Source organism: Carettochelys insculpta, chromosome 1, assembly GCF_033958435.1.
Source record: "Carettochelys insculpta isolate YL-2023 chromosome 1, ASM3395843v1, whole genome shotgun sequence".
In the NCBI taxonomy this organism is placed as follows: Eukaryota; Metazoa; Chordata; order Testudines; family Carettochelyidae; genus Carettochelys; species Carettochelys insculpta.
Window position 1 is genome coordinate 236,728,327 of NC_134137.1, and position 576,716 is coordinate 237,305,042.

General features: G+C 45.1%; 3 protein-coding genes across 9 annotated transcripts; 1 reads left to right on the forward strand and 2 right to left on the reverse strand.

The window, feature by feature from the left end:
• The first annotated feature begins 12,674 nt into the window (after window positions 1-12,674).
• On the forward strand, window positions 12,675-303,004 carry TSPAN9 (tetraspanin 9). 4 transcript variants are annotated; one of them, XM_075002792.1, is made up of 9 exons: window positions 12,909-12,926; window positions 68,823-68,874; window positions 149,598-149,677; window positions 282,364-282,555; window positions 286,248-286,322; window positions 292,390-292,491; window positions 293,173-293,304; window positions 293,387-293,470; window positions 295,639-303,004. In XM_075002792.1, the coding sequence occupies exons 3-9, from the start codon at window positions 149,615-149,617 to the stop codon at window positions 295,708-295,710; spliced, it is 720 nt and encodes a 239-aa protein (XP_074858893.1). In that variant the 5' UTR covers window positions 12,909-12,926; window positions 68,823-68,874; window positions 149,598-149,614; the 3' UTR covers window positions 295,711-303,004. The 4 variants fall into 4 exon arrangements, with proteins under 4 accessions (XP_074858911.1, XP_074858893.1, XP_074858903.1 ...); XM_075002810.1 differs by lacking the exon at window positions 68,823-68,874 and having other exon boundaries at window positions 12,675-12,926; XM_075002802.1 differs by lacking the exons at window positions 12,909-12,926; window positions 68,823-68,874 and adding an exon at window positions 148,694-149,071.
• A 32,130-nt stretch (window positions 303,005-335,134) lies between these two features.
• Window positions 335,135-503,731, reverse strand: TSPAN11 (tetraspanin 11). 4 transcript variants are annotated; one of them, XM_075002822.1, is made up of 9 exons: window positions 503,345-503,731; window positions 479,350-479,447; window positions 437,759-437,950; window positions 393,837-393,911; window positions 390,049-390,153; window positions 389,288-389,446; window positions 377,433-377,519; window positions 343,005-343,113; window positions 335,135-336,283 (listed from the first exon to the last, which is right to left on the reverse strand). In XM_075002822.1, exons 2-8 carry the CDS (start codon window positions 479,434-479,436, stop codon window positions 343,033-343,035), a joined length of 786 nt encoding a protein of 261 aa, XP_074858923.1. In that variant the 5' UTR covers window positions 479,437-479,447; window positions 503,345-503,731; the 3' UTR covers window positions 335,135-336,283; window positions 343,005-343,032. The 4 variants fall into 4 exon arrangements, with proteins under 4 accessions (XP_074858923.1, XP_074858943.1, XP_074858951.1 ...); XM_075002842.1 differs by lacking the exon at window positions 343,005-343,113 and adding an exon at window positions 343,745-343,784; XM_075002850.1 differs by lacking the exon at window positions 393,837-393,911.
• Window positions 396,106-396,417, reverse strand: LOC142007111 (histone H4-like). The gene has a single exon (XM_074983649.1). It carries the CDS (start codon window positions 396,415-396,417, stop codon window positions 396,106-396,108), a length of 312 nt encoding a protein of 103 aa, XP_074839750.1.
• Window positions 503,732-576,716: the final 72,985 nt, after the last annotated feature.

Genomic DNA, 576,716 nt, shown 5'->3' on the forward strand with positions numbered 1-576,716 from the left:
TCTTGCTGTTTCCAGCAAACCACACTGGGAGCTCGTTCTTTAAATCTGTGGGAGACAAGCAGCTGCAGCCCTAACATGCGCATTTCAGCAATTGTATGCTGCTTCCCTCCCACCTCCACAGCTAACAGGGGTTTTTAGCTGCTATTTTGTTTATCTTTGATTTGCCCTCTCTTACATCCTCAAGGAAGAAGTAGCTTCAAGCCCTAGTAATCTAACCGTCACAACAGGGAGGAGGTCTCTCAGTATCCAAAGAAGAGAGCAATGATGAGACATAAGCAACAAGAATCAATTACACAAATAAATCAGTCAAAGCATATCAGGTATTTTTTAACCAAATTACTCAAACTGTGGCCAAAATGAATTCAGTGGCTGTAATGTACCTTGATTGTAGTATGTATCAGTTCAAATTTTCTTAGATATTGAAAGTTAAAAACTTGTTGAAGACCCATAAGTAAGGGGCATGATAAATGGTAATATATTAACCAAGGGAAGGTTGGGTATGGAAGAGGTCATTGTTAGGTCTACCATCATTTAACAGTTTCATTAATGAGCTGGAGCAACTAGCGTGGTAATTCAATCTGAAGATGCTCCTAAAGGAGGTATCCCCCAACAGAGCAGATAAAGGGGTGTCAGCAGTGTTCCCTGTAAACCAGGGGTGGGGAACCTGCCATTTGCAGTCCAGATACAGCCCCCAAGGGTCAGGCTTCCCTCCCCAGTGTCTCACTTGCTGTGAGGTGAGGATGGACCCCAAGCCTTGTGGGTCAGAGTCCAGCAAGTCACGGCCACGTGTGGCCCTTGGGTTCTGCCTGGCGCAGGGAAGATGCAGCTTCACATGCATCTGCTCCCCCACCCTAGCTGGGAGAATGGCAGTGCCAAGAAGTGCTGCCTGGAGAGACTTTGCCCCTGGCATTCAGACGGGCTGGAATTGTGGCCAAGTGTGTGGGGGGAGGTGGGGGGACAGGACAACACAGAGCCACATGTGCCCCTTGGGAGCCATGCAGGTTAGAATCCCCCGTTGCCCAGAACTTGTACCCACACCCTGATCCTGCACCGCCTGCACCACTCAGATCTCCCACCCAACCCACTTCTGCACCCCATCCAGTCCAACCCTGCACCCGTCCTGCCCAGACCTCCCACTCCCAGCTTGCTCCTGCACTCTTACCACCTGTCCAGACCCCAAACCACTTCCTGGCAGCCCCTCCCATGCTGAACCTCTCATTCTTGGGCCTATCCCAGACCTTCACTTGTGTGGCCCCTGACTGATTTAGCTGTGGGTCAGTGGCGCCAGGCCTAAAAATTTTTCCCTACCTTTGCCATACACTGAGTAATTTGTCAGCTGCCCAGGAGAGATTCATATGCTGCCCAGCTGATTAGCAAAGCACCCGCAGCCAGTAGCATGTGTTTCTATTGGTGGTGCACCTACTTCAGTGCACATGACAAAATGTATTCTGCCCTTGGATGCTAAAAATAGAGGACAGAGCACACTCAGTGCTTCTGAGCTATGAATCGTGACCTTAACCCCACTGAAACACTTGACTGGAACCTGGAGACTAGACTGAAAGGTTAGATTAGAAATATGGTTTGAAAATGTCCTTAAAAAAACAAGGACAGATGGTTGCTGAGCAGCACATTAGCAATTAGCAATTAGATGGCAAAAAGTGCTAGCGGCTTGTACTGAGGAAGGAGGTATTTTCTATACTTTTCAGGGATGCTAGAAATAAAACCTGTTGGAAGCAAACGCTCTTCCTCACTTACTCGCTCAAAATGACTCTTCTGCAGCTCCCACTGGAACCCAAAATACATGCCAAAGGGTAACGGAAGAGTAAGTTTATGCCCCTTGCAGTGCGACCGGAGAGTCGTGGTGTACTGCTGAGGATGAAGAACCTGCTGTCTGCAAATGGCCACAAACCAGACCTTAGAAAGAGTATTTAGTTGGAGTAAGTGTGGCACGGAGGGATTTCCACCTTTTTTGGCCCTCCAGCATAGGACTAGATTGTGGCTAGTTGCTGTGTGGGATGTAATGGGTAAAGAGTCTTCTCCCTCTTTTGTGCTCGTTGTAGGTACTCCTCATTGTCCTAGTTCTGGAGCTCAGGTAAGCACAAAGCGTAGTCAGGGCTGGTGCTGCTAGCCACTTTGGCAGTGGGCAGAACTGCATGGCTGTGGAGTGGAGGGTATTTTGCTCCCCTTAAGGAGGCTAGCTGTGGCTGTGCTTCCCTTGTATGGCCTGGGAGCTCCTGGAGACGATGCCTTCCTCTGGGACTGGATGGCGGCGTTTGCACTGTCTGTAGTAGCTGGCCTGCAAAGAGGAATGGCATCTTCCCATAGCAATTACAGCTACCAGATTGTCTTTGTGTTCAAGCAGCAGCAACTGCTGGTTTTGAAGCCAGAAGTTTGAGTTTGCTGCCCCCCGGCCCCCTCCAACTTACTGCTTATGTGCAAGTATTGTGATGATGGGCAACATTTAAAAAAAGATAGCTAGAGCTAGTGTAACTCTCAACCAGTGTCCGTTTACACAGCCGTTGTCTTCCACTGGACCTGTGTATAAGGCCAACCAAAAGACGGCTAGTTACAGAGCTAGAAATAATTAACAGCTACCTCACGCAGGTTCCAATGTTTGAAATTCCACCAGCGATGTGCAGAGTTCAGCGACAGCTTCATTATTGTCCGTTAGGTGTCACTGCCACCTAGTCTAATTTCAAAATACAATCTTCGGGGGAAAAAGCAGCGTTCAGTAAATCTCAATTGTAGTAGCACCTTGTGGACAATAAATGAATTGTGGAGAAGCTGGCCTACTTTTAATCCTATGTGATTCTAAATCCTCCCCTATAAACCCTAGGATGTAACAAGGCAACTGTGCCCAGCCAATGGCCTAAGAAGAGTAAACCTGGAAAGTGGGTTTTTTTCTGTCCAGTAAAATATGGATATATAAATATGGACTCTTAGAAGTCCCAAAATACTTGCCCTTCCACTTTAGATATCCTTCCTGCCAGCTGGTACTGAAAGCTGAAATTCATTTTATTTTAATGGCCTTGTTTATAGTTTTTAAATTATGTTTTTCTGTTAGAGGTCCGGGGGGGTGGGGGGTTGCCTTTTTGACATCCTTGGAGGTGGTTTGATACCCTCTGTGCACAGAAACAAAACAGAGCGGATGGGAAAGATTCCTGCTCCACAACATGCCTCAACTCCCTTCTGGTAGGCGCAGTTTCACTTGGTGATTGTGCTGGTGCAGCTGAACTGGTGGAAATCCCTACACACCTTAAAAGTTCACATTGCAAACAACCAAAGAACAGCACAAAATACAGCCAAACTGGTGTTCATGGTGCAATAGGAAGACTTATTAAAACCATCTGTGTGGAGGCATTCTGGGGGACCCTACTAGACATCACACCAGATTGTACAGTCCACATGTGGAGGGTGCCATCCATGCAGATGCCTTCTCCTACAGTGAGGTCTGTGAGTCATCTTTATGGCACCATCCCCTTGCCCTATGCCACAAACCCCCAGCTCCTTGCGGGAGTGGGGGGTTATTCCTCTGGGTCCAGGAAGACATAGATTACCCCAATCTCCAGCCGCAATGGAAAAGCCAACAGCAAGTGCATGCCACCTGAGGCTGCATTAAGTCTTCCATTTCGCAATTCTGGGGAAGCTCAACCTTAAGAGAGGGCTCCATGGGCAGTGCCTCTAACATAGTGATGCTGTTGGGGAGCTGGGAGGTGGTCTGGGGGGAACTTGAGCTGGAACAGAAGAACTGTCCTGTTGCAGAGCTGGGTGAGATGCATGCAGAGCCACTCTTAGCTTCTTCTGGCAGGCATTTCCCTGAGAGGGAGCCAATCAGCCCAGCATAATTAAGGCAGAGAAAACAACCAGCCCATTTACTACAAAACAAAATCCTCCAAGAAACAATCGCTGAGGCTTTGAGGTTCTCGCGCAATGGTAAAGGCATGGTGGGAAAACAAAGCTTCTTTGCTGGAAATGATTTATTACACTTACTTGAATTACAGTACAGCTTAGGCCCAGTTGTGATGAAGGTCCCCTGCTGCTGCCAGGTGGTGTATTTACACATTGCAAGAGGCCGGCTGTGCCTTGAAGAATTTACTGCGTAAATAAAGACAAAGGGCAGAAAAAAGATGATTATTAGCCCCTTTCGGAGACTTGACACCAAACAATATAGAGACTAAGTGATTTGCTGCCCAGTTGTGGGGCAGCTAAAGTTGTGGCAGAGCTGGGAAATGAACCTACATCTCCCTGGTCCCAGTCTAATGCCTTAATGCTGTCACTATAATGGAATGTGGTAAAGGCTGGCAAAGGAAAGGTAAAGGCAGTAGAGAAGCAGACTGTGTTAATGCTACAGTCAGCAGGCATGAGGCTCTGTAGAGGGGCTGTTGCGAATACATCAGGTCTAAAGATACACTAGTGAGTTTTGCTGACAAAACCACAGTTTTGTAGACAAAAATGGTGGCGTGTCAACACACAAAATGCAATTTGTCGACAGTATGTCAACAAAGTCGGTACTTCCTCCGACACCCTTCTGTCTCGCCCAGATGAGGAAGAGCGCCTTTTTATCGACAGGTTCTGTAGACAAAAAGGCTTGTGGACACACTGGGGACCCTTCTCTCGACAGACCGGGCGTCCAGAACAATGGGCAACCCTGTCTGTTGTGCTTTTGGGTGCCTGTTTTGTCGAGAGTAGCTGAGCAGTTTGGCCACTTTATTGACAGAGCGGAGCGCTGTTCCGATTGGCTTTTGTATGTGGCCATACCCTGTCAACAGAAGTTTTGTTGGGAAATCTCGTCCCACGGTGACTTCTGTCAACAGATCGCTGTAGTGTAACCATAGCCCGGGATAAAAAGAAATATGAGAAAATCACTATGCAAAAATCTGTAAGTACCTGGCTCTATTAGCAATAACCAGCAGGGAGTACTAAAGGAGAAATTATTTCAGACAATATTTGATTGCGAATAGCACCCTATAAATTCTCAGTGAACTGCAGAATTAATTACTGGCTGAAAGGAATAGATGTTCTTTATTGACTTTAGTGGCATATTTGATAGAGTCTCAGGAAGTGAGTTCAACTTGGATTCAGCCTGATCTCTGTCACCAGGGCTGGAACACTATCTGGAAGGACAGTGAGCAAAAAGTCACAGTAAACCGGGTTGAGGGGGGTAGTCCAGCCTGAGGACTCCATAACCTTCGCAGCAATTTAGTTCTTAAATTGCTACATCACTAAGGGATGCCACAGATAGTCTACATCGCTGAGCTCCGTCCCAATGACACTACTATTTCTGCTAGCCCGCCTCGTCCCCTCAAGGCACTTCATGCTTCACAGACTCAGCTCCGAGCAGGAAGCAGACAGCCCTGCTTTCATCTTCCTCACACATCAAATCCCAAAGGAGTTTCTCAGGTAAGACAAGTTCATTCAAATTCACTTACCTGACAGTCAAAACTAGGAGATTTTGTGCTCATTGCTCAACCAGTCCTCATGGCAGAATTAATAAATGAGGTCACCAATGCTCGACTGGCAGTGATAGTGAAATCAAGCAGACCTACACAGCCACAGATACAAAACCACTCAAAATATGTCTGCTTACCAACCTCAGTAAGATTTCTCCAGGTCATTGCTGGTCCAACCCACACAGCCAGTCACATCCTGGACCTAATCTTTGGTTTAGCTGTTAATATAACAGACAATGCAACCCAGCTACGCCCTTGAGCAGCCCACACCCTCATTGAGGGACTGGTCACAGGTCTTCCAGTGCCAAGACAACAAGGAAGCCCTATGAATCTGATTTGGCCACAAAGATTCACGGACACAACCAATTTCCAATGCATGCGTTGCAGGTTCAACTGGACCACTGGTGCATCTCACAAAGCAACCTATTTATAACGTGTGCCGTAGCCAAATGGTAGCCCACTCAAATAGGTTGCTCAGATTGTTGTTTTATGAAGTAACTAGTATGTATACCTGGAGGTGCTCGGGCCCTTAAATCAATAGTGATGTGGATGGTTTTCTTTTAAATAAAAGGAAAATGTACATGCTTTATTTTTACGATTGTATTTTCAAAACCTGCACCCTCTCTACTGCTTCCAGCCCCCTGTCCTGATCCCCTCATCACCCCCCAACCTTGAGTTCTACACACATCCACACACACACCCAGCCCCCTGCCCTGACCTTCTCCTCACTCTCCAATCACTTGCTGTTCTCCTTCCTGTTCCTGTGAGAGGGTGAAATTAAAATGCACAGCCCCTGCCCTCCCTTGCCAGAGCAAGGAACACAGCAAACTTCACATTTTCCTTGTTCCCTGGCAGTGAGGATGAGGAACAGCAAACAACTAATCTGGGGGGAGGTGGCCTTCAACCTCCCCACCCTCCACAGAACAACCAAACTCTGATTTTGCTTTATGATAAGAGGAAGCTGCTTATCAAATTTGGTGGTCCTCACTCTTAGGCCGTGTCTATACTTAAGAGAAATCTTCGAAATGGACATGCTAATGGCCAGATCGAAGAATACTAAAGAGGCGCTGAAATGCACATTCAGTGCCTCATTAGCATGCCACCAGCCACGGCACTACAAAGTTGCCACTTTTCGCTCTGGCACTGCTCGTCCAGATGGGGGTCCTTTCGACAGGACCCCACCAACTACGAAATCCATGGAATAAGGGGATTTTGAAGTTGGCGGGATCCTTTTCTAAAGGACCCCCGTCTGGACAAGCTGCGTGGGAGCGAAAAGAGGCAATTTTGAAGTGCTGCGGCTGGTGGCATGCTAAAGAGGCACTGAATATGCATTTCAGCATCTCATTAGTATTCTTCGCTCTGGGCATTAGCATGGCCATTTCGAGGATTTGTCTAAGTGTAGACGTAGCCTTACTGTTTAGGTGGACTTCTTGAAAAAAACAGACGAACAGACAAACTCTCTCAACCTGATAGCAGATGTTTTGTTTTGTTTTGTTTTAAACCTGCTACCTAATCTTGTGTTATGTAAGTAACGCTTCCTTATTAATGTCCCCCACACCATTCGTGACTTTATAGACCTGTGTCATACCCTCCCTCCCCTAGGCATCTCTTTTGCAATTGGAACAGTCCCAGCCTTTTTAAACTCTCCTCATATCCTTAGTAATTTTTGTTGCCCTTCTCCAGTTCTATCTTTTCTGAGATGGAGTGACTAGAATTGCACACCATATTCAAGATGTGGGTGTACCATTAGGCACCAGGTTTTTTGGCTACAGCATGGAAATCCTTCCTTTCTCTCCACTGCACTCAGGACTGCCTGTTTGGTGGAGAGACAGGCCTTTTCACCTTGTGTGCTGGGCCCTGATTGGCATTTGTTTGCTTCTGGCCCATCTAGATGCTGGAGGGCCTGTTCTTGCTTTTCCCAGCAGCAGCAGCTGATCCTGGCTGACCTCTCTAGGCAGTCCTTGGAAGCCAAAACACTTGCTTGGGAAGGGGTGCGCCAAGATTGTAGTGCCTCCAGCAGAGTCACTGAATACCTGCTTTATCCTGTTCCAGCCTGTTAGCAGATAACAGATGGTTACAAGGATGGGGCGTGTTATGGTGCACTAAATATGACTGTTGACATGTTGGCCCCAGACAGCTTCGGTCTCCCATCACCCAAGCAGCTCCATAGAAGCGTAAGAACAGTCAGACTGGGTCAGATCGAAGGTCCATCTAACTCAGTATCCTGTCTTGCAACACTGGCCAATGCCAGATGCCCCAGAAGGAATCAACATAACAAGTAATCATTAAGTGATCCTGTCGCTTATCCCCAGCTTCTGGCAAAGAGAGGCTAGAGACACCGTTTCTGCCCACCCTGGCTAACAGCCATTGATGGACCTATCCTCCATGAATCTGACTAATTTTTTCAAACCCTTCACAACATCTTCTAGCAATGAGTTCCACAGGTTGACAGTGTGTTGTGTGAAGAAATACTTATTTTTGTCTGTTTTAAACCTGATACCTATTCATTTCATTTGGTGACCCTTCGTTCTTGTGTTTGTGAAGAAGTAAATACATTTATGCTCTCCAGAGCAGTCATGATTTTATTGACCTTAGTCATATCCTCCCTTAGCAGTCTCTTTTACAAGATGAAAAGTCCCAGTCTTACTAATGTCTCCTCACATGGAAGCCATTCCACCCCCCTAATAATTTTGTTGCCCTTTTCTGAAACTTTTCCTGTTCAAATATATCTTTTTTGAGATGGGGCAACCACATCTTCATGAAGTATTCAAGATGTGGATATACCATGGATTTATATAGAGGCAATGTGATATTTTCTGCCTTACTACCTCTTTCTTTCTTAATGATGCCCAACAGTCTGACTGCCACTGCACTCTGATTGGCTGTTGTCAGAAAAATGTCTACAATGAATACAAAACAAGTTTTGGGAGAAAGGGAACTTCGAAGTTCATCACGTACTTTGAAGTGCTCCAGGCTACACTGCCTGTCACCTGTTAGTGCTTCGAAGTTTGCAGCTTCAAAATTCCCTTGGTGGCCATGATGCTAATGAAGCGCTGCATATGCATCGCAGAACGTCATTAGCCTCGTCCAATCTACCTGCTTAGCATGCCCCCTTCAAAGGAGGGGGCTAGTGGAGAGGCACCCCTTTTGTTTTAAACCTGCTGATTATTACTTTTGCTGGATGACCCGTGTGGCCTTATGTTATTATGCGAAGGAATAGAATCATAGAATCCTAGGGCTGGAAGGGACCTCAGGAGGTTATCTAGTCCAGCCCCCTGCTTCCAGCAGGATCAACCCCAACTAAGTCATCACAGCCAGGACCTTGTCAAGCTGGGACTTAAAGACCTCTAGGGATGGAGAATCCACCACCCCTCTAGGTAACGCCTCAGCACCCTCCTACCCTCCTGGCGAAGTATTTTTTCCTAATATCCATCCTGCACCTCTCCCTCTATAACTTCAGACCATTGTTCCTTGTTCTGCCATCTGACACCACTGAAAACAATTTCTGTCCATCCTCTTTAGAGCTCCCATTCAGGAAGTTGAAAGCTGCTATTAAATTACCCCTCAAGTCGTCTCTTCTGTGAACTAAATGAGCCCAAATCCCTCAGCGTCTCCTCGTAGGTCATGTGCTGCAGCCCCTTAATCATTTTGTTGCCCTCTGCTGAATCTGCTCCAACACATCCACATCCTTTTTGTACTGGGGGTTCCAAAACGGGACACAATATTCCAGATGTGGCCTCATCAGTGTCAAATAGAGAGGAATAACTACTTCTCCAGATCTGTTCGCAGTGCTCCTCCTAATGCACCCTAATATGCAGTTAGCCATCTTGGCTACAAGGGCACACTGTTTACTCATATGCAGCCTTTCATCCACCATAACCCTTAGGTCCCTAAATAAATAACACTTTAACTATGTTTACTCTGTGCCTTTACCTTAAAATAAGATATGAAATTTGTGTAGTGCAAATTGCGTATTCTATTTCGAGTCAATTTCAAAATAGGCTATTTTGGGATTTGCCACTGCCTACACATCACCAAATTTTGAAATACAATGAGGGGCAGAGGGATGCTGAAACAGAGTGCCTGCTTTTTTAAAAAAATATTTCAAAATACCAGGGGTATTTCCAAGATGTGGAGTTACTATCCTGAAATAGCTCCGTAGTGTAAATGTAGCCTTCTTTATACACTTTCCCCACACAATGCATGATTTTTATGGACCTCTATCATATCCCCTTTAGTTGTCTCTTTTCCAAACTGAACAGGCTCAGTCTTTTACATTTTTTTTCCATAGGGAATCAGTTCTATACCACTTGTCATTTTTGTTGCCCTTCTCTGTACATTTTTCAAAAAAATTTTGAGGTAGCTTGACTAGCATTGCACACGGTTTTCAAGTTGTGGCTGAACCACGGATTTATACAGTACCATTATATTTACCATTTCATTATCTATCCCTTTCCAAATGCTTCTTAGAACGCTGTTAGCTTTTTTGACTGCTGCTGTACAGTGAATGGATGTTTTCAGAGAACTATCCCACAGTGACTCCGAAATCTCCTAACTGAGTGGCAACAGCTAATACAGACCCCATCATTTTATATATGTAGTTGGGATTATGTTCTCCAAAGTGCATTACTTTGCATTTATCAACATCAAACAATCCACTCTGCTGCATACACTTTTCCCCTTGAGGGAAGAATGAGAGTACAAACATGTGACAAACGTTAGTCATGTTGCTCAATGCACTATTGGAAAGTGCTTAGATTTTATGGTGATGAGCATGGTATAAGCACATGAATAAAGGGGGATACATTGATCACAGTCAGATGTGGCTTCCCATATCAGGCTGTATTACTGAAGATCTGGAAGAGGAGGAGATAAAAACCAAATTCATTGGGCAGACGTTACTGACTGGGGACTGGTAAAGGCCACGGGGGACAGAGAAATACACATGAAGCTACCTCTGTGAAAGAGGGAATAATCACAGCCTCCTGTAGAAATACCCAGATGGTGATACCAGTGGAGCCAACAGCCTCTGCGGGCCACTAGGCAATGTGGACAGGGACCCTGGCTCGGTGCCCCCAAACAGGGTGATGCTGAAGACAGTGCTGCCTGGGGTGTGGCACTCCTCCCCACCCCAGCCCTTAGCCCTGCTCTGCACGTGCAGCCCCTTGCTCTGGCGGTGATTTAAACAGCCCAGGGTTCTGGCCACTTGGGCCTTTCGAATTGCTAGGCCCTGGGCCAATTGCCCCATTGGCACCCCTTGTCAGCAGAGACTCTGGGAGGAGGAGAACTCAGAAGTTTCCCTTGCACATTGCGTCACTGGGGCTTATTACAGGCTGTGGAATGGGCAATAGAATTGTGCAGCTCTCCCGGCATCACAAGGGTTTCTGCCAGAGCTCTGAGACTGTCCTCTGCCCATTTCTGCACTCCACTTTCCTGCCAAGATTTCCCCTAGATGCCACGCTTGCAGTGGGGAAGCACCCAGCAGCTATTGCAATATCAGGCTGTATGACGTCTTTGCTGCTTTCCCACTGGCATGCAGGGTGGATGAATTTTAAGTCCATTGAGGGCTCTCTGTCGGGCCTAAGGCATTGGTGAGAGGTAGCTGTCTCTCTGCTACACGGAAGTTGGAGGCTCTTCTCTGCTTTGGAATAAAACCAAAACCAAACAACACTCCAGTGCTTGCTGGCAGTCATAGCAAGAGAGATTGTGTCTGGGGGATGCTCACAGAAGCTGACAGGTTAGCAAGGAGTTTGCAGTGTGACATGGCAGCCTAAACGCCCATGGAGGGTCTTGTCCACCACGCTGGCTGATTTCCTGGAACTGGCAGGCAATTGTCACTCTAATTCCGCACTGGGAAGCCTGAATGCTGGCTTCAGTTCTTGGCTCCTCAAGACCCAGAAAGCTAATGCAGTGCGGGAGGGATCCTTTTGTGAGAAGAGATTACAAGAGTGGCCAGTTGAGCAAGGAAATAACCAAGGGGGTCGCTATCTCCAGTACCTGGAGTGTGCAAACAGAGGTGACTGAGATGGGAGACAGAGGAGGGGCACTGGCAACATGCCCCCACTCAGCCCTGGCACGGGACAGGATAGGACATCCTCCTTCCAACCCAGGCCCTGCTTCTCCCTGCCGTTTTCCATCCCTTCCCCTCTCTAAGGTGGCCCGAGAGGCTAGCGGGGCCACTTGTGCCTGCGGCAGGAGTACCCATCCCACCTCCTGCACTCACTGCCAGGGCAGCGAAGGCACAGCAAGGCGCCTCCAGCCATGCTGCCCCAGGGGAGGCGTGGGAATGCTCCCACACGCCCCAGCAGGAAGTGGCATGGCTGAAGCTGTCTTGCTGTGCTGTGGGAAAGTGTGTGTGTGGGGGATGGTGCCAGTCTCTAGCTGTACTGCTCTGCTTCCGGATGGGGAGTGTGGGCCCGCTCCCACCCCTCCCCTGGAGCTGGGACAGCTTGTGTCTTCCCTGCAGCGCCAGCGAGCGTGTATATGCGCTGCTAACGCTGGCCCGCTCCTCTCCCGCCTTTGGGGAGCACATGGCCCCTCCTTCACCCCCATCCATCGCCCCTGTGTACAGATACCCAGGAGCTGGAGGAGTCATTGGTCTGTAGGCCGCTGTGGCCTGAGGGCTGCTGGATAGAGCCCTCCAGAGATACAAAATGGGTCTCTGCAGCCACACAAACGCTGGGTGGGTATCTGCGACCGGGGCAGACCCCTGCCGGCCTGTTTAGACCCATGGCTGTAAAGCGCTTCCCACAGACTTGAGGGTCCCTACTGAGGGAGTGGGACCCGGGGGCAGGAGGCTCCAGCTGGCAGCCCTGGGGCAACCCAGGGCGGTGGTCTGCGCACTGGCCTGCTAAACCCGGGGGGGAATTCAGCCTCTGAGGGGCCGTCTGGGGATCTGGGGCAAAGAGATTAACAAAAAACCTGCCAGGGCTGGTGCTTGGTCCTGCCCAGAGGGGACTGGGCTCGGTGACCTCCTGGGGTCCCTGCCAGCCCTATGAGACACGCGTGTGCGCATCTCCCTAACCTCCCGCCCGCCACTGAGCTTTGGGCGGAGCAGGCGCTGCAGGCGCCGCTCTGGGGCCGCCCCAAGCCCTGCAGCCCGCACAGCAGCGCCGCTCAGGGGGCCGGCGGGAGGCGCCGAGCCTAGGAGGGGCGGGGAGGGCCGCGGCCGGCGCGCTCCGGGTTCAGCCCGGCCCCGCCCCGCCCCGCCCCGCTGCGGGGCTCAGCACGCGCCTGCCCGGGGCCCCCCAGCGGCCGGGCCCGGGCGGAGGCAGCGCACAAGCCGCTTCCCTCCACGCCGGGCCAGGCTGGGCCGGCGCCTCCCCCAGGGCAGCGCGGCGCCCCCCAGCTCCTCCCCGCTCCGCAGCCGCGGCCCCTCCCCCTGTTTCCGCTGGCAGCCGCCGGAGCCGCGTCCTGCGGTGCTGTCCCAGCTCGGCCCAGCTCCCTGCCCGGCCCCGGCCCCGGCCCCGGCCCCCGGTGAGTCCGGCGCCGCTGCAGGGGGGGCTGGGAAAGTTGCAGGCACTTTCTGGCCTGAGGAGTTGGCCGGGAGAGCAGCGGGCGGGGAAGTAAGATCCGGGGTCCGCGGGCAGGTTGGGGCAGGGCTGAGCCGGGGGTGCGGGGCAGGAGCGGATGCAGGGAATAGGGTGGTGTAAAGAGCATAGGATGGGCGGGGAGAGCATCGGGGCGTTGTGCAGGGGGAGGAGGGCTGCAGAGGGGGAGGGTGGGAAATGGGGGAGGGCCTGATTTGCCCCCCTGTTACCACCTGGCTACAAGAGCTGCTTATTTTCTCCCCAAGCTGGTGTGTGTCTCAATCCCCAGAGGTGGAAAAGTTCGTGGCAACGAGAGAACGGACCAGCCCAGCAATGGCTGTGCGGGCTGGGCCCCCGTGGGCCAGGGGCTGAACTGCTCTCATGTGAATCTAGATTATTTTCTTAATATAAGTCAGTTCCCTGGCCCTGGAAAGAAGTGTGTCCCCCGCCTTCCTAGGGCTACTTTGCCCCCAGTGCTCCTGTAGCACCAACAGAAAGGAGGAACTTCAGTGATGCTAAAGCACAGGTCTGAACTTGGGAGCAGTGCACTACGGGAGGATGGGAAAAGCAGCATAGCTCCAGTCCTACCAGTTGGATTAAGGGAGTTAGAATCTGGGGTTCTGTAACACCGGAGTTTCTGGGGGAAGTAGAGTGCAGCCGGAAAGAGAACACTGCTGAAGAGGCTGGTCTGATTTAGCGGTAGGACAGCGGACTGGTCATACTAACTATTCTTGGCTTTCTACTTGGTTATTTAATGTTTGTGCCCATATTTCCCCTTGCATTCAGAGGAAACGTTAAGAAAGGTTTCTTCTTGTACTTGAGGAAACTTGCTGTTAACTCAGCTTCTTCTGGAGCGTGGGAGGTGTTGGGAGGCAGTCGGCTCCTAAGGGAGTTGACCGTGTAGGGGATGCAGTAACGGAGGAGTTGTGCATGGGAAATGGGTAATGGGGTACAGAGGAACAAAGGTGAGAAGTGGGGAGAAGGAGGTATATGTGTGGGCTACAATTGCAGTTGAGTTACTTAGTCCCTTTATGAGTGCTGTTGCATATCATCATATTCCTATGAATTTGTAATTGAAGCACAGGACGGGGAGTCAGAATGTTGGAGTTCTCTCCCCCACCCTGTCCTGGGCTTCCTGCGTCACTTTGTCTGCCATGTCTGGCTTGACTGGAAGAGATACTGAGTGCTCATAGCTGCAACCAACTTCAACAAGTAGTAAGAGAGAGAGAGAGAGCTGTGTTAGTCTGTGTTTTAACAAAACAAAACAGCAGTCATGTAGCACTTTAAAGACTAACACTGATTTATTAGGTGATGAGCTTTAGGTGATCAGCAATACTGGTCAGGGAAACTGAGCATGAGTGCCCTTTCTGGAAATTTTTGCACTCTGATTCTCAGCATTTCAGTACAGAGCATATACATAGTACTTTAGTTCTCCAAGTGGGTTGTGGCGGAGGGGAAGTCTGTGGTGCTGGGAGAAATATCTGCTGTGAAATTTTCTTTAATACATGTCATTATGAGCAACCTAGTCCACTCCAAAGCTCATCACCTAATAAATCATTTTGTTAGTCTTTTAAATGCTACATGATTGTTGACTTCAAGGAGGAGAGTTGATGAAGTGCAACTGTGAAGAATCAGGCCACTAGCCCCTCCATTTCCTTCCTTCTTCCACCTTTGCCTACACCTAATCCTACCTTTGCCATTGCTGTTGGGAAAGCCTTCCTTGATGGAAGAGTTTATGTAAATGCAAAGCTGCTGTTGTTTTGTGTGTTTCGTTGGGATATTGAGCCTTTTGATGCTCTTCTCTGCAATGATATATGCCCAGCAAGGGAGTTCTCAAACTGCAGATCATTAGCTTATGTGGGGGATCATGAGCTGTCAGCCTCCACCTCAAACCCCACTTCTCCTCCAGCATTCATAATAGCACTAAATATTTTAAAAAGTGTTTTTAATTTATAAGGGGGGGGAGAGGCATACTAAGACACTTGGTGTAGGAAAGTGGACACACATGCAAAAGTTTGAGGACCACTGGTATTGTCAGAGGAGGATGAACACAAGGCCACATGGATAGTTCTCAAGCCTTTTCAAATAAAGTGCATGTCAGCTTAAAAGATCATGTTTTAAATAGACATTGCATTACCTGTGCTATCAATCACATAACGTATTATTAAAACAGAGAGAATTTTAAAAATGTTATTTGCTTGTCGTGGTTGTATGCTTCTTGCTCCCTTTTTGCATTTTTCTTGACTTGTATGAAGTCATCAGCTTCTGTTTATAGATGCTTTCACTTTTGCAGTCTCAGTGCTGCAGTGTTTGGGTTGCAACAGTACAGGCAGGGTTTGGGGCACGGAGCTATAGAATTCACAGCAAATTTGCTCCTTGCTGCAGGGCTGTGTTCCGATATGTAAGCTTTCTTTTAACCAAGCTATTTTTAGTCCTTATGGTTGCAGAGTGAACCTGGAAAACATGAGCAGAATGTAAAGAATCCAGCAGTATCTTCCTAATTCAGAAAACTTGAAACAATAGCTCAGAAGTGTAAAATAACACTTCACTGAGGTGAATGGGACAACTCTGAAACCTACACTCAACATCAACGTATCAACATCAACTTATTTCACTGTTGAATGTTGCAGTAGAAATATGGAGTAATTGTGTTTATCCCACAGTTTCCTAGACTGTCCCTCTTGCTGCCAGAAGAGAGGTGGTTCTCTGCCTACTTTCCAAACCCTTCAGTCTCCACAGGAAAACATCTATGATGCAGTTATGCAGTATCAATTGAAAAAAATAAATCAGCAGCACAATGAATAAAAGAAGTGTGAGAACTGCATATTTCATAAGGATTATTTTGGGGAAGTTCTGTGGCCTGTGTCACACAGGAGGTCAAACTAGATGATCGCATTGGTTTCTTTTGGCCTTGGGAATCGGTGAAAACATCACTGAAACTGCGACACTGATTGTACGATTCAGTTTCATATTTAGCTATGTAAAAACCTCAGTATTAAAATGTGTGTGCAGCTGTAGCAAAGTTTCCACCAAAGCACCACAGAGTCTGGAGACTTTACCTCAGAGATAGCTCTTGGGACTTAGTATAGAGTCCAGGAGGCCTTGACTGCAAAGGATGGTGTATATAAAAACAATCGTAGAAATCTTTCTTTCTTGATTGGCCTTTACAAAATCTCATTCGTATTTGACAAGTTTCAGAGTTGGGCTAGTTTTAAGTGATTCGTTACTTTTCTTTATTGCAAGAATGTCATCAGGTTTGTTGTTGTGTGAATAGAACAGAAGTACTTTGTCAGATCAACCAAAACCAAATCTAAGCTTGGCGAAAGTGTTTCTGATTGTTACAACTGAGACATAAGGTCTTTCACTTCAATTTATTTATATGGTGCTAATATTGTTAATACCACAAAACGTCTCCACTTGTGATAAATCCTGAGGAGCAGGGCACATTTGCTCTCTGAGAGAGGTGAAAGACTGAGGAATCTATTCATTTTTTGCATTTGAACAAACTGATTTCTTTTAGCCAGATCCAGTGTAGGAAGCAGCAATACTGGGCAAGGAGACTTAGCGTGAGTGCCCCTTCTGGAAATTTTTGCACTCTGTTGCTCAGCATTTCAGTACAGAGCATATACATGGTACTTTAGTTCTCAAAGTGGGTGGTGGCAGAGGGGAAGAGCATGGTGCTGGGAGGAATATCTGCTGTGAAATTTTCTTTAATACATGTCATTATGAGCAACCTAGTCCACGCCAAAGGTGAAAAGTCACCTCATTAGAACAATTTTTAGGACTCTTCAGAACAAGTAATCTTAGGCAGGGCTGGGTTGGCAGTAACCAGAAGGATGATTCCTTGTCCCATCCTTCCTTCAGCATATTCCCACTTTCTCCCTAGAAACCACTTTGACTTGGTCCCAGGTGAGAAAGAGGAAGTTAAAAAAAGGAGAGAGGCTTATCTCTTTTCCCTCAAACTCCAGCCCCATGAGGGGAGGGATGCCAAGGCCCTAGCTTTCCTTTAGTGCCCCATTAACTGTTCTGGCTGCCTGGGGCAAGTAGATTTTATGGAGCCCCCCTAGGCTCTGGGGTGGGGCCAGAAATGAAAGGTTTGGTTCTTGAGGATGCTGCTGGGGAGTGGAGTGGAGGTGCGGGGTCTCGGCAGGAGGTTGGGTGCAAGAGGTGGTTAGGAAGGGGTGTGTGGGATCTAGGGGGGAGGAAGGGCTTAGGGGAGGGAGTGCAGGGTCTGAGTGGGAGGGAAGGTGCAGGAGTGAGTGTAGGGGTACAGGGTCAGATAGGGTGTAGGAGCAGGGTGGGGATGAGTGTGTGGGGATGGAGCAGGCTGGGAGCGTGGGGTCCAGGTGGAAGGGAGGACACAGGTGCAGGTTCTGGGTGGGAGAGGGGTGTGGGAAGGTGCAGGGGATTGAACTGCATATCTGGCGCTGCTCTCGAGGGGATAGCCCACCCTTCACTTGCAGTCACTCCCCGCTGCTCCCATTAGCCATGATTCCTGGCCAGTGGCAGTGACGGGGTGGAGCCTGCAAGCCAGGTCAGGGACAGAGCTCTGTGTTAGCCTCCCTGTGCTGCTGTTCACCCTGCTGGGTGGGGAGGGGGAACAGCAGCCCACAGAGCCACTTCCTCCACCATGCCAGGCAGAGCCCGGCACCTGAATGCAGCACGTAGCTTGCCGTGATCTGTCCTACAAGGCTTGCTCCCCCTCTGCCTCCCACAGCGGGGAGCTGGCGCTCCAGTCAAGCGAGGGTTGCGGGTGGGGGTGCCAAGACTTGGAGTCTTGCCCAATCATGCCACTGCTGAAAGTGAGGGGAGCCCTGAGCCTCATAAGCCAGATCAAGACAGGTTGGACACCCCCTGCCGGTCATAGGTTCCCCATCCCTGCATTGAGTGCCCTTCTGGGTGCAGCTTTGGAAGATTTGTCTCTGTATCTAGTGGGAATGATCTGAAAGCAACCCCAAGTTTAGAGGATACCTGTTTCCAAGCTATGTTGAGCAAATTTTGCTGATATTCCAAACACTTGAGCCCATCAGTAAAAAATCTGGAGGACTAGATCTTGCTGAATAAGAGGTAGTCCCTGCAGTGAGAGGCAGACAGGCAGACTCTTATGCTCAGGCGAAACGGCTATCTCTGAACAAGCTGAAACTGATCCCACTTTCTTTTTCAAATAGCCAACATTGGGTACAGAGGGTGACAAGAGAACTGGATTTTGTAATTCCATTACTTCTAAGGTGTTCAGAGTCTGAATTACTTGTTTTACTAGGTGAACTTTGTTACATTGTGTGAATGTGAAATACCTCTGCCTTAGATTCTCCTAAATGTAAACCTAATTTTCAGAAACTATCTTTGCAATAGTAAAGTTGCAAATTAGGAATATATCTATATCCTTTTTTTTGGATGAAGTATGTGAAGGATGTAAACAGGATGCCGGGGAATTATTTATTGAGATACAGTAACGGTTACGTTATCTGGTATGTTGGTGGAATTGGGGATGACAGCTAGTCAAAATTCTGGTTAACTAAGAGTGATGCTCACCAATGGAATACAAGTTTTGAAATACCTGTTTTCTGTTTTAATGTCAACACAACTTTCTTATTCTTCTCATCTTTTTTTCTGGTATTTTGAATGCCATAATTGTGCAGTATTTTATTTTATGATAAACACAGGACAATACATGGAGTAGTAAACCTACCAATCACAGTGACGGATACAAATAGAAGAAACAGCATTTGGCTCTTCTCAGCTAACTTGAGCATATACGACTGCTTCTGGTAATAACTCTAGTTCCGAATAGCTTTGGCATCTCTTCCATTTAGCTTCAGCATCAGTCCTGGTAATTAGATTGAAGATTTGTATTGGGAGATATCAGAAATACTAGTTTTTAGAGTTTCCCAATTGCTGAAGTGCTGGATAACACTGCTTTTACTGTACGTTGGTTTTATAACTGACATCAAGAGGAAGATATTAAGAACAGGGAAAATTCAGCCTGAACATGAGGGGGAAAAAAAAGTCCTAACAGTGAGATGTGTAGTAGGCTGTCATCTGGTCTTCTAAGGGATAGTTAGTAGTCTCATTGTTTAGGTAGTAAACTATTCTACATTGACCTCAGAAAGATGTTACAGACGATCTTGTTCATCTCTAACTCCTATGTTTCTGTAGAAGAGGGGAAAAAGGCAATGTTTGATATAACTTATGATAACATTGCAGCAATAATGTCAGTTAAAAGGAGTGTCACATTTCAAAGAAGCACAATATCAATGTTTGCATATTATATTCTAAACTCTTTTGGAAGGAGTTTTTGCTTTGGATGTAAAGGGTTTACTTGACTCAAACCTTGCAGCACTGGATTAATGTCTGGTAATTCTGAAGCTGGAAGTGACTAATAGCTGGGGAGTCAACCTTCATTGTCCTTGTTGAGAAAAATACAAAAAGGAAACCAAGAGCATTAAATATTGAAAATTAAATGTGTGAGGCTTGGTCCACATAGTTTTTGGTACCAATTTAACTGTCAGTTGGTGTGTGTGTGTGATTTTTATACTGATATCATTAAAGTGGTTACAGCCTGCTGTTGCAGTTGCAGATTTATCATGATAAATGTGTTTATGGTCACCTGATGAGCTGAATTCTGCAGATGTACCTTTATACAGGTATATTTGCATCCACCCTAGCGGTTTGTACTACTTCAGCAATATGTTTCTAAACCCATTTATTTAAAGTTGTATACAAACTGTGTGTAGACAGACCATCCTTAAAATTCTTTGACTTCTAATAACCCAAGTGGCCAGTCTTTTGAAATCTGACGCTGAGCATTGTCCCTTCCATGTGTCTTTTCATGGCAATGAACACTATTTATGGTGTTAAACACAGGCAAAGAGGGTAACAAACATCATCCCACAGAAACTTTTAAAATCGGGAGGGTAATGGAGAGTGCATGCTTAAACTCCTGTCTTGTGTATAAGTTTCACCTATTTCATACTTTAGTTCAGAGCAAGAATGGCTGTGCTTGGCTTGTTTTACACTTTAAACAACGCTGTACTTTTCTTGGTATTCACTTACCTCAACAGCAGCTTCTTTTTTTACTTCCATACTGAAAATATATCTGTGTGAGTGAGGAAAAATTGTTTTGCCCTGTTTGTCGAAACAGATGTTTGATATACTGTAATTGAAGTTGTGAAGGTTGGAGACTGTGTGCTAATAATATCTAGCATGTTCTTTTCCTTATTGAGTCAAGGACCACATGCAGAGTATTATTTATATGTATTTGAGAGCACTTGGGAAAAATCCTGTCAAGCAGATGGGATACTTCTCTTGATGAGTGAGTGGAAATTCACCAGCAAATTATTCAGAATAAGCTTGCATTTAAAATGAAACCAAGTTTCTAGCCTGTTGGATAGCAAAGATAACCTCCAAATATGAATTGTTTAAAACGATGCGGTATCTTAGTGTTAAGTTTGCACACAGGCATCTCCAGTGTCTCCCCGAGTTTTGCCAAGCAATCCTGGTGTGAAATTAAGAAAACTGATGGCCTCTTACCAGACGGGTGACATATACTCAGACTTTAAGGACAAAAGGGTCATGGTCAGGTAGTCTGATTTTCTGAACATTGCAGGCCACAGAACCTCACCCACCCACTCCTCACCCACTTCCTTACCTCTGAATGAATTACTGAAGTCCTCAAATCATGGTTTAAAATGTCCAGTTATGTAAAATCCACACTAGTTTAAACCTGCAAGTAACTGTGCTCTATGCTGCAGAGAAAGGTGAAAATCTGCAAGGGCCTCTGGCTAATCAGATCTGGGGGAAAATTCTTTCCTCACTCCTCATATGGCGATCAGTTAGATTCTGCACAGGTGGGCAAGATCCACCAACCAGTTATTACAGAGAATTCTTTCCCAGGTAACACAGATCTCTCCCCATCTAGTGTGCTGTCTTCAGTTGGTGGAGAGTATTGCCTAGTGCCACTGTGTAGTCAGTTCAGTTACATTAGCCCCTCTGCAAACTTATCTAACCAAGGTCTTAAATCCCATTGGTTTTTTTTTTTTAACCCCATTCCTTCCCTTGGAAGGCTGCTCCAGAACGTCACTCCTTTGATGGTTAGAAACCTTTAATTTTGACCCTAAATGTGCTCCTGGCCCATTTATATCCATTGTTTTCTTGTGCCAATACTGTCCTTAATTTAAATAACTCTTTTTCACTCCCTGATAGTTGTTCTTCTGACGTATTTATGAGGAAAAATGGATCTCCTTTCAGCCTTCTTTTGAAAAGGCTAAGCAAACTGGACTCTGAGTCTCCTCCCATAAAGTAGATTTTCCATTCTTTGGATCATCCCAGGTGCCATTCTGTGCACTTGTTGCAGTTGGAGCTCATTTTTGTCAAACATGTAAGACCAGATGAGATGAGGTCTCAGCAATGCCCTGGTATAATTGCACTAACACATCTCTGCCTCTAAAGGAAATACTTCCCTTGATGTATCCTACGGCTACATAGGTGTTTTTCACAGCCACAGCACTTTGATATCTCATAGTCATTTTGCGATCAGCCAACACACCCAGGTCTTTCTTCTCCTTTGTCCCTTCCAACTGATAAGTATGCAGCTTACAGCAAAAATTCTTGGTTTTAGTCCCTAACTGTGTAACTTTGCACTGTTAAATTTAATCTCATTTCTCTTACTCCAGATTACAAGATCATCTAGTACGATACTCCAGTCCTCCTCTGTGTTTGCAGTACCTCCCAACTTTACGTCATCTGCAAGTTATATTTGCACGTGCCATTTTTTGCACCGTCAGTAAAAAAAAAAAAAAAAAGAATGGTCATGAGATCAGTCCCTGAGGAACTCTACTTGTATCCTCCCGCCAGCCTGACAGCTCGCTTTACAGCGTGATTCACTGTAGTCTCCACGTTCACGAGTTCCTTATTTACCTTTCAGTTCTCATATTAGTCTCCTTTTTCTCCAATTTAACTATTAATTCCCCATGCGGAACTGTATCAGATACCTTACTGACATCCTTTGTCCTATCTAGCTGATTTGTCAGCTTTTATTTCATTTTTTTTCCTATCTCTGTTAAATTCTCTTCATCTCAGTTATCGTTCATCAGGATTTTCCAGATGGGAGAAGTGGGTCTGTCCCACGAAAGCTCAATATCTAATAAATTATATTGTTAATCTTTAAAGTGCTACAGGACTGCTTTTTTGTTCTGTGAAGATACTGCCGAACATGGCTACCTCTTTGTAAATTTTAGTTATGTTTTCCATAAATACAGTATAGTGAAAATAAATTCAAATAAATACCTCAAATGCAGTATACATGTACAGTGTACAGCGCTACTGTTGTTGGTAAATAAAGTACTCTGCATACATTTTTGTTTTTCTTCTTATCTGATCTTGTGTTTCTTTAGTGTTATGCATGGCGTGGTATACTTCTCTATTGTCCAGAATATATGACTATCTGACAACCTCCTGATCCCAGGGCTGCTGAATATGAAAGAGTTTGCCTTATGTTGCACACTGCAAACTGTAAGGAGTGAAAATAAAACAGCATGCTTTCACTTTCTGGTTCTGCACTAACACACTGCAGTGAGGTTTGAATGGCAGAGATTGCAGGGGGAATGCTTAAAGACATGCATTCACAGAGTGCTTATCTTTACTAAGAAATATGTTTAACGTGGGTGAGAGGAATTGTCAGTGAATATGATGCTCACCCTGAGTGTCTAGTCCTTGTAGATAAGGTCAAGTCCCAGTTGTCATTATGTCATCTAAGGTGGCTCTTCCCAAACCACTGGAGAATCTGTGTTCTATTTGAAATAATTGTTTTCGTTTAAAAGCTCACCACTCTGTTCCTAAACCATTAACATTGAAACATGTTGCTCTTTTGCCAGAAAAGCAATTAAAGCTAGTTATAACTGAAAGAGACAAATCTCTGTATTTCCTCGGTTTGCATTGTGCATAAAAGCACATTGTGTGCAGTCAGTTTCCCTTGTGTGCCTACATTTCTCTCAACAAACTGGAAGAGAAATTCCTTTTTTTAAAAAAGTGATTTTTAAAACCACACACACAAAAAAAGTGCAATGGGACATTTCGGGGGATATAATACCTGACACTGTTTATAATATACTTTGGATTTATCTAGTTTTTAAGGTGACTGTCCCTTTAAAAGAAAAAAAAACACAACTTTTTGTTGCTGAATGATCACAAAAAGGGTGGTGTTTGTCTTGCCATTTCAATGGCAAAAACCCTACCAGTGTTCCCAGTGCAGGCTGTGATTCTTTTGACTTCAATTATATTGTGTAATCACAAGTGAATCACATTGGTTTACAGAGTATTACAGCAGTTCCCAGACTTTTTGAGACAGGGACCCATTTTGACAATTCAGGAAGACTTTGTCATCCAAGGCAATTCAAAACTAGGGGGTGGGGGCTCCCCTGGGAAAAGTGCCCCCACATCTTATACCCCTCTCAGCCCCAAAATGCTCCCCTGCTCCCTGGCTTAAACCCCTCAGTTCCACCCCTGCCCCCCAGGCATAGACCCCTCTCAGGACTCCCAGATTTTTGGAAAACTTATGCAGAACAGGCAGCCCCTCCCCTGGGATCCCCAGCCAGGGCTGCCTGTCCCGCATGAGATTTCCAAAAACCTGTGCGGGGGATGGGGACCCTAGCAGACCTGCAGCTGGAAGCTGCCAGGGGCACAGCGCCCTGGCTGGCAGCACCAGCCATGGGATCCCCAGCCGGGAGGGCGTGGGGATCCCGCAGTCACATGGCTTGCAGGCGGCGGGGGTGCAGAGCCCTGGCAGGCAGCTCCAGCCATGGGATCCCCAGCCTGAGGGCTGGAGAGAACCCCCACAGCCACGCAGCTGGGAGCTGGCAGAGGCACGGAGCCCTGGCCAGCTCTCAGTCCCACCCCCCTGTCCCAAGGCTTAAACCCCCTTCAGTCCCCAGCCCATCACCTACCTCACACAGGAGTTTTGTGCTGCTGCTGCTGCAGACTCCTGTGACGCCTTTACTGGGCTGCTGCTGCCTTCTTCTCTGCCCACCTCCCCCCAGCCCTCCTACTCCCTACCTGCAGTGGGGCAGCTCCCTGCCCTGCCACGCTGAAATGGGACTCAATTTAGTTGTTTTCAGGGTGGGATCCCTCCTGCTGGCTGTTAAACCAGTTGAATTGTGTTCCATTTCAGCACAGCAGGGCAGGGACTGGAGCCAGAAGAGGAGTCAGGCGGCAGCATCAGGACCACAAATGGCACCTTTAAGAGCCACATGGCTCGGAGCCTCCCATCTGGTGACTCGTATCAAATCAAATCATGACCCACAGGTTGGGAATCACTGGAGTATTACATATATTGGGGGAAAAAAACCTAATGAGGAGTAGAAAATAAAATTGGTAGAGAGAACGCTTTTCCCATTTTGCTCTGAAATCAAGAACAGAAATACAATAAAATAAGGAAGCTTAATGTAGAAATCTAATAATGGTTTGTTTCCATTTCATAAACAAACCTTTTTTGTGCTGATTCCACAGGAACATGGAAATATTCTGACACACAGGAATAATAATGGTTAAACATCAATGTGTGCCTGGTTTTTACTGGAGGAAGCCCCTGAAATGCTCATTCTTGTATAAACTGGGCATCACAGAGTTGTCTTACCGCTGTTCGGGCCATGGCTCAGTTGCCCCTTCTCTGGTGGTGGCTTGGGTTTAATTACACTCTGGAATTTCCAGCCCACCCCAGCATGGTTAGTAAGTCTCAAATAGCAACACCTTGCTTGGGGGCAGGTTTAATAATGCCACAGAATCTCTCCTGACAGTCATATAAGAGACCCACCTATCGTGAGCCTGTTTCCCTTCAGGATCCTTCTAAGCAGATGACTCTAATCGGAAATCTCTCAGCCTTCCCCATGAACTTGGTGTAGCTGCCTTTCTCCTAAGGACTTTCTCCCCTATAGATAGGACTCCTTTCCTGAGCTCCAACATCCAGGTTCCTCTGTGAAGAGACCCTCAAATAGCATTTATCTCATGTACATGGCTCTTAGACTGAGCAACAATTAAAACCTTTGACATGTAAAGTATGAAATTAGATTTTCATTTTAACAAACTCCCTTGTTCCCTTTCTCTTTAGTTGGAGAGAGTCTTTAGAAGGAAAAAGTAACTCTTGTTTGACATTCTCTTAGATGGTATCAAGTAATTAATACAGGTTGCACCTTCCTGATCCGGAACGGTCAGGACCTGACGGGTCCCAAACAAGAGAATTGCTGGACTGGGAAGATCTGCTACCATATGGCCCCGTGCTTCCAGATGCTGCCCCAGCTCTTGCCTGGGCTCTCCAGAGGCTGTTGTGGGACTGCAGCTCCAGCCCCAGTCCCATGCTGCTGTGGGCCTGCCGTAGGGCAAGTGGAGGCTCTGGTCCCAGCCCCTGTGCTGCCTTGTGTTGAGGCGGTGACCTCCAGCTCTGCCCCAGCCCTGGCCTGGCCTACTCCAGCTGGGCTGTTGGGCACTGGCTCATGGATGCCAGTCCGGCCCCAGCCCCAGGATTCTCTTGTCCTGGAACATCCGTGGTCCAGGAGGACCACAGGTGTTGCTGGACAAGAGAGTCATAGATTTGAGAGGTGCAACCTGTAACTTTTTTTAAATGGGGGAAAGGGAGAGAAGAGGTTAACTGAGATGGGCTTAAGTTAGTCTGATTCTGTTTCCTAAAAGACAAAAAAAGACACACACACACACAGAAGGGAAGAGAAAAGAATAGCACAGACAGAAAAATGCAGCTTTTTGTGTCTGGTGCTGACTTTCACTTGTTTTTTTTTTGGTGCTGAAGATGTGCAGGCAGACAAAAGGTCTTATTAGCTATTCCAAGACCTGACAAACTCATGCCAACATCAGGCAGTTTAGGGCACAGCTTTTATTTCCCCTCTTTTTGGTCACAGATTTACAGCAGTATTGGAAAGTATGCAGCTTTGTGTGGTTAAGCTAGCCTGTTACTTCACAGAAGGCAAAGGGGCAGAGAAGAAACAAGGTGGCGAAGCAAAATGACGCAATTTGTAGGGAGACAAAGTTTCACATCCCACATGGTGGTTTGGATTCAGCTAAAGATAGTGACAATGTCATTTTACCCTGTGTCCTGGTCATGATATATCTCAGGATCAAGATGACAGAGCTTGGGGGTCTCAGGTGAAGATGGAGTTGGCAGTCATAATAGTGAAGTTCACTCCAGTAGTCCATTTTTTCTTCTCCTTAAAGTCTCTTTATTTAAGGACCCAAAAAGGGAGTGATAGTTGGTATAGCCCATCTCTTCCTTATTTGGTTTACCAACTAAATGTAATTATTAACTTGAATTTTGGTTCATGGATTTCTGGTCCTTCGCTCTCCTCTTTTACATGTCATAATTTTAGCATGGTTCTTTAATTATATCAGTTGAGCTTTTTGTTTGCACTGTGGATTGAAACACTCTAATCCGGAATTGACTTGTCTATCAAAATCCATAATCTGGCATGATTTTTGTTAGCCAGATGACCACTTATCATGGGTGTGGCCAAGTTTCATGTGTTTCCATAAAGTATGTTTCTTTGAATGATTGCTCACGTGCATTTCGAGTTGGGTGTGCGCTGGTGCATGACTAATTGCCAGAAGTATTTTTGCCCTAGCCAGTCACCATAGGGCTGGTGCGGTGCCCCCTGATGTGGCACCTGCATGGTGACCAATATATGCATCACCTGCCCTGCTCCCCATTCACTTCTTTCTTGCCATGTTGTCAGTTGCTGGAGCTCTCTCTTCTCTTGTAGTTGGGCTGGTGGCCGTTACCTGTAAATTACTTAGTAATTGTTAGTGTAAATAGTTGTAAATAGTTTAGATGGTCTGAATCACCTGTAAATAGTTATCACTTAGTTGACAGAGAGCCGGGGTGGGACTTTTAACCCCTCTCAGAGCTTTGGTGCCAGGGAATGCCTGACTATCCAGGTTTCAAAACCTGTGCAAAATGTGGCAAACGAGTGCCCCAGAGTGACCCGCACTCCATGAGGCACAACTTCATGACCATTGCTCAATCTGTAAGGCCTTTAAGCCTAGGACTCTAAAGGACAGAGCACAATGTTTACAAGTCCTACTAATGTAAGTGGCCTTGCATCTGGACATGCCCCTGCAGGAGCTCAGAGTGGTGCATCTTCGGTGTAGAGCACTCCAGCATCATTGGTGCCGTGAGGAAGCTTCCGATGTTGGGACCAGGCATCGGCACCCAGCATTATAAGGTGACACAGAAGTCAGTACCTCGCAAGAAAAAGGGGCCTCGCATGAATGAGGCCAGTCCCCAGACAGGGTAAAGCACTGAGAGTCCTCCTAGACATCTGCCAGATCTCACCATGAATTGAGTCATGAAGTACGGGCATTGACGCTGGTGTGAGACAGGAGCCAGCGCTGTCTGAGGCTGCCCTGAACACTGGAGGCATTCAGATGAGGCGCAGGGCCTGTTACAGATCATGGTGTCAGGGCCATCACCGTGCCAGGAGTCCTCACCTCTACCAGAGTGACTACCCCAGACATAAGCGCCCATGCAGAGCACCGGGCAAGAGTCACCCTTTATGGTGCCATTGCCATTCCTGGCACTGGACTAGCTTGCACAGGGCAGACAATCTATGATGACCCCATTTAGTGTGCACTACTACATGGTGCAAGGACAACGGGAGCCCTACCCAAGGCCAGAAGGAAAGAGCATCAGTACTTTGTTCCTGCCCAGGGCAGTGAGCACCTGTTCACCCACCCTCCCCCTGATTGCTTTGTTGTTGATGTGGCGAATCATAGGGAGAGACAAGGGTTTCAAGGCCCTTCCCCTAAAAACAGAGAGGCCAAACTCCTGGACTTGTACGGTAGGAAGGTTTATTCGACGGGAGGCCTGCAGTTAAGGATTGCTAGCCAGCAGGCTCTGGTTAGCAGGTACGCATACAGCATGGCCAGTTCCTTATCCCGCTTCTTGGAGCTGGTTCCAGCAGAGAGTGAGCCTGATTTTAAGGCGGTGCTGGAGGAGCATAAGCTCATATCCAGGGCAGTGCTGCGGGCGGCACTGGATGCAGTAGATGCTGCCGCTAGGGTTGTGGCCTCGGGCTAGCCATGCGTAGGGTGGCATGGTTACAAGTTTCAGGACTCCCCTACGAGGTCCAACAAACTATCTAGGACCTTCCCTTTGAGGGGCCATCCCTGTTCTTGGAAAAGACAGACAAAAGGCTTTACAACCTGAAAGACTTGGGGGCCAGCTTAAGCTTGCTTGCCTGTACACTCCTGCAACCCAATGTTGACACTTCGCTCTTAGGCCTCCATTCAGACAATTCCCTCAACAACAGAGGGATACCAGTAGGAGAAGGGGTTGTACTAATAGAAAGCACCATAGCCAGCAGACTCAGGGCCAGAGTCATCAAAACCCCCATCGGGGCCTAAACAACAATGTTGATGGAGCAATCAAGAGCCACACACCAGTCACTACCCCAGTTCTAGCTTGGCTTTTGTTTTCGTTCCGCCTATCACCTTTCTACCATGCCTGGTGCAACATGACCCATCCTGGACAATGATCCCCCACTTTCACAGGCCTTGGGAGGCAGACCAGTCCTTGCTCACAGACAACCTGCCAACCTGAAGCAAATCCTAACCAGCAACTATACACTGCACCACAGTCACTCTAACTCAGGGACCCATCCATGTAACAAACCTTGTTGCCAGCTCTGTCCACATATCTACACCAGCAACACCATTACAGGACCTAACCAGATCAGCCACACCATCGTGGGTTCGTTCAGCTGCACATCTACCAATATAATTTATGCCATCATGTGCCAGCAATGCCCCTCTGCCATATACATCGGACAAACTGGACGGTCTCTACATAAAGGAATAAATGCACACAAATCAGATATCAGAAATGGCAATGTACAAAAACCCGTAGGAGAGCACTTCAATCTTCCAGGCCACACAGGAGCAGACTTAAAAGTGGCTATCCTACAGCAAAAAAATTTCAAGACCAGACTCCAAAGAGAAATTGCTGAGCTACAATTCATCTGCAAATTCGACACCCTCAGCTCAGGCTTAAACAAAGACTGCGAATGGCTGGCTAAATACAAAAGCGGCTTCCCCTCCCTTGGTGTTCACACCTCCAGAACAACTGCTGGTAGTAAGCCCCACCCTTCCTGACTGAGCTAACCTTGTTATCCCCAGCCTTGCTGTGGCTTATTTATACCTGGCCCTGCAGGTTTCCATGACCACCATCTGATGAAGTGAGTCTGTGCTCACGAAAGCTCGTGCTCAAAACTTTTCTGTTAGTCTATGGGGTGCCACAGGACCCTTCGTTGCTGTTACAGATCCAGACTAACATGGCTACCCCTCCAATACTATATCTGTTTCTGACACTTGGGAAGGGAAAAGGTGGGGTGGGGAGATGCTTTGAAAGGTAGGCAGTATGATAGTTGCTACTCATACTGAATATATTCCATATGGTTATCCAGCTACAACAACCCTTCATAATTCAATCTACTGACATAAACATGTATTCAGCAACAGGGTATGAAAACAGCGTCAGATGCTACTGTTCTGATATTTACTCAACCCGCCTCTCACCTCTTTGGTGCTCTGTCTAGTTTGACTGGGAGTGGGACTGAGATGCTGGCCTTCATATGACAGTGTTGCCCTTGGACTTCCTCAGGGGGTTTTCTAAAGGTATTGGCCTTTGCTAGTAAGTGTCGGAAAAATGAGAAACTCTGCAGTTCTGACAGTGTAGGACAGCATTTCCCAAACTAATTTGGCCATGGAGCATTTTTGGGCTTGGGACACAACTTGTATGTATTCCACCTATATCTGCTGGTCAGGGGCCAGGAGGGAGAGTTTCATAACAAAAAAAAATTGCTGCATGTGATGCTCAAAAGTTGATTTAGAAGAGCTAGGCTTTTTAGATGTCTTTTATTTTACAAAGAACAAAAAATAAAAAAAGAAAATAATGTGAATGAACAACTAATGCCCTTCTGGTGGGAGGATGGTTAGCAACCCTCTCATTAAGTATAAAAATTAAAAATTAAGTACAAACCCGAAACAAAACCTCAAGATAACAGCTGAAAGAAGGATGGATAGTGTGATTCTTTTGTACAAAAATAGAAAGGACCATATTGTTCAAAAAGGACCGTCCTTCATTAAAAGCTTAGGAACATTTTTATGAAAACGAAATGCAAAACAAATTAGGTATGGAAAAATATGTTTCAATTTTGTGTTTTTATAATTCTTTTAACAAAAAACTAGTGGAAAATAAAAATAACGTGACAGTTTTTTAATGGGAAGAGTGTTTGTTTTTGCATCCTTCGATCTTAAATACACTTAACGTTAGGAATCATGCTGGAGAGTAGGTGCAGCATCACATGATTTCTCTGAATACCTCTCATGCCGAAACAACTCAAATCGATTCTGATTGTTTCGGCACAAGTCGCATAGCAACAACTATACTATTATGAATGCATTCTAAGTATTAATATGCCTACAATCTAAATACTATTCAAATACCTTTGTATTTTTGATACACACATAATTTCATATTTCATATTTTTAGAAGGAAAAATATCACTAACGTCACATTTTTTTCACGGAACACCTATTCACATCACACAGAAAACCAGTGTTCCACAGGAAACACTGATGTAGAGAGATCCACTTCCTTTTTTCTTGGCTTTTTGGAAAAGTAAAGGAGAGCTTGTCTCTTATTGCCAACTGTTCTGCCAAAAGCTGCAGAGAGTGCAGATCACAGGACTCAGCAATGGGAAGAACAGGATTATCGGCAGCTTGCTTACCCACTCAGTTGGCTGTGGGGTAGTGCTCTGGGTGTAAAATTCGTAAAGCAAGTTCTAGACAAAACACGCTGCACCAGTGTATTTTGGGATGAGTGAACAGTGAGTCACAGCAATCTGCAACAGCAGAGGTTGCTAGAGTTCAGGCTGGAGGAAGGATGTGAGGTTTGTAGCTCAAGGTTTGAGAGAGGATGGGATACATTTGGTTTGTCATTATGTTCAGTGGAAAAAAAAAGTCTCCTCACTGTGATCTGAAAAAACAAACCAAATATTTATCTGTGTTAAGGAAGGCCTAGAGATGAATCCTGAAAACACGCTCATGCTATTGCGCAAATCAACTGCACACCCTCTCCTGGAATATTGTTTTCATATCTGTTCTCCTCATCTCAATAAAGAGATAGCAAAGAGAAGAGGAGTGGAAAGACTCATTTGTCTCAGAAGTGAAAAAGATTAGAAGGCAGATTTTCACAGAGCCTTCAAATAGGCATCTAATTGCCATCAGCGCCTTTGAAAATCACCCTGTTGGAATAAAAACAAAAAAGCAGTCATGTAGCACTTTAATGGGTTTTTGAGAGGTGTGGAATAAGAAGAGACTGTAAGAGGCTTGTAAAGTAATGACTACTATAGAGAAGATAAATTGTTCACTCCAGTTTTCCTTTTGCCTTTGTTCAAGAACAGGGGGACATCTAGTTCAACTAAATTAAAAGGCAAGACAAGTCACATAGATAAAAGGGCATTCTTTTTCACGTGATGCATAATTAATGGGTGGGAATCACTGTTGCAAGATATCCACCAAAGAGTTTATTGGGGAATGTAAGACATTTATATAGAGAAATTCATGGTTACAGTGGCTAAGATAAAGTGAATTATAGGCGTATAGTGCCTCATGCTTCAGGGTATAAACCAACCACTAATTGCCTGAGGTTATGTGAGAAAATTCCCTGTGGGTTGCAGCATATTGAGTGTTACAGGTTTTTTGTAGCCTTCCTCTGAAGCATCTTGCAGTGGGTGCTCTAAGTGACAGGATCATGCACTGGAAGGACCTCTGGTCTGATCTGGTCTGGTGTTTCTTTTGGTCCCGGTCAATAAGAGTCTCCTGTTTGCTGATGGAAGGCGTATGTGAATTATGGGGGAAACCTTGAAATGGGTTGTTGCTACACGAAGATCTATCTTTGGCTCCATGTCTCAAGTGAAATGACTTTGTGTTGGGATCTCTTTAAAGTCTGATACTGCAAAAGTCAAGGTAACATTAAGTGTAATATTTAACCCTGAAGTGGTAGGAAAGTGAGAATTCCCCTGGCAACCTTAACACTGCCCCATTAAGGGAGTATGTGCTATGAGAACATCTCAAGTTACGTGATCACATAACCCTGTGCAGTGGGGACAAACTACTTTGTGAATATTTGTTACAAATCTGGGTTAAATCTATGGCAATGTAGGAATATGTCATGCGCTAATTAAGCTAAATGATCTCAGTCCACTAGTAAATGGTGATGGGCATGACTTCCAGAATGCTGGTCTATGCACCAAATCACCTGGGAGATGCTACTTTGACATGGGTGTCAGAAAGACCATATATTTTAAACATTTCTCACATACACTGTAATGCACCACTCTTCCTTTTCTGATACTGAAGTCAGTTTCACAGCAGGGTGAAAACCTGGTCTCTGACATTGGTGATTATAAATCACATCACCTTTTTAGCTTGCAGACTGCTCTCAGAAGTTGGAGTTTAGAAACCCATTGTAATTCAAGCCTTTTTATTTTCTAATTCATCTTTTTCTGTTGAAAAGATGGGACCGTGCCATGCTGAGAAGAGGGACTTTCGACCAACAATAACTGTATATTTAAAAGCAAAAAATGAGTTGGGTGTCTGACATTTGCACATTAAAGAAGTTAATAGGCTCAGATACCATAGCAGTGGGTTACTGAAACACCCATAAATAGTGAAATAACATCACCATGCTGTTTGAAAATTAATTGGAACATACTGTGAGACCTGTATTTAGCAACTGCCCAAGAGAATGACACACACGGTAAATGATTGTTTAGTATAGAAAGTCTTATTTGTTATATGTTCAAATAAAAATGGGCACCAGAGGCTGATCATTAAAGTTCAGTGAAGCCCATCTTTTTATTTCTTTACAGTGGAAATGAAGTGGGTTGAGGAATTTAAGGGGTCATTGAGGGGCTCTGTTGTTAGGTAGGGCTAGTGGGCAGTTTTCAGACTGGACTGGGCAGTTTATAATAGCATAGAATGTTCTTAATTGTGTGCTAGAAAGCTTCAGGATGGCCTGAGGAGAGACCATAAGAGAAGAATGGTCCTTTGCCATAATCACAAGACTGGGATTGGGAGATCTAGGTTCTATCCCCAGCTCTGGTTTCCTGTGTGACTTTGGGAGCAGTCATTTAATCCCTGTCCCATAGTTTCCCATTTATAGAAGCGGGAGAATAGTACTACTTTTCTCTCACCCTCTGTTTATCCAGTCAGTTAAAACAAGGACCATCCCTTCCATTGTGTTTGTGCAATGCCCAGCAAAACGGGGCGCAGTTCAAGAAGATAATTGGATGAGGACCTCAGTGTGACGGGTGCTCTTAGAAAAACACTGTAAATGATGAAGTCCAGAAGAGTTTACAGTTCAGTCTGAAATAAGGTGCAGCAAATGAGAAGGAAGTGGATAAACTAACCATAATACTATCACAGGGTGTCATAGTATCAGAGAGATAGCACAGGGTAACCTAGGTTAGTGACATGCGCAACGTGATGGTCCCCAGTTAACATGAGGTTGTTTTTTTTTCCTAAACTTTAAAATGAACATAATTTATTTCTGATTATTGCACAACCCAGCAAACAGTGGATTAGGTCCATTATATATGATTATCACTAACATGATTGATTTCTTGAGAGTTATTGTTTTGCCATGTGAAGATGCTGCTTATATATTTCAACGGGACTAAATTAATGTTGGTCAGGAATATTATGAATGCCATTCTGTGGCACCCTATAAAATTCTGTTTGCAATTTTCGTTTTTTATTGACCTAAGTGAAAAATACTGGGCTTGGTTATTTCTTAGGTCAGGGTAATTTCTGGAGTTAAGGCCTCAAGCCAAAACTGTAAATGATCCTGTCTCTTAAGTTACTGGGATATAACAAAAGTTTAATATGCCATAAACATAGAGATTAGTAGATGCAAGCATCCTGCAGGCAAAAAATAAATTAGCTATGGAGTCAGGAGAATGTTTTGTCCTGAAAATATCATAGGGTTTAGCTCTTGTCTCTTCTCAGTCTGTTGAAGGCTGGAGCACTCTTCATTATTCTGAGAAGTTCTTTGGAACAACCGAAAACAGAGTACTTGTTACTACTCTGAATCTGGTGCGATATAAGACTCCTCCCCGACTATGATTAAGATTTATTTATTTTTAATCAGCAGAAACTCTTTCCTTTCCAAATCTGTATAGTCAGTCTTAAAGCCAGGAGAAAATAAATATGTTGCCTTTACACGATAGATCAGCCCATCTCTCTTGCTGCTTTGGTATTCATGTTCTTGCTAATGTCTCTCACATGACAAATGAATATCCTCTTCTGGTTTCCCTTGGCTTGCTGCCTTCTCATTGCTATTCTTAAAGCTTGTTCAACAGACATCAGTTCACTTCTGCAGTTCATGAGCTTAGCAGTTTCCAAAGGTCCTCCCTTTCTGTACAGGGTGCTTGGACCCTAAGCGTGCATCTGTTGTGCTTACTATGTTTTCGGCCATTTTCAAATGAAAAGTGTCTTCTGGTCCTTACGAGGCAAGGCATTCAAGTATTTATGCTAGATTTCAGAGATATATAAAATGAAGCTGTCTAATTCTGGTTCTGAATTATGTTTTTGAGACCTTATGCTCTCATTTCATTTGTCAGTATCTATATTCGTGATCTAGTTTCCATGTTAACATCTTGTCCAACTGAGATTTCTCTCTGCTCTAGTAAACGCTGTATGCGGGGAGGTGCAGCTTTTTCAGGAACTGAGAGTAAGATTATCACCTCAGGTGGTCAGGTGTCTAAATTTACCTCCTTGGAGAACTCATCAGTGGAGCACCTAGTGTGCTCACTGCACAGAAGAGCACCAGGCAACGTGTCTGGGTTTTAACCCTACTGCAACTTTATTAGTTCCTTTACGTCCAAGGTTCCCATCCTGGGACTGTCTAGTACATTTGCGCACATCCCGCTGATCCGTTGCCAATTCTTGGATGCTCCCATCTCTCGGGGAGCCAGTCATTACGCTGGGCGTGACCGCTTCCCTGCAATCACCTGTCTCTTTTTTGGGGGATGAATCAAGAGGGGCCCTCAACTCTCAGCCAGCACCACTATCAAGTACGTTGTTGGGATGTTTCCGCTGGGGTAGTGCCTCTGTTCTTGTTTCATATTTGCTTCCAGAGGATTAGACACGATGCCCTCACCTTGTTAGAAATTGCCCTCAGGATGACTTTTGTGTTATCTTTTCAGTTCTGGACCTTAAATTAATATGTTCCTACACTGGGCACATGCTACAAGGAGGCACCAGCATCCATCCTCTTGGTAAAGCTCAGCCATATTCTGAGCTGCACAGCCATGTGTATTAATCAAGTCACCTCTCGGCTTCGGCCATGTCTCTGTTTTCCTGTTGTCCTTTCTCTGGGCCCTGTTTGCCTCTTGTGGGTGTGCTGCAGTCTGCTAAATCTTGCAGGCCAGCGTCTCTGACCATGCCACCCTCATGATGAGAAACATGTCCCCCAGTAGTTTTTTCAAAATCAGTTTGAGCCAGAACACATTCCAGAGTTGTTCTCCCCAGCTGGAGAGCAATGATATCAGGTGTGTCCTCCCAGCGTATGCCCCAATTGCTGTGCCAGGACAAAGTCACATCCATCCTGAGGCCCAAGATGTGATCCTTCCACCAAATTACATGCTCTTTTGTAAGCCCAGTGCTGTGCTCATAAATGTGTCTGCTCAGCTGTGAGCATAGTGCAATACATTCTTTGTGATTGAAAAGCGGAAAGAAGCAGATGGGATCAAAACCTGTGCAGTTTATGGCTTCTCCCTGTATTGGCTTCCCCTCAGGCAGCCACGTGTTGGACTTACGGACCCTGGATTATCAGCATCCTCTAGTCTGGACCTTGGGCTCATCTCCTATGTGGAACAAAAGGGAGCCATGCTCTTCCTGTGGCAAGCCCAAGAATGAAAGCCCCTTTCTAAATGCTCCCGCAAACTGGAATTGAGTAAGGAAGGGATAGTCCCTGTGCAACAACAGGAAATTGTCATTGGGCAGCCATTAAACTATATATCTCTGCAGTGCCACTTCCGGACACTGACTGCAGAGCCAAAGCCTCCCCAATCCTCCTGTTTGACTGGCAGATATTGAACTGTAGAGTCACCTTCCCACTGCATATCCTGTAATTTGAGTCTACCCTGAACAGTCTCTCTTGTCTGAAGGGACTAGATCACATGGCCCAGTAGAAAAGCTGCCTTGAGGAATATAGTTTAACCTCCCCCATCACAGATCTGAAGAAGAATCCTGACCGACTGCTTAAGAACCTGCAAGGTCACTGCAGGTCACTGACCTGCTGATGTCATTCCATGTCCCGGCAGCCTGGGCCCAATCCTGCGGCATTGTGTGGGCCATGAATGCCCAATAGGGGTCCACCTGATCCAGCAATATTCAGTTAAAGTACACCTCAACTAACTAGCTACCAAGACCATTGTAGTGAGATGTCCCACTCTGCTGGGACAGTGAAAATTTCCCTTCCCCGAAGAGCCTGGGTGGTTCAGGCATGACAAAGCAGCTTGTGCTATTATATAGTATCTTAATGCTCCTTCCCCTGCTTCTTCTAGGTTGCAAGAAGAGACACTACAACCCTCAACTGCGAAATTTGGGATTCCGGTATGAGCCAGATCCCGGATAGACTCCAAGACCTCCTGTATGCCTAAAACTCTTCAAATGCCATTGTGCAAGCCAGAAAGTTGCATGACACGAGTCATCCCTTAGCTGCAGATACTGCTTCTAGCAGCAAGTATTGTGTAAGACTGCTGGCAGCTGGTCAGGCACTTCTGTGGCCTCTGGTCCTTGTGCTCGGAACCTATCAACCTGCAGTCAAGTAAAAGCATTGGCTGTGCTGCAATTAATCCCAAGGACAGGACTGGCAGTGAAATGAATATTACATTTGGGGCAACAGAGATTGAAAGGCCACCCCACTCTTTTCCCTGGATGATTTAGTGATCTGAGAGTTCACCACGTGATCAACCTTTTGATTGTTGTACCCAGAGTGACACTTTTTTACACTTGAATTTACCATCCCAGATGGTGACCATCACCAGAATAGGGATTCTTCTTCGAGTGTCCCCGTGGGTGCTCCACATTAGGTGTCGGGCTCGCCCGGCGCCGCAGATCGGATCTTCCAAGCAGTTTCTGCTGGACCGCGCATGCGCTGGTGCGCGCCGCTCCCTTGCGCGCTCCTGGCCACGTGCGCGATCCGGTCCCTGCCAGTTTCTCTTAACCGCCGTCGGCTACAGACGGAATCCGACTAAGCTACGGCCAAGTTAGCGTAGTCAATGGTTTTAGCTGTTTTCTTTAAAGTTTTCAAGTTCTTAGTCTATTGTTAAGTTAGCCAGTTGTTGTTTTCAAAAAAAAACAAAAACCAAGAAACAACAAGCGGGACGGAATTCAGTACAGTCCTAGTAACAAGCGGAGCACCGGAGGCCAGGAGCCGAGGGCCATTGGCCCTCCTGCCGCGGCAGGCTATCCGAGAGGGGGAAAACAGCACAGAGAAGGTGCTAAGTACCCCATGAACTACTAAAAGACTCACCAACAATGTCCTCCTCAGGATTCAAGAAATGTGAGTCTTGCTGAGAGGCAATGCCAGCGTCTGATGGGCACAGTCACTGTATAAGGTGCCTTGGGGAGTCCCATGTCATGCAGAAATGCTCCTTCTGTGCAAAATTAACAGCCAGAGCAAGGAAGGACAGGGAGATGCGGCTTAAAATGCTGCTCTTCGACAAGGCCCTCCAGCCAGACGTGCCGGAGCGGCCGCAGCAGGAGGGACCCTCCGGGGCCCATAAAAGGAAAGCTGCCTCCCTCACCCCATCAGCGCAAAAACGGAGGAAAGTCTCCCCAACCCGATCCCTGCTGGCAGCAACAGCGAGCGAGACGGGAGGAGCGCACAGCCCCCAGCCGCAGCAACAGCTGATCGGCGGCGGCACGGAGAGCCACGTGGAGGCGGCTCAGCCTCCGATGATCAAACAGCCGCCCCGCACCGCAGGCAGGGCGGCGGCTAAACAAACGCTGGTACCGGCGGGACCGCAGGCAGCGGCACCGACCCCCGGGGAACCGGTGGTGCAGAGCGCGCAGGCACGCAGCCTACAGGCACCGGAGGACACCGCCCGCGCGGCACCGCCCATGAGCATGCCGAGCACGGCGCGGACGGGGCCGAGATCCCCTGCATGTCACGGGGCGGAGCCACCCCCTCAAGGGAGGGGGAAGGCTGCACAGAAAACAAGGCACTGCAGCCCCTCTCCAGACAGGGCTGCAGAGTTGCTTTCTTTCAGCCCTCCGCTCATGCTGCAGACTCCAACTAGAAGGCAGGGGTCCCCCCTAGCCTACCCGGAGCCCCCATCTCCATTTTTACAACCAGCCTCGCCCTGGCTGGGACCACCTTCACCCTTCTTGGGGTTTGAGCTGCTGGAGTACTATCACAAATCGCTCTCTCCAGTGTCCCAGGTCTCTCGACGATCTCGCTCCCCCAGACACAGGGGTATGCACCAAGGGAATGGTCCAGGTCACCTTCCCAAGAACAGTGCTCATGCTGCCATGGTCATCCCTATCACGCGGGGCATAGACACCACCGGCAGTCTACTAGGGAAAGATCCCCACAGACGGTCCTGTATCCCTGAGGGCAATCGCGAACGGGGACGGAGACTCAAGTATCTCAGGGGGAACTGGTTATGGAACCCTGAGATTTTCCCTTGCAAGCTTCCAGCGAGCGGATGTACCATCACCAACAGGAACCAGAAGGGTCCGGAGAGGCGTACCCTAGTGGTTCCTCGCTCTCCTCCCCGGACGAGGCTACGGCCCAGAGGGACGTCCATCCTCCGGACAATCTCAAACAGTTTCAAGAGCTGTTTAAAAGGGTGGCCTTCACGCAAGGCATCCAGACAGCAGAGGTGCAAGAGAAACACCATAAGCTCCTCAAAAATCTCAGACATCCGGCCTCCTCCAAAATAGCAATACCGCTTGACGAAGCAATCTTGGAGTCCGCCACTATGATATGGCAGACCCCTGCGACTCTTCCGCCTGTCCACAAGAGAGCGGACAAGAAATACTTCGTGCCGGCGAAGGGCATGGAGTTCCTGTTCAGCCACCCACAACCAAATTCCTTGGTGGTAGAGTCGTCGCAACAAAGATCAAAGACATCTCAATTCAAGACAGGGGGAACAGACAAAGATGCCAAGAAGCTAGACCTGTTCGGCACAAAGGTCTACTCCTCCTCCACACTACTGTTGCGAATGGCAAATTACGCAGCGCATCTAGCGAACCACAATTTCGACAACTACACTAGGTTAACGTCCCTCATGGACTCGCTTCCAGAGGACAAGAAACCGGTGCTCAAGGCCATCGTGCAAGAAGGCTACGTGGCCTCGAGGATGGGAGTTCAGATCGCCCTGGATGTTGCAGACACAGCAGCACGCTCCACAGCTACGGCAGTGGTGATGCGAAGGGAGTCCTGGCTCCAGACTTCGGGTATACCGAGGGATCTGCAGGCAAAGATAGCTGACCTTGCCTTCGACTCGCAGAAGCTGTTTGCTGAATCAACCGACTCGGTCCTTCATTCCAGTAAAGATTCAAGAGCCACACTTAGGACCCTGGGGATTTACACCCCTTCATACAGAAAGAAAAAGTACTACCCTCAACAAAGACGGTACCAGTACCAGCAACAGCGTCCCCAGTACCACAGGGGTTACGAGCAAGGGCGACATCAACAGCACCAGCAGTACAGAACTCCCAGGCGACGTTCCCAACAGAGCCGTGCGTCCTCGGGGCAGGGCCAAAGGCCACAAGTTTGACACACAGATCCAGGGCTGCGCCATCACTACCATTGCACAAGGTCATCCGAAGCGGTTATTCCACCATCGCCTCCGACCATTCTACGACCAGTGGCAAAGGATCACCACAGACAAATGGGTGCTGGAGATCATAGCCACGGGGTACGCCATCCCCTTCCAGTCGCTCCCACCGCCACGACCTCCACCCAGGCCCCACCTCCAGGAGGCCTCCCACGTAGCGAGGCTCAAGCAGGAGGTAGACCATCTCATGCTCATAGGGGCAGTGGAAAGAGTGCCGGAGCATCTGCAAGGGAGAGGGTTCTACTCGAGGTACTTCCTCACGGAGAACAAGACAGGAGGCTGGAGGCCCATCTTAGATCTTCGCGGCCTCAACCGGTACCTGCGCAAGCAACGCTTTCGGATGATCACAATCGCCTCCATCCTTACGGCACTAGACGATGGAGATTGGTTCGCAACCCTCGACTTACAAGACGCATATTTTCACATAACTATCCATCCGGCTCACCGACGATTCCTCCGGTTCATGGTAGGCAAAGAACATTTTCAATACAAGGTCCTACCGTTTGGCCTCTCCTCGGCCCCCAGAGTCTTCACCAAGACCTTGGCAGTGGTGTCAGCCCACCTGCACAGACAGGGGGTATTTATATTCCTGTATCTGGACGACTGCCTACTCAAAGGGGCCTCGAAGGAGGAGGTACTACACATGATACGCGTCACAGCAGGCACGTTCTCTTCGCTCGGCCTGGTTATCAGTCTGGCAAAATCAAAGATAGACCCCACACAGGACATAGAGTTCATAGGGGCACGCATAAATTCTATCACAGCGAGAGTGTATCTACCAGAGACACGCTTTCAGGCCATCGGCTCCCTCGTGCAAGTCATCACCTTCAGCCCTACAGTGCCGGTTCTGATGTGCTTACAGCTGCTGGGCCACATGACAGCAGTGACGTTCATAGTACAGAACGCCAGGTTACACATGCGCAGCATGCAGCACTGGCTGGCGATCGTCTACAAACCGGCAGCACACACCGTTCACAGGGTGGTGTCGCCCACAACAGAGGTGCGCAAATCCCTGCAATGGTGGGTAAACCCCAAGAACTTGCCAACAGGGGTACCCTTCCACCAACCACAAATATCGGTTTTTCTTACTACAGATGCCTCCCTCATAGGGTGGGGAGCACACATGGGCGAAGAGGTGACGCAAGGGCTGTGGTCCTCCACGGAGCAGTCACTGCACATAAATATACTGGAGCTCAGAGCAGTGTTCAACGCCTGCAGACACTTTTGAGACCATATACAAGGCAAAGTAGTCGGGATCAGTACAGACAATACCTCCACCATGTTTTATATAAATCGGCAAGGAGGAGCTCGGTCCCGTGCCTTATGTGCGGAAGCAGTCCGGTTGTGGAACTGGTGCATCGCCAAAAAGATAACCTTGAGAGCCTTGTACTTACCAGGCGCTCACAATGTGAAGGCAGACCGGCTGAGCAGGCGTTTTGCACTCACGCACGAGTGGCAGATCTGCCCCGATCTGCTACGACCGATTTTTCACGCATGGGGTTTTCCCCAGATAGACCTGTTTGCCACTCAGCACAACAAGAAGTGCCCACGATTCTGCTCCAGGGCAGGACTGGGACGGGGGTCCCTGGGAGATGCATTCGCGATCTCCTGGAGGGGCCCCCTGCTTTACGCTTTTCCTCCCACAGTGCTGATCCACAAAGTCTTGCAGAAAACCAGGAGGGAAGGAGCCCGAATGATCCTGATAGTCCCAACGTGGGATCGACAGCAGTGGTTCCCCCTACTCCTGCGCATGTCGGACCGTCCACCGATGCCCCTTCCGGTGGTGCCGGATCTGCTCACGGAAGCCCAGGGGTCCAATGTGCATCCGCACCCCCAAGGCCTGCGACTACAAGCATGGTTAATCCGTGGCTCAGCTCCCTAGAGAGCACATGTACGGAGGAAGTGCCACAAGTCCTAGAAAGTAGCAGGAGGACTTCCACCAGGAAGACCTACAAGCAGAAATGGACTCGCTTCACGGCATGGTGTTCTACCAAACAGCTAGCCCCCATTTCGGTGCCTATACCTGTAATATTAGAGTATTTACTGGACCTCAAGAGAGGAGGACTCTCACTATCCTCGTTAAAGGTCCACCTTGCCGCCATTTCGGCGTTCAGACACAAAGAGGAAGGGCACATGGTGTTCGCCCATCCCATGGTTACCAGGTTCCTCAGAGGGTTGGTAAACCTATACCCCCCTCGGAAACCGCTTCCACCTTTGTGGAACTTGGACCTGGTGCTTAATGCGCTAACGGGACCACCGTTCGAGCCTTTGGCCACTGTTTCCCTCCGCCTCCTTACGATAAAGACGACCTTTCTTCTCGCAATCACGTCAGCTCGCAGGGTGAGCGAGCTTGTGGCAGTTATGGCAACGCCACCCTGCACTGTTTTTTCCAAGGAGGCGGTAACCATACGGCTGCATCCAGCCTTTGTTCCTAAAGTTTCTTCTGAGTTTCATATTAACGAACCTATTGTTTTACCCTCGTTTTATCTAAAGCCTCATAACTCTAACAAAGAGGCGCGCCTACACCTCCTGGACGTGAGGAGGGCGCTAGCCTTCTATGTGGACAGGACCAAGTCCTTCCGGAAAACGGATAGACTCCTAGTCTCTCTCGCTCCCAAATCAAAAGGAGAAGGTCTCTCTTCGCAGAGAATCTCGAAGCACATCGCATCCTGCATAAAAATGTGCTACGAACTGAAAGAGACTTCTTTACTGGCCACGCCCAGGGCTCACTCCACTAGGGCGGTGGTGGCATCAACAGCCTTTTTCAAGGGCGTTGCGCTAAAAGACATTTGCAGAGCGGCGACCTGGTCATCTTGTGATACCTTCGCCAAACATTACGCCCTTCACAGGGTATTCCAAGAGGATACCCGTCTCTCGACAGCGGTCCTCTCAGGGACAAGCTGCACATAATCTGATTACCCACCTCCTATCTTGGGTTACTGCTGGGTAGTCACCTAATGTGGAGCACCCACGGGGACACTCGAAGAAGAAAGACAGGTTACTCACCGTAGTAACGGTGGTTCTTCGAGATGCGTCCCCGTGGGTGCTCCACTACCTGCCCATCCTCCCCGCTTCGGATCTCTGTTTAGTGCTTTGCAGGAGCGTCTGAGGCGGTTGGTCAAGGAACTAGCGGGGACCGGATCGCACATGTGGCCAGGAGCGTGCAAGGGAGCGGCACGCACCGGCGTATGTGCAGTCCGGCAGAAACTGCTTGGAAGATCCGATCTGCGGCGCCGGGCGAGCCCGACACCTAATGTGGAGCACCCACGGGGACACATCTCGAAGAACCACCGTTACTACGGTGAGTAACCTTTCTGTCCTGCTGAATCTCCTGTTTGGATATGAGAGATGCTGAGTGAGGTGATGTGCAGCAGGCACTGTCCTAGGCCATGGGGGAAATGCAGAGCTTAGGCAGTGGCATCTGCAGGAAAGGTCCCGAAAAAACCTCCTTTTGAATCCTGTGCCTGGCGATGCTCTCCATGCTTTTAACTGACCTGAAGCTGTTCGCTGTTATGTGCACACTCTCCCTCATATGTGGTCCTCAGATCCTGAACTGAATCCTCTGTCTTTGGGGGAGTCCCTTAAAAGGAGGGCTAAGACATCTGAGTTAATTGGAGATGTCTTTTTCAACCACGTGGCCCCTGCTGCTGCTCCATGTGGTTTTGTGCTGCTGCCATGCCACTGGGGAAGGTGTGCATAAGTGGGGGCGGCCTGAAGACACATGCCCAAATTCACAATATTGACTATGCCCACGTTTGTGACTAGACCTACGTCCTGAACAAAAACATCTCTCTCTCCCTCTCTCTCTCTCTCTGGTTTCATTCCTGACATGTAAGCTTTGGCATGTCCAGCATGGCCACCTCACGTCTAACCCTGTCCCCATTTTCATGCCTGGACTTTGCCTATACATGGCTGCTGCTGTCGTTGGGGCCCATTAATGGGTACCCCGAGCCATGCACTCCAGCCATAATTGCTGATTTGTTTTATCCCAGCACTGGGAGGGGCTGTCTTCATTTTAAAGTGCTCAGAGCCAGGAAATGCCTGAAAACCTATTAAATGCCTCAGGGATAATAGCCAAATATTTCATCCTGGGCCTATATGTTGCTGGGTATAGCTACCATCCCCAAGTGGATGGTGTAGGCTGCAACCCATTTGTCCCATTTCCGCTCTTCTTTGGGGTGCTTTGTTCTATTTTCTTTCTCCTCTCTTTCTCCCTCTCCTACAATATAGGTTTCCTGAACAGCATGGAAAATATGTCCATATACTCAGCTTGCCCTATCATCTTACATGTTAATGGGAAAAGATGGGCCTCCAGCTGATCAGTGGCAGCTGTGTACGAGACCATGTTCAAGCCCACATGGCTGCTGTAAACATTGCTGCAATAATTGCTGTAGGGCCAGAGACTGTGATGCTGGGATCTGTAAGGCTGCTGCTTTAGGAGTTGGAGGGCTGGAAGCTTGTGGAGGAGGGTTGGGTGTTGGGGCCCCCTGCTGCATACATGCAATTAAGTGTTATGTGCTATAACCCCTGGATACAGAAGCTGCCAAGAGCCTAGCCCATTAATCTCACCAGAACTGCTTGCCTGAGGCCACGAGGTCACACTAGGGGGATTGTGCAGAACCCCAGATATGCCCACTGACAGGACCATACCATTGGGGCCTGCCCTTGTTCTTCCGTTGTGCCCTGACTCTAAACTGACCCTGCTGCAGGGACCAGAATGTGGACCACATCAGTTTCTCTGGCAGCTTAGGGCATGGCTCCCCTTCCGTCCTCTTGTTCTTTTCTGTCTCCTTCCTGACTTTTCCAGCTGTCCCTTGGTCTGGCCCTGCATGCGTCAATTGGCTGCAGTGGGGCTGTTAGTTCTGCTGTGGTGCCAGATCTCAGTCCCAGCCTTGCATCTGGCCAGCCACATGCCCTGCATAATCAAGCAGGGTGTGATGATTGCTGGACTGGTGCATATGATCCTTGATGCTTTGCTCCTCTTTGCTGGAAACCAGCAAACTGGAAGTGGGTCTAAGTACATCACTCTTACTATGGTTTTAAGTCTTAAGCCAAATCTCACCAGACACTGCCAATTCCAGGCATCCTTGGTGGGTTGGAACTCTGGTGGGGCCTGGCCCATTTTGCCCTTTGGTTCTCCTCTCATGGGACTCACCAAAACACACCTGTTGCTGGGCTTAGGGCCATCTTGATTTTCTTTCTGCAGCATTTTACAGCTTGAGTTCATTACCTCTGTGTTCTCTGAATGGATATCTTCAACATCAGAGAAAAATCAGGTCCCATATCCTTGTCTCTAGACTGGCAATGGGCAGAAATCTCAGGAGCTGCCCTTTGCTTTCCTGTTGGCGTGTCTCCTTTTATCTCCCTTCAAAGAACTCCCTGTCTCTCATCAGAGAGCATAGAGACCGAAAAACCCTCTTATACCACCCAGCCTTCCTTGCTTCTGGTGTCAGATTTATTCTCTGTAGTATTCTTTGTCCAGTTTAGTTTTTAATATTTCCAGGCAGCTGGACATCCCTTAGAGCTGAACATACTGAAGGTTTTCCTGATACGCAGCCCAAATGTTCCTATTCTTAATTTTGCACTACTACCCTTAATTGTAGTCCCATGTATCACACTAATTTCTCTCCATTCTTTGTGTTCATCTGTTTGAAATATAGTCCCTATTCCTTTAATGTTGTTAGACCAACCTATACTATTTAGTCCTTTTTAATCTGTTCTCATTTGTCATTTCTTCATGTGCTATATTGCTGCAATGTATCTTGTAGGAGGATTAGGTGACAGTAATACTCTAGAACTTTTCCTTTTTTCCAAGTTCTATGGTTAATTGTTTTTTGAAGGTCTTTCAAGACCTTTTAAAATCCTTTCAAGTAATTTACTCTAAGTAAGTGTAGCAATTAAAATGTCTGCCTGTATTACACCAGAGGAACCTTTAAAGAGGGTGTAGGTAAGAATTAGGCAATTAATGGACAGTTAGCCTTTTGTGTGAAAGGTTTGACAATTTAGAAAATTAATGTCTGACCATTGGGGCGTACAGTGGTGAATAAGTGCGCCATGGCCATATAGAATTATAGATACTAGAAGTAGAAAACCTATTATGTTCTATTTAATTCACCCCACCATCATTTCCCAGAGGCTAGTGAAGGAGTGTGTCCAACAATCACTTGAACAGGAAGTTCCTGCTTATTTCAAATGAGTTATGCCAAGCAAATCTTGAATCCTTCTCTGATGTAATTACTGATTGGGTTGATGGTGATTATGGTGGATGATATCATACTTGGATTTCAGTCAGTGATTTGACACAGTGCCAAACAGTAGACTTCAAATGATATTGGGAAACACACCAACCTGGTAAAACACACCATTATGTTGATGGAAAGAGTCTGAACGGCACACAGTGTAAGTAATATCAACTGGGGCAGCACAACAGGAGATATTTGTTGGATTCAAAGTTTTTATTTCTAAATGAGGATTGAAGCATATGATTTTAGAAAAAATGTGACTTTATACAATGTGCTTGTTTTTTAAAAATATATGATTTCTAAAAGTTAATTGCAACCGCTATTTAAATTTGTAAATTTCTGCATTCTTTTTAGTCAACGTGGCGTTAGTGTTTATGGATTTTAAAATGACAAGATTTAAGCAATTCTGTATGCTTCTTTTAACCTTTACAGGTTTCTACTCTTGTCAAATATTGCCTCGACATATTACAATACATAAAAATTAGCAAAGTCATCGTTAAAGCTGCATGTCAGGACCAGTTGTATTTTGTTCAGTAACTTGCATTAATGAATTAATGTACATGATGCGGTGTAAATTTAACAATACATGATCTATGCTGTTTAAATAATCTATCGTTAAACATGTTATTTCCTGTGTGTTTTGTGGTTATGACTTATGTTTTTTTGCTGGAAGGTCAACGTTGCTCTCAATGTTGTTTTTGTCTCCCCTCATCCTTGGTAGAGAGGATTCTTGGAGTACTAGGTAGGTGGTCATATTGTCCCTCTGTGTTTCTCATGCATTTCATCTGGAATTCCATTTTCATTCCTTCTGGAATTCTCTGTATAGTTTTTGGTCCTCACAGTGCACTGGAAGGAGACCACAATGGTGGTTATAATATTGATGTTCCATGATTCTCAGTGGGAAAATGTGTCAGCAACCAAACCTTCATGGTAACTTTTCATTAAATGAATTTACCTCTGCCAACTGATATTTAAAAGCAGTCCAGTAGCACTTTAAAGGCTAGCAAAATAATTCATTAGGTGGTGAGCTTTCGTGGGACAGACCCACTTCTTTAGATCAGGAAGTGGGTCTGTCCCACGAAAGCTCATCACCTAATAAATTATTTTGTTAGTCTTTAAAATGCTACAGGACTGCTTCTTTGTTTTCATAGTATATAAAATAGCATGGCTATCTCTCTGTTACTGTTGATATTTAAAAGGAGTAGGGTATTTGTGGAGAAATAACGTATATGACTCTGTCTATGTGTTTATAATGCTGTTCCTTCTCAAAAGGATGGTTCCTAGCTAAATGTATTAAAAAAGTCACTGACTGCAAAAAATTATCTGACCAATTCTTAAAATTAAGGTAAAATCCTGGGGGCAGCTGGCCTTCTGCAAGATTTGTCACAAATCATAAGCAGTTGCTGCTCCAATCTTTATTTAAAAAAAAAAATTAACAGTAGACACTGTCTTCTATTTATTGGTATGATTCACCATCTACGAGGGCTTCAGCAGGCAAAGTCAGTGCCAAAAGTATCCATTTGTTATGTTTCCTGCTTTTATATTTTTGTATGAGTGTTTCCTTTGATAGCAACCCAGAACAATGCATAGACTAAACTCTCTAAGTTATCTTAACAACAGTTATTTGTTCAGGGACAGTGGTTGAGGGTTGGTTAGTACCAGCCATTTACAGCCAGTGGAGCTGGGGTCGAGTTTTGGGGAATCCAGCCAAACTAAAACAAACTCTTGTTGTTAGAGCAGCTAGAGCGACCCAACTTTAAATGTATCAAAGTAGCCTGACAATCCATTAGATGAATGTGAGGGCAATTACAGGATACAGAGAAACATGAATATGGCAATTCTTTATGGGTTTGTTTTCTAGGTGGTTTTGGCTGAAATATTAAAAACAGCCATATGACATTAAGATCTTTATATTGCATATTTATTTTAGTCTCAGTCAAGAGAACTGGACTGGGACTTAGAAGACGTGGGTTCTATTCCCATTTCTGTCCCTGACATGCTCAGTGACTTAGGCCAAGTTGTTTCCCTACTCTATGCCTCAGTTTTCCCATCTGTAAAATTAGGATAATGACACTGAACTCCTTGGTAAAGTGTCTTGAAATTTACTGTAAAAGTAATAGGTGGTATTATTAATTTTGTTATGCAGTCACTTTTATGCAAATGTAGGTGTTGAATACTTGAATACATCAATTTTAAAACAGCATTAGTCTGGCTTTTAACTGATCTTACCACACTTTTTTTTGCTTAGTGTTGTAATTTGTTAAAGGTTCTAGCACGAGCATGTCTTTCTTTAACATTTGACTTGAATACTTGGAATAATTTAAAACGTTTAGTAAATTCATGTGTCTCTTGCCCTTCCACTCTAGCTATGTGCTGTGACATAAAAGGAGAATATGAGGAGAAAGGGGACATTGAATGAAACTGAAAAGTGGAAAATCGCAAACTGATAAGAGGAAATGGTTTCTCTCACAATGGGCAATTTGACTTTGGAACTGACTGTCACAATGTTATTGAGACCAAGAATTAGCAAGGTGTAAGGAGGGAGTGGACATTCATATAGACATCAAGAATACTCAAATTTAATGTGAAAGAGTTTGGAAGGAATATTAAGCCTTGTGTTTCAGGATTTAAGCCAATATCTAGCTATTAGGGAATAAGATAAGAACATTCTGAGCACCAGATTATTCCTCATCTGCCTACTCTGGGGTTCTTGCATCTTCTTCTTTGGCATCTCATTCTGGCCACTGTCAAAGATACAGTGTTGGAGCAGATGGACCGTGAGTCTGATGTAGCAGGGTAATTCCTATGTATATACAAACAGAAGAATGAAAATATGGGGTCAAACCAGTGGTCTGTCCACCCCAGTATCCTGTCCTGTGACATAGGCCTGTGCCAGATGCTTTAGCAGAAATTAACAAAACAAGGCAATCTTGAGAGATCTATTGGCATTGTTTCAAATGGTGTCAGAACCAGGAGGACCACCTATCCCAGGGTTCAACAGTGTTATTACAGGTTGAACTGCTCTAATCCAGAACTCTCTTGTCCATCAACATACATAATCCATCACGATTTAAGTCAGCTGGCTGATGTCTTATCATGGGTGTGGCCAAGTTTCCCATTGTCTTGTAAAGTTTGTGTGTAGCCACCAGTCTGGGCTCTCCATGTTTTGTGCTGTTGTTTAGCTGTAATTTACCCCTAAATGTCTTCTAAGAGCCCAGGAAGCGGTGGAAGTGTTGGTAATGCTGCTAGATAATGTGTGCCTCTCACGGTCTGGCAAATGCTCTCATCCAGCCTGGTCGGGTCCTGAGGGTGCCGGACTAGAAAGGTTCAACCTGTATTACAAATGGAGCTGAACTGATGTCAGCAACAGGACAAAACTTCTGAAAAAACTTCCTTTTTGTGCACAGAACCTTAGTGTGTGATTGTGTGTTTAGGTGTGGCTGGCCCAGTGACGAGAATAGTTGGCTCTCTGCATGTAAAGAAGGGTATTTTCTGTAAATTCAAGTGGAGGAAGCACCTATTGTGACACTGAAGTTCACAGGTTCATCCCTACACATATCTCGGTGTCTGCTGCCCAGTTTGTTGTACAAACTCTTGTTTGCCCAAACCCATATATGAGATCCAGTCTTTCCCTGGAAAGAAGCCATCTTTAGGGGCAAGAAGGTAAAGAGAAGGCAAGGAGGGCACTGGCTCTTGAGGTCCTCTGTTGAGACTGCGAACCAGCTTTTTTGACATAACCAAACAAGCTGGTAGTTGTAGCAATTTTTGACCCACATTCTGCAAAGACTTAATCTTGCACTTAATTGTATACACTACAGGTATTTTCACTGACTTCAGTGGGACTATGCATGGTGCATAATATTAGGTATGTGTATCTGGTCTTTGCGGGATCAGAACCCCAGTCAGTAGCAACCATGGCTGCATTTGAATCAGTGATTCAGAGGTGACTTTATTCTCTGAATCATCCAAGGGCAGGTCTGCTCTTAAAATGCTGCGGTGCCACTTAAGTGAAGTTGAAGTTAAGTGTAGCACTTAAGTGAAAGATGTTCCTGTGCTGAGGCAAGAGCTTCCCAGGTGGCCATAACTATGCCAATCAGTTGGAGAGGCTCTCCATTGACATAGCAGGAAGTTAGGTCTGAATACCTATGTGGATTTTTCATGCTCCTGAACTCTGTAGTTATAGCAATAATAGGTGACTCTAAGTGCCTGTGTGAGTCCTTTTGATAGCATACCCTGTGCTCCTGCTCTTATGATTTTTGTCTTCTTTTCTTCCCAGTGGTTGTATCTGTTGAGTGACCTTACCTTTTGGCACTCTCTTTGCTCAATCATTCTCCACTGCTTATGTGCAGCTTTCAGTTTGTTTGTTGGAGAGGGATTTACAGCTCTTACAGCCTTTCCTCAGAGCTTTTCTCCTTGTGGATGCTAATTGAAAGGAAACCTTAACTCAGATGAGGTGACCAGATGTCCCAATTTTATAAGGACATTCCTGATATTCGGGGCATTGTCATATATAGGTGCCAATTACTCCCCATCCTCCATCCTGATTTTTCATGTTTGCTGCCTGGTCACCCTAACTCTGCTTAGAATTCAGACCTGGGTAGGAGGAGAAATTTCAGACTTATGTTTATATATAACTGCTTAAGTCATTCAAAGTGAATTTTAAAAATCAGTTTAATTTTGCTAGTATTAATGCTTTTATTTTAATATTTGCTTTTCTTTAATCTTTGATTATAAAAATAGATACATTCTTTCATTGTTATTTCTAGTCAGTCTTGGTTCCTTGTTCTTATGGAGTAGCTTGATGCTTCAGGGTTTGGGCTGCAAAACTTTTCTTGTTGATTAGAAAATGTTATAACAGAAATAAAAAATAGACCATTTTACTGCATTTTTAGGTTTTCTGAAGGTTTATTTTTACAAAACTTAAATTATGAATCAAAGCTGGCCAAACTCTGTTATTGAATGTGCTCTTTGTTTTAACTATTTGTTCAGTTCTCATGACATGTAATTCCTGTATCAGCTAATGTTTTAAAAGAAGTCTTTGTTGGCAGAACAGTCTGTTTGTTTCACCACTAGATGGTGCTTAAAACACTCTGGTTCCTAATAAAACAATTTTTGTAATAGGACTGTGGCATTAATTACAGGACTACTGGTCTCCAATTCATTACTTATAATACAATTTCCTTTCCAGTAAATATTTTATTACTATGTTTATTTTAGAATGCTTTTAAAAATAAAAATGTAGATTATTATGTGCTTTTACTTTCTGTTTTTAAAATTACCCTATTGTACGTTTAAATTGGTCAGAAGTACAGGAGCAAAATTAGGCTTATTTTTATCGTGGTTTTAAGGTACACTTTCTCTGTTTCCTGTAATCTAACATTTAAAGTTTGAATCTGTTTATTTCAGAAGCGAAAGCCAGTAAACTCCATGACAAAATGTAAGGTTGAGGTGCTGCATGGAAGCTTTCAGTCTGGGAACAGGACTATTGGATTTTGTAGAGTGCTGCCCATGGGATATTTTTACTCTCTGGTGTTAATTTTTTTGAGAGTCACTGTTTTGTTTTCTATAAATTATGATTTGTAAAATTGTGTATTTCAGTTTTTATAGGTTAAAATTAACAATAAAGTTCCACAGCACTGTCATGGAAGTTTTTCTATGTTACAATTTTCAGTTCGGAGAGGGCTCTCTTAACTGTACTCTTCAAAATGGCACGCCCTCCATTTTGACATACGTTATATACCTTCTAAACAGTTTTGAGGAGATAATGCAATGGGAAAATTGAGAAAAGGAAAGTTCAAAACAGCCTTAAATTGATTATTTTCAGTGCATATTAAAAAAAAAAAAAGAGAGACTGCAAAATGACCCTTGGAGAGATTTTACTGGGCTAAACCAGAAACACTACATATTTTTGGTGAAGAAGTGTTTGATGGGGAAGCATATTCTCTTTGCTGACTGCTTGAGAAATAATGTTGTGATCTACTGCCCTGCCTGGAAGCACGGCACTTGAATTTTTACCATTATAATGGTTGCTTGTGTAGCTCTTTCCTTTCTCTTACACTCTTTTCTTGAATTGTGTAAGATTATATGGAGTGATGATAAGCAAAAGTCTGCAGCAGAATATTCACATAGGCTATGTCTCCACGTGCCGCTTCTTCTGGAAGTGGCATGTTAAGGAGTTAACTGGAAGATGCTAATGAGGCACAGATGCAAATTTTCCATGCCTCATTAGCATATCGGCACGTGGTTCGGAGTCCGGAAAAAGCTCTTCCAAATTCCAAAGTACAGGTGGAAATGCACAGCCCGCGGGTGATCTTCCAGAAGGAAACCCTCCTTCTGGAAGCCCTTTCTTCCCCAAAATTTTGGGGGACGAAGGGGCTTCCGGAAGAAGGGTTTCCTTCCAGAAGGTTCCCGCGGGCCACATGTTTCCACCTATCCTTTGGAGTCCAGGAGAGCTTTTTCCAGCTCCGAAGCAAGTGCCAGTATGATAATGAGGTGTGGAAAATTTGCATATGTGCCTCATTAGCATCTTCTAGTTAGCTCATTGGCATGCCACTTCTGAAAGAAGCAGCACGTGGAGACGCAGCCATGCAGCTTTACTATTTGAGGAAGAGTACACACTATTTGCAAAAGAGAGAATCTTGTAGACCTTGAAAATGGAAGCTTTTCATCCATTATTGATCTGGGGATAAGAGATCAACATGATGTTCCTTCACTTGGTTCAAAAAACTTGTGGGCCTCTATTAGTTAAAGAATTGCTAATAGGAGCATATCCAATTCCAGTAATTTTATCATGAGTATCATGATAGATAATGCTTTTCTTTAAAGCCTTGTGTCTGGATATCATACAATTGGCGTTCAAAAACAAATGTTTCTAGCCCTTGTGGATTCAGATGAATGCCTGACGTTGTAAAGCCTAACAACACCGCATTTATGGTTTTAAAAGCATTTAGCATTAAAAGCATTAAAAATCATAAAATATTATGTGGTCTGACTCGTGGGCTTTGAGTGTTTTTGGCATTGTCAAAGCATTGTAGGCTGTAGCTCTCTGATGGCTGTAAGTGACATTACCTAGGTGAGGGGAGGCAGATTCTGAAGCTATTCTGTGCCCTCTGTGCACCACGTCCTGTGTCCTGTTGTGGCCTCTTAGTAAGTGGCAGGTTTTGTCCTTTTGTGCATTGGAGGCCTATAGGGCTTCTGCTTCTAAGCCCACTTCCCTTTATGCTAGTATGGGGGGAGGGGGAGAGTTTGACAGCAGAGCCTGTAGAATGCCCTGCAAAGTTAATATTCCCCAGAAGACAGCTGAAGGAATTCCAGAGAGCAATACTACAAGCCTCAGTCCATGCATAATACACCACAGCTCACCGTGAGATGTGACAGGAACTCAGATTAGCAGGGAAACAAATTTCCTGCAATAAAACCGGAAGATACTTCTGTCAGGCTGAGTATGGAACAGAAATAAAGTTGTTCCCAGTGGAAGTACTGAAGCCAGCAGCTACACTGGACTAGTTTCTTTCAGTCATGGCATGCAGGAGAGAGACGTGTTCTCTTTTCTGGATTTTTCCATTTAGATTGGTGAACTCAACTGACAGGGTAAGTTCTGTCCTTGAGAAACCAGCTGAAAGGAATTTCGTCTTCTGAAGAGCTTGGGGACTCCATCTGTGCCCCTCTCACCAATCAAGTTCATTCAATCAGTGATGCAGGAGAGAGGCCATGTGACCCTCCCCATAGCCAGGGCTGCAAATCTGCCTTTCATCTCCCATCTATATTACTCCCGCCTCTTGTTTCTTTGCTCCCCTTGATGGCACAAGGCCAATATGGTGCCCCAGGGGGAGGATGTGGCAGCTGCAAATAAGGAGGTTCGGGCAGGGGTGGGGAACAGAAAAGGGGAAATAGAGAATTTATAGAGAGAGACTAAAAGGCTTACCCCGTTGCTCCCCCTCCCACCTCCCTTGGCTCTCAATCCTTCCCAGGCTGTGCTACTCTCTCACAACACCTCAGTAGCCCTCTAGGCTCTTTCTGCACCCACGTAATCCTTCTTTCAGAGCCTTCCTACTCAGAGCACTCCATCTGATTGGCCTTGCCCCCTTCTTCTCAATACCCTGTCCCTGTTAGTTCCTCCCCCCCTCAAACAAACAAACCCACCAACCACTCGTGTCTGCCCATGGCTCCCTACAATCTCCCTCCTTTTTCAGGTGTGCGGGATTAGACTCCTGTCTCCCCCACACCTGTTCCTGTTGCTTGGAGGAGGCCCTGATGTGGAAATTGGGGATTAATTCTCGCTGTCCAGAAACATCTCGCTACTTAGCAGCTGTGCATATCGCCTCTCTTGTACCCACAGAGCTCATGCCGCCAAACCACCCACTGTGATGATCAGAGGTTCTGATTCCCACAACTCTCACTGGGGTCCTCGTAAATGCAGGTGTTTCAGTCCATCAGAAAAATGAGGCCAGTTGTAAACAGCTGCCTCGACACGGGCATAAATATCAACCTAGAATCTTCTTCCTCTTACCAACCACCCCCATGCTCATTTTCACTCTCTCCCTTGCACACAAAAGCAAACCACCAGGCTACAAATAGTTTTGGGCACAGAAATGTTCTAACCAAGCACTTCTGGTTCACGGATTCAGTTTGAACAAGAGTTGACTTCAGAGTACTTCTGTAAAAATGCCATGACAGGTCTTTATATTAGTCTCTTGATGACTAAAGGTTAATATTGACTGACAAGGAAAATGATGTTTTGTGGTTTAGGGTTGTTGTTTTTTTTTTCCTTTTAAACTGCCAGCCCTGCAAATTCAGGAATCTAAGCATCAAACTAAATTTTTGCTCACTGGTAATAATGGTGTACAGGCGAATTTGTGTCTTCAAGAGACATCTGTACTACTTACTGTGTATGAACTATTTTCTGAATAACACCTGTGCTATATACTTGTTATCAATGGATATGTGCAGATGTAACTGATTTGGAATTAAGTAAACGCTTTCCTTTGTGATGCATAGGAAGAAATAGATTTGTTAATCTTTTCTGCATTGCATTGACTTGGCAGGGCAAACAGGAATAAGAACCAGCAAAAGTTCTTTTTTGGCTGGTCAGCAGATAAGAGTTCTGACTACAGCTGGGAAGCAGAGCTGGAGGGGAAATGGTGGTGTCATCTTGGTCACTTTATGGATGAACTGCCCCTGAATATGCCTCTTTAACAGGCCAATGCATGTCTAATAGGACTGGTGTAACACATCACCTTGAAGAGGTTGATCTGCCCAATAAACCACTTTTTTTAAAGCCTTCTCTAAGATAATGGAGCTGTTTTGGTTTAGTGTATTTTTCCTCATTAGTCTTTCACATTGTAACCTCTAAGATTTGAGGGATGGCGAAGCTTTAAGTCTGTTTTAGTGGCGTGCTTCATGTTTCACTGTTATTGAACATTCCCATAGCCCCTGTATTATGCTATGAAGTGGTGTTATGCCACAGATACGTAGACTTTCGTGCTATAGGACAACATTCTCTGATGATAGCCTGTGAGTATTTTTAGACTGGGAAGTAATCCCTCTAGAATAAGCATGTCAGAAATGTGGCCTAAGGGCTAAAAGTGGCCCGATCAAATGTTTTTGCAGCCTGGCTGCCTTCACCTCTCCTTCTGCCCCTCCATGCTGGAGCTCTGCAAGAGACAAGCTGGAGGTGCATGGTTCATGTCTCCAGGCCTCAAACCCCCCAGCCACTCATGCCTGTTCTCCACTCCAGGGCAGCAGCAATAGTGTGGCGCTGTTCACTCGTGGTGCTGAAACCATGGGGTGGACATCAGCCTCACCACTCCGGGAGGCGGCCTCAGCCTCTGCAGCACTGGTCTGTCTGTGGGGCTCTGAGCCAAGGGACAGGGCTGAGTGTGGTGCAAACTCTGCCCCAAGAGCTGGGGGGCTTTCCTCCGAGGAGTCAGGCTTAGGTAGCTCGGGGAAAGCACCCAGATGAGCACCACGGCGCCCTCCAGCTTTAGAGGCCTCTGGGTGCTGGTGCGAAGCAGGAGCATGTGTCTCTAGTCATCCAGGCTTGCAGTGGCCACGGGAGACGTATGGCCACACTGAACCCAGGGGAGGGGATATGCAGCACTGGGCACCCAGCACTGCTGCGGTCTGCACCTTTCCTCGCCACGAAGACCCCGCGCGCATGCAATACAAGTTGTTTATTTGAGAGCTCTGCACTCACTCCTGGGGCTGTGATTTCCTCTGCTTATCGATCGCTTCCCTCTGCCCCATCCTCCAGCTTCCTTCTGTTAATGCATGTTAAAGAATAGTGAACTGAGGCGGGGAAAGAGGAGCCACAGGCTTGTGTGGCACTCAGTGCAAACCCGGCCAGGCTGTTGGCAGAACCCTGCCCACCTTCCTTCCAGCGCATTCCACTCCTCTGCTGCCTGCAGATAAGGTCAGGGCCAGGCTGCCACATCAGCTGTACGTGATGTCACACCTGGGGGCAGCGGGCACTACTCAGCCGGGGTGGAGAGCTGCCCAAGGAGCCCAGTGGCTTTGCTGGAGGCAGGGTTGCATCCCTACACTGCAGTCACAGTCTCGGCAAAGGCACATGGGGGTGGGGAGAGCCCTGGCAGCCTATGTAACTCCCCCTTTTCGCCTCACCCCACAGAGGGGGGTTGGGTGTGGGGCAGGAGGGAGGGGATGGACTGATTGCCAGTCAGTGCATTTCCCAGTTTTGGAGGCACTTCCAGGGCCTCCCTCCTTCTCCTCCACTCCCTCTGACATCAGTCCATGGAGGGTCCAGAGATCATCAGCCTCCACCCAACAGCAGCGGGTTGGGAAAGCAGACACATTGCAGTGGCCACAGGCACCGTTGCTTACACTGGGCGGCCTTGAAATAAAACAAACCCAGGGAAGACGGGAAGCAGGACACATTTGCTTCCCTGTGCATGGCTCCCAAGCGTGCCCTCGCCCTTCCTAGCAAGTGTGGGACCCTGCTTCTCAATTGAGCCAAAACTGGGTCTGCAAACAACAGCCGGTGCTGCCCTGGACTTGAGCAGTGACCTCTGACAGACGACTGTGACTTGGTCCCCTTCTGTCCCACTTTGCTTGCCAAGGATCATCAGTGCGTATCGTATGAAAAATACCTTAAAAGTACCTTAAATTTACATTTAAATTAAAAATGATCATATAAGAGCACATAACTTTACACATCAAATTTTATAAAATTATAAACAATAAAATCATATTAAGTATCAAATTCTCAATTAAAATTATTGTATTATATTCAAACAAGACCTGAAAAATATTATAAAATATACCTAAAACATAATGTATAATATAAATAATTGTGACTTTCTGGTAGAAGTACATTTTTTTGGTGGCTCTGAAAGCTGTCAGCTTATGTTTGTGCAGCCCTCAGTCGGCTTTGGGTTTGACATGCCGACTCTAGTAGATATACCTTATGGTTTATTTTGATATTTTTGATACAGAAAATAGATTAGATGTCATTACTGTTTGTCTCGGGTACCATCCTTTCATTTTGATTTTATTAGAACTTGGTTCATAACAAGCATCTTTATTATGGGAGAAAGGTCAGGCCAGTCAGGAGGGTAAGTAGTCTGTCTAGTCTAGTGCAGAGATAACACTGAAGCCAAGGCACTGGCTGGGTTTTATTGTCTGCTGGCTTTGAGGGGTAAGGTGCACCACCATTGAGGTCTTGTTCTCCTTTGGACCCCACTGTGCTTATTATGAAGGCAGCCACTGTCTTTTCTTTGTTCTCCATGGAAGTGTGTGCCTGCCTTCATGCAACAGAGAAGGCGGTGCCCCTGCTCCACCATAGGACTGTACCTCTTCATCCACGCATAAGTGCATGAGTGGAATCTCTAGCCTTCCACCCATAACCCTACTTTTCGTGTAAGAACAGGAGGCAACACAAGGCCTCCAGATGGAAGACTTCCACAGCAGCAGCTTGCTAGTGCTTGCCACCTCCTGTGTATCTTGCCATCTAAGATGGGTTAGACTATGATCAGTAATGGCACCACTGCTCCGGTTTGGCTGGCGAACAGAGTATTTTAAATTCCATTGTAAGTTAGTTAAGTCTACAAGGAACTAACATAATAGCTTCTTCCTCCCAAAGTGTGTCAAACTCCTGAGAACAAACATGGAGACAGTAGAAATAACAAAAGCGTCCTCTGTGTTTCTCAGCCTCTTTGAGCCCGTAGGGGAAAGCATCTGGTATAGCCTTTAGCTTTCCTTTATGGACTATAAATCCTGCTGCATTGCCAAGTGGCATAATATTACATTACATTTTTATAGTGTTTTTTCAGGGGGAGGGTGCACAATGGGTTTATTTGTTATACAATAACGTCATTCACTAAAAATGAAAAAAGAAATCTACAACCATCCTATATTCAATCAGCTTGAGTTACGATTAGATGCAAGTCTATAGCCAAGTTTGTCATTTGTAATATTTTTATACTGTATTATATACAATGATTGTAACTTATAGTAAGAAAGCTAACAAGGATAACTGCATTTGTAAGAGGATTTTTCTGGCTCAATTCATATAAAACACATAGTACACAGGCATTTTCCCCCCTCTCCCCGGTAAACTTCATTAAAGTTGTGTAAGTGCGCTTCCCATTAACACCCTCACTACAAATCTAGAAAGTCGCTAGTTAAGACGGTGTTGATGTAAGACAACATTAGCATCCAAATCACTTACATAGTATCTTTGTGAGCACATAGAACATCGGTGTTCCTGCTTTACACACTGCCACAGCACATACCTTTCTGAAACAAATCTACACTTGCCTCACTCTAATGCAGGCCTATTCATGAGCCTCACATCCAATTACTCAGGCACAAACAGCCATCTTAAAATTTAACCTTGGAAATATAAATTTATAAGTATAAAATTTAACCTTGTAGAAATATATTTGACCTTGAAAAATGTCTATTTTAAACCACAGATTAAAGGTGTGAGAGAGAAATACCAAGGGATGTTTTGAATAGGAAGTAAGATATGCTTTTTTTTTGCGGGGGTGGGAAAATTAAGTTGATGTTTGTTTATAGAGAATGTTTGAGAAGATAAGTGGTGTGATATAAGTTTTTTGCATGGAAGTTTGAAGAAGATGAAGATATTTCAGAGGTGGAGATTGTTTTCATAGTTTGTTAATATTGCTGGCCCTTAAAGGAAAAAAGCTGTGGCTGGAGATTGTGTCTTTTGAATTTGAATAACTGGATGTGTGTTTTGTGTTTTGTGTTGGAAGGGAGGGAGTGTGCTGTGCAGGCAAATAGGATGGAAATGTAGGTATAGATTGTTGTGAAGACTAGTAGTGTGAGAGTCATTTGGATGCGAATGCTTCCTTAACTTGCAATTGGCTAGGTTTCTGGTGGTTGTATGGGTGGGAAAGAAGCCTTTAAAAATGATATTGGATGTCATTCTAAAAGATACGCTCTAACTCTGGACAAAGTTGTGGGCTTGATACAGAAATGACTAGATTAAAATTTCTGGTATGTGTTGTGTAGGAGATCAAACTGGATGATTGTAATAGACCTCTGTGGCTAATGAATCTAGGTTGAGATTGACCAAGGATGTGGTGAATAATTGAGAACCGTTCACAGACAATGCTCTGATGATAATTCCCTCTCACTTGTCAGAGGCTTGGAGGGTGTCCACTGTGGCAATATGTGATGGAGAGTCAGATCAGACCTAGAATGATTTGGGAATTTGTAGGTTAAAACCAGAACCTGGAGTTCTGCAGCTTAATGGAAGCTCTAGTCTACTGTGCACTTCTGCCTCGTAAGCGAACACTCATTGTTCAATGCTAGCTTCAAATTCTTAATGGCCCCCTGCTATAGCACCATGCAGAGAACATTACAGAAGTCTAACCTCAAGACGACGAAGGTGTGTAATTGTGACAAAGTCTGCCTTGGAGAGCAGTTTGTGCACTCAATACTAGCTGCATATGGAAAACAATACTCTTAGCTGTAGCCAGCAAACAGGAGCTATGGTTGCCAACCATCCTGTATGACAAGGGATGGCCCTTGTTTAAATAGAAGTTGGCCGGTCCTGCACTAAGTCCATACGGGATGCCTTTATCCCATACTTCAACAGTAGGGGCCAGTACTCACAGGTCATCTTTCTACTCTCCTCCCAACACCAGCCCTTCACTGCTGCACAGGGACAGCAGATGGGGCCTTGCTCAAGGACTGAGTGCAAAGATACACCCTTGAGTCCTGGACCCTGCTGGACAGTGCCCCTGCTGGCTGTAGCCCTTGGGAGTAGCCCTGTCAGCTTTCCCTGTGCCATCTCTGCCTGGAAATATGAGAGTACAGGGCTGTGTGTCAAGGAGCTGCGCTGAAGGGTTACAAAGGAGCTCCCTGCTCATGGAGTCTCTGACACTAGGAAATGGTTTGGGGCATGTTGTTGTCTGGGGCCTGGATGGGAGAGGGGCTGGGCTCACCTAGTTCTGTGGGGCTGGGGCCATTCACCCATAGAGGTTGGGATGCTCAACACAGATTTTCCGGGACTCATCGCCTCCCCAGTCCTAACCCTACCTGTTCTCCCCACCACAGGGTCGGAGTCTTGCAGGCTGTTTGGTAACCCACCTCCTCCAGCCAGTGCTTGCCAGAACGCCCCTTCTGTCTGCCTCCTGGCTGTGTGCACCCAGGGAGATGGCAGCAGCGCCCATCCCCCTCCTGGTGTGAGTCCGCCCCCTTGTGACCTGGAGCTGCCAGTCTGGGAGGAGAAACTAAGCCAGCCAGGCCACAGTGTGTTTGCAGTTGCCGGAGGAGGTAGTGCAGCTCAGATCCGATGCCTCTCTGCTCAGCGGCCAGCTGTTTCCCTGCACTGGCCCATGCTGGTGTGGTATTGGCATTGCTTCCTGGCCTGCCGCTTCTGGTGAATCCTACCAGGCAGGGGATGGAGCCGGCTGTAGGGCTGTCAGGGAGCCATTCTGTGGGGCACAGAGGTGCCTGCCCTGGTCTGGGAGCTGCACACAGAGCCAGTGGCAGGCAGAGAAGCTGGCAGACTTCAGGGCTGAGATTCCAGGATGGATGGAAAGGGGCTTGTCCCCAGAAATACAAATCAAGACCGGGGACTTCGGAGGCCTGTCCCACATTTAGCAAGCCCACCAGTAGACATCCTTGGCAAATTTCAGTAGGTTAATTTCTGCTTGAGCGTTCTTCAGGTGAGGTGAGTGTCATTTATAGAATGCTGTGGATGATCTGAAAATGATCTTGGAGCCAGCACCTCATGGGAATATTGGCTAATGCTGTCTGTGGTGGGATTTCAAACAGGGTGGAGTGCTGGTTTTGTGCCATATAAATCACAAGTAGCCCGGGACCTCGCATTTCAGAAACCTTAGAAGACATTTGCCAGATATCTTTTTAAAGTGGATTAGCACACTCTGTTCTCCTGATAGAAACTTCTGGAATTAAGCAGTGCTCAGATCAGGTAATTTCTTTTGCAAGTGCCCCTTAGCATGCACATGTGCTTTTTGTGTGTTGTGAGTGGATTGTGGCTATTCTTCAGTCCCTTAGCAAATTGATTGGACTCAAAGCTCTTCTGTTTCTGAGTTAATCATCACCGGTGCAACAGGTGGTGTTTTATGCTCCCACCTTCCATAGACTTGACCATCTGCTTTAAAAATAAAGATGTAAAACAGTTCTGTGTGATCCATGTTACTGTTCTTGCTAAATAGTCTCATAAGAAATCACATGGCTGCATTTTCATTGCCAGGTTATGATCATTAATTTTTTTTTTTCCCTGGGGGAGTAAGCTGACTAAATGAGTGATTCAGGTATACATAAATTATTATGAGTTCAAAGTGCTCTTATAGTTTTAGTTGACATGGTTACGAAAATGTGTAGCTCTTTTCAATCTGATATTCCATTGTAGTTTTTTTTTTTTCAGTTGTGCTACAGTATTAGCTAAGTTGTATGGGACTCTGTAATTTGTTTGTGCTCTTGGCCATGATAATGTTTCTTGTGGCCTCTGCAGCAGCATTTTAATACCGTACAGATATGTGCTTTCAAAAAGTCATGTATGGCTGCTGAGCACTATTACACATGGGGACTTGTGACATGCAGAATCCCATCACATTAGGCACATGTGTGTTTTGAACCCAGAGCAGCAGTGCAGAGATGGGAGAAGAGACTTTTTGTCTGGATAATGAGTAAGATGTTTTTGCTTTGAATCAAGAAATTCAGTGCTGATAAGTGCAAAGTAATGTACATTGGAAAAATTAATCCCAGTTATATACACAGAATGATGGCGTCTGAGCTGTTACCATTCAGGAAATAGATTGGAGGATATGTCTACATTTGAGAATAAAGTCAAATTTGTTAAAGTCAAATTTTAATACTATTGTATAAAGTCAAGGGTGAGTGTCCTGGCCAGCTCAGAGAGTCGATTAAGTGTGTCCTCACATGGTTACCTGAATCCAGCTGTGGTAGCAGTGCATTGTGGGCCCCTATCCCACAGTTCCTGCAGCGCCATTGCATTTTGGAATTTTGTGCCAGTGTCTTCTGGGGAAAAAAGTTGCCACAAGTGGTTCTGGGTTGCATTTTCCTTACTTCCTGTTTCTGGCTATGAAAAACCAGCATTTTCACATGTTTTTTTTTTCTTGAATGCCAACTGCCATTACAGACACTAACATGGATCCTGATATGCTTTAAAGTTTGATGTAGTATCTTCTGAACACATTGCCAGTGCAGAATGAGCTCATTGTTTCCAGGGGCATTGATGGTCATGAATCTCTGGAGAAAACAACTGTGGAGTTACTGGCAGCACTGGAGTCACTGTACAGCACAGAGCACATGTTGTGGAGCTGCAAAACCAGCACAGACTGTTGGGATCACATTGTTTTGCAGTCACGGGACCACCAGCAGTGGCTGCATAACTCATGCAGGCATAAAGCCTCTTTCATGAGACTTTGTGAACCGCTGTCTCCCACCCTGAAGCTCAGTGATACCAGAATGAGACTTGCTTTGACAGTTGAGAAGTGCGTGGCGATTGCTTTTTGGAAGTTTACAATGCCAGACAGGTACCGGTCAGTGGGCAATCAATTTGGAGTGGGCAAATCTATGGTGGGTGCTGTTGTCATACAGGTAGCCAAGGTGATCAACATACTTCTCCTGTGGAAGACCGTGACTCTGGGATATATGCAGGAAATAGTGGACAGATTTGCTGCCAAGGTGTTCCCTAACTGTGGTGGGGCCATAGATAGAGCGCACATCCCCATCCTGCCGCTGGACCTCCAGGCAGAGTACATTAACCGCAAGGGGTACTTTTCTATGGAGTTACAAGCCTTGGTTGATCGCAAAGGTTGTTTCACTGACATCAACATGAGGTGGTTGGGGAAGGTGCATGATGCATGAATCTTTAGGAATTCTGGTCTGTTTAGAAGGCTCCAGAGTGGTACATTCTTCCCAGAGTAGAAGATTAATGTTGAGGGTGTGGAAATGCCCATACTTATTTTGGGTGACCCTGTTTACCCCTTGTTCCCTTGGCTCACAAAGCCTTACACAGGCATCCTGATTGCCAGTAAGGAGCTCTTTAACTACAGGCTGAGCAGGTGCAGAATGGTGGTAGAATGTGCCCTTGGCTATTTAGAAGCCAGGTTTAGGTGCCTTCTGACCTGCTTAGACTTCAGTGAAAGAAACACTACCCTGGTCATTGGGGCCTGCTGTATTCTTCATAACATTTGTGAGGTGGGGGAGGGAAAGTTTCATGCCTGCATGGAGGGCTGAGGCAGAGATCCTGGAAAGAAATTGTCAGCAACCAACCACAAGGGAAAACAGGAAAGCCCAGAAAGAGGCACTGAAAATCAGGGATGCCTTGAAAACCAAATTTGTGAATGAGCATGAAGGGTTTTTATTGGTATCCCCTCAACCATGCTGTTTCCTTGCTCTTCATGAGAAATCTCCCATCAACTGCAAAACAACCCTCACCACCTACCCAACCCCAAAGCATGTTAACCAATAGGGAAAAAAGGATGATAATGTCACAATTAGTTGAAGGTTAGCCTTCTGGTGGATATTGATTTTGTGGGGCTATGAATCAAGCTTCTCCATGGCCTTTCCCCCGCCTTGTTGTGGGTCCACAACAAGAGGAGGACACCGAATGTGTGGAGGGGTGATTGAAGGGGCTCAATTGGACAGGGGATGCAGGGTCAGGAGCAGGGGAGTGGGCTGACGTGGGTTGAGAGAGGTCTCAAGTGTTGGTTCTGGGAGTGGCTGGGGGATGCAGTGCCCTGTCCAGAGGAGGAGAATGAATGGAGTAAGGGTGCCATGGAGTGGCTTGGGATTGCTGTGCCTCTAAAAAGGGAAGGTAATGTGTACGGATGCCGTGGGGCATTTGGGGTGTGTGTGTGTGTGTGTGTGTGTGTGTGGTTCGCTGACTTACTGTCAAGCACACGTTCAATTATTGCTGAGATCTGTGACTGTGATTTCTCTATCAGTGAATTAATTAATTCTGTTTTCTTGCCCGTAAAGGACATGAATGAGTCATGCATTTGTTCTTGAGAGTCCATCTTTTTTTTCTTCCAGTCACAAAACTTGGTTTTCACCTTTGTAATTACATGAAAATAATTTTCCATCAGTTCATTTTAGGCCTCCTCTTTCCTCCACGTCAGACGCACCCTCTTATCTGCTAACTGGGCCCATTTTGTCATTTTCCAGGGTCATTTGCTGATAAAACAAATTCAGAAATATTAATGTCATTAGCAATAGCAACATCTTTATCTTTATTTCAAACGATAACCATACTGACAGAATGAATGGCTGCCTATATGGAATAACATATTGCAACTGCAAGGTCACTTTGGTTACTCTTAAGACTGAAGAATGCATGATTCCAAGCAGAATGATTTCAGCTATTCTACGGCAGAGGTTTACCCTCTCTATGGTAAGCTATCCTCAGTTCTTGGGGAAAAAAAGATTTCTTAAAGGAACTCTGGGGAGGAGGGATAGGTAGAGGTGGCATAGTGTGTCCCAGGGACATGGTGGAGTGGATGGCTGCATTTTTAAAGCGCACCATTCTGGGAGGCGATAAGGGTTGCCTTGAGCTTATGCTGCTTCAATCAGCACCTGGAATTTAAAGCAGCTGCTTCAGGAGTGAAAAAAATCATTGAAAGTCATTGGTGGTGCCTACAGGAACCATGGGAGGGTCCTATTGCCTGCCAGTCCTGAATGGGGGAGAGTGGGCTGGCTGTGTGTGCCATTGCCCACTGCTCACAGGAGAGGTGAAGCTGACCAGCGCTCCTGCACTGGTCAGTTTCACAGCTCCTGTCAGGGGTGGCAGCCTGACTCGCTGCCCCTGACAGGAGCAGGGAAACAACTCCCTGTCAAGGATGGCGAGAGTCAGGCTGCTGCTCCTGACAGGAGCAGTTTCTCCACTCCTGTCAGCGGTGGCAGCTGCTCCTGTCAGCGGTGGCAGCTGAGAGTCTGGCTCTGCCATTGACGGGAGCAGGGAAGCTGACCAGCACAGCAGTGCTGGTCAGTTTCCCCATGTCTGAGTGGTGGGGAGCTGGCATCTGGCTCCCGGCTCCCCGCCACTCACAGGAGCTGGGAAAATGACCAGCACTGTTGCACTGGTTAGTGTTTCAGCCTGGAGCCTGGTGCTGGCTCCCCACCATTCAGAGTCTCCTTATCCCAAGATTTGTGCAACCTGAGTGCACGTATCTTGGGGTTCTTCTGTACTTCATACTCTGTGTTGTAATTGAAATCAGTGTATTTTGAAAATGTAGAAAACATCTTAAATATTTAATTTAATGGAATTATATTGTTTAACAGTACAATTAAAACAGTGATTAACTGTGATCTTTTAAAAACAGTTGTAATTAATAGCATTTATTTTTAAAAAGTTGTTTGGCAGCCGCAATTAGAATTGAAGAAGATATTGGGATGGACAACAAAAATGATTAGGGGTATGAAAAAGTTGCCATTTAAGGAGATACTAAAAATATCCAGAACTATTGAGTTTAGAAAAGAGACTGCCAAGGGGGCATAAGATAGAAGTCTATATAGTTTTTAGAGGTGTGGAGAATGTTAATAGGGAAGTGTTACTTTCCCATTTCCAGAACACAAAAAGTAGGTGTCAACTGATTTAAATTATTAGGCAGACAATTTAAGATCTTAGCAAGTGCAGCACACACTCAGTCTGTGCAACTCATTGCCAGGGGATTTTATGAAGGCAAAAACTGTGACTGAGTTAAAAAAGTAATCAGCTAAGTTCATGGAGGATAGGTCCATCATTGGCTATTAGCCAAGATGGTCAGAGATACAAGCTTGTGCTCAGGATCGCCCTAAACCTCCAACTGCCAGAAGCTGGAACTGGACAACAGGGAATGGAGCACTCAAAATTACCCTGTTCTGTTCATCTCCTCAGAAGCATTGGTAACTGTTGGAATCCAGGATGCTGGACTAGATGGACCACTGGTCCAATCCAGTGTGGCCGTTCCTTTGTTCTTATGAAGTGTGTTTGTGGGGGGAAGAAACATGAAAACGCCATCTGTTCCTGAGTTTCTACATGGCAGAACTAGCCTAGGCCTTGGTCTCAGCTGTATTAAGATCCTGCACTTAGCTACTTCAGTTAATTTGTACTCTGCAAGACAGAAAACTTAACCATTCACAAAGTGGTGTTACTGAAAGGCCTTCCAAGCCTCGCTAAGAGTAAGAAATGTCCTCAAGTATAACCTAATTCTGGTTAGCACTCTGGCATTTCCTACATTCAAGCCCATTGATTTGTTTTCATTTCTCCCCATCAATCTATCAAGTCCCTTTTCTAATTGCCATAATCTCAGCAAGGAGGATCTGCATGGGAAAATTTGTTAGTGAAACATCAGTGCAGCATAATGCACAGAGTCATGATGATACCTGCTCTTCCTGTATTTATCCCAAAAGTAAATATAGATTTACATAGGAAGTGGGCCTTCCTACCTTTTGATCCTAATTTGGTTTGCAAAAAAAAGGTTGTTTGTTTTGGCATAAATTGGATGTCAGGAGGACAATAATAGCTTGTCGGAGGAAGATAGGGCAATTCTGAACATCTTCCACTTTTTCTACCTTTGATGTAGTACAGAAAGTATGGGGTCAGGAAGGAAGCTGCTAAGTAAATGATACATCCTTGCATCTCAGTGAGTTGGTGAGTTGCCTAAGCCTTTGTTTAGAGCGGGGTGAGCAAACATTTTACGTCAGGCCCCGCTTTTCATCCCAGCAATTAGCAGCCTCCCCCCCCCCCCCCCCCGGCATGTCTAATGTAATCCAAATCGATGGGAATTTCAGTTGTGTTCATATAAAAAAAATCCCTTTCGACCCTTGTAAGAAAATAAGTCTGTAGAATGTAAAAACTTTGTCAACCAGTATTTAAATGTGAATGCACAGACATAATAGTAACATATTTCAACATTTTTAATGAGATTGATTAGCCTGAGACCTTGCATTCAATCTTGCTGTGTCCCTCTTATGAAATTTTATGCCCCTCAAAACGGGCCCTCCCCCACTTTGCACACTCCTGATTTAGGAAGCAAGAAAAGTGACCTCTGTCTTGGTGAAGAAGTGGGTTTTACCCACAAAAACTCATTATCTAATTAATTTGTTAGTCTCCAAGGTGCCACAGGACTGCTTGTTTTCAAAGTTTCAGACTAGTGCAGCTACTCCCTGAGACTTTTCTGTACAGTATTTAAATCAACCCACTGAATTCTGTAGATGGGATATCCTTTTTATTAAACTCTTGTGGGTTTTAGAGTTATTTCTATAGAAACCCATCCTTCTGTAGCCTCAACTAGCCCCCTATTTTAATTTATCTAGATAGCTCAGTCCTCCTGGTACTTAGTGAGAATGAACTTTAGCTTGAGAAGAAAATTTGTCTTTCCATTTCGTTTTCTCACAAAAAAGCCTTTCACCAACCCGATCCACACGATTGACCATTCAGGATAGCTTTCAAGTGGTCACATAGTTCACATGTGGCCTAAATTCCCGTTTCCATGTGCTTTGTCAGTTTTCATATTAAGTGCTCATTAAGTGTTTTGGAATATATCTCTCTATAGTTGGAAATATGAAGAGGTGATTATTCTGCGAGGTTGCCACGACTGATGGCTTTTTGACAGCCATCCCCAGCACTGTGAGAAAAGACACAAGACCATGTCTATACTGGAAATTCAGCAATAAAACTTTTGTCGTTCAGAGGTGCTAACCTCCTGCTCCCTGAAAGATGAAAGTTTTGCTAGGGCAAGTGTCAGTGTAAGCAGCACCTGGGTAGTAGGAGCACTCTTCTGTCAACAATGTGAACGATGCTCATTGGAGGTTGAAGTTCTGTCAGCAAAAGCCATCAGACCCCAACTGTGGCTGCTGGTCTCCACAGTCTAGCACCCCCTCAGAGCGCCTGGATTGCTTTCCAGGGTGGCCCCAGCCTTGGAGCATGGGGAGGCTGGGTAGCCATTCATGGGTCAAGAGCCCTTCAGAAGAAAGAGGTGTCTGGAAATGTACTGTGGGAGGGTTGCACCCAGCTGTTTGGGGAGTGTAGGTGTCTCTGAAGCCTTCCGTCTATGGGCAAAAGTTCTGGCAAACAGTGGTCTTGCCACTCGACTTTCAGAGACATGGCTGTGTTGCTAAAAGCAGTGTAGTGTGGGCAAAGCAAAATATTGGATTGAGGGGGAAGACAGAAATTACTAAGTAAGCCATTGTCTCCTTAAAGAGCAGGGGTTTTCTTGTTCGTTGCAGAGTCTGCGTGACTGTGGAAGAACAGAACCCCAAAAGGTTTTCAAAGGACAAGGTACAGGCAATTTTCTGGGTTTCATTTATATTTAACTTTTTAAAACATGCTAGACTGTCTTTAAAATCTCAATTATTTATCGGGTTTTGAATTTGGATAATTGACTCCACTTCCCATTCCCCATGGTATTGTAGAGGCTCTAATTTACTGTAATAATTTATGAGAAAAAGACGTCTCTGACTATAGTAAACTGGTAGCTACTTTTGCTCTTTTCTTTTGATCCTGACTATATAATATTAATGGCAATTACAGGTAATAATCTTAAACAAGCAGTAGCCAAAGGTAGCCTATAAAGAACCAGGTGGGTTTGAAGATGAGACAATTAGCCACAGATGATCCTTATCATTCCTGCATATCCCTGGGGAAAGCAGAAGCTCTAGGGTAGGTTTTAGACTTTCTGGCTAGCAATATGAAAAGACCTCTGATATACTTGAAAAACATATTCCTTGTTCACCATATCTGCTAACCACCATGTAGCCTGCACTGAGCCGTTTGTTTTCTTGGTGACTTTATTTGTGGGAGTTTTTAAACTAACTGGATACCAACAACATGGCCATGAACCATTTGGGTGAGGGTTTCCTTTCTAGTGAAGGGAAACATAATGGAATAGAAAGAGGGTAGGGTTGGTAATGTTTTTTTCTGTGCTTCTCTGCATGTCCATACCATAGCAATGAGTCAGATGGGGAAAAAACAGTATTCTCCCAAGCCGTATCTATAGGTATCATAGAAAAGGGATGCATGCATTGTTTGGATTGTCTTCATGGTTTGTTCACAGTTTGGCAACTATTAGTATTCAAGAATTTGGTACTTTTTCTCTGCCTCTTCAATTTCATAATGTGGGGGGTGTCACATTTTCAAGCTTCTCTCTGTAACTGGAAGGGCTAGAAACTTTTAGAAATTAAAATGGAGATTTGTAGAGACTAATTTGATTCATACAGAAGAGGTTTAAGAAAACCTTCAAATCTCACAACACTGCCCATAAAATCATGCGAGTTGATAATGCTGTAAATTCCTCATGTTTCTTACTAAATTGCTATCAAGACAGTATGAGTTAGTATTTAACAAAGATGTACTTCTGCCTGCTTAATTATTGGGGAGTCAGCTGTTTGGTGGAGATTCAGCATATGGAGTTTCAGCTGTAGGCTTGTCAGGACAATGTCAATAAAGAAAATTATACTAAAACATGATCAGTATAGGCAGCTTGCTGAGTGTGTTGTAGTGTAAGGGGTTGGGGGGCTTCTAACTTCAGGCTTTATAAGGGGCTTGAGTGCAATACATTTCAAAAGTAGAACCTCTCTGAACATTGTAAATGTGGAAGATGAGATATATGTGATAAGAGAACTTGATATTTTATTTTTTGTGAGAAACAACACATCAAATCATTGTTAGAAGAGAACTCAGAAAATCATTGAGTCCAGCCCTATGCTGAAAGCAGGACCAGTCCCAACTAAATCATCCCAGCCAGGTTTTGTCATTCAGTGGGGATGTCAATTTATAAATAACTTTAATGTAATGGTATAAATAGGGCCCCACCAAACTTACAATTCATTTTGGTCAATTTCGTGCTCATAGGATTTTAAAAGTAATAAACTTCATTATTTCATTTACTTAAATCTGAAATTTTGTAGTGATATAATTGTACATGTCCTGACCCAACGGTAATGGGGTGGATTGCAAGGCTATTGTTATTTGGTAGGGCCCTCAGTATAAACAAAGGGAATTAATCCATTTCAGAAGATGGTGGCAGGAAAAGAAGCAATAGCCTTACAGTTTAGGAAAAGTAGCTGTTAAATAATGTAGAAACAAAAATCAGGGAGGTAAAAATGCATAGCCTGAGAGTTGGATGAAATAAAGTGAGTTTGCAAATACACCAGGGACGAAAGAAAACTCAGACACACAGTAGAACCAATATAAGGTGAGGAAGGAGTTGAAATGCACATTCTGATATGGCCATAACACTGTTTATAACTGTTGTATATTGGACTGTAATGAGAAATGAAAACAGGGCTGGAGTGCATTTAGAGTGAGTGGAGATATAGGTAATTTAGAGAGTGGGAGCAGAATGAATAAAAGAAGCAATATGGCTTGTACAGAAATGGAATTGTCTCAAGCAGTCAAAGCATCAGAGTACTCATGAGTTACTGATTCATAACTGTAGAGCTTTTTCCTCCCTCAGTTATGCAAATCCATGCCCTCTGGCTGGAAGGCTACAATTTACATAATCTCTTTGTGGCTGATTCTCAGCCATACACGGAATGTGCACGTATCTGTGCTCTGATTGGCTCCTCTAGTCCTCTGGTTCTGATTGGCTTAGAATATTCAAGCTATTTGTCAGCAACAAAGGTGCTGCTTCAGCGTGTTACTCCTTCCAGCTAAAGCAGAAAACTGCCAACATTTACTTGAAAGGAGGGGAGGCAATGAAAACATGACAGTCAAACAGCTGGGGGGAGGTAGAGGGATGGAACAGTTTTTTAAAGTAAGGTTGATTCATTTTCACGGCTTTCTCTCTCTCCTTTGGCTGGCAGAACGCTTAATTCCAGTCTCTCCAGGGTCAAGAGCTTTGTGGCATGTAGGCCACTTTACATGCTGGCATTTTACAAAGATGGGTATTTATTTATTGTCACCTCCAGCTTGAAACATAAAGTGGCCTCCTTGGCATACCCAGGAAGAGAACCTCTGTTTCCCAACTTCCAGTTTCATGCTCTCATGATTAGACCATGTACCTCTCTTTACTGAGACACAAACCTATTCATTGCTTGACCTGATTACTTTTATATAATCTAATGTTCTTCTTAATGAAATATTCACAAGTCACAGACTGTTACAGCTTCTGTAAAGTGCGGCAGAACCTTACTCGTGCACATGTGCTAAATGGCAACCCTTCTCTTCTGTTATGAAAAATTCTGCAGTGAGCAAAACGTACTTCATTGCACTTACTGGTATGCTACAGCGTATTCTAAGTATTGTGTAACTCTGGGTCAGGCAGATCAAACGAAGCATTGCATGCTGAGACTTGTAGTATCTACGAGCTGTATATATTAAAGCAACGGAATGACGCTCTGCTTTGTCACAAGTAGACAGTCACAAATATGGAGCACTGTATAGTGCGCTTCTACAGGGTGAACCTGTCTAGTCTGGGACTTTGTGGTCTGCCAACATCTCTGGTCTGACATCATCAGGGGACACTGTGGGTGCTCGGCGGTTGGAGCACTTCCAAGGAAAAACTGGCGCAGCAGGACCATGGATGTTGCTGAACCAGATAGCTGAGCCAGAGGCTAGAATCAGCGTTCAGAGACTAGCAGCAGAGGTTTGGTAAAATTCTTTGTTCGGAAGTGTCTAGGTCCTGAGAGTGCTGGACCAGGGAGGTCCCACCTGTTGTCCCTGGGTTCTCCTCTGTGTGGAAGATGAGGGTTGATGTAATTAGATACATTTTAAGCAGTGTAGTTCCACCTCTCCAGAACCTGTCAAGTTGCCAGGGAGCCACCTCTTTGGACACAGTTTCAGAATCCACTTGTGATCATCAGAGATTGCATCTTTAAAATAAAGTGTAGTAACAGCTGTGTCCTTGTGTCCCATGTACTTCAAGTGTTATATGAGTGTGCCAGAAGACCATTCTGATTGCCTTAAGAAAATTGGATAGCCTAGTCCCTACCTTGAGTATTTCTAAAGCACCTATTACTGTACTAGCTTAATGTTGATATTGTGGAGGAGATGAGGGTATTATAGAGTATAATCTTTAAAGGCAATTTTAAGAGAAGCTTTCAGAGTTTTGAGAGGAGAGAGGTATTCTCTGACATAGAAAGAGGAGGTTTACAGAAGACAGAATGACCAGTGATAGGCACTGTGTTAAGATTCAGGAAACCCAATTACTTTTCCCGGCTCTATCACTAACCTGCTTAGGCATGTCACTGCACCACTTTGTGCCTCAGTTTCCCTAGGTGTAAATTGGGATGATGCAGTAAACTCTTTCATATCTGGCATTCTGTTATCCAGACAAACTCTCAAATAACCAGTATTTTAACCATAAATAAATTTTAGTTACATTTTCCATAAGTACAGCATAGTGCAGGGGTCTGCAACCAAAATAGCACAAAGAGGCATTTTTTCAAATTCAGTTACAACATGAATAATTCAAGAGCTGCAATGCATGTGAATATGAGACGGTCCTTAATAAATTATGTCAAATCATACTTTTTGTCACCCTTATTTTAAGAACAATGTACACACTGTTAGAAAGTTGTTACCCCCATCCCCAAGCTTTACCTGCCTCAGCCTCCAAATCTACCCCCTATCCTCAGACTTTATCTCCCATCCCACAAACCCTCAATCCCCAGGATTAACCCCTCTGAGTCCCAAACCCTCCCCCCATCCCCAGGATTAACTTGCCTCAGCACACGAAGCTCCTCTGCAGCCTTCGACTCCCCCCGCCCCCGCTCCCTTCTGCTCCCCGCTGCCTCATTCTTCTTGGTGCGGCTGTGAGGCTCTGGCAGGGGCAAGCTCAGACAACCTTCCCCCAGCTCTCATGCAGACTTAGACTTCCCCCACGTGAGGTAGCTGCCTGTCTTGCTGGCTTTCTCTTCTGGGGCTACCTGCCCTGCCACCGCTTTCGTCTGCAGGGTTCCCTGCTGCAGCTGACTGCTCAGCAGCTCTGGAGGCTGCCACTGCTTCAACAAAAGAACTAAATTCAGTTGGTTTAATGGCGGGCAACTGAATTTAGTTTTTTGTTTAAGTGGCGGCAGCCTCTGGAGCCACCAAAGGAGTCAACATCGGTAGTGCGAAGAGCTGCTGCACCTGGCTTCTGGCTCCCCGCAGCTGTGCGGGAGTCCGGAAGTTGACCAGGCTCTGCTCTGCCTGGCTCCAGGCTCCTAGGGGCTCGGAGGAGGAGTGAGAGGTCCCCCTTCCCCAACTTATGCGAAATTTGAGTTACACGGGGGATGCGAGGAAGACAACCCTCGCGTAACTGGGGGTGTTACTGGACTACTGTTGATAAAATAAAGTACTCTGCAGACATTTTTGTTTGTTTCTTAATATCTAATCTTGTTTTTCTTTAGTGTTATGCACTGCTAGGTACACCTGTCTGTTTTCTTGAGTATCCATCAACCTCCTGGTCCTGTGACTGCTGGATATGAAAATGTCTACTGTATTTACTACCCTTGTTTGAGAGCTGTGGATTAAATTAGTTAATTAGTTATATATAACTACTACACTGTAGTATTTTTCCATTAAAAATTTTATGTAACAAACAGGTTAGCAGCTTGAGACTCAAGTAGCTATGCACTGAAGAAGGATAAAATAAAAAACCCCAGTCATTGCGGGCATGCTTGTGGATGACCTTTGACAGAGGTTACCATCTTCTTGTTCCCACTCAGAAGCTTCTGGAATTGCTCATTACTCAAAATTCTCTGACTCCTGTAACAGCCCCAGATTCATTTCAGGAGAGACTGGTTCCAGCCTGTTTGATGAACCTTTTCTCTGTACTTCATTCTTTGGTCCCCTTGGAAAATCTAGCACTGGCCTGCTCGGAGACCCGTAGCATAATCTCACCACTGCTAGAACAAGCACCAGCTCTTCAGCATCCCTGTCGTCCAGGGTAATCTCTCTACCTCACTGCATATCTGTCTCATTTCACAGCTCAGCTGAAAGCTGCCTTTCTTCCGTGGCCTGTGCCGCTTGTCCTTCCCATTATCTAATTGTGAAGTGTTTTGGGATACAGTTTCTATATGATACTAAACAAAAGGAGATTGTATTGTGTGAGCTAGTGGCCCAGTTGGGGCCTTATTTTGTGATGTTTAGACTGGAAAAATTTCACGCTGTGTACCTTCATGACTCATTAAACTCATTCTTTTGTTGAGTGAGCCCAGTTCTCTTCCCCACCAATCTGTTATTTAGGACAGGAACAAACAATTGTCCAAGATGTAATCCCAAACAAAGGGGATGTTATTTCTGTTCATGTGGCATAAAAATACCTTCATGGCATCATCTAGAAACTTATTTAATTTAAAAAAGGTGGTGTTAGAAAATACATATTGTTGTCTGTATGCTCCCAGACCAAACAGCAAATGGTGCATCTTCACTGGAGTGGCAAATATACATTATTACAAAAGGAGCTGTCATGCTTTACTTATTTTAAAAACATGCATAAGGAAACACTTAGTAGTAAATAAAGGTAATACCAAGTAAATGCATTTTTTAAAATGAATTGCTATTTTGAATGACATGCAGGACACACAGGGTACATCTACACTTCAGTAGAATGCCTGTGGTTGCTCCGTGTCAGCTGGCTTGGGCTGGTAGGGCTTAGGCTGCAGAGCTATAAAATTACTGTGTAGATGTTTGGGCTTGGGCTGGAGTCCAGGCTCTGTGATGTTCCCCCGCCTTGCAGGACACATATTATTTAGTCCTGTTTTCCAGACCCTTCCTGCAATTTAATCTCCCTGCATACATACACACCTGTTAGCAGTCCACTTTCTCCTGTTGTTCAGAACAAGGGTGTCTGGTCTGAGTTTACCATTGAAGGATATAGTTCATCATCTTGCAATATGTGAGATGTGCTTAAAAAGCCAAACTACACCTTCCCCCGCCCCCAGAGAAATCTACATTACAGTTAAGCTTGCTCAAATGGATGTCCTGTAGTGTCTGTACAGCAATACCAACCTTACGTGCTCAAAAACTGAGTCAGCTTGTCCTCCCCTCCTACGAAATCATGAATTTTGGAGTTCTTTTTATTTGCCCTTTGGCTTTTGCACTTTCAGCCTTTTTTTCACAATTGTGTGGAGTAGAAACTTTTATTTAAATGAAAGCTGTGACTCTAATACAACTCCAGGACTGGGGCCTTAAGAAAAATACCCAACATTCCAAGTGCCAGGATAAAAATCACAGGAGTTGCCAGCATGGTCCGTGGCTTAATCTTGCTCTGGACCTTGGACCAAGCATCAATGCTATTGACCCTTATGGTATCGGAGGGCGACGTGAGTATATGATTTGGCTCCTGTTTGTGATCTGAAAGAAACTGAGTAAGCAGATGCTGGCCATCAGCTACCAGTCACCTCTGTACATGGTGGAGTGATTTTAAATGCTGCTGCAATGTGTGGGTGTGTGGTTGGTCTTTTTTCCCTTTAGTTTCTATTTGAATTATGTTCGTGTTTTGGGAAGCTGCAAAATTTTGTGGTACTGATGTCATTTATAATTGTCTGTGTTTATTGACGTTCTCTGCATTTATTTATCTTTAGTGAGGTTTTTTCTGGTGCCCATCATATATGTGGAGGCTATATGATTTAATGAATGATAAATTGTCTGGGTGGGTGTGAAAAATTTTAGTCTGTTTTATTGTCAGCTTTACTTCTTTATGTCTGTAAGTTGAAGTTTAACTAAAAGGGAGCTGAAAGGGGGCTGGGGGCTGCAGAGGAAAGAGGTGTGTGAGAACTTCCACGATATTACTCTTCTCAGGCTATTCCTTGGCTCCAGCTGTTAGGGTGGCTCCAGCATTTCACATTTTTTTTCTCTCCCCTGCAGCAGCTGTTGCAGTTTCATCAATGCTCCGAGTGCCACATTTCCCGTCAGCGCTAGAGACCTCTCTGTTTTGAGGAGAGAATTTCATTTGTGTGTATTCCATGGCTATGGTTACACTAGAGAGTTTTGTCGACAAAACAGGGATTTTATCAACAAACTTCGTGGAGTGTTTATACACAGGGTGTCGACAAAACCCAGCACTTTCACCAGCAGTGTTGTGCCTCAAAACTTTGAGGCATAACGCTGCTGTCGATGTCGACAAAACAGCAGTGCAAACACCCCCAGGGGGCCTCTCTGGACAAACAGGGAATACACAACAGTGGGCAGCCCTGTCTGCTGTGCTTCCGGTTGCCTGTTTTGTTAAGAGAGTAGCCAGGCAGTCCGGCTGCTCTGTCAACATAGTGGAGCGCTCTCCCAGTTGGCTTTTGTGTGTGACTGCCCTCTGTCGACAGAAATTTTGTCGGGAAATGTCTTCCAACAGAGCGCCGTAGTGTAACCATAGCCCATGTGCTAGGTGACCTCTGGCGGAAAAGGGTGCTTCTATTTCTGAATTCCAGAGGGATGGATTTCTTGACATGACACAGTCTCAAGACCCAGAAATGCAGATACTGAGATTTGCAGACTTGCTGGCCTCAAGTGGTTAAGTTTTTATTGTCCTTGCTATCCTCTTCAAATGCCACTGCACTGGCCTTGTCAGTGTCTGATTTAACACTAGGTGCCAGCCTATTTATTTCTTTTGATGGTTTTAGTACCATGTCATTTGCTGAGTGTCGTTGTTGTGCCAGCTATTGGGTGCTTGGTCCCAAAAGTGTTTGCAGATTAATCATCTCTGCCTCTTTAATGTTTTTCAACTTTAACTTACATTCTTCATGTATAATTGATCTATGTTTGTGTGAGTGTATCTTAAAAATCTGGTTTAGTGAAGACTTCACAAGCATGGAACTCTGCCAGTGCCCCTCAGTCCAGCCCTGCAGCCCGTCTGCTATTCCAGTGCTGGGCTCCTCTCTGCTGTGACTGTGAGTCGTAGTCTAAACCTGCATGATCCCCTGCTACTCCAAGATCCTTTTCTGTTCAACATGCAAAGCACTACATTCAGCCATTTGGAATGGAGATCCATCAGCTATGTGAAAAAACTCACCCAGATCCAGACAGACATCATCTTTCTCTCCAAATGCAAGAAAATGGACATTTTACCCAAGGGACTGACAGTGAAAAACCCATTACAATCAACGTACTACACTGACTACAGCGAGAATCTGCGCCACATGCTCTCTAAGAAACTGAGGAATCACTTGATCAAAATCCTTTACAGTAAACACAAGATGATAAAAAATGAACTCTCTGAACTTGAAACTCTCATAAATAATCAGGGATCCATGCAAGATCCCACTTAACAAGACTTTATGTATACTAGACAGGAAATCTCTGAAACACACGTCCACTCCCTACAAAAAAGGGACAATAAACTACCTAAATTACTTCATACCTCAGCATACTACAACTGCAACAACCACAGCTCAATGAACAACATTGTTAACTTTTCCAGCTGCAAACGCAGCCCAGCAAAAGACTCTCTCTTATCCCATGGTCTTTCTTTCTGCCCTACTTCCTCCACAAACTTAATACAATTCACTGGTGACCTTGAAGCCTTCTTCTGCCGTCTCCGTCTAAAGGAATTCTTCCAACACACCTATGAACACCAGTCTGACTCTCTCGACCCCGCCCACCAACACCAAAAGAAAAAGAACTCTATGTGGACTTCCCCTGACGGTCGCAGTGAAAGTCTGGATTTCTATGTACAATGCTTCTGCAACTGTGCACAGACTAACATCATATGCAAACAATACCAAATGACAGACAATCTCAACTACGCTGAATGCTATGCTGTCCAGAGTCTCAAAAATAACCCAGACATTATAATCTAACCAGCTGACAAAAGGGGCGCTGTTGTCATCATGAATAAGTCAGACTATGAACGAAAGACAGCTAGACAACTTTCCAACACCACGTTTTACAGCCCTCTCTCCTCTGATCCCACTTTGGAATTCCAAGAGAAATTACAACAGCTACTTAAGGAACTCCCTGCTGCTACTCGGGACCTCATTCACTCAGACACACTGTCTGAGCCCCGGCCTGGATTATTCTGTTTACTTCCCAAAATCCACAAACCTGGAAACTCCAGACGCCCTATTATTTTGGGTATTGGCACCCTTACTACTGGACTATCCAGTTATGTGGACTCCCTCCTCAAACCCTACGCCACCAACACTCCCAGCTATCTCTGAGATACCACTGTCTTCCTGAGGAAATTACAAAACACTAGAAAACTTCCTGACACCTTCCTGTCCACCATGGATGTAGAGGCTCTCTATACTAATATTCTACATGAAGATGGATTACAAGCAATCAGGAATATCTCTGATGTTACCACAGCTAATCTGGTGTCTGACCTACGTAACTTTGTTCTCACCCACAATTATTTCTGATTTGGGGACAACTTACACCTCCAGATCAATGGCACTGCTGTGGGCAGCCCCATGGCTCCACAATATGCCAATATATTTATGGCTGACTTGGAACAATGATTTCTCAGCTCTCGTACCCTATTACACCTCCTTTACCCATGATACATCGATGACCTTTTTATGATTTGGACCCATGGTAAAGAGACTCTAGAAGAATTCCACAGAGGCTTTAGCAATCTTCACCCCACCATCAACTTATGCCTTGATCCCTCCACACGAGAGATACATTTCCTGGACACTACAGTACTAATCAATGATGGCCTGATCAATACCACACTCTAACGAAAACCCACTGACTGCTATACTTACCTACACTCTTCTAGCTTCCATCCTGCACACATGACAAGATCCATTGTTTACAGTCAAGCCCTTAGGTACAATTGCATTTGCTTTGATTCTGCTGGCAGAGACCAAAAACTACAAGATCTCTACCAAATATTCATAAACCTGAATTGCCCACCGGGAGAAGTGAAAAAGCAAATCAACAGGGCCAGATGAATACCCAGAAACCAACCACTCCAAGGTAGGCCCAAAAAAGCCAATAACAGAACACCGCTGGTCATTACCTTCAGCTCCCAACTCAAACCACTGCAACACATCATTAAAGACCTACAACCTAACCTAAGTCAAGATGCCACACTCCAGAAGGCCCTAGATGACAGGCCTGTTCCCTCCTATAGACAACCTCCTAACCTTATGAGGATTTTCACTAGCAACCACAGACTATACCACAATAATACCACTCCTGGGTCTTTTCCTTGCAACAAGCCCCGTCGCCAACTTTGTCCGCATATCTATTCTGGAGATACCATCACTAGACCTAACCATGTTATTCACAGAATCACGAGCACATTCTTCTGTTCCTCAACTAGTGTCGTATATGCCATCACGTGCCAACAATGCCCACACACCATGTATATAGGACAGACTGCAAACACTCTTCGACAAAGAATGAATGGACACCTCCCCCAGCTAGATACCTCTCAAAGAATTCTATGTAGTAACTTTGAGCCTTCCCCATTTAGTGCCCTAACTCTGACCATTGAAAATATTTGCTGCTAGCAGTCTCAAATGGGCCACATGCTGTCTTGTACCATTGCTTCCATAAAATTATCAAGCTCAGTTTTGAAGCCAAGTAGGTTTTTTTTGCAACCACTTCTTGTTTTTGAAGGCTGCTCTCTAACTTCCAAAACTACGCTCCTCTGATGGTGAGAAACCTTTCCCTATTTCAAGGCTGAACTTGTCGATGTGTGGTTTACATCCACTTGTTCTTGTGCCAACACTGGCCCTCACTTTTAGTAATTTCTTTGTCTCTCTGATGTTTGTCCCTCTGATGTATTTACAGAGAGCATTCATTTCACCCCCTCAGTCTTCATTTGGTTAGGCTAAACAAGCTGAAGGCCTTGTCTACATGACACAGTTTTGTCAATGTAAGTTATGTTAACTCAAAAACCAGTAGGATGGCATAGCTTATGCATAGACACATAACTTTCCTTCTGCTGGCAGAGTTCATCCACAGTTGGTGCTCTAGCACCGTTGGTGAGAGTGGTAAATGGTGGATATTTTTCCCAATGTGCTACTTGCCACCTTCTGCAGCTAAAAGTTGTGGGGCGGCAGAGTGGATCACAGTGCATTATGCGTGCAGACTCAGTGTCTCACAGTACAAATTTTTTCCTTCTCAGCATTCTTTGGGCTTCTGATGTTTCAGTGTGGGATGTTGAAATGCCCATAGTGTTCCCATGAGACCCAGTGTACATCTTACTCTCCATGGTGCATGATTTCTTTAAAGGAAAACTTGGAGAGCAGCATGAATTGCTTCAGCAATAGGCTGAGCATGTAGAGAAAGACTGTAGAATGTCTCTTTGAGACATGGCAGGTTTTATGGCAGATTAGATTAAATGAGGAAATATTTCCATCGTCATAGTAGCCTGTTGTGCCATCCATAATATTTGCAAAGCAAAAGGTGAAATGTTTCACCCCGAGTGCAGCATAGAACTGGATACCAGGGCTGCTAAAGGGTACATGAGGCAGTATTCAAATTAGGGAGGCTTTAATGCAATATTTTGACAATGAGAACAATAATAGTTCTTTCTATACAGCGCTCTGGCATGTTTTTTAACTTGCTGCTTACATGAGAAGATTGTGATGATTCCTGATTAGTATTTGTACTCAGCACATGATCAGATTACTACTATGTTGCTACTATGCTCTATTACTACCAGCAACAAGCACCACTTTTCAACTGTCCTTTCGCAAGTACACATCTCTGTGAATAACCTAAACATGTTGAGTTCAGTTTTGGGCGAGGGAGGGGATGATAAGGTGGTCAAGATGGGGCACAAGGGTTTTTTAAAGGAATCCCTGAAGGCAAGTAGGGACAATATTATATATTCTGCCTCAACACATTATTCTGCTGCACTGCTTAGCTGCAGAAGGGAATAAGGAGCAGACTCAAATACCACTAGGTTTGTGCTTTCCTATTCCTTCACCCACTTCTAGAATACACAGAAAAAGGACAGGTCTATCTCCTATAAATGGACGGCATCACCTCAGAAAGGTCACCAGCACTCTCTGCTTTCCAGAATCATTCATACAAGAGTGGGACTGGCTATAGACCCCTCCAGAGTGGAAAAAATGGTTCTGACTCATGCTATCGGATAACCCTGCCATGTGCTCCACAGTGTCCTTCAACTTTACTTCCTTGTTTGTTACTTTGTCCCCAGGGTTAAATTGATTGTCTGCTGTCCAAGTCCTGACAACGTATCCACAGGGCTTTTGGCCGTGGAAGTGGGGTTATTGCCAAGGATGGCGTCCAGCTCTTTGTAGAAGCTGCAAATCTTTGGTGCAGTACCAGAGCAAAGGGCTGCCTTTTGGTATGCTTGCCTTGGCTCCTTTATCTTCACATGACACTGATTCCAGTTGTACTCATAATCCTTATTCAACAAGCCACAAGAAATCTGACCGTAGGTATGGAAGTTTTACAGCTGGACCCAAGCTGAGGTTGCCAAGGCTTGTCTGCCTACAGTGTCATAAGATCTAACAACTTAGCTGCATTCCAAGAGGAGAGTATTTGCTGTGCGGGGCTGCCATGAACTGGGGGTAGGTGCAATGCGAGCTCTTCAGGCTAGGCAAACAGGAACTGGAATTTCAGAAATTTCAGGACCTTCAGCTGGGGAGGGAAGGAGACCTGTGTACCTCGATGCAGAAACAGTGGAGTTCAGGCTGCTAACTGAAGCAATCATGGTGGATATTGTGGGACATCTCTTGGAGGCCATTTAACATGACATAACCAATTGTGGTGACTATGCCGACACTTTGTTGATCAACTTTGTTGATCTAGCTGAAAAAGCTCTATGCTTCAGGTTGAGGTGGTTTTATTTTGTTGGCAGACCAGGAGAGTTTTGTTGGCAGGAGGAGCCATTGCAGTGTATACGCTTTTTTAATGTTTTGTTGATGAAACCTGAATTTTGTCAGCATAACTATGTAGAGTAGACAAATTCTCATTCTCCTCTTGTAAGGCAGGGTCTCCAACCCACCGATCATATTGGCAGCCCTTCACTGCAGCTGTTTTAATTTGATTTAAAGTTCCTTAAAAATGGGAGACCAGATACACACAGAATTCCATATGATGCCTCTCCAGTGCATAGTATAAGGGTGATAACACTTCACTATCTCTACTTGAAAACCCTGGAGTGATGTATCCTGCATCTGGCCAGTCTACATGTGCCCCGGCCAGGGCTGCCAGGCCACTGCTTTCCCACAGCCACACCCTGTCCAGGGCCACCAGACTGCTGCTTCTGGCTGGGCTCTTCTCCCAGGGCTGCCAAGCCACTGCCTCCAGCCTGCTCCCCTTGTCACTGGCCCTCCCACTGCTAGTCATGTTGCTGGACCAAAGAATGCTGTTTTCGGGAGGCGCAACCTGTAGATCTACTGTATTCCCTTTGTTTAAAAAAAAATCAGTTATTTTCTCCCCCCTGCAAAAAAAATCAGATTGTACCAGACAAATCTATCTTTTATAAAACCATTTTGTACTTGATCCCAATTACCATTTACCTTTATGTCCATAACTACTTTTTCTTTCAAAATTTGTTCAGAGATGTTGCATACAATTGCGATCAAACTAACAGACCTGTGGTTTTCTGCATCCCCTTTTTTCCCTACTTTCTTAAAAATAGGAACTGTATTAGTAGTTTTCCATTGATAGGATACACACCCTGAATTTATGACTTCATAAACAGTTCTTATTATTAGTTTTGCAATCTCATGGCCTGGTTTCTTTAATATTTGGATAAAGGTTATCCATGCTCCATGATTTAGTCCCATTAAGCTGAATTTGATTTCCACCTCTAAAGTGACAATCCTACATTCTGTATTCTTGTTCCCATTAGTCACTACCCTGAGCTCCTAATTGCCTTATTAGAAACCCAGGCAAAATATTTGTTTAGGTGTTGGGACATCCCTCAGTTATTTTTATTCTCCAACCCATTCTCAGTGCTTTGTGGTCCCACTTCTTCCTTCCTTGTTTTCTTTTTATTTATATGGCAAAATAACTTTTTACTATAGGTTTTAGTTTCCTTTTCAAGGTCCAACTCTGCTTGGCTTTTGGCATTTCTTACTTTTGACCTACACTTTCTGTATTGGCAGCACCCAAATCCATAACATCTCTCTATCTCTCTTAGAGGTGTAAAATAAAAGGTGAGTATCAAACTGTGATACGACATTGTGGGACTCCACAGGTGACAACTTTCAGGGAGGGACAGAAACTGGCCAACTGAGTTCTGTTTGAGAGGAATGAGTGAAGCCAGCTTAGTGGTATCACCTCTTCTGGCATGGTCAATTTGGGTAATTAATAACAACTAATGATTGATGGCGACAAAATCTTCAGGCAGATTTAACAGTACTGGCATGGATATTTGCCCAACTAAATCATTTGTCCACCACCATGACAATTTGCATGGACTAGGAGGAGCGTAGGATACTTCAGAAGGCAAAGTGCTGTTTGGACAACTTCTAAGTCTCCTTGAGTAGAAAGGAAATATAGAGAGAAGGGTAGCAGGCAATGTCACTTATATTGAACACTGCTTTCTTGAATGCAAACTAGGCTTTTAGCAAGTCTCCTTTCATTCTAGGACTTTGGAGATTCCCCCATTATAAGATCTCTATGGATCCCCCTTAATTGTCATACCTGGGTGTATGCTCTCCATTATGGGGCCTATTATATGAGGTGTGTTGGGCCTCCCATTAGAAAGGCCCTAGGTTGACCTTTTCAGTTTTAGTAGGCTGGGGTGTGTCTCCATCATGAAAGCCTAGAGAGTACACCCCCCATATAAGTCCTTGCTTGGTCCCTGTCTTATAAGGGATTTAGATGGGATCCATCATCATGGAATCCTGTGTGGTACCTGGGGTCTTGCACTAAAAATCTCTATTGACTCTTTCAGCTTGAGTGGGCAGTAGCACTGGGAAGGAATGTTGGAGGTTATCTTTCTCTAATGGATCAAGATGTTTCTTTTTTTGGCTTTCACTGGATAAGAGGCGTAGGGATCTGATTCAGAAGTAAGTGGCAGGTATTTCTTCCGTACTGGCTGCCCACATTTAATTAAAGAAGATTATGATTTGCTGCCCAGAGATGGATTCTGGGTGGCTGAAGATATAGCAGGAATAATTGATCTTTCCCACAAAGTAAGCTGAAAGTTTCTTGCATCTGGGCAGTCTTGAAACGAGTGGCACTTTAAACTAATCATTGCATTTGGCATCTAATTTGATGCTGTCTAGAGAGGAATAATTACCTGCTTGCTTTGTATTCTGCGATTCCCATTAATGCCGTTCAGCACAAGAAGTGCCTTTTTCACAAATCTCATTGTTGATTCTCGTCTACTCAGACTGAGTCCTTCCAAATCAACGTTCTCCAATAACTATTAATCCCACTGTTGTCCTTCCCCCCCGCCCCAACTTCAGCTGATTTTTCTCCAGTTTGTCAAACTCACTTTATATTTAGGTTTTTTTTTTTTTTAACTGTCTGAACTTTGTGGCAGCTTCTGTGTGGTGTGCTGTCTTCGGCAGCATTGATGTTGGAATGGAACATCAGTGCTATAGAATGACTTACCTGGTGTACAGGAAAGTAATGGAAGAGAGTTTCTGTGCCTGGTTATAGCTATTGTGCTAAGCAGCAGGGAAAAGGCTAATTCTGTCCTCTCAAGAATGCGACTGTCTCTACCAGCTTTGTATCCATCTCAGATCTTTCTTACATATTGCTCATTCCAGTCCCTCAGCTGAGATTTACATCACTGGCTATTCAGTGCATTGGAAATGGATTGATCCCCCATGGTACCTTCTTAGATACTTCTTATAGTGGATACTGAACCATTAATAGCCCTTCTGTTTTTTTAATTGTGTACCCATTTTATAATAATTCCGTAAAATACACATTTCTCTCTTTACACCATGAGAACATGCTGCAGAACTGTGTCAAACACCATATGAAAGGTAAGCTGTACTCTGCCACTTGATGCATTTGAACTCAGATCTTCAGAAAGAGATCTAGAGAATTCATAAAAATGTCACTGCCACCTTTTTTAATCTTGTTTTTTCATCTTACTTGTTCTTTTCTATGGTGTTTATATTTAACTTCTGACCTTCAACATTCTTATTGACACAGAAAATGTGGCACCATTCCCTCCCTCAAAAAAATTAAGGAAATTCTTATATTGTTTATGTCATTTCTTTAGGAATATGTCCCTGCAAGGTAACGGAATGATTTAAAATCTCTGGCTTTATTTCAGCTAATTTTCAGTCCTTCACTGGCTGCAGCCATAGACCTCACATACACAGTATAAGCGCACTTCTGTTTCCTGTGCATGTGGACGTCATGTACCTTTAAGGAGGATTCGATATTATGTTACATGTTCCAGGCTGGTGGTTCAGATTTCTAAAGGAGGATTTTTCTGATTACAGGCTAAAGTTTGGATTTCTACTCCCACCATCCCCCTTCACCAATCCTACTGCCTATAATGCACCAATGGCATTCTAGTGGATTTGTTAATGTTCCCAGCTACATTCTTTCCATTCTTTTCTCACAGGAAAATATCTGTAAATAACAGTCTAAAATTTCTTACTCTACTAGGTTTTCTGTCACCCTCATGAAGATTAGTGCCCCCTTTTATTTTCAGTGTTAGAAAGCCTCTAAGAACAATCAGAACCCCTAAACATGATGATGGATTTGTTGCATTTGGATTGAGGACTGCGTGTTAAATGTGCTTTTCCTTACCCCTTTTTAAAGTGGTGTCTTGTCAATTGATCACAGCATGTGTTTTTATAAATTAAATTTCTCCCCTAATCTTTTATATTAAATTGTTTGATCATTGGATCACTAGTTTTTTTGTTTTTCCTTCCTGTTTAATGTTTGAGTCCTATATTGTTTGGTTTTAGAATGGATTCAAGCACATGTAGTGTGGTTTGAAACCTTGTTTTCAAATCCCTACTCTGTTGAAGTCATTGGCAAAAACCCCTTGACTTGAATGGAGCCAGCATTCCACCTTTAATTTTTACAGTTCTCAGTCTCTTGTTTTTGGTTTTTTAAAGAGCTGTCCAGTTCATCCTGTATAGGAATACTATTTGTAAAGCTAGTAGTAAACATTAAAGGCAGAGGTGTGATAGAAACCTGAATTTAATTTTTTCCCAGTCTTCAGTGATAAAATTCATACTATTTAGTCCTATTTTCTGTCATATTCCCAGATTTATTTCACATAGTTAATTTTGGATCAGGTTAGCGGCTATAATTATATCCACTGATCGGCAGTTGAAATGAAAACTTGTGAAAGTTAAGCACCTGAATCCATACTTGGGCATCTTTCATGAGATGGTTTCAGTGAGAGCTGTGAATACTTGGTACCTTTGGAAAGCAAGTTTTGTTATGAACTTTTGTTGCTAGCTTTATGCAAACAATTTCAGACTTTTACAATTCTCTTTATAAGATGTTTTGATTTTTAAAACTTGAAAGTGCAATGTTGATAATTTCTGCATACGATTGCTAGCTGCACAATCTGCTAATTATTTTTCTAAAAAAAATTAACTGAACTTTCATAAAGTGCAAGAAGATGTATAATGAAATGAAAAATCCTAGTGTCGTTTTTTAAGTGATCCAACTTGTATCCATAACGTTCATGCGGCTTAATAACTTGTAGGACAAAGTTCTCAAAGTAGGTTACAGAAAATAATATGCCTCACACTCCAAACCAGAATTTGTGTGTGTGCATGAAAACTGTGATGGGATAGAGCCAAAAGAACTCCAGAACACTTACTGGAACAGTGTTCACTATATCTGCCCTATCTTTATTAAACTACCTCTGGAGTTTCACTTTTTCCAAAAGGCCAACACATGCTAATTTGCGTCAATAAAATTCACATGGCTAAAGCTTGACTCCTCGGAAGTCAGTCAGTGGGGCAGGATTTAGCTCCCAAACTCCTAGCAAGCACCTTCCTCTGGGCCTCGCAGTAGTCTGTTGATTTAGATGGCAAGCTTGTCAATGCAAATTTGTATAGCATTGTCCCTCCCACCAGAGATCAGTTGGCACTTGCTAGAAAACTACGTGCTGATTAAGTCCTGGTTTGCTTGAGGGCTAGAAACTTTTATTTTCAAATTATAGCTGAGACTGTGACCACATAGATTCCAGGAGCCAAGGCTATAAGACAAAGGCAGATATTGTGAGGTTCATGATAAAACTGCAGTAGTTGGCAGCACAGGTTTCCTTTGTGCAGATCCTCTTTTTCTGTTTGGTGGCCTGTTTAGTCTCTCTGGATCTTAGTTTCAATTGTAATGTTTTGTATTGATTTAGTCACACAATGTTAATAAATTGGGAGCGTTTCTAAATATGCTAAATAAATCTCCAATCATTTAGTCTACAGTGCAAGCTAGGATCAAGAACTGGTAGTTTTATAAGTCTCATCATGCAAAATACCCAGCGCTGTCAGATTTATGCCCAATATGCTGTAACTTAGAATAAATTTAAGACTTTTATTTTGAACTGCCACATCCCATATATTAAAATGATTATAGGGTGCTGACTAGGCAGCACAATTTAATAAAATGAAAGAGTGAATATTAGTTGGGCCTTTTGTTCAGGCTACAGCTATGTTGTTTAAAAAAAAAAACCCTGCATAAGAAGATGAGGTGCTGTCAAGTGATGGATCACAACAGAGAATTTGGGAGCAGTTGTCAGTAGTGCTCTCAGCAGTTTCTCTTTCTTCTAATAATGTGTCCCTATGTGATGAAATAACCAAGAGGAAAATCGAGATTGGGTAAAATTCCTGTTGCTGCTGCTTTTTTGTACTTTCCAATCCGAGACACTGAACACTTACCCCTGCCTGAAATGACTGACAACACAATTGACTACTGTTTGGTATGCTTAGTGTTAGTATTTTTTTTTTCTTGGTGAGGGAATAAAACATTTGTTTATAGCATAGTAGTGCCTAAAGGCACCAACAGAGATCAGTGACCCTCTGTAGAGGGCACTGTAAATGTACATATTAATGGCCTGCTTTCACTGTAGAGGATGAGGTGTGAGTGGCCAAGCTGTCGAGCCAGACTCGAGTAGGTGCACTAATCTGTGTCCACACTAGTGTGCCACTCACCTGTTGCTGGGACTTTGGGGGCACATCGTAAGGCTGTTTGTGGGCAGTGAGCTGAACCACTCTGATTCTTTCCCAGGTAAATGTGGAAAAACTTGTCTGTTCTGCTGGGTAGGCAAGGGGGAATTATGGGAGGAGAGTGGAGGACTGTTTGCCCTTGGGAGCTTTAGCCTCAGTTCTCACTGTAAAATAGGCTGTTACCAGTTTGCAAGTAGCAATCGGACATTAGCCTGTAGCCTCAGGATGGGCCAGCTAACCTCTGCATAAAGCACCGCTAAACTTGGCTATGAGGTTTTTGAGAGTGCATGAGAGCCAGATGAAGTGCAGTTCACTCAAGAGCTGGAGTTATTTCTGCACTGAAGACAAGTCATATGAGCAAGTCCTCATCCCAAAGGGCTTTCAAACTAAATAGCTAAGGCAGACAAAAGGTGGTGCAATGGAGGTATCATTATCCCTGTTTTACAGGGGGGGGAAACAAGCTACTGAGGGATTAAGGGACTTTCAGGAAGTCACTATCCACATTGGTGATCAATCAGGGGCCTTGTGTCTGGACATCATACACATAAGGTGCGGCTGAGGGAATTGTCATGCCACTCAAGTTGATGTGAAACAATGCATGCAAGGCCAGTGGGTTCCCTGGGCAGTACCTCTGTATGAAAGATCAGGATAGTCCTGAATGTAAGTAGTGTGCTAAGAGAAAATCATGAGAGGAAGTTGCCCCTTAATATGCTGTCCCATGCACCTACCAATATGAGCATTGATGTTGACTTTCTTTATGCTTCTTCTTTAATGCATTGAAGAGGATGCAAAGGCAATAAGCACGGTTTTTACTACTTTGTGGCATATTGCAGTGGGTGTAATAGACCTCTAACAGTATTCCTTTCCAGACAAGTATTACATTGACCCGAGGAAATCTATTTCCTCAAAAATTGTAGCCTATAACTGGGTATTTGGTAGGGTTTGGTAGCAAACGTTCCGGTTAAAGTTGCAAGCAATTTGTCATAACTAAGTCCTACCAAGTTTATGGTCCATTTAGGTCAATTTCACAGTCACAGGATTTAAAAAAAAAAATGCTAAATTTAATGATTTCATCTATTTAAATCTGAAATTTCATGGTCTTATTATTATAGGGGTCCTGACCCAAAAAGGAGTTGTGTGTGGGCTGCAAGGTTATTATATAGGGGGTGCGATATGCTGCTCTTACTTCTGTGTGGCTGCTGGCAGCAGCATTGCGTTCAGGGCCGGGCTGCTGGAGAGCGGTGCCTGTTGGCCAGGAATCCAGCTCTGAAGGCAGCAGCTGCGCGCAAGTAGGGATGACATGGAATGGTAATGCCACCCTTATTTCTACTGCTGCCTGCAGAGCTGGGCCCTCAGTCAAATGCCACCACACTCTGGCCACCCAGCTCTGAATGCAGCAACACAGAAATAAAGGTGATGCATAAAGAAGGCTTAACAGCAGTGTTCCCTCTAATTTTTCCTACACATATATGGAATAAATTTTGTTATGTGCACCCATATGGAGGTACAGTAAACTCTTTCATATCTAGCCCCGGGACCAGGAGGTTGGCGGATATTCAAATATTCTGGAGAACAGCAAGGTATACCAAGCAATGCATAACACTAAAGAACAACAAGATTAGATATTAAGAAACAAACAAAAATGTATGCAGAGTACTTTATTTACCAGCAACAGTAGTAATGTACACTGTAAACTTACACTGTATTTGCTGTATTTATTGGTATTTACTTTCACTATCCTGTACTTATGGAAAATATAACTAAAACTTACTTATGGTTAAACTGCTGGTTGCTAGAGAGTTCTGGATGATAGAATGCTGGTTAAGACAGAGTTCACAGTATGTAACATATCACCTCCATATTGGTGCACGCAACAAAATTTTTGTGGTGAGGGCTGAGGGGCTAGGTGTGTGGGAGGGGGGCCCAGAGCTGAGACTTAAGATGGGGGGGCGTGGGGGTGAGGGTTCTAGCTGGGGGTGTGGGCTCTGGGGTGGAGCCAGTGATGAGGGTCTCAGGGCTGGGCTAGAGGTTTGGAGTGGAAGGGGCGAGGGCTCTGGACAGGGATATGGGCTCTGGGATGAGGCCAGGGATGAGGAATTTCAAGTGCAAGCAGCCCCTGGGCTACGGGGGGTGGGAAGAGAGGACTTACCCCCAAGTCTCTCTCTTCCTGCCACAGCACTTGGGCTGTTGGGAGAGTGGTGCCTCTCCCCACGGTGCAGCTCCAGGGCTAGGGCTGCAGGATAGGCGCCTCTCCCCCAGCAGGTCCAGGTTGGAGCTGGGTTTGGGCTGTGGAAGGGTGCCCCTCATCTAGGCCAGGTAGGATCCCTGAGCACCTGCAGAGTGCTCAATAGACCCCGCAGTTTACAAGAAACTTCCCTTGAAAGCCTTTAGATTTTTTTTTTCCTTCCTGATTTTGATATTACAAATTCTGTTCTTTTTTTAGCTTGCAGGACTCCTTTGATAGCGAGCAGGTAGTGCACCAAAGAAGCCGAAAGTCAGTCATATTAGAAAGGGAGGTTTTTTTATTCAGGATGTTTGAACAGCTATAAACTCTGTTTTTATGACCTACTTAATGCAAATACTTAATGCAAAAAATATCAGGAGAAAATAAAGTTGTTTAAATTGAAGGGAATCATCCAAGAAGGGCTTCCAGCAAAATGGAATATCAAATTTTCCTTCTTTCTGTTTCTCAAGTATTACGAAAGTAAAATATTTAAAAATCAAAATTCAAGCGACTGACCCTTGTCTTATCTATATCATAAGGAAGCAAAAACAGGCATAACGTGCTTTAAAAAATAGCAGATAACCTGTGAGGTTGTGCATGTTAACTTAAAAAAATCCTGATTAATTTTGTGTTGCTCTAGAGCCATGGTGTCCAACCAGTTCTGACGCAGTACTGCTAGAGTGAACTAGCCACATTATTCTGAAAATATATTTATCGTTCAGCTCAACTATATCCACATCCAACTGGCCAAATAGTCACATGTGGCTAGTGGCTCATGTGTTGGACGTCACAGCTCTGGAACCACAGCCGTATCTCTCTGAATCTCCCCATTCAGTCTTACTCCTGCCTTGATTTTTTTTTTTTTCATTTAATGCATTAACAGAAACCTGCTATAGGGTCTGAAGTATCAGACAGAGTTAACTTCTGTAGCCCTAAATATAAAGATGCTAAAATACATTCCTTAACCATTATTTTAAGCCTACCTAGCTACCAATTTCCCATCTGGGGCTTTAAACTAGAATGATAAGGACAGATGTGGCAGCAGTGTCTGCATTCCTGTGTTCCAACAGAATCCCCTTGAGTGAGCTGTCCATCTGTAATTCAAAACAGTGAGAGGGATCCAGCTGAAGCAGTGGAAGATCACACTTCTGGCATTTGTGCAGCAGCTGCCTAGGCATTGTGCTGTACATCAGAGGCATTTTACAGTCCCTTTCCATCCAGCCCAAAACCTTGAGTCCCTTCCCCCTTGATATTTCAGATGCTTCAATAGAGTGGCCAAGCTGAGCTGTGTGAGCTACTAGAGTGGGGAAAGCGGTGTTGTTTGCTTTGGAAACATCCCAGCTTTGTTCTTCTGAATTCAGGGCCCCCAGAATGCAAGTGACCCATTTCTTGTTTCTCAGTCAGTGCCAAGTCCTTGGTCACTGACTAGGTATGATACATAAATGTTCATTTAAAAACCCTATTTTAGCCCAGGTTACTCAACCTCCTGTTACTCAGAGCAATATTATCAGTAATCAGGTTATAGTTAGTCCCCTTCCAAATGAGCATCAATTAAAATAATGGCAGTCCTGATCGGTTTATACCAATTCCTTCTCTAAGTAGTGGTGAGATCCATTTCTTGGAGTCAGTATCTCCTTATCAAAGCTTTTTTCCTCCAACAGATACCTTCTCTGAACTTGGATTTATTAACTTTTCACTTGGAGATGCTTTAAATGGTGGTCGGGAAGCTTTTATTAGCTGCTCCTATTATTTTCTGAGACATTATAACCAGATACACCATCTGTCTTCTAGAAAAATTTAAATAAAAATCAGTCTTGTTAGCAATAAAGAAACCTTAAGAACAACTGTACCAGAGCAGCTGTTAGTGAGCTTATCCGATGAGGGTCTTGCCTGGGAGAAAGATTGCCTCTTACTTTCTAATAAAATCCTCATATTGCCTTGCTTGCAAGCATATTGTAAGGAAGACAAGGAATGTTTAAAATTTGATGTATAGTGCTACTTTGTATATTAACACATATTGGTATGAGGCCACTGCTGAGGTGTGTTTTTTTTAAATGTGCTTAAGATAGCTCCCCTATTTATCTGAGTGACTATACACTGAGTGAGAAGCTACTGTAGTAAAATGGACCTGACAGTAATAGTTTTCAAGAATGTCATAAATCTAAAGGATGGAAGAAACTTTCCAGATCACCTAGTTCAGACCCCTGCATGAAATGGGATTTAATTTACAAAAGCTTGGTGACTGCCTAACAGGCTCTGAAGCCTCTCAAGTGTTGGCATCATCTGTGATGTTCTTGATGCCTGATTTCCCCATACTGCTTCTGCCTTAGATCTCTCCTCAGGTGGACAGTTTGCTGTCTTAAGTTTGAAAGGGGAAAAATCTAAGAGGGCTGGATAGTTTTTATGATTTAATGGGCAATAATAGAGTTCTCATATGTAATTCACCGGTTTGCCTCCAGCCAAGGCTGGTAGTGTCTGACCAATAGTGCTCAGTGATGGGTTTTTGGTGGTCTGTGAGAAATGGGCATCACTTAGGCTTAGTGGATGAGGTCTGCAGTTAAAAACACCCATTTGCTGCTTACACCCTTATTGGCACTTTCAGCAGAGATGGCTTGAGTGGGCCAAGGAGACCAAGCTTTCTCTGACTAACATGCTCTCTAATTTATTTCATTTGTGCACAGCAAATGACTGCCAAGGCTACAAGTTAAAATCTAGGAGCTGTTCAGCACATGGCTTTTGTACCACTGTAACTATGCGGATTCCAAACTGATATAGTTAATGATGTACCCCTTAGCATGAATGCAGCTGTATTGGTATTATGGAAAGAAGATATACCTCTCTGTTGCACCAAAAACTATGTGAAAATAACATTATTGTGGTTGTCAAGGCAAGCATTCAGAAGTTAGGAAATGCCAAGATTAAGGCTGCCTGTGCAGCCTTTATTCAGCCCCATTGCACAGATGCAGTAAGAGACATTCTTTAATTACTTGATCACGTACTTTTTTTTTCCTGGAGGGCCTCCTCATTCAGTACACACTTAATGTGCAGTTAACCAGTAATTTGTTTTTGCCTAACTGCTCCATGGATGTACACGCGCCTTATTCACTGCACAGTATGCAATCCCTGCTCTGAATACAGAATTATTAATTTCCTCACGGGTTTTTAGTATCTGAGGGCTTCATGAATATTAAAAAATTTATTTCTGAGCACACCCGTAGGAGATGAGTATGTATGGTCCCCACTTTAGAGCTGGGGTGCTAAGGACAAATGCATCTACTAATATAGGGTACCTAATTCGAGATACCCAGGGCTTGATTTTTTTGGAGTTCAGAGCATTATACAGCATTTTATATGGTCAGATCACAGTCTCATGGACTTCAGTTGCAGCTGTTAGTGCTTAGCCCTTTTGTAAATCAGATCTCATGATCTTGGGTCAGGCACCCAGAAAATGAGGAATACACAGTTAGGTTAACCACTGATTTGCTGTACTCCTTCAGAACTCAAAACAAAAAAGCAGTCAAGTAGCACTTTAAAGACAAAAGAATTTATTAGGTGATAATAAATTAATCTGTTAGTCTTTAAAGTGCTACTTGACTGCTTTTTTGTTTTGACAGTATATGGACTAGCACGGCTCCTTCTCTGTTACTATCCTCCAGAAATAAGTTTCATGTAACTTTTCTATGTTAAAAAGTATTATACATATTGCCATTATAAAACAAACCAGCACTTTGCCTTCACTCCTACTACAGCAAGAGGCTGGGGTTTTCCTAGAGATTTTCTCCTGTATGTGCCTTTATCCCTTTTAAATATGAAGTGAATCATTAAAGGGTTAGGATTCCACAAAGACTGATCTTGAAAACTCGCCCCCAAGCCATCTATCGAGTGCTGTGCATCATGGCATTGAAAAGCCAGTTACATTTGGGGTAACATGAAAAATTGTTCCTTAGACCTGTTTGAGTCAGAGCTCCAACTACCCAAAACCACAGCAGAAAACACCAAAATTTGCAACTACCAGTAGGATGGCATTAATTTTACAAAGACATGCTGTTGTTTTAATTAATATTGATGTTGCACTAACCAGCAGTTTCCTGGGAGTCCCCTGCTGAGGATAGTACTACAGTTGCTTTTCTACAGCAAACATCTCTCCAGTATCTTTTGCTGCCTTCTAATGAACATTTGGCTGCGTGTTGTTTGTGCCCGTTGGCTGAACAGTAATTTTGTGGGTGTATTTTTTAAAATCAAGGTGTTCTTTCATTCCTTAATCTTGTTGAGGTGGTTCACCCAAATCAGCATTAAAGTTCCATTCTACTCTGTACCCTCTTTCCAGACACAGTGGTATATGGCTTGTTTCAGTGCACTGTGGTACCTCTTACTGGATCTTCTGAGAATTAGCTCAAGAATATCGCCACTGTCGCTTCTGCTGCAGACACACATCGCTTCCCAGCTCACAGCATCTTCTTAGGCCATGCCCTGCTCCATTCTTCTCCCCTTTGGGGAAACAGCAGACCTCTGTCCCCTCCCTTGCCTAGGTGGCTGACTGCAGTCCAGGATTCTAGCCACTTGCCTTAGTGGCAAACCGCAGCCCTTCACTGGCCATTTCCCTTAGTGGAAATAGGATCAGGCGGTGGTGTGGGGAGGAGATCCTCGCCCACCTACTACCCTGGGCCCCAACACAGCAACTATATAGCCGGCAGCCAGATACTGCCCTTCCTCTGACTTCTTAGTGTATTCCCCTAGACCACTTCCCCACAGCAGACCCCACCACCTCCTCTCTTGTGTCAAGGCCTCAGTGTAGCATTCCTTGGCCTGGATCTTCCTCTTTCCACAACTAAGTCTGCCCAGCACTGTTCTGTCCAGGATGCTGGCAATTCCCTCAGCCCACCAGGGACCCAATTCTTCCTTCCTGGGTTTCCAAAAGGAAACTGATTCCTCTGCCCTGCACCCATTCTTAAATATGAGCCTGCTCCGCTCTGATTGGCTGCTCCTGGCAACCCGTTGCCGATTGGCTGCATACTGTGCGGTCTCTCCGGACCAGCTTTTAACCCTTTCTCCATCAGTATGGCGCAGATGCACCATCACATAGCTATTGAGTACTTTCACCAAAATAATTTTGTGATCCTTTCTCTTATTCAATAACTGCCCTGATTTTCTTTCCTAAAGGCATTGACCAAACCTATAATTGTGACCTATTTGCTTAATTCAGCATACCTCTGTGTTCTGCTGTTGTTCACTAGACCTGTACTCCAGTGCCTAAGGTGTAAAGAATCCATGTCTACAGAAAGACACAAATCCCAGTGTTCCTCCCAGTCTTTGGGAGCTGAAGTTGGAATGCCATAGGCCTCTAACTCTTGAAATATAGAGAAATTCTGTCAGTAAAAATAATAGGTCTCTTATGCTGTTCATGAGTTCAGGCAGTAATAGAGCAATGCCATTCGCTTGTATCCGTGTATATTCAGGACCCCAACATTACAAATGCAGTGGTAGAGAATTTAGGTTGCAGTTAACCTTAGATTTCCCTGGTTTGTCTGTGATTTGACCCTAATTTAACAATGCGTTAATTTAGCATTTCATAGTGTTTTTTGTTGTAAAACTTTGGGGCAGATTTTCAAAGGACCCATCTCATATTTAGTCTTTTAAATGAAATGGTCAGATTTCCCAAGTTCTTCACTCCCAGCGGTTCCCTTTGGGAGCATGGAATCATTTGAGCTTGGTGGAGCTGAGTGCTGATCACCTCCTTTAGGTGCCTAAAGTGAACAGTTGGCTATTGAGCTCTTTTGAAGACCTGACCCTTTAAGGCAGACGTTTTGCAGATGCTCATGGCTTTGATCCTTCTCCCTAATTAGAATGGTTCTTTGACTATTTATATGTGCCCAGCTTTTCTGTGTAAGGCTACAAACCACTTTCCAGCCTCCCTTATAAAACTGCAGTGTTTTCCTGGCTGTCTCCTTTCTTCTTTTAGACCGAAGTGCCCTCTTGTTCTCATTCTGGTTTTCCTTTTGAGTCCTAGGATGGAGAGCCCTGTGCTTTCTAATATACTTGGGCTTATGCTTTCTATTTGAGCCAAATTCCCTGTCATGTGATAGTTGCATTCTGCATTCTTACATTTGTAACAGATGTTTTCTGCATAACCTGCATCCCACACCCTTCAGAGTTTAAAGCCTCCAGTCAAACATAGTCTCACTTGCAATTGGTGTGCTAGTGGAAGGATTGCTAAATGCTGGAAGCTGTGAAGAGTGACTAGGGGGATGGTAAGCACTTCCTGGGGGAGGGATAGGTCAGTGTTAGAGCACTGGCCTTGTAAACCCAGGGTTGTGAGTTCAGCCCTTGAGGGGGCCTTCAAGCTTCTGGGGCAGGTTAGATTATTTAAAAAAATTGTGAGGTCCTGGTAGGTCCTGCTTGAGTACAGGGGACGGGACTTGATTGACCTCTCAAGGTTTCTTCCAGCTCTGTGAGGTATGTGTGTCTCCATGTTGTTGTTGTTATTATTATTATTAGTAGTAGTAGTATTAGAGGTTCTTGGAAGACAGAGAGTCAGAGGACCTGTTGGTTGTGAAATGTAAATGCAAGAAGTACTTGAGGTTTAGTTAAGCTAAGAGAAAAAGGTTTTTTGGAAAATGAGAAAAGAGAGAGTCAAAAACACACCAAGGCCTTGTAATGGCTCATAAAATTGGAATGGATATAAACAAATCCATCCCTTCTAGTTCTCTTTTGCTTCCTTGCGAGGAAATAATGTAATATGTAATGTAATCTTTAGATGTAACTAGAATTTTTGATACTCAGCCTCAGTGAGGATTTTCTTAGCTCCTCTCCCTCCCCTCGTACCTACCTCACAGGAATACAAGGACATAGTCTCTAGAATTACAAAGCAGCACTATTACAGTGTTGCTCAAAACTAATCATGTATTCAGTGTCTGTCTTCAGCAGCTGATCATTAGTCTTTTTTAAAAACAATTTTGGGATTTTTACACAGGAGTTTACAATCACTTTGAATCTAAGTGTCCTAGAAGACACAGACCTGTTAGGAAGACTTGTTAGACCTGTATGATAAGGCACTGGACTAGGACCTGAGAGATGAGGACTTATCTTCTGCCTCTGCTGCAGGCAAGTCATTTCATTTCTATGGCCATTAGCTTTTCATCTCTAAAATGGAAAAAATGCTCTTCTTCTTCCAGCCTTTGTCTATTTTCTCTAGTCAGACTGTAAACTCAGCACAGGGAGGCATCTCTTATAGTGTGTGTATTTGGACAGGAAGCATGATCCAGTGGTTTAAGTTGGGCGCTAAGCTGGTATTCCGAAGACCTGGTTGCAAGAGCCTGCTTCACCATAGAGTACCTGTTTGACCTTGGATAAGTCTCTGAGGATTTATCAATGCCTGAAATTTGTCGTGGGCTAAATGGAGTTGCTTTGCGTTAAATGGCCGTGTGTCCAAACTCTCTTTTTTGTTATGACTCATATGGTATTTTAGCTTACATTATTAAACCCACTTTGGAAATGGATTTAAGGAGAGATGAGATGAGTTTACATGTGTCACATTAATAGTAGGTGGGAGTGCATCTCCATCCTGACACAACTGTTACACATCTGCCAAACCCTTGCACTAGTATCCAACCCTTCTTTGTCAGCGACTTGAGTCTTCCAACATACTTGGCACTGCCCCAGGCTCATCCTGACTGAACATCACTTTCCTGTTTAAATGCTGTCATGCAGTCTTGTGCTATCCTTTGCAATTCTGGCTTGTGAGTTTGATGGGTTGAATCACAGAGGCCCCTTGGGGTTGTCACAGGTTGTGCTGGTCATACCACTTAGTCTCACCACCATGTCCTGATAAGCCAGAAACACTGGTCTCCCCCAGCCAAGGCACAGAATTGCTGTAGCAGCCTCCCAGCAGAGCAACACAGAAACGGAACAGCTCAGCTCTGGGAGGACTCAGCTATCAGGTCACTGACAGCACCCAGCAGCAGCCCCCAAAACAGGACCAAACCTCCAAATAAATCCGTCTTACTACGTGTAAAAGTTTTGTTAAGAGAAAACTTATAAGATCACCTTTTACCATTGAAAGAGAGATATGCACAGTGGTTGCTTTGCCCCACCAGGTAAAAATTATTAACACTGGGCTTGATGATAATCAGATGTATTTTTATTAAGTATAAAAAGTAGGATTTAAGTGATTGCAAGTAAAAACAGACAGATGAAAGAAAGTCACTAAGCCAAAATAAACAAAACCTTTTGATTCTTGCATAACTCTGTTTTTGGAGTGTATCATATGCTTATCTGTGGGGCTGAGTCTAGATTCAGTCTGGCTGCTGGCAGCATGATGCAAATGAGGGGTCATGAAATTGCAAATTGCCAGTCATTTGTATATTCATGTGGCTCGTTTGCATATTCATGGGAGACTATGCATCCCTGGGAGACAGAGTGACCCAGAGCATGAAGTAGGGACGTCAAAAGGATTAACTGGTTAAATGTTAGCATTTAACGAATTAACTGTTTTAACCTAGGACTCGTGGGGTTTGACTGTGGCTGGGGTCCTGCTGCCCAGCCCGCTGGCCCTGCTGTGGCCATACCTATTCTCACCCTCGCACACCATGCAAGTAACAATGCTCAGAAACAGATCCTTTTATAGGCATTCTGTGCCATGGGGGAGAAAAAGAAACTTGAAGAATGGATGATCCTGTTGGCTGCCTTGCGGACATGGAAGATGCCCTTCTGTTCACACCCCCTGCCCCAAGATGCCGAGAATATTTTTGATCCCTCTATATAATTTGTGACTTTGATAGCACAAACTTTTCTGCACAGTTTACTTTGTTTTTATGTTTTTAGTGAGCTTTATCCTTTCACATTGTTATGCATATACCATAACATTTTTACTACTCCCCCTGGATAAATTGGTGCATTCACTATAATTTGTTACAAATTAATTGAAAATGTCTTTGCTTTCATTGTTCTGCATCTTGAACAATCCATTAAAATGCCCTGCTGTGATAAAATCAACACGTGTTAAAAAGTAACCCTCAAATACACAGTACTAAAATCTCCATGTGAAGATTTTTCAGGGACCCTTCTCACAAGAATCTCCTCAACCATGAGGTTCAGGTCCTTCTTTGGGGATGGTCGAGCCTGTTCCTGAGGAATTCTGGGGCAGGGGGTTCTACTCCACTTCCTCACCGAGAAGAAGAGTGGCAGATGGAGACCTATTTTGGACTTCAGATAGCTAAAAAAGTGAGCCCTTTACAAATGTTTCAGGATGGTGATCCTTGCAACCATGATTTCGGCCATGGACAAGAGCGGCTCAGAGATGCTTCCTCCACTTCACCGTGGAAACTTCTCAGTGCCAATATTTGGTCCTCCCATTTGGTCTTTCCACGATGCCACAAAGTGTTTTTCCAAAACCCTGGCAGTGGTGGCCACTTACCTTTGTTGTCAGCGGGTCATTATTTTCCCCTACCTGGATGACTGCCTCAGTAAGGGACCGTCACTCCCTGAAGCGTGACACGTGGTGCACGTCACCATGAGCCTCCTGCTCAGCCAGGGCTTTCATATCATTTACGCAAAATCTATGATCAGTCCCGCTCAGGTTCTGGGGTTCATAGGAGCACAATAGACACCATTACCACTACGGCTACCCTGCCTGTCCAAAGGCTTTGCACCCTGTGCAATCTCATTCAGGCAGCGCGCCTGTCACCCACCACTCTTGTGCATGCTTACCTAGTGCTAGTGGGCCATATGGCCACCACCACTCAGGTGGTCAATCTACCTAGGCTCCACATGCACTGCCTCTAGTCCTGGCTGGCCTCATGTTATGCTCTGGCGAGGGACCCACTCTCCAAGACTGTAGCAATTCCTCCTTGAGTCCTTGCTTCTCTTCAGTAGTGGACATGCCCAGGCAACATCCTCACCAGCGTGTCCTTTTATCAAACACCACCGTCGGTCACGCTGTCCATGGACACCTATCTCCTTGGTTGGAGAGCAAACCTTGGTTGTCACGTGTTGCAGGGCAGATGGTCGTTCACCGAATAAATGCTTCATGTCAACCAGTTGCTACTTTGAGCGGTCTGTTATGCCTGCAAACATTTCCAGTGGCTCCTAACTGGCAAGTCAGCCAATATCCTTACTGACAACACCTCCTGCATATATTACATCAACTGCCAAGGGGGAGTTCATTCACCATCTCTCAGCATGGAAGCCATAAGGCTGTGGACATGGTGCATTTGACACGGGTCAATCCTGTAGCCACATATCTTCCTGGAGTTCTCAACGTGACGACTGATGCTCTGTCACTCATTCATCTACCATCACAAATGGGAAATCAACATGGTTGTCCTCAACCAGGCATTTTAACTGTGGGGCTACCCTCATAGAGATCTGTTCACCACCAGGCCCAACAGGGAGTGCCACCAGGTCGTGTTCCAGAGTGGGGCTTGGGAGGCACTCCCTTGGGGAAGCCTTGACCATTACATGGAATGTACCACTATTGTACATGTTCCCTCCCATTTCACTAATTCACAAGGTGTTGCTCAAGGTCAGGCAAGACTGAGCCCTCCTCATCCTAGTAGCCCCTGTGTGGCCCACACAAACTTGGTACCCTGACCTCTTTTGGATGTCAGTAGTGGCTCCTCGTACATTTCCTCCCTGCAGCAACCTTCTGTCTTGAGACTTCAGCTGCACTCTGCATCCCAATCCCCTCAAACTGAATCTCCATGCATGGCTCCTTAATGGCTCCTCAATGCCAAAACCACATGCTCTGAGGGAGTAAAGAGACTGCTCATCAACAGTGGACAGGAATCTACACACAAATCTTACCTTCATAAATGTCAGGGATTTTCTCATTGGATGGACAGGCTGTGCAGCTGGGAAAAGGCAGGAAGAAGCAGCCAGGAATCTGGCCAGTCCTGGTTCCCAGCTCTCCCCAGCTTGAGCAGAAATTTGAGTTACATGAGGGTGGCAGGAACTCAACCCCCGTGTAACTTGGGGCTTTACTGTACATAAGAATGGCCATACTGGGTCAGAGCAAAGGTCCATCTAGCCCAGGTGTTCTGTCTTCTGACAGTGGCTGTCCCAGAAGGAATGAAGAAAACAGGTAATCATCAAGTGATTGTTCCGAGCTCCAGTATATGGAGGAAGAAAAGCCAGTTGAATATCTTTTGGGTTAAGCTTAGAGGTGGAAACAACAGAGGTGATGTTGTAGGTGGTGTCTGTTATAGACTGCCAGATCAGGGAGATGAGGTAGATGAGGAATTCTTCAAACAGCTAAGAAAAGTTTCCAAATCACTGGCCGTGGTTCTCATGAGAGACTTTAATCATGCAGACGTTGGTTGGGAGACCAATAGAGCAGCACACAGACAATCCAGGAAGTTTTTGGAGAATGTTGGGGATAACTACTTGGTACAAGTGCTGAAGAAGCTGACCAGGGGCCACACACAACTTGACATGCTAGTAGGAGAAGTAGAAGTGGGTGGGCAACTTGGGCTACAGCAACCATGAGATGGTAGATTTCAGATCCTGACAAAAGGAAGGAAGGTGAGCAGTAAAATACAGACCCTTGATTTCAAAAGAGCAGACTTCGGCTCCCTGAGAGAGCTTATGAGCAGGATCCCTTGGGAAACAAAGATGAAGGGGAAAAGGGTTCAGGAGAACTGGCAGTATTTTAAAGAAGACTTATTGAAGGCACAGGAACAAATCGTCCTGCTGCATAGTCAGAAAAGCAAATATGGTAGGCAACCAGCTTGGCTTAACAGGGAAATCATTGGTCAGCTTAAACTCAAAAAGGATATGTATAAGAAGTGGAAACATGGACAGTTGACTAAGGAGGAGTATAAAATGTGGCTGGAGAATGCCGGGGAATAATCAGGAAAGCGAAAGCGCAATTGGAACTGCAGCTGGCAAGGGATGTGAAGAGTAACAAGAAGGGTTTCTACAGGCATGTTAACAATAAGAGGGTTATAAGGGAAGATGTGGGGCCGTTACTGGATGAGAGAGGTAACCTACTGAAAGGTGTAAGAAAAGCTGAAGTACTCAATGCTTTTTTGCCTGAGTCTTCCCAGAGAAGGACATCTCCCACACTACGGTGCTAGACAATGCAGTATGGGAAGGTGGAGGGCAGCCCTGGATGGGGAAGGAATGAGTTAAGAGCTACCTAGAAAAACTAGATGTCCACAGATCCATGGGTCTGGATTTCATGCATCAAGGGTACTGAGGGAATTGCCAGACACCATTGTCAACCCTTTGGCCATTATCTTTGAAGACTCTTGGAGATTGGGAGAGATCCCTGATGATTGGAAAAAGGCAAATGTAGTGCCCATCTTCAAAAAAGGAAAGAAGGACAATCCAGGGAGCTATAGACTGGTCAACCTTACATGAATCCCTGGGAAAATAATTGAGGGGATCTTCGAGGAACCATTTTGGAGTTCTTGGAAGAGGGGAACGTGTCAAGTAGTCAACAGGGATTCACCAAGGGCAAGTCCTGCCTGACCAGTCTGATTAGTTTCTATGATGAGGTAACAGGCTCTGTGGACATGGGGAAATCAGTAGCTTCAGGAAAGCTTTTAATACAGTCTACCACAACATTTTTGCCCATAAGTTAAGGAAGTATGGTTTGGATACATGGACTATAAGATAGATAGATAGAAAGCTGACTTGACAGTCAGGCCCAATGGCTAGTGGTCAATGGCTCAATATCTGGATGACGGTTGGTTTCAAGTGGAGTGCCCCAGGGCTTGGTTCTGGGGCCGGTGTTGTTCAATATCATTTTTAATGACCTGGATCGAGGACTGGATTGCACCCTCATCAAGACTGCGGATGACACTAAGCTAGAGGGAGAGGTAGGTATGTTGGAGGGTATAGATAGGATCCATAGTGACCTGGATGAATTGGAGGATTGGGTCAAAAGACATCTGATGCGGTTCAACAAGGAGAAGTGTAGAGTCCTGCACTTGGGATGAAAAAATCCCAAACATTGTGATAGGCTGGGGACTGACTAGCTAAGCAGCAATACAGTGGAAAGGGATCTAGGGATTATGGTGGATGAAAGGCTGGTTATGAGTAAACAGTGTGACCTTATAGCCAAGAAGGCTAACAGCATATTGGGATTCATTAGGAGGAGCATTTCGAGCAGCTCTAAAGAAGTTGTTTCCCTTTATTTGGCACTGGTGAGGCCATTCTTGGAATATTTTGTCCAGTTTTGGGCCCACCAGTGTGCAAAGGATATGGATGTGCTGGAGCAGGTTCAATGGAGGGCAAAAAAATAATTAAGGGTCTGGAGCACATGACCTATGAGGAGAGGCTGAGGGACTTGGGCTTGTTTAGTTTACAGAAGAGAAGACTGAGGCATGATTTAATAGCAGCCTTCAGCTTCCTGAAGGGGAGCTCTAAAGAGGATGGAGAGAAACTGTTCTCAGTGGTAACAGATGGCAGAACAAGGAGCAATGGTCTGAAGTTAACAGGAGAAGAGTACGTTGGATATTAGGAGCAACTACTTCACCAGGTGAGAGGTGCAGCACTGGAATGCATTGCCCAGTGAGGTGGTGGAATCTCCATCCCTAGAGGTTTTTAAGTCCTGGCTTGAGAAGGTCCTGGCTGGGATGACTTAGTTGGGGTTAATTGTGCTTGAAACGGTAGGGTTGGACTTGATGACCTCCTGAGGTCCTTTCCTGCCCTATGATTCTGTGATCCATTCCTGTCACTCATTCCCAGCTTCTGGCAAACAGTGGCTAGGTTTGACTTGGCTTCCAACACATGAGGAAAGTAATTTTTTGTTACAAAACTCCACATTTTTGATAACTATGAACAGGACAGGTAATAAACAAATATGGGACATAACTGAAGGATAAATACTACTGCAGGACATGTCATGAGAAGCAAATCACTGGGAAACAGTATCTCTGGGGTTTTTAATGTCTTTATACCTAGTGTTCCTGCAAGCAGCGGGCTATAAAATGCTATAAATCTATCATTGCCTATACACTTATACCATAATTTGAATGTGGTGAGAATGTACAACAGTGTGGGGACATGTTCTAAATTTTAAAGTAATGCGCAGCAAATAGCACTGGACCAAGGTTGTTTTCTTTATCTTCTGTAATGCCCATGGCAAACTTTGCTGGCTTGTGAGTTGAATATTTTTCTGCCCTCCTAGAATAAATGCTGTAGTGAGTGTACCTGCTTCTATGTTCTTAGCTGCAGTTTTGGCTTCTAGTTTAAAGGGAAAAGACTGGGCCCTGAATTGAATCTTTAAGGTCAAAATCATTTAAAAAGAAATTGTTACCTCTGTAAATGAGTGGTGCCCCTACCCTGCTCCTTACACACCACATACAAAGGCTACTGTCCAAATCCTTTTCTTGGGGTTTTCCTTGATTATAAATTAAAGCAAGAAAATCCTAAGGTAGAACTGTAGTTGCAAATATGAGCCTTAGCACCTCAACTAGTTCCTGAGCAGGCTTACTCCACTGGAGTATTCTCTCTCTCCTTCCCGCTCTTTTTTTGCCCCAGAAGCCTTGCGGTTGATGGCACTGATTCATCCCCACCTGTATTAGCAATGGGTGGAGAAAAATTGCTGTTGATGGATCTGTTCTGAACAGGATTGGAAGTAGATGGCACTTAAACTACCTACAGCCCATAGAACATTGGGACACCTGATGTTGCTCGCACAAGTGTTGTTAGCAAGGTGTTTTTTTTTTTTTGCAAACTTTCTCTAGCACGGCAAAGACTAAAGAGTTTCCTGGCTGTTATTCCTGTGTGGCTTTAATGAGACTCCCCTAATCACATTGCTGCCACGGTGAGCTGGCAGTATAACTCTGCATCTCTGTAAAGCGTTATATAGTCTGACATCCAGTTACATGGCTATTAAACATTTACAAGCATTAAGCCGTATTTTTAAAAAATCAAAATCACTCTTGACCCATGTTGTGCTGCCCATGTACACTTTGCACCACTCAGCTGTGAACTCCCTGGACAGTAGAATGAATGAGCAGTTTCAGGTTTTGATTCTAATTCATCAAATGTGGTGCTGCTTCATTTATGTTTCCAACAGTGAGGACTGTAAATAGGTGTTTTCTTCTGGGTCGCACACTTGTGGCCTTGGGGCAGCCTGGCAAGCAGCCACTTGACTTAGTTTTTTGCTTGGGTCCCCAGTAACTCCATACGAACATATCCTCTAGTCCAGTGATTCTCAACATCTTTGATAGCAAGGACTGGCTAGCTGCATTCCTAAACCATCAAGGAGAAAGCAGCTACTGGCAAGGTGGCTGCCACAGACTGGCGCTGGTCTCTGCTCTGGTCATTGAGAAATACTGCTCTAGTCCATGGACATAATTTGTTACCTCTTGATAACCTTTAGTGCCAATAGTCCATAACCCAGAGTCCCAAAAACATAGTCCACATCACCCCGATGTCTGTGATCTTTAAAGCCTGGCTTTAGTCTCACCATGCCCTGTTGTCTTCTGCCACACCTTCACCTGTGCCAGGACAGCTGATCCAGCCCTTCCTTCTGAGGTGCAGCCACGCTCTTCTTGGCAGGAACACCTAATGTCTCCTGCTAAGAGCATCCTGGCCAGTGAGCCTCCCTGTCTCTACTAAGCCCTCTCACTGTTCCATGGGTCCAATTATCTGGCAAGGAGACACTAGCAGGTAAGCATCTCAGTGGCTCCCACTTCCTTTAGCCCCTTCTGATACAGAGCCAGCCTCTGCTCTCCTGCCTTCAGACCTCTCCCCATCTGCATCTGGTAGTTACCCTCTTCTGCCTTTCTCCTCACTGACTTTTTACAGTCAACCAGGATTTGTCCTTCCCAGTTCTCTTAAATGACTGAGCTGGGAGCCCCTGGACTGGAACAGGAGCTCTGAGCCCAGTTTAATGTAATGGGGCGGCTACTCTGTTATACCGTGCATGTGTAAATGTCATTGTGTTTTATTTCATTTTCATGGGATCATTTGCATGTATTTTGCACTTTCATGCTGCTTCAAACAAAGCTAAAGCACTGGGCCTTCAGGATCTATTTTAAGAAATACAAAACATAGAAAAATAGAAATAGAAAACAACTGGTACAGAAGCATGTAAAGTCAGACTGAGTTTATATCTACACTGCTGGGATGATAGATCTGGTCAGGGTCGATCTTCTGGAGGTTGATTTCATGCTCGTAGTGGAGGCTCATGAAATCCAACTATCTGGGGTTGCCAGTTGACCCCTTTACTCCTCGATATCTCTCCCATCATCCTCCCTCTGTGTGGACAGCCAGGCAAGTCAATCGCAGATAAGTCGATTCTAGCCACACATGCCATAGCTAGAACTGCATGTCTGCCATCAGCGTAACTCCCTCATGTGGACCCAAGCCTATGAAATGTGCACACATCTTGTGTGCATGGAAACTGTTAATTGAATATGGCTCCACTTCTAGTATTTTGTATACTAACCAGGAAAGATTTATGTAGTGTTTGCTGATTGCTTCTGGAATGAGACCTTTAGCCCCTTTCAAAGCACACGTGAAATATCCTCTAGATTACACCTTTTGCTGTTCTTAGAGGGCTAGTTGTTACCTTACCTAGTAGGTTGTCACCAGGGGCCCTTTGGGAGTTTGTGATCAGTCAGAGAGGCAGACTTTGTAAACCGAACAGTTCTTTCTTTACCACAGTAGGAACAAAGCATAAGAGAAGATGGATTGTAAAACAAGACTTCATACCACTCTCTCTTACCTGAAGGTTTATCATCACCTCATGATAGCCTAGGCAGTCTTAATATCTTCAGACACCCGTGCAGGATGCTGTTTCACGGTGGCTGCCTCTGCACAAATCTCTCCCCAGCATTACTTTTTCTCAAAACCTTTTAAACTACTGTACAGTAAACCCTCAAGTTACGTGCGGGTTGTATTCCTTCAGCCCCCGTGTAACTCAAAGATTTGTGCAAGTTGAGGGCAGACAGGCTGCAGCCTGGTTTCCAGCTCCCCTCGGCTTGCAGGAGCTGAGAACCAGGGGGCAGCCTGTTTCCGGTCTCCCCGTTGCTTGTGGGACCCGAGGAACAGGCAGCAGCCTGGGTCCCAGCACCTCTCCCCTTGCAGAGCCAGGAAACTGATCAGGGCAGCAGCCTTGGTCAGTTTCCTGACTCCACCCAGTGGAACTAAGAGTCAGGCTGCCTCCCTCCCCCCCAACAGGAGCAGTTTTCCCTGTTCTGTCAGGGACAGCAGCCTGACTTCTGTCTGCCACTCTTGACAGGAGCAGGAAACTGCTTGTGTCAGGGGAGGCAAGAGTCAGGCTGCAGCCCCTGACAGGAGCAGTTTCCCACTCCTGTTGGGGTGGCAGTCGTGTTAACCTGAAGTTGTGCATATCTCGAGGGTTTACTGTATTGCCTTTGGTCTCTGGTGTGTGTTATCTGCCTTCCCCTGCCTTGTATTGTTTAACAGCACCCAGGAGTTCACAGAGAAGGGGCTTATCTTGAGCCATTTTGTTTCCTTCCTGCTTGTTTTTGCTCATTACACTAAATCAATACATCCACCCAGCAAACATCCCACTAATCAGGTCAACATACAGTATTCATAAATTATTACAGAGTAGCTCCAATTCTGTCACAACATTCTGTTAGATTGGTGCTAATAGAGTATTTAAACTGGGACCTAAAGAACATGCAGAGAAATTCAATAAGCATGACGCGTCCACTGTACAATTCCACACATGCATTCCCTGTCCTCCTTGGAATCCCTTCCTGGCCAGCATTCACTATCTCTCTCCATCAGTCCTTGGCCCCTCTGCTCATTACTAGCCACAGAAGATGCAACTGGAACTCCTCAGACATCCCTTCTCAATTCTCTACATAGCCCGCTCTTTGTCTTTCATTTTATTAAATCCTGCCAACTTTAATCCTTTGCTTTCAACTTATTCTGCCTGTGGTTCCACTGCCTTATTCATTGCAGCTGGTTTAACTATTAGTTGCCACATTGCTTGCATGGTATTATTGCTATATGGTTGCTTACCATTAACCTTATTGATTCCTCACCTCACCACGATTCCTCACCTCTGCTGTGTTTTGCATCTCTCCCTTCCTATGCCACCATTGCATCATCTTGCTTCTCTTCCTTATTCTTCTGCCTCTTCTGCTCCCCGTACACCTGCAGCTCTCCCCTTGCAGATCCTCACCACATTGTTTGTCTTTTCTCTGGCACCTTTCTTCCAGCAACATGTACACCAGACTTGACCACATCATCTTTCCCGGCACCATGTTCCATGCAGCATGGTCTGTAATCTGAGCTGCTTCCTTCCCATTGCTGTAGTAATGCATTTAATAAATAGTAATGCCTTGAGGTCTCAGTCTGATTGGGGCCTCGCTGTGCTAGGTGCTGTACAAACATGAAGGACATGTCCTCCCTTCTCTTGCTCGCCCTCTTTCCCTCCCCTGACCTGGCTTACTGAACCTTATGTCTCTCCCAGGCTATGTCTACACTTAGAGAAATCTTCAAAATAGCCATGCTAATGGCCATTTCGAAGAATACTAACGAGGCACCGAAATGCATATTGAGTGCCTCATTAGCATGCCACCGGCCACAGCACTTCGAAATTGCCACTTTTCACTCCCGTGCGGCTTGTCCAAATGGGGGTCCTTTTCGAAAGGACCCCACCAACTTCGAAATCCCCTTATTCCTATCTTTGCAAGGGACCCCTGTCTGGACGAGTTGCAGAGGAGCAAAAAGCAGAAATTTTGAAGTGCTGCGGCTGACAGCATGCTAATGAGGTGCTCAGTGTGCATTTCCGTGCTTCATTAGTATTCTTCGAAATGGCCATTAGCATGGTTATTTTGAAGATTTCTCTAAGTGTAGACACAGCCCCAGTGACTTAGCCTCTGCCTTTCTCCTCTCCTATCACAGACTGTACTTCTCTCATGATGTGGCAGCAATGTTGCTTCTTACTCTCTGGCTCTTCTTTTCACTTCAGCCTGTGTCTCCTTGTCTTCTTTTTCTCTAGGAATTTATGCCATGGGTCCTCTCCTTTGTATTGTCTTCCCTTTAACCCCCTGCTTCCCACAACTTTTCAGCTCTACTTTCCTGAGTTGGTTGTGTGTTTTCATCTTGCTCCCACCCTGTACTCACTTTTAAGTGTTCACTGATAGTTGTAAGCCCTTTACCTCTCCTGCCTTTCTGTAATATCCTCTTTCAGAAGAGGCATGGATCCACTTACCACACAGGCCACTTGCTTTGCTTGATCTTCATTAGGTTTTGCTGCTTCTTAGTCACAAGGATGAAATGACTGGACATGTGATATGAAAGCTTGGAAAACAGTGACCGTGAGCGCCTTGAATTCAGCTGTATTGGGCAGATGTACAGAACATTTCAATGCAAAGGAGTTAGATTTCAGAGACATTAGAAATGTAGTGTGCAAGGTGCAGCTGGGTGTAAGTGTGAAAACCCAACAGCATGGAGAAAGCTGAAAAAGTCTAGAATGCACTTATTTAAGAGGCTGTAGACAACACATACTCTTGGAAAGAAAAATGCAAAAAATAAGAAGCAGTCATTTTGATGCCATAAGGGGCTGCTCAAAAATCTGAGATTATACAAACTGCCCCCGTCCTCCTCCAATCATGCTGTAGTAGAAGTGGAAAAGGAGGCAGACAGCCAAGCGGGAGTGTTTTGGTAAGGCATGCTGGAAAAAGGTAAGAGCTCAAAGAGCCAAATGGATACATAGTAACCCAAGGGGATAAGAGGGCTTTGACAAACCCATCTGATGAAAAAATAGTGCGAGAGAGGAAGGAGGGCCTCTAATACACAAGGAAGTTAAAATAAGTGAGATGCAATGGAGTTACCAAATTCTTTCTTCTTGACGTTTAAAAAGACTAAGAAAGTGTGAGTGATTAGTGAGGAAGGTTTCATTGCTGGTTTCATTGCTGTTAATAACAGACAGGTAAGGGAGCTCATGGAAAAAAGTGGACATGGTAGCTGAGTTGCCCCAGAGGACACAGACCCCAAAAGATAGCGGAGAATGTAACTAACATTTTTACTGTACTGTACCACTGTTGTTGAGGAAAAAATGGACAAGGGGGAGGTATTGAAAGGCTGACTGATAACAAATACAGTATCGACCTTTTAAAGACGAGCAGAGTTAGCCTTGCAGTTGATGTTCTGAATATATAACTGCTAGTAAAATAATGAACTAAATAATAAAAAGGGGTGGGGGGAGAGAGAACCGTAGGAAGCTGTAGGGCAGCAGACCCATGAGCAATAGCAGCGTGAGTTCATCAAGACTAAAATCTCACCAGACAAATGTTATTGCTTTGTTGATAGAATTACAAAATTAATGGATGTAGGCAGTGGAGAGGAAAGGATATGCATATTTAGATTCTAATCTGAAAATTAATTGAAATTGGCTTGGGTCAGAACAGCATCAGGTGGATTGAAAACTGGATAAAAGACAGTAAACAAACATTAATGATAAGTAGCAATGTATCAGAGAGCAGGATGGAGCTGAGGGCTCAGGAGTTGGACTGGTTGTCTTTAACATCTTCATTAAAGAGCACACTACTGACATTTGAAGATGAATTGGGAGTTGTGAACCTCAGGGAAGGAAGAGTAATAATACAAGGGGACCAAGTGGGATTAGAAACCATCGAAAGAAATAAAATTAGATTCAGCTAGGAGAACTAATACATCTGAGGTAAGTAATGCAAAGTGCATTAGCTACATGGGAGGGAGAAATATGGGAATCTGCTGAAAGAAGCCTATCACGTCTAACTGCCGTGGTGAAAACAGCATTAGCTTTGGAAGAACGGCTGTTCCCAACCTAGTTAACGCTGTTGGGAGTCTGAGCCAATGTTAGGCACAGTGGAACTTGTTTACAGAAATTATAACATAGCCAGTGCTTTGTCATGCTTGCTAAAAACTTTGTCTTGCCTGTATCTGCAGCTAAACTATTTAACAGCATTTCAGCAGCTATGTCAGGATGCCACTGTTGAACCTAGTCCCCGTAGGTCCGTAGATGGCAACCTTACTTGCTGCACCACAGTGGTGCATTGAAGCAGCACCCCTGACTAGTCTTAGTGCTAAGGGCATACAGCAGCCATGTCCCAGGCCCTTGATTGGTTGGTGTCATGAATGAGTGCAGGGAAGGGGTTAATCTTCTGATGTAACCTGAATCTCAGGTGAGCCAATGGGAGAGAAGAAGCTTTGTTTAAACTGAGAACAGTTGCCACTTTTGGGGGTGCAGGGGGAGGTTTCTTTGTGGATGGCAGGGGAAAAAAAACATGAAAGCTGCAATAGTTCTCGGTCGAAACAAAGCGACTTCGCTCCCCTTCTCACCTGGGATTAACACTTTCCCTGCACTCATTTATGACAGTTGGACAGGCAGCATTCTCACTGGATACCTGCACTACTTAAAGACTTCAGTAATAATAGGAAGTTGTCTGAACCACAGGCTTGTTGCTGCCGGATTTGATCCTACCCTGGTGCCTCACCTGACCTTGCTTGCTTGTGCACCCAATCCACATGCTTGGCCTGTATCTCCTGACTGCTGACCCCACCCCCAGCTGGTACCCTGGAATGGCTCTAACGCCAATTAACTGCTTGGCCACCAGACCACCCACGTGTCACTTGACTGCGGAAGCAGACTGCCCGGAGCCCACTCCATCACTAGGCATTGCAGGCAGCTGGCAGGATCTCTCGACACTCAATATCAACAGAGGTCGATACTGAAGTATAGTCGTACAGTTTTTGGTCTACATCAGGGGTTCTCAGCATGAGGTCATTAAGAGGTCCTTGGGGTTGTGAACACTCTGCCTTTCCCATGTTGATAAATGGGAGCAGCAGTCTCTGGCAGGTCCTGGTGCACAGAAGGATCAGAGTATGGAAAAGTGTGGGGGAAACCCTGATTTCTGCTAAGAAGCTGAACCATTGCTGAGAAAGAGGTTTCAGTAATGTGGTCCTTGGCAATGTTCCCGCTATCTTTTCCTTCCTTGTGTGGACTTTTTCCATCCATGTGCAGAATAAATGATGTACACTGAGGCATATGCAAATGTGCACTACTAGTAGAAACAAAAACTAGCTGTGGGATTTCTGCTAATCCGCTGGGCAGCATTTGATACTCTCCTGAGCAGCTGTACAGATGCTCAGCTAACAGGGAACACCGATCCTGGCCTCTGGTATTGAAAACAGCATAGCAGACAGATACAAAGCTGCAATACTATAGCTCGGAAAATGTGTTCTTATTACCATTTCTGAAAGCGTGACTGAAGGGTAATAAGCTCCCCACCCCGAATTATATTAATTCTAGACTCTTCACAAGGTAATACCATCTAAAATTTCTCTCCATTGTTACTGGCTCAGTTCCACAGGCAAGAGCAATGGTGGGCACTCTTGCAAAGATCCGGCACCATAATTCTAAATGCCACGAGTAAAATTTTGGTCCCACTGAAATCAATGAAAGTTGGGTACACCTGCCCAGAGCAGGATTAGCCGATATAGAATTGTATTATGGCACTGCCTAGGACAGTGTGTTTAACTTTTTGAGACTGCAAAACACCAAACAATATTTTTATGAGGGACACCAATGGAAATTTTCTTCAAAATATTGTCAGATAAAAAAACAAAAACAAAAAACCCCACAAACAGCAACATATAGAGCAAAAATCAAAATGAAGTATTTTAATCAGGTATCACAGGAATGAAGAAGTAACATTTATCTGGTTTTAATAGCAGAAAATATATACCATCAGTGTATGATATCAAAAAAGTGTCAAACACAGCACAGCTGTGAGTTTTTCATGGAACACCAGAATTCCGTGGAACGTAGTTTAAGAAACACTGGCCTACGAGCCCTGGTTAAGCACCAGGATTCTGTTGTGCTAGGGGCTGTACAAACACAAAGCAAAAAGAGAGGCCCTGCACCAATGAACTTATGGGCTGATGAAAGATAGATGGCTGCCTATACTTGCACTCCAAAACTGCACCTCCTGATGGAGGCAAACAGTAACCATAATCGGAAATTTGTGGACACAGAGGACAGTGTAAATGTCCTACACTCTGTGGTGCTGGGGCAATTTTTGGAGTGGGGGTGTTCAGCTGCACTCCCCCCCTTTACCTCTGTCCCAGCCTCTCACTGCACTCTAGAGCTGACTCTAGCAGCCAGAACCCCACATGGAGGACTGACGGGCTCAGCAAGACCCTGCATGCAGGGTCTGGCAACCATGGGGGGCTGATGGTCTGTGCAGGACCCTACATATGCGTCTGGCAACTGGGCTAGTGTCTGTGCAGGGCCGAGGGATGGCAGCAGAGCCCCTGGGCATCATCAGGGCCAGCACCGGGGACCCTGGGCAGCAGGGATGTGTGTAGCTGGGATGCCCAAAACCTCACAGGGTTACAGTTGCTTCCCACACCTATGCCCGCAGTCGTGCTCCGTATGGAAAATGGTTTCGTCCGTCTGTGGTTTCAGTGCCAGGATCATGGGGTGAATGAGCTTCTGATGCTCCTTCAGCTGCTTGGTTTTGTTTTAAATTTCCTGTTTCTTTGTATGTCATTTGTATGTATGTTTAACATACCAGAAAACCTGCTGTAGGTGTTATTTGCAGCGTCCTGTGGTAGCAGTCCCAGGGGTAGGACAAGCCCTATCAGAAGTATCTCACATAACCAAATTTTATTATCTGAACTCTTAAAATGTCTGAGTCAGAACAACTGCGCAAATCTCTGTCCCCATCTTCCCTTTCTTGTCTGAGCGCCCTGTTCACAGTGAGGCTATGGCTGTACTGGAGAGTTTACATCAGTGCAGATGTAGCACTGTAGGCTCCCTACAGGGAAGGCCTTTGTCTGTAGACAGAGCTCTCCTGTTGACTGAATTACTCAAGTCCCTGTTCACACCCCAGAGCAACATAACTTACATTGACTTAAGTCAGAACCTGACTCCCACTTTGGCTACCAACCCATGGCAACTCTCTCCCAACCCCTTTAGCACAGCACTTTGCCTTGGCTGCAAAGAGCTTTCTCTGAATTCTTTTCTTGCGTCACCTCTCCGTTCCCGTAAAGCTCCCAGCTTGGTTTGCAAGTCAGGATGCTCCACCTGGAAGCCCATTCCAATCACAAGAATATTTTTCAGCTGTTCCAATAAAGTAGCTAAAAATATTTGTTCTTGCTGTGTATGAAACCAGAAATAACAAAAAATCCAAGCTAACAGAGTGGTTTCTGTTCCTTCAGCCACTCAATAAAAGTTTAAATAGAACTGGTTTCTCTATAGTTGTAACCTGCGAATTTCCCTCAAGATTGGCACAGTTGATTTCATCTGGACTTCTACAACTGTGATAGCCTGAAGCATTTTTTGTACGTGCATGCTGTCAGTAATCAAGTTGTCATGACCTCACTTTTTATTGGGGTTATTGGCTCCTGGACCTGCACATGCAGGCTGCTGTGCATAATAATACTTACAAAACTGGATACCCATTACAGGTAGGAAAATAACTGCAGCTGTGTTCCGTACTACTCAAAAGAAAAATAAACAAGGGATTTGGGGAGGTGGAATGGCTGATGGGAAGTGCAAATGTCATGGCACCAGTGCAGCATTGTTAGAGGAAATTGCAAAGCTGGTTCTGTTCCAGCTGGGCGACTTTGAGAGGAATGGAAATCTCAGTGTTGAATTAGAGTTCAGTAAAGTGTGTAAATGGCACCAGGGCATCCTCTAATAACTCACACAAATTACTCAAGTGCCTCTACAGACCTGTATTAAGAGGGAGGATCCTTACAAGGAATGTGGCAAAACTGGACATAGAGAAAAATAGTAGCTATTCCTTTAAGCTGTGAGGAGGAATATAGTTCCAGAGAAACGTGTAACCACTTAGGGTTCTGAGCTTACTTAAGTGCTGAAAAACAAAACACCTCCGAATGGCTCTACATGTCTGTTTCTCTTTAGACATTCAAGAGGAATCATATCTATTTTTCTGAATAGCCATTTACCCACTTGTCCTTGTAGGCTTTTTAGGAACAGAATTATCTACAAATAGTTATCATGTAAAAGAGAATTTCAAATCCTGAGAAAAGTCCTGACTTGTTTTGAAGAGCTGTTTATGATTATTTGTCATTGGAAGCGTAGGGGAATTTTGCCATGGGTTTTCATTGGGATCACCATTTAGTCCCATGTGTTGTTTTCCCTTTGGGCAATAGCAAGCCATGGATGATTTTAATAAAATATGCTGCTTTGCTGTCAGGGAGAAGCTCCGGAATGAACTTACATGGCTCTCAATGTTGGCCTTTGTATGATAAATCATGTCAAGGCATGAAAATCCATTTAATTCCTTAAGAATGAAAGCAACATGAGGTGCTTTGAATGTGTATGAGCAGGATTCTTGTGTGTGGATATTAAAATAAACCAAATTATGTACTTATGGAAGAGCCAGTGGAAGGCAGATTTCCTGTCTTAGGGATAGTTTTTAGCAGTTCGGAAATCTAGGGGGCTAGTTTTATTGAAGAATGTGCATTTTATATAATGTTCATTATAAAGTAATGCAGTGCAATAAACACAGAGTACAGCAGTCGAGAAGGCGTGATTCCATATGTTAATAATGTCTCTTAAAGGAGTGCAAGACAAAGAGGTTAGAGAAATCTGTTGCGATCCCAAGGAAAATAGTGCACAATGTATGGCTGCAGAAGAACTAAACATGTGGACAAACTCATGCAAGTGACGGGACAATTCACAACAGTCAGTTATTTGGGGATGTTCACAGCCGTGTTGTGTTCATAGTGCTTGGACAAAGTGACTTTCCCTGGATTTTCCTTTGAAAGTCTGGCATTGTATGTAGTCTTTTTATGAAAGGTCTTACTGATTTGACCAATATACATTGTTCATATTTTTGAACAAAGATGCTTTCTTGCACTTAAAGGGACACTGTCTATCTAAGTCACACTTCTGTCCAAAAAGTTTTATCCACCCTTGTTACACTGACACTGAAGATAACTAGAACGGATAGAAATGAGAGAAAATAAGGATTTTTCTCTACTTTTTCTGTTTGTTTATTTTGTTCATGTGATAGCACTCTGCATAATCAATTTCACCAGGCAACAGGGAAGAGAAAATGTATAGAGGAACAGAATAAGATGATTGTAAAACCACAACAATTGGCGGGGGGTTCAGAATACATATTGTACCCCTTTATTTTATTTATTTTGCTTTAAGTAGGTGAAATTTCATCCCGATGGTGTCCCTTCCAGGAAAGAAGGGCCTGATTTTGATTTTGCTTCATAAACTGCTGTTCCACAACAGTTTCCCTAAACCACCTCCTTATCTGCAACAGCAAAAAAGAATTCTAGTATCTCTGTATTTAAGAATCAGGATTTCATCTCCCACATAAATAACTTTAATTTGGGGGTCTTAAAAAATTTACTGTTGAGGTGATTAATCCATCCCTTCATCTGTGCAGCTAGTTTATTTACAGGGCCAGATGGATTTCCTGCAGAATTTAATAAAATCTTTAAATAATTACTAATCCCTGTTTTTGCAAATGGGTTAGATTTCTCTCTTTCTGGATAAAACCCTGCATTCTGCCTAATTCATTCCTCTACTGAGGTCACCTTGCAGAGGAGCAGGAAAGATCTATGAGATTGAGAGTCTGTGATTGCATTTGTTGTGCCTGTTCCTTTCGTTAAATATGGATTTTAAAACCCTGGCCAAGACATTAGTTAACAGATTAGAAAGGATAATTACCAAATTAATTTGCACAGATCAGACAGGCTTTATGCTCTGTAGATACTTGGTAGGATGAGGAAGTTGCTAATTTGCCAGTTCTAGCTACTAATAAGAAATGCATCTTGTTTTCTTTCTTCTCTGAAAATGCTCTTGCTTTGATTACGTATTGCTGTAATGTATAGCTTAGGTTTGACAGTGTTTCCGTGCTTCTAGCTGTCATCGTAAAGCAGACAAGTCAGCCATCTCCATTATCCACCTAAAGCTCTGTATCAGTGCAATCTGAGCTGTGTCTTTTAAGCTTTAAGATGGGGGCAGGCCAGGGAGGTTTATCAAACATTTAGTACCTCCCACATCCAGTTTTAGGGAGCATTGTTATTTTTGATTTTGCAGGCTGGTCTGAAAATACAGCAGACATTTGAAGTGAGAGAACATCTGATCCCAGTCCTTATTGTATTTCAATAAGTTAAAACATAACTTTTTTATGGCCTTTAAATATAAAATTATGAGGACACACAACATATTGAGGCTCCCAGAATTCATGGATTATGCAGCATCTGTGGAAGATACCTTACCTGGGTTTCCCCCAAATGCTGTTTTTCTGCAATACTGTTTTTAGTAGTAGCCAATTCTGTGGTGCTCACTACTGTTTTGAGAAATGTGCATAACTGATATTTATGTACCGTTTCATCTTGAAGATCCCAAAATGCTTAACAGATCTAATTAGTTGATTTTCAAATTGTGTGTAGAGGTCACTTCTCCTGCCAGTTAAATCTGTGGAGCACATGGTAGCTCTTCAGCTGTGCTTAACAGTGATACCCAGTAGTTTAGGGCAAGAAGTATGTAAAGTTGCTAGGTTTTTCCTGCCTGTTGTGAGAGAGTGGGATGTAGCATGGGAGCCTTTTTGTGATCCTTAGGGTTGTTGGTATCTGAATGATTTTGAAAAGCTAATTAAGTTTTAAATGCAAGATATACTTAAAAAGTAGTAAACTGGGATATTCTTGAGGCTACAATGCATGTGAACAACTCATTAATGAGCGTCCTGCCCCCCCCCCCCATAGCTAGGGTATTGATATAGTCTAAAAGACCCAATTAGAGCCCATTGATGTGTGAGAGCGCCTATATAAACACAGCAGACTCATTGGCGAAGGGCACACATTAGGCATGTGTACGATATGAGCTGAAAGTTTGGGTATTGAGCAGTACTAGATATTGTCCAAGGGGCACTGACCTGGAACATCTGGTAGTACAAAGTATTCTGAAAAGATGAAATTTTCTGAGCCTTTATTTGTGCCACAGTAAATAACTAAGTTCAGAATCAAATTATGGAACAGGTATAAAATGCTGTTCTCTGTTGACAAGTGACTCTGTAAAGAGGGAAAATGTCACCTTCTTACTTAACTCATCTGTTCCCTTTGACTATTGAGAGCCATAGCTGCTAACTTTATTGATTTGAAATAAGCTTTTATTACTGTATGTTCCTGTTAACTGTATGGCGCCCCAACAGTATGGCTCTGTGGGAGAGAGCTGGATTCTGTTCCGTCTCATCAAAATCAATTGAATTATTTACTGAGGGCTGGTCTACATGACGAGTTTAGGTCAACATTTCCAGCATTAGATGGAATTTGTAATGAGTGTGTCTACACTGCCTAGTCCCTCCAGTGAACCTAAAGCACTTTTAAAATCGACTCCTGAACTCCTCCTGAACAAGTGGAGTAGATCCTGAGGTGACATTCATACCCCAAATGAAGTGAAGTGTAAACACTGTGCAGTGTAATTCAAAGTTACTGGGCCTCCAGGTGGTGTCCCAGAGAGCTCTGTTGTGATCGCTCTGGGGAGCACTTTGAACTCCAGTGGTCTTTAGCCAGGTGAGCAGGAAAAGCCGCCGGAACTTTTGAATATTCATTTCCCATTGGAGCAGTGTGGAGAGCTCAGCAACAAGCTGAACACGTATTCCTGGGGGTCACAAAGAGTGTTTAGGAGACTGTGGGTTTGATTGTTGTGTTGAGGGATGAGACTGTGCAGATTGAGTTCTGCACCAGACAAAGAAAAGCTGACATCTATGCTAAAATCAGACAGGATATGGTGGATAAGGGCTATGCCAGAGACACAAAGCAATGCTGTTTTGAAAATAAAGGAACTTAGACAAATGTACAACACAGCAAGCCTGGTTCTGAGCCACTAACATGGGAGGCTGATGACACGCACCCATCACCACCTGCAACGATTGTTTTGATCCCATGAGGCATAGGGATCCTAGCCCAGGATTCCAGTTTGCTGCAAGGACTCTGGGATATATACCCTCTTTGCATCACTCCTTGAGTTGATGCAACCCCTGGCAGTGAGGATGTTCTCCATCAACCACAGCCACCTAGTGGGGACATGCAAAACTGCATTTGTAAAATCAGATGCTCCAACTTGAATTAAATAAAATTGACACAGTTTTGAAGTGTGGACATACCTTAAATTTCAGTTTCACTGTCCTCTCTTAATATATGGGGCAGAAAAAAATCAAGTTGAGTTTGGAAAAAGCACCTTGTATAATTCTGATTTGATCTGGAAATGAGTGATACACGGTCAACACAGGATGCCAATATGCACTGTGTACAGTCACTTTTCAGATGGAATTACCCTTTGTTATTCCACATATGAGTACAATGTATTTTTTAAAAGAAAAATGACTAGAAGACACATTCTTTTCCTTATTTGATAGGAGGATGAGTGAGCTAAGTTTTCTTTATTTCAGTTTGCAGTTCAGGGGAATGGCACTTTAGTAATACAGTTTTACAACATAGCTTCCATACCGGTGGCATAGAAATAATAAATCATGCTCTAGAGAGTTCTGTAACAAGGTAAGAGAATTAGCGGGAAAAAGAAATTAAGGGGGGCCAGTGGGGAGGTAAAAATGTTGAATTTCAAGTAGGCTTGCCAAAAGAGATGAAGAGTTCCTAATGCAGAGTAATACAGAAAAGCTGTTCCAGATGGTATGACAAGGTTCTTGTGTCATTCTTGGCTGGATTCTTTGACAGGACAGGAAGGAGGCTGGTACCAGGGGAGTAGACCTGGCATGAGAGGCAGAATAAAGGTGCAAGACCCCTGAAATAAATTACATAAAATCCATGGAGCAGTTTTGAACAAACCTCTTACCTCACAGTTTAGAAGCAGTGATATTCATGCCTAACAGTGGTTCTGCTTCATTTTAACTGAGACTGGGGATAAAAACATACTTGGTAGTTCATATCTCCTTCCTGTTAAGCTACTGGTTTATCTGTAGGCCTTTTGAAACTCTGAAGAGCCTTTCTAGTGAAGGTAAGATGGGCATAGGTGTCAGGGATGCTATTGGCGGGAGAGGCTATCCACAGTTGTTTTTTGGTGGCACCATCATCTGGCTCTTTTAAGACATTATTTTATCAAATCCTCAGCATCTGTGCTTTTGCGAGCTTGTGGGTTTTTTGTTTTGTTTTGTTTTACTTCCAGAGCCTTAAATTTAGTTTGCCTTTTAAAAATCCATCCTGACAAAAGAGATGTAACTTCGTAAGCGTTTCTTAACACACATTTGGTAGACTTCCCTATGATGAATGTGTAGTATATAGGATGAAGCAACATCAGTTGCTTCTGAAACAAAATGCCAGTGTCCCAATTAATTTGCAAATGGAAAATATCTTCCTTTGATGAATGTACAAAGTGCTGCTCTTAAAGGCCAATCGATATTTCATACCGTAACTGCTGCATACTTGTTACATGCCTAAATGGATCAGAGAAGATTGAATGACACAGCTTATTCCAAAACATCTATTTTTTTTCTTTTAAGCACTGCTGCGAAGAATTTGGTCAGTCACTAGGCACTGACCAAAGGTAATTTGGTCCTCTTGTCCCCTAGACTCTGATGGTGCAACTGGCCTTTTCAGAACTGAAATGAATGTGGGCTTGGTTCTTGGAAGGCAGTCAAATGCCTGCTTCCACTCTTTACACCCCATGTTAGGTTCTGAATGTCTGGTATTGCTGCTAGCGCCTGGCATTCTCGCCAAGTGTAAATGAGCCCTCCTCCATGCAGATAACGTCATAAAACTGTAGATTAGATATTGCGGTAATACTTCTGCATTTAAAATGCCTCATTAATTAATACATAATAAAAGCTAGGTGTCTTATACCGCAGGCATAGTTTCTATAGATTGATAGACTGCACCTTACAGAATTGTGAACTGAATTTTTTTCCTTTCCCTTTCCTTCTTTGTCACGTTTAAACTCTCCCACCCTAGTAATAAGAGTTGACACAGTGATCACAAAGCTTCTATCTGGCAGCCGTGTTATATAAAACTGCTGGATTACAGTAAGAGGTTTACCTTGCTTTCATTTTTACACCATTCCTTGTACCTCATGCAGAATAGATGAGGACCATTTAGCTTGCATTCTCATGAGATGAGCAAAATGGATACACTCTCCACTTTCTCTGAGACGCAGATTTGACTTTTCTTTGCCAAAAAGGTTGTGGGGGGAAGGGGGAGCAGATGTAATTGCAAGGCTGTTGCTTTACTGTCACATCCTCTGTTTAATGTCTGAGCTGGCAATATCACATGGTAGTGCTGCAGAATAAGCAGGAAGATGCAAATGTCCAAATGAGACCCGTTTGATGACCTCACGAGATAAATAAATCACAACAAATTCTGATGAGCTGAAGTCAGGAAGAAAATCCGAGAGCTTTGCTCAGAGAAATGTTGCAAAACTAGGGTAAAGCCATGGAGTTGCGTTCAGTCAGCCTAGCGGGATGAATGTTGGTCCTGGTGCAATGGCTTGTTTGAAGTCATTCTACATAAGGGTATTTCAAATGTACCTCTTTTTATGGTTCTCATCTTTTATTGTGTCCAGCCTTTACCTAATACTTAATTTGAGTTATTCAAACATGTTCCTTGTGGCTGCAGGGTTGTCTTCCTTGAAAGGAAAAGGGAGGAAAATAAAAACCGATATAGCAACATAACCCATTATCACAGTTGGTAGTCTCAGGAGGAAGGTTAAGGATTAACTGGGCCATGGAGACTCAACTAGCTTCCTGTCTCTGAAGGTTGTGCTCCACAGCCTTACTTTGCAGCTGGATGGAGTGAGCCTATTTTGTGGAGGGTTGCTATCCTTGTGGATGCCCTTTACCATTCACACAAATGTTGATTTCACTGGATATGTTTAGAACTGCTGTGTACTTTGGAAAACAATGACATGTTCCTTAAACTGTGAATATAACCTGGGGTAAGTTTGGCTCCAAACTGTGGCTTTATGAACCATATTTCATAAATGCCTCCTGATTTCCATCAGTTATGCTCATCTTTTGGGATGCCGTTCGCCACTCAAAAGCCAGTCAGTCTAACCCCTTTTCTCAGGTTAGGGGCTCTGGACAGTTATGAGTTAATGCGAAGGGGAGCCTCTACTAATGCAGAAAGTGTGCTCTCCACTGCAGGCATCTCTGCTGTCTTTGTGCCAGCCCTGACGTATGGGTATTAAATGCCTCCCTTCATGGGATCACACCTGCTTACCCTTAAGTGCCAAAAAATGAATATTTGAGCAGTGAAAGAATGGAGGTTATGAAGTGAATGTGCTGGGACTTCTGTCTTTATCACAGTGCAGCTAAGCAGATTTGAGAGAGGTGTGTTGCCTTGTAACATTGGTTAGTCTCTTGTCAAGTTATTTGTCACCCTCTTGGATCTTTTCTCCTGCGAAGTCCTGTGTGGAGGATTTTTTTTTTTAATTATCATTTCTGTATTGACGGTACATACAGGTCAACCAGGTTGCAACCCTTTGTGCTGCACACTGTCCAGACCTATACAAAAAGACAGCTTCTGCCCCTAAGAGCTTATGCTCCATTTTTCCGCCAAAGAACTTATAGTACTTGCAGAACATACCTAGGAAAATTCCCTTGTTAATAAACTTTATTGTACAGGTCAGAAGAAACAAATCATTTTGTAACAACCTTTGCAGCTTGTTTAGTTATAGCCTGCATCTCCAGGATATTCAATGTTTTTCTTAAAGCCCCAGCTCTTGAAGTCATGGGGCTACATGAGAATTTCAGTTTGAGTAGAGGAAAAGGGGAAAAAAAAAAAAGAAGTTAATTCTTCATGGGAGTGGAGAAAAGTTTGAACACATGATGACTAGAGTTACAACAGCCAGAAAGTGAATAAAGAGAACCTGTAATTTGTTAGGATTAATATCTCAAGCTTTTAAGGCTCATCTCTTGGTTTTTGGGGGCCTGACTTGAGATTGAACACATGGGGTTGGCAATGGTCAGGTGCACCCACTGTTATCTATGTATTTGATCTCTGGTGCTATGCAAAGCTTCCACTTTAATCTCTGTTTATGCATACCTTTATAAATCATTTCTCTGTATGTAGTTATTGATGTTGAAGAAATGTGACAATAGCCGGTGCTACATAAGTATTTGCATCACTCTGTTGGCCAAGGTTTGTTGTCAGCTGGTTTGCAGTCAGGCCCTGTTTTGAAACAGGGCTGCTTGTCATATAATTGTGAATTTTTGTTAACTGTTCACAGTAAAAAGTCCTGGTGTAAGTAAAAAGTGTAGCCCCCAAATTTAATTAGCTTGTGTTTTTTGAAGAGAGAATTTTGACCTAACATTTATAGAAAGACATAGTATGAACTATGAAAAGGCATTTACGAAATGTAATTGCCTTTGCCTTTAGTAATCTAGGGTGTATTTAGAAGCACAGTTGATTAAATATATTAAAGTATGGTTTTTAAATCTGTATCCTTTTAAGAAGGGTCTAATCTTCAATATATCAAAAGTTTACTAATTTCAGAAAGACATACAGCAGAGATAGAAGGGGGCCTAAAATGGGTGAGTGAAGTGATTAGAGGAAAGACAGAAAAGATTAGAACTGTTTAGATTAATGGAGAGATTAATAAAAGGGGAAGTAATAGAGATTTACAAAATAAAGAATAATACACACTGAAAGCAGATAAAAGGAAGCACTTTTTATATAATTAATAGTGAACCTATGGAACTCTCTGCCAGAAGATACTGAAGCCAAGATGTTGGCAGAATTTAAAAAGGGTTAGCTATTTATGTGGGTATGAGAACGTATTCCCAGTGAAGCAAGATGAGAGGAAAACAGAAGGGTTATGGGTTCTTTTGCTTCAGGGCATAGATTATGTATTCTTCTGAAGCATCTGGTACTTTCCACTGTCAGACAGGGTACCAGACTAGATGGTCTCATCTGTGATGTCAATCCCTATCTAACTGTAGATACTACTTTCTTAAAAGATGCTGGTGAGATAATTGTGTGATTGCTTTAGATATGTAAGTCTAAAATTGTGATGAAATTGTATTTTCGTGCTCCCACTTCTATTTGTAGCCATTCATTTTCTCTTGCTGATAGTAAACCCTTTGAGGGTAGGGGGGCATCTTTTTGTTCTGTGTTGTATGATGCCTTGCACCATGCTCGTCCACCCCTAGCCCCACAAAGCAAATAATGAATGGAAAGAGTGGATATGCCAGATTATAATTCCTGGAGGGAAATGTAATGGTAAACTACATTCTAAAATATGTGTTTGTAGGGTCATTTTGGGGTCTAATTTGGTTCAAAGTGAGATTTTGTTTAATTTTTTAAAAACTAATACGAACAGAAATTTTTCTGTCGACTGAAAATATGTACTTTTTTTAAACAATAAACATTTCCTTATAGTTTGCAACCAAAACATAGCACCTTATTCCTAGTATTTTTGACTTTATATGTAATTGACTAGACAGGATTATAATACAAACTATACCTGAGTAGTAGTCTCTTTTCACTATCCAAGATAAGAAATCTGCAAAATGTAAACAAACAGAAAAATAACATAAACATAAATTGTATTTCAAAAATATGGAGTTTATTCTTTAATATGAAGATGTTTGCTTACGTCTGAGTTAAGGAAATTTGCTTACTAAATATATGGGTTTTTTGCACACAGAGTAATGTATCATTTACGTCTGTGATGATGACCCAAAAATATAATGTTTGGCTTAACATGAAGCCACAGGTTAGTTAGTGGAAGTTTTCTCTCCTACTCAAAAGTCTAGATTGGACAGTCATAAAATGCTGGCCAGATTAGTTCAAAACAGTGTTTCATGTTTTGCCAAAAAGAGGAAGAGATTTTCAAATGTGCGTATTTGTATCCTCTGTGGAGCATTTAGAAATATTGGATTTGCTTGGTCAGTAAATTTCCACTGATGCATAGTAATAAACCATAGTATAAATCACACTTCACTTGATTTGTGCCTACTAGAATTATCTTTCACTAGCTGCAGCAGCCTGAACACAGTGATAAGTGTTTATTTGCTAATATTTTACCTGAGTATCATGGAGCTCAGTTCTGGACCTGTTACAATGTATCAAACCATTTATTTGAAAATGAATTATTATGACTGAGTTGAGGAGACTGGCAGCACATTTGACATATCCTCTATTTTTAGATTCAGACCCCGTGTCTGATCTTTGACATTCATACCCCATATCTGCTCTGCATTAGCATGTCATTTTGTCATCAGTGTCTGACCATAGGAGAATATCATCTCATGATGTTGATTGCAGATATTTCATTGTTTGGCTTTGAGACATGGCGACACCTTGTCTCTTATGCCGTATGTGGAGTCAGGAGTGTTGAAATTTGAAATCCAGAACTCTAGCTTATGCTGTTCAGTTATGCTGTTCAGCACACTGCAGACCAAATGCCTGCACAGTGGACTGTCCTGCAATAGGATCTTTTCTTGTTCATGTCTCGATGCTGGTAGCCAGAAGTCTGTATCAGTATCCAATGGGGATGCCATTTTAACAGGCAGAATTGTACATTTTGTCATTAAGAATCATATAGTATATAGACTTGGGGGAAGTCTGCTATTCTGGCAGCGGAACCTTCAGACTTGGAAGAACCACCTCTCGGGTGAGACAGGAGTTCCATCCGTAGGATTTGTCAAATGTGTACAGCCTTTACTGAGACTGCCAATAAGAGAGTCATTTGTAATGGTGGCGTTTGGGTTGTGGACAATTATCCACTGAAGGCTGTTCGGAAACCTGGGGACTGTCCTGAAACCCATCAACTGCAATCCATCAAGTTTCATAGAAGCCACCAAACAGCTGTAAGATGCTGATGACTTGTCATTACCCATCAATCTAGAAGTGAAGTCTCTCTTGCTCGATCCAAACTGTGTGGCCTTTGTGTTGAGAATTTTACTGTGGAAAACTCCAAAAGGAATGCTCTTGTTAAGCGGCATGCAAAAATATTCTAGCAGTGATTTTACCATGCCACGTACATTTCTTTCAACCCAGTCTTATTGTTTGGCTGAAAAGACTGCAGTTATATTTGACATATAGTTGGCAGTGTAATTTAATCTAGGTGAGCTCTTGGGAGCAAGGACCTTTGCTTGTAAAGTGTCCCACACACTCTAGCTCTTGGTGGGATCTCAGTAAACACTCCAACACCTCAGTTAACTAAGAGGATTCTTTACTAAGGCTGGGAGGAAAGAAAGAATGCATGTACACTAGGCACAATTGCTTTGAGGTTAGTTACTAGAGGAAAGTAGAGAATTCAAAATTATGTCCCTCAAGGTCACTCCAAAAGAAAGAACAGAGCTGCTCCCTCAGGTTCTATTGATTTAATACCCCAGTTGCCTCGTAGTTCACTCAGGTCTAGGAGGGACATTAGTGTTGTAATTCTCATAGGTCTGATCATGCTTTGTCTCTGATATTATGGGCACCTTCCAGAGGCCATATTGTGGACCTCTTTGTGGTGTTCCCCTGTTTTGTTGGTGGTCCATATCTCCTGTTGGGCTTCTGTGAGTGACAGCTTATGTGGTTCTCAGAGTGAATCTTTCTCCACCCTTAGTTCTTTGTTCACCTTCAGTTCTTGCTGTTCCACATTCTTTGCTTACTGATCCTGCCCACCCAGCATTTGCCCTGCTGGTTGTACAACCTGCTCCTTGGTGGCTCTGTTGGGCTTTTACTCTTAGCTTCCTGTCTCTCATCCCCCAGCCCTAAAGGGGCTGCTTGTCCTGGTCCCAGCTCTCTTGGGTTCTGTTTCTGGCAGCCCAAGAGAGCTTGTTTTCCTGGCTTTTCTCCTGTAGCTTTTGTGCTCCAGATTGTTCTATTCACTTGCACATACAAACACAGTCATTTTCTCTCTCTCGGTTCCCAGTACTTTCTGCTCTCTGGAAATGAATTTTTTCTAGTTTTTCTAAATTGGACAGTTGCCTCTTACGGTTAGGTGGTGATATGCATCCCTGATCCTCCCACAATGACTTTTGGGTTCAGTTTCTTCTCACCCGACCCTTCAAAAAAGTGGGAAGGGTGCTTAGCTTGAAATGAGTGAGCAGGGCCAATATAATGTTCTATTAGCAGAATGCTCGCGTACTGTGCACAAATCCATGAGAATAGATAGTAGTGAGGGGTGGTACTTGTATTTGGTGACATTGGAGGCAGTCTACTAAATAGATCATTTGGTGGGGACTGAGTAGATTAGGGCTGTATTCCTGGTTCTTCCTTAAGCCTGCTGGGTGACCCTTTGCCATTTCACCCGTCTCTGCCTCAGTTTCCCCATGTAAAATAGGGATAATTATATTAATTTCCTTTGACATGTCTTTGACATTCATAGGTGAAAAGTACTATACAGGAGAAAAGTAATATTATTTATTGTAATTTTGTTACGTTTACATGCCCTAACATAAATACAATCTTAACATGACCCCCAATTTCCACCTATTCTCAGGTCTGTCTGCTTACAGACTTACTTCTTTCTAGTCCAGTATATAGAATGTAGATGCCATCCAGAACTGTCTTTCACTGGCCCTGTTTTGTTGTGGACATTCTCCCTGTTTGCCGAAGCTGGCAGAAAAGGTCAGGTAGTGCCATTAGCTCTTTTCTCTTGAAGCATGCTGGGAACTGTGAAAAAAAAAACACTGACGGGATCTTGTGTTCGTCTTTTGGCATGGTCAGTGCCAGTAGCTGGTAGTACAGCAGCTGCTGGTCAGACAGGCAGATTTAGCAATGCTTATCACTCCAAGCTCCACTCTGATGCCTAAAAACAGTTTGTATGGCTATTTCTCAGTGTAGTGCAGTAGGGTCCCAACATTCACAAACCTAAGGTTCATGAATTCAAATATTTGTGAGCTGCTGTGAGTGGCTGCTTCCCTGGGTCCCCAGGTGGAGAGCACAGGCAGCTGCCACTTCCCTGGGGCCTTGGGCAGGGAACGGTGGGAGCTGCTGCTTCCCCCAGGGCTCTGGGCAGGGAGCACCATCAGCCATGGCTTCCTCGGGGTTCTGAGCCCCCCATATTCACGAAATTCAACATTCGCAAAGGTTCTCAACACAGAACCCTCACAAATGTTGAGACCTTACTGTACAGTGACAGTTACTTGAGCTGTTTGGGAAATTAATTATGCATTGCACACTTCTTTGCAGGATGTTGTGGAGTGAATATTGTTGTTACTTTATAATCAGTTTAATTGTTGCATGTGTTTTACACTTCAGATTACATGGGAGGAAGAGCTTGGTAAGAAAGTGGGAAAGCCCATAATATAAATTAACAAGCAAAGTGTCTCTCTGCGCTGAGAGGAGTAGCTTGCCTTGGTTGTAAGCCTGGTTTATGCTACTTAGGTAGCACACTTAGGTTGACTCAAACTGCCTTACCTCAGCTGTGGAGGTGTTGGCACTTGAATCTGGTGTCCACTGATGTAAATGCCTCTCTACATCAATTTAGTAGAACCACCTCCGTGAGTGCCATAGAGTCACTGTTGAGGTAATTGGGTTAATGCAGTGCCAGTGTAGCTACTGTGTTGCTTACATTGACTGTTACTGGCCTTTAGGGGCCATTCTGCAAAGCCCTGTAGTGGCAATGCAATCAAAACAAGAGTTCCTGGTGAGGGCATGCACTGGTGACACAAGTACACACAAGCAATTTACTAGCTGGTCATGGACACAAGTTAGGGAGATATAATTTTGTAGTGTACATACAGCCATATTCTGCTCTTTCTGATACTTATGTCTCCCATGGATAGCATTCATGGATCTTGAGTTGTTGCCAAGGCAGACCACTTTAAATCAAAGTGATTTAAATAATCAATTTTAATAATGATTTAAATCAGCAAACGGGTAACCTTGATTTATATAATCAATTTGAATCATGTTTTGCTTTTGTATTTTATTGCACCTCCTAAAGAAAGGTTGATTCTCGTTGACTGAGAATGAGTAAAGCATATTGGTTTGCAACTAAATGTAACTTCTGTATATTCAGAGATTTCTTTTTGTTGAGACTTCATAATGTCTGTGTACATTTATTTAAGCAATTGTGAAGCTTAACTTTTTACTAGAAGATAATTAATTTTTACTTTCAATTTGTGTCAAGTTCTCTTTGCATGGAAACTCAAATTCTATTAATGCAATAAAACAGCATTTTATTATCATCAGAGAGATAGCATTTTTAATAAAATTAAACTAACTTAAATGTTCTGTATACATAAAGAAAAAAGTTGATCAAAACATGTTTTGTGTTTAAAACAAACTGATTTATGAAATGAAATAGGGTTTATTTGTAGTTAGTGAAATGAATTGGATTGTTTCTTGTCAGTTGGTCATTCAAGATTTTGGAACTAGTAGATCTCATTTTTCCAATTTTCAGCTTCCTATTGTTTGTCAGTTTTGAATGAACTAGTCATTTAACTGACCTAATTGAATAAAATGAAGTAGAGAAAAATATTCTCTCTCTACCTGCAGAGCAATCTACTGCTGCCAAAGCTACTTGTTAACACCTTAAGAAAGGCATGTTCCATGTGCTCAGCTGCAGACTTCTGCCCGTTCAGTGGTTTGATTTTCTTTAAAACTTGGCAGCAAATATATACACTCATCCCTCGTTTAACAAGTACTTTACTTACGAGTACTCATTAAAACGAGGGACACACATACCTACCTTTGTTCACTAAATGAGTGAACTTCCCTCCACTTATATGAGACAGCCGTGGGATCCCTGACCAGGGGGCTGGGTAGACCCGCAACCAGCTGTGCTCCAGTTGTGGGGTCCCTGGCTGGAGGGTGGGGAGACATGCAGTCCTGCAGCCTTGCAGCTGGAGCCTTCTCTCTCCCTCCCCTCAGACTTGCAGCTGTCTGACAGGCCTGCGGCTGGGTGGAAGAGAGGGAGAAGGCTCTTATCTTAGTTCCCAGATCCCCTGCACTGGCAGGAACATGAAACTGACCAGCCATGAGCTGATCAGTTTCATGGTCCTGCAAGCCATGGGGAGACTGGAACCAGCCTGCCCCTGGTTCCCAGCTCCTGCCACTCTGGGAGCCAGGAAGCTGACCAGCCCTGGTGGTTCCTGGCTCCCCTCCCCTTGCAGGAAAACTTGAGGGATTTACTGTATTAGTCCCCTGCGCCTGCCTGCCCCACAGACCTCACCCTCAGCCAGTTTTTAACCCCCTCCAGGTCCCAAACTGCCCCCAGCCTTAGACCCCTCCCAGCAGTCCAAGCCACCCCCAGCTGTAGAGCCCCTCTGCAGTCCCAAATTGCCCTCAGCCTTAGACTACCCCTGCAGCCCCACACTGCCCCCAGCTTTACACCCCCACAGCAGCCCCAAACTTCCCCTCCAGTCTGAGACCTCCCCGTGCATCCCTAAAGGGCCCCAGCCTTAGACACTCCTCCCCCCCCCACCCCACAGCCTCTTCACCAGGGCTGCTAGACTGGGTGGCTCCCCCAGCCCTCCTGCCTCCTGCTCCCAGCAGGTAACCGTTGTTAAAAACAATTAACTCAAGTGTTAAGGTTTCAGCACCTAGGCACAAGGTAATTGCTATCCCTAGTGATAGCTTCCATCTCCAGCAGCTATCTCTATCTCTACTGATAGATATCTGCCTGAGGCAGCAGTGTGAAGAAACTGCAAATGGCTTCTTTAACAAGCTCATGCAGCTGGGAACTGCCCAGCTGGTGACCTTTAACAAATTTAATGGGACCCATGTGTGGGACCTGACCAATAGATTGGGAATTCCTGCTCTACATACATACACTGTATCCTATTTCTGGTGCCAAACTACTCAAATACATCAGAAAAGCACCTGAACTCAACTGGCTTATGTCAACTTACAAGCCCTTGGAATGAATTGGAGACTTTTACAGGTATTTTAATGGGAATTTAATGTTGCTCTTATGAGTTTTCACCTACGAGCAGAAATTTGGGAACCAGTTGTGCTCGTATAGCGAGGGATGAGTGTACTGCTTAATATTATTATTATATTTAATTTAAATTGTTTTAATAGATTGTAAATACAGACTTGGCAATTTCAATTTCAAACTTACTTATAAACATACCTTTAGATTTAATGTAAATAAAAATATAACTTAAGTCTTACATTGTATCTACCTTGATTGGCAGGGAGAGGGTGGTCCTCATGTTTATTGGCAACAACTAGCAACTATCCCTAAGGAGCACATTAAAAACCTGTTGTACCTTGGGGAAGGCCAGAAGAGTTGAATTCTTCGTTAGTGGATTGCATGGAAAAAGAATGAATATGGAAAATGTGTTCTTGGGATGTCTGGCTGCATATAGCTTCCATCTCGGTCATGTGCAGTCCTGCCATCCTTGGAATTCCAAAATCATGAGACAGGTCTCCAAGATTCACAAGTTTTGTGGGTGCCTGTCTCTGGGGGAGAGGGAGGGCATTGTTAGAGTGGTGTGTATGTGTGTGTCTCTCTCTGGGAGAAGGGGAGGGCATTGTTGCGGGGGGGGGGGCGGGGGCTGTGGCAAATACAGAGGGATGACAGCAATAAGTGTGGCGATCTTGAATTGCTATTGGACACCACTGTGCTACTGTATTAGAAGGAGCTATGTTGGAGCAATCTAAGGCAGCATCTATACTACGGGCTAAAATTTATTTTATTTTATTAAAATTGATTTATTAACGCTGGGGTTTATCTGTTAGATTTTGAGCATCTTCATCTTCCCACATGCTCCCCACCAAACTGACTTACTGCTGCCACCCACAACTTGCCAAAATAGATGTTGAAACTGTGTTGAGGGAACCTATCCCACAGGTGCCTGTAGCATTCTGGCTATTTTCACTAGGACAGCATTGGAAGAAAATGCCCTGCAAGTGGCTGTGGATTTCTGATGACATCTTCCCATGTTTCTTTCCTACATTTCGTTTTCCTCATTCGCCTGCCGTGTTAACCAAGCGGCCCTTTTTCCAGGTGGGGGTCTGGCTTGCCTGCATAAGAGATGGGCTTTTTATAATTGAGGGGAGCGGAGGGGCAGTAAAGTGCTTAGGAAAAGTTAGGGTTTCCTAACCGACAGGTTTTTGAAAACGGGATGCAAAAGCACTGGATCTTTGCAGGCTTGGATCTGGATTTAGACCTCCTGGCAAAGAAGATCCTCAGATCAATAATTTTGTCTCAGAGGCCCAAGAGCCAGCCCGGGGCACCAAGAGACAGGTCCCTCCCGGACTGGGCGAAAGGTGCAGACCCTCCTGGACCTGTGGGATGAGAAGGATCTACTCCAAGACCACGAGGTGAAGCACCGTAATTCCTAAGCCTATGCCAGATGGCCACCACTCTGGTGGAATACAGCTACCCCCTGCTGCAGCATGGAGGAAGTCTAGACAAAGGTGAAGGAGCTCTAGTGGTCTAGCAGGGCTACATCTGTTCCCACTATGCTGGCCGACCCTCCAGGGCAGGACCCACCACATGCCCCCATTACCAGCATGCCCAGGCTTGGATCTAGGTTTAGACCTGGCAAAGAAGATCCCCAAAACAAGAATTTGCAACTGAAAAGTATGTTTAAGTAGACATGGGACCTACATTGAAAATTCAAAGGATCATTGAATCAGTTACGGCTGCCTTGGTTGCTCACTGACACTCTGGGGGGAGACCCACCACCTCCCACTACTACCAGCAAGCTCAGGCTTGGATCTAGGTTTAGACTTGGCAAAGGAGACCCTCAGAACAAGAATTTTCATCTTTGCAAAACCTGGAAATGCATGTGTAAGTAGTAGACATGAGCACAACACTGAAAATGCAATGCATTATAAAATCAGTTATGGCTTGGTTGGTTGCTGCAAGTCTTACAAGGAGAACTGTGGTAACTGTAGAACTACTGTATTGCCTTTAGTGGCCTTTGGATAAAGCCCATACAGAAATTTGCTCTGAAAGAACTGCTCTTGTGACTTGTGTCTGCTGAGGGAGACTTCCCCTGGGTGACTGAAAGACCCCCGGACTATAGCCATATAGCCAGCCCCTGAAAATCATGACATGACTACCCAGGGAGACTTCCCCTGGGCAGCTAAAAGACCCCCTAGTATAGTCAGCTCGTGGCCTTTGGCTAAAGCCCATACAAGAGTTTGGTCTGAGAGGACAGCCACTCTAGTGAAAGAGTGTTTTCTTCTGTTGGCCAAAAATTGTGTCTGCCAAGAGAGACTTCCCCTTGGTGGCTAAAAGACCCCTGAATAGCAGCCAGCCCAGTACCAGCCAGCCCCTGCCCCCCAATATCCTCACCACTGAGGGAGACTTCCCCCAGCCCGTTACAGGACCCTCATTGCATGCAAGCTGCCTGGCACCGTGTGCAGCTATTAGTTTGGGGTCAAGCCACATGATGTGATTGGGTGCGGGAAAGTTCCAGACTTCGTAGCACCTCTGGGGGGAGGAAAGGGAGAGGACGTGGGGGTTAGGACAGAATGTAAATGGCTGAAAAGAAGTTTCTCATCCAAGCGTGACCCCCACTCTCAGACTAGCTGCTACGTGATGTGGGTGAGGGAAAGTTCCAGAATGTGTGGCGCCTCTCATGGAGGGAAGGGAGAGGATGTGGGGGGCAGGAAAAAATGTAAATGACTGACAAGAAGTTTCTTGTCCTATCATATAAGCACAACCCCCACCCAGAGCCTAGTTGCCACATGGTGTGGGGAGGCGGTGGCTGGAGCCAGGCAGTGCAGAAAAAAAAGGCGGCTGGCAGAGGTAGACACAGAATCACAAACCCCACAGCTGCGCTAACAGCAAAGAAAGAGAGAAGATTTTTCAGCCTCTCATGGCCCTACAGCCATGGGCTTCCAAGTGCCGAATTGCAACGGGCTTTCTGTTGCCTAATTCCTCCACATTTGAGAGTAGTAGAGATGGAAAAGGCCAGAGCAGAGAACTGAGGGGCATTGTGGGGCACATATCGGACATCTCTGGAGGTTAATGAATTTGATTTAAAGATGTGGTGCATCCTCACTAACCTTCAGCCAGAATTTTAAATTTGAGCTGAACGTTACACCCATGGGGTTACTATGCTATTATGATATCGATATTATGTCGATTTTAGTGCACCATAAATCGAGCTAATGGCATTTACAGGGAGGACAGACCATTGGGAAACTCAGGCTAACTGACTTAAAATTGATATTATCTCATAAAGTAGACATAGCCTACATAAATGACAGAACACATTTCCATTGCATTTTAACATATGAATACTGTGCACCCTCTCCCACTCCTGATTTTCTTGTGCTATGCAGCACTGGGTGCCACGTGTCTAAAAAGAGGTTAGTGTCCTAAATGCTCATATTTATAATAGACAGGACCTTAGTTTTGAGATCTGTGGACTGGAGTCTAAATCTGTTTGTTCCTTTACTGTCTGTATACCAGCTGCTCAAATGTGAGACTGAAGTGGATGTTTTGGTAGAAAATCGCATGATTCAACAAAATTTGTATCAGATTAATGAAATGCAGAAGAGGATTCTGAATGTTTTCCATGCCATAATCATTTAGAAGAAAAGCATCTGAGTCTGTGTAGGAGAGGAAAGTGCATTTAACTGTAAGGTCACGCTAACATGCAAAGGCAGCCTTAGGTGCTGCTAAATGGCTTCACTTCAGTATCTACCAGTCAAGGTTCCTTTAAATGCAGAACAAAGGAGAATGGCCAATGCTCACACAGTATGTTTTGAAAAAGCCACCTGGTGTAATAGAGCGATGATTTTGTTAGGATAAGCAAATAGTTTGGTATAATTTATGAGTTGCATCATGCAAAGTCCAAATTGGTGTTCCATCAGGAATACGCCAGATGTGCTGCTGTGGGGCCTCCAATGAAATTGGCTAAAAGACTCAAAAGAACTGTAGCTTGTAAAATATTTCAGTGTACGTAGGGCCTGATTCCATCAGGTGCTATTGACCTTGCACTCCCATTATGCCCAGTGAGAGGTGAGGCCATTTAGAACCTCAAAGTGTTGGTGCTGGCCAAATGCTTCAAACTGGGAAGCTTAAAGTTAGGCGTTTGCTTGAGTGGCCTAGCTTTCAGTGATGCTGAGCTCTAGCAATTGTCATTGGTTTCAATCGGAAATTTTGGGTGCTTAGCGCCTCTGAAAATGAGGTCACTTATTTAGGTGCCTATATGTGGAATGAGGTGCTTAACGGTTGGGCTGCAAGTGTGACAATATTATGTTTAGTGATCAACAGAATAATAAAATGCTTCTGGATTTGCTCCACATCACAGATACCTAATAATCTTACCATGCTTGCTACTTTTTTATTCCTGTCACAATTTTTTCCCAATTATCAGAGCCTTCTGATGAGATGCCAAAGATATTCTGCCAAGATCTAACAAAAGGAACCAGAGGTCTGGGAAGTGCTGTAGGAACCTTGGGTTTGAAGTGGTTTCCTGCATACAGAGGGTTTAAAGTTTGGTTCTGGGGCTCTTAGCACCTCACTATAAAAATTGTTCCAGCTTCCCTGACAAAAATTAACTAAATATATTTCTCTGTGTTTGATTGCTGTAAATAACAAGAGGTATAAACAATCAATATTAAGTTAAATCTGGTCTCCTATTGTTTGCTTCCAAGTTTTATTGGTCAGTTCCATTCCTCTGACCATGGTGGCACAGGCAGCAAAGCAAAACTCACTAGTTTCCATTTCAGGGAGGACTCCAGAATTTCACATGTTGCATATGACTGGCATGGTGTTGAATACCTCCTCTGCCTCTTAGCATTTATAATAATAACTAGCGCTTATGAAGAACTTCCCTTGGGTGGTTCTTAAAGTTTTACAAATGAGGTCGTCCCCATTTTACAAGTGGGGAAACTGAGACTGCTTCTACACATGCCACCTCCCGTCGGAGGTGGCGTGGTAATGAGGCAATTCGAAGCAGGCTAATGAGCGCTAATGTGTATATTCAGCACCACATTAGCATAATGGCAGCCACACAAATTTCAAAGTGCAGATTTGGAATGGCAGATTGACAGCATAGATGGGGGCGGCTTCAAAGTAAACACCACACTTCGACATTCCCTTACTCCAATCTAGTTTTGTGGGAGTCAGGAAATGTCAAAGTGGGGTGCTTATTTCAAAGCTGCCCCCATCTACAAGGTCAATCCGCAATTTGAAGTCTGCACTTGGAAATTCGCACAACCACCATTATGCTAATCAGGCACTGAATATGCAGGTTAGTGCCTCATTAGCCTGCTTCGAATTGCCTCATTACCATGTCACCTCCAACAGGGGGTTGCATGTGTAGGAGCAGCCTGAAACACAGAGCAGTGAAAATAATTGCCTGAGTCAAGCAGCGGCCGTGTCAGAGCTGTGAGTAAATTCCAGAACTCCTGAGTCCTGTTATGACTAGTTCCATAACCACACTTCAGTACACAGAAGTACATTTGCTAAGGTGCTGAGCCTGTGATCAGATCTGCAAGGATGAGACTTTACACTGTTGCCAATCATTGCTGACTTCAGTAGGGTTCTGTGCAGGTACAGGGCTTTGCAAAGAGAGAGACAGTTCTGAGCTTGGGGGATTAATATGCATTTACAGTTGCAAGATCAAGTTAAACTATTTATATATGACAAACTTTTGAATTATTCTTTAATTTCCATTTTTTCTTGAATTATTCTTTAAGTTCCGTTTTTCTCTCACTTTGAGACCATTTGTTGGTTTCACTTGAACTGCCATAAATCCTAAAAAGAAATTACCTACTAGATATTTCAAGCTCTCCTTGTTTTCTGCCCATCTCTTCTGGGTAAGATCACGATGGCATATTAAAGTAATACTATGTCAGTATTGTCAGCTGTTGTGATTTTATGGCATGTCTCATAATATTTGGCATTTTTCTTAAAGAATCAGATCCCAGGGTCATGGGATCACAGAGACTCTGAGCTTTCACTTAAAATTTCTTTTTTTTTTTAGCCACTGGGGATATAACCTTTAAAACATGAACCATATAAAGCTTAAAATCAGAAGACAAACATACTATTTTGAAAATCTTATGTTTTTTAACTCAATTTCATCATTTTTGTGTACTTGGAACATGATGTGTAACACTTAAAGGTAGGGTAAATGATACAAGGATGGAAACAATTCCACATAAGGAAAGTACTGGAAATACAAGGGGAAAACCTTTCTCCACCCTTCTTAAGACAAACACTGATTTATAGTTTTCATCATATTCTGTAGTGTAGAAGCAAGGCACAAGGCCAGTCAGATTTGGCAGCAGGGGACAGGTATGCGTAATGTTATTACTTGACTGAGACATCAGTAAGAGTACATTGCAGGAGATAGAGCATTTCAGAGACAGTCAGGCAAGCAATAATTGTTCATTCTGTTGTCAGTTCAATGGAACACAATGTTTAACCAGAACCTGTGATGCAAATCAACCATGGCTATCTATGACAAACGATGAGTTTCAGTGAATTGCAATGGAAATGTTAGTGCAAATGCCTTTTAATAAGAAAACAAGACTTTCATAACATTTTATGTCAATCAAGCTATGGCCTGATATTAGAAAGTCATAAAACAAGTGTTTAAAAAATTTACAGCCAATAAAATGTTTCCACACTTAGAAAACCCAATGAATCAAGTTACTTTTAAGCAAATAAACATCTTTTTCTGCATTTGCACCCCAGCTTGGGTAAATAAGTAATTATTACCGCTTACAGATGGAGAAATTGAAGCCGAGAGCTTAAGTTTACAAAAGCTGTGATTTTTCACACGTACGTATAATTTAAAATTATGCAATGTAAACATTTGTGCTAAAGACACTATCACTTATGCTTCCTTAGTACACTTCAGTGTAAATATTACTGCTGTTTAATACAGGTTGAACCTCTCTCGTCCGGCACCCTCGGGACCTGACTAGTGCTGGAAGAGAGAATTTTCCAGGCGATGGGAGGTCAAGATTTTCTAGCATATTACCACCACTTCTGCTTCTTACTGGGACCTTAGAAGACACTGATGGGTAAATTACAGTGAAATAACAGCACAGAACACTGAGAGACAGGACTGGTGGCAGTAAACAAACTTTATGGGACCACCGGAAACTTGACCACACCCAGGATAAGTGGTCATCTGGCTAACTAAAACCATGCCAGATTACAGAGTTTGCCAGCTGAGAGAGTTCCAGATTAGAGAGGTTCAGTCTGTACAATGAAGTATTTGTCATTTAGGAGCACACCTACATTTGTATGTCAGCATGACAGAAAAGAAGTCCAGCTTAACTTGAGAGTTTGGGAACATACCATCTTTAAGATCTGAAGAATATGGGGATGGGAAACTTTTATGCAATAAACTCTGCCCAAAGGGGAGGGAAAATATTTTCTTCTTCGAGTGTCCCCGTGGGTGCTCCACAATAGGTGTCGGGCTCGCCCGGCGCCGCAGATCGGATCTTCCAAGCAGTTTCTGCCGGTGCGCGCATGCGCCGGCGCGCGTCGCTCCCTTGCGCGCTCCTGGCCATGTGCGCAATCCGGTCCCCGCCAGTTCCGATTAACCGCCGTCGGCTGCAGATGGAATCCGAACTAGGCTAAGGCCAAGTTAGCGTATTCAATGGTTTTAACTGTTTTTTCTTTAAAGTTTTCAAGTTCTTAGGCTACTGCAAGTTAGCCGGTTGTTGTTTTTCAAAAAAAAAAAACAAAAAAAAAAAACAAACAGACAGCAAGCGGGACAGCTTTCAGTCCAGTCCCAGTAACAAGCGACGGAGGCCAGGAGCATAGGGCCATCAGCCCTCCTGCTGCGGCAGGCCATCAGAAGGGGAAAACAGCACAGAGAAGGTGCTAAGTACCCGTTTAACAACTGAAAGACTCACCAACAATGTCCTCTTCAGGATTTAAGAAATGTGAGTCCTGCCGAGAGGCAATGCCAGCGTCTGATGGGCACAGTCTATGCATAAGGTGCCTTGGGGAGTCCCATGTTACACAGAAATGCTCCTTCTGTGCAAAGCTAACAGCCAGAGCAAGGAGGGACAGGGAGATGCGGCTTAAAATGCTGCTCTTCGACAAGGCCCTCCAGCCAGACGTGCCGGAGCGACCGCAGCAGGAGGGACCCTCCGGGGCCCATAAAAGGAAAGCTGCCTCCCTCACCCCATCAGCGCAAAAATGGAGGAAAGCCTCCCCAGCCCGATCCCTGCCGGCAGCAACAGCGAGCGGGACGGGAGGAGCGAGCAGCCCCCAGCTGCAGCAACAGCTGATCGGCGGCGGCACGGAGAGCCACGTGGAAGCGGCTCAGCCTCCGATAATCAAGCAGCCGCCCCGCACCGCAGGCAGGGCGGTGGCTAAACAAGCGCCGGTACCGGCGGCACCGCAAGCAGCGGCACCGACCCCCGGGGAACCGGTGGTGCAGAGCGTGCCGAGCACGGCGCGGATGGGGCAGAGATCCCCTACACGCCAAGGGGCGGAGTTACCCCCTCAAGGGAGGGGGAAGGCTGCACACAAGACGAGGCGTCGCAGCCCCTCTCCAGACAGGGCTGTGGAGTTGCTTTCTCACAGCCCTCCGCTTATGTTGCAGACTCCAACCAGAAGGCAGGGGTCCCCCCTAGCCTACCCGGATCCCCCTTCTCCATTTTTGCAACCAGCCTCACCCTGGCTGGGACCACCTTCACCCTTCCTGGGGTTTGAACCGCTGGAATACTATTCAAAATCGCTCTCTCCAGTGTCCCAGATCTCTTGACGATCTCGCTCCCCTAGACGCAGAGGGTATGCACCAAGGGAGTGGTCTAGGTCACCTTCCCAAGAACAGTGCCTATACTGCCATGGTCGCCCCTACCATGTGGGGCATAGACACCATCGGCAATCTACTAGGGAAAGATCCCCACAGACGATCTCGTATCCCCGAGGGCAATTGCGACCGGGGACAGAGTCTCCAGCATCTCAGGGGGGACTGGTTATGGAACCCCGAGATTTTCCCTCGCAAACCTCTAGTGAGAGGGTGTACCATCACCAACAGGAACCGGAAGGGTCCAGAGAGGCGTACCCCAGCGGTTCCTCGCTCTCCTCCCCGGACGAGGCTACGGCCCCGGGGGACGTCCCTCCCCCGGACCATCTCAAACAGTTTCAAGAGCTTTTTAAGAGGGTGGCCTTCACGCAAGGCATCCAGACAGCAGAGGTGCAAGAAAAACACCATAAGCTCCTCAAAAATCTGAGACCTCCGGCCTCCTCCAAAGTAGCAATACCGCTTGATGAAGCAATCTTGGAGTCCGCCACTATAATATGGCAGACCCCTGCGACTATTCCGCCTGTCCACAAGAGAGTGGATAAGAAATACTTCGTGCCGGCGAAGGGCATGGAGTTCCTGTTCAGCCACCCACAGCCAAATTCCTTGGTGGTGGAGTCGTCGCAACAAAGATCAAAGACATCCCAATTCAGGACAGGGGGAACAGACAAAGATGCCAAGAAGCTAGAGCTGTTCGGCAGAAAGGTCTACTCCTCCTCCACTCTAATGTTGCGAATGGCAAATTACGCAGCGCATTTAGCGAACCATAATTTCGACAACTATACTAGGTTAACCTCCCTCATGGACTCGCTTCCAGAGGACAAGAAGCCGGTGCTCAAGGCCATTGTGCAAGAAGGCTACGCGGCCTCGAGGACGGGAGTTCAGATCGCCCTGGACGTTGTGGACACAGCAGCACGTTCCACAGCTACGGCAGTGGTGATGCGAAGGGAGTCCTGGCTCCAGACTTCGGGTATACCGAGGGATCTGCAGGCAAAGATAGCTGACCTTGCCTTCGACTCGCAGAAGCTGTTTGCTGAATCAACCGACTCGGTCCTTCATTCCAGTAAAGATTCAAGAGCCACACTTAGGACCCTGGGGATTTACACCCCTTCATACAGAAAGAAAAAGTACTACCCTCAACAAAGACGGTACCAGTACCAGCAACAGCGTCCCCAGTACCACAGGGGTTACGAGCAAGGGCAACATCAACAGCACCAGCAGTACAGAACTCCCACGCGACGTTCCCAACAGAGCCGTGCGTCCTTGGGGCAGGGCCAAAGGCCACAAGTTTGACACACAGATCCAGGGCTGCGCCATCACTACCATCGCACAAGGTCATCCAAAGCGGCTATTCCACCATCGCCTCCGACCATTCTACGACCAGTGGCAAAGGATCACCACAGACAAATGGGTGCTGGAGATCATAGCCACGGGGTACGCCATCCCCTTCCAGTCGCTCCCACCGCCACGACCTCCACCCAGGCCCCACCTCCAGGAGGCCTCCCTCGTAGCGAGGCTCAAGCAGGAGGTAGACCATCTCATGCTCATAGGGGCAGTGGAAAGAGTGCCAGAGCAACTGCAAGGAAAAGGGTTCTACTCAAGGTACTTCCTCACGGAGAACAAGACAGGAGGCTGGAGGCCCATCTTAGATCTTCGCGGCCTCAACCGGTACCTGCGCAAGCAACGCCTTCGGATGATCACAATCGCCTCCATCCTTACAGCACTGGACGATGGAGACTGGTTCGCAGCCCTCGATTTACAAGATGCGTACTTCCACATAACTATCCATCCGGCTCACCGGCGATTCCTCCGGTTCATGGTAGGCAACGAACACTTCCAATACAAGGTCCTACCGTTTGGCCTCTCCTCGGCCCCCAGAGTCTTCACCAAGACCTTGGCAGTGGTGTCAGCCTACCTGCACAGACAGGGGGTATTTATATTCCCGTATCTGGACGACTGCCTGCTCAAAGGGTCCTCGAAGGGGGAGGTACTACGCATGATACGCGTCACAGCAAACACGTTCTCTTCACTCGGCCTGGTTATCAATCTGGCAAAATCAAAAATAGACCCCACACAGGACATAGAGTTCATAGGGGCTCGCATAAACTCTGTTACAGCGAGAGTATATCTACCAGAGGCTCGCTTTCGGGCCATCGGCTCCCTCGTGCAGGTCATCACCTTCAGCCCTACGGTGCCGGTCTTGACGTGCTTACAGCTGCTGGGCCACATGGCAGCGGCAACGTTCGTAGTACAGAACGCCAGGTTACACATGCGCAGCATGCAGCACTGGCTGGCGAGCGTATACAAACCGGCAGTACACACTGTTCACAGGGTGGTGTCGCCCACAGTGGAGGTGCGCAAATCCCTGCAATGGTGGGTAAACCCCAGGAACTTGCTAACAGGGGTACCCTTCCACCAGCCACAAATATCGGTTTTTCTCACTACAGATGCCTCCCTCATAGGGTGGGGAGCGCACATGGGCGAAGAGGTGACTCAAGGACTGTGGTCATCCACGGAGCAGTCACTACACATAAATATACTGGAGCTCAGAGCAGTGTTCAAGGCCTGCAGACACTTTCGAGACCATATACAAGGCAAAGTCGTCGGGATCAGTACAGACAATACCTCCACCATGTTTTATATAAACAGGCAAGGAGGAGCTCGATCCCGTGCCTTATGCGCGGAAGCAGTCCGCTTATGGAACTGGTGCATCGCCAACAATATAATCTTGAAAGCCTCATACTTACCAGGTGCGCACAATGTGAAGGCAGACCAGCTGAGCAGGCGTTTTGCACTCACACACGAGTGGCAGATCCGTCCCGATCTGCTACGACCGATTTTTCACGCATGGGGTTTTCCCCAGATAGACCTGTTTGCCACTCAGCACAACAAGAAGTGCCCACGATTCTGCTCCAGGGCAGGACTGGGATGGGGGTCCCTGGGGGACGCGTTCGCGATCCCGTGGAGGGGCCCCCTGCTTTATGCTTTTCCTCCCACAGTGCTGATCCACAAAGTCTTGCAGAAAGCCAGGAGGGAATGGGCCCGGATGATCCTGATAGTCCCAACGTGGGATCGACAACAATGGTTCCCCCTACTCCTGCGCATGTCGGACCGTCCACCGAGGCCTCTTCCGGTGGCGCCGGATCTGCTCATGTAAGCCCAGGGGTCCATAGTGCACCCGCACCCCCAAAGCCTGCGACTGCAAGCGTGGTTAATCCATGGCTCAGCTCCCTAGAGAGCACATGCACAGAGGAAGTGCAGCAAGTCCTAGAAAGTAGCAGGAGGACTTCCACCAGGAAGACCTACAAGCAGAAATGGACTCGCTTCACGGCTTGGTGTTCTACCAAACAGCTGGCCCCCCTTTCGGTGCCTATACCTACAATACTAGAGTATTTACTGGACCTCAAGAGAGGAGGACTCTTGCTATCTTCGATGAAGGTCCACCTTGCCGCCATTTCGGCGTTCAGACACGAGGAGGAAGGGCACACGGTGTTCGCCCATCCTATGGTTACCAGGTTCCTCAAAGGGTTGGTAAACCTATACCCCCCTCGGAAACCGATTCCACCTTCGTGGAACTTGGACCTGGTGCTTACCGCGCTAATGGGACCACCGTTCGAGCCCTTGGCCACGGTCCCCCTCCGCCTCCTTACAATAAAGACGACCTTTCTTCTTGCAATTACGTCAGCTCACAGGGTGAGCGAGCTTGCGGCAGTCATGGCAACGCCACCCTGCACTGTTTCTTCCAAGGAGGCGGTAACCATACGGCTGCATCCAGCCTTTGTTCCCAAAGTTTCTTCTGAGTTTCACATTAACGAACCTATTGTTCTACCCTCATTTTATCCAAAGCCTCATAACTCCAACGAAGAGGCGCGCCTACACCTCCTGGACGTGAGGAGGGCGCTAGCCTTCTACGTAGACAGGACCAAGTCCTTCCGGAAAACGGATAGACTCCTAGTCTCCCTCGCTCCGAAATCGAAAGGAGAAGGTCTCTCCTCGCAGAGAATCTCAAAGCACATTGTATCCTGCATAAAAATGTGCTACGAGCTCAAAAAGACTCCTTTATTGGCCACTCCCAGGGCTCATTCCACTAGGGCGGTGGCGGCATCAACAGCCTTTTTCAAGGGCGTTGCGTTAAAAGACATTTGCAGAGCGGCGACCTGGTCATCCTGTGATACCTTCGCCAAACATTACGCCCTTCACAGGGTATTCCAAGAGGATACCTGTCTCTCTACAGCGGTCCTCTCGGGGACAAGCTGCACATAATCCGATTACCCACCTCCTATCTTGGGTTACTGCTGGGTAGTCACCTATTGTGGAGCACCGACGGGGACACTCGAAGAAGAAAGCAAGGTTACTCACCGTAGTAACGGTGGTTCTTCGAGATGTGTCCCCGTGGGTGCTCCACTACCCGCCCATCCTCCCCGCTTCGGATCTCTGTTAGTGTTTTGCAGGGGCATCCGAGGCAGTTGGTCAAGGAACTGGCGGGGACCGGATCGCGCACATGGCCAGGAGTGTGCAAGGGAGCGGCGCGCGCCAGCGCATGCGCGGTCCGGCAGAAACTGCTTGGAAGATCCGATCTGCGGCGCTGGGCGAGCCCGACACCTATTGTGGAGCACCCACGGGGACACATCTCGAAGAACCACCATTACTACGGTGAGTAACCTGTCTTTATAAAATCTTGAAGCAACTGACTGCGATTCAGCATGAAAACATTACAACAGCATGTTGAAGCATTTTTGTTGCCAAAAAATTTTGAAAAATAGTTGGGCTTCTAAAATCATTTTTAGGTATGTACCTGATTTCCAAAGGGGCTCTCAGCCAGGTGCGTACATTTGTGTTTAGGAGATTGTTGTTAGGCTCTTATTTTTGAAAATCTTGATCCCCGAGGACAGCTCATGAGAGAGGCAAATACAGGTCTTGTCATCATGACAAAAATAAAGTAAATATTAGGCTTTTCACTCTTCAATCCTTTTTTTTCTTTTAAAGGATATTTAACTGTGAAATCATTTCTGACCGAGTGCTTGAACACACTGGGATCTTTTCTTGCCAATACATACGCTCCTGAGTAACTTTACTCACATGAGTAATGACAGGACTGCTTATGGTAGCAAAGTTATTCATGTGCTTGACTACTGGATTGGAGCCTGTCAGTGTTGAAGCTGTGCTTGGAAGAGAGAGACAAAATCAATGTTATGTAGAGTACATATTTCATAGCAAAGTAATTAAAATGCTATACGGAAAGCAGAACTCGGAAGAACAGGTCTTTCACTGCAGATACATCATGTCTTTATAAAATCATAGAAATGGAGGGCTGGAAGAGATCTCAAAAGGTCATCTAGTTCAGCCCTTTGCTCTGGAGCAGGACCAGCTAAGCTTAGACTGTCTGTAGGTGTGTCCAGCTCGTGGCAGGGTGGCCTATTGTCTAGGTCACTGCGGTGCCTTGGGGTCTGAGGTGCAGGACTTCCGTTCACTCTCTAGAAGCTGTAGTGTTAGTTTGGGGCGTGGCCCTGAGAGTCTAGTTCTCCCCTCCTTAGGAGGAAGGTTCTCTGGGATTTTCCCCCTTTGTGCCTCGGGGAGGGTTTGGAGGCTGCATCATCTGGCTGCCAACCCAGGGGTATCTCTGTCTCAGGATGTCAGAGCCATCTCCTGCCTGTTGGCTGGTCGGCCCAGAACTGGACTAGCTTCCAAGCCTGACACGGGCAGCAGGTGAAATGGGGTGCGGTTAATTGGGCAAACAGGCTCTGGTTAGCCACTGCCCTGCCAGGCCTTCCTCTTACTCCCTTACACCCTCCTTGGGAGATGTTTGTCTAACCTGTTCTTAAAAGCATCTAAGTCTGGGGGTTCCACAGCTTTCCTTGGAAGCCAATTCCTGTGCTTAATTATCCTGTTAGTTAGGAAGTTTTTCCTACTATGCAACCTAATATCCCTTGCTGCAGATTGAGCCAATTATGTCTTGTCCTATATTCTGTGGACAGTGAAAAATTGTTTAGTGTCCTCTTTATGACAGCCCTTAATCTACAGTAAACACTTTCATATCTGGAATTCTATGAATTAGAACTCTCAAATAACTGGCATTTTAACCGTAAGTATTCCATAAATACAATACAGTGAAATGAAATACAAATAAATACTGCAAATATAGTATAAATTTACAGTGTACAATACTATTGTTGTTGGTAAATAAAGTAGTCTGCATACATTTTGGTTTGTTTCTTCATATCTAATCTTATTTTTCTTTAGTGTTATGCATTGCTTGGTAGACCATTCTATTATCCAGAATATTTGGATATCCAGCAGCAGGGCTTACTGTAGCTGAAGAATATTAGGTCCCCTTATCCATTGTCTTTTCACAGGACTAAACATGTCCAGTTTTTAAACTCTTCCTTATACAGTTGGCCAAATTTGCTAACTATTTTGTCACTTGCATTGCTCTCTTCAGTTTGTCTATGTCTTTCCTAAAATGTGACTCCCAGAAATGGACATAGTACTCTGTCTAAGGCCCCACTAATTCTGAGTAGAGCGGACGGATACCTCCCTTGTCTTTCATGTGGCACTTACGTTAATACACCCCAGAATATTGGCCTTTTTTGCAGCTGCATTGCATTGTTGATTCATACTCAATTTGTGATCCACCACAACCTCCGGATGCTTTTTCAGCAAGATCTACTGCCTAAGCAGTTTTTGCCCATTTTGGAATTGTGCCTTTGATGACATGATCATAAATTTTGTATTGCTGTATGAAGATAATGGCACTTTACAAGGTGGTGTGGGGCATACAGATCTAAGCCTGAAGAAAAAATGTATTATTTTCTCAGTATGTGTGGTCACATAATTATAGGCTGTGTTGTAGTTTACATACTTGAGAGCTCAGAGGTAAGGTTGTACATAATTTTTGCACTTCCTGGTTTGAGTGCTTCACTCTGCAAACTTAAGGGTCTGTTAATGTTGGGTGTTTTTGAAGGGCTTTTGTATCCCTTTGTGTGGATAGTTCCTTTACACAATTGTTTTTGCTTTTATTATGCCATTTTATGAACATTCTTACCTAATGTGAAACCAATTTTAAAACATCAAGCAAGCTTAGAAAACCCCACACACCCCAGGGGAGTCCACTTGCTGTAGGTTTTCCACGTAAAATGGGAAAACTGAACACTGTGTGTATGTTACAGAATATCTTGAGATCGTTATCCCACTTGCGTTGTAGAGTCATGCCAGGAGGTGTTGCACTGTGCATTGTGAGGATTGTTGCTGTCTAGAAAGAAATGGAGCATTCAGATCAGAGTCTCAAGTGTGCAGATATTATATTTAATGAAAGAAGCTGGGCAGAATACAATATGCTAGAGCAATAGTTTTCAGTCAGAGGTACATGTATCACTAGAGACATGCTGAGCTCTTCGGTGGGTATATCAACGTATCTAGATATTTTCCTGGATTTACAATAGGCTACATGAAAAAAAGTAGTGAAGTCAGTACAAATTAAAATTTCATACAACAACTTGTTTATATTACTTTATGTACAGTCACTGAAATGTAAGTAAAATCTTTATTTTCCAATTGATTTATTTTATAATTCTGTGGTAAAAATTAGCAAGTCACCAATTTTTCAGTAATGTGCTGTGACACTTTTGCATTTTCATGTCTGATTTTGTAAACAAGTAATTTTTAAGCAAGGTGAAACTTGAGGGCACTCAACACAGAGCAGATTCCGGAAGGGGTTACAGTAGTTGGGAACGATTGAGCGCCACTGTGCTGGAGTAATCTCTAACATACCAGTTACGTAGTGTGTAAAGGGCTGCAGGCTCAGATACTGTAACATTCAGGAGATTTAGGATTGATTGATTACCCTGGAAAAAGACTGCAGCTTTGTGTTTCATGTTATGGTTAATTATATCACGGTTGATGGCGTCATACTGTGTGCGTGTATAACTGAGAAATGTGCCTATTAGACAAAAGCTTGGCACTCACTAGCTGGTTCCACTTGCTTGTCCCATGCCATTTATTTAAGCTGTAAAAAATGTAAAAGTATTTAGTTACTGTTAATTTCACTGAGGGGGGCGGGGGTTGCTAGCTTCTGTATGTCTAATCCTTAACTCATATAGTCTTTTATTACATTAAAGGAGTATCATTACCTCATGATTTTTGCCCATAAACAGCTAAACAGTACTTGACATTTAAAGAGATTTTCTGTTGTGCACTTGTATAGTCAAAGAGTAATACTAATCCTACTAAGGATATTATGTCATGGAGGCATGCCTTGGGGGTAGGCTTTTTCTAATTGGCTAGATGTAAAGTAGAGGGGAGGGGCTAGCAGGAGAGTGGATGTATTACTTGATAGTTAGGTCAGGGATTTCTGTGGGAAATGCCCAGTGGTTGCAGTTGCTGATGATTTCACATCAACAGCAGTGCAACACTGAGAGTGAGCTCCAATAGCTGATTACTGAATGAGATACTGCAAACGGGTGAAAAAAAAAAAAAAAGAGCAGCATGTGAGAAGCAGTCAGAGTGAGACAGAGAAGAGAGCTGAGAGAGCAAGAAAAGTGCTCGGGCTGGAGAAAGTCTTCCAGGTGTACTGGACAAGCCTTTAGGAAATGGAGCTAAAGAGCCTCTGCTGTGTGTAGATCACAGGACTGCGGACTAAGAGTGGGGAGGAAGAGTTTGTGGCTGTTTTAAATAAAAAGCTAAGTTATTCGTAACCGCTTCGTCAAGACGTCATGAGAATGTTCCTGCATGGGATGCTGGTGCATAAATCAAAGCTACCGATCCTTATTGTATAGCCTACTTTGATATAAAAAAGAAACAACAAAAAAAAAAAAAACCCCAGCAATGCAGGGAATGTTGCAATAAATTTGACAGTGGTTATGTGATTTGTTTACTAAGATAAAGACAAATCAGCCTTGTATGACTGGAGTTAACAAGGCACTGCATTTAATGCTGAGAGATGCTAGACATTAAATCTGACAACTGTGAAAAGAGAGATCATGGAGAAATCAAGTAGTGAGGATTCTTCAATTCACCGTAGTCCATCTTTGGATAGCAAAGACTCGGACTTTGCTAAACCATCTACCTCAGGCAGGCAGTTTGGTCGAGGTTTTACTGCTGGAGCTTTTTACGGCACTGCTGGATCACGCACACAGAGCCACACCAGGACTGGAACAGGGACTGGCATTGGAACTGGGACTGGCATCAAAAGTGACAAATACAATGCACCTAAAGGCAGCAAATATGTGGTGTTTTACCTGGATCTATCCTTTGTTTTCCTTTTAGAATTTAAGAAGTGCAACATGGCCAGAGGCTGCCTGTGTTGTTTGAAATACATGATGTTCCTTTTCAATTTAATGTTTTGGGTGAGTACTGCCTTTTTTTCCCCCCCTAGTTGCCTTCATTTGTCAGAGTTTGCTGTATTGCTGCATTGTGTGCATAGTGCATCTTTTCAGCACTACCATGAGCTTTCCCCCCACATCCTGTCTCTTGTACCTGCATAGAATATTTACAGTGCTACATCTATGCACTGTGGAAAACATTTCTGCAGTTTTTACCTTCCTATTACTGTACTTGGTGACAGATCATTAAAACTGGAGTCTTTTATTTCATGTGTTTTGACCATTTTTGACCAAGGTAAATTAAAGGAGGGCAGGACCTTTTTACCATTTAAAATTACCCAAATCAGTTAAGGCGATTTTTTTTTTATGTTCTTTTTAATGCCTTGTGCTACTTTTCCTGGCAAGTTAATTTAAATCTAAATTATGTTTTTGGTGTCCCCATCAATCTTCTCTACTTTTTCTGATGTAATTGACAAACTGCTTTTCTAACTGAATGAAGTTAGAATGAATGAAGTTTAATTTTTCCGCCTTTTAAAAATAGTCATATTCTCTAGTTCTTATAATGTCAGAACAAATGTAAGATGACTGGAATGATAAATGACTCCTGATACAGTTTCAGTCATAGTTGTCCAAATTGGTGTGTTCAGTTGGAGACTAGCTCTTGCTTTTGAGGGATCAAAATTGATTTTCCTCTATCAGCCAGGAAGCGTGAGGAATTGTAAGCAGTAAGCAGATTCAAAGTGTAACGACTACTTTGAGCAAGTTAATGTCGTGTACACTTGGAAAACGATTGTGTGAAGTAAACCAGTTACTAGGCATCCTTGGTCAAAGGGGGAAAAATGCAAGCAAATGGAAATGTCAAATACATTTGCACGTAGCACAATACAAAATTGTTTAATCAGAAGCCTGCTGACCTTTAATTCTGATAAACAGAAAAAGCAATTATGATATTAATGTCTTGGAACTTAAAGCATTTCAAGGTTATAATTCAGAAATAAAAAATCATATCTTGGAGGTAAATGAAAATGTAGGTTTTTTTGTTTATTTTTAAGGCAGATGGGTATTAAAATTCCAATCTGGGAAGATATGTCACTGTGGAGAAGTCAGCATTCACGTTATAAGCTGTGTCCCTGCCTTAGCCACTGTCATTGCTGTTTAGCTGACCCACTTACTGAAATAACTTTTTACAGCCAAAGGGAATGGGAGACCTCACAGGGCCCTGGACGACTCAGGCACTAGTGAGCTTCAGTAGTAATGTGCCGAAACATTTCCACCTTGGAAGATGTGGGAATCTGACTTAGCCAGGTTTCAGGGAAGATTGAGGCTGAAAGGGGTCATTCAGGAACCTCACTCATGATTTTTCACTATGGATCCTACCATAAATTTGCCTCACTTTTTTTTTGGTATCTCTGTTAGGATGCAAATCTGTTGTCAGGCTGGGCTCTTCATGCCAGTGCTGCATTACTCTGAGTCCTGAGAAATGTCTTCCGATGTTAAATATTGCTATTAGTTTTGGTAAATGGGACACTAGATGGGGACGGCTCTGAATTACTACAGAGAATTCTTTACCAGGTGACTGTCTGGTGGGTCTTGCCTGGATGCTCATGGTCTCCCTGATCACCGTACTTGGGATTGTGAAGGAATTTCCCCCAGATTAGATTGGCAGAGACCCTGGGGCTTTTTTACTTTCCTCTGCAGCCTGTGGTACAGATCATTTTCAGATTTAAACTACTGTAAATTGTGGCATCTCTGTAACTGGAAGTCTTTAAACTCTGATTTGAGGACTTCAGAAGCTCAGCCAGAGGTTGGGGTATATTACAAGAATGAATGACTGAGGTTGCACGGCCCTTCAGTGCGCAAGAGATCAGATTTGATAATCATGATGGTCCCTTTTGATCTTAAAGCCTATGAGTGCATTACTCCTGGTCTTACTGCTCTTTTTCTGTGTGATCAATCCTTCAGTATCCCTCCAAACTTCATGTGGTGTGATGGTATGAGATCCTTGTTTCATATCTTCCCTCAGTAGCATTTTTCTAGGTTGTTCATAGGTAGGTCTTAAATCTCTGTTGTATGTTTTTAGTTGCTCTTTGCTAATCCCCCCTTCCCCAACTTCTCAGTGACCTTTTTTATGTGGTCCCTTCATGAACTCACTCAGACCTTCTGTCTCCGCTCAACCTCCTGATTCCTCTTCTCATCTACGACTGGACTCTTCTCTACCTCTCTATTACAGTTTCATTATTGTGAGGGCCAAGACTTACTATGAAGCTCCTGCTACCCAGGGAGAGCCTTTCTTTATCTCTGCACATCATTGATTCTCCTTCTCACCTGAACTCTTGCCTGAAAATCTTTCTTCCTTGATTTATACCATGTTTTTCTTATTAATCATTGTCTCTGAATTCATCCTGGTCACTCTGTCAGTTGTTCTGAGATGCCCTTTGTGTGAGCCTGACTAGACAGAATGTAAATGTTGGTGCAGAATGATGAATCTTTGGGATTTTTGAGAAGTGCTGAATACAAACTAGCAGGTTTTCAAAGTTGTTTGCAATGGGAAATGGCTCCATTTGCATTGATGAAAGTGTTCTAAAGTTTCCCCTCTTTACAAAATTATTTATTTTATAAGCTCTAAGACTTCTGCACATTTGTCTATTATTGTCAGTGGGCTGCAGTACCACTGAAAGCTACTGCTGAGTGTTGATTATTTTCTATGAGAATGTTTCATTCTTTTGTGGTTTGTTGCATCCATATGAAAGTTTTGTATATTTTGTAAAATTCTGGGTTAGTTAGAAGAAACTATGTTGTGGGCAGGTGCTGTGCAATCTGCCCAATTTTGACTTTATGTGTTGGTCTTGGTCTTGCCCATCATGATGTATATCTCTGGGTGCCATCCTAGTTTTTGCCAGTGTTTAACATTCCTCTTCAACAGTCCCTGCTGTTCCAGTCCTGGGCTCCCCACACAGCTCTGCCAATGATCCTGAATCCTGCCCTGCAACTCTCTTGCTAGTTCAAGCCTCTCCTACCGGATCTGTCAATGTATCTCTATGCTGCCCTGTAACACACCCTGCTGTTGCATTTAAACTGATGTCCCTCCATCTCTGCAGGTACATTTAGTTTTGGAACTATAGCAGCTCCTGCTGCTGCAGTTATATGTGTTCACACAGCTCTGCCACACCTCAGTCTACACCTATGAAGTTCTGGGGGGTCTCATGAGCTGTGAGTGCCTATTTGTGGAAAAAGAACGAGAAGTCCTGTGGCACCTTATAAACTAAAAGCTATATTCGAGCATAAGCTTTCATGCACAAAGACCCACTTGGTCAGAATGCATTTGACGAAGTGGGTCTTTGCCCATGAAAGCTTTATGTTCCAATAAATCTGTTAGTCTCAAAGGTGCCACAGGACTTCTTGTTGTTTTTGTGGATACAGACTAACATGGCTACCCCTCTGAAACTCGTGGAAAATTTTCCTCAAAGGGCTCATTTTAGAACACTGCACCAGTCTAAACTTGTGACCTAACCTAAAATGTGAATTCAGGTCTCCAGAGATGGAAGGTGAATGCCTTAAATCAATATACTCTCTCCAAATGGAAGAGACACTGTTTCATGAGTTTGTTTGGATAACTCTAAATTGAAACTGACAAATCATGTTTCAGGGCGCCTGCGAGCATCTGCTAGTCTATCTGCTGTCTGTTGAATGATCTTATTAATGAGTACTACAAAATACGAATTTGTACGACACACTACTGTGGTTCTTCAGTGCAGAAAACCTGTTTGATTTTACAGTGTTTAAAGCGTTGTCAACAGAATGCAGTGGATAATGGTGATTTAGAAGTCAGTGGCACTTCATCACTGTAGCTGTGTCTCCACTTGCATTCCTCGTTCGAATGAGGCATGTAAATGAAGGAAATTGAAATGCAAATGAGGCACTGATTATCTGGCACCTCATTTTCATAATCTCTTTTTGAAAGAAAGAAAGAAAGAAGCATAGACGGGGCTCTTTTGAAAGTAAATCCCATCTTCGAAAGAACCCTTCTTCCTATATTGTTTCAGGAAGAAGGGTTTGTTCAAAGATGGGGTTTATTTTCAAAAGAGCCCCATCTACACTTCTTTCTTTTGAAAAGAGATTATGCAAATGAGACGCCAGATATGTAAATCAGTGCCTCATTTGCATTTTTGATTTCCTTCATTTGCATGCCTCTTTCAAAAGAGGAATGCAAGTGTAGACACAGCTTGTATGTTTTATAAGTGATATCTTTAGGAGTCTCTTGTCCTACACACCATCTTCATATGTTTTGTTCTTCTAATTAAAGAGCACTGAGCCTTGTTCCTTTTAAGGCCCCCGTTGGTCCTGCTCTTGAGCAGTTACCCAGAAAATGAGGCCAGTGGCTCCTCTTTCACTATTCACAACTTAGCAGTGAGGGGCCAAGCCTGAAGTCTATGTAATCTGAGATCCCTCATCTGCCAGCCAGTTGTGCTGCCCCTAAAGCACGGGCCTGGCTCTCAAGGTATCTGTCAGAAGATGCTACAGATGCAATGGTTAGAATACAGTTTGCACTGTTCACACTTACGTTATCATCTCTGTTTTGACCTTCGTGAGCACGTGGTACATTATTTCTATAGGTGATCATTTCAATCATCACATCACAAATTGCCTTGAACATATAGCATCCGAGTCATGTACACTGTGACAAGAAAATGCTCTTTAATTTTGTACCAGGTGGACTAACTAGACTGTAATGTGGGATGCATTGTTTGCTTTGCAAAAGATTCACCTTGCTGTCTATATGGACATATCAGTAACTTGAAACAGAAGGTGTTTTTCACAATATTGCTAAGAACTTCAGGTATTTTCTGTGGCCCTGTGTGGCTCTTTGCAGTTGTTCTCTGCCATCTGGCTTTGCTTTCTTTTGGAGATTAGAAAAGTCTGAGCTGAGGGTTAAAGAGGCTTAGAGTATTTAATTGTGTGGCTAGGATGGTGATTTATACTGATTTTTATCTTAAGTGTATAATATGTTTGACAAAAGGTCTGTGCATGTACATATGTTAGATGATTATATTTGCCTTCCAGAATATTTATGTGCAAATGAATCAGGTTTCCAAAGTGGCCAATACAACCTTACAGAAGAAATAAAATATTGATTTTTTGTTTATACAGATAGCAGCTTAATTGGTAAGACAGATAACTACTGAATGTAAAGATCAGATACTTCGGTGTGTTATCCAGAAAGAGATAGTGTTATAGCAGCTGGTTATAGAAATATTGCAAAGTTTTTAATAAATGTTATGAATAGAACAGTAAACTTTCAAAAATAAATGAGATTTCACTTCCCTACCTAAGCAAGGGAAATTTTGAAGTGGTAAGAATATTTGATCAAAGGTTCAGTGGACAGTTTTGTTTATGGAGTTTGATGCATGGAAAATGTTAGACTGCCCTATTCCTTTAAGAAAAGGAATTAGTCCCAAATGGGCCATATATTTAAATATGTTCTTAGTATACATTTACTAGACTGAAGCATGGCTCATTTGTTTAAATTTGCTAATGTGTTGCATTTGTTCTGTGTAAATGTTTGGCGAGGTAGAAAATAATATTGAGATCTAATAGTGTTGTTATGGATATGAAAGGTAAGACAAGGCAGTAAGTTACTTAATGTGAGTCTTTGTTAAATTAAACCTGCCTGCATATTTCTTTGACAAAAATATAAAGCCCTCTGATAGGAACTTTAATAGTTGTTACAGGTATTTTATAGTTAAAATTATTATAAACTCTTGTTGAAAAGTGGATGGAACTAGTGAGGTCAAAACCAAATTAAGTTATATACATGTTTTTGGAAATGTTGGTTATTTCATTTTGGTAAACTTTTTGAGAAAGAGATTTTGGAAATGTTGTTAAAATGTAAGCCTGAAACAAAAAACCAAGGTGAAAAAGTTATCTTGCAAATGGCCATGCAATTTCAAACCTAGCAAACAAGAATCACTGTTTGATTCTGTTTATCCGTACATTCTAATAAAATAAGGGACAAAAGCTATCCTTGAAAAGATGTTCTGTGTCAGTAAGTAATCAAATTTTATCTAACAATAAAGCAAGTGGTTCATAATTTCCCTTACTGACCAAAAATGACCATGTATATTTAGTAGTGGAGCAAATTTAAGAGTAAAGCCAGTACAGCATACCCCATGTCACATACAGTAAATTGTAATTTGGGTTCTGGGATCAGATGTAAGAGAGAGAGAGGGAAAAAAAAATTCCCGTTCTCTTGGTGGGTGAGACTACTGTCACAAATGTTGGTATTGTAATGTAGCTAAGACTGCTAGATCTGTTTATATAGGGTAATCCATACTTAGAGAAATTTTTTTACCAACTGGAATATATACTACAACAACACATTGTTTAGTGTGAATGTCAAAGCTTTAAAGTGTTTCTTAACCTGTTGGACAAATATACAAATCTTGTGAGCAGGCTTTGTCTCTCTGCCGATCAGTAAGTTAACCTTCTGGGTTTAATGACATACATGAGGTCTCTGAAATAAGAACAGAACTGCAAACAATAGACAGAGTAACAGGCCACGTATTCAAATTCACTTCATTTTTCTGACTTGGTCCTGACTGCATGATTTTGTAATCGTGTTTCCCTGTGTAGCATGTAGCCCTTTTTGAAGCTCGGAATGCAGATAAGGAGAGATGTTAAAAGATATAGGGAACCTTGCCTCCTGACAAGATATCAATATTTTCTTCTAAAATTTTCTGGCAGGAGTGAATCCAGAGCCACTTGAGAACATCTCAGCTGGCAAGTGGCAGAATGCACATACAGTACAGAAAACCTGTAGTGGCACAGGGCACCCGTGTGGTGGCATTTAAAATACTACCCAGGTAAAATGAGGCCACTTAAAAGTTCAGATTCATTATTTGTTTTTAAAATGCTACCTACCAAACACAGTAAAAAAGATTTTAATGTTGTTAAACTGCTGTTTATGTTTTCATTCTTGTCTAAATGAAAAAGCCCCTTTAGAATGGGGAATAATTTCTCAGCATGCGAATTTAGAGTCTTCTAAATGTGCACTCGTGTGTTCCAGGGTTCCAGCTTTCTAATCAACAAAAGCGAGCGTCCTCGTCCTGCCCTTAAGCCCCACCATAGCCATGCCTCTTCCTCAAGGCTGTGCCCCCACCCACTGCACACCCCTTCCCTCTGTTGCTCGCTCTCCTTCTCCTTCATTTACTTATTTTCAAAGCAAATTGGCGTAGGAAATTGGGGGGCAGGAGTGGGTGAGGGTTCTAGCTGAGGGTGCAGGCTCCAGTGTGGACTGGGTATAAGGGCTTTGGGGTGCAGGAGAGAGATCCGGGCTGGTGCTGAGAGGTTTGGGGTCAGGGAAGAGGCTCTGGGTTCTGGGCTGGGCCTGCAGGCTCTAGGATGGGACTGGGGATGATGGGTTGGGGGTCAGCAGGGGACCATGGTTGGGGTGCAGCAGGGGGTGCAGGGTGTGGCTCAGGGCTGGGACAGGAGTTGGGTTGCAGGAGAGAGGGTGAGGGCAGCAGCCAGGGTGTAGCCAGCAATGAGGGGTCTAAGGTGCTGGAGGGGGCGAGGGGTTTGGAGTATGGGAACGAGCTCAGGGCTGGAGCGGGGTAGGGGTGTGGGAGTGGGTTCAAGGTGAGGGCTCTGGGTAGGGCTTACCAAATGTAGCTCCTGGAAACAGCCAGCATATGCCTCTGGCTTGTAGGCAGAGGCACAACCACCTGATCGCAGTTTCTGGCCAGTGGGACTGAGTGCACAGGGCAGGGGCAGCTCTCCGTCCCTCTCTCCACCTCTGAGCATGGGGTTTTTGTCACCACTTCTGGAGCTACATAGAGCTGGGCAGGGAGGTTGCCAGCACTGTGCCGATGGGACTTTTAACAGCCCAATCAGTTGTGTCCCTTTTTGTTGGGTTGTTGCTCTCAAACACTGGCTACATCTACACTAGCCAAAAACTTCGAAATGGCCATGCAAATGGCTATTTCAAAGTTTACTAATGAAGCGCTGAAATGCATATGCAGTGCCTCATTAGCATGCGGGCGACTGCAGCACTTTGAAATTGACATGGCTCACCGCCGCACAGCTTGTCCAGACGGGGCTCCTTTTTGAAAGGACCCCGCCTACTTCGAAGTCCCCTAGCGTTTTGAAGTGCTGCGGCCGCCCGCATGCTAATGAAACGCTGAATAAGTATTTCAGCGCTTCATTAGTAAACTTTGAAATGGCCATTTGCATGGCCATTTCGAAGTTTTTGGCTAGTGTGGACACGGCCACTGAGTGCTTGGCAACCCTAATATTTGTTACAGGCCTGAACTGGGCTTGTGATCCGAATATGCTGACATAGAAGTCCAATTACCTGGGTCTTTTAGCCTCAGTTTTTAAAATGCGATACACCAAATTGGAATTTCAAAGGTAAATAATTTGTCAGGTGACCATTTCTACATACCCTTTGTTTCCAATCTTTAACAAGTTACCAATCCATGAGAGGCCCTTCTGTTATCCCATGACAGCTTACTTTGCTTAAGTATCTATTGTTTGTTATATTGAATAAATGGTGTATTGATTTATGATTCAGAGATGATTTGTCTAATAGATTTGTTGTAACATGGCTGGCTGGGCGCAGTTGTTTGATCATATTCATGAGGTTCTCTCAGTGCACTTAATGTAAGAAGCCCAATAACGATTTAGAAATTCAAACAAACAGTAGCTAAGTTCCTCTTTAATAATATGTAACCAGCTTTAGTGACTCAGGACGTCTGGCACCAAGGACCTAACAATTCATAAACAAGCTTACCAAATCCATGTTCATGTAGGCCCGTAGGTAAACAGTCCATGTCACACTCTACCCGCACCCACAGCAGCATGATCATCTCTTCTCCCTCCTGCACAGTCATCCATTCTACTTCCTCTCACTATGCCCCAGTTTCTTGAAGTAGCTCCTTTTCTGGCTGTAGTTAAAAGCTTTGACTGACTTACCACTATAGCTCTCTATTGCTTTTCTTCCAGGGGTTCACTGGTCCTGTGTTTACCTCAGGGCAGTATCTTCTGAATCTCTTCGACATAAGATGAGAGGGATTTGCAGCACCTTCATTGCCCTGAGTAATTAGCAACAGCAGCAGCTCCACAGATGAGCCTCCTCTTTCTCCACCCCCTTCCCCCATAAATCAGTAGATATTTAAGATATGCATTTGTTCTAGTGCAGCTGGGGCTGCCAGTGGGTTGTTGGACTTCCTGTGTGAGTTTGTGCTGCTACCCATCTTGCCTGTTCAAAGGGCCAGGTAAGGGAAGGTTGGAAATCACAACACAACTCAGAGAAGCAGTAGTGTGCTGTTGGGGGGGACAAGTGGTTACCATAGGGGGAGAGAGAGACCTCCATTTGTCTTCACCGTGCCTTTAAACCCTCAAGAGTGCGATGCTTCAGCCCTCGTATTCCAGGATTCCCAAGTGCTATGGGGCTGTAATTTGAGCTGGTAAAGTCTCTGACAGATGGAATCAGAATTGAAGTCTAGCCCTTACATCAGATCAAGTTCAGTGAATATGAAACCTATGAAAGGGTTAATCAGCTAGCCAAAAACCCTACCAGTAGATACTGATGATGTGCCCTCACGATCATTGGTTAGACAGTGAGTTGTTCAGAAGATGTAACTGCTGGCTTGCATTATGATAAAATAGCCTGTTTGGCCTGGAGAGTTTTTTTGATATTTAGAGGACAGACTAATGTGATGCCATATTGCAAGGGCAGTATGGTCTGGTGGTCAGGTCAATGGACTAGGTCTATGTCTATACTAGGCAAAGTAAATCAACTGCAGATACGCAATTCTAGGTATGGCAGTTGTGTAGCTAGAATTGACCTGTCTGTGCTCTGGTTACTTGGCCGTCCCTACTGAATAAGGATGATGGGAGGGTTTCTCTCATTGACTTCTCTTACTCTTCCTGTCTTGTGAGGAGTACACGGGTCGACTTTGTGCATCCCTACCAGGAGCACGAAATTGAGTCCCAGAAGATTGAGCGAGTTGTTTTTCCAGGCTCGTGTAGACATAGCCTAGGTATCAGAAGAGTTTGGGTGTATTCCTGGTTCTATGCTAGTGACTCTCTGGGTGACCTTGGGTAAGTTTCTCTCTGATTCAGTTTTCCCAATTGTAAAAGGAGGATCATGATATTTATCTACCTTTGTAAATAAAATCTGTTGGTGCAAGTGCAAAACATTATGGTATCTTTTAATTTAGTCTAATATTTCTCACTTGCCTTTGAATTTATGGACCTGAATGTAAAACTTGGGTAGGTTGCTTAGTTTGGGTTTTGTGAGGGCTCTTTCTCTATCCCTCCATGCTTATGTGTCCTCATTCATGTAAAGTTCAGCTCATGTAAATTTGGTACGATGAACATATAACTACACGTGGGATCCTGACTGTTTCAGTGTGAGGAGGAAGTTAGAGTTGTTTGCATGAAAAAGGAAAGCTATTGCTGCAGAATATATAACCAACTAAGACACTTCCATACAGAAAGACCAAGGGAGATAACACGCAACTTTTAGTAAGAGCAGTTAAGTTAATTGGGTTTTTGCTGTATGTGCAAATTAAAATATGCCTTTGGCATGCTTAGCTACCATTTAATGACACAGTTTACTTTGTGCAACTGTACCTGGTAGTTTCTCTGCGCTCATCCTGTGTCATTGTGTAAGTAAGTTAACCTTCCAGTACCTCAGTCATGGTATAGCTGACGCTGGATCAAAGTAGGAATGCTGCTGTGTCTGGACTACTCTAGAGATATAGATGACCTCAGTGTCACCATCATTACTTCCACCTTATCAGAAAACAAAGAACTCTGACATGGCTGGAGTTATACTATTCAGTGGAGAATATACACTGAATCTATCGGCGAGTTCATGTAAGACTTAATCATTTTAATGTCATCTCACAGAAATGACTGCAGGCAATGAACTCAAAGCAATTTCACAGCCTTCCGAAACAAATTAGCTTTAAATCAGTTCAGATAGTTATCTCCATTCAGTACCACCCCTTGCTTCTTAAGAGCAAATTAAATTGTTGTATATATCTGATAGAGATAATTGATCCTCCATATGTTTGGAGGTTCAACTTGAATAATTCCGCTGTCTTTCTCTCTTTTTTCCTGCTCTTCGTCAAAACTTGAACTGCCATCCCAACCTCTTTGGTCTAATTAGTGCATGGGTTAAAACAAGCAAAACTGGTTTTCTGTAAGGAATCTGTATGGCTAACCACTGATGTGGTTGTCACTTATAAAACTACAGGTAAATCAACTATGTGCTTGCTACTTCAGGACCATGGTTGTATAATGTCCTGCCTGTGCCAATGTAACCAAGGATGAATTAAAAGTGCCTAACTACAACTATTAGGCATGGAGCGTTATTCTGAAGTGTTTGGGAAGTGTGTACCCTAACACATATTGGATGCTAACTTAAATAACTGATAAATATTGTCAGTTGGAAACTGGCCTGTCTATTCATTTCTCATTTACAAACTTATCAATTTCTTAGCTCTGGTGAATTTTGAGATATTTCACTGAAAGCACTGTTATTATTCCATTGGCCTAGTAATGACTTTTTGCAAAAATATGTTTTTTGATCTAAGACTGAAATTAGCAAATTCTGGGCCTTAGTCCCATGCAATTCATAATCCTTGGGAATTGAATCAGTGCAAAAACTAAACAAAATATAAGTAGAATTCTGCATTTTTTTCCTCTCTCCCTACCTTCCTTTTCCCCTCCCCACCAACGTAGGTTTTCAACATATTTCTTTTATCTGGTGGTTAAAGTTCTGTTTTGTGTGCATGTGTGTGTGCTCATCTACAGTGGTAAACAATATGACTACTGCTGCCCCATCCTCCACTCAGCCTTTCCAAAGCATTATATTTTATTGCTGATCTGAACTTTAAATTCTCCAGAGTTTCATAAAACTATATTACAGGGAACATAATGAGCCTGATCCAAAGCCCACTGAAGGCAATGGCAAGAATCACACTGGCAATGTATAACATTTGTGTATCTATCTACCTTTACTATATGTTTTTAAATATATAGCTGTATGCACATATTGTACATATTAATGTGAATATGGGTGTATATGAGTGAGCATTACATAAAATTCATTCACTTGGCCTGTAACCTTAGAGAGGTAAGATATGAACATTAACATTTAGAATGACATAAATAGTACTTTGCTATGATCGTCTCGTGCATATTTGTGGGTCAGATTTATTCACTGTAATTTGTGTGTATCTCTTGCACTTTTAGCACACATTTTGACTTGATTCTTTTCGTCTTCATTTCTTTCTTCTGGCATTAGACACCTCATCACATTTTTGGAGGATTTTTTCATCGAGAGATGTTTTCCCATGGTTTATGAAGTTCATCACTGCCAGCGCTTCTCAATCAGATGCCCTTTTCTTTTTTCCAGTTCTTGGTCTAGTTATTAAACACTCTGAATTTTCAGTATTGGTGTCGTGCAGGTGTTACTTACGTTTTGTTAGCAGCTGTGTTACTGTTGACTTGCCTGACTTCTTTACAAGACTGATTTCTTCTTCAGGAAAGCCTTGGACAGCTTCCAACCAATTATAGTTTTAAGTCAGTTAAGCATACTGCTTGTCATCGGATTGTCATTCAGAAATGTGAACATTTATTTTCATGATGAACAGCTGTTTCAAACTAAATCACTGCTTGAGAATCTTGGTGTCTTTAGGGTATTTGTACATTGCAGAGTAAGCCCAGGATGGGAACAAAGGCTCAGACTTAATTCCCCTTCTGTCTTCATACAACTTGCACTAACCCAGGGTTCCAGAACTCCCCACATTGGAGGGTCCAAGTCTGAGTCAAGCAGGGACCAAGGAGTCAAATCCTATCGCTTTTTATAATAGAGACAGCCTCACTGAGCTCATGCTGTGGATGTCCCCCCCCAAAAGAATTCCATAGTCCTGTGTGACAACTTTCTTTGTCCTGTGGGTAGTCACATTTTCCCACACTGCTCCATGAACAAAGGGCTACAGCAGGTGCATTTTGGGGTGGTGCTAGGATATCAGGGATAAGGGTAGTTGGACTTTGGCCCACATAAGGCAGTGCTGATGCTGGAGACCCAGGTTTGGACCCAGGGTTCAACAATTCCTAATATAGAGTTACACATATTCTTAAATGCTCAAGATGTAGGTTAAAAAGAACCAGGATGTGCTAACTCAAGTTCTGCTGCCTTTAGGATATGTCTACACTGTAATAAGAGCCCGAGGTTAGTAGAACTTAAATTGTCAGACCTTGTGATGAGAACCAAGGAGTTAAGTTTCTATGCTAGGTTAATTTTTTTTAACTTACACCCGAGTCTGGGATTCCGGTGTATATAGAACATTATGAGGCTCGAATCCATCCACCCTGTCCCAGACTTTCTGGAGCCCTTCCAAAATGTGCCTGCTCTAGCCCTTTCTTCCTGATGCATTGTGGGAAAGCTGGACTGACTACCCCTGCGTGTCCCAAGAAGTTCGAACAATTCACCTATACATCCTGCTCAGTCATCATTTCGTCTATGTGCTCCCAGCTGTCAGAGCCAGAAACACAGATAGGAACCTTCTTGTTTGAGTTTTCGCTCCCATTTTAGAAAATGGAAAAAGCTTCCACAAGGGTCTGGTGGGCCTTTTTTGCAGTGTTTACTGACACACTGAAGGCTTCTTTTGGAGAGAGTGATGAAAGAGAACAATACAGACATGGAAGAACTGCATAGGCTGATGCTGCTTATAACTCTAGCTGTAACTGCTGATGCCTTCCTCGCAGTCTGACACTTCTGGAGCAGGTCCACAAGCTCAGACTGGTTGTCATAAATGGAGTGGCAGTTCTCACTGTTAGTATGTGGGGATCCCATGTATCTTCTCTTGGCTTGGATTATGAACCCAGAACCTCTCCTCAGAGGCCCTATGGAGGAAAAAAAAGGTTTAATGACATTCTCAGGGTGTTTAAAATGGTGGTTTAATGTGAATTTGGCAGACTGAAATTTTGCTGGCACTGTCTACAGATCAGTTTGGATGCCTAAGAATGATTATTCTATGTCAGTCCCTGGTCCATTTATCCCAGGGCCCTGTTTTCCAGCAGTGGTCAATGCTAGATGCTGCAAAAGGAATGAACAAAACAGGGCAATTACAGAGTGATCTAATCCCATTGTCTAGTCCCAGTTTCTAGCAGCACAATTTAAGGATATCTAGGACATTGGATTGTGTCCCAGACCATCTTGGCTAGTGGTCACTGATGGACCTATCCTCCATGAGCTTTTCTAATCTTTTTTTTAATCCAGGTATACGTTTTGGCCTTCACAGCATCCTTGGCAATGAGTTCCACAGGTTGACTGTGTATTGTTAAGCAGAGATGGAGTCCACCTACTGAGGGAAGGGTAAGAGAATATTTGGGTACAGACTGGCTAACCTAATGAGGAGGACTTTAAATTAGGTTAGGTGGGAGTAGGTGGCCAAAACCCATAGGTAAGTCATAAACATGGGAACAAATCCAGAAATTGGGAGGGAGCATGGGCTATAATAGCAGGGATAAAGATGATACAAGACAGAACTAAGGGGCAAAATCAAATCAGTGTCTTTGTTATCTTTATACTAATGCAAGGAGTGTGTAGAATAAGCAGGAAGAACTTGAAATGCCAGTAAATAAACACAACTTTGACAGCTAATATGATAATATCACAGAGACCTTGATGGTATAATACACATGACTGGAATATTTGTATAAATGGATACAGCTTGCTTAGGAAGGAAAGACAGAGAAAAATGTAGGAGGTATTGCCTTATGTATTAAAGATGTATACATTTGGACTGAAATTGAAATGGAGAAAATGAGGTAGGTTGAGAAGTTACAAAAAGAAAAAAAAAAGTTAAAAATTACTTAGAAAAGTTAGATGTCTTCAAGTCACTAGGGCCTGAAAAAATGAATCCTAGAATACTCAAGGAGCTGACTGAGGAGATAACTGAGCCATGAGTTATCTTTGAAAAGTCATGGAAGATGGGAAAAGGGCATATATGGTGACTAAAAGAGAAATAAGGATAACCCTGGAAACTACAGACCAGTCAGCTTAACTTCTGTGCCAGGAAAGATTTGGAGCAAATAATTAAGGAATCCATTGGCAAACAACTGAAAGATAATAAGGTATCAGCATGGGTTTGTAAACGACAAATCATGTCAAGCCAACCTTTGACAGAGTAACAAGCCTTGTGCGTAAGGGGAAGCTGTAGATGTAGCATACTTGGACTTTAATAAAGCATTTGTTACAGTCTTGCAAGACCATCTTATCAATAAACTAGGGAAATACAACCTAAACAGGGCTACTATAAGGTGGCTGCATAACTGGTTGGATAACCATTCCCAGAGAGTAGTTATTAATGGTTCAGTCATGCTGGAGTGGCATAACGAGGGTTCTGTAGGGATCAGTTTTGGGACTGGTTCTCTTCAATATCTTTATCAACAGTTTAGATAATGGCATAGAGAACATGCTTATAAATGTTTGCAGGTAAGATTAAGCTCACGGGTGGCAAGTTATTTGGGGGATATGATTATAATTCAGAATGATCTGGACAAATTGGAGAAATGGTCTCGGATAACAAGGATGAAATTCAGTAAGGACAAATACAAGGTACTCTGTTTAGGAAGGAACAATCAGTTTCACACATACAAAATCGGAAATCACTGTCTAGGAAGGAATACTGCAGAAAGGGATCTAAGAGTCATAGTGGACCACAAGTTAAATATGACTCAGCAGTGCGACACTGTTGCAAAAAAAAGCAAGCATTATTCTGGGGTGTATTAACAGCTGTGTGGAAAGCATGACGCAAGAAGAGCAACAAAAATGATTAAAGATCTAGAAAACATGACCTATGAGGGAAGATTGAAGGAACTGGGTTTGTTTAGTCTGGAAAAAAGGAGACTGAGAGGGGACATGGAAATAGCTTTCACAGAAACAGAATCATAGAATCCTAGAGTTGGAAGGGACCTCAGGAAGTCATCTACTCCAGCCCCCTGCTTCCAGCAGGATTAACCCCATGTCAGTCATCCCAGCCAGGACCTTGTCAAGCTGGGACTTAAAAACCTCTGGGAATGGAGTATCCACCACCTTTCTAAGCTACTCATTCCAGTGCTTCACCACCCTCCCGGTGAAGTAGTTTTTCCTAATATCCAACCTACTCCTCTCCTTCTGTAACTTCAGACCATTGCTTTTGAGTACCTGAAGGACTGATACATGGAGGAGGAAGAAAAATTGTTTTCTTTAACCCATAGGGCTAGCACAGGAAGCGAAGGGCTTAAGTTGCATCAAGGGAGGTTTAGTTTGGTGATTAGGAAAAGCTTCCTAATTGTCAGAGTGGGTAAGAACTGGAATAAATTGCCTAGAAAAGTTGTGGAATCTCCATCACTGGAAATTTTTAAGAGCAGGTTAGACAGGTATCAGGGATGTTCTAGATTGGAGTTTCACAAACTGTGTTCCATGGAACACTCATGTTCCATGTGAGGTAAATAGGTGTTCCCTGAAAAAATGTCAGTGCTAGTGATATTTTTTCCTTCTAAAATATTAAATATGAAAATATGTGTATATGTACTACTACTGCATATGTAGGTGAGGTGGCTATCATGAGGTAAAGTGCATGTAGGACTTTTTGAGCTTCTGGGTGAACTATTGGTTTTCTTGGATTCCAAGTTTCGACTGTCTGACTGTTTGACAACTTCCTTGTGGCTGCTGGGGCTTGCCTAAGTTGCGGATTTTTTACAAAATTAAATGGAGTGAGTCTGTCACTGCAAGGAAAGAATGTGACCATTTTTACTGCAGTGGGGAAGAAATTGGAATTTTGGACCTTGTCCATAGAAGACTTTGACTGCTTTACTTCGCTTAGTAACTTTCTGATTGAAATGAATTCTCAACAGTAAACGAGGATATTTGCAGTGCCATTGCACAGCACCAGCATGACTTGCACTCTGCTCTCTTAGAATATTGCCCTCTGACAAATGACAATAATGCTTCAGCTCAGAATCCATTTGCAGTTACAGTAAACCCTCGATATTATGGACCCCGATTCAGCGAACATTGGGAACAATGGACATCTTTTGTTCCCAAACTTTACTGGAGTCCACAAATCCCAAATCCTCTTCCCACCACCAAAAAAATAAGCAGGGGGGATGGGCAGGGGGAGAGTTACTCCTCCTGCAGAGTGTACCCTAGTGGGAGGAGCATGTAGTAGCTCCGGCAGCAGCGGCAGCTCCTACAGGCCACGAGGTGACCCCTCCAACGGTACATGGCAGGTGCCTTCACGTGCAGTGAGGAAGCTGCAGCTACATGTGGTGAGGTGCAATTAGCCACACATAGCAGGTGCCTCAAGCTGCGAAAGGTGAGGCGCCTCCAGTCGCGCCTGGTGGGGTGCGGCTAGCTTCATGCGGCAAGGCAGCTGCAGCGATGCCCGGCAAGGCGCCTTTAGCCGCATGCAGTGGGTGCCTCCAGTGAGAAACCTCCAGCCGCACACGGTGAGGCAGCTGCAGCCATGCACAGCAGGACACCTTCAGCCATACATGGCAGCAGGGTCCCAGAGACGTGGTGGGATCTGAGCCAGGATGGGTCCAGGGGCTCCTCCAGTGGTAGCTTTGGTGAGCGGCAGGGTTTTTTTGTTGTTGTTGTTGTTGTTGTTTTTTTGTTTATTTTATTTCATTTTTTGGCTTGGGTGTTTTTGCGGGGTGGGTAGACTGGGGCTGGGAGAGTGGGGGAGGCAGTAAATTCCCACATTTAACAGCCTTTCGTGAATAATGGACACCCCTCACCCCATTAGTCCATTAAATGGAGCATTTGCTGTACACTCAAATCGGTCAGCTTAGTAGTCCAAGATTATGAGAGTCTGACTTGATTTCACACTCTCAACCAAAACAAAAGTTTAACAAACTTCTGCTAAATAATTTTTGGTGCAGTCTAATTGCGGAAGGCCTGAATATGGCAAAACGTGTAGTTTGTAGTTTCCTTTTGCTACAGCTTACCTATGTGAAAGTGGATTTTTGCATCACACGGCAATGAAAACAGAATACAGGAATAGAAGTGATGCTGCGTCTGATATGAGGATCCAACTCCCCAGCATCGTTCCTAATATTAAGCGGATTTCTGATCAAGAGATGCACAAACACTCTTCCCATTTGTTTCGCATTTCTTTTTCATAAAAATGTTTTTTAAGCTTTAAGGAAGGACAGTCCTTTTTTGGCCAATATTGTCATTTCTATTTTTGTACAAAAGAATGACATTAAGCACCCTTTATTCAGCTATTATGTTGATGTTTTGAGTTTGTGCTTAATTTTTAACTTTACAGTAAACCCTCCAGACAGCATGTCTCAGGTAAATGCAACTACCACCGCTGACAGGAGCAGGAAACCACGAGTCAGGCTTCTGTCCCTGACAGGAGTGGGGAAACTCTCCACGCTGGGAGCCAGGAAACTGACCTGCCCTGGTGGGCCGGTCAGTTTCCCAGCTTCTGCAAGCTCAGGAGAGCCAGGAACCAGGCTGCAGCCTGGTTCCCATCTCCCCTCAACTTGCATGAAAAATTTGAGGATTAATTGTATATTTAATTACAGGTTTGTTAACCATCCTCCTATCACAAGTACATTAGTTGTTCATTCAGATGATTTTCTCTTTTTTTTTTTTTTTTTTTTTTTGAAAAATAAAACATCTAAAAAAACTTTTTGCGTGCAACGATTTTTCAGCTGTCTGGCAAATATCTGTTCCCATGCTAAAGTTGGGGTCAGTAGGTCAGCATCTTGGCTGAGCAGGTCATTGTGCAGCATTGGTGGCTCTGTGCTGACAGTGCAGTATTCATCATCTGATCACACTCCCCATAAGATGGGCACAATGACTGCAGGTTCTCAGAGGAGCATTTCTGGCTTTCTGATTGTCAGTCTTGAGCTGTTTAATCTGCTCCCTGCGCTGTTCCTTGCTGTGCATGCTGCCAGTGCTTTTGCTTTGTGCCATTAGGCCTAGTCATTCCTGGTACTCATACCAAAATCCAGTGGTGTGCTGGCTGTGTGCTGTTGATATGCTAGCTAGAACTTAGCTGTGGCCCAGTGACCAGGAAGCAGCACGCTTGCAAAGGACTTCTGCTTGGTGACCATTACAAACTACAGAAGATTCACCATGCCATAGTTTGCAGTTCAGCAGACAGAACAAAATGGAAGGTTAACACGATGAGCAGTGAATAAAGGGGGCTGTCTCTATTTCCTGATCGTCGATTGGTGATGCCTGGGCTAGAAGGAACAAAGAACATCTGCCCTTGGGATTGTGGGATAGCATTGGCAGACTATCAGGCCATAAGTCCAAGGATGCTTGAGCCCTGGGTTGCAGCAGCATTGAGCTTGAACCTCCTTTCCCAAGAGTGGGGTCCTGGGGCTCAAGCCCAACTGAGTCTGATCAGTTTGTGTGTTTAGTAGAAGTGGGTGTTGCACATGAGCCTGAGCAATGTGGACACACCCCATTTGCTTTCCCCATTCTGATCCTTCTTTTCAGTTGAGGCCTTCTGAGTGCATCCTTTCTGCGGTATCCACAGGAAGTGAACCAGGAGCACCATTAGAAATGTTTCTGAACACGTACTCCAGGGTAGTCCTTCCTTTGGGTTTTCCTGCTTTCCCCTCTTATCTGTTTCTGTCTCTCTGTCTGTTCCTCCCTCCCTCTGTCCCTCCCTCACTGTAGTATACAGCCATCTTGCAATCTTTAATTAATTTATTCCTCACAACGTGCTTCTGCATGGCGGCCATGCTATTATCTCCGTTTTTCTCAAGGAGAACTGAGGCACAGAGAGACTACATGACTTGCCCCAGGATCATAGTGGAAGTCTGTGGTGGAGCAGAATCTAGACTCCAGGTCTTCCTAGTCCTAAACTAGTGTCTTAACCACTGAAACATCCGTCTCCCTCTGTTAGAGCCAGTTACTGCCAGGAGCTTAATGCTGGCAATCCCCTGACAGCTGAGGTCAGCTGGGCCCTCTGCAGGCAGAGGGTCCATTGGCACATTGTTCCCTGAGGGTTTAGGATCTTAGATCGTAAACTTTTTAGGAGAGACATTGTCTCTGTTTCATGTATGGGTGTTGATTATAGAACAATAATATAAATGTGAGTGTAATTTTTTTATGATTGGCACTAATTTATATTAATTGATGTGTTGATTATAGCAGGTCTCTGGTAACACCTCTAGGTTTAAGATGCATCGGGATTTACAATACATATAATAAATGTCACACAAGTGCTGATAACATCTGTTTCTGGGACCCAGTCATTTGACTTGGGTCAAGATTAGTAAAATTATTTCATCTCATAGTGTGAGTTAGTAGCACTTCCTCCAGTGGCTACCCTTACGTCTTCCAATTTAAAAAAATCAAGTGCAAATAAAACATCATACCAGCCAAAACCAAAACAAACAAAGAGAGCCAGGTAACAAAGACCAATAAGAAAAACCCAGTGGAGTGGAGGTGAAGGTAGATGACCTGAACTCTTTGACGGACGAGAATTATTTTGCTTCTTATCAGATATCTCAGTAGCTACTATCTCTACACCTCAGTGTTTCTCTCACATTACATGGCTTTCTTCTTTTCACAACTGTTTCTCCCTCTTCAGATGCTTAGTACAGTAGATGTGCCACAGAATCACAGGGCTAGGCCCCCCACCCCAGAACAAACTAAATAACGAATATCAGAGGGGTAGCCGTGTTAGTCTGGATCTGTAGAGCAACGAAGGGTCCTGTGGCACCTTATAGACTAACAGAAAAGTTTAGAGCATGAGCTTTCGTGAGTTAACTCACTTCTTCAGAAGTGAGTTAACTCACGAAAGCTCATGCTCTAAACTTTTCTGTTAGTCTATAAGGTGCCACAGGACCCTTCGTTGCTCTAAATAACGAATGTTATCTTTGAGCTTTTAGATGTTTTCTGATCCTTCAATAACCTTCTCTGCAGGTGAGTGCTAAGGAGTTATAGCCTTGGTGCATTTGAGCTGTTACTTTGACAGCTTGGTGCCTACTTTCTCTTTGGCATTGAGTGTTTTCTTCACTGGAAAAAAGTAACTGACTGGCATTCTTCTCAAAATATTTCTCCTGTTCTAATTTTCTTTCATGTAGTCATTTTTTAACTTTATTATGGTTATTTGTTTTTGGCTCAAGTTGCTTTTATGTTGGCATTGAAGTGTTTGTCCTTCTGCTCATGAATCTTTACACTGGTGATTCCAAAGCATTAGGAGTTCCAAAGTTTTCTCCTCCCCAAGTTTGGAGCAGAGAAAATCACAGAAATTTAAACACAGAAAACTGGATTACTGCAAAATGCAGATTATAAATATAAGTATTCAACAATAAGTTAATTGTAATTTTATGATTCTTTGAGGCATGCTTCCTCAGTTGTTTGCTTCTGTGTTGCTTTCATGCTTTTAATAGCTGCTAATGCACATTAATCTGTACACCATACAACATATGGCACAATGTGTTGAGTACATGTTTGCTGTGAGAACTGGAATGTTTTCGTTCCCAGACTTTTGAGTTCTTTAATTCATAACGTTAATGTTACAGTTATAAATTTTTTGTTCTTTATTTTATTATACCTGGGATTATTGCTGGGATTACTTTTTCCTTATACTTACAAAATCTTTCTTAAAATGCACTAACTTAGCTCAGATATTTAAGTTGCTTTGATCCATGGTGTACTTTTTGTGGTGTGTCAAGCAGTTTTGTTGGTATGAGTCATGTTTTAAGTTTAACGTCCTTCTAGTCTGAAAGTGCACTTGGCTCAAGTGCTGACAAGAACAAAAACATTGATCCGATTACTTGTCTTTCCAAGCAGCTGAAGTATATAGATTGTGTTTTCTAGTACAGTATATTGATTTTGTAGATTGCTATATGTGTTGCACTGTTTCATAGTATTTATCTGAACTGCTGACTGTGTATTTGCAGCCATGGCGGTTGCATTTCTGATCTTATCCTGGTTTACACAGGCCAGATGGTGCTTGCTTTCCATTTTGTGTGTTGTCCCATTACCAGGGCATAATGCTGTTTGATTTCAGAACCTGTAATGGTTTTACTCTGGGGGCTGTGTGTTTTTTAAAAATTTAATTAAACAATATGTTGTAGTTTAATGATGTTTAACAAATGCTCTTAAACTTTAAGTGTAACACAACAGAGAAAAATAGCCTCCCACTCAGTGTAACTCTCTGCAAATTGCTGTGAAAATGAAAATTCATTTGAATTAAATTAAATTAAAAAAAATTCTTTTATTTAACTAAGTAATTATAGGCTCCATGGTGACTCCATGGTTCCCAATGGTGCCTCTGTCTTGACGTGTTTTAGTTTCAGTCCCTTTACAGGAGTTACCTGAACATGTTTTGCTCCCAGTGGTAAATTAAAGCCAAACTGCTGTTCTTTCAGGAAACTTTTCTTTCCTTTTCCTCTGCAGAAATTAATATAGAACAACCCCATTTCCAAAGCATACGTGGTTTTGGAGGTGTAAGAAAGCACATTTGTCACTAAGATGGTTTCTTTGCTGTATGTGAGCAGTAGCAAAAGGTAGACACAGGCCTCTGGGGACAAGTTTAAATGGGTGAACTGTTCCCTATTTCAGCAGTCCTGGGGATTTTTTCTTTGCCATTCGGATGCTATAATATGAGGCTGACCCAATCCTTAGTGACAGCTTGTCCAGCTGATTAATGCAGACTCCAGAGAATAGCTCTTTGCTGTCTGATTGATTCATTTTGCCAATCTAATTCACATTCCTGTGGTGTGAATAATAAACGATGATTTAATGAGTTCCCCCCAAACTCATTCTAAATCGCACATCCTGATTGGAGCAGGGCATGCTTTCAGAAAGCTTAAATATGTGGTGTATACTGCATACTGAAAATCCACTAAATTATATACTTCTACCATAAATCCACATTAGAAACTTCAGCATCAATTTCCCTGTTTGTTCCACAAACAGAAGCATCTCCAGAGAAAAGATGGTGTGTTACGTATTACTTGTTCCTAATCTGGTTGGTTCTCAACTATTAGTGTGCGTCCTTCTACTAGGATATTACAAGTTCTCAGGAGCCCCATTCTCAATTTTAAAGGTGACCTGCAAAGAAGGAAAAAAGGGGCTTGCTTCCATTCTGGTTTCTTTATGGTATAACAGAAACCCTGCAAAGGTCACCTCTACCTTCTGCATTCCCCTTTGTATTTCTTTATTTTGCTGCATGTCCTTTACATTAGAAATTTAGATCTAATCTGTCCTGACTTTCTTGGGAGACACTCTGGATGTCAGGAGAACTGGTGGTATTGCAAAGTCACACGAGTTAAGAAATTGTAACCAGACCAGTTAAAAGGGAAGAAACTTCTATTCTAATCTTCAGTTTTTGTTTGCTTTTCTTAACTGCCTGGACAAGTAGTTGGGAGAAAAGTTTTGTTTGTTGACGTTTCAAACATATTCATCCCTTCCATTAACCCCTATTTTGGTACTGTGGCCCTCCAAGGAGCCTTCCAGCAATAGGGACGAGTTGGTCTGCTATTTGTAAAGTAAACACACAAGGAAATAATAACCCTCACCTCCTATTCACACAAACTCTGAAGTTTAGACATACTGAAAAAGGGAGCATTTTTCCCCCTGTACCTCACTTTTAACCATTATCTTTTGTCTGTGCCCATATGACTTGTGGCTTCCCATGTATCCTTTGCGTACATAATCTCCTGTTGCTTCAGCCTCTGAGTGTTGTTGCCAGCATGCTCTGTGCTTTGCTGTACGTTAAAGTGTTCACAACTTTATGGGAGGCAATGGTCTTAGTCAAATCATTTGGTGTCCTGGACTGAGAAGAATGGCAACTGCCTGCTTATTTCCCTTCTCTCCCTGTCTCCGTGTAACAAAGCCCAGGAGGTTGATTTGCACATGTGTGAAGCATTCCTTTTGTAAATCTGATACTACAATGCTTGAAAATACACAGCTCGTCAGACTTGCTTCACCTTTTTGAGTGGATAATAGGTACGTGGCCACATTCATTAGGTTTTCTCTGTTGTTCAAAGAGGCTCAGCACCTTTAAAACATCCTTCTTTGTGTCTTCAACTTAGTGCGAGTTGAAGGGGCTTAAAAGCTATAATTATCATGTTAAAATGCCAAATTCTGGAATAATTTTTTGCCAGTTTTTCATCACCGGTTTATTACTTTTCCTTGGATTTCCCTTCTACTGTGTCTCCAACATTTGCCTGACCCTTTGCAGTAGCCTCTGTGATGTGAAATTCACTCCAGTAACGGTTTTTCTTCCAGCAGTATCAGTACATACTTATGGTTGGTCACTCATGCAGAATATTCCTTGGCTACTCATCTCAAGGTTACTATTGTTAATGAGTTTGTTGTAACCAGGCTCAGCAAAGTATGTGCTTAACCTGGACAGTTTGAAGGGGAAAAACAGGTGTGTAGCAGTGAACTGTGTTGTAGTTCAAGATTATACAGCCCTGGGGTCTGTTTTTAGCCTGGAATGCACAAAGCAACACTGACATGGAAGGCACTGTACAGGGCTTGGAACATTTCATTGAAAGGAAGATCACAGGAATGTCGGATTAACCATACCCAATCAGATCTTTAATCCCCACCTAGTTTGATATCCTTCCTCTGGAAGTCACAGTAACACCAGGTCTGTGAAAGAGAACCCATTGTCCCTTATGAAACTAACCAGTGATACAGTATTTATGTTAAATACAGTAGACCCCAGAGTTACGTGAGGGTTGCATTCCTAGGCAACCTCACATAACTCAAATAATGCGCAAGTCGGGGGGCCAGGGGAGGAGCTGGGATCCAGGTGGCAGCCTGGGCTTGCGTGAGTAGGGAAACTTACCAGTGCAGGTCAGTTTCCTTGCTCCCAGAGTGGCTGCATCTGTCAGAGATGTGCAGAGTTGTGCCCTTGCTAGCTGTGAATATGTTAACTTTAAATGCTTTTTGGCACTTAAATAGTAGTGAGGTCCTAACAAATACCCGAGATAAATAACATATGGGAGCAATTCCTTTCCAAAACGCGTAAGATTTAAGTAAGTGTGGTGTTTGTGAGCAATTGGTTCAGCTGAAAAAAGTGGGTGTGCTGTGAAATTGTTTGCCTCGTTGGAGTGTGCTGTGTGATTGAAAAGATTGGGAACCACTGCTCTAGTGGTTAAAGTACCCTGTATTGAATGAGTTAATAGGTCTCAATCCAGATCCTGCTGGACTGGTGATTATAGCGTGCAAACTACTGCCACAGCTGATAGATATTAATAGTGCCCTTGCTAGTGATTTCATCAGAGAGGCCAAAGCTCACATAGATGTGATGCTGAATTAACTTCTAGTCATGCCCTCAGAAGAGGTTTGAGGGACATCAGTGGGGCATAATGGGAAAATTGTGCATTGTTGTTGCCTGTGCTTCTTTGTGCTGTGAATAAACAGAGTCTGTAGTTCCCAGAGCAAGCGATCTGCTACTTTTCACTACCAAAGCTTTGGGGACTGGGAGGAAAAATAGTGTTGGGAGCTGGAGGGAGCTAATATGAGTTATAGCATTCTCGCACCAGGGGACGGCACCCCTCCAGGGCGTGGAACACACAGGGGGGTGAGAGGGTACTGAGACACTTCAGGGAAAAAAATCCCTGCTGCACCCATTTTACCCATGGCAATGAATAACTAGCAGAACAGATTCTTCAGGCCAGTGATTCCTAACCTGTGACCCTCAGGCCTCTTGCAACCCAGTTAGCACAGTTCTGTGATGCTTGTGGTATCATCAGGAGTACATGATAGGGAGTGTATTTTTTGTTTGTTTTTTTTTTATGGTGAGGGCCCACATAACACACAGAAAGCTGCATTTACCCGTAGGAGTAAATAAGTTGAGAACTGCTGCTCCAGACAGGTTCTCAGATGGGTTCTCAATTTGTCTGCGGATGGTGCTGTGCATATTGAAGGATTTCTGTTAAGCTTGCATAGCACTATAGAAAGTCATGACCATCTGTATGCTCATCTGCTTACTACAGTGTGGTGCACCCATTTAATTATAAGCAGGGACCACACTCACAGGTTTGTTTTTGCTCTTATTACAATGGATTGTTGGCTCATTTGTGCAACAGAAAAAAAGCACCTAATGGAAAACAGAGAAGCCGAAACTGAATTGAATGAAGCACTGTTGCTATATCTATCAGGGTATCTACTTAGGTAACAGATACAAAAAAGGGGGTATGTGATCAAATACATTTGGGAATCATGAGTAATTGTAACACTTTGAAGTTGTGTACTTGTTGTTTTCCAGGCAATGTCCATCCAAACATGGGGACATAAAGCTTTATCGTAGGGGCACAACCTGCAGATCCCAGGAATTTAAAGAGCCATCCCCATCAGAGCAGTTTAATAACTAAGTTTTATGATTTGCAACTTTTGTGACTTTTTGAGAGTGGTTCTGGAGTTCAGGAATTCTTTGATTATAGAAATCCAGCCGGGAGAAGGTGGTGGTGGTGGGGGACGGGGACACTTCTGCTTTCATTTTCTCTCTATCGGCCAGCAAGCTGCCTCTTCTGTGTGGCTATTTCCACACTCTGCCCAACTTTCTTCTCATTGGCTGCCTGACAACCCAATCTTCCTGCTTCCCCCTCCCTGCCAGTTGCTGCTTGTTCTCATCTTCGTGATTTGACTCCTGCAGCCTCTCTCTTAAATCATCCTGCTTCCTAGCTCTGCTGCTGTCCCCACCATCATCTGTCTCTCTTCCACAGTGGCTCCCCAGTTGTACCCCTTCGCCTGAAATTTTGTGAACTTTGTGAGCTGTACATTAGCTATTCAAGGGGTAGTGCAAAAATTATTCTACCCAGGATTATGATACCCCCAGTTAGAACAAGGTGGTTGCATGAGCAAGGACAAAGAGGCTTGCAAAATGAATTGGTAGTGCTGTAGCTGTGGGTTTCTTGCAATTGGGAATGACTGTGCCATTTCTCTGTCTATAAAATACGCTGCAAATGGAAAATACTTCCTCCTCCTAGCTGTACGGGTGCAGCAAGCTTCTAAAAGGACAGAAGGAAGAAATGATAGATGTTGGTAGTTTATTGATGTATCTTTGCTTTTCTTGGGCTGCACTATCTAGTTAAGGGTACTGTTGTGCTGCTGTGAAATACAACTTTGTAAAAAGAACACTATTCTATATAGCAGATCTGCTCCCTGAGCGTGTGCAGTCCTATCTGTTGACTTCAGTGATTAAAATAAGTTCTGCTTAGTAGAGCCAGCATGGATGAAATAGAGGAAACTGGATTCTGTTCCTTCTCATGCATCGTCCACTACTTAAGTCTTATCCATTATAGCTTGTGCAGACCCAGTGAAAGCCACTGAATTGCCCAGGTGTCACTGAGAGCAGAATTTGGCCAGCAAAAACTTTATTACTAGTGATATTTTGAGAAAAGAAAAGAGCCCACAGTAGCATTCCTATCCAAGGCTGATGTTGCAGGGCTGACAGAAAAAACATGGGTGCCACTTTGGGAGTGGGGGGCTTGGTGGAGAAAGGGCAGAGCTGCAGCTGTGCATACCAGGATGCTGTTTGCTGGTCTTCTGAAATGGCACCCTTTAAACCCTCCAAACAGGTTACAAGTGAAAAATATAGAGACAATATAATATGGACCCCTCCAGCGCCTTTTCCCATCACTCGTTAGGGGACCAAGCCTAGTCCAAAGCACTGGGGTATATAAGAGGTTAAATTTCTTGATGGCCAGGACAGAAAATACAGCTCATTGGAGAGAGTTTCTATATTATTAGTGCCACATCAAGCAAAGTTATACTGGTAATTGTAATTGCCTCTCTAGGAATTAAACCTGATAGTAGAAGGGAAGTGTTATATATTGAACTAGGTACTGTGCCAGAGTATCTAAATCTAGCATGATTTGGGGCAGTATTCCTCAGGAGATGAAATCGTTGAATGGAACTTTCATAGCAATGGAACAGAATTTTAATCAGCATGAGATTTATTTGGTTTTGCTTTGCGTTCTGGTTTATTAGCCTATTGGGATTACTGAAATGAAATTGATATTATTTTTTAAAGATAAAATGCAATATCTTTGCCTGGGAAGTACTGCTCTAAAGCAGCTTTGCTGCCAGTGATATGTTCCACCATGTCTCCAGTTTAAAATAGTCATACAGCCCTTATTGTCTGAAAACTGGAAAAGAGATGTCTTTCGTCTTTATATCTCAGGAAACATTTGAGAATTCATAATCTCTCTGGTCTTTCTTGTTTATTTAGCTCTGGATAGAACAACCTATTTCCAGCCAATAAACTGTTTTTGATTTTCTTTTTTCTTTGTAACTTCTTTGTTTTCACTAAGTTGTGTTGATGCTAAGCCCAGTGGAAGCATAACCAAATTCGATATTGGAAGGTGAATGGAAAGATAAACACAAAACTGGGTTAAGTCCTTATATGTGCTGATGCCCATAAATGAGGGAGTTCAACAGAAGAGAAAGCTTTAACCTCCACTTTTCTAAATTACTTTATCCATCCAGGAATCTCAGCTGCTTTTCTGGAGACAGTCGTGATGTCCCCCATTTCAGCACAGTGAGGTCTCAGTTATTATTGTGGTTTGTGGCAAGACCCAACAGTTGCCCCACCTCTTCCCCACCTCCTCCTTTTGAGACCCTATTCCATCCTCATTCCTACCCCTCCCTCCCAGGGTTCCTGAACAGCTGATTTGTGATGCTCTGGAAATGCTGGGATGGTGGGAGAGGAGTTGGTAAGTGGGGCCACCAGCATTTGGGGACAAGGGGAGCAGAGCTTGACTGCCATGGAGTGCTCTGCACCCACTAGTTCTTCCCTGTGGGTGCTCCAGCCCCAGAGTGCGCACACAACTGGCACCTATGATATGCAGTGCCAGTTAGGCAACCCCTAGCACGGGTGCAAAGAGTGACACGTGAGCCAATTTTCATCAGCACGTGAGGCAGGAGCTCAGCCCTGCCCCACCTCCCCCATGCAGCTGGGAGCTTGCTCAAAGCTATGCCAGCTGTGGGTTAACAAAAGACTAGCCAATGCTGCCAACCACCACCTAAACGGTAAAGGTCTGCACCTTCATTTATTTATTAATGAAGCTGTTGTAAGTAGGACTGTTAGTGACTTTAAAAAGCATCACTGGCACTGGGACCGTACATAGAGGCCAAAATGTCAAATTTTGGAAGTCCACAGAGAGGTTGCTGACCCTGACTTAGAAGCTCCTACTGTGCTAGAAGCAGAGTTTACACACAGCAGGAGACAGCCCTTCACCATAGAGTTTAAAATTTAAATAGACAAAGGGTGGGAGGAAGGGACTATTTAATGTTTCCTCTTTACAGATCGGGAACTGGAGCAGAGAGCAGTTGAGTGACTTCCTTGAAGTCTGAGTCTGTGGTAAAGGTGGGAATCAAACACCGAACTACAGAGATCCAGTCCTGTGCTTGATCCACAAAACCATTTTCTCTCTCTCGTGGGCGTATAGATACCGCCCCAGGAGTGGTAGGGATTGTGGTCATTCTGGGATGTTACAGATCCATGGAAAACCAGGATTTGTCTGGAGATTACTGGGGTCTGTAATGCCTCCATTGGCAATGTTAGTTGAACCTCTAACTGTCTGGATTCTGCCGGAGCTAAATTTATTTTGAGAGGCATGATTTATGTCTGGGCTGCCCCACAGCCTTGAGGGTATACACAACGGTTGCAGGAGCAGAGGGGCTCTTATGAATGTAAATCTGTGTTGCTCTCAATTTTCAGTCTTGCTGATTGCCACCTGGTCTGACTATATGATTGTCAAGTTCCAAAAATGATGGTTGAGCAGCTGATCATAAATTCAGGGAGAGTTGATGAAAAGAGAGAGATGTTGAAGGTTGACTCACATGAAGTGCGCTGTGTGAATCCTCCCTAAAGGCTGAACTTCATACATTGATTATTATTCGTGTCTGTCTGAAAATCCTTACAGCTGCCCAAAGCACAAGGAAGCTCTCTGCCTGTCTGTCTTTGGCTCCTGGGGATCTCCTGTCTCAGAGCTGATTTGAGTGAGTGACAAATCCTGCTGCTTGTGAAAGAAGCTGAGTGGTAGGCCTGCCACATGGCTCTAGTTTAGCAGTTATTGGACCTTCTCTTTCTTCAGTTGCTATTTACTGTGTTGCAATCAGTCTTTAAGAAACTAAGCAGGTGTTCACTGAGAGTAAAGAATGAGCAAGACAGAGTGTTGGTTTGATTGCCTGTATTAATACTGGCCCTCCAATCACAACTACTTCGCATGTATGGCATTTGCTTGAAGATGCATGAATCCTCCCTGCTTCATTAAATAAAATGGAGGGGGGTAACTAGTGGTGTTCCCCAGGGGTCAGTCCTGGGACCAATCCTGTTCAACTTGTTCATCAATGATCTAGAAAATGAGATAAGCAGTGAGGTGGCAAAGTTTGCAGATGACACCAAGTTGTTCAGGACAGTCAAAACCAAAAGGGATTGTGAAGAACTACAAAAAGATCTCAGCAAACTGAGTGATTGGGCAGCAAAATGGCAAATGAAATTTAATGTGGGTAAGTATAAGGTAATGCACATTGGAAAAAATAACCCAAATTACACGTACAACATGATGGGGTCAAATTTAGCTATGACAGATCAGGAAAGGGATCTTGGAGTTATAGTGGATAGTTCTCTGAAGACATCCACGCAGTGCGCAGCGGCAGTTAGTAAAGCAAATTGGATGTTAGGAATTATTAAAAAAGGGATAGATAACAAGACAAAAGATAACATACTTCCCCTATATAAAACTATGGTACGCCCACATCTTGAGTACTGCGTGCAGATGTGGTCTCCTCACCTCAAAAAAGATATATTGGCATTAGAAAAGGTACAGAAAAGGGCAACTAAGATGATTAGGGGTTTGGAACGGGTCCCATATGGGGAGAGGCTAGAGAGACTGGGACTTTTCAGTCTGGAAAAGAGGCAATTGAGGGATGATATGATAGAGGTATATAAAATCATGAATAGTGTGGAGAAAGTGAACATAGAAAGATTATTTACCTTTTCCCATAATACAAGAACTAGGGACACCAAATGAAATTGATGGGTAGTAGGTTCAAAACTAATAATAGGAAATTTTTCTTCACACAGCGCACAGTCAACCTGTGGAACTCCCTGCCGGAGGAGGCTGTGAAGGCCAGGACTCTATTAGGGTTTAAAAAAGAGCTCGATAAATATTTGCAGGTTAGGTCCATAAATGGCTATTAGCCAGGGATAAAGTATGGTGCCCTAGCCTTCAGAACAAGGGCAGGAGATGGATGGCAGGAGATAAATCACTTGATCATTGTCTTCTGTTCTCCTTCTCTGGGGCACCTGGCATTGGCCACTGTTGGCAGACGGGATACTGGGCTGGATGGACCTTTGGTCTGACCCAGTATGGCCATTCTTATGTTCTTATGTTCTTAAAACAAGTCCATGGTTTGAGATTCTAAGCTGTCTGTTAAGACTTTATCCTGCTCTTTGGAAGACAGCCAGTGTTTAGGTATTGACTTCAATTGGTGGAAGGATTGTCCCATAAAGAAGATTCTTTCATAGTGGATAGTCACACATGGTATTTTGCTTTTAAAGCTCATTGATGTTTGTGCAATGGAGTTTAAAAATAATAAATCAGAATATAATTGTGTATTAACATGTGTGGGCTACAAAAGACAAGTGTGATATTCGGTTGTTTAAGATCACAGGATGAAAGAGAGAGAGAGAAATGGCTAGGAAGAAATCCAACACAGTAAGTAGCCAGAGGTTTAACTTAATCTTCAGGACGTTGATTGCTAGCATTTTCTAGGACGAAACAAAAAGAATCTGCTTCCAAAACGTTTTACAAGGGCTGCAAGAAACCAAGCCAGAGGAAGGAAGGTTCAGCCTAGAGGCGTAATGACTAGAAAATGATCATGCTAAGAAATGGTTAGTCTTTAGAAAGTCATGTTCTCCCTCATACAGCATGGTTGTGTGGCAAGACCCACCTTTATTGCTGTCAGTTGTACCTAGGAAATCTCTATTAAAGTGACAGCATTCCATTTAAAATGTTGAAGTAACATCCTATATGCCATCATGTGCCAACAATGTCCAAATGCTTTGTATATTGGACAGACTTCAGACTCTCTTAGGCAAAGAGTTAATGGGCACAAAACAGACATAAAAACACTCCTGATCCACAAACCTGTTAGCCAGCATTTTAATGGAGTGGGCCATTCTGTTAATAACTGAAGAGTCTGCATCTTACTGAAGAGGAATTTTCACAACACTCTTGGAAGAGAGGCTGCTGAACTCTCTTTTATATTCAAATTTAACACATTAACACATGGTTTGAACCAGGATGGGAATTTTCTGGGTCACTATAGGGGCTCGTTTGCAAACTTGGCTTAATCTAATTCTTGACTCCCCTCGCCCCCTTTCTGCCCCTCTACTCTCTGATTTGCTCACCTTGATAATTTTTTTCTGATTTGTCCACCTTGATTCCTGTTTTTGGTTCTCTGTGCCGTAAATATTGAGTCTGTTCTGGTATGGCTATGGTCTGAAAAAATGGGTCTGTCACCTAATAAATTATTTTGTTAGTTTTTAAAGTGCTACTTGACTGCTTTTTTATTTAAAATGTTGTTACTTTAATTTGCCTACTGCTGTGCTATACAGGAGCAGCTGTCTGTTCACCAACAAAGTAGTTAATCATCACATAAAACTAACCTGATCCCACTTCCTAAAACATAACGCTACCTTATGGTTTTATGATCACCAGTCCTCGAGATGTGAATGATGGTGAATCAAGTTCACCCAATTATAGACCTGTATAACTAGAGCATTTAAATAGCTGATTGCCTTCTAGTATGGTGGTTTTTTGTTAAATCCTGTCTTTGTCTGAGACCTTTTTAAGAATGATTATTTTATTCATGCAGAAGCTTTTTGATTGGATTAACACGACCAGGGCAATTTCAAAATATCACAAGACATTTGACATATGAGAATGTGTACCTGCCAAACCTAATCAGATCACAGGTCCATCAAGTCCCTTATCCTGCCTCTGGATAATAGCCGATATCTGATGTGTCTGAAGAAGATGAAAAACCCATAATGCACCTGTAGAATTGTGAAATGTTGTAGTGGGGCCTGGTGGTAGTGTGGGCAAATGTTCATCTGTACCTCAAGGTAATTGTGTGCACTAAAGTGTAGTATTTGACCCCCCCCATCTTAGTATGTTGAATTGTAAATATAAGTCCCATACAGTTTTCTAGTGTCTGTTTCATAGTTTAATTTACCACCAAAAAAATCAGCTTTTGACTTCTTTGTTTTTACTAATCAGTCTAGACTAGCGCAGATTTCTTGAATGTTTGTCATGGGACTAGTGTGGTTTTGTGATTAGAGAAGAATCAGGATGTCATTTAATTATTAAAGCGCCCTGGTGAAATTAGATCATCATATCCTTTAATACAGGCACAATCAATTATTTTTTGTAAAGATCCACATGTCTTGGTCAAGGTAGATTAAAGACAATATGATAACAATCATGTTAATAAGAAAACAAAAAGATTTCATGGTCCACTCAAAAATGTCTGGTGATCTGGATTAGTCCCATGGTCTGCCTGTTGACTGCTCCTAGTATAACGTTTCCCCATACTTAACTGCAAGACTTCCAGAAAAATCCTCGCTGGTACAGAATGATTTTTTTTGTTTTTGTTTTTTGGGGTGGGGTGGGGGTAACTGAAAAGGAGGAGCTCTGTTTTCTGAGTTGATGCTGAGCCCAGTACCCCCGTGTGGTTACAGGGCTACTGTGCTTCAGGGAGTCGTTCAGGTGATTCATCAGAAGTCAGTGAAGAACTGGTGCCCTATAGTGGCTTTTAGACAGACAGGGCTCTGTTTATTTTGGATGAGCAGCAAAACAACAGTTTGTGCGCGCTTTTCACAAGAGTTGGAATGCTGACCCTGGCGTCCTGGCCAATTGTAGCTTGGGTGACTACATCCTACTGCCATAAACTCCTTTCACGGTTTTTGGGAGCACAATGTTTGTCAATTTAGGTTCTAAACAGTTGGTTATCATCATGTGCAATTAAACAGTAGCTGCATTGTACCTCAGTGTGGGGGAAATTATGATTATTACTGTAGTGTCTAGACACCAGCAGAAAACTGGGCCTTATTGTGGGTAGTCCCTGCCCTGAAGAGCTTACAATCTAGAGAAATAAAACAGATGAAGAGGTTTAATATGCAAGATGGTTTAGTATGCAAAAGAGTGAACCACTGTTGTGTTGCCTCTGGTGTCAAAGTGTCTGTGGCTTCTTCAGTAGCCAGGGAAAGGCTGTCTGTTGCTAGATCAGCCACTCATCTCTGAAAAGACTCTTCTCTGGCAGTGTTCCCTTTAATTTTTTCCATCCATGTGCGGAATAAGTTTTGTTACCTGCTCTAAGGTGCACAGATGTGCACTGCCAGTAGAAACAGATGTCACCGACTGTGGGTAATTCTGTTAATCAGCGGGGCAGCACCTGAATTTCTCTTGGGTGGCCTCCCGTGTGCTCAGCTTATAGGGAACACTGGTCTCTGGGCTCTCTGCTTTGGGGTGACAGTGAAGAGAACTCTGCTCTGTTTGTCAGATTGCCTGCCTTCAAAGTGACTGTGCTTCAGCCGACAATGACCTCATCACTTTTTCATAAGGTTGCGAAAGGTTTACCCATAAACATGTTGGCCGTTGATGACAGTGACCAGCTGAACTGCCAAGGTTGATAGTTACTTAATTATGCAAAAATCAGCCACCTGGGGGCTTCTGGAGAAAGATGATTTCCCTCAAGAAAACTCTTCTCTGAGCCCATTGGCTGAGTGAGTGTTTGCAGCAGTAGAAAACGAATGAAAGGTGAAGCAGTTTGGTATTCTGTTCACACAAACCATGAGCAAACTGTGCGCAACTTTGGTCAGTTTGTCGATGAATAGTGAAGGATGCGAGGCACATCTCTTTGTATTTACCAGGAATCCCCTCCAGCCACACAGACTTCTGAGGGTGAATAGTATCCGAGAGGTAGCCGCGTTAGTCTGTATCTTCAAAAACAACAAGCAGTCCTGTGGCACCTTATAAACTAACAGATATTTTGGAGCATAAGCTTTCGTGGGCAAAGACCCGCTTCGTCAGATGCGTCATGTATGAGGGTGAACGGCATTTAAAATATCTTGAAAAGAAGAGAATAATTCATTGCTTGTTGCAAGGCTTGTGCTTCACTGGCAAAACATTTTCGACTTTCTTTCATAGATGAGAGCATGCTGTAGTGAGCCTGCCCTGCTTTTACGGGTGAAAAGCATCTTCTGACAAAGAGCATTTGCTTCCTTTTATTTCTGGAGTGATGAGTGGCAGTAGGTTGTATGTTCTCTCTAGCTGAGTTTCCTGAACGCTGTTGCAGCTGTGTTTTGCAGTTGTTCTCAGTGTCTTTCCTCTCTTATGCTCCTTTAGTAGCTCTGTTCTGAAAAAAATGCCCAGGGAATATCGTTTCCCTCTACTCCATGTGTTTTAATTGCTGCAAAAGTTCAGACTGAAACTTTCATGAGGGCATATATTCTTTTAGTGTATCTTGCCTTCAAGGGATGGAAGGAGGGCAAGAGCTTGGTAGGGGGAGGGATGCCTGGAACAGAAAAGAGGAAGGGAAGAAAATAGATTTCAGACACCCCTAATTTTTTTTACATTATTTCAGTTTCTGATTCCAAACCAAGCAACCCAGAAACTCCCAACTGTGAATTATGAACAATTTATAGTAAGCCTGCCAAATAGTGTATGCTATTGTGAACTGTTTATTTTGTCAGTTTATTTTATCCATTTTGCTACTGTATGTGTCTGATGAAAATAAAACTCCTTTTTTAATTTAACTGCTTTGTAGCCTGTATTTATTTGTTTTAATCTGGATATGTGCACTGACAGCCCTTGTGTTGATGATCTCAAGACCAGTGTGATTGACATTACAAGTATATGATCAGGAAATTTCAGCAGAGACATTGGTACTCACCAGATTCCTACTAGCTTTTATAATTATATTAGTGGCATAGTATTTGTCATTTCCTTGAAAGCCCCATATCCCAGCGTCATGTGATCTTGTGGTAGTCTGTTTTCTTTTTGAGTAACCGTTTGTCGCCTTCATGGTTGCAGAGGAAAGCTTGAAAACATAAATCCTAAAACCATAGAAACCAGGTGGCAAATAATGCCTTCTCCACTACTAATCTTTTACCTTTTAAAATCTCAAGATTTTTAAGCCAGTTTCATGATTTTGGAGGGGGCTGACTGTGGAGTTTTGTTGATTAGTAATGCAAATTAGCAAATGAAGTGAGTTTTAAGGAGGAGTTGGAGGATGCTGGGCAGGCAGGGAGTTGTTACAGGTGAAAGGGGTGGCTTTAATTTGAGTGAGAGGAGACAAAGGACCTGATCCTGCAAGGTGCTGAGTGCAGATCTTCAGAGGTATGGATCTCAGTGCGAGTTTGGCATGGATTTAAATGTGTAGGCGCATGTGAAACAGCAGGGTTAGTAGGAAGAATTAGATAGGAGTTGAGCAGTGAGATTGTTCAGAGCCCTGATGTGAAGGCCAGTAGCACAATTGTACCTGATGTGCCGGAACAGCCAGTGAAGTAAAATATTCCAGAACATTGGTGTCAAGTCAGTGACACTACCAGGGAAACATTGAGTCACATCCTAAATGCTTCTCCTGAAGCACACCCTTCTTAATGCTTATTACGTCTACAATGAATAAGCTTCAAACACCAGTGTATACATTCAAAGCTCTGCAGGGCAGGGGCAGTACTATCTTTTGAGTTTGTTCAGCGCCTTGCATGAGGCCTGTGCTGCCTAAAGCAAATTGAAAAATAGCTATATCCACACAGAATTGGCTCTTTCCTCCCCAAAAAATTACTTTTAACTTGAAAGTGGTCTGTTCGCTTTTACATTAAAAACTATCAACTTCAGAAGGCTGTTTCACAAAATCACCAAATACTGAGTCAGAGGTTTTTTTTTTTGTTTTTTTTTTGCTGCTGGAGATTAACAATCATTGCTTGTGTGTCACGTACATTTCAGTGGCATCTTGAAATGTAGTCCCCAAATGGAGATTACATTTTGAATGCATTTGTGCATATTTTTATGGGATTTTATGCCTGGATATTTCAATGTCTCATGAACTGCTTTAATGGTTGTCTCTGATCATGTGCATCTTTGGAGATATCTGAATTAACAGGCCAACAAAAGTTGCTGCGGGCCAAAAAAAATACTCTCTGTGCGTTTTACAAAATAAGACATGCTTATTGTGCTCCCTACAAGAGTTTGTATTGGTGATGTTCGACTAGGAGGCTTTCTAAATACTTTCATTCCTTAAGGCTATACTGTAGTGCAGTGATCGATGGTACATACATTTCTTAAGTAAGTAATTGCAGTGGAGAGAGAGGAAAAGAAATGAACTTTCTCTCTTCTGTGAGCAGAATCCTACAGAACGTCTTATATTCCTTTCTTTGTGGAAGCAGTGGGATGGGTCCAGGAAAGGGGGTTTTTGTCAGACGCGTCCTTTGCTATACGAGCAGTTGAGATAACTCCTTTTGCATTTGATGTATGCACAGAGAGAAAATCAAAACCATTTTGAGTCGGAATTTGGACTTGTGGGTCCAGGGTTCTTCAGCCAACATTTCATAAGCCTAAGGTAATGTGCGTTCTGACATTTGAACTATGTTAGAAGAGGAATGGATGAACTCGTTCAGTTAAAATAAGAACTGATCTGAATTGTTCCCAACTGAACCAGATGCTACATTAAAGCTGAAAATGTTTGGTTAAGCAGGGACTGCCTGTGAAAAGGAAGATGAAGCTCTTTTCCTGCTTCTGCGCCACCCCACCTCCCTTCCTGCAGGTTATGACATGGTAGTTTCCTCCCTTTTTGCAATCTGGAAGAAATGCAACACTAGAGATAAATATCTGTTTGACAAGCTTGGTATAGAAAGTAATTTGTCCATAGAACTACTACAGCATGGATAGAGGCAGCATAAGCTTTGCACATTTCACCTTCCCTTTCCTCTTCACGTGCCTTGACCTGTTCTCTAGTGGGGTAATTGTCTCCATCTGTGTCCATCCCTTACTCTCTCTCTCCCACTCTCTCTCTGATGAGATTGCCAATTTTGTTGTGGGCAGCTATCCACCAGAGCAGGGCTGACAAGCACCTTCTTTCCCATTAACAGTAACAGCTTTTTGGGCTTGGCAGAAACAGTGTGCATTTCAAACTGGTGACCTAGATAGAGGTGAACGGTTGGATATTCCACTGACTCCCCCTTACTGCCCCCAGACCCAGAGTCACTTGCTCCTTCCTTCTCCAGCATTTTTGCATTTCTAGTATTAAATGTTAGAGACATGATTTTATGGTTGAATGTACTAAATTGTAGATAAACCACTAAACATTTTACTAAGAGACTTTTTCCCCTTAAGAAGCTCATCTAACCTTCCATAAAACACATTGCCTCCAATTGCGATTGACTTGCTGACATCCTTAGAATGCATTATTCTTTTAAAGCAAGATTAAAGTTTTTTTTATGAGCAAGTTCAGGATATGTAAGAACTCAACCATTCTAACTAAAGTACTATAGAGCATATTAACAGTGTCCTATAATAGCCACATGGCTCAAGTTAAAGATAGGTAAGGATTTTCATTTGTAATGCATTGGCTCCTACTGAGTTTGTAACTTTGCAGCAACCATTTTATAGCTAGTCTTGTCAAATAAAGTTTCCTATCAGGAGCCAATTATTTTTAGAAAATCAGTAGCATGCTAGAACTTTCAAAATGCTTACAAAATAAATATAGTTTGGATACTTATTGTGTGTGTGTGTGTGTGTGTGTGTGTGTGTGTGTGTGTAATTATAGGGTCAGAAAAATCATAAGGTTGGGTACCATTTTCCATTTGAAGACCCTTTTTCAGGTCAGCACTTTTTCAAAGGTTAACTACCATTATTTTATTATGGTATGACCTAGAGGCCCCAGGTTGGCCTTAGATATTACGCATTGTACAAATAAATAAAACAAAGACAGTCCCTAACCTAGAAGTCTAGAATTCTAATCAGTGTACAACAAGACCCAACAGGTGCATAAACAGAAAGGATGGGGTGGGGACAAACAATAGTACAGATGAGTGCATTTGCATAAATTAGTAATCTTGGTTGTCATAGGTGACCACCAGTCTAACTGGTGTCTGTGGACTGTGAGTGATCATCATCATTGTAGAGGTAGCTTTTTAAAGGAGGGATTTAAGAGGATCAAGCTCATGACTTTACAGATTTTGATGCTGAATTGATGAGACAAACAGATAAGTGGGCTATAAAGACTGCCGTTGTTAGTTAGTTAGTGGATGGCCTCTTTGGAATCGTCTCTCAGAAGTAATTCTTCCTTGAGAGAGACCATCCCCGCCCCAGTGCAGAGTCACGGAAGCTAGTCTTTTTCTGTTGTCTGCAGTATTATTTCATTTGTCTGTGTCCAAAATAAATCAATTGCCTTTACATTTGGAGTCTAGGATAAATTAATAGGAAAATTAAGTGCCTTGCTGTCATTTCCTGATAAGATGCTGCTGCTTTCTCATTCTGATATAACGGGTGGAGAATAGTATCAGAGAGGCAGCCATGTTAGTCTGTATCTTCGAGAACAACAAGAAGGCCTGTGGCACCTTGTAGACTAACAGATATTTTGGAGCATAAGGTTTCGTGGGCAAAGACCCGCTTCTGATGCATCTGATGAAGTGGATCTTCGTCCACAAAAGCTTATGCTCCAAAATATCTGTCAGTCTATGAGGTGGAGAATATCTTCTCTGATTAGAATCTCGGCCCCTTCAGTTGTTGAGATTTCACCTGCTGTCAGTTAGTCAAAGACACGCCCCTGGAGCACTACCTTCACCCTTCTCTTCCCATACTGCAACTCAAACTGCCCTTCTGAGAGTCAAGGAACAGCAGCTCAGTGAATTCTCCCCCATGCACAGGTGTCCTGACTTGCTCATATATCTGTGACTAGACGCCATACCCTCAGAGCACAAGCATGAGGATTTGCCCCTGTATCAGGTCTCTCTAAGTCTCTAATGCTATACACCTTAGGCTACGTCTACACGTGCCCCAAACTTCGAAATGGCCACACAAATGGCCATTTCGAAGTTTACTAATGAAGCGCTGAAATGCATATTCAGCGCTTCATTAGCATGCGGGCTGCCGCGGCGCTTCGAAATTGATGCGCCTTGCCGCCGCGCGGCACGTCCAGACGGGGCTCCTTTTTGAAAGGACCCCGCCTACTTCGAAATCCCCTTATTCCCATCTGCTCACAGGAATAAGGGGACTTCGAAGTAGGCGGGGTCCTTTCGAAAAGGATCCCCGTCTGGATGTGCCGCGCGGCGGCAAGGCATGTCAATTTCGAAGCACCGCGGCAGCCCGCATGCTAATGAAGCACTGAATATGCATTTCAGCGCTTGATTAGTAAACTTCGAAATGGCCATTTGCGTGGCCATTTCGAAGTTTGGGGCACGTGTAGACACGGCCTTACAGTCTAAAACAATTTTTCACACCTTTGGGTCTGCAGAGCCAAGGCAGACATGGAAGGCAGCTTGGACTCCCTTCAGCTACAGCCATCACAAATTGTCAGCCAAGTTCCTGCTGTGGAGGCTTTAGTGCGGATGACTCAAGAGGCAGGGAGAATCCAGTTCTGCTCTCAGATTTCAGGAGGCGTTTGTGGCACCACCCAGTAAAAAAAACATCATCTGACTTAGGACACTTGTGTTGGTATTGGAGGGCAAATAACAACTCTGTTTTAATAGTCACTTCTCTGACTTCCCATTTCAATAGTCGTGAGTGTATGTTATCATGAACGCTACAGGGACTATTCCTTTTCATCAAAACATACGCTTGAGAAAACTGTAGAGTGAACATAACTCTAAATGTTAAATGTAGTTTATTACTCCAGTCTCAGAATGCATCAAAGACTTCATCTTTGCTGTCATACAGTGCTTGATTATAGTATACTGAGAGATTTATCTAATCAGTTCTGCCATCGAATAATGTCCAGGGCCTGGGGCTCATTCTCCATCCTGCTGTGTTCTTTCTCTTTTTTTTTTGCATTTTGATGACAGTGGTTATAGGTTTTAATAGCATTTCCATTTTAAACCCTCTTTTCCAAAGCCTTATAATTTTCAACTAACACCATTCTTGTGTTCTGTACACTTTAATCTTACTGAGAGAAATCTCCCAGTGCTCTGTGTATCGGCATACAGTGAGGGACAAGGGAACGTCTTTAATTAAGGTTATCATCATCCAGTCTCAGGTATTCTCTTTCAGTGCTGAGTGAATGACTTGAGGGGCAGTACTGTCCATGCCTTTAATATACATGAATCTAAAGACATCTCTATGCCTGTTCTTCATTAACTTGCCTTTAGCATTTGGCTCAATCATTGACTTCAGCAGTTTGATTTACATCGTTGCTATTTTGCTTTCAAATTGGAGGTGTTATTGTGCTAAGTCTGGTTTTAAAATCAATGCAGAGTAATTGCAGTATGTTCGTTGTTTAAAGACATTAGCAAGAGAAGCATGTTGTAGTAGTACTGCTCAGAACAAACATAAGCAATTACAGCTAAACACGGTATCTTTTACCAAGCTAATTTAAACTCATTTTTGTGCTGCATCTTCTGAGACTTTTAAACTTGCTTTTTATAAGTAAATACATAGTAGGGCAAAGAGCATTAGGCCAGGCTGCCTGGTACAACCCTTTTCAAAATTGTCATATTTACTGTAAATTTTTAACTTATTTGCTATCACTGCTGATCTTTATTGGACTCTGATTTTCAGATGTCTGTGGCCCAGTCTGTGTCATCCTATTTCCTTTCCTTTCACATTTGACTTGATTCATGCAGAGTGTTGTCTGGTTCTCTGATTTTTGTTAGTCAACAGTTTGGTCCAGTCTTCCAGCATATTACCCACATATTTTGATTTTAGAATGGACATATGTAATCGATTATGTTCAGTATTCCCAAAGCTCTCCCAACCAGTCAACCTCATAAGCTACTAAGGAGGTAGTTTCTTAGTCTCCTGGAATCATCCAACGCATATGCTGATGCTCCTCCCTGCCTCCTGAATATAGTAAGAAGATCACTGCTGTGATAAAAAAAGATAAGTACAATTGGTTAAATTTAGTGACTATCAGCAGTAATTAGGTCAATGCAGACATTAATAGGGCTCCATCACACTTCTCACTGAAAACATATTTCTTACTTTCATTACTAGTGACACTTAAAGTAACTAAAATGGAAGCAAGTAAGGGGAATTTTTTTCTGTATTTTTTCACTGCATTATTTTCAGGGAGGAGTGACAGACTTAATAGGCACCTGGGCAAGATGGGGTTGGGAGCGGCTTTGCACTCCTGGAACGTGAGGGGAGGAGGGGCCCTCAGGTGGAAGAGGCAGGGCTGGGGACAGCCAGCCCTCAGTGCTGCCTGGAGTACATCACACAGCACTCCAGCAATTTAAAGGGCCTAGGGTTCTGGCTGCCACTGTTCCTGTGTTAGCGGTGGTGGTGGTGACTGAGATCTGTGGGCCCTATTGAAGCACAGGGTCCTAGAGCACTTGTTCCGTTTGCCCTTCTCCCCCACTCCCTGTTGGTTGGTCTGTTCACTTTGAATATTTAACAATATTTTTGTGTATACCCACTTTCACTGGTTTTTCTAATACGTTTGTTTGTCTTTCACAGAGGGAAAGAACATATAAACGAACAGAATTGTTACAGTAAACCCACAGAAACTGGCAGAAGGACTCAGTAGCAGGCACTGTGCTATTTGAAACTGCCTTTAACTCTCTTTTTTTAAAAAAAAAAAATGGTTAGGTTTGAAGTTGACCATGCTTCTTTAAGCATTTGTGTTGCTGTACTGTAGCTTTTGTCATAGGTAATATATGAAAGAAGAGAAGAGGGGAAGACACCATCAGACTATTGCTCGTAATTTCTTGCTAGGTATCTATTAATGGTATACGATTATTCACAAAAGAAGTACAAATATACTGAGGCTTGATTGTAGTTGAGACAAAAGGCTGTGGTTTCTTAGCTGGTGCCCCATCAGGGTGTGACGTTCTGTGATGCATGACATACAAGGAATGACAGCTGTCGTAGAGAATTTAATTTTTTATTTGGCCTGAGTCCAAATCAGATTGTGCAGCCACGCTCTTTGTACATTTGTAAGCTCTGGTTTTCCGTAAGTGTGTTTATTGCTATATTGTTCAAATTTGAAGGTATTTTTAAACTCCAAAATTTAACCAGCCAATGTAGTTTTATAGACATAGATCAACTAGTGTAATTTCACAATGGAATTTTGCTGTGCACAATATCAAATTATTATCAAGTAAAGTATAGAAATGCACGGAAATTATAAAGTAAGGGAAAGGAATGCTGACCCTATGTAGCTAGATGAAAAGTTAGGAAGCTGCACAAGTTTATCTTTGTAAAAGGGATTAGTTTAGAATTAAATGCTCATGTCAGCATTTTATTTTTTACAACTGGACTCATCTTTTCCCTTCAATCTATACAAACTGGGGGGAAAAAAGCCCTTTCTGTTGCTTGCTGATGTTGATTGATGCTGTGAGCTACTGTGAGTTTGCTTTTATATATGATTTCTTAAAACCAGGAGAAAAAGTAACATTCAGGGTTTTGATGCACACAAGAGAAGAAATCCAGTATAATTTTTGCATCATCTGTATATTAACTAAATTTCCTGAAGAACTGTTCTTCAGCTCCAAGGTGATGACTTGGGGGGAACAGCTCCGAACATCACGTGTTGTAATATGCAGCTTATAAAGACATCAGTAATGATACTTCTCTAGAGTCTTTCATCCAAGGATCTCAGCCCACTTACTATAAGAATGCTTGGTACGCAGAGTACGGAGCTTCTTTGACCTCAGGATCACAAGTGCTTCATTCAGGGAACACTGAGGCACAGAAAGGTGAAGCAGCTTGCTCAAGGTTGCGTGGTAATTCACTGGCCCTTGGAAATAGAGATCAGAATCAGAAATAAGGCTATGTCTACATTAGCCCCCCCACCCCGCTTTTGAAAGGGGGATGCTAATGAGGCAAATGGTAACCAAATAGGAATAAGGCGATTTCGAAGTGTGCGGGGTCCTTTCGAAAAGAACCCCAGGTATATGAGCTGCATGTGATCAAAAGCGGCACTTTCGAAGTGCTGCAGCTGCCATTATGCTAGTGAGGCGCTGCATATTCATTGCAGCTTCTCATTAGCATATCCCGAAGTGTCTTATTAGCATCCCCCTTTTGAAAGGTGTGGGCTAGTTTAGGCATAGCCTAAATGTGATAAATGAGTGTTAGACTCAGTAATAAACATCTTGACTTCTAGTCCTCTGCCGTAATTCTGACAGCACCCTAGTGAGGTTGGTGTGTATTATTCTCATTTTACAAGAGGGAGAACTCTGAGGCTCTGAGCAGGAAAATGACTTTCCTAAATTCACGTAGAAAATGCAATCCCAGATCTCTTGTGTCCTAAGTGCTATGAGTCCAGGTTCCTACTCTAATTAGATCAACATAGACATTTGCTGGTTTTAATGGAGTGTGATCTCCCATTTAGGACATGCCAATTCGAGTGGGTAAGAATCAAGGTGTGAACAGAAGGGAGAATTTGTAGAGCATTGGTGTGTCACTTGTGATGAGAAAAGAGCTGTACATTTGAGTGGCCTCTGCAAGATCATCAGTTGGCTGATGGACACACAAGGTTATTGGAGAGCATTTTGAACTATAGAAATAGCGGGAGTCAGTGACTGCTCACAGGAGGATTATGGAGAATCCTGAAATTAAGGGCAGCGCACCAAAGGGTTGTCTGTTAGAGTAACAAAGCAACAAACTGGCCTGTGAGCCTACAGTCATACAATGTGATGCGAGAGAAATACAGAAGGGCTATGAGAAAGCAGGGAGGGGGGTCCCTTAGCTGCTTCGGCTCTAGTGGTGCCCAGACTTAGTGAGCTCACCAGCATTAAGTCCCTCTCCTTTTTGTGGTTTGTGACCATTGTCTTCAATGAGCAGTTGGATGGATGTGATGACTGCATGTTGCACTGGACCCCTTGAAGTGCGCTCTGCACAGCTCTGCTGCACACAGATGCCAGGAGCACAGTAGAAGATAGGAATTAATACAAGTGGAAATTTCTCAACTGCGCTGTTGTTTGAGACATGAGGGGGCAGCACGTGCAGCTAGGATGCTGGACATCATATAGAAATGACTGAACAGGGAGTTGCAGGATACGTCCATAGACACAAGTGACCTTGACTAGGCTTGTGATGAAGCTGTTGTGAATGAGATGCTTTGTACAGAAAACTGTGAGAGGGAGGTAACAGAGAATCCTTTATGGATGGTGTGTGTTCTAGATGCCTAATGAAAGGGAAGAGGAGGGCAAACTGTTGCTTGTGGAAGTGGGGACAGATGGTTGAAACAAATGACTCAGGGACTCTTGAGTACCTAAACAGCCTAGACGTCTATTGGGAAAAAATATGCAGTGAAGCAAATGCCCTCAATATGTTTTTCAAATTTTCCTGAAGGATAATTTCCTGTCACAAACTGTAGCAGAATTTGACAGTCCTACAACTATATTACCTTGAGCTGTACCGGAATCAGATCTCTCAAGCTATGCAAGGTTGAGCCTGGTCAGTGCCTGTATGAGAGGGCTTGCGAGAAAACCCATCCCGCTGCAAGGAGTGGAGTTGGGGATTAAAAAGGAGTCACTCTGTGTGCTCTGATTCAGGAGAAATAATTGCTCTGCGGCATGATAAAATGCAGCCTTGGTCTGTGCTTGAAAGTTGCACCCCTACGTGATACAGTTATGCTGACAAAAGCCCTACATATATCAGCAAAAAAGCCATTTTGCTGATACTGCTTATTTGGGGGAGCTGGTGTAAGCTGTACCAGCTATTAATAGAGTCCAAGGTTGGAAAGGACCTTTACGATCATCTAGTCTGATCCCCTACATAACACAGTTCCCAGAACTTCCCTAAAATAAAAGCACTCTTGTGTGCCCCCATTAGGAGGATTTTCTGGCGCGATTATACATATATACGGTAGCTATACTGCCCAATCCTTTTTAGTGGCCACAAGGCTGCTTTCTTATCTGGCAGGAGACTAGGACAAGGAGATGGATGCACAAAGATACTTAGGCAGCTAACTCCCATATTTATATGCTTAAATCAAAATTTTAGGTGCTAGTGGAGTTTACAAAAGTCTCATTTAACCCTATACGTGTTCCCCACGTGCCACTGCTTCTACCTGTGGATATCCATGTCGTTGCCCCCTTCGAGGATCTGGACACCTATTTCTGTCAAAAACCTACGGTGATTCACAAATTAGGCTATAAAATAGTTGGATGTGGGACTCCTGCATACTCTCCTCTTGGAGTTGTTTCATTGTAATTAAATAACTGAGTAATTAAATGTTAATTGGGCCAGATAAAAAGTGAAAGGATAGCCCTGTAATTAGAGCACTCACCTGAGAAAGGTGAGACCTCTAAGATTCCTTCCCATCACGCAAAAAGTGAAATCTGGTCTTATATGTAAGAGTAAAAGTATACAGAAATACGTAGAATGGTGTAAAAGTAAACAAAAATATAGAGCATTTCTCAAACTCAGGGGCCTAACCCAAAATGGAGGATATCAATCTACTATGGGATGGGGGAGAGTGTCCTGGTATTGCCATCCTTACTTCTGCAATGCCTTCAAAGTTACGAGGCCAGAGAGCTGTATTTGCCTGGTGGATTCCTGTCTCAGAAGGCAACAGTGGAGAGGTAAGGGTGCATGTATTCATACCATACAGCACTTACTTCTGCCCCGCTACTCTCTGCAGCCCTCCCTTCAAAGATGAGTGGCAGGAGAGTGCCAGGTCTTGGTCTGGCAGCCAGCTCGGAAGGCAGCACCTCTACCAGCAGCACCACAGAGGCAAGGATAACATAGTAGGAACATGCATGTGAAATTTGCTATTTATTCCGTGAGCAGCCTGTGAACAATGTGCGGTTTCTCTGCAGGTCAAGGAGATCCCTAGTTATAAGGGTGGACCTCTCTTCCACCTCATGCCCCCACTGCCCTGTGTAGATCTAGGTGGCTTTTGAGCACCCCTGCTGGACCAGGCCCCACACACAAGTTGAGTGGAAGTGACTCTTACCTTCCCTTGATCATGCCTCGCTTGCAGAGATAGGCATCATCCTGCAGCTTGGATTTAGGCATCTATTTCCAAGAGAGAGGAGGGGCTTAACACAAACCATCTCATGAGCAACCCCCATTGGCTAGTTTAGGTGGCCTCCCCAACTCTGCCCCGCCCAATGTGCTGGCTTTTGGCATTGCATTTTAAGTGCCTATATCTCTGCATTCATTGTATATGACTTCTAACTCAGCCTTCCTGAATCACAATGGTGTTCCCATGACATTCCTGGGATCCTAAATATTAGGCTTTTTGATGCTCAGGATTCCAATGTCTCTGTCCGTTTCTGAAATCTGGTCATGGTTCTAATTCTGGCTCTGCCACTGTGTGTTGTCTCTGTGTAATGGGGATGATAATACTTCCCTCATGGGTGTGTTAGGAGGGCTCAAGGGTTATTTTACTTCATGGTTTGAAAAATGTAAACTCTTTGTAAGGGCTAAATATTTATTGGGGGCGAGGGGTGGGAGGCTTCTGGTGCACTAGATGTCCCCTTTTCTTTAAGGTGTAAAATGGAAGCCCTGACTGTTCATTGTCCTCAGCGATCCTATGTAGCGCTTTCTTGGAGTAGAACTGTAACTCTGATGAGCGGGCCAGGAAGAGGACGAGATCTAGAAGTATAAATTACATCTTATCTTTTTTCAGAGTGAAGCATAGGCTACTGCATGGTTAAAAACACTGTTACGGACGTGTGAGCCTGCCTCTTTACAAGCATGAAGAGGGCTTTTTAATCCTATTCAGGGGAGGTGATAGAGGTAACGCAAGTGAAAAATACAGTGTTTTTAGTATTCAACATGACCAGTTGACGGCTCCCCACCACCTCCTTTGGGGAGGCTAGCTGCCAAACCCTGCCCCTTCTGCAAAAGACTCTGCCCCTAGGGACAAAGCCCTGGGCCAACTGGGACTCCAAGCTCTTCCCACTGCCTGAGTCCCAACCCACTTCCTGAGCCACCTGAATCCCCAGGCCGCTTCAAGCCACACCAGAGAATGACAAACATGCTGTCCTGTGGAAGAATGCTGAGTATTTTTTACGTGGCGTGGAGGTTCTGGGGTAGCTGAAGAGGTGGTGTCTGCTACTCAGGTTTCTGGGTTCATCAGTAATCTCTCTTAACCTTGACTCCAGAGAGACTCTTGATCCACCCTGGAAGCTGAATAGCGGATACCGCCTCCTGAGCTGCCCAGAAGCCTGCGTAGTACGTAACAATAACCAAACATCAACAATCCAGGGTCCAGTGACAGCAGCTGCACTGGGAAGGCTTAGCCTGTTGATTATACCTACCACCAATGCCAATCAAGATGATACCTTTCATCCCACACAAAACTGTTACTAAAACACAAAGGTGATAGAGCTTCTATTTGTGTTCTGATCTATTTTCTTGACAGCTAAACATGCAGCTGTCTGCTGCTGTGACCACTTTCCTGCCATGAGCAGTCTGCTTCAAGTGAAACCGACTGGATTCAAGGGTCCTTTTGGGTCTGTTGCCATAATCTGTGAATGTTCGTTTGTTGTGCATCATGCTCAGCTCACGAAAGGAGTTTGAAAAAACAAACAAGCAAACCACTCTAACCTTTAATGAGGCAGAATTTAGGCCTGGTTTATGGAGGTGCACCTGGGATGACTTCAGTGCTAGTGCACCTGTTTGCATCAGGTGGGAACTTTATCCAGCATATGTTATGGTAAAGTGCAGCCATATTTGAGTGTCAGATGAGCAGAAGATCAGCTGTGCTTCACTCTTATCTATGGCATTGGCTGCTAAAGCTTCCTCCCTCCCTCTGGATAATGAAGAACTAAAAATAAAAGCTCCTTTTCCCTAGTGCTCAATCTAAATTTTAAGTTTAATAGAACAGGTAGATGTTAACTCTGCAGGGTAGGGAACGGTGCTAGTGAGCTGTCTGTGATAGGGTATTTCTACTCTGGTCAGCCCTTTTCTTCAGAGACCAAACAAAATGGAAGTGGAAGAAAAGGCAGCTTAGTGAGACAGGCGCTAACCGCTTGGAGTTTAAATTGATGGTCATGGATAAAGCAGCCAAAAGAGAGATTCTGAAGAGCTCCTCCAGAAGCTGGAGGAAGAACACATTGACCGCATCATCCTGAAGCGTTGCACAGTTAGGCATACTAAAAGGCTGCCGTTTTTCCAACCCAGAGACAGCTGTATTTCAGCGACAGGCGATACGTAATGAGTAGTATGGTTTAGAATAAATAAATACTGGTTGCCAAAAGCACAAGAAATAAAGTCTCTTTATGGGCTGTAATGTCATAAGAACATAAGAATGGCCATATTGGGTCAGACCACAGGTCCATCCAGCCTAGTATCCCGTCTGCCGACAGTGGCCAATGCCAGGTGCCCCAGAGAAGGAGAACAGAAGACAATGATCAAGTGATTTATCTCCTGCCATCCATCTCCTGCCCTTGTACTGATGGCTAGGGCACCATACTTTACCCCTGGCTAATAGCCATTTATGGACCTAACCTGCAAAAATTTATCGAGCTCTTTTTTAAACCCTAATAGAGTCCTGGCCTTCACAGTCTTTTACTTTCAGTTACAAGCAGCACTTTTACCTCCGAGTTAAAAAGAATGTGCCTGCATTTTTGATTCCTTATTATCTTCTCCAGAATAAGGACTGCATGAAAGGAAGGGTGGTTTTGTAGGTGAACGAATTCATTTGGGATTCAGGTAATTGGGATTTAAATTCTGATTCTTCTGCAAATTTCTAGTGTGACTTTATGCAAATCACTCAGTCTCTGTGCCTTCATTTCTTATCTGTAATATGGGGATAATCATACTTATTTCACAGAGCTAAATTGTGAGGATAAATTCATTCCAGTTTGTGAATGCTTGAATAGTGTAGCGATGGGAGCCATGTAAGTACCTAGATAGATAAATACATGCAAATTAAACCACCCACAGGTCTAGTTAACAGCATGCTCAAAACATTAGTCAGCAGGCATCTCATTGGAGCATCTCCTTTGCAAAGTGGCAGTATGCACAGGTGTCGGTGCCAAGCAAGTTGTAAGGTACCAGATCATGCCGTGTGTATCTTTTGGTGCTAATCTAAGGATCAAGTGTCATAATCAGTTACATCAGGGAGTCCTACTGCAAAATCGGAAATTAAGTGTCTGGAGGGAGACAGCAAGAACAGTTCCTATTTAGAGGTTATTAACACAGTCTGAAAGTCTACACTGAACCTTTTCTTTTCCATGTTTCTGTAATCTTTTCCGTCATCACCTTGGCATTGTTGCTGCTGCTTCTCCCAGCTGATTTTAGAGGTGATTGTGTAACATGTCTCTATTTAGGAAATATTTAGAGCTGTATAACTGAGAGGATGTTTTACTTAATTTCTAACTGCTTATTGTATGAATAAGATCAGACCAGTCCACACTTGGTTGATATAGATAGCGCTGAATGTCATTTAGAAATGATCAAAAGAGAGCCTGTCCAGAGAACAGCTCAAAAGCTACTGAAAATGCAGGAAGCCTTTGCCCTCACCTTAATGTGAAATTAAGCAGAGCTGGTAAGCTGACTTTTTCGTAGCCTCTTCAAAGAATTTTGTTAGAAAACCAAGCACTTTTAATTTTTAGAATAATTTTATCTCTCAATGCATACACAACACACAAAATATAGTGGTATATGCAAACAGAAGTTCAAAACCAGCTTTTATAATGGACCTACTGTGATACCAGCGATTACAAATGTAGTGTCATCAAAAGTGGGGGGTCGGATCTGAAGTTAAGGTAATTAGTCCAAATTTGGTTCCTAAATAAGGAGTTTGATTTTTTCAGAGCCCAAAGTTCCCATTAACTTCTACTGAGTGCCGACCATCTATGGATTTAGAGAAATAACATCAAGAACCTTTTTGAAAATCTTGGTCCCATCTCCCAATAAATAAAAGAATAGACCTCCACAAAAATCTGTGAGTTCCTCAACACAGTCAAACAGTTCAAAATGGCTTTAATAGGAATTTGTCCTCTTTCTTTATCTCATTTATATCAGGGTTATCTTTTGCTGAGTGAATTGATACCCATGGTGATATGTTACAAGTTTACAGATCATTCAAGTTCGTCATCTTTACTGTGCCTAACATGTCTCTCATGTTCATATCTTTATTCAAGAAGGATCATGTCATTTGACTGAACTGGCAATCAAGTTGAACACAAAAGGTGGTATACTAAATGACAAGCTGGGCTTTTAAAAAAGGGAATTCCTCCTATATGTTCCTTCTTACGTTTTAAGGTTACACTCAGTATTTTGTACATATGACATCTCGAGCTCCATGCGAGGGTAGGGAAAGCTGGGTGTGGCACGTAAAAGCAACTGCAGTACTTTTCTTCAAGAGGAAATGTTAGCAAATTTCAGTATGCACAAATAACTGAGTTATGATTTGTGGTATTATCAGGTGTATCTGTGATCTTTGAATGAAGTGAAATGTGATTCTTGCAGAGTCTTGGAAGAAGATTTTCCCTTTTTTCTTGGTTTCATAAAGTAGGGGTCATATTAATAAAATAAACTCTTTGCTTAAGACTCCTGTGTATTTCTGCTCTTCATTATATCAGTAAAGAGTCTGCCAGTTAACACAGTTAATTAAAATGACTCATACTTGGTTCTAAAATTACAGCCCTTGTTAAGATTGAATATTATCATAAATACTACATCATAACATTTGAGGCAGCGATTAAGCACTTTTGGAGGACAAAAACGTCTATTGCAAAGAAGCTGGTCTTTCTTGAGAAATGAAAGCCTTGTGCAGAGAGAGGTTAGTTATATGGCTGACTTCTGCATGCAGCCTTAGTTATGCGAGCCTTTATCAGTTCTGTATAGCAGACAGTCAATCAGTGGGTAGAGTAATATAGCAAGTCCTCTGACAGATATGGCTGTATTAAATTGCATGCATTGATGGAATTCTGCCAACCAAATGGGACTGTTAAAATGAAAGAATAGGATTATTTAAAAATGTTAAATCCCTCTTTCTAAGCCCATTGCTGCTTCATCCTCCAGGTTTGTAGTGTGATAAAGTGGCTTTTGAAATTACAGAAGGCAGGGTTTGGATCCCAGAACAACAATGGCAATATTGCTCTTCTGTTTTAAACTATGACATTTGCTCACTAGCTCATGCATGCTTGTTAATGAGATTGTTGTGTTGTCAGCTTTTTTTGTGACATCAAAGAGCTACCAATGCCTCAAAGGAAAACTTTGGAAGACATCCTATTTATGGTCAATTCTGTTGCTTTGCTGTGTTTTCTGTACCCATATATACTACTTACTCTCTTTTCAGTTGGGGTCTTTGCAAGAAAAAGCATTGCTGCTTAGAGGAATTCCATCTGCTTCTGCCCATTAAAAGGATGGCTTGGGGCAGGAATAGCTCAGTGGTTTGAGCTTTGGCCTGTTTAATCCAGAGTTGTAAGCGCAATCCTTGAGGAGGCTCCTTAGGGGTCTGGCGCAAGTAGACTTAAAAAAAAATTGTGAGTATGAGCTTTCTTCCCTTCCCCCCTCCCCCCCAACCTTTCCTGGGGAGGGATAGCTCAGTGGTTTGAGCATTGGCCTGCTAAACCTAGGGTTGTGAGCTCAATCATTGAGGAGGCTACTTAGCAGTCTGGGGCAAATTGTTTTGTTTTGTTTTGTTTTGTTTTAAATGTCTGTCAGGGATGGTGCTTGGTCCTGCGCAGAGGGCAGGGGACTGAACTCAATGACCTCCCAAGATCCCTTCCAGTTTTATGAGATGTGTATCTCCATATATCATATTCTTATTTATTATTAACGTAATCCTTTGTGACATCACAGTTAGAGAGTTAAAGAGAATTATGACTTCAGATGGAGAAGAGATGGCAGCAACCATCATTAGCTGAGTGCAACTTTATTTCCATTATGAAACTGATTTTGTACACTTTCTTAAATCAACAAAAAATGGTACATGGCCCTCAAAATTAACATGTTAAATCTTTGGCTGGAATTGAAATTTTTTTAGTGTTTGAATTAAATTGGATGGGAAGGTCTTGATTTATGATACTTTAAAAATAAATGAAGGAGAGTAAAGACTGCACCGGCACTCAGGATTCCTGTGTTGAGGTGTATTCCTGATGCAGACACAGACTTCCTATTGGCCTTGCCTGCACATGCCTAGTTTAATCACTCTCTCTCTCTCTATCCCCTCCCATCTGGAAAACCAAGTTAAAAGTACTTTTTTGAAAGGGGGCAAAGGGGCTGACAGAATTGCTGGGCCCTGAGCAAGGTGTGGGTGTGGCAGACAGGTATGGGGGGAAGAGACTGGCTGTGCGCTCACTGAAGGGACGGGGTCTTGGGTGGAAGGGGAGGGGCTGGGGGCAGCTATCCCTCAGTGCCAGCTAGACTGCTTCCTCCCTCCTTGCCCCTCTCCACCAGCCCTTAGCACACCCTGGCTACGTCTACACGTGCACCCAACTTCGAAATAGCTTATTTCGATGTTGCGACATCGAAATAGGCTATTTCGATGAATAACGTCTACACGTCCTCCAGGGCTGGCAACGTCGATGTTCAACTTCGACGTTGCTCAGCCCAACATCGAAATAGGCACAACGAGGGAACGTCTACACGGCAAAGTAGCACACATCGAAATAAGGGAGCCAGGCACAGCTGCAGACAGGGTCACGGGGCGGACTCAACAGCAAGCCGCTCCCTTAAAGGGCCCCTCCCAGACACACTTTCATTAAACAGTGCAAGATACACAGAGCCAACAACTAGTTGCAGACCCTGTATATGCAGCACGGACCCCCAGCTGCAGCAGCAGCAGCCAGAAGCCCTGGGCTAAGGGCTGCTGCCCACGGTGACCACAGAGCCCCGCAAGGGCTGGAGAGAGAGTATCTCTCAACCCCCCAGCTGATGGCCGCCATGGAGGACCCCGCTATTTCGATGTTGCGGGACGCAGATCGTCTACACGTCCCTACTTCGATGTTGAACGTCGAAGTAGGGCGCTATTCCCATCCGCTCATGGGGTTAGCGACTTCGACGTCTCGCCGCCTAACGTCGATTTCAACTTCGAAATAGCGCCCAACACGTGTAGACGTGACGGGCGCTATTTCGAAGTTACTGCCGCTACTTCGAAGTAGCGTGCACGTGTAGACGCAGCTCCTGAGTGCATGGGTCTGAGCTCCAGTGACAATTCAGAGGGCTAGGGGCTCCAGCCACTGCCATAGTAGTGGCAACCAGGAGCCCTAGGCCCTTTGAATCACCAGCCCCACAGGCAGTTTATCTCTGTGCCCTCGCTTTTGGTGGGCCTGCTTTTTTATCATCTTATTTTTCTAGATGGTAAATCTTCAGGAGGGAAGCAATTGTCTCTTGCCAAGACAGTGGACTCCCAGTCCTGACTGTGACTTCTGTGAACTGCTGTATACTACAATTTAAAAAACATTATGCAACAAGGTCCAGGGAAATCTACATGTGGTTCGATAGCAAACTGAAATTTAAAAATAATCAGAAATAGTGGGAAGAGGGGAGAACTATTTTCTGGTACATCTGGTGAAGACTGATTGCCAAGGAGCAAAGATTAACTTTAAGAGTTACTTAAATTTTACTTAAATAAATATGTTTCTTAAAAATATCAGTCTGGGAAATTGATCAGCCACAATATTGATTTTGGTTGTTAGTTGACCCTTTTTCTAACTGCCACTACAATGCTGATCTGAGGATTTTATTCCTTCAGGTGCTCAGCCTTAATGTTACTTGAACAAAGCTTTTCAACTCAAGGTACGCAGTAGAAGACGGTAATTTCGCATTTTCAACATAGTTGGCCTTCATCATTTAAAAATTAAAAAACAAGTTAAAATGAAGGTGGGGTGAGTGATGCATGGAAAAATGTTCTGTAGACAGAGTTGTTTCAAAATAGGCTATGTTTGGTGGAGAAAGGAGTGATTCATCTATGAGCAAGCAAAGTGATCTGTGTTTTTAAGTACGATTTTATTCAGAATGAAATAATGTTAGAAGAAAATAACTGAAAGTCAGTAGCAGCTCTTGTGCTATTCATTAGTTCAGTTATGCCATTAGGTGGCCAAACTTATTTTGAATATGCTAGTCTCCACCCCCAATGCACTGGTGACTGGGTGACTTACTCACCCTTCACCCACCGTGGGTATGCTCTCCTGCTATGTGCAGATACAGTTGTCACCATCTCTGCATTTATCTCGGCATAGTTTCTCTCTCTTCTACATTTTCATCTCAGTGTTTCCTGACCCCACCTTTGCTTCCTCAGCTCTGGACTTTCCTGGTTTATTCTGGCCCTTAGCCTCCTCAGGAGGCCATGTAGGGAAGTACCAAACTTAATGTAAGCATAATACCAACTTTAGAAGGGACCTGAGGTTCAATACATTTGACACTAGATCACAATTACATGGAACTTCTGAATTCAAGCAGGTGTTGAACTCAATAATATTTCTTCTTCGAGTGCTCCCCGTGGGCGCTCCACAGTAGGTGTTGGGCTCGCCCCGGCGCTGCAGATCGGAAAATTTTTAGCAGTCTCTGTTGGGTCGCGCATGCGCCGATGCGCGCCAGTCATTTGCGTGCCTTTGGTCACATGTGCGATCCGGTCCCTGCCAGTTCCTTCTCAACTGCCAACGGCTGCAGATGGATTCAACTCCAGCTCCAACACTTGAGAAAGATAAAACTATGTTTTAATTTTGTTAATCTTGTTAATAGTTATTAGTTTGATAGTTTAGTTAGCATTGTTAAAGTTGTTCTGTAAAATGTAGATATAGTTTTAAAAAACGAAAAAAAAAGGAGAGAGAGAAGAACGGAGGCGGCTGCCTTAAGTGGTCTGCTATCCTAAAAGCCGCAAACGTTATCTTTTTTCCAGGACTGATTAGCTCTTAAGTGCCCTATTAACATTCAAAGACTTAAACGCCCGGGCCGAGATGTCCTCGCCGGGGTTTAAGAAATGTGCGTCATGCTGCGAGGCCATGCCTGCCTCAGATGGGCATAATGAGTGCATTCGTTGCCTCGGGGAGACCCACGTTCCACAAAAGTGTCCTCAGTGCTCCAAGCTTGTGGCCAGAGCCAGAAAGGACAGGGAGATGAGGCTGAAAATGATTTTATTTGATCAGGCCCTCCAACCTGAGCCATCGGAGAAGCCCCATAAAGAGGGGCCCTCAGGATCGCACAAGAGGAAGGCGGCTTCCCTAACCTCCTCTGTACAAAAGAAAAGGAAGCTTTCTTCAGCTCGATCCTTGCCGGTAACACCTGTGAGCAGGACGAGCAGAGCACAGGACTCTGACCTGCGGGCTGCTCAAAGCGGGATGACCGTAGCGCACACAGATGTGCCGGGGCATCCAACCATTAAGCAGTCGGCCCCGGGGGCACCACAGGCACCAGAATCGGCGGCACTGACTCCCACGGCACCGAGCCCTGCGGCACTGACAGCACCGGAACAGGGGTACCTGGCACGGGACCCAATGGTGCTGGAGGAAGCTACCCGCGTGGCGCCGTGCACAGGGGCACCAAGTGCGGCACCCACAACGGTGCCGAGGTCCCTGGCACGGGAGGGGGCGGCGCCTGCTTCGCAGGGACGGGGAAAAGTAAAAGCCAAAACCCAGTACCGCAGCCCATCCCCGGAGGCCACCGCATTGCCATTATCGCCTAGCTCCCCGGCCCCCAGAAATACATCGGGCAGCAACTCCAATGGCCTGCTTCAGACCTCCATCCCCGTTCCTTCAACCACCATCCCCATGGCTCAGACAACCTTCACCAATCCCCAGTAGGGACCCCTATGAATACTATCCCAGAGCATCTCCGCCACTCTTTGTGTCATCACGGAGGTCACGCTCGTCTAGACCCCATGCGTACGTTTTCCGATCGTGGTCCAGATCCCCATCACCAGGCCCTTGCCCCTGCTGTTATGGCTGTCCCTGCCATACTGAACACCGGCACAGGGGGTCCAGGTCCAGGGGTAGATCATCCCCCCCACACCTTGCCAACACCCCTTCAAACAGTCTCACTCCGTGAGAAGGACACAGCCTTCCCAGGCGGATGTTGGTCCACAGGCCCTGGACCTCCCCTCTGAATCCTCAAAAGGGCAAGCATATGAAAAAGCATATGAACAAATCCAGGAATCGGAGGAATTAGGAATCCAGGAATCCAGGGGGACCATAGCCCCTGTGTTACTTTGTTGCCGATGTGCGCTCCCCATCCCATGTGGGATGCGTCTGTCGTAAGAAAAATCGCGATTTGTGGTTGATGGAAGGGCACCCATACTAGTAAGTTCTTGGGATCTGCCCACCATGCCAGTGACCTGCGCACCTCCTCTGTGGGCGATACTGCCCTGTGGATGGTATGGACTATTGGTTTGTAAATGCTCGCCAGCATCGCTATGATATACCTCCCCTAATTCCTCCTAATTCCTCCGATTCCTGGATCTAGGATTTTTTCATCTAGAAAAATAAGATGATAAAAAAGCAGGCCCACCAAAAGCGAGGGCACAGAGATAAACTGCCTGTGGGGCTGGTGATTCAAAGGGCCTAGGGCTCCTGGTTGCCACTACTATGGCAGTGGCTGGAGCCCCTAGCCCTCTAAATTGTCAAATCCAGGAATCGGAGGAATTAGGAGGAATTAGGGGAGGTATATCATAGCGATGCTGGCGAGCATTTACAAACCAATAGTCCATACCATCCACAGGGCAGTATCTCCCACAGCGGAGGTGCGCAGGTCACTGGCATGGTGGGCAGATCCCAAGAACTTACTAGTATGGGTGCCCTTCCATCAACCACAAATTGCGATTTTTCTTACGACAGACGCATCTCACATAGGATGGGGAGCGCACATCGGCAACAAAGTAACACAGGAGCTATGGTCCCCCGCGGAAAAGACATTGCACATAAACATATTAGAACTCAGAGCAGTGTTCAGTGTGTGCAGACGTTTTCGGAAATATCTGCACGGCAAAGTAGTCGGGATAAATACTGACAACGCCACCACCATGTTTTATATCAACCGCCAAGGAGGGGACAGATGCCGTGCGCTATGTGCGGAGGCAGTTCAGTTGTGGAACTGGTGCATTGCCAACAATATAACGCTGAAAACCTCGTATCTAGCTGGTGTCCACAACGTGAAGGCAGACCAGCTAAGCAGGCGATTTGCGCTCACGCACAAGTGGCAGATCCGTGCCGATCTGCTCCAACAAGTTTTTCACAAATGGGGGGTTCCCCAAATCGATCTGTTTGCCACTTACAACAACAAACAATGCCCTCGGTACCGCTCCAGAGCGGGCATAGGACAGAGGTCCTTGGGGGACGCCTTCACGGTGCCATGGAAGGGCCCTCTGCTCTATGCGTTCCCTCCCACGACACTCATTCACAAGGTTCTAGAGAAAGCCAAAAGAAAGAGGGCACGTATAATACTGATAGTCCCAACCTGGGACCGACAGCAATGGTTTCCTCTGCTTCTGTGCATGTCATGCCGCCCGCCACTCCCCCTACCGGTAGTGCCGGACCTTCTCACGCAGGCTGAGGGGTCCATAGCGCACCCACACCCTCAAAGACTCCGCCTACAGCCATGGCTAATCCATGGCTCAGCGCCTTAGAGAGCACATGTTTGGAGGGAGTGGAACATGTCTTGGAGTCCAGTCGAAGGACTTCCACCAGAAGGACTTATGGACAAAAGGGGAAACGATTCATCTCCTGCAGTTGGCGCCTCAGGGCGTCCCTGTAACGGCAATTCTAGACTACCTGCTGGAGCTAAAACAAGACGGACTCTCCCTATCTTCTCTAAAGGTCCATCTTGCAGCTATATCAGTGTTTCAACATAAAGAGGAAGGACCAACCATATTTGCCCATCCTATGGTCACACGGTTCCTAAAGGGGCTGGCAAACCTGTACCCCCCTCAGAAACCGCTATCACCGTCATGGAGTTTGGACTTGGTCCTCCACATGCTGTCGGGACCACCGTTTGAACCATTGGCCACGGTACCCCTCCGGCTACTTACCCTGAAAACAACCTTCCTTCTCGCCATCACGTCAGCCCGCAGGGTGAGCGAACTCGCAGCAATAATGGCAACGCCACCCTGCACAGTATTCTCAAAAGAAGCGGTGATCTTATGATTACACCCGGCTTTCCTTCCAAAGGTTTCCTCAGAGTTCCACATTAACGAACCAATAGTATTACCCTCATTTTATCCTAAGCCTCACAACTCTAGCCAAGAGGCACGACTGCACCTGCTAGATGTAAGGAGGGCGTTGGCCTTTTTTACATAGGCAGAACTAAGCCCTTCCGGAAGATGGACAGACTCCTGGTGTCTCTTGCACCCAGGTCGAAAGGGGAAGGCCTATCCTCACAAAGAATTTCAAATCACATCATATCCTGCATAAGACTGTGTTATGAGCTGAGTAAGACCCCTCTGCTAGTTCCACCCAAGGCTCACTCCACCAGAGCGATGGCAGCTTCAACGGCCTTCTTCACAGGCATCGCATTAAAAGACATCTGCAGAGCGGCGACTTGGTCATCTTACGACACTTTTGCCAAGCATTATGCCATGCACCGGGTGTTCGATGAGGATACAGGCCTATCTACAGCAGTCCTATCAAGGGCAATCTGCACATAAGCGGACACCCAGCTCCTTAATTGGGGTCACTGCTGGGCAGTCACCTACTGTGGAGCACCCACGGGGACCACTCAAAGAAGAAAGAGAAGTTACTCACCTGTGTAATAACGATGGTTCTTCGAGATGTGTCCCCGTGGGTGCTCCACTACCCACCCACCCTCCCTGCTTCGGAGCTCTGTTTTCGTGTTTTTCAGAAGCATCCGGGGTGGTTGGTCAAGGATCTGGTGGGGACCGGATCGCGCATGTGACCGAAGGCGTGCAGCGGCGCATGCGCGACCTGATGGAGACTGCTAAAAATTTTCCGATCTGCGGCGCTGGGGTGAGCCTGACACCTACTGTGGAGCACCCACGGGGACACATCTTGAAGAACCATCGTTACTACACAGGTGAGTAACTTCTCTTTACCCGATAATATTGAAAATATGTGCAATTTTTACAATACTGTTACGACTTTCTCTCTGTAATGCGCAGCATCTCAGAGATTTTCCCCTTGCTATCCATTATTTATCTAGAAAGTCACTCAGAGCTTGTATTCCCCTTTAAAAACAGAAACAAAACATTGGGTGTAGGAGATAATCATTGTTTTGGGGCCCATTGTTGCCTGTTAAGCCGCAAAACTCTTTGTCTAGATCAGGTGTGGCCAAACTTACTGACTCTCCAAGCTGCATATCATCTTCAGAAGTGCAAGAGCTGGGGCACGCCTGCTGGTGCCTGGAGCTTGTACCCCATGGGAGCCACCTTCTGAAGCCCTGGGCCTTGATAGACAGACATGCCGCAGAGGGCTGAGGTCCTAAGAATGTCCCCACTTCCCCCGCCACTGGGCTGAGGCCTTGACATACAACACCACTGCAAGACAGCGATATTGAACTACCCACACTCAGTCTAGTAAGTGGAGAAGGGTTGTGTGTGTGGTGGGCTGCACAAGTCACATTTAAATGTAAAAGAACCATGGCTCAGAAGCCCCAGTTTGGCCATTTCTGATCTAGTGCATCATCTTGACTCCCAAAATGTTATTAAGGGTTATGTTCTTCTATCCCTTTCTTTCCAGAACCATACTCTGCTCCCCCATGCATCTGATATACTATATGTACATCTTCTGACATCAGCAGTTAAAGGCCACAGTCCTGCCAACCACTGTGTAGAGGAATTCTATTTGATCTGGCATTTGCTTCCCTCCCACTTTGAAAAATGTTGTATTACTGTATTGTAAAACACTTTAAAAGAGTGTTTTATTCACTTTCTATTAATAAAGTTCTTTTCACCCACTGACACTTCTGCTAAAGGCTGCGAAGCTCTCAAAGCCATTTCCTTATGAAATCTCTCTCAGTGGAACAAGTTGCTTAGATGCTTTTTGCCAGAGCTTCTGTCAAGTGATGAGTTCACTAAGGTATTTCTGCAAGGTTCTTAGGAGAGATTTTCAAAGGCACAAATGAGAGTCAGACCCCACAACTATCGCTGACTTTCAGTGGGAGCTGGCTGGGCGCTTTACTCCCCTTTAGAACTTTGAAAATATCTCCTTTTAAACTACAGTGTTGAACATGGTATAAATACCTAGATAGCTGAATTGGATACAGGGCATAGTGCACTGTATTGGTTAGAACAGGAGATACTCATGGACTGGGACTCGTGGATTCTTTTGATAGTGCTTTTGTTTGACCTTTTGCATGACACTGGGCAGGTCATTTTAACTCATTGACTCAGTTTCCCAGACTTTACAGTAGATATAATAGTACCTACCTACTTCACAGGGATGTTAAGACTTACTTGTTAGTTAAGCGCTTTCAAATCCTCTGATTAAAGGCACTATGTGAGTGTCAAATTGATGATGACAAAAGGACTGCTGTTTGTGCCCTGCCTATATATGTATATGAAAGCACAGTGGAAAAGGCTTAATTTTTCAATGGTTAAGAACTGATAAAGCAGAGCCAAGAAATTAAATTTGGTTTATAGAGGATACGTCCCAGGTCCTAAGCTGTGCTCATCCCTGTATTTTTCATTACTGCAATATGTTATCTTTATTTTTTAAAATAATGTATGGCAGTGCTTCCACTTTTTCCAGGTGAGAGGGAAGAAGGAGTGCTATTAAGTGAAGGCAGATGAAATTGTACCTTATTAATTACTGGACCTTAAAAATCTTGGAAGTATTCCTTACAGTTCATGGGGTGATTTTAAATTAGGATCCATCTCAAATTGCTTATTGGCGTCAAAGTGTTCCTTTCATTTCAGTATCTGACATGTTTCCAAGATTCTCTCCTGGTATCCATTTTTTCAGAGCTGTAAACACTAAGGCTGTGTCTACACGTGCCGCTTCTTTTGGAAGCGGCATGGAATGAGCTATCTGGAAGATGCCAATGAAGTGCGGATGCAAATTTTCGACACCTCATTAACATATTGGCATGTGGTTTCGAGTTCGGAAGATGCTCTTATGGACTCCAAAGTACATGTGCAGATGCATGGCCCGCAGGGATCTTCCAGAAGGAAACCCTCCCTCCAGAAGTCCCTTCTTCTCCAAAATTTTGAGGAAGAAGGGGCTTCCGGAAGGAGGGTTTCCTTCCGAAAGATTCTCCTGGGCCACGCATCTGCACATGTACTTTGGAGTCTGGGGGAGCTTCTTCTGGACTCTGAACCACATGCTGGTATGCTAATGAGGTGTGGAAAATTTGCATCTGTGCTTCATTATCATCTTCCAGATAGTTCATTACCATGCTGCTTCTTCTGGAAGAAGCGGCACGTATTAGAAGCAGTCCAAGTTTGAATAATTGTTTCTTGAAGCTCATATCCACAAAACAGAGTCATTTTACTTGTTTTCTGCTGTAACAATATTTTTCCTAAAATATAGTGACCAGAATGACACACACACACACTTTTAGAGTGTCTCAATGGGGTTGTTTAATTTTTTGTTCAGCAGAGACACTTCAGATCTTAAACGTTGCTGCTACTAGCAAAACTTGGTTTACTACTGGTGGTCAGGATTAGCCTGTTTAGGAGCAACATGTGTCTGTGTGCCTTAGTGTACTTGCTTAAATTCTTCCCCCTACACGTATTTTCCATCTACTATGAGCCTGTGGTTGCTTTTCTTTAATAAGATCATGTATAAGGCTGTAGCACCCTGTTTAAGTCTTTCATTGGGAAAACCACTGAAGTAATGGAAGAAATATTACTCTAGGTAGATCCTCTCTAATTTTGAATTCTCTCATCTGGCAACATCTGTAATCCAGCATGATTTTGGTTAGCCAGGTGATCTCTTGTCACAGGTGGGGCCAAGTTTCCCGTGATCCCATAAAGTTTGTTTACAGCCTTCAGTCTTGGCTCTTAGTGGTTTGTGCTGTTATTTAGCTATGATTTGCCCTTTAGTGTGTTCTAAGAGCCCAGTAAGCAGTGGAAGTGTTGGTAATGTTGCTGGACAGCATTGACCTCCCATGTTTCAGCAGATTATTTTATTCAGCACTGGTGAGGTCCTGAGGGTGCTTCACTAGAGAGGTTCAACCTGTAATTGTAAAATCATAGACGTGCTATTATTAACTTAAATACAAACTATTAGAGAAGAAAAAAAATGAGGTTGTCATAGCGGTGCTATCAATTTGGATAAGAACTTTTGTGGCATAGCTTATGCTTAGTCCAACCAATTTTATTTAGCATGTAATTTTCACTGCGTGTTCTGTCTGTGCTCATTTATTTAGAAAGGCAATATTAATTGACACTTTTATGGCATATATTATATCTGATTCACATTTTCGATTTGTGGGTTTGCTCTCCAGTTCTGAAGCATCATTGGAGACAGAGGGAAGTAATGATCTGCTTGTTAAATTTGGTGTGTGATTTTGTGAAAGTCACTTAATTCTCAGTGAGTGTTGCCTCATAAGTAAAACAGAAAATTATACCTCAGAGGAGTGTCAGGAATTGTAGGTCCTGATTCTGCAAAGCTTGTAAATTCCCACTGACATCAGTGGGACTTACACATGTACTTCAAGGTGAGCAGGTGATTTATGTGCTTTACTATACGTGGCATTCTTCTTTAGGGTTATATTGAGGCACACCCATTGAAAGGGGCCCTATGTAGCTGCCTCCTGGACTCCATTATGCAGAAACATCACACCAGCTACTCCACTCCTTTGGGGGTGGGGGGCAGTTCACTTCTCCCATTCTGCAGCCCCCCTCCAGGGTCTGGGACGGAGGCAAGAGGAAGCGCAGATTACGTGTCTGCCTGGCCCTGATGTTGGCAGCTCAAGTAGAGAATGGCATCCTGAACCCTTTCTTGACCCACAAATGCACATTTGCATAGGTATTCAGGAAGAATCTGGCCCTCCTATTATTCAGTGCCAGTGAAATATTTTAATAAAGGTCTGGTAGCAATGATCAAAATGCTCTTTGCATAAAAAAGAAAATTAAAATGGTTTATTTAAATACCTTCTTTTGTTTCCCTGCTGTAGGTAGTTTAGTGGTATTATTTGCTTTTTTACTTGCCTGTGCAGCTGGCCATGTGCTGAATGACAGATTGTATTGTCTTCCCCTGGGAAAATTTTGCCATTAATTTCAGCTTTTCAGAGTCTTTATTTTTTAAAAGAATAATTACCGCAGAAGAAATATACATTTCAAGATGAAGCTAAATAGGCTCTAAACTGTGCGTATTGACTTAATTTACAGTTTCTCTTTGCTTAATATCATCATCTCTATTCAGTTCAGAACCAAAGTGCCAGTGCCTAGCACTATATGACAAGTATGTTTCACTCTTTATTTCCCTCCAGTAAATATCCTGTATCAACATAATGCAGGTAGGAGTGATCAGGTCCTAAAAGTGACACTGAACTACAAAGCACGATTCAGGTGCAGTGCAGTCCAGTCCAGTCTGCCATGGTTTAGGGAATAGAGATGAACTAATCTCCCATGGGAAATCACTTTCCAACGAAGGCTTCTTGGATTCAACCTTTGAAAAAGTAATCTGTATTCAGAGGAAGGCAGACGATGTAATTACTTATCTAATTTTAAAAGGAAGAGTAAATATTCACTTAAAATCCAATTACTGATTTTTGTCAGGGTAATGACACCCACAGTTAGTAAGCAGTATATCTTTGGGTATTAGAGAAATCTCAGTCTAGCCAAGGACACAGTAGTTCTACACATCATATGTAGTTTTTGTTTGGCATCTGCTACAGCAGGGGTGAGCAAAATTTTCACATCAAGCCCCACTTTTCATCCCTGCAATTGGCAGCCTCCCCCCTCCCCAGCCCCATCTAATATAATCCAACCCAATGGAAATTTTGGCTGTGTTCATAATTTAAAAAAGCCCTTTTGGCATGTGTAAGAAAATAGGTCTGTAGAATGTAAAAACTTCATTAATCGCTATGTAAATGAGAGTATACAGACATAACAATAGTAACATAGTTCAACATTTTAAATGAGGTGGATGATCCTGAGACTCCACAGTCAATTGTGCTGCACCCCCAACTTGTGAAATTTCACCCCACCCAAGGGGGCCTGACCCCCACTTTGCACACCCATGTGCTACAGCATGTGAAAATATGCATGGCACTTGCAAATAGGGCGAATTCTTCCGTATTTTCCTCATCCAAGGGCCTTTGACCCATTTAAGTAGTTCCATTTAAACCAGTCATGCTGTTAGCATGAGTAAGGATTTACAGGATTGGGAAGCTCAGTTTTAGTCTTTGAAGTATGCACATATATTTTCCTTTGGCGACATTCTCTTTCAAATATCACTGAACAGCATATTTCAGTTATTTAAGAATTTGGCAACTTCTATGCCAAATTCATATTTCTTAACTACCCAATTGTTTTCACTGTTGAATTTTTTTTTCATGGTGAAGTTCAGACCTGCGTGTATTACGTGTGGCTGGCCAGCGGCAGAGGCTATTGATCTTGATATTAGTCTAATATGTGATGACAAATTCTGTGTGCGATATATTTCAGAATGAAGGTGGGGTTGTATGGGCTACACAGTATGTCATTGGGGCATCTGATTCAAATGTGATTGTATTCTCCGTGAACAGACAAGTCAAGTGTGAGTGGAATACAGCAATTAATTTTTAAACACCTGTATGTCTATTTCGTAATGGCTACATCTACACTAGAAGCATATGTCTACAGAAGTTACTGTCGGAAGAGATGTTTCAACACAACTTCTGTCAAGAGATTGCATCTACACATAAAAGTCAACTGATCTTTTGACCCATTCTTTAGACAAAAGGGCCCCCTGGAGTGCCTACGCAGTTTTTTGTTGACTGTTTCTGTTGACAGAATGCATTTTGTGTGTAAACGCTCCACGAGCTTTGTCTGTAAAATCCCAGTTATGTCTACAAAATTCTCAAGTGTAGACGTAGCCAGTGTGCAGTACTTATCGTAGGTACTGTAATATGGGATGTGGTTGGTTATAGGCATGTTTATTATTTAATTTCATGGCTCTGTGCTTTTTTTAGATATCACATTCCTTTTCTTTATAATGATAAAAGTAAATAAGTAAAAACATTGAAAATCCCAAGATCAATGCACAAACTTAATTGGCTTTGGAAATAAAATATTTTAGTCTGATTTTTAAAAAAAAAAAAAAAAAGAGAGAGGAAACCAGTAGGTCTTTGCCACTCTTCTTAATATTTCTGAGCAGAATAAACTTCATTCTGATTGACCTCTCTCTTAAAATCACAACAGAATGGTAATATACCCAACACAAAGTAAGAATCCCTATAAATATTGTATACCCACATCAATACTTTTCACAGATGGTAGCTGAAAGCTCTTTAGAAGGTGGGTCTTGACTTAATGTAGGTTGTTTTTTTTTTCCCCTGGTTTCTTTTGCCTGTACATTCTTTTGGTTCTCAGAATCAGAAGAAGTGGTGGCTGTTGGGGAGCCGGGGAGGGAGAATGATTCTCCTAAGTTTTCCCAGATTGCTTGGCAGGAAAGTAGATTCCATCCAGCTGCTGTTAGTTCAAACAGCCAGCTGCTGCAGTTGTGCTGAAGAGTATTAAGCGCTTCCATCTGCAACTAACTCCACTGGTTTTGAATTTTGCAAGCAAGCTTTTTAATCGTGCTTATGAACGATAAACGTGCTCACTGTAAATGGAATTCCAAAGCTGAGAAAAAATGTTGGCCATAAAAACAGCTAATTCCATTGAACCTCGTGTTCCTTTTCATATCTTTTAGTCCATTCTCATACTGGGCATCTCATGCTGGTGGCAGTAAAGACTGGAGGGACTGAAATATATCTAAAAGATTTGTATACCAGTTTATTTTGTATATTGTGACAGGCACTGCATAACTATCTCCCAACAATTTGCAGTAGATTTTTTATGGAGTTTAATTCATTTCTCCCACATCAGGGAAAAAATTTGGTTCAGCAATGTTTGTAATCAGTAGTATTTTAATGCAGTAAATATAAGGACTGATCAGATTATTAGAGGCTAGACGGTCTTATTTTATTTTGATTTACTGCCCTCCTCAAAAAATCAATAGCGAAATACTAAACAAAAAATTCTGTCCCTTCAAGAGTATCTTCTATTGCGTATTTGCATGTTCAATAAAGATACTGGGCTTCCTGCATAATAATACAGTGGAAGATGATGGAAAATTTAAATTAGATTTTATATTGAGAAAATCAAATAGAAACTATATGTCTATTTAATATATTTGCATGATTAGAATTATATTATGAGCTCTTTGTGGCACAGAAGTGGAATGAAACTTTCAAAAGCACCAATGTTCAATTTTGAAAAGAAATGTTAGTGCTTCAGAGTCCAAGACTCACTGATTTTCATTGAGACTTAAGCTCCTAAATGCCTAAGTTACGTTTAAAAATGGGACTTAAGTATTTACGTCACTCAGGAACTTTTGAAAAGTGTTACCACTTTTTCTTTTAGTTGTATTGGTAATTACAGTACACTTGTGGTTGCTGTAAAAATAATTAACATCATGCACTATAACCCAAATATGACTATAAATGAAGGATATCTTTAATATTAATCATTTCTACGACAAAGCGAGTTTAAGATGATGTTGGAGAAATAAATACTGCTTTTTTGGTAATTCTTAAATAGCTTACACACACACACAGTATGGCAGTCATTTTTTGGTTATTCTTTTAAAATTATATAATAGAATTTGTAAATAAAAACATTTTAATGCTGTGAATAGTTAGTGATTAAACTATCTTGTTTCGCTGCTCTTTTTCATTAAAATAGTGATTGCAGACTATTTTTTAAGATGGGCTATTTCATAACTTCACACTACAAACCACTTGAATATATAATAACCCATAGAACTTTTGAGACGCTGCAAAGATGGACAGACGTTTCTGACTGATGCAAAGATGAAGCATAGTGGCCGAGATTAAAAGAGAAAATAAACGACAAAAATAATGAAATAATTCAGCTAGACCTGACAGTTTTTTACAGACGTCTGTTTTGGAATGTCTTCATTAATTTAGGATCATAGCAAATTTGTGTGCTAGGGCGGGTGAGGTTCTGCAGCCGGCAACGTGCCCAAGTCAGACTAGATGATCGTGATGGTCCCTTCTGGATTTAAAGTCTGTGAGTAAAGTATAGACATTTAAGACAAAACAAGCCCAACAATGTTCACCCTCGTATATGCTGGATAAAAGGAGAGAACACAGTTCTTGTCGTTTGGTTCTTTACTTCAATCTTTCTTGAGGGTGGATGTTTATTTAGATACCAGTGATTCCTTTATGACCCTCTCTGCTCTGCAAATACCACTGCTGCGACACCTTCATCTAACTCCATTACAATAAACATGGCCCAGTTGTGTCCACACAACTGTGTTTTTCACAACACAACCATGTGTCAATCATAGCAAATCTGTTCAGTATATCTTGAAAGGAGCTCCAGATCCAAATGAGGTGCTTCTATGACCGCTTTAAGCAATCATTCTGGTGACTCACCTAATGATAACATCTCTTTGCAGCCACATCAGAATCATCAATTTCCTGATATTATCTAGAGTCTTATCATTTTATCTCCCCTCTCCCTTGTCTTTAATAATCACCTGTTTGCATAATAAGGAGTGCTGTGTCCTTGGTATAGTAGATAGAATACATATCTAAAATTTCACTGTACTAAATGTGGCATTGTATTGCTGTACATTTGGATACAAGAGCATTTGCATAAATATAGATCACAGTACTCTGCACATGGCTATAATTGAAAAATGCACTTATTCTTGTCTGCATTTTCCTGCCGGCAAGACAGTAATAGCAAATCCCTGCTGCAGTGACTCTGCACTTCTTGATGATATCTTGAATGTGTAGGCTAATGTCAGGGGATGCCCCGGAACATCTGAAAGCAGAATTAACAATCCAGCGTTTATTAAGAAGCACCTGTGTACCTGTCCATTGTAGCACATGTTCTTGTGATTCGTGTCACAGGAGGATGGTGGAGACAAAAGTACTTTATATTTTCTTGTCTCTTTCACTGATCACCATGAATGTACTGTGATGTATATTTTATAATCAAATTTAACACTACAGTTGGCATTTTAGAAGCCCCAGTTCTTAAAGGCAGCTGTTAAACTTAAAAAAAAAAACCAACAAAAAAGGTTTTACTCTTTGACATTAACAGTGTGGGAGACACTAAAGTCATTGTCAATCCAGGTGTGTGACTAGTTTAACAATGTCATTAATGCTGACAGCTCCAGTGTTTGGGGGCTGACTGGTGAGTGCGCTCAAGACAGGCATGATGCAGGTGGTGTTATAACAGTAGTAAACAGCAGGTGAAGGAATGCTGCACTCGTCTGTGTTCTGCAGTGCTCCCTGCCAGACGACAGTTGACGGTTAAATGGGGATTGTATGAGAGATCTGCTTCTCCATCAACAGATGAGGCAAAGAGAGTGGTAAGACTTCTGGATCAGCTGACAGCCCTTGTGTATGTGATGTGCACCTCGAGGCCCATGAAACATCAATGCCAACTTTAAGGACATTGGCAATAGGGGTACTGGAACAATTGTTATCGTGGGGGATGCTGAAAGCCATTAAGCAAACTGTAACCCGGTGTATGAGAGAAACCGCTTCAAGTCAGGGGGTGCTCAACATCCCTATTTCCAGCACCTGTGTCTGGAATGAGCTGTGGAATGTGACAGCGTTCTGTGGTGAAGTTGGACGGAAGAGCTTGTACGGGATGTTTGTAGAAAGCCTGAGAGCGGGTTGTGCTCATTTTCAGTTAGCAGCGGTTGCCGCACTGAGACGAGGCAGCTGTTGGGGTAAGGAAGGGGAGAATGGTCTTCTCCCTTGTAGGGCGTGTGCTGTGGGAAGATGGTGAGCTGCACAGTGGCTGTCAAGAAGGGGCATTGGGTAAAGAATTGGTCCTAGGTGGAGAGAATAACATCAAAACCAACCTGTGACTGTGGCACTCCATGGGAGTTTTTGCAATATCAAAAAAGATCCCAGAGCTGCTGATACTTTGTAACCGTCTGTTAACACTGTAGGCGGGGGCCATGGCTTCTTGACCTGAGTTTACTGAGTGCACAATCCATGGAAACCCCCCACTGCCTTTTCTGGTGTCACCTCCTGTGTTGTGGTAGCACATAGTCACCTCTGTTTCTTAGCTGGTGTTTAGAGAACATTTCCAGCAGTTTGTGGCCTCCTTTGGAAGATTGTTCCATTGTTGCAATGCTCTTAATGTTTCCATATGCTTAGGGTTTTTTTTTTTAAAGAAATTTCTAATAATTTAACTTAGAGGGAACAAGAGACTAAGTTGATACTTTTTGCTGGACCAGCATCTGTCAGTGAGAGAGACAAGCTTTTGAGATTCACAGAGCTCTTCTAGAGGCATAGGCCTGGTCTGATGTCTGTGTGGCTTGAGAGGTTGTCTCTCTCAGCAACAGAAGGTGGTCCAAAACCAAATTGCCTCATCCAAAACCTTGTCTCTTCTAATATCCTGGGAACAACTGTATAGTTTATAATATACAATAGGTACTTGGAGGTATAATAGTTTATAAAGTTCCTTGTTGCAACTTTAAAGCCATCAGATTTCTTGTTTTGTTGACCTTGAGTAATAGGAAAATTGGATCCGAGTTCAAATGCTACCATTCCTGTATGAATTCGAGGCATACACTTTCCTTCGATGTCTTAATTTTTTAAGTTTTGTTGCTTGTATTAATACGACCCTATATGATTTATTGTTTTTTTTTTTTGTGTGGAACGATGGTAATGTTGACTCCATTTTGGAAGAAAAGATAAAAATATACGTAAATATAAATATTTTATTACAAGAACATCTGGCAAATTCCACTACTAAAGATGCAGTATGCAAAATACCCAAACTAAAAGAAAAATAAAAGAAGGAGAAAAGTGAGATAGAGTTTCATATACAATGAGCAAGACTATGTTTAGTTGTCCTTGTTCTCTTACTTTAAAATAAATGAACAACAAAAGATTAGCTAATATTTTCAGACATGGCCACTAAATTAATAAATAAATATAGTCTGCTTTGTCAAATATGTTGAGACTCTTCTGCTCCAATGGACTTTAAACTTCTGAAAGAGAGGACCCTTCATTTAGATGCCTAAATATGGATATAGGAACCTAACTTGAGTCCTCCAGACTTGTATGCATTAGCCATAAATTTTCATGTCATTACCACCTGCTAGGTTTTAGTCATTTAAAAAAATGCTAATGAAGGCATATATCCTCAAATACTAAAAACATGTTATATTTAAAATAGATGATCCCTCCCATGCAACTGTACATGATTCACTGAGATTGCTTTACCAGGCTGCCACTTTCCATTTTTGGAAGAATTACCATCTTGGTATCGAAACTCAATATTCAATTTGTCATCCAGTCAAACTCATCAGATCCTTCCATGTGGAACCACCTTTCCCTAGTTGTGCATTAAGAGGGAATAATCAATGTGATTTGCTCCCCATTTGTCTTTATTGAATTTCAGTTCAGTTCATTTTGGTACACTCCTCCAATTTGTCAATTTTATTACTAGATTAAATGTTATATGTAAGATACGTGGCAGTATCCCCCCTTCTAAAGCTATATTTTATGAACTATATGTAATTTTCCCCCTAAATGATGGAGGGGGAGAGGTCAGGAAGAGGAAGAATAAAACCCTGTCATTTCTACTCTGATTTATTTCAGTGGGTGCACTGTCTCCTCTGAGAGAGCTCTGTCTTGTCCTTTCTGAGGCAGTATTTTTCTGATTATTTCGCCTGCTCCCTCTCTCTCCTATATATAGGTTTACTAGTTAGAAAGAAACTCCTTTTGAATTTTGAAAAGATAGTAACTCAGACATGTTGACTCTTCAGTCAGCAATGTGCATTGTGTTGGCATGTAGCGGTATTTTTGGAGCATGACACTTTAAAATATGTGTTCCAGTAAAGCATTATTTCTGACTCTGATCAGCTTAGCCTTTTCATACTTTTAGTCTGTACAATTTATGTATGTATAATTTTCAATTATGCATGATGCTGCTTCTAGCCTTCCAATGTGAGGGGCAGAGCCCAATACACAGTGAGGAATGCTTGTTCAGCATGCATTTGCCTGTGACATGCAGCAGGTTTCAGTTTGATGGAATTTTACCTCTGGCTTTGTACAGGGTTCCCTGGGGAGAGAGAGACTCACAGTGTCCCTTGCTCTGGTTTATGTCACCCACTTAATTTAGATCAGAATTCTGCCAACCTGCAGAGAGCCAAGTGTGAAATTAGAGGTGATACTCCTCAGGCATGCAGCTTGGTGTATTGGCTCCAGCAGTCAGGCAACCGCATTACCCTGACAGAAATGTCCACTTTCTGAGAGAAGATCCCTGCTTATTTCAGCAGCTGAACCTTTGTCAGCAGCAGAGTTCGATTATGTCAGCCAGCCGTGCTGAGAAGCTTTACTGCATGAAAAGATCAAGGAGCATACCAGAATACACTTTAATAGGGATCAACACTGCTCAAAATAGTTACTCCTTATTTTATTTTTCTTAACCATAGATCTTACTTAAAAGAATGGGTAGTGATGGCTTACTTAGTTTAGAAACAAAGATAATTACAGTTAACTAATTTAGCGAGTGTCCCACGTAGGCCATTAGGTGGAGTTGAAAGCCAAATGCTAATTGCTGATGAGTGATTGGGAGCATATGGCATTGGGAGACAAATGGTTCATGCTCTATTGTGAAAGGCCACCTTGATAATGTGTCTGTGTGGCACTGTACTTTCCATTAAAGATGTATACCTACCACCATGGAAAAGGGCTAATAAAATGATCTGCATTCTACAGCGAAGAGCTCCAATGCTACTTCTTATATTCTGTTGAAATTTCAGTGATACTCTACAGGTTTTCTCCTTGTCACTTGGATCATAGTAAAGACGAATATTTAGGGGTAGGGAAAATACTCCCATGAAGACAAACTGGAAAGACAGGGATTATGCACCTTGGAGAGAGATGAATAAAGCAGAATATGATTTTCCACACAATGCATAGTTTGACTGTGGATTCACTGCCACATTTTGTGGTTCAGAACAAGACCCCAGTAAGAGTCACAGAAGGAATGGATGTTTATATAGAAAACATCAAAATCCAGAGTTATAATTTTTAATGTTTAAAATATTGGAAGGGAGAAAAAACCTCATGCCTCAGAGTTTAAACTAACAATTAGGGATTAGTTCTAAGTTTCATCAGGGCACATTATGCTATTGCAGTACTGTAAAGTTTTTGCATCGTCCTCAGAAGCACCCTGGGCTAGCCTGTCAGAGACAGGATGCTGGACTGTATAGAATTTAGGGCAGATCCAATGCAGCACTTCCTGTGTTCCTGTTCTCACACCAGAAATGCACCTGAGAAAAAGGTGATGGACTTGAGACCTTAACATACTATCAAGCCGCCGTTCCAGCTTATGTATGATGTGGAGCCATACTGCCCCAGGAGAAACTCCAACAGGGACCGAGCGCCTCTCGAAAAGCGCTATCAATTCACTACTGAACCCGAGGGATTAGTGAAGTACACATGGTGCTCTGGCCGACAGCCCCAGACTGCTCCATATCTGTGGTAATGCCCTCCTAAGAGTGCTGAGGGGTGCATTGCTGTGCTGGTGTCCAGCTCTTGTGCTCAAGGCACAGAGGGAGGGGGAAGAGAGAGAGGAGAGAGGTTTTTTGTCCCCTATGTACTTAAATTGGGATCAAGCACAATCTGGTCTTAACCCATGTCCCTAACCCATTTCACAAGTAGCTGCTCTGCAGCTAGAATGATATATGTGTATTTAACAACGCCAAATGTTGAAATAAAGTGTTATATCAAAACATCCCTTACTCCTCCTGTAATGAGGACTACAAGGATGACAAAATAGCATGTCTGTTATTTCGGAAAAATATTTTGAAATAACAGGTGCGTGTCAATGACACGAAGTAGCTATTTTGAGATACCGAGCTCTGTCATGTAGACATGGCCTAAGACTATATCACTTTTGAGATGACACTTAAGGTCCTCCATCACTTAGATGTTTTTCAAAATGTAATCCAACAAAAACATAGAAGAAGAGACTTTTAAATTTCACTGCTGGGACTAATCCTATTAGGCGGGGTCAAAAGTGATTGAGAAACAAAATTAGTTGCATAATGTAAAAATATGCAAGGTACATATTTAAGAAGGATGCTGAACACATGATAGGAGGTACTTGGATTACAAGGAGATTTAGGTACATTAGAGGAGTGGGCAGTTGACCATGGTATAAAAGTAAGAATGCACTTCAGGTAATTCGAAATACATACACATTTCAACGATAGGTTCACCTCCCTTACCTGGCATGTGTGGGATCTGACAGACCCCGAATAAGAGACTTTGCAGGATGAGCAGTAGTGTGAACTGCTGCAACTCCTGCCTGCAGCCTCCTTTCCCAGCCCAGGCTGCTACAGAGCTCTAGCCGGCCCCCGCCCCACTGGCTTCTGTGGGACAGGCAGGGGTCTGGCTTCCAGTCTTGCAGCAGCCTCCCAGTCCTCACAGGGCAGGCAGGAGCTCCAGGCTCCCAAGGCACCCCTGCTGCCATGGACTAGCAGGGACTTGGGCCCCGGCCCCCTGCTGCTGCAGGGCCAATGGGGGCTTCATCTCCTGTGCTGCTGCAGGACTGGCAGGGGCTCCTGCACCTGGACGCTTTGCTGCCTTTGGGCAGCAGTGGCTCCGGCTCGCAGCCCTGCAAGGTCTCTTGCAATGGCCACTTCTCTCTCTCTTGATATATCTGTGCTCCTTGCTGGACGAGAGAGTGCCTGATTTCAGAGGTGCAACCAGTGGTTCACTTGAGTATTTAGTCTGATAATTTCTCAAAGGTCTATGGGGATCACGTACAGTTCAACACCATGTGCTTTACTATTGAGTCTATGTTACAATGGGGCAAGGAAACGTTTTTTCTGTCAGGGTCTGTCGATTGAGTGGTCTGTTCGGTGAGCTTTCATGGGACAGACCCACTTCTTCGGACCGTGGCCATGCCAGAACAGACTCAATGTTTGGGGCACAGAGAACCAAAGATAGTGATCAAGGATGACAAATCGGGGAAGGGATTATCAAGGTGAGCAAATCAGAGTGGAGGGGCAGAAGGTCGGTGGGGGGAGTCAAAAACCAGGATGTGAATTTTCTGGGTCATTATAGGGGCTCTTTTGCATACTTGGCTTAATCTAGTTCTTGACTACCCCTCCCCCTTCTGCCCCTCTACTCTCTGGTTTGCTCATCTTGATATTTTTTTTTCCGATTTGTCAGCCTTGATTGCCGTTTTTGGTTCTTTGAGCCCTAAATATTGAGTCTGTTCTGGTCTGGCTATGGTCTGAAGAAGTGGGTCTGTCCCACGAAAGCTCACCTAATAAATTATTTTGCTAGTCTTTAAAGTGCTACTTCACTGCTTTTTGGTTTGAAAAGCTTGTGGGATTGTGGGACAAAATATCTCACACTTGATAGAGGGTCAATTTCAAATGCAGCCCAGGTCGTTACTCTCTAAAAGATCCGATGCCATTTGATGTCTTTCTGTCCTGTATGTAATGAATTGGTGGGGGGACAGTCCAATGCGTAAAGAAAAGTAAGAGCTTGTCTGAATTCCTTTTCATTGTACAGCATAGCTAAGCAGGGTCAAGCTAGGTGAGTTTATGTATGGGAGACCTTGAAGGGAAAACTCAGGCATTGCATGAAGCGTTCACTAAGTAGCTAGTTTTTCCATTTATTATTGACGCAAAGTGGCAGTATGTTGTTGAGCAGCCTGGAGGGACTGTCTTTATGATGAACTTTAAAAACCAAAGCCCTGACTGTGTCTGATGTTTAAACAGTCCAGGGTAATGAGTATCCCAGCCAAATTCTTGTTTAGTTTGATTTTCAGAGGATCTTAATATCTGCAGCTCCCATTGACCTCAATTGAAGTTCTGGTGAGTCAGAGACAGGGTGATGTTTGCCTTTGAGTAGTGTCAAGAACTACAAGGCCTTGGTTCTGAAGGCGGCCTGCTCATAATACCAATGTTGAGTAAGATATGTGAAGTCTGTGTTCTGTGCACTGTGGACCAGCAGATAAGTTGCTTCAGACTTAAATATGAGAGGTACCTAAACACTTCAGAAATTTACTATCATTTATTTCACACTTGCCCCAAAAGGTAACAACCATTTATCTAGTTGCTTGCTAATGTTCTTTTCCATACTAACCTACTGAATTGCTACCCACTGATAATTGCCACTGTGGTTTCTCATTGTGACTTTGCTCTTGCCATTTTTAAAGTTAGAAGAGTGAGCAGGCATTCTGAGTAGGGAAAGTACCTGGAATGACTCTCTGGCCTGGGTGGAACACACATGCACCAAACACACCACTGAGGGAGTCAGTTAGGTCTTGGGCATATGGTGTCTCCAGAGTGGAAAGGGTAAAGGACAAGGGTTTCCAATCCTCCTCCTTTTCCTTAGCATCCTCCATTCTAGGTGTTGGGATGGGCTGACTTGAGAACTCTGGCAGAAAAGGCTATTTCACTGAGAAACTTCATGGGGCAGGGATGGTGCCCATAGGCTCCGTTTGCCAGAAATTGGAAACAGGCAACAGAAGCGGGATCATTTACTGATGACCTGTTCTGTTCATTCCCTCTGGGACAGCTGGCATTGGCCATTAATTTCACCAGCTAGGATGCCTGTTGAATCTTTCAGGTGTCCATATTCTTCAGGGTTTGCAGAAACAGTAACAAAACACCATTTTTGTAGAAGCACCCAGGGTGCTGGAACAGGTCCTGAAAACTGGGACATGCTTTAATTTAGAGGCATGGTCATCCTGCATTTGCAAAAGCACTGTGTGATGGAATTACGGAGAGTAAACAAGTGTGGATTACAGGCTCGGCGTGCTGGTAATGTAAGCCCTGAGAGCAAAGCTTGAGCTACAAGCATTCAAACATCGTTACTTCTCTCTTTTGTTATATTTGTGAATCACCTAATAAAAGCAATTGGAGAATTTTAATGGAGAAGGTAATTTAATTTAGTAAAATGTTATCAATAATATTCATACTGTGAATGAGATGCAGTTATTACTCTTTCTGCGGTTCTCTTCATTGACTGAGCTGCACCAGAGATACTGCATTGTTAATGAAAATTCAGTAGGGGCCACAAACAGTCCTGGACATTTTGCAGATGGCTCAGGAGAATGTGTTCATTCCCCTTCCTGTTGGTGGAAAAAGAGCTCTCTTGTCAAGTCTGCTAAGGCCTCTTGGCATCACCACATCATGCAAAGCAGCCATAAAGCAAGCAGATCCGACCAGGTAGGGGTAATGTCCAGGTGCTGTACAGCACGTGGAGCGTGGTCAGAAAATCTCTCCATTCTAGTACCTTTCTTGCGTCGATACTGGGGAAGCATTTTCTTTTTCTCTTCTCTCCTCCTCCCCCCGCAGTGGACTTTTTGGCAATCTTGGCAGCAGTGGAAACCTTTCAGCCTAAAACATTGTCTGGCTAAGTGAGCAATTACATTGGCTCTGCAATGCTGTCCTACCCTGGTCTTAGTTAGATTAGTCCCCTCTGGTGGATTTTCCCTTTTCCCCTTCATCTCAGTCCAATATTTATATTTTCAGTGGTGGGACCCTGCTACTTTGGGATTGATTGCAAAATTGTTCCACACATGGGCCACGTTTTGCTCATCTGCTTCCCATTAACTCAATCTGGCCTTGCCACTGAAGTCTCATCTTTTATTGTTTTAACTTGTTTTAATTTGATTCAGTACATTAGTATTGCTATTATTTATTTATTCAGTTTGTGTAAATCATTTACAAGTTATTCCACAGTGTGTGTCCCCATGGGCTGGCAGAATGATAACAGCAGGTTGCCTGTGTGTGACAGAGAGAAAGGGAGAACATATTGTCTTGTTTGTAAGAGTTTGGCCTGGGGCTCTTACATTGTCCTTGCTACCTATCGCACAGGTTTCTGCATTGCCTATCACACTCTTTGATTGTACTACTGGGAAGTTCCAGAAGGCTCAAACCTGATCAGTTCAATGGTGTTTTCTTCTGTTTTTCTTTGTACCTTCATGAAAACAAACAGCTGCTGGCCTGTTCTGTCAAGTCTCTTGGTTGTGGGGATGGGATTAGCCTTTTCTACTTTCTTGTTACATACCCATATGACTTTGACTAAATGATCATTTTCTCTTATGTCTCACTAGGAGATGTACTTCATACTGACAACATATTTAACACAGCAGGGGTAGTATCTGGCAAAGTTTTGTACTCTAAAAATGCTTGAAATTGCTTCAGTGTTCCAGTAAACACCCATGTTATTGCAAACCCACATTACATGGGTGAGTGATCCAACATCTTTTGGCATGATAGCGTATCGTTAAGTGCCTATTTTTAGCTGCTTTCATTTTTCCTGAGTTTTTAGTTGTAGTACTAAAAAGGTAGTGTATAACTTTGATTTTTGTCTAAATTATTGTCAAGCTAAGTGGTCATTAGGTCATGATTCTTTTCTTGACTGTTCCTTTTTTCAAATGATGAAAGGGGAAATTTAGTTTGTTCAGATCACTAAACTTTACAGTCTGAAAGAAGACAGATGGCCAAAAATTTTCTGATGTTGGGACCTAAAATTAGGGTCCAAAATCCATATTTAGCTTATCTGACATAAAAAGAAAAAAAGGTGGCAAACAGTAGCTAGTCCCATATAATTCTTGATTTTATATTTAAAATATATTCTGTTTGAATAATTCAAAATTATTTGTCAGTTTACACTATATATGGTATTAATTTGAATTGCATAGGAAACACATACAGTAAGATGCAGCTCAGTACATATGACCTTCACACTTGATTATTTTTTAATGTCTCAGATCAACAGACGAGAGATTTATACACATGCAGCGTGCAAAGCTCTTAAGTTTTAAGGTTCTGAGCATTTAAATAAGAAAGGTCCAGAGTCTGGGGTGGTTCTGAGTTCAAACTTCAGAGGAATCCCTTAAAATAATACTTAGCCAAGGAGCTAGGTGATCATTTTCAAGGTCTGTACCCATTTCTTTAGATGTTGGTGTGGTAACCAGAAAATCTGAATTTAATCATTTGATCATATTTCCTTGCAGTATTTGTATAATACAAACATTTATGCATGTAAGTAATTGTACTCATGTGAATTGTCCCATTAATTTAAATAAGTCTTCAACATGAGTAATGTTACACACATGGCTACCTACGTGCAGCTGTAGACCCTGAGAATAAAACCTCTTGGATCAAACCATTTTCTTATTAACTTCAATGGGGTCAAGATTTCATCCTTTATATTTAGGCATTTTGTTTATGCTCAGATCCCCTTTTGCCGTGAACCCATAAAGTCCCTTTGATCCATAGTTAGTGTCAAAGGCTCAACAGCTAACAGTGTTGATGAGACCAAGGGTCAGCTTCCCTTCCAGTCCTCATTCTTTAAGAGGATATAAAGATAGATATGAACAACAACTGTTGTAGTATTTCTGTCATTTATATACCTTATCCTCCTGACCAAGAAACATGCCACAGGCATAGGTAGATGTTCTTTGCAACGAAATGCATCTTTGTAGCAACGAGTTCATAAAGGCTGGCTCAGAAATATATTTAGGATAATGGATTTAAACATAATACCTTCCTAAAATGTCCTGCTACAAGCCTCCCTCTGCGCAAAACCTATCTGATCTCTGTGGATTAGTTGAGCCAAACCTTAATTTAATCTGAAAGATAATACCTTTTGCAAAGTGATTTACAATCTGTATTTATTAAAGTCACTGGCCTTTTTCTAACAAGAGCATTATTGAAGGCGTATAGGATTTTTCGGAATCAGTGAAATTACTGCATTATAGTTAGATAGGAACCATTGCCACTTTTATGAAAAGAATACTTAGGTGTCCTCTAATATTGGGGCTGCTTCTTCCAAAGAGTGTTAGGAAATCTACTACGAAACCATTCTGCTCTGAAAACTTCTTCGGATTTAATGAGCAAATAGCCTCTGTAAATTTCTGCTACAGTGATAGGCTTCCCATTTACTACTTGTCATTGAGGAAGGATTCATTTGTCTGGAAATTAATCCTGAGCTACCTCCTCATAAATGTACTTGGACAGATCCAATTCTTGTAAGAAACAAAACAATAAAACGTTACTGTACACCTCCTAGCATATTTCATTTTCGCTAGATGGCTCTTGAAATATTTATCTACTTGCAGGTTTCATGCTGCAGTGAAGTTTTACATGATATTAACTGCTCTAACTGAAGTTTGATGTTGATAGATCATTTTTAGTTCTTTCCTTTTTTTTTTTTCTTCTTAAACAGTAATCACAAGGAAAATAGTGGAAATTAGATTGCATGGGTCAGCTAAAACTGAATTAGAGAAACCACTGGAAAATAACCTCTATAAAAATCCTTCATTGGTTGAGGAGAAGTGAAGGTGGAGTGATCACAGAGTATTTTCCAGACTCGATCCCATAAGGCTATAGCAGAAAGCATTTGATTTAAAGGACATGGGGGGCACAAGTTATTACTGCAGCAAAATGGGGATTTGTTTTAATCAAATTATGCTATTTGATTTTTTAGCAGTCACACCACACTTGTTGAGACAGCTGTTTGTAAGATATCCCTGCTTCTCTACCAGGTTTTGGAAAAAATATCAGTGATACTGTCATCTTCAATGTACTGTTTATTCCCCCTGAATAAAGGCTGCTGTATATGTGCATATTCAAAATTATACCACCCAGCTAGATTAGTTCATGGTCCCATAGGTCTGTTACCAGAAAGGCTTATGGGGCCATGAATGAATCTAGCTGAATGGTATAGCGATTAATAAAATCCTTTGTGCTTTATGATAGGACCTTTTCACCCCAGGTGTGAGTGTGAAGTAGGCAAAGAGTAGTGTATCCAGGTAAAGAGGGAAGTGACCTGACCAACCCAGTGTCACTCGGTGTGTCAGTAGATGAATTAGGCATAGACTCCAGGAATGTAAAAATCTCATTCAGTAACTGCTGGATCAGTCTTCTTTCGTAAGGTGATGCTATTCTCCAAATTTTGGCTACATTCCCTAAGAGCAGTAATGTATAAATTAAGATTTTTAATTTTAAGAAAAGGGAAATGAATTAAGAAGCAGAAGGTGGGACTGTAAGCTCTTTGGGACAGAGCCAGCCCTTTTGGTAAGTGTCTACCACAGCAGGCACCAGTCTGGATTGAGGCCTTTGTGCTCTCAGTAGTTAATAAGGTTTATTTGGTCATGCGCAAAACAGTCTGAAAACAAAGGTTTATTCAAGGAAAAGGCTAAGAAGAATTTTTAAAAAATAGAAGGAAAAGTATAATCTCTTTGAATGCAATTTCAGTGAAAACCAGCAGGCTGTGCTAATTCCTAGCTGAGAGGAGACATCCCTCTTGTTCTCCCTTAAGTATAAACAGAACAGTTCCGCAGAATGAAGCATGTGATTTTGACTCTGTATGCAGAGGATTTATCTGTGTATAATTCAGGAAGCATCTTACAATATTCCATAAAGATCCTTTGAGCACACTTAGAACACTACTATGTAATGTATTTCTTCTCTTCAGGGGATTAGAATCAAGGAGAATTGCATTCTTACACTATTGAGTCAGCAGTATTTAAACCAGAGTTTATGTGGGTGCCCTGTTCCTTTGTGGCAAGTGTAGCTCTACATCTTCACTCCTGATACATTTTAAGTTAGAGGAAAGTTGTGAGGACCGATGATGTCCTCCAGACAGCTAGAATCAGGATTTCTTGAGGCCTGTGTTAGAGAAAACTGCCTCACTCAATGGAAGACTAAATGGTTTCTTCCTAGGGTTAGTTTTAGTAACAAGTGGGAGTTTTCAAGCCAAATGATTCCGTTTTTACTGCAGTGTCCCAAGAAGAAAATGGGTCAGTCATCTTGTGTGTGAAATAAACTGCGAGACAAAGATCTCAGCGGTAGTAACCATAGTATGTTTCACCTGGTAGTCTCAAAGCCCTTTACAAAGCTGGATGAGTATTACTGTGCTTGTTTCACAGACAGTGAATCTGAAATCTAGGGAGGTGAACTGAATGATCAAAAATCTGACAGAAGATCAGTGGCAGAGGCAGAAATAAAACCTGTGTCCATTGACTCCTGGTGCAATACTTGACCCTTACTTTAATATCTAAGGTGTGGAAGCAGTAGATGTTAAAATCTTGCACCTTTTTGGTGGTCTGGCAGCATAACTTTAGTGAGCATGTATGTCCATTGTCGCATAGATGGAGGCGGCCATGCTGGACTATCCATAGTGGTGATTTTCCGGGAACCACAAACAAGGGGAGCGGTGGGGGTGGCGGCTGCGGTCAAGAGGGCAATGTGCAGATGGAGCCTCCATGTGCCTATGCTAGTGACAGGAGCTAGCCTTGAGTCTGTGCTAGTTTAGAGAAGCTATGACTAAGCAGTAAGAGGGTGACTTAATTCAGCATTAGGGAATATCCAGCCTCTGAACTACTGTTTTTCATTTCCTTTCCAGAAACATTAGTTTAACAGCTTCCATCTCTCTTGACCCATTATTCATGTCCATGACATGCCTTTAGGGGAACTTCAGATCCAGAATTGAAGGGTATTGTGGCAGTCTCCATAAAGCATACTCTTACGTTCGTTTAGCACTCCCACTTACCCCCATCCAGCACTGTGTTTCATGCATATCACAGGACTTGCGACATGAGAAGTCCACACAGGATTGATACAAAAGCAGGCCAACAATTGCCAAACAAGAATTACGTTCTTTGCTTTCATCAGTTGTTCCATGTAGGTAGCCTTTCCATCTCCACCCCGAAAGAAGATGGTGGATTATCATTCCTTGTGGAGCAATTTTCCGTTCTGGAGGAGTATCAGTAGCAAATGTCTCAGCACTCCCAGCAGCCTGGATGCATTGTGTCCTGGCTATTGCATAATGCACTTTGCTGTGCTCCATTTTCCATTTGATATTAATTCCTGTTGCAACTTTAATTTTAATCATTATGATAGACAAGTTAAGCCCGTTGCACACATGGGTACTTGAACTAATCTGCAGAACATGAGCAACAGCCATGCATCAATTTGAACATAGTGTCATGTTATCACAAAATATTTGAATGTAATTCTGTAAAAAAAGTCTTAATGAGTAGAGCAGGATAAAGTTGTAGAATGAGATGAAACAGGATGGTCCCCATTGCAGCAGTCTCTGCTTTTGCAATTTGTTAGTCTTTAAAATGGTACATGACTGCTGGTTTGTTTTGCAAGCCCAGTGGTAGACATTAAAACCAGTAGGCTGTGTCTAGACTAGACTCCAACTTCGAGGGGGGCATGGTAATTTGGGTGTTGGGAGATTACTAATGAAGTGCTGCAGTGCAAAACTTTGAAGTGCCGGCTTGCGTGCAGCCATGGGTACTTTGAAATGCCCGTGCTACTTCGAAGTCCCTTTACTCCACTGCAGCACTTCATTAGTAATATGCCACCTTTGAAGTTGGGGGCAAGTCTAGATAAAGCCATACAGTTTTTAGTTCTGACAAGAGATAATACTGAGTATACACCACTGGTTAGCGTAGAAACCGCTGGAAAAATGCTTAGATGTTTTCTTCAGCCCAGGATGTCCAATAAGATTGTTATGGACCTGATCCAAAGCCAAATGAAGTCTACAAGAGTTTTTCCACTAACTCCAGTGGGATCAGGTTGAAATATCATTGTCCCAACTAATATGTCCTCTAATTTTGTTTCCATCCATTCGCAGAATAAATTTTGTTATGAGCACTGAGGCATGTTTGGATGAGCACCACCAATAGAAACACATGTTGCTGGCTGTGGGTGCTCTGCTCATCGGCTGGGCAGCATTTGAATTTCTCCTGGAGACTGCCCAAGTGCTCAGCTTATAGGGAGCACTGGTCCCAACTCTGTTGTTTAACAGGTTGTTTTGTTTCACTAAGCTTCTTTGAGACTTTAATGGGGTTGTACAGTTCTTACAACAACTAACGGTGTGTGACATATAACTGTTAATGCTGGAACTCACCAGGAGATGTAGCGTGCTGGAAAACAAAGCATGTACATATCACGAGGGAATCCTGTGCACTGAGCAGGGTCACCACCGTTGGCCCAGTGTGGGGTTGGTACACCCTGTCACTCAGTCCTGGAGACTTCCTGTAGGATCAGGTAATTACCACATGGAGGACTTGGGACCTCTGTGAAGGTGGGACACTGCCCCTTAAGGGTTAAACCTCGGAGTCTACTGCATTCCCTGGGTCACTTTCTACCACAAAGTACATCATGGGCATCTCCTTTGCTGGCAGCAGCTCGGTGTCCCTGTCACTTTCTGTAGTTGGCAGATCATTGGCAGCATATGATGGGTCAGTGGATACAGCAATGTGGGGAGTCACAGGAGTCAGCAGCACATGTCCATCTTCCTCAGCCCCCCAGACTGCCATGGGCTGCTCATTTTCTGTGTCACCTGGACCTACAGTGATTGGTCTGGCCAGGCTGGCCCAGTATAGGATTGGTACAACCTGTCACAGGGCGTAAAATCCCACCTTGGCAGAGACAGCACTGCTCACAGGCCCACAAAATGTAGAGAGTCCTGCAGGAGTGTTTACTGCCCAAGGGGAAGCATCATCTGAGCTGTCTTTCACTCTGCCTCTACTTTCCTGGTAGAGGACTAGCTGGGTAGAATCCCTGGATTACCTTCTAAGCAGCTGGGTAGAGCCACCAGGAACTTGGGCTTGGGGGGTGGGAGAAGAGAGACAAACGCCAGGAATTGGACAGTAGAGGGGAGAAGAAGGGCCAAAGTATATGGAACTGAATGAGTGAGTTGACATGTGTGGATTAATGTGACCATTTTGGGAAGGGGAACATTTCCATGTTCTGTCAAAGATTTCACTTTGTAAACATTTTACTCTTGTGGCTAGATCCATTCAATTCCTGTGGGTGAAGTGACTGCAGAAATGGACCACAGATTAGTAAACCCTTAAAGGTGTACCTTCTCAGTGTTTACATTTCTTGACTTGTATGCTTAACAAGCTAAGATTTATTCAGCCATTCCCAGGTCCCTTGGTACTGAACGTATAGTTTTGCAAACGTATATGTGAATTTGCACTACTTCAGCTGACCCTGACTAAAACAACATTTTTACTAGAAGTTGTCCAAAGCAAAGATGTGTCAGCCTGCAGATAATTTTTTGCAACTTAGTTGTATCCAGACTGTAATCAGTAAGTCAGTAGGCCCAAACCGACCGTTACATGATGATGGCAGTTTCTCAAAAATTTGGCAAGAATGTCAAGCATGGCCCTGAAACTAACTCTGATGAGGTAGATAGAACATGATGCCTCCTGATTGCCAAACTCTCTTTGAAAGGAGCTACTATATAAGGGCCAGTCAGCTGAAAGCTTGGCTGGACTCATGTTGACCTTTTCGGTAGGCATGGGCAGATACATTACTTACTGTATGATCAGTTTAACCGGCCTGCATGAACTACTTAATGAAGGGGATATTGCAGAGGCTCAATTATGGCGCTCCATTTGGCAAGAAAGCTAGAATTAATAATGTCATTGCAGTAAAAGTCAGCTGTTCTCTAGTCACACTCCCTGCCAAACGTTACGAGAGGCAGATCCAGAAATATTTCCCCCATCTGCCAATAGTTTCAAATCATCTGGGCAAGTTTCATATTTCTATTTTAAACTCTGTTAAGGGAAATTGCTCCCTGGCGCTCTGGGCTGAAAACTCTGACACTGAGAGTCATGAAGAAGGTACCCTGTCTAGCCTGCCTGTGGTTGGTGAAGGGGCCTAGCAAAACAAAAATTCTGAAAGGCCATCACAAAGTGTAAACGTATGATCTGAGATATGGTGAACACCTCTTACAACCCCTGACTTAAAGGGTATTTTATGCACGGTCACCATGGTTCAGGATCAAACCATTTGTGTCTCGATTCTAGCAAAGCATTTCACAACTCATTTTAAAGTAGAATTGTCACTTTAAATAGATAAATTATCAAACTGCCTTATTATTTCTTCCACCAACACTGTTTAAATGAAGCAGATTAGTATCATATTAAATACTTTCTGGCTACTTTGTTTACTGAATGTTGAAGTTATGTTTATTTTCGCAGTTTGCTGTTCTTTTGATCTAACACAAACATAACACACACTTCTCAAACTGCCACTACCAGCCAAAGCGTTCTGCAGAATTTTCTATTTGTGAATAAGGGTTTAATGGAATTTTCATTTCAATTCTAAAACACCTTCTCCCTCCCTCCTGTCTCATTCCACGGCTAAGCTCCAACACAGCTTTTATGCTGCAGTTTTTGATTAGGCTCAATTATTTAATAGCAGCAACATAAATGACACCAGGTGAAAGGCCTTATAATTTACTAATACACATACAAGTGTAGTATTAATAATTTACATACAAGTACATTCAGTTTTTACATTTGTAGAATTTCTATATTTTCATATTTGAATTTTGTCCTTGTTGCAATATATAAGTTGTACAGCATTACATGAGCAGGCCTCTCTACTCACATGAGTAAAAGTTTGGAGAAATTAGACATCATTTGTTGAGTGAGGGAGGACTTTGATAGTTTGTATATGACAGTGGCTGCCAGCAGATAAACCATTTTGAGAGAGAGCATCCAGAATAAAATTTTGGTTTGGGCAAGAGAGAGAAAGATCTTTCCCTTTACTTAGGTGAATGAACTGAAGATATAAATCTTGAAGAACTGGAAAGTTTTGTAGTGGCTTAGTTGGTTACTTTTCCAGGGGATGGATAAAGATAAGTAAAAGCAGAACTGCAGCTTCATTGCAAGCAGATCCAAAACGAGTTGGAAGATGCTAATAATTTGGCAGTGTTGTTTTAACTTTGCAGTTGGGCTGTGGGGCTTGGGAGGGAAGGGGTACTGATGTAGTCCCATAGTTAAGTGTATTTTGACTTTGATACTTCAGTCCAAGCTTTTTATGGAAATATCCTTCCTTGTTCTTTGTAGCTGAGTGAATCTGCATGTGATATTCATCTGACACTGCTATTTTGACTGTGGCACGAAGTGAGATTGTTCCACTCCTCTTCTAGTTTGAATCTGTCTAGCAGCTGGCATGTTGTCCCCTGTCCTTCCAGCACAAATAAGGCTAGGGCAGAGGATTTAAAAAATAAATACATTTAATTATAAAGCAGGTGAAGGACTGGGAAAGCTGAAAGACAATCTGAGGGAAAGAGGAACACGGAAGGGATAGAAAGTCAGAGTGACATAACTTAGCAAAGAGAAGAAAAGCTTGACAAGTGGGAGAGATGGAAGCTAAGGAACGTGGTCGCCCAGAATAGAGAAGAGAAACTTGTGGATGAGGAACCAAGCTGTTAAAGAAAGCTGGATTTAGAAAATGAGTTTTCCCAGAGTGTGGACAGATAAACATGATGAAAACAAGCTAGATGTTTGTTTGTAAGTAATAAACATGGAAAATTAGGCAGTGGCAAAGACATGCAGAAAAGATAACCAAGAGGAAAAAGAAGGAAAACCAAAAAGAACAGCTAAGACATTGGAGACATAAGTTTCATGGATTTTAAGCAAGTGCGTCCTGTAAAATCTACTAAAAACCCTAGCCCAGTTTGGTGAAAAGTCACAAGTGATGGTACAGGCACTCCCCAAGTTATGAACATTCGTAGGTAGGAATGTTCACCTGCAGCCTCAGAGGAGCAGGCAGGCAAGAGACGCAGGTGGCAGTGCGCACAGTGAGTGCCAGAGGACTGCAGCTAGCCTATTCCCTGGCTGCCCTTCCCCCTCCACCTATGGGCTTAGCACAGGCTCTGGCAGCCTCTATGCCCATCCCCAGTCCCCTGCAAGCTCAGCACGAGCTCATGCAGCCCTCAGCCCCATCCCCTGTTTGTAACCTCCTAATCTAGCCCTTCAGCCAGGGGATCCCCAGAAGTTCCCTTCAGAATCTGCACCTACATCCTCATCTTCCTCTAATTAAACCTGCTTTTCCTCAAGCATCAACCAGCATTCAGAGTTAAATAAAAAACTATTTGACTCAATTTTCTTGTTTTGTTTAATTACTAGTATTGCAACAGTGTTATTTTCTACCGTAGTTCATTGCGAATATGCAGTATTCCAGCTGCAGTTAAATAGGCTTTTGTGAGCTAGCCCATGGCAACCTACCCACCATTTAGAACATTGTTTCTATGGGAAAATACGTTCTGAGATCCAAACGACCAACTTACCAATGCAGTTTTGGAACACATTCCAATCGTAAATTGGGGATTTTCTGTACTCCTATTTTTCTCCATAGACTTCCTGCCCAGTACAGCTCCTGGAGGTTAGACCTACTCTCCCATCTCAGCCTCATGAAGGGCAGCGCCAGACCTCCGGAGACAGGAGAAAAAGAGTCTTCTCTTGCACCTTCAGAGCATGATGACATATCCCTTTTTGAGGGCTTGAGGAAGCAATTGGGGAGCCTGAGAAAAAGGGAATCTCCCATTCCATCATCTTCAACAGGAGAAGTAGGTCCCTTGCACAGGGCGAAGTGAAAAGGGGGAAGAAGCATTAGAGAGATTCTGATATTAGAAACTTCTGATGAAGAAACCAACAAGAAGAAATGGAATATGGCAAGTGCGAGAGGCCAGAGAGATGAGTGTGGGAAGCCAAGGGGACACAGTGGAGAGCAGAAGGGGGGCAGAGGAAAGGCAACATAACATGGAAAGAGAAGGCAGGTGTATATAGGGGGCAAATGGAACGAAAAAGTAGAGGGAAAGAGATGCCAGTTTCTCAGTGAAAGAGGATAGAGGAACACTTACACAGAAATGACTGTATATGGGCAGGAAGAAAATGGGGTGGAGTTGCATGGAGTTAACGTGAGGGTGGGGGTTTAGGAAAAGATGGACGAAGGAAAAAGACAAAAAGCAAGAGAAGCTGTCTCCTAACTTAAGTGAATGTTAATGCAGGTAGGCTCCCTTATTTCATTGTACTTTCTCAGCCAGTGTCCTCTGCCTGAGTAAAATAAAATGTGATGGCTGTGTTTGAATACTTGTGTTTGTTGGTACTCTGGCTTCTGTAATTTAATATTTGCAGAGAGGCAAAAAAGACAGGGAGCCTAAATTTTATCAAAATTCATCCACAGACCTTCAGCAAAAGGGACTGTATAGGCAAGACTTATTTGGAGAATTGCCTCTTGAAAATGTTGGCATGGACCCCAGCAGAAATTTCTGGGCAACACATTCTCCTCCAGTAAAGAGTTCTGGTGTGTGTCACAGAGATTTTTGCTCTCTCTGGCTACGTCTACGCGTGAACCCTACATCGAAGTAGCCTATTTCGATGAATAACATCTACACGTCCTCCAGGGCTGGCAACGTCGATGTTCAACTTCGATGTTGCACAGCACCACATCGAAATAGGCGCTGTGAGGGAACGTCTACACGCCAAAGTAGCACACATCGAAATAAGGGTGCCAGGCACAGCTGCAGACAGGGTCACAGGGCGGACTCAACAGCAAGTTGCTCCCTTAAAGGGCCCCTCCCAGACACACATGCACTAAACAACACAAGATCCACAGAGCCGACAACTGCTTGCAGACCCTGTGCATGCAGCATGGATCCCCAGCTGCAGCAGCAACAGCCAGAAGCCCTGGGCTAAGGGCTGCTGCCCACGGTGACCGTAGAGCCCCGCAGGGGCTGGAGAGAGAGTGTCTCTCAACCCCATAGCTGATGGCCGCCATGGCGGACCCCGCAATTTCGAAGTTGCAGGACGCGCAAAGACTACACGGTCCCTACTTCGACGTTGAACATCGAAGTAGGGCACTATTCCCATCCCCTCATGGGGTTAGCGGCTTCGACGTCTTGCCGCCTAACGTCGATGTTAACATCGAAATAGCGCCCAACACGTGTAGCCGTGACAGGCGCTATTTTGAAGTTAGTGCCGCTACTTCGAAGTAGCGTGCACATGTAGACACGGCTTCTATCTTATCCTCATTACTACCATACAAGTACCTTTTCCACTCTTAATATTTAGAATGATCCAGTTAAATATTATTGGGAAGAGTGTGGCATAAATGTTTCATCATCATCATGGTTGTTGATGATGATGAAGAAGAAGAAGAAGCATTTATGCCACACTCTTCACAATAATATCAGAACACTGAGGTGCAAAGGGGGTAAGTAAAGAAGGGAGAATCATCTGCAGCTCGGGAAAATCCCAGAACTGGCCCAGATACTCAGGAACAAATAGTGGATGTTTTAAAACTTACTTCTGCCCAATTACTTACCTTGTAATGCTGAACTGTCATTTGCTTTTCCCACAAATACAGATACCACCACATATGCTTGACAAGTGTTCAGCTGTATGTAGTACATATATGTTAACATTACGGAGGTCAACATTACTTTTGGCATTACAGTGTTTGTTCTGGATATCTGATGTGTATTTCATTTGATTTTTACTGGTTTGAAAGTGTTTGGGAATTAACTGGTGGAGAGGTAGAGTTTATCACCATGAACTGTAATGTGATGTGTGAGTATTAGGGCATGTTTAAGGCTCTTTTAACTGGATATTTCCTGGCTTTTAATGGCTTGTACAGATGGACTTCACAGTTGGCAATCTTAACTGGTTGTTAATTAAGTCTTTTTTTTTTTTTTAAAGTAGGTGATAGAGGGAATAATATAGTGCCAGTATTGGTTCTTAAAAGTAGGCATATCTGGGCTGCCTGTTCCCTCCCCAGACCTCCTTGGGACAGTCATTTACAGCAAGCCAGCTGAAGCCAACAGAGCAGAAACAACGCTGGGGTCTGCATTGCTTTCACCTTCCCCTCCCCCCCGAGGGGGACACACTGTTTTCACGTATGCATGCATACACACACACTGGGAGGGATGCAAGCTTTGCACACTTACACCAGCCTGAGCAGGGATTTAGCTGCTGCTGTAACCTGTCCTCAAGTGTCAGCTGCCAGATCTGGAGCCCAAACTGTGTTTTGTTCGGCTGTATGAATATTATGAACATTTCAGATTTGCTGACAACCTCTATTCCAGAGATGTCCCTAACTCTGAGGTTCTACTTTACTATCCTTTGACAGGGTAACAAGCTTTGTGGAGATGTGGAAGCAGGAGATGTCATAATTTTTTTTAGTAAGGCTTTTTATACTGTCTCATATAATCGCTCTGAAGCACCCAAGGGAAATATAGCCTATGTGAATGTACTATAAAGTGGTTGCACACCTTGGTGAAGAACTGTACTCAGAAGTAATCATCTGTGGCTTGCAGTCAAGCTGGAAGGGCTTATGGAGTGGATTCCTGCAAGGATCTGTCCTGGTCCAGTCCTCTTAAATGTCTTCATAAATGATTTGGAAAACGGCACTTGTAAAGTTAGGGGACAATACCAAACTGAAGAGTTGCAGGTGATTTCAGAAACAGTGTTAGAATTCAAAATGATCTCGACAAACTGGAGAAATGGTTTGAAATAAATACGATTAAATTCAGTAAGGAGAAGTGCAAAGTACTATGCTATAGGAAGAAATAATCAATTGCAAAAATACAAATTTGGGCATTACGGCCTAAAAAGGAGTACTGTAGTAAAGGATCTAGGTGGTTATAGTGGATCACAGATTAGATATAGGTCAATAATGTAACACTGTTGCACAAACAACAAATACAGTTCTTCTTCGAGTGGTCCCTGTGGGTGCTCCACAGTAGGTGTCGGGCTTGCCCTGGCGCAGCAGATCGGTAATCTTTAGCAGTCTCCGCTGGGTCGCACATGCGCTGATGCGCACTGTTCCTTCACACACCTTCAGTCACATGCGCGATCCAGTCCCTGCCAGTTCCTTCTCAACCGCCAACGGCTGCAGATGGATTCTACACCAGCTCCAACACCTGAGAAAGATAAAACTCTCTCTTAATTTTGTTAATCTTGTTAATAGTTATAACTTTGATAGTTTAGTTAGCATTGTTAAAGTTGTTTTGTTAAATGTAGATATAGTTAAAAAAAAAAAAAAAGGGGGAGAAAGAGAAGAACGGAGGCGGCTGCCTTAAGCGGTCTGCTATCCTAAAAGCTGCGAACGTTGTCTTTTTGCCAGGACTGATGAGCTGTTAAGTGCCCTATTAACATTCAAAGACTAAACGCCCGGGCCGAGTTGTCCTCACCGGGGTTTAAGGAATGTGTGTCATGCCGCGAGGCCATATCTGCCTCAAATGGGCATAGTGAGTGCATTCGTTGCCTCGGGGAGACCCACGTTCCACAAAAGTGTCCTCACTGCTGCAAGCTCACGGCCAGAGCCAGAAAGGACAGGGAGATAAAAGCTGAAGATGATTTTATTTGATAAAGCCCTCCAACCTGAACCGTCGGAGAAGCCCCATAAGGAGGGGCCCTCAGGATCGCACAAGAGGAAGGCGGCTTCCCTAACCTCCTCTGTACAAAAGAAAAGGAAGCTTTCTCCAGCTCGATCCTTGCCGGTAACACCTGCGAGCAGGACGAGCGGAGCACAGGGCTCTGACCCATGGGCTGCTCAAAGCGGGATGACCATAGCGCAAGCAGCTGCGCCGGCCTTCTGACCATTAAGCAGTCGGCACCAGGGGCGCCACAGGCGCCGGCATTGGCGACACTAACTCCCACGGCACCAAGCCCTGGGGCACTGACGGCGCCGGAACAGGGGTGCCCGGCACAGGACCCAATGGTGCTGGAGGAAGCTATCCGCGTGGCGCCGTGCACAGGGGCACCAAGCGCGGCACCCATAATGGCGCTGCGGTCCCCGGCACGGGAGAGGGCGGCACCTGCTCCACAGGTGCGGGGAAAAGCAAAGGCCAAAACACGGCACCGCAGCCCGTCCCCGGAGGCCACCGTGTTGCTACTATCGCCTAGCTCCCCCGCCGAAATACACCGGGCAGCAGCTCCAATGGCCTGCTTCAGACCTCCATCCCCGTTCCTTCAGCCACCACCCCCCTGGCTCAGACAGCCTTCACCAATCCCCAGTAGGGACCCCTATGAATACTATCACAGAGCATCCCCACCGCTATCAGCGTCATCACAGAGGTCACGCTCGTCTAGACCCCATGCATACGTTTTCCGATCATGGTCTAGATCCCCATCACCAGGCCCTTGCTCCTGCTGTTATGGCTGTCCCTACCATACTGAACACCGGCACAGGGGGTCCAGGTCCAGGGGTAGATCCCCACCGACACCTCGCCAACACCCCTTCAAACAGTCTCACTCCGTGAGAAGGACACAGCCTTCCCAGGCGGATGTTGGTCCACGGGCCCTGAACCTCCCCTCTGAATCCTCAAAAGGGCAAGCATATGAACAAATCCAGGAATCGGAGGAATTAGGGGAGGTATAGCAACGCCTCTTTGTCCTCCCCACATGAGGGGATTGTCCCCAGGGATATTTCGCCCCCCGGACGACCTTAGGCAATTCCAAGAACTATTCAAGAGAGTAGCACAAACACAGGACATTCACATAGCGGAGGTGCAGGAGAAACATCATAAACTCCTGAAAAATTTAAGACCTCCGGTTTCATCTAAGATCGCTATCCCACGAGATGAAACAATTATGGAGTCAGCCACCAACATATGGCAGACCACAGCCACTACCCCTCCCACAAATAAGAGGGCGAGTAAGAAATACTTTGTTCCAGCCAAGGGCATGGAATTCCTGTTTAGCCACCCCCAACCAAATTCCCTGGTAGTCGAATCATCACCGCAGAGATCCAAGACACCCCAATATAAATCAGGAGGATCAGAAAAAGATGCGAGGAAATTAGATATGTTCAGTAGGAATGTCTATTCCTCCTCTACCTTTCTGCTTAGAATGGCAAATTATGCAGCACACCTGTCAAACCACAACTTTGACAATTATTCCAGACTTCTTTCCCTCATGGATTTCTGTCCAGAGGATAAGAAACCGGTGCTAAAAGCGATCGTCCAAGAGGGCTACGTGGCGTCACGAACAGGAGTCCAGAGTGCCCTGGACATGGCAGACACGGCAGCATGCTCCACAGCCACCGCAGTGGTAATGCGTAGGGAATCGTGGCTCCAGACGTCCGGCATTCCCAGAGATCTACAAACAAAAATCGTAGACCTTCCATTTGATAAAGAGAAGTTATTCGCAGATTCAACTGACTCGGTCCTACACTCCAGCAAGGACTCGAGAACCATGCTTAGGACCCTGGGTATATATACCCCTCTGTACAGGAGGAAGAAGTTTTACCCCCAGCAAAGGCGCTACGCTTATCAACCTCAGCATACACAATACCAATGGAGTTATGATCAAGGGCGCTGCCACCAGCAGCAACAGTATAGGGCCCCCAGACGATGCCCCAGCAGGGTTGCACACCCTCAGGACAAGCCCCGAGACAGCAAATTTGACAGGTATGTCGAGGACTGCAATATCAATACCATCCCTCAATGCCAATTCCAGCACATGTTCCACCATCGTCTCAAACCGTTCTACTCTCAATGGCAAAACATCACCACAGACAAATGGGTACTGGGGATTATAGCCACGGGATACACGATCCCCTTCCAATCACTACCTCCACCGAAACCGCCCACCCAGTCCTTCTTCAAGGACCACTCCCATGAGACAAGATTAAAACAGGAGGTGGACCATCTCATGTTCATAGGGGTGGTGGAGAGAGTTCCGGAACAATTCCAAGGGAAAGGGTTCTACTCACGGTACTTCCTAACAGAGAAGATGACAGGGGGCTGGAGACCAATCCTGGACCTACGGGCCCTCAACCGGCACCTGCGCAAACAGCGTTTCAGGATGATTACAATTGCCTCCATACTTAAGGCATTGGACGATGGAGACTGGTTTGCAGCCCTCGACTTGCAGGACGCGTATTTTCATATAACTATTCACCCGGCACACAGACGTTTCCTCCGCTTCACAGTAGGCAGGGAGCACTTCCAATACAGAATTCTTCCGTTCCGTCTCTCTTCGGCACCCAGAGTGTTCACCAAAACACTGGCGGTAGTATCAGCTTACCTACACAGACAGGGTGTGTTCATTTTTCCATACCTGGACGACTGCCTACTGAAAGGGGCCTCAAAGGTGGAGGTCCTACGCATGATACACATCACTACAAACACATTCGCCTCGTTGGGCCTAGTTATCAACCTCCTGAAATCAAAGACCGAGCCTACGCAGAATATAGAGTTCATACGGGCACGTGTAGACACTACTACATCAAGAGTATACCTGCCCGAGGGCCGTTTCTGCATCATCAAATCCCTGGTACAAGTGATGACGTACAGCCCCACAGTGCCAATCCTAACATGTCTACAACTGTTGGGGCACATGGCGACCACCACGTTCATGGTACAGAATGCCAGGCTGCATATGCGGAGCCTGCAGCATTGGCTGGCGAGTGTTTACAAACCAATAGTCCATACCATCCACAGGGCAGTATCGCCCACAGAGGAGGTGCGCAGGTCTCTGGCATGGTGGGCAGATCCCAAAAACTTACTAGTAGGGGTGCCCTTCCACCAGCCACAAATCGCGATTTTTCTTATGACAGACGCATCCCACATGGGATGGGGAGCGCACATCGGCAACAAAGTAACTCAGGGGCTATGGTCCCCCGTGGAAAAGACATTGCACATAAACATACTAGAACTCAGAGCAGTGTTCAACGCATGCAGACGCTTTCAGAAATACCTGCACGGTAAAGTAGTCGGGATAAACACCGACAACACCACCACCATGTTTTATATCAACCGGCAAGGAGGGGCCAGATCCTGTGCGCTATGCATGGAGCCAGTCCAGTTGTGAAACTGGTGCATTGCCAACAATATAACGCTGAAAACCTCATAACTACCTGCTGTCCACAACGTGAAGATGGACCAGCTAAGCAGGCGATTTGCACTGACGCACGAGTGGCAGATCTGTGCCGATCTGCTCCAACAAGTTTTTCACAAATGGGGGGTTCCCCAAATCGATCTGTTTGCCACTTACAACAACAAACAATGCCCTCAGTACCGCTCCAGAGCGGGCATAGGACAGGGATCCTTGGGGGACGCCTTCACGGTGCCATGGAAGGGCCCTCTACTCTATGCGTTCCCTCCCACGTCACTCATTCACAAGGTTCTAGAGAAAGCCAAAAGAGAGAGAGCACGTATAATACTGATATTCCCAACCTGGGACCGACAGCAATGGTTTCCTCTGCTTCTGTGCATGTCATGCCGCCCGCCACTCCCCCTACCGGTAGTGCCAGACCTTCTCACACAGGCTGAGGGGTCCATAGTGCACCCACACCCTCAAAGACTCCGCCTACAGGCATGGCTAATCCATGGCTCAGCGCCTTAGAGAGCACATGTTTGGAGGGAGTGAAACACGTCTTGGAGTCCAGTTGAAGGACTTCTACCAGAAGGACTTATGGACAAAAGGGGAAACGATTCATCCCCTGGTGCTCTTCCAAGCAGTTGGCGCCTCAGGGCGTCCCTGTAACGGCAATTCTAGACTACCTGCTGGAGCTAAAACAAGATGGACTCTCCCAATCTTCTCTAAAGGTCCATCTTGCAGCTATATCAGCGTTTCAACATAAAAAGGAAGGACCAACCATATTTGCCCATCCTATGGTCACACGGTTCCTAAAGGGGCTGGCAAACCTGTACCCCCCTCAGAAACCGCTATCGCCGTCATGGAGTTTGGACTTGGTCCTCCACACGCTGTTGGGACCACCCTTTGCACCATTGGCCACGGTACCCCTCCGGCTACTTACCCTGAAAACAACCTTCCTTCTCGCCATCACGTCAGCCCGCAGGGTGAGCGAACTCGCAGCAATAATGGCAACGCCACCCTGCACAGTATTCTCAAAAGAAGCGGTGATCTTACGATTACACCCGGCTTTCCTTCCAAAGGTTTCCTCAGAGTTCTACATTAACGAACCAATAGTATTATCTTCATTTTATCCTAAGCCTCACAACTCCAGCAGAGAGGCGCGGCTGCACCTACTAGACGTAAGGAGGGCGTTGGCCTTTTACATAGACAGAACTAAGCCCCTCCGGAAAACAGACAGACTCCTGGTGTCTCTTGCACCCAGGTCGAAAGGGGAAGGCCTATCCTCACAAAGAATTTCAAATCACATCATATCCTGCATAAGACTATGCTATGATCTCAGTAAGACCCCTCTACTAGTTCTGCCCAGGGCTCACTCCACCAGAGCGATGGCAACGTCGACAGCCTTCTTCAAAGGCATCACGTTAAAAGACATCTGCAGAGCGGCGACTTGGTCATCTTACAACACCTTTGCCAAGCGTTATGCCTTGCACCGGGTGTTCGATGAGGATACACGCCTATCAACAGCAGTCCTATCAAGGGCAAGCTGCACATAAGCGGACACCCAGCTCCTTAATTGGAGTCACTGCTGAGTAGTCACCTACTGTGGAGCACCCACGGGGACCACTCGAAGAAGAAAGAGAAGTTACTCACCTGTGTAGTAACGATAGTTCTTAGAGATATGTCCCCGTGGGTGCTCCACTACCCGCCCATCCTCCCCACTTCGGAGCTCTGTTTTCGTGTTTTTCAGAAGCATCCGGGGCGGTTGGTCAAGGAACTGGCGGGGACCGGATCGCGCATGTGACCGAAGGCACGCGAAGGAACGGCGTGCATCGGCGCATGCACGACCCGACGGAGACTGCTAAGGATTTCCGATCTGCGGTGCTGGGGCGAGCCCAACACCTACTGTGGAGCACCCATGGGGACACATCTCGAAGAACCATCGTTACTACACAGGAGAGTAACTTCTCTTTCTTCCACTCTACTCTGCGCTGAGATCTACGCTGAAATACTTTGTCTGGTTCTAGGTACCAAACTTTGGGAAGGATGTGGGCAAATTGGTGAAAGTCCAGAGGAGAACAACAAACATGGTTAATGGTCTAGAATACACCACTTCTGAAGAAAAATTGAAAAAAATTGGGGTTGTTTACTCTGGGTGAGGGGGGATAAAAGTGTCTTCAAGTACATTGGTAGTTATAAAGACTATGACTACTTACCACTTAAACTCTTGTACTCCGAGAGGAGCATCTACAATCTACAAGTCTCCTCCACTTCACTCTGTCTCAGTCAGTTATAAAGAGCAGAGTGATAAATTGTTCTTCTTATCCATTGAGGACAAGACAAGATGTAATGGGCTTAAATTGCGGTGAGGGAGATTTAGGTTGCACATGCGGAAAAAATTCCTAATTTGTAAATTCAGTTAGGGACTGGAACTGATTACCTTGGGAGGATGTAGATTCTTCATCAGTAGAGGATTTAACAGCATTTTAGACAAACACCTGACAGCTTATACATAGTCTTGCCACAGGGAAAGACTTTGGACGAGGTAATCTGTTGCCTTTGCTTTCACTTCTACAGCTCCATTATTTTGTGATTTTAGGTCTCAGATTAATTTATGGAAGGATTTGAAACACACATACTGCAACTGTGATTTTAACTGTACTTTTCAGACACATTTTACCCATGTGTATATGTGGGGAGAGACCTTCCCGAAATGTTGTGCACTTAGGCATTTTTGATAGGATTTTATCACGCCATGCAGTTTTGTGTAAAAAGATTACACTGTACAGATTAAACTCAACAGTCGAAGCTTCTGTATGAAATCCATTAAAATCAATCAGGAAGATTAAAACATAATGTCAGGTGATAAGGTACCAGCTACTACATCGAATTGGTTAGGATGAATGACAGGTCCTTCTGGTCATTACAAAGCATATGTATCTTAGGGTGGTTGAAAGTGTCATGGAGGGTGATGATGCTGTTTGGCTTTCACAATGTAAACTTCTCATCCAGGGGTTGTATGACTGTGCTGCCCTTCTGAAAAAAGAGTTTTCATTATCGCCAGTGTCCACCACTGCACTGCCACAAATGTGTGTACAAGAGGCAGCCTTCAGCAGCCAAAACAGATACGTACTGTTGTGATAGCAGTAAACAGTGTATACCTCAGATGAAAAGTTATAGTCAAATAGTCATATTTGGAGATAGTGTGCAGCTAATAACATCCATTATTTCGAAATAAATATCCTTGCACATATACAATACAACCACTATTTTGAAATAATTTTGAAATAGTGGTTGGCTTTCTTTGAAATCAGCCTTTGCAAAATAAGCCACAGTGCGTCCAATGTCTCTAATTCGGAATAGCCTTTATATGTGTAGACACTGTATTTTGAAATAGCTGAGAGCTATTTCAAAATGCATTTTTGTGTGTAGCAGTGTTATTTTGAAATAAGCTATTCCAGAATAGTTCTTCCAGAATAGTTTACTTTGACATAAGGCTGCTGTGTAGACATACCCTTACCAAGCAAGATTAGCCAGAATTGCTTGTAAGTTTGCCAAAGGGGAACTAAGAACATTACCTCAGTAAAAACTGCTCAGTCCTTGGCACTTCTAAAAATTGAGAAGGTGTCTAAATGTAGATTTAGGATCCTAACCTTAGCTTCCTATTTATGAAATTCTTGGCCATGTATTTGAGAGGAAATAAGCCAGTATTAAAAGATTTAGATTGTAATGATTTTTTAAGTTCTGCAATTTTTCCAAGACAATGTCATGAAGCTCATACGTGATGGGAATATTTCTAACAGTATGCCACGTCTGATGCTCCCCCAAAACAGCACACTACTCTGATCTAATTTCCAGTGTTGCTCCTACTTCTGGGCAGCTTGCAGTCATGCTTGTAGCATTTATGATTCATGAGAGGTTCAGCCTGGCTGAGCTTTAAGTGTTGTGGGTCTGATGTTCCTCTCTCACTTTCCCAAGTGTCTATCATGCATAGCTCCACTGAAGTCAACAGAGTTAGACTACCTCTCCATGTTAACATGCTGCCGTGTGTGTGTGTGTGTGTGTGTGAGAGAGAGAGAGAGAGAGAGAGAGAGAGAAATGAGCTGAATCAGCTTTATGGCAACTAGAAATCTATTGGGAGGTACCCCAAGGGAGCCAGTGCTGAACAATGTGATGACCCCTGGCCACAAACTGGACCAAAATATAGAAAAGCAAGACAAGATTAAAAAAGAAAATACCAGAGGAAGATGAGAGGGGAGTGGCTGCTGTGTGTGATTTATTTTCAGTGTGGTATGGCTCTCTATATGTAGCCTCCCCTCTTTGTAATGCCTCTTGAAAGGTAGATTTTGTAACTGCAGTAGGAGAGAGAGAAAAGGACAGGGGAGATGACTGTGAGGAGTAGGAGACATTGAGACAGTAGAAATCGTATTAGGACAGAACAGGGAAAAGGCTGGAGAGTCTGGTGGTGGTCTCCTCCCCACTGAGGGAAAGCCCCCCATCTCTTCTAATTTTGTGGGCCATACTTTTTGGTCACTGGATTTGGAGCACCTGGCACTGATTTTCAGAGGTGCACAGCTCCCCACAACTTCACTTCAAGTTGATGTATGTGGTGAGTGAAATGTCAGTGTTTCAGACTCTCAGACCGGACACCTAACAGTAGAGGCCACTTATGAACATGTAGGCCTCAATTAGTAGGGCTGATTGAATCAACAAACTGTTGCCATGTTGGGTTCAATCCAAAGCAGTCTTGTGTTCTTATCTAAAGATATATTTAGGGAAAATTTCTTAGTTGATGTATTAATTATCTCCAGATCAACACTCAGTACTCAGATTCTGCACAGGATTATGTCACCACCATGTTGTTGTGTGATGAGATCTGTGGCACGATTAGTAGAGTATTTTCATGGTGAAATGTCATTAATGCGGTGATCACTGTGAGCAATAGAATGACACGCTGTAAGACAGAAGGGGATAATCAGTACGATATTAGGAGGGTGGGGTAATGAACTGTTACTGTTTTATGTGCATAGTCTGAAGCAGTGAGATTTTACAGAGAAATGCACATTTGGTTGAGCAGGTACCTAGAGCTACGTCTACACAGTACTCTAAACTTGCAATAAGAGATGCAATTTGCAAGTCTGAGTTTATTTTAAAATAGGCTCTTTGGCATTTGGCACTATCTAAACTGCACTAAATGTACAAATAATGTGCTATTTTGAATCACTCCCTTACTCCTTCTGCAACAAGGAGTAAAGGGATGCTGAAAGAGCGTGCCCGTTATTTTGAAAAATATTTTGAAATGACGGATGTGTGACAAATATGCGGAGTAGCTATTTCAGGATACCGAGGTATCTTGAAATACCTCTGCCATGTAGATATAGCCTAGGGGCCCTGAGTTTTGGGGTAACTTCCTTGATCTGTCTCTGATTCCCTGAGGAAATAGGGCAATAACCACGTGGTGTCTCACTTTACCGTCAGTGGCTACTGTTAAAATGATCATTTGTCTAATGTTGTTTCTCATTCTAAATGGAAGGGAAACATTCTTGTTTCAGATACTGTTGTATGATAACTGTAGTAAATTACTTTCTCTTTATTGTAACCACTATAAATCACAAGGGGCGGTGAGCTAGAATGATTTAGTGAAGTACCATTTACCCTGGTACTGTACATATATAGCCTCTTTCAGTAAATAAAGGTACCTCAGTATTACTGTCCTGCTTGGCAGATGGAAATTTGAATTTTAGAACCCAGTACAAGGAATGGGACTCTCATAGGAACTATTGCCATTATGAAAAAAAGTCACTTTTGTATTTTGCATCTATCATCCTGATTGATGGAAAATCCTACAGGATTGCCAGGGAATTCAAATGCTAGAAGTACTTGTTGATTTTGTACAGACTTATATCATAAAGATGTAATATTCATGGTTCTAAAATACCATCTGAAGTTAGGGCTTGATTCTTTACTCAGTTTAACACCAGTGGGACTCCTTTTACATCAGTGGAATCACACTGGCCCAAATGTGATACAGAAAATAGAGAAATGACCTTGCAGTATGTCCATTATTAGGGCAGTAACTAAATTTTCTTTATTAAGTTATTCTGACCACCATCTTCCAGCGCATTGCTCCAAACCATTCCTATCCAGATGATGTTTCTCTCTTTTTTGTGGTCTCTTGCCATCAGGTTTTTGGGGTGGGATGGGGCAGGGGGTGGAAGTAGAGCTTAACTAGACATGAAGCTGGTGATCGGTGGGAGATCTGAATAGTAGAGGGATTTTCCATTTTCATTTTTGTGAGGGTTATTTTTTAATTTGGACCATTGTATCTCAAAATCAGCTTGAGCCAGAAAACCTAGATCAGTGGTTGACAATTTGTGGCCATGGGCTGCATGTGGCCCTCTAGTGCTTCACCTGCAGCCTGTGGACCCCCTGACTGTAACCCTCCCCCACATGCCTCTTGTGCACTGGGAGCCCCACGCTTCCTTCTCAGCCCTCTCCCACCCAGCACTCCCAGAGGAGCCATGAATCGCTTGATTTGTGCTGTGTCCCTGCTCCTCCTCTTCTCTTCCAGAGCTGGAATGCTGCAAATCAGCTGTTTGCAGCATTCCAACCTGGGGAGGGATGGGGAGAAGCAAGGACAGAGCACGAATCAGGCAATTCACATGCTCTGAAAGTGCTGTGAGGGAGGGGGAGGAGCAGGTAAGTGTCGGGGTCTTGTGCCCCAAAATGGAAGAGGTGTGTTGTGGGAGGGGGAAGCAGATGGGAGTCTTCAGGGCCACAAGTGGAACCCCAGTGGACCATGGGCTGCTGTGGCCCACTGAGTTGGAGTGACGCTCATGCATCCCACCCACTATTGGAGGTTACCCATCCCTGATCTAGCTGCATGTGATTTTTCATCAGCCATTTGCACTGGGTTCTTTCTCTATTTCTACGAAGCGTACTTGTTTAAATCTGGAATCGTATGAGGTTGCTTTTGAAACTCTTTCTTGTCTGTGAACTCTGTAATGGACCATTTTGAAATTCCATGTGTTTGTACACTTTGTTAATCAGCCAGCATTGTTTAAATAGTTGTCTCATTGCAAGAATGAGAATACGCAGAGGGGCCAGCCACTTGTGCAGAGCTGCATGGTCTACTGGATTGAGCAAAGGAGTGAGTGCCAGACCTATCTGAATTCTAACTCTACATCTGTAAGACTTTGTGGTCCATAATAAAGTAGCTGTGCTACTGTGTACTGTGTCTTCCATCCACAGATTTAAAAAAACCCTGTAAATATAAATTGCCCTTCCATGTGAGGTAAGCAGAGTACTATGAAAAGAAGATTAAGGCTAAGGGACTTGCCCAGATTTGCACAGAGCTGGGATTAGACATTGGGTCTCCTGACTCTCAGTCCCAAGCCAAATCTTCCAGACCACAGTGCTCTCCTGTTCAAATCGCTGACACTTCGTGTGCTATTGCTTAAGGTTTTTTTTTGCTTTGGTTTTTTTTAGCTTCTTAAACTATCTCTCTCAAGTTGTTTCCATGTATTTACCACTTCAGCTGAAATTCGAATAAATTTTTTTCTTTGAAACAGCTACAAAATGTGCCCATTTTCATTTGTCTTTATCATTAGTTCATTTTTACAAGAAAAAGTGGAATAAACTACTTCTGCTTCTGATTATCTGGGTAAGAAAATGAGTGGTCACATTTTTATTTGCCATTATCAAGTATGTTTCTTTTCAATTCACTAAGTATAGCACCCAAGCTTTCCCTCAGCTTGATAATTTTAAACATGAACTTTTTACATGTACTCTTTTCCTTGTGAAAGTTTCTTTATATAGCATCACAGATAAGGCGGCAGACTTGGGTAAAGATTGATACAGGTTCATATGTTGGAATAGTGCTTACAGATTTTAAATGCTGTATTGGACATTCTCTCATTTAATTCTTATCACTTAATTATTTTTCAAAGAAAACGGAAATAGAGTTAAAGAAGTCACTGAAATATTATAAACCCTTCCTGTGGAGTGCTTAAACTCATGATGGAAAGGAAGAGTGGTGCAATATAATGCCATCTCTGACCATAACTGGCTCATTCACACTAAATGATTATGTCTTTACTAATTCTTTTTTTTTTAGAGATAGTGAAATAGCACAGCCATACTGAGTCAGACCCAAGAGCCATCTAGCCCAATATTGTGTCTTCTGAGAATGGCCAATGCCACCTGCTTCAGGGGTAGTGAACAGGGCAGAAAACCATCAGATGATCTTTTCCTTGTCATCTACTGCCACCTTCTGGCAATAGAGGCTAGGATAGTCAGAACATGGGGTTGCATCCTTCTCCTTCCTGGTTAATAGCTGTTGATTGATCTATTCTCCATAAATTTATTTTGACATTTTTTGAAGCCTGTTATAGTTTAGACCATCACAAAATCCCCTGCTAACAAGTTCCACAGGATGTCTGCAGAAGTACAGTTAGACCACTCTTGTCCAGCACTCTTGGGCCTGACCAGTGCTGTGTGAGAGAATTTGCTGAACCATGGGAGGTCAATATTGTCTAGCAGCATTACCAACATTTCCACTGCTTACTGGGCTCTTAGAAGACATTTAGGAGTAAATTACAGCATATTGACAGCACAGGCCATGGAGAGCCAGGACTGCTGTCTGTAAATGAACTTTATGGGAAACTTGGCCACACACATGTTAAGTGGTCCTCTGGCTAAGTAAAATCATGCTGGACCATAGATGTTGCTGGATGAGGGAGTTCCGGACAAGAGAGGTTCAACCTATACTTTATTTTGTTTGTTTTAAACTTGCTACCTACTAATTTAATAGAGTGACCCCCAGTAGTTGTGGTATGTGAATTAGTGAATAACATTTGCCTATTCTTTTCTCCTCACCAGTCAAGATTGTATAGACCTCATGCAATAGAAATGTGCAATAAAGAGCTCATTTTCCTCAGTGACAGAGTGGGCTGTCAAAACAGAGAACTTTAAGAGATCCTTGTCTGCTTTCCAGTATAATTTTTATTTTTTTCTTAAATGGGTGGACAGCTGAGTTGTTAGGTGGTTTTACAGAGAGGTTGCTTAAATGTGTCATGAAGAGAGAGAGAAAAATGGATTTGTCATTTCTTACGCCATTAAATTAACATATAAAGAGAAGCAGAAATAAGGATTGGGGGCTTCTTCAATTCTTAATTTCAGGAGTGGAAGATTGATTCTTTAACAGTAGTCTGTTCTGCTGTCTGTTTGTTAGGTTTTTGAGTAGGATAGGAGTTAAAAATAATAGAAATTTCAAATAGTCAAAATAAAGTCACTTTACCTCATTTAATCAAATCATAGAATCCTAGGGCTGGAAGGGACCTCAGGAGGTCGTCTAGTCCAGCCCCCCTTTTCAAGCAGGATCAACCCCATCTAAGTCATCCCAGCCAGGACCTTGTTAAGCTGAGACTTCAAAATCTCTAGGGATGGAGAATCAGCCACATCTCTAGGCAACGCATTCCAGTGCTTCACCACTCTCCTGGTGAAGTACCTTTTCCTAATATCTAACCTAATCCTCTTCTCCTGTAACTTCAGACCATTGCTCCTTGTTCTGCTATCTGACACCACTGAGAACAGTTTCTCACCATCCTTTTGTGAGCTCCCCTTCAGGAAGTTGAAGGCTGCTATTAAATCACCCCTCAGTCTTCTCTTCTGTAAACTAAACAAGCCCAAATGGGCCTCAGCATCTCCTCATAGGTCATGTGCTCCAGCCCCTTAATCATTTTTGTTGCCCTCTGCTGAACCTGCTCCAGCACATCCACATCCTTTTTATACTGGGGGCCCAAAACTGGACACAGTATTCCAGATGTGGCCTCACCAGTGCCAAATAGAGGGGAACAACCACTTCTCTAGATCTGCTTCAAATGCTCCTCCTGATGCACCCCAATGTGCCGTTGGGCTTTTTGGCTGCAAGGGCACACTGTTTACTCATATCCAGCCTTTCAGCCACCATAACACCTGGGTCCCTTTCTGCTGTACTGCTGCTTAGCCAGTCGGGTCCAAGCCTATACCAATGCTTGGGGTTCTTCTGCCCCAGGTGCAGGACTGTACACTTCTCCTTGTTCAACCTCATCAGATTTTTTTTGGCCCAATCCTCCAATTTATCCAGGTCACTCTGGATCCTATCTCTACTCTCCAACATATCTACTTCTTCCCCTAGCTTTGTGTCATCCACAAAATTGCTGAGGGTGCAATCCAGTTCCCTCATCCAGGTCATTAATAAAGATGTTGAATAACACCGGCCCCAGAACTGAGCCTTGTGGCACTCTACCTGAAACCAACCACCATCCAGATATTGAGCCACTGACCACTACCTGTTGGGCCCGACCATCAAGCCAGCTTTCTATCCATCTTATAGTCCATGTATCCAATCCACACTTCCTTAATTTACGGGTAAGAATGTTGTGGGAGACTGTATCAAATGCTATGCTGACGTCAAGGTATTTCACATCCACTGACTTCCCATCTCCACAGAGCCTGTTACCGCATCATAGAAGCTAATGAGATTGGTCAGGCAGGACTTGCCCTTGGTGAATCCTTGTTGGCTACTTTTGATCACTTCTGTTCTTCCAAGTGCTCCAAAATGGGTTCCTTAAGGATCCCCTCCATTATTTTCACAGGGATTGAGGTAAGGCTGACTGGTCTATATTCCCCTGGATTGTCCTTCTTTCCTTTTTTAAAGGTGGGCACTACATTTTCCTTTTTCCAGTCATCTGGGATCTCTCCCGATCTCCAAGAGTCTTCAAAGGTAATGGCCAAAGGCTTGGCAATGACATGTACCAATTCCCTCAGTACCCTTGGGTGCATTAAATCCAGACCCATGGATTTGTGTACATCTAGTTTTTCTAGATAGCTCATAACTTATTCCTTCTTCACAGATGGCTGTCCTCCATCCTCCCATACTTCACTGTTTAGCACCATAGTGTGGGAGCTGTCTTTGTCCGTGAGGATGTAGGCAAGGAAGCATTGAGTACTTCAGCTTTTCTTATGTCATCTGTGACTAGGTTACCTCCCTCATCCATTAACGGCCCCACACCTTCTTTGATAACCCCCTTATTGTTAACATGCCTGTAGAAACCCTTCTTGTTACCCTTCACATCCCTTGCCAGCTGCAGTTCCAATTGTGCTTTCGCTTTCCTAATTACTCCCCCGCATTCTCCAGCCATATATTTATACTCCTCCTTAGTCAACTGTCCGCGTTTCCATTTCTTATACACATCCTTTTTGAGTTTAAGCTGACTAAGGATTTCCCTATTCAGCCAACTGTTTGCCTGCCATATTTGCATTTCTTACTCTGCAGCAGGATGGTTTGTTTCTGTGCCTTCAGTAAGACTTCTTTAAAATACTGCCAGTTCTCTTGAACTCTTATCCCTTTCATCTTCGTTTCCCAAGGGATCCTGCTCATCAGTTCTCTCAGGGAGCCGAAGTCTGCCCTTTTTAAATCAAGGGTCTGTATGTTATTGCTCAACCTTCTTCCTTTTGTCAGGATCCTGAAATCTACCATCTCATGGTCACTGCAGCCCAGGTTTCCATCCACTTCTATTTCTCCTACTAGCTCTTCCCTGTTTGTGAGCAGCACGTGAAGTTGCGCGCGGCCCCTGGTCGGTTCCTTCAGCGCTTGTACCAAGAAGTTATCCCCAAGCCAAGAAGTTTCTTTGATATCTGTTGTCTTAAACCTGCTAATTGTCCAACCCATAGTTTTCCAAGGAAAACAGTAGAGAAGACCTGCACTTCAGTACAGTCATGCGCTTTGTAGCATCATACATCGCAAAATAGCAGTAAGGGAAGAAATTTGTTTTTCTTTTGCTGGTGATTTTTAAAATTGATTTCAATGTACAGTAAACTCTTTCATATCCAGCAGGCCTGGGGACTGGGAGGTTGCTGGATATTCAAATATTCTTGATAATAGAGAGGGCCTGTGGCTACACTAGCCGCCTTCTTCAAAAGGAGTATGGTAATCAGCCTGAACGGAGAATACTAATGAAGTGCTGCAATGAATATTCAGCACTTCATTAGACTAATTCTCCCTGCAGCAACTTCAAAGTTGCAGACTTCAAAGTGATGGCATGCATGTAGCCTTGGGCACTTCAGAGTACCTGCACAACTTTGAAATGCCCATGCTCCCCAAAATTTGCCCAAAGTTGCTGTGGGGCAAATTAGCCTAATGAAATGCTGCATATTCATCGCAGCACTTCATTAGTATTCTTTGATCAGGCTGATTACCATGTCTCCTTTCAAAGGGGGGCTTGTGTAGACACAGCCAGGCATCCTTAGCAATGCATAAAAAAACCTCTAAAGAAAACAAGATTAGATATTAAGAAACAAACAAAAAATGTATGCAGAGTACTTTATTTACCAGTAAGAGTAGTATTGTCCTTGTAAACTTACACTGCATTTGCTGTATGTATTTGTATTTACTTTCACTATCCTGTTCTTATGGAAAACATCACTAAAATTTACTTCTGGTTAAAATGCCAGTTATATGAGTGTTCTGGATAATAGAATGCTGGCATTTACTGTATAATATCTTTGTATATGCTGAAACCTGTTGGGTTCTGTTTCAGTTACCTAGATGGTGTGCTTATGAAAATCCTTTAGCCATTTATGACGGTTTGTCTTAATGCACTTTAAGCTTGTATTGCAATTTAAGCTTTTGTGAGCTCTACAAGGCTGGATGAAGAACCTGGAAGGTCATTGATAGAGCACATTACTGCGGAGAGTCACACACATTGTATCCTCTCTTGGAGATTTTACTTTTGTTCTTTCTTATTCTACTGCTTTCTTTAAGCTGACATAAGCCATTCAGGATCACAGTATAGGTTTGCTTTTTAGCTCTGGAAAGCCTCACACATGGGAAATGTTATTTTGATCTGACAGTGATATGGAATATTTTAGTCCTAGACCATCTTTCTGTCTGCATTGTGCCCAAACTGTATCAAAGCAGTTCAGATTTTTCTTTCTTTTAGAATATGTGCACTGCTTTTCTCTCACTGTGCCTTTCTACTTCAGTTAACCTACAGACTAGGCAGTGAGTTTTTCTATTATGACACATCCTGTCTTTGGTAATGGAGGGCACTTAACCAGTCACTGAGCTTTGGTTACATTAGAAAGTGCCAGTTGTATAGGAGTTGGCATTTGGCAGGTCTCAAGTGGTTGACATTTTGCAACTGTTTCGTTTTGACTGGCAAAGCGAGGAAGCAGGATTGGGGATTTTTCTATTTAACAAGCTGTTGTAAAGCTTGTTTGTCTTAGATTGGCATGTTTCAATAATCCTTATTTTCACTAACGTCATCTATTGATGAATATATATGTTTGGTTAAAATCAGATTAAGAAATTGCATTTAGCTAAAATTACAAAGTATACCAACAGTTATGGGGGAAAATATTTTTCTTAACTAACCTAATAATTAGTTATTTCACTTTATTGGCTTGATGAGAACATTCAAAAGGCAAGGACAGATTGTTACCAAGGTCGTTTGTGGGAAATTCTCACAGCATTCAACCACCATCTTTTGTATTATCACGACTCACCGTCTTTGGACTTTTCAGCTTTCCGTTAGAAGGGCACATCTATTTGAAATCTAGTCAGTTTTAAAACCCTGCGGCTATTTCCATTTGTGCAGAATGCATGTAAAATGCTTGCCATGTCCAAATTCTGTTCATTCACATTTGTGCAATATAGAACCTCCATGGAGCACTCACTTGCACAGCGGTAAATGATTTCACAGGGTGCAAAGTGTTTGAATCAGTTCCCCTTATTTGTCACCTATGGTTCCTTTAAATGAACAGGTTAGTGTAGTTTAAAATTTGCCACTAAGGAAGTCTTCACAGGATACTGTATAAACTTATGTACGAGTGCAGTGTTCTGAAGCTGAGGAGGAGGAGTTTTACAGTATGTACCAAGAAAAAGCAAAATTTATTTTGAATCTCTGACAGCAAATGTGTAATAACCAGAACAGAATTGACTTTGGCGTATGGGTCTTGTTTTCTCAATTTAGGATTGAAGGGATCGGGGAGAACGGTGATCTACACATATGTAGAGAAAGATAAGCAGGTATCTCCCTAACCTGCCCTTTGTTCTCCTTGCCAGTATTTTATGAAGCACTGGCACAGCCACAAGGTGAAGACTGCTTGGGGAACCTGTGGAAACATGTCAGAAATCTTTGACTCTTGAGTGTTGAAGAAGGATTGAGCTGTAGAATTCCCCGTTGGTGACATAGATTGAGGAGGAAACTTCTGTGCTCTGGAAGCTTCTTCCCACAGGTCTTTGGTCAAGGGCAGGTTCCATCTTTCATGTTTTCCTGGTAATATTTGTCAGTCAGACTCTGTAGTCTGTCCATACCTTGCTATCTGATTCATCTATGCCCAGAAAGTGTACCATAGATTTGGACTTCACTAGGAGGAATATTCCTTTCCTTAACACTAGATCCAGCCTTGCATTGTAAGGTGACCACACAAATAGTTTCCAACTGAATTATTTTTATTCAATAAAAACTTCAGAATAACAATGTAATGGAGCAATCAAGGAGGCACTGCTGCCAAAGACTCCATGAGATGTGCGGTTCCCTCTGGGGGATGGTGGCAGCATGCACTTCCCCTTAATGTCTGTTACCTATGGATTCGCTTCTAATGAAGGATCCGTTTTGGAGTTAGGGATGTAGCATGTGTTGTGAATCCCAAGCAGACTGATTTGAGAGAGGGAGTTCAGAAATATTTTTCTAGAGTGACTCAATCCCCGCTAGCCTGTGAGAGGAAACTTACGCTCCCTGAAGTCACACCCAGGCACTATCCACCACATGCTAGACTCATTTGCAGCACCACCCCCCAGTAACTTTTTTCCCTTTCTAGAAGGATCTAGTGACTTCCTCTGTCCTTCTTCCCCTGCCTTACCCTCTTTCAGTTTCCTCCTCCCTCTGCCCATGTTCCTGTTGAGGCTCTTCTCCTTCGCTTATCTGCTGGCTGCTCACTTGTCCAGGTTGCTTTTCCCTGTCCTGTGGTTATAAATATACGTGCACCATGCATGCATGCAGGTCTCAGTCATAACTGCTGGGGTTGTAATCATTGCTGAAATTGTGATACTACATTTCTCAGAGTTCTGTCCCCATCTCTTGTGATACCAAAAGATTTTCAGATTCCATGATAATGTCTCTTCGCTTCTCCCTTTTCCAGCAGTAGCGACTTCTTGTCTAGCTGTTGACCTTTCTGACATCAGGAATGCTTTCTCACACTATATGCAAAGTAACAGTTGAAGAGCAAACATGACAGTGATTGAAACCTCCCCATCTTTTTATGATGTGCTATTTATGGCTTCAGCTCTTCCTATTTCAGTTGACCTTGGAATTCAGAGAAGCCCCAGGGTACAGTTCTCTTCTACAAATGTTTTCCCAAAATGCTTTATGATCAGCCCTTGCTGATTGTTCTCTTTGCGATTCTTTGAATACAAACGTTAAGTAGTACCCTCATAGAGCCCAAGACTGTGAGGTGCAAGAAGATGGGAGTAAGCAGGGTGCTCAATAACCTATATTAGATACTTTCCTGCATAGCTGGTCTATCATGTGTTTGTCCGATTTTTGTGGTTATTTTCTATCTTGATTCAGATAGGCTATATCTACACTAGGTTTTTTCAAAAGGGGGATGCTAATGAGGCACTTTGGCAGATGCTAATGAGGCAGTGCCGTGAATATGCAGTGCCTCATTAGCATAATGCCCACAGCAGTGATTCAGAAGTGCTGCTTTAGAATCGCATGCCACCCATGTAGATAGGGGCCTTTCAAAAGGACACCCCAGTCTTCAAAAGTCCCTTATTCCCATTTGATTTGAGAAGAAAGGGCTTTCAAAGTGTGCGGGGTCCTTTCGAAAGGCCCCCAGCTACACGGGTGGCACACTATTCAAAAGCAGCACTTCTGAATCACCGCAGCTGGCATTATGCTAATGAGGCACTACATATTCGTGGAAGCACCTCATTAGCATCTGCCGAAGTGTCTCATTAGCATCCCCCTTTCGAAAGGTGGGGGCTAGTGTAGACATAGCCGTAGTCTGACTGAATATTCAGATTGTGACCAGTCAGAAAATTCTGACCTAGAGTCAGAATATTTGCTTTAGTTACACCATATATATAAAGCTTTAAATATGCCTGACACGCATAGTTCAGTATTTCATGTTTATGGATGCTTCTTTCTGAATTCCAGATAGATCTTGCGTACACTGGAAAACAGGTTCTGATGAAAGCTGTACTTTTGTCTCAAGATTAGTAAAACAGCCAGACATGCATTTCAATGTACATGCTAAGGCTATGTCTGCACTAGACCCATCTATCAAGAGAAGATATCTTCCAACAAAACTTCCGTCAACAGATCGCGGCCAGACTGCCATGCGGATTGCAAGAGGGGTCCGCTCTGTCAACAGAGAGCAACCGTACTGCTCGGCTGCTCTCTTGACATAATGGCCAACCAGAAGCACAGCAGACAGGGCTGTCTGGTATCCCAGAAGCCCTGTCTGTTGACAGAGGGCCCACCAGAACGTCCAGACTGAATTTCTGTTGACAGAGGCATTCTTCTTCATGGGGAAGTGTCAGGACGCTGCTGACAGAAGTGCTTCATTTTGTCAATTTACTGTGCACAGAACCCCTTGGTAACGTGGATGCTGCACGGGTTTTGTTGACAAAATGCCAATTTTATTGACAATATCTCTCGTGTAGATGTAGCCTACATTTGTTTTAAAAAATAACATTCTTATACACAAATTTATTTGAAATAATAGCAACAATGAACTGCAAATTCTAAGGACCTGCTTCTTGACAAGTCAGTTGAAATTTTGTAACTGAGGTATTGGGAGTTGGGTTGAAAAACAACTTGCATCAAAACCATCCATGTTAAGCCTTCTTATGTCAATTTGATGCAGCAGATTTTTTGGACGGGGACAGAAGCTTTCCTGACATTACGCAGCTGTGATAAATATAAACCAAAAGGTTGAAGAGGCTTCAGGAGAATTGGGTTGGTAAGAGACAAATTAATAATCCATGACTAATGGAGGTGCCTAGATTTGAGGAAGGTTATAACTTTAGCATATTTGATAATAGACAGTAAATTTACCCCGGTTAATGCTGGGCAGAATGTGCGTATCAGTAAGCAAGAGGAAACATACTTCATAATCAATAACGATGCGAATGCAAACTCTGAAGTTGAATGAAATGCATAAATATATAATTTAGAGAAAGCAACAAAAGATTTTAAATATACCCAGATATATTTGCGTGGTAGCACTACATGGTTGTAGTTCCAAAGACCTTTAATAATACACACCTTCATAGTGCAACTGTTGTGCAATTCAGATTCTGAATGTGATCTATTTTTGCGTTAATGAAAGCAAGTGGGATTTCCTATCTTGTCTGATGTATTTCTAAACTCTCCTAGGACACTGAACCTTTGGGAGTTTATTTTTGATCCAGAGGTACTATTTGCCTTTAAGCTTCTACTTTGAAATGCAACTGTAAAAATATCTTTTAATTTCCATATAAAATGTGCTAAGTTTACAACTGACAGAATTTCCCCTCTAAATTCCAAACCCTCAAGTTCAGCCTGGAATCTGAGAGTCAATCTGGGCTCTTTGCTTCTCACGCATCATCAACAGTAATTAAAGACTCTCATGTTATGCCCTCAGTGGCTCTTGCACAAACCTGTTGCTTTCCATAACCTTCCACAGAAGTAAATGATTGGCAATACAGTTGGAATGTAGTAAAAACAATTTTCTGTTAACAATTCAAAGAACTGAAGTGATAGAATCCAACTCTATCTTAGAATCATATAGTTAGTAAAGACCACAAGGGTCATGTAGTCAGACCCCCTTAAAAGAGGCAGAATTTGTTATGTCTAAACCAGGGGCAGGAAATCTCTGGCCTGTGGGCTATGCCTGGCCATGGGGAGAATGCACCTCTATGTGCTGTATGGAAACGCTTTCTGCAGGCACCTTCCTCGTTGTTACCATTGGCCAGGAACAATGGGGCAACTGAAAAGCGGAGCCCTGGGTTCTTTAAATTGTTGCCAGAGCACTGTGTCTGGTGCATGTCACAGTTCTGAGGGAGGAGGAAGCACACCATGCTCTGCATGGTGCTGAGAGATGCCCTGAGCCCTTCCAGGTCTTGTTCATTTTGGCAGCTTGTGGGGACCCACAGTTTTGGTCAAGGTAGGTTTTCTGGACTTAATCCAGAGGGAACACCATCTGGAGCTGTAAAAATCACTATAACATTTTTGCCTCATTCCCAATCTCAGAAAGCCCATGGACATGCCAAGATATGAATGGAACCATCCATCACGTATCGTCTCTTTCAGAGGGGAGGAATAAAGCCTGTTTCTGTTGCCTCAGCATTTTAGGAACAATTGCATCAAGGTTGTGTCTGAAACATCTGAATAAGTTCCTAAAGTAACATATCTCTCCACTGCCATTTTATAATTCCACAATGTTCCTGCTTTGTATATGGACAGTCATTTATTTTCTTCAACTCCCGCTGTTAACGTTTGATCTAGTGGGTTACTCCCAACATCTCTTTCAGGATCATGGTACAGGGTTGAACCTCTCTAATCTGGCACACTCTCATCCAGCAATATGATTTTAGTTAGCTGGCCGTGGCCAAGTTTATCATGGCCATGGCCAAGTTTATCATGGCCATGGCCAAGTTTCTTTGGTCCCATAAAGTTTGTTTACAGCCCCAAGTCCTGGCTCTCAGTGTTCTGTGCTGTTATTGAGCTGTAATTTACCCCTAAATGTCCTCTAAGAGCCCAGTAAGCAGTGGAAGTGTTTGTTAATGCTGTTAGACAATATTGACCTCCCACCGTCTGGCAAATTCTCTTATCTGGTCCCAGTCAGGTCCCGAGGATACTGGACAAAAGACATTCAATCTGCAGAATTAGTAATGGCTTTTAGGAAGAAGGAACTTCACTTGTTTTTCTGGACAGTTTTTCTAATCACGGCTGTTTGTGTACACAGGGAGTTGAAACCAGTAGAGTTTCTGCTGCATCTTGAATTTTATGATAAACACAGATGTACTCTGTGCCAGGGCAGTCAGACATAGGCCTGGGCTGAGGATGAATCTTACCAGGCACAAGGTCTTATCACAGAAGATGAAGATGGCCATGAAAGAAAACAAGTGGTGTCACAGAAACAAATGACCAGTTCTTTGTGAAGCCTATTGAGAATGCTGATCTCATGCACAGACATGCTTCAATGAACCAGAGTTCACAGAAGCCCTCCTCAATAACTCTTTCTGCCTTTCACCCTATCACATATCTTGGCAGAAGTCAGGATCCCATTGTATATTTTCTGCTCCCTCAACTAGTAAATGCAGAGAATAAATTTTTGATGTGGTTCACCCATAAGTGAACTAGGCAGAGTGATTTTTAAGTGAGATGCTACTTGGAGCAGGCTCTTTTAGGTCCCATTTGAAGAAGAGAAGGAAACATAACACCCACTAGCTGGAACACAGTGATTTATTGCGGTCTCAGAGTGCTCTTTTCATCACTTGGATGGCATACTTGTTTTAGTCATGAAAGTCAACCTGTCTGATGCAGGCAGTGGGGGGAGGTGTTTCATAAAAAAAAAAAAATTAGCAAGAACACCATTATACCAACCCTGGAAAGGAAAGCAATTTCTTTTGTCCTGGCCAGAGTAAATTTTCATATGTCTGTGTCCACTGCTTATCCAGAGGAGATGGACACTGTGGCTTATGTGACAGAAGCTGGATTGGATTAAGCAGAGTTGGACCTTCATCCAGGCATACATTTGCTCATTGTAAATCAATGTAGTAGGTTGATTGACTTATCTCCTTGCATCTGAAAGCAGCTATAAAGTGCCCCATGACTCCATGGGGTATGATCTGAGATGTGAGTGGATGGAAGATATTTCACAAAAATGGGCAAGTTCTTTACTATAGTGTTTCCCACGTCTCCCATTGCTGCCCAGGACCCACCAAAACTAGGCAGGAAAATGGCAGTGATACTGTTTTAGCCTTTCTGAGTGAAGGTCCGGTCTCTGTAGTATAATGGTACCGACATATTCAAGAAAAGGAAGCTTTGGAGAAACCCTGATAATAAATGGTTCCTTAGGGCACTACTCTGATTCCAGATCCACCAGACTATAGAGATTTGGACTCTTATTCAGCACCTTTAAGCACTTCCCAATTGAACCTCTGTGTCAGGAGTCATTATAATTCCTAATCATTAAAGTAAACTTCCATATAGCTACTGTATCGAATCAGATGAGTTTCTGATGTTGTCAGATGAGATCAGTATGGTACTTTTAATTCGGACATGTGGTACTCACAGCCATCAGAGCATGCATTCCCAAAGCCAGTTCGGGAAGTATTCTTTTGGCAGGCATCAAAGTCCATGCTGTAGGAGCACTGGCATTCTAAGGGCAGAAGAGTCATTTCTTTTGCCTTGAGTCTGCTGAAGGCAGCCACATGGCCATCAAGACATAAATTCATCCCATTTCACTTACTGGCCTTCAGCTTTAGCCATTGTCATGTTTCGGTAAAAGTGTTCTCTTTGCTTTGGTGTCCAGAGCAGATAGAAAATATGTGATTGATATCATTTTGCCCTCTATATTTACATGAAGATTCTGCTTTCTACCGTGGAGGGATGTAGCTGTGAAAATTCTGACATAACAGATATGTGGACCTTGCCAGGAGTGAGAACAGAGAAACATTATGGGTGATAACCTGAAGATTTCTTTTTTATGAATAATAAGGTTCACTGATCCAGCTCATAGTGGAGACAAATGATCAGAAAGAACAGAAATGGAAATTGGCATCTAATGCTTTTGGCCTATTTCATTAGGGAAGATAATTCCTATGCTTTGCAGAGGTGGAAACTTGTGCTTTTTTGAAAAAAGTATTGTTTTTTGTGCGCGTGTGTGTGTGTCACATTGCCCATGGCTTCCCAGGATGCATCAAACGTTAGGAAGGAAAGAGCGGGATGTGTATGTATAAATATACATTTCGGAATGTCGAATGAAATTATCCTGTTTGAGAAGCTGACTGAACCAGAGGTGGAGTATTCTCTTGTTTCCGGTGACTGACAAGTTTGGTTCTAGCAAGCCATACTACTTAATGTAATAGACCTGTGAACTTTAGTACTCAAAGAAAGGAAATTTACAGGTACACACAAATAAATTTCCAAAACAAGCTTCCTTAATCACCATCTTTATTTCCCATATTTCTTGCCTCTTTGTGTGCATACTTAGGATACGTTAGTTTTTGTACTTTTTTTTTCACTACAGTCTGCATTATGCTCTCACTAAAGCTGTTAAAACCTGTCACTATGTAAATGCCCTTTCTTTTGGTGGTGGACTTTCCAGCTGAGTATAAAAACAGTACTTTCACAGTAAAGGTAATCCTGAGCTAATATTACACACATCTTTGCTGTTAGAACAGGGACCAATGTTTTTGCACTACCTTGAATTGATTTTCATGTGAGTTTCGTTCCCAACTATGTACCTCATCCAAAGTGCACTGAAGTCAATAGGACTCTTTCCATTGACATTAATGAGCTTTGTATCAGGCTCCAAACTGATACAGAGAACGTATCCATCTTATTTTATAGGAGACTAATTAAAAGTCTGTGGATGGTAGAAAAGCAATCCATGGCATTCCTTCCCTATCTTTGCTATGCACAATCTTATCTCCATAAGAAAACTGCAAGCTAGTTAAGAGATCAGCACAGGAAAGGATGAGAGAAAAGAGGATAGATATAGAGATAGACCCTGGTAACTGTGTGGGAATAATGGCACAGGAAGTCACAGTGTTGATAAGTTACCTAGCTACCAATGCGGGTGGAGAGGGTGTGGAGACACTGCACCAAATAAAGATAGGAAATTCACTGTATTGTCTTTTGACAGAGGAGTCTCTGAGTATGCCAGATTTGCTGAGTGACAAGGTAGATGAGGTAATATCTTGTCCTGGACCAACTTCTTCTCCATAGAGCTGTTGTGCTCATCTAGGAAAGGTAATCAGAATGCCACTGCCAAATATGAAGTGGAACAGATTGCCAAGCAATAGGAGTTAACCCATGTTGCAGGAAACAATTCCAAATAAAGAGGGCAGTTAACACGTCTGTGGTCATAGGACAAAGGAGAGTTTGGGCTTGTCTATACTATGGTTTTATTGATGCTAGTCACGCCGACATACAGATGCTGCTGTGATTAAACCATTGTGGCGTTATTCATATTCTGCTCCTTGTGTCCATGGAGCACATCCGCAATACCACCTCATGCATCAACACAGAGAGTAGTGCACAGTGGGTAGCTGTCCCACTGACTCCAAGGAGTGCAGCCCTCACCCCCGGTACTCCAGCCAGGGGTGTGTTTGCTGCCGACAGCCAGCATGTCGAGCTGAGCAGGAGCCGTGTGAGCGCTCCACGTTGTACAGTTTCAGAACTCCTTGAGGCTTTGAGAGGGGAGAGTGCCTGTGTCATGAATGAATGCCTGTGAAAGGTTAAACCCAGAGAGAGTGGGTTCTCTGGTGGCAAAGGATTTTTGAACTGAAGCTGTTGCCTGCTGAGAGGGCTTCTTTTTGTGTGGCTGGAGGGGAGAGAGTCAGGTGTTCAAGCCTGAGCAGGCTGAAGGAATTCAGTAAATATCCAGGCCTCAAGAAAATCTAGGTATACAGATATGTCAGTAGAAAGGAAGAGTTTAGTCAGGCATGATCAGGTTTTGGGGTTTGGTGCAGGACTTCTAAGGCTTGATGGTATTACCCCCCCCCCCGCCCCGTATACTGTGGCTTTTCAACTGAGTCCCAGGGAAGTAGTTCCCAGTGCTTTGATCTACCCTTTTTTTTTTTTTTAGTTGGTCGGTAACACCTAGCAAGCAAATATGCTTTCTCACATTATCGTTTGTTTTGTTAATGAATCGCCTTTTTTTAAGGCAACGATTTGATTCTTGTGTTTTAGAGAAGAGCCTTTGTGTGTGCGTGGCCTGAGGCTGAAACGTCAGCTCCCGGATTGTAGCTTAATTTCTTCTTAATTGGAGCCTAAGGTCTTTGTTTTCAACCCCTTCCTAAGGGATAATTAAGAGCTTGTGGTTACACCACAGGGAGGCATCCCAAGTTTGTCTTCATGCGTTCTAAAGAGGGGGTTTTCTCACTTGGCGGTGGCACCTACCTCGCTGGGTCAGGGAATCTGTGACCCTGGGAAGCTTTTAAGCAGAAGCCCAGAGAGACAAGGTATTTATAAGGTCTCTTGCAGAACCCCCACCATCTGCCCTCATAGTGTCAGAGCGGGGCGCAGCTGTGACAGCCTGAGCAGCTGGATGCAGGGCTGCAGAGTTCCAAACAGTGGTCAGAATGATGGGGAAGTAACAAATACTGTGTCTGCACTGATGCTTTGCCATTCTAATTTAGCTGGGGAAAGCACTGTGCCTTTTGTCAGGGCGGCTTACATTGCTGGCAAAGCAGGAGAGCTCTGCGAGCGTGAGCAGCGCTGTAATGTGCGCCTGTTGGGTATTTGGTTGAGAAAAGCTGCCTTTGGCCAACAAACTGTGCACTGTAGACAAGGCCTCAGATCTTTTGAGTTAAGAGAAAGTTCTCTTTGTGCGAATGGTTTAGTTTGTTTAAAGACCTACTAACAAGCCCAGCCGATTTAAAATCCAGGAGTTTGATTTGCCATCTGCTTGAACAGAGGGTCATCAAATCCAGAAATCTCTGTATCACTGAATGTCTCCAAAGTAGATTGCCTGCATTGACCTCCATTTCTGCTTCTCTGCCTATCAGTTCATTCTTGTGTAGAGTCTCCCATCACCTGTCTCCTTCCCTGTAAGTGGGCTATAGAGTGGGCAGTTCCTGTCATTTTTTTCAGAATATCATCTATACTTCCAGTACATCTGTTTTCTGTGTCTGAGAGCCCAGGCATGTTCTTCAGTGTGAAATTACAAATCAAGACCATTTGCCTGTCCTGTTTGCCTTTCTCTTGGTAGTTGCTTGCTGTATGTGGATGTTCCTACATCTATCTTACACCTGCTCTTCGTCCCTGTGTTTCTTCAGTGGTAAAATATCCGATGTCACCAGCAAATAACTCTTCCTTTTTTTTCCCTTTTTTGTTGCAACATTTTTCCTTGTTCCCTGTTCCCCCATATCATAGAATCAGGATGCTAGGACTGGAAGGGACCTTGAGAGGCCATCGAGTCCAGCCCCCTGCCCTCATGGCAGGACCAAGTACTGTCTAGACCATCCCTGATAGACATTTATCTAACCTGTTCTTAAATATCTCCAGAGATGGAGAGTCCACAACCTCCCTAGGCAATTTATTCCAGTGTTTGACCGCCCTGACAGTTAGACACTTTTTCCTAATTTCTAACCTAAAGCCCCCTTGCTGCAATTTAAGCCCATTGCTTCTTGTTCTATCCTCAGAGGCCAAGAAGAACAAGTTTTCTCCCTCCTCCTCATGACACCCTTTTAGATACTTGAAAACCGCTATCATGTCCCCCCTTAAATCTTCTTTTTTCCAAACTAAACAAGCCCAATTCTTTCAGCCTTTCTTCATAGGTCATGGACTCCAGACCTGTGATCATTCGTGTTGCTCTTTTCTGGGCCTTTTCCAATTTCTCCACATCCTTCCTGAAATGCGGTGCCCAGAACTGGACACAATACTCCAGCTGAGGCCTAACCAGGGCAGAGTAGAGTGGAGGAATGACTTCTCGTGTCTTGTTCACAACACACCTGTTGATGCATCCCAGAATCATGTTTGGTTTTTTTGCAACAGCATCATACTGTTGGCTCATAGACTGTGTCTACACTACCAGCTTCCTTCAAAGGAAGGATGGTACTTAGGGTGTTGGGAGTTTACTAATGAAGTGCTGCCGTGCATAGGCAGCACTTCATTAAGCAAGTTCCCCCCGCGGCAACTCCAAAGTTTTAAACTTTGGCGTACCGGCACGTGTCTAGCCGCGGTGCACTTCCCGGTACTTCGAATTGCCGGGGCAACTTCAAAGATGCCTTACTCCTCATTGATTTCTTTGTCATTGGCTATCACGCTGCCAAGGTACTTGAACTCCTCTACTGTTTTTCACTTTGTTCCTTTGATAAAGATTGAAGCAGGGAGAACGGCAGATCCTGGAGCAGGTTGAAACAGTACCTCGGTCTTTCCTAGGCTGATGGTCAAACCAAAGAGGTGAGCTGGAGATCGGATTCCTTGTGTGCCATAAGTGCACAGTCGTCAGCTTCAAGGATGAGCCTCTCAAGTGTCTTGGTTTTACCATTCAGATGATGAAAGTCGAAAAGTGACCCATCCAGTTTGTACTTTATGTAGACTCCAGGTTCCAGGTCCCTACCTGCGTGGCTGAGGACGCACATGAAAAAGAGGTTGAATAACACTGGGGCCAGCACGCACCCTTGCTTTGCACCATTGGATATCTCAAATGGATCTGAGGACTTGCATTTGAAAGAACAAAGCCAGTCATGCCATCGTGGAACAGGCGTATGAGGTTAACGAATCTTCTCTGTCAGCCGAGTTTTGACAGGATAATCCACAGGGCTTCTCTGTTGATGATGTCAAACACTTTGATCAGGTCTATAAAGACAGCATATAGATACAAGTTCTGCTCTATACACTTTTCCTGGACCTGACGAACAGCAAAGATCATGTCAATGGTGCTGTGGCCTGGGCGAAAACCACACTGTGCTTCTGGTAGGTTCTCCTCTGAGGTGCTGATGATCAGACGATGACACCTTACTCTGCTAGTAAAATTTACCAGGACTTAGCTTTTTCCTTTCCCTTCTTTATTATTAGTTTGCTGTTCAGTAGCTTTGCCAAACCCTCGGTGGGTTATCTTCTTCCAAGAAGTATGAAATGTCATTATCTCAGCCTGCAAAACTACACATGTAATTAGTGATAGTGAAATTATCCAGTTTCTTTTGTAAATTATAGCCACAGTATTTTACTTTGATAACCAACCTCCTGTGGCTAAGTGTTCCTCAAGTTACCTATTTGCAACATGAAGCAAAATGTTCTATGCATTAATTGTCAGATGTTCATTTATTTTCATTGTGGGATAAGATGGAAAAAAAGAAGCCGATTGGTATTCACTCTGACCTTCAATGGTTGTGAATATTTCATTCATATCCTCTCTATTAATGCCATCTAAGATGGATAATCCTGCATAATCTCCCTTCCTATAGTATGTCAGTCCTGGCATACCTTTGACCATCTGTGTTGTCCTTCTCATGGCTTTTTAATCTTCATTATACCTTGTTTAAAATAAGGTGACTAAATATGGATACAGTGAATATCATAGTTCTATTATTTTCTATATTTTCTTTCTCTTATTGAATGCAGTCAGATAACCTATTTGCTTCTTTGACTGATGCTTCTGCTTAGAGAAGGCCTCTTTTTTGAGTTTATCCTCGAGAGTTCCTGTGTTTCCTCAAAGACAGCATAAGATTAGAGCCCATTTTCTTGCATATGACTTTAGTAAGACTTCCCCTGGAATATATTCCTTTCAGGTTACCACAGTATCAGATGTTTGTTGACGTTTTGGAGAGAATTCATAATTCAGAGATTGGAGAGTGACTTCTGAAGAAAGATTTTTTTCAAGAAGCCATAATTTTGCTTTAGCAAATGACGACTATCATGTAAGTATATAAATGTGTAAAATAATACTTTTATAAAAGTATTTGTAGAATATAATCCACAAGGAGAGAGAGGCATTTTCACGGAGATTTAAAGAGTTTGTGATTTAGAATAAGAAGAGGGAATTCAGCAAATGTACTTCTTAGATGGATATCTAGGAAAAAAATCCAGTGAGATTTACGAGACTATAGAGTAATATCCCTAGAGAAATGGTGGAAGCACCATCACTTGAGGCTGAGCAAAAGGAAAATAGTGAACAATCCTGTAGCCACAGAGGTCTAGAGAAGATGACTCATTACATGTTTTCTACTAACCCTCTGATACATATTTTGTATGTCTGACTTTCAAATCAAAGAAATGTAGGCCTGGAAGGGACCTCAAGAGGTCACCTAGTTTAGTCCCTGAGTCCCACAGAGCAGGGCTACTAATGAGGTCCATTGCTTATAAGTGTTTGTCTAACCTGTTCTTGAAAACCTTCAATAGCTCCAGAGGCAATTTGTCCCAGTACTTAACTATCCTGACAATTGGGGAAGATTTTCCTGGTGTCCAGCTTAAATCTCCTTTGGTGCAATTTAAGCCTTGTCCTATCCTCACAGGTGAAGGAAAACAATTTTTTTGCCCTACTCCTTGTAAGAAGCTTCTATATACTTGAAAACTGTTATCATGTTCCCACTCAGGCTTCTCTTTTCCAGACAAAACAAAGCCAGTCTTCCCTAACAGATTATATTTCTCAGACCTATACTCATTTTTGTTGCTTCTACCTAGATTTTCTCTAGTTTATCCTCATCTTTCCTGAAATGTGACATCCAGAACTTGACACAATTCTGCAGCTGAGACTGTACTCTCAGAGTTGAGCAGAACAATTACAAGTTATGCCACCCACCGTATAGTAACTCCATCTAGGTTGCATTTCCCTAGTTTGCATATGAGAGGATCATGTGAAATAGCATAAGAAGCCTTACTAAAGTCAAGATATACGACATCCACTGCTTCTCACCATCCACAAGGCATGTTACCCTTTCAAAGAAGGGTGTTAGGTTGGTTTGACGAGCTTTGTTCTTGACAAATCCATGCTGACTGTTACTTATCACCTCATTGTTTCCTAGGTGTTTTTAAATTGCTTGAATATTTGATCTGTTATCTTGATTGTACTAAAGTTAAGCTGACTGATCTGTAAGTCCCCTGGCTGTCCTTGTAGATTGGCTCTCTGTTAGGCCCTCTGGTAACTCTCTGGTCTTTCATGAGTTTTCAGCGATAAGCACTAATGGCTCAGATATCTCCTCAGTTGGCGCCTTCTTCTGTAATTCTGTTGTAGAAAAGGAAAGAGGACAGTGTCCTCAACAGTAAATAGAGCTAACAGCGTAGCCTATCCTCTTCTCCATATTTTCTCTCTCTCTCAATCTCGATCTCTCTCTCAGCTCATAAAGGGAAACTTGAGAGTTTTGGAGGAAGCTGTCTTATTCTCAAAACATGTAGGCTGTGTCTACACATGCCCCTTCCCTTCGAAAGGAGCATGTTAGTGAGCAGGTTCGAAAGATGCTAATGAGGTGCTGCAATGAATGTCTTGTGTTAGGAAGAAGGGCTTCCTATCTGGTGTTTGGAAGAAGGGCTTTCGAAAACTGGGGAGGTCCTTTCAGAAGGTCTCGTCTCCACGGGCGGCACGCGATTCGAAAAGCTGCACTTTCGAATCGCCATGGCTGCCATTATGCTAATGAGGCGCTGCAATCAATCGTGCCGTGCCTCATTAGCATCTTTCGAACCTGCTCATTAACATGCCCCTTTTGAAAGGAAGGGGCACGTGTAGACACAGCCGTAGTTTTGAGTGGCTGGGTTCTGCGCTCAGTTATACTAGTTTAAATCCAAAGTCGGATGGGTTTTTGGTGATTGTCACTGGTGCACTTAGAGTAGACTTTGGCTCAGGGTCTAAGGCAAGAACATAAGTCTTCAGTATGAAAAAATATGGATTTTCAGCAGGACAATTAGTGACTGGAAAATTGAAAATTCTGTAGTGAGAAAAATAATGTTTTGTTTGTTTAAAAGTAAACCTAAGCTCTTCTAACCAGTACAGAATGCCACCATGTGGCCATTGAGGGAAAGTGTCACTTCTTCTGTTCTAAAATTTCTTTGGTCTCTGTCTGCTTTCTCTTCATAGTCATGTAAAATGTAGGTTTGCTTTGGGTTTTAAATACTACTCCTGTCACATGATGCTCTTGTGTTCGCTATGGTTTCATTTTTGGGTGCACAGTGTATACCAACAAATTGAAGCACAGTCCAGGATGGATAATAAAAAACGCTCTGAAATAACACACTGAACAGCACTATACAGAAAAGGCTAGTCAACCTGTGAAATCAACCACAGGTGGCCACCAGGACATCTGCTGTGACTGATATTAATAAAAGGCTGGCTAATTTTAGCACTGCTACTCACATTTGCAGCTGTAAAGCTACAATCAGGGGGCCTCATAATCAGGCCACAAACTTTGGTGTGTAACATGATCACTAGCATGGTCAGGAAGGAATTATCTACGCTTATGAATCACACAACTGGCCAGTGAGTTTGTCTTCCTCTGAGGCATCAGGTATTTCCCATTGCCAGAGGAGGGAATAACAGAATTAGATGGAGCAGTTGTCTCTACGAAGGAATACGCTCTGGGATGCTTCCATAATCTTTCCATTCTCCGTTTCAGTTGGGTCAGACCAAATGGCTGTCCAGCCCAGTATTCTGTCTTCCAGCAACAACCAATGCCAGGTGCCTCAGAGAGAGCTTTGGTGCATATGGCGTGTGATGGAGCATTCCATATTTTCATGGGAATATACTTACGACTAGGACATGAGTAGAGTATGCATTAAGCGAGATCTTTCATGTGAGATATCATTGGAAAGGTTGTAATTACTGAATATGATTATCCCATTTGTATGCATATATCGCTTTTTAGATCAAGTTAGGAGTATTGAACTGTGTACCTGTAATTACACATTTGCTGCCTTGGGTCACTCTTACCGTTCACACTTCAAGACTGTGATGACCCATTCGTAAAAAACAATGGAGCTTATCCTTCCTGCCTACTTCAAGTTCAGCGGTTGATATACTGACACAGGAGCCTTGCAGACACGTGACTCTGTCACCCAATGCGGGGATCCATTTTGGATGCTGTATTTTCCCACAAGAGCAGAGGAAAAGTTTAGACTGAATGCAGAGAATTCTCACTTTTGCAAAATCTACTTAAGGGTGGCGAGTTAGGTAATATGGGTGAGCAGTTCTCCCTGGCTACCCCACTGAAGATGTTTGCTGGAAACAGGTAACACTGAACCAGGGGAAGGAACTGCACCCTGGTTGCAAGGATGTCTAGTCTGTGAAGATTATTATAATAACTTTTAAGATGAGCTATTACATGTAACTTGTTTCTTCAGTGTATTATGCTTAACTTGCATGGTTTGTTTTATTTTGCTTAGTAACCTACTCTTTTCTGTGTGGTATCTCTTATGATGTTTATCAATAAACAGCATAAATAATTTTTACCGGGGCGAGGGAGAGGAGTCTGTGCATATCTCACTTTATATTGAGAAAGAAATTAATTTTATAAGCTTATATTGTACGGATCTGTGTGCTCCATAAGACAGATTTATCTAGGGTTTAGCTCCCAGAGGGGAGCAAGTCTCAACTGTTGCCGCTTACAGTGTGTGGCCCTGTTCCTGCCTTGAAGCTGTGCTCAACAAGACAGGGTTCCTGGAGAAGCAGGCTCAATGAGGTCTTCAGCACATCAGGTAACAGTCCCCAAAAGGTCTTAACCTGGCAATCAAGCCCACAACCTTGGCATTATTAGCACCATACTATGACCAACTCAGCTAGTCAGCCACAGTGTAGTCTGCAGTCCTGTCTTGGAACAGTAGAGGTATTTCATTAGTCTCTGGAGTCTTTGGTTCAAATACAACATTTTAAATACCACTTGTTTCTTTTTGGCCACGATGAAGTGCCAATTAGCAGCACGCATAGCTCACATGGGGCAGGGGGTGAACCCTTCTTGCTGCTGTAAGCAGGTGATTTTGATGTAAATATTACAGAATTTCAGCATTCATTACTGAGAGTGTCTCAGGCAATTGCCTGCCCCTTGTGCATGTGAATGGACAGTCTCCGCTCTTCTGAGAGGAGCAGGAGACCCACAGCTGAACTTCCTCCGCTTTTGCACTCATAAGCTGTGGATACACTACATTCCATTTTCAGAAGCGGAAAGCAAATGAGTGCTATTGAAAATGCAAATGAAGTGTGCATTTACATATATTGCATCTCATTTGCATATTCACACGAGTATGCTTCTGGAAGAGGCTTTTCTGGAAGCAAAAACAGCCGCGTAGATGGGGTTCCTTTGAAAACAAATCCAGTTTTCAAAGGAACCCTGTCTACACAGCTGTTTTTGCTTCCAAAAAAACCTCTTCTGGAACCGCAAATGAGTGAGCAAATGCAAATGAGGCACGAGATATGTAAATCTGTGCTTCATTTGCATTTTTGATTTTGCTCATTTGCATTCTGCTTCTGAAAGCGGATTGCAGTGTAGCTGCAGCCATGCTATGGAATGCTTTTGGAAATAGTCTTGTCACTTTGCAGACATGCTGCACATTTGTTTTTTCTTAGCTCTGTTGTCTTCCTTTCTAACTAATGATCTTATCTTTGCCTATTGATGTGCTTGTCTCCAGCTCATCTGAAGAAATGTACTATCTTTGAGTCTTACCTGTCCCTCTTTTGAACTCAGCTCTGCACAGGAACTTGTCTGTTTTTCAAAAATAAAAATAACGTGGACAGGAGTGTCATTCCTTGTTCCATCTGCTCTCCATCATTTCTCCCTTCTGCTCTCATGTCTGATTCTGAGGTGTTCCTTTGTTATGTTCTGATTACCTACTCCTTCATCTCCTACCCTCCTACTAGCTACCTTCCCTCAGTATGTTTGACTCCAATTGCTCCTTTCCAGTTATCTACAGGGACACTTTATACCTTCAATTTGAAACAAAACTTCCCTCAATCTCATTTGATCCTCTAGCTACTATTGTGTTTTATCTACCTTCTCCCCTTTACCTGTATGGTCCTTGAGTGTGCTTTCGCTGCTAGTGTCTAGCTTTCCTCTTCTCTGGTTCCTTCCTACATGCCTGAGGTTTCCATGACTCTGCACTCTCCTTGTTCTCTTTTCTCATTGCTACCCACTGCTGCCATCTCCTCCCTAGACTCTTACTCTCTTTTCTGTTGCAGTCCATTGGCTTCCCTTAAACTTTTGTCCTAGGTCTCATCCTTCTCTCTTCTTCTCTCCATTGAAGCAGCTTATCCATTTTCATGGATTTAGCGTTCTTTGTGCTGAAGACTCCCACATTTACATCCAGTATCTGAAATATATTTAAATATGTAATAGCCGTGATTGATTCTGAGCCTAGTGTTGAAGGCGACCAGGCAGACATCAACAGTAGAAGAGCTTTGCAGTGATGGCTGTAAACAAGCATCTAGCTTTTCATGTTGACTTTAACCCTGAAGCTTCAGTGTTTACTATTTAAAAATTAAATATTTGGTTCTTTTCCATAATAAATAATTGACAGTCCTTGCCATTGGTCCCAGTAGCCATCGGTTTAAACTATATCTCTTTTCAGCAACATAGGCCTCCTGAAGCTTAGAATTGCCAATTGTAATGAAAAACTTAAATGCCATTTGCATGGGGTGAGATGCTTGTCACCCTGTGAACTTTCACGCTCCTGGGCTGACCAAATGGTTGCAGTTCTCATCTAACAATCGGAGCAGCTGCGCTGTGGAACAGATTCCTGAGAGAGGTGGTTGTGGTACCGTATTTGCAGGGATTCAAGGACAAAGCAGATGAGATCTTTACTGGAAATGAATTAGGGATTCAGTACCGGATGAGGAAATTTGTGCCTCACTTTATCACCTTCTTTTTCGTTGTCTAAGCTTGCATTTCCCATGCTGCTTTGTCATGAAGCGGGGTCAGAAATAATTTTCAAAGTAATTTATAGGAAGCACCTGTCAGAATGGTTTTACATAATGAGTCCAAATCACAACAGAATACAAAAGCAAGCAGTACACTTAACTAAATTATTACATACGTAGTCTAAAGGTGTTTCAAAATGTTTTCAGATTTTTTTGAAGAGACCCTGCTATATTTTTATGCTGTAGCACTCTTTAACATAGCGTGTCCTAAAATGTTTTTAATTTTAAGTGATCTTTCTCCTGCTTCCGTGCTGATGTTTAGAAGGGCCCTGAAGGGGCAGGGATGGCAGCAATATCACCAAACTTCCCTGAGCCTGTCCTTCCTCCCATTCCCTTTCTTCCCATGGTGCACACACGGGTCAACTGATTCTTCATCACTGATTAGTTTGATATTTGCTGCTGGTGTTACCAACAAGCCCCCTGTTTGCAGAGTTGGGAGTAAAGCGTGTGTTAGGCTTCACTCTATCCCCCACACCAGTGTAATGACAGTGATGATACTATGAGGGTGCATAAGATGAGAAGAGCAACTCATCATCAGCGAAAGAGTAGAACTTGACTGTACATGGAATATTGTCAAACGCGTTGAAAGCAAAATGGGGAAAATATGGGAAAATGTTAATGAATGTAATAATAATTAATCTATTTTCTCTCATCTCAGTTTTAGTTATAGACATCTTGAGGGTAAAACATACTACTAGTTTTAAAAAAATCAAGTGACTAGAAGGATTTCAATGTTTAATGTAATTGCTTTGTCTAGTCTCTTTATACCACATTAATCACTAAGCTATCTGAGCACCAGCGATTCTGTGGCTTCAGACGGTATGTGTATCTTTACTTTAAAATATGTGATTTTCCCCAGCAATGTCTGTGTTTAGATGTGAAACATGCAAATCAGATAAAAGGGAAGAGTGCTGAGACCTGAGGACCATTCAAAACAGTCCGCTGAAGACCCTCAGCTTGTCTTGCAGTAATTTTTCTCGCTGAGCCGATGGCTCTCTCTCTGGCTTACATTCTGCTCCTCCCTATGAACATTTTCTCTGATCAGAAGAGGTCAAAACAGGGCCCTTCTAAAACCCTGACCCAGATGAGCGTGAGTGTGAACATTTGTTATTTCAGGAGCTGTTTTCCTGCTGCCAGTAGTGCGACAGATGCACAAGGGGCAACTTCCAGCTGAGCCTAGGCTCCTCTTCCAGCCAAAGCACTTACATGCATGCTTAATTTTGAGCACATGGCTGATGTCCATGGGACTACTCACATGGCTAAAGAGAACAACAAGAAAAAGTCCTGTGGCACCTTATAGACTAACAAATATTTTGGAGCATAAGCTTTCGTGGGCAAAGACCCGCTTCATGGCTGAAGTTAAGTGCGTTCTTTCCCGTTGGGTGGGATCAGGGTCAGAATGCTCAGTACCTTGCAGGACTGAGCCCGAGCTTAGTACAGTTACTCACTCCTCAGCTGGAGAGTCCCATTCAGAGTGCCCATTGTGGGACAGTGCAGGAGGCAGATGGATGAGATACTGGCCCAGGCAGAACTTTGCCAATGGCTGAGAAGTGCTCTAGTGCTTTGCTGCAGCTGACAGATAAACAGCAGCAAGTGCTAGTGCACCACTGGAGTCAATTCTTTGGGGTTTCTCCTTCCTACGGTTGTCATGGTGCAACGACTGCACAGTGCTTCTGTTGTGGGGTTCTCGTCAGTCCTACTCCCACTGATGTCAATGGGAATTTTACCTCTAGTGTCAGTGAGAGATGGATGCATGACGCACTACAAAAAGCTTCTTCAAATACTGCCCAGCTTTCAGTGTATGTACAGTATCACCATTTTGTTTGGGCATCCCACATGTTCACAAGTAGACATTTGGCAGCAGGATGCAGGGGCAGCCATTTTGAATCTGAGACATAATAATTTAGCTTATGGTAGTCACAGAAAAGTGACGGTTGTGAGACCATTAGCTTTGTGAACATTCAGAGTTTGCTCCTGTTTGCAGACACGCACAGTGCAGGGGGAGAGGCACATTTCTGGAACCCGATGCAAAATCATTAAGAATGAAAACCAAAGGCTTATTAATTTTGTATTTACTTATTAATAATCTTGTCTTTTCCTTGGCATTAATGAGAGTCCTTCCCTGAGACACACATTACTAGGATTTTGACCTCACTTAGGAATCTGATAGCTGGCTCTTAATACACAAAGGCCGTGTCTACACTAGCCCCAAACTTCGAAATGGCCATGCAAATGGCCATTTCGAAGTTTACTAATGAAGTGCTGAAATGCATAATCAGCGCTTCATTAGCATGCGGGCGGCCATGGCACTTCGAAATTGACGTGGCTTGCTGCTGCGCAGCTCGTCCCGACAGGGCTCCTTTTCGAAAGGACCTCGCCTACTTCGAAGTCCCCTTATTCCTATGAGCAGATGGGAGTAAGGGGACTTCAAAGTAGGCGGGGTCCTTTTGAAAAGGAGCCCCGTCAGGACGAGCTGTGTGGCGGCGAGGCGCGTCAATTTCGAAGTGCCGCGGCCGCCCACGTGCTAATGAAGTGCTGAATATGCATTTCAGCGCTTCATTAGTAAACTTCGAAATGGCCATTTGCGTGGCCATTTCGAAGTTTGGGGCTAGTGTAGACGTAGCCAAAAAGGGGCAGTGATGGGGTCACAAAGGCCAAATCCTAGGTCCAGCCCGAATGGTGGGACTAAGTGGTGGGGCAGAAGGCTGCAGAAGAAAACTTTTCCTCTGGGCACAGAGGTGATACTGATTGCAGTGGCCTCTGAGACGCAGTTCTCCCCCAGCCTATGGTGGTGCAGGTAGACGTGGATGCACAGACTCCATTTTTGGTGTGCAGCCATGCAGGAGCCCCTGTGGAATAGGGCTCCCTACCTCAGTAGAGGGCGTGTATATTCCTGTACTATGCCTTCAAAATGTGTTCTCCCTGTGCATCAAAACTGCACCTGCTTCCACTGTCTGGGGACCCATTGCAGGGGCAGTGGTGGGATTTGCTCATCACTTCTTGGAGGGGGGGGGAAGAGAGAGAGAGAGAGAGAAACTGCCATAGGATTGCTTTGAGTGGTAACTTAAGGTAAGGCAGTTCTGTTGGTAAGAAACTGAATTTTACATTTTTGTTGTATGAAGCAATGAACTGTTCCGACTGATCACTTAACTAGTTTAAGACCTACACACCTTTTTCTTCTTTGGAAGCTGAAATATTACTCATGGGGGAATTGTGCAGCCAAAACTTAATAATTCTATGCACAATAATTTAAAACTTCGGTATATTTTATTTGTCAAAATAACATGATATAATCACACCAGTTTCAGTTCTTTTTGGTAATTTATTTCAAAATACATGTAAGTAAGTATGTCTGGAAGAATACAGGCAACCAAAAGATTCAAGATGTATTGTTTGGCAGATTCCTTACTAGGCATATTAATACAGTACACTGAACAATAACTCATTTAAATGACAGCTCAGAACAATATTTCCTGTGAGTGGGAAAAGTATGGAGCAGGTTTTTAGGGGAGTGGGGAAGGACTTGATTATTAGGGATCTTCTGCCATGCAGACCTGGCTGACCACAGCCTCTCTTGTACAGTCACAGATATCTGCCCCGCCTCCAAATATCCCTGCACCTCCATGTGTCCTTGCATCCCTTATCCATGTCTCACCACTCCGCTCAGACACCTACTTCTTCATCCCTTTGTGGCCTTGCACCACCTTCCCTTGTCCCTGTGTGTCTCTGCACCCTCAGTTGGCCACCCCTTTCCTCCCATAGCTCTGCATCCTGTCCCCAGCACCTCCTTCCCCCCAGTGGCCCAGCACCTCCATTCCCATTCAATCTCTGCCCCACTTTGCACTCCCTCACCAACCCTTATAAGCTGTTGTCTGATTCCCCAGCAGCCCACAGGGCCTGTCTCCCCATAGCCTGTTTCCTGATGCGGCTACGCAGGCATTGTGAAGAAGCCTCTGCAGTCTCTCTCCCTCCCTGGCTGAAAGTGCCTGCTGTGTTATATCACCGCAGCACCTCTGGTGGATAAAAGGAGGAACTGCAGACTTTATTTGCTCCTGGGAGCTGCTTTCATTCTAACACTACGTCGCCCTCTAGTGGGCAAAAGACACAACTGCAGCAACGTTTTGTCAGAAGCTATTTTTCTGCTCAAATAAAAATATGCACGGCTCATTTATTATGCGCAAGTGCGGCAGCACAGACTTCCCGCAGGAGTTAGATATCCCCTTTTAATGTTGTAATCTTCCTTTTTCTTTCTTTGCAGTTATGTGGCTGTGGACTGTTGGGCGTGGGAATATGGCTGTCAGTGTCACAAGGAAACTTCGCCACATTTTCTCCCAGCTTTCCATCATTTTCAGCTGCCAACGTTGTCATTTTCATTGGTACAGTCGTCATGGTGACCGGCTTTCTTGGGTGTCTGGGTGCTATCAAGGAAAACAAGTGCCTCCTTTTAAGTGTAAGTCTCCTGGAAGTGCGGGTTATTGACCATTGGAGCAGTTCACCAAGAGGCTTGGTGCTTTCTTCATCACTGGTAGTTTTTAAATTCTAAAATATATAGTCTAGCGCAAAGAGAAGTATATTTGAGGGAGTCCGTTGTGTGTGGTGTACAGGAGATCAGGCTAGAAGTTCCCTTCTGGCCCTGGAAACTATGACTCTGACTCTAGGAACGAAGGTCTCTGCTATGGAAACAGAACCCTACTTCACTTGCTTACTTTACAAGTGACCTGTATGGAAAAGAATGCGTTAGAGAATAATGTTTCTATTAAATTTCAAAATAAACATATGGAATTCAGTAGCAGGTATTCCCTGTGAAATTCTATAGTGTGAGATAAAAAACCTCCTCCTAGTTTTATGCAGTGATAGTTGTATAGTTAGAATACCACTGAGAAGTTTTATTCAAAGGGCTGTGTAAACATATTTATTTTTATAACTAACTCTCCTGTCTAGGTGCTACAACAAATTAAACATGTAATACAAACCAAGAACAACTCTCAATGTACAGTTAAGCACCAATGTTCCTTCTGAGGTGTTTTCCATCCATCTGTGGAATAAGTTCTGTTATATGCACAAAAGCATCTGTGGTTGGGCACCACCAGAAGAAACACATGCCAGCTGTGGGTGCTCTACCAATCATCTAGGCAGCATTTGAATCTCTCCTGGGTAGCCGCCCTACCGCTCAGCTTCTAGGGAACACTGTTAAGCACAAACCAGCTGCTAGGCAAGCAACTCATTCAGAAATTTCAACTTCAGAAAAATTGTCCTGGAAGTAATTACCAATAATTTCAGTAATCTACAATCAGTCTTTTCCCTTCCCCCTTTTAAAGGCTCAAGAAAAACACTGCTCCAGAAGTTAACATTTCTGGTCTCCATTGGACCACACAAGTCAATGATTTTACACTACTTAGTAGATGTAAATTGGTGAGAGAATTGTAAACTGCTGGCAATCTCTTCCTGTTTAAACCTCGGGGACTTAACTTAATTGCCTCTACCAATTGGAAGTGTAACATCTTTACGTGAAAAGAGAGACAGGTTCCAAGCTATCTGTGAATTACTAAGTGAGAGGCAAAATGATGTTATCCTGTAAAAGTGAAGTTTTTTAAAACAAATATTATTTTAAAAATCTGCTTATGTTGCTAACATCACATTATTAGAATGGGGGGAAATAGGCAGATACACGTCTATTTATGCTGTTTATTTTTTGTGTTTCATTCAGCTCGGGCAACGACAATAGATTGAGCAATTTGATTTTCCGGATCACATACACTTAGCTACAGTACTGCTCTTTGATTTTCCAATAATGTCAAGAAATGTTTCCTTTTAAAAAAATCTTCTCGGTGGAAATTTTTTTTAAAAATCATGAAAATATTTCTGTTCATTTTAGAATTCAAGTGTAAAACACAAACTCTAAGGCTATGTCTGCTCTAGAGAGTTTTGTTGACAAAACCCTGCGAAGCCTCCACATTCCCAAGGCATTCTGTTGACAGTAAATCAATAGAACACAGCACTTCTATCAACAGCATTCTGCCACTCCCCCATGAGGCAGAACGTCTCTGTCGATGGATTCTCTCGACAAAAAGACAATCTTGGCAATCCAGGGGACCCTCTCTTGACAAACAGAGCTTCCAGTACACCGGGCAGCCCTGTCTGCTGTGCTTCCAGTTGGCCATTTTGCTGATAGAGCGGGTGGGCACTCCTGCCACACTCTGTTGACGGAGATCACTCTTTCAATCCGCTTGGCAGTCTGGCCACAATCTGTCGACAGAAGTTTTGTTGGAAGCTATCTGCCGAAAGAAGTGTCTGACAACAGGTTGCTCTCGTGTAGACATAGTCTAAATGTTTTGTTAAAAGCTGTTTGCTATCATCTCTTTACAGTTGAAACATGTCTCAAAAGGGAATAACAAAGGGTGTAAAGTCTTGTGTACGCTGCCCCACTGTTTGGATCTGAGGGTGTGAATAGCTGTGTGAACCGAAGTGCTGTGTTATCACAACCCTGTATGGATGCTGCAGGCACAAACTAAAACATTCCTACTTTACGTTACTGTAGTCTTGTTTGAAGAGGACTAGATTAACTCTAACTAGGAACCCAAATGAGACCGCCCATGGGGCTGGGGAGGAGTGTCAGCTGCCTCGGGTCCTGGTGAATTAGGAGGGTCCAGGTCTCTTAGATGACCAGTACTACTGGATCCAGCCCCTCCTCCCACAGCCTTGTCCAGGGACATGCCAGTTCTGTTGGCAGCTCTGACCCATCACATCTCTACAGGTGCCTTCACTCTCTTGTAGTCTGAACTGCGGGGCAGTGTAGACGTGCCCTTAAAACCCTGGATGTGATCGGTTTGCTGGTGCATTGGCAACCTCTGTTGGTCATTAAAAGTAGTAACAAATACTGGAGGTCACACTTTGGGAAGCAGCCAGAGTGTGTAAGTGTGTTCCTATGACCATGCATGTTCAGATCCACTCTAGGGAAGTCTACACTACCATCAGAGGTGTGACTACAGCACATGCAGATGTAGCTGAGCTAGGTGCTAATCTAGCTTGTTCAAATAAGAATATCACTGAAGCTGCAGGCTAACCTCAGGGGAACATAGCCAGGGCCCATGCTGCTGTGACTTTATTGGTAGGTAAATCAAAGCTAAATCAGATATGTTTACCCATGCTGATTGCCATGTAGACGTGCCCCTAGGTGATTTGTCACAAACTAGTACTAAGATCTGAAGAGTGCTTTGAGAACCTGGTTTGACAGGTGCTATAAAAGTGCCAAATATGGATACAGGCATTGAACAAAGAAACAGTCAAATGCAATTAGAGTTTATCTTCTTGGAATTTGTTCCTGAAGCGAGGGAAATTTCTGTTTGTGGCAGCAGGCCTTGTGCTTACTTTCCTGAACACACAGAGGAATATGCTAGAATAGTCTGATTTCAGTGCCCCTGTCCAGTGAATTGCATAGTCAAGAGATGTAAGCAATGTCATATAAACGTTGCTGAAAGACAATTTTATACTTACACTCTGAAAGGGGAGAATGATAGCTGGGCTTAAACCCATGTAGTGAAAGCGTAGCCTTGGAAAATGTTAATACACTGGAAATGCAATATTGCAGAACTTAATAATGAGAATAATAATGTGATTACTATGCTTTTGTAAATTGATATCTAATTTGTAAGCTTTAGTGCAGGTTGGGAAGAAATGGGGGAAGCAAAGGCTACGTTACGTTCCTGGGATTTGAACTGCAGACAAATGCAGACTTAAAAATAAAAACACACACACACTCTCGTTCTCCCTCTATCATCTGCCCTCTAAGTAGTGTTTAAAACAGTCACGAAGTTCTGTGATATGATGAGTGCTGTGTATAACAGAGGGATGAGACTGGATTACAGGACAAATAATTCATCAGTAGAAAAATGATGTGAAATGTATATGCATAAAAAAGTTCTCAGCTGGGCAAATAGATGAGATTGGTCCTCTTAACCATCATGATTTTCACATTTAATATTGGGGATTTTCATGGGTTTCCTGTAACATCTCCTGTCTGTATTGCACTAAAGAAATTGTGTTTTAAATCAGGTTTGTCAAGGCACTAGTCCTTGACAATGATGCTTAATTTGTTCTTTCTTCAGGAAGCATGTATACATGTTTTGTTTCTCTTCGTTCTAGTTTTTCATCGTTCTGCTGATAATCCTCCTGGTGGAGCTGATATTACTCATTTTGTTCTTTGTTTATATGGACAAGGTAAGCAAATATGTCCCATAGATTAGTTGATCAGTTCTGGCAGCTAGGCTGGTTTGTGTTTGCTTTGGCAAAATAAAGATTCTTCTTACTCTTCTCAGGGAAAATTGTTTTAACCTTGTGGTCTTCACTTTTATGTGTGCCTCCTCCGTATATTGACTGAGAGTAATGAGTGATTAGGCTGGAAGGCTTCTCTGTGTGGGCGGAGGCAAAACTTAGAGTCTTCAGATGAAACCAAAAGCTGGGACATCTATTTTGTTCCTCCCTCAAAGGCCTGCTGTCTTCTCAGTTTAACTTGTTGCTTTCTCCTTGAGGAGCTTAATGTCTTGCACCCCTCCCCTTTCCTCACCAGTGGTGTCAGAAAGTGGCTGATGACCCCACAGAAGTTTCTCAAACCAGCTTTCCCATTCTCAACCCCTTCTGGTCTTCACAAGCAGGGAAAATGGAAAGACAAGCCCCTTTCTCTTACCCATAATGCCCAGGTTCCTTGCTAATGTGTTTCATGATGCTGACCTGGAAGGAGATGAGCATGCATTGTGGTGCCATGGCAGGCTGAAGCCCTTTCAGATTCATTACAGCTGAATGGGGGATGGGCAGGCAGCTTGCTCCCTAAGGACATCTTGGGTTTTCAGAGCAGCAGATCTTCCTTACTGGCCTCGGATGATGACAGACGATAGCAGGAAGCAGATCATCAGGCTGCCATTTCTAGCTGCTTCACAAGCCATCCAGTCATCCCTGGAAGAGACACTGGGAAGAGGTTGCTGGCTAGTCCACAAGCTGATAAATTGGGGGTGGAGTACTCTGGGGCAGGAGCATTTGGCCTGACTTTGGAACCTGGGCTAACTTAGATGCACAAGTTCTTCAGAAAGGTTCACAACCCTCCTGGTGAAATTGGCTTCATTCCTCTAGTACCCTAGCCAACACAATGAAAGCTAGCTGGGGTACATCTGCTGAGTCCCACACACATCCCATGAAGACACAGCCTTTCTGATATGAATGAAATTACAGTCTAGTGGGTTCTGTTGCGTATTGGACCATTTTCATTTGAGACTCAGCTGTTTCATCTCTACTAAGTCACTGGCTCCCTCTGAAATCATGGGTCAGCTGTTTGGATCCAGGTTTTCAAAGATGTCCCCTTATTAGGATATAAAACTTGAAACATTTTTCCTTCCAGAGGTACTAGGCATTGAAACCACTGACTGAAGACAGTGGGAGCTTCTGGAGTTCAGCATCCCTGAAAATCAGGCCATAGGAGAATCAAATTGGACACCCTGTAAACATTGGGCCCTGAAATATATGGACACATTTGAAAATCTTTGCCTTAACTTCTCAGTGCCTCATGTACCATATGGGTCAAATGGGGTTGATAATATTTCCCTCTCTCCCATAGCTTTGCATGCAGATTAATTTATTGATGATTATAAAACACATTTGAGATGTATGGATAAAAGGTATAAACTATTATAGTGGGAGTGGGACTTTTGGGCTGTATGATCTCAACAAATTAGATAGGCCAGACTCCGATTCCTAGTAGAAAAGAATGTTGAAATTTCTTGCTGGACATAGCTGTGTCTAACTTTACTACAGATTTAACTCAATTTACCTATGCTGGAGTTAACTCTCTTGAATTAGCCTAGCTTGAGGGAGAACTCACACCGCAAAATAATGCGTTAGCTGCACAGACAGCTGGGACACAGAGCACAGAACAAACTGTGTTAGTGCCAGTTGTAGCCTATTACCGCTCCTGGCCCATGGACCAGCCAGCTTGAGTGAAAAACATCTCTACATTGGAGTTATTGGGGTCTGTGTATCAGATGGGCCTCATGGGAGAGGCAACACAGAAGTAATAACTCTACGTTGAAGAGAAGCCTAATGTTCTTATATGGCTACGTCTACACGACAGCATAATTTCCAAAGGTGAACTTCTGGAAGGTATCTTCTGGAAGATTGGCTTTCGAAGGAGCGCTCTGCACACCAAAAGCGGGTCGAGATTTCAGTCTGCTCTTTCTAAAGACTGGCTTGTTCTTTCGAAAGAGAACATCCCCGCAGCTCTGGGCGCTCTTCGAAAAGAGCAGACCAGGAAATGCCGGGGATGGAATCGCGTGGTTGACAAGCCCTTCTGGGGGCCGCAGCTAGCCGCTCCCTTAAAAAGCCCCTTCCCAACAGTCTCACCCTGCACATGCTGAGGGCTGCCAGGCTGTCTGCAGTACAGCAGACCCCAAGTACTGAGCGGAGCCACTGCAGAGACGCCCGTGGATCCTGAGAAGCTCCCTGATGGGAGCTCCTCGAGGCCGTGGTCAGCCTGCTCGCTATGGTGCTCATTGCTATCCATTAGCACCGCGGGGGGAGGGTGGGAGGAGGGGCGCCTGGCTGCAATCCTGCAGACCATCTCCTTGGGGCAGCATATGCACCCCCTGCCCCGGAGCTATCTCACAAGCTGCCAGTGGTGGGACCGTCTCGTCGTGGGGGAGTGGGATGATGACTGCTGGTTCTAGAACTTCTGCATGACCAAGTGGACATTTCTGGAGCTGTGCCACTGGCTTGGCCCCCTCCTTCAGCACCAGGACACCCGCGTGTGGCCTGTGCTCCCTCTGGAGAAGCAGGCCACCATTGCCACCAGGAAACTGGCCACCCCAGAAAGCCACCAGTCAGTCGGGCACCAGTTCAGGGTGGGCAAGGCAACCATCGGGGCTGCCCTCATGGAAGTAAGGCATGCTTGGGTCACACGCTCATCACGGGGACAGGGGAGGCAGCACCGGGAAAGGGGGACACTTGGAGACAGGGGAGGGGTCCCTGGAGGGGACAGGAGAGGGGGGCCCTGGAACTCCCCACCATGCACTCATGGGTGCATACTCCCTCCATCCCCTGCAGGTCATGCGGGTGATTAACGCTGTCCTCCTGCGGAGGGTCATCTATGTCAGGGATCTAAACGCTGCCCTCACAGGATTCACTGCCCTAGGGTACCCCACAGCACTGGAGAGTACATGAACAGAAAGGGGCACCACTCCATGGTGCTCCAGGTCCTCGTGGACTCCCATGGATGCTTCATGGACATCTGCGTGGGCAGGTTGGGCCAAGTCCATGATGCCCAGGTCTTCTGAAACTCCTGGCTCGGGCGCAGGATGGCAGAGGGAACCTACATCCCCTAGGGGAGCTCCCCAGTCATTCCCCGCTGCATAGTGGCCGATGCTGCATACTCCCTGTATCCGTGGCTTATGCGGCCCTTCATGGGACAGGCGGACCCAACCAGGACCTTTTTAATGACTTCCTGGACTGAGCCTGCAACAGCATCGAGTGTGCATTCAGGCACCAAAAGGGGCACTTTCCACGTCTCCTGATGCGCTTGGGGGTTGGCCTCCACAATGTGCCCGCACTGGTGGGGGCATGCTGCACTCTTCACAATATTGTGGAGAGCCAGCATGAGCCCTTTGTGCAAAGGTGGGCTGCTGAAACTGGCCCTGGCTATCAGTAGCCGGCCGCTGCCCCATGTTGCCAGGTACACCGGGACGGGGTGCAGGTCAGAGTGGCCCTCCATGATGCTTTTGCAAGGGGGCCCCAGCGACAGTCCACCAGACCTCCACCACCACGACCACCCCCGTACCCACCCACTACATACCGCACCCCTACCACAACCCCCCCTCCCACACATCCACTTCTCACTGCTCCCCCACCGTACTCAAGTGACACCGGGGTGGTGAGCAATAAGCACTTTAACTAAGTATTGGAACTGTGCCATAATGAACAGATGGATCATGTGGCCGGTGCTGCCTCCTTTTCACAGCGGGGATTGGAGCAGGGGGGAACTATATACAAGTTGGGGTCCTGGGGTGGGGTTGAGGGCACCTGAACTTGGATGGAGGCTAGGGCTGAGGGGCTGTGAGCTGAGCCAGCCACGTGAGTTCCTACCGCCCTGTGTCCAAGGTCCCCATCAGGGCTGGAGCTAGAGGGAGTTTCAGCTGGGCAGCTGGTGGGGAGGGCAGAGGCTGTGGGAGGGGTGACAAGGGGAATGGGGCCCAGAGCAGGCGGGTGATCACAGCCCAAGTGAGGGCATGAAGGACACCTGCCACCTCACCCCAGGCCTCCCACTTCATTGCTAGCCACTCCCGCATGGTGGCATTTATCTCCCACCAGGCGGCCATGGGGCCAGTGTTGGGCCCCTTGTAAGGGAGGCAGCGACATAGCCTCCCATAGTGGACCCGAACAGGCGGCAGGGGTGGGGATGCCCTGGCTCTCCTGGCAGTTGGGCCAGGGTTCTCCTGGCCCTGGAGAGGCTTGCCCAGCCCTCGGACGGCAGAGTGGTGGGGACAGAGGGATGACCCATTAGTCCCATGTGTCTGGCCCAGAGGACTCTGCCCGCAACCCCCTGGCCAGTCCCTCCCTTGCCCCACTGTCCACTGCCCAACAGCCGTGGGGGATCCTGGGCACTGGGGGTTCCTGAATGGGTGGGACACAAGCTGGTGGTGGTCCACCCCCTGCCCAATTCCCTCCCTGGGCATGTAGCTCGTGGTGCTGTCCATGGGCGCAGGTGCTGAATGCTTGTGTGTGGCCTTCTCTGCAGCCTGGGGGATGCAGCCATCTGGGGTTCGTCCAGAGGAGGGCCAGCGGCCATGTGGCTAGCCTGCTGCAAGCTGTGTCTGACCCACCAGAGGGGGTCTCAAGGAATTTGGGAGAGGCCCGGGAGGAGGGGGCATGGCTGGAGGAGCCGAAGGGGCTGGTGAGGACCAGAAACCCCTCTTCCTCCTCCTCAGATGTGGGCATTAGCAGGGTCCTGGCTGGTCCTCAGCCTCTGGGTCTGGCCCTGCAGTGTCCAGCACCTGTAGCAAGGGGACTGCCTTCGTTGGCCTCAGGAGACGGTCCAGCTAGTTGAAGTGAGGGCGGCTGATGGGCCCTGCCCCCAAGTGGGTGGCCGCATCCTGGACATGGCAGTAGGCCTGCCACAGTCCTTTCAGTTTTGACTGCACTTGGTCCAGCATGTGGCTGGGGTGCCCCCAGGCACTCAGGCCAATGGACAGCTGGTTGAAAGCTGTAATGTTCTGGCACCAGCCACTGGTGTCGGGGAGTACCTCCTCATCCCCCCACAGTCCTAGGAGGTCTTTGACCTTGGCCTTTGCTCATGAGGGGGCCCTCCTTCTTTGGCCCTGGCTGGACTCCTGGGCACCCTCTGCTGGCTTGGAGGGGAGCCTCGGGGGGTGCAGGGCTACTGGGCACTGGCCATAGGGGCATCTGGGTGTATTGAGCGGTTCATGGATGGGCTGGAGGTCATGCTGCTGCAGGCTCGTGGTTTTGGGGTTTCTGGGTCCCTGTGGCTTTATAGGCAGCCAGACACAGAGACCATAGAGCCTCAAAGATGCTGGCAGGGCTGTCTCCGTATGCCCATTGGCTAGCACCATGGAGGACTGCTCTTTCGAAAGAGTAGCCTGTGGAGCATCTACACATGTTTTCTTTCAAAAGATTCTTTCAAAAGGGGGTGCTCTTCCTGAAACAGGAATGGAAGAGTGATTTTGAAAGGAGTATCGCGTTCTTTCGAAAGTACTTTCAAAAGAATGTGTTTTGTATTTGGATGCTCCACCGGATCCTTCGAAAAATATATTGAAAGAACTTGCTGGTGCAGATGTAGCCATATGCATCTGCACACAGCATGCATGTTGCCTGTGATTATGTCACACCTGTTTGTGGAGGTTGATTATGTCGGTCACTTTCTCCTGCCCCTTCCCCCATAATTTTTTAAGTTGAAATGAGGGCAAATTATAGCTCCCAACGTTTGCTCAGCTGTTAGCCAAGAGGAAGCTGCTTGGTACTTCTCTGAGCCTTTCTGTCACATGTCCATAGTTCAAAATAATTCAGTAACTACTAGGTCCAGGGTTGGGCAAGGAGGAAAACTAGAGCTTCAAAGGCACTTCACATTGTAAAATGGCACGGAGTTTGGCTGTAAAAATGAAGATTCTGTTCAGTGATGTTCAAGTGAGAGATCTATCGCAGTGTGTATCTTGGACGGTAAAGGCAATGTATGTATACAGATCTGCAGGTTGGATGCCATCCTTTAACTGTGTTCTGTTTTGATGGGAAATAGGTCAATGAGAATGCAAAGAAGGATTTGAAAGAAGGACTCTCACTTTACAATACAGACAATAACGTGGGACTGAAGAATGCATGGAATATCATTCAGGCAGAGGTAACAGATATTCTTTGTTTTAAAAAATTAGCTGGATGTAATTTTGTTACAGTATTTGCTCTGCCTTGTTCCATGGCTGGCAGGTAGCAGATTGGATATCAGCCAAATATTTGTATATCATTTTACATTCAGAAAGTGCCTTTGGCCTTCTTTTGGCATGAAAGATGCTTTGTAAAGGTAAGATGTTCTTCTTGGGATCCAGTGGGACTAGCTACGTGACAGAAATACCCCTAGAGGAGGTTATGATCTGTCTAGAAAAGATGAAGGAACAAAAGGAATTGATGTGTTAGTATTATAATCACAAACCCTGAAATGCTACCTGGGAGCTGAAAGTAGCCAATATGGTGGATTTCAGTGAAATTGATTGCAGATGAGATTTTGGTTAGCAGCATGTTCTCTCCTGGTTAGAGCAGAGAGGTGGGAGTTCAGGATTACTGGCTTTCGCTCCCAGGTAAGCCGTTGACTTAGCAGTCACAGGCTCCAGTGTCTTGGCTTGTGAGTATCCGAGAACTTATTTTCCATACAGGTGCTCCTACAAATGATCTCCAGGTGAGAAGTGTTATCAAAGTGCAAAATACATGGGGCACATATGAGGAAACCAACAATGGATTAAGAGAAATAACACGCAGGAAGTTGTTTGGTAAAGCTTGTTCATGGCACTTTTTTTCATTTTACCTGTAGATGAGTTGCTGTGGGGTTACTGATTATACTGACTGGTTCCCAGTCCTGGGGGAAAACATTGTCCCAGACCGATGTTGTATGGAAAACTCCCAAGACTGTGGACGGAACTCTACTGCGTTAGTGTGGAAAACGGTAATGATTGCTCAATTTAACTTGAGATTTTTAAGTGCACCCATGAAATGGGGCAAGACTTTGAATTTTTTTTCTCTTTCAGGGTTGTTACGAGAAAGTGAAAATTTGGCTTGAGGAGAAAAAGCATGTTCTTGGGACAGTCGGGATGTGTATCCTTATAATGCAGGTATTAATAATGCTATACTCTTACATGTAACCCCTAACTTACTATTATTATAGTTATCTTTATTGTGCCAAAAGGTGTTCGTTGCCTCTTACAGATTAAGCAGCCAAGGTCTCTGTTTGAGTTTGAGAGCTTACAGCCTGGAACTGAGCTTTCCATTTTGCTGGACCCTGGAGTTTCAGTGGATTTATTCTTTCTGTCACATGAAATCAGGAATTATTCCCTAATTCTTCATTGTATTGACTCATTTATATATTTTGTTTTTAGGGAATAGTGAGAACAAGCATTTTTCATCCTTTCATGTATTCTATCATTAAGGGCATGAATAGCTATAATTGGTCCTCTGGCAGAAACTCCTGGCTTTCAGATGCAAAATAATTTTTATAGCACCATTGCTAGTGCTGGCAAGATGATGCTGCATGATTAAGTCTGGTTTCCAACCCTCCTAATTTTGACCCATTTGGTACTCAGACACCATGGTGAAATGGACCCCGTAGAAAGGCCCAGATGGAGAGAGATGCTGGACACTACCCATATTTGGTCTTAAACTCGGACAAAATCTTTTTCCTTAGTTTTGATGACAAAATTGGTCCAAATGCTTCTAAATGACTTAATTTTCTTAGCGGCTCAGATTTCTTATCCAAGCTTTAAACCAGACAGGGCTGGTAATCTGTCTATAAATGAGGAAAGGTTACTTTGTCTCTGTTTTGAAAATGATAATGTCCAGATGTTCAGGACTCTCAGGATGTTCTAGTTTTGTGCAGGCTAACATTTAAGAATCACTAATAAGTGCCAGCAAAAACACTGAATTCACCATGGTAGCCATCCACAGAGATTTGCTCATGTCTGCCAGTTGTGAAATCTGCATACTTTAAATATGTTCATTTTGCTTAAACACATAGGGAGAAAAGTCCTCTAGAATTTAATTAGAGAATTATTCTGCTTTGTATAGCTGTAAAGCCATGTTATAAAATGTAAAAGGAAATTACAGCAATTGAGTTCTACAGGTTATTTGAATAAAGACCTACAAAAAAAAGTGCCTTCTGTTGGTAATCTCTATGCTTTGGAAAAAAGTAACATCCTGCCTACTCTATTGTCTGGTAACTGAAACATGAAAAACGTGTTTTTAAAAGGCCATCCGTTTTGCAGCTTTGTGGCACGTTGTGTGATAAAGAAAATTTTGGAAACTATTTTAGTCTTTTTCATAACTCTGATGATGGTTAGGTTTTGTCAGAGCTGATAAAACCTTTTAGCACCTCATTAGAGATCCAAGCTGGATTGCAATATTTTGCGACTTCGGTGGAAAATGCTCAGAATAACCTTAGATATCAAGAAGCAAAGCCTTAGAGCCTCATGACTTGCGTTAGTTTTCGTGTTCTTCAGAAAGAGGAAAAGGTAGAAAACAGCTCAGCTGATGAGCTGAAGTTTCCAGATGGAAGCTCAGTGTTTTGTGGCATTATCATTACTGCAGTAGTTCCCATTGAAAGACAATTAAATCTGCAGTTACCAAACTTAAACACAGTCTGTATCTGAGATGGCATGAATGTTCCATGACACTTCATAGCAAATCTGATAATCGGCTCCTCTATGTGCCAACCTACTGTGTGCTGTGCACAACTTTGGCACTGTGGTAACTGTTGCACATACAGACTTTTTGATGTCTACCCCAGTACATGTCAGTTATATGGGATAAAAGTAATCCAGAAACAAATAGGCATCAATAAAAGAATGAGCCAGGCATGATGTTTTCTTTTTTCAGTCGAAACAAAAAAATAGGCCTTGTACAGTGTCTCGCTTACCGTAAGTTCGCTTGTGTTGGCTGTATGTTGATCTCAAGGGATTTTTCTTGCTGTTCTTTTGATTTTCTGTTGCTGACTTGCAATGTGGCACACTTCTAGGGCAACGAGTTCAGAAGTGACTAGTGATTTATGGAAGTCCAGCCGAAAGGAAAATATAATTTCAGCAAATTGTGTTCACCTGTCCTCTGAATTCCAGGCCCCTTTAAGGGTCTGATTTTGGGCACCCAGAATCACTAATCACTGCTGAAAATCTTGGCTGGAGGAATTTTACTGGTGTCGGGTGTCAGACTTCAGGCACCTGCAGATAAAATGTCATCAGCATAGTTTTGAAGGAGTTACTATATTTAGCCCAAAATATTTGCTTTCTTTCAGATACTGGGCATGGCCTTCTCCATGACACTTTTCCAGCAGATTCATAGGACTGGTAAAAAATACGATGCCTAAATCTTCGAACTGGTAACTGCATCTACACTTCTGTCTTGCCATTAAAAACAAAGCAACAGAGCTGAAAAAAAAATCAAGCTTTGCTCTGCTGAGGGCATTCATCCCACCGATCAATCTACACCATCATTACTTGAGTCATTACTAGCACAACTTGTTACTTGACTTATTTTTTGTTTCTGTTTCGCATTTGCCGTTTATTTGCCAAAGAAGAAAAGGAAAACTAATAAAAGCAAATCAGTTTTCTACTCTAATTCATAGGTCTACTTGCAAACTTTTCCCTAACTTTATTTAAGAAAATGCTGTGTTGTATTAACCGGTGGTAGACATATGAGGGTAATGTGACAGATGCATTTAACTTAAAGAGAGAATTCTTTGCAGTCTTCTGATAAGTTTCAAATGACTCACGTCCGACATACTGGGAGGACTTGGAAAATCCACTCAGACTGAGAGCTCTAGGAATCAGAGCTGCTCAGTTGCAGCTTTTTGTACCTTACGCTGTATACTTTTTTATTATTATTATGGAGATAGCTTAGAATTTAGTAGCCTGATTTGTAACTTCTTACTGTTTTGTTTTACACATGTCATGTTTTACTCCAGGAACCACTGTGCGATCTTTGAAGGACACATTTTTAACATTAGTTTAAAAGGTGGAAATAAAGACATGACTGTTCTAAAGTCCAGAGGGAGGCTACATTAAACTTTACCTACTGAGTTACTGTGGGTTTGTACTCTTACTAAATTGAGGAGAGTCCTTTCAGTCATGTGGGCTCATTTCTTTAGGACCCGATTGGGTTGTCTGTACTCTCACTGGGCTAGAGGGTGATGCCTTTTAGCCACAATAAGTAGCACCTTATTCCTCAGGCAGGCCCATTAAATGGGACTACTTTCTGCATACTGTTCAGTGTGAGTACGTGTAGCATGTGAGTAACCACTCACCAGCACCGGGGAGGGGCTCACTCTCTGGCCCATTGAGTAATAGTTTACTCTGTCAGTAGTCCCGTTGAAACCAATGGGACTGCATATTGTGCACGGTGCTGTTCAACATATGGGGAGCACAAGAAGCTCATTGTCAGCTTTCATGAAAGGAGTTTACTTGACAATGGTTGCAGATTTGTCAGGGTGGTTTTGAACAACCATGGAAGTGTAAAGCTGGTTAAAGGCAAGTGGGGGAAGGGTGGTGCTGTGTGTCCCAGGGAAGTGAGGAAAGTGTGATTTACATTTTCACTCAGTATTTCACTCTGAAATCAGTTGCCGGATAAGTGCTGAGAACCTGTTTGTATCTTTGCACATACAGTGTTGACTTTTGACTTCTATTTTCCAAGTCACGTGTCCTATACTGTAGTCCAGAACTCCATACAACACACATTTCTACCAACATTCCTGCTAGAAAACTTGAACATATTCCTCTCTAGTTTGAATGCTGCTTCTTCATAGTGGCCCTGCTTATCCTTTTTTGTTATTATTTGGGCAGAGGTCTTTCTTACATTTTGCTGCTTCACAAAGGAAAGTATGAATGAAAATGAAACTTCAGTCATTTTGTGGACACTGGTTTTATTTTAGTCAGAAGTTTCCTATAAAACTGAATATTTAGACTGGTAATTTTAATATACGTTTGAAAGCTAATTTATAACCCAATGGGCCCAGACAGCTGTTGAAGTGTAAAGGAGGCTTGAGGTGAGAGTAAATGTACTTTATGCCAAGTTTAAGGCTCCTTTATTTAGCGTGAGGAAAAGGGGCATTCAAGTAAGTAAAAATCAGGCCCTGAGAGTCTAATCTGCCATTTTCAAACTTGGGCTGTGTCTAGATTGTTGAGAATTGTTGGCAAATGATACACAAATTGCGCAAAGCATTTGCATATCTCCTGTTCTGTTGGGCGAGGCTTTCCCAAAATTTGACCCGTCCACACACAGCCAATTATTGGGGAAAACCCCCTCTGCCAACATATCCCTTCTTCCTCATGAAATGAGGATGACCATGTTGTTGGCAGACGGCTCCTGAAGTGGCAGACTCCTGTCAGGAGACCTCTGGGCTCCCAACAGAAGCTTGCAATCTAGTCATTGCCTTGGATGCCTGCCAAATAGGCATCTGCTTCAATAGAAGAGAAAATTGGCAGCTCAGGAGATTCCATTTAATATTCGGCTGTTCACTGAGCCTGGCAAATAAATTGCAAACGTTTTTTTACCATTCTGACGGTGTTCCCCCGAACGGTAATGAAACATTTGCAATTTATTTGCCAAGCTCAGCAAACAGCCAAATATTAAATCTACTTCAATATTAAGGCAGGTCACATATTTAGGTGACTTTCCAAGTGGTTGAGCATCTACCTACAGTGTGCTCCAGTGTTTTTGAAAATCAGGTCACTTATTTTTGCATGCCCAGAGGGTAGAATTAGGTTTCTAACTTCAGGCACTCAAGGCTGAAAAAGTTGGCCCTAATGTGCTTGTCGTTGGTGCAGCAGAGCTGTTTGGTTGTACGTATTTTTCCACTGGCCATACTGATGACTGATGCATCATTCATATTTCCTTTTAAAGACTTGAGGAATGAGGAGGAGGAAAATAAAACAAAAACAAAAACCAAAAAACAAAACCTGGTTTACTTCAATTGTAAGAAAAATTGGGACCATGTGTGTCTGAGCTCTGATTGAAACATTCTGTGTCAAGAATGGGAGCTCTGGCACTGAGCACATTTGCTGCTATGCATAAGATACTCTCCAAAGTTTCCAAAAAAAAAGTGACAAGTTTTGAATTTTTGCATTTTTAAAAAGTGTATCTCTTTAATCGATAGCTCTACTTCTTTACCTGTGGTAGGGTTATTTTGCTTTCTCTTGTAAAATACCAGTGTTTTCTCTCCTAGACATGAACACAGAAGGGTGGAAAAATAAGCAAGACCAGGATGCCAATCCTTCTAAAGTCGTGCAGTGGTACCTGTTGAAATCTTAACTTTTAATCTGTGGTTGGTTTATGTTTAAAAAAAAAAAAAAAGAAAAAAAAAGTCACAAAGCCTTTATACAAATAACCATGAAGGCAAAATACATAGTGGTAAACTAAGCTATTTTGCCTTCCTTTAAAACTTATTTTTGTAGAATTGTTCAGTTATGTTTTATGACCTAATAGCAAGATAGATATTGAAAATTCTTTTTTCATCGATTCTTTTAGCATTTTAAGTACAGTATTAATAGACATAATTATACAGACAGTATTGTCAAGTCTAGCTTTAGCTGACTGTGGAAAGGGAATTAAGCAAATTAAGTAAACAATTAGCATTATAGTACAGTAGCTGAATATCAAACCATGTATTGGGAAAACTTGTGTTTTGAAAACAAAGAAAAAGCAATACTGTTCTTAAGGTGAGAAAAGCCAGCCATAAAAATCGTTAGATTGTATTTGTGGGTATATATCAGAGAAGAAACTATTGTCCTTTAACTGTTTAGTGAAGGGGATACAAATCCTGTTTAAAAATGCACTTTTTTGCTTGCATTGGTGGTTGGCTGTCTGTGCATTTTTTCAAAACATTGCTTTGATTATTTAACTACACATTTTTAGCATGTTTTTAAATAAAAACTGATACTGAGTAAAAGTATTTTAAGTGTATACAAATGTTGATTTGTATTTATACATGCATATATATATCACTGAAGCTCAGTTAAACTGTATCAAAGTTTTGTTTCTTTTTAAAGTGTCATTTTAGTATTTTGCATACATGATATTTTGCTGTGCTTTTTGCACCCAGGATTTTATATATAAGCTTAAACTGTAGAGGAACTTAATCTGATGGATACATTTTTTTGGATTTCTGAAAAACAAGTAAGAGTTGTAGCAGGAGAGCGTGTCCATACTGAATTCAGTAGCAGTGCCAGAATCGTCAAGAGGGAAAATGGCCTTTTCTTTACAAAAGATAACTGCTTACATTTCCAAGGATGTGGCTTTCAAGTCTTGGATGCATAATGTCCAGAAACCATGGGTATTCTCTCAGTTTAGCTCTTTATGTTGACCTGTATTCCTAATAAAAACAAGGCCAGAGTGCATTTTATTTCGGTTAAGAATTACAATGGTTACTGAAGAAAACAGCCAAATGTAATAGGGATCTGTTCTCAGTTCCATTGACTTCAAGGTCAGTTGGTGGTGCCCTGTACTTCAGGTTGCAAGCCTCAGGAGATTGAAACACCACGCTTTTAAAACTTAAGTCAGACAGTTTCTGAGCATGGGGTTGTCAAATCTTTGCTTTTTGACTGGAGCAGAGGAAGTGCCCTGAAATTATATGCTTAAAGGAATTGCTACAGGAGCTCTTAATGCAGCTTTTATGAGCAAATTTAAAGGAAGTGACTGGCAAACCCTGCCATCAATGAGATTTCTGATCACTTCATGTTTCACTTGACAAGAAATGGGTCCAAATTGTTGTACATTGAGGTACTCGCCGAGGTTAAAAATAAGCCACCTGCCACCAGGTATGTTTGGAGGGAAGAGGGGCTTGGGCTTGGCTCCCTTTTTTGCTTTTATAAAGAAGGTCACAAATGCTTTTTGATTTTCTTGGGGGCGGGGAGGGTACTCCCCCTGGTTTTTGCTTTGTGGGTTATTAGGAAATTAATTTCTGTGGTTTTTTTCCGGGGGGGACTGGTTGGAAGTCTTGGGTTATCTCTCCTTCCTCTCAAATCTGCCTTAAAAAGTCGCTATTGGATCTTTGACATCCTTTTTCCAGAATTTCACTTAGTGATTGGCGCTCCATGCACATTTTAAGGAGAACTAACCACCCTTCCCCTTGTCGGTTGCTCAATTTTCACTCTTTTGGTTATTGTAATGTCAGCATTACGCTAGTCCTTCAGTCACTGTAGAGCCGTGTCCAACCAGTTCTGAAGAAGTAGCCACTATAGCAAACCAGCCACATTATTCTGAAAATATATTTATTATTCAAGCCAACTAGACACACTCAACAGGCTGGGTAGTGGCTAGCATGTTTGACACCATGGCTGTAGAGTCTTCCAGCTGAGACAGAACCTGAAATTCTAATGCTTTTTATGTGTTAGTCAAAATATTTCAGTCCTTCTTTATACCTCTTAAAAAAATCAGACCATAAAAAATCCAGGCCATTTGTTTAGCGTGCTTGCTGCAAAAGCAAAACATCCATGATGCAGGGATGCCCATTTGGCCCAGTATACACTGTCTTTGAGGACAGTCTCTTGAGAACAGAGTGAATCCAGTGTTAAAAAGTTGGCTTACCACAGAAGGTAGAAGTTCTTAAACAGTGGTGGGTAATAAGATGGATACCGTTCACCAGGGTTCACCCCGATGGGCAGTCAGATGCTTTATTTACCTGCGTATCCACTGGTACCACTGATCACAGCTCCCATTGGCTATGGTTTGCTGTTCCCAGCCACTGCGAGCAGTGAGAAGCAGTGCGGGCCAGGCTATTGCTGCCATTGGCCAGGATCGGCAAAGTGGTCAATGGGAGGTGCAAGCACTGATTAAAAAAAAACCAAAAAGAAACCCAAACTGTAGCTGACATCTCGGTAAGAGAATTAAAAAATAATTCACACCCAGGGACGTGAGCTTTGGTACCATACATTTAGCTCTCATGTGCTCTTTTACATCTGAGCGTACATGCCCAATTAACCAGTTTGACTTCTCCATTTCCACACGCACAGAATTCTGGTCTTTGCTTGCATAGCTACTTAGCCAGCTCCACTTTTAGAAAGGCCTGATTTTCAAGGCTTGTGGTTAACAGAGTGTATGTCTGCACAGCAGTTAGACACCTGCTCCTGCCCTGTGCCAGCCAACTTGGGATTGCATTGCTCAGGCTACAGGGCTATTTCACAGCAGTGGGAATTTCTGGGCTCAGGCTGAAGCCCAGGCTCTGGGATCTTCCCACCTAACATGGTGGTTGGGCCCAGACACGAGCCTGATCTCAGACGCGTACACAGCAAAGAAGCAGCTCCACAGACTGTGCCCCAGAAGCTGGAGTTGGCTGGCACAGGCCATCTGGGGGGATGTCATTTGCGTGTAATAATACGCTGAGGAGGCTGTCGTGCTGGTCAGCTGTGGAGAGTTTCTGGTACTTGGTCTGCTTCCCCAATGCCAGTTGTGTTGACGGTCAAACTGGGAAGGAAGGGCTGTCCTGGAATCAATACTGAAGGAGTGTGAGTTTGAACCTGCATGGAGTCAGGGAAACTGGGGCCCTGGCATGGGCAGAGGCAGGGAGTTAGCCACCAGAAGGAAGTTTTCCAAGGGTTGGGCAAGACTGGGGGAGGTTTAGGGAAATACTTTTAATAGGCTGTTGGCTAAGGATGGAGGAGTGGGGATCAGTAAGCCACAGTTAGGGGCTGCCCATAAATGATATAACTCCTTGGATGAGTCCTTAATTGTACCTCCTTGGGCGAGTCCTTATTGTGAGTGTCCATCTCAGTGTCACCAAGGGTTGCCAGGGCAGATGGACTTTGGAATCACTGAAGTATGAGTTACCTAAATTGTGGACAGCTTCCTAGTCATGGCTGTGTGAAAGGGGAGAGAGGAGGGAGCTGAGGAACTGAAGATGATACACCAGATAGAAGGATAGGTGCCTTTAGCACCTAAAACCAAATATCAGTGTGATACCATTTGGTGACATTGCCCACCATGGATAGTGGCGTAAGTGCTAGTGTAAATAAAGTGCACTCTTTGTCCATCAGTAGGTTGAAGAGTAAGTATTAAAATCAAGTCACAGTTATGCTCAAGTGAACTTCAGTTGCCTTTGGAGTTTCATCTTGCACATGTTCCATCTTATAACTTGGGTTACGATAGCCTCTGTAGTGGAATCATATGCTGAAAAGCACTTTTGAAAGTCACAAGTGGAGTGTAATGTAACTCGGCCACCTAGTATTTTTGATACCATACATAAACACAAAATAAGCATATAATTTGTATTGCATCCCAGATTCTGTGTTTTATTGAAATAAGGATGGCATAGAGAAAAAGGACATTTTTCCACCAAATGTATTTCTGGCAACGTGGTATGTGTGTAAAAGGGAATTGGGGAGAAGCAGAATGCAAAAGATGCAACTAGTCTTCTGAAATAATTTCCTTTTAAACTTAATTAATTGGCTTTGTCACTTAGCTCTTGTGTGAAACATGGAGATATTTTTATACCAGAAGTACACTTGCAGACCCAGAACATTTGTATATGTGGTAGCTATTAGAACATAATGTGCCATTCCACGCAGGTTACGTTCACACTGATGTTCCTTCTATGCAAAACTACTTTAGCCTTTGTACAAATTATTTTGTATTAGTATTACATATAAAAATAAAGGACACAAGAAAAATGATGTGTGTGTGTGTGTGTGACATTTATTCCCTTACCACCCCCATCCCCCTAAAATGATCAGCTCTAGGTATTAAAAGTGTGCCAGGAGAATGTCTGTGCTTAACAGATGGGGTCATGGTGATTCCTTGATGTTTCAGTGCTCTATTTCCTGCAAACGTGCTGTGATAGCAAGTGAACAGAGAAGAGGAGTGATGAAGAAAGCAAATGACAATTATTCCACAGGGAGTGCTCTGAACAAGAGTACTGATAATGCTGGGTTTAGAACGGCAAGGGTGGTGCGCCAGCACTGCCTACATTGTGTGTTATTCTTGTAAAGCAGAGGTAATGTGGGTGGTGCTACACAAGGTGCAGAAGGAAGATAGTCCCTTTCCCAGAAAGCTTACCCTCTAATAGAAACTGAGAATTCAGGACACACTGAGAGGCAGAAAGTTTGTCCCTGTGTGGTTTGGCTCTTCTCTTTTTGGGCATTGCTGAAGAAGTAAATCTTTGAGCAGGGACTTCAATGTGAAGACGGTGGTCACTAGGTGAATTGAGGTGCAGTGAGTTTTTCTCACATAGGGACTAGGCATGGAGATAGGCACTGTCACAGGAGATGAATCAAAGCCAGCATCATTCGCAGAGGGGCTGAGAACATGTGGATTTAGGAAAATGTATGGTGTTTGGCTAGCCAGGTTTGGGCCACTTGAGGCAATATTGCTCATGGGACGTGCAGCTGAGGCACACGCATGGCCTATGAGTCAGCAGCCACTGTGCACAGGTAACAGGAGAGCATGAGGGATTTCCTGAGACTGTGGCAGCAGAGTATAGGGATTGAGTCCTACGAGAGAAGACACAACCTCAAATATCAAACCAGTGTAAGTGTGAAAAAAGTCAATTTATGAATTTAACAGGGTGCCAGTCAGTTTTTAGACCTGAAATCCAACAAATTATGTTTGCTCACATATAGAGACTCCAGTAAGATCCAGTAGAGCTGCGCTACAAGTGGGCTCAGATGTGGCTGATTCTGTGGTATAGACATGACCTCAGCCACTGCTGTGTGGAGGGCAGCAGGGCTCTAATCATCAGCTTGGTGGTGGAGGTGAAACCTTTCATTCAGGACCCCCTGCCTCCCACTTCAATGGCCAGGCCTGTTTGCACACAAAACAGATGAGAAGCTGCATGGACTGAAGGAGTCTCACATTAAGCTCACAATGCTGGGGATTTCTTCCAGCAGCTGATGGGGAAGTGTGAATACCAAGGAAGGGGAAATTGTTGTTAAAGTGGCTTTAACTCACATTTGAGGAAGTGGGTTTTACCTATGAAAGCTTAGGCCCTAATAAATCTGTTAATCTTTAAAGTGCCAGAGGACTCCTTTTCATTTTGGCAGGTACAGACGAACGCAGTTTTCCCTGTGAGCCCTTTTATTGAGTCCAAGGAGTGTTAGCTTACTAGTTATAATGCTGGATTCTTTGCAGGTCAATGGTTAACTTGAACAGTATTTCCCAATGAAGGACACTTGCTTATTCTTAACCAACCAACGATTTATTAATTCACCCAAAACCACATGAATCAACCGCTCACTACTCAAAGCCAGACTTAATGTTATACGGATGTGAGACATGGGTGATGATAAAACATTTAAAGAGAAGGATATTGGTGTTCGAGAGAAGTTGTTATAGAAAGATCTTGAATAGGATGGGTGCAGAAGATCACCGATGAGGAATTATACAGGAAGATACAACTGAAAGAGAACCTACTGCAGAAGATTATACAACACAACTTACAGCTATTCAGGCAGAGTTACAGAATGAATGACAAACAAAAAAAATCAAGACACCGGTGTTTGGCATAATGTATGGGTTGAATAGGAGAGACAGACCCCACAGAGAATGGGAAGATGATATAGTAGATTGGTGCGGAACTAGTCTATAGAAACTAAGCCACTCCGCACTGGACAGGGAAAGATGGAAGGAAATAGTGAGGGAGGTATCAGACACCAATGGGTGCTGAGCCCGCGGTTGTCATTGAGGATGATACTACACACAATCAGGCAATTATCACAGACTAGAGCTGAGGCTCAGCAGTTACATCAAGAAACATTACAAATTGTAACTTACATTTACTTAAGAAAATCTTTAGTAGCTAGCACATTTATCACGCATCCAAGGGTGTGTGTGGCTTAAAGGCACTTTGAAGTGTGTTACTTCTCTTTGGTCAGATTTGTCCAAAAGGGACAAGCTTATTATTTTAAAAGTAATTGCTTAAGAAGTTATTGTTTTCAATCTCTCTCGGACTTACCAGGAAGTTAAAATCTAAAATATGATTGCTTAAAATCTCATTAGAAAAGTGTGGACTCAGCAAGCTAATCTTCAGTTTATTTATATTAAAGAAGAGAAAGGGAAATACAATCTTTGAAATTGTCTCACCCTTTCTTTTTATCCTCTTCACCCTGGGATGGGAGAGAGGCCTTTCCACACAGCTGGGCAAGGCACTGGTTGCACTGAGGATTTTGTAGCTTCTTGTGGCAGGGTCAGTCAACTCTCCTGACCACATGGTGACCCTAGTTTCAGGCTTTAGGAAGGAGCAGCCTCTTTACTCCCATTGTGCACATGCTGAACAAGTGCGTAGATTTTAGCTCTCAGGGCCTGTTTACTGCTTTCCAAGGTATTCAGTAGATGGCGCTGATGTAAAACAAACAACTTTAATCCATTTCTTATCGGAGGCTTTTTAAGTTTGATTGAAGGATTGTATATCATTATTGGCCCATGCTATCAACTAAGATGCCCTCTTTTAAGCCATTTTGCTTACTTGTCCCAGAGTTTTTCTTGTTTATATCATATAACATTTCTCCCACCTTGTACCAGAAAATGGTCATTATTTCTAGAGTGCAACAATTATGATTGAAAAAAAAAATAATCCTTAGAATTTTCTAAATTTCATGGACATGTTCCATATGCTTTTTGTCCACATCCATTTCTCCTTATTCAGGACTTACAATAGAACAAGAGACACAAGGTAGGTGGGCGAGATAATATCATTTACTGGATCAACTTCTGTTGGTGAGAGAGTGTTAAGCTTTCAAGCCCCAGATCACACAGAAGCCCACAGATGAGCTGAAGAAGAGCCCATTAGATGTGGTTCAACAATTCTGTTACCTTGGATCTACTGTCACCACAAACCTACCCATGGACAAAGGACTGAACATCAGAATGGGGAAGGCAGCTAAGATTTTTGGCAGACTTATGAAATGACCATGGAACAGTCCTAAGCTGACAGCGAAAACAAAGGTACCAATCTACCAGGCATGTGTATTGAGTATCCTGCTATATGGTTCTGAGGCATGGACCACTTTCTCAAACCAGGAGAAAAAAATTGAAGAGCCTCCATGTTCGCTGTCTCCACAGAATTATAAATATCAACTGGCAAGATACAGTTTCAAATGCAGATATCCTGTCAAGATTTGGCATACCCAGCCTCATAGCGATCCTCAAGAGCAGAAGATTACGATGGCTTGGTCAAGTGAGAAAGATGGATGACAAATGTCTTCCCAAAGACATCATCTTCGGTGAACTGTCACATGGGTGGAGAACAAGAGGAAGACCAAAGCCAAGATTCAAGGTTACATGCAAAAACCACCATGAAAAGATTCAAGATCAATCCAAAATCCTGGGAATCTACATCATCAGATCGAAATACCTGGCGACCATTGCTACGACAGGGCACATCCTCCTTCGATGGTATATGTGCAAACCACACAAAAGAACTTCGTCTTAGAAGGAAAAACTCTGACTGCAGAATTCGGAAATAGACTGACATGCGGTTATTGCAATCGGCCATGCAAATCCAACACTGTCCGAATAAGCCAAGAGAGAAGCTGCAGACTCAAACACTGCACCATAGATCCTCACCGCCGCTGCTAACCAACATCTGTTGAGATGAAAAGGGGCCATACAACCTACTAACCACTTTTTTTTCCCTCTTGAACTGCAGCAGCATAACTGGCCACTTCAACTTGCAACATTGCTTAGCCTGTGTGGTAACCGTGCTAAACAATCTCTGCCACCTTATATTTAGCTGGGCCACGCAGAGTAACATTTCCAGCCCGGAAACAGCGTTCTGTGTAAGCTTTCAAGCTGGTTGCTCTCGCTCACCAACAGATGTTGGTGCAGAAAAGCTAACCCCTTACCCACCTTGTCTCTCTAATAACAGCAGAAAGGCAAAACACAAGCATCTACATCTCCGTTCTCTGACATTATCTTAGACGCAGTGAAGACCCAAGGGATAGACAAATGTGCAGCTGTTGCCCAGTTTATAAATCATGTTAGTGGTGTCAACAAATCTGACAAAATAGCCAGTGTTCTGAGAGTGGCCAAACAATAGGAACTGGAAGGGCATATTTTGGCTTGCTGACAGGCAACAGCAAAGGTTGCAGTTGCCTCTGGGCCCTGTGTTTCAAAGCAGCCTGGAGCGCCAACCGCAGCTGCTGCTACTTTGGCTCTGGGCCCCTTTGAATTGTGCATAACTATGATGGAGCGAAGGGGCTGGGGGTGGCAGCACTGAGGGCTCAAAGCCCTTGTCCTCCCCCCTTGGCCCTGTCCCTTCCAGGGCACAGAGCTGGGCCCCCTCCTGCCTGGCCCCACAAAAGTTATTGCCACCCCTGGAAATATTGACAACTCGCCAGGAACTCGAGGCTGTGCCTGCTCTTTGGCGAATGAGAAGAAGCTGCTTTTTCCCCATTCATAGTTAAACCCTACCCTACTTGAGCACAACTCTCTTCTTGTTTGGAAAAGTCTGCCTCCCTGCTTGGTTGACTGACCGGCCACATTTGGAGGGCCCACTGAGGAAGATTGTTTCGATATGCTTGTTCTAGAGTTATACCCCCTGGCTTTGGCATTATGGACCTTTATCATCACCTTTGAGTCAATTGGGTGAGTAGTATGATTTCAAGGTGCCTGTTTTGTTTGGTTTTGGTGGCAACATCTGGGTTTGATGGTTAACCATGGGGCTTTGTAAAAGAAAAGTGCTTTACTCAGATTACAGCTAACCAGTTTCCTTCTCTAAGGGCTTTTCTTCTGGTGGGGGGACACACCAGAATGGAGTTCTAGCACCTTTTTTGGAAGTTCTGAGCCACAGGGGCCAGGGTCAGCAACCTGCGGCTCCAAGTGCTGCTGCCACTGGCGACCCTGGAGGCTGTCGCCGCTTAAGCAACACCCGCCATTAAAACTGGATGTAGTTCCTTTGTTTAAGCAGCGGCAGCTGGAGCCGCCAAGCAGACACTTGCAGCAGGAAGCCCCAGAAGAGGAAGCTGGCTGGGTAGGGACCCGGCCATGTGCTTCACGTAGGGGAAGTCTAGGCCTGCAGGAGAGCTGGCGGGGAGGGGCAGCCAAGCCTGCCTCTGCCAGAGCCGTGCTGAGGAGCGGGGGCCAGGCAGCGGCCATGTAGCAGCAGAGCAAGAGCCTGGCTCACCCCGCCCCCGCCCCCAGCTGCAGGCAGCCCCCAACCATACCAGGAAGACGGGGGAAGAAAGCAGCGGGTTCACGCCCATGGCCAGTGCTGCTTCCTCTGCTCCCAGCCAAGAGGGGCCTTGTCCTCCTCCAGCTGCCTCCCTGCTCCTGCCTTCCTGGCTGCTGCAGCCTGCCCCGGGTGCTGCACTCAGCAGCAGTAGCCAGGGGAGAGTGGGCAGCTCCACTCCAGCTGTGGTGGGGACCCACAGCCAAAGATGGGAAGAGAGGCGGCCGCTCCTCTGCCAGCTGTTTGCACCCCCCTTCCCTGCTACCACCACTGCTGCCGGCTCAGAAGCACCCACCCTCCACACCCAGTCTTAGTGCAGCCGCTGCCCAGACTGCACCACCCGCTTGTGCTGTGAGGGGGGGCAGGGTGGGCGCCAGCTCGGGGCCGCCTCCTTATACCTCAGCAGCCGCGGAGGTGGGCAGCGTGCAGAGCTGTTGTCTAAGGCAGGCAAATCCTGGGGATTGGTGGGCAGGTTTGGGACTGTCAGAGGTTAAGTCTGGGGGGAGTATGGTTTGGGGCTGAGAGGGATTTAAGCTTGGGGGGCCAGTCTGGGGCTTAGTTCCAGCACCGTTTTTTTTTTCTAGAAAAAAGCACTTTAAAAAAAGCAAAACAAAGTATTATTTTTTCCTTCCTGGCAGGAAGGCCTGTGTTTCACTGCTCCCAACATTCATGTGTGAAGAACCCAAGGGGAGGCATTAATATCTCTCGCCACCAATACTCCTTTCTGCAACACTGACCTCGTTATGCCGTGGGCTTCTGAATTTGTGTTCACATTTTTATGACTTAATTTAAATGTTCAATCCATAGTTTAATTAGCCCAAAGTGTGGTACTCACTAAAGCCGCCGGTGGTTTGTCACTATGTATTTGTGCACAGGTTACAAGAAAAAAATGTTTCTCGCAAGGTGTCTGACCTGCAACAGGAAGCTGGGGGCTTAGATCACCTGCACTCCAGAGTCTGCACTCAGAACTTAGTTAACAATGCTGTTGATGTGAGAGCCAAAACAGGTCCCTAACAGGCTGGAACAATGGCTATGCTGGCTCTGTAGCGCTCAGAAAGTATCTGTAAGTCAGGAAGCACAAACAACAGTCAGTAGTGGAAGGCTGCTGTCTAGGAGGCGGTGTGGAAGTAGGTGCTGCTTTTACTTATCTCATTTTCTGGAAGAATTGTACTTCAGGCATGTGTCCCTGCAACAGGAGGGGAGATTCTCAGCTATACCTCTAGAAATGCAACACAGAACTCACAACCAGGTTGGGAGGGCGTTGCTAATGCAGCTATAAGCCATCTCTCCACACTCCTGATCTTTGGTTGCTCTGGGGACAGAAATGCCCTCTCCCCGTGTAACAGAGATAGCAGTCAGAATCACCACAGCGCTGTGCTGAGTCCCTACCTCTGGCATCTCCTTCCCCACCAAGGATTGTGAGGCATACGTTAAAGACGGTGACTGTTTCCAGGTATCAGAGGGGTAGCCATGTTAGTCTGTGTCTGCAAAAAAACAAGTCCTGTGGCACCTTGTAGACGAGGGCCTCTTCCTGCTACTCCATCATTTTTTATCTGCATAGAGGGTCTGAGGCAATGTTGAAGATCTCAGCCTAAGGGTCTTTCTCCTCCAGCTGTCATTCACAGAAACCGACACTCCCTGGCTTCTTTCCTGAACATCCGTACAATATCCCTCTGATCTGACATAACACAGATGACCACAGCTGCAATGAAAATGTTGCATGATGCTGATTAGGAGGATGGTCTAAGGAAACAGTACCTTGCTGACCTCTGCTGTAGTATCTGGGTTAACACTTAGGAACCTTTCTTCCCATCTCCTTGCCATTCAGCAACACCAGAAGAGACAGAAGCTCCTGAAAAGTGTTCACCAGTGCCCAAACCATAGTTCCAACCTGTCCCGCAAGACCCTGCTCAGCACTGTCCCTTCCCGCCAAGACTCCATCCCCTCATTCCACTCCCCCACTCCCTGTGACCCTGCTCTTGCACTGTTCCCTCATTCCAGTGCCCCTGGACAGCACATGACTAAGGATGTTTTACCCAAGCTGCAAGACTCAGGTAACGCTACAAGTGTAGATTGGGTCGGTCTCTATGATATTATGATGAGCGCATTTTCAGCAATATCTTGGTACCATCTCAGTGCACTGGGTCCAGCCTGTCTGGTGTCCTGAAACCAGCTGTGGCCAAACTGATGCTCCAGAGGACAACCCAGACTGTCTTCTGGCCACACGTGCCTCAAGGAAAATGAATATTCCCAGTCCCTGCAGGTGACTTGCTGAAGCCCGAGAGCTGATTATAGTGACCTTCTCACTGCAGAGCTGAATGTGTTCTGAGCATGCTCAGGTCCCCCCCCCCCGACCAGGCCCATGAAGGCAGGGGAATTCGCAGAGTCCAAGGACACCGTAGGTGCTATTAGTAAGACAAATAAAGCGATCTTTGTTTACTTAACGCATAAGTTGGATTCCTGACTGATGTAAACCAGAACCGCTCCATTGACTTCAGATGAGCTTTCTGATTTACACCAGCTGAGGTGCTTGCCCAAGAGCTCCAAGGTGCAGTGTCCCTGGTTTGATCGTATTGTTTCAGCCCAACCACAGGAGTTAGGTGGAAACGTCTCCTATGGGCAGGTTATCTTGGCTACTCAAGCTGAGGTTTCATCCACTGACTGTGGTGCTTTATTGCCTGCTAGTGGTGGGTGAACCACAAAGCATTGGCAAGGCTGTTATAGATTAGGCTACCAAACAAGGTTGTTGTATCCCAGACTCCAGTGATATGGTGGCTTTGAGAGTCAAACTTCATGCCTGGCTGTTCACGACTCATACAGTACTGTGAAAGCTGCCAGGTGTTACTTTACAGACACACCAGACTTAGGAACTGTTCATCAGGAGGGCCGGGCACCACAAGGCAGATGGTTTTGGGTGGGGAGGGGTCATGTTGCATAACAGAGCTGGGCAGCAGAAGCCAGAGTGTGACCTGCATGGTGTGGAGGCTGGTTGCTGGTGTCATGGCTTTGAGCCTAGGGCTGTGGCATTTAAAACATCCAGAGCTGCAGGACATAGTTTTGCACCCCCTTAGTGACCTGAGTTGAATGCCAGAGCATTGCAGTTGCCTTACACCTGAACTTTTCTCTGAAGACAAGGCACTGCACTAGCCTGCTGGGGTGGGCTGGTGGTTTAAGTCCTATGTAAAGGATTATACAACATATGAAGTAAATTGGTCCAACTGTTCTATCAAGCCTCTCTCTTGCTTTTGAAGGATGAGCTACAAGCACTATCACATTTTACACAGCAATTGTAGGCAGGTGTCCATTTCAGGGGTTCTACCCTTATACCTCCCATTGCCTGCATACCTGATCGCATGCTGCAACTGCTGGCTGCGTAGCCCGTAGCTGTAAAGGCAGTTGGATATCTATGAAGCCCCAGCACTGCCAGTTGCACTGTGCAGGCAGATCTCCTGCACCCCTATAATGCCACTAGAAACCCACAGATGATGGTGTTCCAGGTCCTCAATAGCGCCTGATCCACAAGGGATGCAAATCTGTTATGGCTCTGCCTGGCAAGCCTGGATCTTAAGTTCAAAGACGCAGTTTTAGCTGCAGAGAGCCCCTGCCTCAGTCCTTGGTTTTGGCCAAGAGAGAGGTCATCACATGCACATAGGATCCTACCTCCATGGAACAGCTTGCGGGCTCAGGGCCTGGCTGGTATTCACTTGCTAACACACAGTCCCTCCACACAACAGCAGGAGCTCTGCTGGTGGGAAGGGATGAATGCTACTGTCATGGCCTAAATGCCAAAATAGTAGTTCTCCCATGTTACCTTTTAAAGAAACCGATGAATTTTAACACCTGACTGCAGATCGACCACAGCAGCAGCTGATGTGTTTGTCTGAAGACACCCGCCCACACACCTCAGCTGACCTGTTTTTGTCAGTATAAATCCAGGTTGTGTGTGTTGTCTCTGGGATTGAGGCTTTGCTCCACTTGTCTAGCAACAGTGGTTTGGTTTGGCGGCCTTGAAGGCCCTGGCTTTTCATAATAGTTAAAATTGAAACCTCCTGGGGAAAAAAAACTCATTATTAAAAAGAAAACAAAAACAAAAACAAAAAAACTCACAACCGCTTGCTGTAATAACCTTTCTGAAAGTCACAGGCTAAATACCATCCAGTATGGTATTATTGTCACTCGTAATGTCTGCACTGCAGACTTAGACATGTTAGATATTTTTGGTGATCTCAAAGTATGTTTGCTTACGGTTCCATAGATGTGCTTGTGGTTATCTGGTAAATGAAGCAATACAGTCCTTGCCCTGAAAAACTGAGCATGGAAATGAAATCAAGTACAGAGGAAAGCTAACAGACCATAATGGTCAGAGGTTGGGATGTGGGGCTTGGAAAACCATTATTGTGACTTTTTGGGGCTGTTTTTGACTCCACAGACAGCTGATAATGTGTATCCTCTGTGCCCCAGGTTTCTGGCAGTCATGGGATGAATAATTCTATCTCTGAAAGAAGTGTGTGCAGCAGGAGGGAAACAGCTACAAAGAGCCCTAAGACTGAGATGGATAGATAAGTTTTTGCCACTGGCAAGAGGAGAAGCAGGGGTAGGAGGGATAAGAAAGGAAAGAGGAAAGACACTCCCCACAAAAGGCTGAAAAAAATCCACTACGTTTTTGTTTTCGGTTTTCAAATCAAAAGTTGTCCGTTTTTCAAGATTTTGGTCAAACAATTGAAAAAAACTTGTCGTTTTCATGCACGTTTTTGAGAAAACTCACATTATTGCCAATTTTTTGAGAATCATACTTACAACTTTTAACCAGCTCTAGGGAAGATTCATTTTTTTGATTTTTAAAAAAAAATGTTAATTGATCGTGTTTAAAATGCAGCAACAAAGCTATTTTTAATCCCCTTTTTTCTTATTCTATCAGCTGCCCTATGGTCACTCTTGATTTACACCTTTGTAACTGAGCCCTAGGTCTGGCCTGGTGGGTTTAAAATATCAAAACTAAACAATACCATGTAGCTGTAAACCCTGGGTCCTGTCACTTGAAGAATGTGTACAGAGGGGAAACCAGTACAAAGACCTGTTGTCTCTGTCCCCTCGTAAACCTTTCCTTTGCTGTGATCCCTACAAAAAGAAACTTGTCAAGGGGTTACGCAGCTGGGGTGTGCAGATTACTGCCTAAAATGGTGTCCAATATTGTCTCATTGTTTTCTTGTATTCTTCCTTTGATTTGTAGGCTCTGTAGGCATCTATTTGGCTCTTGTCTTAGATTGTAAGCTTTCCGTGGCATGGAGTGCTTTTTGGTTCATGTTTGTATAACAACTAAAGAGTGGAGCTCTGCTCCAGGGCTAGGACCCTGAGGCATTATGGTAATAATAATAGTGAATTTCATGGTTTGTGGATGTTGGCTGACAGTAGCTAACATCTGGCTAGTGCATCCACATAGAGAAAAGAAATCTCTTCATGTCTGACAGGAAATGAGAGACCTAGAGAAAATCAATGACTGTCCTCTGCAAGAAGATAAAACAGGAGGCACTAGTGCAAGGGCGAGCAACCCCTGGCACAGGCACCACGAGTTGCACATGAGCCGATTTTCATCAGCACACAAGGCGGGAGCTCAGCCCTGCTCCTCCTCCTCTTCCATGCAGCCAGGACCTTGCTCAAAGCCATGTGGATTAACAAGAGCCAGCTAATGCTACCAACCACCACCTAAACAGTAACGTTCTGCACCTTACTTTATTTATTAATGAAGCTGTTGTAAGTAGAACTACTAGAGACTTTAAAAAGTATCACCTGCACTTGGACCGTACACAGAGGTCAAAGGTCAAACTAGCGGTTACAGACTACTATTGCAGCTGTAGAAATGGAGGGGCTGAAAGAAACTGAACTTAATTTAAGGAGTGAGGAGAAATAACTGATTCCTAAACTTAAACATCCTGAAAGCAGAGTGAATGAAAATGAAGGCTACTGTGCTCTTAAAGAATGAAAAGCTATATCCTGGCATTAATTCTTAGGCAGAACACTTTATTGATTTGAACAGGGAGCTTGTTTTAAAAGTCAATGGCCCAGCAGTGCCCACGATCAATCTTGCATCCCAACAGACCCTGTGCAAAATCAAAGGCTGTAAATTTCTCTCATCTGGCCAAAGACTCCACGTATTGCACAGCCAAAAAACGGCCCTGGTTTTGATAGTGGGCAGACACAAAACAGATGTTACCATTTAGGTGATTTAGAAATAAGCAAGGAAAAATGAGGGCCAGCTATGTCTGTGCAAATGTTTTGCTGGGGACTCGTGGCTCACTCGGTAATGCATGAGGCGTAGGAACAAACTCGACAAGGGCAACAGCAGACGTCAGAGTGTGCAATATTTAAAGGAGAGCAACAAAACCTTGTTCAACATTCATTGCCCAGGCCGCACTGCACCACTATGTGCTGCTGATTGGCGCGCTGCAACAATTTGGGTAGCAGGCATACCGAAAGCCATTGAACCAAACTGTATAGCCTGTATAGGATGGAAATGGCTTCAAGCAGGGGGTTAGGCAGCACTCCCCACTGCACGTCCGGCACTCCTCTTTCCAGCACCTATGCGGCTAATGCATATGTGGCTTGGCCAGAAATTATAGAGCAGGTCTGCTGAGATTTTTGCCGCCATTTTAAAAATAGCTGTAAGAGGACCTGACTTTCTGCATTCCAACCACTTGTATAAGCCAACACTGCAAATACTATGGCTGGGCTCAATGGAGTGGTTAAGTGTGTTTGACTGTGTTGACAGAGTAGCAAACCAATGTACTGCACTTCTCAGCTAGATGCACATGCATGGCAAGAAGCTATTGATTTGTCCAATAACTGTTGAAAGAAACAATTTCACAGACATGAGCAAAAAAAAAATCAATTTTTGAGAGCCACTCATCCTCTTTTAACACATTTCAGAGTGGTTCTCCAGTGTACAGTTGCAATCTGCCTGTACAGCAGTCCCCCAGTTTATGTGAGGGTTCCATTCCCACACAGTGTCGCGTAACCTGAATTTCATGTAAGTTGGGGATGGCCTTTTTCCCGGCAGAACAAACGTTCTGCAGCTGGTGAAGCAGCAGGAGCTCCTTTTGCAAGGTAAATCCTGGGGTTGGTGGGGGTGGGTGGGGAGGGTTAAGCCTGGTGGTGGGCCGTGATTGTGGGAGAGAGCAGGAAGGTTAAGCTTGGTGGCGAGTTAGGGCTGCAGGGGGGTGGGGGAGGTGGAGATGAGCCAAAGCCACCCACGAGGAGGGTTTGAACCAGTGTGGCAGGGAGGGTTGATCTAGAGCCACACATGGGGGTGGTGAGCCAGAGCTGTGCTCAGATGAGCTGGGCCACACCACATGGGGGTTGAACCAGAGCCAAGGGGGTGGCTCGGATGGAGCGCTGGCATGGGGTTTGAACTGGGGTGGGAGGGGTTTTGAGCCAGAGCCGCAGGTGGGGGTGGTAAGCCAGAGCCATATGTGGAGGGTTTGAACCAGGGTGGGGGGTGGAGGGGGTTGAGCTGAAGCCCCATGCAGGTGGTGAGAGAGGCCAGGGCGGGGGGGTTGAACTGGGGATGTGCGGGGCAGGTGGGGTTGAGCCAGGGCCCAGGGGAGCGAGATTTTGAGTTGTGCTTAACACCCGTTAATACGAATTAAGCACAACTCGAAATCATGTATTTCGAGGGTTTAATGTATTGCAAAACTGGAACAAGAATGCAAGGGAAACCTTTGGAGGCCCCCTGTTATGTTTCTCTGTACACAAAGAGCAAATAGATACCACAAATCTGAATAACTTTCATTTAGATTAAAGCACAACAGATCAAGAAAGAGCTAATCAAGCAAAAGTCCCTTTTCAAGGCACACATCCACAACATGTTTTTGTCCCTTAGCTTTCAGCAGGCTGAACTGATCTGAACACGATGGGTATCAACAACAGCGCAGGCCTTAGAAATTGCAGTATAACCAAGCACAAGCTTTCAGAAACCCAAAGTCCAGCCGCCCCCCCAGTCATAAGCTTGATTTAAAATCATGAAATTTTAAACAATAAAGATGAGTTATTTTCCTTTTCCGTCTGGTTTCTGAGCCTTTAGGGCAGAGGTCAGCAACCTTTCCAAGGCGGACTGCGGAAATTTGACCTTTTGACCTCTCTGTACAGTCCAAGTGCTGGTGATGCATTTTAAAGTCACTAACAGTCCTACCTACCAACAGCTCCATTAGTAAATACATTAAGATGCAGAGCTTTCCCGTTCAGGTGGTGGTTGGCAGCATTAGCTTGTCTTTTGTTAATCCACAGGCAGCTGAGCAAGCTCGCGACTCCATGGAGGAGAAGGGGCAGGGCAGAGCTCCTGCCGCACATGCTGAAAAGAATCAGCTCGTGCTGCTCTTGGCACTCTTGCCGGGGGTTGCTGACTCCTGCTTTAGGGTGTTACTTATTTCATAGTTTCAAGCCTTTTCTTCTGGAGCAACCTGTTGTGCTGAAAATAAAATTAACATTGCCCCCCCCCCACCCGGAATTCTCATGAAATCTCCAGATTCCAGCAGTTGGGGTGGGTATAAAAACCCTGACCATGATGTGTATTATACTGGCTTTGAGTAAAGCTGATCCAGCATGCAAGCTCACGTTCTGGGTATCCCTAAACCTGTGACTGCCGAAAGCTGGGTCTGGGTGACAGGGGAGGGATCATTTGATAATTGCTCTGTTCCGTTAACTCCCTCTGAAGTTTTTGTCACTACACTAGATATTAGACTAGCTGCAGCATTGGTCTGACCCTGTTTGGTGAGCCTTGTATGCTTAAGAGAATCATGAGAAAATCATGGGATTTGGCAACACTGAAATAGAAGGGGTTTACTCAGTGCTCTTTTTGTTTTTAAAAAAAAAAATTGGAGGAGCCAGCTCCCCGCCCCTTCCCCTGCCCCCGACAATCCCACGGTTGGGGCTGCTGAAGTGCTGGTACCCAGTACTGGTAAGTATTGGCACAAACAAAGTACTGGGTTTATTTACCTTTCATTAACTGGTGTTCTTTGGGATGCTTTGTCCCTAGAGCTACTCCAGTGTAGAATGTGCGTAGGCCTGTGTGCTCCTGACCTGACATCTGAATCAGGAACCTTCTGTTCCAGAGAGAGGGTACAGAGGGATGAACCAGAGAAAACTTTCATGGGAAGGATGCACAGCCAAGTGAAAATACTCATTTTGAAGGTGCAGGGTGATAACCCAGTCTGTCTGATGTAGAGAGATGGGATTATGGCAGCCAGGGTCACCATCTTGAAGTGCCCAGTATTCTGTCTGCCCATAGTGACCAGTGCCAGGTGCCCCAGAGGGAGTAGACCGAACAGGTAATGATCAAGCAATCTGTCTCCAGCCATTCATCTCCAGCTTTTGACACACAGAGACTAGGGACACCATTCCCTACCCATCATGGCTAATAGCCATTAATGGACCTAACCCCATGAATTTATCTAGCTCTTTTTTAAACCCTGTTATAGTCCTAGCCTTCATTGCCTCTTCTTGCAAGGAGTTCCACAGGTTGACTGTGCGCAGCGTGAAGAACTTCCTTTTATTTGTTTTAAACCTGCTACCCATTAATTTCATTTGGTGTCTTCTAATTCTGATATTATGAGAAGTACTTCAATGGCTCCAGAAGACTGCATTAATTGGCAACTGGAACTGTGGTGGTACCAGACAGTTAGCTGGGGATGGAATACCGGTTGGAGTTGACAATCCTAATGAAGTGGCAGCAGAAATGGTTATCTCCATGCTCCAAGAACATGTGATTCAAAGATGATGTACAAGAGGGGGTCGAGACTTGAAAGGCTTCCATGTTCTTGTGAGAGTGTCTGTACCAGTGCCTCAGACTTTCTTGTTTTTACAGTCAGATGAATTTTGATGGCTGGATGATGCCTCTAAGCAGTGTTTGCTTGCAGGTTTTTCTTGGGATGTGTGCTCAAGATGTACCAATGCCTTAGTCCCAGTGTTCATAGGAGTCTCGGCAGTACCTAATGCAGGAGACAAAGTCTCCATGGGATTCATTTTAAGAGGTGATCTCCCATTTTTCTGGAAGTTCTCTCAGGAAGAATGAACTTCTTTTCTTAAGAGTGCTTTGTCTCCAAAGCAGACCCAGACACTACCTCAGTATGGGGAAACTCAGACCCAAGATGTCTTTGGAAGCAGTCCAAGAGGAGCAAGTCCAATCTTACTGAAATTTCTCTCCAAGAGCTGCTTCTAAACCCCGTGCAAGCCTTTCACTTGGATGGGATGTGAGAGTCTCCAAGCCACCTGAGACAGGCCAAGCTTTTTCTCCAGGGGAAAAGTCTACTTGGAGAACAGGGAGGATAAAAACGGGGAACCACCTGGAGCAGAAACTTGTGGAAAATTAGAAGAAAACCAAGTACCAGCACAAACACCAAATATTGAAACAAAATAAACAACACAATGTGAACCAAACTTCTAGGGGGCAGTGGACGTACAGTTGCTTGGGCTCAGGCTGAAGTTGGTTGAGATGGAACTGGAATGGTGGATTCCTCTACAAACCCTGGCTCTGGATCATGAGGTTCTGTAGTGCAGTCATTGGTTACAGACACTGCTAATTCAAATCTCTGGTCAAGAGACCAGGAGCATGGTACATCTTACTTTGGAGCACCCAGAGGCTCATACACATAAAAACATAAACAACTGGCAGAGTTGTTGTACAGTACATCACAGCCTCTCCGGTACTTGCTCCCATTTTCGAGCAAGAGCTTTGACCACAATAATAGCCAGTGTTTCAATATATCTGATGACATTTACTGTGGCTTTAGCTTGAGGTGGCAGAAGGTTCATTAATGCAAAAAAAAAAAAGTCTGAGAATGTAAATTGTCTGTTATGTTAATGTTGTTGGTGCCCTTAGGAGGAAAATGCCAATAATCTTTCAGCATATGCAAGGAAACATTGTGCAGTGCTCCCACATCATGAAGCTAGCAAGGCTTCTCTCACCGCTAGCCCTGCATTCACAGTCAGCAAGAGTTGAGGTGATGCCGGTAAAAGGGCAGAACATACAAAGCTGTCCCCTGCTGGTGGTATAAGGAAGGGCTGCCTTTAAAAGACAGATTCCCTGAAGCTGCCCTTACTTGTAGTAGCTCCCAGAAGCAGATCTGACCTGTCACTGATAGATGTGTGCACACCTCTCATGCCACAGCACTAGGTGGTTGCTGGTAGCTCTCCATAGGGCAGCCATTGATCACCATAATCTAGCCCACCGATTGGTCTTTGATAAATCTTTTTAAAATATGTGTCTGGATAAAGTTCATTATGATCCACTCACATGCTGCACACCTGGTCTTTCATTGCCTCACCTAGCTCTTTGCCAACATTACCTCTCCTCAACTGCTTCCTGCCTATGGAACATCAAGGGTCTCCATGAAGAAGTGGAACCCTTAGACAATATGAATCCACATCTTTTCCATACTTGGATCTCTTGTATCCATAGATTATAAAATCAACAGTGACCACTGTGATTTTCTAGTCCATCTTGCTTCCTAACCCAGGCCACAGCTGTTCCCTGAATTAATTCCTGTTTAAACTAACGAAGACCTTCTAGCAACACATCTAATTTCACTTAAAAATTACCATTACAGACACTGCTGATTCAAATCTCTGGTCAAGAGCCCAGGAGTGTGGTACATCTTACATTGGAGCACCCAGAGGCTCATACACTTGAAGTGCATAACATAAAAACACGAACAAGTTACAGAGTTGGCGTACAGTACATCATATAGCCCCTCCCATATTTGCTCACTTTTTAGAGCAAGAGCTTTGACCACAATAATAGGAAGTGTTTCAATACATCTAGTCGTTAGATTTTACAGTCCATCTTGCTTCCTAACCCAGGCCACAGCTGTTCCCTGAATTAATTCCTGTTTAAACTAAAGAAGACCTTTTAGCAACACATCTAATTTCGCTTAAAAATTACCAGTGATGGAGACTCCACTGCAGTTCTTTATCAATTGTTCCAGTGATTTGTTCCTCTCTCCTTGGGAACAACATACACCTCATTTCCTGCCTGCTTTGTCTAGGGTCAACCTCCAGCCCCTGCTATAACCTTGTCTACTAGACTGAAGAGCTGATTATCACATTTTTGTTCCCTAGGCACTTACAAATTGTGTTTGAATCAGCCGTTAACATCTCTGACAAGCTACATAGATTGAGCTATGAGTCTAACGCTGCATGGGCTGTTCTCCCATTCTTTAATCATTCTTGTGGATCTTCTCCAGGTTAACAACATGTTACCTGAATTGTGGACACCAGAACTGGACACAGTATTCCAGCAATGGCAGCAGGGTCGACATCCACCACTGGCCCTGGGGCAAGATAGGAGGAGGGGCCTGGCTCCATGGCCCTGGAATGGGCAGGACCTAGGGCAGTCAGCCCTTAGCAGTGCTGGGACTGTGGTGCTGGAGCCTCTCCTTCTCATTCCCAGCAGTACAGAGTGGTGGAACAGCACTGCCGTGGCACTTCAACGGGGCCTGGAGCTCAAGCCACCACCACTGGGCAGCTGGAGCTCTGGGCACCTTTGAAACTCTGGGCCTCAGGGCTATTACTCCCTTTGCCTGCACCCATCAGTGAGCCTGAGCAATGGTCACACCGGTGCCAAATGCAGAGATAATAGAACCTCCCTATTCTATTCTTACTTGATATTCCCTTGTTTAGAAAACCCAAGGATCACAATTATCTTTTTGACCCCAATGTGAGTTATGCATCATGTTTCCCTACCCCTGCCCCAGTCTTTTTCAGAGTAGCTGCTTCCCAGGATTGAGTTCCCAGTCTGATGGCCTGGCCTACATTCTTTACATTTGGCTTATTGTTTGAGTGTGCTCACCCATGTGCATTTATGACAGTGCAAATACCCTGTTTCACTACTGGGCGTCTTACACCTTGCCACGGGAACAGCCAGGCGTATTGTCCCTACCAGCTCTCTGAAGCTGGGGCTCTCCTTGCCTGCAACAAATGGGTGAACGGTTTCCTCCACAACATGGTCCTCTCATGGGGACACTGGAAATGTCTTGCAGCTGGAGGTTCCTGGCTAAGTGGTGGGTGGGTAGAAGGGGCTAAAGCAGGGTACCTCTGATCCCTATGAAGGAGAAAGCCCCCTAAGGGGATAATTTTGCTAGATAGAAGGACAGGACAATACCAGGCGCAGGTAGCCCTGCCCTTTCCACACCTGCCAAGCATGTTTGCCCGAGGAATGGATTAAAAGGAGTTCAGAAGCCAGGCAAAGGGTGCTGGACAGACTGCAGAAGAAAGGAAGCCAAATGGAAGGCTGAGTCTGAGAGGGAACCACAGAATGTGTAAGGCTCGTAGGCAGAACCTTCTCCTATCACACGCCCTTGGCAATCCAGCAGGTCCTGCTGGGCCCTGATCCTTTGGACTCTTTGCATTGCAAGGTGATTGACTATTGGCCTCCAGGGCACAGATCCTGCATTAACCAAATCTACACGTAACATTCAACAAACGGAAGCAACTTAAACTCACAGGGCAGACCTGTGACTTGCTGGAGAGAGTAGCTCATGGTCCTTCTACCACATGCACCTCATGGGCCTTGACCTAGAGGTAGGTGGAAAGCTGAAGAGCCCCAGGTTAAGATCAGGAGCAGCTTCCACTAATACTCTGACGGAAACTACACTCTGACAGGAAGGCATGGGGCTGCAAGGTGGATTTTCTAACCACAGGCTGCCCATTGCTCTCTGTCACATATGCAGTCATTCCACACATCCATCCTGGGCAATTATTCCATGCAGGTCTTTTAGCGTCCAGGAGCTGGATTCCCCTGCTGATCACACAAAGACCACCCAGCAGCATGCTGGTTCTGCAGAGAGGCAGAGAAGCGAGAGACTGTTACCCTGATTGTCACTTTCTGCCCCTACCCTCTGTTCTATACAGAAATTAAACTGGTGTGTTAATTGTAAAGAAGCTAGGACTCTGGAGAAAACCAATTTCTCTGTGTAAAGGCTCGGATAGTTCTTAAATGGCCGAAGATTATTAATGCATCCAGATGCACAGGCAAAGTTTTAGCACTTCCACCCCTCTAAGACTGCATGCGATATGGTTAACGGGAGTTCAGGTTGACGCCAAGAAAACTCATACATTTAGGAACGCATGGATAATTTCTGTGCTTAAGGCTGGCTTAGTATCTTCAAGCAAATGCCAAGCAATCAAATAAAAAGTGCAGTTGGGGATGAGCATAGACTGTATCCGCTCATGAGATGCATAGTATCTTCTAACATAATTTGAGATGACCGTAGTTTCTGTGGGAATCAAACTGTCCTGTAACGGTATTGCACTGAGCACAGCTGAAGTAAGGAAAGGAAACATTTTAAAAAATCATGCAAATCAGCGATTACTGTAAAAGGTGTAAATAATCTCTAGTGGTCCCAGCACAGCCTATGCCTGGGCACACACAGAAGGCATGTATAGTTTGCTTATCTTGGAATCTTAGTGGGTAACTCTAGCAGCACAAGTTCTGGACTGATTAGGGACACTTTATACTATTGTTACGAGTTGCCTGGGAGGTGCTGGGAGGCAGTTAAGCGAATACGTTACTCCGTGAAGACAGCAACTGCTCAGTAGTGCTTAGCTGCTACATAGCACTTTACAACCCTAGAGAGGAAAGTATGATGCAAAGATGGGTCAATATCATTTTCCCCATTATTTAGACAGAAAAAAAAAACCTGAGGCAATGACACGTTAAGGCCCAATCTTTTAATCCTAGGGAACTCCAGGGCTGGCTGTCCAACTTCAAACACCAAGGCTGAAACTTGGCCCTGTGCAAGGGAATTGGAGTTTTGCTTCAGTGGGTCAGGATTTCATCCGATGAGCCTAATTTCAAAGCCGAAGAGCACAGACACTTCCAACCAATGCTCACGGCAAAAGATGTTGAGCACCTCTGACAATTAGAGTCAGAAAGGGGTGAGGGACTTGTGAATTTCATATTGTTTGGCTTGGGATGGTGGTGGCGGGGGAGTGGGGAGAGATACGTGTGTCATGAACATCTGAGCAAAAACATCCCTAGTCAAAACCACATTGAACCTAATTGTCCCCTCACACCAATGTAAATCAAGAGTAATTCCACTGACGACTGTAGTGCTACTGTTAGATGATAGCAGAATAAGGGAGAAGAGGAGGTCTCATAGGTCAAAAAGCCACATGGGTATAAAACTAGTGGGAGGGTGAGACTCCAGTCCAACAGGTCCCCAAAGAGTTCATGTGCTCTGGTGCCTATATGGGAGAGAGGCGCACAGGAGACTTTCAGATGTAGAAATGGAGTGGTGAGTATATGCAGGGCTTCTATGAATCCCTCATTAGCCACACACCTAAATTCTGAGCATAATGGATGGTTTTCAAGGAATAAGGACCTAAGAGGGATGTTCAGTTAGGGAAGTAAAACCCCATTTAATTAGTAAACCAGTTAAATGTTAAGTTTAACTGACTAACTGATTAAAGTGGGGGGGTGTGCGGCTGGGCTGGAGCACCTCCTGGCCCCCGGTGCTCCCCAGGCTGCTACAGACATGGGCAGCTCTGGCTGGCAAGGGGTTGCTTCAGCTCTGCAGGGCCTGTCATGGGCAGGGACATTCCGTCACGTTTCAAGCAGCCCTTGTCCGCAGTGGCCCCAGGAGTGCTGCTGGAGGATGGTGCTCCCAGCCAGGCCAGAGCAACCCTGGTTCAGGCCCTGCAGTGGGTTGGGATGGGGCTGCTCCAGCCCCAATCGCTTAACTGGTTAACCCGTTAACAACATCCCTATTTTCAAGATGGATGGGTGGGTGAGGTACTTTGCTACATTTAGGCCCTGGGATTTTGGCATGCTCAGGAGATGCCTAATGCAAAAGGCACAACTAGAGGTGAGCCCCACATGCAGCAGAAGAAAAAAAGAACGGCTGCAGGTTGGACCAGACGACCTCTGGTTGCCCTGAAAGAGACTGGGCAGGATGGATGTGGGAGGGGAGAACTTAATGATAGGCAATGTGTGTTGGTACTCAGTGGGCTGAGATGACAGAGATGGGACATAGGCAGGGGATAAGGGTGCAGAACGCTAGCTGGGCATAGGAAGGGGTGCTAAGTTAGGGGGTGAAGGATATTGAGGAGTTTACAACCTGGAGGCAGCTGTGTATGAGAGAGAGAGGGGCCTGTTCTTAGCCTTCCCCCAGTGCACAGCCGGTCTGCCAGTGTTTCCTGGGGCTCCCCAAGCTGCGGCTCCAAGAAGATGACATCCAAAACCTCTGTGGAGAGCTCAAGGGCAACCTGGAGTGAGTGTCACCATGATCCATCATGGCAACAGTTCTTTGCCAAGAACAATTAGCTAAACTATAGCCATCAGCTAGTCCCTGGTTTCTGATAACTGCTGCTCCAATCACAGTCACAAGCTGATGCCTATTTTTCTGTCTCCTGTGATTTTTTTTTCTTTGTTTCACTTAGCTGCTAAACTGCATTTGTCTCCTTTATACTACTTTTATTGTTGGAGGAGCCACCTTCTGCTCTTGATAGCACACCAAGCTGTCAGTCACCATGCAGCCACTTGTATTTCCTTATCGCAAAGCCATCACCCATGTCTTGACACATTACCCAGTGTATTTTGGATAAGCCTTATTTTTTAAAGCGATGCTGCTGGTAAAAAAAAATACTATGGACTTAACTGGGCAGAAAATTGGGGTGTTCTGAGAGCTGATTCGTAGCAGAAGCACCAAAGAGGTATGAAACAACAAAAGTTTCAGTGCAAGGCAGTTAAGATTGAAAGTTTCTTGAAAAATCACTGTGGCAATGCAATGTAAGCCACTTAGATAAGACATATTATCTGGGGAAAATCTGCTCAAGGAAACCAACTAGTGAGAACTTAAATTCTGCTTTGATAGACAGGTCTGTATTCCTCACATTGGCAGGCTAGTTTTGCCTTAAATTCAAAGTCAGTGCAAGGGGATCCTGGCTGATTTTAGTCTGCTAAGTCTCAGCACTGCAAATGTCTCACGCTGAACAGGTGTGCATCTCAGAGGGATAAATGAAAGAAACGAAAGGAAAGGTAACTTGAAGGGTGCCCCCCGGGGAAGAGAACAGGCAGGACTAGAATTAAGTAGTTAAGGCCAACCAATTGTCCCCATGTACAATGACCAACATTTTTCAAATGCACATGTTCCAAACCACTAACCTAAATTCAGTGTACAGTCTCATAGAACTGGAAGGGACCCCTAGAGGTCACTGAGTCCCCAGTGCTCACAGCAGCACCAGCTATTTGTCTAACCTGCTCTTAAATATCTCCAGTGACAGAGGTACTACAACCTTCCTAGGCAATTTATTCCAGTGCTTAACTACCCTGACAGGAATTTTTTCCTAACGTCCAGCCTAAACCTCCCGTGCTGTAATTTAAGTGCATTGCATCTTGTCCTATCATCAGTAGTTACGGAAAATAATTTTTCACGCTTTTTCTTGTAATAACCTTTTATGTACTTCAAAGCTGTTATTTTCCCTCTCAGCCTTTTCTTTTCTATATAGGGTAGCCCAAATCAGAAGTTTATCTTAAAGGTTTTTGGTATTTTAATAGATACATAAAAATATATTTGAGCCTAAATTCAGGAACCTATGTTTGACTATTTTGATCTATGTTTCGAATGAAAGAATGGAAATGCAAAACTATGTATTTTAAAAATATATACATTAAAACCAGAAATTAACTAAGAAGCAATAGCAGCACTATAAAAAATTAAAGTGTGTGGCAATTTCTCTTGCTCACACATCTATGCAAAGAGATATGTCTTCATGGGCCTGCCTTAGCATCTCCACCACCACGTCAAAGACCAGATTGCTGTTAGTCAAGGAAACAAAACGAGACTGCACTGGAACAGATGTGCCATAAATCTACTTAGGGCTGATAGTGTCTCAATGAAATGAGAAAGTGCCTAGGCAGAGAAATGAGGAACAGTGTATCTTACAAGTATCAGACACCCTGCCTGCAACTAGCATAGGAACACATTTGATTTACTTTTGTACAGGGAAAAAAAATCTGTTTGTTAATAATATTTAGCTGCTTTTCATTGATAGTTTTCAAAATACTGCATTCTGGTAAGTAATTAGCATCATCCTTATTTGTCAAAAGAGGGGCAATAGAGAGTTTTCCCATCTGCCAGTCCAATGCCTGGTCCACCAGACTATGCTCCCAAACTTTAAATTCCTATAGAATTCAACAGAGATGATACCACTAGAATTCTTGAAGAACTACTGTACTGACTGACTGTCTTTAACAGAGTGATGAGCCATGCTATAGCAGAGACTGAAGTTCTGTTTGATAAAATTCCATTTTTTTCCTATTTACCAGGGACTAAAGAAACAATTTCTGTTTTACTGTGTCACAAATGAGAGCCAGGGAAGGGTTTAGCAGCTTTAACCAAGCAAAAGGGGAGTAGGGTTTGGAACATGACAGAGCCAATGAAATGCAGCTAAAGAGATTCAAACTGCAAAACTGACAAAGCTGGCAGGTACCTTTTGTATGAGAGTCGCACAGAGCAGATGGGGGAGATGAGTTCCCTGGGAAAAAGGACCCTAAAACTGTACAAGTAGGGAAAGTGTTTAGACAGCTCTGTTAGGGAGTTTACTATTCATTTTTATGGGTGGAAAACTGGCTTAAGTCTAGTATACTTTTCAAACGCTGTAATTTATGTCTCTTCACCCAGGGATTACAATCTCTGTAATCAGCCTCAGTTGTCAGCGGATTCTAACACGTCCATTAAGTATGCTTGCAAATATGTCTTTTGTTTTATTTAATAAAGTACCTTTTCGCGCGCGTGCGCGTGCGCGTGCGCACATGTGTGTGTGTGTGGTCAGAGAGAAAGGTCTCAAGCCTGGATGCTTAGCTCAGCTAATTATCAGAGCTCATTGTTTCCCCGCTCCTTGAGGAAAGGAGTTTGGGGCACTCTCAGAAAAGAGATTCCCAAATGATTTCTTTTCTGGAAAGGGGGTTTTTGCACTTGGGTGGTGGCAACTACTGAGTGACTGCAGGGAAACTGGAATCAGGGAGAATGTTCTGCCTCTGCGGGAGATTCAGAGGCAGGGCATGGCTGTTTTATTAGGACAGACGGCCCCATTACCCCCACTCGGAGTGCCAGGGTGGGGAATCAGCCGTGACATACTGAAATGAAATAAAATGTGCTTATGAAACTTGGTTCTGATTTAAATTCTATGCCTTTATTTGCTGAAAGATTATAGTAGCACATACAACAGCACAGCAGTCAGTCAAATGTGCACCATAAGATACATAGTGGTTGTTTAAACGAGGCAAAAATTGGTGGAACAGCTGTTATGTTGGAGTTCTGGACTCTACTACTAAGTTAATGCAGCATTTTTACATTACTCTAACTGATGGATGTTTATATCACAATTCCAAACAAGCTGATAATGTGCATATTATGAAAGGCCACTAAGGCAAAAGTTCTTTGCCTCTGTTAAATTTTGTCTGACAGGAAAGCATATTTGTTCCACTGCTTTAGACTGGTTACAAGTTAAATGCTTACTGCTTTACATTGTTTAATATCCTCTCCAGCTGTACTTTCTATGGTGCAGTACCTTTTTGAGAGCTAGCAAGACTTTCCTCTAATGTAAAATAGAAGTCATTGTGCAAAGTTACATTTTTCATTTTGATTTTTTTAAAGCAGTCACTTAATAGCCTGATACAGTCTAAAGCATCTTTACACAAACAGCTGCTTTATCAGCAGAAAAGCTAGTTGCTGTTTCTAAGCAGGTGAGGGTCACATTTTGGCTGTGACAGTGCACGCTTATATTTTATAAAGTCCAGATTTAGGTCTCAATCCTGCAGTTGACAGCCCCTTCCCCACATGATATTAGTTTTCAGCTCTATCTCGCCTCCTTCTTGGCATTTAATTTGCTAGGCAACAAGTATCAATGAAAGACAAACTTCAATCTATGCTTCCACCACTTACTGGCTGTTCTTGGGCTTCGCCCTGCAGACCTGTGTTCCAGCCACACATTCCTCCTCTGTTGGCCCTTGTCTACAACAGCATTCCTCTTTTGAAAGAGGCATGCAAATGAGGGAAACTGAAAACGTAAATGAGGCGCACATTTACATATCTGGCACCACATTTGCATATTCTTCTTTCGAAAGGAGAAAAGCAGTGTAGACTGGGCTCTTTCGAAAGTAAACTCCATCTTTGAAAGAACCCTTCTTCCAATTTTTTTTTAGGAAGATGGGTTCTTTCGAAGATGGGTTTACTTTTGAAAGAGCCCCATTTACACTGCTTTTTTCCTTTCGAAAGAAGACTACGCAAATGAGGTGCTAGATATAAAGCTGTACCTAATTTGCATTTTTGATTTTCCTCATTTGCATGCCTCTCTGGAAAAAGGAATGCTAGTGTAGATGTAGCCTTGGGGAGAGACTCCAATCTGTATTCCCTAACTGGCCCTCTTGTAACCTCAAGGCTATATCTACACAACAGGCTTATTTTGAAATAAGATCACATGTCCAAACATCATAAGTGCACCAACACAGCCATTGGCCACTCTGAAACAGGGTGGCCATGGGGCTTTGATGCTGCCTTGAATTTAAGGCCACACAGAAGCAGTTCTGGCAGGGCACCGGCTCAGCAGTTGCTTCCCATGGCTGCTGTCTGAGGCAGTCTGAGGCTTTTGCTTAAAGAGACCCTTCCCGGACAGCTGTTCATCAGGTTTCCCTGCTCGCTTGCCTACCTCTATGAGAGACAGGAAAGTATTCCCACCACATGGGTCTGGGTGCCCTGATTCAGGACCCCACTGCACACCCTGCCATGGAACCAAAGGTGGAGCTGCCCATGGGCAGTCTCGAGACTCTCCTGCACCTGCTGCAAGTTATGCACCACTTTATACAGGCTGACCCCTCAACCCCTGAAACCTGATCCTGAGGTGGACCCTGCTGGGTATCAGGGGGTGGGGGGGGGGGGCGGAACCAGCAGCTGCATCCTGCTGTCCAGACTGGACTGGACTTTGCGCCCCAAGGCATCTGGCAGCTGAACACCAGAGTGGACTGGTGGGACCAAACTGTCCTGGAGCAATGAGGAGACCAGCAATGGCTCCCGAACTCCCACATGATGAAGGCCACTCTGCAAGTGGCTCTTCCCTGCCCTGTGGAGATGGGACACAAACATGATGCTCGCCAGCCCCCTGCAGAAGTCAGTCTCCATCACCCTGTAGAAACCAGCCACGCTGGATGGCTACTGCTCTCTTGGGAACCAGTTCCGTGTGGGGAGATTGACTGTTGTGGTCGTGCTAATGGACGAATGGGGGTCTTGTGCCCAGGCCAGCGCTGGGGGGGATGGGATGGGCATCCCTAGGAAATGGGAGGCAGTGGGGCTGGTGCCAGCCCTCCTCCCTGAGAGCATTCCCTCAAAGGCTCGCCCCGCCACCAACCCCAGCCGAGGTGGGCGTGAATGCAGGTGGTCAGTGAAGGGTGGGGAACTGAGGGGAGTGAAACCAGCAGATGCCCTGGCACCTCAGTGTGTCTTGCTTCATCTCCCCCGCACATAAGTGTTCAGGGCCATCAACCGCATCCTGCTGCAGAGGGTCATCTGCCTGGCAGATGTGGATGCCATCATCAAGGGGTTTGGCGCTCTGGACTTGGCCAACTGTGGAGCGGTGAGGGGGGTCTATTGACAGGACAGACATCCCCCTCCATACCCCAGACCACCAGACATCCAGCTACATAACCTGAAAGCGATACTGGGTGGTGGTCCCGCAAGCCAGGACCCACCACCAGGGCCAGTTTGCAGACTGCTTTGTCAGGTGGTTGGGGAAGGTGCACAATACCCATGTATTCAAGCCTTTTCCAGAGGCTGCACAATGGGATCCTCTTCCCCACCTGCATCAGGGTCAGCGACATGAAGCCCTACACCAATCACCTCAACTCCTCCTGGGAGGCCGCCTGTGCTCAGCTGGTCAGGGCCCACATGGCAGTCGAGCGTGCCTTCGGCCGCCTCAAGGGAGGTTTCTGTTGCCACTTCACCTTCCTGGACCTTAGAGAGCACAACATCCCACATATTGTTACAGCCTGCTGTGTGCTGCACAATTTTTGTGACAGGAACTGAGGAGGCCTTCCTGCCCATGTGGGGGAGCAGAGGCTGAGTGTGGGGGGCGGGGAGGGCAGGCCTATGAGCAGCCACACATGGCTGCCATCTGGCAGGCCCATCGGGGCGGGGACGGGGCTCACATTCATCCAGGAGGCCCTGAGGGAGAGCTTCACCCCTTGGGAGCACTGACCCCATCCCTTGCCCCACTCCCCTGGGGTGGCAGCATCATCCATCTCACGCCCCGACCCCCCCCCCCCCCGAGGTCCAAGGCCTGCCGCCCTCCTTCCTAAGGACTAAATTAACAGCCTGTTGTGTTTAAACAAAAATGGCATCGTTTATTTACAAGGGGGAGGAGCTTGTGACTTGTGGCATGTGTGGAGGCAACCATGGGGCAAAAGGTACGTGGTGGAGTGGGGGCAGCAGCAACTGGAGACTGTGATCAGGATGGTGGTGCAGGGCATCATCCCCTGTGGGTTTGCCCCCCCACAGGCGCAGGGTCCATGTCATTGCTGGTGGGCGGGGGGGAGGGTTATGCGGATGCAAAGAGGGTATGGGGGCAGTGCAACGGCAGGTGAAGACACACAGGCCCAAGAAGCAGGGGGCTAGCAAGTCCCACACAAGGGCTTGGGCAGCCTCATCCAGGGTCTGCCTTTGTGCTAGCTGCACCCAGGAAAGCTCCCACGGGGTCTGCAGGTTGTCTTTGACCCAGTGGGCCATGAGATGGCGCACGGGCTGCAACTCTGCCAGGTGCTGGGGCTGGCTCTGGCTCTTTATCATGTGCTGCTGGCACCTAGGACAGCCCTGGGAGTGGAGGTCCAGGTCCAGGGATGCTGTTCACCCTCCTCTGGCTGTGGAGAACAAGACTGGAGGGTCAGTCATCCTAGGGGACTCAGTGCGTGAAGTCAGCCCCCACCTGAGAGCTGAAAGCAATGGTTCTCAGCTCTGCCACAGCTGCCGCCAGGCCCTGTGTGCTGTGGCTGCTGGCCTCTGCTGTCCCTGGGCATTGGAGCTGCCACAGGATGGTGGGCATGCCTGTGTGAGGGCCTGCTGGTAGTGCATATGTTGGGTTGTCCCCTGCCCCTTCCTGTGGGGGCCCATAGAGGGAGTGTGTCTCACCCTGGGGTCAGGAGCTTGGCAGACCTCCACAGCCACCCCATCCCAGGTAGCCCATCAGTCCCCTGAGGCAGCCTCCCAAGACCTTGTGCCTGGGGGTGGCACAGCACTTGGTCCCATGTACGCCAGGTGCTGCATGCTCTGTGGCCAGCGAGGGCCAGATGTGAAGCCTCAACCCACCTGGCCAGCCCCTCCACGATGGACAGTGAGGGTACTCACTATATGGTCCCTCGCACACCTTGGATGACAATGAAAATGGCTCCTGGGCCTTGCCTCAGATCCCCTGCATGGCTTGGCTGGCCTCCTCCACAACCCACTCACTCTCTGAGGGCTCCTCCTCCTCAGTATTGTTCCCTCCCAGCGCAGGTGACAACCAGCTCCTCTCATCCCAAGTCCACCACCTGGGGCTCTGATAGGACGTCCCCATCCAGCAGGTGGCGGTGGAACTCTGCATAATATGGGCAGGGGGCTAGTGCTGCCCTGGTGTGGGCCTGGCACTCCTGGCCTGGGCAGAGACCTGGCGGAGCTGCTGGACTTTCATTTGCACCTGCACTTGTGTGTGGCTGTGGCCCCTCTCTGCCAGGCTGGAGGATATGTGGCCATAGATGGCCGCATTCCTGAGTTGAGTGCGGCGATCCCCGAGGTTTGTCTCATTTCCCCAGACCTCAGTGAGATCCCAGATCTCCGCCCCTCACCGGGAAGATGACTGTCTCTTCCTGCCTGATGTAGGTTCCAGGAAGACTGGGTTGTTCTCCTGGAAAACTGATAGGGGCAGCTCTGCATCCTCAGACTGGCTCATGATGCTGCGTGTTAGGAGCCACGAGCAAGTGCCTGCTGAGCCCTGCTGGGTGCTGTGGCTCACTGAAGTGCTCCATCACACTTAAAGGGTCCAGGCTAGGGGGGAAACTACAGCGTCTTCCTGCTCCAGGCCAGAGTGGTCTTTTGGCCATGCTGGGGAAGGGCTGGAGGCTATTTATTTCAAAATAGCCTTCTGCCCCTATCTAAATGGCACTTATTTTGAAATATCTCTTCTGAAACGTGTTAATCCTGAAAGAATGAGGTTTACTGGGATTGAAATACCGTGCCTGCTATTTCCAATTTATCTAGAAATAACGCATACGTTGCTTCCCCACCGGTCAAGTTATTTCAAAATAACTTGCCCCTGTAGACACAGCTGGAGTGACTGAGTAAAAGCACATTTCAAATCTATACAGGGTTCAAGCATCTGAATCAAGATAATGCAGCAGGAAAGCTCTGGAATCTGCCACTCTCCTTTCTTTCCCCTTTCCCCTGCAGTGCTCACATTATTTAGCATAGACAATGTGGAGAGTACCGGGCAACACAGAGGGAGGCTCCTTTGTTTGCATTGCTGTAAAAGGAAACTAACATTTACCATTGCAACAAGCATACACCTCAGCCTATCCACATCTTTCCTATCTTTACTCATTGGGTGTGTCTACACTAGCATTCCTCTTTCAAAAGAGGCATAGGAATGAGGGAAATTGAAAATGCAAATAAGGTGCAGATTTACATATCTGACATCTCATTTGCATATTCTTTCAAAAGAGCTTCTTTCGAAAAACAAAAAGCAGTGTAGCCACTGCTCTTTCAAAAGTCATCCCCATCTTTGAAAGAAGCCTTCTTCCCATTAAAAAAAGGGAAGAAGGGTTTTTTGTTTTTTTTTTTGAAGCTGGGGTTTACTTTCAAAAGCGCAGTGTTTTTCTTCTTTCGAAATAAGAATATGCAAATGAGATGCCAGATATGTAAATCTGCACCTCATTTGCATTTTCAATTTCCCTTGTTTGCATACCTCTTTTGAAAGAGGAATGCAAGTGTAGATGCTCTCATTCGGTAGCAAGAGCTTGACTCCCATTTGTTTTCTCCTAGGCTGCCCCACATGCTTGGGAGGTGCCCCCCATAAACCTCTGCAAAGCTATCTCCTCCTCCTTCTCCTCCAATCTCTCCTTTGCTGGAATGACAGTGAAAAACTTCAAAACAGTTAAATTGCAGGTATGACGAGATCATTTCCTATCATGCTGACCAGCATTGTCTTATTGTGTCCCTGTTTCCCCTTCTCCCATTGGTCTGCCTCCAGCTGTTTCCTCCTGTCTAATGCTCACACTGTAAGTTCTTTGGAGCAGGGATACAGTTCTTGTTGTTCTGCATTTGTATTGTGCCTAGCATAAAGGCGTTCTGGTGCTTCACTGAAGAGCCAGGGTCATATGGTAGTACAAATAATACAATAAAAATAGTAAGCCCACATAAGTAATGGACTGTATCGAGAGTGTTTTATCTCAAGAAAGTTAAAAATAAAAGCAATGGGGCGATTCAACTCATTGTTGATGGAGGCACATAAATAAATCATAAAAATGACCCTTTACCACTGTTGCCTCCTTCTTTTCCCTCACCTGGGCATTTTTGGCTGTCCTATCCTCAGACAGAAGCCTACTGGTGTTAAACTATAAAGCAAAGAAGTGGTAACAAGCAAACAACTGCTGGTGGAAACCTGACAGCAGAGTTAAGAAAACAGTCTGTGATTTAAAAGAAGCTAAACGTAGCTTGAGCGATGCTTACATTTGCAGCAGCACAACTGTCTTTATGTAACTGCACCATCGTAATGCTTCTGGTGAAGATGCTCTAAGCTGGCAGAGGACTTAATAACTCCTATTGTGGCAAGAGGTGGTAGCTGTATCAGCAGGACAAGCTCTCCTGCGGCATAGCTCTATGTAGTTTGGTGGATGTGGTTTACGTCACCCTAGGGTGTGGATTACTTACACTGTTGAGTGATTTATGTTATACCAAAGTAACATATAGTATAGATACAGCCTCAGTGACGTGGCAGGTCCACAGAATATAGTGAGCTGCAGTGACACTGTTACTGAGGTATATAGGGCTATGAGGCTCTGCAAACCATTACTATTTCACACAAAATACATAAAATGTCTTTACATAAACATTTTTTTCTAACTGGTTATCTTTAAATAAGTCTCAGCAGTTCCACTGGCAATAGAAAAAAAATGAGCTTTCTTACACACACAGTTAGGTAACATTGACCAAGTATTGAGTAACACACCCAAAGGTAATTTATGAAGCTGAATCTACTTTGAGTTTGTATTTTGCAAAACAGTGACTCTCTCTCATAAAATTACACTTTTTTAAAAAAAGTTATACTTAAAGAAATTGGGGGTTCCTTCTGTTGTGCAAGCAAGCTGACACAACTGTGTAAGCAAGCTCTAGTTGTGTGGCCACAAAATCATTTGTTACTGAAAGAATTTCACTGTACTGAAAGAGAGAATCGGAAAGAAAATTGATTTCACTTCTAGCCATCCGCTTTATCTAGCCATCCATCCATCCTTTCTATCTAGCCATCTGTTCTATCCGGGCACTCACTCCAGATATCTAATCATTTATCCATCCTGTTCTCCTCACAGTGGTTTCTGAGTAATCTGGCAATCACAGCAAAGTGATCACTATTCAGGTTTGTTTTTAGTGCTATTCTTTTTATTTGTTCTTAGTAACTGTAGGGCTCATCAGCAAAACAACCCCCACACCTAAATGGAATTAATATAATGTATCTCATACATCTGAATACAGAAAACAGTTGAATCCTGTAATGCAGCATTTAAAAATCTTAAAAAGATTCTTCTCTATGGAATCGAGATCCTCTAGGCTGTGCACATAATCTCCCGTTACCAGTTATGTTTGTGCTGGTAGTCTGCAATAAAGCAGCAAAGCTAGAAGTCCTAACTGAGGCACTTTGGATAAATATGAAACAGCAACAAAATGCAATGCAAAAGCAGATACTCTTTTACTTGTAGCTCCTGCACACAGTCTTGCTAGAGGCTGCAAATTATGATGTTGTTCTAAAGCCAGTCTAACTGAAATGCATCCACTCTACTCATATAGTACCCTCTGCTGGGCTATTCATGGTGTAGCTCTGTAGAAAAGCCAGCCTATTACCCTCCCTGTCATACAAAATGTGCTGTGATGGCAGCGCAACTTCAATTTGACCTGGATAGAGGGGGAGACAGACATAGATTTTTTTTTTAAAAGGACTAAACAGCAAAAGGCCAACACTCTTATGAAACACACACAAAAATCTGTTAGATCCTTTCATTAAGAAATAAGGCTGGTTGCTCCAAGCTGAAATACCCTTTTGTCATGAAGATATCTCTGTTAAACTAAGAAAATCTGGGATGAATATGCAGTGGATGCACTGCTACTGCACAATAAAGATTGTGGCGCTACAAGAGAATGACTGTACAAATCATACCGCATAAGGGCAGTAATACATTTTTTTCCTTAAAAAAACCTTGTACAAAAATAAAAAGAGAAAAATTCTGTTTCTTGTCTCAGCTCAGAATTATTTCAAAGGTAGATTGTAAAGTGTTCCAGGCAGTGACCTTTCTAAAATATATCTCAATTTAAGGCATATCAACATCAACAGAGGAGGAGGCTAAAATATACGGCCCATTTTGTAGGCACAGGTAATACTGATGCTTGTACACATTGAAAGTTTGCTTCCCTAGATTGTGCATTAAGGCAGAGAGAGCGGAGACTTTTATTCTTCAGTAAGACTCCAATTTAATTCTTCTGTGCAGAGAGCAGGTAAGTATCATCCCACAGCTCTGTGTTCAAAACAAAACAGAACAAAAATAAATTATTGCAGCACGTCAGTAGTGGATGGAAAACATTAACGCCTATTAGCAGATCTAATCCGTTTTCATTGAACCAAAAGCAAAAAACATTAAACAGACTTTTTATTTGTACAGTAATCAAATTTCCATTTAGTCAGCTACGGATTTTGTTTTTCCCTTAATACCATATCGACACTCAGCTCTCAAATGCCAACAGCAAAGATTCCTTATGCAGAACAACACAAACTCTTCTGCTGCCTGATTTAGATGCTCACCAGAGGGGTGGACTTTAGGCCCAAGCCCGCTGCACAGCCAGGAGTCCTTTGTCTTGCCGTCAGACAATTGAGGGCTCTGGCAGAAGTGTTGCTTGCTGAGGTGCACACTGAGAGGTGCCGAGCACACCCTGGGAGGCTCTGAACACCACTATTACCACTGATCTGTTGCTTTTGTGACACAGTGTGTTTCACCATGATTTTAGCGGGGGGTTGCGGGACGCGGCATTAGGGCCAAGCACAGCAAATGGTGCTCAGCATTTCAGACCAATTTCATTGACTGTCGGCTTCTCCAGCATCATTAGGTCCCCATTTCCTCTCAGCTTCTTTCCATCCATTTGCACTCAGGCCTAACACACATTGTGCTGGAGACCATCTCGTCCCCCTATGCTTTGCTCACTACTAGCCTACAGTGGATCATCCTTTGCCCTTGCTTGTCAGTTTTGGGGTATTGTTGGTGTACAGAAGAAGTGAAGCATTCAGTCACAGGGCAGATAAGGCAGGGTGGTGTCCTGCCTGTACCACATTGTACAACATACCGGGAACGTCCTGCTCCTACCAGCTCAGTGTCATTGATGTCCTTCCCAAGTGGGACAAGAGAAGCACCTGACACTTGTCCGCCTATGGATGATTTCAGTTGGTGAGGATGGGGTGGCCTTGCAGGACCAAGTCCCGTCAAGGAGAGTCACACTGACAGATCTCATTAGGTGTCTGAACTGATTGGAGACCTTGGCATCCATCTCCTCAGCTGTTTTTGCCCTTACCTTTTTCTTGTTTGTCACAGTTGGTTAATTTCTGGCAGCTATTTTTCCATGCTGCAGAATGTGAACATCATGATTCTATTTATAGCTCCTCTGCTGACACTTGGTAATGAAAATATATTCTCATGATTTGTATACACTTCTCTGGCTTTCTCTTTTTCACCTTCCTGACCCTCCTGCTTACTTCTTGGATGACTGAGACTTCCCATGCTGCTGGGCAAAATTAGATGTATAGAGGGGTATTTCTAAAATTGAAAATGAGTTAGCCACCGCCAAAACCAGTCTTATTCAATTTATGAGACCAATCTGAGAGGCTAGTCTTCAGAAATCTTGCTTTTTTTTGGATAGCTCCAGAGAGGTGAACTAATGAACTGCAGAAATTATGCAAAAATATCAACTGTTTAAAATTAAGGCCTTATTGTGCTATGTTAGGCAGCTGGGAAGTCATTCAGAACAAGGTAGACATGGCAGCTTAGTCTTGGAGTTCAGTAAATAAGCAAAGCAGCAAGTAATATTTTACAGTTGCATGCGTTTCTGGGCTCTAAGTCAGCCCAGTGCAGAAGACCCAGGCAAAGCCACACCTACGCATGTGACCAAATCTTGCTCCTGCTGATCCTGACGCCAACCTTGCATTAACCCAGAGAATGGGATTTAGTGCTAAAGCACAAATCTGGGTCTCAGCCCATTGTCTGAGGCCAGGCCAGGCACAGGGCAGATGTGGGCAAGGAGGAATCTTCTCCAAACAATGGGACATCTGACCAGATGCTCCTTGAAAGTCACGTTACCTGATAGTCATGGTAGCTACTGTTGGGCGACATGCTCTGGGTAGTAAAGGATGAGAGGATCTGAACTGTGTGGGAATCTCTGGCCTCACCCTTCCTACCTGCTGCAGCTGTGGGCACTGGGCTGAGCATGAAGTCTGTTCCTCCATCATAGCTCTCTCCCACAGTCCCCCTGTCACAACAGGATTTCATTAGGCCATGTGCATGTGATGTGGAGGCCAGAAGCTGCCTTTGCTCTGGGGCAAATTGCATTTGGAATGCTAGAGCATCTCGGAGAGCTTGCTCCTTTGCTAGAGGGCGCATTCGCCCGCAGATGTGAGTCCCGTGCATGTGGAACAGCGGCCACCGCTGCCGCCATTTTCTGCCTCAGCTGTTTCTACTAATGAGGCTGTGATGCACAGGGTCACATCTTGACTTAATTGCAGTCAGACTTGCTTGGCAGGTCATTTAAACAGAATGTCTCCACGCAGCTGAAGCAGGTGCTTGTTTTCTAGTTCTATGATAAGGGTGCCTGTCAACATAGCACGGGAGCTGCAAAAGATCTACAGCCAATTCACAGCCACGCTAGCTTATTACCAGTTTGACAGTGCACATTAAACACACAGGGCCCGATTCTCATTTACTCCAAAGCCACTTAGACACCCCTAGCAGGGAAAGGGGCCTTAGAGGGAGTGTAAATGTCACTTAAGCCCTCTTTAAGGCCTCTCTGCACTATAACCCAGCCTTTCTGTATGTGAAGATTAGGCCCACAACTGTGAAAGAACTACATGGGGCCACACCCAACATGAAGGTGTTGCTGTTGCAGGAGAGATGTCAGACAGAAGTCCAGGCCTGGCAAACAGTGGTGGCTCCACTCACCGCTGGGCTAAGAAACAGCACAAAGCTGATCACTGCCGGTTCCACAGCATGGCTCGTATGTGTAAAGCAATGGCACCTACTCGCTCCAGTGCTCCCCTTGGGCTAGGCACTAGCACTATTCACACGCACGTAGGAGCTCCCCATCTACATATATGATGAGGGATGAGAGCAAAGAGATGAAGAATGCAAGTTAACCACAAGACAGTCATGAGCTGACCTGAAGACTACTGAATTCAGTGGAAAGACCCTACTTTATTCCAGTGGGCGTTGGCTCCGTGCCCTCAAGCGCAGAAATCATATTTGCTTCTTTTGAGGGAGGAGGTACTGGTTTTTGACTTTGCTTCCTCTCAAGGTCCCTTCCAATCCTACAACTCTATGATTCTTGTTACTTTCCTGTCTCACACGTGCCTTCTGCCAAAGGCATCTACGGTACCTGTTAGGATCAGACCACCTTTTCAGTTGCCTGTCTCATTTGAAACTACCAACACTATTACCTTAGTCCTGTAACTGTCTACGTGCAGGTCAGGTGCCGTGAAGCTATGGGGGCTAGGCCAGGGTCTTACTTGCACACTGACTGAATGTAGTGGATTATCAAACTTTAATGAGCCCATCCATGCTGCTTTGCCTGTCTGTGAGCTGTGCAATGACCAAGATCATTGACAACAGTGGTGTTACAAGAACTACAGGCAATAGCTCCCAGTTCTCAAGCAGAGGAGGAATGTGGGCGTTTGGACCTGCACAAATATGACCCATTTCAGAATGGCAGGATCTGATTTATCTGTAAACCAGACAAATGGGGAAAAAAATCTCTGGGCTGCTGAGCAAACAGGATTTGGGTGAGAGTGTGCTGCTTTCGAGACGAGCAATTTTTGCAGCTGAAAAAGGCAAAAACTGAACTCATTCTCAAAAGCTTGACTGCTTGAACTTCAAAAGTCCAGCTGTTTTATGTTTTATCAGTAGCAGTCAAATGCACATGTGACTTGTGGTAGTACTTTTTATACATGCAAGTAAAGGGGAAAGTTAATGCCAGAGGTGGCTTAACAATTATTAGCTGTGTCTACACGTGCACGCTACTTCGAAGTAGCGGCACTAACTTCGAAATAGCGCCCGTCGCGGCTACACGCGTCGGGCGCTATTTCGAAGTTAACTTCGACGTTAGGTGGCGAGACGTCGAAGTCGCTAACCTCATGAGGGGATCGGAATAGCGCCCTACTTCGACATTCAACGACAAAGTAGGGACCGTGTAGACGATCCGCGTCCCGCAACGTCGAAATTGCCGGGTCCTCCATGGCGGCCATCAGCTGGGGGGTTGAGAGATGCTCTCTCTCCAGCCCCTGCGGGGCTCTATGGTCACCGTGGGCAGCAGCCCTTAGCCCAGGGCTTCTGGGTGCTGCTGCGGCAGCTGGGGATCCATGCTGCAGGCACAGGGTCTGCAACCAGTTGTCGGCTCTGTGGATCTTGTGTTGTTTAGTGCAACTGTGTCTGGGAGGGGCCCTTTAAGGGAGCGGCTTGCTGTTGAGTCTGCCCTGTGACCCTGTCTGCAGCTGTGCCTGGCACCCTTATTTCGATGTGTGCTACTTTGACGTGTAGACGTACCCTCGCAGCGCCTATTTCGATGTGGTGCCGCGCAACGTCAAAGTTGAACATCGACGTTGCCAGCCCTGGAGGACGTGTAGACGTTATTCATCGAAATAGCCTATTTCGATGTTGCTACATCGAAATAAGCTATTTCGATGTTGGCTTCACGTGTAGACGTAGCCACTATGCCGTGTATTATTATATTAAGTAATGGTGCCCAATAGGCTACATGAGATGCTACAGCCATATGATGCATTTTGGGGGAAGAAGTGATGTCTAATTTCTAGAGCAATGGTGAAGAAGGGGAGGTCTATCTAGTGGAAGAGAAGCCAGGCTGCTAGGAAGTTCAGAAGTGGTGGTAACAGCAAAGGGGTTTTGTGCAGTGGGAGTGGGACTGTGAAAACCAGAACATCAGTTCAGATTTGTTAACCACTTGTGAACCTGGCCTAATGTTCATGAACATGTTAGAACCCTACATAAAAAATGGTAACTGGGCTTTTGAAGCTGTACAATATGTCCATACTGAGTGAGATCAGTGGTTCAACTAGTCCAGTATCCTGCCTTCTGACTGGCCAATGCCAGGTGCCCCAAAGGGAAAAACAGAACAGACAGAGTTTTGGTCTGCCCTATGGAGAATGTATTGCACCAATAAGAGACTGTGTCACTTGTAACAAGATAACTTTTGAGTCCGCTGGGCTTCCACTGGCTCAACTCTTTCTCCTGTCATATAAATGATTAATCTTTAATACGCAGTCTTTCCCTCGGCAGGGTTTGGATTCAAGGTTCCCAAGTAAGAAGACTCTCACCCCAACGTAAGAGTTTCAGTACAAATTCTTCTTTAAATAAGTCACTTTCTTCCTTTCCTCCTCTGAGTTTTATGTACGGTTCCGAACCATAATTCTCGTATCCCCACCCAACTAATCCTGATTAATCAATAATATAGAACACTACAGAATTAGCTGTTCAAATATATAAACATTGTATTTATATTGCTATTGACATTTCCAACTGGACAATATCAGTGAGGATGATTACAGGCCTTATGATTATTTATTCCCACTTTAAGACCCATTTACCCAGCCAGGGAGGTGTGAAGGACCCTTAGTGCTAATGAGAATCAGGCCATATGGCCACTGCATATAAAACAAAAATTAAATGTACAATAAAAGTTAGATAGTACCAGAAAATCTACTCCTGACTCCAGTAACATTATTGTGATCAAGTTAGGTTTGATAATAATTGACTTTGTCCTTAGTTTACTTACTTAGGGCCTGATCCTGCAAGGAGAAATCTTTACTTAAATTAGTACAGTTGCCTTAACATTTGCAGGAACATAAGGTTGTTTCAAGACACCATTGAAGTTAATGAGAGCTTTGACATGGACTTAATGGGATCTGAGTTTCTCCTATAGGAACTGCCATCCAAAATAAGGCCCCTGGTACATCTAGCCCAGTATTTTGTCTCTGACAGTACTTCCAAGGAAGATACAAAACATTCTGAAATGGGCAATTAAGGAATAACTTGCCCATAGGGAAGTTTCTTCCTTATCCTCTCCACTAGAGGTTAATTGATTCTCTGAAGCATGAAGGTTTATGTCCCTTGTAATTTATTTTATCCTACCTAATGTAACTGTGGATCTTCTCATCTGTATAAACAGCCAATCCTTTTTTTGGAATGTTGCTAAGCTGTTGGCCGTTGCAATTGGGTAACATTACTGCCATATTCCCTCTAGCAAAATGAATACTTGGGAGAATTCGATAGGTGGAACCTTTCTAGTTCAGCATCCTCCAGACCGGACTGGTGCTGGATGAGAGAATTTGCTGGACTCTGGGAGGTCAATATTGTCTAGCACATTACCAACACTTCCACTGCTTCCTGGGCTCACAGAAGGCATTTGGGGTAAATTACAGCTAAATAACAGCACAGAACACTGACAGCCAGGACTGGGTGCTGGAAATAAACTTTATGGGACCACAGGAAACTTGGCCACACCCAAGGAAAGTGGACATTTGGCTAACTAAAATCATGCCAGACCATGGATGTTGTCAGGCTAGAGAGTGCCAGATTAGAGACGTTCAACCTGCACTACCACTGCAATACTGTTAGTTAGATACAAGTTACATTAAAAAGGAAAAGGGTGCCACTGGAGATGCACTGACGTCAATGAAACTGCTCATCTAAGGGTTGGTTTTGGAAGGGTGGGTTTGCAAGGTTAGGTCCTTCATTATGTTTTACAGACCTTTAATCATCGCTAGTGATTATTTACTCATACACAGCTCCAAAAAGGCAGGCAAATCACATGCAACATCATTGCAAGCTTGCCTTGCAGTTCTAGGTTATGTTGTGCATAAGGAACCTTTTACCGAACACCCAAGAAAAACAACAAGAATCATGCAACAGAGTCACATGCCAAACGAGCATTCCCAGGCATGCATTTCAAAGAACACCTCACACCCCATACCATAGTAGGCGTAAAGAAGGCTAAACAGTCACATTACAGAATACACATCTTCTTCCTCTTCTTTATAGAGAATATAGATAAAATAGGCAGTCAGGCCTGCACCAAGCAGCTAGTATACCATACACAAAAAACAAGTCAGGAAAACAGGTTAGATTGGATTGAACATGGTAGATCAGTACAATAATGTCAAAGGATTGAACTAACTGCTCTCTATTCATTCCAAATTAGCACATGACACATTCTCTAATTTCATCAGGACAAGATGCCCACAGGAAAATAGCAATCTGAGCTTTTCCTCAACATAGCCGTGTTTTGGAAACAGAGATCATCAAAAATTTTCACCCAGCTAATTAAAATAGTGAGCAGCTGTTTCCATAGTTTAATTCATTTGATCTTCAAAATCAGTACAAATTAATCTGCAGTACAGCAGAACTATCCAAAGAGTCCTATCCAGCACAGCACTTGAACACATTTAACTTTAAGCATACATATCATTGCCCTGACTTAAATACAACTTTTTAAGCCATGAGCTGCTACTCAGCGTGAGTAAGGGTATCAGAGGCTGGTTCTAATTTGCACAAGTCAGTTATGCACAACAGTACAGACATTAGCAAGGCTCTATTGCAACTGTGTTTCTGAAGCTGTACAGTATTATTTTCTTAAATGTTATTGCTTTCTCTGTAGATAAACTTCTCAGAGCGAAGTGTAGGTATTATAACTGCCTGGGAGTTAGCTCTCACCTGACTACCTAAGATACAACCTTTGGCTTCTTTCTGCCAGCTGAAAAATAAAATTTAAACATGAATAACATTTTTTGATACCAGAAAAAGAATTCCCTACTTTAGCAAAAGCTACACAATGCTGAGATTCATGAAATCAAGTACTGCCTTTCTTGCAAATTGTCTGGATAGAAATAATTTCCCCATTCCTTACTTGGATTATTTCACGCTATGTTCAGGGCTGCAATAGCTACTATCATTGAGACAGGTATATAGGTCTCATTGAAAACCCATCAAGGTTGATGGAAGTGCTCTCCATTGACATCAATGGACTATATATAACAAGGGATTATAGTGCATGCCTCATTAAAGCAGAAACTGTCCTTGGGGGAAAGTGAGCTATTTTTGATTCATAAAAGATACTGCACAAATACATTCACACTCTGCTTTAGCTTCAAATGAGCACATAACTTGTTTCTACTACATGAAAGAACTCTTACAGATTAATAGACTACTACTGTATTTAGGCAGCTAGAAAGCAAAACATGAGAAAACATCGTCTGCCGCAAAATAAGTGAATTTGTTTGGACAAAGTCTAACTTTAAAAATAACTATTAAAACTTCACGAGAATTCAAACTTCATGGAACACACCATCCTCCAGATTACAAACGAAGTATAGAAAAAACACTCTTATCTGTGGTAGCAGGTGGCAACTCCTCTTAGAATCTGCAGCCCTGAGTTTGGATGTAAATTTAAGGTGTGAGAAGTCAACAACAGAAGGGCAGTGATGCTGTGTTACACCAGGCATCCAAGCTTTATTTAGCCTCTGCTGGAGGAGAAATTAAGGGGTACATACGTAAACGCTCTATTGAGCTTGATTGTGCCTGGTATTTTTCTGTTCTTACCATGCTGAGCATTGGTTTGTTGATTGTATTACAAAAGCCACAGTTGTGTCTACTGTGGGGTAGCAGATATCAAGTTGTGAAATATCTTATCCATGATGCATGACAAATTAGAAGACCTCCTGAAAAGTCCCTAGCTATCCACTAGTGTTTCTGGATGATAAGCAGCTAGGAGACAAGAATGAGGTGGCTGAACTCAATGAGGTGGGATAAAAGATAGACTATGAATTTCCTTTATAACTACAGCTGTACAAAATATTTGACACAAGAAATGAGCAATATTAGCAATTTACAGTATTTTTTAAAAAAGAACTTCCTGGAACTAGAATGAGACCTATTTAATGGAGAAATAACAAGCAAACCTGTAACACCTTAAAGACTAACAAATTATTAGGTCATGAACTTTGTAGTAAAGCCCATGTCCTCAGATGATGTTTCATCGGAGGACGTGGGTTTTACCCAGCAAAGCTCATGACCTCGTACGTTTGTTATTCTCTAAGATGCTACAGGATTGCTTGCTATCTGTGAAGCTACAGATTAACATGGCTTCCCCTCTGAGACATAATAAAGAAAAAGATTGTGAACCACAGAAACAAAGAAGCGGTGTGAAATGGTGGCCAGCAATCACTGTTTATATGAAGAAGGTACTCTGAATCTCACCCCAGTGTGTTAGTGGAGCATATGCTGAGCGCAGAGTAAAATTCAGGGCACGGGGCATATTGCAATATCAGATCAGAAGATCTGTAACTTTGCCACCAGAAGAATGTATTTTTTCGTTATAGTCACACCTTCCCCTGTGCATGAGACCATTACGTTGCCCTAGTAAGGAACAGGCCAGATTTGCTGCTGTTGCAGCTGAAGATGCTCTTCTATGAATGCACCTTCACATCCAAATTCTGACTGTTCTTCTATTCTGCCTGCTCCTAAGGTCAGTTCACCTCTTCTAATCTAGTCCCTGCTCAGCATAAACTCCATTATAAACACTTCATGCCCCTCTAGCCTAAGGAAAAGGTAGTACAAAACAACAACAACATTAAACCTATGGCACTTGATTTATTGCTGTTCTCAACAGACACAGAGCACAACTTGCTATGGGCTCAAAATGGCTATTCGAGTAAGGGGAGAGGTGTTGCCTGTGTGTGAACTACCATAGCATGAACTGAAGCAAGGGAGGTAGGGTGACCATCCGTCCCGTAGTAAGTTGGATGATCCCATATTTGAGATGCCAAAAAGGCATCCCAACTTATTTTTTAAAAGGGACGAATCGTCCCATATTTGGGCTGCCCCCTCCTTTTCTGCCAGCGGCTGCACCTGTGCAGGTGCTGGTGGGAGTCACTTTCCTGAGCCTTGGGGAAGCCTGGGCAGCTGCCGTTCCCCCAGGGCTCAGGGAGAGCTGGGGGCTGCCGCTTTCTTGGGGCTCCTGGGGATCGTGGGCGGCTACCCCTTCACCAGGGCTCCTGGGCAGGGCTGGCAGGTGCAGCTTCCCTGGGGCTTCGAGGAAGGGCTGGTGGCTGCAACTTTCCTGGGGCTCCTGGGGAGCGCTGGCAGCTGCTGCCTCCTTCCTGGCTCCTTGGGGCTTGGAGGAACTGCCCCTCCCTTGCATTTGGGACAGGGAAATATGGTTGCCCTAAAGAGAGGGGAATCAAGCTGCACAAAATGGCTACCTCTCCCGCTGCACGGGTGAGTAGAGGGGCTGGAGAAAGGATGGAATTTTGGCTCTAACGCGAATATGCCTGTCCGTGTAGTTGCGCTTTATGCCAAGTATAGGCCTGATGCAGTTTCTTTCTTCCTGGAAGCAGAGGGGAGTCTGTCTTGGAGACAGACTCTTTCGTTGAGTCACTCTTTTCCCAGGTTGCTTGCGGGGCAGCAGAACAATATGCTGCAGGTGGTGAAGTGACAAGCTAACTAAATTTCAACAGGTATGTGGCCCAGGAATCAAACCACCATCTTATCTGTGTCTCAGCAGTACAGGGTCAGCTTTCAGAGAAGAAATCTGGGACAGAGAGAAGTGATATGGAAGAGTTGACAGCAGTAGTGCCATATATTTCACTGTCCTTCCTACTCTCTTTCCTTACTTACAATGTGTAAAAGAAAAAAAAAATCGAACAGACACTATTAAAGCTTCTGGAAGTAGTGAGAGTGCAAACCAGATGCTAAATATTTTGCAGAGAAATGCATTGTTAGTGACATGAAACTGCTTAAAAGTAAATGGTGAAAATTTTAAGCCAAAGCATTGTAAATTCTACCCTACTTTTGCACAGCTTAGTTATCCCCTAGGAAGGTAGGAGAAAATAAAGTTTGGTTCAGTATAAGGCAGTAAGTGGCTGCATGGAACTGAATTTTTTGCCGTCAGCACATAGCAGGAAGGGACGCGCCCATTAAAGCTGGAAATGAGTGGATGAATTCTGTAGTGATAAACAGGAAAAAATGTGCATCACAGACAGTCATATCAGAAGAGATCCCAGAAGCACTCCAATCTAAACTGGACTAATTCCTAAAAATGAAAGTAAATCCAACTCATAGCAGCATTACTAAATGTTGTACTGACAGGAAACAATGTACAAAACTGCAGCAAAAGCATGTTCAGTTCAACTAATACCTGATGAGCCCAGACAGATTCTAAAGAAGGTACATACAATATACAAGGTAAAAATGTCAAAAGCACCCAAGTCAAAGCTGCATTTGCAAAAGTGACCAAGAGTGTGTCTACAATACACTTAAAAACCTGTGGCTGGCAAATGCCAGCTGACTTGAACTTGTGGGATTCAGGCTAAGGGGCTGTTTAACTGTGGGGCAGACATTTGGGCTTTGGTTGGAGACCAAGCTCTATGGCTGTATGGCGTAGCCAGACCCTTTTCCCAAGCCCAAAGAGCCAAAGTCAGGTGGCACAGGCCAGCTGCAGGATTTTAACAGCAGCACAGACTTATATACCCTTAGTGACTTGACTGTACTAAGTCCCATTGAATTTCATCAAGAACTAGACTCCTAAGGCCCAGGTTTTCAGAAGTGCCTAGTAATTTTAGGTGTATCTAATCTAACCCCTTTAAGTTTTGAGCACCCAAATTCTGAAGCTTGCAAAATCACTAGTCACTTCCAGTCATGCTGGTATATGCCCAAAAATAGGTATTTGTAGGATTTGGCTCTAAAATGATACCTTCCTGCACCTTCTTTGCCCATGATTCATAGTACCTTGAGTCTTGCAAAGCATACGCTCCCTCAGCAACATGACTAGGATCTGAATTCTGATTGCAGGATCTTTATTGTTGAAGATAGCTCCAGAGCCAGAACAACATAGCTTGATATCAGATCAGGCTAAATTGCAGCTGTGACTCTTCAGAAAACATATCATGCAAACAGGCTCCAAATCATAAATAGTTAAGCCCTTTACATCATTTGTGTAAGTGCCAATTCTCTGTGACCTCCATTTAAACAGAAAGACTTACATTAGCCTCGACATGGTGCATAACAGATTAGCAGAACAAGGATAAAAGTGTGGCTAATATTAAGGCAGAAATGTCAACAAATCAAGACCAACAGCGACAAAATGACTTGCTCTAATGTCACTAATCTTATCAAGCAATTCTTTAAAATGTATTAGAGTGATTTGTATGGAGCTAGCGTACCTGGCATTGTAAAGGATTCAGAAGCTTAGCAATGGTTTTTTACAAGAAAGATGGGTTTGGCCAGCCCTTCTCAGTTTCAGTCACATCACCAGGATAATCACACTGCGTCTTTCTGAACACATAGCTGTGAGACTCAAGAAGCTGTTTTCCGTATTTGAAAAAGAATACCCAGCCCAGGCTTTTTCAATGCCTTTGTAAAACTGAGAGACTAATGACAGTGATTAATAACTACATGCATGGACTCAGGGCAACAGACTCAGCCAAAAAGGAGTAACATCCCCCACCCCGCACCCCCATCCTTCAGTTCCATATATTTGATTTGTCAATTTTTATTTCAGTTTTTTTGGACCTCTATGCTATATAATTAAGTCTGGACTGGAAATGCTATAGATTTGATGAAGTGGGTCTGCCCCATGAAAGCTCATCACCTTATAAATTATTTTGTTAGTCTTTAAAGTGCTACATGACTGGTAGTTTGTTTTGGTAGAATACAGACTAACACAGCTACCTCTCTGTTACTAAAAAGGAATAGTAATGAAAGTACTTTTCATTTACATTGTGCCTTTCATGTGTGCATTTCGAAGTAACTGCAAAAATGGACTGTGCTTTTACTGCTGATCCAAAGCCCACTGAAGTCAACAGGAAGCTTACATTGATTCTCATGGGCAGTGGATCAGACCCTCAGACACCATTATGAGCTATTCTCATTGTGTGAACTGAGGCTCAGAGATGTTATGTGACTTGCCCGAAGTCACACACAGGACAACAGCAGCCCAGGCAGGAATAGAAACCTAGAGTTCCATTTCCTGCTTTTTTGCTCAAGCTGCCTATTAGCATTGTACAGCATGGATAGGCTAGCTGATAGCAGAGAGCAATAAATATGAAAAGGAAACAAAGGCAGAGTGAAAGGTTAAATGGAATGCTCAGGGTTTTAAGTGATCAGTGATTGGAAATACTGAACAATTGAACACGATGAATTAAAAAGACAGGAGGCACAGTCTGACTGCGTCTACACTGCCCCACCTTTCGAAAGGGGCATGCAAATACAGCCAATCAAAATGCAAATGAGGTGCTGATTTGCATATTTGGTGTCTCATTTGCATAATAGCAGCCACTCATCATTCCAGAAGTGCTGTTTTCTGAATGCAAAGCAGCCGTGTGGACGGGGTTCCTTCGAAAGGAAGCTCCCCTTTCGAAATCACCTTTCTTCTTGAAAAAAAAATGTTATTTTATTTGAATCCAGGATTAAAAGAAACCTGGGGAAATAATAAAGTAGTAATTTCAGCTTAAAATGTTTTTATTTTAAGATGAAACCCTACAGGTTAGCTGCCCAAGTCCCACTGAACGTCCCTTAAAAATCTTGTAGGGGCCCAATGCTCACTGAATTTCAGTGGGATTTGGGTACCTTGCTGATTTAGATTTCTTTGGAAGGGCTTACGTGTAAACTGCACAGTACAAATAATTCAGTGAATTCTTAGTTCCACAGTACATCACAACATCAAAGCACGGTCTTGTGTGTTTTTAATTGTGGGAGCACGACTTCTCCAACTAGGGATGACAGCACTCCAACAGGATGGCAGGAGCTCACATACCTCCAATGGCTCCGAGCTAGCTAAGAGCGAGTCTTGAAATTTGAGCATCTGGCCTCCTGGTTAGTTAGTGATTAGAAGTCATTGACAAATAATGTGGCCAGCTTTCCAATAGGAAAATGTGGCACATTGGGGTTGTGGCATAAGACACAAGACGGGTATGGCAGTCAGGGAATAAAGGAAAGAGAAAAGAATGTGCCCATTAATCCCTCATCTTCCCATCACTCTTGTTACTTGACTCTATGGGTGGGATTTTAAAAAAGGTTTGGTGCTAGTGTAACTCTTACTCAGTGGCAACCAATTACTTCAGTGGAAACAGAGTTAGGCCAACGCTCAAGGAAAAGTGTCTCATGAGAGGGGTCCCTGCAGAGGAAAGAGGTAGGGCATGGTGAGTGGGGACGTAGAGAAAATGTAGGGCATAACCCCATCTGATGGTGCTTTGGATGCAGTTGTCTTTGGTACTCAAGTCCCAAACACTGCAAAAATGAGAGTCAGACTGTACACAGATAGGGGACAGAGAAGAGGTTCCTGTTGGATCGTTGTCCGGACACACATCAGAACAGGCATTTAATGGATTCTGGGGGTGAGAGGGGAAGGGCCAGTTGGTTAAACCCTAAACCAGAGGCTCTTCTCAGGGATCCATAGCCCTTCCTGAAGCAGTTCCACTTCTGTACAGGATGGGAGGGCTGTCTGACAAACCACTGCAGGCAATGCTGCTGCTGATCACTGGAGTGGCATCTCCTCATGTCTGAAGTAAATACTCCCAACAGACAGCAATTACCCTGGGAATCTGTAAAAAAGGGTAGGGTTTTGTCACTGTTTTCTGAAAATAAACCCTGGGAAGCAAAAGGTAAGTCCTCAATGGGGGGCTGCAGATTGGGTGCAGTGCCTAAATTCTGAAGCTATGAGACATGCTGCCCCACTGACAGTTATATTTGGAGAGCAATGCCAGACGGTTTGCAATGCACATTTGCAGGAAAGAAGAGGTATAAATCTTCCTTTTCATTAAATCCACCCTCTTGCACTCTGTCCTTAGGGATAGACTTATGCCACCCTTGCTGTGTGTTGTCATTTGCTGCAGTTACCATCAGAGAGCGCTGTTTTGGGTGGGAGTAGAAATCCCCAAAACCCTGCATGGGAATGAAATACTGCTTCTTCAAGTGTTTCACTGTGGGAGGCAAATTAGCTAGAGTATTCCACAGGGTCTTTATGGGCTCCAAAAGGGCCTCATTTATTCGGACAGCTACTCTCCCAGGAGCTGCTGATGGCAGAATATACAGTACTTATGCATATTCTCCTATAGGAATCGTGCCTTTTGATACCCAAGGTAGTAATCCTATCTCTCAGGAGGTCTGGATATGCCTTAATTTTCTCAGGCACTGAGGGAGAGGACATTTTAGGCCCGGTCAGGAGGAGAAGAAGATGGTTTCCTGCACAAGCAATGGGTCTTATTCAGGGCTTAAATTCTCAAGGAGTTTTTTTCCGCAGCTCCTTATACTCCTTTCCCATTTGGGGCTCCAGTTTGAGCTGCAGGGTTGGGTGTCTCAGGGCTTCATCCTTCCAGAACCTTGAAAATCCCTTTGCAAATTGGTGCATGGCTCTCCAGAGGGCTGTGGACTGCTGGTTGACATCCAACAACATCAGGCTTGAGTCAAGGGAAAATATTAACTGGAACGCTGCTGCAGACAGATCTGGCTGAATTTAACCCTGATCCTATTCTTGAACTAGAGATCTGGCCAGAATACTCCTTGACGTCTAGGGCGAAAAGGCTTGGGGTTGTTTATTACGGCAGTGGTTTTAGAGTGGGAATCACTGTTGGAACTGGTGATCTCACCCTAGGGTGTATTAAAGGGCAGACCGCAGGGACTGAGGGACATCCTAAGGATTTTAAGGAGGCCACTGGCATAAGGATAAGTTGCATATGCTGACAAGCTGGCACTGGCCGGGGTTCCCTGTCCTGACTGCCGTACTGACGGTGATCTGAGGATGATCTCTGGCTCCTAATAACAAGGGAGGGGCTGACCCAACATGGATCTTGAGGAGTCCTAGACATTCTCTGATGTCAATGGGGGAGCCAGACCTAATGGGGAAAACAAATGGTCAGGCTCATCTCAAACACAGTACAAGAATAGGAGATAAGCAGCAGCGGTACTGGATAAAACACACTCACACCTGGTATAGAGAGAGGCATCAGTACCAAGGCTAAGGGCAGTACCAAACTCAAAGATGGAATTTACTACCAAGACAATGACAGTGCCAAAGGATGAGCGGCCCTTTTGTGCTAAGCATGGCATGGTCTTGACTCCACAGTTTCAGGTGTCGATGGTGCCAGCTGCCATACCTGTGAGCTTGCACAGGTTGAAACTCTTTCGTCTGGCATGCTTGGAACCAGACCGGTGCCAAATAACTGAATTGCTGGACCAATGGAAGTTAAATTGTCCAGCAGCATTACCTATATGTCAGCTGTGTACTGGGCTCTTTGAAGAAATGTAGGGATAAACTACAGCCACATAAGAGCACAGAACACTGAGAGCCAGGACTGGCTGCTGCAAACGAACTTTATCGGACCCTGGGAAACTTGGCCACACACGATAAGTTGTTGTCTGGCTAACTAAACCATGCTGGATTATGGATGCTGCCGGACGAGAGTGTGCCGGATTAGAGAGGTTCAGCCTGCCGCTTGAAATGGCCGAGGGCACAACGGAGGATGAGGTGGAAGAAGCCACGGTACCAGTGAACTTTTGAACCAGTGGGGAGTCTGGGACTCAGAGGCAAAGCGGGAGTGGTGTCACCCGGTATGCTGCCAGTGCACACACAGCCAGCCCTGGTGCCGATGTCATCAGTACTGGATTCAACAGACTGCCCCATGGCCAGAACTGGAGTCAATGGAATAGGCCCTGACTATTCTCAGCACAGGACTAGGGAGTGGGTAGAGACACACCTGCGTGCCAAAGGGAGAACAGTGCCCATAAGCACTCTCCTTAGAACGTGAGCCACCTGCCCGAGCCTTGGAATGTTCCCGATTTGTTTTATGGGATTTCTTCCTTTCTGTACCAGAGGAAGGAAAATGACTCATCTTCCTCTTTGGGGAACACCAGAGTCTGCACATGGAGTGGCATCACGTGCCAGATCTGAAGATGAGAGCCGATCAGATACATGCCTCTTGCACTGTTCCAGCAGGCCTGCTACAGCTGCAAGTCCCTTCCCACCTGAGTCCTCTTGGTGAATGTTTTGCAGATGGAGCACACAACAAGTACCTAGTGTGGCGATTGCTGTAGCCAGACAATGCTTGAACATTGGTAAACGTATCTCACAGGGCAGCCAACTACTCCATTACTATACTAACACTACACTTCACCTGAGGTCCTATTAACTACTATATAAGAAAAAAAATCTCTTAGATTGCAAATATGATGTGGAAACCACATGGAGCCCCGACGCTAGCCGTGGTAGTGAGAAGGAACTGAGAGGTATGTAGTGGCTTCTACACTTATACTTCTAGGAGAGGGGAAAAGGTTTCAGGGAATGAGTACTGCCCTTCAGGTATTCCTAGGCCAAGTGCTCATGTTCTAATGTGCCAGGTGCGCACATACCTAAGTAGAACACATGGCTGCATCTACTCAATGAAGAATATGAATATTTTGGAAAACTATGTCAAATATGCTTGCTTGATGCCTTATAGATGTCCCCCTACCCCAGCTAAGTCATCAAAACAAGAGAATTGCAGTGGACAGCAGTGTGAACCTATCAAGGCAAGCCAAACAAGTATCCAGGTTGTGTACTGAATGTTACCTTTTTTCCCAGATAGTGGGCATACACAGCATACTTTGGATTTTTAACCTGAGATTCTGAAAGTGACCTAAGGAATTTGGATGCTCAATTTCCACTAAAATGAATGGGAAGTGGCATCTGAGAGTCTCAAAGCTGTCTTTCTATAATAATAATTACAGTAGTACAAAATTGCATCCAAAATCTTATTACCCTTTCTATCTGTAACACTGACAGACCCAGCTTGCTGGCCTCAGGGATAGAACCTGAGAGCATAGGGTCTAAAGCCCTGCACTCTACCACACGAGCTAAAGGCCAGCTGCCTTTCTATAACAAAGCATTTTACAATTGCTGGTGACCTTCAAAAGAGATTTTAGCAACATCTATAGAGAAAAAAAAATTAGGACAAGGTATAAAAGGGATTAGTTATTTCCATTTGGGGTGGGGGTGTGCATCTCCTTACTGAGACCTTCACCATGTATTACATGACATATCCTAGGTTGCTCACAACATTCTGAGACCAGTGATTCTATGCAAGTAATGAGGACTGGCTTGAACGGGTTATCCCAAAGGAAAATGAGCCAGGACAGAGCTCCCGATCTGTTGTGTTTGAAACCAGCATTTGGCTTAGCACTAAATCTCTCTCTCTTTTCCTTTTTGTCTGCTCTCTGGCTCCTTCTCTCTTTCACACAAAAAGGCAGCAAAATCAATGATCATGCATAAGGCTGTGCTCCAGGCACTTTTGTGTTTTAATGGCAGCTCTTCAGCTGCCTCACTATGTAGTCTTGGGAAAAAAGTCCTGTGTGACCCAAGCATGACTGGGCCTACGTGTGTGTATGTGTGTGTGTGTGTGTGGTGGGGGAGGGAAGGTAGGCAGGGGTGGAACCTCCTTCATGCATTTTGCAAAGTCAAGAAATCCCTGGACCTGAGGGAGAGCATGCCTGGGAAGTGCCTGTGGGCCACTTCACATGCAGACAGCAAACTTCTACACATCAAGAAGCAGGGGTAAAACTGCGCCTCCCTGAGTTCCCCCTGGAGCACTGCGGCTTTGCATCATGCCAAACTGAACCCTACCATGTCCTGACCCGGGAACGGCTGTACCTAAAAAGTCACAATTTAGCCTTTGACCACTGCGGGCCTGATTTTCAGAAGTGTTGCATACCTACAACTCCAAAGGAAGTCAGTGAGAGTCAAGGATATTCAGCACCTATGAAACCCAGGCCTTATCTGTTTCTGTCTTTAAAATGGTGATAGGATTTACCTGCCTCACAGGACTTGTGTGAGGCTCCAAGGGCTATATTTTGCCAGAGCTTCTGAAGACGTAGGCTACATCTACACGTGAAGCCTACATCGAAATAGCTTATTTCGATGTAGCAACCTACACGTCCTCCAGGGCTGGCAACGTCAATGTTCAACTTCGACGTTGCACAGCACAACATCGAAATAGGCGCTGCGAGGGAACGTTTACATGCCAAAGTAGCACACATCGAAATAAGGGTGCCAGGCACAGCTGCAGACAAGGTCACAGGGCGGACTCAACAGCAAGCCGCTCCCTTAAAGGGCCCCTCCCAGACACAGTTGCACTAAACAACACAAGATACACAGAGCCAACAACTGGTTGCAGACCCTGTGCCTGTAGCATGGATCCCCAGCTGCCGCAGTAGCAGCCAGAAGCCCTGGGCTAAGGGCTGCTGCACACGGTGACCATAGAGCCCCGCAGGGGCTGGAGAGAGAGCGTCTCTCAACCTCTCAGCTGATGGCCGCCATGGCGGACCCCGCTATTTTGAAGTTGCGGGACGCGCAACGACTACACGGTCCCTACTTCGATGTTGAATGTCGAAGTAGGGCACTATTCCTATCCCCTCATGGGGTTAGCAGCTTCGACGTCTCGCCGCCTAACGTCGATGTTAACATCGAAATAGCGCCCAACATGTGTAGCCGTGACAGGCGCTATTTCGAAGTTAGTGCCGCTACTTCGAAGTAGTGTGCACGTGTAGACACGGCTATGATGTCTCAAAAATAGATGAAGGCTTGTCTGAGTTACAAGATACTGCACCCTACTTTGCCTGAGTGACACTTTAAGGTTTTTTTATTTTAAAACAAACAGGAAAACATTAATAGTGAAGTGAAAATGTACATCCAAGCCAAAAACCGTAAAGCATGAGAACGTGATGTAAAGTCACTGTTGCTAGCTCATAGCTTGAAATATTGGAGTATGGGGACATTCACAGCAGAGGGATTATGGCAGCTAATCAAGAGTACAGAGATTTTTCATCTGCACAGTGAATGAAATCCCTGTAATATAACTGGCAAATGTCCATAAGACAATCAAAATGAAGGAATCTGCACACTGTAAAATGATGCAACTGTAATTGTAAATGATTATGCAAAATCATATATATATATAATGTATACATATATATTATATATATACATACATGCATATGCAAGAAACAGCGTAACTGAGAAAAACAACAGCTGTGCATCCATAAAATGTGCAAATTCCCGAACTCTGACTGAGTTGATCCCATGTCAGTGCCATTTTTCGTAATACATTTTTATGAAAAGAGAGTAATATGAGAGCACTATGCAAATAAATGATAACAAAGAGAAATAAAGGAGGTGAAAGACTCAGTCCGAGAGTAACCATAACTGTGTTACAAAAAGCAATGGCCTTCAGATAGAAAGGAACAAGTTTCACTTAGTGAGAAAGAAAAGCTTCCTGAAAAAGCAATTTGACAGTGGAATAGCTGCCATGAGAGGGCATTGAGGCTCCATCAGTGGAAATATTGAAAAGCTAAACTCACTCTTGGCAACAGAGACACTAAAAAAAGGGAGAACTATATAAACTGTATTGGTGAGTAAAATTTAATGTCACAAGTGAAGCCAGTTATGTTGTAAGAGGAGAGAGTGCCTTGCAGGCAAGGGATGGGATGGTGCAATAAGTAGCAGAGGGAAGAGGCAATCTGTCTGTCTATGTAAGGGTTTACCTACATATGGAGTTACTCAGGAAGAGTTTTTCCTGCAAGTAGTAACTCCTAAAAAGACTTTGTGGTCCCTACTCTAGAAGAGATAGGAACCCATGTTCTCAGATGTACACCGATTGAATGTTAAGAAGCAGCAAAGCCCGCCAACTGGTCTTCCACATTGGCTTACAGTTATTAATTATTATGGGATTTTGCAGCTTTGGGACCTGAAAACCTATGGAAAGGTATTTGTGTGGACTAAGCGTAGTAAAAAATTCCAAGTCCCTTTATTGGAAAGTCCTGTTATAATGTTGACTGTTATAGGATGGGGTTTCTGGGAATAGCTAGAGAAATCAATCCAGGGTACTTTTGCTTAAAATCCGGGCTACTTACAGCCCCAGGCTGGAATTTCCTCCTCACTAAGGCAAGGCCAATCAGTCACAGAAGTACCTTTACCAAACCCCTGGCCTGTCAGAAGCCACACAAGCAAACCCACAGATTTCCCAGCTGCTATACCAGCCCAGACCAACTTCCCCATACTTAGGTGACAGGTTCCTAAACCTGTTTCACCAACTCCACACAGATTCTTCCGGGCCCCAAAGGGTCCAGCCACAGTTCCCGGTCAATAGATACTTGGATCTTACCCCAAATCACCACGCTCACCAATCCTTCAGATCTAAAATCTAAAGGTTTATTAGTAAAAAAAGAAAGAACAGGGTTAGAAAGAAAAATTGTTAAAGCAATACTTTACATACATCAATTACAGCTATTGACGCAGGCAAGCGATGTTAACTGCTGATTCTTGAAAGCCTCTGAAAGGCCATTTCAGGTTACATAGTTTTAGTTCGTGGAGAGCTGTAAATCTGGCCCGCTGGGGTCCACATGCTGGGGCACTGACCCTTGAAGACAGGCATAGATACCAAAAGACAAAAAGATCCAAGAGTGACACTGCTAAGTCCATCTCATGGTTCTCTCTTGTGTTCAGGGACAAAGCCCTTTCTTCTTCCCCTCAGGCCCTTAAGGGTCTGCCCCACCTGACCCAGGTAGGCTGTTGTGGCAAACTGCCATTTGTCACTAGTTCTGCTAGCACACTCCAGGCACTTACATGGCAGGTAGGATGAAGCTTTGGCATTCAATGTCAATTCTTTTGCCCAGACCAGGTCACCTGACCAGTGAGCTGCATTCCACTGACAAGTCCCAAGCATCTGGGATGTGCATTCGGTATCTGAGCATCTGGTTTCCACCCCATTGTTTAGCTCTGTGTCCTGGCTGGGGCTGCGTTCACACCTCCTGTTGTGAAGCTTAGCACAGAAGCATTGCTAATACAACTAAATCTATAACTTTACCTACAAACATGACACAGACGTACAAGTAGCACACATAAATTCAGGGCACCATAAGCTTTCATTAGACACCTCACATGCCCTGCCCAGCACAATATCTGGGACCAACAGATACAATGGGCACATAAAATGGCTTCCATATAAATGGCTTTCAATGTAAAAATCCAGTCATGTGACACTGACAGGAAAGAAGAAAGAATTTAAGTTGCTTTGAGGATCCAGCCTCTTGACTGCTATACACCTAAACCGTCACCTTCTGTGGAGCAGTCACAAGCTACTGTGTACTGTGACACTCTCGGAAAGGAAAATCGGGATTTGCAGGAAACCATAAGAAGCAGCGTGTCACTGCACTGTCCCACCTGCTGCCTCTCAGCTCTTCCAAGCCAGGGGAGAAGCTTCATCAACTTGCTTCCACAGGCCTTTCCCTTCAGAAGCACTGGCAGCTGTGTCCCTCCCCTTCACATTTGAGCAGAGACTAGAAGAAGGTGTTGGGCAAAGCAATGGCTGTTTGTATCTATATACAGAGGTTTGCAGTTCTATAAAATGCTTTGAAGCTTGTGACAAGAATATTCAGACATGGATTGGCTTAGGGGAAAGTGGGTCCTTTTGAGTTTAGGGAGGAGGGAAGGTCTCAATTAGCCAACATTTGTTACTAAGTAATGTATTTGTGCTAGGCAGGCCAAATAGCATGAATTCTGGGCCCCAGGGCAGAAACTAATAAGGTCCAAGTCCTTCTCCCTTGGTCAGGGTCACAACCCCACCCCCTGCCTCGAGAAGCCGTAAGCATACCTCTTCTACCAGACAAGCCCTGGGCCAGCCCAGTCCTGTTCCCTGTCTGCTGGAATGAGCCCGAGGGCAGCCACACTGCACCTCCCCTCCTTTCCCTGGGGCCAACCTGCGTGTTCTGGGGAAAGCCACAGCAGCATCTCTCAACTCTAAGTCACTTTTGAAATGCCCCATACAGCTTGTGAGGCCCAGTAACCCTTCCCAGGAACCTGCCTGGGACGTATCAAAAGTGTCTCTGAATCAAGAGATGCTTTTCAGCTGAGCTATAGTGGCAGAGGCCAGCCCCCTCAGGACCTTCTAAATTGCCAGGCCCCTGGGCAATAATTACCCGCTTTGCTCTCCTCCCTTGACAGGCCTGGGGCGAGGCAACGCCACTTGATTCTTTGGAACCTATCTGTTTCTTCAGCTTGTACTTGTAAAAATACCCTCAGATAGCCCGACGCACAGTTCTGTCTATTAAAAAAAGGCCCACTTACTTTTTTTTGGCAAGTGTCCAGAACTGACATATTTTTCATTATTAATTCATAAACTGAGAATTGAAAAACTGAGCACTTTCATCCAACTATTTCAAAGTGCTTCATAAGCACCAATTAAGTAAAGCCCAGTGAGGGCAGCCTTCACTTTACAGATTTGCAAACCAAGGTACAGAGAAGGCCAACAGACTGCCCACGCCCATACAGTGAGACAGCTCACACTACCACTCAAGGCTAAGATTTCCAGAAATGGTTACCTAGAGTTAGGCTTCTAAATCCTTTTCTCGGTGCCTAAATATGTTGCCTGATTATCAATGGGGATGCACACCAAACGGTGTGTTCAGGATCATTAAAAAAACAGGAGTGAAAAATGGATGCAGGTGCCTCACCGAAGCCAGTTTTTATGTCCTGCCTCAAAGCTCCTTTGCTTCACCATTAGACAACGTTCCCTCTTTTCATACAGCTCTTCTGTGTTTACTGCACCAAGAGCCAGAAAGAACTTTAAAAGAGAGCTGACAAATCAGTTCAATTTAGATGTGGAGGAAGATTACGAAGTAGCTATAGACTCCAACACAAGAAAAGCAATTTCACACAATTTGTTACCAAACTTATGGTTTCGGATTTATTTTTTACAAGTGGAGAGTGGGATGACTTGAGAGAGCGAGCTAAAAATATCACAGGGAAAACAAAATCAGAGAGAGGAGAGAAAGTGAAAATAAAATGCTGCTGCTTTTTTAAAGCATCTGTTTGAAGTGTTTGTCTTTCACTGAGTTCCATGATTGTATGATTATACTGACATCTCCTGTCCTCCAAAACTGAATTTCAGGTTTATACCTGGAACCACACCTTCGATCACAAACAAAATCAGTGTCTAAGAACTGCCTGCGACGCACTGATAAAATACAAGGAGTGCATCTTTCTGATGATTTGGATTAATATACATCTCACTCTATAAAAGTCTCACTCCCTGGCATGACAGGATTTGACCTTGGATGAACAACTAAATAGACCAGTGAATTCAATACACCATATTTATGGAACATTACAGTACAGATTTCAAACTCACAGGGGTTGGGCAACAGCGATTTAAGGTTTCTATGGCAACCCAAACTCTCCTCTGTACATGTAACATGTGCATGATACTTGTCTCTTCTCACAAGACTGAACGATGCTGGGCAATGGGATATACTACTGGGCAAACATAATGGCTGTGGCCATGCTTGGCCAAAATTTCGAAATGGCCATGCTAATGGCCAAATTGGAGGATGCTAATGAGGCATGAAAATGAATATTCAGCACCTCCTTAGCATGCTGCTGGCCGTGGCACTTCGAAAGTGCTGTGTTTCAATCATGCACAGCTCGGTTACACAGGGGTCCTTTTCGAAAGGACCCTGCAGACTTTGAAATCCTCTTATTCCTGTCAGCGGATAGGAATAAGGGGATTTTGAAGTCTGCAGGGTCCTTTCAAAAATGACCCCCATGAAGCCAAGCCACGCGCAATCGAAACATGGCACTTTTGAAGTGCTGCGGCTGGCAGCATTCTAATGAGGTGCTGAATACTCATTTCAGCTCCTCATTAGTATCCTCTGATTTAGCCATTAGCACGGCCATTTTGAAATTTTGGCCAAGTGTGGCCACAGCTAATGTGTTAATAATGAACCAGTTTGACCCAATGTAGTAAATAGGTAGGGTTACTTCAGTACCAGCAACCTTTCCTTATATTTCCTTATATGTACAACAGGAAATACCTTGAATACTGCAATGTGCAGACTTTAAGGCCAGAGCGGACTACCATGATTGTCTACTCTGACTTCCTGCATATCACAGGCCAGAGAACCTTACCCACCCACTCCCGTAATAAGAGCTGAGTTATTTAAGGCCTCTAATCTTGATTTAAAGACTTCCAAGTTACATAGATCCACCACTTACTCTAGTTCTTATCAGAAAATAACCCAGGTCCCATGCTGCAGAGGAAGACAAAACTCCCCCAAGGTCTCTGCCAATCTGACCTGGGACAAAACTCCTTCCTGACACCAAGTACGGAGATCAGTTATGTCCTGGGCACATGGATGAGACCCACCAACTAGAAGTCTGGGAAAGAATTCTGCGTAGTGACTCAGAGCCCTTCATCTAGTGTCCCATATCCAGTCATTGTAGGTATTTGCTAATAGTCTCAGATGAGCTATATGCCTATATATAGCTATATACACTCTCATAACAAAATCCCATCCGTAAACTTGTCAAACTCATTCTTGAAGAAAGTCAGGTTTTTTTTGACCCCTCTACTCTTGGTGGAAGGCTGTTTCAGAATTTCATTCCTCTGATGGCTAGAAACCTTCATCTAACTTCAAGCTTAAATTAATTGATGGACAGTTTGTGTCCATTTGTTCTTGTGCCAGTATTGGGCCCCTAACCTTAAATAACTTCTCTCCCTCCCTGATGTTTATTCTGTCTGATTTATTTATAGAGAGCAATCCTAACTCCCCTTTGTTTCATTAATCTAAACAAGCCAAGCTCCTTAATTGTCCTCTCATAAGGCAGCTTCTCCATTCTTCTGATCATTGTAATAGCCGTTTTCTGCACCTGATCCAGTTTGAATTGAGATTTCCAATTAGAGCCTGCTTCAAAGCCTACTGAAGTCAAGAGTCTTTCTATTCACTTCAGTGGACTTTGGAGCAGGCCATAGCTGGGGTTAGCAAATAGCTACAGAATACAACCCAGCAAAGCAGCCTGTGATTGTGTACTGAAAGGTTCTGTTTCCTTGCATCTGTATGCCATGGCTGGAGTCAAACCTGCCATAAGAAGATGAATTCTCCATTTCTTGATTTATAAAGGTATAAAATCTCAGGCTTTAGGCTGGGAGCTGGACTCGATGAACTCCCGAGGTCCCTTCCAGCCCTAGAATTCTATGATTCTATGAATTAAACTGTGTGTGTGTGTGTGTCTGTGTTTACTTGGCGTCAAATAAAGGATGAACAGGAGCATGACCTCACTCACCACCAAAAACAAGGAGGAAAAAGAGCAGAATCAGGGCTAATATCACAGTGTCAATCTTCCCACTTCAGCAAGAGATGTCCAAACCCCTGTGGCAATGCCAAGGTAATACATCGTCCAAGGGAAAGGAGTACAGCTGGATGTAGGAAGGTAAACCACAGATAACTTCCGACAAGCAGTTTTCCTTTGTCACCTGTCACTTCCCTCCCATTCTGCCTAGAAACAGCAGTGAACGACATATACATTAAGCAGGGAGTTATGGGGAGAAAGATGGAGGCATTGTGTGTCAAAAAGTTGCTTGAATCACTTTGTGACCTACATAGCAGGCAGATTCAATGGCTTATGCCAAACAGAGGGCGTGGAGGTGACAAGAGTAAGAAATTATGGCCAAAAATGGGATGTGAGAAAACTCAAATATTACCTGGCATTGAGGAAGCTAAGGCATTGTAATTCCAGTTTCCTGAAATTAATGAATATTCCCTTTTCCTCTGTAGATCGCTAACCACTCTATGCCACAAAGGTAAATCAGGCAAAGTGAGTGGGTGTTAGGAACGGCTCAGTTCACAGCTCTACTGTGGTTCTAAAGCAGGGTTCCTCATGCTGGGTGGATTAGGTGCATTGCTTGGCGTTCCGGGAGGCTGATGCTGAGACTGTGTTCCCCAGAAGAGGAGAAACCCTGGATGGGCAGATGACCATCCCAAGATACTAGCAATAATCAGGACATAATTGTGTTGCAGGCAGGGAAAATCTGCAACAGCTATCATGATACGGGATAAATGGCACCACCGTGCCAGAAGCTTTCAATGCCACAAGAAAGAAAATCTGGCAAAAGAGAGGAAAGTTTCTGGGGAGAATGAAGAGGTGTTGAAAGAGGGCTTCACCCAGGACAGAGGAAGAAAAATGAGCTGTAACAAACAATCCATGAGTCTTGAAAGAATATGGGATTTCTCTAGGTACTGTAGTTCTTGTCCACTTACCACAAGCATTTTAGCAGGGAAGCCCCAGGAAGAGAAGGCAGGTCCCAAACTAGGGTGAAATGAGGCAGATGAAAAGAGGGAAATAAGGTACAGGCCAGATGAAAAGCAGCCACAGATTTCCAAGTGGGGCCAAGATAAAGTCCTATAAATCCTGCATAAGAAAAGGGGGCCCCAGAAGGGATGAAAGAGGAAGGCAAACCCATTTCCACTGCAAAAATTACAGCAATGGATAAGAAAGCAGTCAAGTAGCACTTCAAAGACTAACAAAATAATTTATTAGGTGAGCTTTTGTGGGACAGACCCACTTCTTCAGACCATAGCCATACCAGAACAGACTCAATATTTAAGGCATAGAGAATCAAAAACAGTAATCAAAGTTGACAAATCAGAAAAAAATTGGCAAGGTGAGCAAATCAGACAGCAGAGGGGTGGGAGGCAAGAATTAGATTAAGCCAAGTATGCCAAAACTTAATCTAATTCTTGACTCTCCAGCCACCCTGCCCACCCCTCTGCTCTCTGATTTGCTCACCTTGACAATTTTTTTCTGATTTGTCAACTTTGATGACTGTTTTTGGTTCTCTGTGTCTTAAATATTGAGTCTGTTCTGGTACGGCTATGGTCTGAAGAAGTGGGTCTGTCCTACGAAAGCTCACCTAATAAATTATTTTGTTAGTCTTTAAAGTGCTACTTGACTGCTTTTTTGTTTTGATAGTATATAGACTATCACGGCTCCTTCTCTGTTACTATTCAGCAATGGATAAGGTTTTTCTTGTGTTTGCAGAGGGGAATGATTTATGCCACACTGGTTCAGGCAGTACCAGTGGGAAACACCACCAGAAAGAAAGGAGCTACTGAAAGCATTCTGGAGAAGGAGCTGAAGCTAAGAATGTCAGAGATTTTCTACAGAAATGGATGTGCTCATTACAGCAGGGCTTCCCTGACTCACTGGGAGCCAGGGAGCATCAAGAAGCTGCATCATCATCATCTTCTTTCTTGGCACTTCCTTATTTGGGATCAGCAACTTCTATAATCTTCCTCCAAAACTCATGATCCAGGTGGTTGCACAAATTTGATTTCTTTATGGTACATGGATATCTGGTCTGTGTACCAATTCTTCAGTCTTTACCTTGGTCATCTTCTGTCTACCATCATCACGAGTACAACTCAACTGATATAGCTCTTCTGTCTCCACTGGATATGGCCATATCCATGTAGCTTCGACTCACTTGACTTATTTTCAGTTGGAGCAACCTGCATTAGGCACCTTAGACCCTCATTTTGTTTCCTGTCATAGGGAGTCCAACCATTTGACCACCTCACTGTCTTCATTGATGTAGTGCAGAGCATAATGATTTCCTTTATTGTGTCTGGCAAGTTCTTTCTGTACATTAAGATGAGTCAAATGAGACTTTTATACTCGCTTTCAATTTTATTGGCATATTTTGTCAAAAAATTGGTTTCAGCCTCCATATTTGTTCCACACAGCTTTGATATAACGCTGGGCATCACTCAGAAGGGCACCAGCACCAGCACGCATTGATCTAAGGTATATGAGAGTTCTTCACTCTTCTGAGCTTCCTAACTGTGATATCCTTTATAGTAAGTCCTCCTCCAACAGTTATCCTAGCATGTTTTTATTAATGTTCATTCAAGGCCCAACCCACTCAAAACTATTTTGCCACTACTCAAAGTTGGCTGACAGGATCTCATAGTCTTGCTCTGATGACTTATGGCTACATGTGAAAGGTATGTTCCAAGAGAGCCGCCTTTGTATATTCTCACTTATCATACCATGCCCACTGCAAATAAAAAGGAGCTGAACCCTGACCTTTCACACAGGCTTTTTGTGCATTGGATGTTCTTTCTCCTAAAGACCCATTTAGTTTGAGCTATGGTACTCATACGGTCACACAGACCCTCATAAGACAGACATATCTGTCATAATCTGCACTAATGTAGTTCTGCTGACACATGCCCGTACATCATTTTCAAATCCACCAAAGCCATTCCCAGTAGCCATCTCTTGTCTCTGAACTTCTCCAGGAGGATTCATAGCACAAATACAGCATTGCTCATGTGTCTTCCTGGCATGAATCCTCAGGTCCATTATGTTTTAAAATAAGCTCCACAAAGCTTTTACGCCATTCCTATGGCATTTTTTTATGAAGGCTATAACTGAACAATGACAATTCCCTTCCCAATGACTTCAAAGTACCATGTGATATTTCATCTGTCTGAGGTGCCTTTTCCTTTTTCCTTTTCCCAAGTGCATCTGCAACCTCTTTGCTGTATATATAATCTGTCTGGCTCTGGTTTGGCTTACACGTTCTTAACACCACCTCCTTTGGGTTCTTCTGATTTGTCACTTTTGCAAAATAATCATGCCAAACTTTGTTGATTGGTTCAACATTCATTTGCAATATATCACATTCATTTGCAACATAAGCAGACTCATTCACACACTTTGTTTTCTCTCTTGCCTTGGCAAGTCTATAGATGGTACTCTCACCTTCATCTTAGTCGATTACATAGCTTGTCATGGGCCATATTTTTAGCTGTTACAACACTTCTTTTGGACTCCTTTTTTTGCCTCCATTTATGCCACCTTATCGCTGCTCAAAACAATAGCCTGCTATTTTTTGAAGATTTTTCCCCCTCCTCAACAGATTCTTTAACTTGAGGATTCCATCAACTTTCCTTAAATACCCATTTTGGCATGGGTTTCTTCACTTCCTGTGCCGTTTCCAAGAAACATGACTTGAGTTTGGGCCAGCTGTCCTCCACATATCCCTGTGTGTAGTCAAGAAGCCTACACATTATTCCTTGCTTGAAGTGTTTTTCTCTCTCTTTTTCTTTTTTTAAATTCCCATCTTTAAATTTCCTGGACTTAGTCCTGTCTGGTGCCCAGGAGTTTAGGAGCTTCCAAGAGCTCTGCATTTGGAAGGAAGAAAGAAGCCTGGGCTGTCTCACAACATATCACAGGCTATGTCTACACAGCGCTCCACTCAGCACCGCTGCTGGCAGAGTTAAGCAAAACATACTTCTCGGGATTGCAAATGTTGGGCCATTTGCATACTCTCGAAGCTCATTACCATAGCCCCGTGAGAGTTCGGTGTCAGCAGAAGGGGGTGCTGGCACTGCAGAAGTCATGTGGACGTGCCTCTGCCAGCTAACCCCCACCTCTGGTGCCAGTCCCTTATGTCTCAAACGCCATTTGCAATCCCAAGAAACTCATTTTGCTTAGCTCGGCTGGCAGTGGCACTGGACGGAGCGCCGTGTTTACCCAGCCATAGGGTACTAGTAACCACCTTATAACTGATTATTCATGATTTTTTTTCTTATTAAAGAGAAATATATTTCAGTATTATGTTTTTTACTGGGCTAAGTTATGATATAGATTTCCCTTTTCTGAAAGTGCGTGTTCATGATCACTAAGCCCAGTACCAGACAAGTTTGTGGGACCATTTGCCCCTCCAAATTTTCTGGCTCCAATTCTTAGCTTTCTATGGGCTATTTCATACCCAGCATTCATATTTATATCTGTTCAGTGTGCATTTAGATCTATTCAGGTAATTATCTTCTCGTTGGACGGCATGTTGCTAATAGGGTGCAACTACTCATCAGAAACCTTCTCTTTTAACCCTCTTGTAGCTGTGATGCACACTCACTTATTTTATGGATGTTACCTCTTCTCAGCACATTTTAACACATCAGTTGGTCCAAGTTTCTGGTAACCTCTATCACACGACTCTGGAAGGTTTTGCCCAGAATAATTCCAACACCTTTTTTTTTCTTGGTGCAGGGGGTGGGGCAGGGTGTTGAACTCCCTGGCAGTAGATTTTGTAACTCTCCTACAACACCCCAGTTCTTCGACTTTTCTGTTTGGTCTCTTGCAACTGATGCCACACGAACTCTTTTTCTCTTTAGATCTTAGATAGCCCCTCCTTCTTCCAGTCAGCATGAGTATGTTCCACATCTGAGTTCATTTACTCACTCCTTTCACTTCAGTAGCCCTTTCCCCGTTACATCAGCCAGGCAAGCCTGTTATACAATGTTTGCGTGCAATACCCTACCCAACGGGGATATATGTGTCATGGATACCAATTCATATGAACAGATCCACTGGATGAGCTTCACAGGTTGGCTGTCCAAACTGGAGTTCCCCCTCTTTTGTGTGAGCTGTCTGCCAAAGCTGGTAAGTTCTACTTGCCCCAGCAAGACTTATTTTAAGGCTGTTTTATTTGGCTTGACATCTTCATCATAGGGGAATTTTATAGCAGTATCTACACCGTTAGCTAACCTATGCAGCCTAAGTGGTAGAAACACGAGCTTTTAGTACTGAAGGTTCCCAGTTTGATCCCCAATGAAGACCACAGTATTCATATGTAACATTGTGAGCGGTTCCCTGTGGTGACAGGGTAGACTAGTGGCTAGGCACCCTTGCTGGGGCTTGGAGTGTGGGTCTTCAGCCCCACCCGTGAGTCTGCTGGCTAAGTTTGGGGCATGGCCCCAAAAATCTAGTTCCCCTCTGGTGAGAGAGGTTTCCCTGGGAGGGGCTTCTGGCAGCTGACTGGATGGCAGCTCTGGCTCGGGTCCTGCTGCCTCAGAGCCAGCTCCTGCCCCTTGGCTGGTCAGCCCTGAGCTGGGCTGGCTTCCCTCCCTTTATACCCCTCCAGGCCTGACACTGGCTGCAGGTGAACCGAGGTGGGGCTGATTGGGCCAATAGGCCCTGTTTAACCCCTGCCTTGCCTGGCCTTGCTCTCAACCTCTTATGAACATACAGTACCAAGATTAATTATGTGTGGGATTTTCAAAAGTGCATACCATTGGCCTGCTGCTGTGTCAATGAAAATCAACGGGAGTTTCAACACTGATTTCAAGTCTCAGACAGCAGTGTGTGCTTTTAGAACTCCTACCTTACTGGTACACATACCCAGAGCTTGACAGTTTTTTTTTTCAAACCAATGCGCTTAATAAAGTTAACTTTCTCACTTTCTGCTTATTCTCCCAGTTTTTACAAGTTTTAAAAAATGTCGAAAGTTCAACTTGAGCTACAGAAAAAGGAAGACAAAACTTTCAAATATGAAGGATAAGAGGGTGTCTTCCAAGGGACTTTGCTTTAAACAAAATCTCTATTCAATGAAAACAAGAAGCTGCTAGTCAGTGTCTGGGACAGGAATAGACTGCCTTCAAATAGGCCTGGGGAGTGTTCAGTTCATGCTCGCAACCCTGATGCTGAAACCTTTGTTGCCCTCGCAGCATGTCTAGTTAGTGCTGCAGCTTGCGCATATGCAGGTGAAGGGGCGAAAAGGAACATTGCTGGAGATACCTGCACACTCAAATGAAAAAAATCCATCTATAAGCTTTTCAGGCTAAAGTTACTAGTGCAGAAGTTAAGGGATCCTGAATGATCATCTAGTTCATTTGCCCATGCAGATGCAGGGTCAAAGATACGTAGGCCACCATTGAGAGGTGTTTTTCTAGACTATTTAAAAAACCTACAATGCCAGAGATTTGACAATCTCCTCAGGTAACTGGTTCTAGTGTTTCACTATCCTTACAGCTAGAAAGTTTTCCCATATAGCTAATCTAAGTCTTCTTTGTTGAAAAACAAATCAATTACTTCTTGTCCTATCCTAGGTGAAAATGGAGAAAAAATGGACGGTAATATATGCCATCATGTGCCAGCAATGACCCTCTGCCATATGCATTAGCCAAAATGGACAATCTCTATGTAAAAGAATAAATGGACACAAATCAGATATCAGGAACATTAACATATAAAAGCCAGTAGGAGAACACTTTAGTCTCCCTGGACACTTGGTAGCAGATTTAAAATGACCAACCTGGGGGAAAAAAAAAAAACTTCAAAAGCAGACACCAAAGAGAAACTGCAGAGCTGCAATTCGTTTGCAAGTTTGACACCATCAATCAAGGATTAAAAAAAGACTGGGAATGACTGGCCAACTACAAAAGCAGTTTCATGATCCTGAATATTTAAGAGCTGTCTCTGGAATCTCCACTACACGCATCTGATGAAGGGGGTCTTTGCCCACGAAAGCTTATGCTCCAAAAAATCTGTTTGTCTTTTAGGTGCCATAGGACTTCTCGTTGTTTTGGGAATACAGACTAACATGGCTACCCCTCTGATACGCCTGTAAATCGGACCACAAATTCCTGGGACCATTCCAAACATGTCTGCAGATTAAACTGTTTACTTTCAAACTTCAGCTTGCCCCATTTTTCAAAATACACCTTCTTTTCCATGTGTCACTTCTGACACCATAAATAGCAAATTTCTTCTCTGGTAAAACCACATTACTGCTTCTACCAGTTAAAATCCAGGATCACAGGGAACATGAAGTCCATGATGTTCTTGAGACCACCTGTAATTGGTGGTGAACTGGCTAGATTATAGCCCTGAAGACAGCACATTTGGGAATCTGACTTGTGTCCATGCCCCGGTGGAGGAATTCCATGTGACTCACCCAGACAAGCACTATTCTGAAGGGTGCCCTGAAGGGATAGACAATATAAGAACTGGCAGGGTAGGACCTGGGACCCAGGGGATTTCTGGGCCACTAACACCTTCACACTAACTTAAAAGGATTAGGCTATATTTCTCCAGGGGGATCCTCTCAGGCTGGGTTCAGTAGCAAATATGACGCAGCAGGACCTGATTGGTTGGTACCAATACTTAAGCTGGGAAGCCATGACAGGGAGCTGGTTCAATGACAGTCCAGACTGCCTGCCCATCTCTGCTTCAGACCCCACAGGTAAGAGACTCCAGATTTCAGCTTCTGACTCTACCTCCCTCCTTTCACCTGGATCTTGGTTTCATCTCCAGAGTGCCTTGGAGTCTGCCCTTCAAATGAGCCCAACCCCCACTCTGACCACTAGGTCTGACCACCTATGTTCTAACCATGATACTAATTACTTCCTATTTTGTATTTGTGCATAAAAATGAGAAGAATTAGATGCTCCAGCATCACAGGAATCAATGTGCTATAGGAGGCAGAGCTAAAACACATTAAAAGGCAGAGAGGTGGTGGTGGTTTGTTTTGCTTTGGTTTTTTTTTTTGTTTTTGGGTTTTTTTTTTGTTTATGTCATGCATGTGTACTACTTCTGTGCTTCGTACGCTGCTTCGTCTTTCCCTCCAGTCTTAGAGTGTGTCTGCACCAGAGCTTTCCTTTGTCAGGGTACCAGCACAGGTACAAAAATCAATGTAGGCTATGAGGGATGGCTTAGGTGAGTAAAGACATGAATGAAAGGTGTAGGTATGTTCCTGGATACACACCCTACTTAGCTTTCCGCTCATGCAGTCCTTGCTTTCCCATCTACACTGCTATTTTTAGTAGTGCAATATCTCACTGTCTCCTTGCTGCTGGAGCCTTTCCTCACCACAGAAAAGGTCTCTGACAGCAGGGAAAAGTTCCAGCAGCTCTCTGTGGCTGAAGCTCTTCTTTCTTAAGGACAGTTGGCAGCAGCAGGGAAAGGCCCTGTCAGCTCCTTATTGCTGGGGTCTTTCTCCGTATCTAGGAAAGATTCTGGCAGTGAGGAAAGACTCCAGCAGGGGGACTCTGTGGCCTCCTCACTGCCTCCCCCATCAGAGTCTTGTTGCTACACAATGCAGCATGGACACGGTCTGCTTCTGTTGCAGCATGAGGCTACGTATGCCGTAGCCATTGCCGACAGAAGTGTGTAGTGTAGACATCTTCCAAGGAAGAGACTTATGGGAATGGCACAATGGCAACTACTTTAAATGCATGAACTTGAATGCAGCCCGCACGTATTATTTAAAACATGTCTGGGGAATCAGTGGGTACCTTCCTTTCTCCCAGAACCCTTCGCCACACCAAAAGACAACATAAATGCACAGCTTCCCTATCTTTGACTTCAACTTCGGGCCAAGCCAGCTAATCTTCTAAAGAATACAGTCAATTTGAATGTATTTGTCTGCCTGGTCACGTTCCCTAGCAGACAGACAGAGAGCTGCTGTGACCTTCTTAAAGGCTTGAGAGACAGAAGTGAGAAAAGATTGTTTGAAAGTGAATGCCTATTGAGATTCAAGACAAAGCTAAACTCAAAAGCCAAACTTCCCACCTGACTAGGATATGTGAGACACATCTAATGTTCTTGGAGAGAAAATGCTTGTTTGTTTTCCTTATTCTAAAATCTATTGTCATTTTACTGTAATTTTTTTCTGGAGACCAAGTGATACAACATGCAGTTTGAAATATATTTATCCTTAGTTCCAAATGACGAGAGTCAAGCTGAGATGTTCCTTGTGAGTGGTGGAATCTGGAGGATTTCAGTGAGAAGTTCTAATAACACGGATTGTTTCTCTCTCTTCTCCGTTCAGTATGGTGCCCATACTGGACAGTAGCTGTGCCCATATTGGAAGGTGACTATGTCGTTGTTTATCTGGCATTAGGAATACTTTCTCTCATCTCAGCCAATAAGGAGTAATCAGAATTACTTCCCTTAACACAGCTGCTAAAATTACTGAAGATGGTTTTGACTACACACTGTTTCATGGAGTGTATTGTGGGACACTAGCGTTACCTATTAGTATCCACTGAAGGAGGAAAACAAACAAACCTATTTCACATTGTGACAATTTCACAATTAGTGGACAAGAGATGTCTACATGCAGAATCATTTCTACATCAGAAGTACTAGGGCCATAAATTCTGAGAGGACTCCTAAATATTTAATGCCACAGGATTAGTAACATCTTGTACTGAACAAAGAACTAACGGGAAAAAAAAATTGCCCCCTGGTGTTCATGTTTAGTAGCAACAGGCTTCTGTATAAGCAACAGATACTAAATTAGCTGTTCCAGGGTTCACATGGAATTTCTGATATTCCCCTTGACCTTTACAAACATCTCAGATTGAAGGTAGACCTAAAGCTCCATTTTTTTCCTCTGCTGAGTTTCCAGCTTGTGAAACATAAAAGGGAACCTTTGTTAGACCTTTCAGAAAAGTACATATAGTTCTGCTGTAAGAACCCGAGAGAAATGGAATCTAACACCAATAGCTCAGAAGGGAGAAAATATTTTCCAAAGGAGCAGAATTGTGTAGTGGTTAAAATACAGGAAAGGGAGACATAAAACATGCCTTGTAGTGATTGACTGAAGGAGCTTGATCTAATTAGTTTAACAAGGAGTATTGAGAGGTGACCTGATCAGTCTAAAATTACCTACATAGGACATACATATTTGATAATGGGCTTCTCAGTCTGACAGAGAGAGGTATAACAAGACCCCAGTGGCTTGACAGTAAATTCAGACTGAACAGAAGACATAGATTTTTAACAGGGAGGGTCATTAAACACTGAAACAATTTTTCTAATGTTATGGTAGAGTTTTCATCACAGGAAATCTTAAAATCAAGATTGGATTCATTTTACTTTTAATGATACGTTCCAGTTCAAAGGGAATTATTTTGGGGGAAGTTCTATAGCCTGTCATATGCAGGAAATGAGACTGGAACATCACAATAGTCCCTTCTGGCTCTGAAATACAAACATTCACGAAAAAACAAACAGTCAAGAGTTCTGTCCCTAGGAGTCATTGACTTACTATGTGAGCTTGTAGGGTGAAAATCCCAAATTCCTAATGCATATTATGATTTCTATTAAGACGCCCCTACTCTTATGTCCAGATGGTACAAGACCTACCTATCTCATAACATGTATCATGGATCACAAACACAGCTAGTGTGAGATGGAACTTACAAGCAAGGCCATAGCTTTCTCATAGCCTGGAGAAAGAGATAATAACCACAGCAACTGTGCTCCAAGGCCATGTCCAGAGGCTTTGAGACAAGGCTGAGCTGTTAGGGATTAGATAGACACCTGCCTTTCAGTACTCTCTACAAGACATTTCCCCAGCTCACGAACCCAGGGCACCGGATACAAGAACAATGTGTTACAAATAAGTGATGTATGTTATGTAATCTCATTGTTTTTATTTTAAAGCCTTCAGATACGAACCTGTGGCTCATGCCCAATTGCACAAAGGCATCATTACTCCCATGGATACATAAGCGGGACTAGAATCAATGTATATGTTGTTTAAACAGATGACTGAAGAAAAACCACCTGTGTAGTGCACGTTTGCATGTAAATTACAAGCGGAGTCATTGTGTAACCTTTTAGATTATTGGCTCATTGTGCTCATCATGTCTTGCTGCCAGCACCTATCCAGGGGCTTGAGACCTCTCACCCCATCACTTCTCACTGCCCGTTGATATCCTGTATAATCATTTGTAACCTATGACTTGACAGTGCTTCACTGAGCCTAGCCTGACAGGCAAGTTGTGAGGAAAAAGGTTAAAGTAAGAGTATAAGAGAACTATGCTGCCTCGTTTCCACCTCAGCTGCTCCCAGCTTTCTCATTTAAGACAACACTGCTACTTGCCACATGAATAGTGGAAACTGGTGAAAAAGATGGTTGCAGTAAATCCTTGATATAGCGGATCCCGATTCAGCAGACATTGGGAACAAGGGCCATTTGTAAGGCCCCTGCCCCCGAAGAAAGTACACTACTGGAAGAGCCCCAGGGGCCAGAGGAGTCCCCTGGGCCAACATGGCAGCTGGGACCACAGCAGTGGCTGGAAAGAGCCCCCAGGGCCAGAGGAGCTGGGAGGAGCTGCTGCATTCAGGGCAGAGCGCAAGCAGCTTGGAGCTCACAAGCCACACTCAGGGCAGAGCATGGGCGGCTCGGAACCGAGAAGAGCCACCGCGCTTTGCCATCAGCGTGGGTGTCTCGGAGCTGGGAGAAGCGGGGAAAGACAATGCACTATCATACAGCAAACTCTCAGATTTAATAGACTTTTGGGATTAATGGACACTCTCCCCTCCCCCGCAATTAGTCTGTTAAATCGAGGGTTTACTATACTTACTTCCATAACTGGTGTTCTTCGAGGTGCATTGTTCGTGTCCACTCCAATATAGGTGCGTGCACACACACATGCTCAGTTGCTGGAAAATTCTTCCCCTAGCTGGTAGCTGTTGGGTCAGAGTGGTGCCCAATATAGGCACTGTCTGACCCCTGCTCAGTTTCTCCTTGCCGGCTACTGACAGTGGGGAAGATGGACGGTTTCTGGAACAGACATGAGCAACACACCTCAAAGAACACCAGTTACGGAGGTAAGCAATTGTCTTTTCTTTTTTGAGCGATTGCTCATGTGCACCCCAATGCAGGCAAATGAAAGCTGACATTAGGAGGTGGCGTCGGAGCCCTGGAATGACAGTAATACAGCCCTGCCTAATGCAGTGTCCTCCCTAGCGTTCTGTGTCATTGTGTAATGGGCTGAAAATGTATGAATGGATGGCCAGGTGGCAGCCCTACAGATTTCCTAAATAGGGACATGGTCTCGGAATGCTGCTGAAGAGACCTGCACCCTTGTTGAGTGAACCCTAATCAGAGGAGAGGAAACCCTGCTAGCTTCTAGCATTCCTTAATACAAGCCACTATCCAGGAGGAAATCCCCTGGGATGAGACAGGGAAGCCCATCATTCTGTCTGCCACAGCCATGGAGTACAGAATGACCACTGCGGAGGCGGCTGACAATTTTATGGCCGCTGTCCCAAAGCACAGCTTTGACTCCTTCTGGTCAAGGAGTGAGAAGTCCTACTGCTACCAGAGCTGGAGTAATAGGAATCAGACTCTGAACCTGAGACCTCTGAGGCTGATGACCAAGATGGTGCCAGGCCTGAGGGTACTGGTGCTGTGGTCGCTGGCAGAGCTGTAGGTGTAGGCGGGTGAACCAGCATGGAGGACTTGCCCTGTGACAGGGGATGACTAGGCACCTGCCTTGGGGATGTAGTTCTCCTTGGCAGAGAGAAAGGCAGAATGATCTGAAGGAGGCTCTGACCTACTCGGAACTCTTCCATCACTGAAGTTAGCTATGGAGAGCAAGGGCTGGACCTCTGGACTGACGTCAAAGTCCGATCATCTGAGGCCTACCCTTGGTATGCCTCTCCCAACGCCACCTGGGAATGGCCCGTCATGCCTTTTCTTTTTGTGAGGCACCGGGGACTGAGACTTATGTCTCTGAGAATATCAAACTACTGGCACTTGACCATGACGCTGGGTTCCCTTCTCCTTCACTGATGCCATGGCTGAGCTTGGTGCCAGTGCACTCTGAACTGAGGAAGACAAGCTCGGCCCCACAGACGGGGATTTCTCAGGTTGAAGAGCCGCCTCGATTAACAACGCCTTGAGGTGTTGAGCTCTGTCCTTCAAGGTCCTCGGCTTGAAGGTCTTGCAGATTGGGCAGCAGTCGCTCTGATGACTGTCACCCAGACACTTCAGGCAGGCTGCATGAGGATCAGTCTTTGTCATGTGCTTCCCACAGTTGATGTAGACTTTGAGGCCTGGCAACCTTGGCATGCCCCAGTGTCGAAGCCTCAAAGAAGGGGAATGACCTTCCTACTTGAGGCCCAACAATCAACACTAATTAATAATAATGGAACTATTAACACCCAATTAGAGCTATTTACAGACAATGACTTAATGTTACCAGCTAACAAAAGAGATTGCTCACACGAGTGTGGGGAGGTCCAGCAACCGACACGGAGGCAAGAAGGAACCGAGCTGGGGGGGGGGGGCAGTGCCTATATTGGGCACCATATCTGTACCACTCCCGGGGGTGCTGCTCTGACCAGATGGCTACTGGCTATGGGAAAAATTTTCTGGAAACTGAACATGCACACGCGCACCTACATTGGAATGCACATAAACAATCACTTGAAGAAGAATCATCTGTTATTCTCTTTCTATTTCAGTTAATTTGTCCGATCAGAGAGAGTGCTGGGGGCAGGAGCTTGTTTTCCAAACAAACTTTCCCATACAAACCAGGGAACAAGTTCATCAAGAAATCTCCATCCACAAAAATGAAATTTTATTTATGATTGCCTGCCATCCATCCATCCATCCATGCCTCCAAACACAAGGGCTGCATCTACACGAGGAACTAACTTCAAAGTTAGGTGCTACTTTGAAGCAGCCAGTAGAGAGTTTACACGTTTTCCCTTCCTTTGAAGTAAGGGAGCCCAACTTTGATGTCCTTACTACATTCTTTGGAATGGAGTAGTGCCTTACCTCAAAGCTTAACTTGGAAATAGGGTGTGTGTAGACACTTAACTTTGAAGTCTGTTACTTCGAAGTTGTACTTCAAAGTAAGCAACTTTGAAGTTGTTTTTGTAGTGTAGACATGGCCAAGGAGACTGAAGGAACTGTCTGTCATATTGACCTGTTCTCTAGAAGTCACCTACTAGTTGTTTTCATAGAAAAATCTTTGCTACTGTATCTGCTTACTCTTTTTAAAAACTCAAAAACTGGAAAGTGGTTTACGCTGGCCTCAAAAGCCACTCGGTCCAAAATGTTCTGCCTGACTCATTGTTCATTAAAACCAAAAAAAACAAAAAACAAAAAACAAAAAACAAACAACACCCAGGCAAATCCTTTTTGAAGAAACTATGGGACAGATCAACCTTGAGAGAAGCCTGTGTTGTAGTATTTCTCAAATTTGAAATCCTGGTATCTCCTATCTACGCCAAGCATAGTTGTATATATCACCCATTAGACAAAGATCAGTTATAAAAGCAAACTTACATGCAAGTCCAGACGATACCATGTGTAAGTGAAACTACAACATTGAAGAAAGGACAGAAAACCACCCTAAGGCCATGTGGATGCTGGGCTTGTTTTCCTAAAATTTTCTACGCTGCTGCCACCAGTTCACCTTCATCAGCGGTAGCATGAAGGGCAGACAAGGTACTGGTGCTGCTGTTTTATCATTCCGCCATGTCAAAAACCTACTTTGCTATGGAAGATGGGACACTGGTTAAAACACTGGCTAATTTACATCAGTGCTTCCACTGAGGCAACTGCTAGTACAGCTATAGAGATGGGACTGATGGGAGCAGGGGAGGGGCTGCACAGAGCGCTTCCCAGTAATCCACAGAGCTGTTCCTCCAAAACACCACCATGCAGAGCCTGCAGGCCGGTTCAGGTGCTGGCTTGCCTGGATCAGACCCAGGAGGCTCAGGGCTCCCCTCCAGCCTGCACTGGTACAAGCTGGACAATGCTGGCACTCTAGCTATGGTGCCTCCCCACATGGCTCGAGTACCAGTACTGGAGGAGCCTTGAGCCTCACAGACCAGACCCAGGCAAGCTGTGGTTCAGATATGGCCCACGGGCTATGGCTTCCCCACCCCTCATCTAATGAGGTAGAACAATAACCCTGTGTTTGCTTTGCTTGTGAGACTTACCTGAAGGCAAGCAATTCCTATGCCAACAGCTCCCATTATCAAAAGGTGATCTGCCAGGAACTGTTCCAGTTTAGTAATGCAGCCTCCCTGCAAGCAAAATCATTGTGTTTATATGTGGGATAATTCAACAATGTTGACAAGATTTACTCCCCATTTCCTCTGACTCTCACACCGCTTTTATAGTTGTTAGAGACAGGAAATTAAAGCTCCTTACTGTGTGTAGTGTTACAGCCTATATCCTCCAAATCAAGAGGAATGATGATAGGGGAAAAAGTCTACTCTGAAAATAAAGCCAGGGAGGGTCAATTTTGTTTGTTGTGATGGTTTTTAAATCCACAAACAATCAACAGCATGCCCCGACTGGGATCCCCTTCCTAAGTCTTGGCCTTTACAGATTGTTAGCTGCCTAGCACTCACAACGACCCTGGGACTTAACATGAGCTTCATAGGGAGTTTATTATTTTTTATGACTCTGTGTGTGCTGTTAAGGAATAATCACATGCTAGGTTCTAAGCAAAGGATCTGTGTGTGTTACGTGATTTGCACTTACCATGGGTGTCTTAAGGGAATCAAATGGCTCACATCTTTGTGGGTGTCTAGGAGAGGTGTTTAAGTGTTTAAGCTATGGGGGAGTCTGAAGGGTCAGTACAGGGCCAAAGCTGAACAGTACTACAGTAGTCCCTCGAGTTACACGATGGTTCTGCTCCCACACACCCTTGCATAACTTGAATTTTACATAAGTCAGGGGAGGGGGGCTTTTTCCCCAGCAGAACGCATGTTTTGCAGCTGGGGAAGCAGCAGGAGCACCTGGAGCTCCTTTTGCAAGGTAAGTCCTGGGGCTGGGGGGGCGGGGGGGCAGCTGGGGAGGGTTAAGCCTGGTGGTGGGTTGGGGCTGTTGAAGGGGGGTAGAGGGGCTAAGCCTGGGGCAGGTTAGGGCTGTGGAGTTGAGCTGGAGCCATGGGCAGGGTGTGTGGGGGGAGGTGAGACAGAGCCGCATGCGGGGGTGGGGGTTGAACCAGGGCTGAGGGGGTTGAACCGGGGAAGGCAAGTTGACACAGAGCCATGTGCTGAGGTGGTCAGCTGGGCTGTCGGGGGGTTGAACCAGGGTGGGGGTTGAACCGGGGCTGCTTGGGGGGTTAAGCCAGGGCCAGGGGGAGCAGGATTTTGAGTTGCCCTTAACTCATGTTAATGCGAGTTAAGCGCAACTAGAAATCACACATTTCAAGGGATTACTGTACTAGCTTTCAGGAAAGAGCGCCAGACAGAAGGTCTGAACCCTGAGAATGTGCCTAGAGATCCAAAGACCAGGGCAATGGCTGGGTTCTGCTCAGGCTTCAGAATTACCACAATCCATCTGTCTCAGTGGAGGTACGAGTGGGTCATTCTCATCTGAGATCTCACACAGATTCAGTCAGAAACAGAGAAGGGCTTGATAGGCATCTGTTTGAAATAACTGCACCCTGGATAGAACACAGGAAACACACCACCCATAATCTTCACCAGAGTACTGAGACCTAACAGATGTCTAGGGAGGAACAACACTAGGATGTAAAACCCCTCTAAAGCCATGTTTCCTTTGTTGCAGGTCATGGGCTTTTTGCTGTCCTTCCACTCAGGAGAGGCAAAATACTGCCCTTTACCCTATCTACAGCATGTCACAATTCTAATTTTTCCCTACAGTGCCTGTGCATGCATATCCCATACAAATATTAAAAGGCATAGGTGCGTGTCATGTACTTGTTCCAAATACTTTAACTGGGTGGCAAATGTACTTCCCCTCCACATTGGATGCCGTTTTCACTATTTAAAATGGGCAGAAAGGACAGCTTCTTACTAAATTTAGGATGCTAGTGGTTGCCATATACAGCCACCGACTGGTTGGAACCCTCCCTGCTGTGGCGATTTCACTAGCTGGTACTTTCAAACACACTTAAATTCCAGTAGGCTTATTTGGAACATTGACTCAAAGCAGAGATGTGTGCGGAATTCCATTCTAGTAACCACAGAACAAAGGCTGAGAGTTGAATGTTCCCCAGCAACTACGTGATCATAAAAATTAGGACTGGCAGAGCTCATTATACAGCACAGACGCTGAAGAGAAAAACAAAAATGGCTGTGTAGAAATGGCTCTTTCCTAATTAACAGATCTCTTCTCTATGTATTTAGAATAATTTGTCGCTAAAGTCAGCAGGTGTTTGGAATTTACTGCATTTTTATTTGCACTAGTTCTGTACAGCCAACACAGCTTGGACAAAAGGACCTGGGGAGGGAGGGTGTCAATTTTTTTCATATGTATCATCATCTGATTTATTTACTTAATTCCAGTCAGCAACACCTGTACAAACCCACTGATGACAAAGTGTCGCCAGCACTCATGAACCCCAGGCATAGACCTGGACTCCACTGTGCTAGGCACTGTGTAAACATACAACACAAAGCCCCTGCTCTGAGGAGCTTACAGTCTACTTGGTCACACAATAAACTTGATGCTTCTCTCACTTTCGACAGTCTAAGTCTGAAGAAATTCCACTGAACCCAGTGGAGTTACACCAGTGTAAGAGGGGCAGGACAGTCAAGCGTACCACAGGCAGCAGTGTGGAAGCTTTCCATTCAGCGCCCACCAGCGTGCCTCAGTCCATAATGATGTCAATATGAAGAGTTTATTTAGAACAATTGCCTATTGCTTTTGGAAAGTCTGTATAAATAGAAACTCTTACTTCTATTATATGAAATTAAATGAGTAACTAGTTATGAATCACAGAATATTTTGTGTTCACATGGATTTTTAAAAAAGGTCCTCTGTTTACCCACCATGGCCCTCCCCTGCCACGCTGTGGCAAGATTGATTTTATTTTCCCTAATATACCCTTACTATCCCATTTAGAAAACTCTCAGTGCCACACATACAAAGACTGGGGAGTAATCTGTACATTTTGAAATGCAGTTTCAGCCTGAAAACTGACTCTAATAATAGCTTTGCAGGTTTTCCAACCTGTCACTGACTACTGCTTAGTCATGCTTTGTCTGAAAGTAAAAAGCTGTCAGCCCAGCAAACTCTACCTGGGATCTGAAAGGCAAGCTGGATGCTTTTATTCACACACATCAGGTGTCCTAATAGAGGATTTTACCAAACCAAGGCTGTCAACCCAACCCTTTTCACTAACATTATATTCACTTTTAAGATGACCTACAAAGGAAAAGAATATTGGTTTACTGCCTTTTTGGCTTTGTAGCTAGAAGGCCTAAAAGCTCCCAAAAGTTTTAGATTTACTTAATGAAGGTCTGGTCTATCAAATTTATCTTAGAAGACTCTATGGATGCTTAAAACCAAGTAGAATTAAGGCAGTAAGGACAACAAGGATGTGAAACCTAAGTACTTTAGCAGAGAAGTAATTTTTACTCCAGCTGTTTCCAATTCTGTGTTTTTTTAAATTTTAAATTCATTGAACTGAAATGACTGCAAAACAGTTGAGATTTCAGCGATCTGTTGACAGACGTTTCTGTCATAAGGTAACTACTGACAAAACATTTGTTGACAGATTACAGACAAACTCCCAAGCAGATCAAAAGAGTGAGCCACTCTGTTGACAGAGAGCGGCTGGACTGTCCAGCTGCTCTCTCGACAAAACAGCCAGCTGGAAGCACAGCAGACAGGGCTGCCCAGTGTCCCAGAAGCCCTGTCTGTCGACAGAGGGCCTCTTGGAACGTCCAGACCTGCTTTCTGTCGACGGAATCTGCTGGCAGAAGTGTTAAGCCTCATGGGGAGCAGCAGAACACTATTGACAGAAATGCCGCATTCTGTCGATTTACTGTCAATAGAATGCCTTGGGAATGTGGATACTCTGCAGGGTTTGTCGACAAAACACTCTAGTGTACACATAGCCAATGTGCATTAAAAAGGAATGTCTGCAAAGTGGCACAGTACTTTGTAGAGTGCACAGTACAGGATTTTTCATTGCCATTTGTAATGTAAAACTAATATAAAATATTTATACACACAGAGGCAAACTATATTATCAGTGCAATACACTGAAGCAGAGAAAAGCTTAGGAAGAATGTTGGCTTCAGAGCTTTAAAGGGATTCTGAGCAAAAAGCATCCAGTTTTAAAATTCATTTCTGCTGTTGGATGTAACACACAATGTGCCAGAGAAAGCAGCAGTGTGAAACAGAGATTTCATTTGGTGTTAGAAGAGAGAGAAAAACCCTACCCCAGGAGGTACTTATGTAATTCCTTTTGCTTCCGCCAATGCAAAGTACAGCAGGGACTTAAAAAAAAACACCCGAAAGCAGCCTAGACTTTAATACTTTCAAGTCCCTTTATTGCCTCTCTTATGTTTATCATTAAACAACTGCAAATATTGGCACTGAATTTAATACCACTTGAATTTCTAGCCTGCAAGCTAAGACTGAAGCATGAATATCTCTGAAGCATCTGGACGCCATTCACAGAAGGACTTTTAAGGAGAGGCTTTTAAAAATCTGTAGCTAGTTTTTTTTTTAATATCAACTCAATATATCTATTGAGTTTGGTCCACCAGTAGGATTCTTAACTTGTCCATACTGTAGTCGGCGCTGCTTAGCTCGGGAGGATATGTGGACTAGTGGCCAGAGTGCAGGGCTAAGAGTGAGAACTCCTTCCCAGAACTTTCAACCTCCATTCCTTAAACTAGACTCCTAAATCCATGTTTAGAATCCCAACTATAAAACGGCTTGATTTTCAGTACTGCTGAGCATCCACCTGTCTTATTAAGGTAATAGGAGATGCTGCATCTAAGCCTCTTGAAAATCACAGCATTTTTATTTGGGAGCCTATATACGGATTTGGCAGTCCAAGACTGCACATTGATCTGATAGTGTTGGCCCATTGGCTCTAACCCTGTCTCCTTAACTGACTAGGGCGACCATATCGCAGGGAGACGGGGGGCAGGGGAGGGGCGGCTCCACCAAGTGGTGGGGAGCTGGGAAGGAGGTGTCAGCTTCTGGTGCTCCCTCAGAGCCCTGCAGAAGTGGAAGCTGCGCCTCCCCCCAGCAGCGCCAGGGGAGCCACCCTGAGCCCTGGGAAAGCAGCAGCAGCAGCATCAACCGCCGTCCGTCCTCCAGCCCAGGGGATGTCACAGCCGCTGGCACTTCCTGAGCACCAAGAAAGCAGCAGCCCACCCCCACCGCCCCCAGCCCAAGGGAGGCTGCAGCTGCATGTGCTCCCTGAGTCCCAGTGTAGGGTGCGAGAAGACTTTGCAATGGCTGAGAGTGCAGTCTGACCCCTCTGTGAATCCTCAGGAGAATTCCAAATAGACCAATCTGTGCAAGGTGAAAAGCTGCAAAACAACTAACCCTGCCATGGCAACAATTGTAAGCAAAGCACGCTTGCCAAAACTTCAAGGCTACGCTGGCAGTAGGCCACAAGAGATAGTAATAAGGAATGCATAGGCAATTTTAGGCAATCTTATGTTAATGAGTTGAGCTTTATCAGTTAGTGTTAGGAGGCCTGTTACAGAGCCTCTCCCCCAGCGAAGCTCTGGTGCGTCGGGTTTTGCCCCACTGGTGACTGCGGCATTCCCAGGGCTCCCGTCGCGGGTGTCACGTGCTTTCAATAAACCAAATATAGCACTCGCTTTCTGGGTGCAGCCTTGTTTCTGGGGAACCCGAGCCTGGTTGGCTACACCCGGGAAAGAAGCAACAGCCACTGTCCCTCGGAACCGGGGCACCCCAGGAAGCTGCAGCTGCTGGCGCCCCCCAGACTGCGCAGCTGCTGGAGGAAAAGGTCGGGGGGGGGGGCGGAGGACAGACCAAATACAGGACGATGAGTCCTTTTTAAAAAATAAGTGGGGAGGCCTTTTTGGCATTTCAAATACAGGACCGTCCCACCCAGTATGGGATGGATGGTCCCCTATAACGGACACGCCAAGCAGCACTGGGGAGGCCATTGCCCCTGACCATGCCCTCTATTTCCTCATTTCCAAAAAATGTAGACTCATGTCTTGCAAAATCTTCCACCTCGAGAAAGATCCATTCTCTGGGAAGTAGGGAGGAGGCCTAGGCTATCAGTTGCTCCTCTATTTAAGCTTCTATTAAGAAAAGATTTTTCTAACCCTTCCAATTCTGAAGGTAACCTATAATCCAATGCAACATGGTCTTCATTCATCCACTGACAGACAGCTCCAGTATTTCTCCTGCCACTCACCACGCAGTGAAAGGAATATGACTGGTCAGGTTCACAGCTACCATTCAAGACTCCAATGGGCAGAACTAACAGAAAGCAGAACCATTTCATGCTGCCATTTGGCTAAGCTATGGGTGGTAACAGAAGCAGGGATTGGAGTTACACAGGAGGCAAGTTGAAAGGGGGAAAAAAAAGCCCTTTGTATTGAGAACAGAGAGGGGAGAGAAGTATAGACCCAATTCAGCAGGGAAGTAGTCCTCAGGACAGGACAGCAGATGAAAGCCGTGTCTACACGTGCACGCTACTTTGAAGTAGCGGCACTAACTTCGAAATAGCGCCCGTCACGGCTACACGCGCCAGGCGCTATTTCGAAGTTAACTTCGACGTTAGGCGGCGAGACGTCGAAGTCGCTAACCCCATGAGGGGATAGGAATAGCGCCCTACTTCGACGTTCAACGTCGAAGTAGGGACCGTGTAGTCGTTGCGCGTCCCGCAACTTTGAAATAGGGGGGTCCACCATGGTGACCATCAGCTGAGGGGTTGAGAGACACTCTCTCTTGAGCCCCTGCGGGGCTCTATGGTCACCGTGGGCAGCAGCCCTTAGCCCAGGGTTTCTGGCTGCTGCTGCGGCAGCTGGGGATCCATGCTGCAGGCACAGGGTCTGCAACCAGTTGTCGGCTCTGTGGATCTCGTGTTGTTTAGTGCAAGTGTGTCTGGGAGGGGCCCTTTAAGGGAGCGGCTTGCTGTTGAGTCCGCCCTGTGACCTTGTCTGCAGCTGTGCCTGGCACCCTTATTTCGATGTGTGCTACTTTGGCGTGTAGACGTTCCCTCGCAACGCCTATTTCGATGTGGTGCCACACAACGTCGAAGTTGAACATCGATGTTGCCAGCCCTGGAGGACGTGTAGATGTTACTCATCGAAATAGCCTATTTCGATGTCGCTACATCGAAATAAGCTATTTCGATGTAGGCTTCACGTGTAGATGTAGCCGAAGAGGCAGAAAGAGCTGGAGCTCTCCTTAGGAAAGAGCTCTGACTTTAGGAGACATTTACTAGGTGGAGTGGGGGTAGGCAATAATTTTTGCAGTGGGGAGGGAACTCAATGAATTTTGGGAAGTGGTCAGGAGCCGCAGGAAGGGGTGGGGCTTTAGATGGAAGGGGAGGAGCTGAGGGGGCAAGACACACACACACTGTGTATGTGCATGTGTGTGTATATGTATGTGTATGTGACATACAGACTGTGACAAAGGTTTCTTGTGCTGTAGCAGAGAGGGAGCCGTGCTAGTCTATATACTATCAAAACAAAAAAGCAGTCAAGTAGCACTTTAAAGACTAACAAAATAATTTATTAGGTGATGAGCTTTCGTGGGACAGACCCCAGGTTTCTTGTGTGTGTGTGCTTGCCTTTGCAAGGCGCAGAGACTGGGAGAGTGCTTGGCATAGTGTGTGCGTGTACAGTGACGTATGTGTGTAAGGCAGAGAGTGTGTGGCACACAGACTGGGTGTGTGACAGCCTGTGGATGTGTGACACAGAGTCTCCACGTAAGACAGAGTGAGAGCAGTCTGCTACAGAAATATTAGGAATGGTGTACTGCCTCTTTAAGAAGCACTCCTCTCAGTCACCCTTCATAACTGTGACTGGAGCAGCTCTCCCATGTGTCCCTCTCCTAGACCCCTGCTCTGCAGAGAAGGGGTAACGGGGCAGGGGGACATCATGGCATCAGCACTCACCTCTCACTGTCTCCCCTTCATCCCTCTCTGAAAACCCAGAAGGAGAGTCCAGGAAGCAGGGCGGCTGCAGGACAGAGCAACGTGGGGGAAGAGCAGCTGAACCCACGCTGCTGCCGGCTTTAGGTATGCACAGGCTAGCAATCAGCTGGGTGGGCCAAACAGAAATGGTGGGTGGGTTGGATTCGGCCTGTGGCCCTATTTTGCCCTCCCGTGAGGCAGAGGCTGATGGTGCACTGCAGAAGGTTCCACAATCTGCTGGAAGGAGTCCAAGCATCCTCTCCTGGCCTAGGTACTGCAGGGGTGTGCGTCTCACCAGGATGTCATCCCTCAACCTTGTTAGTGGCCTTACCCCTCCTCAGCTTTTGGCTCAGCCCCTCGCCTATAGGTTTACCTGTTTTGGCAAGTAGGTAACCAGTCCATTTTGCAGTTCCTGGGGATAATCAGACTTATTATGGATGGAACGTGGTGTCTCCATAGTTATGATTACAACCAACTGCCATTATAAAATCCATTTTTAGTCCGAAAGCAAGGACACACATGTCTACCATTTTTGAACAAAACCTAACACAACATTGGAATTACAGTTCAGTAACAAAAGTCCCAGTTTGAAATTTTGACTTGTTTCCTGTTTCTTTTCTTCCCTCTGGTGTGAAAAGCAATTTACTACTTCTTCAAAGCGCCTTGAGAACTCTGGTGTCAGCAGAATGAGAAAAAAATAGACTGTTATAATTTTTGTTGTAGCTCTGGCCAAGTTCTGCCTCCACTGATGGTAATGGAACCTTTTCTCCCACACTGAGCAGGACCAAAAATGCCAGCAATGGCTGTTGATTTTGGGTGCCTCCACTTTGGGGTTGCAGCTTGAAAGGCCTTGGACCCGCTATAGCAGATCTTTTATGTTCTGTCTGTTGATATATATATATTAACTGTTATCTCCCTATTAGCTGTATCTTGATGTGACAGTCTTGGGAATTTGTCTGTACAACTTATGAACTCTGTTCTACGCTACGAAGTTGCTACGGAATTGTTGTATCATGGAATCACTACATGTAGATGTGGAACCCACCAGTTGCTGACAAGGACTGTCTTATTACAGTGGTGAGTTAGAGGTTAGTGGCCACATATTCAGGTAGGAGCACCTTGGGACAATGGGCTAATGAGGGCTTTCCTCCTCCTTGCCCTCAGGGAGCTGGTGTTAGCTGAATGAAAATCACCAGCAGCAGAACAAAGGAACCACAAGTTGGTAGGGAAAAATAAATGCCAAGAGACTCTGAGAAAGGCACAGGATGTAGCGGGGTGGGTGGGGAGGGTGATGTGTTTTACATTGCTGATCAGCAAAGGTTAGCAAGGCCAAGCTTGGGTAGAGAAAGCTCCATGCTTCTAATAAAAGTGACACAGATGCAAGGCAAAGATGATGGGTATTCCCAGGACTTTGATCAAGTCCAAGAACTTCCCAGAATGGCAAGGAAGTGAGATAGACCAGCGTGTACATAGGCATTTATTATTCTGTTTAGATATGTGTATCCCCTATGCTGTGAGGTAAAGAGCAACAGAGTTTTAGAATCCTGTGCAAAGTGTGTCTATGTGCCCCTGAAGAAATAAACTACACAACCAGAGCACCCATGTGTCTGGAGTTCTGGGAGAGAGTGCGTTTGAGCTACAAGAGAGTCTGAGAGGTCAGCACTGGTCCCAAGGGTTAGGCAGTTGGACAGCAAGGGGCTCAGCTCTCAGAAGAGGGAGCTAGACAGAGGATCTGAATCCCCAGAGTGTGCCTAGAGATCCCAAGTCTGGGAATGCACCTGGACTCTGTTCTGACTAACGGAGGTCTGAAAGTAGATGGGTTCAAGCGAGGTGCATCACCTCACGGCAGTCTAGTGAGTGCCCAAGAGGGAAGCTCAACTAGATAAGTGACATTTAAAAAATTTAAAATATCAAAATCAAAATTAAAAAGATAGGAAATAAAATTCTGGACAATCCTCTGGTCCAGTTTAAGAATGTGATCAATGTCTATTATCTTCACTAAGAATAATTTGTTTCTTATGTGAGCAACGTAAGATTCTTGAGTTCAACAGCAATAATTTTAAACGCTTGGGCTTTGTAAAGGGTATGACAAGCCCATAGTACATGTTGTTGGCTGTTAGCAATGTGAGCTCATTTAAAACCCAATTTTATTGTTTTGAATAATTTATTTAGAGATGCTCCAAGATTCCATTAATTGTTTTGTGCAATTCAATCTGAGCTCCTCAGATGGAAGTTGTGGTAACACAGACTGTATCTCTAAGGGCTAAGCTTCCCAGGACAAAGTCTGGGTGAGATGTGGTGAAGCTCTTAACTTATTCACAGCCAGATGGCACAGATCACAGAATGAAGCAGATCTTATACAAACACCTGATACACTGAATTCAATAGGATCCTAGAAGGACTAAGAAATACCATGAGCAGAAGAATGGAGCTTTTAAAATCCCCATGAGAATGAAATTCCTTAGAAATATGGAAAACAACTGGAAATGGTTTGCACAACTCTAAATCTGCACAGCAATGGATGCTGGCAGAAGAGAAAACAGTCAGAAAGTAGAGGAAAATGAGAAACGAGGAAAGAGGTGGAATCTCCATCCTTAGAGGTTTTTAAGGCCAGGCTTGACAAAGTCTTGGCTGGGATGATTTAGTTGGGGCTGGTCCTGCGTTGAGCAGGGGGTTGGACTAGGTGACATGCAGAGGTCTGCCTCTTCCAACCCTAATCTAATAAATTGAAAAAATGAGGTCAGATTTATAAACTGCCCACTGAAAAGGGATGAGGAGTCAAACTCTGATCCATATTAAGTACTGTTAAATTGCAAAACAGCATCAACTGTCCAACTAAAACGAGAATGCCTGCGCTGTTGGAAACTGATGTCTGAGTCATGGGGGACTTGCAGATATTTAGAGAAAAATAAGATCAAACAAAAGAAAAAACCCCGTAGGATTTGGGGTTTCCAGAGCTGCCACTTCAGGAAAATGATGCTTTGAATATCTATGATGGAAACAAGAGTTGCAAACTGCAGTGGTGTCATGAGATGTAGCCCCAGTTGTCTGAGGTCATCACCCCATTTGGACGCCTTCTCCAAATCCCAGTGGGGATAGAGATAAGGGGCACAGGGCCTGGCATTTGAACTGAGAGGGGTCAGAGAGCAAACAACCACAGCAGGCTGAGACCACTGAGTCCCAGGAGTTGGAAGGAACTGTTGCCTTCTGACCGCAGTAGCTCTGATATTATAGGGGCACCCTGGAGGCTGAAGCGACTGTATCAAGCACCTCCGAGTTTAATTTAGCATTCTTAGCAGTTGTATCAGGGTGGCTAAAAGTATTTGTGTGATATGTTACTTGTGGTTCTTAAGTGCTAGAGTTACTAAGTTTTGGTTTGGAAGAAACATGTACCATTGAGGACTGTGCCTTTCAGGGCTGATTTCAAGAGTCTGGGCTGGGCACCAGGAAGCTCCTGTGGTGGTGCACAGGCAGCTGGAAGCAGAGACAAGCCAGAGCAGACCTCCTGCTGGTAGGGATGTAAAATCCCGTTTAATTAGTTAACTGGTTACACAAAATTTTGTTTAAATGGTTAATCGATTAAATTGAAGGGGACAGGGGCAGGGGAGAGACACTGCAGCCCAGCCTGCCACAGATGGGGGCTGCTCTGGCCATGGGAGCACCCCGCCACTGACAAGCCCCGTGGTGGGCTGCTTCATCCCCTACTGATTAACCGTAACCTCATCCATGTAGGAGAAAGCTTACCAGTTACCATCCCTACTGGCCAGCACCTTAAGGATGGTGTGATCACAGAATGCTACACGAAAGTGCAATTACTGCTGATACTTCCATCAGTTTTCTGGTTGTTCATGTTTGCATCCCTTAATTTTCTTGTAAAATAATGTCATTAATGCTTTGTTCAACAAACAATAGGAAAAGATGAAGACAGACAAAAATGCATTTTACCTCCACCTTGTAAATGTTGGAGGGATGATCTCTCTTCCCACATTCAAAGGTGACTGTTTTACAGCAGCTATCTGGTACCAGTCGGCCACTGGACTCTTCAGACAGGATATAGACACTCTGCTGCCAATCAGCAGAGCTATTGCTGCCACAGCACTTAAACTGCAATGGAAAGGAATGGAAATGCTCATGTTGTGTGGCTGGCATGGCATTATCCTCATGAGAAGAAAACAAAAAAGCATTAAGCCATTTATCAATTAAAACGTACATCCCTTTCAGTTTGTAGCTGCGTCAGGGAACGGAGGTGTTAGTAAGTCGGTGTGCTTTAAAGCCACATCAATTGCAATTTCTGGGGGCATACACTCAGTCAGGGGGTCCAGTTCTGATCTCACACTGGTTTTACAATAGTTAAACTCCACTGGCTCCAACAGTTACTCCAGATTTGTACTGGTGTAAATGAGATCAGAATCAGGCCCAGGGACCATAACTGTTGCAATACGCAATGCACAGTGAAATTTACAGAAGTTATCACTTATTTGGAAGTACCTCGGCTTGTCGCCTTTGAGAACAAAAAGGGTAGATGTCTGAAGACTCAGACTTTCAGATAAGCATCTTTCAGATTATTGCCTGAACTTCATTGATCTGGAAATTAGGTGAACTCAGGCCATTTTATGAGATTTCCAGCAACTCGTCATATTAAATGAAACATGAGCTGGGACAAACAGCTACGCAGCAGTAGTGTGCGCAACAGAAGGATTCCTTACATCTTGCTGCAGGCGATCGACGGAATGTGTGATGTGCGTTTTCCCAGGAAGAGCATAATTCTCAGTCAAGGTCTGGGTCAGGTGGTGTTTCAGCTCCTCACTTAGCTGTACACCAATGAGAAAAGTCATAATAAATACATCCTATAAGGAAATTGGAATTTTGCTTTAGGTTTTCGACTGCACACAGGCATGGTTCATGTCCTTCTTATTTCAGCGTAAACCAGAAGTAAGTCCCCAGCCTCAGTGGAGTTACAGTGGTATAAAACTGGTGTGAAATTGGAATCAAATGGGATATATTTATAAAATAAAATCCTGAACTGGTGAAATCTTCTTTCAAAATTTGCTTAAAGTAACATAAGCCCTAAACAAACAGGAATTTCACAGGCAGGGAAGCCCTTACCACCTAAGTGCAGAGACATTGTCTTCACAAAACAAAACAAAAATTAAAGAAAAGTCAGAAGCCATAATTAGCTTTTTGAATACAAAATTCCCTTCCTCTCTAACCTCTCTGTAACCTTCTGTTCCCTGAACTGTAGTTCTGTACCTTATCTCATGGTTCCGTGTTTTATAAGGTTGCATAAGGTCTTTAGAGAAGACATCACATATTAATCTCGATTTTCAAAATGCAGTGTTAAATTACAGTGCTATGTAAAATGATAATAATATAATAAACAGGAAATAAAAATATAATTGATATTAAGACCAGATCATTAGCTGCAATCTAAATTATTAAAATACATTAAAGGCATGAGATGAGCAACATTATGAGGCTGGCTGGTAATAACTTCACAGAGTGTTACTCTGATTGATGGAACTTTGGGCTGGTACCACAGGCCTTTGATTACTGTTTACTCAAAGTTAGTGTGAGCTGGGGTACCTTATCTATGATTAGATTACAGGGATTTAAAATGTGAATAAAATAAAGCGTTGGCAGAAAGATGAGCCAGATTCTTCTCTCAGCAATGCTGGTTTAAAACAAAAGGCAACTTTTTTAAAGTCAGAGAAGCTATGTCCTGTGAGACCAGAATCAGGCCTGAGATTTCCCTGGGGAGTTGGGGTGGATGTGGGAGAAGAAAGAGTGCCTAGAATTGATTCTGCAGTATGGAACAACAAAAGTACCCAACTTCAAAGCAGGAAAAAGAACAGCTTCGCTGTTGTATAACATGTGCAACATGGGCCAAAATATAATATTCCTTTCATGGTTTCTGTGGGCGTATTTCCGGTGTGTGAATGGTGTTTTTAGGAAAGGCACCCACAATTAAAGTCAGCAAGTGTAATGCTGAATAATTTGATAAAATTAAACCCAATTCCTAGTCACACAAACATGCTTTTTTATATATAAAAAAAAAAAGGCAAATATACCTGCTGGTGGGAGGGAGAACAGTACATTGGGACTTGGGAAATGGTCCCACACAATATGGACCCCAGTCTAATGGTGCCTCTGTTCTAAAGCTATGTATGGTTGTTAGCTTCAGTGATATTTCACAACAAATCAGACCAGAATCTTTAAGTTTCTGAGGGCTGGTCTACCCCCACAGTGCTGCAGTGCTTAGTGAAAAGGCTAACTATGCTGACAGGAGAGCATCTCCTGTTGGCGTAGGTATTCCATCTCCGCAAGAGAGTGTCTCCTCTGACAGCACTGTGTACACAGAAGGTTAGGTTGGTGTGGATTTGCACTGCCAAGGCCAGGGAAACACCCCCTTTCCCTCTATGTTTCACCACTACCAGTTTAAGGGGATGTCAGTTTCTCAACTTTCCACTAGGGATCATGTAGTTCAGAGTCCCAGAAAATCCACCCCACAGGAAAGGGACAGAGGAGCTTGAACCCGACCTTAGATCTAGATTTGTTTTGTTTTAAATGAAGTTCCCTGGGGCTAGCAGTGGAGATGGGCAGTCACGGAGATTGCTGAAACTGCAATGGTGGGAACCCCTCTCTAGTCAATACAGAGCCTCTAAGGGAGTAGGGAGCTTCCTTTCATGTTCTTGGAAGAGATGAGAGGAGTTTTATTCTGCAGTAACATTTTGTGCGCATTAGCTGGGCTCAGACTGTCATAGGTAGGACGCTGGACTAGATGCACCAATGTCAAGAACCTGCTTTCAATGAGCACCATCAGCACGGAAGCATGTCCTCTAGAATGGCACCCAAAACATGAAGGGACATATGAACTTTTAGCATGTCTGCCATGTAAATAATGCTTTGCAATGCCAGCTACAGGGGTGCCATGCAAAAACCTATTTTCACTTCCAGGATATATTATAAATAAGAAACAAGTAGCATTATCTCCCATAAATGTAAACCAACTTGCTTTTCTTAGTGATTGGCTGAACACGAAGTAGGACTGAGTGGACTTCTTCTATTTTTGAGTGCAGTTATGTAACTAAAATAAATGTATCTTTGTAAATTACAATTTCACCACAAAGAGACTGCACTCTATTACTTGTACAAGGTGAACTGAAAAACACAATTTTTATTTATCATTTTACAGGGCAAATATTTGTAATAAAATAAAGTGATCACCGTACACTATGTATTCTGTGTGGTAACAGAAATCACTATATTTGAAAATGTGGGAAAACTTCCAAAATATTTAATAAATATCAGTTGATATTCTATTGTTTAAAGTGTGATGCATCTTAATTAACTTTTAATTGTGATCAATTTTTTAAAATTAATTGCATGAGTTAACCATAATGAATCAACAGCCCTATTATGAATGTGCAGGAATAAGAAGTTAGAAGAATGCCCAACCTCAAGCACACTCCTTGGCACTGTTATGCCCAGCTACTTTGTCAGAAGGTTCCCCTTTAGTGCTTAGACAAGAGCTCAAACACGGCAGAAATGTACAGAGGAGTCTGCAGCAGTGCTGACAGCCACCACAGGCCCCAGGGCAAAATGGGGGGTGAGGAGCAGCTCCAGATCCCCAGAAAGGACAGGGCCAAGGGCAGAAGGTATGGGTCCTAGGGCAGTCAGCCCTTAGCATGGCCTGGATTACAACGTTGCCTCCCCCTCCCCATAGCAGCACTGATGTGGCATTTCAAAGGGGTCTGCAGCTCCAGCCACCTATACTACCAAAATAGCAGTGGTGTTAGCCAGCTCTCTGGGTCCCTTTGAAATGCTGGGTTGCCCACCACCCCTTGGTGGGCCTTGGAGTAAGGCAGCAGAAACATCTAAAGTGATCCCTTAGCCCCCTCATAACATGATATGTAGAGATACAGGTTGCATAGAGAGAGAAGGGACCTCAGCATGGCATCTAATCCAGCCCCCTGCCCTTTTAGCAGGGCAAAGCACCCCCTGCTGTTTTTTCAAACCTACTTTGCCACAGAGTCCTAAATAGCCCCCCTCAATGATTGAGCTCACAACCCCAGGTTTAGCAGGCCAATACTCAAACCGTTGAGCTACCCCTCCACTCTGGCTGCTGAGCTCTGCAAACACTGCCTGCACGTGGAGGGAAGATGAACTGGCTTACCACAGCATATACTGCACAGACGGGCTTGCCCCAGAACACGGAGATAGGAAGGAACAGGGGCTGTGCTGCTGCTCTTCTTTCATATCCTATGGGAGGGACATAATTCCCTGTAGCTTCGAGCCTTTTTCTGTGTCCTTGCTTTATACAACAGTATTTGGCCTTATGAATTTAAGAAAATACTTCAGGTAACTTTAACAAAACATATTTTTAATGCGTTTCTACTAAGCACATATAAGGAGGAGACTTTCTTACTGAGTCTCACTGACAGAGACTTATTGCTGTAACAGCAAAAATATAAACACAACAAAGCTTCCAACTTACCCTTTGATAGTAAACATAAGCAAGAACTCCAGCAATCAGCTCAATAAGGAAGATCAAGAGGAGCATGGAGAAATACTGCAAGGGCAAACACAAAACAACCCAGGTTGAATCTAATTAGAAAAACTGAACAACTTGGTTTCCAAAGGGAAGGGAAAATGTGTTCCTGCAATGCCAGAAATTCTGACCCACTTATGTCTGCGAGATGGTAATTTCATCAAGTTCTGAAATAACTTTTCCATAAGGAAGCAAAGTAGAAAAAAACCGTTCAATGGTTGGGAGAGGAAGGTTAGCCTAGGGCCTGTCACTTTCTGGTTCAATTCCTTACTCAGCCACAGAGTTCCCCCATGACTTTTGTTTCCCTGTTCCTCATCTGTAAAATGGGGAGAATAGTGCTTCCCCACCTGCTAGGGGTACTGAGAGCTACACAGACATTTTGGTAATGGGAGCCACTTATGTAGCTAACACAGATTGTTAGAAACATGTTGACCCAGAAATGAAGGAGTTAGGAAACAAAGAGAATTCCAAAGGAAGAGCAAGTGGGGATGAAAGGACAAGATAGGAATGCCATGCCTAAGAGCGAGAACAAGGAGTAGCACGAAAACAGGTTCCTTTATCAGAGATACAGGCTTTACCAAACATTTATCTCCCTGGTAAGACATTGTGCCTGATTCAGAACAATCCATATGACTAGAAGATCCTCTGAGGAAGTACATAGCACCCTGTGCATCTTTGTGCAGTGCATGTAAGGATGGCATCATGGTTTAGATGCTGCTTCAGCAAAGCATGTAAATATACGCTTCAATCCACAGCAAAACCGTGATGCTTGCACCTAATAACCAATGTGTTTAAGTGCTTTCCTGAATCGGGGACTTAAACATTAACAGCTTTTCACATTAAGCATGGCACAAACCAGATTTTATACATTCATAAAACTATTTTACAACCATTTAAAAACAAAGCTATAATAATAAAGCCAAAAGCAAATGTACTAGAAAAAGCAAACGTACACTGAGTAATCTGTGTGCGGAAAACTTCTAGTTCAAGGCTTTAGCAGGTTTCGTACTCTCTTGCACCCTATTCATCACAAAAAAGTATCTTTAAGAGAAGGAAAACAGCCCTTTGTGTCTCACCTCGTTCACAAATTAAAAGCAATGATTTCCAGAAAGACTCATATTGAGGCACAGGCCAACCATGGGGAATTTCAGCCCCAAAGTTGAAAAAAAAATGCTAAAAATTATGAGCATCTTAAAACGGGGTTTAGAATGTAAGATGCTTTACAATCTTAATGACTGTAAAATGGACATTTGTGGCCATTGTAAAGAACCCAATCCCATTCTTTCACTGAAGTTAAATTTCTCAGTTTATTTCATTGGCTCGTGTTTACCTGTAAATAATAATCCTGACAGAAGTATTTTCCCACTGTCCAGGATGGGATATAGGAGTTTCCATACTGGACCTGACACAAGATCCTGGCAAATGCATTCTGGGGTCTATTGACTCTCAGTGAGATCAGATCAAATATGCTCATAAGTAAAAAAGTATTTGTAACTCCCAGCATTGCAAACACTTATAAATGTACTTAACAGCAACATGTCTCAGACTACAGGTCAACTGACTTGGGCTTAGGTTATGGGACTAAAAACAGCAATGAAGCCATTCCTGCTTGGCCAGAGCCCAGGCTCTGAAATCCATTGAGGGGAGAGGGTCTCAGAACCTGGCTCCAGCCTGAGCCAGAATGGCTACCTTGCTATTCTTAGCCTGGGAGTGAGAACTCTGCAAGGCTGACTCCTTTGTCAATGGTGCTACTCAAAGGCTTAAAATTAGTCATGCCTGTAAGTGTGTGCAGGATCAGGGCCTCTGTCTCAGCTTTGAGAATGAAGTTGGGTTCATTGCACGTCAACTGTAACAGGGATTTTGCAAGGCAAGGTCTGTCCTCAGAGAAATGGATGAACACGGTCTTCCGCAAGTTTCCAAAAGTACAATTAATTGGCCCTCTCACTGGAACCTAAAACAATTGTGATAATGATGCTCAAGAAGGAATACAGTCCTGAGCCTTCTCTGTGAGCTGTGCTGGCTTTGCAGGGCTAACATAAAGATCACTTGCTGGGCTCATCATCAGGCTCTGAAACTGGGATCTTCAGTAGAAGGCTCAATTGCTTGAGCTAAAGGAGCTGTTCCTCTTACTGGCAGCCATATTAGAGCCTCACCCTCTTCTGAGCACCAACACCAAGGGTGAGGCTTTATTTTCCTGAGAATTACTGACACTTGTTTAGCCTCTGAACCCATACAGAGTACAACCTTGTCTCTTCAGGGCATAAACGACATCCACAGCAGTCACGGTCTTCTGCTTTGCATGCTCTGTGCAAGTAACAGCATCTCCGATCACATTCTCCAGGAAGACCTTAAGCACGCCTTGAGTCTCCTTGTAGACAAGACCCGAAATATGCTTGATGCCTCCAAAATGAGACAAACTGTGAATAGTAAGCTTTGTAATACCATGCATGTTATCCCTCAACATCTTCCTCTGGTGCTTAGTGCCTGCTTTTCCGAGACAGCTATTTCCCTTGCCACAGCCAGACATGCTTCCTGGGGCTTCCAGGGCAGGGGTCACAATCTGGACTGCTAGATGCTTCTGAACAGATCCCATATTTTTCTATTTACTTATTATCATTATTGCTTTGTTAATTTTCTTTGGATTTTGGACCTTTATATCTTGACCAAAATCTGGATCTTGACAAAAATTATTGACTATCTCAGCCTTTGCAGGGACAAAAACAACCACTGTGTAAGTCAGGATTACACTGACAAATGCAAGAAGAGGAAGGAAATTTGTCACTAAGATATGGCTTTGAATATACATAGGCAGCAGATTTACAAAGGGTCATCTTCAACTGACACCCATTCTTTGCTTTTATACCTTTGGACACTTGTTCTTCAAATTTACAATGTGTGTGTGCTGTTCTATTGCCAGCCATAAGGCTAGATATCCATTTTTGAAAGGATGGTTGTTGGGGCCATATGAACTTTTGTTCTTTATCCTCTATCGTACACTGAGGTCTTCCCCTCTATGCCTGGGGTATGAATCCTAGCCATGACTCTAATGTAACATTCTTACTGGTATTATTACTCACTTTCAGTTGTGACTGAATAAGAACAAGGTGACCTCCTGTGTTTTTCTTGCATATTGCTCATTTAAGTACACTATTGACCAACATAACTCTGCTTAACACAAAAGGAGGGGAAAGACCTCAACCAGAAATGTGAGCACTGCAGACCCAGGCAAACCTGACCGCATGACTGTTATCAGTGACAGACTTGGACACAGGGGAAATGTGTAAATTAACTTCAGTGGGGCTATGCTGAGTTGTACCATCATCTAAACATCTGGCCCTCCAATCTCTTGCACTGGTATAACTTCACTGCATTCAGTGATGATCATTTGAATTTACTCTAATGTGAAACGGAGTAGAATGAGCACTTTGTTCGCAAAACATCATACAGTTCATTCCTATTCACTTCTGCAGAAGACTGAGATGAGCAAAATTGGATACACTTTACTCTTAATGACGCTACCTGAAAGAAACCCCTGCAGTTTTTTTCACAGCTACTGAAATAACTCTCAGAGCCACGTCAATATCAACGTTTTACCATGACTGTGTTCTTTTCCTTAGCACATAGAATCCCTGCAAAAGAAAAGTTAGCTTGCGTCTCCTCACCTGTATTCTGGTGTAAACTAGGAGTACTTCTGCGGAAGTCAATAGAGCAATATCAGTGCAAAATCAGAATCAGGCAATCTAAATACTCACAAGAACCCATTATTAACTGAGTCTTGTAATACCCAAAGCACTGCTGAAACTATCTGTTTAAGTAGCATGTATTGGAGGTTCACAACCATGGTATGACATTATACATATTGCAAATTCTGGGTAAATGTAAATATTGAGCATGCACTCAAAATGACTGCATGTTAGCATTTTAGAGACCATAAAAGGACCAGCACTACATTATGCACCCATGAAGAGAAAATTTTCATTTTACAGTAAGCAACAGTTAACACAGCACCTGTCAACCCAGAGAGATACCGAAGTGCTTTACTAAATATTTACCACTAAGATGCACATGCTTCCGGGGAGAAACACATCAGCTGGTTTAACAGAACAGAGCACAGCATGCACACAGAGTCCAAGGCACAACAAGTGAAGTGTACCATATCCAGTTGAAACTGCAGGGGCATCTAAGACTGTAGAACATAATTAACAGAACTGGAATGAATTCAAGGTGAGAAGGGTTAACAAATAACTTTAGTGGTGTTAAGGATCCCATTGAGGACCTTGGCTTTATGAGTTATTATGCATTCTGGAGGAGGGACCATCTCAGTGTTACATGTCTATATAATACCCAGCACAAGGGGGCCTTAGCTTCTCGGTGCTACCATAATTAAAATAAATAAATGTGTTGGTAAGAGAAATGCCAAGGAAGCCCAGAACCTTTCAACTGCTCTCTTTAAGAACTGGGCAACAATGAGACAGCCAGGGATTCTGTAAGATTTGGGGTTTCATTCCTGACTGCATCTGTGGAGGTAAGGACAGGAGGACAGACAGAATCAAACCATCCTAACAGTATGAAAATATAAGAAGGACAGTCCTTAAATTAAAACTTGGAGTGTCTTCTCCTGTTTTTGGATTTTTTTAACATACAATGGACCCTGAAGTAACAAAAGTTAAAATAGAGCCCGGAAGATGGTGAACTATGCCTGGGCAGGGCAAAGCCAGAAGAAACTCTGGTGGACGTCCGTAGAGATCCTGACAGGCAAATCGGTCGTGTGACCTGGGTATAGGGGTGAAAGACTAATTGAACCCTCTAGTAGCTGGTTTCCTCCAAAGTTTCCGTCGGAATAGCTGGCGCTCATGTGTCTCCGCAGTTTTATCTGGTAAAGAGAAAGATTAGAGGTCTTGGGGCTGAAACAATCTCAACCAGAAGTTAAAATAGTGGAACTAAATATAAATAACCATGGAATTAGAGTGCTGTTTGTCTTTGGAGAGCACACAGAAAAAGGGCTGGGATGCATCCTTTAAAATGGCTAATCCAAAGCAGCTTGCTAAAATCTGGGAAAATGTGAAAAATTATTTGTTTCCATTTATCTTTTTTATTTTTTTTTGAGCTCTGTAGGTGGATCATTATGCTAGCAATTTTACAGTTGATGCATTTGTTATATGAGTTTCTAAGAACAGTGATTAGAATGCTTGCCTCATTAACTTGTCACTTCTCCTGCTAATCTCCTCCACACCTGCATGTCTTACATATTGAAAAATAGTAATGTTCCAAGAGTATTGTGAGAAATTAATGTTCAATAAAATCTAGGTCAAATCTAATGATGAGAATTAAACTTTCAGAATGGATTTTTTGGGAAATCACAAGCTTACCAAAAATCCATCAATTTCTGCGTCTCAGTCCGAAATTCCTATCTGATACCTCTTGGGACACAAAATACATGTTAACTTTATTTTTTTAAAGAGAATCTTAACAAAAGGATGGCTTCATTCTGTCAGCACCAATTCATGTGTCACTGAAACAGCATTACAAATACAACTCCAGGGTTCTCCTAAAGAATATAATTGCTATGGTTGCTATTGAAGAGAAAAATTATACCTTCTTTTAATGGCAGTCTAAATTAGTACATGCCATCACCTCACAGGGATTTTTTAAAAATCAAGTCTTCTATTAATACTTAGTCAAGTCATCAAAAATCTTTCCAGAAATGTGAAGAGTAAAAGAAATATCAGATAAAAGTGTCTTTTAAACACCTTTTTCTTTTCTAGTAAATAAATCTGCTGAGGAAACTAGTAGCATGCTCACAGTAAATACATTTGTCTCATGAGAAATACTGTTTGTTTGGTGGTGAAAATACAGCCAGGCTATTTTTTCTAGCAGCTCTTGAAGGTTCTTTCCCCATCCACATCGTGTTCTGATTCATTAGTCAAATGAGGATGGCAATTATGCCACCAACCCCAAGCGCAGCACCCAGTCTGATTAGATTGCCCCCGCTCTTGAGTAGATATGCAGGAAATAAGGGGGAGAAGATTCTGCTCCAGTGTTGCTCACTGACTAGACCTACTTCACCTATGGCTGAGGCCTGCCTGGAGACCTTCTGAAGCCCTCTCCTACCCGAAAGTGGAGGAAAGGTGATGGCTGAGGGAAAGGATCATTATAGCAGCCCCTCCCATGAGCCTGGCACCTGACACATGCCCATGTCTGTTGCTACACAGGGGCCTCATGCAGAGTGGGGCAGTGATTAGCATGTGTTCCACTGCAGAAGGACCTGTTGAGGAAAGGACTGGCTTGCACCCAACTGATAAAAGTATAAGAAAAGCCAGTGCTGAGCTAAGGCCTGATCTACACAAAACCTTATATCAACACAGCTGCACATGCACCCACACTTTAATGTGTCTCTCAGAGACATGAGTGGTCTGTTAAAACACAATAACATTATTTCCCCCAGTGGTGTTGAGCCATGATCAATGTTCTGAGACCAGTGCAGCATGAATGTAGATACTGTGTTACTGATAGACACATAAATGGAGCCATGTGAGTCTGTATCTTCACAAAACAAACCAGCAGTCCTGTAGCACTTTAAAGACTAACAAAACAATTGATTAGGTAATGAGCTTCTGTGGGACAGACTCACGTCTTCAGATCTGGAAAATTCCAAACATTCCAAATTTGGACATTACAGTCCTCTAGCAGCTGTCCCACAATGCCTGATATTGTCTGTTCTGGTCACAGTTGTGAAATCTATGGCCCAGGGGTAATGTAGACCGGAAAGCACCCTGCTCTTTCAAAGCCCTGTGAATTTTTAAAATGCCTTTTCCTGACTGATTGGCTTGGCAAGTGCACCTAGCAGCTCCTCACTGCTGCATGCTAGCTCTGGCTTGTGACAGAAAACATTGGATCTCCTGGGCCTGTGGGAAGAAGAGGTTGTGAAAGGCCAGCCATGGAAACATGGCTACTTGCAAGTAGATTGCCAGGGGATGCAGGAGAAAGGGTGTGACCAGGACCTACAGCTGTGCAACATGAAAGTGAAAGAACTGTATTAGGCCTTCCAGCATGCCTAACAGTCGACCCAGAGCCAAGCCACAGATCTGCCATTTTTGCAAAGAGTTCCACGCCAAACATGCCTGTGTCCTCACCATCACTCCACATACCACTCTGGATAGCGCCGAGGAAACTGAGTCATGGGGGCACAGGAGAAGGAGGAATAGGGTTGCCAACTCTGACTGAAACTATGTCAGGAGATTCTGTTCCTATTCCCCCCTCCCCTGTCGCCCCACCACATGACATTGTACCATTTTCTTAAAGTATCCCGTTTTGCTTTCATTAGTCACTGGGAGACTGATGCCAATTCCAGGAGACTCCAGGCCAGTCCTGGAGGGTTGGCAACCGAAAGGAGAAGTCAGAGGAAGCTGGGGGAGGGTGTGCAATTTGTTGGGGGTGGGGGGCACACAGCTGTGCTGTGAACTAGGATCCATCGGAACATCCATTGCAGTCCAGTCAGTCCCAGCAGTTGAGCATGGGTGACCAATGCAAATAATGTAAGTGTGTAAATTTATTTCCCCTACAGTGGTTCCCAACCTTTTTGAGATGGGGACCCATTTTGATAATTCAGGAAGACCTTGGGACCCAAGGCAATTCAAAACCGGAGGTGGGGCGGGGTTGAGAAAAGGAGGGTCTCCCCTGGGGAAAATGCACTCCTTCGCCCCCCCGCCCCTCAATTAAACCCCTCTCAGCTAGGGTTGCCAAAGTTTTGAAAAAAACACTTATGTGGGACAGGCAGCCCCACCCATGGGATCCTCAGCCAGGGCTGTCTGTCCCACATAAGCTTTCCAGAAACCAGGGCAGGGGGTGGGGACCCTGGCAGCCCTGCAGCTGGGAGCCAGCTGGAGTGCAGAGACCTGGCTGGCAGGGCCAGGTGTGGGATCCCTGTCCAGGAAGGAGGGGGGACCCCCTCAGTCCCACAGCTTGAAGACCTCTGGGGGGCTTAACCTTGGCTGGCAGTGCCAGCCATGAGATCCCAAGTGAGGGGGGTGGGAGCCCTGCTGCAGCGTGGTAGGAGCCGGCTGAGGCGTGGAGCCCTGACCGGCTCTTGGCCTCCTCATCCACAGGCTTAAACCTGCCTTAGTCACCCAGGTCCCCTCGCCTACTTCACAGGGGAGTTCCAAGCTGCCACTGCTGACCACCACTGCTCCTTCGTTGGGCCCCCTCCGTCTCTGCCCAGCTCCCTCCAGCCCTCCTACTCCCTTCCCCCACCTGCGGAAGGGCAGGCTTAAATGGGACTCAGGGTGGGATCCCTCCTGCTGGCTATTAAATCAATTCAACTGAGTTCCATTTAAACACTGCAGGGCAGGGAGGGGGAGCCAAGGAGGAGTCAAGTGGCTGCAAATGGCTCCTTAAGAGCCCAGCCAGCGACCCTCAGAAAATCTAATCACGATCCATGTTTGGGTCCCGACTCATAGGTTGCAAATCCCTGCATTACAATGATGTCACCAACAACTTAACAGGACACGCTACTGACATTGCATTAATTTACTCATACTACAGGAAGCAATGATACAACAAAGAGAGGTAGCCTGGTCTCTCAAATCCTCCTGAGAGATCTTGATGAAACTTTCATAGAAGTACTGCGCAACCCTCTCCCAAAAGTCGTGGGAGGACAGTTTCTCATACCAGTCAGCAATGGCTTCAGCAGGCCCTTTTTCAGCACAGAGGTTAGCTGCTTCTGAGTCCAGGTGGTTTCAGAATAGCAGCCGTAACTGTGTTCTCAACGCCTTTGTTACCACCAGGAATGATGTATCAGCTAAAATCACCACTGCAGGTGAAACTGGTGTCAGTATTCAGGGCCATTGTCCTACACTCAGAGCTTCTTGCATCCCCTCCTCATCTCCCTCATTCTTGTGGTTCACCGGGGCTGGTGCTGTAAGTGGCACTGTGCATAAACACTCCAAAGCAGAAGTGTGAATAAGCACGTCATGGGCAAAACTTCAGGGTAGCAAGGGAGGGAGTTTGGAATCTTTTACCTTTTGATTTCTGTTGCCACTATGCTCCCAGTGGTACCTCTGAGTGTTTTATCTGCAGCTGCAGCAGCCTTGAGGATTTTGCTACAGAGGCACGGAACACCAGAGCCAGACAAGGAGAAAGAAGAGGCCTTTGAATGACACTTTCACTGAGCTCCCGCAAGCCCGTTCTGCTCCGATCCTGAGCAAAAGGCTGAGGGGGGAAAACTGAACACAGCCTGGAGAAGGAAAAAGTGCTGGACTGGAGCAAGGCCTAGGAGTTCCAGCAGGGGAAGGAGAGGGAGATGTGCAAAGACATAATGGGGATTCTCCAGCAGCAAACACAGATGCTGCAGACTCTTATGGTCCTACAGGTTCAACCATCATGGGCTTGTCCCCCTCAGCAGTCCACTGAGAGCTCCACTGCAGCTCCCCCCTATGCCTCCTCCACAACCCAAATGGCATAAGGGATCACAGCCTACCTCTAACACTCCCCTGCAGGGACATTAAGGACACTCACAGCTGCACACTGGCAAGACAACCTCTTTCCCCGATCCCCCATTTCTGCCCCACCATGCATTGCCAAAACTTCCCAAATGACAGTGCACTGAACAGTGATGTGTGGTAGATTATGCTGTGCATCAGTGCAGGCCCTCCTGATAAGCATGGGCAGGGCTGACCACCAGGAGCAACGTGCGCACACCCAAGTGACATTCTAACTGCATGCCCAACTCTAACTGGGCCAAAGTTTACAGAGCAGACATGACCTCAGACTACTCACAAAGAATCACAAAGGTTAAGGACAGCAGGCCAAACCTTGTTCATTTCACTCCAACTGAAGCTAACGAGGCTCCTCACATGAGTAAGGTGAGAAGCAATGTAGAAGACTGTGGCACACAGTTAAACCCAGCAGAGATGGCGTTGGGCCCTGGCCACTCCTCTATGAGAGCACGTATCTTGTCCAAAATGCCCTGGAGGCATGCTCTTTTTCATATCCACATGTGGAGAGTGGCGTGAAGTTTAATGAAGCTGTACACGTTGCCAGTGCTGTAAAGCAGAGATGGAGGCAGGGACGCACCTATGGGCTGTGACTACAAATCACATCCTTTCCAGAAATGAAAGAGTTAAGAGGTTTTAGATTGAGTGGATGCCCTCAGCACAGTGCTGGCCTAAAAAAAGAAACCTTATGTAGTGCTGGATTTATGAAGGATGTACTATTTCATCTCACCACCAGCATCACCATGACCTCCAGCTCGACTTGCACCTGGACTGGTCGATTCTGCCGCATGGTCCTCTTCAGAGGAGCTGCATGCCTCTGGGAAAGTAACCGGCATCAATTAACACAGACTGTGACCGTACAAGCAATGGGGAGATGTGGCTGCTTGAACTGGCAGCACTGTCTGAGACTGATCTGCTTCCTTCTAGAGACTGAAATAACTGATGCTGTAAAGTCCCTGTTTTCATCCTGCAAAAAACTGGAGGGCAGGCAGGTTTCATGGAAGTGAGATGAAACCGAGGAATAATTACTGGTACACACAACAGCAAAACCACCAGCCAGCACAGGTATAAGGTCTGAGAAAGAATATCTTACTGTCCTGCACTGCTGGGAGAATCTCTGCAAAAGTTGCAGCTTCCCATGCTTCCTTCCCCAAAGATGTAGACTGCACTGCTGAGTTCTAGACTCATGTTCAAACGATCTTCAGTTGGATACTGTGAACCAACTGGAGACCATGTGCCCTCATTCGGTGAATGCATATCCATGGCAACATGTGACAGACTACACAGAAGTGGAATTTTCCAACGTCAATTTAACGCAAAATGAGAAAATCTGAACCAAATGCTGAAGTCGAAATGAAACAGAAACCCAGGACAGAATGATAAAGCTGCAATGAAACAAATGAAAAATTCAGAATGAAATTCTAAAGTTGGAACAAACCAAAATGGTAATGTGAAAACAAAATATGGCAGTTTACAAATTTCTCAACTGCTCTGAAAATATCTTGTTGAAAGTTTTGTTGAAACTGTTTCAGTTTTGCAAAAATATTCATTGATGTACTGGTATTTTCTGATGTAAAATGTTTTCACTGGACAAGTCTCAGCCAGCTTTCCACAGTACCGGTGTGGAGCCTCACAGCAGTCAATGGGGCTCTACGTGGATGCAGAAATCTGAGGACATGGAGCAGTTTGTAAGATCAGGGCCTAAAACAGGAGAGTGTAGTTATAAAGAAAAACAGTAAAATAAATCAGAACTCTATCCTGTATTTAACAGCAATAACCTTAGGTCAGGATTTTCCTGGTCATTAACAACCAGCTGGAAGAATTGAGGTTAGAGGCGGGGCTGGTCTTGACATCTTTTTCCTGTAGAATATGGCATGTGAAACAGGAGATGCATGCTGTTAAACAAATTTTTATTACCTTGTTCATTAAAAAATAAACAAAAAGAATACTGCTCCTCTCCCCACCTCACCAGCTGTAAATTCCCTCTGCAAGAAAGATGAAATGTAAGATCTTTATAAAGCACATAAGTCACTGATTCTTTTGGCAGCTCAGATGGAAGTAATGGGAATGTCTAAAAAGAGAACAATCAGTTAAATGTGACCCCAGATGTGAATTTTGTTTAAATCAATAAATAAAAAGTTGTAATAAACTCTAGGAAAATTACATCAAATGTTTCCCTGACATTAAAGAACAACAACAAAAAAGAGTTTAAAAATAAAATAGACTTCTTCCGCCAGCATTTGCAATGCAATTGTTGCAACACAATGCAAGCAAATAACCACCCGAAAATGAAAATGTCAGGAACGTCTTCAACGATCAGGTAGCGAGAAACGATTGAAATAAAGAGAGTCTAATCAGTGAAAACTAAATTACTTTTTTAAAAAGTCATTCAATTCTAGCTTTCTAAGGCAGTGGCAGTAAATAGGCATGATAACTATTTTTTTTATTTTTTTTTAAGTCACGCTTGCAGTGTAATAATCCTCTGCACTGACATAACACCTTTCACTGGAAAAGAAAATCACAAAGCACGTGCACACACACATCACTTATCATTCTGATGTCCTACCTTGCTGTGTGCTGTACAAACACCTAATGAGAAACAGTCCTTGTCTTAGAGAATTTACAGTACAAACAGACAGGACAAACAAAGGGTCAGAGACATAACAGAGGCACAGAGAAATGAGGTGACCCGCCCAAGGTGATACATGGCCAGGAACAGAAGTCAAGCCCTCCAACTCCTAAAGCAATGCCCTATACACTTTATCACACTGTCTCTCAGATAAACTGATTCAACCTGAAATGTATACGTATTTATTATACACATTTAACAGAGAAGGAACCTGAGACAGAGATGTTAGAATCCTTATTCAAGGTCACACAGTTGGGCAGTGGCAGAACAGGGAAACAGAATCTAGATGTTCTGAGTTTCATTCATCTGTTGCTACTCTGAGGTAAAACAGATGATGTTCTGGTAATTTTCTTCAGCTTATCATCTGTGCTGGCAAAGAAATGCGCTGAGCTAAATGGGGAGCAGCACCCTTCCACAGGGACCTGTCTGAAATCTCTGAACCCAATGCACAGCACGCAAAATTCACTACCTTCGTTCGATAGAGAGTGCTGGCATTTCACACCAAAATAGGATAGTTCCTGCAGTGGTGGAGAGGACAACTCAACCAGCAACTACTACTAGTATGTTTTAAAATGTCACACCACTCATTTCCCATTGCAAACTTTCCACTATCTTTTTATAGCTTTGAAAAATGACAGGGAAAAAACCAAAACCAAAACCAAAACAAAACCAACCTACCATCAAACCCTTCTCAAACAAAGAAACAAAGAAAACAGAAATGACAGGTCTTTTTCCCTTTTCTTCCCTACTGAAACAACAACGCTTAAGAAGACTGTGAACTCCGTTCCACCTAGCTGATTTGCAGGCCTCTCTAGAGGCAAGCTTGTTCTTGCTCCAGGAATCTGCCACTTCTCTGGTTGACATCAACAAAGAGCTGGGGAATGGGAATCCAGACGTTTGGCTTCACACATTTCTCTAATTCAGCACTTAACCCACAAGGTCAGACCTTTTATGAGCTTGAATCTACATTTCTGAGATGGCATGGTAAATAAATCAATCCAGGTGAAACACGCCCTGATGTCCATTAAGCCCTATAGTGAAAGACTCCAGGACTGATACTCATTTACAGTAAGGCTCTGGCAGTGCAAAGGGGTATTGAAGAGGCCACAAAATACCTTTATAAGATGGTGTGCCAGCTCCTTCCCCTGCCAGAGTCTGATTTTCTCCCTCTGGTGATGGGGGACCTGGAGTAAATCAGTCCCAGTCCAGAGAGTTTTTATTCTTCTTGTGGGTTTTGTTTTTCAGTATTTACAAGGTGGGATTCAGGTGGAACTCCAGGGATACTCTGCAGTCAAAATCAAAGAAAAGTTCTTTGTGATGTCTTGTTATGCATGTCCTGGAGTTCCAGTACTTCCCCACCAGGGAAGAGAGCAGCCTTCCAACCTGAAGATGTTTTTCCTCACAACTGCAGCTTGTCTCTTCTTTCCTCTCTTACCAGAGAGGTGTTTTTAAAAATCACGGGAGCCCTTAATTGGACTGAGATGTACCTTGTTGACTGAGGTAACCCCTTGTCAACTCATGGGGAAAGGGTCTTTACCACCATTCTCTTATAGCTATCCAGCCTGACTGCCACAACGCCCACTTTAAAGTTTTTGTTTCCAGCCCAGCCCCTGAACCGATGGTAATGAACAAGTCATTTAACCTCAACTGTAAGTTAGGTACTATAAGGCCAGAGTGATGTAAAAGGCCCTTAGTACAAATGGGGATCAAACAATGTGGTTGGATTCTCTGTGGTTGATCTTACTACACTGGTAAAAGGGCAGCTGTGTCAGTACAGTTGTGTTGACATTCCACACGTCTAGTACAATGCTTTTTTTATGACAGCTAAGAGATTCTTAGAGCAGACATGAGCTTATGGACACATGAAAGGGCCTGCAGAGCTAAGGAGAAATGTACCAGGGTCTCAGGTAGGAACTGGGGCAATTTCAAGACTGGGGCCTGTTACAAAACTGGGGCTCACCTTTGGTTCACCTTTCTGTCTTTCACTGTAGTACACCATAGGGAAGAGGGCCTGGTGCCTCAATCACAACAGGTGTTTCAGGCAGGTTCCTAGGGGTAACTGCAAACTAGAATCCAAAAATATTTTTTAAAAAATCGCAGATTTTATGACATTTGAAACTATACTCAAATTCCTGATGATTTATTCTCATCAGGGCAAAGCCTGAATTCCTCAATCAACTTCCACAAAAATACTTCAGCAAGAAATGGTGCAACAGCACTTGCCCAGATCTTATGTCAACATGGGCAGTATAAAGAATGGCATTCTAGCAATTCTGCCTAATAGTACCAGTCTAATTTGCCTTGTCTGAAGTGTCTTGGAAAGCACATGGGAGCTTTTTGGAAGAGATTTCTACTGTAAAATATTCCAAATAAATACATTAAAATGATGCTCAAACTGAGTTTGCAAGGGCACATCCCAAGCTCCCTGGAAACAATTTCAGTGTTACTGGGACATATGGGAATTTGATCAAAGAACAAAATCTTTGGGCCCAGAAATGAACCTAGAAAGAAAGGAACCTTATTGAACAAGAGACTGCTTTCTCATCCAGAAAGCAAATCCAGAAGCGCTTTGAAGTTTGGCTATAGAGGAATCTTTTGCAACAAATGAGCCACTTAGAGGTCTTAGAAGGCAAACTACCCCCTATATTTTTTGGAACACACATAGGGCCTGATTCTATTCTCAACAACAGTTGTAACTCTAAAAAACTTCATTCTGACTTACAATAGTTTAAGTGAGGATAATCATACTCATTGCTTGAAGAAAAGAGCATATGCTAGAAAATGATAATAGGCACATGCCAATAATTGCGATAGCTCATGCATTTAAAACTATATATTTCCATGTTTCTTGCTATTTTCATCACAAATACGAATTTTTCTAAAACCCCGCAAAAATCACAGCCCTGATTATCTTACATTTGGATACTACAGCAATTAATCAAGGTCTAATAATAAGTTTAATTTCACTCAAACAGAACGAGATCCAGAGAGCTGACACCCAGGAAAGTGATACTCTACTAAAAATATAACACTATCCCATCACATTCCCATAAGCGACAGTTCATATGATCAGTTCTCCCTTGCATACTCCCAGCAGAAAGCTATTCCTTTAATAATTTACATTCCATTCTCTCTTTCCACTTGTATCTTTCATAAGCCCATAGGGGTGGCAGACTGGGTGAAATCCATTATTTTAATAGTAACAGAGAGAAAGCCATGCTAGTCTATATACTATCAAAACAAAAAAGCAGTCCAGTAGCACTTTAAAGACTAACAAAATAATTTATTAGGTGAGCTTTCGTGGGACAGACTCACTTCTTCAGACCATAGCCATCTGGTATGGCTATGGTCTGAAGAAGTGGGTCTGTTAGTAATAAATTATTTTTTAGTCTTTAAAGTGCTACTTGACTGCTTTTTTACTTTGATTATTTTAAATAGTTTTTAAATGCACATTATTATTTTTCAAAACCTAAATTACTTGTCAGAATTTTAGTTTTGGAATACAGTCTACAAAACACTTGGGCTATGTCTACACTAGAAGCATCTGTCTACAGAAGGTACTAGCTGAAGAGATGTTCCAACAAAACTTCTGTTGATGGATCATGTCTACAAATAAAAGCAGATCGACCTTTTGATCCACTGTGTTGACAAACGGGCCCCCCAGAAGTGTCTATAAAGCTTTTTTGTCGACATTTTTGTCAACAAAATGCATTTTGTGTGTAGATGCTCTGCGAGTTTTGTTGAGAAAACCTCAGTTTTGTCAACCCCTTCGCCATTATTCAGTCAAAGATCCAGTTATGGAACACAAATCCATGCCCAAGTTTTATCAACATGATTAAAAACTAATACACTTAACTTGAAGCACGTGCTGTGCTTCAATCTCTGTGACATCATATCACAGAATCACAGGGCTTGAAGGGACCTCAGGAGGTCATCTAGTCCAGCCCCCTGCTTCAGGCAGGATCAACCCCCACTAAGTCATCCCAGCCAGAACCTTGTCCAGCTGGGACTTAAAAACCTCAAGGGACGGATCATTTCCTTAAGAAAACTTCTGGAACGAGGATGTGAACTGGAGCTTATGAGAGCACTGTGCTAGTGCATATGCAGCAGATATTGGGCCTGATTCCCCTCTGGACAGCAGTGGGATAAATCCAGAGTGACTCCATTACAGTCAGAATAACACTGGAACAAAAACCAGTGTGAGAAGAGCATCAGACCCACTGGCTAAATATACAAGCGAAATAGATGAGCTCCACGGTTTGTGATGAATGAAGTGCAGACTTTATGCAAGCAGCAGAGACGGTAGAAAGTAAACACTATTTCTTAAAACATATGCACTATTCTAAAATATTCTTAGTAAATAGCAAGAAGGATATTTGTTAAACTATGATTTATTCTCTACTTAACTACACATCATTTGGGTCTGTGAAGGAGAGTGCTTTAAAATGTTACCTAATACAGAAGATGTCAGTTTCAAAGATTGCCAAATAAAAAGCCAAGGAAAGGGGAAAGAGCTCCACAGTGTGTAATATTTTGAGGCAGAAGGTAAATTTTCTCTTCTAGGTTGCATCTGATAATCTAGATGATGCCATCCTAAAGTTTAGAGTTTGTTTTTTCACGATTGAAGCACATTGTATTGTCAACGCCCGTTAGTGACTCAGTAATATAGCTATCTATTTCCTTCATGGAAAGAATAGCAGAATCAGTATGATGGGGTTAAATCAAGGAAATGTTGACAGTCCTTTCCACAGTAATAAGATAAGAACACTTTCCCAGAAGCAGTGTAAAATGCTTGTCTAGTGAGCCCACACAGGCTGCAAGATAGGCATATATCGTGCCAAATTTTGTGGTTTATACAGAGTTTGTTTGGAAGCAAGTATTGTCATGGTTACACATGTGTGAGCCCCAATCCTCTGGTTCCTGTGTCTGATGCTGCCTCTCATCAGGATGCTACTCTGCCTTCACAGGGAAGGTAACTGCAGAATAGTGAGTTTTCTGGACATGTTGGGTCCAAAACAGTAGGCTCTCCTCACGACACTGAGCTACAGAGGGGCAGGGATACAAGAGTGAAAAGGGAAGGAGCAAGCTTTTCCATGCACCTGATGAGATTGTTGGTGTGGCCCTGTACCAAGGGAGGTATTAGCTATGCAAGTCAGGAAGCCTGCCAGATATGGGAGATAAAGGAGTCTTTACTTGTTCTAAAATGATTAATGTATTTTTGCTGGTTTGGGACCTATATTATTTGTACGTTGCAGGGAACGTATCCATCTATCTAATCTATTTATAAAGTGCCCAATCACGGTTGCATCTAGGCTAGGAAAACAGTCTGACTGATGTTGCCATTAGAGATATCAGATCTCTGTGTTTGCAGTTATTAATGGTTTTTAATTCAGAATGCTTTTTTTCCCTACTCCCATAACTGTGTAAAGATGTTTAAATGACAGAAAAATAATCATGATTTTAAGACTTGTTTACTTACAAACAAACAGTAGATGAGCCTGTCTCCCCTTAGCCTCCCACCCTTCCACTGAGTAGTTGTTTAGCTAAGCTAGACATTCATAAATCACTTTGTGGTAACTGGTCTTTGCAAATCAATCCCTCCAGTCCTCTAATAGCTGCTGCCTTTCTCAAAACCCTTTTTGGATGACCTGTGACACTGGACAACAATATTCCAGGTATGGTTCTACCAGAACAACAGAAAGAAACTATAGGCTCCCTGCTATGTGATGTGACACTTCTGTTCTTAACCACACATGGCATTGGCCCTTTTTGCTGCCAGGCTGCACAGCAAATTTGCCTGCTTTGTCACGTCTTAGCCTACTTCACCGATACTGAGAACAGATACAGCTTCCCAAGTGTCTCCCGAAGAAGCAGCTGGCTTTCAAATCATCCTTCCCTCAAACTGCATTGCTCTGTTCCTATTTCTAACTCCTCAGGGTCCCCTTGTGTTATTTTTCTGTCTCCATAGCATTTGCAGCACCTAATAATTTATATTCACCTGTGACTTTAACATAGGTTCAGTTCACTCTCTCTTCAGAGCTCAGATATCGAGAAGGGAAAATCGCTTGGATTTTGGGGCTCTGGGCCATTCCCAGCTGTGCCATAGTTTGGAATTTTGTTTTCAATGCCTACTTCTGAAAGGCCGTTCTCTTTCGATGACGAAGGTCCAGCTTACTTGTGCTAGAACTGGCACTCCCAGTTTTGCCCACTAAGCAGACAGAACTGGACCTGGGGCTATAAAGATCCAGGTCATCCAGATGGAACCAAAAGTTGGAGGCTCCCTGGGAGAAGCCTTCAGATTCCTAGGAGCTGGGGGGAGGGCAAAGCAGAGGGAAGGAACCTGCACAGAGAAGGAGTCTCCAGGGGAAAAGTCCAGGGAGCGGGCTAGTGCTCAATTCAAAGAGCAAGGAAGAATCCTGTAAGGAAGGACAAAGGATGTCCACATTTGCACTCCCTTTCTGAAAAAGGAATGCAAATGAGGGGCATTGAACGTGCAAATGAGGCACTGATTTTCATATCTTGCACCTCATTTGCATAATCTCTTCCAATTGCATTTTCAGAAGAGGTTCTTTTGAAAAAACAGCAGAAGTGTAGACACGGCTCATCCGAAAACAAACTTGGTTTTCAAAAGAACCATTCTTCCTATTTTGTTTTAGGAAGAAGGGATCTTTTGAAGCTGGGGTTTATTTTCAAAAGGGTCACGTCCACACGGCTTTTTTCCTTCTGAAAGAACCTATTCCAAAGAGATTATGCAAATGAGCATGAAATATGTAAATCAGTGTCTCATTTGCATTTTTGATTTCCCTCCTCTGCATTCCTCTTTCGAAAGGGGAATGCAAGTGTAGACGTAGCCCGAGAGAATCAAAGGGGAAAATCCTTGTGAGCTTTACACCAGGGTGTGCTGGAAATTGTGTTTTGCTTATGCTTTGGAAACACAAGTGTATCTGGAAAGAGAATCTGGGTGTGGTAGTGGGGCTTGCCTGGGCTGGGGACAAGCTAGTACCTTACATTCCTACATTTTCTTGCCAGGTTGGAAGCTAAGACCAGCTCCAGGGCAAGCAGGCTGACTGCTTGAGGCTTTCCGATGGTGGAGGGTTTTGGTTGCTTGGCTTTTTTTTTTTTCTTTTCCGGATGCTAAGAGTGGAGCTGAAGGTGCTGAAAATTGGTTAAACCAGTGGTTCACAGCCAGAGCTATCTACCTGAGGGGGTAGTCACAGGTTTGCCAGGGATTACATCAACCCAACTAGACATTTGCTTAGTTTTACACCAGGTTACATCAAACTAAAATTTCCTAGAATGACATGTATACTGCAGTATGCACTATACTGTACACTGAAACACATGCTCAATATTTGTATTCCAGTTGGTTTACTTATAATTATAAGGTAAAGGGAGAAAGTCAGCATTTTTTGGTACCAATGAGGTGTGACGCTCTTGTATGGTTATGTCTGATTCTGTAAGCACGTAGTTTTTAAGTGAGGTGAAACTTGGAGGTGCACAAACAAACTGGATTCCTGCAAGGGATATGGTAGTCTGGAAAGGTTGAGAACCACTGCCTAAACTCCAGACTATGACCCAGCTGGGAATGGCCCACAGCCCCAAAATCCAAGCAATTTCCTTTCTCAGCATCTGAGCTCTGAAAAGAGAGTGAACTGAACCTCTGTTAAAGTCACAGGTGAATATAAATTTTAATTTTAGTAAATGAATAGGGCTAAGAAAACCCACAGACAGACATTGGTATTGGCTGATCTGGGGGGTTCTGCTCACAGGAGCTGCTGGAGCTAAACAAGACCGCAGTGCCCCTGCTGCTGGGATCCAGTACCCCACATCAGCAGCTCTTCCCAGCCCTGCAGCTACAGCACCCCCTGCACAGGTATCTGTGCAGAGCTCTATGCTCTGTTCCCGGAAGGGGCCAATGTACCCCAGGGGAGGGAAGCACATGGAGCCACACAGTGATCCTCTCTGACTGCACCAGGTCTGTCAGCTCCCATTGGCCACAGTTTTCCATTCCCAGCCAATGGGAGCCGTTGGAATGTGGTGCTTGCAGACAGCAGCAGCATGTCGAGACTCCTGTCTCTTCTCTCACCACCTCCACACACATGGCACCATGCTGGCTGACCCTGGGAGCCTGCTGAATGTGAGTCATGATTGATGGGGAGACTACCCAGGATCAACCAGTCAATTGCAATCGACTGAGTGGTGACCCATGGCCTAGGCCTTTGGCTCAAGGAAATGGTTTCCTCTGTTGGTTATGGGTTCTATCATTAGAGAGACATATTTGCAGCCCCAATTCTGGTTGATCTGGATAAGGAGGTGTGAGCACAACTTCCCTCTCTATGTTTGTACAAAAGTCACAGGATATATTTGTGGCTGTTATTCCCAAATTATTGAACCTCCTAATTTATGAGTTTGACTTTCCTGGGCCACGTCTACACGTGAAGCCAACATTGAAATAGCTTATTTCGATGTAGCAACATCGAAATAGGCTATTTCGATGAATAACGTCTACACGTCCTCCAGGGCTGGCAACGTCGATGTTCAACTTCGACGTTGCGCGGCACCACATCGAAATAGGCGCTGCGAGGGTATGTCTACACGCCAAAGTAGCACACATCGAAATAAGGGTGCCAGGAACAGCTGCAGACAGGGTCACAGGGTGGACTCAACAGCAAGCTGCTCCCTTAAAGGGCCCCTCCCAGACACACTTGCACTAAACAACACAAGATCCACAGAGCCGACAACTGGTTGCAGACCCTGTGCCTGTAGCATGGATCCCCAGCTGCCGCAGCAGCAGCCAGAAACCCTGGGCTAAGGGCTGCTGCCCACGGTGACCATAGAGCCCCGCAGGGGCTGGAGAGAGGGCATCTCTCAACCCCCCAGCTGATGGCCACCATGGAGGACCCAGCAATTTTGACGTTGCGGGACGCGGATCGTCTACACGGTCCCTACTAACGTCGAAGTAGGGTGCTATTCCGATCCCCTCATGAGGTTAGCGACTTCGACGTCTCGCCGCCTAACGTCGAAGTTAACTTCGAAATAGCGCCCGACGCGTGTAGCCGCGACGGGCGCTATGTCGAAGTTAGTGCCGCTACTTCGAAGTAGCGTGCACGTGTAGACACAGCTCTGATGACCTCATATGAGGTCATTTAACCAACAGACTTCATTCCAGGCTATGAAATGAAAAAAAGTGCCTACTTCCCAGGCTTTAAACACTTGCAGTGCAGCCAGCCTCGTATCTGCTTGTGTGCTCGTCCTGAGCCCCAAATAAGTTCTCACAAACAGAGTCCTCAGGAGTATCTAACCTCTCTCATAGTTTAAGCACATACTGTAGAACTGTACCATGACACTGGAAAGAAAATCATTTTGCTTATATGTCAAAAATATTACTCATCCCAGTGGGTGGGTGAATAGGAAATCTGAAGGCCCTATTAAAGTATGCTTCTGAAAAGGATTTTGTAAAAATAGCACTTTATTACTCAACGTGTGCTTCCTGAGTTTATTGAGAGTAGCACTTATTTTCTTTAGAAACCCCAATGCATTTTCACTGCTGATAGTCCTTTGGAGACACCACGGCTCAGAGAGCTGGAGTTGGAATTTTACTCAGGTATCACAAACAGATGCGATAACCAAGTTCCAATTATGGTGCAAAATTCTTCTCTCATTCACACCCAGAACATCCTATAAAGGCTGATGAGGCTACATCGGTATAACTAAGGACAGAATTTGAAGATATGTAAGATTGTAAAGTCACTCCAGCATCCGCTTGGCAGAATAATTGAGATGATGATTGACTCACAAAGAACTCAGGCTTCTCTTTCAGGGCTCAGCTTGGGCTGCAGTTCTGTCTGCTTTGCATTGTACCCAGAAAGATCCCCCAAAGAGGGAAGTTGCTATTTCCCCCTGCCATCTTGGAATGGAGGGGTTATCTAGGGTGAAAAGGGATTAGAGCTGCCAACTTTGGTTAGATGAATTCCTGGCGGTTTCATCACATGGCATTATCTTTACTTGAAGATTAAACTTTAATTCCTAGAAACTTCAGCCAAATCCTGGAGGATGGGCAAACCTAGAAGGAACAGGGACAGGTGTGCCCAGGTGGGGACAGTCTGGGTAAGCACACAGCAAGAGGTCAGATCAGCAGTCTCTGGAGCAGGCAGCTGCTCTAAGTCAGGGCTTCTCAGGAGTCAGGAGCAAAAACTGCATTGTGGTATCTCCTGTATCATGGAGCTGGCTGGGCTCACCTCTCTACTCCTGACACTGTGATGCCTAGGGTCCCAGCACCACTTGGGTTTGGCCCAGCTCTCATGATGACAGTAATCTATGTAAGACAAATGCGAGTGAGTGGTGCTGTAGCCACAACTCCACTCGCACAAATTTGGTCCTGGTTGGGGGGTGTGGGGTGGGGCAAACTTGAGAGGTGCTGCAACCCATGGAGTGGAGAGCCAAGCCCAGCCAGCCCTACTGTACAGCAGCCACAGGAGCTGCCAGTGTGGGGTGAGAGCTGGGTAGGATCCAAACCCTTGGGGGTCAGGACCTGACCAAAGCCACTCTAGGGCATCCACCACTGAACTATTTACTGGTTTGTGACAGGCCATAAACATTTACAAATTGGTCCTGATCCTAAAAAGTTTGAGACCACTGTTCTAAGTTACCTTTGGGCCATTTTGGTTCTCAGCCACCGCTTTGTCTCTCAGTGTAAACTCAATTTAGCGGAGGATTGAGGCCTCCTCCAATTGAAAATGCTGGGTCTTGGAAAAACATATTTGTTATCCGAGCAAATCTGGTGAGGCATCACTGAGACACAAAATACTCAGAACTCCACAAACTCTTTTTTCCTAACACAGCCACCCTTCTGTGTACTGCCCAGAGACTGCTATGCAATTAGTTTGCTCGTACAGCTAGCTGATAGGCATTGAGGAAATAGCTTCCTGTATCTGTGATTAAACACAATCTTTCTCTTGACAGTGCAACTCATTAAAGCCATTGTCAAGTGTGCAAAACTCAAACAGCTCATTCCCTAACAGAATGCAAATTATGCCAAAGAAACAGCAATTTCCCACACACTTCAAACAAGCTAATCAAATTAGATAATTTGAAACAAATTTTCCAACAAAGTTTTCGCATTCCTGTGGGATTCATTCTTCTTTAAAGCCCCAAAACTGCAGTGCATATCCAAAAAACATGTCACTTACTCCTAATTTGATTAACATGATCAATAAACTAATTTCACATTGCTTCTAAATGGTTAGAGACAAAACTCTATTTTACCACACAAAACTAAGTTAGAACAATCTTTGGGACTGAGAAACAGCACAGCCACTACAGGCTGAATGTTTCTACTCTGGCACCCTTGGGACCTGACCGGTGCCAGATGAGACAATTTGTTGGACTACAGGAGGCCAATATTGTCTAGCAGCATTACCAACACTTCCATTGCTTACTGGGCTCTTAGAAGACATTTAGGGGTAAATTACAGCTGCATAATAGCACAGAACACTGAGAGCACAGAACCCTGGAAACTTGGCCGCACCCACAATAAGTGGTCATCCAACAAACTAAAATCATGCTGGATGACAGATGTTGCTGGACAAGAGAGTGCCAGACTAGACAGGTTCAACCTGTAGCTTTGAAAGTCACCGGTCATGGGTTTTAAACATGTAGGCCATGTCTACACTAGCCCAAAACTTCAAAATGGCCATGCAAATGGCCATTTCAAAGTTTACTAATGAAGCACTGAAATACATATTCAGCGCCTCATTAGAATGCCAGCAGCCGTGGCACTTTGTAATTGACGCAGCTCGCCACTGCATGGCTCTTCCAGACGGGGCTCCTTTTCAAAAGGACCCTGGCAACTTTGAAATCCCCTTATTCCTAATAGCAGATAGGAATAAGGGGATTTTGAAGTTGCTGGGGTCCTTTCGAAAAGGAGCCCCGTCCGGATGGGCTGTGCGGCGGCGAGCCACATCAATTTCCAAGTGCCGTGGCTGCCGGCATTCTAATGAGGTGCTGAATATGTATTTCAGCGCTTCATTAGTAAACTTCGAAATGGCCATTTGTATGGTCATTTTGAAGTTTTGGGCTAGTGTAGACATAACCGTAGTATATCATAAAATTAACCAACCTGCAAACACAGCATCACCTGGAAGAGATGGAAAACCAGCTTAAGCTACTACCAACACATATGGCATGATTTATAAATGCACCTGAAGATGCAGACGGATGTGAAATGAGGTTTTCAAAAAGACCCAAAGATCTAATCCCCATGGAAATCAATAGCATCTTAGGTGTTTTTGAAAATCCTACTAAGCACTTTCACGCATCTAAGATGAACATAAGAACGGCTGCACTGGGCCAGAGCAATGGTCTAATCTACTCTAATATCCTGTCTTCCAACAGTGGCCAATGCCAGGTGGTCCAGAGGGAATGAACTACCAAGGCCATCATCAGGTGACCCATTCCGTCATTCAGTCCCAGCATTTGGCAGTCAGAGGCTTAGGAACTCCCAGAGCATGGGGTTACTTCCCTGACCATCCTGGCTAACAGCCATTGCTGGACCTATCCGCCAAGAACTAATCTAGTTCTTTTTTGAACCTTGTTATATTTTTGGCCTTCAGAAAATATCCCAGTAACTATTTCCACAGGATGACTGTGCTGTGTGAAGAAATAATTCCTTTTGTTTGCTTTCACCTGCTGCCTATTAATTCATTTGGTGACCCCTTGTTCTTGTGTTCTGTGAAGAAGTAAATAACACCTTTACTCTCTCCATACCAATCATGCTTTTATAGACCTCTATCTTATTCCCGCTTAGTAATCTTTTTGCCAGGCTGAAAACTCCAAGTTTTATTAATCTTTCCTCTTACAGGAGTTGTTCCATGCCCTTTATCATTTACTTTCTCTTTATCTAATCCATTCCTAATGGTTCCTAACACTTTTAACTTTTTGGGCTGCTACTATACATTGAGCGGATGTTTTCAGAGAACTATCCACAATGACTCCAAGATCTTTTTCTTGAGTGGTAACAGCTAATTTGGATCTCATCCTTTTGTGTATCTAGTTGGGATTATATTTTCCAATGTGCAACACTGCAAATTTATCAACATTAAGTTTCATCTGCCATTTTCCTGTTCGGTCACCCAGTTTTGTGAGATCTCTTTGCAAGTCTTCACTATCTGTTTGGATTTAACTATTTTGAGTAATTGTATACCATTTGCAATTTTTACCACCTCAATGTTTACCCTGTTTTCCAGACCACTAATGAATATATTGAACAGCACTGGCCCCAGCACAGACTCCAGGAGGAAACCACTATTTGCCACTCTGCATTCTGAAAAAAAAGTTTTATTTCCTGTCTTTTAACCAGTTACTGAACCAGGACTTTTCCTCTTATCCCATGACAACTTACTTTGTTTGAAAAGTGGTGAGGAAATATGTGAAAGGCTTTCTAAAAGTCTAAGTACAGTCATCCCTCGTTCTATAAGCACAATTGGTTCCCAACTTTGTGCTGGTAGGCAAAAACTCATAAGAGGGACACTCAATTCTCATTAAAATACACAATAAGTCTCTGACTGGTTCCTAGAGCTCGGGGAAGGACAGAGAGCTCAATGTTAGGGCTGCTACACGGCATGTTGACCACACCACCTGCTGTGCAGCATCCCAAATCTGTGATTGCTCTGACAGGAAATCTCGGAAGGCAGGAGCTATGACCACTCCCTACAGATGCTGGTGTGCTGGGCTAGCTCTGGCAGTTTAAAGTGGTGCGCAAAGAAACCAGAAATTCCAGGGACAAACCCAGGAAGAGCGGGGGCTGCTGTGAACAGCCTTCTTACAAGTGACTCTGCCACTGCCTCTCCCTCCCAGGACATAAAGGGGATGCACTGGGGACGTGCAACCTTGTGGATCTGGTTGCTCTTGCAGATGTCAGAGCACTCACAGGATGGAGCTAGAGGGGCTGCAAACCAGTGGCGGGCTCACGGGCTTCATGCTGCATCTCATGGTACACGTCATCCAACCTGTGTGCACGTTGCTCCAGCAGGACGATGACAAGGAGCAACAAGAACCCTCATACAGGTACTGGCACTCCTGCTGTTGTACAGCAACCTCAATCCCCTGCACCCAGTGGAACACCACTTCTAGCAGCGTCACACCAGCTCCGACTGGTGGGATTGTGTGATTTAGCAGGGATGGGGTGATCATCAGTGGCTGCAGAACTTCCACATGACAAAGGCCACCTTTCACGAGCTCAGCAAGTGACTCATCCCTGGCCTCAGGCAACAGGACATCCACATGAGACCTGTCATCTCTATGCAGAAGCGTATTGACAACACCCTGGGGGAAATGTACCAGGCTGGACAGCTCCCATTCCATTGGGAACCAGTTTGGCATGGAGAAATCCACCGTCAGGGTCATGCTCCTGCAGGTTGTCCTGTGACAGATGTGCCCTGTGCTTTATGGAAAATGGGTTCGTAACTCAAAAATGCTGGGAACAAAAGGTGGCTTGTGACCTATCATTTTTAAGGTTATAACTTGCTGGAACTGCAAAACCTATTTTTGGGCACGTTATCATCTTTGTAGTTGAAGTTATAGGTACATCCACATACAAGCGTTCCAAATGTTTGTGTTTGGGAAGACCTCAACAGGAACTATGGTTACCCCATTGTGAGAAGTATTAGAGAGGTAGCTGTGTTAGTTTGTATCTCTGAGAACAACAAGAAGTCCTGTGGCACCTTACAGACTAATGGATATTTTGGAGCATGAGCTTTTGTGGGCAAAGATCTGCTGATGAAGAAAATATCTGTTAGTCTGTAAGGTGTCACAGGACTTCTTTTTGTTCTTCTGTTGTGAGAGTACAGCGTGGTAGGGGATAGTGGTACTTAACTAAGAAAGACCCAACTTAATGGGTGTCAATTCACATCTGAGGAACTCGTCTGTGAGCATGCAAGCCAGCAGACAGGAAATGCTGATTGCCTGAAAAGGATTTGGACAGGTTGTAAGTATCAGAGGGGTAGTAGCTGATGAAGTGGGTCTTTGCCCATGAAAGCTTATGCCCCAGTATATCTGTTAGTCTAAGGGTGCCATAGGATTTCTCATTGTTTTTTGGACAGGTGACCTGCTCATGTGACAGTCTCCATCTTGGAGTACACTGTTACACAAAGACTGTGGCCACACTAGCCCCCTCCTTTTGGAGTGGGCATGGTGATGAGGCACTTCGGCAGATGCTAATGAGGTGCTGTCATGAATATGCAGCACCTCATTAGCATAATCAGCATAATGGCAGTCACACGCAATTTAAAAGTGCCACTTTCGAAACACATGCTGCCTGTGTAGCCAGGGGCCTTTCAAAAGGACCCCCGGATTTTGAAAGCCCCTTCTTCCCAAAACCAGATAGGAAGAAGGGGCTTTTGAAATCAGGGGGTCCTTTCGAAAGGCCCCTGGCTACATGGGCAGTGTGTGTTTTGAAACTAGCATTTTCGAATTGCTTGCGGCCACTATTATGCTAAGGAGGCACTGCGTATTCATGGCAGCGCCTCATTAGCATCTGCGAAAGTGCCTCATTGCAATGCCCCCTCTGAAAGGAGGGGGTTAGTGTGGCCACAGACAAAGAGAACAATGGATTTCCCTCCACAGGGAAAAGGTATAAAGAGGACCCTGGAGTTCCTAGAATCATAGCATCCTGGGGCTAGAAGGGATTTCAAGAGGTCACTGAGTCTAGCCTCCTGCCTAAAGCAGGATTAACCCTAAGTAAATCATCCCAGCCAGGACTTTGTCAAGCTGGGACTTAAAAACCTCCCTAGGTAAAGCATTCCAGTGCTCCCCGGCTCTCCTGGTGAAACCGTTTTTGCTAATATCCATCCTACACCTCTCCCTCTGTAACTCAAGACCAGTGCTCCCTGTTCTGCCATGCACTGCTACTGAGAACAGCCTCTCTCCTTCCTCTTTAGAGACCCCTTCAGGAAGCTGAAGGCTGCTAGCAAATTGCCCTTCACTCTTCTCTTCTGTAAACTAAATAAGTCCAAATCTCTCAGCCTCTCCTCATAGGTCATGAGCTCCAGCCCCCTAATCATTTTTGCTGCCCTCCACTGGACCCACACCAATGTATCCACACCCTTCCTTTACTGGTTCCTCCATCTTTTGTCTTCAGCCTGCCAGGGGAATTGCCTGACAGATCCCAAGAAAGACAGATCACCATGCTAGAGACCCAGATCAGGATAACATCATTTCTGACCTGAAGATTTCACTTGATACGGGAACATCTATTTAGGGTAAGAACTCATCTAAGAAGTAGCGATGCATTTTCTCTTGTATTTGATTTGGCAATTCATTTTGATCTGCTTGTCCGTATATATCACCAATTAAATCCTACTGTTTTGCTTAATAAAAACTCTTTTATTTATAATCAAACCCAGTGTAACCTGTTATTACATGGGGACAGTGACTACGGTGCATATCTCCCTTTCGCTGATAAAGGAGCTTTACCTAATGAGCCACCCCTGTGCAAGTCTTTTGCACGGAGAGAGAGAAATTCATTTGGGTTTTGATCCTTTCTGGGGGTTGGTTCCCTGAGTGCTGTGCTCTAGAACTGCTTCCACGCACAGCTGTGCTTAAACTGTAGGTATTGCTCTGCAGGGGGATGGTAACTCCAACACTGTGCGTTGGCTGGAGGAGACCAGAGAACAAGAAGGTGGGTGTCAGTGGTATGATCAGCACATTGGGGAATGTCCTAAGTAGTCTTCTATGACCGCATCCCATAACGCATGCATGCCATCAACCAGGTGCTGCTGTGCACAGCTGCCACTTTGGGAAATGTGAATGCCATCATGGATGGCTCTGCCACCACGGGTTTCTGCAACTGCAGGGGGCAGAGGGGCCAGATGGAAAGCACATCCCCATCCTGGCTCTCGCTCACTGGGACGCCGACTACGTCAGCCACAAGGTACTTCTCCATGGTGCTGCATGCCCTTGTGTGGGAATGTGCCAGCCATGGGCCTGCAGGTGGGACGGAGGACTGGGCAGCTCACCTTCTGCCTGGATCCTGCATACCCTGAGTTCAGCTCTCGTGGCATCCCCCACAGGGAGGACGCCTATCCAGGCCCACTGGTGTGTGTGGAGGTGTGCCAGGGCGGGGCAGAGATGCGTGTGAATGGCAAACGCTGCTTGCTGGGGAAAGGGCCACTGACTTCCCTTCCTCCGCCTCTGCTCCTCTCTCCCCATGCAAGTCGGTTCCCCTGCACAACATCAGTTTCCCCCACAGCACCATGCAACATTAGGAACAACTGCTGTGGGAGCTGATCCTGGGCTATGTGTGGCACTGCTGTGTAAGTCATTGACCACAGACAACTTAGTGGTGGCTTGTTGCAGGAAGTTATCCTACCACAGAGGCTGGAATGAGGCAGGTCTCTACAGGAACCTCATGAGAGGGACCATGGGGTTCCCCGTGTAGGAACACCCTGGAGTTGATTGCTCTGGACTGGAGCGCCACACACAGACAGGTGGCTGGGCTGTTTTTGCAACCTCCCCATGCTGCATGGGCCATGAGAGGAGAACACTCCCCCCCAGCCGCTGCCTGTCCCCTCAGTGATAGGGAAAGGTTTCTAACTTGCATGAAGTGCCCTCGTCCTGGGCATGGAGGACCGGCTCCAGGGTCAGCAGAACCTCCTGGCTAATAGACGTGGTGGGCTCCTCCTGCTTCTCCTCCCTGCTGTCATTCTTGGGCACCTCAAGAGTGATACTGGACACACCCTGGACAGATTCCATAATTGTGGGGGGGTGGAGCTATGACGTGTCCCTCCAACTCCTGACAGTGTCCAGCTGCTCATAATAGTGCCACCTGTGGGGTGTCGCCCCAGAGTGGCTGGACTTCTCCCAGGCCTTGTTGCAGTCCTGGCGGACCTCTTTGATTTTGAGCTGGCTCTGCTCCCGGGTCTGGGTGTGCCCCTTTTCCACCAGGCCAGCGGCGACCCAGCCACAGACCTTGGCATTCCACTGGCTGCTGCGGAAATCCTGCAGAGTGCTCTTGTTCTCGCAGACCCTCTGAGGTCCATTATCTCCACATCGGTTCGGGGTGGTGCTCGCCCGTGTTCCGGGGCACTAGGTGCCACAGGAGCAGCTCCAGTGGTGCTGTCGACTGTTGGGAGCTTGCTTTGAGCTCTGGTCTGGCTCACAGATTCCCTGGAGAACCCTGCATGGCAGCTCGGGCTTCAAGGCAGCCCACATGCAGCCAGCCCTTTTGCCTGGGGCCAGCTCCTTTATGGCTCTGTTGGGAAGAAGTCAAGCAATGGAGTTGGCTGCAGGTGTGCCTAGGGTGGTCAGGTCTGCAGCTTTGCCAGGCTACTGGAGGCCAATTACCTCAGAACAACAGCCCCTGTCTGTGCACACTAGCGCTATTTTGAAATAACTGTTTTGAAACAGGTACTTTCTCCTCTCATAACTGGAACTGTATTATTTTGAAGTAACCCCCAGTTATTTTAAAATAATGGATTGTCTAGGCTGAGTCTACAGTAGCAAATTCTTTCAGAAAAATCTGGTCCTTTTTTGAAAGAACACACAGAGCATCTCCACACAAAATGGGCTCTTCCAATCTGAAATCGATAGAACGTGGCTTCTCTTTTGGAACCCCTCTTCCGCTCCTGCATCAGGAAGAAGCTCCTTTCGAAAGCTTCTTTAGAAAAAAAGTGTGTATAGACGCTCCGTGGGCCCTTCTTTTGAAAGAACAGTCCTCATGGTGCTGGATTTTTTGATCCCTGGCTTGTCCTTTCAAAAGAGCAGGGCCTGTGTGGACTCTATCGAAAGAGTGGATTGATTTCTTTATCTACTTTTTTGTGTGTGGACGTGCTCTTTTGAAAGAAGTTTTTTTGAAAAAGATCTTCCAGAAGAACTTATTTTAAAAGATCACTGTAGTGTAGATAGAGCCCTAGTGAGCACAGACAACCTGTTATTTCAAAATAACTGGAGTTATTTCAAAATAATCCCTCTAGTGTAGACCAGGAGCAGGTGATTTATTTATGTATTCCTGGAATGAAGCAGGGGCTAAACACTGGTTAAAAAAAAAAATAGTTGGATATACCTGGATTTAAAATTCTTAAGATTTGTTATTGGTGTGTCTTAAGATAGACGCCACTTACTCAGCTAAGTAATTAATTTACATATATTCTTCAATTTCATAGGATTTTGTTCAAATTACTTACTTTGCCCCAGAATAAATTGTTCAGATTATTATTGCTAACTTGACAGGCTTCTCCCGCACTTAAACAAATTATTTTGCCCATCCCCAAAGAGTTCTAAGTATCTAAGAAATAAGGCTAAGATTTTGTCACAGATATGTTTGGTAAAACTCCCAGGCAGCTCTCAGGCAATAAAGCAAAAGTTCATGCACACCCATGACCTGTCTGTGGCTTTTACTAAAAATATCTGTGACAAAATGGGGAGCTGTCCACATACCATCTGTGTAGCTGGACCGCTAGGGCAGCCTCAGCTTGGAACTCTAGGGGCCTTTACCTTCCACAGCAAGGGTGGCATAGAGCTCAGGAGGGGCCCCACCGGTGGCAGGGGGTACTCTGCAACTCCCAGCCACTGGTAGGTTGAAGTCACTGAAGTCTCCATAACCATTCTGTGACCACCTTCACAAAATTGTAGCCTTGCTAATTAGATATTAAAATTGAATTCACAATAATTTTGGAAAACAAAATATTCGGTTTTATCTTGCTAAGATAAAAAAAAGCCCCCAAAGATGGTCCACTCTCAAACACATAATCTCTGTTAAAAGTTTCCACAGAAAGGCATACCAAAGAAATTGTAATACAAATAACCAGTTTATCATTTGTATTTGGTTGTGTGCTGTTTTGTCCAATATTTTATTTTCCTTTCTTTAATAATAAAAGAGCCATGCTTAATAACTGTGCTCAGGCTTAACTGTGGTGCTCCCTGAAGCATGTAACTAAATAGTGAGACACCTTTGACTTGGCACTAAGAGTGACAAATTGTAAAACTGGCCTGCCATTTCTCATCTGCAAAATGTTTAATTTAGAGAAACAAAATTACTTGTTGACTAACAATTTCAGACTCGCCTTTCCCAGCCCATAGTTTCGTCTCAGATAGTACAAAATTCAGCTAATTTCCAAAAAAGACAGATAGACTCCCATTTTTTGTCTGTATTTTGTCCTTGTAACATGCGACCCTTGAATTTAGTGGCTGCTGGTACAAAACTGAGTACTTACGCTTCTTAACTACAGGATTATTGGTACAGGCTTAACATATACTTCTATTTACTTCTTTTTTTTTTTTTTGCCCAGAAATGAATTGCACTTGCCAACATGAAAGTTTTAGCTAGAGCTCGTAAAATATTCCATTTTCAGCAGGAAAATTGAGTTTTGACAAAATCAGACTTGTGAAATTTTCTGTTTTTCTTTTTTTAAAGAAAATGACCAGCCATAATAAGTACCTCCATATGTCCACTTGCAAGTCATTTGTAGACAAACAGGTTGGCACTTCACACGAGCCCTAAACTCACTTGCAACAAATCTATGATGGGAGTGTGGCCATCCTCTTGTTTGATCTGTGAAAAGATGCAAGTCGGTCCTGTACAGCTTAAAAGTAAAATTCATCTATTGGAGGAAGCTTCCTTTTTTGACAATCATTAACGTGACTGATGCTTGTTTGCTAGAGAAAATCCAGTGGAAGCAATATGCTTTTATGTTCACTATGGCTTTCATTTTCATAGTAGTCTTCCAATAGGCTGTGTTATAATCATGAGGGTTGGCCAGCAGCCTGGGAGTAAAAGGGTTAACCTCCTTAGCCAGGTGGGGTTGGCCTATAGGAATGTAGGTACAAATTAAATTTTTGGCTCCTCCCTTTTTCTGTCCTCTGTTGCTTTTTCTTTTTTCCAGCCATGAGGGAGACAGACACAGAATATCTCCCTCCAAAAGCAGGCCCTCCAATCTCCTGTAAGTAGGGTAAAGTTTAAATAAATCCGTTAGGCTTTATTGTTTTATGGTTTGGGAAGTGGGATCTGATGTCTGTGCACTTTTTAGAAATGTTCTTTTACTCTCCTTGTAACCAAGTTCTAGGCCCTTGGTGGAGACTCCCCATGTGTTTTACTTTGTAACTCTTCCATCTAGTCATAAGGCTTGCAACATAAATATTGTTGTAATAATAAAAGTTCTCTCTTTTTCTTTTTATTAACCTGGTATTGGTTAATGTTTGTGTCCTGGTTTTTACTTTTGGGGCTGAGATTTCCCAAATAGTCTCTCCCTGGTTTCCTTATTATTACTTGGGTGGTGGGAGCAAATTTTATCCCCAAAATCTAAGATTTTTAGAATTTCTGGGGGGAAGTTTATACCAAAACCTGGTAAATAAGGCCCCCACTTCTGTATTTGTCTTGCTAGAGTGGGGAAGAAGCCATAACAGGCTGAAATATAATTTGGCTCAGTTAAGGCAGGTACCCCGCTCTTTCCCTGCTATAAGAAATACATCGGGATAATGATTGGCTCCATATGGTAGCCTCTTTGTACAATGCATTACTCATATTAGTTAAGGGTTTTATCTTGGCTCAGAGCACTCCTGTGCAGCCATGGTTTGTTCATCAGTTCATTTGCCTTTATGATATGCAGAGTGTCAGTAGTATGTCAATGCTCAAATCTGAAACAAGAACGAAGGAAAAGAAAATGAAATGGAAGATGATGATCTTCTGTAGAAGGTGTTCTTGCTTTTTTTCCTTCTGTTTAGGGTTGAGGAAATAAAAACAGTGGTCAACTACTATTTAACTAAATGCCTCTGAACTCATTTTTTACTTTGAACAGAGTCACTTCTATGTACATTTTTCTTTCGCAACTGACAGCATTCCTGATTGTTTCAAGGATTTCAAAACTAATATCTACAAAAACCATCTATTTTTGAGGCAAAAATCTCAGTTTAGTGACTAGTAAAATAAGGCACAGCATCAGAAATGAAGCTTGAGGAATGAAGAAACCTGAATTCTACTCTCAGCTCTGACAATTATGTCCTGTGAGACTGCAGGAATCTCAGTTCACTGTTCTGTGCCTCTGTTGATCCACCTTAAAAATGGGGATAATATACCTCACTCTTTGAGCTCTATGAATGAAGACTGCTAAAGTACTCCTAAGCTACGTCTACACTAGCACACTACGTCAAAGTAGCTTATTTCTAAGTAAGAACATTGAAATAGGCTACTTCGACGCGTATTGTCTACACGTCCGCCAGGGCTGGTGCCGTTGATGTTCAATGTTGAAGTAGCGACAGGGAACGTCGAAAGGAGCCACCCCATAAGGAAATGAGGAGCATCCACACACACAAGCACTCTCCATCAAAATAAGGGGCCAGCAAAGCCTGCAGATGGGGTCACAGGCTGGACTAGCCCTTCTGGGACAAGAGCAAACTGCTCCCTTAAAGGGCCCCTCCCAGGCACACTTGGGCTGCACAGCACGAGGTCCACAGAGCCGACAACCGGTTGCAGACCCCGTGCACACAGCATGGACCGCCAGCTGCAGCAGCAGCAGCAGCAGCAGCCAGAAGCCCTGGGCTAAGGGCTGCTGCACACAGTGACCACAGATCCCTGCAGGGGCTGGACAGAGCATCTCTCAACCCCTCAGCTGATGGCCGCCATGGACGACCCCGCTATTTTGAAGTAGCGAGACACGGATCATCTACACACGCCCTACTTAGATGTTGAATGTAGAAATAGGGCACTATTCCCATCTTCGGATAGGAATAGTGATTTCGACGTCTTGCAGCCTAACGTCGATTTCAACGTCGAAATAGCGCACGGCACATGTAGACGCGACGTGCTATTTCGATGTTGTGCCGGCTACTTCGAAGTAGCTGGCTAGTCTAGACGCACCCCTAATGAATAAACTTTTATAAATAAAATAGCCTGCTGAAAATCCAGTTTGAGCACACTCAATTAGGGGAAAAAAACCCCAAAACAAACAACCTAAATCTTTTCTTTAGCGTTTCCATCATTTCAGCAGACAAAACATTTCAGATTTAGATTCTATTTGGCATCCATAAGCAATGACTGTACAAATTCTTGGGCCACTGCTGCTATATAACCTTTCTTATTCAGATAACCATATGTAATCAAGCATGACTAATGGCCTTACTATTAAAATAGTCACAGTATGACATATTTGGTGTGAATTTGATAAAGCACGACGCTTATTTTCAAGCTGTTATAGAGGATCTCCTGGATCTACCTGAAGCCAATTCATGGGTGTACACATAGGTCACAATCCTGAGAGCTTCTGAGCTCTTTCAAACACCCATGAAATCACAAGGAATCTAAACTCAAAATCCTTACTCAGAATTTGATCACTAAAATCTATAGCTAGTCAACATTTTTCAAACAAGAGTTAATAGCCACAGAACTAATAGCTTGTCACTGCAGAGAACAGTTAAATGACTTTGAAAAATAATGTGGACCCCATTTCTCGATTTTCAGAATACTGAGGGAAAACTTGATAGCCGTTTTCCAGTACATGGCAGGTTGTTGCAGGAAGAGAGGCGAAAAACTGTTCTGGTTGACCTCTGAGGGCAGGACAAAAAGCAATGTGCACCACCACTAGACATGCAAGCTGCCAGCTGTGGGCTGCTGTGAGAGTTCTGCTAATTGGCTAACAGCCCCAGAATCTCTCCTGGGCAGGCGTCCAAGCACTCAGGTTACAGGGAACGCTGCTGGTAACTCACATCTGATCTTGCAAACAAGCTGTCCCTTGTAGGAATCGCGATCTAACATGACAGAAGACCATAAGGTAGGGAATTCCCTTATTTCTTCCCTGCAAACCCCCAAAGAAGAAACTTTCACAATTGCCAACACGGGGAACCTATATGCATTTAAAAAACAAAGTGGGGAAGAAATGGAGAATGGAATCTGTAAGGCTAGGGAAAAGACTATTGTCCTGAAATGTAGAATATTGCAATTATAACTGTGGCTATTAAATGGTTAAAACAACATGTCACAAAGTTGACAGAAGAAGTATAAGAAACAGAATTAAAAGAAGCAAGAGATGCTACAGAGTCGTGGAATGCTTCTGCTTTTCTATCAGGGCAGCAACAAGTCCATAGACAACAAGCACAAAACCAGAGTAAAACACTGCAAGCAGTTGTAAAACACCTAAGCTGCGTCTACACGTGCACACTACTTCGAAGTAGCGGCAGTAACTTCGAAATAGCGCCCGTCGCGGCTACACGTGTTGGGCGCTATTTCGAAGTTGAAATCGACGTTAGGCGGCGAGACGTCGAAGTCGCTAACCCCATGAGGGGATGGGAATAGCGCCCTACTTCGACGTTCAACATCGAAGTAGGGACGTGTAGACGATCTGCGTCCCGCAACATCGAAATAGCGGGGTCCGCCATGGCGGCCATCAGCTGGGGGGTTGAGAGATACTCTCTCTCCAGCCCTTGCGGGGCTCTGTGGTCACCGTGTGCAGCAGCCCTTAGCCCAGGGCTTCTGGCTGCTGCTGCTGCAGCTGGGGGTCCGTGCTGCATATACAGGGTCTGCAACTAGTTGTTGGCTCTGTGTATCTTGCACTGTTTAATGAAAGTGTGTCTGGGAGGGGCCCTTTAAGGGAGCGACTTGCTGTTGAGTCCGCCCCGTGACCCTGTCTGCAGCTGTGCCTGGCTCCCTTATTTCGATGTGTGCTACTTTGGCGTGTAGACGTTCCCTCGCTGCGCCTATTTCGATGTTGGGCTGAGCAACGTCGAAGTTGAACATCGACGTTGCCGGCCCTGGAGGACGTGTAGACGTTATTCATCGAAATAGGCTATTTCGATGTCGCTACTTCGAAATTAGCTATTTCGATGTAGCGTGCACGTGTAGACGTAGCCCTACAGAAAAGATGTGCTGTTCCCTGTTGCAATTATTTGTTGTCAATCACAGGTGTCAGCTGACTACCCTGTGCCTAAAGGATAGGCAAAGAAATGGAAAAAGGTGGCTCCAGCCAAATTAAAACCTGAAACAGAAATCATGGCATTGCAACCACTACAGGTGCGTCTACCCTAGCCGGCTACTTTGAAGTAGCCAGCACAATGTCAAAATAGCACCCGGCGTGTCTACATGCGCTGGGTTCTATTTTGACGTTGAAATCGACACTAGGCGGCAAGACGTCGAAGTCGCTATTCCCATCTGAGGATGGGAGTAGCACCCTACATCGACGTTCAACGTCAATGTTGGGTATGTGTAGACGATCCGCGTCCTGCTACTTCGAAATTGCGGGGTCCTCCACGGTGGCCATCAGCTGAGGGGTTGAGAGACGCTCTTTCCAGCCCCTGGGGGGCTCTATGGTCACCGTGCAGCAGCCTTAAAGGCAGCACCGACCCGGATTTCCTGTGGCAGGAAGCTGAGAGCATGCAGGCAGCAGCACAGGCACATGCTAGCCCTGCACGCTTCTCAAAGGCCCCGATCCCTGCTGCCTTTATCCATGGCCTCAAGGCAGCCTCCTGAGCGCCCCCAGGGCTCCCCTCCTGAGGGGACCCAGGCACCCCCAGCAGCCAAGTGGGGGCCAAAAGGACGCAGGGCCTCTCTTGGTCGGAGGCCGAGCTCCGAGACCTGTTGGGGCTATGGGGTGAGGAGGAGGTGCTCCACGTGATGGGGAGCAAGTGGCGGAACGCAGAAGCATTCGCCCGACTGGCTGAGGGCCTGGCCGCCCGGGGTCACCCTGCCTGCACTCCGGATCATGTCCGGAGTAAAATGAAGGAGCTGCGGCAGGGGTACACCCGGGCCCGGGACTCGGCCAAGCGGTCTGGGGCTGTTCCCGCCACTTGCCCCTATTACAGGGAGCTCAGGGCCATCCTGGGCCCCCGGGACACCTCCTCCCCCCCGGCCACCCTTGACACTTTGGCTGACGAGCCCCAGCAGGCCTCGGAGCCAGAGTCCAGCCCGGAGGCCAGCCCCGCACCCCGGGGCCCACCCGAGGAGCCCCCCCTCGGGACAGCGGAGGAGGGGTCCAGCAGCGAGGAGCGGGGGCTCCTCATCGACCTCTGCCCCCGGAGCACCAGCCGGGCATCCGCCCACCGGGCTTCCCCCGACTGCAGCAATGGACGGTCGGGTACGTACCCCACAGAGCACACACCCATGGGCCACAGGGCGGGGGCACCAGCCACAACCGGGAGCCTCACACAATCCCAGCGGACCCCAACCCGCGAACGCGCAGCCTCAGTACAGTCCAGGACGGCGGCATGGTCATCAGTGCCCATCAGCACCTGTACCCATGGACAGAACTCAGTCCTGACCCCGGGGGCAGGGGGACAATGCCATGGTGACAGCCAACAGGGACATCAAACCCACCGATGGGGACAGAGACCCAGCACCCAAGAGGGGGCGGGGAGAACGGGCCATGGGCCAGGGCACTGTACTAACAGCCTTCCCCTCCTTCTCTCCCTCTCTCCAGCTGCAGCATCCGACGCCCCAGGCAGCCAGGCACCCTCTGTTGTCCCTGACAGCCCACCGGAGTTTGGCCACCACCAGCGCCTGGAGACACCCCCAAGGCCAGTGGGACGGTCCCGCCACCGCCGGACTCTGGGGATGGCCCCGGTGGACCCTCAGCTCCCGGCAGCTCGCCGGCGGCAGACGGAGGTGGCGGAGGAGAGACTCTGCTTTGACCGGGAGGAGTCCACCCGGCGGTGGGTGGCATGGGAGGACTTTATGAGGGTTTTCAGGGACATAGCCAGGTCGATCGGGGAGGCCGTTGCCCGGCTCCCACCCCCCGCTGCCTCCCAGGCCGCCCTCCCTGCCGCTCTACCTGCCTCGCCGCCTGCTGCCCCGCCTGCCGCCCCGCCCCCGCCAAGCTCCACAGAGCACACTGGGGCTGAAGACCGGCCAGCAGAGGCATCCCGGCCCTACCTGCCAGTCCTCCCAGCCCCAGCTGGCCACTCCGGGGACCATGGACACGGGGAGGGGGGTTGCGAGCCGTACCCGCCGGGGCTCACGCCCCTCTACCCCCACCCTGGACTGATGGGGGCCCAGCGGATGGCTCGGTTGTTGGCCCATGTACATAGTTGTCCCCCTTTTTGTATATAGTTGTCCCCTTTTTGTAGATTAGTTGCAGTTTCTTTGTTGAATCACGCAAGTTATCCAGTTTAAAAAAGAAAGGTTTTATTTCCAAAAAGCTGGAGGCGTGTGCTTGTTAGGGTGGTGGCGTGCGGGTGTTGGGGGTGGTGTGCGGGCTGTGTGTGTGGGGGGGTCTTCTGGGGAAGGCCAGGGAGGTGCTCAGGGGTCTCCCTGATCGAAGTGGGCCCGCAGGGCCTCATGGACCCGTACCCCCTCATGGTGGGCCTGGCGGCTGGGTGCGGTGGCCGGCTGAGGGAAGCCTGTGCCGGCGTCAACCGCCCACCCCTGGAAGAAAGCCTTCCCCTTGCTCTCAACGATGTTGTGGAGCGTGCAGCATGCACCCACAACCTGGGGGATGTTTTGGAGGCTGACGTCCAGTCGGCCAAGGAGGCAACTCCAGTGGCCCTTCAGATGGCCAAATGTTCTCTCCACCACCTGGTGGGTGTGGTTCAGGCGGGCATTGAACCGCTCCTGGCTGGCGTTGAGGTGGCCGGTGTACGGGCGCATGAGCCAGGGCTGCAGGGGGTAGGCTGCGTCCGCCATGACGCAGAGGGGTACAGTGGTGTCCCCCAGAGGGATCTCCCTCTGGGGGATGTAGGTCCCCACCTCCAGCCGGTGGCACAGGCCCGAGTTCCTAAAAACACAGGCATCGTGTGTGCAGCCGGGCCAGCCCATGTACACGTCCTGGAAGCGGCCCCGACTGTCCACCATGGCCTGCAGGACCACGGAATAGTAGCCCCTGCGGTTTATGTATCTTCCTCTGCTGTGGTCCGGGGCGTGGATGGGGATGTGGGTCCCATCCAGGGCCCCGAAGCAGTTGGGGAACCCCATGGAGGCGAATCCGGCGACGGCTGCGTCCAGGTCCCCGAGTCGGACGACCCTCTAGAGCAACATGGCATTAAGCGCACGGACCACCTGTTGGGAGGGAACACAAGTGCCCGTGAGGCTGTGCAGGGTGCCCCGGGGCCCTTCCCCCAGGCCCCGCTCCCAGACACCTCCCCGGGTACCCCATTTGCCTAGCCCGTCCCTCCCCAGTACCCGTCCCTTTCCAGCCCCACACCCGGCCCCTCCTTCCCTCCCTCCCCAAGCCCACACCCAGCCCCCACGCCCCCCAGTGGGAGCGTGCCTGGGCCTCCTTACCTCCATGACGATGACCCCGACCGTGGCCTTTCCCACTCCAAACTGGTGTCCCATGGAGCGATAGCTCTTCTCAACGGAGAGGGCGCGCCGCATCCGGGTGCCCTGGTGCCTCAGTGCTGGGGTGAGCCACTGGCAGAGCTCGAGAAAGGTCTGCCGGCACATGCAGACGTTCCAGAGCCACATATCGTCGTCCCAGTTTCGCATGACAAGCTGCTCCCACCACTTGGAGCTGGTGGGGTAGCTCCAGAGGTGGGAGAGCAGCCAGTGAGGGAGGAAGAGGGGAGCCCACTGGTCAGGGGTGTCCCCGTCTGCCTCTGTGGTGGGCTCCTTTGGCAGGAGCCACTGGGTGGCCTCCCGGGCAGCACCTAGCAGGGCGCTTGCCCCCTGGATGACTAACTGGAGGGCCTCCACTTCCTGCTGCTGCTGCTGGGTGTCCATATCTGCTGTGACTTGGTCTGCGAGAGAGTGGCTACTGCTCTGGAGACCTCGTGCTGTGCAGGCCGGGTGTGTCTGGGAGGGGCCCTTTAAAGGAGCGGCCTGCAGCTGCCCCGGAAGGGCTAGTGTGCTCTGTGACCCGGTCCGCAGTCTTTCCTGGCCCCTTATTTCGAAAAAGGGTGCTTGTGTGTGTGGACGCTCTGCATTTCTTTCCAGGGCGGCTCCTTTCGACATTCCCCGTCACTACTTCAACATTGAACGTCGACGTTGCCAGCCCTGGAGGACGTGTAGACGATAATCATTGAAGTAGCCTATTTCGATGTTCTTACTTTGAAATAGGCTACTTCGACGTAATGTGCTAGTGTAGACGTAGCCTATATGATAAAAACCAGATTCCAGTGAAACAAAGGGAGGCCTGGACTGTTATCTGTCAGAACAGAGGAAGTAAGTGCACAGGAGGGAGAAATAGTAAACATCTTGTGGCCCATCATCAGATTATACTGATGGGCCACAGGTTGCTCACCACTGGTGTAGAACATTACACAATGTTCCCTGTAAACTGTATGGCTGTGTCTAGAGAGTTTTTGTTGACAAAACTCATGGAGCCGTCCACATTACAAATGCATTCTGTTGACGTAAATTAACAGAACGCGGCACTCCTGTTGGCAGCGTTCTGCCGCTTCCCCAGGAGGCAGAACGCCTTTCTCAACAGAATTTGCTGACAGAAAGCCAGTGTCAACACTCAGAGGGGGCAGCCTCTGTTGAAAGAGTGATCCGCTTTCATGTACAGCCACATTCTGTCCACAGAAGTTTTGTTGGAAGATACCTTCCAACATAAACTTCTGGGGTGTGTCTACACTTGCATTCCTCTTTCGAAAGAGGTACGCAAATGAGGTAAATTGAAAATGCAAATGAGGCATAAATTTGCATATCCCACACCTCATTTGCATATTCTAATTTTGAAAGAGCTTCTTTCGAAAGAAGAAAGCCGGTGTAGAGTCTGCTCTTTCAAAAGTAAACCCCATTTTCGAAAGACTCCTTCTTCCCATTAAATACACCCCTGTTGACCAATCATTGTAGTGCAGATATAGCCTAGGTGTGTGTGGCCCTCTTCCACATCCTGCGTGTGCTCAGATCACTCAGGCAGGGTAGAGCTTCACAGCTGCTTGGGGTGAAGGCAAGGCCTGGACCAGGAGGGCCTGGATTAGCCACTGCACTCTCTGGGATAGGGCCAAGTGGAGACAGCAGGTGATATGTCTGGGATGCGAGCAGTTATACCTGGCAAGAACCAGGACCCCTCCTTCCCAGCCTGGAGCTGGCTGACCTGCCTTTGTCACATCTCATGAGCTTTCCTTGCCCAGAATACAGCACTCTGACTCTATTCCTTGCTTTGGTTCAGCTCTCCCCAGTGCATGTGAATAGTACCATGTTTAGTTTGTTTAGGTTTCATTATGCACCTCTGGATCCATTTAAAGAAAACTTGCCTTGCTGCTAACTTCAGCTGCGTCTACACGTGCACGCTACTTCGAAGTAGCGGCACCAACTTCGAAATAGCGCCCGTCGCGTCTACACACGTCAGGCGCTATTTCGAAGTTAACTTCGACGTTAGGCGGCGAGACGTCGAAGTCGTTAACCTCATGAGGAGATAGGAATAGCACCCTACTTCGACGTTCAACGTCGAAGTAGGGACCGTGTAGACGATCCGCGTCCCGCAACATCGAAATTGCTGGGTCCTCCATGGCGGCCATCAGCTGGGGGGTTGAGAGATGCTCTCTCTCCAGCCCCTGCGGGGCTCTATGGTCACCGTGGGCAGCAGCCCTTAGCCCAGGGCTTCTGGCTGCTTCTGCGGCAGCTGGGGATCTATGCTGCAGGCACAGGGTCTGCAACCAGTTGTCAGCTCTGTGGATCTTGTGTTGTTTAGTGCAACTGTGTCTGGGAGGGGCCCTTTAAGGGAGCGGCTTGCTGCTGAGTCCGCCCTGTGACCCTGTCTGCAGCTGTGCCTGGCATCCCTATTTCGATGTGTGCTACTTTGACGTGTAGACGTTCCCTCGCTGTGCCTATTTCGATGTTGGGCTGAGCAACGTCGAAGTTGAACATCGACGTTGCTGGCCCTGGAGGACGTGTAGACGTTATTCATCGAAATAGACTATTTCGATGTCGCAACATCGAAATAAGCTATTTCGATGTTGGCTGCACGTGTAGACGTAGCCTTCATGTGCAGGGGTGGAAATAGTGCCACTGCTTTCACTTCTGGATATTTGGGTTTAATCCAGATGTTATGTGTGCCTGCATGTCCGTGTGTACTTTTATTCAAGTAGTTTTCCAGCAGGACACTGGTAACTTGTACTTAAGTACATCCCCACCCCCCCCAAAAAGCAGCTGCACTTTTACTTAAGTAACTTTTGGGGTACTCTTTTCCACCTCTGTTCATGTGCAACTCTTTTTCTTCTGATCATCCCTTAGTGAAACCTGTGCAGTTGTTTCGTCCCCAGTGGGTTCACCAAGCTGCAATTGAGCAGCCATTTAATTGGCATTTGGTAAATAATTCTGTCAATAATGCACAAGCCAGAATAGATTTCCATTTCCTCTGCCTGAGCTATGTTGGTTCGGAAGGCTGAAATAAAAAGCACGGCCAGCATGTTTGTTACAGAAAGTATGGATAGAAATAGGGAGCAAAACAAATGATCAAGAAGTTGCAATTTGTCTGCAGCCACTTAACACTGAGTTTAGGATGTGGCAGTCAGCACTTTTCCGAATGCCTTTTGTGTCCATTTTCACCAACAGCTTTAGAGCTTTTTTGAAACCACCTGGATTTGATAAAATTGCTGTAAGTTCCTTTAGCTGATTTTATTTATTGGGCATTCTAGAGCAGCTTCTCAATTGCATCACATATACAAGGGAAAATGCCTGGTATACTGGGAAGCCATCCTCAAAAGATGCTGTTTGCTTGGCAAAGGTTGCATCTCCTCACTCACACCATGTCCCCACCTCCAGGCCAAGTACAGGCAGTAGCAGAGTGTTGTACCAGCCCTTCTTTCTTCAACATAGGGATGATTAGATCTTTATTAGAAAGAGTCATTAAAGAGTCACTATGCATTAAAGATGGAATCCTGTTACTTACTGCGGAAAGACAGCTCCTTTGTTCCCTGATGATTGCACAGAATCCCAGAAAACCTGTAATCATCACAAGGCCTCCGGCAAAGATCAGGATGTATGCAGACACGGCAAATGTACTAGATGCCAGGATATTCAGGTAGTCGCTTTTTTCAGCTAACGTCCATAAGCCAACTGCCATCACTGCAGCACCACCCACCTGTGGCACACAAGGAGAAGGAAATGTACACAGTGAAGCCACGCTCTGAAATATTTAAATCTGAAATTTAGAACTTGTATCTTACTTAATCAGTTTTTCAGATATTGGGGCAGTTCAAATAAACAATTCAGAGTCATCAGGCAGGGCTGTTACATAGTCTTCTTGGTGTGCAAGCAAGTTTTGACTTTGGGAACCCACGTGCACCTCTGTTAGTTTTCAGTTCTACCATGCTCTCTGCAGAGGTTACATTGGGAAAGAGGGAGCCATATGAGTTACCTGGAAAGTTTGCTCTGTGCCCAGGGTTCTAATCAGGGGCATTTCTTGAAGTGGAGTTGCTTTCTGGGAATTGGGCATTGGTCTTCTGCTAATGTTCCTGGAAGAGGGACTAACTGGCATATGGTTTGACTATATTGTGTCCAGGATAATGCACATGTGTAAATAAAGTACGTTACATCTAGTATACAACCAGATTCCATGTCACTGCTTGCTCCTTCAGTGTAAACCTAACCTGTAAGGCCGTGGAGTTCTATTACTGATTGGCAAAGGGATGACACTGTCAGAAAGGGACACAGGTATCAGGCAATGGCAATAAATAAAAGCAACACAGCCACAACCAGGTTAGAAGTCAGTCCATTATTTCAGATCCTGAGTTGCTGGTAACAATACCACAGGAACTGAAATAATGGACAAGCAGCTAATGTTATTTTTGTTACCTGAGCTAGTCAAATAATTAACAAGATTCCTTAACAGACCTATTCTAATAATCTCATCTTTAGGGGTATGTCTGCACAGCAGCCTTATTTCAAAAATAGCTTTTCTGGAAGAGATATTCCAGAATAGTTTATTTCAAAACAACGCTGCTACACACATAACGCAAAATCCTTGCTTTGCTACAGAATCTCATTTTCCCCCAATACAGAAACCCCTTAGCTCAAATATATGCTTCTCCTTTCCCAAGTTCAAGAAACTGGTTAGTCCCCAGGAAAGTTAAGAAGATTGTTTTCTAGACCACTTAAAGTTATACAGTGCAGGTTTAACAACCGAGTGATGAGAATAATCAGAACAGCATTTACTATGAACTAGTACTTAGGGTTGCAAAAAATGAAGGGCTCATTGGTTGAGGCAGGGATGTGGAAGGGAGCAAGGGCTCCAACTTGGGGTGCTGGCTCTAGGGTGGGGCTGAGGCATTTGGCATGCAGGAGGGGGCTTGGGGGTCGTTGGGATGTGGGATCTGGGAGATAGTTTGCAGGAAAAGGCTCAGGGCTGGGGCAGGGGATTGGGATGCAGGGCGCTTACCTGGCGCAGCTACTGTTTGGTGAGGGGAGGAATAAATGGCTCCACATGGTCCCATGCTTACCTGCAGGCATCACCCCAGGGCCCTGGCTCCAGCCCCTAAAGACCCTCCAGCCCCTAAAGCCCCTTACTTAATCTGGCCCTGCATCTGACGCCATCTTTGCGGCTGCACTCTCTTTATAGGGTCCTCTCCTTCTCCACCCTGCCCTGGTTCGTGCCCTGAGTGGGTGTTCAGATGGTCCACTGTTCCTCCCCTTTCTCATTCTTTCTCCCCTTTAGAACAGCCCTGCTTCTGACTTGTTTCTCCTCTTCCCTCTTCAGGTTCATCTCCTCCACCTGCCCAGCTCCCTGCATCAGCCTTCCTCTCTGATTTTGACTCCTGGCTCTCCCTCTTGTTCTCCTCACAGCCTCCCACACTCACCTATGGTGACCTCAACCTCCCTGTTGATGAGCCATCTGACCACTTAGTTGTATGTTTCCTCACCCACCTCTCTTCATACAACCTACAGTCCTGGTTCAACTTGCTCACTCCCCAAAAGAGATGCTCATTTGACATGGTCTTCACCAAGTACAGTTCTCTCTCTAATCTCTCCATTGCTGAATTCCCCTCCCTGACTGAAGGGCCAACATTGTATTATGTTAGATTCTGGCCACAGTCTTTTCTCAAAAATATTTAACATAAAGTTACACAGATTCACAGACAAAGGCTGGTTGTGGCTACTTGGCATCAAACAAGAGCAAATTCAGTGTAAATCTTGGGGGTGAAATTAGAAATTGGGGCTTATCTTGAATTATAGCATTGTAATTCATTGGAAATGTGCCCAAAAAATCTACTTTCGATTTGAAAAAGAGAGATAACGAATGCTCCCCAGCCCAATTCAAGAAAAGGTCTAACATGTCAGCGTGAGTGACGATCTACCTTTCACAGCTGCCAATCTGAGCCCAGAAATGGGTGGGTAACATTTATAATTGTGCCAATATAAGTATTGACTATTTGTTCCCTTATGTCTCAAGACCACATAGCAATGGACCCATGGAAAACACCTACCAGAAGTTGCCAGCTGACATTCCTAAAGCCTAGGAATTGGAATTTAACCTATCTTCTACAAGAGGAAATTTAGGGGATAATACCTTTGTATTCACATGTAAACTTGAGCCATGAGCGGAGGACTTATGTAATCTTTCAGAAGACTGGCTTATTTGAGCTCATTGGCTGTGTCTACACTAGCCTAAAACTTTGAAATGGCCATGCAAATGGCCATTTCTAAGTTTAGTAATGAAGCGCTGAAATATATATTCAGCGCCTCATTAGAATGCTGGCAGCCCTGGCACTTCGAAATTGATGCGGCTCGCCGCCGCGCAGCTCGTCCACATGGGGCTTCTTTTCGAAAGGACCCCGGCTACTTCGAAATCCCCTTATTCCTAACAGCAGATAGGAATAAGGGGATTTCGAAGTTGCCGGGGTCCTTTTGAAAAGGAGCCCTGTGTGGACAAGCCACGCGGTGGCGAGCTGCATCAATTTCGAAGTGCTGCGGCTCCTGGCATTCTAATGAGGTGCTGAATATGTATTTCAGCGCCTCATTAGTAAACTTCAAAATGGCCATTTGCACGGCCATTTCGAAGTTTTGGGCTAGTGTAGACGTAGCCATTATGTCTTGCTACTAGCATTTGTCCAGGGGTTTTGTCCAGTCTCTTTGCTTCTGGCACCCTATAAAATTCTCTGTAATCAGCTATTTGTCAGTTTCACTGAGTCTAACAAGCAAAGTGACTCTCTGCCAGCTATGCCTAATAAGGGCCTTGTAATTGAATCTACACCATGTCAAACTTCTGTTCCTTCACTGGCCATCACCTGGGCTCTTTCACCATCACCCACCAGCACTCTCCTTGCCCAGCCACTTGGCCTTGCCGTGACTTCCGTACCACTCACACTGATGACTTCTTGTCTCTTTTCAACCCTGGTCCTTGTCCTCTCTTTCACTGACACAGTTGTGAACTCTCTCGCACTCTCCCCCATTGCAAGGTCTGTTCTGCCAGCCCCTGGGACTCACCTCTGTTACTACTTCCTGTGTTCCTGGTCAAGTGCTGTGCGGTCTGTCCGGCAGAAATCCTACGACCAGGCCAATTCCCTCCACTACATATTCATTCTCTTCTTCAATTCTGCCACCTTCCTTGCAACACTCCCATGCCCACGGTACCACCTCTGTATCACTTTTGACTCAAGCTGTGTTCCCGCTGATTTGCTCCCATCTGCGTGCAGAATAAATCTGATGTGCACCAAGGCATGTGCAGATGTGCAACGCCAGTAGAAACACTGGCTGCCCCGTGGGCACGGTGAGAGCTCTGCTAATCAGCTAGGCAGCATCTGAATCTCTTCTGGGCAGCTCAGGCACTCTGCTTGCAGGGACACTCAGCGCAAGCCTCCCCTTCCTCCTGCTTCCCGCCCTCTCTCCGCACAGGATCTCAGGTTCTCCAAGAGAACATTGACCAAATAGGACCTGACCTTTCTCCTCTCCTCAGTTTGCCTTCTCTTACTCCGAGTTTCCTACAGCTCTCTCCTCCTCCTCCTCCTGTCACAAGTGCAGCAGAGTCTTGCCTGCTGTCCTCTTTTAACTCTTCATTAGCCCTTGCAACCGCAACCCCAATCTCCCTCTTACCTACTTTAATCCCCTTCGACTTGTCTCTGGAACCTCTCATATTTCTTTGGCTCTTTCCCCTCCCAATACAAACATGCCTTTGTCTCTTCTGTCAATAAAACCCCCACCCTTACCCCCTCTGCTTCCCCTTTTGCAGTCCTCTACTGCTATATCTCCCTTCTCCCTCTTCTCTCCAAGTTCACTTAATGTGCTGTCTCTATTCACTGTCTGGAGTGCCTCTCCTCCAGTTCCATTCTAGGCTCTCTCTCCAATCCAGCTTTCACCTCTTCCACTTCACTGAAACTGTTTTTCCCAAAGTCTCTCATGACCTCTTCCTAGCTAAGCTCAAAAACCACCCTCCATCTTCATCCTTCTTGGCCTGGCAGCTGCCTTCAACACCACTGAACATATTCATCTTCTCAAAAAAATCTCATCCTCTCTGGGCATCCGTGACATTGTTCTTTTCCTGGTTTGTCTCATACCACTGTAAATGCTCCGTCAGAAGATTCTCATCTTTCCCCCTTCAACTCTCTGTGGGCATTCCAAGGGGCTTTATGTTGGCTTCTTTCTCTGCTCCCTCTGCATCTGCACCACAAATTCAGCTACGATCGCTGTGCTGATGACTCACAGCTCTACAGATCTGTCTTCTTCTGTCCAAACTGAAGATCTCAGCCTGTCTCTCTGACAGCTTCTTGTCATCACAAGCTAAATGTGGGTAAAACTGAGGTCTTAATCTTCTCCTCCAAATCCTCCTCACACCTCTTTTCTCAGCCCCTGTAGCCAACATCCTGCCTGTCACTCAGGCTCACAATGTTATTTTCAACTCAGATTTCTCTCTAGGTCTCATCCAGGCTACATCTAACTCTTTCCACAAAATATCTCTAAATTAAAACCATTTCTGGCCATCCATAACATTAAAATTCTTGTTCAGGACCTAAACATCTAGGCTGGGTCTACACGGTGTGGCTTTCCCAGCAGATCCATGCTAATGAGCAGCCTCAAAATTGCAAATGGGTGCTTATTAGCATAGTCCCACAGCTCATTAGCATTGCCACATGAGAGCTCGGTCTAGGTCTTGGCAGAGAGGGGTGCCAGCAGTAAAGAGGCCGTGTAGATGTGCCCCTGCTGGCAAAAAGCCCCTCTGTCACCAGACCCTTATGCCTGAATTTCCGGCAGGGGCACGTCCACACGGCCTCTTTACTGCTGGCACACCTCTCTGCTGAGACCGAGCTCTCACGTGGCTATGCTAATGAGCTGTGGAACCATGCTAATGAGCAGCGATTTGCAGTTTTGAGGCTGCTTATTAGCATGGATCTGCTGGGAAAGCTGTCCATTGTAGACCCAGGCCTAATGTCTCTATGGTTATGTCCATGCTATTGGAAGAGGTCATATTAAGTAAGTGTGACCTTATAGCACTTGAAATTAAAAAAACTGAAGGTGCCTCTCCTTACTGGGGACACGAGGTGGAGGGGGTGCATCCCCAGTAGTGTGGCTGCCTTCAATGTGAAGAGTGATGCACTGTGGGTAGCCATCCAACCCACAGTTCTTGCTGCCTCTTTGCACCCTGAGTTATGTAGCAAGTGCCTGATGGGACTAAAACATTGGAGCAGGTGGATCTGGGTATGTGCCCCATCATGCACTCATTTCCTTCCTCCCTCCCTGCCTGCAAGCAACAGCAAACAAGCTTTTGGAGTGCTTTTTACCCTGGTTTTCCAAGGAGATGACAGAACACAGAAAGCATGGACCCGGCTCAGCCACGAACTGCCATGGCAAGCATTGTAAAACCCTCACGTTATATTGTTTCTACAGAGTGTAGCTAGGAGCCACCGAGGGGAGGAAGAATATGAGGAAGCCATGAGCACACAGGTGCAGGAGCCCAGTGAGCGGAGCAATCGGCATCTGTTGCCAGTAGCAGATCCCACTGAGGCAGTGGAAGGCCAATTCTGGTTCCATGAGAGAAGCACAGACTGATGGGACTACACAGATATACGGACATGGGACTATGACCAGTGGCTGCAAAACTCTGGCCTGCATTTGGCAACTTTTATGGAATTTTTTGAATTACTTTCCCCCCTGCTCTGGAGCACAACGCCACCAGAATCAAAGCTGCTCTGACAGTTGAAAAGCAAGTGGCAATAGCCTTGTGGAAGCTTGCAACCCCAGACTGCTACCGTTCAGTCAAGGATTAGTTTAGAGTAGGTAAATCTATAATGGGGGGCTGCAGTGATCCAAGTAGCCAAGGCAAAGACAATGACTCTGGGAAGTGTAAAGGAGATAGTGGGTGGCTTTGCTGTGATGTGTTTGCCTAACTGCGGTGGGATGATAGAATGCACACCCCTATCTTGGAACCAGTCCACCTTGCTACACAGCACATAAATCGCAAAGGGTCCTTTTCCATGGTGCAGCAGGCGCTGGTGGATCACAAGGGCCATTTTACCGACGTTACTGTGGGATGGTTGGGAAAGATGCGTGATGTGTGCATCATTAGGAATTCCAGGATCTTCAGAAAGCTGCAAGATGGAACTTTCTTCCCATACCATAAAATTACCACTCGGGACATTGAAAGGCCATGAATTATCCTTGGAGATCCAGCCTACCCCTTCCTGCCATGGCTCAAGAAGCCTTACCCAGGCAGCCTGGACAGCAATAAGAAGCAGTTCAACTACAGGCTGAGCAAGTACAGAGTAGTGGTAGAATGAGAATTTGGCTATCTCAAAGTACGCTTCGTAGGCAGGGTGCCCACTCACGTACCCCTCAGGCCAGATCAAACAGACCCAACACAATTGCATTCACCTCCCATTACAGTCCAGCAGCAACACGTCCTGGGAAGGGATTGGCTACAAAGTTAAGAAAGAGTCCCTGGCTGTCAGTGAGACCGGATTCTCCCCTTGCCTGCTGAGCATTCTCCTCCTCATCTACAGTCTCCTTCTCACTGTTGAATCTCAGGGCTGCCAGAAGAGTTAGTTCGGAGGTATCCACAGACAGCTTGGGAACAGTGTCAGGTTGCCCCTTAGAACCCCATGCAGCCGCTCGTAGAAGGGCAGGTTTAAAGCTCTGACCCGGAGTGACCATTTGCTCCCTTTTTCTTCTGGCACGCTCACCTCCGTTCATGTATTTTCATGTGGCATTGCTGGGTCTCCCTGCTGTACCCTTTTCCCACTATGCCCTGTGTGACGTTGGCATAAATATCAGCCTTTCTGCCACTGCTTCTGAGTTCTGCCCGACCGGATTCCTCTCCCCACACCGTGATCAGATCCAGGATCTTCTGGATGCCTCAAGCTGGAGCTCGTGTGCAACCCTGAGCAGCCACGGGCAGGTGTGCTGCTGAGGTGCGCTGCCTGCTTTGCTTGTTACACTGGTCAAAGAGCAGGTGAAATTCAGACTTTCCTGGGGCTTTTCCTATGCACCTGGGAGAACTGCAGAGCTGAAAGTGCTGGCCAGAGCGGTCACATCAGGGCTGTAGCAGGGACAATGAAGGGCACAGGTGCTTGCACAAGAACATCTCTGGTGTGTGAGCTCCAGAGGGGCCCAAAACTGAGGGGCCTGTGTGTGAACCTTTCACACGTTCGCTGGCTTGTCTGGGAGCCAGAATCAGAGCATGTCATTGGCAGCCCAGAGATGGAGGGATCCTGCAGTGGCTTTTCAAGCAACAAGATGCAGCTGGCCCTAGAAAGCTTCCAGCAGTCCCATCTGGCTGAGGGATGGGCCTTGTTAACCTGGAGGACAGAGCAACAGCAAACCTGAGAGACTGTAATCAGGAAGTAGAACAGCCTGTGGCAGCAAATCCTACTACAAGTGGTGAGTCTCAGGGGAAGGGATGGCACCTGACTGCCAGACCTGGAACTCTGCAAAATGGGCCTGGCAGATGACTTGGATGCTTTCCTAGGGATGCTTGAGCAGGTAGCCATGGGTGCTGGATGGGACAGGGCCACATGGCCCTAGCCTTTGCTCCATACCTAGCACGGAGGCTCAACCAGCCTATATGGCCTTGAGTGAAGAACAGCCCCAGAACTATGAATTGGTGAGGGCGGCCATTCCAGGCCAGGTGGGCCAGTCGGCAGAAAAACATCGTCAAGACTTTCAGTTGGCCCGATGGAGAGTGGCGGTGCAGCCACAGGTGTTTCTCAGAGGCCAGTGGTCCGGGCAACAACCTGGCTGAGGCCTGAGATATGGACTTTGGGGGAATTAATGGACATGCTTGTCCTGGAATGGTTATCACGTGCTCTCCCCAAGAACATCAGCATGTGGATCAGGTGCCACCAGCCTGACACAGTGGAGACAGCAGTTCAATCCATAGAAGAGTATACAGAGGCAGAAGTTGCATGGGGAGAGGGCCGACCCTTTAAAGTCAAAAAATTGGGAAGGAAACTGGGGGACCTTCTCCTGGGACAGGGCTAGAGAGGAAAGTGACACACTGAGGTACAAAATGCAACTGTTTATCAAATCCTTCACACCCAGAATGAGAAGTGGGACTGGGCATATGGGGTGAGGAAGGAGTCTCCCCTGACAGGAAACTGCTTTAGTCCAAAATCTGAAATACTGTTCTACAGCCTCAGTGAGCTATTCTCTCCACCTCCACCAGCGCTTGGAAGAAGCAAATATCTGGGTGTCTACAATGCACTGATTCTTCTGTGCCCACACTTCCCACCCCCATGCACTTTTATGTGATGCTGCATAAAGAGTCCCAAGGAGTGGGGCTTTACACTTTGCACTCCAGAGCAGCCTCCCCTCATCTTCACCCATTGCATGATGGTTCTGTACCTGGCATCACTCTTCACCTCCTGAGGAAAGGGGTAATTTATGCTGTAAGCAGCAACTGCAAAAACTGCATTGTGATCCATTGTTGTTACACTAAAAAGGCAGGAGATGGTCCTGAACTCTGTTATTGGGTCTCTCATTGCAATCAATGTGATTGATTACAGGGTTGAAGTTATACACTTGCTTAAGAACCTGGCTTTGTTAGGGCTATAGTCCACTGAGTATAAAGAATACATTCTACAGAAGGGGTCAAATCATTTAATACAATATCAGTTACAACTCTAGCCTTCAAGAAGGCAGCCAAAAGGGTGTGCTTTTTCATTGACAGATTAACATCTTTACATAAAGAGTAAATCTAAAGATAAAATAATTGGCAAGGTTTAACAGGAAAAGGCACAACACTTTCACGACTCACTGAAACTAAGAGAATGCAGTGTGAATAGAAAGCAGCTATTGATTATGTTAACACCACAAAATCCCAGCACTTTGCTAAAGCACTTTCAGGTAGATTAATTATGTAAAGACCCTTGAAATGGGTCAAATATTGAAAAAAACATCTGTAGTTAATTTTGAAATAATTAAAGTCGGGTTGATCTTCCACAGAGTGAAGACATACCCTCAGTAAGCAAAACAAGGAGACATCTTAATCCCATATTGTGGGAGAGGCTTTGTGTTGGGGGTGGCTTGACTTAAACACTTTGCTCTGGATGGAGCATAGGTCATCTACAAGTCTCCTCTACTTCACTCTGGCTCAGGACAAAACTTCTAGCTGACCCCAGGAGTACCCTGGCTGTTGTCCTTCTATTTCAGCAGATCTTCTCCATGTTGTCTGAGCTCTTCCTCTTTTGTGTTTTCCGTGAGGGTTCCATGTGAGATCTTGACAGGCTATGCTGGATGATGGTTTTCTGAGAGTGTGGCCTGGCCATGCCCACTTTCCTCTCTTGATTTGAATGCCAAGTAGTTCTTGTCTTGCTGTGTTCCAAAGCTCCTCATTTGTGACCAACTCTTGCCATTTGATGTGAAGGACGTACCTCAGGCATCTGTTTATGAACGTCTGTAACTTGTGTGATTTGAAGACTTTTTAGTACGCAAGGTCTCTCATCCATACAATTTATAACTTTTTGGTCTGGTTTTAAATTGATCATGAAAAGATTCTACTCTTTGCAAAATATATTCATTCAAAATTGTCTGACAAAGCATTCATGAACAAAAAATTACATAGTGCTAAGAATCAGAGGGGTAGCCGTGTTAGTCTGGATCTGTAGCAGCAACGAAGGGTCCTGTGGCACCTTATAGACTAACAGAAAAGTTTAGAGCATGAGCTTTAGTGAGTTAACTCACTTCTTCAGATGCTGGTCCTGGAAATCTGCAAGGCCAGGTATAAATAGGCCAGAGCAAGGCTGGGGATAATTAGGTTAGCTCAGTCAGGAAGGCTGAGTTGTATTGTCATCAGTAGATCTGGAGGTGTGAACTCCAAGAGAGGGGAAGCTGCTTTTGTATTTAGCTAGCCATTCACAGTCTTTGTTTAATCCTGAGCTGAGGGTATTGAATTTGCAGATGAATTGTAGCTCAGCAATTTCTCTTTGGAGTCTGGTCTTGAAATTTCTTTGCTGCAGGATAGCTACTTTTAAATCTGCTACTGTGTGTCCTGGGAGATTGAAGTGCTCTCCTATGGGTTTTTGTATATTGCCATTTCTGATATCTGATTTGTGTGCATTTATTCTTTTACGTAGAGACTGTCCAGTTTGTCCAATGTATATAGCAGAGGGGCATTGCTGGCACATGATGGCATAAATTACATTGGTAGATGTGCAGCTGTATGAACCCACGATGGTGTGGCTGATCCGGTTAGGTCCTGTAATGATGTTGCTGGTGTGTATATGTGGGCAGAGCTGGCAACGAGGTTTGTTGCATGGATGGGTCCCTGAGATAGAGTGACTGTGGTGCGGTGTATAGTTGCTAGTTAGGATTTGTTTTAGGTTGGCAGGTTGTCTGTGAGCAATGATAGGTCTGCCTCCCAAGGCCTGTGAAAGTGTGGGATCATTGTCCAGGATGGGTTGTAGATCCCTGATGATGCGCTGTAGAGGTTTTAGCTGAGGACTGTAGGTGATGGCAAGTGGTGTTCTGTTGGTTTCTCTCTTGGGCTTGTCCTGTAGCAGGAGGCTTCGTGGCACACGTCTGGCTCTGTTGATTTGTTTTCTCACTTCCTCATGTGGGTATTGCAGTCTCAAGAATGCTTGGCGCAGATCCTGTAGGTATTTGTCTCTGTCGGAGGGGTTGGTACCCTGTACCGTAAACCCACTGACCGCTATGCCTACGCCTACGCCTACCTTCATGCCTCCAGCTTCCATCCCAGACACACCACACGATCCATCGTTTACAGCCAAGCACTTAGATATAACCGCATTTGTTCCAACCCCTCCGACAGAGACAAACACCTACAGGATCTGCATCAAGCATTCTTGTTATCCCCAGCCTTGCTCTGGCCTATTTATACCTGGCCTTGCAGATTTCCAGGACCAGCATCTGAAGAAGTGAGTTAACTCACGAAAGCTCATGCTCTAAACTTTTCTGTTAGTCTATAAGGTGCCACAGGACCCTTCGTTGCTGCTATAGTGCTAAGAGTATTTGTTAGATTATTTGCATTTCATTATCAAAACTGTGAGACTGGTCACCTAAAATCACATTATACCGATTCCATTCCCTACTGGATAGCCTAATACAGGGGTCTTAAACTCCCAGCCCACACGCCATCCCCAGCCAGAGCAGTTGCACAATCTTGCTCAGGAGTACCCCAAGCTCTGCCTTTTCCTGCCATTGCTCTGCCCAGGACACCCTGCCCCTCAAAGACACAACCCCAGGGATTCTACAATGGGGGAGGGAGCCTGGCACAGGGCAGAAGCAGTGGTGCCCCCACCCCCAAATGGCCTGGCACAATCATTCTGCTTTACTCTGCTTCCCCGTGGCTCCCGATGCCCTGGGGAGTGTGGGATGGGGACTTGACAGCTGCTACCACGCCAGGCCAGGCCTCTCTTCCCAAGGCCACATCCCTCAGCGAGAGGGTGCCACGGAGCACAGGGGGAAAGGCAGTGGCAGAAAGAGGCAGGGCTTGGAGAACAGTAACGGATCCCCCTCTCCAGGCAGCTGGTACTCGCGGCCCAGATTGCGCAAGTGTTCTGGCTGGGGATGGCACATAGGCTGGGTGTTTGAAGCCCTGGCCTAATATAAACAAATACTCCTGTAAAAGCTCTGCACCAAAAACATTTAAAATTTTGTGCGCTATATATTAAACTCTGCTAAGTTCTCAAAATTTTATTTCTCAATCAATAAATGTGGCTGTAGCAGGGCAGCAGGGAGCACAGGCACTAGCTGCACAGAGGCAGGAGATCACTCGAACGCCCCCTTCTGCCCTGGCACAGGGGACTCGGCAGTGAGGCAGCACCTGACCCTGACGCATGGCAAAGTCTGTGCCTGCTCCAGCCCTGCCTTTCGGTGCCGCGCACACCATGTGCGGATGGGCAGGCTCAGCCCAGCGGAGTCCAAGTGCAGGGGGGTTTAATACGGAGTGGGGGATCCAAGTGTGGGGCGAGGAGTTTCTGTGTGGGGCAATCTGAGAACAGGCAGCTCAGTGGGAGATCTGGATACACAGGGGATTGTTGGAGAGTTCTGGGTGCAGGAGCAGTGGGACTCTGCAGAGCATGGTCTGGCTGTGGGGAAACGGGGCTCAGAAGAGGGTCTGGACATGGGAGGCTCACTGAGATGTCTGCGTGCTGTGGGAGTGGGGATCCAGGTGCAGGGGGTTAGGGCTGTGGGGTGGGGGGAGATCCAGGTGTTGGGGGTCGGACTTGTTAGACAAAGGTCTGATGGTCCTGCTTTATTAGAGAGCCCCAGCTGCTTCCAAGGAGATGCTGGGTGCTGGACTCCTGCTTCTCCCCGTGATTCCCTATCCACTTTTCTTCCCCATCTCATCCCCCTCTCCCATTGCCGCATGCGCCATCTCATCCCTCACTCCCGCACTCCACAATCCTGGCCCTATTGCACCCCTTGGCTACGTCTACACGTGCACCCAACTTCGAAATAGCTTATTTCGATGTTGCGACATCGAAATAGGCTATTTCGATGAATAACGTCTACACGTCCTCCAGGGCTGGCAACGTCGATGTTCAACTTCGACGTTGCTCAGCCCAACATCGAAATAGGCACAGCGAGGGAACGTCTACACGGCAAAGTAGCACACATCGAAATAAGGGAGCCAGGCACAGCTGCAGACAGGGTCACGGGGCGGACTCAACAGCAAGTCGCTCCCTTAAAGGGCCCCTCCCAGACACACTTTCATTAAACAGTGCAAGATACACAGAGCCAACAACTAGTTGCAGACCCTGTATATGCAGCACGGACCCCCAGCTGCAGCAGCAGCAGCCAGAAGCCCTGGGCTAAGGGCTGCTGCCCACGGTGACCACAGAGCCCCGCAAGGGCTGGAGAGAGAGTATCTCTCAACCCCCCAGCTGATGGCCGCCATGGAGGACCCCGCTATTTCGATGTTGCGGGACGCGGATCGTCTACACGTCCCTACTTCGATGTTGAACGTCGAAGTAGGGCGCTATTCCCATCCGCTCATGGGGTTAGCGACTTCGACGTCTCGCCGCCCAACGTCGATTTCAACTTCGAAATAGCGCCCAACACGTGTAGACGTGACGGGCGCTATTTCGAAGTTACTGCCGCTACTTCAAAGTAGCGTGCACGTGTAGACGCAGCCCTTGTGTCCCCACTGCTTCTTTTCCTCACTCCCTTTCCTTATTTCCCCTGCTCGCCCCTTACCCAGACCCACCGAGAGCCCTCACCGTTGCACAGAAAACAGGCAGGCTCCCAGCACGCAGAAGGGGAACACAAGTGGCACTAGGTCCCAGGAGCCAAGTCAAAGTCTGCTTCAGCTGGGCAGCTATGTGCTCACAGAAAGGAGGGGGAGGCAGTGCCACATGGCTTTGTCTGCCCCCTTGCCTTGCCTCTGTTGGGGGTTGGCAATACCCTCCCAACAACACAACACTCATGAGCCTTTGCATGTCCCCTCTGTCCCTCACCCACATGGCATCCCTTTGCTTCCCTGCCATTTTCTGCAGGGAAGCAATGAAAACATGTAGGGGAGTAGGGAAAGTTTTCTGTGAGGACACAGAGCTGCAGAATTCCCCCAGGTGTAAAATAAATTATTTTCTTCTGTTCCTGAAACGCCAACCTTGACATATTTGAGGAAGGTGTAGATTTCCACTAACACAAAAGTGAACACTTGTTGTGTGAAGGGACCACAATTTCTGTGGGTTGGTGAGAGCCAGCATGATCTTTTTTAGCTCCAGTACAAATATTGTTGTCCTAAATGCTGTATTTGTATTCAAAGTAAGGTTCCGGTGCATTACAATCCCCAGCCACCATCATCTGGAATCAAACCTCGGACTTCTGCAGCTTAATGAATGAACCTCTTCTGCATCAGCTAAAAGACACCTCAACGTACAGCACTATCTCCAGATCTGAAGAAGTCGGTCCGCCCCATGAAAGCTTATCACCTAATCAATTATTCTGTTTGTCTTTAAGTGCTACAGGACTGCTGCTTTGTTTTGTAATGCTATAATGGTTTACCTCCATATCTAGCTGTTCCAGTGGCCACTGGGCAGGGTCAGGAGGGAGAGCGTAACCCACCAAGCAGTTGTGAGATACGTATGCGTAGACATTCCAGGGTTTGGGACAATTAGGAGCTCCACAGCCCTTGCACACTTTCAACATTCATCACCACTTCTAACCTTCAGTTTAAGGTAAGTGTAAAAGAATTCACCACATCCTGAGCCAGCCACCAGTGGGAGTCTTTACTTTGACTTCAGTAAGAAATGATCGGGCCCCACATGCCTGAATTTCACTAAATGAAACGGAAATACAAGTGTGTAGCAAGATAGAAGATATATTATTTCCTTTTGTGTTCCCCAGGCAGATCTTCATATTTCAAGCCTCCCTCCAGGTGTCTTTGTGAAGTCTCAGTGCAAAACTGCTGCTAATCTAGCATAGTTGCTAACTCTTACTCGTAATAAATTTAAGAAGGCCGGGATCTTCAGGTCCTGCAGGGGTCTGGTACTTCAGCAGATGTTTCAGGAGTGGATACCGCCAAAAGTATTAAGTTTGTAGTACACAAGGACCATGCAGTTCACCAGATGATTTAATAGTATTTTCATGGATTCGTTGCAATAGGGAAAAGATTCTTCTCTCAGTCCATCTTTTTTCATCATGTGCATCTATTCCTGAAAAATATATTACTGCTGCCCCACAGGACAGAGTCTTCTTGGAAGTGGGAGAGGAATTCTAGTTTAGCTGGCAAATAAATCAACATTTCCTAGAAGCAAAGACCAAAGGGAATGACATCTGAGAATATATCATACATAGATCGAAGAGAAGAGATATAGCAGCTCCTGCTCAGTGTGAGCTAAGACTGGAGTATTAACACTTAACATTTTGATGCCAAAATGGTGTCTGTCTGAAAAGGAAAGAATAAAGCACTTATTAACAAAAGTGGGGAGGCTGAGCAAGAAAGAGCAAGATTTGCCTCCTCTAAGCCTTTAAGAAAGCTTTTGATGTCTTGTATCTAGGACTATGCCTCAAAGGCTACGTCTACACGTGCATGCTACATCGAAATAGCTTATTTCGATGTAGCGACATCGAAATAGTCTATTTCAATGAATAACATCTACATGTCCTCCAGGGCTGGCAACGTTGACGTTCAACTTCAACATTGGGTAGCACCACATCGAAATAGGCGCTGTGAGGGAACATCTACACGCCAAAGTAGCACACATCGAAATAAGGGTGCCAGGAACAGCTGCAGACAGGGTCACAGGGCGGACTCAACAGCAAGCTGCTCCCTTAAAGGGCCCCTCCCAGACACACTTGCACTAAACAACACAAGATCCACAGAGCCGACAACTGGTTGCAGACCCTGTGCATGCAGCATGGATCCCCAGCTGCCGTAGCAGCAGCCAGAAGCCCTGGGCTAAGGGCTGCTGCACACGGTGACCATAGAGCCCTGCAGGGGCTGGAGAGAGAGCGTCTCTCAACCCCTCAGCTGATGGCCACCATGGTGGACCCCGCTATTTCGATGTTGCGGGACGCGGATCGTCTACACATGCCCTACTTCGACGTTCAACTTCGAAGTAGGGCGCTATTCCCATCCCCTCATGGGGTTAGCGACTTCGACGTCTCGCCGCCTAATGTCGATTTCAACTTCGAAATAGCGCCCAACACGTGTAGCCGTGACGGGCGCTATTTCGAAGTTGGCGCCGCTACTTCGAAGTAGTGTGCACGTGTAGATGTGGCCAGACTGTGTCAAAACACAACTGAAGGCTACACACATGACAAAATTAAACCTGTGGCCCTAACCATCAACCCTGCAGAATAAAACCAAGCAAGCAACTGAGGGCAGGTCTACATTAATGTGGAAGGTCGAATTAAAATATGCAATACCAGCCAAGTTAGTTACATAGCTGAAGTCGACATACCTTAATTTGACCCTCGCTGTCTTCGCTAAGGGATGTTCAGAAGAGTGTTTGCTCCTGTCAATTTCCCTTTCTCCTCACAAGGGGCAGGAGTATCAGTGCTGACACAGGCACCTGTAAGTTTGCCGTAATGCGTCTCTACTAGATGCACTAAATCAAACTCCAGAAGATTGACGGCGGCAGCATCCCTCTTCCCTGTAGTAAAGATGTACCCTTAGCCACAGCAGCACAGAATAAGGGGTTGACTAATTGCCCAGCAAATACCCTTGGTCTCAGGCAGGCTTATCCAGCCTGTAGCAAAGCCCATGATTAAAGCTAGCTTGAGTCTGTCTACATGTATGTCTAACTGCAGTGCTGATAAACCCAAAGATGAAGTCTCAATCACACCTTATGAAATTCGTGCATCATCGACCCTTCCTGTAAACAGTTCCTAACTGCAGGACTAACCTAAGACAACATCACAGCACAATACTTGCTTAGTCCACATTACTTGCAGTACCACAGCTCACCTATCTGACCCATACATACTTCACTGCAGCAAACAGGGCTTAAAATCAAGGACCAATATAACAATCTTCCGAAACAGGCTTCTTAGCCATCAAAAGTCAAACCAAAATATTCCATGGCATACACAAGACAAGATCACACTGTAAAATAAAAAGCAATCAGCCTCACTATAAACATTAGGAAGCTGCATAAGATCAACAAGATCATTCAGAGAAAGGTATTGCATGCTTCCTAGACCATAAACATCCCTCAAGATGCTCATTACTCTCCTTTTATATTCCTGCAATAACTACTCAACAGTACAATGAAACTTATACTCCTATACCTGAGGAAAACCCTGGGCCTAGCAATAATTGCAAATGACATGGGATATGTTAGACTCACAGGAGAGATGTTGCATTTGCAATTCTGTATACAAATACAACACGTACACAGGAATTTCTCACCAGCGGCTACAGGGACAGACCTTACTTATCACCATATAAAGGAAGGATGCTTTTGGATTTGCAGTGCCATTTCCACCAAAGCAACATCCCTAATCACTAAACCAGGGCTTGAAATATTTACAAAACATGATAGCTGGATGATGAAACCTACTATCTAGAAGCAAGTATGGAGGACATGGAGGGGAGGGTATTGACAAGACCCAGAGGCAGTGCCTTGGGGCAAGAAGCCTTGTATGATTCCTTACCTTTCCCAAGAAGAAGGGAGGCTGAGTTAGGTAGAGTAAGAGGGCAGGAGAACAGGGAAGCTGAGATAACCACTTCTGTTATGGACATATGGATACAAGTTTCTGAGATCATTATCCAATCAAAGTACAGAGATGAGAAGATGGCAAAACACATGACCACGACAACTACTACTGAAGGCTGGTTCTTCTAACTAAATACTAAAGAAATCCAAGGCTAGTAAGTATCTTAGCTAATAAATACATGTATTATTTATTAATAATTTATCATAAAGAAGCACAAGCAAGTTGTTATTAAAATATTGTAAAGATGCATGTATACAAACAACACACATAAACCCAGACACATGTACCTGTCAGGACTGAAAAATAAAGAACCTAGAAGATGATCTAATATGACAACATTTTGAAGGAAACCTAGAACACGATAGCTCTGCAAGGGAAGAAGTACTTCTGAATTACCTGAATTAGGATTCCACATCTGATGCCGGCAGAAAAGTCTCATTTTTAATGACCACACAGAATATCCACAAAGCTAATCCATTCCCAACCCTGCTCCTCTTCTCCAAGTGACAACATTATATTTGATTCAACATGGCATGACTTTTACTGTAAAAGACTTTCCAGAATATTAGCTATAGATTTCAAGTGTACTCCCTACAGCTAATTTCTGTGTGTAGTGTGCAACTCAAGTGAAAGGAAGCAGTTATGCATTAATTCATGTAAATGAGTTAGCAAGACAATTTTAGCAAAACCAGTGGTGTCAGCAAGCTCAGAGATATAACCTAGATTTGCAAGATTTGGAAAAAAAAAAAAAGAGAATTAAGCTCCTTCCACATTTTGTCTTGTACCTCAGTTTTTCTTGTAATCCTGGGAGCCGAGTCTACACTGCACCTCCCATCTGAAAGGGCATGAGCAAAGGGGAACATTCAAATGAGGCATTGATTTAAATACCTTATGCCTCATTTGCATATTCCCGCTAGATCTCATTTCTGGAAGAGCCTTTTCTGGAAGCAAAAGCAGCTGTGTAGATGGGGTTCCTTCGGAAGGAAACCCCACTTCTGGAAGACCCCTTATTCCTCACATTTGAGTGACTGAATGGGAGTGAAGGTGTAGGGCCACACGGGGAGGAAGGTGCAAGCTACTTTTCCTGCTTATACCCAACAACTGTTCAAGCTCATACTCAGGCTCCTTCCCAGCAATTACTTCCCTCTCCTTCAGCGACTCATTTACCCCGACTCTCACAAGTGTTTGCACTGTTTCGGAGGGGTGCAAGACATATGGTTCTGTACTGTAGTTTAAGTGAACTATTACTCAAGAGTTCTATATTAATATGCCTACTGAAGAACCTATTTGTCAAAACACAATTTCTGAATCTTTTTGGTTGCCTGTATTGCTACAGATGTACTAGCTGATACGTATTTTGAAATAAATGATCAAAAATAATTGAAACTGGCATGATTACAGTGAGTTATTTTGACAAATAAAATATGCTGAATTTTACAAAATCTGAAAATATTTTGTGCAGAATTTTAATATACATGCCCCAGAATTTCCCCAGAATTAGGTGTTGCACAGTTTGGAAATGGGAGGATTCCATGTGATTGCATAGGGAAGGGTATGTGTCCAGCAGGCAACCTCTATCAAGATGTGAGCCAAACTCTATTAATATATGTCACAAAAGATGTGGTCTAATAAAAATAAAATTAAGACTCCCTGAGCTGTGTGAATAGAACTAAAGATCTCCACTCTTTCCCATTCCCGAATAAAGTGGCTGTCAAACTTTTGAGGATCACAACCTCCTACCCCCGTCCCCTCCAGGGAGGGTGGGGTAAGAAGGACAAGGATGGGGTAAAAGGGCTTAGACTGAGAGTGGGTCCACGGCTGGGAGTGTGATCACTGCCAGGGATAGGAGCAGATCTACAGGCAGCCTGTGGTGGAGGTTGTAAGCTGAGCCTGTAGCCAGGCACAGCTCTGCTCCCGGCCTTGTGGCTGAAACTGGTGGCTTGGTGTGGGGCTGGAAGCAGAGCTGTGCTGATCCTGGTGATGGGGCTAGGAGCTGGTGATGAAGTTGGGGGCAGGACTGGAGCAGAGCTGGGGGCAGGGTGACACTCTCTCCCGCTTCCCGTGTGTGCCAACCAAGGCCTACCTTGTCTTCCTTGAAAAACAAGCAGTCCTGTAGCACCTTAAACATGGCTACCCCACCTGAGATCACTTCTCTCCCCAAACATTCCTCAAAGCCCCACTGACGGGGCTCTCTGTCTTAATAAATAAGAAGATACTCAGAATACTGAAAAAGTTGCTGAACTGAAAAGATCGGGGCATAATTTATTCACTCTAGTGTTATTCATATTGACGATAGAATGCTGTTTAAGGGGAAAGTATATTGTAACATTGCTGCCAATTATACGTACCACACTAAGCCCCAATAAAATCAATGTAAGTGCTCTGTGCATTTCAAAGAGAATCCATAAATAAAATACATACTAAAACTAATACAGAGTAAAACTACCGTGCTACACTAGCTGCTTACTCAATAATTTCTTTATCTCATCAGAAGCAGCAGCACCCATATTAGCCTTATTTTATAGTATGTTTTAACTTAGCACATCAGAACTCAAAGTGGGAGCAATCATCAGCATGGCGAGATACTTTGAAAAGCACATCATGACCTTCACATGAAGAAGCAAGGGCCTACAATTAATTCCTTCCTCAAGAGGAAACTCGAAAGAATATGGAGCTGTAAGAACAGAACAGAAATCCTCCCCCCAGCCCCAGTTTCATACTAAAAAGTGAAGATCAGAAGGGCTGTATTTTAAATCATACATGCCTAAATCATACCCACAAAATGTGTGCACCCATGCATACCAGACAATTCTGCACATATAACATACATTTTCAGGTTTGACATCCTTACCCATATGAACACATTTTACTGTTTTTATACATATTTGCTAGCTTGCTTGAAGGAATAATTTGCTGGCAGAATTGAGTTAGAGATACTGGATTTTGAACATTTTAGGCCTAAATTGCTCAGATCCATTTGTGACTCCAGAAATATTATACGGAAGAGATATGAATTAAAATGCTGTATTTAAAACTATTTTATATGAGTATTTACAATTGTGGTTTTATTCTCAAGATGTTATACATACATATATACATATATATTCCCAGAAGCACACAGGTATTTGAAAATCAGAAAAAATAATGTTTCTAACTACCCCGTTTGTGCAGTAAATGCTTTCTAGATTCTGGTGCACATTTTGAGGTTGTTTTGAGCAGTGTTTGTCTCATCTGTTACCACAGGTGTTGTCTACAGTAGCTTTAATCCTGACTAAATTATTCCAGAAGAAGTATTCCAGAACAGTTTATTCCGAAATAGCACAGCTACACACGAAGTTCATTTTGAAATGGCCTTCAGTTTACATACAATAGAGCCTATTTCTAAGTAGAGCCGTTGGGCACACTATGGCTTACTTTGGAACAGGCTCTATTCCCTGTCTACACAGCCCTTATTTCGAAATACCTGCGCTATTCCTCATACTATGAGGTTTACCAATTTCAAAATGAGGCATCCACTCTTTCGAAATAATAGTTTTGCTGTGTAGACAGAGGGGTGGAGAGACGGGCTCCTCATTTCCCCATCATTGTGCACCCATAACTTAGTCAGACGAATCCACTTGGAAGTGAGCTGGTGATAAGTAGCAGAAACGGACAAAAATATTCTATTTTTAAAGTATTATTAAATACACAGCAAATATTATTCAGCCATCTCTAACGTTAGTTGCTTGAGACCTTGTGCTAGCCATGCAGCAGAGCCTCACAAAAAGCTACATTATATAATTTTGTCACAGCAGGTATTTTGGTTTTCAATTTGATCAAGGAAGTGTGAAAACAAAAAGGGTCTAATATAGGAATGCAGCCTTTTAGCAGGAAAACACAAATAAAAGCTGTGTTACCAAAGACAGGAACAGCACACTCAACGGAGAAATTGATGTATATTATCAAAATGTGCTGCCAAAAGATTAAGCAAATATCTGAATAATACACTACATTAGGCACAGGATGTACTGCGCAGTCAAATCATTAGGCCATATTAGGACAAAGCTGGCCATGAGAAGTCTTTTAATTAGGAAGAAGAAACAGCAAGCAGAATATGCAGACTGAAAGTAAATCACATTGAATAGAAACGCTAATTTTCCATAAGTGCCAAACAGGTGGCAAAGCAGAATCGAGGGCAGCAAGGAATTACTCAGGGATAGAAAAGAAATAACCAATTAATTTTTCCTTGCAGTTGATTACGCTGAAGTGAGTTTTAGCTAATGAATTTAAAAGTTCAGTGAAGAATTCACACATGCCTCAGTGCCATATTTATAATGCACTCTACAGCCTGAGTAAGGTTTTTCTAAACGTTTTTTCCATCAGCATGGCTGTGAGATTCTTCTACCCCTGAAGGTATCCTCAATAGTCTCAAAGGGGTAGCTGTGTTAGTCTGTAGCTTCACAAACAAGCAGCAGTCCTGTAGCACTTTAGACACTAACACATTTATTAGATCATGAGCTACCCATGAAAGCTCATGACCTAATAAATGTGTTGGTCTCCAAGGTGCTACAGGATGGCTTGTCATTTGTATCCTCAATGGTTTATCTCTTGAATGGTATCACACAAATGTTCTACTCAAAGATCATTTCCTTATGGTTCTTAAGGCAGTGCAGTACCACAAACTTTAGCTCCTAGCATGTGCCAGTAAGAGCTTACAGTCTATGCTTACTCCTAACACTTAGTACCAGCCTCAGGACCTGATCCAAAGCCTACTGAAGTTAACGTGCATGTTTCCATTGATGTCAGCGGACTTTGAAATCAGGTCCACTTCTGAAACCTAGTCAGATGAACATGGCTACCTCTCTGATAATTTTAACCTGTTTTTATTGAGCACTGCAATACACTTCAGCAATCAAAATATTTTGTGTTATTAGATCTGAGAAACTTTCTTCAGAGGAATAATTAAAAGCACAGATTTTTACCATGCTTCTTGTTAGATATGCTTACCTCCACAGGTTAATTAACGGTCAAAATATCAGCAGAAAGGCTTTTGCAGTGCTTTCCCTGGTCCTGGGAAAATCTACATCTGCAATGAACACAGACTATCCAACTTCATCCTGTTGTATTTTGCAACAAAACTTGATCTGCCCCAGGCTTTTACCAGTCTTCATCAATGCAAAGACCAGTAACCATAAATGTCAGCCATGGTGCCCATGTTCCAGCAGTGTCCGCTCTGCAAAAACAATCTGCTGTTCTCTGATCTATTATGATGCGCCTTGCTTTGTTTCAGCATCGTCACTGGTACTAACATGAGCTTGTAAAAACTAGCAATGTGTACAGACATTGTGCTTTGATTCACTGAGAAATTTTCCATCCTGTGCACCAAGGACGATCAACATTGAATTTGAGTTAGCGGTTAAGTTTTGTCATATCAATCAAAAATTGCTCGAAGGATCAATTTCATAGAGGGACATGGTAAGCAAGAATGACCTGGTTCAAAGGATAAAGTGGAGTGTGACTCATCAGAACTAGGATTTATGCTAGGCTCTACTCTCTGACCCTGGACACTTCACTGTATCTCTCTGTTCCCTCACCCAACCTTGTCTTGTCTGTTTAAATTGTAAACTTGTCGAGAAAGAGGGTCTGTTATCACATCACTACAGTCTAATACAATGGGGCCTTGACTTCATGTGAAGTCTTTACATGCCACAGTAATACAAATGAAAACAACAAGCATATATGGCAAAAAGTGTACGGTGGACAGACACTAACCTGAGAAGCATGTAATAAAGAAGATACCTGCCCAGATAGCTGTAAACAGCAATGCATCTTATTAGGGCAAATGCCTTTAATGGCTTGCTCCAGAGGTTGTTATTGGGCCATGTTTTATTTAACATTTATTCAAGATTTGGAAAACAAAGTGGATTAAACAGCACATAAATGAAACCCGCAAAGGACAGGGGTCTGAAAAATACATGAGAACAGAAGAACAAAACATATTAGCTTTAAAAAGTTGGATATTAAGGGGGGCAAAAAACAAGCTTTAAACTTGAATATGCAATCTGGGGAAAACTTGTCTGAAAAAGAGTTATTTCACTGGTTTTATTGGCTTCAATTTTAACAAGGGTTTGTCTTTTACTATTTTACCATAATTATCCTCGTAATATGTTGTTGATGAGGTTGGGAAGGGAAGTAATAGGAGGAAGAAACTCAGAAAGCAATACCACCAAATGACGTCTAAGTGGGACAGCGCAGAAAAAATTAGATGCAAGCTTAAAATACAATGTAGCAGGTGTGTGTGTGTGTGTGAGATAGAGAGAGAGAGAGAGAGTGGGGAGACAGGGAACCAGTGTGGTATTGAGCTATATATTCCAAAGCATCATTTCATACATGTGTACTACCCAGAGGTACTGAGACCTCATCTGGGGTGAGTGAAGTCTCAGTACCTCTGGGTACTACACATATAAGGTGTTGCTACTCTTCTAAGGCAAAATATTAAAGGACATGCCTAACCTTGAGCACCAGAGTAGCCCTATCAATGTATCACATGCTTAAAAGTTTTACACATATTGAAATATTTGGCTGGATCAGTCTACGTGGTCTTGTGTGATTATAACTAGACCCGTGTTCCCTGTAAGCTGAGTGCATGGGTGGCTGCCCAGGAGAGATGCGGGTGCTGCTCCGGTGATTAGCAGAGCACCCACAGCAGGCAGCATGCGTTTCTATTGGTGGTGCACATCCACACATGCCTTGGTGCACATATCATAATTTATTCTGCCCCGGATGGAAAAATTAGGGTGACCACTGAACTAGACTACTGGCTTCTTTCTCTTTTCACATTAGTTTTAAACTGGAGTGAGACCAGAATCAAGTCCAGTGTGTACAACTTAAGCACATTGAGGCTATGTCTACATGAGCACACTACGTCGAAGTAAGAACATTGAAATAGGCTACTTCGATGTGTATCATCTACACGTCCTCCAGGGCTGGCACCATCGATGTTGTGCCAGCTACTTCAAAGTAGCTGGCTAGTGTAGACGCACCCTGAGTGATACCCAGGCACTCACCTCCTGCTGTGGGAGGCAGAGTAACATAGGACAATATTGACAAAGTACTTGATCCAGAGCAGCTTCTGTCACAAAGATGATAAAATTTCTCACTGGTCTGTCATGCCACGTGGTGCTATTTTCATCCCCAATTCCTGTTTTAAAGGAATTCCAAAAAACAAAGAGACACGTTGATACCTGCTTTGAAAGTAGACTCTCTACACGAGACCGAGGTCTTTGAGTTTGTTCTGGAGTTCTGACACCAGGACAAAGAGACAAACAAATGACTCACTATAGTTGTTATTAACACAGATTGTAGTAGTCAGACCCACCAGATTGTTTGGCTATTGAGCCATCTGACAAATGCTGGAAGAAGAATGTGTCTCATTAAAATATGCACATAACCAACTAGGTAATGGGAGAGTTGAGAAAACTTCACAACCACAAACATTTCAGTCAAGAAATACAGCGGAGAACATTAGCTCTGTCTTTCTGGAAAAATATAATAGTCTAACAAGTCCAGTATCCTGACTCAGGCAACGACCAAACTAAAGAGGCTTGCTCATATAAAGATGTATACTTTTCTTCTGTCTTACTCACTCATTTGCCACAATTATATCTGGCCGCAGACAGTTCCACAGAAAAAATACAAAATATATAAAAAGTATTTCCTTGCATCCCATGTCAGCTTTGCCTTTAAACTCTGGCATAGGGTGAGTGGCAGTGTTGAGAATCTGTAGCAAATCATTTGTTCGAGGCCTGAGCCAACTATCACTTAAGTTAATTGAACAGCTCTGTTTAACTTCCTCAGACACTGAATAGCTCATGGTGAACTTAGCCTCATATTTTTCCTATGCCAGTTCTCTGGCATGACTTTTAGCAATGTCCACCATTTAGAGGTATTTATTATTTCTAGAATCTAGTCATGCAAGAGTTTTTTATTAGTTTTAAAAAGCCCTGTTAGAGTATTTCCATCTCTAGATAGAAGAACCCATCAGCGTTTATTTTCACTATTGTTCACAATTGTTATTTTGTAAATGTTCTTGCTCTAAATATTCATGAACAAAAAGAGTCACCAGCTAATGGAATTGGCTGGCTTCACTGACAAGAATTTTGTTTTGCTGCATTTCCTTAGCTCTCATAAACAGAAATTCTTGAGTGGTCTTTCCTGCCATATGGATCTCGGGCATGTCTCCACAATGGGGTAACGCACACTACAGGTGTGTGATTTCTAATGGACAGTAGTATGGTGCTCATTAATTGGGCCAGGTGGACCCCACCGGTGTGCACGAAAACACACTAGAGAACCTTGAATACAGAACAAACAGCAGTATATTAAAATACATTAGGGACCCTTCAGTGTGCACCCAGAGGCTCTAAACAGACCAACTAACAGATCACACATTAGTGAACCTTAGAAATCAGATCTCTGTGGGTTGCATTATCCTGCTGTGTAGACAGGTCCCTAATGTTTTAATTACTTGCACAATAGTGTCCTTTATATTTCTACTTATTTGTATTGCATGCCCCTGGAAGATCTCTTTTGGCTGGGGCTGCAAAAGGTGTCTGACCTGTGAAAGAAATACCTGGAGTTTGAAGCTGCATGCAAGAGCAGCTTGTCTTCAAGAACTTCTGCAATTTGCCTAAAATGATATTTCAGATGAGAAATTAATACCTATAATCAGTTTCTTTAGTATCTAAGTTTATACTGCATTTTTGTTTTATTTGCTGGGCAGTGTTCCTTACAACCCCTTCAAATTGATCTTTTGCAGGTAATTAGACTTGTTTTGTTTTCTCTAAAACCAGGCTGTAGAATTCATAACTGGGGGCGGGAGGCTGTGCCTACCTTCCACCATACAGAGGGAGAGAGAATTCCATGAGCTTATGCTGCACTGTTCTCTGTGCAGTGCAGGACAGTACAATTTTGGGTTTACAGTCCATAGGAAATATGCAGTTGGATGATGAAAAATTGCTTAGTGGAGGCCTTCCCATGTAGTGCTGATGGCAGTGCCCACATCTTTCTGTAACTGAAGGCCTCCAGCTGTGTGTGTGCTGGAGGAGGCTTGAGAGCCTGGCCCAGAAGGACAGTGTAAGGAAGCCCAGGCCGGTGGAACATGTGTACTCAGTTGTACCCCAGTGCATCAGGTCACATTCTGGAAGGAGGGTAACCCATCACATTTACTACTAATTTACATTTCTCTATTATGCAAGTATGTGAAGTTGCTCCTCGTAAACGTTCTGAGCTAGATGAAACCACATGACGGGGTGAGTTAACATCCCACGGAGACTGATAACTGAAAGATAAGCTCACACTTAAAACATGTATATATAAGCCTTCATCTACGTCAACACAGAGTGTGTGACCCAGTGCAGGAGCTTTGAGCTGAGGGTGGGGGTTCCATTCCCTCTATTTTTTTCCATCCATGGGCAGAATAAATGCTGTTATGTGCACAAAGGCATATGCAAATGTGCACCACCAATAGAAACGTGTTTCCTACTCTGGGCAGCTGTGAAAGCTTGGTTAATCAGCTGGGCAGCACCTGAATCTTTCCTGGACAGCCACTCAAGCACTCAGCTTACAGAAAACACTGGTGCAGGGGAGGGTGTGTGCGCACAGATGTATGGAGACAAGACAAAAGACAACAATGCAATACAAAAAAGAAGGAAGACAAGCAGTACCCTGTGAACATCGTGTGACCCTGGAAAAAGCTAGCAAGCGCTTTTGGGTTTTGGGGTGAAGAGAGTACTTTTTCATTGTACTTTGTGATCTGAAGCAGAGATCAATCATGAGGCAACAAAGCGTTCTGGAAGAATATTCAGTGCTTAACACCCTTGGTTACCAATCTTTTGAAGGATTCTATCAAAAGCCCACAGGCCACATGCAACTCATGGGGGTTCTACATGCGTCCTGCGTACCCCCTCCCCCTTTTGCCTACTCACTCTGCGCCCCTCTTGTGCCGTTGGCCCTGCACTTACCTGCTCCTGCCCCTCCTGCCCAGCATTTCCAGAGCACCATGAATCAGCTGATTTGCACCCTTTCCCCCCTATTCACCCGTCCCCACGCACCACTATTCACAGCATTCAAGCTCTAGGAAGGAGGGTGAGGAGCAGGGACAGGGTGCAAATCAGCTGATTCATGGTGCTCTGGATATGCGAGGAGGGCAGGGGAAGGAGGAGGGAGAGGGTACTCTCAGGCAAGGAGACAAAGAAGAGGCTGAGTGGATGTTAGGGGTATGGGTAGCATGTGGGCAGGGCCTGCAGTGGAGGGGAGGGTCAAGATGAGACGTGACAGACATTTACAGCAAAGGCACGCTGTGAGGTGCATGCTGATTGCACACAACACTGGGAGAGCCACACACTCCCTCCCTTACGTTACTTTTGACAGCAATCTAATTTGCCCCTAATAATGCACCCTTTGTATGGAAAGAGACATGATAAAGAAGGAGAATCACGTGCAATGTGTTTAAACTTATTCTTGGGGTCATGATTTGTGCACACGCCCACTTATGAGGCTTGACTGCCCATCACTGCTTTAGAATGTGTAAATAGCTCATTTGTTGATTATTTTAGTGCATGTAAAAACATTTCTTATCTAGTCATTAGTTTATTAATTCCAGTAAGGCAAAGAAGCACGATTTAGTAAACACTGGGGTGGTTTGATCCTACACATTTTTACTCACCAGTATGGTTAAAACAAGTACTATATGTGAAGGATAATATAGAATCAAATGAAGTAAAAATCCTGAAGGAATCAAAATGTTCCATAGAATCATTATGGATAACAATTCATTCCTCTAATATGAATATGGCATTAGGAATATATTACCGACCACCTAACCAGGACAGTGATAGTGATGCTGAAATGATAAGGGAGATTAGAGAGGCTATCAAAATAAAAAACACAGTAATAATAGGAGATTTCAATTATCCCCATATTGATTGGGTGCATGTCACCTCAGGACGGGAGTCAGAGATTAAATTTCTTGATGCCTTAAATGACTGCTTCTTGGAGCAGCTAGTACAGGAACCCACAAGGGGAGAGTCGATTCTCGATCTAGTCTTGACTGGAACGCAGGATCTGGTCCAAGAGGTAACTGTTACTGGACCGCTTGGAAATAGTGACCACAATATAATAACTTTTAATATTCCTGTGTTGGGAAGAACACCGCAGCGGTCAAACACTCTGGCATTTAATTTCAAAAAGGGGAATTACACTAAAATGAGGAAGCTAGTTAAACAGAAACTAAAAGGTAGAGTAATTAAACTAAAATCCCTGGAAGCTGCATGGAAACTGTTTAAAGACACCATACTTGAGGCCCAACTTAAATGTATACCCCAAATAAAAAAACACAGTAAGAGACCTAACAAAGAACCACCATGGCTAAACAGCCATGTTAAAAAGGCAGTGAGAGAGAAAAGGGCAGCTTTTAAAAAGTGGAAGTCAAATCCTAGTGAGGAAAATAGAAAGGAACATAAACACTCCCAAATTAAGTGTCATAATGTAGTAAGAAAAGCCAAAAAAGATTTTGAGGAACAGCTAGCCAAAAATTCAAAAAACGATAGTAAAATGTTTTTTAAATACATTAGAAGCAGGAAGCCTGCTAAAAAAGCAGTGGGGCCCTTGGATGATAAAGATATAAAAGGAGCGATCAAGGAAGACAGTGCCATTGCGGAGCGATTAAATGATTTCTTTGCTTCAGTCTTCACGGCTGAAGATGTTACAGAGGTTCCTAAATCTGAGCCAGCCTTTTTAGGTGACAAATCTGAGGAACTCACTCAGATTGAAGTGACATTAGAGGAGGTTTTGGAATTAATTGATAAGCTGAATAGTAACAAGTCTCCAGGACCAGACGGCATTCACCCAAGGGTTCTGAAAGAACTCAAATGTGAAATTGCGGAGTTATTAACAGTGGTTAGTAACCTATCCTTTAAATCCACTTTGGTACCAAATGACTGGAAGACGGCCAATATAACACCAATATTTAAAAAAGGCTCTAGAGGAGATCCTGGCAATTATAGACCGATAAGTTTAACATCAGTACCAGGCAAATTAGTAGAAACACTAGTAAAGAGTAAAATTGCAAGGCACGTAGAAGAGCACGAATTGTTGGGCAAAAGTCAGCATGGTTTCTGCAGAGGGAAGTCATGTCTAACTAATCTATTAGAATTCTTTGAAGGGGTTAATAAACATGCGGACAAGGGGCACCCAGTGGACATAATATACCTAGATTTCCAGAAAGCCTTTGACACGGTCCCACACCAAAGGCTTTTATGTAAATTAGGTGGTCATGGGATAGGAGGAAAGGTCCTTTCATGGATCGGGAATTGGTTAAAAGGCAGAAAACAAAGGGTGGGAATAAATGGTAAATTTTCACAATGGAGGAGGGTAACTAGTGGTGTTCCCCAGGGCTCAGTCCTGGGACCGATCCTGTTCAACTTGTTCATCAATGATCTAGAAAATGAGGTAAGCAGTGAGGTGGCAAAGTTTGCAGATGACACCAAGTTGTTCAGGACAGTCAAAACCAAAAGGGATTGTGAAGAACTACAAAAAGATCTCAGCAAACTGAGTGATTGGGCAGCAAAATGGCAAATGAAATTTAATGTGGGTAAGTGTAAGGTAATGCATGTTGGAAAAAATAACCCAAATTACACGTACTACATGATGGGGTCAAATTTAGCTACGACAGATCAGGAAAGGGATCTTGGAGTTATAGTGGATAGTTCTCTGAAGACATCCACGCAGTGTGCAGCGGCAGTTAGTAAGGCAAATAGGATGTTAGGAATTATTAAAAAAGGGATCGATAATAAGACAAAAGATATCATACTTCCCCTATATAAAACTATGGTACGCCCACATCTCGAGTACTGCGTGCAGATGTGGTCTCCTCACCTCAAAAAAGATATAATGGCATTAGAAAAGGTTCAGAAAAGGGCGACTAAGATGGTCAGGGGCTTGGAAAGGGTCCCATATGGGGAGAGGCTAGAGAGACTGGGACTTTTCAGTTTGGAAAAAAGGCGATTGAGGGGCGATATGATAGAGGTATATAAAATCATGAATGGTGTGGAGAAAGTGAATATAGAAAAATTATTTACCTTTTCCCATAATACAAGAACTAGGGGACACCAAATGAAATTGATGGGTAGTAGGTTCAAAACTAATAAAAGGAAATTTTTCTTCACACAGCGCACAGTCAACCTGTGGAACTCCTTGCCCGAGGAGGCTGTGAAGGCCAGGACTCTATTAGGGTTTAAAAAAGAGCTTGATAAATTTTTGCAGGTTAGGTCCATAAATGGCTATTAGCCAGGGATAAAGTATGGTGCCCTAGCCTTCAGAACAAGGGCAGGAGATGGATGGCAGGAGATAAATCACTTGATCATTGTCTTCTGTTCTCCTTCTCTGGGGCACCTGGCATTGGCCACCGTCGGCAGATGGGATGCTGGGCTCGATGGACCTTTGGTCTGACCCAGTATGGCCATTCTTATGTTCTTATGTTCTTAATCTCAAATACATTTCCAAGTACTGCTCTGTAAAGGCCTAAGTTGTTTACTGGTCCACAATGACGAGGCTGCCACTTGACTGGCAATGTGGTCAGGAGGCTAGGTCCTAGTCTGGCTGTCAGGGTTTCAGGAATGGAACTGAGCACTGTTTTTGCTCTCGAATATCCTGCTTTATGACCTTGAAAGACCCTCCATACTTACCTCCTTTATGAAGCATTTTGAGATCACGGGAATGAAGAGTGCTACATAAAAACTCAATACAGGTATTACTCTCCTCAGTTTTGAAGCTACCTTCCTCAGATACTGAGCCCCTTCAACTCCAGCCTACTTCAGTGGAAGATAAGGCAGCTCAGCACCTCATAGGATTAAGCCCTGAACGGTAAGTACAGCAGACCCCTGACTTAAGGAGAGGTTTCCCCGCTGCTGGCAGAGGCGGCAGCCACTCCAGTCATGCTCTTGGCTGCTACCGCTGACAGGAGTGATTCTGCTGCTGCACTAGTCAGGTTCCCGGCTCCCCTGAGCAGCAGACAGCCAGGAGCTAGGCGCCAGCTCCCTGCCACTCATAGTCACGTTAACCTGAGATTCGCACAACTTGAGTGCTCGTATCTGGGGGATTCTACTGTACAAAGTGGACCACTCTCCTGCACTCTTACCTAGGAGAGGTTTTAAATATTACGTATTTCTGTTAACAGCTGAGATGGTTCATTCGTTATTTCCTTAAGAATGTGAATACAATCTAGTCTTGATGATTTAATGAGTTGTTCCACCTCTTCTTTCAACTTGAAAAGAACAGCCCTAGGGAAGGTACTTTCCCATTATGCTTGTTCCAAAGACCAACGCAAAGAAATATTTTTGCTTCTCTGTAATCTATTCTCTGATTGCTGCTTTTCCCTCCACTCCCTGTCTCAGCAGTCTAGTGAATCCACTGCTTCTCCTACAGGCTTCAGATTCCTGATGTACTTAAAAATGTCTAATCATTATATTTATACCTTTTATTACTTCTTCAGGCCCATCATTCCTCTTGCTCTCAGTGCTGCATCTTACCTGTCAGAGTTTGTGTTTTGTTTTAATTTAACAAGGGCTGAATCTTACATTTTTCAGATACTACTAAGGTGCCAAGTGCACTTTTGTACCTTACTATTTATCCATATTTTTCCCCTACAGACAAAACAGCGTTGCTCAATTTTTTTTCAGTGCTATGCCTAACTTCTGTGATGCGAAGGAGGTTTTCTTAATTAGCTGTCATACTACATCTGTGGGGATTAGTGTTCTAGCCCTTTCCTTTCAGATTATTGATAACATCCTGAATTCTTTAAAATCTCCTTTATTTCCTATCTAGTAATACCATGTGCTCTGGCACTGTGACAGTCTATGTATAGTCAATCAGAAAATTTAATGGGAAGACTAAACCAGCTGCAAACAGGACTCCACAGCCGTGTCTACATGTGCACGCTACTTCGAAGTAGCGGCACTAACTTCGAGACAGCGCCCGTCACGGCTACACGTGTTGGGCGCTATTTCGATGTTAACATCGACGTTAGGCGGCGAGACGTCGAAGCCGCTAACCCCATGAGGGGATGGGAATAGCGCCCTACTTCGACGTTCAACGTAGAAGTAGGGACCGTGTAGTCGTTGCGCGTCCTGCAACTTCGAAATAGTGGGGTCCGCCATGGCGGCCATCAGCTGAGGGGTTGAGAGACGCTCTCTCTCCAGCCCCTGCGGGGCTCTATGGTCACCGTGGGCAGCAGCCCTTAGCCCAGGGCTTCTGGCTGCTGCTGCGGCAGCTGGGGATCCATGCTGCAGGCACAGGGTCTGCAACCAGTTGTCGGCTCTGTGGATCTTGTGTTGTTTAGTGCAACTGTGTCTGGGAGGGGCCCTTTAAGGGAGCGGCTTGCTGTTGAGTCCGCCCTGTGACCCTGTCTGCAGCTGTGCCTGGCACCCTTATTTCGATGTGTGCTACTTTGGCGTGTAGACGTTCCCTCGCAGCGCCTATTTCGATGTGGTGCTGCGCAACGTTGAACGTCGAAGTAGGGCCCTATTCCCATCCCCTCATAGGGTTAGCGACTTCGACGTCTCGCCGCCTAACGTCGATGTTAACTTCGAAATAGCGCCCAACACGTGTAGCCGTGACGGGTGCTATTTCGAAGTTAGTGCCGCTACTTCGAAGAAGCGTGCACGTGTAGACACGGCTACGGTGAGCTGCACAAGGTTACTCTACATAAGCTAGCCAGAATCTAGCTAGAACAGATAACAACAGTAGCGAGGGCTGGGAAACATAAGCTAGCAAGTCAAATATCTATCCGATGTTTGTGCCAGATTTGTATGAGGAACTTGCAAAACTTCCCTGAAGTAATGAGGCTGTGCAAAGTGAAGACAAATAATTTCTCTAAATTCTAATGAAGAGCAAACATTTCTCACCCTTCTCAGACAATCTGAGCTACCAAATGCTACTAAGAGAAGCAAAAAACAACACCAAACACATACATACCACTTTACAATATCCAATAGTACGAAGTGCTTTCCAAAGGTGGCCATTGTACTTCCATTTTCCAGAGGAGAAAACTAAGACCCAGAAAGGTTAAGACAAAACATTTTCCTAACTGCCCATTGATTTGGATGTCTCCATTTTTGATTGTTCAGTTTGAAACATTCCGGGCCCAATTTTCAGAAGCGCTGAATTCCGTAATTTCAAATTAAGTCAATAGAATTTGTAGGCACTTAGCCCTTCCCAAAAAAAGAAAAGAAAATCAGGCCCAACGCGTTTGCAGTTAAACACCCAAAATGGAGGCACCCAAAAGCTACTTTTGACATTTCTCGTCTAAATGCTTTGACACAGTCAGTTGCAGAACTCAAAACAGAAACTAGGTATCTCAGGCCCCATGCCCAACACAGATCCTTCAGGGTGCCATTCTGGAGGAAACAGAAGTGTGTCCACACCATTGCCTCTAAACCACTCTAAAGCATGTATTTGACAAGCACATCGCAATTTGAGCAATTAGACTGCATTGCGCCACGTTGACAATAGACCACTATTTGAGCCCTGCCTAAAAGGAAACATGAATTCCTAATCCCAAATGAGACTTTAAAAAACAGCTGCAAACTTGATCTTCAGAATAGCAAAGCTAAGATGCACAGGTATCAAGAAGCATGGAGAGACTCTGAGGCTCACATAATGCAGATTCCTGTGGTGAATGAATATAAGCTAGCTCAAGCTTTTAGGATAGGGCATTATACGTGCCTTACAAATCCTACAGCTGTTCTCCTTTCTTGCATTCTTATTCCTGTATCAGGAAGTCATCACTGATCTAGTCAAATGGACTTTTACTGTAGAAGGCAAATACTTGTGGGCAGGGTCTTTTTTTCTGCTGCTGTTCTTTGTTTGTACAATGCCTAGCATAACAGGGGAACCAGTCCATGAATGGTCTCCTATGTGCTACCACAATTCAAATAATAATAAAATAATAATAATAACTATACTGGGCAAAGAGTTCAAATGCTGTTTCATTCATGATGTCCTAAACGACAAACTTTCTTTCAGAAAATGGGGTTTTTCTCATCTTGTCTAGGTTTCTTCAGTTAGAAACTGGCCTTGGAAAGCAATTGCCTTTTAAGTGAGTACCTCTTCAGGACTATGTCCACTGACCTTAATCAAGTCTCCCACCTCTCTTTTCGTATTTACTCAGTCATCCCATAAGCTGAAATCTGACTGAAAGCAGCATTGTTAAAATTCTAACAAGGTTCTTTATTAATTCTTTTTATTTTAATAATAGCATACCAAAGTCCTACTCTTAAAATCCAGTAAGTGCCTAAAGAAAGTTTGACTAATAAGGTAGATACACCATTTTGTGGAAAATCAATATGAAAGTTATTTTAGCAGTGCTTTAAAAGCAAACTCTATTTTAAAATGTTACCACAGAGCCCATCTGTGCCAACTACTTCATAGTTTGCAGTTTAAAATAAAACACTGCAGAGATACCCATTTGAATAAAAATGTATTAACAGCACAGTTTCACAACTGTGGTGAGCCTAATCTGGGATGCTTATTTGGTGTTTACTCAGGAAAAGCTCACCTCGATTAAAAGAGAAACTGAGAAAGGACCCCAGGATTTGACCCAGAAGAATACGAAGCTACAACTCTGCCATTATTAAAAAGCAGTTTAGTCTAGGGGATAGTATCCAGGACTGGACAGGGGGAGATCTGCGTTCTACTCCAAGCTCTACCACAATATCACCTCTGATGCTTTGAGGTTGTAAGATCTAGGGCAACCTCCTACTGATAACAATCATTACTATGTGATCTGAGGAGTGGGAACCAAAGCCTGAGTATCCCTGAACCCCATTGCCCTAGATGGAGGGGGACCCCAAACTCCGCCATCCCAGCTGGAGGCCGGAAGCCTTTGGACTTTGATTCCAGGTGATAGGGCTCTGGTCATGGGCTCTAGGAAGTCTAAAGCCAGCACTGGCAACCCCCCGTTGTGACCTACTCAGGTTGAGAACAGCTAGGTTGGGGGATGGATTCTTATTACAGGTTGAACCTCTGTCGTCCAGCACCAGTGGGACCCAACCAATGCCAGACAAGAGAATTTGCTGGACGATTAAAGGTCAATATTTTCTCGCACATTACCAACACTTTTACTGCTTACTGGGCTCTTAGAAGTAATTTAAGGGTAAATTACTGCTAAATAACAGCACAGAACACTGAGAGCCAGGACTGGTGGCTGTAGGCAAACTTGATGGACCCCAGAATACTTGGCCACACTCAAGATAAGTGGTCAACCAGCAAACTTAAAACCACGCCAGATTACGGAGCTTGCAGGACATGAATTCCGGATTAGAGAGGTTCAACCTGTAAGGATCTGTACCATTTAGCACAATGAAGGCCTGATCTCTGTTGCGGGGCTTACAGATAATTCATTATACTTGTGAAGTTAATCCTGGTGCTTACTAGCCAAATTCAGCCCTGGTGTAAAAACAAAAAAATGACCCATGATTTCTAAAATAAATCTACTATAAATTTGAGTGAGTGAGTCTGCCCAATAACTCCTCCTAAATGGTCAGAGCTAGAAACACCAGATTCACCATTGCTTCTCCTAAAACCATACAGAAAAGAGAACAGAGTCAACAGGCAGGTGAAAGGGGCTGGCTGGGGTGCAGCCCCTCACCCTGTCCAGGACTGCCCCAGCCCCAATCATACCCCCTCCCCAGGTGCCCTTTGGGGACAATGGGGATGGGGGCTGAAGCTCCCCCCAGTTGCTGCTTGTTCCCCTTTGTCAGGTAAACTGCACAATTTTCTGCATTTCTGATCTGACTGGGTAACACAGGGGGAAGATGAACCTGGACCTGGCCAAGCCAGGGGATATGTACCCCTCCTCCATCTGTGCCTGAAGAAGCTTCAGCAGCCATGGAGAGGTGCTTCTCACCTGGCCCCAAGCTGCTGCGGTGGTCCCCTTAGTTAAGTGGATTCAATGAGACCTTCAGGGCTCAGTGCAGTGAGACTTTACATACCATGGTGAACACTTATTCACTCAAGTAGTGTCTCTGACTTCAGTAGATTTACAAATTCATCAAGGGGAGTAAGGGCAGAACAACTCGACACAGAGATTAAACTGACAAAATATAACAAACAGTACCTATATCTTATGTAGTACTTTGCAACAGTAGAGCTCAAAGCAAGTTATCAAAACAGGTCCACATCATTATTCATAGGACTCAGCACACATAAGCCGTGTCTACACGTGCACGCTACTTCGAAGTAGTGGCACTAACTTCGAAATAGCGCCTGTCACGGCTACACGCGTCGGGCGCTATTTCGAAGTTAACTTTGACATTAAGCGGCGAGACGTCGAAGTCGCTAACCCCATGAGGGGATAGGAATAGTGCCCTACTTCGACGTTCAACGTCGAAGTAGGGACCGTGTAGTCGTTGCGCGTCCCGCAACTTCGAAATAGGGGGGTCCGCCATGGCGGCCATCAGCTGAGGGGTTGAGAGACGCTCTCTCTCCAGCCCCTGCGGGGCTCTATGGTCACCGTGGGCAGCAGCCCTTAGCCCAGGGCTTCTGGCTGCTGCTGCGGCAGCTGGGGATCCATGCTGCAGGCACAGGGTCTGCAACCAGTTGTCAGCTCTGTGGATCTTGTGTTGTTTAGTGCAACTGTGTCTGGGAGGGGCCCTTTAAGGGAGCGGCTTGCTGTTGAGTCCGCCCTGTGACCCTGTCTGCAGCTGTGCCTGGCACCCTTATTTCGATGTGTGCTACTTTGGCGTGTAGACGTTCCCTCGCAGCGCCTATTTCGATGTGGTGCTGCGCAACGTCGAAGTTGAACATCGACATTGCCAGCCCTGGAGGACGTGTAGATGCTACTCATCGAAATAGCCTATTTCAATGTTGTTATATCGAAATAAGCTATTTCGATGTAGGCTTCACGTGTAGACGTAGCCATAGTAGGTAGTGAAACACTAGTCTCCCCCATTTACAGATGAGGAACTGAGGCACAGAAAGACCAAGATCACAGGTGAAATCTATAAGGAATTAAACCTAAATCTGAGGTGAACAGAGAAATGAAGAGACTTGACCTAGGTCACAAATTTCAGAGAAACTTTTCAAAGAGAGAAGAATAAAATATATAGGAAACCTAACGGATTCTCCAGACAAAGCTTTCAAAAAAGTTTCAGCCTATTCAGCCGATTCCACATCATTAAAAAAAGTCATCTTAATAGGAAAAAAACACAACCTGAAAAGAATGCTGTCTGCACTGACTAAAGAGCAGTGCTTAACTAATATACATAAAATGATACAGCAAAGCCTACAAATGCAGAGGTACAGGAGAGACTGTGGAATGTACAGGAGAGACTGTGGAATATTCTTCCAGCCTATCCAGGCTTTCATTATTAGGTATTTCTATTTCAGCATTTAATTGAAACATTTAAAGGTTTATTTATCATTGCAACAAAAATATCAGAAGTTTCTTTTGATCTGTATCTTATGTTTGCATTCACTCTAAATGCAGGAAGAAGCATTGCTATAAACAAATGGATGCAAACTCAGATTTTTAAACTCCAGTGGCTGTTTTTGTGATTCTATGGAGCACCATCAGAAGAAATGTTCAGAAGTGGCCTTTTATTAGAGGTGCCTTCAGTTTGGCACCTTGTCCTCTTCTCCCTCAATGACACAAAAGCTGTTGTCTAAGAACAACATAAAACTGAATTAAAACAAGAAGTCCAAAAGGATCTAGAAAACACTGTGTAAACAATTAGTAATCTCCAATTATGGCTCAGACATCTACTCCAGCCACTTCCAGAAACAAGAGGAACTGAACATGAACATCCCAAATATTTAAGCACTTTCTTGTGGTGTAGTGAACTGTCCTTTATTAATACATGCCCTAGTCTTCAACCTATCAGATATAATCTGCAGCTCATTAGTTTTTGCACACAGCTTTAACGTCTTTTTCCAAAGAAACTGATACAGGTTGAACTTCTCTAGTCCAGCACCGTTGGGACAGGACTGGTGCCAAACAAGAGGTCAGTATTGTCTAGCAATATTACCAACACTTCCATTGCTTACTGGACTCTTAGAAGACTTTAGGGCAAATTACAGTTAAATACCGTACACTGAGAACCAGGACTGGTGGCTGTAAACAAGCTTTGTGGGACTACAGGAAACTTGGCTGCATGAAAGGTAAGTGGTCGTCCAGCTAACTAAAATCATGCGAGGCGAGAGTTCCCAAATACAGAGGTTCAACCTGTGTAAGAACTACCAAGTTCTATGTGGAGACAAGGGTTGTGTCTAGACTGCTGGGAACTGTTGGCAAAAGATATGCAAATTGCACACCTCATATCTTTTGCCAACAGTTCTGTTGGGAGAGGCTCTTCCACGTTTGGTTCATCCACATTGGGCTGAATGTCAGAACCACCCTCTCAGTCAAGACATTCCTTCTGCCTTGTGGAATCAGGTGAACAGGAAAGCTGACAGAATGCTTCCAACTGGCAGATCTTTCCTGAGAGATCTGCAGTCTGCATGTGTGATCTGTCCAGACTGCCTGCAGTCTAGATATAGCCAAGTAGATTGAAAGAAGATTCCAAAGCCTGAATGGCTGTTAAGATTAAATATAATGATGTACTAAGGAACAGAGTGAGTAGCATGAAAAGTCTCCAAGTAAGCTACAATGAAAAGTGGTTCTGAAAATAGTGAGAACACAAAACAAGGAAAGCTCTTCATTTAACCCTATCATTTTTATGTCCTGTGGAATCAGGAAGTATATGCTTTCCTACGCACTCTCCATCTTTTCTCAACCACCTGTTAGAAGGCAATTTTATGGAGAGGAACAGAGCACAAAGCAATCAAATATGCTATTTTAAATACAGCCCAGTAGAATTAGGAATAGTTTTTAGAAAATAAAAAGATATTGATTATGCAAAGTGAGTGTGGGTGCTGTTTAATAAGAGGCAAATTACATACATGGCAAGTTTACCTTATGCAAAAAATACCTTACTTTTGTTATTCTCAGGAATGGCACACATCCCACTTAATTTACTTCTTCCACTGCTCCTATTAGTAATGGGTGCCTCCGCCTTTTTTCCCCTTCTTCCTTCCCTCCCACCCGACTTTGCAATATTAACCCTGGATTCGAACTGTCTAGTCCAGTGTGAAACCCTGATGAAGTGGGTCGTACCCACAAAAACTCGTTACCTAATAAATAAATGTGTTCAGCTTTAATGTGCTACAGGACTTACAGGACAACTTGTTTTCCATGAAAAAACAGACAACATAAAAAATACTGCTAAAAGAGCCATTCATCTATTGCAACTATAAATTAAAGTTTAAACTCGCCTATGCACAAAGTTTAAAAAAAAACAAAACAAACACTCACAGTGTTCAGCCAATGGAATTATGGATAAGTGAAGAAATTAAAATTTTATTAGCAACAGTGTAGCCCCACTCCTATAAAAAGGGCATTTTATGGATATGTATATACTGCAATTGTGGCGTGTGATCACAGCTCATGTAGACATATATGAGCTACCTTTAATTTAGCTAGCTTGGCTTCCAGAGCAAAGAAGCCACGGCTGCATGTGTTTCAGTGAATGCTTACCCTGTGTGTGACTTATCCAGGGTTCCAGGTACACTTGTACAGCCTGCATTGAAGCATTGAAGTTTCACTGCTCCAGGCCCTGAGTTACCTTAGGTTTGTCTACTCCTGTGAACTACCATACAAAATGACTGCAGAGTAGACATACGGTCTTTGTTTACTCAGTGCACACACAAGACTGAACAGATGAGGGAGTTATTTGCCGAGGGCCAGACTGAACTTTCTGGTCCCAGTGGTCAGCAATTATTTACCTGGGTGGTCCCATGGGCATGAATGGACACTGCTGGGAGCGGTCAGGGCTCCCCAGTATGAGCAAGGGGTTCACAGTATGATCCAGAGGGAATGCTTACAACTAATCACTAGAGCTAGCCTGAGTCAGCTGACTTGGGTGCACACTTTGGCTTGTTTATCTGTGCTGTAGATGTTCAGGCTCAGGTTGGAATGCAAGCCTTGGGACCAGGGTCACTGTAACTTTTTCTACTGATGGACAGAATAAATTTTGTTGTGTGCACCGGGTCATGTGTAGATGTGCACCACCAAAAACATGTTGCCACCTATGAGTGCTCTGCTAGTCAGCTGGTGGAACCTGAATCTCTTCTAGGCAGCTGTCCAAGCACTCAGCTTACAGGGAACATTGCTTAGGATCCTGCAAGGGGGGAATGAGGTTGCAGCCCAAGCATCTTCACAGCAATTAAGCAGCCTTGTAGCCCAAGCCTTGCGAGTGTGAATTAACTGACACAGGCTAGCCACAAGTGTGCGAATGCTTTGCAGACATACCCTGAGCAGCTTTGCCACTGAAAAGCTGATTGCCTGTGGGAACATCTCTTAGGATTAGTGGAATTTGCTTAAGGACCTAAGCATATTAGGTAGATAACTCCCACTGATATCAGCTCAAAGCATTTAAATGCATGCTCAAGCCCACACCTACTCAGCAAAGCACTTAAACATATGTTTAACTTAATTCATTTAAGTCCCGCTGAAGTCAACGATTAAGCACATGCCTAAAGTTCAGGATGCTTTGCTGAATAGGGATGGCCTGCTGCATCACAGCATCCAAAAGGAACAGTGTGTGTTACCAGCAACATACACTGTCTAACCACTTCCCGCTACCCAATTTATCATGATCCCTTGGGGCTACAAAACATCACCAAACACAAGCACTGCACACCCACCTACCCAACTCCATGCCCTGCTTCCCTTACCATTATGCAGAGCAAAACAAATGTAACCTTTGATAAGTAATGTCAAGACAGAGAAGTGCACAAACAACAGATGTCTTTATAACAAGTTTATTCTGTAAATTACCAAGAATTCACACTTACCCAGAAGAAGAAATTAAACACAAACAAGAGATACTTCAGATAAACAGTTATCCAATCATCTTGCTCGGCTTTGTTGAACTGAGACATTGTTGGAGTTCCTAGGAAAAATAATAATAGATAGGTACATATACTTCTTATATTTTCAAAAAGATTATGCCTCTCTAAAAAACAAAACAAAACAAAACATACCAACCAACCAACCACCTATGAGGCTCTGCCTTTTGTTCCACAACAGAAATTAAAGTGACTTAAAATAGCAGCTTGAGGCCCCAGAGATTACGGTATCAAATAGTCTCAATTTGCAAATTTAAAAAGGTATTTTTCTAACTCACACTTACTTCTAACATCAGGCTGGATTCTTTTTATTTTTTATTCCTTTTTGTCATCTTCATCAGTAAGGCCGTTTCCACACAGGCCACTTCCGAATGGCATGCTAGTACATGGAAAGATGCTAATGAGGCGTGGATGCAAATTCCCTGTGCCTCATTAGCATAACGTCTCATGATTTGGAGTCCGGAAGACCTTTCTTCCGGACTCCAAAATGCTGTGTAGAAGTGCAGCTGATGGGGGCGCTTCTGGAAGGAAGTCCTTCTTCCGGCAGCCCCTTCTTCCTGAAAATTTTTGGGAAGAAGGGGCCTCCTGGAAGCCCCCCTGGGCCGCGCTTCTACATGGCGTTTTGGAGTCCGGAAGAATGGTCTTCCGGACTCCAAATCACGTGACGTTATGCTAATGAGGCATGGGGAATTTGCATCAGCGCCTCATTAGCATATTTCACTCCCTGTATTAGCATGCCATTTCCAAAGGAAGTAGCCTGTGTAGAAACGGCCTAGCAGTAAAGAATCTGCAAGCAAAGCTTCAGTGACTCCCTTTCTCCTCAGCAACATACGTAAAGCCCGCACTGGTTTAAAATGACTGTTAATACCTTATATCTAGTTGTCTGACTCTCCTTTATCCAAAAATCATAGGCATCTGAATCTGCAGCATGGCCCCCCATGCAACAGAGATAACGACTTGTTTATACTGCTCTATATATTATACATGGAAATGGAAGTACAATGTTTATATTCCAGTTGATTTGTTTTATAATTAGATGATAAAAATAAGTGAGCATTCTGTGACACTTAGATTTTTATTTCTGTTTTTGTAAGCAAGTAGTTTTTATGTGAGGTGAAACTTGGAAGTAGGCAAGAAACATCAGACTCCTGAAAGAGGTTCAGTAGACTGGAAAGCTTGAGAGCCACTAGGTTAGGTAATACACAATTAAAATGGATAAGGGGCTGATTAGTAGGTAGAAACAGAATGGGAATTAAAGATCAAAATCTTTGCAGTATTTGGTGAGGCAGAGCATCACAGGGTTCTGTATTGGCAAAGATACTGCCACCTGACCAACAGGAAGTAGTCTTGTTTTTTTTATTAATATTTCAAATAAATAATATCCAGATTATATCAAAATAGAGGAAATGGTTAGGTTTTAGAGGGATGGATTAGGCAAACAGACTCATCAATGGAATATGAAATTTAATATAGAATGTTGTCGTTAGGTAGAAATAATGCCCAAAGTAAGTACAGTTTTACATTAAATCACATGAATTGAGGCAGAGAAAAATGCCCTGGATGTATTGGTAAACTCAAACATTACATTTTTGATTGACTGGATAAAGTAGTAGTAACGAAAGCAATATTATATAAATTCAAGGATATTGTGCTATCACTGATAGTATGTCATTTTACAGAGCTCTGATTAGATTGTATTTCAAACACAGTGTCCATTTCTAGCCATCAGAGCAGAAGCTAGTAAAAAAAAGGCCAAATAACTTAGTAAGTGGAGTGGAGTGGATGGATTTTCAGATAAAACGAGATTGAAAAAAGGGGAGTGGATAGTTTGTCTTGAGCAAGGATGGGATTAAAGTAATTAAAATATTATAAAACTGAATCTCATGATCTGGGGATACTGAAGAAAACCGAAATAGAGGAAACACCTGTTTAAATGAAGAGGCATTGTAGGTAAGCAGAAATTAAAGTCGTACATTAAAAGAACAGTTGCAATGAACATCCTACTGAGGTAGTGGGTAAAGTATTTAAGCAAAAATTGGATGACTATCTGGAATTTGATAATCACTTTCAAAATAGAACTTACGTAAAAATTGCACCTTCCTACTCAACAGATCTGCTCTGTGTGTATTCAGAGTCACCTCTATTTACATGGAACATAAAAATAAGTTTTTACAACTTTTGATTCTTGTTCTCCCTGCAGAGCCCACTCAGTTCAGAAAGGGAGTTAGATTCTTTTCCTTCCTGTGCATTAAAGTTGTTGAGTAAGTTTCAACCAATTACACACATTAAAACTGAGGCTACTGGGTAAAATGCCATGGACTGAACTATGCAAGAAGTCAGAAAAGATTATCACAATGGTTCCTTCTGGCTTTAAATTTTATAGGTGAATCCTGGCCCTACTGAAGTCAATTATTTTTGGCACTGACTTCAGTGGGGCCAAAACTGCATGTTATGAATCTCCAAAACTCCTTTAAGACATGTGCATAGGCGTCAAAAACAGAGAAACAACTGAAGACAGTGGAGTTGCATAGGTGTAACTGACAGTTGAATTTGACCTACAAAACTTTTATTTACTGGTGATAGTTGGGAAATAACCTAAACTTAGTCTCAGCACATAGGCTGAGGAACTAAGGCTGAGTGGGCAGGGCTGAGAGTCAAATCCTCCCACAACCACCAACCAATAGTTTACAGATGGGAAACCTGGATTTAGAAAATTGCAATGGTTATAGTCACACATCAGAACCAGGATAAGAACTCAGTCTTAACTGGTCAGGTTTGCTTCTATTTGTCTTCAAAAAGCACTTCCAATTGCTAAGATTTGAAACTGTATTACAGAATGAGCTAATTTAGATCATTACTTAGATTGTAAATTATTTTGGGGCAGCCACTTGTTTTTTCTGCTTTGTATTTGTACAGCATCAATTACAATGAAGTCCTGCTCTGCGAACGAGGTTTCCAGGGACTAACACAATACAAATACGTTCTCAAATAACAGTATCCTTTATAGTTTCTTCCCTTTCTATATTATTGCAGGGGAGATTCTAAAAAGTTCCTAACACACAGAAACAAAAACTGATCCTCTAATACAGTGGTCTTCATCTTGCGGCTCTGGAGCTGCATGTAACTCTTTAAGTACTTCTTTGTGGATACCAATGCTATAATTGCAAAGTAAAAAAAAACAAAAATAAAACAAAAATCTCCTGATTATTTATGAGAAACAGTGAACGTCTAAAACGCCAAAAATGAACAACTCATATCTAAATAGCAAACAATATGTGATCTCAAAATGTTGGATAACTCTCCCTACTGTCTTCCGGGGGCGGGGGGGAAGGCTCATCAGTTAAAGGAAGACAGTGGTACAAACACACACATAAAGTGTGAGAAAATAGAACATGTAAAAAGTTTGTGAACGTCCTGCAGTCAATATGTATCACATTACAAATCACTGTGTGTGCACTGTTCTTAAAATAGGGGTTACAAAAAGAATGGTTTGATCTTATTTATTAAGGACAGTCTCATATACACATGTATTGTGGCTCTTGAATTATTGAGTTTTTACCATATTGGAAAAAAATGGCTCTTGCAATTTTGGTTGCTGACCCCTGCTCTAGTAAAATTAACCCAATCCCTTTTCTTTTTATAATTAAGTGCTTGAATAGTCCAATTGATCTATGGCAATTGAAAATTAAAATCTTTGGTTATTATTGAAGCTGCTAATGACATCCTTTATCATTTCTGAAAATGCTTCATTACCCTTATCTGGACGTAAATATTTCCTATAAAGACATTTCAATGCCTTAGGTACATCAATCTAAACTGATTAAACAGTCCTATCACTTGTAAATCTTTTGCTAACTTTGATGTTTCTCACTTCATGGCCATGTTTTTTGAACGTTAACAATAACAACAAAATGAGACAACCCAAACTGCTCTTTCCTAGCCACTCTAAATGCTGCAAAAATCTAAGTTTGTTAAGTTCTGAGATATCCTAGACACCCGCCCGCTGCCCAAATTCTTCATAAAAGAGAAAACACGCTATTAACAGTGATTCTTTTCTGAAGAGGAATTGTCTAACAAAATGTATTATTTTGCTTAGTTTCCATCTGGAAACAGTAGTAGAGTAAGCCAACAAATTCGGGAATTTTAGTGCTGGGGAGGAAGGTCCTCGTAATATGTAATGCATGGCATTCAAGAATTACATTCCATCTTACCTCACTGCACATCTAGACAAGCCCTTAGCTTGAAAAGGAAGTAAAATCACATTGATTATTTGACTCTGTAAAAAGCTGCCTTCTCTCGGAGAGTCACGTATAGGATGAAATTCACCCCTCTGCATAGGCTTATACATAAAACATATACAGTAAACCCTCGAGAAGCACGATTTTGATTTCCGCTTAACTCTCAGTAATGCAAGTTAAATGCAAATCGAAACTACCTCCCAACTCTAGCCCCTGGCTCCCCCAGCTCGGGAGCCTGGCGGGCACACAGCTGCTTGCGGCACAGTTTCTCTCAGCTTGGAGAAACCATGCTTCAAGCAACTGTGCACCCTGTGAGCTGGGAGAAGCCGGGGGCCATGTGGCTGCCCGTGCACCCCCACACTTTCCCCAGCTAGGGGAAGCCGGCAGCTGGAGCTGTACAGGTATATTTAGGAAAGACTTGAAGTTTTTCCAGAGTGACAGTCATGAATCTGCTCAAAGACCATGAAGAATATAAAATAAAAGGTAATTTGAGACAAATATTTTTGGACTGGCACAGAATTGGTTTCCAAACACTAACTTTAATTTCTTGGCTTGCTTCTAGCAACACCATCTCTAAAAAAGCCCTTCTAATCCAGAACAAAAATAGTCACAAAAGGAATACCTATCAAGTAGACTGGAACTTGTGTTACATATTCAGGACTTAGACTTTAAGGACAGAAGCGACTATCATTATCAATCATCACCATCATCACCATCATTTAATCTGACCTCTTTCACATTTGCAGACCACAGAACATCATGCACTGACTCCTGCAATAGATCCCCAAACTCTGGCTGAGTTACTGAAGTCCTCAACTCACGATCTAAAGACTTTGCCATTTACTCTAGTTTAAACCTTCTGAATTTCCAAAACTCTGTGTTTAAAATGGCCAGTTCTGAGTACCACATTTCAGGAAAGACATGGACAAACTGGAAAAAGTCCAGAGGGTGAAAAAAAAAAAAAAAAAGACTAAAGTTCAAGAAAACATGACCAAGAGAGAAGATTGAATGAATTGCATTTGTTTAGTTTGGAAAACAGAAGACGGAGAGACTTAGCAGTTTTCAAATATCTAAAAGATTGTTACAAGGAGAAGGATGACCAATTTTTCTTATTAACCTCTGAAGATATGACAAGAAGCAACGGTCTTAAATTATAGCAAGGGAAGTTTAGATGGACATTGGAAAAACAAAAAAATACCTTCCCATCAGGGTGAGTAAGCACTGGAATAAATTGCCTAGGGAGGTTGAGGAAACTCCACTGTTGGATATTTGTAAGAGAAGGTTAGATAAATACTTTCCAGAGGTGGTCTATATCAGTGTTTCTCAAATTTTTTAGACCACAGAACACCAAAACAATATCATGCAGAACTGCTATGAAAATTTTCTTCAAAAAATAAAATTAGATAAAAAATAAATAAATAAAAAGCCCATATACAGCAAAAACAAAAATGTAATTTAATCAGGTACCATAGCAATGAAGAAGTAACATTATATCTGCTTTTAATAACAGAAAATATATATCATTAGTGTAAGATATCAAAAAAGTGTTAGATGTTCATGGCTCACCTACAAGTTGCTCACAGAACACTAGTGTTCTGCGGAACATAAGCTATGTCTACAATACATTATAAAGTTGATTTTAAGGCAGCTAGCTCAATTTTACAGTGTCACTGTCTTCACAGTGAACGCCATTAGGTCAATTTTAGGGAGTGCTAAGGTAGATGTTATTACACTGACCATGCAAGTCGGCGTAGTGTCAAGTTTGAATTTAAAAGGTCAGATTAAATGACCTTTAGTGTGGAAATGGCATTTATTCAAATTGACTTTATTAGCCTCCAGAGGTGACCCGCATGTATCCCACAATGCCCAATGGTTGTGCACTCTGGCCACTTCCATCTCTATTGCTCTCCAGGTGTTCAGGAAGTAGGTAACAGGAAGTCTGTGAATTTGAATTCAGCACCAGGAAGCCCGGGAAATTTAAGTGGGTACCGGGAAGCCTGAATTCATTTCTTTCTAGCCATCACATCGTATCTACAGCCATCTTCTAGCCATCTTGCCACCATGAGTAGTCAGGCTTCTGATCTGAGTTCTCATGGTTGCAACAGAGCTCCAGCATGGTCCCATAATGAGATCATGGATCTCCTAGCTATTTGGGGAGAGGAGTCAGTGGTGGGCAGACTTCAAGTCTGCAAGTGAAATGCAGACATTTATGAAAAATATGCCATGTGGGATGATCACCAGGTGTTACTCTCAGGATGCTCAGCAGTGCTGGGTGAAAGAGAAAGAACGCCGGCAGGGCTATCATAAACTCCAGGAAGCCAACGGGTGATCCAGAAAGTCTCCCAAGATGTGCTGGTATTACAAACAACTGAACGCCATTCTTGGGAGGGACCCAACCATGGTGCCTAGTCTTAGCTGGGACTCTTCAGGAGGCCCTTCTTCGGAGTCCAGGGGGAGCCGAGAGGAGCCAAGCGTAGAGGAGGAAGAGGCCAGTAAATACGACAGGGACAATCAGCAGGGGCCTGATGAAGCTTATCCTGACAGCCCAGAGCTCTTCATCCTTGACCTCAAGCTGATCCCCTCTATTTTGACACCAGAACCACTGGGACCCAGCTGTTCTGGCAGTATTTTTTTTCTGGACTACTGAAAGTGGGCTGCAGCCATGTTTACATATAGGTTGTCTATGTGGAGCATATCCTTTGAAACTGCTACAAGCAGGTTGCAGGTCAGGTGTGGTGGATCTATGCCCCTCAAATCAGCGTGTTGATATTTCTGGGGATGGAGGGCTTATCCTTTTCAGAGAGCTCCAGCAAAGTCTCATCCACGTACTCTTGTATTTTTCCATGAGGTTTTTGGGCAGGCCTGATAGCACACCTTACCATGCCAGGCAACCAGATAGCAATCTGGTATCATGGCACCATGCAGCATTTAGGCAAATTTTCCACGGTTGTGTTCACACAGGATCAGCATCCTTTCTTTTTCTACTATCTCTTATTCTTAGAAGGGTGATGTCTTCTCTGGCAACCCAAAGAAGCACAGATTAGATTTTTTTGCAATGCTCCCTGCCTGCTTAAATTTCCTGGGACTGCATTTCTGAATCAGGTAGCTGGTGGGCTCTCCACCTCCCCACTTCCACACAACTGGTAGGCTGTCCTGACCTTCTCTCCTACCACCACACTGCTGGCTTGATTGGGAGAGGCCAAGAAACCATCTTTCCCCATCACAAAGTGGCTGGAAAACTTTTTCCCTGCCTTTCTTTGCACTTTACAGGGATCCTTTTGCACCCAATCAGCCATGCATCTGGAATTGAACCCTTCCCTCTAGCCACGCAGCTGCTGGGCTCTGCGGACCCTGCTTCTGGACACTGTCACGTCCAGTGTAGGCTTTCCTTGCTTTAAATCACCTTTTCTCTGCACAGGATTAATCCAGGGACTGCTGAGAGACCTTTTTCCCCAGCTTTTCCTTGCACTTTACAGGGACCTCTGGAATCAAACCCTTCTCCCAAGCCATCAGGCTGCTGGGTTCTGCAGACCCTGCTTCTGAACACCAGCCAGCTTTCCCTGCTTTAAACACCTCAAGCCCCATGCCTTCTGAAGCAGGCAATGCCTTACCATGTCCACAGTGAAATGGTCTGGATAAGTGATAGCTTATGCACTGCAGAGTTTGATCCACTGTCATCCCTAAAAAGCCAAAAGTGGCCTTGGGAAAAAAAAAGTTTCAGTGATTGTAAGACAGAGACCCATTCATTCTATATGTAAGTGCTTTGTGTGAATTGCATCACAATTTTGACCTTCAATTTTCAGCAGGCATCCTCAATGTGCTGCAATAAGTCTGTGCAAAAGATCCAAGCAGGACCTATACTTCAGCAGTTGGAGTGGGCTGACAGCAGAGCTGCTGCTAGCCAACGGACCACAGAGGAGTGGTGGCAGAGGGTGCTCGAGTATGGGAGAGAGGACTCAGTGGAGCTCAGGATGGCTGTCAGAGAGCAAAAACTCACATGCTGTGCTCCATGCTGGAACTGCAGGAATAAGTTTGTGAACTCCACTCTCTGATGCCTGGGCTCCCCTCCATATAGGTCACCCACCTCTCATCGCGGTCCCTGAAAAACAGTTTCCCACTCCACCCCACAACCTCTTCTCACTACAAAAGGTTATTCCACAAAACTTGACATCCCTTCTTTTTCCTGCAGCTTAACCCTCTCCCCCACAAATGAACGTTTTCTTTTTATGACAACCACAGTCTGATTTATTGGTTCACATGTGTGATGGGATGCACAAATCATTGCAGGGAGTGGGGTCAGTATCACAACAGCTAAATGCAGCAGAATCATTGGCTGCCCAATCATTCACTCAGCTGGAGAGGGCTGACAGCAGAGCTCCTGCTACCCAATGGTCCGCAGAGGACTTGCAGCAGAAGGACTTGGGTAGGGGTCGCCAAAGCCAATAGGGCTGGTGAGACCCTCGAGGGACTGACTAGAGTCCAGGATCTTGGGCTGGGTGGGTCGTCAGTGGGGCAGCCCAGTGCCAAATCTGGTATACTTTACGATGCATGCACCCTTGCTAAAAACACCTTACTCTTCCCCCCCAAAAAGACATACATTCTTTTTGTGACAATAACCCTCCATTTACATATCTTCTTTTTCCTGCACCTTAACCCTCTCCCCCAGCCCCTCAAATAAAAGTATTCTTTTTGTGAAAACCATCATATGATTTATTTGTTCACATGTGGTGGGGTGTACAAATCATTGCAGGGAGTTGAGGTGATATCACAACAGTCAAATACAGCAGAATCACGTGGCTGCCCGGTCATTCATAAAGCTATTTTTCAAAACCTCCCTGACTGCCGTTGTCTCTGCATGTGCATTGGTGAATGCCCTTGTGGGCGGCTGCGCTTAAGTCCTGCTCATGGTACTTGCTTCTGCACTCCAGGCCATCATGAAATTCTCCTCCAGGATACACAAATATTATGCACAATACAGCACGCTGCAACCACAGTGGGGACATTAGTTTCAGAAAGGTCCAAACAGGTCAAAAGGAACCTGAACCTGGCCTTTAAATGCCCAATGGCACATTCCACTGCCATTCTACACTTGCTCAGTCTGTGGTTGAAGTACTTCTTGCTGCAGCTCAGGGTGCCTGTGACTGGCTTCATAAGGCAAGGGAGAAGGTAAGCAGGTTCACCCAGTATTACTTTGGGCATCTCCATCTCACCTATCTTGATTTTCTGGTCTGCGGAAAAAAAGTCCCATCCAGGAGCTTTCTGTACAGACCAGAACTTCTGAAGATGCGTGTGTTGTGAACTTACCCTACCATCCTGCGTTTATGTCAGTGAAATGACTTTGTGATCCACCACAGCCTCCAACGCCATTAAAAAGTATCCCTAGGGGTTCATATCTTAGAGGCCAGGTGGTCTGAGGCCATGATGGGCATGTGTGTTCCATCTGTTGCCCCACCGCAGTTAGCAAATCCCATGGCAGCAAAGCCATCCACTATATGCTGGATATTTCCCAGGATCACAGTCTTTTGCATGAGACAGTGACAGATTGCATTGATGACCTGCATCACCATGGCCCCCACTGTAGATCTGCCCACCTCGAATTGATTTGCCACTGACCAGTAACTGTTGGGCATTGCAGATTTTCATAGATGATTACCACTTGCTTAGGAATCGCTAAAGCAGGTCTCATTCTTGTATTGCTGCGCTTCAGGGTGGGGGACAGCAAATCAAAAAGTTCCATGAAAATGGACTTGCACACGCAAAAGTTTTGCACCCACTGCTGGTCACCCCAGACGTCCAAAATGATGCAGTCCCACCACTGTGTGCTGGTTTCACAAGTTCAAAAATGCCACCCCACTGTAAGCACTGCATCCAGGGCAGCTAGCCTTGCTAAGTTCCTGGTCTTCAGTTCTTCAATTACATCTCCACCCTCTTCCTTCACAACCATCACTTCAGCCCACTGCCTTCGTCAAAGCAAATACCCCACAACAATCCAGGAAGTGGCCATAACAAATTGTGCAACATCTTGAAGCATTTGAGGATCCATGCTAGCGCTGTGCTGGAGAAAATGGTGTGGTCTGCCATTTGTTTGTTTGTTTCCGCACACTTTGTGGGTACTCTGCATTCTGGCATAGTGTTTTGCATTCTGGGATAATGACACCACACACGCACAAGCAACTGTGGCACATTTTTTCCCCAAAACCCAATGGTGCAAAAACCCCCAGAATGCAACAGGGCAAAGGCACTGTGGGATAGGTACCCACAATGCATTGCTCACACAGTCGAACTTGGATAAGGCAATGGAGATGCAGTAAATTGACACAGAGAAACAGTAAGTCAACTTACCTTAACAATTGCGGACAATTAACTTTGAGTTTATAAAATCAAGGTTAAAAAGTCAAATTTATTAAAATTGGTTTTTATTTCACAGTGTAAACATTGCCATAATTTAAGAAACACTGGTCTAGATGGTGCTTGGTCCTATCAGCTGTGTCTACATGTGCACGCTACTTCGAAGTAGTGGCACTAACTTCGAAATAGCGCCCGTCGCGGCTACACGCGTCGGGCGCTATTTCGAAGTTAACATCGACGTTAGGCGGCGAGACGTCGAAGTCGCTAACCTCATGAGGGGATCGGAATAGCGCCCTACTTCGACGTTCAACGTCGAAGTAGGGACCGTGTAGACGATCCGCGTCCCGCAACATCGAAATTGTGGGGTCCTCCATGGCAGCCATCAGCTGGGGGGTTGAGAGACGCTGTCTCTCCAGCCCGTGCGGGGCTCTATGGTCACCGTGGGCAGCAGCCCTTAGCCCAGGGCTTCTGGCTGCTGCTGCTGCAGTGGGGGATTCATGCTGCATGCACGGGGTCTGCAACTCGTTGTCGGCTCTGTGTATCTTGTGCTGTTTAGTGCAAGTGTGTCTGGGGGGGCCCTTTAAGGGAGCGGCTGGCTGTTGAGTCCGCCCTGTGACCCTGTCTGCAGCTGTGCCTGGCACCCTTATTTCGATGTGTGCTACTGTGGCGTGTAGATGTTCCCTCGCTGCACCTATTTCGATGTGGTGCTGCGCAACGTCGATGTTGAACATCGACGTTGCCAGCCCTGGAGGACGTGTAGACGTTATTCATCGAAATAGCCTATTTCGATGTTGCCACATCGAAATAGGCTACTTCAATGTAGGCTTCACGTGTAGACGTAGCCATCATGAGTGAAGGGGCAGGACTTGGCCTCTATAGGTCCCTTCCAGTTCTTTGATTCTATGCTTTTTAAAATGTAGATTACTTTAAAAACAAAAAGTCCAGAAAATGTCAACCAGATTGCTGGATCATCCATCATCTACTAACATGTAAGTTTTATTTTCTGGAGCAAAGCTAACATATACATCAGTAATTCTAGAGCAGGTGATAAGCAGTTAGGAAGTTCTATTTATTAGCAAGACAAACCATCAGACAAGTCCTGAACTTGTAAACAGGGCTGACCCTAGACCACCTGGCACTCTTACCTTTAAATACAGGGAGATACACATCTCAGAGCTGGAAGGGACCTTGGGGAGGTTATTGAGGGCAGTCCCTTGGGGAGGCTAAGCACCATCCCTCTCTCACACACTGTTTTTTTAATCTATTTGCCTCAGATCCCTAAATGGCCCCTCAAAGATTGAAGTCACAATGCTGGGTTTAACAGGCCACTGCTCAATCCACTGAGCCATCCTGCCACCTCCATTTGTCAAACTTCTGAATACCTTATTTTTATTGCATGTGTAGTCCGTTTCATGACTGGTACATGATTTATCCCTGTCATTCAAGACAGTGCATATGCACAGCAGTATCTGTAAATTTTTATTCATGCATGGCATATGTAAGCAAATAAAATGTTTCTTCTTCACTTATGGAATCTTTTTCATTTGAAGAATCACTGAAATGTACTAACATCAAGAAACTGAACTCTGCAGCAACACTCGGTACACCAGTATTAAACAGTGGCCCAGTGGGGCTGTGTCTAGCCTGCAGGGAACTGTCAGAAAAAGATATGCAAATTGCGCACCGCAGTTTTCATATCTTTTGCCAACAGCTCTGTTGGGAGAGGCTTTCCCAACCTTTGGCTCATTCCCATGGGGCCAAATGTTGGAAAACCCTCCTCTGTCGAGACATCCCTTCTTCCCTTTTGGAACGAGGTGGACGGGGATGTCAACCTAATGCTCCTGATCTGCAGAGCTCTTCTGAGAGAGATGAAATCTGGACACAGGCTGTGCCAACAAAACTTCTGTTGACAGAAGCCTGCAGTCTAGACATAACCTAGATGACAGATGTAGAATGTCAACCCTACTCCTTTAGTTCCAGAAGTCGCTTTTCTCACCTTTGCCCTTGCAAACTGAAGCACAGCATCAGAAATCCAGAGACTGGCCAACAGGATTTTTATGAGATAAAATAGTAATCAATGTCAGTCTGTTTTCAACCATCAAAGATGTTTTAATGTAACCAGCAGTGTGAGCAGAATCCCCAAAGCTCTCCACACAATAATATCATGAAAAAAAATGGAGAACTTAGAATGGAGAGTGCTTCCACTGTGGCAAAATGCAACGGCTGTTGTCAATGACAAAAATCTGTACGTTGAATTGGACATCGTAACATTACCCTTGTGTCAGCATCTGGTGAAGGTCCATACAACTGTTAGATAGTTTTCCAGTCTGCCAGTAGCTTACTAAGGTCATACAAAACCCCTTATGTCTTTAAAACATTTGTATAGTGCCTCATTTGTTTGAACCTTTCTTTGATGAACACTTGAGCAGTGCCAGTGAGCAAGCAAAAGAACACTCTTTTGAATTTTTCTTCCAAACTGCCTATCACCTCCTCCTGCCTCGCTCCTTAGATACCCGTGAGGACATGGCTGACCACATTCTAAGAGGTTTGAGGAAAATGTAATTCTCACAGGTCGTTTGTACACAGGCCACTTTGTTCGGAACTGGCATGCTAATACATGGATCGAAAGATGCTAATGAAGCACGAATGCAAATTCCATGTGCCTCATTAGCATAACGTCACGTGATTCCCAAAAATTTTTGGGAAGAAGGGGCCTCCGGAAGGACTTCCTTCTGGAACCTCCCTCCCCCGGGGGCCACACCTCTACATGGTGTTTTGGAGTCCGGAAGAATGGTCTTCCAGACTCCAAATCACGTGACGTTATGCTAACGAGGCATGGGGAATTTGCATCCATGCCTCATTAGCATCTTTCACTCTGTGTATTAGCATGCCACTTCCAAAGGAAGTGGCCTGTGTAGAAACAGCTAGAAAGTTTGGAAAGTTCCATGAGATTCTAGAAAGATCCAGAAAATTTTAGGTTAGTGAAAAATAAATCTACATATGGAATTCCTGAAATATTTTTTACTTCAAATATTCTATTTCCCCTTTTGTCACCACCAACAAAAACAGCACCGGAGCTTTGTGCCTTCCACCCCAAGTATCTGCCCACAGAGGCCTTGTGGCATTCAGACCTTTATGTCAATAAGGAGCAGAGTGCATAATCTGTACTTCTTGAATAGCCTGAATTGTTGATGCCAACCCACAGCAGTGTAAATACAGCCTTGAAGAAAGCGCTCTGGGCAAAGCTCTTCAGAGGCTAGTTGGTTAGACAGTAACTACAGTTCTTATTAACTGACTAGTCACTCAGCTCTCTCTACAACTGCTCAGACTTCTGCATACATCTAGTTCAAAGTAGGCATACTCAGAAGCTTGACACAATTTTTAATGCAGTCACTCCCATATTAAGAATACATCTCATTAGCACAGTCACCCAGGTTTGTTCTCTGTTCTCATAGATCTCAGTTAATGTCTCCTGACCAGTAGATTTCTATTTGCAGACTATCCAAGTGATCAACAGATAATTGAAAGGTCCTCTTTGATGTTCTGGATGAAACAAATCTCTTTAACTTCCTGCTCTGAGAAATGAAACAAAATTTACCAAGCTGCTATTTTAAGCATATATCTTTAGAGACCCAGGCAAACCAAAACTATTGACATGGATTTTCACTGGTGTAAGTGACTAAACCTTAACTTGAAATTTAGTAAACAATTTGATATATAAACGATGACAGAATACAGCTCACTCTCTAGCTACGTCTACACGTGTATGCTACATCGAAATAGCTTATTTCGATGTAGCGACATCGAAATAAGCTATTTCGATGAATAGCGTCTACATGTCCTCCAGGGCTGGTGCCGTTGATGTTCAACGTCAACGTTGGGCAGCACCACATCGAAGTAGGCGCTGCAGGGGAGCGTCTACATGCCAAAGCAGCACACGTCAAAATAAGGGTGCTAGGAACAGCTGCAGACAGGGTCACAGGGCGGACTAGCACTTCCGGGGCAACAGCTAGCCGCTCCCTTAAAGCGCCCCTCCCAGACACACTCAGCCTGCACAGCACGCAGTCTGCAGAGCCACAGGCACGCACACCCGTTGAAGCAGTACGGACCCCCAGCAGCAGCAGCCAGAGGTCCACCCACCCGCCCCTGCAGGAGCAGTGCTTGCCCTGCTCAATGCTATGCAAGAGGCAGCTGACCACCTTTTATTCACAGAAGAGGAGCTGCCTCCAGGGGAGGAGGAAGCAGCCCCAGACCTTGCTGCCCTCCCCCTCCTCCCCCCCCGCCGCACATGCCACTGGCTGTGGAGCTACCCCACGAGCACCGACTGGTGGGAGCGGCTGGTGCTCGGCGAGTGGGACAACGAGCGCTGGCTCCAGAACTTTCGCATGAGCTGACAGACATTTCTGGAGCTCTGCCAGTGGCTCACCCCCGCACTGAGGCACCAGGACACCGCCATGCGGCGTGCCCTCAGCGTGGAGAAACGGGTCGGCATCGCTGTCTGGAAGCTGGCCACTCCAGACAGCTACTGATCCATGGGGCAGCAGTTTGGCATGGGCAAGGCCACCGTCGGGGCTGTCCTCATGGAGGTAAAAGGACCTGGGGGAGGGAGCCCTGGGGGGGAGGGCAGCCCTGGGAGGGAGGGAGCCCTGGGGGGGAGGGCAGCCCTGGGAGGGAGGGAGCCCTGGGGTGGAGGTCAGCCCTGGGGTGGAGGGCAGTCCTGGGGGGGAGGGCAGCCCTGGGGGGAAGGGCCAGACACACCCTGCACACCCCTCACTGGTGCTCTCCCATGTCCTTCCCCTGCAGGTCATCCGTGCCATCAACACCCTGCTCCTCCACAGGCTCGTGCGGCTTGGGGGCCCGGATGCTGCCATTGCGGGGTTTGCCAGCCTGGGCTTCCCAAATTGCTTTGGGGCTCTGGATGGGACCCATATCCCCATCCACGCCCCGGAGCACAGCGGAGGACGCTTCCTGAACAGGAAGGGCTACCATTCTGTGGTCCTCCAGGCCTTGGTGGACAGCCGGGGCCACTTCCTGGACATTTAGGTTGGGTGGCCTGGCAGCACCCACGACGCCCGGGTGTTCAGGAATTTGGGTCTGTGCCGCCGGCTGGAGGCGGGGACCTAAATCCCCCAGCGGGAGATCCCTGTGGGGGACACCATCATGCCCCTCTGCATCGTCGCAGACACGGCGTACCCCCTCTGGCCCTGGCTCATGCACCCTTACACGGGCCATCTCTCAGCCAGCCAGGAGCGCTTCAACACGCGCTTGAACCATGCGCGCCAGGTGGTTGAGTGCACCTTTGGCCGCCTCAACGGGCACTGGAGGTGTCTCCTCACCTGCCTTGATGCAGGCCCCACCAACATCCCCCAGGTTGTGGGTGCGTGCAGCGCCCTCCACAACCTGGTCGAGAGCAGGGGGAGGCATTCTTCCAGGGATGGACTGTGGAGGCTGGCAGGGCTGACGTGCAACCACCCGCTGCCCCCAGTCGCCAGGTGGACCCCGAGGGGATCTGGGTCTGGGAGGCCCTGCGGGCTCATTTCGACCAGGCTGCGGGGTGAACGCTGGCAGGCCCCCCACTGCACCCACCCATCCTCCACAACACTCCTTGCCCCCATGCCCACACCACAGAGCACCCAAGAGCACACTCCCCGCCACTTTTCTTGCAAATAAAAATGGACCTGTTGTTTTTGAAACCAAAAAAACAGTGAATTCTCTTATTATTAAAACTACAAATATACATATATATATATAGTAAGAACAAAAGGGGGGAACTATTTACATGGGGGGGCAGGTACCATATAACAGAACAAGGGTGTAACACAAACTATATACAAATATATATGATGGGAGATATGTACAAAGGGGGAGGCGGGGGGGCACGTCCTGGGCCCCGCACCCCTCTACTGTCCGGCACCTGGGGTTGGCGGGTGCGACCCTCGCCTCGGCCTGAGCCCTGGCCGAGGCTGGCTGGGGGCCGGGTGAACCAGCAGGTATGGCCAGCGGGTGTCAGCAGGCCCCAGGTCCCCCTCGGCGGAAGGCCCCAGGATAGCGGACGGTGGTCAGAGCGGCGGGTGGAGCAGTGGGCAGAGCGGTGGGCGGCACGGCATGGGGGGCCAGGTATTCCGCTATGCGCTTGAACGTGAGCATAAAGGCCCCCCATGCCTCCTGGCGCCAGGCCAGCGCTCGCTCCTGGAGCTCCAGCCGCCACTCCTCCACCCGCAGGCGCTGCTCCGACACCTCCAGCTGACACCGGAGGGTCACGAGTAGCTGGGGGTCCGTGGCCGTCCTCTGTTGGTGGTGGCTCCGCCATCGGCCCTGTCCTGGGGCTGGCCTACAGCGATGGCCCCAGTGGGCTCTCCGAGACCACGGAGACCTCACCGGAGCTCTCCGGGCCCTCCGATGGTGCAGCTGCGGAACACAGGAGGGGGGAAGAAGAGTGGAGACAGCCGTTAGTGTGGCCCCCGAGCCGTGGCCCTTGTCCCCCGACCCCTCTGCTGCTGGTTCCCCATCCCCGTCCCCGGGAGATGCTGCTGCTGCTGATGGGTGTCCCACCCCTCCCCCTGGGGGACCCTAGGTTCCGCTCCCCCCATCCCCAGGGATGGGGCATGGCACTGTCCTGCTGGGGGGGCAGGGGCTGATGCACTCTTCTGAGGGACATGCCACTGCTGTCCTTGGGGCCATGGTCATCTGGCATGTGGAGGGCCCTGGGCATGTCTGTTGTCCCCGCCCCTTAACCCCGGGGGTGTGCACCGGGGGGGTACATACCTGACGGTCCGCTCCCACGGTCGGGGGACACCCTCTAGGCGGATGCCCTGCTGGAGCTCTGGGACGGCAGGGCGATGTGCAGCCCCCCGTCATTGGAGGAGGATTCCCCCTCCTCCTCCTCTGGCATCCCAGGGGTGGGCTCCTGTGGGGGCACCTGGGGTGGGGGGCTTGCCTCCGGGGCAGACTCCGCCTCCGGGGCCTGCTGGGGCTCGTCGGCTGAGGTGTCAAGTGTGGCTGGTGGGGAGGAGGTGTACTGGGGGCCCAGGATGGACCTGAGCTCCCTGTAAAAGGGGCAAGTAGCGGGGGCGACCCCAGATCGGCTGGCCGCATCCCGGGCCCAGGTGTAACCCTGCTGCAGCTCCTTCACCTTACTCCTGATGTGGTCAGGAGTGCGGGCAGGGTGACCCCGGGCAGCTAGGCCCTTGGCCAGCCGAGCGAACGCATCCGCCTTCTGCCTCTTGCTCCCCATTACCTGGAGCACCTCCTCCTCGCTCCAGAGCCCCAGCAGGTCCCGGATCTCGGCCTCCGTCCAGGAGGGGCCCCGCTGCATTTTCCCAGGCTGGCTGGCTGCCAGCCTGGGAACCCTGGCTCCCCTTGGGGGGTGTGCCCTGGGGGTGCTTGGGGGGCTGGCAGGTGGCCATCGCAGCGGGGGTGGTGGCTTGGGGCTGCAGGGAGGCGTGCAGGCAGGCCGCGTGTCAGTGCTGCTGCCTGCATGCGCTCTCAGCTTCCTGCACAGGAACGCAGGGGGTGGGGAGCTTTAAGGGGCCGCTGCACGCGGTGACCATAGAGCTCAGGGGCAGGAGAGAGCGTCTCTCAACCCCTCAGCTCATGGCGGACCCCGCTCTTTCGATGTTGCGGGACGCGGATCGGCTACACATGCCCTACTTCGACGTTAAACGTCGAAGTAGGGCGCTATTCCCATCCCCTGATGGGGATAGCGACTTCGACATCTCGCCTTACGTTGATTTCAACTTTGAAATAGCGCTTGCCACGTGTAGACGTGGCGGGCGCTATTTCGAAGTTGGCACAGCTACTTCGAAGTAGCCAGCACGTGTAGATGCAGCTTCTATAAGCTGTGCTGTTTTGGGAAGGTAAACAGGTATGAAAAATAGTAAAAATTTAATTTAGATGGCTGCAGAAAATCACCAATGATGAATTATATAAAAGCTACAGCAGAAAGAGAACCTACTGCAGAAGGTTACAGAATAGTAGTTACAGCTGTTCGGGCTTATTTGCAGAATTAATGATGAACGAAAAGTCAAAACCCCGGTATTCGGCATCAAGGACAGTTTGAATAGGAGAGACAAACCCCACAGAGAATGGGAAGATGATGTAGTAGATTGGTGTGGAGCTCTATGATAAGATGGGAGGTTTTAACAGTCCTGAATTAAAACAGCCAGCCTGTTACAAAAGCCACTGAATTCACCTTCCCAAAGGAAACTCAGTCAGAAAAATTACCTTTCAATCATGTTTAGCAAAGCAAGAATGGGATTCTGTTATATCAAAATTTATGGACAAAGCCAATGAGTGATTATTAGCCAAAAGGTTAATTCCTGGATGAGATCATTTAATGATGACCAACAGTTGGACAACTGGCTTTTGTCAGAAATTTAAACATCATAAAAACTAGACAGCACATGGGAGATTAAATAAGCATACAAATGAGTCAAAGAAGTTACACTGACAGCTGCAATACTGCAGTACAGAGAGGTCAGTTTGCTGAGGTACATACAGATTTCTTTTTCAATTAAAAAAGACTTTAGATTAGATTTTACTTCTTATCACAAACATACTTTGTGATTCTCTGTCCACTGATCATTACTGATTCTGTGTGACTAATCTGATGTTATTGTCAAATTTAAAAGTAAACAGAGAATTCTTTCTTGACTATTTTGTGGTATAAAATTCTTCTTCTCTTTTTAAAAAGAGATTTTGGAACAACATATAGAATTGCATTGGGGCAAACAATGTACACTTATGGGTCAGGAATACAAACAATTAAAAACACATAGATGCAGTAGAACAAACAGTTTATATATGCAGAATTGTGATATTTTTAATCAATGCACAGCAGTATTAATTTCACATTTAACTGAAATCATGGGGAAGGGGAGAGTAAAGGGGAAAGTGTTCCCTCCTAGATCATCAGAAAACAAAGTTATTTATACACTTTTCTGCCAGCTGATCCCTTAAACCAGCAGATATTCTAGCACTACATTACAGCATTTGATTCCTATACTGTTAAAGGGAGCTGCATGATTTGCAGCGCGGCACCTCATTAGCATACCCCGAAGTGTCTCATTAACATTCCCCTTTCAAAAGGGGAGTGTTAGTGTAGACACAGCTGTGAAGAAGAAATAAAAACAAAATGCTTACCCCTTTTATAATAGTAACAGGGTGATGGATTACTACAGAGTCTGGGTTGGTATAATAAATATCAAAGCACTCCAATCTGCATTGTTTGTCATGTGTGACTATCTACGATTTTCAAAAAACCTTGACTCATTAAACTTTCCAGAACACTTGTGCAGTATTGCAATTCATTTTACAGATGGGCAAACTGAGGTACAAGGTAGTTAAGTGTCTTGACAAACATTTGAGGGAGAGGAAGAACCCATGAGTCCTAAACCCACACCTTCGTTTTCCAGAAGACTACACTCCTACCCCCACTGAGCAAAATGCAGGATACGACAAAAGGAAGAAGTTAAAACTAATTTTTATTAAGAGACTCTACTGCAAACTATTTTTAAAAGGGCTTGCCTTTTTAAATGGAATTTCTTTATTGAGTATCGCTCCACTGACTGAAAAGAAAAGCTATCTTTCCCTAATCACATTTTAATTTTTCATGTAGCAAACAAGTACCCCTGCAGAGTAGAAACCAGCTTGATTCCCCTTTGTTTATACCCTTCTCCTTGCTAAAAGTCTAACTGGAGCCTGGCTGAGTACATTTGATTGGGTTATCCAAAGACTTGTTCTGATTGACCGATAGGGCTTTCCTGGCAATGTTACAGCTATGCACAGACATCCAATGGTGTCTAATGGTGGACTTCAGCACAAAAAAGAAAAATGTATCCCTAGGGCATCCCATCCCTCAGCCCATTATTTTACATTATTTGAAAGGCAATAGCTCGGAGACCTTTCTTGTAGGCTTCTCATACCACCTTTTAGCCCATTTTCCATTATTTTCTGTTTTATTAAAATACTACTCCCCTGATGTTTAAGAAATTACACCAACAGCTTAATGCAGGGGCATTCACTATGTTTATATGGTGTCTAGCAGAAATGGGCACTGACTTTGGAAAGGTGCTATGCCAAAATGGATGTTTATTACTTATTATATTTTAATGAAATACTACTACTACTAGTACTACTACTACTAATAATAATAATGGGACTTGAAGTAAATTGAAAAGGGCAGAAAAGGCAGCTGCAAAGATAAGTTCCCAATATGTTAAAAAAGGCATCCCACAAAAAACATCCCCTTGTTAGCCTGTGCCATGTTGCAGCAGAGATGTGGGTTGGACGGACTGGGGAATCAATTTCTTTTCCCGTTTAAACACAAAAAGTAATAGTTTGACTCCACTAACATTAGTGAAATTGAAGTTTCACTCAAACACTGTCTCAAAGGTAGAATTTAACAAGGAGGCACTACCACCTGAATTCAGAGACTTAATACAGCTCCTGATTCAGCTTCCTACGTACGACTGTTTTAATCAGCTAGCAGATTGCCTGGTGAGGTGGTTTCAGCTGGAAAGCACCAGGTTGTCTTTTGAAGTACTGATGCAGAAGTGCAAGCAAGCAGGACTTTAAATAGAAACTGCTCTTTTCCCAAATAGCTCCACGGTAGCACTAAGGGGAATTGACCTCTGAAGGTTAGCTGAACTGTAGACTGTACCCAGTCTGGTTCCAACTTTAGCTTCCTGTTTCAAAAGGGTAGGGTTAGATGGCTGACGGTAGGGAGGTGGCAAATGAATGGAACGAAAAGAGAGAACTTTGTTCTGGGTGTTCCAGCTCACCTGTCATTTCTAGCCAGGATGGTGGAGTCAAAGGCGAAAGATGAAGGGCTCTTTGTGGGGAGCTGTTTCTATCAACACTGTAAGGAACCTCATAAACTTTATTAGCTGAGAGGCATGATTGCAGCAAACCCCAAATCCATGCCTGGCTTGCATGGGTGTGGTGCAAGTGTTTCACGCAGCTCTACCACGAACCAATCAATTGAATATGGGTGCCAGGCATGGATTCCCACGAAGACCAGACATATTTCACTAGAGAAAGCTGGAAAAACAATGAGAAGCCCTGTGGCCCCTTATAGACTAACAGATTTTTTGGAGCATGAGCTTTTGTGAGCACAGACCCGCTTCATCAGACACTCGGACAACATATCTGTTAGTCTAGAAAGTGCCACAGAACTTCTCGTTGTTGTTGCAGATACAGAGTAACACGGCTACTCCTCTGATACTAGAGAGATCTGTTTGAGTTCAGTTAAAGGAAAACAACAATGAAAGAAAAAAAAACCAAATATGAAGTCAGCAGGAGAGACCCACTGTGTATTTGAAGTTAAATGCAAAATGGCAGCTGCTTCATGGCAGCCCTTGCAGTGGGCAGCAGCAAGACACTCCTCCCCATTTAGAAGCACGGTAACAGAAAACAAAATGACACCATTTTCACTTTGCCTAACTTCAACATATCCAGCTGGAACACTACAGATGACAAAGTTAACATTTTACTTGTGGGCCCACTGAGCTCTCTAATGGCATACAGTAGTTGGTTATTCTTAATTGTCACCTGTCAAAAATTTTTCAGTACAGACAACTGCACATGTAAATAGACACTCAGCTTCCATTTTTGCACTGGCAAGGTGAATACACCTATTTGAAAATGTAGCCCTGAAATCAAGAGCCTGTGGGCTACAGAAAAGATTTTTCTCTGCACAAATGCAAGGACTGGCCTAAACAGATACATTTGCAGGATCAGTCCCTAAAATTAAATATCAAGCAAGGGAACAGAAAAATATTTTACAAAGGACATTTATTTTAATTGAGTAACAATCAGCTCTTTTCTTGAAAAAAAAAGCAATTATGTAGCACCTTAAAGACTAAAAAAATAGTGCATTAGGTGATGAGTGTTTGCAGGGCAGACCCACTTCTCCAGATCTGGAGATAGTGGTTAGTTTTTTAGATATTCTGTTAGTCTAAGGTGCTACAGGGCTGCTTGTTTGTTTTGTTAGGATACAGACTAACACGGCTCCCTCTCTGTGACAGTTCTTTAAAGGCACTTAAGACAAGTTATTTATAAAACATATTGGCAATATTCCCTTTAAAAATAAATTTCAGATAAAGCAAGCACTTGCTCCCTAACCTAAATCTAATCTAAATTTGTATGCTGCTGTCATCACCATCATCATCAGTGTGGTACCTTATATACCTGTGTGGGTGGGAGGGGTAAAAAAAAACATTCTCTCCTCTTTCTCTGCCTGCTACTCCCCAAATCCCACAGGAACAGCACCAACAGACTTGCTCTGGGTTCACATCAGGATAAATATGCCCTTAAATGGGGTATGGGCCTAATTTTCATGCCAGGTGTGTGACTCCACTGCAGTTAGTAGTCACATCAGCGCAAATGAAAACAGAGTTATGGTTAATCTACACTTTTATTTGAACACGCGGAAAACTGCAGACAGAAAGAAGCTAGCTTCTTCCCTAACTTCTAACAGACCACTGGGGGCTGTAATATTTAAAACGCTTCTTTTAAGATATCAACAAAGGTCAGTTGTTAATGGCATTTTGCAGGCAGCAACTACCAAACGTGCAGATGCGCTGCCAAGATGCTGACACCCTTTGGCTCTCTAAAGCCAGTTAGATTTAGGGATTCCTTCCAGATTTTTATAACAGGAACTACACACCTTCAGGCATAGGTGGGTTCCAGTACTGGTTGCAAACAGGAGCTGTATCCCCCCAGGAACATTAGACAGCGAACGGAGGATCTCGCTGTCTAGGGGTAGCCATGAGAACTGACAACTAACATCGCCCATACACTGGGCACCCTGTCCGAAGTGTGACGAAAAACACAAGAGGGTGGAGAGCTCCGGGCTGAAGCACACCCCGGAGGGGGCTGGAGAAGACAAGTGGGCAGCGCTTAGCATCCCCCAAGGCTGGGCGCCGGAGTTTGGGAGCTGATCCCAGGGAAGCTGGAAAACCAGCGCGAGCTTTGCACTGCCTGCAAGGCGGGCGAGGGCCGGAGCGGAGCGGAGGCAGCAAGGGAGAGGAAGGCGACGCCCGTAGCGCCGGCGGGGAGCAGGGCGCTCAGCCCCGCTTTAAGTTGGGGTGGGGCTGGCTGGGGAGGGCGGGCAGAGGATGCCCCCTGCGGCACCCGCTGGAGCAGGGCTGGCCGGGGAGATGGCTGAAGCCGGAGCGGGCCAAGCCCGGCCGCCGTCCTTAGGTCTGGCCCGGCTTCCGGGCTGTCCTTCCAGCCGCGCTGCTAAGAAACGTCCCTCGCTCCTGGGGAGCTGCTCAGTAAGATGGCCGCAGCGCCGCCCCTGCTCTCCGCCGGCCCCTGGCCTCGCCTCGCCTCGCCGCGGGGCCCCCACTTACCCGCGCGGCGCGGCCCTCCTGTACCACCAGCAGCCGGGATCCGCCGGTCCCAGGAGCCCCTCGCAGCAGCCCAGGGCTCCCCTTCACCTCTGCGGCCACGTGCATGCGGCCTGGGCCGGAGCCTCTTAAAGAGGCCAGGCTCCTTAGAGCTGGAACGCCCCCGCTACTGTTTCAGCACAGTCCGAGTCGCCGTTCCGCCTGCTGGCCTGAAATATGAAGGCAAACTTATCTCATAGGGACCTCAAAAGGCCATCACAGCTGGTTCCTGGGCTTATCACCAGCCTTGAAAGACTTGTTTTAATCTATTTGCCCAAGGTCCCTAAAGGGCCCCCTAAGGGATTGAACTTCTAGCTTTAGGCTCAACAGTCAAATCCTCAAACCACTGAGCCATCCCTGTGCCAGCTAATTAGTTGTGTTCTGAGTGACTCTGCTTTACCTACACTCCGCCCCACTGCTACAAGGAAGGGAAGCCAGGCCAGTGACACCCCACCCCCTCTGCAGGGATAAAAGTAACTTAACATGTATTGCAGGTATTGTCCTATTGCAATCCCAGACCCCGCCAGCTCTTTAAAGCACTCCCTGCTGGCTTTTGCTGCAGCTCTTGTGGGAGGTGCTGCATGCCAGGATGCAGCCATTTCCTCCTCTCTGAGGCTAAAAGGTCTATGCAGGGTCAGGTGAGGAGGCAGAACAGCATGCAGGACAGAAGGAGATCTGGGACCAAGGCCATAATGCTCTTCCAGTTAACCCCAGGGATTCCTTGAGTTCCTCCCAATTGACAGCAGGGAAAAGATGAGTTTACATTATGAAATTAGTGCAACTATGTTATGGTTGATTTTCTAGCACCCAGTTTTACAAAGTCAAGGGTGCATGTCAGCATGGGCACATAAAATCGACAGAGTATGTCCCCATTAGTGTTGCCAGCTTCAACTTTGTCATCAATGCACTGTGTGTACCTGTTCCACAGTTCCTGCTGCCCCATTGCATTGTGGGTTTTTGTCCCAGTGTCTGATGGGACAAAGGTGAGTGGTTGTGGGTGTGTGCCCTCAGCATCCCACAGGGCACAAAACTTCCGTGTGCATAAGGCCACTTTCATGCAACGTTGTGATTTGCTTTCCCTGGCCTGAAGTACTCTGATACCAAAATGAGACTTGCTCTGACAGCTCAGACTTGACTTGGTTTAAACCCTTGTACTCCAAGTGGAGCATGAATCATCTACAAGTCTCTCCACTTCACTCTGTCTGGAGACAAAACTTCTAGCTGACTCCAGGAGTACCCCAGTTGTTGTCCTTCATTCTCAGTAGATCTTCCCCACATTGTCCAAAGTCTCCCTCTTGTGTGTTTTTCTTGTGGGTTCCATGTGAGAGCTTGACGGACTATGTTGGATGATGGTTTTCTGAGGGTGTGACCTAGCCATCCCCACTTTCTTCTCTTGATTTGAATGTTAAGTGGTTCTTGCCCTGCTTTGTTCCAAAGCTCCTCATTTGTGATAAAAGTCTTGCCATTTGATGCAAAGGATGTACCTCAGTCATCTGTTTATGAATGTCTATAGCTTATGACTTGAAGACTTTTTAATACACCAGTTCAGAGTTCAGAGGTGAGTAACAGTTGTTGTGTGGAAGCTTGCAAATCCAGACAGCTACCAGTAAGTGGGCGATCAATTTGGAATCGGCAAATCTACAGTGGGAGCTGCTGTGATCCAGGTAGCTAAGGCAATCAGTATCCTTCACTACGAAAGAGAGTAACTCTGGGATGTGGGCAGGACATAGTGGATGGTTTTGCTGCAGTTGGTTCCCCAACTACAGTGGGGTGCGAGGAATGTGTGTTCCATTTATCTTGGCACCGGCCCACATTGCTGCAGTGTACGTACACTGCAAGCGGTATTTCTCCATGGTGTTACAGGTGTTGGTGGATCGCAAGGGTCATTTCACTGACATCAACGTGGGATGGTCAGGAAGTGTGCATTTTTAGGAACTCTGGTCTGTTTAGCAAGCTGCAGAATAAGAATTTCTTCCCAGACCAGAAAATCACCATTGGAGACGTGGAGATGTTAATAGTGATTCTGTGTGACCAAGCTTGCCCCTTGCTCCCTTGGCTCATGAAGCCATACATTGGCACCTGGACTGCAATAAGGAGCAGTTCAGCTACAGGCTCAGCAAGTGCAGAATGGTAGTAGAATGTGCATTTGACTGTTTAAAAACCAGGTTCAGGAGCCTCCTGACTCAGTTAGACATCAGCGAAGGCAACATTCCCTTTGTGGTGGCAGCCTGCTGTGTGCTTCGTGTGAGAGCAAGGGGAAGATTTCATGCCAGGCTGGAAGGCAGAAGCAGATCACCTGCCTAGTAATTATGAGCAGCCAGACACGTGGGCAATAAGGAGAGCGATGGGCACTGCTATTCAGGGAGGCTTTGAAAAACAGCTTTATGAATGCTGTGACAGTGATATGACAGCCATGTCTGTTGCTCTTAAGAAGGTCCCCCCGAATGATGTGTGTTGGCCTGTAACCTGGCCCCCCACACCCTGTGCAACACTAGTAATAAAGACAGTTTTTTTAGCTTAATCGTTTTTATGCAGGGGACGCTAAAGGAATTCATGGCAGGGGCTTTGGGGGTGGGAAAGCCAGGGCATTTTGCTGTCACAGGTGGGGAATACCAGCCTTGCGCTCTCAGAAGCATTCCTGGGAGTGGAATGGAAGGCTGCCCTTGACTTTCCACCCTGCATTCTGGGGTGCCGAGGGGGAGAGGTTAAGGAACGTGGTGAGGTGGGCGTGTGGTTCATCATGGGCTGTAGTGGCACTCTGTGGCCCTGTGCCAGGCACCGCAGAAGCTATTTGCTCCATCATCAGCTTTAACGTCTCCTGGGTCTGGACGTTCATGATGTCTGAGTATTCTCTTCTCATGTTCTGCTCACCTGTCCTCCCAGTCTGCCCTCCTCTCCTCCAGAGTGGTTCTCCTCCAGGCCTTTAACTGTGCCTGGTCCATGCGTGCAGGCAGCTTGCATGTTCTCTAGGCATGTGTCTTCCCATGTTTTCTGCTTCACATCTGTGCCAGCCTAACAGCTGGGGAGGGGCCAAGTGGTGGTCAAAGAGCCTGCTGTTGAGCACGCTGACACGAATCATAAGTGAAGGCCAGACATTAAGGAGACATGTTTACTGTAGATAAGTTTAACAACACACAAAGGACTCTCGGGAATGAACCTGTGTGAAAGACAAGAGGCACGTATTCCCTGCAAGAACAAAGTTTGGTTTTAAAAAAACCTCTGTGCAGCAGGTACTACACAGAGATCTTGAGGGACCTGTTTGACCTGGTTTGCTTCCAGCCATAATAGGGCACAGACTGGGGGCATTTGCTTTCAAGCCTGTGATTGCAAACGCAGTTTCTGCAGCTGTGCACGCTGCAAGCGGATGGGGCGAAGGGCCTCAGGGCTATGCAGTGATGGTCACCATGTGTGCACGGGGTCTTGGTTGAATGCTCTCCCCCGCCACCCCACTTGGCTGGGACAGTGAAAATTTCCCTTCCCTCAGCAGCCTGGAGAAGGGAGGGGGGTAGTCCAGGTATGGCGGAGTAACTTGCACTGTCCTCTTTGTGGCTGTGTGCAGGTTTTGCTTGGTCACCGCATGGTCTCACCCCCCATGCCCTGCGGAGACAGTGAATGTTTTCCTTTCCCCAGCAGTCTGGGGAAAGGAGGGAGGTGGTCAGGCACGCAGGCAGAGTAGTAAGGGTGGCCCAGAAACGGTAGAGCAGCTTATGCTGTCATAGAGTAGCTCCTTCCCCTGATTCCTCTAGGTTGCACGAAGAGATATTAGTCTCCTTAGACCAGGAATCAGCAACTCCCAGCACGCGTGTCACTCTCAGCACGTGAGCCAATTTTGAGTGGCACGTGGGGGGAGCTCCAGCCCTGCCCCTTCTCCCCATGCAACATGGGAGGGGATGGGAGCACAGGGCCAGGGTGGGAGCCGCTGTCATTGAGCCCCGGCCATGGCACGGGGCCAGAGCTCCCACTGGAGCACATGGCTGCAGCATGGAGCCCCGGGCTGAAGCTGGAGCCCTGTCTTAGAGTCCGTGGTGCAGGGCCAAAGCCAGAGCCTCGGCCCCAGCCAGAGTGCAGGGCTGGAGCGTGTGGCCCCCGCCACGGACTCCCCACACCCCCACAGGGCTCGGGCTGGAGCCCATTGGGCCAGGGCCCCTACTGGGGTGCACACCCCCACCGATGCGCAGGGCTGGGGTCCCCCACCAGGACTGGAGTGTGAACCATATGGAACTACAGAACAGGAGCTTTCCAAACATTCTCTGGGGCAGAAGATTGAAGGTTGTCGACCATCGAATCCCACAAAGCCAAACACCCCTGCTGTACCCCACCCCTTCACCAAGGTCCCATCCCTGCTCCCTCCATTCACCCCCACACCATCTCCATTGCTCACACCATCTCCAGCCCCCTCACTCACTCCCACCTCTCAGAGGCCAGGGAGAGGGCAGAGATGTGAGGGCTCCAGCTAGGAGTGCAGAGTCATGGGTGGGGCTGGGGAGGAGGGCTTAGGGTTTAAGGGGGCGTTCGGGCTTAGGTGTCTGCAGTGCTCGTAGTGGTGCAGGCTCCAGCTGGGGTGTTAGCTCTGGGATTGGGCCAGGGAATGAAAGCTTGTGGTGGAGGAAAGGAATCCAGGCTGGGGCAGGTGCCTGAAGGTGTGGGGTCCCAGTGGCAATTACTGGGCTCCCAGAAGGCAGACGCCAGCTCCCTGTGGCCCTAGGTGCATGGTGGGTGGCAAGCGAGGCTACACATGTACACAACCTTGTGCTCACAGGTGCCACTCCTGCAGCTCCCATTGGTTCCCAGCCATGGGAGATGTGGGACTAGAGCCTGTAGGCAAGAGGGCAGCATGTGGAGCTCCCCTGGCCACCCCTGAACCTACGAACCACCAGGCACCTGGTGGCTACTTCCAGGAATCACAGGAATCCAAGGCGGGAGGTACAGTGCCTTAGCCTTGGGCACCACTGTGCCACTGGTGAGACTTCTAATGCCACAAGGGTCCCTTTCCAACCAGGCATTCTAGTTGAAACCAGACTTCTTGCAACCCTAAGAAAATCCCTAAGATGCACCACCTTGCCCCTTAGTTCAAGATGGACACTGCACATCTATTGAGTCAGTACACATTGCAAGAAGAAAGTATAGGTTTCCCCAACAAAAACACTTTATATAAGATTGGGAACTGTTTTCCCAGTGAGTCTGCTTGCCTTCTTAATTTTCTATCACCACAGGACATGCTTCTGGGGAAGCTGGAGTTCACTGCAGGCTAATAGGAATATAGAACTCCCAGACTTGATTCACCTCTGCCAGTATCAGATGCTTCAGAGGAAGTTACAGGAAACCCCGGAATAACAATTGTGGAATAACTTGCCCCCTGTCTCACCTGTGTCAGTTAGTGGGTGGGTTTGGCCTTGATGCAAAAGTGTTTTATCTCTTTTTTTTAAACTTCTAGCCAACGTGAATGTTCTAATAATCAGCCAAGGATGGAGAATTTTTCCACAATTGAACAATCAAACTGCTTAAAATTAGAAAGCTTTTTTTTTTTAAGGTGTTCTTCACACACAGCTTCTCACACCTCTCTGCAAGATGCGAGCTAGTAAATGGAAACAAGAAGACAATTCAGGTTAAGTTTAAAGGATTCATTTAACAAAACAGTAGGACACAGGAGTGAATTTCTGAACTTGGCGATCGACTTCAGAATCTTTATTAAACATTGAACTGTGAGCAATAGGTTGGCAGGTTGAGCTAGGATAACCTTCCTAAGGATTCTAGGGAGTTGTGATGAAGCTTAAGAAAGCTGTCAAGGTCCTGGTGAGTCTTATTAGCTTTGCCAGACCATTAACACTACATGCACATGAATGAGTACAATACCTGCACTCCTTGTGAGTTAAGGTTGCAGAGTCCTAGCCTCGGTGGATAACAAAATGAGAAGGTCAAGTCCCCCTAGGAGATCACAGTATTTATGTGCATGTGCTCTGAGCACACTGAGTTCTGGGAACAAAATGAGTGTTGAACTGGGCACTCAAAAGTTCCTTTGTTCTGTGTCCTTATGTATTTTTATCATCGTAGCACTGCCCTGTTTCTGCATTTTGGGCAGGCGTGTTTACACACACGTGTGTGTGCATGCTTCAGATTATGTTCTATTTCTCATGCCTCCTATGGGCTGGGGGAAGTGCTGAATAGCCAAGGTGCCCCATCCAATCTCCATCCTTCCCCTTTGACTATCTCTTTTTGGCCTTTGCTTGCCTCCAGTGCACCCCTCTACACCAGGAGAAGGGGCCAGCGTGCAGCTACTCAAGCAGCTCTGAATGGGTGGGGAAGCTCTCTGTCATGAATGAGTGCAGGGAAGGGGTTAATCTCTCCTGATTAACTTGAGTCCAAGTGAGCCAATGGGAGTGAAGTAGCTTTGTTTAAACTGAGAACAATTGCAGCTTTCAGGGGCTTTTTTCTGTGGTCCAGCGGAGAGGAAGACTGGGGCGGGAGGCAGAAGATGTCTCCCAGGCATTCAGAAATGTACTGACTGTGGCAAAATCAGCTATAGCAGTGTAAATAAAAGGGAAATATATAGTTGGACGCGATCATGTTATGGTTATTTTGAACTTGGTTGGGCTGGCTGCTGTTTTTCTCTTTTGTGTTGTTGTCTGAAGATGTTTTTTTCCCCTGTGACTTTTAAGCCTAATCGCAGGAAAATAATTTTTCTCTGTGCACAACCCCATGATTTATTTTCTCTTGTTTTGTGAATAAATCATTTTTTTAAAGCGAGCAATCTGATACCTGTGCCTGAGAAGGGTCTGTGTATGTGCTTTCAGACATATAGGTATCAAGCTACAGCTTGCTGTTCTCAACGTGGAGGGGAGAACGGGGTTGGAGTTTTACCCACAGGGGGCATTACCAAGTGTGCCTGTCTGGGTTAAAGGGGTCTCCGAGGACTGTGGGGGTGGCAACTCTACTTCCCAGGGTTCAGGGGATCTGTGACTTTGGGAAGTTTTCAAGTAAAGCCTGTGTGCAGGCAAGGTGTTTTTAAAGATTTTGTGGGACTTCACTTTCAGCACTGGAAGTGCCAGAGTGGGGAAGGATCCCTGACACTCCGTTACACAGATGATATTTCGTAGGAGTCATTTGCAACCTTTTAATGCCAGTGGAGTAGCATAACCATAAAGGGACAGCAGCACAAGACGGAATCAAGCCCAGGGACAGTAGCTTAGAATATAAGATGCAGTACACAGAAAATAAAGGCCATCACAGTTTCATAGCTACATAAGTCACAGTTCCATGCCACGCACTCCCCTGAATTCCATCTTGGGTCATCTGAGGAGTAAAAGCTTTGCTCTTGAAGAGATTATCTGCTCCATCCTCTCCCTGCAGGACTGCCCAAGGAGGAAAGCAGGACAGGAATGAGACATATGTTTGCAGACAGCCCCCTCTCTCCTGGCTCAGGAAAGTACAGGGACAAAACTTCTGTAAAGGTGCCCACAACAGCTGCATGGGCTCTGAAGCCTAAGCTGGAACCCTGCTGCTGCACCCCAGGTTCCCTAGGGAAGAGGGAATACAACCTCCATTTGCCTGCCACTTCACTCATCATAAATAACCCACTGCACTTCCAGGACAGTAGCAGCTGCGGCGGTTCCAAGCTGTGCTGAGCGGGCAGCAGCGGAAGTGCCAGGCCAAAGTGGTGTCTCATCTGCTGCACTGCACACACCCTCAGAGGTCACCGCAGGGGCAGCAGAACTAGGAGAAGAAGTTCTCCAGCCAAACAGATCACTCTCCTCACGTGCTTGGGTGTGAGAGTGAAGGCAGCAAATGGGAGAGGGTGGCTGGGCATAAGTAACGTAAGAGATGTATGGAAGTTATTGTGAGCACTTGGGGAGCCTATTAGCAAATCTGTTGCTTGCAGCCTTTAAGTCAGTGATTTTCATGGTAGGAGTGTTGGGATGAACCCCGTCCTCCAAGTTATCTGCTCCCTGGCACCATATAGTTATAGACATTCCCATGCAAAAGAATGGGTTTTACCTTAGACTGTGTGTGCTTCTGCAGCCCTGTTTCCTTCCCTCACTATCATTTTGTCCCCGCTCCCCTGCAGTTTCCTACCATGCATCATCACAATTTGTCTTAGTTCCTGACATAAAGCCCTTTACTGTGACTCCACCCAATCTCCTTTTCCCAGGGGAAGAGAGCAAGTTATTCTCTGCAGTCCCTGAGCTAGCCCTACACCTGATAGTACTTGCTACGACTTAACCCTTGTACTCAACGTGGAGCATGGTGGGAGGTTACCTCCTTTCCCATTGATTTTAAAGGATCTGGACCCCAGTCAAAGGGGCTGACAGAATTGCTGGGCCCATGAGCAAGGTCAGGATGGTGGTGCTGCACTCTCAGAAGGGGCAGGACCTTGGGCAGAAGGGACAGGGCTGAGGCATCCAGCCCTCAGTGCCGCCTGGACTGCTCTGTCCACCTTCCCCCCAGCCAGCCCTCAGTGCTGTCTGGAGCATGTTGTCTGAGGCTCTGGCAGTGATTATACAGCCCAGGGCTCTGGCTGTTTCCACTGCCACAGTAGAGGTAATGGCAGCAGTTGGGAACCCCGGAGGCCTTTTTGAATCACCATGCCCTAGGGTCGTTGCCCCTTTGCCCTCCCCCATTGGTGAGCCTGGCCACAGTTCTGCCCACCTGTGCAGGTGACGTTATGTGGGGCCAGGAGCAGAGTTACCCTGGGGTTTCTCCTCAGAGAATGCAAGCTTTCAGATCCAGCTGGCATTCCATCAGCAAAAACTGCTGGTGAGCTGCAGATCTGGAGTGCAGTCCCAGCCAGTGAGGGGTTGTGTCATTGCCTGCTCTGTAGCCCTACATATTTTAAATGCTCTGCTTCTGTAGACCATGACAGGCAGCAGGTGAGCATGCACTGTTTGTGTGTTCCACAGTCTTATTCCAGGACCCTGCTTTTTCTACCCCAACCACACCCTGGTGTCTCACGGCCTTGGTTACTAGTAGCCAACTGATCCCAATTTACTCTTCAGATTATTCCCTAACCACATGCTCCGCAAGGTCCAACGCCTTCCTGGACCATTCAGAAGAAGAATAAGGTTTGTTTGCTTCTTTAGAAAATCAGTAACTCAGCACTTGGCCCTATTAACTGAAGTTAATAATCAGTTCAATTCAGATATAGCCCTGGGATTGGTTAAGATTGAAATAAAACAAGATGATTAAGAGCAGACACAGGCAGAGTGATGCTTAGGAAAATAAATAAAGGTAGAGATTGTTACAAACAAATAAAAGTAAAGAAAAATGTGTTTCAAAAACATAATCTAGCAAAGTTTGGCTCCTCTCACCCATCACTCTTTGTCCAGTAGGGTTGTCTGTGTCTGACTCAGGACCTTCCACAGAAGTACTGAGTACTGGTTCCCTTTGTCTTCTCATATGAAAGTTAACCTCTGGGTCTTTGCATGTCTCTTTTATAGTCCAGGGAACTTTTGAAATTGATTCTTCTGAAGGTTATGCCCCAAAATAAAGTTTATTCAGACTGTGAGGAAGGAGACCTTGGTTCTCCTGGTAAAGGAGGTTCCAGGCTAGTTTTGACCCCGCTGGTGTTTGCTGAAATGCAAAAATGTTCTCTTCCTGGCCTCTGTGATGCAAATGAATGGCCATTTGACATATGATTGCTAATTAATTCTGATGGTGCCTGACTGGAGGAGTCAGCTTGTCCATTGAGAGAAAGCCGATTATTGACTCCTCAGACTTGACTGAAAAACACATTTTAGTTCTATGTTTCCTATATATTTGTATGATTTCTGTGGTGTTTATTGTGCCCCATGCAAGAATATTAACAAGTGTGCTATTAGTTTTCCAATGACACCTTATGTGACATGTCAGAGAAAAAAATGCAGCAGAAATGTAGCACTGTAAAGACTAAAAAAATGATTTATTCAGTGGTGAGTTTTTGTGGGACAGACCCACTTCGAAGTGGGTCTGTCCCATGAAAGCTCATCGCCGAATAAATCATTTTGTTAGTCTTTAAAGTGCTACATTTCTGCGGGTGTGTTTTGTTGGCGCACAGACTAACACGGTTCCCTCTCTGTTACTATGTCAGAGAAAGCTTATGACATTAATGAATTGGGGTACACTGATCAAGCCAGATGAAACTCACGACCAGAGACCAGTGATTCCCTTGTTCTCTTCAGTTGTGATGCAGTTAAGATCTCACGAGAGAAGTCTCCTGGCTGTATGGTCTTACTGTACTTGTGGCCAGCCCAGTTAACTTACTGGGAGGGCTGGCTGTGTCTGGATCCCACACAAAATCAAGGATTGCAGCTTGTAACCCTGCTTCTTACTGCTGCTGGGGTCTGCATGTCTGTCCCTTTTACGCTCAAGAGGAGATGTTAAAAGTTTGTTACTGCCACACAGCTTCCTTGTAGCTGTGAATACTGTGGGCCACATTCTCCTCCCATTTACCCCAGCTTTTCACCCCTGTAATCCCACTGACCTCAAATGAATTATTCCATTTTTACACCAAGATGAAAGAATCACCAGGGCCTACATATCTACGCTTCAGATTGCAAAAGGAAACAGAGCAAAAGTTAGCAAACACAGAAGGAAGTGATCTTCCAGACAGAATTTCTTTACCCTGCATACAGCTTACGGTGGCATTAGTTTGAAGATTTCACATTTGTCATGACAATATTTTGTACTAAGCAGTGACTAGACAACACCTGTCTTCTGTGGGATGGAGGTGAATCTGGATCTGAAACAAGTGAAATACCTGGTGATGAAAGAATCTGTGTAACATGTACGTCACTTCCTTATGGCTGAGCTTTTGTGAGGTATGGGGCAGGGGAAGAGTTTTGGTTTGTTTGTTTTTTCACCTTGCTAGGATTATCTTCATTTGTTGTATTTTAGTCCTTGAGGACTCTGGGCAGTTAAGTTGCATTTGAACAGGTCTTTCTTTTGAAGCGAAGATTTTTAAAAGTGGGATTCTGCAATCATCCCGAATAGTCTTAAAACACAACTAACCATGGTATGGAGGTGGACTAGAGGGTAGAAGGTGTAAGGATCCATGCTGGAGCCAGGCACAGAGGTAGTCCCTGTTCTCTCGTAAGTGCAGGGCTTTCTCCCAGTTGGCACTTCAGGGATAACAGTACACAGTTTAACTTTCCCACAGCCACAGAGTGGTAATAGAAATAAGTGGGGAGGAGAGGGGAAGAAATAAATTGAGAAGGGAAATGATAAAAGAAAATTCTTCAGGCTGTCTTGAGGGAGGAAGGAATAAGCTGCGGCGATAATTTCTGCGAGGCGCTTTGATACGACAGTGATGCACATACTACAAATGCCCTTAGATATGAGAGTATGAGGGACAGACAGGTCCCAACTGTACACCGGTGCTGTGTTGCATTCTGACTGCCACAGATGGAGGCACCTTCCGTGTCTTCTTAAGGCACAGTGCCATGGAAAGCTGTAGCAGGCAGTTAGCTGCTCCCTGAGGCAAAGTACCTCCTAGTTTCTCCCGTGGGTATTGCAGAGCCACACAGCTCCCAGTGTGGGCCTGTGCCTAATATAGTCACAATCTGGCTCTTCAGTACAAAGCTTCCTTATTATCACTGTGGATGTTGTCTCTGTGATCATATACATTTTAAAAATAATCAAGTGTGGGAATAAATACTGCATTCCCTCTCACAACCATGCTCTGCCGTGGCATTCACGTCAGCCTGTCAACACAACTTGACTGCCCACCTGAAACATAGAAGGAGAAGGAACAATTTATTCAGCCGAAGAAAGGGATTCAAGGATGCTCTCTGCCTCACTGCCAGATCCTCCTGCCACAGCCATCTGTTTGAGAAGCATCTCAAGTTGTTCCATTCTGCTCCATTTTTGCAAAGTAAAGTGACAGCAACATAGATTTTTTTTGTGTGTGTTTTATTGGTGCTTCTGTTGTCGTTGATGCTGAGCATTTTAATTTTAGTAAAAGCTAATTTTGTAAAAGAGAGCTTCCTAGAGTTTCAGAAATCTGATTAGGATTCTACTCTGTCACTGCAAAAAATGAAACAAGTGTTTCAGACTTCCCCTCGTTGTTAAAGAACTGAACCCAAACTCCATAGCTAAATTGCGATTACCTTTTTCATACGAGCAGTCTTGGTGAAGTCAATGGTCCAAATTTTCCTTTTGCACTCACCAGTCTATGAGAGCTGGTTCAATCCCACGGTAAATGGTGGCTTGAGTAAGATGGATCAGATTTGGGCTTAGTTAAATCTTGTCTGCATCACTCCAGCCATGCAAAGAGGACTTAAAGCTACCTTAATCGAGCAGTTGAGGATTAATGTGGGATTGCCCCAGCATGCTAAATGGGCTGATATCAAGGCAAAGGACTTTGTGGTATCTTTGATACCCTACTTTGATCCTTCTGGGCTGATTTGGAGTCAAAGGCCTTTGTAGTTGTAAGCACTCCAGATCACTCAGTTTATGTCAAAGCTGTTTGTAAGCATGTGCTCCTGTGAGCTCACTGGCTCACCACCTCTACCTGGCAGGCCTGAAAAGACAGCGTAGGCCTTTGGCTCAGCAAGTGGAGGGCAGGAAGGGAGACAGACTAGTTACTATTTTAAGAAATTGGAAGGTGGAGAGGTGCACAACACAGCCTGTCCTGAGAGAGAGGAGAAAACTAGGACAGGAAATACTCTTTTTAAAGGAATGTCTCCAGGCATCTTTTTGTATCCTTGATGTTGTGGATGCAAGTGTTGAAATGAATTCAGCACACACTAATTACCTGGGAAAGGGAAATAATTGTATATAACATTTCACATGTATAGGCTCTGTTATTACACACGTGATATGATTTTCATGGGTGCTGTAGCAGTCTGTCTAATAAAAAAAAGTCCGTATGTAATGATTAATAATAATAGTGAGTACTTTTATGGTACCTTGCATTTAACGACCTCAGAGACCTTCTTGAGGTTGGTAATCAGTATCCCCATTATACAGGTCAGGCAGGGGAGGCACAGAGTACCTCGCCCAAAGGCATAGCAAGGCTGCAGAACAGCAAGGATTAGAACATAGATGTTCGTCTTCCACTCCACTAACCTGCAACGTTCCCTCTAGGTGGAGAATATTTAGACTCAATCAGGACTGCCAGTCAAAGTGAATTTTATTTGCAGTTGTGAAAAGGAACAGTTACCTCATCGAAAAAGAGGGAAAGCGACAGAAAGCGACAGAAAGAAAACAACCCAAAGAGTTAGCGATTTAAAAAATATTATCGCATTCAGTGACCATTACAACAAAACGGGGTGCAACTGCACAGTCTCCTTTATCTTACCAAAGAGCTGCAAGATGTTTTAAGAAAATTTAAAGCAACAGCAAATAAAAAACCTAGCAAGTGAGAATTCTGCAATTAAGGGGCCTGATACAAAGGTTCCTAACGCCCAAGGACTTACAGTTATACAGAGATTATATATTACCTGATCCAGTTTACATCAGTGCAGGAATGGGCAGGAACATATTGTGACAAAGTGACAGAGAGGGAGCTGTGTTAGTCTGTATTCTACCAAAACAAAAAGCAGTCATGTAGCACGTTAAAGACTAACAAAGTAATTTATTAGGTGAGGAGCTTTCGTGGGACAGACCCACTTCTTCAGATCTATAGCCTTACCAGACCAGACTCAATATATAAAGCACAGAGTTCCAAAAATTGTTTTCAAGGTTGACAAATCGGAAAAATTGTTATCAAGATTGGCAAATCAGAAGAGCAAAGGGACCACCAGGGGGTGGGGAGAAGAAAGTGTGGGGTGGGGAAGTTAAGAGTTAGATAAAACATCAAAATATGTAAAAGAGTCCTTGTGATGGGTCAGGTAATGGCTGTCCCTGTTCAAACCACGTGTGAATGTGTCGAATTTGAATATGAATGTTAGTTCTGAGCATTCCCTCTGTAGAGGGTTGTTAAAGTCTCTTTTCAGTAGAACACAAACTTTCAGATCTTTAACAGAATGGCCCATAGAACATGGACATAGAACAGACATCAAAAAACTCCAAATACACAAACCTGTCAGCCAGCACTTTAATGGAATGGCTCATTCTGTTAAAGATCTGAGAGTTTGTTTTGTGCTGAAAAGGGACTTTAACAACCCACTACAGAGGGAATGCTCAGAACTAACATTCATATTCAAATTCGACACATTCACACGTGGTTTGAACAGGGACAGCCATTACCTGACCCATCACAAGGACTGTTACATACTCTGTAACAGCAACGAAGGGTCCTGTGGCACCTTATAGACTAACAGAAAAGTTTTGAGCATGAGCTTTCGTGAGCACAGACTCACTTCATCAGATGCTGGTCTTGGAAATCTGCAGGGCCAGGTATAAATAAGCCAGAGCAAGGGTGGGGATAACAAGGTTAGCTCAGTCAAGAAGGGTGAGGCTTACTACCAGCACTTGATCTGGAGGTGTGAACACCAAGGGAGTGGAAGCTGCTTTTGTATTTAGCCAGCCATTCACAGTCTTTGTTTAAGCCTGAGCTGAGGGCATCGAATTTGCAGATGAATTGTAGCTCAGAAATTTCTCTTTCAAGTCTGGTCCTGAAATTTTTTTGCTGTAGGATAGCTACTTTTAAGTCTGCTACTGTGTGGCCTGGGAGATTGAAGTGCTCTCCTACGGGTTTTTGTATATTGCCATTTCTGATATCTGGTTTGTGTGCATTATTCTTTTATGTAGAGACTGTCCAGTTTGTCCAATGTATATAGCAGAGGGGCATTGCTGACACATGATGGCATAAATTACATTGGTAGATGTGCAGCTGACTGAATCCACGATGGTGTGGCTGATCTGGTTAGCTCCTGTAATGGTGTTGCTGGTGTAGATATGTGGGCAGAGCTGGCAACGGGGTTTGTTGCATGGATGGGTCCCTGAGTTAGAGTGACTGTGGTGCGGTGTATATTTGCTGGTTAGGATTTGCTTCAGGTTGGCAGGTTGTCTGTGGGCAAGGACTAGTCTGCCTCCCAAGGCCTGTGAAAGTGGGGGATCATTGTCCAGGATGGGTTGTAAATCCCTGATTGTGTGCTGTAGAGGTCTTAGCTGAGGACTAGGTGATGGCTAGTGGTGTTCTGTTGGTTTCTCTCTTGGGCTTGTCCTGTAGTAATAGGCTTTGTGGCACACGTCTGGCTTTGTTGATCTGTTTTTTCACTTCCTCAAATGGGTATTGTAGTTTCAAGAATGCTTGGTAGAGATCCTGTAGGTGTTTGTCTCTGTCGGAGGGGTTGGACCAAATGCAGTTATATCTTAGTGCTTGGCTGTAGACAATGGATCGTGTGGTGTTTCTGGGATGGAAGCTGGAGGCATGAAGGTAGGTGTAGCGGTCAGTGGGTTTACGGTACAGGGTGGTATTGATGTGGCCATTGTGTATTAGCACCGTGGTGTCCAGGAAGTGGATCTCCTGTGTGTACTGTTCCAGGCTGAGGTTGATGTTGGGGTGAAAGTTGTTGAAGTCCTGGTGGAATTCCTCCAGAGTCTCCTTCCCACGGGTCCAGATGATGAAGATGTCATCAATGTAGCATAAGTAGAGATGGGGTGTTAGTGGACGAGAGCTAAGGAAGCCCTGTTCCAGGTCAGCCATGAAAATATTGGCATATTGAGGGGCCATGCGGGTACCCATAGCTGTGCTGCTGATTTGAAGGTATATATCGTCGCCAAATCTGAAATAGTTGTGTGTGAGGATAAAGTTACAGAGCTCAGCCATCAGATGTGCTGTAGCATCATCAGGGATACTGTTCCGGACAGCATTTATTCCATCTTTGTGTGGGATGTAGGTATAGAGAGCCTCTACATCCATGGTGGCTAGGATAGTGTTTTCTGGTCAATGTATCAATGCATTGCAGTTTTCTCAGGAAGTCAGTGGTGTCTCGGAGATAGCTGGGAGTGCTGGTGGCATAGGGTCTGAGGAGAGAGTCCACATAACCAGACAGTCCTTCAGTGAAAGTGCCAATGCCCGAGATGATGGGGTGTCCAGGATTTCCAGGTTTGTGGATCTTGGTAGTAGATAGAATAGCCCTGGACAGGGCTCTAGAGGTGTGTTGGTATAAATCTGTTCTTGTGCTTGTGTAGGGAGTGTCCTGAGCAGATGGTGTAGTTTCTTCATGTATTCCTTGGTGGGATCTGAGGGAAGTAGCCTGTAAAATCTGGTATTGCAGAGTTGTCTGGAAGCCTCCTTCTGGTAGTCAGACCTGTTCATGATGACAGTAGCTCCTCCTTTGTCTGCCTCTTTGATTATAATGTCAGGATTGTTTCTGAGGCTGTGGATGGCATTGCGTTCCACACGACTGAGGTTGTGAGGCAAACGATTCTGTCTCTCCACAATTTCTGCCTGTGCGCGTCGGCAGAAGCATTCTATATATAGGTCCAGACTGTTATTTCTGCCCTCAGGAGGAGTCCACATGGAGTTATTCTTCTTCTGCTGATGGGAGGGTGTCTGTGTAATGGTGTGCTGGTCAGTGTTGTGTTGAAAGTATTCTTTGAGTCTGAGACGGCGAAAGTAGGCTTCCAGATCACCGCAGCACTGTATTATGTTTGTGTGGGTAGTGGGGCAAAAAGAGAGTCCCCGAGAAAGAGCAGAGTCTTCTGCTGAGCTGAGTGTGTACCTGGACAGATTGACAATATTGCTGGCTGAGTTAGTGTTACCACTGCTGTGGCTCTGTGTGTCAGGCAGGAGTTTAGACAGCTTGCAGTCCTTTTTCGTCTGTAGAGTAGTGAAGTGTCAAATGTAAATCTCCTGTCTTATTTTAGTAAAGTTCAGCAGTGTGGAAGTTTGTGTTGAAGGTTGTTTTTTTTATGAAAGACTCCAGATTTGAGAGCTCTTTTTTGACGTTCTCCTGTTTGTTGTACAGGATACTGATTAGGTGGTTCCTTAGTTTCTTTGAGAGTGTATGGCATAATCTCTCACTGTAGTCTGTGCGGTATGTAGATTGCAAAAGACTTTTCACCTTTAGTCAATTTGGTATGATATCCATTCGTTTGCATTTGGAGAGAAAGATGACGTCTGTCTGAGTTTGTGCAAGCTTCCTTGTGAGGTTGATAGATTTCCACTCCATACGGCTAAATGCAGTGCCTTGCATGGTGTCAAGTATCGGAGGGGTAGCCGGGTTAGTCTGGATCTGTAACAGCAAAGAAGGGTCCTGTGGCACCTTATAGACTGACAGAAAAGGTTTGAGCATGAGCTTTCATGAGTACAGACTCACTTTCACAGACAGATTTATATCAACACACCTCTAGAGCCCTGTCCAGGGCTATTCTACCTACTACCCAAGATCAACAAACCTGGAAATCCTGGACGCCCCATCATCTCGGGCATTGGCACTCTCACTGAAGGACTGTCTGGTTATGTGGACTCTCTCCTCAGACCCTATGCCACCAGCACTCCCAGCTATCTCCGAGGCACCACTGACTTCCTGAGAAAACTGCAATACATTGATGACCTACCAGAAAACACTATCCTAGCCACCATGGATGTAGAGGCTCTCTATACCAACATCCCACACAAAGATGGAGTAAATGCTGTCTGGAACAGTATCCCTGATGATGCTACAGCACATCTGATGGCTGAGCTCTGTAACTTTATACTCACACACAACTATTTCAGATTTGGTGATGATATATACCTTCAAATCAGCGGCACAGCTATGGGTACCCGCATGGCCCCTCAATATGCCAATATTTTCATGGCTGACCTGGAACAGCGCTTCCTTAGCTCTCATCCACTAACACCCCGGCTCTGTTTACGCTACATTGATGACATCTTCATCATCTGGACCCGTAGGAAGGAGACTCTGGAGGAATTCCACCAGGACTTCAACAACTTTCACCCCAACATCAGCCTCAGTCTGGAACAGTACACACAGGAGATCCACTTCCTGGACACCACGGTGCTAATACACAATGGCCACATCAATACCACCCTGTACCGTAAACCCACTGACCGCTACACCTACCTTCATGCCTCCAGCTTCCATCCCAGAAACACCACACGATCCATTGTCTACAGCCAAGCACTAAGATATAACCGCATTTGGTCCAACCCCTCCGACAGAGACAAACACCTACAGGATCTCTACCAAGCATTCTTGAAACTACAATACCCATTTGAGGAAGTGAAAAAACAGATCAACAGAGCCAGACGTGTGCCACAAAGCCTCTTACTACAGGACAAGCCCAAGAGAGAAACCAACAGAACACCATTAGCCATCACCTACAGTCCTCAGCTAAAACCTCTACAGTGCATAATCAGGGATTTACAACCCATCCTGGACAATGATCCCCCACTTTCACAGGCCTTGGGAGGCAGACCAGTCCTTGTCCACAGACAACTTGCCAACCTGAAGCAAATCCTAACCAGCAACTATACACCACACCACAGTTACTCTAACTCAGGGACCCACCCATGCAACAAACCCTGTTGCCAGCTCTGCCCACATATCTGCACCAGCAACACCATTACAGGAGCTAACCAGATCAGCCACACCATCGTGGGTTCATTCAGCTGCACATCTACCAATATAATTTATGCAATCATGTGCCGGCAATGCCCCTCTGCTATATACATCGGACAAACTGGACAGTCTCTACGTAAAAGAATAAATGCACACAGATCAGATATCAGAAATGGCAATATACAAAAACCCGTAGGAGAGCACTTCAATCTCCCAGGCCACACAGTAGCAGACTTAAAAGTAGCTATCCTGCAGCAAAGAAATTTCAGGACCAGACTCGAAAGAGAAATTTCTGAGCTACAATTCATCTGCAAATTCGACGCCCTCAGCTCAGGCTTAAACAAAGACTGTGAATGGCTGGCTAAATACAAAAGCAGCTTCCACTCCCTTGGTGTTCACACCTCCAGATCAAGTGCTGGTAGTAAGCCTCACCCTTGCTGACTGAGCTAACCTTGTTATCTCCACCCTTGCTCTGGCTTATTTATACCTGGCCCTGCAGATTTCCAAGACCAGCATCTGATGAAGTGAGTCTGTGCTCACGAAAGCTCATGCTCAAAACTTTTCTGTTAGTCTGTAAGGTGCCACAGGACCCTTCATTGCTGTTACAGATCCAGACTAGCACGGCTACCCCTCCGATACTTGTTACATACTCTGATGTTTTATCTTACTCTTAACTTCCACACCCCACTCCTGCTGCCCCTCTACTCTTCTGATTTGCCAACCGTGATAACAATTTTTGGACATCTGTGCTTTATATATTGAGTCTGTTCTGGTATGGGTATGATCTGAAGAAGTGGGGCTGTCCTATAAAAGCTCATCACCTAATAAATTATTTTGTTAGTCTTTAAAGTGCTACATGACTGCTTTTTTATATTGTAACAAAATATCTACCAGGTATGTTGGGCTATGACCTATGATTACTGAATACCTTAAAACAAAGTGGCAAAACCTTAACATCAAAACAGAATTTTATATGGTCATTGTAAAGTCTGTAAAATAGATGTGATATTTCCAAGCAGATGAATGCTGGCACTATGTATAGCACTAAAATGCAACAGAAAGAGTACATAGCCCTACACTGTAATTCAGGTCACTATTCAGCATGACGAGCACTCACTGCAGAGCAATTGAAACTTTTCTGCCTTTCTTGAACAGCTTGCTTCCAGGCATGCCTTTCTTCCATTTCCCTTTCAACTGACTGGTAAAGTACCTATTTATAACTCACCTATTAGGACAGTTTGCCTAACTTTAAAGCACTGGTTTCCAACCAGTAGTACGCGTACTAGCACAGCCTTTATGACTTAAAATTCCATCTACCCTGCAAGGTGAATTCCGAGCTCATTTTGAGGAGAGTGTTGACATCAGAGAACTCATCATCATAGTGACGCCTTTAGTTTTCAGTCTCTCTTTGTAGCAGCTGAAAGAGGAATGAGCACGGAGATGTCCCTCAAGGTCAAGGTGGATGAACATTAATTTGAGGCAAGTTTGCACTATTATCTGTGTTCAAGCAGTTCTATGAATTAGTGGGTGATTTAAGTTTGAAGCACTGTAAGTATGGCATCTTTCACAGCATCACGAGAGAAATGAGGGAGGTTCTGTCAATGACAAAAAAATAAGGCTTATATGGAGATTTCTGTAGTAGAAACAAACCCATCTAAACATAAATTACTGGAGATTTTATTCTGTACACATCACTAAGTGGAGCTTGTGCTGCTATCAGATTCACCAGATTAAGTAAATGCTGCTATGGTATTAGCGCTGGCTTTGTCCCCTTAGAAGTTCTTATTGAAATACAGTATTCAGAAAGCAAAGTGCCTAGGAGCCTGATTAAAAACTCATTGAAGTTAATAGGAGGTTTTCCATTGACATGAGAGGGCTTTGGATCAGGCCCTCGCAAAAGAGCCCATCAAGAGGCTGAATGAAACAAAATCAGATTTAATGCTAATAAATGAGGACTGATCTATCTCCTCTGGTGTAGGGGAGTACATTTTGCTCCCCCCTGGGCCAGTGAAGGCCACTGTCTGCACTCCCACCAAGAGCTTTTGTTTGTTGTGGGAAAGCCAAGTCAAATAAGTGAGTTCCGGGCATTGTGTTGTGAAACAGGGAGATACCTGATCATGATGGTGTGTTCCAAGACCAAGCTCCAGAGCTGGAAGGCAGCTGCCAAGAAAGTGCTGTCCCCTGTACTCCAAGCATAAGCAGGAATGTAGCTTCTGTGGATACATGTGGTTCTTTGGCCAATCTGGGGGAGAGGATTGAATTTCCAGGAAGATTTCATTCTATCGTCCATGTGGAGCCAACGTATGAAGTAGAGCAGTTGGCCCTTGGAGGCTGGCATGGCTGAGTTGGGAGCTTCAGCATTCTGAACCAAATGGAACTTTTCTGTGATTGGGAAATTGACTTTCATTCATAGGTATAATGAACTGCAGTAATTCAGGGGAGGGAAGCTTTTATCTCTGCTGCAAACTCCATCATAACCCCACGGACAGAGGCTTCCAGGGTTGTGCCTTATGGCCATGCATCTCAGTAGCACCATCCATTTTGGGGTGCTTTGGCCAGCAGCAGATCCCTGTGGAAGGGAAGATTACAGGTACCTTGTTGTACCCTCGGCCCCCTCATCCACTGGACATTTTTGCCACCTGGAGCTGCACAATTGGCTCTGGTCACAGCATCATGCACAGCACTCATCACTATAGTTAGTCTCTGAGAGACACTTTACAGCCCTCTGAGGAAAGGAGAGGGTGGGATAGGTCTGAGGTTAGGCATTGGCCTTGTAAACCCAGGGGTGTGAGTGCAATCCTTGAGGGGGCCATTAGGGGTGTGGGGCAAAGGGAGTTAAAAAAAATCAGTCAGGGATGGTGATAGGTCCTGCTGTGAAGGCAGGGGACTGGACTAAATGACCTCTTGAGGTCCCTTCCAGTATCCATAAAAAAATAATAACAGGGACTTGAGACACAGAGGTGTTAGCAGCTTCTCCCAGATCCCCAAAGAAGCCTCTTACTGAGCCAGGTAAGCCACCCTTGTCTCAGGCCAGTCTCTTATTCACTAGATCATCCTTTCTACCCAGTGAAGGGAAATAAACTACACAGCTCCATGGTGTGAAAGAGCTGTAATGAAATCACTGAATTTGGAAAAAAAATCTAGCTGTAAACAGATCTTTGATTAAAGGTTGAGCTTGCAGGTGTGACAATATTGAGACAGAAGCAAATGCTATTCCTGGATTCACAGGGTAGGACAAGGAAACAATGGTCTGGTGTCTGGTGTTGTGAGGGAAGGAAAAGTGAAGGCTAGACAGCATGAAAAGGTTTGTAGTGGTAATTGTGGATACACAGCAGAACCAACACTCAGGGTAGAGGCTGAGGATGAAGGAGATTTGAGAATCTATTAGATAAGACATTAGTGGGAATGACAGAGTGAACAGTCTTGCAAAATGCAGAGCTTCTCAGTGATTGATGAAAGAAGCAGCCTTTGGGGGCCCTGCTGTGTATGCTCACTTCATCACAAGGAACAGCAATGCTTAATGGCTGTTTTAATTAATCTCAAGGAAAAGACTGGGTCAAGGAGAAAGCTGGACACTAGAGAAACAGCATAAGACTGGGAAAGGCAGTAAAATGCGGAAAAGGCTGTAATGAGGGATGGATACATACATGGAAGAAGCAAAGTCACAAATGAGCTGTGGCAGATAGGGAGCCTGCGAAGGGAGGCTGCAATTTACAGAACTTCTAAAATACGAGCAGGGCCTATGATGGGGGTGAGGTCGCAAGCCCAGTTCATACAAGTTCTATATGGTTTTCACCGATGGGAGGGGCCAAATTAGACAGAAACGCCACGTCAGGCATAGATGCCTCAAGGGCTTCATCGCACAGTGCAGCAGTGGGAAGTGAAAGCAAGGGGGCCTTCCTGATCCTGTGATGTTCAGAAATGCTCTGGGAAATCAGGCTGATCTATGAACCTCTTTTAAGGATCAGGACATATACTCAGAGGCCTGAAGAATTCCTGTACAGGGCCAGAGGCTCCCAGCAGAGCCACTACTTGTCCACAGTGGCAGTGTTACTTCTTCTTGAGCATTGGCAGGGCAACACTCCTATGGACAGCACCCTTTTCTTATATATGCCTTCTTGCTGCCTGCCACCTGCTTCTGAAGCTACAGAGCTCCAAATGTGTGGAGTTTGCACAGGGGAGTATCCATGTGGTGGAAGGGAGGGATATTATTATGTTGGCTTAAACCTCTCTTCCTATGATAGAGAAATGTTTACTGAATTCCCGTTCCGTATTTGTAAAGAAGTAGGATGATGTATTTCTTTCTTACAATGGTCATGAAATTCTTTCTATTCCTTTATTACAAGGGTGTCCAACACATGGCCCACGGGCCAGAATCTGGCGTGCAGAGCCTTTTTATCTGGCCCGCAGAGCGGGCAGTGGTGCCATTTTTAAAAGGCAGCTGAGCAGCTCTGAGCCATGTGTGGCTCTATAAGGAGCCATTTGCGGCTCACACTGTTGCCTCCTGACTCTCCTGCTTGCTTCACTGAAAGCATATCACTCAATTTAATTTGTTTAACGGCCATTAAACCAGTTAAATTAAGTCCTATTATTACAGCGCAGCAGGATGCTGAGAACTGTCCCTGCCATGCTCTACATGTGGGGAGTCGGAGGGCTGGGGGAGCTGCACAGCAGTGGTGAAGAGGAGATGGCAAAGGAGCAGCAGAGGGCAGCAGCACATGGAGTTCGAGTGCAAGGTAAGTGAATCCTGGGTTTGGGAGGGGTGGTTTGAGGCTGCTGAGGGCTAAGCCTGGAGGCAGTGAGGGAGGTTGTGTCTGTGGGGAGCTTTAAGGATGGGGGCAGCTTGGGGCTGCATAAAGGTTTAAGTCTCGGGGTGGCTTGGGGTTGCAGGGAGGTTTAAGCCTGTGGGTGGGAGGGGTGGTGGTTTGGGGCTATGAGGGATTTAAGACTGGGGGCAGGAGGAGGTTTGGGGCTGCAAGGGTTTTAAGTCTGGGGCAGGTTTGTATTCAGCCCCTGAAACATGTAAAAAATTGCTATGTGGCCCCTGATGAAAAAAGGTTGGGTGCCCCTACTTTAGTAGTAACTAGGGAGAATGTTAAATAGCAACTATTAATTATTTTAAAATATGCAGATCCAGATAACTTGCACTTAAGAGTATTAAAATAATTGACCAAGGAGCTAGTGAGCCATCTATGTTGATTTTTTAAAAATAATTTGAATATAGCAGACCCTCGAGTTGTGCAAAGGTTGCATTCCCACATATCCTCGCATAACTTGAATTTCCTGTAAATTGGGGGGGTGGCTTTTTTCCCTGGTGGAATGCACGTTCTGCAGCTGGGAAGGAGCAGGCGCTCCTTCTGAAATATAAGTGCACTTGGAGGGGGTTAAGCCTGGCATGGGGTTGGGGCCATGGGAGAAGGGCAGGGGGGTTAAGCCTGGGGTGGGTTAGGGCTGCAGGGGACAGGGCTGGAGGGATGGAGTTGAGCCAGGGCCATGTGGCCCTATGGGGGTTGAGCCAGAGCTGTGCATTGGGGATGGTGAGCCATAGTCACATGGGATGGGGTGAACTGGGGCCACAGGGGGTTTGAACTGGGGCAGAGGGAACTGGGGCCTGGGGAAGGTTGAACTGGGTCCATGAGGGGTTTGAATTGGTGAACTGGGCCCATGGGGGCGGGGAGTGGTTGAACCGGGGCCGCGAGAGGGGATTTGAACCAGGGTGGGGGGTGAGTTGGTGTTGCGTGGGAGGGGTGAGCTGGAGCTGTGGGGGGCGGGAGGTTGAACCAAGGCCCGCAGGGCTGGGGGGTGTTCAGCCAGGGCCTGGGGGAGTGGGATTTTGAGTTGCACTTGACTTGTGTTAATGCAAGTTAAGCACAACTCTAAATCATGCATTTTGAGGGATTACTGAACTGGGAAAGTTCCATAGGACTAGAAAAAAGTTAACTTGTGCCACTATTCAAAGGAAGAAAAAGAATGATCACATAAACTATAGGATGGTGATCCTGACTTTGATCCTAGGCAAAAGCACTGGAGGGCTGATAACAGTCCTGTAACTGTTAATACAGAAATAACCGGGTGAGGTTCTTTGGTGCGTATATTTTGGAGGTCAGACTAGATTATGAAAATGGCCCCTTCTGGCCTTAAAAAAAATCTATGAATCTAACAATGTTTTGGGCTAAAGAGATGGATTTCCAGGTTTTCCATTCCCTTGCTGGACTTTCCGGATGATGTACTCTTGCCAGGAGAACACAGATTGTTTGACCCAAACCTTGTGGTGAATTTCTAGCATAAATTTATGGACTCAGCATTGAACCTGAATGAAGATCACATATAAAACCTAATTCTGATAATTAATTGCAAGGAATGCCTGGCCCAGAGGTCAATTTTGTTTATTCTCAAGCTAAGGGGATCACTGCATGATGATTCAAGTCAGTAGTAGGACTGGTAATATACGGGAAATTTGTTATCTAGAGATGCCTTGTACATTGCAGTTGAAATTGCACTGTGCCATAAAAAAGTCAGTAAATGAACTTAATTAGTTCTGGTTCAGGATGGACACAGGGCACTGGTTAACAGAAGAGAAACAATTCAAGAAGCCTTTAAAAGTGAGAGGCTGTGGTATTCTTATGCTCAAAACAGAAAACTCTATTCCTGACTTTCCTACTAAAATGTTGCTTGACTTTGGACAGTTCAGTTCCGTTTATATTTCCAGACTTTTATACTAAAGAATGGCATCTACACCCATATTAGGGCCATCAATTAACTGTAGTTAACTCAGGCAATAACCAGAAAATATATTAGCTAGACATAAAAAATAGGCACAGTTAATCATAGTTTTAATCACACTGTTAAACAATTATAGAATACCAATTTAATTTTATTATAAATATTTTTGGGTATATACTGATTTCAGATACAATATAAAACACAAAGGCTATGTCTACACTCCACAGATCTTTTGAAAGAAGCTCTTCTGGAAGATCTCTTACGAAAGAGCTTCTTTTGAAAGCATGTGTCCACACACAAAAAAGCGGACCAAAATAGTGATCTGCTCTTTTGAAAGAGAGCATCCACACAGCCTCCACTCTTTTGAAAGAACAGGCCAGGGATCGAAAACAAAGACTGTTCTTTCAAAAGAAGGGCCCCGTGGAGCATCTACCCGTTTTCTTTCAAAGGAAGCTTTCAAAAGGGGGTGCTCTTCCTGAAATGAGAAAGGGAGTGTGTTTTCAAAAGGAGCACCACATACTTTTGATTTTCTTTCTAAAGAATGCTTTTAGTGTGTAAACACTCCCTGGGCTCTTTTGAAAGAGCCCCCTTCTTTCAAAAAATGTTTTGAAAGAACTTGCTTGCTAGTGTAGACGCAGCCAAAGTGTAAGGTGCTGACTTTATATTATTATTGTACTACATATATTTGCACTATAAAAAGACAAACCAAAGAAACAGCATTTTTCATTTCACCTTGTACAAGTACTGTAGTCTCATCTCTTTATTGTGAAAGCACAATTTACAAACAAAACAATGTAAAACTTTAGTGCATGTAAGTCCACTCTGTCCTACTTCTTGTTCAGCCAATGGCTAAGACAAACAATTTTGTCTACATTTGCAGGAGATAAAGCTGCCCACTTCTTATTTACAGTCTTACCAGAAAGTGAGAGCAGGTGTTCACATGATTCTGTTGAAGCTGGCATTGCAAGGTATTTACATACCAGATATTCTAAATCTTCATGCTTTGACCACCATTCAAGAGGACATGCTTCCTCGCTGATGACACTCATTAAGTAAATCATGTGTTAGTGAATTTTGTGACTAAACTCCTTTTTGGGGCGTGTGTGGGTGTGTGCGGGGCTGGGAGCGGGACTTTTATATCACTTGCTCCATTTACATTACATCACTTGCTGCCTGCATTCTGCCATATATTTTGTGTTATGGAAGTCTTGGGTGACCCAGCTTATGTTGTTTGATTTAAGACAACTTTTGCTGCAGATTTGACAAAATGCAAAGAAGGTATCAGTGTGAGATTTCTTCAGATAACTGCAACACTCAACCCAAAGTTTAAGAATATAAAGTAACTTCCAAAATCTGAGTGGGGTGAGGTGTGGAGCGTGCTGTCAGAGGCCTTAAGAGAGCAACACTCCAGTGTGGAAACTACAGAATCTGAACCACAAAAACTAGAAACCAAAACGACTGCCATCCCCTCCAAACAAAACGAAACAAAACAAAACAAAAAACTATGAAAAAAGAATGATGTTCTGTTGGTGGCATCTGACACAGATGATAATGATGAACATTTATCAGTCAGTACGACTTTGGATTGTTATCAGGCAGAACACGTCACCAGCATGGAAGCAAATGCCTGTTCTCACTTTCAGATGACATTGTAAATAAGCTGTGGGCAGCCTTATCTTCCATACATATAAACAAACCTGTTTGTATTATTGATTGGCTAAACAAGAAGTAGGACTGAGTGGACTTCTAACATTGATGTTTTCCATTGTTCTATGTTTGAGAGCATTATATTAAAAATTCAAATTTGTAAGTTACACTTTTATGATAAAGAGATTGCACTTCGGTGTTGTGTGAGGTGAATTGAAAAATACTATTTCTTTTGTTTATCATTTTACTTGCAAATACTTATAATAAAAAATAATAATATAAATTGAGCCCTGTATACTTTGTAGTCCATATTGTAATTGAAACAAATATATTTGAAAATGTGGAAAACAGCCCAAAATTTTTAAATAAGTGTTATTTTATTATTGTTTAACAATACAATTAAAACTATGATTAATCATGTCTATTTTTTAAGTTCACAGTGAATTTCAATTATTTTTTTAAATTGTTTGTTTGACAGTCCTATCCTATATTGAGGTATTGAGGTGAGCAGTTATTTTCAGGTGTAATGGGCAATCACAGGTTCTGTCAGTCTGAAAAATATTGGCCTTAAGGTCCCTTAGTAAAATGGGAGTAGTACCTCTCTCCTTGACAAGAGAGCTGTAAAGATTAATGGTTATAAGCATTAAGATCCTTTTTTTGTGATATCCCATATAAAACCAAAGTATAATATTTTGAATAAGTTGTCTTGCCACTGTGTTGTCAGGAAAACTTCAAATCATAGGCACAGGCCCCAAACCATCCCTGCTTAACAAAGAATTTAAACACATGCTTAACTTTAAGGGTGTGCCAATATTCCATCGTAGTTATGTATGTGATAAATGTTTTGATGCACTGGGGCCTTCAATTAGAAGTCTGTAGTTCTAAACATTTTTTTTTTGCATATAATCCCTATATTATTGTTTCAGAACAAAATATTATTTCATGCTCTTATTAAGTATGTTAGTTTCACACCCTTTTGCATATAGTGACATCACCTTGTTCTTTCTCTCTATGCTGCTTAGAATTGTGAAAAATCTATGAGCTTGAGCAATGCAATTAAACAGACCCAGTGGCTGGTGTAGACAATTCTCCCATTCACCTAGCATCCGCATCCATTATTTACGAGATGGCAGAAGTAGTATCTTCACTGAAATGCTGCAGCTGTACCATAGCAGCATTTTAAAGTTAGATATGCCCTTACACACTGTGCTCTCTGGCTATGTCTACACAGCAGCCTTATTCCTGAATAAGGTATTTTGGAAGAGCTTATTTCAAAATAGTGCAGCTACACACAATACACATTTTGAAATAGTGCTCAGCTCACACAGTAGAGTGTCATGGACGTCTTATGGCTTATTTCAAAATAGGTTCTATTCCCTGGTTATACAGCCCCTATGTTGAAATACCTATTTTGAAGTAGGTGCTATCCCTCATACAATAAAGTTTGTCAATTTTGAAATAAGGCATCTGTAATTTTGAAATTATTTCCAAAGAGCAGTTGCCTTGTGTAGACGCTTGCCTAGTTATTTCAAAATAACTTTGCTGTATAGACATACCCTCTGTCTCCTAGTAACTTTGCTTTTGTTCTTTCATGCTTAGATATGTTTAGATGTGTGCCTTAATATAAAATAAAATTATTAGTTTATCTTTTTTTTCCCTGCGATAGCATCTCGGGCCTTAGTCACAGACTTTGGCTCCATTTTGTAGCTGTTGTAGGATCACATAACATAAAATCAGCCTTCATCCCAATGTGCTTGCCGCTGAAGGATGCCTTTAGAAAGGTCAGTCAGACCCATATGATATTGCTGTGGGGGGTTAGAAAAATGACAGAAATATCCTACAAAAATCTTATTATCTGGCTCTGTAAAGCTCCAGCTCTTGCCTAAGGTTCTGGGAAAAAATGAAAGGGAGGGTGGAAATCTGTGAAGACATTTTTCCTTTTATAACAGAAAGAAACCACTTGTCAAAGCTCTTTCACAAGTTGAAAGTGGAAGGATCTCACTTTGAAAATCTCTTATTGTGAGCTAGGGGGCATTGGACCAATATATAAAATACATGTGGACTATATTGCTTTGCTCTTTAAAAAAAAATCCCCATATTTGCAGAGAAATGTATGCCGCTGAAAGGGATTGACTATGCCCTGAACTTCTATTATATGCACTGTGAAAAACAAGCAGTTCTGTAGTACCTTAAAAACTAACAGATTTCACAGACTCATAGAAATCCTTCTTTAGTAGGTTCCTACCCCTGAAAACTTATTACCTAATATATAAATTTGTTAGCTTTAAGGTGCTGCATAATTACTTGTTTTGTATGAAACTACAGGCTGACGTGGCTAACTAACCCTGTGGCTATAGCTACACTGGCACAGAAGATTGACCTTCTTAGGGTTGATCTTCCGGCATTTCATTTCACGCATATGCAAAACGATGCTCACAGGGGTCAGTGTTGACCCCTGTACTCCTCACAATAGCTGTGTCTACACGTGCACGCTACTTCGAAGTAGCGGCACTAACTTCGAAATAGCGCCCGTCGTGGCTACACGCATTGGGCGCTATTTCGAAGTTAACTTCGACGTTAGGCGGCGAGACGTCGAAGTCGCTAACCCAATGAGGAGATAGGAATAGTGCCCTACTTCGACGTTCAATGTCGAAGTAGGGACAGTGTAGATGATCCGCGTCCCGCAATGTCGAAATTGCCGGGTCCTCCATGGCGGCCATCAGCTGGGGGGTTGAGAGACGCTCTCTCCAGCCCCTCAGCTCACTGGTGGCCGCGTGGAGCGGCCCCTTAAAGGTCTCCTCCCCCGCCCTGACTCTGCAGGAAGCTGAGGCAATGTGCAGGCTGCAGCCTGCACACGCGGGCAGCCTGCACAGCCATCAGCCACCCAGCCAGCGGCGATGGCGAGCCAGGAGCCCCCCCAGCGCCCCCAGGGGACCCACCCCAAGGGGAGCCAGGGCAGCCAGCCCAGCCAGAGGGCCACCCAGTCTGGGAAGCGGCAGCGGGGCCCCTCCTGGACGGAGGCCGAGCTGTGGGACCTGCTGGGGCTCTGGAGCGAGGAGGAGGTGCTCCAGGTAATGGGGAGCAAGAGGCGGAACGCGGATGCGTTCGCTCGGCTGGCCGATGGCCTGGCTGCCCGGGGTCACCCTGCCCGCACTCCGGATCATGTGAGGAGTAAGGTGAAGGAGCTGCGGCAGGGTTATGCCTGGGCCCGGGATGCGGCCAGCCGATCTGGGGCCGCCTCCGTCACTTGCCCCTTTTACAGGGAGCTCAGGGCCATCCTGGGCTCCCGGCACACCTCCTCCCCTCTGGCCACCCTTGACACCTCGGCTGACGAGCCCCAGCAGGCCCTGCAGCCGGAGTCCGCCCCGGAGGCAAGCCCCGCACCCCGGGGGTCCCCCCTGGAGGCCATCCCCGGGACATCGCAGCAGGAGGAGGAGGAAGAGGAGGAGGGGGGCTCCTCCTCTGCAGAATCCAGCCTGCAGATCCTCCTCCTGCCATCCCGGAGCAGCAGCAGGGCCTCCGACCCCCGGGGATCTCCGGACCGTGGGAGCGGACCCACAGGTAGGTACCCCTCTCTGGTGGACACCCCGGGGCTGGAGGGGCGGGGGTAACAGAGATGTGTCCAGGGCCCCCCACACGCTCACATGGCCATGGCCCCAAGGACACCAGGGCCATGGCCCTCACAGCACTGCAGCCATCAGCCCCTGCCCCCCCCCACCCTGCATGACAGTGCCATGCCCCATCCCCGGGCCAGGTGGGAGCGGAACCTCGAGGGGCCCCCGGGCGGAGGGGGTGGGACACCCCGCAGCAGCAGCATGTGATGGAGTGGGGGGAGTGCCCAAGGGAGACTCAGGCTACATATGAGCCACAAGAGCCGAAGAGCTCCCAGGGCCAAAGGAGGATCCTGGCGCTACAGCTGGCAGGTGACACCTCTACCCTGAACCAACAGGAGGGAGGAGCCGAGCTGGCTTGGAATTGGGGGGCGAGGGCGGGGGCCACAGGTAGAGGCTACGGGAAGGGAGAGCTGGTAGGCAGCCAGCCTGAGGAGGGGGAAAGCTGCATCCCAGAGGGGCCACCCTTGGGGTCTTCTCCCCATGACGGGTTGGAAGGACTGTCTCTTCCGACAGCTGGTGCTGTCACTCCTGGCAGAAACTGGCCATCTGTGGCCTAAGAAACCTCTCCTGCTCTCAGACCCTGCGGGGTGAAGTGAGAGTCGCTCCCACCAGGGGACGGGGTGTAGGGCAGGGGGACCCCTGAACCCCATCCATCACAGCAGCATCTCCCGGGGACGGGGATGGGGAACCTGCAGCACAGGGCGTGGGGGACAGAGGCCATGGCTCAGGGCCCACACTAACGTCTGTCTCCATTCTTCTTCCCCCCCTCCTCTCCTGTGTCCTGCACCTGCACCTGCACCATCAGAAGGACCGGAAGAGAGCGCCGGTGAGGCCTCAGTTGTCCCGGAGAGCCCTCCGGGACCATCGCTCCAGGGCAGCCCCTCGGCCGAGGAACGACCGGCCCCGCGGAGGGCTAGACGGCGGACCCCGCGCCTACTACCAGCGACAGCGACGGACCCCCAGCTGCTGGCCATCCTCCGCCGGCAGCTGGAGGTATCGGAGCAGCACCTCCAGCTGCAGGAGCGGGCGCTGGCCTGGCGCCAGGAGGCATGGGGGGCCTATATGCAGACCTTTAACTGGCTCGTGGACTACCTGGCCCCCCATGCCGCACTGGCCGAGCCATCGCCCGCCCTGCCCGCTCCTGCAGCCCCACCACCAGCTGCTCCGGCCGTCGCCGGCCCGTCCGCTGTCGCCCCACCACCCACCCGCGAGGGCCAGAGCGCCGAGGGACCCCTGGAGCCACCTGAGACTCACCGGCACCGATACCTTCCGGTCCAGCCCGCTCCCACCCAGCCACGGACCAGACTGCAGGCGCGGCGGGGCTCCCGGCCGGGCACGCCCAGTGCGGGGCTATAGGGGCGAGGGGCCCGGGACGTGGCCCCCACCTTGTTGTATATAGTTGGACCCTCTTTTTTTGGTGCCCCCGTTTGCCCCGTCCCCCCCATGTAAATAGTTCTCCCCTTTCTCCTCCCTGGTTTTCTTTTTATTATGTATGCCACACAGTTGTTTCTTTGGTTTGTTTTATTTGTGTACATATTCTTTGGTTGAACGTTTGTACTTAGTTTTCTGTTTGTGCCTCACATATTTATTTACATCCCAAAAAAAAGGTTCGGCCAGAAAAAAAAAATTTACGTTCACCCACAAGTTCGTGCTGTCATTTGTCCAGGACAAGTGGGAGGCGGGGGCGGTGGGGTGCTCCATGGTGTGGGCGTTGGGGCAGGAGTGTGGGGGAGGAAGGGGTGGGCAGTAGGGGGCCTGGGCAGAGTTCACCCCGCGGCCTGTTGGTCGAAGTGGGCCCGCAGGGCCTCCCGGACCCGGGTCCCCTCGGGGTCCACCTGCCGACTGGGGGCAGCAGGTGGCTGCACGTGTGCCCTGCCAGCCTCCGCGGCCCAGCCCTGCAGAAAGGTCTCCCCCTTGCTCTCCATGAGGTTGTGCAGGGCGCAGCAGGCACCCACAGTCTGGGGGATGTTGTTGGGGCCCGCATCCAGGCGGGTCAGGGGACATCGCCAGCGTCCCTTGAGGCGGCCAAATGAGCGCTCCACCACCTGGCGCGCACGGTTCAGGCGCTCGTTGAAGCGCTCCTGGCTAGCGGAGAGGTGGCCCGTGTAGGGGTGCATGAGCCACGGCCGGAGGGGGTATGCCGCATCTGCGATGACGCAGAAGGGCATGGTGGTGTCCCCCAGAGGGATCTCCCGCTGGGGGATGTAGGTCCCCGCCTCCAGCCGGCGGCACAGGCCCGAGTTCCGAAAAACCCGGGCGTCGTGGGTGCTGCCAGGCCAGCCCACGTAAATGTCCTGGAAATGTCCCCGGCTGTCCACCAAGGCCTGCAGGACGACAGAATGGTAGCCCTTCCGATTGAGGTATCGTCCTCCACTGTGATGCGGGGCGCGGATGGGGATGTGAGTCCCATCCAGAGCCCCGAAGCAGTTGGGGAAGCCCAGGGTGGCAAAGGCGGCGACAGTGGCATGTGGGTCCCCCAGCCTCACGAGCCTGTGCAGGAGCATGGCGTTGATTGCACGCACGACCTGCAGAGAAAGCACATGGGACAGCCCCAGTGAGGGGTGAGCAGGGTGTGCGTGGCCCTGCCCTGCTCTGGCCCCCCTGCCCTGCCCTGCCCTACCCTGCCCTGGCCGCCCTGCCCTGCCCTGCTCTGCCCTGCCCTGCTCTGGCCCCCCTGCCCTGCCCTGCCCTGCCCTGCTCTGCCCTGCCCTGCTCTGGCCCCACTGCCTGGCCCTGCCCTGCCCTGCTCTGGCCCCCCTGCTCTGCCCTGGCCCCCCTGCCCTGCTCTGGCCCCCCTGCCCTGCCCTGGCCCCCCTGCTCTGCCCTGGCCCCCCTGCCCTGCCCTGGCCTACCCCTGTGGGTTCTCTTACCTCCATGAAGACAGCCCCGACGGTGGCCTTTCTGACACCAAACTGCTGGCCCACGGATCGGTAGCTGTCCGGAGTGGCCAGCTTCCAGACAGCGATGCCGACCCGTTTCTCCACAGGGAGGGCACGCCGCATGGCAGTGTCCTGGTGCCTGAGTGCGGGGGTGAGCCACTGGCACAGCTCCAGGAATGTCTGCCGGCTCATCCTGAAGTTCCTGAGCCAGTGGTCGTCGTCCCACTCCCCAAGCACCAGCCGCTCCCACCAGTCGGTGCTGGTGGGGTAGCTCCACAGCCGCCGGCGTGTGAGGCGGGGGGCGGAGCGGGGTGCTACAGGGGTAGGGGTTGAGCCCTGCTGCCCTGGGGGCATCTCCTCCCCTGGGGCAAGGAGGTACTCAGCTGCCTCCCACATGGCATGGGCCAGGGCAAGCCCTGCTCCTGCCGGGAGGGCTGGGTGGACCTCTAGCTGCTGCTGCTGCTGCTGCTGCTGCTGGGGGTCCATGACTGCGGCGCCCGGGGTCTGTGTGCCTATATGGCTCCTCAGACCACGTGCTGTGCAGGCTGAGTGTATGTGGGAGGGGCCCTTTAAGGGAGCGGCTAGCTGTTGCCCCGGAAGCGCTAGTCCGCCCGGTGACCCTGTCTGCAGCTGTGCCTGGCATCCCTATTTCGATGTGTGCTACTTTGACGTGTAGACGTTCCCTCGCTGCGCCTATTTCGATGTTGGGCTGAGCAACGTCGAAGTTGAACATCGACGTTGCCGGCCCTGGAGGACGTGTAGACACTATTCATCGAAATAGGCTATTTCGATGTCGCAACATCGAAATAAGCTACTTCGATGTAGGCTTCACATGTAGACGTAGCCAATATGTGAGATATAAGGAAGGTCGAAGAGAGAAACACTCACTTCAACCGTCCACCGTGTGGACAGACATGGAAGTTGACTGCAGATAAATCAATTTTAGCTAAGCAATTGGCATAGCTAAAATTGCATATCTGTGATTGACTTCTGTGTCTAGTGTAGACATAGCTTATGCAAGTAAATACACCATGCTTTGTCTTTCAAATGCTTGTGTGGCACCTCCACATCCTCTTAGGACAGAAGGGATCAGAATCTCTCTTGCTGATGCAGGGAGATGTTATTTACGTCACCCTAACCCTGCCTGATCACCAGTGCCAAATAACATTGAAGACAGATCCTTTGACATTTCTGCTTCAGATCACAGAGGGGATATATAGAAGCCCAAATGACAGAGGCTGCTCAAGATATTCCTGGCCAGCGCTAGTACTACCCATTTGTAAGGCTCCCAACAGGCCTGGCTCTCAAGTCACTTTCTCTCTCACTTGTGTGATGAGAGAGAAAACCAGACCTGGGTAAGAGCTGGGAGTTGCACCCCTTAAAGGCTCAGCTCATCCAGTGATAATCCAAATAATGGCAGATAACATAATGATACATTCCTAAGTGAGAGTGTGAAATGTTTGCTTTCAGCTTTTGTAAATGGTCCCCTGGTCATCCTCTCTGCAACAACATAGCGATGAGTTTGGAGGTGTGGCACAGAGTATAGCTCTGCAGTTAGGTGGCTCCATTGGGCAACTCCACCAAGTATACACAGAATGGGAAGGAGAAAAGTGGAACAGCAGCCACAGTAGTTGCCCCAGTGATCCACAGCCTGAGGAGAGAGAATTCCACTCCCTCCATATGTAAAGGGCTTCAATTGCTGCCAGTGATTTCCTCAGTGCAGCGCTCTCTGCAGCTGTGTACAACCTTTTTTACATCTCCCAAGTGAATGTTTTTAAATATAGGATATATATTTCACAGAATATCTAACTATGGAGCAAACAATTACTGACAAATCTCACCTATCAGTCCCTAAAGAGCACAATGCAATGTAGTGCCTAGGTTTTCTCTAGAAAGTATTCACTTCTGGGAAAATATTAACACACAAATGAAAGACGCTGATAGCTTTATTAGAGAGCACAGGACTTCTGCAGAAAATGCAGGCTGTATTCAATTGTAAACTGTTTGAAAGAAGCACCATCAAAAAGAATTATTCAGGCTCATATTGACCTTACAAATTGAAATAACTATGAATGATAGTGCCAAACACATTATTTGCATTCAATGAATTTTTGATAATGTATCTTTCCAGTCTATAATCTAGTCAACTTTGTCTTTCATGGCCAGTATCAGATTCTATTCCATTCAACACCTGCTTTACTTCTCTTACAGTACCTTGCATTATTTTTAACTGCTAAGTTGAATATAGGAACTTTTTAAAAAAGGGGACTAACTAAGATCTCACTGGAGTATGAATCAGGAGTAGCTTTACTGAAATCAGTGTCCTTACACTGGTGTAAAAGAGAGGAATCAGGCTCTATAGGCCAATTCTGTTCTCAGCTACATCAGGATGCTGCAAATCTAGAGTAATTCTACTGACTCTTCTGGAATTATTGTGCTCAGATTTACAGTAGCATGAACAAAAGCAGAATTTGGTCCAAAGTCTTTCTTAATTATGTTTTCTTTTCTGTTTACAATCCCTTTACATTTAATTTTCATAAAATATTTGTTAAAAATACATGAAAATGCCATGAATTTCACTTCAGCTGTCTTAATGAAATGGCTTGTTGGCTTAGTTTTCTGCACTGCAGATTGTGGTTGCTTGGTTGGCAGTTGTCCTCCCTCCCCACTTTTTAATGTAGTGTTTTCTTTTTTTCCAGTAATGCTCAACTCAGATTACAGCTTGATTGAGTGAGGAACACCAAGGTTAATTGGGTTTGAGATTCCCAAAGGACTGAGTGTCTAATTTGAGCAATGAAGCCGGACTCCTGCAAGTCCCTAACGTTTTGCTGCAGTCACTAAGACACCTCTCTCGTATCTGGGACAAAAGTATGAGGGGAAAATCAAAACTATCAATATTTTTTTTAAGTTAACAGCATCTTAGATCACCTTATGGCAAGTTCAGGAGGTAAGGGCTTGGGAGTAAATAACCACTGCTAGCTGCCAAAGTCAGACTCAGGACTCACAAATTAGATCACTCTGTTTATTAGCAAGGCTACTCTGCTAATGCACCCAGAAAATGTGAGTGCCCTACAGGGCTCAAACCCCTTGATTTATACAGACGAAAGAAAGCAAAATTAACAAGATTACAAAAGGGGCAGGACTCACATGATTCCCATGAGACTAGTCACGTATCTTCATTTCCATATCAAGCCTCAGCAATCTCCTGTCCATATCTCCCTTGTTATCTCAATTATGTTCTGTCTAACACCTAATGTTCCTTCTTCTGTTATCCCAGACACATCTGGCTCCACTCTGATCCATCCTGCATACCTACAAACAACATTAACATAATCTTCTCTTTCCTGTTCTTGAACTTACACTCTTACAGCATAATTCATCTCTCACTTACAGTATAATTCTTTCTACTTTCACAAGCTGAATTCTAACAGTGAACAGCACTAATGTAGATCTTCACTTTCAGGGATGTCAAATCACTCCAATAAGGGGAAAATCCTCTTCCTACGTCCATAGCTGTGGAGAGTCCCCTACAGTGCAGTCTGTATAGTTCTAATGTGTGTGCGCGGGTGGAGGAGGGATTTAGGGGTAGCTTTAGAAGGAAGCCCCATGGTGAGGTGTAGTGCTAATTGCCAGGTTGGCTCCTTGAAGGCCAGCACCTGGGATCAGTTGCGTCTGAGGCAGTCCAGGTATCTAACTGGAGGATCTGCTACCACACAAATCCTTTTATGTTTTCTGTAATCCCTGCAGGAAGTGCTGGAGAATCCCTCCTCTTCACTGCCTTTCGTACCTTGCCCTAGAAATCAGCCCAGCACCAAGAACTGAAGAGTAGATTTCCTCCCAAACGGAATTACTCTTCTGAAGTATTTTTGCACGCGTATGACAAATGGGTAAACCGAGGCACAGAGCCGGGCAGAATGCTTAGATTGTGGCGAGCCCTGCGTGGCTGTGCCGAGGAGGTGAGCACAAGGAAATATCTTTCCCTGTCACATGCAAAGAGGAGGGAGCTTTGCAGTGACAGCAGTGCTAGAAATCTTGTAGAAGCAGGAAGAGATTGGCACCAGAATCCAGAACTCATGAGATTGACTTAAATATCAGGAACTTTTTTAAAAAATTGGGTTCGTTTTCTGGTCCGTTAGTCACATTTTCAGTCTTTTCTCCACAACCAGGCGTGTCAGAAATTTAATTAGAAAAAAGGAGCTAAAATTCTTATGTAATCACTTGATTCCAGGAGCTGGATCTTTAAGCAAAATACCAGATATCATGAAACTCAGGATAAAATCAAGGAAGCTGGCAACACTGACCCAAAGGCGCTGACCTAGCAGGAAGATTCCATGCTGGACCTTATTAAAGTGTGTTGTACATGTTACACAGCTGTGTGGAGCAGCTGTTTAGGGACATGGGAAGGACTGCAAATGCCAAAAGTGGGGTTCTGACTGCTGTGTGTGTAACCAATTGCCACTTACCGCAGACTCACTGCCACATTGTGGAATGTTTAAAAAAATTAATACAACCGTTAAATGTGAGTTTTCTTTGCTTTATTAAGAACACAAGCTCTGCATATGTCTCAGTCTTGGGCGCAATGACTTTACAAGTGCATCTACACTAGAGCCCAACGTCAAAGCAGCAGGCACATCTTCGAAAGAGTGTGCACCCCGCCTTCACATGCTGTGTGCTACTTTGAAGTTGATCTTGACGTTAGGTGCAGAGACGTCGAAACTGCTATTCCTATGAGAGGATGGGAATAATGCCCTACTTCGACTTCTAAAATTGAAGGAAGATGTGTGGAGATGATCCACGCTGCCGTACTTTGAAATATGGCCGTCTGCCATGGCGGCAATCAGCTGTTAGGCGGAGATGTGCTGTCCAGCCCCTGCAGGGCTCTGTGTTCTCAGTGCCCAGGTGGCTCTTAAAGCTGCACAGACCCGAAAACTCTGTAGGAGGAAGCTGAGACTGTGCAGGCAGCAGCTGTGCCATGCGGTGCCCCTGCACGGCCCAGAGGAAGCCAATGGCAACCAGCCAGCCCCCCTGAGCATCCCCAGGGCTCTCTGCCCCCCGCCGGGCCATCTCAGAGTTCCCAAACCTCCAGCCAGCGGGGCAGGAAGCAAGACCTCTCCTGGACTGACACCGAGCTCTGCGATCTGGGGCTCTGGGGTGAGGAAGAGGGGCTCCACATAATGGGGACCAAGTGGTGGAACGTGGATGCGTTCACCCGGCTGGCCGAGGGCCTGACTGCCCAGGGTCACCCTGCCTGCACTTCTGACCACGTCAGGAGCAAGGTCAAGGAGCTGTGGCAGGGTTACACCCAGGCGCAGGACTCGGCCAGCCAGTCAGGGGCCACCCCTGCCGCTTGCCCCTGTTACTGGGAATTCAAGGCCATCCTGGGCCCTGGGATACCTCCTCCACCCTGGCCATCCTCGACACTGGCCGAGGAGCCCCAGCAAGACATGGAGCCGGAGTTGGGACTGGAAGTCAGCTCTGCAACCCCAGGGCCAGAGCTGGGGCCAGCCACAGCACCATCTGAGTGGTCCAGCGAGGAGGGTGAGTGCATGGTGGATCTCCCCTCCCGCAGCTTCAGCTGGGCATCTGCCTGACAGGCCTTCTCTGACCATGATGGTGGACCGTCAGGTACGTACCCCACAGGGCACACACCCCCGGGGCATGGGGCACTAAACGACACAAGATCCACAGAGCCGACAACTGGTTGCAGACCCTGTGCATGCCGCAGCAGCAGCCAGAAGCCCTGGGCTAAGGGCTGCTGCACACGGGGACCATAGAGCCCCGCAGGGGCTGGAGAGAGAGAGTCTCTCAACCCCTCAGCTGATGGCCGCCATGGCGGACCCCGCTATTTCGATGTTGCGGGACACGGATCATCTACACGTGCCCTACTTCGACGTTCAACTTCGAAGTGGGGCGCTATTCCCATCCCCTCATGGGGTTAGTGACTTCGATGTCTCACCGCCTAACGTCGATTTCAACTTCGAAGTAGCGCCCAACACATGTAGCCGTGACGGGCGCTATTTCGAAGTTGGCGCCGCTATTTCGAAGTAGTGTGCACGTGTAGACGCAGCCCATATGTGACCGGGGGCCCCCCACACCTCCAGCAGACCCCGGCTCACCAGGTCCCGGGCAGACCAAGGCCCCGGGATGGCGGCACGGCTGCCAGTGCCCATCAGCACCTGCAGACAGCACTGCACCCAGCCCCTGGGAGGAGTGGGGTGGACTACACGAAGGGGCTGCCCACAGGGCCACTGCATGCATGGACAGGGGACAGGAGATGGAGACCTGATGCCCACGGGGGTAGGGGGAATGGGCCACGGGGCAGAGCTCAGTTCTCATGGCCTCCCTCTCTCTTCCCCGTCTTTCTGCAGCCACAGCCACCATCTGTCATCCTAGACAGCTTCCCCAGATCCCCAGACCACGACCGCCCAGGGGTACCATCAGCACCGGTATGGGCCCGGCCCCACTGGAGCCAGGGGAGAACTGGCATGGACACAGAGGTGGCCACTGCCTTCTGGTGCCAGGCAGACATCATGGATTGGCGGCTGTGATTCGAGGATCAAGAGGCTGCCTGGCGCCAGGAGGCCTGGCGGGACTTATGGCCATCTTTAACAGGGTGGTTGCCTCCCTTGAGGAGCTGGTGGCCTGGCTGCTGCTCCCCACTGCCCCCCCTGCTGTCCCACCTGCCAGCCCCTCAGGGCAGGAGCCTGCTGGGGCCGATGGCCAGGCCAAAGACACGCCTTGGCCATACCTCCCCATCCTCCTGGCTCCCAGCCAGCCTCACTAGGGACCCTGAACAAGGCAGGGGCGCTGTGACCTGGGCTTGATGGCGGTCACGCCCATGCACCCGCTCCCCAGACTAATGGGCTAACGGCCGGCCCATCCACATATATTGTTCTGCCCCCATGTATATAATTATCCCCCCCATGTATACAGTTGCGATAATTGTTGTGCTGAAATCATAGTCGACCAGTTAATAGTTACCAATAATTCACAGTTTTATTTTTCCCAAACCCCTGTGTGGCATGTGCTTGTTGGCGGGGGGGGGGGGGTGGGGGCAGTGTGCAGGAGGCCCGCTGAAGTTGACTGAGTCAGTGCTCACTGGGGCCCCAGTCGAAATATTGCCACAGGGCCTTCCAGATCCAGACCCCCTCCTGGTGGGCCTGGCGCGTAGGGGTGGCAGCTGGCTGGGGGTAGCCCATTCCAGCCTCGACTGCCCACCCCTGCATGAAGGGCTTCCCCTTGCTCTCCAAAACGTTGTGGAGCATGCAGCACATGCCCACAACCTAGAGGACACTGGGAAGGCCAACGTCCAGGCAGGCCAGGAGGCAGTGCCACCAGCCCTCGAGACACCCGAAGGCCCACTGAACCACCTGCTGGGCGTGGTTCAGCTGGGCATTGTAACGCTTTTGGCTGCGTTGAGGTGGCCCATGTAGGGGCACAAAAGCCAGGGCTGGAGAGGATATGCTGCATCTGTCCAGGCAGAGGGGCATGGAGGCGTCTCCCAGAGGGATCCTCTAGGGGATATAGGTCCTCACCTCCAGCCGGCAGCAGAGGCCCAATTTGCGGAACACATGGACATCACGGGTGCAGCCGGGCCAGCCCACATAGATGTCCTGGAACTGGCCTTGGCTGCCCACCATGGCCTGCAGGACCACCGAGTGGCAACCCTTCATGTTTAAAAAGCATCCACCACTGTGCTCCGGGGCATGGGTAGGGGTGTGGTCTCATCGAGGGCCCCAAAGTACTTCAGGAACCCCTGGCAGTGAAGCCTGCGATGGCTGTGGCCAGGTCCCTGACTCAGATGACCCTCTGAAGCAGCAGAGCGTTGAGTGCATGGACCATCTGCGGGGAGGGGACATGGGCACCCATGAAGGTGTGCCCAGCCCTACCACCTTCCCCCCCCGGGCCCCCCCACCTGGCCCCCCTCCCTGGGCTCTTCCCCACCCCCTGGGTGCATGCCCAGGCCTTCTTACCTCCATCACAATGGCCCCAGCAGTGACCTTGCCTACACCAAATTGGTGGTCCACAGAGCGGTAGCTGTCTTGAGTGGCCAGCTTGCAGACAGCAATCGCAACCCTCTTCTCGATGGACATCTGGGTGTCCTGGTGCCTCAGGGTGGGGGTGAGCCACTGGCAGAGCTCTGTGAAGGTCTGCTGTCATATGTGGAAGTTCCAAAGCCACTGGCTGTCATCCCACTCCCCTGTAACCAGGTGCTCCCACCACTTGGAGGTGGTCTGAGAGCTCCAGAGCTGGTGGGGCACCCAGAAGAGGAGTAGCAGGAGGGCCTGATGGTCTGGGGCGTCCTCTTCTGCCCCTGAGGAGGACTCCCCTGCCAGGAGCTGCTGGGTGGTTGCCTGTGCAGCCTCCAGCAAGGCTCTTGCTCCGTGGGTGATGGCTTGCAGGGTTTCCAGCTGCTGCTGCTGCTGCTGGGCATCCATATCTCCAGACACTGGGTCTGCGAGGCTAGTGGCACCAGCGCAGGACTCTTGCTGTGCAGGCTGAGTGCATTTGGGAGGGGATCTTTAAAGGAGTGGCTAGCTGTTGCCCTGGAAGGGCTAGTCTGCCCTGTGACCCCGTCATCAGCTTTCCTGGCCCCTTATTTCAAAAGGAGCCACTCGTGTGTGTAGATGTTCCCTTTCCATGTCCGGGAAACGTACCGCATTGTACCGCATTGCTACTTCAACATTGAACATAGACAGTGCTGGGCTAAGCAGGCATGTAGACACTATGCATCTAAGTGGCATATTTTGATTTCGCTACTTTGAAATACACTACTTTAAAGTAGCACTCTACTGTAGACATAGCCTGGGAGATAATGCCTCCCTCAGCCCCTTTTCTCCCCATTCATACAGGCACTGACTGTCCCTGGTGATGCATGTGTGGCCACAGATATGGCCTATGGACCGATTGCATCCGGCCCCTGTCTGTGTCTGCCCCCTGAGTTGCTCTGCGAAGTGTGACCTCTTGCACACGTTGCATGTGTGAAGTCAGACAATGTGGAGGATACTGCTCTGTGGAGCGCATGTTTGTGCATGTGAGCTGGGGAGGTTCCCAAAATTACCATGATTAGCGTGGTTAGCAATTATTTTCCAAATAATTTTTAATGCCAGGAGACAGTTTCCCTTTCCAAGCATCATGCATGCAAATGAATCTTGTTAATTCAATTTCCGGGGCTGGATAGAGCAGGTAACATTTATTATGAACTGACATTGTCAAAGTTCAGTAGATCTCTATTAATAGAACAAAGATGTAATGCCATAAGTGATTTGCTGGATGGGAGGGCTAATGCAGGCAGACCAGCTTCATCTGGATCAATCTGCAAATCTCATTTTTCTGTGAATTAAGAAACTTTAGCTTCACCGGTAATTGGGTTACTGCTGTAAAGCCATCAGTGAGAAATCCTGGGGAGTGCCACGCGCATGGAGACTTCAAAAGCCCTGCTTGAAGGTGAAAAACAAGGTTATTTCATCTACCTCAGATTTGCTGTAATGTCCCAGAATGATACCCATGCCATACAGATGTGCTTTGTGACAGCCGCCATGATCACAATAAAAGAGACATTCTCTCTGCAGTGGGGAGAGAGATTAATTTCCTTCAGGCTGGGGTTCATCTGAGGGAACCTGGAAGCCAAGGCAAAGCCTGACCATTGAGACCTTGGCTGCAAGAGCATGGATTCATTGGGTCACTAAGGGATGTCTGCATTACAAGTAGGCACCAGCGGCTGGCCTGGGCCAGCTGATTTGGGCTCAGGTGGCTCAGAGTGCGGGGCAGTTTAATTGTGGTGTAGAGACTGGGTTCAGGCTGCAACCTGAGCTCTGAGACCCACCCACCTTGCAGGGTCTCAAGCTTGGGCTATGTGAACCTCTGGGGTGCAAAAGTCTGAGCTTGGGTATCTATGCTACAATTAAACAGCTCCTTAGTCTGACCCACACAAGCCTATGTCAGGTGGCATGGGCCAGCCGGGGTCTTTCAGTTGCACTAAAAAGTATTTGTGCAGACAGTGTTTTTGCCATTACATCTTGAGCACCAGTCTAAAGCAGATGTCATCCTTCGTACTCCCCAACCCTGTCTAGACAAACACTTAGGTTCATTGCTGCTACTATTGAAGCTGCCCCCATGACTTTAGGTGGCTATTAAATTTTCTAGGGCAGGGAATGTCTTAGAGTGGCCAGAACATAAGAACAGCCAGACTGGGTCAGGCCAAAGGTCCATCTAGCGCAGTATCCTGTCTTCCAACAGTGGCCAGTGCCAGGTGCCCCAGAGGGAGTGAACAGAATAGGTAATCATCAAGTGATCCCTCTCCTGTCATCCATTTACAGCCAATCAGGTGTGTGTGTGGGGGGGGAAGGAGGCAGTTGCCCCAGGGCCCGGTGATTCAAAAGGGCACGAGGCTGCAGTTAGGGAAGGATCTGGGTGGCTCTGAAGGCTGCCGGTGGCTGGGGAGATAGTGGCTCTCAGGGTTTTCTGCCTCAGCCCTGCCCCTTCTGCCCAAGGCCCTGCCCCTTCCATGAGCATGGAGCTGCCCCCCACCCTGCCCCAGGCTGTTGGTCCCACTGATGGCAAAAAGTTACTTTGTGCCCTTCAGAGTGCTTCGTGACCCTGGAGTATATTCATATTCACTCTGGGAGCAGGCACTGGAGAGTTCAGTGGCCTTATGGTCCTAGCTTTTCTAGGAACTCCACAGCATATGGCCCATTCACTTGGACTGAATGCAAATCCTGGGCTTTGTCCTCTCAGGTGAGGTTCTGCTCCCAGAGCTGCACACAGAGGTGCTGGAACTAGGAGTGCTTAGGGGGCTGCAGCATACCCTCGCCTGAAGTGGTTTCCATTACATGCAGGGCTTACAGTTTCGTTCAATGGCTCTCAGCATCCCCACCACATAAATTGTTCCAGCATCCCTGGCTGTACTTACATGTCATGCCAATAAATCAGATAAATACATGTTTAAAAAAGAGCCCAGACCAAAAACAACAACAACAACAAAAAAAACCCAGAATAATGCATGCCTTAGAGCTGCCACAAGCTCATGCTTTAAAATGCAGATCCCCTGGTTTTCTGCTTTCTTCTTGGGAACAGATATCCCCAGATCTGCATCTGTGATTGCAGGTGTCTCTCTCTCCCAAAAAAAGGCCACAGTTTAGCCAAAAGCAAAGAGCTTTGGCTGACTGCACAAGTTATACATCCATCTGAGACAAGCCAGTTCCTCAAGTCTAATTTTCTTGATCACCTTTTCTCTTGCTCCTGAGCTCCCACAGATATAATGAGTCATATCTGTAGAGGTGCTGCTGGACATTCACAACTAGAATTTAAAAGTGAATTTAATGCTGGTGAAAGGCTGGTAATAGTGACCGTGCTTAAGAATGACATTCACTGTTTAGTCACCAGGCTGGCACATTGTGAGCAGCAGCAGTTAAAGCTTATTCTAACCCCTCCCACTTTAAAGAGGCAGCTAGTGCACTGGACTGGGAGTCAGGCAAGATGGGTCCTATTCCTGACCCTGTCACTGACTGATGGATGGCCTTAGGCAATCCCTACACCACTCTCTGCCTCTGTCTTGCCTATACGGATTGTAAGTGCTTGGAGACAAGGGACTGGCTCTCACTGTGCGCCTGTACAGAACCCAGCACAGTCGGGCCACGATCTTCCCATACTAATAGCTACTAATACTCCACCAAAAGGCCTAGATCCAGCATAGGAGCACAGCCTCCAGGGCTGAGAGGGTCACTGTTAGTCTGTGCATTCCAACTGTGCTCTCAACTTTCAATAAGGGTGCACTTTCAGTGGTAGCTTTTGTGATGTATACCAAGGAGCAGAAGTGCCACCCATTCAATACAAGTCAAACTGCTGCTGGGTGGTAATGCTTCCTGGCTACTGAGATGGAATATACCTGATGCTTAACAAAGTCCTTGGCCATCTTGTCCTTCAATTATGGTAGTCAAATCTGAGACAGAAATTTTTGTTCCAATATTTTTATGTAGCTCAAAGGAAAGCTACCAATTAGCCTGAGCCCATCAGTCAAAGAGATAGGAATCAACCCTATTTTTCTCAGCCTGCTCAAGAGATTGGAATCACTCAGTGTGAATACACTGAAATGCCTCGGAAAATAAGCTTTTAGATGGCTTTCGTTTTTCAATGCGTTTTCCTCTTCTTACAATGTATTGTTATTGGGTTAACTGTTATCTGTGGCCTTGGCACTGTGCAAGCCAGAGGACAATGAGGGGGCCTGACTCATCACTTTCTTGCACCTTGTGGAGTTAGCATCAATGCATGGTGGGTGTAAGTAAACCGCTATCACCTCAGCAGCTGGTCCAATAAGATATTTTCTCACCCACCTTGTCTCCTCACATCGGAGTACTTTATACTCACTATGCACAAATCTAAGTCATTCCACAAGGTACAGTGGTTCCCTGAATTTGTCCCCAGTCTCTTTTCTGAGGCTCAGTTCATTTACAAAGAAAAGTGACTGTTAGCTCTTGAAACCAGAGCAAACTAGTGGACTGGCAAACCACAAGTACAGTTTCTTTGTAGCTGTGTCAGGAGAACTCAGCAGAGAGGAAGGTGCTTTCTCTAAATGTAAAAGAGGACCTCACGCATTCCGCTCAGTGCACACCGCAGTAAGGACTCTGTAATGTGGTGGTCTGGAAGCTTGAACCCTACTGAAACTGGAGTAGAGACGGCTGCCAGCCACACACAACAACCAGGTTCAGGAAGTATGTAGCACATCAGGGCTGAGTCTAGTCAGACAGCCCCTCTTTTTTTCAGCCCAGTCATTCCCTAATCAGCAAGTCACTCTGCCTTTCTCTTCCTCAGATTAGAGACATATAAAAATTTCATTTCTTGTCTATATAAGATGTTTGGATTGATGACCTGTTCCTGGTAGAGAAATGACAAGGAAGCATAGCAATGAGAGAGACACACTAACCAATTAATATTACAAAGCCATGCACACAGAGATTTTGTGGGAAGAGTTTTTAATTATTCTTCCAAAGTTAGTGGTCCTGATTTTACAAGGTACGTGGTCTACAGGTAAGAAAACAGTTGTTTTCAACATGACCCCGCATGGCACTCCTAACTGATGTTTGGCAAAGCTTACTGTACATATTCTGTAATCTTGGGTAAACAGCTACAAATGAATAAAGTGCTATCAAACCAATATCCCAGTTCAATATATGCCCACTGCAGACAAACAACTCCCAGTGGCCTGTAGTTTGAGTGCAACAGGAAAACTTGGATGCAGTGGTTGCATAATCACACTTATAATACCCAGTGCTACTAAAGAGTCTTACTGTAAAGAAACAGAACATTAGACTCTATTACCTCCTCTATCTCTATTCTCTGCTCATCTTTTGTTTCCTAACCTTCCTCTTGATTAAGAAAACAGTTGCCCTATCCTCTCCCTGTGCTCTTGGACTGCAGTCCAGAGACTTTTCAACCTTGTCTTTCAGCTCTGGATTATTTATTCAGTAGGGTTCCTGGCTAGCAGAAGCGGCCCAGGAAGTGACTTGGGTCCTTTTCTGATCTTGCCCCATTGCAGGAAGTCTAGGAAAAGCTGGTTTATGCGTGACTTGAGCTGAAAGATCAGCACCATAGGTGGATATTCTGTGGCCAGGGGCACACGGCAATGGTTTTGCTGACAAAATGAATTAAGTACAAAGGCTAAAAAAGCTAACCACTGGACTGCATGGAATTGTTGCAGCTGCAGTAAATGTGAGTGGAAGTCAAAAGCTACAGTGACTGTATTTGTTAGTGAAGTCAACACCTCCATGACCTAAGTACCAAAAAGGGTATTAAAAGGAGGAGAGAGAACATTGTTCTCAACCTCTGATGACAGGACAAGAAGCAAGGGTCTTAAACTGCATCAAGGGAGGTTGGATGTTAGGAGAAGCTTTCTGCCTGTCAGGGTGGTTAAACAGTGAAATAAATTGCCTAGGGAGGTTGTAGAATCCCCTTCATTGGATGTATTTAAGAACAGGTTAGATGAACATCTATCAGGGGTGATCTAGATGGTGCCTGGTGCTGCTGTGATGGCAGGGGACTGGACCTGATGACTTCTTGAGGTTTATTCTATTTCAAGTTTTCTATGATTCTGTGGTTCTATGACCTGCTGTGTGGGTGAGTGGCAAAGAAGAGGAAGAAGAGGTACGAGGCAGATAATGAAGGAAGCGGCTGTCATACAATAAGAGACAGAGCTGAGTTACTTGTTCTTACTTTTCTGGTTTTCCTTCAATTCCTTTTTCTCTTTTACAACGGAGTTGTAACATCAGCACCTGGATTGAATGAAGAAGGGGGCTGGACTCTAAACTGCATTTTCAATCTTCTGTACCAGACTTAAAAAGAGAGAATTCTTAATATGAGCACAAACTACGGCCATTGTACTGTATAATCCATGCTAGTGTAACCCTTCTATTAATGGCAGATGACCTCCAGAAAGGCCAGGTTCAGTTCCTAGGGGATTCCATCAATAACACAACCAAACTGGCTTAAGCCCCCACCCAGTGACCTGGGACAATCTCACCCTACCAGCTGGGTGCCTATAAAGGCAGTTCTTCCCCTTTTGCCAGCACAAAGTCTGAGATAAAAACTGCTTGTTTAATACCAGTAGCCTAACATAAATTTACAGTGACACATGCAGTATTCCTAAACAAAGGAAAAGAAAAATCCGTTAAGCAAGGCACTGTCCCCAGAGTCTGCTGAGCCAAGTCCCTTGCTGAGAGCTCTTTATCTGCACAACCCACTTATAGCGTGTACCTCCGCCTCAACTCTCCCGTCATAGCACGGTCTGGTCCGTATGAACCCAGAGCTCACAGGTACACCAGCACAGGGTCTCTTGCCACACAGAGGCAGGATCACCTGCTGGCTGCTTGCCTGCCATGCTTGCCAGCCTTTCGTGACAGCCACTTGCCCACTGCGCTCCACCAGCTGTTCCTGCTGGCTCTTTGCCCGCTGTGCTCTGCCAGCCTCTTCTGCAAGCCACTTGTCTGCTGCACTCCACTTGGGCTTGTCCACTGCTTTGTGGGTTTGGCGCTTTAGTTCAATCTTTGAACAGGGGTGAGAAGGACTAGTCAAACAAGAATTATGACTGTATGGCCAAAAAGCTCCTAGCCAGCTGGTTCTTCTTGTATTCCCTCTCTCCTTCTACCACACAGTGCTCTGCTGGGGGCAGTTCTGTGTGCTCCACATCTTACATAATGATGATGACCACCCTGTACCCCCACAATAATTTCAAGCATTGGTGATATTCCACAATTCCTACACTGGGTGATAGCTTAATTTGTGACTTTACAACAAGTTGTTTACAATAGGCAAAATACCACTGCTTCACCTGTTACCCAGCAGGTTTTGCAAAACAAAGCAATTATTTACATATACACACCCTCCTACTCTTCTCAGTTCCATGTGAATAATCTCTAAACAGCACATTCCTGAAATTCCCTTCAGCAGGATTGAGCTCCTGCTGCCACATTCCTTACACTAACAAAGGGTCCTGTGGCACCTTATAGACTAACAGAAAAGTTTTGAGCATGAGCTTTCATGAGCACAGACTCACTTCACCAGATGAAGTGAGTCTGTGCTCATGAAAGCTCATGCTCAAAACTTTTCTGTTAGTCTATAAGGTGCCACAGGACCCTTCGTTGCTGTTACAGATCCAGACTAACACGGCTACCCCTCCGATACTTGATTCCTTACACTAGCAATTTGGGCAAGGAAAGTCTCTTCTGGAGGAAGCCTGAGCTGCTGTAGAACAGCTAGGAGGAGGCATATATGAGAAGATAGCAGCCTCAAGATCTGAGTTATTAACCTAGGATTATCCAGTGTGGCAGGGCCAGGGTGGAGAGTCCCCTCAGAGGGAGCCCAAACAAGCAGAAGGGTCCGTGGAGCACCAGCAGGGCAATCACAGGTAGCTGGGCAGGAGATGGCTCAGGCTAATTGAGGCCAGTTGACTCCAAGGTGGGCCTAACAAGAGGCCTTTAAAAGCCCTTCACAGTGGGCAGGGTGGGGAGAGAGTCTGAGACGTGAGTGGAGAAAGGCAAGGAGACCAGAGTAGTGAGAGAAAGCAGGTTGGAAAGGAGCAGAAGAAAGGAACAGGAACACCAGGAACTGCAGAGGGAGAGTGAGGAGCTGCAGCAGATTGAGAGGGGGACTCGTTACAGCTGCAGCCTGGAGAAGGTGCCGGGGGAATTGTCTGGGGAAGTGGCCCAGGGAGAAAAGCTGCTGCACCAGGGCTAAGGGAGTCAGCCCTTCCCACTCGTATTTGCATAGGGTCCCTGGAATGGAGCCTGGCACAAGTGGGTGGGGACTGGTTTCCCCCCAGACCACCCCTCCTCTCAGCGAGGGCAACTGGGCCGTTAAGTGGGTCCAGTGGGCTGAAGAGGCCAGAGGCCCAGGGATAAGACTGACTTTGTGACACCAGATATGAACGTTTGTCAAAAGAGGAATCATAACCATGCAAGTTAGTGAAACCAAATCCCAACAGCACAAAGATTCACAGGGAAACAAGAGAGGACAGTCGGGGGGCTCATTCACCGTATATTCCTGCACTGCACATGAAAGACTTGCAGCCTCTTTTGTAATGGAATTTCAGGACCTGATCCAAAGAAGGGAATTGATTAAAATTTCAGAATAATTCTAGGGAGAGTTAAGGGTTGTAACAGCTTTAATCAGAGTCACATATCATAGAATCATAGAGTTGGAAGAGACCGCAGGAAGTCATTGAGTCCAACCACCTACTAAAAGCAGGACCAATCCCAACTAAATAATCCCAATCAGGGCTTTGTTGAGACTGGACTTGAAAACCTCTAGGGATGGAGATTCCACCTCCTCTCTAGGTAACACATTCCAGTACTTTACCACCCTCCTAATGAAATAGTTTTTCCTAATATCCAACCTAGATCTCCCCAACTGCAACATGAGACCAAATTACCTGTCACCAGTAAGAACACCCTCTCCATTCTCTTTGGAACCTCCTCTCAAGTAGTTGAAGGTTACTATCAAATTCCCCCACTCTCTTTTTTTTTTCTGTAGACTAAATAAGACCAAATCCCTCAACACCTCTTCATAAGTCATGAGCTCCAGACCTCCAGTAATTTTTGCTGCCCTTCACTGGACTCTCTTCAGGGAGTTCACATCCTTTCTGTAATGGGGAGCCCAGAATTGGACACAGTAGTCTAGATGTAATCCCCCCAGTGCTGAAGAAACAGGAATAATCCCATCCCTAGATTTCTTGGCAATGCTTCTACTAATGCACCCCAATATACTGTTAGCCTTCTTGGCTACAAGGGCACATTGTTGACTCATATCCAGTTTCCCATCAACTGTAATGCCCAGGTACTTTTCTGCAGAACTGCTGCTTAGCCAGTCATTCCCCAGCCTATAGCAGTGCTTGGGATTCTTCTGTCCCAAGTGCAGGACTCTGCACATGTCCTTGTTGAACTGTATCATATTTCTTTTGGACCAATCCTGCAATTTGTCTATGTCACTCTGAACCATATCCCTACTCTCCAGCATTGGTAGCTCTCCCCCTAGCTTAGTGTCACCTGCAGACTGCTAAGGGTGCAATTCATCCACTCATCCAGCTTATCAATAAAGATGTTGAACAAACCTGGCTCCAGAACCAACCCTTGCAGCTCTTCTCTTGATACTGACTGCCAACCAGACATCAATCAATTGATCTCTACCCATTGAGCCTGATGATCTAGTCAGCTTTCTAGCCACCTTGCAGTCCATTTTATCCAATTCATACTTCTTTAATTTGTTGGCAAGAATACCATAAAGACCATATCAAGAGCCTGCTATATCTAGAGCTGTGATGTTTTTCGGCTAATGCATGGTTTGCTAATGCAAAGCTTGTGGACAAAGTCTTCAATACAATAATACTCCTGCAATGTCAAAGCCTTAGAAACTTGAACTAGCTGGCATAAATCCAACAGTGCCTTACTTATCTAGGCTATTTCTGCCTTTGTTTAGATACATATTTAGCCACACAGAAATTAAAAAGTTTATAGTTTGCTGGCTAGCACCTGTATTGTGTTGTTTGCATTGGAAATTGTAGTCTTAAGGATATGGTTGCAGTGAGGTTTTTTTTTTTTTTAAAGTGAAGTCCAATGTCCAATGCATCAAACAGCTCTTGGGCAACCCCACAAATTTCACACATGCCTTTTAAGTTTTTCCATACATTTTTCTTTGAATAAGATAACGCAAGTAGCTTGGTATTAGATTTGTGTGAACTAAACATGAACTGGAAATCTGTGCCCAAAAGAAAAGAATACTGTTTTCACAGTCAGCTAACTGAATATGACAAGTACCAAGGATTACTCATTTCAGATGCTAATGTCTGAATCTTGATGGGAAATGAATCACAGATTTCGATAAAAGCCCATGTCAGAGAACTTCTAACAAAGTGAAGACGTTGATTTTAACAAACAGTAAAGAGCCATTTGTTGCTTGACATTATAAGAGAGAGAGAAAAAAGTGGATTGTGTAAAAATAGGGATCTGACACTTTGTAACCGAGAAAGGCAAAAGACAGGAATATAATGACTATTAGTAATGATTATTCACCCATCCCACCAAGGAAGGGTGTGGGGGCTAGGGAGGAGGGTGGATTTTAGTCCATCAATCAGAAATATGAAGATCCATTAAAAATGTGGCTGAAGTGTTAAAAAAGGAATGTCTAAAACTAGGCTCCTAAGTCCTTATTTGGGCATCTAAAAGGAATGGTTTATTTTTTTACCCCATAGCTCCTATTGGCTTAAATGGGAACAGCAGAGAGCTCAGCCTTTAGAGTCAGCCTGAAAATGCATATTTTTTGCTCTTATGTTAGAGAATCTTGGCCAGAGTTTAATATGGGGAGTCACTGTTATTTCACCTCTCCCCTCTCTGATATTTTGCCATCATCATCATCAACAACAACCATGGGCTCAGCACCCATTGGTTTCTGATGCCTCTCTCACTGGCTGTGTCTACACGTGCCCCAAACTTTGAAATGGCCACGCAAATGGCCATTTTGAAGTTTACTAATGAAGCACTGAAATGCATATTCAGCGCTTCATTAGCATGTGGGTGGCAGCGGCGCTTCGAAATTGACGCGCCTCGCCGCTGCGCGTCTCATCCCATTGAGCTCATGGGAATAAGGGGACTTCGAAGTAGGTGGAGTCCTTTCGAAAAGGAGCCCCGTCTGGATGAGACGCACGGCGGCGAGGCGCGTCAATTTCGAAGCGCCGCTGCCGCCTGCATGCTAATGAAGCGCTGAATATGCATTTCAGCGCTTCATTAGTAAACTTCGAAATGGCCATTTGCGTGGCCATTTTGAAGTTTGGGGCACGTGTAGACGTAGCCACTATTTCCTTCCATCTTTCCCTGTCCAGTGCAGAGTGGCTTAGTTTTTGTAGAAAAGCTCCGCACCAATTTACTATAGCATCTACTCTTTTTCTGTGGGATCTGCCTCTCCTATTTGAACCATCCATTATGCCAGATACCAGGGTCTTGATTTTTTGTTTGTCATTCATTCTGCAAATATGCCCGCATAGCTGTAAGTTGCATTGTATAACCTTCTGCAGTAGGTTCTTTTTTGGCTTTGTCTTCCTATATAATTCCTCGTTGGTGACCTTCTGCATGCATCCTATTTTCAGGGTCTTTCTATAACAACTCCTCTCGAATGGCAACATTCTTCCCTTTGAATCTTTCGTTATCACCCATGTTTCACGTCTGTACAACATGCTGCTGAATACACACAGTTTCAAGACACTCAGCTTCATCCCCAAGCTATTCGCTTTGCTTTTCCAGGTCTTAGCCATTGCCTTCAAACTCACATTTTGTGGAAGTGCAAATGTCTCACGTTACATTACAATAAATGCATAAACAAAAACTCCTAGAACAGCAAAGGGAAAGCAGATGCTAACACTCTGTTTTTTAAAACAGGCTATCAAAATCTTGGAACAGTTTAATTTTGCCACAAAATAATTAAGAGGGCTGCTAAAATACCTCTTACATTTTGGTAGATGATGATTGCAGCTGTCGCTAGCTATGTCTCCCATATAGTGCCAATATCTACTTGGACAGCAGAAATATTGACAGAGCAAGACTGATCTGGGCAGAATCTAACTGGCGAACCAGAGAGAATAAGCTACAGTTCATTAACAATCACCGGGTTATTGAAGCTCTTGGAATTTAAAATATTTTTTTTCAACAACAGGGAAGACAAAAACAAAGAATACAACAGCCTACATTTTTAGGGGCAACTTCTGCAAATTTGGCTTTTAATAGTAGATTTCTGTTTCATTTTACACTAATGCTAATATGGAACAACTTCATTAACTTCAGTGGAATGAGAGCCTTCACTCTCACAGGCCCTAGGCGACAGGCCTGTTCTTTACTATAGACAGCCACCCAACCTCAAGAAAATTCTCACTGGCAGCTACAGGCCACACCACAGAAATACTAAACCTGGAACCTTTTCTTTCAACATACCCCACTGCCAGCTGTCTCCACATATTTGCACTAGAAACACCATTACTGGACCTAACCACATCAGTCACATGATCGGGGCTCATATTCCTGCACTTCCACTAATGTGATATGTCATCATGTGCCACCAGTGCCCCTCTGCCATGTACACTGGACAAACTGGACAATCACTTCACCAGAGGGTGAATGGACACAAATCAGACATTAGGAATCTGAATATGCATAAACCAGTAAGTGAGCGCTTTAACTTGGCAGAACGCACTATTAATGACTTAGTGGTTTGTATATTACAACAAAGAGATTTTAACATCAGATTACAAATGGAGACATGAATTGGAATTCATTTTCAAGTTCGATACCTGTCACTGTGGACTCAACAAAGATCTCAATTATCTTACCCATTACAAGGACAATTCCCCTACCTTTGATATTCGCAGTGATGGCAGACATCCCACTTGATTGACACTTTGCAAAAGATTTTTTCTCTCTCCCCCACTCTTCTTCCCCCGCCATTAAGCTGATTCCTCAGTTTTCTCTCAGTTTTTTTTTATAATCTCAGTAACACTCCAGATCTGAAGAAGTGGTTCTTTCTAATGAAAGCTCATCACCTAATAAATAATATCATTAGTCTTTAAGGTTCTACAGGACTGCTTGCTTTGTTTTGTGAAGATACAGACTAATGTGGCTATTTCTCTGAGACTATTCAGTGGAGCATTTTAACTTGGTGTAATTGAGAGCAGAATTTAGTCTTGAGGTCCTATCTAATGACCAAAAGAGCTAAGGAATTTAGTGCTAATACTAAATCCTTGTGTTTCTACACAGAGCTCAGGCACATGTAGACCTGCTGGAGAGAGGCACATTGTACAATACTATAATATAATCTCAGGTCAAGTGTATTCCCCAAATTAAAAAGCATAGTAAGAGGACCAAAGACTGTGACTGTGGTTAAACAACAAAGTAAAAGAAGTGGTTATTCACAAAAAGGCATATTTTTAAAAATTGGAAGTTATATCCTATGGAGGAAATGAAAAGGAGCATAAACTCTGGCAGCTGAAAAAAGAATTTGAGGAGCAAATAGCCAAAGGCTTAAAAACTAATGGTAATTATTTTAAGTACACTAGAAGTAGTAAGCCTGGCAAACAACCAGAGGGGCCACTGGGAGATGAAGGTGCTTAAAGGAACACTCAAGGAAGGTAAGGCCATTGCAGAGAACCTAAGTGAATTCTATGTGTCAGTCTTTACTGCAGAAGATGTGAGGGAGTTGCCCACAGTCTTCTTAGGTGACATCTGAGGAACTGTCCCAGATTCTGGTGTCAGCAGATGGGGTTTTGGAACAAACTGATACATTAAACATAGCTCACCAGGACCAGATGGGATTCATGCAGGAGCTTTGAAGGAACTCAGATATGAAATTGCACAGCTATTAATTGTGGTAGGTAGCATAGCATTTAAATAAACTTCTTTACCAGATGATTAGATGCTATCTTATGTGACACCAATTTTTGAAACAAGCTCCAGAGGTGATCATGGCAGTTCCAGGCCAGTAAGCCTAATTTCATATCAGGAAAACTGGCTGACACAATAGTAAAGATCAGAATTATCAGACACATAAAGTAACATTATTTCATGGGGCAGAGTCAACATGGTTTTGGAATGGGAGACTATGCCTGACTTATTATAATTCTGTGGGGAGGTCAACAAATGTCACAAAGGCTAATCCAATGGATATAGTGTACTTGGACTTTCAGAAAGCCTTTGACAAATTCCCCCACTAAAAGTCCTCAAACACTTATTTGTTTGGTTATTTTGTCCTGTTCAGAGCCACACGGCTCAGAGATGATGAATCTTTCCTTCTGTCCATATTTATAGCTTCTGCTCAAGAAACTGTGATGTCTGCAATAGTACTTATGCAGATCCCGTCTTCATAAGGAGAGGAGGAAGAAATGTACTTCAGGCTCTGTCTACACGACAGAATTAAGTCTACTTAAGTCAACAATCCTAAACCACTCTAATTACATCGCAGGTGCATCTCAACACAACGCTCCATGTGTTGGTTGAGCGTGTCCACAGTTGGTGCTGTCGCACTGACAGAGAGAAGAGTGAACCCTGGGTAGCTAGCCCACTGTGAGACTGGCCACCTTCAGCCATTAGGAATTCTGGGAATGGAGCGCAATGGCTTGTGGTGCAAATTTCTCTATTCCCTCGTCTCCTGGGTTTCCAACTACATTTTGCACTATTTTAACTGCCCCTGTAAACTTTGTGCCCGCCATCTCTTCATGAAAGCACGGATCCTGCACTGTTCTCTAGTCCTACGATGATGAGCATTGTGACCACAGTGCAGCTGACCCCGCGGTATTTCATGACTGCAGATCTGAAAAGGAATCTGGGGTGCCTGCCGTGCTGTGCACCGTGGAAAAAACAGTTCAAGACCTATGCTGACATTAACGGAGTAGCTGCACAGGGTGGCCATCACTGTTGGACTCAGGAAACATGTGCTGAGTGTGGGAACAGATCGTGATGCAGGTATGAGATGACAGACAGTGGCTGCAGAACTTTTGGATGTGCTAGGTCACCTTGGACTGTGTGAGGAACTATCCCTTTCCTGACGCGCAAGGAAATGAAAATGAGAGGCACTCTCATGTGGTGATTGCTGTATGGAAGCAGGCAACCCCAGCTGCCAATCAGCTCAGAGGTGGGAAGTCCATCATAGAGGTTGTGATGATATAAATGTGCAGGGCCATTAATTATGGCTATGAAGGATTGTGATTCTGGTCAATGTGCGGGAAATAGTAGATGGCTTCACTGCAGTGGGATTTCCTGTCTATGGCAGGGAAACAGAAGAGACACGTACCCAAAATTTGGTCCCAAACCTCCTTATAATGGAATATATCAACAAAGGTCTACTTCCCTCTGCTATTGTAGGTGCTGTTGGATCACAGGAGTTGTTTCATTGACATCAGCACCTGGTAGTCATAGAAGTGGAACCTCAGCCCATGTAAAAACTGCATGCAGGCACTTTCTTTCTAGGTCAGAAAATTCCAGTAGGGGATATGTAAATGGTCACAATGATCCTGGGACACCCAGCCTGCCCTTATTGCCATGGCTCATGAAGGTGTATACTGGAAATCTGGACAGCAGTAAAGAACATTTCAGTAATACTGACTGTGCATTTGGAAGATTAAAGAGTTTCTGGTGGTGCCTTGTTGGCAGGTTAACTCTCAATGAGGAAAATATTCCTGTGGCTGTAGCAGCCTGCTCAGCTCTGCATAGCATTCAGGAAGCCAAGGGAAAAATTTCCCTGGGGTCGAGCATTCAGGTGAATCCTCTGGCCAGGGCCATAACAAGTGTGAAGCGACTGAGGCACTCGCCTCAGGCACCATACCTCAGGGGGTGCAGTGAGCTGGCTGGGCGGCTCTGTCTGAGCTCTATGTGGCACAGCCTTGCTGCGCTGCCTCAGACGGAAGGGGCTTGCTCTTGCTGCTGCTGTTGCTGCAGGGACAAAGGCAGCTGCAGCTCTGGCTCAGCCCGGCAGGGCAGCCTCTGGGTGAGGAAGGGGAAGTTTGAGTAGGGTCCACCAGCTGAACACCCAGCGCCTCCTCTGCAGCCACCTCCCCTAGGCAGGGCAGGGCAAGGCTGGGCTTGTCTCACTGCCCCCTCAGTCCGATGCTGCTCCAGTCCCGGGGACACTGCCCTGGCTGCAGCTGCTGCGGGCACTTTTGGTGCCCCCCCCACACTCAACAATCCAGCCCAGGAGCTCAGGGGCTGCAGCTTCAGGGCAACGGCCCCCACAGCACTACACCACACTAGGCTGCTGAGCTGGCACGGACTTCAGTGAGGAGGGCAGCTGGAGGAGCCGGGCAGGAGCTGGCAGGGGGAGATGCCAGGGTGAAAGACGCCAGGAACAGGGGAGTCGTAAGGGACCTAAGCTGCATTTGCCCCGAGGGCGATGCTGAATTTATGGTGATGTCTTGGCAGGAGAAGAAGGAAGGTGCTCAGTGGCTGGGGAGCATCTGAGTTTTGGGGGTGTCAGAGTGGATTGCTGGGTGAGTGAGGCCTGGGGGAGAGTCTGGGCTTGCGGAGGTGCTGGGGGGCTGCTGGGTGAGTGGGGTTTGGGGGAGAAGCTAGGTTTAAGGGGCTGGGGTGGATGTAGAGGGGAGGAGCAGGTTGGGGTCCGTCTGCCCCCTGCCACTCCCTCCTCTTTATCTCCACTACCTGTTGCCCTGACAACATCTCCCTACTCTGATCCATGGAGGATGCAGCCTTCTCAGCCAGCCTACCTGGCTGCAGCCCAGCTGCCTGGGTGCCAGTCCATGCAATAGGCATGAGGGGGAAGCAGGCACCAGTGTCACCTGAACTTTCTCCTGCTGGGTATGGCTGAAACTTCTTCCTGTGACTCACTTCACCTCCCTGCCTCCTTATCTGTACGACAGATCAGCTGGGACTCCTGCCTGTGAAGGAACCACAGCAGCACAGTGGGGTTCAAATAGCTGTTTACCGACTGTGTCTCTCATGTAAGGCCAAGTCACATATACACACTGCTGCTCTGGCTGGCTCTTAAACTGAGGACACCCTGAGCACCACCGGTGTGCTGATGTACTATTGCCAGAGATACTACCCAATATTTACACCCCAGTGCCTAATATTTATTCCCTGGGGTATCGTAAGTGGTTTGCAAAGAGCTTCAAAGAGGGAAAGCTCTACATTGTCTTACCTGCTCTCTGCCTCTGTCCACATACAAGATCGCCCAAGGGCCTTGTAAATGCAGGGTTGTGAGTTCAGCCCTTGAGGGGGCCTCCCAGGGTTCTGGGGCAGGTTAGATTGAAAGAAAAGGTGAGGCAGGGACGGTAACAGGTCCTGCTGTGAGTGCAGGGGACTGGCCTTAAAAACTTTCCAAGGTCCCTTCTGTCTCTATGAGATACATGTGTCTTTGAGAGGGTTTCCTTTGGGAGTGAGGGAGGATGTAGCAATATCTGGATGGCTGAGCTGCCAGCACATCCTCCCCTAAAAAAAAAGATAGTGACAAAAGTCTGATTTGACATTATTATTAAGGACCATCTCGTATTCACATGCATTGCAGCTCTTGAAGAGTTGATTTTGTAATTGAATTTGAAAAAATGGCTCTTCTTGCTATTTCAGTTGCAAACTCATGCCCTAGGCTCTGGGGTGGGTTATACCCCCCTCACTGGAGCCAACATGCAGGTAACATTCTTACACTCCTCCCCAGGGGCCACCTGGGAACAGAGCTCAATCCCTTCCTTGCCTGGATCCCTCAAACAAATTACCTGTCCCAGTAACTACTCCTGGCAGGGTCATTCTGATAGGCAGTGTGTCCAATCTGCTGTCTCCCCACCTGGATAATGCACTTTCTCTGCAACTGTAATCGTGCCAGCCAGCTCACTTGGTGCTTAATGTGCCTCCTACTCTACCCATTTCTCCTGGACAGGCAAGGTGCTCTCCTCAGCTGCATCTGCCTTGGCATGTTCTGCAACTCTTTAACCTCCAGACAGATTTTACGCAGCTGGTGTCTTCAGGTTGTGGGCAGGCATGAGGCCCTCCTAACTGTAATAAATGAACACTGTGTTTTTGTTACCATTTATTATTTATTTTCTCTTTTTCTGTGAAATAACTATATTTATAAGCATTTTATATTCTTGCCTCAGGTGCAATTTTATATTCTTGCCTCAGGTGCAAAGTTAGCTAGTTACACTACTGCCCCGGCAGCTGATTTTGAGCAGCCAGATACCCAGGCTATTAGAGAGACCCAACAAGCGAAAGGGAGGCTACTTGGATCAGGAAGGCTCCAAAGCAGAATTTTGATAATGAGCCCCATAACGTGTCTTTCTGTAATGCATTCAGCCAGTCACTGTTTACTTGTAAACTCTGTCTGAACTTCTGCTGTACCCGCTCTGTGTAGGACACGGATAAAGAATAATTTTATTTGTAAAACTAAATTGTATTAAATGATAGACAGATTTACATTTCTTAAAAGGGATGTGACAATGAGCAGTACTCTCTCAAATGAGGCACTGACAGCTGTATGTAAATCCAGCTTCATTATGGAATATGTCCCTAGGGCAGTGAGCATGAGGCACTGCAACAGGCCAGGAACATGCAAGGAATGTCTGGGGAGGTTTGGGAAGGACATGAAACTCAGTTTGGTGTGGGCTGCAGAGGGAGGCGAGCAGAGATGTGTTCTGATTGCAGAGCAATCATGGAGCTGGGCATCTCTGTTTGATCCTCCGTGAGCTTTATCATTTGCTCCTGACCGTCTGTTAGCCACTCCTGCCTGTCTCCACTCCTGGCTACCCATTTCTAGGTTTTCATTTATTCTCTCTCCATACTCTGGGCTTTCTATCTGCATGATTAGGTATTGCAGCTCTCCTCAAAAGATGTCTTCCTTACTCATCCTTGTTCTCCTCCTTGTCTGATGGAGGTGCTCTACCCCTGTGTAGGAGCTGGCCCTCAAGGGCGCATCCACAGGAGCAAAAGAAACAATACACAAAGTCAGTATTGTGAGTGTGCTCACAGCCGTGTATCGTGACAAATACAGATGCCTATGTCTCACTTTCTTCTGGCAAGCACACACGTGGTGAGGGCACTGTAACTTCAGTCTAAGATATGAGAAAGGGTCTGAGTGATTTCAGGAGGGTATCACTCCAAGGGCCTAGGGACGCTATTCGGAACACTGGAACTTTTTTACAGGAGGGATGACTGAAGCTGATATTTCTCTACTGCAGGTAAAAGAGGATGCCAGGGGGCAACTCCTGTATGTGTGTAGCTTCAGACTGGGCCTATATGCTGCTTGCCTGTGTTCTGCTTTGGTTCCTTCAGAAGTGATTGCTAATTGCAGGAAGCTTTGCAGCACCAATGTCGGGAGAAACAAAGCCACTCTGCAAGGAACCCTAAACTTCTCTATGGAGCATTCCCAGGAGGCCTCAGTATGCATTTACAAACATTTCTGCAGGGTCCCCACTGCACTGCTGCACAGAGGGGATGAGAAGCAAGTGCAAATAATATCTACTGTTGTTCACATCTTTCCCATCTCCCATGTGCACCATGTAAGAAAGTAAAGAACACCTCCAGCTCATGTAAATATGCAGAACAGAAATTAAATGAGTGCTTACTGGAGCTCCTTTCTCCTGCTTCAGGCATTCCAGAGCTGGATTGCTGGGTCTAGCTAAACCCTTCCAGAGTTAAAAAGAGGTCCTGGCTTGCCACGCAACTGCCCTGCATGGAGGGGGAGGGCAAAGGAGGTGGTTACCCTGGACCCCTTTGAAGTACCATGGCAGCACAGCTGCATGCAGCTGTGAGGGAGGGGCCAGTGCTGTTCCTTGAGTCTAGGCCCTGGCCCATCTGCCTTTGGCTTCACCCTTTCTGGAGGCATGGAGCAGGGCCCTGCTCCCACCTTGCCTCTCCTTTCCCTACTACAGTGATTGTTGGCCCCAGTGCCTGTCCCACATTCTCCTCCAACTCAACCTGCTCCTCCACTACTTCCATCTTTGGGGTTTTCTCTGCTGGCTGCTGCCTCCAGCCCTCATGAGGTATCCACGGGACTCTTGGCAGTAGAGGTGGGATTGACACCCAAGATGGTATGCAACTCGTTGTAGAAGTGGCATGTTTTTGAAACCAGTCCAAAGCAAGGGCTGGCCTCCCAGCTCCCTGATCTGAGCACAGCACTGCTGCATGTCCCATCCATACCCCTTCACCTTCATGCCATGAACAATCTGCTTGTGGGTGTCAAATTTCCTGCAGTTGCAGGGGAGCTGCTACTTTGCAGCTATCTACATCCACAGGTGCTGACTTTTGTTTCTCCTTGTGGGTGCTTTCGAAGAGGTGTGTGTTTGGGCTGGAGGGGGCACTTTGCTGGTTTTGGGAGGAAGCTGTTTTCAGCATATTTATGAAATTCTTTCGTATTCTAGTTATTAAATATGTCTAGCACTGGCATCTTTACTATTTAAATAATGATTCAATTGCTATGAACTGGATAATTACATTATCATCAATTACAATAGATTGCAGCTATTGCAATCACCTTCAAGATGTCTTCACTCACCTCCCCATTTAAAGATACTATGTCTCACTGTAGTTTTCTGAATGAAGCTGTCAGCAATCTTCTTTATATCTGGTTCCCTGGTATGGTCTTGATGCATATTGAAGACAGACACATTATTCAGTTGTCTCTACCCCATTGATGACTGAAGATGATTTTTAAATCTTTTGAAGCTGGAGTAAGAAGTCAGGATGATACAGGCACAGCAAGAAGGATTCTTCAGCTGTGTCTACGCCAGAGAGTTTTGTTGGTAGAACTCGTGGAGCATTCACATTACAAAAGTGCTCTCTGGACAGTAATGGCACTTCTGTCAACAGCTTTCTGCTGCTCCCGCATGAGGCAGAATGCCTCTCTCAACAGATCTCTGTTGAAAGAAAGCCAGTGTGGACATTTTGGGGGCCTTCTATCGACAGAAAAGTCCTCCATGGTGCTGAACGGCTGCCCTGGGGGATGCTCTGTCCACAGCAATCCCAGCTCTATGGGCCCTGCCACTGGCCATTCTTAAAGCTGCAGAGAGCCCTGGAAACCCCGTGGCAGGAAGCTGAAAGTGGGGAAGCAAGAAAGCCATAGGCTGCTCTTCCACACGCCCTCGCAGCCACTCCTGTAAGCTAAGTCCTGAAAGATGGTAGAGAGCCAACTCACTCGTGATCCCTCTGGCCCTGCCAGAGAGCAGCCAGAGGGGTCCCAGGACCACTTCCCCCGCCAGGGCACAAAACACCGGTTGCCCTCCTGAACCAGGCCCAAGGTCCAGAACTTAATCATCCTGTGGGATGACAGGAGACCCTCATGGACCCCTTGGCAAAAAGACGCAAAGCCCCTGCATGTGCCCAGCTGGCCACCACCCTGGCGGCATGGGGCCATCCTGCCCACACCACAGTGCAGTTGTGGGTGAAGGTGAAAGAGCTCTGACAGTGCAATGTCCAGGCCCAGGTTGCCAGCCAGAGGTCAGGGGCAGGACCCGGCACCTGCCCCTACTACGAGGAGCTCCACCGCCTCTTGAAGAGTGATGACACCTCCCCTCTGCCAACCCCTGTGGATACCCCAGAAGAGCCCTACCCCCTACCTCCCACAGCTGGAGCCCGAGGAGGAGAAGGAGCAGCTACACTCTGTGATGCATCCCCTACCATAGCTGGGGGTGGACATGGAGTCTGAGGACAGTGGCTGCAACCTGGCCATCACCTTAGACTTGAGCTGTTGTAGCCAGGCTACCTCCAGGGTGTCCATAGAGCTGTTTGAGGGTCTCTCCAGTAAGTACCCTGCATGTTTCACACCCCATGGCATAGGGGGTGGGTCTAGATGGGGCATGCCAGGAATATCATCAGGCTGGCTTGGGTGGAACCTCATGTTGTGGGCCCAGCATGTGCAACCATGTGCAACGCAGCGTGTCCCACGCATACCTAGCAGACAGCCCCCAGTAATGGGCGGCAGCCTGCTGCCAGCCTCATAGGAGCCTGGGCCAGCCCTAGGCCCTGTGGGAGGGGAGGCCCATCAGCCCTTACCATGGCTGGAAGTGGGCTAGCCACAGGGGCACCAGTCTGAAGCCAGAAACACTGAGGATTGCAGCTCATGGCATGTGAGCATGCCTGCAGGCTACAGTCCACACCCACTTCTGTGGACAGTGCTCTGAGCCACGCTAGTGTGAGTATCAGAGAGGTCGCCGTGTTAGTCTGTAGCTTTGAGAACAACAAGAAGTCTTGTGACATCTTATAGACTAACAGATAGTTTGGAGCATGAGCTTTCATGGGCAAGGGGCCCCAGGGAAGGCCAGGCTGCACCCAGCTCACCCACCACGCATGTGAGGATTCCTTTGTGGCTGGACAACTCCCTTGACCTCTAGCCCACTTGAGGGTGCACAGAGGTCAGCCTGGTTCCCAAGGCACCGTGGACTCCCCATGCGTCAGGACCTGCCATGTAGGCCACATAAGCCAGTGCTCTCAGGTCATCCCCTTTCCATCAGTTCATTGCTGCTCATAGTGGGGGCCAGGTCCTTAGGGACTATGTTGTGTGAGTGACTCATGGTCTCTCCTCCTTGTCTTCCTTACAGCTGAACCCACTCTGAGTGAGGGCTGAGCCAGCCCCACCTCCTCACTAGGGCAAGCCACCCCAACCCCACTCCCAACACTGGAGCAAGGCAGTCCAGAACCAGCACCAGAGCAAGCTGGTACCCACCCCACCATGGAGACAGCAGTCCTGCAGCCAGAGGGGATGTCACCAGCCAGACAAGGACCTCCCGAGGGGCCCCGCTGCAGCTGCCTGGAGGCTAACTGACCTACTTGAGCAGCGGCTGCACGATGACTGGGAGTGGCGAGTGGGGAAACAGGAATGGAGGATGTGGCCTGGGACCAACTGATGTCCTGCTTTGACACTGCCTCTGGCATCTGGTGGGAACTGTTAACCCAGCCACCTGTGGCTGCTGTCCCTGTTTCCCCTGCCACCCCTGCTCTCTTTGCTGCCACCACTCCCCACGGCCCTGCCCCCCCGCCTCTGCCTTCACTGCCCTGCCCCCGCCAGCCATCCCCCAAGGCATCTTGGACTTGCTGAAGTGGGTGATGGCCATAGCTGCTCCCCAGGCCATGCCCACCCTCCTTTCTCCCCAGACCCCACCCCCGCTCCCCTTGCCAAGCCTGACCCCACTGCCTCCATACTTCTCTGCGCTCCCAGCCCCAACCCACCCCCAACAGGGACCCCGAACGCATGGTAGGATGTAATTCTGAGGTGAATGCCACTTAGGGTCCTGTTCCTCTGTGGAGTCATGGCCCCAACCCTCTCCATGGCTTGATGCCCCCTCATTTGCAGCCCAACCCCAATTGTGTATAGTTACCTTTTATTGCACTTCGTAAATAGTTTTTTTATCACAACATTTATTTTAAACACTTTTATCTCTGTTTAAGTAAAAAGTTATATGTTTACTACCCTCATGTCCCTCTTTATTAGGGAGGGGTGAGGGGCAAAGGAAGGGGTCATGGTGTAGACAGGATACGGCTGTGGGCTAGAGGTCCCTGTTGGGAGTGCCCTGAGGTGGGTGATTGGGGGGCCACAGGAGAAGCTCTCCTTTAGAGCATCTTGTATCTGCAGCCTTTCCCTATGGGCTTAGTGGACCAGAGCTGTGCCTGGCTGTTCCTAGTTGCTGCTGACATCTTCCCCCCACCCCGGGAGGAAGGCCTCCCCCTTCACCTCCATAAGGTTGTGCAGGACACAGCACACTGCCACTGCTTGGGGGATGTTGTGCTCCTCCTGTCCAGGTGAGTGAGCAGGCACCTGAAGTGTGCCTTGAGGCAACTGAAGGCACGCTTAGCCTGCAGCCATGTCCGGTTGAGTAGAGCATTAAACAGTTCCTTGCTTGGATCCAGCTGGCCAGTGTAGGGCCTCATGAGGAGGGTATGAGGGGGTAAGCAGTGTCCCCCACAATTCAGAGTGGCATGTTCACATCCCTGACTGCCAGTTCCCAGTGGGGGATGAAGGTGCTTGCCGCCATCCTCCAGCACAGGCCAGAGTTGCAGAACACCTGTGTGTTGTGTGCCTGGCCCAACCATCTGATGTACACGTCAATGAACTGTCCCCAGTGGTTGACCAGGGTCTGCAGCACAATGGAGTAATATCCCTTGCGGTTGATGCTATGGTCCAGGGTATGGATGGGGATGTGGGTCCTGCCAATAGCTCTGAAGCAGTTGTGGAAACCCAGGGTGGTGAATCTGGCCACAACTGTGTCCACATCTGCCAGATGGATGACCCTCCACAGCAAGAGGGTATTGATGGTTGTCATGACCTGCAAGGAAAGGAGACCAAGCACACACATCAGCGACTAAGGGAGGGGGCCTCTGGTTGGCTCCCCTGCCCCCTCCTGCCCCCCAGGCTCTCCAGAAGCTGGCCCATGAGGCCTCCCTGCCAGCAGCTGGGCTGTGTGAAGGTGGGACAGCATGGTTTCCCAGGGACCGGGCTTCCCCCCAACACTTTTCCCCTTGCACCCCCGACCCCCATCCCCCAGGGTCACCCTGGGGCAGGACACCCCTGCCATGCAGGGCCTGCAGCCTGAGCATGCCTTACCTGCACAAGGACAACCCCAGTGGTGGACTTTCCCACACTGAACTGGTAGCTGACAGAGTGGTAGCTGTTGGGGTGGTGGGCTCCCAGAAGGCAATGGTGACTCAGTGCTCCACAGGGTTGTCGGACCACAGCCGGGAATCCTGTATCTGGAGGGAGTGGGTGAGCTGGGCACAGAGCTCAAGGAAGGTGTCCTTCTTCATGTGGAAGTTTTGGAGCCTCTTCTGGGTGTCCCACTGCCCCATGATGAGCCAGTCCCACTGGTTGGAACTGGTGCTGTGCCTCCAGATCCACCTGAGCACCTGAGAGTGTGAGTGCATGTGGGCCTGTGTAGCAGCCATGGTGTGCCCCTAGGAGATGATGCCAGGCTCACCCTCCCAGAGGAAGAGGAGGATGGCCATGATAAGGTGCAGCAGAAGGTGAAGCATCTGTATGTGGGGCCAGAGCAAGCCTGGGGGGCGGGGGGGGGGCTGCTCTGGCACCATGGCCAACTGGAAAGTGCTAGTGTCTTCCTCAGCAAGCATGTGAGCCCTGCAGTAGCAGCTGTGCATTCCCTCGCCAAGGTAGGCGAGCCTCAGCATGAGCAGAGAATGTGTGTTGGAGGGGACCCTTTAAGGGCGTGTCTTGACGGGGCTCCCTGAAGGGCTTGCTGGCCATGCAACCTCATCTGCAGAGTTCCAGACGGCCGTTCTGTCTAGAGAGTGGCCAGGCTATCCAGCCACTATCTGCTGACAGAGCAGATCAATAGAGTAATCTGCATTGCGGTCTAGCCGCAATCTGCTGACAGAAGTTTTGTCGGAAGGTATCTTCCAACAGCAACTTACGCTGACAGATTGCTGTAGTGTAGACATAGCCATATTAATGTAGTGCTTCCAGAGAACTGCAAATGACTCCAAGATCTCTTTCTTGAAGGGTAACAGCTAATTTAGACACCATGATTCTGAATGTATCACTGGGATTATATTTTACCGTGTAGATTTCTTTGCATTTAACTTTCAATGCCATCTGCTGTTTCGTTGCCAAGTCACTTGATTTTGTGAGATCCCTTTGTAATCTTTTGCAGACAGCTCTGGATTTAACAATCTTGAGTAATTTTGTATCATCTGCAGGCTTTGGTATCTCACTGTTCACCCCCTTTGGCAGATCATTTATGAGTAGGTTGAACAGCCCTGGGGACACCACTATTTACCTCTCTCCATTCTGAAAATAGACTACTTATTCCAGTCCTTTGTGTCCTATCTTTTAACTAGAGTTCCCAGGAGTGCTTTCAGGATCATCTAACAATCCTTAATTTAACTTAATTTAAGGACCAGCTCTTTATTTTCTTAACTGCCCTGCCTCTGTTTATAAACAAACTTCCTGCCCCAAAGGCAGGAAACATTCATGGGAATGAACTCATCTCCACTCCAGTTCTGTGGCTTCTGGACGCTGAGCACCATCTACTCTTTTTTTGTGGGTGCATAAGCTGCAGAGCACCCATGGAGTCAGCACCTATGCCATAGACTCAACTCTGGTGAACTCCAGCTGGGAAGATGCCATATGAACTCTCTAGGCTGCTGAGCAAACAGGAAATGGAATTTCAAAAATTCCCAGAACTTTAAATCGGTAGGGGCACATACCTGTGTGCCTGGTTGCAGAGCAGTGGAATTGAAGCTGCTGACCAGAATGGTCATGACTGGCATTGTGGGACACCTCTTGGAGGTGACTTAGGGTAATATAAGCAAGCTCAACATCTAAAATTAGCACTACATCACTAACTGCCTCACAAAAGCTTGACGATGCTCATCAAGGTGGTTTTATTATGTTGACATAGAAGACGAGTTAAATCAGTGGGAGGAGCATTGCAGGGTATACTCCTCCACTGTTTTGTTGACAACTGACTTTTGTCAGTAAACTGGCTCGTACAGGCAAGGCTGAAGTCTTTCATGCTCGATCTCTTCCAATAGCTAATTTGCATATAATGATCAGGATTTAACGTCTTCTTCTTAGAGACCGTCATTTCCAGTACACATGGCTTTTTCCTTTTTAGATGAATTACATAGTGACAGAGATTTATGATGCAAATGCTTCCTGTCACTTTATAACATGGGGCTTAGTTGAGAGAGAACAATACATCCAGCATCCTATAATCATTACAACCCTCATCTACAACACTAACTGCACTCTTACCAGTTTAGCATCTACTATCTATTGTAATAATTTAACACATTTAGGCAAGACTAGTTTCCAGCTAGCCATTTGTATGCACTGAGTGAAACCTGGGGCATTGGCATGAGCTAGCATCTGGTTTGCCAGCATCCCAGGTGGATTTACCACATCAGTGAAAGAATCCTTCCATTGCTGAAGTAAGTAACAATGCTAACTGACTCTTGAAAACGGGACTTCTTGAAAGATTTATCCTTAATTTTCTTTGAAGCAAAACTGTGGTGAATTCCACAACTGGACAGAAATAAAGTGTAATGGGCAATGGTTGATCAACTGGATCATGGTGTATGCATAAGATATCTAATGAGGTAACACAAGTGAGACAGCAGGAAGTAGCTTCCAATAGGCAGGGATGATGGCTTTGACAAAGTTGCCTATTGAGATAGCACAAGTTGAAACTCTCTAGCCCAAAACACTCTCATCCAGCAACATCCAGAATCTGATATGATTTTAGTAAGCTGGATGACCACTTATCATGGGTATAGCCAAGTTTTCTGTAGTCCCGTAAAATTTGTTTACAGCTTCCAGTTCTGGCTCTCTGTTCTGTACTATTTAGCTCTAAATTACCCCTAAATATCTTCTAAGTATCTAGTAAGCACTGGAAGTGTTGGTAATGCTACTAGACAATATTGACCTGTGGTCTGACAAATTCTCATGTTTGACATCAGTCAGGTCCCCAGGCTAGTAAAATCAGTGCTGGAACTGCCTTGTCTCTTGTTCTAATGTAATTGTCTTGCCACAGAAAAGCAGAGGATTTATCTCTCTTCCTGTAATGTTACAGCATAAGCAAGAGAAAGAGGGAGAGGGAGAGAGGAGTTTATCTACACGTGTGGTTATTCTGGAACAGTTTTTAAGCTTCTAATACCCACCTTACCTTAATCTGAATTAACTTTCAAATGCAGACAAGTCAAACATTTTCCCTCTCAATTTGTGTTTTCCTGTTAATCTTCCACATTTCATATTTCTATTTTTGGGGTCTGGTTTTCATCAGGACACCCTATTCATGACAAGATCCATGAGCTTCTTTTAAATGTTTAAAATTCAGAAGAGCATTTTCTGGGCAGAATCTTCATAATAGGAAGTCATTTGTCTCCTCAGTTCATAAAACCCCAACTTTTCAACCTTCAGATCATGTTGCAAATCCTATTGGTTCTCAGAAACTTATGCAATGGTGAAAAGTATGAGTTGGTAGAAAGAACTCTGGGAGGGTGTGATGGGGTTCAGGGGTCCCCCTGCACTGCACCCCATCCGCTGGCAGGAGAGACTCTCACTCAGCAGGTACAACAGCAGGTTTATTAGGCAACAGATGTCCAGTTTATCACAGAAGCAACAGCATAGCAGCCAGAGACAGTCCTTCCAACCTGTCCTGGGGAGAAGACCCCGAGGGGTGACCCCTCTGGGGTGTAGCTTCCCCCTCCTCAGGCTGGCTGCCTTCCAGCTCTCCCTTTTCCTAGCCTCTAACTGCCACCCCCGATTCAAAACCCCCCTCAGCTCCTCCCTGCTCTTTGTTCAGGCAGAGGCGTTACCTGCCAGTTGTAGCCCCAGGGTCATCCTTAGCCACTGGGAGCTGCTGCTTGCCTCAGACATCCAGCCTGACTCACACATGCACACCCCCCACTCTATTACATCTTTCCCCCCTTCCAGACCGCACTGAGCGGGGTCACTTAGCCAGTGACCTGGGGAAGTTCGGGGCCCTCCCTGCGTGACAGGGCATCGGCTATGGTGTTGTTGTTCCCCTTGACGTGGACCACCTCCATGTCGTAGTCCTGCAGGAGCAGACTCCACCGCAGGAGCTTGGCGTTGGCCCCTTTCATGTGATGCAGCCAGGTCAGGGGTGAGTGATCGGTGTACATGGTGAAACACCGTCCAAACAGGTACGGCTGCAGCTTCCCCAGCGCCCACACCATGGCCAGACATTCCTTCTCTATGGCCGCGTAGTTCTGCTCCCAGGGCAGCAGCTTCTTACTCAGGTACACGATGGGGTGTTTCTCCCCTTTGTCATTCACCTGCATTAGCACAGCGCCCAGCCCCACGTCTGAGGCATCGGTGAACACCAGGAAGGGCTTGTTGAAGTCTGGATTTGCCAGCACTGGGGCCCTGACCAGAGCCTCCTTCAACGCGCAGAGGGCCTCTTGGCACTGCTCGGTCCAGACCACCTTGTCAGGCTTTCCCTTTTTACACAGCTCCATGAGGGGGGCTGCGATGGAGCTAAAGTGGGGCACAAACCTCCGGTAGTACCCCGCCATCCCAATGAAGGCCTGGACCTGTTTCTTAGTCTGGGGTGTTGGCCAATCTCTGACAGCCTCCACTGTAGCTGGCTCTGGCTTTAAGCAGCTGCTGCCCACCTTGTGGCCCAGGTAGGTCACCTCAGCCATTCCCACCTTGCACTTCCCTGCCTTGATAGTCAGCCCGGCCTTCTGGAGTCGGTCCAGCACCTGCTTGAGTTGGGACACATGGTCCTCCCACGTCTGGCTGAAGATGCAAATGTCGTCCATGTAAGCCAGGGCAAAGCTCTCCATCCCTTTCAGTAGCTGGTCCACCAGACGCTGGAAGGTAGCGGGTGCCCCCTTGAGGCCAAAGGGCAGGACCAGGAACTCGTAGAGCCCCACAGGAGTGATGAAAGCCGACTTCAGCCGGGCATCTTGGTCTAATGGCACTTGCCAGTACCCCTTGGTGAGGTCTATGGTGGTGAGGTAACCCCAGCTTGTCTAAAAGGTCATCAGGCCTGGGCATGGGGTAGGTGTCCGATACAGTGATGGCGTTAAGCTTGCGATAGTCCACACAAAACCGAACAGACCCATCTTTTTTAGGGACTAACACCACGGGAGAGGCCCAGGGGCTGGACGAGGGTTGGATCGCCCCCAGAGCCAGCATGTCTTCAACCTCCCGCTCTATGTCCTGAGCCGTCCTCCCTGTGGCTCTGAATGGCACACACTTGATAGGGGCGTGGGTGCCTATCTCTATTCGGTGGACAGCCAGGTCAGTGCGTCCGGGTCTGTCTGAGAACAGCTGTTGATGCGAATGCAGCACCTCCTTGATCTCCGTCTGCTGGGCAGGGGTCAGCTGGTCTGAGAGGGGAATAGACTCCAGCAAGGAGCCGGCTCCAGTCCTTGTGAGTAAATCCACCAAGGGATCATCCCCCTGCCCCTCCCAGTGTCTGCACACGGCCAGCACCAAGTTCTGTCTGTCCCAGTAAGGTTTCATCATGTTCACATGATAGACCCGGTGGCTGTGGGCCCGGTTCGACAGTTCCACCACATAATTCACGTCATTTGGCTGTTTGACAACCTTGAAGGGCCCATCCCAGGCCGCTTGCAGCTTGTTCCGCCGCACAGGTACAAGGACCATCACTTGATCCCCGGTGGCATAGGCTTGGGCCCTGGCGTTACGGTCATACCAGACCTTTTGCTTCCTTTGGGCCATGGAGAGGTTCTCCCTGGCCAGGCCCATGAGCTCGGTGAGTTTTTCCCGGAAGGTCAGTACATACTGTACCACTGACTCCCCTTCAGGAGAGGCCGTCCCCTCCCACTCTTCTCTGAGCAAGTCCAAGGGTCCCCGTACCCTCCTTCCGTGCAGCAGCTCAAACGGGGAGAACCCCGTGGATTCCTGGGGCACCTCCCTGTATGCAGACAGCAGGTGGGGTAAGTACTTGTCCCAGTCATGGGGGTATTGATTCATGAAGGTTCTCAGCATCTGCTTCAGAGTCCCATTGAACCTCTCCACCAGCCCATTGGTCTGCAGGTGGTAGGCTGTGGCCCAGGTGTGCTGGACCCCACACTTGTCCCACAAGCTTTGCAGTAGGGCCGACATGAAGTTGGACCCCTGATCTGTGAGGACCTCCTTGGGGAACCCCACTCTGCTGAAAATGGACAGCAGTGCATCTGCCACGGTGTCAGCGTCGATAGAGGTCAAGGCCACTGCTTCTGGGTATCGCATGGCAAAATCTACCACTACCAAAATATATTTCTTCCCCGAACGCGTTGCCTTGCTGAAGGGGCCCACTATGTCTATAGCCACTTTCTGGAAAGGCTCCTCTATGATGGGCAGTGGCCTCAAGGCAGCTTTCCCCTTGTCCCGGCTCTTCCCCACCCTCTGGCAGGGATCTCAGGACAGGCAATACAGACGGACAGCTGCGAAGATCCCTGGCCAGAAAAAGTTCTGTAACAACCTTCTCCTGGTGCGGTGGATCCCCTGGTGTCCTGCGAGCGGGACATCATGGGCTAGGTACAGCAGCCTGCACCGGTACTTTTGGGGAACCACCAGTTGCCTCTGGACCTTCCATGGCTCCGCTTTGCGTCTGGGAGCCCATTCCCGGTACAGGAATCCCTTTTCCCCCAGGAATCTCTCCCTGCAGCCCTCCCCCAGCTGTGGAGCTGGGCTGAGACTGGCCAGTTCCCTCAGCTTCTGCAAGGAGGGGTCTCTCTGCTGCTCTGCCTGGAATTCTTCCGCTCGGGCAGGAGCGGATGCTACTTCCCCATCCCTGCCTGGCTCCAGCACCCCTGGCCTGTGAGATCTGGTTTTTGGGGGCCCCCTTTCTCTCAGGGTTGGCCCCTGTGACTTTGGCTGGGCCTGTACCCCTGAATCTGGGGAGCGCACCCCTCGTTTTCTTTGGCTACGGGTCAGGACCAGGCACGAGGGCGTTCACCTTGCCAGTTCTCCAGGTCAGCCCCCATCAGTACATCCGCCGGCAAATGGCTGTGCACGCCCACCTCCTTGGGGCCTTCCTTCTTCCCCCATTTCAGGTGCACCCTCGCCATGGGCACCTTGAAAGGGGTCCTATCAATTCCTGTTATCGTCAGGTGGGAATCGGGTATCATGCAGCCCGGTGCCACCACCCCGGGTCGGGCCAGCGTCACGTCAGCGCCTGTGTCCCAGAACCCCGTGACCTTTTTCCCGTCTACCTCGAGGTGTTTGAGACACTTGCTCCACAGAGGCATTGCCGCCCCCACTCTGTAAACTGGCCTCTGAGCATTTGGTCCCCCTGAGGAGCTGGTCTGTGGGGCGGACTCGGCCCAATCCGAGTGCCCATTGTCAGCACCACCCGCCTTGGCCGCCAGCCCCTCTGGCTTCTGGGACCCCACCCAGTTGACTCCATGACCCCCCGGCCTGCTCAACCTGTCTGGGAGCCTGGGGCCCTGGGCTGCTCTATGCCCCTTTCACCCACAGTGATAACAGCCTGGGTCTTGTTGTGTCCCTCGGGCCGGCTGCTCTGTCCGGGCTCTGTTTGGCTCTCTGGGGGGTGGGTGGCTGGCCCCTCTTTCCTGGGCTTGCCCAAGAGGTGGTCCCC

What these genes read in the sequence shown, in the direction of transcription:
- LOC142007111 (XM_074983649.1), bottom strand. Translation starts at nt 396,417, where the DNA reads ATGTCTGGCTGTGGCAAGGGAAATAGCTGTCTCGGAAAAGCAGGCACT.
- TSPAN11 (XM_075002822.1), bottom strand. Translation starts at nt 479,436, where the DNA reads ATGTCTCAGTTCAACAAAGCCGAGCAAGATGATTGGATAACTGTTTAT. An exon ending in TGTTTAATTTCTTCTTCTGG is followed by an intron (nt 437,951 to 479,349) that starts GTAAGTGTGAAT and finishes TGTGTGCCACAG; the next exon opens with GTGGGTGGTGCTGCAGTGAT. An exon ending in TCGATCGCCTGCAGCAAGAT is followed by an intron (nt 389,447 to 390,048) that starts GTAAGGAATCCT and finishes TTTCCATTGCAG; the next exon opens with TTTAAGTGCTGTGGCAGCAA.
- TSPAN9 (XM_075002784.1), top strand. Translation starts at nt 149,312, where the DNA reads ATGGAGAAATCAAGTAGTGAGGATTCTTCAATTCACCGTAGTCCATCT. An exon ending in TCTTTGTTTATATGGACAAG is followed by an intron (nt 286,323 to 292,389) that starts GTAAGCAAATAT and finishes GATGGGAAATAG; the next exon opens with GTCAATGAGAATGCAAAGAA. An exon ending in CTGCGTTAGTGTGGAAAACG is followed by an intron (nt 293,305 to 293,386) that starts GTAATGATTGCT and finishes TTTCTCTTTCAG; the next exon opens with GGTTGTTACGAGAAAGTGAA.